This window comes from Felis catus, chromosome F2, assembly GCF_018350175.1.
Source record: "Felis catus isolate Fca126 chromosome F2, F.catus_Fca126_mat1.0, whole genome shotgun sequence".
In the NCBI taxonomy this organism is placed as follows: domain Eukaryota; kingdom Metazoa; phylum Chordata; class Mammalia; order Carnivora; family Felidae; genus Felis; species Felis catus.
This window is the reverse complement of record NC_058385.1, coordinates 27,489,948-28,066,663: the sequence shown is the minus strand read 5'-3', so window position 1 is coordinate 28,066,663 and position 576,716 is coordinate 27,489,948. Positions and strand designations below refer to the sequence as shown.

At 36.1% G+C, this 576,716-nt stretch overlaps 3 protein-coding genes, 3 long non-coding RNA genes and 1 pseudogene across 12 annotated transcripts; 2 read left to right on the top strand and 5 right to left on the bottom strand.

Annotated features, from left to right (window-relative positions):
- Positions 1 to 34,108: 34,108 nt before the first annotated feature.
- LOC123383060 lies at positions 34,109 to 38,152 on the bottom strand (annotated as a pseudogene).
- A 1,894-nt stretch (positions 38,153 to 40,046) lies between these two features.
- Positions 40,047 to 56,699, top strand: LOC123383050. Its single transcript, XR_006592309.1, has 3 exons — positions 40,047 to 40,394; positions 42,909 to 42,996; positions 56,556 to 56,699. It is a non-coding gene; the product is annotated as an uncharacterized LOC123383050 (long non-coding RNA).
- A 69,426-nt stretch (positions 56,700 to 126,125) lies between these two features.
- On the bottom strand, positions 126,126 to 319,108 carry LOC123383048. The gene is made up of 5 exons (XR_006592305.1): positions 313,554 to 319,108; positions 312,316 to 312,373; positions 193,659 to 194,333; positions 150,712 to 150,805; positions 126,126 to 127,381 (listed from the first exon to the last, which is right to left on the bottom strand). It is a non-coding gene; the product is annotated as an uncharacterized LOC123383048 (long non-coding RNA).
- On the top strand, positions 312,536 to 408,024 carry IL7 (interleukin 7). Of its 3 annotated transcripts, none has more exons than XM_045049755.1 (5): positions 312,536 to 313,139; positions 319,127 to 319,260; positions 358,931 to 359,011; positions 360,107 to 360,238; positions 407,821 to 408,024. In XM_045049755.1, the coding sequence occupies exons 1-5, from the start codon at positions 313,130 to 313,132 to the stop codon at positions 407,923 to 407,925; spliced, it is 462 nt and encodes a 153-aa protein (XP_044905690.1). In that variant the 5' UTR covers positions 312,536 to 313,129; the 3' UTR covers positions 407,926 to 408,024. The 3 variants fall into 3 exon arrangements, with proteins under 3 accessions (XP_044905690.1, XP_019678360.1, XP_003999962.1); XM_003999913.5 differs by lacking the exon at positions 407,821 to 408,024 and adding an exon at positions 371,164 to 373,127 and having other exon boundaries at positions 312,545 to 313,139; XM_019822801.2 differs by lacking the exons at positions 358,931 to 359,011; positions 407,821 to 408,024 and adding an exon at positions 371,164 to 373,127 and having other exon boundaries at positions 312,544 to 313,139.
- On the bottom strand, positions 353,321 to 376,182 carry LOC109496056. Of its 2 annotated transcripts, XR_002151857.3 has the most exons (5): positions 375,011 to 376,182; positions 374,263 to 374,413; positions 372,827 to 372,971; positions 370,310 to 370,355; positions 353,321 to 353,633 (listed from the first exon to the last, which is right to left on the bottom strand). It is a non-coding gene; the product is annotated as an uncharacterized LOC109496056 (long non-coding RNA). The 2 variants fall into 2 exon arrangements; XR_006592307.1 differs by having other exon boundaries at positions 374,263 to 376,182.
- ZC2HC1A (zinc finger C2HC-type containing 1A) lies at positions 377,995 to 428,822 on the bottom strand. Of its 2 annotated transcripts, XM_045049754.1 has the most exons (10): positions 428,525 to 428,822; positions 417,940 to 418,013; positions 415,715 to 415,831; positions 408,212 to 408,353; positions 406,251 to 406,399; positions 398,870 to 398,969; positions 398,135 to 398,234; positions 388,968 to 389,084; positions 385,159 to 385,266; positions 377,995 to 380,519 (listed from the first exon to the last, which is right to left on the bottom strand). In XM_045049754.1, the coding sequence occupies exons 1-10, from the start codon at positions 428,667 to 428,669 to the stop codon at positions 380,354 to 380,356; spliced, it is 1,218 nt and encodes a 405-aa protein (XP_044905689.1). In that variant the 5' UTR covers positions 428,670 to 428,822; the 3' UTR covers positions 377,995 to 380,353. The 2 variants fall into 2 exon arrangements, with proteins under 2 accessions (XP_044905689.1, XP_006943345.2); XM_006943283.5 differs by lacking the exon at positions 388,968 to 389,084 and having other exon boundaries at positions 428,525 to 428,684.
- A 49,821-nt stretch (positions 428,823 to 478,643) lies between these two features.
- PKIA (cAMP-dependent protein kinase inhibitor alpha) lies at positions 478,644 to 573,015 on the bottom strand. 3 transcript variants are annotated; one of them, XM_011291341.3, is made up of 4 exons: positions 572,865 to 572,996; positions 515,285 to 515,415; positions 485,479 to 485,656; positions 478,644 to 482,140 (listed from the first exon to the last, which is right to left on the bottom strand). In XM_011291341.3, the coding sequence occupies exons 3-4, from the start codon at positions 485,627 to 485,629 to the stop codon at positions 482,061 to 482,063; spliced, it is 231 nt and encodes a 76-aa protein (XP_011289643.1). In that variant the 5' UTR covers positions 485,630 to 485,656; positions 515,285 to 515,415; positions 572,865 to 572,996; the 3' UTR covers positions 478,644 to 482,060. The 3 variants fall into 3 exon arrangements, with proteins under 3 accessions (XP_011289643.1, XP_011289642.1, XP_011289641.2); XM_011291340.4 differs by lacking the exon at positions 515,285 to 515,415 and having other exon boundaries at positions 572,865 to 573,015; XM_011291339.3 differs by lacking the exons at positions 515,285 to 515,415; positions 572,865 to 572,996 and adding an exon at positions 492,272 to 492,401.
- Between the last annotated feature and the right edge of the window lie 3,701 nt (positions 573,016 to 576,716).

The window sequence follows — 576,716 nt, the reverse complement described above, 5'->3', positions numbered from 1 at the left end:
TAGACCGAATGCAGTTGAAGCAATCCTGGCTATTAGAAGGAATTAGAAGAGCTAGCTAGCACTAAAGCATATTTAAAAAGCCTGATGAAGCATCAGGTAAAGAGACATAACTTCTGAAGGCCAAACAAGTCTTCCCTTTGTCGTAGGTCCCAAATTCAGCTATGTAAGAACCTGGCTCTCCACTTGACCGACAACTGCTTTCCTTTCTATCTAAAGTCCTAATCCTCATTGTTGTACATGTGAATAAATCTGGTTTTGCATCATTTAAAACGACAACAACAACAGCAACGACTTCATTTAATGACCACCTAGGCTCCCACGCAGAAGGAGTCTGTTAGCAGTAGTGATCCTTCAGAAACCACAGGGGACCAACAGAATAAGAGCTGACATTTAACAGGGGCCAGGCACTCCGCAGAGAACTTTACACCTCATTTCCAATCTCACAACACTATGGGGAGATACTTTATCATCCCCATGTTTCCCAGAAGCAAACTAAGGCTCAGAGAAGCTGGGTAACTTGTTTGAGGTCACACAGAAAGGAAGTCACAGGGCTGGGATTAGACTCCATATCTATGATTCCCTCCCACTGTCTCTCTGGTTCAAAATTATAAATGCGACCCAAAGAAATATCTGTGGATCTCTGGCCGGCTTTATAATTGTTGATTTTATGACTGAGCAGGAATTTGTTCAATAAATTTAACTTAAAATCTGTTTTGTGGGGCGCCTGGGTGGCGCAGTCGGTTAAGTGTCTGACTCTTGGTTTCAGCTCAGGTCATGAGCTCACAGTTTGTGGGTTCAAGCCCCATGTCGGGATCTGTACTGACAACACGGAGCCTACTTGGGATTCTCTCTCTCCCTCTCTCTCTGCCCCTCCCCCTGCTCATGCTCTCTCTCTCTTTCAAAATAAATAAATAAATAAACGTAAAAAAAGAAAATCTGTTTTGTACATAAAGTTTTATTAGAACACAGACACACCCATTTGGATGGTGTTATCTCCTGCTGTTTTCATGCTATGAGGGCAGAGTTGAGTAATTGTGACAGAAATTGTATGACCTGCAAAGCTGAAACTGCTTACTAGCCTTTTTTAGCAAATGTTTGTTCACCCTGAATGTATATCATCTCTCTTGGACTTATTCCATGAAAGGACAGTTATATTGCATAAGTAACAGGAAATCTGATCACACTGGCTTACAGCAACAAGATAAATTTATCTCACATAGCAACCTGTTCAGAGGTAGCATGGTTTATGGTTCCAGGTTGGTTAATTCGGTGCAACAAGGAGAACTTTTCTAACTTCCCCAACATACCTCATTGGCCATAATTGTGCTAAATGCCAGCTATAATTACTAGTAAGAGGAATGTAATTATCATGATTTGTTTAGGTTGGTTAGGATTTATCTTCTGGGCCTGGGGAGGGCCCAATCTTCAACCCTTCCTGTGGCACATGGCCACCTATATATAATTGTCTTCATATTTCTCTCTCTGTATCTCTCTGTCTCTTTGTCACTCTCTCTCTCTCTCTGCACATATATATATATATATATATATATATATGTATATATATATATACATATATATATATATATGTCAAGAACATATGGATTAGCTTTTATTGAGTAAAAATTACTTTGATAGAATTGAAAGTGAACCAAATCCTTAGGAATATGCTCCATGTGGTCCAATCTCCAAAAATGGGATGGTTTCTAATTTCCAGAGATCTCTCTTAGTGTTTCACAAATATTAATCATTTCTTTTCCATGGGAGAAGATTAAAGGGCACTTAGGGAGGTGAGGTGACTATAACTTAATTAGGAAGCATAAATGAATAGGAATATGGAAATGTAAGTCATTGCAATAATTGTTCAAACAGGAGAGGAGATGGTAATCCTGCTACACAGCAGTGATCCGGAATGATCTGGAAACCTGTTCTCGCCCCTCTCCGGGGAGGTCTGGTGGGTTGAAGTGCTGCTGCTCTAATCCAGTCCTCAGACCCATTTTCTGGGTTAGCATAATATTTTACAAATTTTTTCATTTTATTTATTTGAGAGAGAGAGAGAGAGGGAGACCCCAAGTGGGGGAGGAGCAGAGGGAGAGAGAGAGAATCCCAAGCAGTCTCCACGTCCACACAGAGCCCTATGCAGGGCTTGATTCCATAACCTGGGATCACCACCTGAGTGGAAACCAAGAGTCCAATGCTCAACAGACTGAGCCACCGAGGCTCCCTTGGGTTAGCAAAATATGTGATGGAGACTACTGTCAGCAAGATATCAAGGCACCAGCGATGAAGTGTGTGGAGGGATGAGAGTTGCTGGAATTATCTGATGATTACAGAGTACTTTGAATTAGGTCCAGACACCATTCCTGCAGGGCACAGGGTAGTAGTGGTGGTTAGGAGTTGTGGCTCTGCTTTCGAACTCCCTGGAACAGATCCTGGCTCCATCCATCTTTCCTGACTGCACAGACCTCAGCAAATCTTTTGAAACATCTATGCCTCAGTATATTCATCGTTTTTTTTAAATAATAATACCTAACTAATGGGATTGTTATGATGAATAAGAAAAGTAACAATTATCTCTCTCTCTCTCTCTGAGTGTGTGTACCTATGTATTTCTGAGATCAATCTTTGAAACAAAATAAGCACCTAGTATCTATTACCATTATTTTTATGAAAACTCCCATCACATCTCCATTTCTCCTGGAAAATTTTAAAGAAGTCAAGATTGATAGGATACTAGGGTCTTTAAGACCCTCTCTCAGACACGGCAGCCTAGGCAAAATACTGCTTGGGTAGCCATTTAAATGGATTCTTCCACAAGTCTAATAAAAAGCTGTCCTCATCAAGGCTGTCTCCATCTGATTCTTTTAATCTATCCTAAAATATCAGACAGCACTATATTTATATCAGGCATTTAATCATTGAGAGCTGTAATCAGGAAACCTGACTTGTGTAGACTTCCTTCTTGACTGACTGGAGCAGCATTCAAATGTAATGCACTCCTCCATCGGCATGATGGTGGGAGAAGAAAGTGCTCTCATTGGACTAGCTGTTGAGTTATTGACTGCACTGTCCAACTTGACCTTTAGGCGCCAGACATCAAAGCCCTGAGATACAATTAAGTCTCCTGTTATTCACCAGAAGTGGAACATTTTAATGTATGAAACTGAATCATCTTGAGAAGGCCATTCTAGTTGGAGCCTTGTGCCTAAGACAAAGAGCTGGGCAAGGCAGACACGAAACAACTTGGTTTTGATCAGTAAAAAGCAAATTGACTTTGGTTAATATAAGCAAATTGGTTTTGATAATCATATTGTACTTATATTAAGGCAGGAAATTATATGTCTATTTAATCACATTTGAAACTGGGCACATTAAATGAGCAGGCATCCCTAATGATAGGCTGCTATGGGTGTGTACAAAAAAAATACCATAAAGCATTTTAAGCTTAAATGATAAGATTTTTTAACTTTATAAATATTGAAGACAAGGCAAACCTTCTACCTAATGCTGTAAATAATGGCAATCAATCACTGGAAAGTAGACGAGGTCATTTGCAAAGAGGCCAGAAAAGATCAATATGGTCTCCTAGCAACAGACCTGCATACTGCAAGATCCTGCAGCCATCTGGGACCTTTCAATCTCTGACCTGACCCAATAAGCCACATCAGGGTCATTGTCTGCATTTCCATAATGCTAACTCAGAGAACATATTTCCCAATGACAAAGATGTTAGTACTTATCAAATAAATATGAGGCGGAATGAGCACCTAATGCAGAATAGCCTAACAGAGAGTTAATTAATTTATATCTATGGCAAATTATATTTAATTTGACCTAGATAACACTATATAAAATAAAACTGGATGTACAAAGAAAGTCAGATGCTTTTGCTCAGCAAATTAAAATTGCAGAAATTAATAAAAAAAGTGAGAATCATTGGGTTCTGGATCCTGATAGTGTTTATTTTTGTTATTCTAATCAGCACTAAGCCATATCTTTGATATGATAATCAAGATAATTTTCCAGATAGAAAATGCTCAGTTATTCCGACCTTAACCCAAATTGATTTTTAGTTATATATTTTGCTTCAATTTTTTTACGCAACCTTCTTTAAAAATTTTGTTTTAATGTTTATGTTATTTCTGACAGAGAGAGAGAGAGAGAAAGAGAGAGAGAGCAGGGGAGGGTCAGAGAGTGAGAGGGGGACACAGAATCTGAAGCAGGCTCCAAGCTCTGAGCTGTCAGCACAGAGCCTGACGTGGGGCTGAAACTCACAAACTGTGAGATCGTGACCTGAGCTGAAGTTGGACACTTAACCAACTGAGCCACCCAGTGCTCCAGCACAACCTTCTTTTTAAACCCAGTCATTTCAATTAAGAATGACAAAGACAAACATAAATAAATTATTACAATAAAGTGTGATATATACAAAGCATATGATATAACATGATCTTAAATGGAACACTTTACCCTGTACGTCTTAGTGGTTGTGGATGAGGGGATATTTCCAGAGGATTTGATATCTGAGCAACTTTTCCTAGTAGTTAAGTGTTTTATTGGACTGAGTTTGTCTGGTTTCATATCGCAGATCCAAGACCGACTAGCTGCTTGACTGGGTAAATTACATAACATTTGGTGCCTCAATTTCTTCCGCTATATAGTAGGTATTAGAAGTTGTTCTAAGTATTAAAGTAATGTGTATGCAAAATGCTTATAAGAATATCTGGCATAGGGGTGCCTGGATGGCTCAGTCAGTAGAGCATCCAACTCTTGGTTTCTGCTCAGGTCATTATCCCAGAGTCATAGGATTAAGCCTGAGTCAGGCTCTGTGCTGAGTGTGGTGCCTGCCTCCTTAAGATTCTCTCTCTCTCTCTTTCTTTCTCTCTCTTTCTCTTTCTCTCTCTTCCTCCCCCTCTGCCTCTCTCTCCACCCCTCTTTCTCTAATAAAGAAAAGAATATCTGGCATATAGTAAATTTAACAAATATTATTTTCATTGTTATCCTTAGGAATCACTACTTTGATATATGCTAATTTCATCAATTAACTCAGTAAGGATTTCCTGAGAGCCTAGTCTGTCAGGCAAAACTCTGACCCATAGCAGTGAGCATGAGACAAAGTTCTTGTTCTCATAGGGGTACATCCCTGACATCAAGTCCAACATCTGTCATATAAGGCATTGGGAATGGATGTCTTAAGTTTTAGGTTTCTAGGATGAGCGAAATAATACAAAGAAGGCTGTAAGCATGGAAGACAGAGTTTACCACACTTTCTGATAACTCACTTTATTCTGAGAAAGAGGTTAGGGAAAATAAATGAAAGTTAGACTTAAATGTGTGTAAACTTGCATAGGCAGTTAGTATATGATATCGTCTGAGAGGCACTATTGAAAGGCTTAGGCTTCTAAATATTTTTATAACCATAATATTCTCATTGTTAGGACTTCGCTACTTTGGGATAGAAAACTATGAGTCTTGGAACTCATTTTCAGCACCAGATTTTTCTGGAAAGAATGCCAAAATGAAGTCACAATGATCTATTGGTACAGTATGAAAATCTATCTATGGGAGATGAGCAAGCCTGTCAACAGAGAAAGTGTAAGGGCAGGAGAAGAAAGAGTTGGAGAAGAGTACAAGAAGGCACAATTTTCCCTAAGGATCGAAAGACCCTTTGCAAGCACTGCAAAGGAGGCTCCTGTGGTCACGGGCCTGAGGGCCACAGGCACCTGGTGAGACTGGGAAGGAGCACACAATGAATGGTGCATAAGACCCCTCATTCCCACTCCCCAAAACGTGGCAAAATAAGACAAGAAAAATGAAGACACATTTCTTTGTTTGTTATAGAGAAAGATGACCCGGATTCCAGGTCAGCTTTATCATTCACTGCCTTTGTGACCTTGGAAAAATCATTTAAATTCTCTGAGCCTCAGTATCTTTAACTCTAAAATGTCAATTATCGGGGCGCCTGGGTGGCGCAGTCGGTTAGGCGTCCGACTTCAGCCAGGTCACGATCTCGTGGTCCGTGGGTTCGAGCCCCGTGTCGGGCTCTGGGCTGATGGCTCAGAGCCTGGAGCCTGTTTCCAATTCTGTGTCTCCCTCTCTCTCTGCCCCTCCCCCGTTCATGCTCTGTCTCTCTCTGTCCCAAAAAAATAAATAAACGTTGAAAAAAAATTTTTAATGTCAATTATCAATACATCTCTAGCTAGACTGTTGTAAGTATCAAAGGAAATGATATTTGCAGAGCTTATAGTTCATATAGAGCTCAGTTCATATAGTAGGCATGCAATACATAAAATAATAATGACAAAGATAATAGTTATTTTATTATTTTCATTACCTTAGACCACAAATGCCCCTAAGACAGGAAGGGAAGAGGTGCTCATTTCTCATGTCATGACAGTACCCAGAAGAAAGCAACATTAAGTTGGGGGTTTATATAACTATAACTATAACTATAACTATAACTATAACTATAACTATAACTATAACTATAACTATAACTAACTATAACAACTATAACTATATTATATATATGTATGTATGGCTTAACACCAATATGTGAATACTTGAGTGTGAATGTCTGTCTGCATTGTGCCCAGTGCTGTGCAGGATATCAGGAAGAACACAAAAGTATGAGATGACCATCACTCTCAAGTAACTTACCATCTAGGTGGTAAGGCAACACACACAATTCAGAGAAGGGTCAGTGCAGGCAAAAGTCTAGGTAAGGCTTCTAAGAATAGAAAATAACTGATCTGGATGTTAAAGAATGGAAAGAATTTGGATGAAGGCAAGAACTAAAGGAGGACTTTTAAGGTTGAGAACAGCATAATTCAGAACAACTGATAGCATGTATTGAAAACCAGCCAAGGGATAACATAAGTCAGGGAATAAATAGAAGTGAGATAAATGGCGAGAACCACAGTGTGAAGCCATCCATGGAGGGCCTTAAGAAATGATGGCAACATTCCTTGCACAGCCAGAAATAAATACTAGATCATTGTCTAAAATGAAATGTAAGGTCCTGAGTGTTTTGAGAATGGCAAACAGGGGCAAAGGATTAACAATGATAGGAGTCATTGGTTAACATAACCTAGGAAAAAAGCCACAGCAAAGATGGTTCTTTTTTTCCCCCACAGATACAACTCATTGCCTGATATCAAAACAATCATTTCCAAGGAAAATGGATTTTGAAAAAGAGTAATTACACATTTGGCAACATGATAGTTGCCTTTACTTTTTTCTCTATTCTTGCATTGATTTCCAAATAGAGTTGGCAAATGCAAATTACAAACACATCAGGCATTTCGTAAACATCCCACACATTTCCAGGGCAGCTCAGAGCCAAACGTGGAAACAATAGTCTGGCAAATAAAATGTGAGATCACCTCTCAGAACAGCACAAAACTGCTTCTTTCCCCCCAAACTGCATACTCCTACATTGTGGATACTCTCCCTGAAATTAAAGGGTGTCAGGCCATCTTTCATTGGTGGATCTGTCCCATCGGAAGTAGTCAGGACCTAGATTGTACACTATGAGTCCCATGCGAGGAAGAACATACAATAAATGAGAAAATAGTTTTAATGGGATTGAAATGGAGCCCATCCCAGGCCCTTCTGGCTCAAGAAAGGGAGCCATACCACTGCTCTTGCTAACTGTGTTCAGGGATCAGAATCACTGATTGGGAAAACAAGGGTGTCTATCAATACAATAGAAAGAATATGAAACAGAACTAATTTGGCCTTATCATCAACAATAAACAGTTTTATTTGTATTGTTCCAGTCTCTTGGCTTAAAAATTGAATTAATTTAAAATAGTAACAAAGCTGAGAATTCCTAATTTTTGTTATTATTATCTGGTCTGTTACCACAAATACAAAGCAAACATTTAAAATGTTACTCAAGGCACAGATGAAAAATTAGAGGAAATGATACAGACTGTTTTCTGTATCATGGAAAGAATTTTTAATATGTCAAAATTTAACAAATAATCATGTAATACTTATTTTAATTAAAGATACAGCATCATTCATTATAGGAATAGGAGAGAAAAATAGGAAATGCTTTCTCAATGTGAACTGGGGTAGGTGAATATATGAAGGAGGTGTGGTTATATATGAAGGTGTATTTTCTCTAACCATTGAGGCTTTCATAAATTTATGATTCATCTTACTCATTCTTGAATTGCATAAAGGTCCATATTATTTTCTCTGAAGAGCAAGGACTGATTTCCTATTCATTCATAGTCAACAAATAATTATTGAGAAATAAGCACTGTATTAATTTGAGGATGTTGCATAACTTGGCATAGTTTAGAAGTTTTGTTGATTCCCAGTAAGTAGACTCCCGCACGAGTGAGTTACCCTGTGGGCACGCAAAATAGGAGACATTTCAGTTTCTGAGATCCTTTCCAGATCTCCCTGAGCTGCTGCCCTGACACAGACCACCATACTTCACCTCGAACCCTTGATATTTAATGAAATATTTTTTTACAATCTTAGATTCCTTGTGAACTGAATCACTAGCAATTCATCTCTGACAAATTGAGAGATGGTGATTTTATAGGTAGAGAGAGAAGGCAGTAGAGTAGCTAAGATGAAAAACATGGCTGAAGTGTATAAGACAGGGAAAGAAAAAGATTAAAAAAAAACAGGTTTGGGTAAATAAGAGGTAAGAATAATAGTGGTATAATCAAAAACACACAGAGTACCTAATACCAAAAGAGAGAAAGAGAGAGAGAAATGCACAAAGAGAATTTTATCTTCTCTTTTTCTTCAACTTCTATCAATTCTGATTTAGTTAGCATATGTTGGTTGCAAACTCTCCCTAGCAACAGCCTCTCATTGGCCATCTGGCTCCCATGTGATTCCATGAAATCCAGCTCAGCTTTATGCCTAAACACAGAGCCCCACTACCATCTTCATGATAAGATAAGCAGAAAACAGTTTGAGAGGACAGCAGTAAGACCAATTATTTTTTCGTTAGGGCCTAAAGATCTTCTCTAAGGGTCTACCTTATCAAATATACGCAGACAGAACCAATCTCTTCCTACCAATTAAGCTCTCATTTATTTATTTATTTTTTTGTAGTAAGATCAATAAAAACATTACAGAGGTATTGGTTGTCTCAAATATGAATATGAGCATGTATGAATTCAATCCTAAATTGCAGAGACACATCTGGAGAGACTGTCTTGGAGCAAAATACTCCTGGGACCTCTTAGCCAAATTCAAAGTGAGGCAAGACTTGATAGAACTGTCTGTATCAGGACTTAGTTATCATTACATTGAAAGGAGATTTTTATTTTTAAGTTACAGATTTACCTATAAGGAGATCCTACAGCATAAAATAAAGGATGGGACAATAGAAATTGTGAAGAGATGATTTTAATGTCATACTAGGTTGTTAAATTTTACTAAAAAGAAAAAAGAAAAACAAAACTCAAAAATTCAATACCAGATTGAAAGATTGCTCAGGATTCAGCACACTTTTCATCTATTCCACATACGGAGGGAATGCACAACCTACTTTAGTTTCTACAAAGTGTACTATTTCTGATACTTTAAACAAGATTTTACTGCCTAGCATATATCTGTACCCATCTCTTTGTTCATTTATTCTCCCAACACTGCAGTCTCCACAGAAGGAGTCTAAAATGAAAATATATCTTAAGGCAACTGGACGATATTAAGTGAAATCTAACATTTCCTTTTACTGTGATGTATGATTTCTCCTATTATAATGAGTGTCCTTGAATTTGTGCCAGGCGAGGCATTCCTTTCAGCATCTCTCTCTGGACGTGATGACAAACTATACTGCTGTGGTATTTGCTGAATTTCCAAGGGAAAAAAAATGCCCACACTCTTACCCCTCTAAATGGAACATCTGGAATGGGAACTAAGACAATGCCAAGATGGCATTAAAAACTGGATTACAGCATTTCCTTGTGCTGCCAAATTCTCTTAAAAATGCATCTTCCCACAAAATCCTACGCTACTGCAGCCTCAGGATCTGAATACCACTGTTCTAAACGTAAGGGAATTGTTTTTTTTATTGCTGTTGTGATAGAGAGACAATGAAATGTGATGTTTCCTTTCCTGGGAACTAACAGCAGGGGCAAGACCTTGAAGTAGTTTCACTTTGCTTTCATTATAACTTGATTTCCACTTTTCACGGGACACAATGATAGGAGGCGGCTGCAATGTGAAGGTTATGCCGACTTCAATTTTCAATAAATGGATAACAGTGAAAGATCCATGTGCCCGTGGAGCCATTCCTAAGATATCCATGTGGAAATGATTTTTGTCCTTACTTCTTTGGCTTAGGTCATAGTTCTGTTTTTTTCTGTTAGCTCAATAAACATTGAACATTTACTATGCTCCAAGCATGGCACTAGTTATTAGGAGCATGAAGAAGAATATTCATTCAGGGCCCTGTCTTTGCAGTGTTAGTAGACATCACAGATGTGTTCAGATTCACTACAACACGGTACAAGGTAGGAAAAAGCAAGCACAAAGCCTAGGAAAAAGGTAGTTAGGCCTGGATGAAGGTTTGAAGCAAGAGACTGTCTGATCACCTATGAGAAGCCCTATGGGAAAGGCTGAAGTTGGGTGTTAGGGTCAATAATCATTCTTCAGAGAATACATTCACTCATACCCTCAGCATTTTCTGGGTGATTTCTCTGTGTTCAAATTGTCTCAAAGTTTATTCGTGAACAAAGACAAGTAAATTATTGTAGCCAGTAAGGGAAGTACTATGATAGAAATGTAAGTGGTTGTTATGGGTTAAATTGTGTCTCCTCAAAACCCATATGGTAAAGTCCTACCCCCAGTACATCAGAATGTGAACTTATGTGGAGACAGGGTCTTTAAAGAGATAATCGAGTTAAAATGGGATCACTAGGATGGGCCTTAATCCAATATGACTGCTTTAAAAAAAGGGGAGGGGCGCCTGGGTGACTCAGTCATTTAAGGATTTGACTTCAGCTCAGGGCAGGCATGATCTCATGGTTTGTGAGTTGGAGCTCCAAGTTGAGCTCTGTGCTGACAGCTTGCAGCCCAAAACTTGCTTCAGATTCATTGTCTTCCTCTCTCTCTGCCCCTGCCCTGCTCGAGCTCTGCCTCTCTCTCTCTCTCTCTCTCTCTTTTTGAATATTATTATTCAAAAATAAATAAACACTGGGGCACCTGGGGGGCTCAGTGGGTTTTGTGATGGACTTCGGGTCAGTTCATGATCTCGCAGTTTGTGAGTTTGAGCCCCGCGTCGGACTCTGTGCTGATAGCTTAGAGCTTGGAGCCTGCTTTAGATTCTGTGTCTCCCTTTCTCTGTCCCTCCCCTCCCCTGCTCAGGCTCTCTCTCTCTCTCTCTCTCTCAAAAATGAATAAACACTAAAAAAAAAAAAAAGAAAGAAAAAAGAAACATTAAAAAAAATTTTAAAGGGAGAATTTGGACCCAGAGACATGCATACAAGAAGAAACATTAATTGAACATGAAGATGGCTATCTTCATAGTGGAGGAGAGAGTCCCAGAACAGATCTTGCTTCACAGATATTCTCAGAAGGAACCAACCCTACCAACACCTTGATTTCAGACATCTAGCCTCCAGAACTGTGAGACAATAAATTTCTTTTGGTTAAACCAGTTTGTGGTACTTACTGTACCAAACTAACATAGGGGTTTAGTGTGAACACCATGAAAGGAACAAGAAAACTCTAGAAATGGCTTTTTATATATGTCTTTTGTGAAATACAATAACTATAAGATTATTAAATTCTCAAAGAAGAGCTGTTCATCAATATGAGAAGTATTTATTAAGTATCTACTATGTAAGAGATATTTCCTAGGCATTGTGGGTAAAGTCCAGAGCGATATGGACCCTCAGGGAGTTTACAATCTGATAGAGACAGGCTCCATTGTAAGATATTAATTGATCATATATGCATGAGGTTTTTTTTCTAGGCTATCAATTCTTTTCATTAATCTATGTGTCTCTTTTTATACAAGTACCATACTATTTTGATTATTCTGACTTTGTAATATAGAAGTGTGAAATCAAGAAGTGTGATCCTTGTAGTTTTGTTCTTTGTCAGGATTGCTTTGGCTATTCAGGGTCTTCTATGGTTCCGCATGAATTTTAGTACTGTCTTTTCCTATTTCTGTAAAAAATTGCTATTGCCCCCCAGCTGTAGCCTGCAGTTGGGTGGGGTTGGAGACTGTGCTCTGCAACTGGGTGGGGTCACTGGCTGGGGTCCCTACCTGGGCAAGGCTGCCGGCTGTGTCAGCAATTGGGCAGAGCTATGGGCCAGGATCCTCTGTTGGGTGGGCTCGTAGGTGGGGCTTAAAAACATGGTGGTAGGGGCGCCTGGGTGGCGCAGTCGGTTAAGCGTCCGACTTCAGCCAGGTCACGATCTCGCAGTCTCTGAGTTCGAGCCCCGCGTCGGGCTCTGGGCTGATGGCTCAGAGCCTGGAGCCTGTTTCCGATTCTGTGTCTCCCTCTCTCTCTGCCCCTCCCCCGTTCATGCTCTGTCTCTCTCTGTCCCAAAAATAAATAAACGTTGAAAAAAAAAATTAAAAAAAAAATAAATAAAAACATGGTGGTAGAGTAGGCTGAGTTCCGAGGCTGCCCAGAGACAATGTTGGTCTCCCTGGTTATATGGGGCCAGAGGCTCTGCTCAGCAGTTGGGCAGAACTGCTGGCTTGTCTTTCCACACAAAAGTGTAGGTTGGCGGACTGTCCGGCCGGGCTTCCTGGATGGGTAAGACTAGATGTAACATACTCAGCACCTGGGCAGGACTACAGATTTGTTTCTCTGCCCAGACCGGACAATAGAATGGGCCCCATGATCAGCATGACCTGTTGACTGGAGACCTAGTAATAATTTGGGTTCCAGTTAAGAATCTTTTCAAGGGTAAGGAGTGTAAAAAGTGAAAATAAAGACTTTTAAGGTAATGCAAACGTTTTCTAATAAAAAAATTAATTATATCATACTTTAGCTTTTAATTTTTTTCTTTCTTCATTGTGAAATATAAGAAGCACAAAAGTATACAAAATTTGTAAATGTCAGGCATCAGTTTACAAAATGTTCTCCAATAGAGCCTCATGATCATTTTCTGATCATAAGTTTTATATAGTGCCAAGAAGTAGTGAAGGAAGTGAAAATTTAGCTGTGTTCCCTGTAAGGCTCTCCCTTATCTCTGCAATATCATTAACAGACTTACAATTGTTAGGAATCAAGAAAGCACACGCTGACCAGGTGAAACATCGCCCTTTTCTCCCGGATTGGAAATTGATTTTGGTATTAAGCAGAATTGGAGTGATTGCTGTCCAATGCAAATGTGAGACCACAAGTCACTCGGATGGCAATAGAGGTGATTATTTCAAACCTAAGGCCTCGAGTTAACAGGTCAGAAAGTCATTTTCCTTGTAATTCAGGAGAACAGACAGGTAGTTGAGAGGGCAAGAGCATCTTGTAAAAGTAGCCTACAAAATTGCACTTGCAAGGGCTGAGGAAGAGCCCAGTAGTGGCCTCAGGCCACAGCAAGAGAGGAAGGCCTTAGTGGAAATGGTGTTGTGGGAGAGAGAAACCAGAACCTCAACACTGAAACTTCTCCGAGAAAACTGGACTCAACAGATATTAATTTCATTGTTTTAGTCACTAATTTTGTTTCGTATAACTTACCATTCTTATTTTAGAATGAAATTCCCTCACTTTTTAGCCTCTTCTCACATGTGTGCCTTCCAAGCAGACCAGACGGGAGGTAGTTACGTTGCCACAAATGTGCCCACATCTCTGTGTGAGGCAGGGACTGTTTAGATATTTATGTGGTGCAGAATTTATTTTGACATTCTGAATAATTAAGGGCAAGATGGAGACTGCTGAATGCCTTTTCCATAGAGTAATTCCTTTTATGTAAAATATAATACTACATATCATGGATAGGGCGATCGATCATACATCCTACTTTGCCTGGCCTGCTCTCCAGGTGTAATTATCTATTATATTCTACCATACTATACTATATACTATAGTATTATTTCTTTTTTGGATCACATGTATATGTCAGGAAGACTCTGTGGCTGCCTTGGGCCTGGATGGAGTGGGAAGGTCTTTATTCACAATTAAAGGTGAGGAAACTGGCCCAGAGTGAAGTCTTGGGGAAGGACCCTGGGGCCCTCCCTAAAGAAGTTGACTTTCTGAGGCTCTGCCCCCACCCCTCTTGGTGTCCCCAGGCCAAGTTCTCTGAGCCTCGCAAACCAACACCTACAGCTTCACCCTTGGGGTATTCACTGCCCCTGAACTCTTTCAGATGTTGTCCCCGCCCCCTCTAGTGAATGCGAATTGTTTTGGGCCCTCATCCTTCAGTGACCACCTCAAAGAGGTCCCAAGGGGAAAGTCAAAGAGCATGCCCACAGCAGAGAAGATCAGGGCTCTGTGGTCCCTTTTGAGGTGCAAGGAGATACTTTCACTTTCAAAAGTATTTTTTTTAAAGTTTATTTATTTATTTTTGAGAGAGAGACAGAGACAGCATGAGTGGGGGAGGGGCAGAGAGAGAGAGGAAGAGAGAGAGAATCCCAAGCATGCTCCATGCTACCAACACAGAGCCTGAAGCTGGGCTCAAATCCACGAAGCTTTGAGATCATGACCTGAGCCGAAACCAAAAGTTGGATGCTTAACTGACTGAGCCACCCAGGCGCCCCTCAAAAGTATTCTTATTTGGAAGGTAAGTTATATCGCCTCTTCAGCCATGGGGAATAGAAATATATTTGAGAACACTGGCTCTTCCCTCAAAAAGCACACAAGTAACTTTAGGAATATAAAGCCATGACTGCCATGGCTATTCATATTCATCTTTACAAGACACTGAACAGGCCCCTCCTTTGATGTAAAGTTTGGGAGAATGGGGTGGAATTATAGGTGTTCCCCTGAATTTGAAAAAAAAAACTTGTCTGGAAGTCAGGGTTCCAGGTCTTTCCTAAAATTCCGAAATGGGACTGGGCTTGAAAAAAAAACGCATACTTTATCTGTGCCTGATATTTTCACTTATAAAACAGGGGGCAGGGCTACATTAATAGTGCTTAGACTCTTTTCCAAGGAACCCTGGGTTACAGAGTGCCCTTAAGTGTGGGGATCAGAGGTCTATAAGTCTCAAAAATCTTGCTTCATCAGAGCATCAGATTTCTCTGTTTACATATTGTGATTCTACCCAAAGTTCACTTGACTACAAGCTTCCAGCTGTATAAATAGATATGTCAAATGCCTGATGTTTGAAATTCTCTAACAAATGATCCGGTGAATCTAACCGGATAATGGGAACATGATTGCAGGGTGGCTGCTTGGAGTGCTTGTCAGTCCAGGGGCATAAAAACTCTAAGCAATTAGAAAATGCTTCCAGTATATAGGAAGCCTGCTTACATTCCTTCCACATCTAGTAAAGGTAGTAGTTGCTTATGCTTTTACAGGCTGCACGCATGCAGAAAATCAAACCTATTGCATTTCTTTCTCAAGAATTCTCAACCAGAAGTTCTGGGGCTATTTTCCAGCCCTAGGCCTATGCCTACCTGTCTCTGTGTCAAAACATACCTTTCAGACTCTCCAATTTTCAATCCTATTGTGTCTGTGTGTAAAATCAGGACAACATATTCTGTCCTTCTGCTTTCTCCTGCTTGTTGCCATTATCAAAGAAGATAACAGGTTAAAAACAAAACAAAACAAAACAAAACCATGCTCCAAAGGAGTGCGTTCCATTATTATTTTTTAGGATTATTTCTCGGGATTTTTTTTTACATAATTTTTTTTTTGGTTATTCTAGAGTACCCTTGAATATGAATCAATTTAAATTGTTTATCATAACATTTTCTAAAAATATTACTTCTCAGAAATATTGTATTGAACTATAGATCAGAGATATTGGTTGCAAGAAAAGGAAACAAAGCCAAAATGGCATTGCATGCCCACAGGACGAGTGAAAATGTAGATGATAAGATATACATGACAAGGCTTAGGGAATAGACAGATCTAGGAGAACTCTTAGACCCAAAGAGGCAGGAAAAACATAAGATGCCTGGAGTAGTTTGGCAGCATGTACGATTGTTCCTGCAATGCATTATCTCTAACCAGGGATGGGTGATTTTCAAAATAACACATCTCTTTGTATAGCACAGGCACCAAACCATCAGGATGGTCTCTAGCTAAAAATCCATACTGTTGCACACCTACTGGATATCAGATCTTGCCTCAAATTATCCCCTATTTCTGCATCTCTAGCTCAAGATCAAAGCTCCATTTAATACCATTTCATTAGATGTGCTTGGGTCATTCTTGGTTGCATCACGGGAGGAATTTAGGGAGTGTGTAGCCAGGAATTCTGTAGTACCAGAAAGACACCAGCCTTGGCCAAAACTGCACACAAAAGGGATTTGTGTGCGAATACTGAAGGGGTTGCATTTGCAACAGCTAAAATGACAAGTATGCACGCACAAAAAATGTGGCATTTAGTTGCTACCTTGTTTTTTTCCCATGTGTATTTTGGTAATTGAATTATCTCTTATTTCTCGAGAGTGCAGAAAAGTAGTGCCGAGGTAACAGATAATATATGCAAAACATGAAATTTTAGATGCTGATACTTACTTGCACTGATTTATTCAATGTTATTTCACCGAGCAATCAAACATTAAAATTGAATAAGACAGGGTACAGAAATATATGTGACAGATAATATTTAGCATGTCTTTTTCAGAGATAGAAACCTTCTTTAATTTGAGTAAAGAAATGAGATTCCACAAGGAAGCTTATACATTTATAAGTGTAGATGATATAGAGAAATTTTGCATATTCTCTCATATTTTGCCCATGTGCATTTTTATATACAGAAAAAAGGTTCTTCCTTCGTATGATAAAGTTATTTCCTTTGTCTTGTTTCCATAGTGATAATGGATTGGTGTTAATCTGTCTGACCCACCGCCTACAGTAGAAGTCCAGGTTATTCTGCCAGGTTCCAGCTGAGTCTCCAAGGATAAGAACAGCCTTCGAAGTGGCCAGAACTAACCCTCACAACTCAAGCCATCAGGGAAGCTGGCAATTAAAGGGATGAATCGAACTGCCTGAGATCAAAAGCTAAAGACCAAATACAATGGAGAATGCACAAAGAGTTCATTTAAAAGCCAGAGGGGGAGAATTAAATTGGGGTCAGAGAACGGAGAGTTAACAACAGAATAGAGGTGAAATCTGAATGAAACTGGAGGAAAACAGGACAAAGGAAGTTCTGGAAATTTACCTGTAATACCAATAGTTCTTTAGAGGTCAGCAAATCAATCACAATAGCTCTGCTGGCTATTTTTAAAGGTCAGGATCAGGAAAAATGGATCTGTTCACATTCTTTCACTATTCTAGTTTATAGGCCTGCTTCTAATATTGGAGAGGCCCAGGGCCAGAGTACAAATGGAAAACCACATAGAAGATGTTTAAATGCTTAAAAGCTGTATATCAAACCAACAAAGTGTGAAATAAAATACATTTTCTGTGCTCATCAAACAATATACTTTCATAACAAAAAATGAAGAAAAAGAAAAGGAAAGCTATGACTTTATAAAATGAAAAGTAGGCAAAATTTAAATTCTGATTGAACTTAATTTTTATTGTGCCTATCTAGGTAGTCTGTTAATGGAACCACAATGTTTAAATGAACAACAGGGGCCGCTCAGTCAGTGAAGCATCTGATTTTGGCTCAGGTCATGATCTCATAGTTTGAGTTTGAGCCCTGCATCAGGCTCTGTGCTGACAGCTCAGCTCTGTGCTGAGCCTGGTTCAGATTCTGTGTCTGCCTCTCTCTCTACCCCTCCCCTGCTCATGCTGTGTCTCTCTCTGTCTCAAAAATAAATAAAACATTAAAAAAATTTTTTTAATGAAGGATAAACAAAGGCACTGGTGATTTATAAGTTACTATGTATTTATCTCATAGTTTTTTTCTTTCTCTCCTGATCATGATTTTATAATGGATACTTTGAGACACTTACATTCTTTTGACGGGATGGTATAAAAGATAAAAAAAAAACCAAAATGCTCGTTTTTAACGTATATAAACTTTGAATATAACATATAAAAATGTAAATTATTACTCAGCCACAAAAAAAGAATGAGATCTTGCCATTTGCACCAACATGGATGGACCCAGAAGGTATAATGCTAAGTGAAATAAGTTCAACAAAGACAAATACCATTTGATTTCACTTATATGTCGAATCTAAAAAGCAAAACATGTGAACAAATAAAAAAAAAAAGCAGAAACGGACTCTGAATACAGAGAACACATTTGTGGTTACCAGAGGGAAAAGGGGTGGGAGGATGAGCAAAATGAGTGACAGGGAGCGGGAGATACAGGCTTCCAGCTATAGAATAAATATGTCACAGGGATGGAAGGCACAGCAAAGGGAATATAATCAGTGATATAATAGCATATGGTGATAAATGGTAGCTATACTTGTGGTGAGCACAGCATAACTGTATAGAGTTATGGAATCACTATGTTGTACACCTAAAACTAATGTAACATTTTGTGTCAACTATACTTCAAAAAAAGGGTGGGGGCAGAATGTAAATTAAAGTACTCGTAAAGAATACAATGATATTCATGTAATTTTAAAACTTAATTTCTTCTCAAATATCCAAATGTTCTATTAAGTATAAAAGCCAAATACAATTTATAATAAATATCCATTGAAAAAATCATTAAAATAAATATAAATTGTTAAGAAGATATTTTGGAAAATGTTATTAATTCTTATTGAATAGTTTTGTCAAAACGGAATTACTCACAAATCTAGTTTCTAATATCCAATATCATTGCCAATATAAAGAATCAATGTCAGGCTACCATTGTGTTATATGATATATATAAATGTCATAAACATACGTATATGTAAATATAAGAGTAATATATATTAATTTTGGAACTGTTTCTAGGCCATCTTGCACCTCTGTTGCAATAATTCTGTTAATGTGCAGACAGCTTTGGAATTGTGATTGAACATTGAAATACAAGTGAAAGGAAGAAAAGGGATGCCCAGTACACTGGGAATTGATGCTTCCTTATGAAATAAACTGTTAGAGTCATGTGCTGTGGGAGGAAGAATGGGGCAAGGTTTTTTCCTCTTATCTAAGACCGTCTAATACTGAAACCCTTTGTGTGTCTATTTCCAAAACCTTTATCCAGGGAGATAACCCAAAACCTTTAAGCGTTCAGATAAGGGCGTATTTTATTCAAGCACATAGGACATGAGGTGGGAAGCTCTTCTTGGCCTGACCGGTATGAGCAAAGGCAATGATTTTAGGTGTCCAGGTCACGCCATGTCAGTCCTGAGCACCAGCCCCTAGTGATGTGATTATGTATTCTTTCATAATTTAATTTGGTATGTTTGTGATATTCAGGGTCTTCTAAAGCATGGGGTCCTGGGCAGGGGTCTTCCTCGTGTGTCTAAGAGTGCTAGTGCCAGTAAGAAATATTACATCTATTTCAAATCACTAACAAGGGCTAGAGGTACAGTTTTTAGCCATAAAAAGAGAAAAGGAAATCATCCAAACTTGACAGAACTTCCACGTTGTTAGTAGGGGAAAAAATACTTAATGTGTTGGTCAAGGTTAATGTATTGAGGTTTTAACTTGTAGCTATACTTCCTTATTTGTCCTTCATGGTCATGATCAAACATGTTGGCAGACACTTATTTCTGTGTTTTAGTGTCTATTGCAAAGATTAAAGCTCATACGTACTGATAAATTTATGCTGGGTTCCTGAGATAAGAGGGGAAGTGGGCCAGAGAGAAATTATTTTTGAGAACAGCAATAGGTAAGGAGAGATTTCCTACAAATTGGTAGGAGGATGGACATCCGCAGGTTCTGGGGGGGGTGGGCGTTCACCGGAACCCTGCTTTGTGGAGGCATGTGGGGATAAGAGTAAGACCTTGGAGAAGTTGGCATCCAAGTGCACCTATAGCCCTGGCCCGAGATAAGAAACACAGCTTCAGAAAAACGCCCAGAGATGGAATGGAAAGCAAAAATCGCCAAACTGCAGTTCAGTGGTTAGGGACAGCAGCGTCTCAATAGTAATCAGCAGACTGGCAAGAGACGAGGCTTTCCTGAATATTCTGCTCTGCATAAGGTAAATGGGGCGAAGAGGTCAGGAGAGTATGAATGCCTGAGACTGACTTTTCTGGTCTAAAGGAAGATTTACTTTCATTTATCAAAAGTGAAGAAGTGGAATGGTGCATGCATGCTTAAGTTTGCGCTGCAAACTTATTACCATAGCATGTTACTGTTTTTTGTTCAGCTCTCCATCTTTTATATTTGAATACTCACCATAGTCGTCTTGATACTTAGCATCAAGAGACATCGCAACAGTACTTAACAATCTCTGGACTATATTAAGCCTTAATTTTACTATGTTTTTGCAACTAAATCAACTATGTGAATGGGCATTACTTTGATCTGTATTTGGTTGGTTGTATAGTTTGGAAAAATAAGATCCCTACACAATATCTACCCTTATCTGTGAGTAGTATTACCTAAAGATTCGTGTCTAAGATTTATTCAGTGCCTTTTTTTAGTTGTATTTATTTATTTTGAGGGAGAGAGAGAGGACGGGGAAGAGAATCCCAAGCAGGTTCCACACTCTCAGCTCAGAGCCTGACGAGTGGCTCAACTTCATGAACCTGCGAAATCATAACCTGAGCTGAAAGAGTCCAATGCCTAACCAACTGAGCCACCCAGGCGCCCCATTTACTGCCTTTTTAGGGCTATATTTTAAAAATATGAATTGGCCTTTAAAAAGTAATGTAAGTCATTACCATATTAATATGAAACTTCAGATTTCAGAAAGAACTTGTAGTGCCATGAAGATAGTGGGCTTCTTGGGTACAGGAAGGAAATGGATTACACCAAGGTGCAAAAGGCTATGAAGTTAAGGGCTGATGATTTTATCTGAGTCCTGGCTTGCATCTATAGGCTCCAGTTTAGCAAGATTTCCAATGATATTTAGCAAACTCAAAGATGCAGTAAAACTGAGAACAAAAGTAGAACTCTCCAATCTTTCAGAAGTTTCCCACTGGTGCCACCAACCAGATAAATGTTAGCCTAGTTTGAGAAAATATATTTTTGAATAAATGGTAGCTTTCCTGCTCTCCCATCCCTGCACACTAATCACTGTTTCCATCTCTCTTCCCGTCAGTGTGCTCAGAGAAGCTAATATACTGGGACTATAGCATTTGATACAGATATCAGTTTTTGACTTAGCTAGATTCATCCCTGTTTTGAAATGTATATTAGGTCAAGCCATTGGGTTTTATGTGAGTAGAAGTGGTTTGCACAAGAATGTAACGTCGTCTGCAAATGAAAGCTCTTATGACATGTATCGTGTTGAATTACTTTTTCAAATAGAAGCAACCTCAATCGTGATATTCTTTTTCTTAAAGTTTATTTATTTATTTTGAGAGGTAGGGGAGGGGCAGAGATAGAGGGAGAGAGAAAATCCCAAGTAGGCCCTCAGTGCAGAGCCTGAGACGGTGCTCAAACTCACCAACTGTGAGATCATGACCTGAGCTGAAAAATCAAGAGTGGGACATTTAACTGACTGAGCCACCCAGGTGCTCCTGAATCATTATATTCTTATACATTGCCTGTAAATATAAACTATTCAGCCTCTTTGGATTACTGTCAGATAAGTATTGGTCTCATTTGGAAAATATAAAAAAACAAAAAACAAAAAACTGGCCTCCAAGTATTACTGATTGGATAGTGTTGTAGGTGGATTGGGACGTTTTTTCTTTCATGTCCCTCTGTTGAAGATCATGACACATTATGAGATTGCAGTTAAAGTCATAGTCAAATGTTAGTCATTTGTTTATTTTTAAAAAAAATTTTTTTTTCAACGTTTATTTATTTTTGGGACAGAGAGAGACAGAGCATGAACGGGGGAGGGGCAGAGAGAGAGGGAGACACAGAATCGGAAGCAGGCTCCAGGCTCCGAGCCATCAGCCCAGAGCCCGACGTGGGGCTCGAACTCACTGACCGCGAGATCGTGACCTGGCTGAAGTCGGACGCTTAACCGACTGCGCCACCCAGGCGCCCCTAGTCATTTGTTTAATCTTGTGATGACCAATATAATAATATCAATCAACTAATATAACACTATATGTTAACTATACTGGAATTAAAATAAAATTAATAAAACAATACTTTTCCCTTGAAAAAAAAAAAAAAAAGAAAAGAAAGGGCAGGAAAAAGAGCCAGTGCTAGAAGCTTTCCTCTGGTGTTGAAGGAAGAATGTAGGCTTCTTGCCTACAGGTCTCCAGCTTTGGCCCGTGGGGGTTGCCCTTTGCCCAATCCTCAGGTGTTTCTTAAAAATAACATTATCAACCAAGCCACACTTTAATATGGCTTTCTATGTTTTCCAAGTGTTTTCATACACATTATCTCACTCTACATTCACCTGGTCCTCTGAAGTCAATTTGCAAGGTATGATCATTCCAAATTAAGGGTAAGAAAATAGTCTCAAAATAAAATAGTCTTCCCAAGATTTATACAGTTAGTAAAATGACAGAACCAGAATAAAAATCCAGAGAGTCTAGTTTTATACCTTTCTATAATAATAATTGATAATTGAAGGCCATTTTATTTCAAAAATATTCCCCCCCAAATTGTATTTGTCGTTTCTAATTAGCAAAGACTCTTCAAAACTGCACTTTCCTCTCTTGAGTAAAATTCATTTCAGATATATGGAATTCAGAGGCACACCATCCTATCTCCCAAGCTCTGATTACCTGGGATGTGATGGGTGAGGTCAGGCAGGTCCCATCAGTCTTGCTGTCTTCACCTAAGTTGCAAATCACTTTCTCATTGAAAGTAAGAATTCCAACTATCTTCTTTTGCCTTCAAATATCAAAATATCAAGAGGATCCCAAAGCAATATTATTAATTTCCTCCACTTTTCCATCAATTTGTAATTCTCTCCTTCCCTTTGCTTATAGAGCTTTCTTCTCTTTACCTAGAAGGTACTCTGAGGGGAAAAAACAATGACAGAGAGGCTAAAGCTGAAACTAGGGCAGCACTACATTCATCTGAAGGCCTTCAATTATGAAGTGGCTCAGTCATTTAGCTTTGGAAAGATGCTTGGTTAGAGCATTGCAAGAGCATTTGATGTTCCAAATGCTTCAAAGTAGGTCAGTTTGTACTACACCAAGGGAAAAAAAATAAAGTAGTAAAATTGTTTCTGCTTGTAACTTTTAAGGATCTTCCCATTTATATCCAAACTCTTCTACAGCACTAAAATACCAAGATGGAGAGAAAAATAAATTCAGGTAAAAAAAAAAATTAAATGTACTTATCTACGTGCTTGTGATGAAGAAATAGTTTTTGTTTTTGATGAATAGTTTACACTGCAAGATATAACTAATTTGCTGTCTGTAAAGTTCTAGGAGGAGGCCAGGCTATTATGGATAAGTAGTAGTATTTACTTTAAAAATAAAGTTGAATGCTATATTTTTATATCTTAATTTCGAAAGAAGGCAATAAAAAAGTGAGTGACTATCTACTTTTCCCTTCCACAGATTTATGTTAAATGTCTACTGGGATAAGCACTTTCCACGATCTGTGAGGACATGCATGTATAAGCTAAAAAGTTATGATAAAGCCCTGAGTCCATTAAAGTTAATCACATATCCAGATAAAAATACAAGAGCTCTTATTCTGAGGAGTGCATCTCGGCCTGTGCAAACCATAAGAGTCAGGAATCATACAAAAAATGTGGAAGACAAGAGACATTCCCATTAAATTTAAATAAAAGGTAAAGAAGGCTGAATATTTCAACTTGGCATTTGTAGTATCCACCCTAGACGGTTGGTGACACTTCAAGTAAGAACAGGAGAATCTTAGTCTCCCCAGGCTAACGAGAGAGCTCAGAACAATCAGAAGGCTTGTGGGTAATGGAAATTGGTTTTCCCACAAAGCCTAAGGAACAGCTTGTAGAACTAAATCAGGCTAAAGCATATGCTTCGACTTTATTAACCTTTTTATAGAAGAAACTTCTGTCATTTAATCATTCAAGATATTTATGGAGGAAGGAATATCTATGTAACAGCTCTTGTATTTTCTATTTTCCTCACAACCACCTACTAATTGTTATAGTCATGCTAAAATCTAACCTACTTGAATGTGTGTATTAGAATACCTCCAAGATATTCAGTTATTCTTTTCTCCTAACACACAGTCATTGCTCGTGTCCTCCTGATTCCCTTTCCTTCCTTCATACTTTCTTTTAGTTTCATCTCTGATACAAATTCACATATATATACAAACCATTTTCATAAGGTTCCTGTTTGGAAATTGGACTAGCAAATTCTCCTAACAATTAATTGCACTGTAATAGAATTTTTTTGTTTATTGTCATTCTGTCTTGGTCTATAGCATTTGCAGTATTTGCCAAGATGTATTATGAAAGGGTGCACTTAGATTTCACTATTGATGCAGTCTATTGAATCAGACTGAAAAATTCTAAAAGATTCCTAATCAACATGTATGCATGCATAAGAATTGATTTTCTTTGTGTCTGAAGATACTGCCACTAATTATGTTGCTGTGTACCCCTGCATGTGGCTGAAGAAATAAATCAATGTGGAACTATTGGTCCTTATATTCTCTGTGAGTAAATCATAGTTTGCAGTAGACAATGTTTGTGAGGCCTGAATATTAATACAAAATTTGTTTTCCATTTTAATAAACTATTCCCACATCTCTATTAAAATTCTCCTGGTATCATGTTTAATATGCAATTCAAAAATGAGCCTACTTTTTAACTCTTTAGAGAACTGAATTAGGATTCATTTACACACACACACACACACACATTTTCATTTAGATTATAGGAAAGGCATATCAAATAGATTTCAATTTGTTCCTTAGCCAATTGATTGGTAATGACTGGTTTGAGGATTCTGAAGCTATCTTGAAGCTCAGCAAGAAAGAGTGCTGAGATAATATCACAATGCCTACTATGTTTTCAACAGTTGGGGGTGGCATGCTTTGTATATGTAATCACATCTATTGTTCTTTTAGAAACTGCTGTCTTCACTCCCTGCACAATGCTTGAAAAATGCTTGGCATCAAGTGTTGAATGAATAAATGAATGAATTTAGGATCTCTCAATCACACTAAGGAACACACATTGAATTCACATGAAACAGGGAAAAACACCTGCTACAGAACAGGGAGAATAGTGTGCACTGGAAAAGTTAGAAAAGTCTTCACAGGGAAACTGCACATTAAAGAAGGGGAAGAGTGAGAAGAATGGTCAGGCAGAAAGCTTAGAGACGAGGATAGAGGAAACAAAATGAGAAAACATTTTGGGATATAAATATATAAATAAATATTGTGTGTTTGAAGCAGAGAAGAAATATAACGTATAATAGTGGATGGAATATAACGTATAATAGTGGAACACTAGTAAAGAAAGGTGCGTGTTGTGTGGGGGTGGGGGGGGATGTCAAAGGTAGGGACAGAATATGGTGCACTTCTAAACCAAGCACAAGGATTTGAAATTAATGGAGAACAAAGTAACTTTTTTGTTTTAATAGGAAAGTGAAATATTGAGTGTGATAGTCTAGAAGCATTGGTCTCGCATTTATGCACAAACAGGTGGAGAAGATGCCGGACAGCCTTGACGCAAAAAAACAGGTGAGAGGTCTGGTAACAGGCTTTTGGTGCTAAAGGTTGTCCAGTTGGGAATGGAGAGGGAATGGAAAAAGTGAAACATATTTTGAAAGTTTTTAAAAATTACATTTTTTTGGTAACCTTGACATAGAGACAGAAAGAAAAGGAAGAAATAAACATTTTCCAAGTTCTTCACCTAATGTTATGAAATAACTGGAAATCTCCAGAGTATACTACTGGAGACCCTGGAAGGTCTGGTTTGGTCAGAAACTATGACTTAATTTTATGTGAGATAAGCTCTAGATGTCAGAGGAAACCGATGAATATGGAAAGCAAAGACCAAACAGTGCCCTTCCTGTGGTGTATATGGATATGGGTTGTTTTGGTGATTGAAGAATAGAAAAGCAGAAAGAAGATTGGAGAAGACATTGTAATATGGAGCTTAAAAATATTCATGAAGATGTGTGTCTTTGGGTCAGATGTGGAAAAGCATACGTAATACATTCTCATTGGATCCTGTTGGATATTATGAGATCGTAAATCTTCTAAGATTTCATGAGCCAGATAAATTGCTGCATTCTTGTTACAACTCTTGAACCTTAAAGGGCTATGATTAACGGATAATAATTGTTTAATTTTAGGATTTGAAATAAGCAGGATGATCACCAATAAGAGAGTTTTGAATTAAGAGGAAAGAAATTTTGATAAAAAAGTTAAGCTGAGAAGAATCAGGTTTATAGGAAGTTATTTATCTAAAAAAGGGATTCCAGCATGTATCTTTTTACCCAATTTATGAACTCACTAAATACTTCGGTACTTCTGTTTCTTTGGCAGATCTTATCCTTCCATGTTAGATAAGGTTTTTTCAAGGTAAATGTCAAAACAAAAAAATGAATAAAACAATGAAAAACATTATGTATCACAAATCTCTCTTTCTTAAAGCACATTGCCTAAGATGGCCCCAGTGACACAGGAAAACAAGGTTTTTGTCATACTATAGACATCAGAAGCCAGCTTCTCTTGAAGTTGAGTCACATGGCACCTCATAGTTTAATTTTTTTAATGTTTATGTATTTTTGAGGGAGAGAGAGAGAGAGAGAGAGAGAGAGAGAGAGAGAAAACACAAGTGGGGGAGGGGCAGAGAGAGAGGGAGACACTGAATCTGAAGGAGGCTCTAGGCTCTGAACTGCCAGTACAGAGCCCAATGCGCGGCTTGAACCCACAAACTGTGAAATTATGACCTGAGCCACCCAGTCACTAAAGGTGAATATAAAACTGTTTGATAACTGAAAGGCAAAAAAATGTATATTCAACCTAATGAGAGAGAAGGTTATAGCCCCAGTGGCACTAAGATTAAAAGTAGATTATTGGCACATCTTCAGTGATCTGCTTTTATCGGTGCCACCATGTTGTTCCATAAAGGCAGAAATAATAATTCCACAGTGAGATCAAACCAGGTGAAACAGTTTCCAAATGAAACTGAAGATGGTGCCATGAAAGAAACTTGCTTCCCCTCTGCCAAGGTCTGTGCCAATCCCAGTATAGGTGCTCAGTAAATATGCTTTGAATAAATGCGTGAAGCTGCTGTATGGGATTTGGTAGTTGTCCTTGTCAGAATCCGGTGGGTCTACTTAAATCCGAATTTTTGGCATGAGTATACAACTTTTTGGAGCAATAAACCAAATACAATAAAATAATGGCAGAGTGGAGCTCCAAGTCAAATTTTAGGAATGAGAGAAAATGAGAATCACCTCTTAGAAAAGTGGCAAGGCTTAATTACAGATATTTTTACACTTTTAAGTGTTTGGTGGAGGATAAGTTGGAAGCAGAGAGGGAAGGAATCTCCTCCAGAGAAGAAGAATGGAACTTCTAAAGAGGAGGAGTCATTGCACAGATGAGTTACCAGCAGATGTGAGGAAAGGTGCCAAATCTGAGTCATCCTGTGTCTGTTTTCTAAATCCTGGGGTGTCCTATTTTCTTCCATGCATAACAAAAGACATCAGTTACAGAGACAGATAAAAGTGTGTTTGTGGAGAGGGAGGTTGAAGCTCTCTTCCCCAATTCTTATGTTTCCTATGTAGAAGAGAACAGATATTTTTGGGTAGGATGGTAAAGCATAGTATCTTTATTACCATTAAAGCATGTTTCTTCTGCCACCAAAGGATGCTAAGGATAAGGAGGAATTGGAGGCAACGAGTTTCAGAAATGAAAGTATTATACATGATTATCTTTCAGGTAATGGTACGGTTCCTCATTCTATCCTATGCAAAAGCCAGTGGTAGTTTTGGTATTTTTGATTCTGAAAGGGAATTTCTGATTTTAAGTTTCTGACAACTGAGCATTAGTTCCCAAAATACAGGATCTTCCCAAAAGAGCAGCATTTAGGCTGGGATCACCATTTCTGGATTCAACTGTGAAGGATGAAATGGACTAGGGTCACTTATGTCAAGGGGTTTTTATATGAAGCCAGGAGACCATTCAGGAGATGGGTCTTAAGCACGTCATCACCAGTGGAATCACGGATTTTTGAGCTGGGCCAAACCACAAATATTCCAAGGACTCAGCCCAAACACCTGCAGCTGGCTATAGTAAGGAATTTTGCTTAGAGATAGCTTGAGCAACCAATTACAGCTAGCGAAGATTAGTTTTCTGCCACCAACACCAATCAAAATTCTTTCTAACCAACACGTACAAAATTCCGTCTTTCTTTTAACACCCTTGATTTTTGTTTCCTAGGGGGGCACAGTTTGGTCTCCTTCCCAAATCTAGATTCCCCAAATTGTAATTCTGGGACCTCAAATAAATTTTGTGTTGTATTTCAGCTTTGTCTCTTTTCTTGGTCAACAGAATCTGCTGATACTGTAACTGGTGGTTTGCCTTGGTTAGACTTCTTCCCCACCATGATTGTGTCTCTTCAATCACGTTTTCAAATGAGGAGAAACTATTGTTACACTTGCAAATCCTATCAGAGCTAAATGCCCTTCCCCAGATTGCAACCAAATAGAATGAGAACCAGGGAAGTAAGCTATTGCCAGTAAGGCTAGTTCTCCCTGATTTTCCTGAAAGTTATATTCAACCTGGCCGCTTAAAATTTCTGTTCCAGTTGAAATATTTCATGCTTGCAATGATTTTTGAGTTTTAGCAAAAATGAGTTAATTACTTCAGCAAAGTACTAGCATACAAAAATCACTTTAGGTATATTCTTGGTTATTTGAATGCAGCTTAGCTTAGAAGCATACTCTGGCAGGGAAAATTCTAGATATTCTAACAAACCTAAAGAAATAAAATGTTCAGTCACACCAGATTCATCTTTTTTTTTCACCTGTTTTATCATAATATATTAATAAAGATGAGAATAGGGTAATACAAACAACACTGCATAAAAAAATCAAAAGCTGGTTGGAAATACTTCATTGCCTTTGTTAATTGCTACTTAATACGGAATTGTTCAATTTACTTAGTAAAACTAGTCATTCCAAAACACATGAGTGCTTGAATGCCATGGAATGATATTTCTCTGCAGGAATGAACATGATTTTCTGATAAATCCAGCAATAGAACATTCTGTCAGTATTCCAAATGCATAAAAAAGCTTATGTGAAAAGCTCTCTCATTGTATCCTGATAATTTTCTGAATATATAACCATTTAGCTTAATTATCATTTTCTACCATCTACATCTGCCTGGTCCTAGAGAATCTATTTACAGATAAACTAATGGTAAAAATAGGGTGTAAAGAACTAAGGTTAATACTTGATTTAGATTTTAATGCACGGCTCTTCAATTGCACATGCAAGGCAGCCAACATATGCTAAGCACCTATGTCGTTGCTGATGGTTTATTTTTACTGACCTAAATCGTAAAGCTGACTAAATTTTTTTCTTCATGAAGTGAGGTTGGTTGCAGCTTCAGCAAAACCCTTCCTATTCTGTGAGTGAGACAAATCAATAATTTCCCATGATTTTTGTATCATCAAGAAAACATCCATGGGAACTGGAAGCTGTAACAAAATGTTAATCATTTATGCTGCTCTTAGACTAGGAAACCCTCTCATTGGGATACCATGGAGGGGGCTGGGATGGAGAAAAACCCAAGTCTACAGAACTAGTCTTTGACTCCATTAGTCTTACTATAGATTTAATTGTAACCATTGGTGACTGTTCTTGTTTAGCTCTCTGCTATCTGGAAATTGTACAATCTTGATAAGAGGATTTCAATTTGTCATTGAAGAACACAGGTATGGCTTCACTGCTGGTGGAGGACAACACCAGAAAATGGCATTTAATGGCTCATTTAAAAGCCATTTGCTGTGAAAATGGAATTAAGGGCCACTTAGGCTGGTTGGACATTTGCTTTTTTTTTTTTCTTTTAACTACGCACCGAGAATTGGAAATTGCTTAAACATCACCCTGTTTTTAAGGATATGAGAGGCTGTACATGATGATGGTTTGTTAATATTACAGATTTATACACAGTGGTATTATCAATTATCCAATGTTCAAATTGGTGACAAGTAGAAAATTGCATATCATGATAAGTTAGCAAGTACTTATTTAAAATAATGACTTAATTTGGTTATTATTATGTGTCAAGTCATCTAAGTTCTTCATTTGAGTTAACTCATTAAATTCCTGGAATATTCCTATGAGGTAGAAATTCTTTTTTTTTTTTTTTTAATTTTTTTTTTTCAACGTTTATTTTATTTTTGGGACAGAGAGAGACAGAGCATGAACGGGGGAGGGGCAGAGAGAGAGGGAGAGGGAGACACAGAATCGGAAACAGGCTCCAGGCTCCGAGCCATCAGCCCAGAGCCGGAAGCGGGGCTCGAACTCACGGACCGCGAGATCGTGACCTGGCTGAAGTCGGACGCTTAACCGACTGCGCCACCCAGGCGCCCCGAAATTCTTAATTATCTCCATTTTATCGATAAGAAAACTGAAACACAGGCAAGTAAGTGATGTATTTAATAAGGGTGTATATTTTGTAAGCTGTGAAGCCTGGTATTGGGCCCAGACACTGGTTCTCAAGACTGCACGATTCAACAATCAACCTGTGGCTGTCAGTCATGTTCAGCAAGACCACAGGAGCATCATCACATTCATGTGTTTTCGGGCTACTTCTTTAGGGAGGCTTGAAGAATGAAGAAGGCGTCATTAGCTGAACAAGTTAGACTTTTCCTCCGTTCAGGTAGGTTTGTGTTCTGCCACTGGGTCTTGCTCCTCTGAGAAGAGTTGTAAAAGGTTCCTAACTTATTTTCCCAAAATACTATAGCTTTTGTTATATATATAACATACATATGTGTATATACATATGCATATAGAACATATATGTATATATACATATGCATACATACTGTATATATATAACATGCATATACACGTGGGTGTATGTATATTTATATTCAGATATACATATATACATATATCAGAGATCACAAGACAATAATTTATATCTATTTAGCACTTCTTCCGTGCCAGGCAATATTCCAAGACCTTTATGAACATCAACTTATTTAACTTTTACCACCATCCTATTAATTAGGTGCTGTGATTTTCATTCTTAGCTTAAAGCCAAGAAAATTGAGACTACATAGAGTAGTGTCATAACATGCCCAGGGTCCTATAATAGTTGAGCTGGGTTTTAAACACAAGCAGCCTAGCTCCAGGGTCTAATTATCTTACTATTAGCAATATTATAATTTCTATTTCCTGTAATATTTCTGATTAATGACTGACCAGGAAGCAAACGAAAAACCAGGAAGATGATTCCTCAAATTTAATTTCCCCAACCTGTAAAATTATATACTTTTTCAATTGTGGGCTTTAATAGTCACTGTGACAAGCATGTTAGTGGTTAGTGTTTATAAACAAAAATAACACAATAAGAAAACTTATTGTATAAGATCATCTATTGCTCTCTATAGAAACTCCTGTCTTGCAGAAAACTGAAGATACATTTAAGTAAGATTAGACTGCTTTTACTGCCTGTTCTAGCAGATCAATATGAAGATCGATACAAAAGAGAGTATCTGAGCTAATAACTAGAATGATTGCTATGCATTATTATTTTTTAACCAAAGAGAAGATGCCTCTGCTGTTGCATCTGACACTTTAATTTAGCTTCTTTCAGTAACTGTATTTGAAAGCAAGCATTTTTTTTTCTCCATTAGCAACATTTTACTCCGCTTTGACTGCAAGCTTTTAAGTATTCCTTCTGACTATTTTTACAAGCTCAAGTGATTTCAGCTCGCCTGTCACTGCTCACAGGAATCCTGCACTTTGGGGTCAATACAAGAGGGATTTCATCATATCCTGAAATGCATTGGCCTGTGGGTTTTAGTGACAGACAAGATTTATTACTTGGCGAATATAATTCTCTCGCTTATGAGTAAGTACAATGGTCATATTTTTTGAATAAAAAAATTGAGGATGCATCATCCAGCATATGTTCTGACAATAAGATGGAATATATAATATCAACTCTGTCAATATAATTTATGGCACATTATCAGCCTTTGTGTGAGAGCAGCGTGGAAAATTCAAAGGGCAATTCTTGATTTCCTTGCTTGCTTTGTGTGATATGAAAATAGAATAAAAGGGAATAAATGGCCATCCTAAAATTTGGGCTCTATGATCATCCCAATCTCTCTTCGCTCATCTTGTTCTTCTATGTTGCTTTTTTTCCCCCACACTTACTGAGAATATTTTATGAGGCAGAAACACTACTAAGCACTGATGGGGTAGAGATTATTATACTACTTTGACTTAACAGGAATCCATAGTCTATTTGTGGAAAGGGATACAGCAAATATAAATATGTTGTTCCATGAAGAACACAACAGAGGGAATACAAGGTCAAGTGGAATTTGACATACTTAGGTTAAATTGGCTTAAATATTAATGGAGTGAAGGACTCATATAAGCTTCAGAGGTAGATCAGCAACTTCAGACACAGCCGAATACAAGAACTCTGCATGATGTCATTCACAGTTGCATCTCTCAGTTATTCTTTCCTTTATACCAGCTCCATCCTCAGATAAGCTTCCTCTTTCTAGAGAGCTTTAGGTATATACCTTACCTATGTAATAAGCCTATCAGAGATGGGGATTTTATGGCTCATAATTCCAGAAAAAAGTCCTAGCCTTTATATCGATTGCCTTAATTGAATTACACATCCAGTCTTACAGTCTTCTATCAGTCAGCATGGTGGGGTGGGGGTGAGAAAAGCTCTGATTGGCCACATCTAGTTCTTGCGACAATTCCTGGGACTAGAAAGAGGGATTGGATTGGCCCACTAGAATCACATGAATTGTGGGTGAGAACAAATGGTTGCCCAAAGGAAAATCAGATGCTATTATTGGTAGAAGGTGGATTAGATAGTCGCTGGGCAAAAATAATAGCTGACTTTTTTAAAGTCTTTATAGAAGAGAGAATGTTTTAGGCTAAAGAAATTTGCTGAAAGACAATGATGGAAGGATATACACAGAAGAAACTCAGCAAAGAAACAGGAAGAAAGTATATGCCAGGGGATAATATGGAGTCTGTTAAATACATTATATGGTCTTCTCTAAAGCCATCTGAATTCTAGACTCTTCTGGTAAGAATGTCCCTTATGTATAATGAACCACCAACAATTTTCCTACAGTGAAGATCATAAGTTCAGTTAAATTCAGATGTTAATTACAATAATCCATAATAATCCTAGAAAAGGATATGAGGGAGAAAGCACTTGTTGCTTCCTTCAGTATGATATTTGCATGCTTTTGATCTTGAAGGAGAATTTCAAACCAAAATCAATCCAATGAATACAAACCAAAGAAGGAGGACAACGTTAGTGCTTTTCTTCATTTTGTCTATTCTCAAATAAGGAAGGCAATGGTAAATGTCATACAATAGAAAGAACTCAGGAGTTGGACCTAGAAAACCGAATTGGAATACTGGTCATGCTCCTTATTAGGCAAATGTATGATGTTGGAAGATTTGTTTACTCTTTCTGGGACTCCATTTTCTTGTTTTTAAAATGTAAATTATTATGTGTTACTAAAATTATTCAAAAAATAAATAAACTGTACATATAAAAGTTTTTTGTAAACATTAAAGTGGTATTATTATGACCTAGTATATGTGAACTTACAGATATATTTAATTTTATCATTCCTTGTATTAACAATGAATATAATGCATATTTTTGGCTTTCCATGATTTCCTCTAAAATTGGAGTTCAACGTAATGGCATATCGCAAGTAAAATATTCTTAAATATATATTCAAATGTGTTCAGCCAGTTCTGGACCACAAATTTTATACATAAAATTTAGGATTCAGTTTTTTTTAAGTTTTTACTTACTAATTTTGAGAGAGAGAGAACGAGTAAGCGACAGAGAGAGAGGGATAGAGATAATCCCAAGCAGACTCTGTGACATCAGCACAGAGCCCTGCGTGGGGCTTGAACTCACAAACTGTGAGATCATGACCTGAGCTGAAACCGAGAGTCAGAGGCTCACCCTACTGAGCCACCCAGGCACCCCTAGGAGTCAGTTTTTATAACGGTAATATTGGAAGATTCAACTTGACAAAAATATAAGGTACAAATCAGATAATAAGAACAACTCACAGGATATATGGTAAATGGAGTTTTCTAACATAGAGGTGTTTTTTTTTTTTTCTAACTATGATTCAGGGAATTAATGACAAGATGGAGAATTTTGACAAAGAATTACATTCTATAAACAAAATAAATAAATCGAAATTATAGAATTAAGAAAGCCCAATAATTGAAATTAACCCCTCAGAGGATGAGTTTAATAGGAGATAGGCACAGATAAAGAGAATTAGTAACTAATGGAAAGTACAGAAAAGAGCTTAACAGACATGTGGAACACATAAAAAGATTTGATATAGGTACACTTGGAGGTACAAAGTACCTCCAGAGAATCACAGAGAATCCATATCTGAAGGGATAATGTCTGAGATATTTTTCCAAACTGCCGAAAGACATGAAACTAAGATGTTAAAAACTATATAGGCACAGCTCGGAGATATCGCATGTTCAGTTCCAGACCACTTCAATAAAGCAAATATTGCAATGAAGCAATTCAAATGATTATTCTTGGGTTTCCTAGCACATATAAAAGTTATGGTTAGATATACCGTAGTCTATCAAGTGTGCAAAAACAATATACATACCTAATTACTTAGTTACAATACTTCATTGCTAAAAAGTGCTGTCCATCTAAGCTTTCAGTGAGTCATAATCTGTTTGCTAATGGAAGGTCTTGCCTTGATGGTGTTGGCTGCTGACTGATCAGGGTTGCTGAAGGTTGGGGTGTCTGTGGCAATTTCTTAAAATACGACTACAGTAAAGTTTGCTGCATCAATTGACTCTTCCTTTCACAAACTATTTCTCTGTAGCATGTGATGGTGTTTGATAGATTTTTAACCACAGTTGAACTTCTCTGAAACTTGGACTCAATCCTCTCAAAACCTGCCACTGCTTTATCAACTGAATTTATGTAATATTCTAAATCCTTTATTGTCATTTTAACAATCTTCAGAGCATCTTTACCAGATGTAGTTTCCATCTCAAGAAGCTAATTTCTTTGCTCATCTGTAAAAAAAACTCATCTGTTAAAAGTTTTAACATGAGATTGCGGCAATTCAGTTACATCTTCAGGCTCCACTTCCAATTCTAGTTGTCTTGCTGTTTCTACCATACCCACAGTTACTTCCTCCATTGAAGCCTTGAACCTCTCAAAGCCACACACAAGGGTTGTAATCAAGTCTTTTCAAACTCCTGTTAATGTTGATATTGACCTTTTTCAATGAATCATAGATGTTCTTAATGGCATCTAGAATGGTGAATCCTTTCCAGAAAATTTTCAATTTGCCTTGCCTATATCCATCAGAGGAATTATTAGATATGGCAACTATATCTTACAAAATGTATTTATTAAGTAATAAGATTTGAAAGTTGGAATTACTCCTTGCTCCATGGGCTACAGAATGTTTAGTTAGTAGGCATAAAAAACAACATTAATCTCATTGTACATTTCTATCAGGGGCTCTTGGATGACTAGTTGCATTGTCATAGAGCAGTCATATTTTGAAAGGAATATTTTTCCTGAGCAGTAAGTCTCAACAGTGGGCTTAAAGTATTCAATAAACCATGTTGTAAACAGATATGCTGTCATGTAGGCTTTGTTGTTCCATCTATAAAGCACAGGCAGAGTAGATTTAGCATAATTCTTAAGAGCTTTAGGATTTTCAGAATGGTAAATGAGCAGAGGCTTTGACTTAAAGTCATCAGTTGCATTAGCCCCTAAAAAGAAAGTCAGCCTGTCCTTTGAAGCTTTGAAGCCAAGCACTGACTTCTTCTTTCCAGTTGTGAGAGTCCAAGATGGCATTTTCTTCCAGTAGAATTTTTTATCATTTCCACTGAGAATCTGTTGTTTAGTGTAACTCCTTTAATTAATTCTCTTAGCTAGATCTTCTGAATAACTTGCAGCCTCTATGTCAGTAGGTGCTGCTTCGCCTTGCATTTTGATGTTATGGAGATGATTTCTTTCTTTAGACCTCATGAACCAGCCTCGGGAGCTTCAAACTTTTCTTCTGCAGTTTCCTCACCTCTCTCAGCCTCAGGAAACTGATTTATTGAGTAGATCCAGCTATGGAAGGTCTTAACTTCTCATTTAGCTTTTTCAGAACTGTCCAATAAAATTTTCCGCCACGATGGAAATTTTCCATATGTATGCTAAACAATAAGATAGACAAACAACATGTGGCTCTTGAGCTCTTGAAATATAGCTAGCATGACTAAGCAATTGAATTTGTAATTTGTTTTTTATTTTAAATTTCATTTAAATTAGAATTTAAGTAGCTACCACATTGGCTACAGGCTACCGTACAGGACAAATTTAGTTGCTTCCTTGTGCTCAGCTTAATCTTCCATCCCTACATTTTCTATGGACAGGGAAATGTAAGCTTAGGCCTAAATCTTGATGGATTCAAACTCAACAACTTCAACTAGCATATTTCCTAGTTGTTGCAGTTTGCATATTACATTATATCTCGAACTACTTTAACATCTGATTGATAATGATTATTATCATTAGTGATAATAAGATTGATCTCAGGATGAGAATGATGACAGTCTGATCCCTCTATTTCACTGTTCTACTTTCCCCTTGAGTCTAGAGTCTAGAAAGCAATCCACGGGGTAGCTATAGTGGAACTAAACAGATGTCTGGGTCTTCTTTAACCTTACCTCCTGATTTTTTTTTAGACCAGTTGATAAATCTTGCATATGCTCATTTCTTTAGGGGTTACAGAATGATGGTTTTCTGGCTCTCCCATTCCTTCCATGAATTGGCTTTTTCTTTTCCTTTCTTTTCTTTTCTTTTCTTTTCTTTTCTTTTCTTTTCTTTTCTTTTCTTTTCTTTTCTTTTCTTTCTTCCTTTAGTTTTTAGAAAGAAGAGATTTTCTGATTAACTGAGACTATTTGGCCACCCCAGAATGCCTACATGAATGGAAGGTAGAAACTTTTTTTTTCGCCCCTACTTATCAATCTTTAAAGTAAGGTGTTGTAACAGCCACTTCATGTCCTAAAATAGGGGTTTATGGCTCTTCCTTTCATGAGTATCATTTAAAAATCATGTTTTTAAAATTAAGTTACAAAGTTTTCAACTCACTACAAACACTTTTTAATCCAATCGTTATGATGTAGGCCCATGGATTCCCATTCATACTGGTTTCTAATTCTTTATTTTATTTTAATTTTTTAATTTAAGTATAGTTACAATATTACAATATCACTGACTATATTCTCTGTGCTATGCTTTTTATTCCTGTGACTTAATTCTTACCATAACAAGAGGCCTATATCTCAAATACCATGTGACTTCATTCATATGTAGAATTTAAAAAACAAAGCAAATGAATAAACAAGCGAACAAAAGCAAAATCAGACATATAAACACAGAAGACAAACTGATGAGCACCAGAGGGAGGGGGGGTAGAGGATGGACAAAGTGGGTGAAGGGGGTCTGATGCTATCTTTTAAAATGGGATGTGGATTTTATTATACAGACTTCCTCCTAGGGAGGTACCTCATAGTTTTATATAGATCATACCTTCAAAGCAGTTGAGATGCAATATCATGCCATCTTTAACATATATCTTTTGTGGAGATCCAATATCACACCTCCTCCAGCAATATATCTCTCATTCTGGGCATCTGGGCCAGGCACAACGTTTAGCTGAAAGCCAGACTCACTTGAACCTGGATGATTCTTTTACATACTTTAAAGAGCATATATATGGGAAACGGACACCCATGTTTACTTTTTTAGGGCCATAGCTTTTCCAATGCACCAAATACTTATATGACTTACAACAAATAATCCCAAATGGTCCATACTGTATACCCTTCTGTATCCACTAGTACTTCATGTGGATAGAGCATGACATCCATATTTGCAGGGCAGAGGAGACAAGAGAAGTATATGGTATATCTTGAGGCATAAATTAAGGAGCTATAATCTGCAAAGTGAATCTAGATTCATAGAAAGGTCCCAATGTGGGATGGTATAATTTAATGCTGGGTTGAACAGGTATAGGATGCACACATTTACTTATTCTCTAGTATGTTCACATACAACCATAAAGACTATAGTTTGTCATCTTATGGTCCATGCTGAGCCCTTCTGGATTTCAGAACACATTTAGCTTGTTGGAAATAAATTTTCTCTGCCAATCTGGCAATATTGAGAGATAAAGGCTAGGAAATGTTTGGGGAGTTTATATGGTGCAGGGTAGACTGGGTTTCACTCTGGGGAAATCTTACATGCTTTGATCCTTACACATGATAATAATGGTTTCTAATATATCTGAATCACCTTATAGTTAACAAAGCACATCATACATAGTACATGACTTGCTCTTCACAAAAATTCAGTGAATTAGATTTTATTATATCCTGATTTTCAATGAGGAAACTGAGGTTTATAGGAATAATTTGTTCATATTTCTCCATCCAGAAAGTGGTTGAGTTTGGATTTAAACCAAGTCCATCTAACAAATTAGTCATTAATTCATTTAATAGCAATTTATTAAACACTATTTGTCAAGCCTTCTGTTAGGCACTGGGGAGACAGTGCTGCACAAGATGAATACATACTTTTTTTACTTTAGACTTTCTAAAGAAAAGTTTTAGGTTCATGGCAAAATTGAGGGAAAGGTACAAAGATTTTCCACATACTCCCTGTCCCCACCAATGCATAGCCTCCCCCATTATCAACCTCCCCCACAAGAGAGGTAGTTTTGTCACAGTTGATAAACTTACACTAATGTATCATTGTCACTCAAAGTCTGTGGTTTATGTTAGGGTTCACTCTTGGTGTTATACATTCCATGGGTTTGGACAAATGTATAATGGCATGTATCTATCACTATGGTATCACAGAGTATTTTCATGGTCCTAAAAATCCTCTCTTTTCTGCCTCTTCATCCCTCCCTCCAGCCCCTGACAACCACTGATCTTTTACTGTCCATAGTTTTGCCTTTTCCAAAATGTCAAATAGTTGGAATCATACAGTATTTAGTCTTTTCAGATTGGCTTCTTTCACTTGCTAATATGCATTGAAGCTTCTTCCATGTCTTCGAATGCCTTGATGGCTCATTTCTTTTTGTGCATGTGGGCTGAATAATATTCCGTTGTCTAGATGTACCACAACTTACCCAAAGAAGGTAGGAAAATCTATTTTTCAATAAGTCAGACATTAAGAAAATTTTTGAAAAGATCTTTTCATCTTGCACTATCAGTGATAGTTTGTTTCTGAAAAATTGATGAGTCTGAGAAAAGACTGTAAAACTTTTGTGGGCCAGTAAACATTTTGGCCAAGGAGAAGAATTTTAACAGCATTTTTATGGTTCTCTGAATCATTTCTGAGCCTTACCAGAAGTCTTCAAAATTGTGGTAACTTACAGATAACAAAATTTTTACAAAGATCTCTTGTAGATGTATATATTAACATTTTCTTTTTCAAATCGCACGACCTCTAAAGAGACTAAGCTTTGTTTCTTTCTGTTTTCAAAATTCTGAGAAGATGATGCAATTAAGTGAAATTCGAATGCACAGTGATTTTATTTCATCTAAATTGTTACCTGGCTTCTAAACCTCTCTAGCCTAGAGTCTATTATTTCCAAAGCCTGTTCTACTTTTAAGCAAATGTGATGGTGGTAATTCATTAGGACGGTTTTATTTTAGGTACCTGTTCTCACTGTTAAGCCATTTTCTTAATAGCTAATTAGATGTCATGGAAAGTATTAATAAAAGAAAGATTTCATTTCTGTAAGGGTGTTGACATATCAGTTGCTCCCTCTGTTGAGTCATCAAGGTATGGATGTAAATATGTAAGAGGCTTAAAGAGTACAATGACTCTTGCCTTGTTATAATGTGACCATATGTGGCCAATTATATTTCCTCTGTTTTTAATAATGTGGTTGTTTATTTACTAGTCCACATTTTTCTCTGATCATTAATTTTTATAGGCTTTCATCTTTTGAATCACCCTCACGTGGTATGTTAACAGCAGCGCTTGCTTGCCACCACATATTTTAAGCTTCTAAACAGAACACGAAATTGTGTTGTTCCCATGGAAACCTCAAACATTGCAGAACCACAGCTTTGAATCTGCAACTCCTATTGTATGTAGGTAGGTTCATGCCCTGTAACAGTGTACTCTAATCGCCAATGCCCCTAACATGAAGATACAGTTAACCTGGATGCCATTAGGGTTAATTGTTTATCTTATTTTTATTTTTGATTTATTCCTTGGATTGGTTCTGTTATGGTAGAAAAGAGCTAGACTAGTCCATCACAATTAACCAAAATACAGAGCCTTTATGAACATTAGCATCTGTTACGGAGAGGGGAGTAGCAGCTACTGGGGCTATTTCTATAATATTTACACATTCATTCATTCATTCATTCATTCTTTCATTCAGTTATTATTTGTTAACCGTATTGAAAGGTGCACTATTTTGGGGCTGGAAGTTACAGCCATGAGCAAGACAAAATCTCTGACTTCATGATGCTTACATTCTAGTGAGATACAAGTATGAAGTTTAAAAAGAAAAAATATATATGCATATACACGTACACATACATGTATGCATGTGGTAGCGGGTTGCTATTTTAATTAAGGTCAGCAGAGGATGCTTCTTTGTAGTAGAGGCATTAGAGCAGAGATTTAATTGAAGTAAGTGAGTGTGTCAGGCAAATACCTGAGTGAAATTCATTCTAGGAAGAGGAAATGCAATGCAAATGCTCTGAAGTGGGAACAATCTTGATACGCATACCCTTGACGTATAGCAAGAGGGCCAGACTCCTAGCACCTAATAAGCAAGCAGGGGAGTTAAGTGATGTGAAAGTAGAGATAAGAAAACAGATGGGGACTGGGGAAGACAACATGCAATGTCTCATAACCCACACTAAGGACATTGAATTTTGAGTATGAAGGGCTTTGAGCATAAAGTAATGGGATCCAATTTACAGTTTCAAAAAGATTGATCTATTTGTGGTGAGGATAATTAATTGTATCAAGGCTAGAGCAGAGGCCGAGATACCAGTTCAGATGCTATTGCAATCATTTAGGTGAGAGAAGACAGCATAGAGGTGTATTGAATTTAGTATCTAATCTGAAAGACAGAACTTACTGATGTTTTGGACACAGATTGTGTACAAATGGAGTCAAAAGTGACTAGTATTGTCCTGACTAAATAGATCAATGATAGTCCCATTTACTGAAACGTATAAAACTGAGGAAAGTGGTTTTGTAGGGAGTCAGGGAAAGGGAAGAGTTTTGATTGAAACATGTTAAATCAGAGTTGTCCACTAAGACGTCCAGATGCAGATTTTTGGTGGTTCAATATCCAAGTCTAGAATTCAGAGGGATATAAGCTATGATTCTGGGAGACACACATTTAAGACAATCATGTGCGTGAATAGCCAAAGCTAGAAATGATGATGTTGATGATTTCTAAAGATGTCACCCTCCTTACACCTATGTTGACTTCAGATGTTTTAGTTATTGATTGCCACAATAATGCTGCATTAAAGATGACCACAAAACCTCAGCGACACAGGACACTGAATTTATTGCTCACATATCTTTGGTCTGTTGGTGGTCGACCAGGCAGCTTTGCTGATCTTGACAGGGTTCATCGACATATCTGGGGATTGGCTGGCTGTCAGCCGCAGTAACTGTGGTGACTCAGCCTGCTCTGGGTGTCTTCCATCCTCCAGCACACTAGCTGGAGCTGTTCTCGTGGTGAGAGCAGAAGCACAGGAGAAAGCAAGCCCCAAGAGCAAGCCTGTTATAAGTCTCAGCTTGTGCCAGACTTTTGATTGAGTGTCAAGGAGCAGGGTATGCTATGTTGCCCACAGTGAGAAGGCACTACAAAAACAAAACAAGACAAAACAAAACAAAAACTATGGAAAAGGATATGGATATAAGGGGAGATGCAGAATTTGGGCCATTTTTGCAATCTATCACACAGGCTGACTAAGCATTCTAAAGAGCCCATGTAGAAGGCAGCCGTACATGAGGTGAAAACCGTTGCATGAAATGTCTGCTTCCATTTCAACAACACCATCTTCACTTAGACTCAGTCTCCTTTTGAAAATACAAAAACACAATTTTGAAAATTTTGAGGTCCAGTGTGCAAATTCCAGCCCCATGTCTTGTATTTCTGGGATTACTTCAACTAAAAAAAAAAAAAACTATCGTGATGTCTATTTTGTTAAGATAGACAAAATAATAAAAGACTAAAAATAATATCCAAAGTTTCTAATGCATAATAAGCACTTGACAAATTATAAATGCTCTGCTTGTTATTAGTAGAAAATTCACTATTTGTATTATGAAATATAACCATCAGTCAGTGTGATCTGTGGCCACAAGCATAAAATTATGCAACCACAATTGCATAAGATTGAATTCATAAGACTGAATCTCCAAAATTATTACTATTTAGAGTAAAAACACCTTTTACCTCCACATGTAAAGTTACTCTACGGTAGTCATGATGGCTTGAGTATCCAGACTTTTCTTTTTTTTTTAAAAAAAGTTGAGCTTTTATATGTATATCTTCAAGTTTTTGTCACTGTTTCGATATAAAAAGGGATTGATGATACTCTTAAAGGTTGTCTGTCTTTTTTGCTTTAGCATAAATAAAATTGGCTCAAAATTCAGACTGCATTGTGGGAAAGCATGGAGTGATATTTCTGTTCTAATCTCCAGTACCCGCACCAAGGTAAGACAGAACTGCTTAGATTGGAGAAATACCTGACTATACTGGCATTGAGGGGTTTGTTTAAGTTTATTTATTTATTTTGAGAGAGACAGTATGAGTCGGGGAGGGGCAGAGAGAGAGGGAGAGAGAGAATTCGAAGCAGGTTCCATGCTGTCAGCATAGAGACTGATGTAGGGCTCGAACCCACTAACTGAGATCATGACCTGAGCCCAAACCAAAAGGCAGTCTTAACGGACTGAGCCATCAACTGAGCCCCTGGCATCAAGTTTTAAGATGAAGATGATGTGTTTCATTACTTTTCTGATCAACATGCTAATACAGCATGGTCTAAAAATTGCTAACCCCCAACAGAATGGTTGACAAATGCCTGAATCAAAGGGCAATGTGGTTAAGCTGAATTTTGAAAAGAAGTACTGTCAAGGAAGTACAGATCCCACATCTAGGTTACCTACTCTCACCAGATAGGACTGTCCAGCTTGTCAGTTAGCTTTGGTCGTACAAACTTGTTACCACGAGTTCAAGAGTTTACAGAACCTTTTCCCTTCTTTCCTTTCAGACTGTGAGCTCTAGGAAAGCAGTAGATTTGTCTGTTTTGCTCACCCTTTGATCCTAAGTGCCTGTGTTTTTTATGGACCCAGGATCATTGGAAAGTCCTGAATCTATATTTGTTAACATATTTGTTCAATAAATGTTTACATGAAGGATTTTTCCCACATGCTTTGTCTAGTTTCTCTAGGGTTCGTCTGGATTAAAATATTTGAGAAGTAAACAATACAATTCAAGAATGGAAGAATTTTTTTGAATATTGCTTAATATTTTTGGAAATAATTTTACACACTCTACCCTACGTGTCCATAATATGCTTACTGTGCTACTTTAGTATTAAGTACTTCAAGGCTTCCCATCATTATTAAGATAAAGACCTGACCCATAAAACGACCATAAATCTCTGCATGATCTGGCTCCCGGCAACCCCTGCCTCTTCATCTTACATCCTCCTTTCCATCTCTCTCTGCATTCCAGCCACAATGGCTGCCTTTTATTTCCTTGGATTGACAATGGTCCCTAAGAACTCACAGCCTTTCCCCTCGGCCTGGAATGGTACTGGGTCATGCCTTGTCATTTTTCAGATCCTAAACGGACCTTTCCAGACGAAATCAGTTCTCCAGTTAGCTGCATTCATCGTGTTCAGCATTTTAGTTCCTAGCAGTTATCACAATTTAAATCATTATATATTTATTTTTATATGATTGTTTATATCCATCTTCTACCATACTGTAAGCTCCATGAGAATATGGACTTACTTATTTAGTTCACTTCCACACTTCTAAGAATCAACACAGTGCCTGGTATAAGCTCAAAAAAAAAAAAAAAGCTCTGTCCTGTATAACAGCTTGCCATCAACATAATTTCTTTAACTTGAAAAATAATCAGGCAATTATAGAGCATTCTAAAGGGCTTGGTAGAAAGAAATACATTAGAAGAGACTCATGTGATTTTTAAGAATGCCTTCGTCCTACTTTCAGTACATTTCTTATTGGAATGTCAAACTCTTTTTCTCTTTTTTATCTTTCCCAAATCATCATTTTATCATTTAAAAAACAAACAAACAAGAAAAATTTGGCTTGAAGAATTATTAAGACAGAGATACTATTTTCTCTTCTTTTATCTACTTTCCAAATGAAAACCCCACGATATCCAGACTTGATTTATATATCCGGAACTATTTAGAACAGGGGGCTTGTTACAAAATCTGACCATTGACATCTCCTTTTTAAAATTTTTTTTAATGTTTATTTATTTACGAGAGAGAGACATACATAGAGCAAGAGCAGGGGAGGGGCAGAGAGAAAGGGAGACACAGAATCTGAAGCAGGCTCCAGCCTCTGAGCTGTCAACACAGAGCCCAATGTCAGGCTCGAAACCACGAACCGTGAGATCATGACCTGAGCTGAAGTCGGATGCTTAACCAACTGAGTCACCCAGGCACCCCCCCTTTTTTTGTTAATGAGAAAAATTCCTGCATCCCAGAATCAGCTGAAGTGCTTTTCATTATATCCTTAAAGATATCAGAAGATTTTTTAAATATAAAAACAATTATAGAAGACCTGGATTTTAACATGTCCTGGGTTCACTGATACTGCATCTGATCACTTTCCCCAAATTAAATCTTGGTAATGATTTATCTATGGGTCTGTTCTCTTAATGAACATTAAATTGATAGTCTCATGTATTTTTTCGAATCGTACTGAAAAATAGTTCTATCAACTGATGAGATTAGCAATATCATTAGCTCATCGGGCATCAAATATTTCCAGGCTACATCCTTTATTCATTCCATTTTATATAGCCCTAATTCTTGCTATGATTTTTCCCCCCTTCAGTGACCCTGACTCGAATGGTTGCTAATACTGTCCTCAAAATGATAAACATGTAATTTTCCTGTGCAGCTGTCAGGTCTCTTCTCCAACACTTTTCAAGCAACTAGAGAGGCTCCTATATATTAGTGCAAAAGTGACAGCACACTTCTACTCAAAGTATGAGAGGAATGTGTTAATTGCCCAAACACAAGCCCACACATCAATGGATAGAAGGCTTCTGGACTAAAATAACACTTAGTAATCTTTCCTTGAGGTATATCTTCTTCCAGCTTCCTTTAAAACTGTCCATGAATCACAGAAGAAAATAAAACAAAATACCAAAAATTAATTCCGAGACAACCTGTTGCCAGGTTTGGAGGAATTTCCCTAATTATAATATAAAGCTGGTGGGTTGATTTGGTATATACTACTAGTGGTTACTTTGATTCATGTCATTAGAACCCTCTGTGGCAAAAGAAAATGGAAAAACTTTCCCCCTAACTTCAACTCTCAATCCTTCAGCAGCAAAAACAACAAAAACGCCTTGAGCTTCTACATGTGCCAGGCATATAAGTAGTGAGAATACAGTAATAAAGGTCATCATCATTGCATCTTCGCTGAGATTACTGGCTGTCAGGGGAGCCTGTAGTTTTAAAGGAATATAAGAATAATGCCACAAATTAAAAAGTGCTACAGGGAATATCATGGCAATATCTAATTTACTGCACATAGATTATAAGATAAAGTAACACCTAATTTGAGATCTAAAGAATGAGTAGTTGCATGGGACAAGATGAGAGGTAAATTATTTAAACAGAATTTGTGCTGAATGCCTGAGTGGCTCAGTCAGTTGAGCATTGAACTCTTGGTTTCATCTCAGGTCATGATCCCAGGGTTGTGGGATGGATTCCCATGTCAGGCTCCATGCTAAGCATGGAATCTGCTTTAGATTCTTTCTCTCTCTCCCTCTGCCTCTCTCCCCTGCTCATGTGCTCTCTATCTCTCTCTCAAAAAAATTTTTTTTTTAAATAAACAGAATGTGTGGGGCACCTGGGTGCCTCAATCGGTTAAATATCTGACTTCTGCTCAGGTCATGATCTTTCATGGCTCCTGAGCATTAAGCTCTGTGCTGACATCTCAGAGCCTGGAGCCTACTTTGGATTCAGCCTCTGTTTTTCTCTGCCCCTCCCCTGCTTGCTCTCTCTCTCTCTCTCTCTCTCTCTCTCTCTCTCTCAGAAATAAACATTAAAAAAATCCAGGATGTGTGCTGATTTCATATTGAGATTTATCTTCAAATAGACTATACTAGAAGCCCAATAAATGGTTTCCTACATGTCACTAGAATCACACTTCTGCATATCATCTGAGATTAGATGTATCAATGGAACCAATAGGTTTGAAGGTCTGGAAAGAAAACCAAACATGGTGCTTTCAGATGCCTTTAAAGTTTCAGTAAGACTGGATTATGAAGGGTTAGGTAGAAAATTGTAGAATATGAAATTGAAGACATCAAGCATTATATTTTACAGGATCTTTAAATCTTGTTAAGGAATTTGGGCTTTATTGCATGGCAATGGAGAGGCAATAGGGTGTTGAAAGCAGGCAAGTGGCAGTGTTAGGTTTGCCTTTTAGAATTATCAACATGGCTTTGGTGAAAAGAATATGCTTGAGAAGGACAAAAGAAGAGTAAGACTAAGCAGACAGAGGCAATTATAAACAATGATCTGAGGATGACATAATAGTGCCCTGGATGGTGAGAATGGAGAGATGTAAACAAGTGGATGCTTTATTTACTTAGGAGATGGATGAATGTGGGGATGAGAAAGAAGAAATGAAATATGGCTTATGTATCTGGATGTTTGATACGACTCACTGACACAGATGAGAAAGAATGGGTAAAGATGAGCTTAGTTTTTGATATCTTAAGCTTGTGGTCCTACAAGAGGACATGAACAGCAGGTGGCTGAATAAACCATGCACATAAATATGTGAGTCATTGGTATAGGAAATCAGTGAGGTCTTGGAAATTGCTGAGACTACCCTGTAAAAACAGAGTGAAAGAAGAGAGAGTAGAATAAAATTTGAGGTACACTGATATTTATGGGATTTGCTGAGAAATAGAAGCTTGCAAAGGTGAGTGAGGAAGAGGGGCTGGTCTAGAAAAGAGAAAACAGCAGCATAGGCCACAGGTAAGAGAAAATTTGAGGAGGGATTGTGCATCCGTAAAGTTTAATCCATGATTTAAGGGATCTATTATCTGTCATTGATGAAGTGGTGGTCGTTTTTTGAAGGGGCCAAAATGTTTCTACCTAAATTGCTCTGTATCCATAAAAATAGAGGAAGTAGCTCAAAAATTGGGGATCAGGGTACTGTAGGTGGGAAATTATATGTTAGGGATTTAGAGTTCTAAAGTAAAATGCTTGAAGTTTGAGGTGTGATAGAAATACTGAGGTGAACATTAGCAAATAACCACACTACCCATTCAGTGACTTAAGGAAAAAAAACACTTATAGGTGCTCTTATTTAAATAGGGATCTATTAAAATGTTCTCATTTGGACATTTATTCTAGTAGGTTTTTTAAAAATTTAGCAGAGACATCCTTATTAGACATTTTGGGTCAAGATTGTCATTCTACTTTAATTGTGCAGGAATATGAAGTCTCATACTCATTTAGCGAAGACATTCCTTATCCCCCTCAACAGTTTAGGAATGCAGATACATGAGCAGAGAACACTGTAATTTGCTGTGACATCCACTCTGTAGCACAGAAACACAAATCAGGAGTGCCTAATGCAAATGAGAGACAAATTCTGATTAAGGACGGCTTCCTGAAAAAGGTAGCACCTGACATCAGCCTTAAAGATGAGTAAAACTCATCCAGAGAGAGAGAGAGAGGTAAAAAGTATATCTTTGAATTCTAGAAAAAAAATGTTGTCCCTGATTTCTAGCGCCTTTCCATTCTGTATTAGGCGAAGGTAACATAATCCTTACAAGTCAGGCTCCTTAATTTATACAACAGAAGGCCAATTTTGGCTCTTGGAAACACATCAATCCTTCTTTAATTGACAAATGAGACTATCTCCTCTCCAAGCCAGGAATTGATTGCAATGAAGCAGTTGCTAAAGTGTCTGAACGTTAATTTTTTGAGTTCAATGACTACATCATATATCCATCCCTCTAAACCAGATCTTCAGAAAGTGAGATATCTAGACCACGTTATCATAGCTTCCCTCAGAGAAGTTACCTCTTTGATAGTGTGTTAGCACTAAACAATTTATTTGAACAAATGTATTATCTCTTGCAAGCCAGTTTCAGACACTATTTCACCACCTGATACTTCTTAAACAGGAACTCAACACCATTAGTTTTATTATTATTTCACTACCAGAAAAATGTAATATCCAAGTTAATTTTTACAATTTCTTCTGCTTTTAAGTACTTAATATCTACTCAATCTTCAATTCTTGACAATTTCACTTTTCCCTCGCACTTGTCCCCACTCTCACTACTCTAGATTGGATCTTAATCTTTTTCTCCTAGTCTGTATACTGAAATAGTCTCTTCACTGGGCCTCTGCCAGGAGTCTAACTCATTCAAGTTCATCTTGCTTTCTACTACCGCAGTGATATGTTTAAAATCAAATTCAGACAATGCCATGATCTTCCTTAAAAGCTTTCAGTGGCTCCTTGCTATAGGATATAGTTCTAATTCATTACATGATAGAGTAATCACAGTCTGCGATCTCCCATTTTCAGTTTCCCCAGACTCATCTGTAGCTCTCAGCTTCCCCCAAACTGATATTTATGGGGCAATATCCCTGATGAACTTACCTTCAACTGAGTCCTTCACTAGGGTATGCAGCAATGTTTACTGTGGAATTTAAACAAACGCACACACATGGACACATATGTGTGTGCACACACCGTCCACAGAAGCAAAATCTATGGGATTAGGCTCAGGCACAAGAATTTCTTAAAATTTTCACCATTTCACAGAACTGGTTTCTTAACCATTGTGCTAGTTACAGTGTGCTGATTCAAGGTCCTGGCCCACACCTGGCTCATTCATCATACTTCTAAGTTATGGCATTTTTTCCCTCTTATCCTGGAATGCTATTCTTTAAACCACTCTCTTTCTTCTTTTGACAACTCTTCATCTTTTGAGAGTAAGAATAAGCATTATTCCCTGAAATAAGCATCTCTTCTTTATCCCTATTCCCCTGCTGTTAGGTGCCCCTTTCCATATGCTCTCAAAGCATTCCAGTTAGTCCTATATTATCATTTCTGCCACTGTATTACTGTGATTAAAGTGATCAGTCTTACCTACTAGATTGTAAATTCTGCCAGTGCAGGGATTGTGGGTTTGTTTTGTTTTACTATCTTTTAAAATGATCTAAATTTAAAGGTGATTCTGTTCAAAGTGAATAATTCAAAGGGAAAATTTTTTCCAATGGATTAATTGGAATTTACAAGAATGTGAATATTTCTTGTCACTAATTAAGTTTTCACTTTTGCAGATGTATATATCACTATTATGTGCTATTATTATACATACATATATACTTGTTATACAGTTATATGGTCATATTTGTGTGTGTGTGTGTGTGTATATATATATATATATATATATATATATATGGATCTGTATATGGTTGTATGACTATATATGTGTGTATGTGTGTGTGTGTGTGTGTGTGTGTGTATACTGTCACCTGTATACATACACCACATACACAGACACACACACACACTCAGTTGCTAAGATGCTGAGTGCTTTTTATGTACCAGGCATTGTGATAAATACATTGCACTATTATTTCACATTAATGTTTTAACAATTTTATTAGAGTGATATGCTATTAACCACGATTTCACATATGGGATTACTTGACCTTTGACAGGTAGAGAGATTTGCTTATGACAAAAACTTGACCCATTTTATATGACTACAAAATCATTACAGAATACAAACTAGTTTCCAGTATGCATGTTTATTATATGTATACATATAATAAACACTGAAAAGACTAACACTAGCTAATTGCATTCAAAGTTATTTTTAAAAAGTTGAAAGTTCAAACAAAGTTCACAATTTTTTAGAATGCCAAATTAACAAAAAATAAGCAAACGTTTTTATTTCACATTCCATTGTTAAAATAACACAGAAATATATTACCTTTTGAAAAATTGTGAGCAAAAATCATTACTTTCTTCATCTCTATTCAAGGTTTTGTTTTGTATATGAATGAAACTTACCTGAAGATGTCTAAATATTAGAAATAATACCATAACACTTGAGAACACCCAAATACATAAAACAATTAATAGCAAACATGAGGACTCAAATAGACAAAATCACGAATGAGACAGGAGAGATCACAACAAAAAACACAGAAATACAAACAATTTTAAGAGAATATTATGAAAAATTATATGCCAACTAATTGGGCAATCTAGAAGAAATAGATAAATTCCTAGAAACCTTAAAGGACAAAAACTGAAACAGGAAGAAGTAGAAATTTTCTTTTCAATTTTTTTTCACTCTCCCAAATTTATTTGAGTGAGAGAGAGAGAAACAGAAACAGAGAGAAAGAGAGAGAGAGAGAGAGAGAGAGAGAGAGAGAGAGAGAGAGCACAGGCAGGGGAGAGGGGCAGAGTGAGAGAGAGAGAGAAAGAGAGAGAGAGAGAGAATCCCAAGCAGGCTCCATACTCAGTGTGGATCCCAGCAGGGGCTCAATCCCATGACCCTGGCATCATGACCTGAGCCAAAATCAAGAATCTGATGCTCAGCCAACTGAGCCACCCAGGCACCCCAGAAGTAGGAAATTTGAACAGATCCAATAACCAGATAAGAAATTGAATCAATAATAAAAAATCTCCCAACAAACAAAAGTCCAAGGCCAGATGGCTTCCTAGGGGAATTCTACCAAACATTCAAAGAAAAGTTAATACATATTTGTCTCAAGCTGCTCCAAAAAATAGAAATGGAAGGAAAACTTCCAAACTCATTCTATGAAGCCAGCATTACCTTGATTCCAAAACCAAAGACCTCACTAAAAAAAGAGAACTACAGGCCAATATCCCTCATGAACATGGATGCAAAAATTATCGACAAAATACAAGTAAATCGAATCCAGCAGTTCATTAAAAGAATCATTCACTATGATCAAGTGGGATTTTTTCCTGGACTGTGATGGTGGTTCAATATTTGCAAATCAATCAATGTGACACACCATATTAATAAAAGAAAGGATGAGAACTATATGATCCTCTCAACAGATGCAGAAAAAGCATTTGACAAAGTACAGCATCCATTCTTGATTTAAAAAACCCTCAACAACAACAACAACAACAAAACCCAACAAACCCTCAGCAAAATAGGGATAGAGGGAACATCCCTCAAAATCATAAAGGCCATGTATGAGAGACCCTCATCCTCAATGAGGAAAACCTGAGAGCTTTTCCTCTAAGGTCAGGAACAAGACAAGGATGTCTACTCTCACCACTGTTATTTAACGTAGTACTGGAAGACTTAGCCTTAAATCAGACAACAAAAAGAAATAAAAGGCATTCAAATCAGCAAGGAAGAAGTCAAGCTTCCATAATTCACAGACAACATGATGCTTTATGTAGAAAACCCAAAAAACACCACCAAAAAATTGTTAGAACTGATACACGAATTCAGTGAAGTCACAGGATATAAAATCAACATACAGAAATCTGTTGCATTTCTGTACACCAGTTATAAAGCAGCAGAAAGGGAAATCAAAGAATTGATCCCATTTACAATTGCACCAAAAACCATGAGGTACCTAGGAATAAACCTAACCCAAAAGGTAAAAGATCTGTACTCTGAAAACTATAGAAAGCTTATGAAAGAAATTGAAGAGGACATAAAGGAATGGAAAAATAGTCCATGCTCATGGATTTGAAGAACACATACTGTTAAAATGTCTATACTACCCAAACCAATCCTCACATTTAATGTAAACCCTATCAAAATGCCACCAGCATTTTTCACAGAAGTAGAACAAACAATCCTAAAATTTGTATGGAACCACAAAAGACCCCAAATAGCCAAAATGATCTTGAATAAAAAAGACAAAGCTGGAGACATCACGATACTGGACTTCAAGCTATATCACAAAGCTGCAGTCATCAAGACAGTATGGTACTGGCATAAAAACAGACACATAGATTGATGAAATAGAATAGAAAACCCAGAAACAGGCCCACAACTATATGGTCAACTAATCTTTGACAAAGAAGGAAAGAATATCCAATGGAAAAATCTCTTCAACAAATGGCATTGAGAAAACTGGACAGCAACATGCAAAAGAATGAAACTCAACTACTTTCTTATATCATATACAAAAATAAATTCAAAATGGATGAAAGACCTAAATGTGAGACTTGAAACCATAAAAATCCTAGAGGAGAACATAGGCAGCAACATCTTTGACATCAGCTATAGTAAATTCTTACTAGATATGTCTCTGGAGGCAAGGGAAACAAAAGCAAACATGAACTATTGGGACTTGGAGATAAAAAGTGCCTGCATAGCAAAGCAAACAGTCAACAAAACCAAAAGGCAATCCAGAATGGGAGAAGATATTTGCAAATGATATATCAGATGAAGGGTTAGTATCCAAAATCTATAAAGAACTTATCAAGTTCAATACCCAAAAAACAAATAACCCAATGAAGAAATGGGCATAAGACATGAATACACATTTTTCCAAAGAAGACTTCTAGATGGGGGCACCTGGTTAGCTCAGTGAGTTAAGCATCTGACTTTGGCTCAGGTTATGATCTCATGGCTCATGATTTTGAGCCCTGTGTGGGCTGTGTTGACAGCTCAGAGCCTGAAGCCTACTTCAGATTCCGTTTCTCTCTCTCTCTCTGTCCCTCCCCCACTCACACTCTGCCTGCCTCTCTCTCTCTCTTTCTCTCTTTCTCTCTCAAAAATAAACTAAAAAATAAACATTAAAAGAAAGAAAGAAATAGAGAGAGAGAGAAAGAGAGAGAGAAAGAGAGAGAGAGAGACAGAGAGAAAGAAAGAAAGAAAGAAAGAAAGAAAGAAAGAAAGAAAGAAAGAAAGACAGACATCCAGATGGCTAACAGACACATGAAAAGATGCTCAACATCCCTTATTATCAGGGAAATACCAATTAAAACTGCAATGAGATACCACCTCACACCTGTCAGAATGGCTAAAATTAACAACATAACAGAGAATAGATGTTGGCGAGGATGCCAAGAAAGGGAAACCCTCTTTCCCTGTTGGTGGGAATGCAAACTGGTACAGACACTTGGGAAAACAGTATGGAGGTTCCTCAAAAAGTTAAAAACAAAACTACCTTAGATTCAGCAATTGAACTATTAGGTATTTACCCAAAGGACACAAAAATACTGATTTGAAGGGATACACATCCTGTACTTTATAGTATTATCAACAATAGCCAAATTATGGGAAGAGCCTAAATGTTCACCAACTGATGAATAAAGAATACATTACACACACACACACACACACACACACACACACACCATGGAATATTACGCAGCCATGAAAAAGAATGGAATCTTGCCATTTGCAACAACACAGATAGAGGTAGAGTGTATTATGCTAAGCAAAATAAATCAGGCAGAGAAAGACAAATACCATATGATTTCACTCATATGTGGAATTTAAAAAAGTGAAACAGATAAATATAGGGGGATAAAGAGAGAGAGGAAAACCATAAAACAGACTCTTAACAATAGAGAACAAATTGAGGGTAGCTGGAGGGGTGATGGATGAGGGATGGGCTAAATGGGTGATAGGTATTAAGAAGGGCACTTGTGATGAGTAGTGGGTATTATATGTAAGTGATGAATTACTAAATTCTACTCCTGAAACTAATATTGCACCATATGTTAACTAATTTGGATTTAAATAAAAACTTGAAAGAACAAAATAGAAATACTACCACAACAACAACAAAAAGAAATAATACCATAGTAAAAATAAACAAATATGTATCAGAAACTAAATTGCTGCAAAATCAAATTATTTTTATTTTTTTCATTTTCAATTTTTAACTATTGTAAATATTATTATGCTTTTCATTCTAAGTAAATCAATTAAAATAAGAATCCAATTTAACCAATAATTAGTGGCCAAAAATGTTGGCATCACTGGTGAAAATGGTAGAGAAACAATAATTAAAATAAATATTTTTATCTGTTTAAAGACATCTGATAGATGTTCAATAAATTATTTGTTGGATTCAACCAGATTTAGAAGCATCTTATCACATTGCACTGAATTTCTGTAGTTATGTCTCTCCACTCCTCTTGACTAAAGGCTCTTTGGAGTCCTACATCATAGTATTTTTATCTTCATATCCCTGATAAGCAGCCCAATGAATAGAAGGTATTTAGCATGTGCTAATCAATAAAGCAATTCTCAAATCTTTTGGTTTCAGTATCGCATTACAGTACTTGGAAGTATTGAATAATTCTTTTGTTATGCAGGTTATAACTATAGGTATACCATCTCTAATATGCACTGTGTTAGAAATTAAAAGTGAGAAAATTTTTAAGTGTATTACTTAATAATTTATTTATTTTTTTACAAAAATGTTTATTTAATTTGAGACAGAGAAAGAGAATGCGTGTGGAAGTGGGGGAGGGCAGAAAGAGAGGGGGAGAGAGATCCCCAACCAGCCTTCATGCTGTTAGCGCAGACGCAGATGCAGACTTGATCTCAGGAACAATGAGATCATGACCTGAGCTGAAATCAAGAGTTAGATGCTTAACTGACTGAGCCACCCAGCCACCCCTATTAATTAATAATTTTAAATACTAACAATAAACCTATTGCATGTTATCATAAATTGCATATTATTATGTAAAACAAGTACATTTTCCAAAGCAAACCAACTTAATGACAAAAGGGTCATGATTTTTAGTTTTACAAATCTCTGCAATGTATGGCTTACCAGGTATGAAATAAATATAATAATCTGGAGTTTTTCATCTGCTTCTGAATTCAATCTGTTTTGATATGCTGTTTGAGTTAAAGAATACAAAGAACATAAAGCTCCACAAATATACTAATTAGAAAAGGAGAAATATTTTCATAGACTTTTGAGAGACCTATGACTATTGTTTTATACTACATCAAACTCAGCAAATATTAGTTTCTTACTAGCTTATTGCAATGTGAAATTTGAATCCAGATCAGTACCTTTTGTACTGTTACATTAAAATCCATTGTTCTATATTGTATATTGAAAAGATCTTTTATCCTTGTATGATTTTGCATTTATAATTTTGAAAACTTTCATTCACCCAGCCATGAAGATCTTCCAGATGTTGATATATAATATCATACAATATAAAACTATCATGTTTGTTAATTTCACCAATGATCTCAACAAAGGTCTTCGGTTATTTACAAGATGTCAAACTAATGGTGGTAGATATAAATTTTCCAAAGGCAAGAATGAATTTTATCACCAACAACAAACACTGTCAGTTGTTTTCTTTGAAATAAAAGGCTCACTTTATTTATTGCTGCCAAATACCCAAGTTTATATAATCATGGTTTGTCTGTTACAGTTTTAAAATAGACGTGGTGTTCTATGGTAAAAGCATCTGGTTTAGGTAGCAATTCAAACAACCACACTTTTCAGGTAGACAAATACTTTTCATGTAGACAACCAACAAACTTCAATATACCGCAGAAGTGACATTTTGCATACTCCCCATTTCTTCATAGATAATATAAAGAAGGTGTGCAAAGGAGCAATCTAATAAAGTTATCAATTCTCTCACTCATCAAAGATATTCTTAAGCAAAATTCACCATTTTTTAATTCAATTTGATGGTGCAGAATGCAATAACTACTAATACATTTTGGTGCCACTATCTTGATTTGAGCTAAGACAATGGTAATTTTATCCACCATTGCTTTCGTACCATCAATGTAAATGTCACGAGTTAAAAAGGCAAGTAGAATCTTAGCGTTATAATGAAAATAATTGTTTCTTTGTGTGGATTCCTCTGAAAGAATTTCAGGGAAAATCAGGGATTAATGAGATCATGAAAACAAGTTCTTTTTCATACAATTGCAAGAAGAATGCAAATCTAATTTCAAGTTTTGCTACCTTGCGTAGAAGTTGCTGAAAAAGTTGACTTTTCTAATTTCAGGACTAAAGTCTGTGATCATCAATGGATTTTTACATAAGCCGAAGAAAAATGTTGTTAATGCCCTGTTATTCCAGTTAAGCTCGAATCTGTAAGCAATCCGCAAGTTCTGTTTACTCTACTTCAAAAATAGATCTGACACATCCATATACTGTCATTCCAGCTCCTTTTCTAGGTATTTATACCATGCCACAGCATTAATCTCTTGAATTGTTATATTTGCTTCCTAAATATTTTTCTCTGTTCCCATATTTGTTCATATAAAATACATTCTCCATAGTAGGCAGAATGATCTCTTAAACATTAAATCAGATCTAAAAATGCCCCTTCTGAAAACCCTTTAGTGGCTTTCACTGCCAATGGAATAAAATCCAAGTTGCTAACTGTATCCTACAAACAACCACAACATGTCTTAAATATATGTCCTAGAAATTATATATGCACGTGTATGCACACACACACACACACACACACACACACACACACACACACACACCTAGAATACAAAGAAAAGTCATGGGAATCTAACACTTTACTTCACACTTTCACCTTAATATCACAAAATTATCTGTCTCTCATTTGAATGAATAAAAATGAGGAATAAGTAAAAGACAGATATTTCTATTAACTACAGATTATGTGCAGAAGAATTTTAGGGATCCTGGAATGGATGGAAGTATTTATTACAAGTCTATATCATTAAAGGTGCTTTGTTTTGGACTATAGTGACCACAGTACATTGTTATTTTGCTTTTCAGATGATTATATTTTAAGAAATAATTCAACTGGATTTTTTTGAGGACATAATCAAAATAAGTAAAATAAACATTAGGCAAGCAATGTTTATATTGGCTGCTTGATTGTTATTCAAAGCATCTTTGAAACATCAGCATTTGATAATGACATCAAGTAATAATATTTTCCTAAGTCAGTAGTTTACAAAATATCTTTATCACCTGCCTCTTTTCATTTGACCAATACCACTATGCTATATGATAGGTGGTAGTTATTTGTCCTTGCTTTTAAAATGTATAAAAGTTGTTACCATTGAGTGATTACATGTCAGGAGAATGTTACAAAAAGATACAATGACTACTGCTAAAATGGTGAGGCTAATTAACAAAATTTCAAGAGAAGAGAAAGGTATAAACTCTAAATGTAGAGCATAAGTGTAGATCTTTTTTATACATAAGAGGCAGTAAATGAAAAGTATTAAATGCCTAGGACCCTGTCACTTCAGAACCTGATTTTTTTTTTCTTTCTTCACATGCATTTGCCCATGGGAACTTTGCTTCTTTGGATTTGGATAGGTACATGAAAGAGGCAGTGATGGGGGCGGGGGACTACCATGAAGCTTTAATTATATTTCTCCCATTCCTTCCTCCATATGATTACTTTCCATCTAGGAAGAAAAACAAATCCTCTTTTTCTAGTGCTCTTGTTTTGACAAAGAAATAAAGAAAAGTAAGATATTATAAGCATCTCAGCTTCTGACCTCAAAAATCAGACTAGACATTTCTAAGACACTAGTTTGGGAAATATCAATTCAATTAATTTCCTTTAGTGGAAGTTGCATGGTTGAAATTTCAGCCAATACTTGAAATGTCATGCTGTAAAGACTATTTTAAAAACAATTACAACAAATTATGGATTATAATTTACTTTTGAGATTTGGCTAATTTCCATTTCAAGAATTCACCATCTCCCATATGAAAAACTTTTTTTTTGACTTATTGATTTATTTATTTTTTAATTTACATTCAAGTTAGTTAGCATATTGTGCGACAATGATTTCAGGAGTAGATTCCTTAAGGCCCTTTACCCATTTAGCCCATCCCCCCTCCCACATCCCCTCCAGCAATCCTCTGTTTGTTCTCTATATTTAAGAGTCTCTTATGTTTTGTCCCCCTCCCTGTTTTTATATTATATTTGCTTCCCTTCCCTCATGCTCATCTGTTTTGTATCTTAAATTTCTCATATGAGTGACATCATGTGATATTTGTCTTTCTCAGACTGACTGATTTCGCTTAGCATAATACCCTCTAGTTCCATCCATGTAGTTGCAAATGGCAAGATTTCATTCCTTTTGATTGCCAAGTAATACTCCATCTTCCTTATCCATTCATCCATCTATGGACATTTGGACTCTTTCTAAACTTTGGCTATTGTTGATAATGCTGCTATAAACATTGGGGTGCATGTATCCCTTTGGAACAGCACATCTCTATCCCTTGGATAAATACCTAGTAGTGCAATTGCTGGGTCATAGTCATAGGTTAGTTCTATTTTTAATTTTTTGAGGAACCTCCACACTGTCTTCCAGAGTGGCTGCACCAGTTTGCATTCCCACCAGCAGCGCAAAAAAGATCCTCTTTCTCTGCATCCTCACCAACATCTGTTGTTGCCTGAGTTGTTCATTTTAGCCATTCTGACAGGTGTGAGGTGGTATCTCATTGTGGTTTTGATTTGCATTTCCTGATGATGAGTGATGCTGAGCATTTTTTCATGTGTCCATTAACTACCTGAATGTCTTCTTTGGAGAAGTGTCTATTCGTGGAAGAACTTTTTTATCCAAAATAAATTGTCTTCCTGGATAACCTTGGAAATTTTTCCAGTGACCCTATTCATATTCTGTATTATATAAAATAAATAAAATAAAATAAAACTTCTCCCTTACAATACCAAATAAAGCATATTGCTAATTTGTTTAAAATATACCAAACAGCAACCTGGGGGGCTCAATTTGTTAAGCACCTGACTTTGGCTCAGGTCATAATCTCACAGTTTGTGAGCTTGACCCCGCTTCAGGTGAGCTCGAGATCCACTTCGGGTGAGCCTTGCTTCTCTCTCTATTCTCTCCAACTATTCTTTGTTAGGTTCACAAAGTACCATTTACTAAAAATGAAGAATACATTCACATGAATTATATTTATTAATAGAATATTCCTTGCTGTAAAGTTAGTTTGGATTTTATTCTAAGTACAATGTGACATTACTTGGACTTTTAAACAGAGGAGTGATACAATCTAATTTCCGCTTTGAAAGATCATTCAAATTGATGCTGAGGTGTGGAGGATGGATTATGGGAGAAGAGTGGCAGCCAAAAAAAACAGATGAGTGGATCAGCCTCAATTTAGACAACTTTAAATTGACACTTGGTCTGAAGAATTGGGAGACAACAGTGAGTGTCTGAGAATGTGGCAAACTGCTAAATTTAAAGACATGGCATTTAATCAGCTCTAGCCAGCTGTCTTACAGGAATATAGATCTTATCTCTAGTGTCGTCAGATTTCTTTAAAGAGAAAGATATAAAATCTTGTGATTGTTAAATGTTGGCAACCAATTAAAATTATTTTTTTTTCAAAAAACCACTTAAAGCTAAATAAAACCTGCCTCTACGTTGGATTTAACCAAAAGGATCACCGGTTTGCAACCTTAAGGTTGAATTAACATTAGCAGCCTAATGCTGAATGGACGATAGACATAGACAGAAATAGAATAGAATATAGATAACTTTTTATTTTCCTTGTTTTCCATTCCTTCTTACCAGGTTGGGGGTTAGACATTAGAGTTTACAAACCAATAATTTATATGTATCAATAAACTATAAAGAAAACAGCTCATAAATCTGTTTATGTTGGATTTCTCTTCAAAGCCAATCAACTCTTTGTATCCTTGCTATCGGAAGAGAAGTCCAGAAAATAAGTGGCCAGCTAAGACTTAGGGAAGTTACATTAGAATATTGAAGCAACATTGATTTTATTTCTATCTTTTATGTAAACCAGAGTCAAAGATCTCAATCTTCTAAAAAATACGACAGCCTAGGACTAACTTATGAATTATGAATTCCTGAGATAAGCTGTGCCTCATTTATCTTGTATATGAGTGCCTAACATAGTACTTGACCTGACACTTTAGGTGCTCAGAAATGTGTACTGACTAAATTATACTTCCCAAACAATTAAACTACTAGCTAATGTCAACCAAATTTCTCTCATTGGTAAATTTCTACTTTTGAGATAAATATTTCTTTATTTTTGGTCACAATTCTCTTTACATTTGTTTTATCAGGCTAAACACCTGAAGTCACACTTGGTCCTCTCGTGCTATCTTATATCCCATTTCTAGGAAATAAGAAAACCCTATCAGCACTAATTTCTACTTATATACCTGAATCTGCTTCTCTTGATCCCCTGTCCCAGTTACCAGGCTAATTCCAGCCATCTGTTCTTGCCTGGGATACCACATTAGATTACCGTTTGGTCTTGATTCCACTTTTCCTAGAATCTATTTTCCATACAGAAGTTAGAATGATCTATTTTTTTAAGTTCATTTATTTATTTTTGAGAGAGAAAGAACAAGCAGGGGAAGGGCAGAGAGAGAGAAGGAGACACAGAATCCGGAGCAGGCTCTAGGCTCTGAGCTGTCAGCACGGCCCAAGGCAGGGTTCGAACTCACGAACTGAGATCATGACCTGAACCGATATCGGCTGCTGAACGGACTGAGCCGACCAGTAGCCCCTGATCTATTTAAAACACAAACAAGATCATGCCATTCCCTTGCTCAAAACACAATCAATGATTTCACATCAAAAATTGAGCTTAAAATTCATTAATATTCTCTCCTAAGACTTTATGTGACTAGTCCCTACCTAATCCTTTGGCCTTATTTTCTACTACTATATTTCTTTTTTTTTTTTAATTTTTTTTTTTAACGTTTATTTATTTTTGAGACAGAGAGAGACAGAGCATGAACGGGGGAGGGGCAGAGAGAGAGGGAGATACAGAATCGGAAGTGTGCTCCAGGCTCTGAGCCATCAGCCCAGAGCCCAATGTGGGGCTCGAACCCACGGACTGTGAGATCGTGACCTGAGCTGAAGTCGGACGCTCAACCGACTGAGCCACCCAGGCGCCCCTCTACTACTATATTTCTTGATCAGAACAGTCTGGCAATTAGCCACTTCACTGTTTTTCAAATATGCCAGGCACACTGCTGGCTCTGAACTTGACATTTGCTATTCTCTTGTCTAGACCACTCTTCCCCAACACATTTTTATGTCTCATTCCACTTTATTCAAATGGCTACTCATATAATACTACTTTTTAGAAGCCTTTCTTGACCTCTCCATCTGGTCATCTATACCAGTTGTTCTTATCACTTTGTGTTTTTTTTGATACACATCACAATCAGAAATTATATTTTTTCTTGCTTAAGTATTAGTTATCTTTCTCCAAACTAGAATGTAAACACCTTGTATATATAAGGATTTCATGTATCTTCATCCCTGATGTGCCTAGTATGGAGGAGATTCTGATCAGTATATATTGAACTTAATTGAGTTAATTGCAATGATCTTGTAAGATTCATAACTAATAAGACTAAAAATGTTTTAGCAGTCAACAGTACTTATTAAGCATCTACCTACCATATGTGGAAAATTATAATAACAATTCTGACAAATAAAAGAGAACTATAAAACCCAGTAGAATCCTCATGTCCTTATAATTCTATCACAATTTCTACAACAAACATATCATAAAACACTCAGTTTTATAAAGCTTGCAAAAATAGAATAGACAAGGGCAAACAGATATAATAATTCATAAAAACCAAAAAAAAAAAGAAAGAAAAATAAATTTATTTAAACATCCTTGGCATTGGGGGCAGAATATTTCCTTAGGCCATAAAGGAAGATAATTCTCTGTTCAACAATTTGGAAATCTTTTTAAAAACTACTTTCAATTAAGAGATTAATTCTTTTCATTTGTCTTTCAGATGAGGAATATTATGAAATTTTCTTTTTTCCCTTCCTCAAAAAACAATCCAGATATTTTTTTTTCTATTGTAAGTAATTGTGCTGTCACTATTCAGTTGCCAACCCATGAGGCAGCTGTAATTAGGATAAAATAACTGAATGTGGGTAATGACTTCCTGGTAGATCTCTAGTTGCCTTTCAGAAATGCTTAGTTTTGTTCAAAGCTGTGTTTTCTTCATAAACCTTTTGCTTTTTGTCCTGATGCTAGTTTTATTATCTAAAGACATCAGTTACATTGTATTTAATTCAAACAAAATTTTTTTAACTCCCACTCTTGTTCTCTGCATATTGTCCACATTTCTTTAAGTCAAGTTGATTAGAAATAGCCATAAACCCAAACCAAGAAACAGACTCTTAGCTACAGAGAACAGACTGATGGTTACCAGAGGGGAGGAGGGCAGGGGGGATGGATAAAATAGGTGATGGGGATTAAGGAGGCTGATGAGCACTGGGTGATGTATGCAAGTGTTGAATCACTATATTGTACACCTGAAACTACTATAACACTGTACATTAACTAGAATTTAAATAAAAACTTTTTTAAAAATTTTAAAAAATAGCCATAAACAATCAAAAGGCACTATGATATTTTTCCAAAATATATTTTCTATCATAGACTGTTATTTATCAATAAAATCTTAATAAAACAGCTTCATTACTTCTATGTGAATATTTTTCTCCAGCTTAGAAATATGATTTGGTAGACGCACCAAAGAAATATTATCAGAGAGATTATTTTAAATAAAAAGCATATCTGGATGTTTCCCTAGAACAATTGCTTAGAAATTAATTATTAGGCCAACTGATAGAAGAGGCAGAGACAGAAGAGGAAAAGAAGGAAGAGGAGAAGGAGAGAACACTAATGCTTCAAATTATGGTTTATTTTGATGCTACTATGAATATACCACCTAATACATTTGCTCCTCACTTTTGAAAACACTTCCACAACAACAACAAAAAATTTTTTCATTGACATGTTGACTCTATCACTCTTTCACTATAATGCATCTCATGTCTTCTTTTCCCTACTTACCTGCCATGGTCCAAAATATCATATATTTACTTGTTTTTTGCTTCCTCCATTGTGAAAGTATGTTGGAAAAAAACCCAAACTAAGTTTAAACCCAATTATTTACTTACTATTTACTTACACCATAGCACGTTAAACATTATTGAAAAATTTTTCCATATCTGTGCTGACAATTGCAGTTTAAAATCCTCATCCCAAAAAACAATGGATACCAATTTACTTAATTTTCTCATTCTCCACAACAAATACGTACACTTCCTTACTCTGAAACCCTTTCGGTTAATCCCCTAGCCTAATATTTAACTATACTATGTTAGAAATAGTATAAATATTAGAACGTATCAGTCAGAAAAGTTTTCACCTTTCTATCAACAACTCTATCAGCCAATATGAGTCTGAATCCGTGTTTTTGGCCTTCCCTCCCATTAAAGTGGAGGAAGAGTTTGCTTTTCTAAAGGCCAGGTCCTCCTTTTTTCACTGCATTCAATATTCATAGCCATCTTAGCCACTCTGGTATCTCTGAAATTACTACACCATCCTTAATTCTAAACTTTTTTTCTCTATTGATTTATGCATAGGTACATAAAAACATGACTTAATATCTCATATCTTAAAAGCAACAATTATACTCTGACTTCCAGCTATAATTTGATTTATCTGATCCTTTTCATAGTAAAATACACTAAAGTGTTGCCTAAAATAATGTTTCCACTTGCTCATCATTTTTCTTCAATCCAAGTAAGCTCTCATACTCAACTACTTTGTCGAAGTCATGACTGACCTTGCTGAAAAAAATGGCCAATTTATCAGGCTCAGTAATATTCAGCACAGTTGAACATTCTGCCATCATAAAACACTGTGTTTTCCTTTTTTACATAGTTAATTTATTAAGATATAATCCATATGCCATCTAATTCACCCTTTTAAAGTATACACTTTAATAGTTTTTAGTATTTCCGCAAGTTGTGCAAATATCACCCCAGTCAATTTTAGAACAGTTTTATAACCCCCTGAAGAAATCCCATATCTAAACACTCTTCATTCTCTACCTCCCTCTCTTCTCCTTTACCCACGTCCACTGCCTACCACCATTTAGGCAACTACTCACTAATCTACTTCCTATCTCCATAGATCTGACTGCTCTGGGTATTTCATATAAATGGAATAATACAATATGTAATCTTTTGTGACTGGGTTTTTAGCATGATGCTTTCAAGGTTCATCTATGTTTTAGGATGTACTGATATTTCATTCCTTTTTATTGAAGAATAATATTCCATTGTATACATATACCACATTTATTAATCAATTTTTCAGTTGGTGGACATTTGTTTCCAGTTTGGGGCTATTATAAGTAATACTGTTATGGACATTCAAGTACATGTTTCTGTATGGACTTATGTTTCCATTTCTCTTGGGTATGTAAGAGTGGAATTGCTTAGTCACATGGGTAATTCTATGTTTAACATTTTGAGAATCGGGGCGCCTGGGTGGCTCAGTCAGTTAGGCGTCCAACTTTGGCTCAAGTCATGATCTCACGGTTCATGAGTTCGAGCCCCGCGTCGGGCTGTCTGCTGACAGCTCAGAGCCTGGCGCCTGTTTCAGATTCTGTGTCTCCCTCTCTTTCTGCCCCTCCCCTGCTCACACTCTGTCTGTCTGTCTCTCTCTCTCTTGCAAATACATAAACATTAAAATAAATAAATAAATAAATAAATAAATAAATAAATAAATAAATACATACATACATACATACATACAAACATTTTGAGAATCTGCCAGACTGTTTCCCAAAGTGGCCACACCATTTTATATTGTCACAAGCAATTTATGAGTGTTCCATTTCTCCACATCCTCATCAACACTTGTTATCATCTCTTTGATTAAAGCCACCCTAGCGGGAATGAAGTAGCATCTCATTGTGGTTTTGATATACATTTTCCTGATGGCTAGTTTATTGTTTTTTAACAGAAAATACCCCCCCCCCCCACTTTTCCTCCTACCTTTCTGCTGCTTTTTCTCAGTCTCACTGCTGAAACTTTCACTGCTTTTCTGCCCAAATCCTAACTATTAAAATGTCCTAGTTGTATCTATAGTCTCTTCCTAACTGATTGCCTTTAGTCCTATGTGTTTAAATATCCTTTATATGCTGATTACTCCCACATTCTTATTTTTAACTTTGACCTTTTCTACCCACTTGACTTCTTTTTTTTAATTTTTTTAATGTTTTTATTTATTTTTGAGACAGAGAGAGACAGAGCATGAGCAGGGAGGGGCGGAGAGAGAGGGGGGAGACACAGAATCCGAAGCAGGCTCCAGGCTCTGAGGTGTCAGCACAGAGCCTGACGTGGGACTGGAACTCTCGGAATGTGAGATCATGACCTGAGCTGAAGTCGGAAGCTCAACTGACTGAGCCACCCAGGCGCCCCACCCCCCCACTTGACTTCTTTTCATTCCATTTGTATCTTAAATTTATTATTTCCAAAATAGAATTCTTTATATTGGCATCCTCCAAGCAATTATTTCCACCTCCCTAATCTCTGTTTCACTAAATTATACCATCACCCATTCATCCATCCAGGATCCAAGCCTGGAAGACATCCACAATTTCTCTCTTCCTTACTACTCATGATCAATCTGCCAATTTCACATTCAAAATACCATGCAGATATGTCCACTTCTTTGCTATCAGCCTATTCTACTTCACAACACACTAAGGCAGTGGATGCCAAACTTATATCCTTATTTCAGCTCTTGCCACACCTATAATTTATCCTCTACACAGAAGCAACCACTAGGGTTTTAAAACTTAAATTCGATTCTATCACATTCAAAAAGGAAATGATCTTGTATGGTGCTTAGTGTTTACTGGATTCTTAAACAAGGAAATGGAGAATGTGTAATGTATGTGGAAACTGACCTTGATTTATTCAGAAGCATGGAGATACTAAAATCTGGAAGCTATTTTGGTAAATTAGTGGAGAAAGTAGAAATGTTAATTTATTTATAGAATTGGATTGTGTATATTTGGGGCACAGATTGGGGAGAGTGTGATTATTTTTCAGTCTTGTGTCATCACATACCTCTCTATTCCCTAGGGTGCTCAAAGTTCAAATATCACACCTTAATATAAGTTATTCACCATGCTCCTCTGTGGTATTAATTTAATAACTTATGAGACTATTTGCCACACTAAGAAGTTATAGAATTACGTGAAGAATAAAATAGATGACTCAGTGTGTCAGTGTGAGTAAGTCACCTGCCACATGGACTGCAGTTGACTCACCTGGGAAACCAGACAGCTGTATCAGGTAATCTCTGGAGCCACTTTCAGCTCTAAAATTATAAGCTGTCTTCAGTGATGTCTAATTACTCTAAAAACCAAGTTATATAAGACCTTTACTGGAATCATTTGACTTCTACTGCCAGGAAATCTTTGGCACTTTAAATGCAACTATTTTTTGGTATTTAGGAAAGCTGCCAAAGAGTGAATAAACATTAAGTACGGAAACTCTCTGTTTATTACCAGAGTAAATACAATAAAAGCAGAAGTGACTTTTATCCTTCATACCAAGTAATTAACTAATTAACTCACTTTGTCTCATATAAAATGATAATCTTATAGACCAATGATCTATTCCGTTTCTGCACAATTTTGATAGTGTTTCAAGATAAATGTTCCCACCTCCCCTAATCTGTGCTAATTAAGTGAAGATTCAAAAGCAAAGGACCTGAATTGACACCAGATATTCAGTTCACATAATAATCACTGGCTTTAGCATCAATTTTTTTAAGGTTAATCTAACTTTAGTGGAGGGAGTAAAACAGAAGAAGCATTATGCTAAAAAGACATACAAAAAAAGTGGGAAAAGTAAATTGAAGAAAACCTGTTGCCACAGAGACAATAGTGCTGAATCATTTACCTATTAAAGAAAATGGATATATATTGGTAATTTTGAGTAGAGCATGTGAAAAAGAAAAGTTATTTGTAAAGCACAAATCCAAGTAATTTCGATTGCAGTTATTGCCATATAAGTGTTAGAGGCCAGTGTGTTTGCAGGTCTGAGCATGTTCATGTCTGTAGACATCAAATAAGAAAACAATGTATTTCTGGGCATGGAATTTTAAGGAGTGCTGATAGGCAAAGTGAGGCGTAGAAGTATTTTGCATTCTTTGACTACCACTGCGTATGAGAAAAGAAAGAGCTTCCTACCATCTGCAGTTGTTCAGACTTGCAAATTGTTATGCCGCACTGAATTCTGCAGATTTCTGGAAGGCAATGGAATATTTTTGTGTCACAATTTCATGCTGAAAGGAATAATCTTACTTTCTTTCTTTTTATGACTTTATTGAGATATCAAGTATAATATACTACCAATATTAAAAATACAGAGTTTGATGTTTTGATATATGTATAAGCTATCATCATAATCAGGATAATGAATATTATTACCTTCAGAAGTTTCCTAGGCTACCTTTGTAATCCATTCTTTTCTCCATCTCCATCCTTGGGCAACCACTAATCTGCTTTCTGTCACTGCAGATTAGTTTTCTTTTCTAGAATTTTACATAAGTGGCATCATACATTTTGTATTCATTTTACCTGGCTTCTTTCACTTATTAAAATGACTCTGAGATTTATCCATGTTGCTGTGTATATTGAAGACTTTCTTGTTTCTTTTTTATTGCTAAGTAGTATTCCATTTCATGAATATACCACAATTTGTTTCTCCTGTTAATGGATATTTCGTTGGTCTCTAGCTTTTGGCTGTTATAAATAAATCTGCTGTGTACACTTACATGTAAGTCTTTGTTGACTTTATGATCTCACAGTTCTTGGGTTCGAGCCCCGCGTCAGGCTCTGCACTGACAGTGCACGGAGCCTGCTTGGTATTCTGTCTTCCTCTCTCTCTCTACCCCTCCCCTACTTGCTTTTTGTATCTCTCTCAAAATAAACAAAAATAAATTTTAAAAAAAATTATAAAAAAAATAAAATGAGCTTGCCAAAGTGGTATAAAGATGGAATTGCATTTAATCTGTAGGTCAGTTTAGAGAGAATTGTAATCTTAATAGCATTGAGTTTTCCAGTCCATTAACATATTTGGATTTATTCCTTCCATTCATTTATTTGAATTTTTAGCTGCAATCAACAATGTTTGTAGTTTCAGAGTAGAAGTCTTGAATGTTTTTGTTACATTTATTCACAGTTATTTTATTTTATTTCAAAAAATTTTTAATGTTTATTTATTTTTGAGAGAGAGTGAGACAAAGTGTGAGCAGGGGAGAGGCAGAGAAAGGCAGATACAGAATCTGACTCAGGCTCTGGCTCTGATCTGTCAGCACACACACTGATGTGGGGCTCAAACCCATGAAATGTGAGATCATGACCTGATCAAAAGTTGGACTCTTAACTGACTGAGCCACCCAGATGCCTCCATAGTTATGTTAAAATTTTGATTCTAAACTGAGGGTTGATGGGGGGTGGGAGGGAGGGGAAAGTGGGTGATGGGCATCGAGGAGGGCACCTGTTGGGATGAGCATTGGGTGTTGCACGGAAACCAATTTGACAACAAATTTCATATTAAAAAAATTTTTGATTCTATGATAAATGGGTATTTTGAAATTTTAACTTTCAATTTTTGCTGCTATTCTTTGAAGATCCAATTGACTTTTCATATTAGCATCATATCCTATAAATTTGCTAAACTGATTAATTAGGTTTGTAGATTCCATGAGTATTGTAACTAAGCAATCATACCATTGGTAAATAGGACAGTTTTACTTAAAAAAATTTTTTTAAGTTTTATTTATTTTGACAGATAACTAAATTATTATTTTGAGAGAGGGGGAGAGAGAATCTCAAGCAGGCTCTGCAGTGTCAGCACAGGGCCCGATGTGGGACTCGAACTCACGAACCATGAGATCATTACCTGAACTGAAATCAAGAGTCAGATGCTTAGTCAAGTGAGCCCCAGGAGAGTTTTACTTTCATCTGATTTTTCTGCTTTTTAGTTTTCTTTCTGGCATGATTCCAATGACTTGTACCTCCCCTAATACGATATTGAATAGAAGTGGTGAAGGTGGACATCTTTGACTTATTCATGATTTGAGGAAGAAACATACTACGGTATTTCACTATTATATGTGATATTAGAAGGTTTGAGATAACAAATTAAAGTTTTTAATAGACGCAGTGGTATTCAGATTTTCTATTTATTCTTGCATGACATTTAAAGATATTTGTCCATTTCATATAAATTTTTTGTTATAAAGTACCCAACAGATTTTTGATATGTATTATTTTTAATGTCATTAGCTGAAAATATTTTCAAATTTCCTCTGTGATGTGATCTTTGATTCATTAATTATTTAGAAGTGAGTTTTATGGGTGCCTGGCTGTCTCAGTAGGTTAACCATCTGACTCTTGATTTAGGGTCAGGTCATGATCTCACAGTCATGAGATAGGGTCCCACGTAGGGCTCAGTGTGGAGCAGAGCACCTGCTTGGGATTCTCTTTCCCTCCCTCTCTGTACCACCCTCCCCCGACTTACTCTCTCTTTCTCTCTCTCTCCCTCTTAAAATAAATGAATGAACTTTTAAAAAAGAAGTGTTTAAAATTTCCAGATAATTTATATTTTCCTAAATAATTTTATTGTTATGGATTTCTATTTAATTTCATTGTAGGCAAATTATATACTTTGTACAATTTTGATCCTTTTAAATTTAATACATATGTGTTTATTGGCCTAACATATAGTCTATCTTGGTGAATGTTCCCTTGCATTTAAAGAGATATACACTCTACATTGTTGCATTTATTGAAAACCTATTTTGTGTTAATTGCTTTCCTGATTCATTGCTTCCATTATCTTATTTAAGACATACTCCATACAATTTGATATTTAAAGAGGTCTGATATGTAAATCTTCTTACACGATGTCTGACATATCATTATGTGCTAAATAATTTTAATTTTATTTTCTGCCTCTTTCCCCTTTTACCCACCACATACTTGGACCCTTTGTGCCACTAATTAATCCACTCATTTAATCAATTTATACACAACGGAAAGCATTTAACTCTGCTTTAGTATTAATGTCTGAATTTCAGTTCCCTCACTTACAAACAGGGATTAATTATCTTTACCATGAGACATTAAATGCTAAGTGCCTGCTACCATACCTGGCATTTAATCATTGATTCTTTTCTCCTTTAAGCACTTGTTCACAAACTCAACATTAGGAATGATCCTATATGCTAACTTTATTGCATAGTAAGGATCCATGTTATACAGAGACATTTATGAATAGTGATCATTTACAAGTCCTCAAGAAGACATACTGCAGAATCTGCTATCTACCGTTCTGTAATAGCAACATTTTTCAAAGAGCATATGTAAACTTTGAATCTATTCAGATGATCGTGCAAGAAACTTTTCAAAAAAATAATCACCAAACAAATGCTTGTTAATCGGAGTCTTGAATTTTAATGTTTTGGCTTACTTTGTCTAAAAATCTTTCCTAGTTGGAAGATAAAAATATGTCACATTCGATTTCCTTCGCAGTTTAGATTATAAAAGTACAAAATAAGCAATATATTTTTTATGTGCAGACTATTTGGAGGGACAGATACTTCTGATGGCCAATTAAGACTCTCTGGCTATAAATTTGTGTGAAGAATACGTGGGGTTGTTTTTGGTTCAGTTATTTCTAATATAAATGGGAAATATTAGCATGTATATTATCCTTTTTGTGACCTAGATGGGTACTTTTTTTTTCTTCCAAGTTTTTATTTAAATTCTAGTTAGTTAATATACAGTGTAATATTGGTTTCTGCAGTAAAATTTAATGATTCTTCGCTTACATACAGCACCCAGTGCTCATCACAAGCGCCCTTCTGAATATCCATCACCATTTAACCCATCCCCCTGCCAACCTCCCTCCATCAACCTTCAGTTTGTTCTGTATAGTTAAGAGTCTCTTGTGGTTTGCCTTTCTCTTTTTCCCCTTATGTTTATCTGCTTTGTTTCTTAAACTATGAGGCAATTTATTTAGAAGAACGTGTGGAATAGAACTGTGATTTCATTTAGTTATTCATTTAATCAATTTTTTGTATAGTTAAGATCTCTAACTATAAGACAATGAGATGAAGAAAAAGAGAGGCCAGCAGATTAAGAGATAAACATTTTTGGCAGAAAATCTACCATGGACAAATTGTCCAAAATAACATTTCCAAATGTGTGTTCTGTGCAGAAGATATACACACTTGTCTTCAAGTATCTTGGTACTCCTGGAGCATCTGTTTCATTTCTTCACGTATGATAAAGGAAATGAGAAGAGGCAAGCTTTTACTGAGAGAACGAAAATATTGTATTTGTTACTTGGCATTTGTGCATACAATTTCAGGATCTGATTTTGGTTTCAGGTAAGGACACCTCCCCCATTATCAACATAAATGTTTCATGTGAATGTCACTCTTTGCTCCAGAGATTGGCATAGGCTCCGATTAGTCTTGTAAAGAAGAATGGCAGAAGACCCTAGTTACACAATTGGTTCAAGAATGAACATGTGGTCCAATTAGATCCAAAGAGATAAAATGAGACTTTGCTGAAATTTTTCATAAACAGAATCTCATTCCTTTCTCCTAGATGTAAAATCTAAATGGATATAATTACTAAAGACTCCACTGACATTTGCTACCACACAGCCCAAAATATTAGCTGATGAGCTAAAACATAGATAGGAACATTGCCTCAGTTCTGAATTCAGCTTCATAGCTCATCCCTTGACTTTTCTGATGCATGAGCAAATCTACATAAAACTTGGTTACTTAAGCCCACTTGGGTTGGGATGTCTGCTATTTGTAGCCTTGTTTCAAAGAAGGAACAGTATAGGAAACTGATTTATTCTATCCCAAGGAGAAACTTCCTGGGACCTACTTCTGCTCACAACAATTCTTAGGCACAATGAAAATACAAGAGTTATGGAGGCTCATTTTCATAGTCAGTATGGAATTAAAGTAATTGAGTTAGAGCTTCAGCAGAATATCTGTAGTGGGTCTTGGCATTTAAAGTTCAGTAAGCTTTAGGACCCATTAATGGAAGAAAAACATGAGTTTCCTCATGCTTCCTCTAGTCCTCTTGGTTCTATTCCTTTCCTCCTGAGTGGCTTCACACACACACACACACACACACACACACACACACACACACACACCCCAATTCCAAGAACAAATAATAATTTTCTAAGATTGCATAATCTTTGCCCACATTAAGGAAAAAATACATTTTCTAAATGCATCATCATGTAGAACGAGTTCCTTTGCCAAAATAAAAGGTCTTTTCTATTAGCAGGCAAAGCCATTTAGCTTTTCTTTGTCTCTAACTTTCCATTCTAGATGGATTATGTACTCACTAAATAAGCCCAATGGACTCATTAAAATATTTTCCCAAACAAAATTTTCTTGAAAAATGAATTCTTCTGTCCCACATGAATGAGAAAACAGTTACAACTCTCTTGTTTTTTAATTAGCACTTCTTTTTTGTTTAGGATATAAACTGACACAATCATTCTGGAAGGAAATTGGCCAGTGTTTTGTGAAATAATTCTGGGTTTGACCTGGGACCCAGCAGTCACATTGAGAACCTCTGGCTCAGGACTCTCGGTGAGCATGCACAAAGCCGCTCATCCAGGTCTTTCCTAGGAGAACAAGAGGAAGGCAATCCAGGTGTCCATCAATAAGGGAATGAATGAGTAAAATGTGCTGGAGCCAGACATTAGGGGATATGATGCAGTAATGGTAGAATATAGATACATCTCAGGAATATGGTGCTCGCTAAAAAAAGAGTAAGAAACAGAACAAGATCTATAGTGTACCATTTTCATAAATTAAACACAATCACAAAATATACCACGTGTTTTAAAAAGGTAAACACCTATTTGGGGACACAGATGTAACATTGAAAGTGGTGATTAATAAAGGAGAGGAAAAATAGTAGTTGGATTTGGGAAAAAAATTAAAAGCGGATAGATGATTATTCACTAGCAGGTGAGAAATATGACTAAATCAACTTGCTGCTATAGAAATTACAGCAACAACATAAAAATGACCTCCATTGACTTTTTTCTATACATTTCAAATGCAGTTTGTCTTAGCTTTGTAAAAACTTACTGTGCCACAGGTAAAATACTCATGTAATAAGAAAATGAGCCATCTACGGTTAAAAATTCTCTCAGGGTGCCTGGGTAGCTCGGTTGGTTAAGCATCTGACTTTGGCTCGGGTCACGATCTCATGATCTGTGATTTCAAGCCCCACATCGGGCTCCGTGATGATGGCTCAGAGCCTGGAGCCTGCTTCAGATTCTGTGTGTGTGTGTCTCTCTGCCTCTTCTCTGCTCACTCTCTGTCTCTCTCTCAAAAATAAATCAACATTAAAAAAAATTTAAGAATTCTCTCAGTTGTAGCCAAGTGAGGAGATGTGAACAAAATGCAGAGCAGGAAGTCCTAAAAAGCTTTCTGACATATACTTTTAGAAATCATTTATGGTGATGGATTACTCTTGGGACATAAAAGCTGGTTTACACCATTGCAATTTAATATTTCATTAGGAACTACATATGTATATTTATATCTATAGATACATATAAATTGTTGTTTTTACTTTTAATCCATGTTTTTCTTATTTCAAAGATAATACATATGCCTTATGAAAAATTTAAGAAGCATTGAATGGTTCTGAGAAGAAAATTTAAATGACTCCTATGTGTCCATCAAAAGATAAACAATGTAAAACCTTTTAATGTACATACATTTAAGGATTTTCTGTATGTGTGTGTGTTGTGCAGTCAAATACAGTTTAATACCAACAAAAGAGAGAAATACTATAATAACATCTTGTAATTTTTTCACTTTGCAATATATATGAAATTTCACATTTAGGTAACTGTCACTTTACAAGGTACTTTTATTGGATGTCTAGTATTCCATGGCATGACTGTAACTGAAATTAGACAATTTCTTACTATTCTATGAAATTATAGATTTTTGTAATTATTTGATATTTTAAATAATGCTTTACATTATGATGTAAGTAGCATCATAGAAAGATACAAAGTATTTTTCTCAGGATATTCCTGGAAGTAAATTTGCTGGGTCAAAGGTCACACACATGGTGGTGGTTTTAGGAGTGGATCATGAGTTAACAATAGAACTGGAAGTTGCCATATGAGAAAGACTAAAATGTTTCCAAGATTCAGTAAGTTTAAATTACTTTGTATTTAATGCCAAATCTAATGGCATGTTCGTCTTGAAAATATTTACTGGAGCATGTTTCTGAGGATAAAAGAAAAATTATTATGGAACAATTTTAAACTAAAGATGAATAGGAAGGACCCTACAGCCAGAGTACCTGGCCTGAATCCTGACTCTGACACTCAGCTGTATATACTTGGACAAGTCTCTTAATTCATCTGTGTCTTAGTTACCTCATCTATAAGATGGAGGAAACAATGGCACCATCCTCAAAAGAAACCTCAAATGTATTTGTTTTGAGTTTTACATGAGTGTGTGTGTGTGTGTGTGTGTGTGTGTGTATGTGTGTATATATGCACGTGTGTGTGCCCATGTGCTTAGGTTAATGCTTAGAATATTGTTTGGGCTCTAAAAGTGGTAGCTATTATTGTTGTGTTGGTAGTTATTATTATTAAGATAATTATTAGACTGAATCTTAAAAATAAAATCATCCTATTAATAGCTTTGACACTTTCTATTTCTCTGCTGCCTTATCTGGTATTATATAGTCACTCAGGAGGAGGACTAATTGAAAAATGTCATTTCATTTTTAACACAAAACACAAAACATATACTCACATACACACACATACACACACACACATCGTGGAAGATGCATTTACTTTCATCCATTTTACACACTTGCATTCTGTTCTAATAGCATGGAGTACCTTTATTAAGACTTCCTTTGCTAAGAGCAGCTAACCAAAGAGCAACCTACGTGACCATAGGTTGTAAGCTCTACTGCTTTCCCATATCTTCTAAATCTGGACCCTCCGCTATCATCTAATGAAAACTAACATTAATTTCAAAGGTAAAATTTAGTGACTGGAACTGTTTTGCATTGTGGTTATTTTAACAAGCTCTGCCTCTTAATTAAACATTACACCTCAGAGAATTTAGTCTCCAATATTTGCTTCCAATTTTCTGCTGAAAGTTTCCAGCTCCAGAGATTTTTTAAAATAATTTCAGATGTTTATTATTCATTGTATTCACCTTTTCTTTGGTCTCAATTGTTTCAGGTCTTCTTAAATGGATACCAAATATTAAAGATCATTTTATTAAAATGAATAATTTGATTTTATGGGGAATGAGAAATAGTTTGACTTAGTTTAGTAGTTGCCCACCTACTATATACAATGTATGGCACTAGACATTGTAAGTAACTCATGTAAGTCTAAATTAGGACCACTCACTTCAGATAGTTCACAATATAAATTAAATTTGTAAGAGTTGTAAGTGGTATTTAAAAGTTAAGAGCAAGGAGAGAAACAGCCTATGCTATTGGGGTTGGAAGAGAGCAATAATATGCTTTTCTTACTGATTTTGAGACCCGTTGAGTAAGAAACACAGAATATGGACAAAAGAAGATCAGAATGCCAGCTTTATTAATGATAAATCAACCTGAAGGCTGTAGCTTTAGAACTGGAGGCAAATGAAGTTCAAATAAGGCAGACCTATTGCACACCCCTGGTCTCAAGCAATGCCATCCTTGGAAAGGCCCAAAGCAATGCTGGAGGAGCCTACCTTTGATTGAAAACAGACTGAAGCAAAGCTTTTAAGTGAGACTTTACTGGTAGATTCTATACCAAGATAACAAGAGTGAGGGGAAAAGAGGAAGGGATGGGGAGCAGAGGGAGAAGAAGTAAGAAGGAAAGCAAGTAGAGATGGTGGGTTCAATACTAACCTGGTCCAAAACTGCATGAAATCCTAACTGATTTTTACACGCAGGTCACCTTCTTGACAGACTTCCTTGAACCACTGACAACTCTCAAAAGCAAGCTGGCTGCAGAGGGACGAGAATTTATTTGCTGGCTACTTCCTCACTTGTGTTTTTTTGTTGGGCAACTTTTCACATGGGGCATCAATAACACTCGTGAGTTGTGTTGTCTAGCTTTCTAGACAGCTTCAGTACTTTTCGAGCTCTGTATCTGGAGTATTCTCCAGAACATCTAAGTTCTGACATCCTCTTGCTTTGGCTTGGCAGTCTCTTAGGAAGTCGCTTTTAAAACAACCTGAACCTAACAGTCCAACTGGGGTTCCTCACCATTGGCTGGCTGTAGGATATATGAGAGATCATTGCCAAGATCCAGTCTCGTTCTTGACACTGAAGTTTGCTTTGCTTTCTCTGTGTGTATCAAGGGCCAGTTCCCTTGAATATAGAGGATACACACCGAACTTTCACATGGTTCCCCTGAAGCTTCACTCACTATTTGGGGTCAAGAGGTACCACCCTCCACACACACCTTAAGGATTAATAATTAAACACTAGCCTTTCTCTAAAGAAATCTTCCTTTAACAGGTGTGAGGTTAATATCTCATTGTAGTTTTGATATGTATTTCCATGATGATTAGTGAAGTCAGGCAAAATTTCATGTACCTATTGGCCATCTGTATGTCTTCTTTGGATGATGTTTATTCAGGTCCTTTGCCCATTTTTAATGGAGTTCTTTGGGTTTTTTTGTTTTTGATTTTGATTTTTTTGTTTGTTTGTTTGTTTGTTGCTATTGAGTTATATGAGTTCCTTATTTATTTTGGATATTAACTCCTTATTGGATACATTTTTTGCAAATATTTTCTCCCAATCCATAGATTGCCTTTTCATTTTGTTGACTATTTCCTTTGCTGCACAGAAGCTTTTTAGTTTGATGTAGTCCCACTTGGTTATTCAGTCTTAATAATTGGTTAGTTTTACTTTTCTTTCCTGACGTTTTGGTGTCATAGTCAAAAAAATCATTGCTAATACCAATGTCAGTGTCCTATGTTTTTTCTAGGAGTTTCATTGTTTTAGGTCTTATGTTTAATGGCTATTATCAGAAAGATAACCAGTGCTGGTGAGAATGTGGAGAAAAGGGAATGCCAGTACACTGTTGATAGGAATGTAGATTAGTACAGCCATTGTTGAAAACAGTATGAAGATCCCTCAAAAAAACTAAAAACAGAACTACCATATGATCCAGCAATCCCTTTTCTGGGTATATACCTAAAAGAAATGAAATCAGTACCTCCAAGAGAATATTTGCACTCCCATATTCCTTGTGGCACTATTCACAATGGATAAGATATAGAAACAACCTACGTGTCCATCTATGTATAAATGGATGAAGAAATTGTGATATGTATGTACAAGGGGGTATTATTCAGCTGTAAAAAGAAAATCCTGCCATTTGCAACAACATGGATGAACCTGAAAGACATTAAGCTAAGTGAAATAAGCCAGACAAGAAAGAAAGAAAGAAAGAAAGAAAGAAAGAAAGAAAGAAAGAAAGAAAGATGAAGAAAAGAAGGAGGGAAGGAAGGAAGGAAGGAAGGAAGGAAGGAAGGAAGGAAGGAAGGAAGGAAGGAAGGAAGAAAAAAACTGCATGATTTCACTTATATGTGGAATCTAAAAAAAAGAAAGCTGCATACATAGAAACATAGTAGAAGAGTGGTTACTAGGGGTGTCAAGGTTGGGGGAATGGGAGATGCTGATCAAAGGGAACAAAGCTGCAGTTACATAGGATGAATAAGTCTAGAGATGTGGTGTATATAGCAAGATGACTATAAAGTACTGTGCTGAATATTGGAAGTTTGCTAGAATTTCAAGCCTTCTCATCACAAACAAAAAATGGCCACTGTCTCAGGAGATGGTATGTTAACTACATGTAGTAATCATTTCATTATGTAAAATTGTATACCAAATCATCATGTTGTACATCTTAAATATATACACCATTTTTAGTAAATGTTTAAATTAAAATTTAAAATAAAAAAAGAAATCCACCCTAGAAAACCCCTTTCTTTTTTGCAACTCTTTTGATCCTTTTATATACTTGGGATAAGTCATTTTAGGATAGTAAAACCAGTTCTCTCTTACATCCTTTGAAAATCTGTAAGCTGGTCTGCCAGGAATCTCACTTTGGAATTTCATATCTTTTGTATTTTTGTGCCCAGTCAAATATTCAAATTTCACCTCCATTAAATTGGAGTACAATGCTTTAGAGCATAAATCCCAGAGCCAACTGGCTGCATCTTTTAGCTGTGCAACTTGAGGCAAATAAGTTATCATATCTATGCTTCAGTTTTATTATTTGTAAGATACAAATAATATCATAGCATCTGACACTATTGGGTGTGAACTGACTAAAAGTCTGATTTTTAAAATATGCCTACTAGTTAACTGATGTTCCTTGAAATTTTCTCTCCCATAAGAAGGTTCCCAGAAAGAAATTAGAATCTAGAAATTAAATTCCCCCTCTTCTTAAAAAATAAAAGCCAAATAAATATAAGCTCATCATTATTTTCTTCCCTTATTTGATGCTTTGGTCACAGCCAGGTGAATTTCTCCTAAGTGTCCAGATAGAGTTTGGAACAGCTCACATGCAGCACTTCACCGGAAGGTGTGTGGCTTTTAGCAGCTTGCAAGTTGACAAAAACCCTATCACATGGGGCACCCGGGTGGCTCACTGGGCTGAGCATCTGACTCTTGATTTCCGCTCAGTCCATGATCTTAGGGTCGTGGGACTGATCCCTGTGTCGGGCTCCGTGCTGAGCATAGAGCCACTTAGCATTCTGTCTCCCTTCGCCCCCTCCCTCGCTTACACACCCTCTCTCTTTCTCTCTCTCTCCAAATAAAAACAAAATCTATCATGTGAAATATTACAAAACTTGTTAAACTTCTCTATAGCGGTAGCAAGTCCTAAAAAGAGTCAGTATTCTCACAGTCCTACTGTTTTACTGAAGATCACAAATGACCCTTCAGTGTAATAACCAATGGTCGATCCCCAGTGCTCTCCCTATTTTCATTGTCAGGACCCCTTGACACAGCTCATCCCTTCTTCCGGAAACACTTTCCTTTTCCTTGGTTTTCCTCCTGGACACTCCTTCAAAAGTTCTTATGCTGCTTCCTTCTCTTCTGCTCAACCTCTTAATGTTGAGTGTCCAGTGCTCAGTCCTTAGTTATGGTCTCTTCTCTTTCTACACATACTCCCTTGGAGATCTCATTCAGTCTTTTGACTTTACTTACCATCTTTTTGCTAACAACTTACAAATTTATATTTCTGGCTAAGGAAGACCTCTTTCCTGATACTCCGATTTATTTCTTCAACTGCCTACTCAACAGCACTACTGGGATGTAGATCTAGTTCACATTTGAAATGGAGCTTGTCCAAACCCCCACACCATCCCTTCCCTCCATCTCCACCCCTCCTCCCTCAAAAAAAAATACCCCAGCTCTGTCTACCATATTTTGATCTCAGTTGACAGGGATTGTATTGTTCTAACTGTTTAGGCAAAATCTTTGGGGTCATCTATAAGTTGTCTTTTCTCTTATGACCCATATTCAAATAATTTGGAAGTTCTACTTATATCTACCTTCAAAATATGTCCAGAATGTGATTACTTCTCAGTACTACCACCGTTATCATCTCCTGATTTCCTGCAGTCAACTCCTAATCAGTCTTGTATTTCCACTCTCACCCTCACAAATATTCTATTTTCAATTCACTAAGCAGAGTAACCATTTTATTTTTTTATTTTTGTTTTTATTTATGTCTCAGACAGAGAGAGACAGAGCGTGAGCAGGGGAGGGGCAGAGAGAGAGGGAGACGCAGAATCCGAGGCAGGCTCCAGGCTCTGAGCTGTCAGCACAGAGCCCGATGCGGGGCTCGAACTCACAGACTGTGAGACCATGACCTGAGCTGAAGTTGCACGTTTAACCGACTGAGCCACCCAGGCGCCCCAGAGTGACCATTTTAAAATGTCAGATTATAAAGTTCACTTAAAGTTTCCAATAATATTATACATATACCTATCCTGTGCCCCAACACTTCCACTCTTACATCATACTCATGACAATAAAAAGACTTATACAAAAATAGTCACAGTATTCATTATGTGTTCATATTCTCATTATGTATTCATAGTCCTTGTATCTATAGTAGCTTTATTCACAATAACCCCAAACTGGGAACAAACTGGAGAATAGAATTTTTTAAATTGTGATATATTCATTTAATGGAATAATACACAGTAAAATAATGATAACAATAACTAACTACTGATAATACACAGTAACAGAAATGGAAGTCAAAAATATAATGCTGAGCCAAGAAAAGCCAGGTACCTGGGTGGCTCATATGATTAAGTGACCAACTCTTGATTTCAGCTCAGGTCATGATCTCATGGTTGTGAGATCAAGTCCCATGTTGGGCTCTGCACTGGGTGTGGAGACTGGTTGGGATTCTTTATCTTCCTCTCTCTCTGTCCCTCCCCTGTGTGTATATGCACGTGCATGCTCTCTCTCTTTCTCAAAGTAAATAAATAACACTTTTAAAAAAGTACAAAAAAAAAGCCAGATGCAAAATACTACATCCTGCACAATCCTAAGTATATGAGTAACAAGCACACACAGAACTAATTTATGGCGCTAGAAATAAAAATAGTAATTACCTCTTTGGAGGTATTGTATAGACTGAGAGGAACAAAGGGAATTTGCTGTTTACTGAGGAAAACAGTATGGAGGCTCTCCAAAACATTAAAAATAGACTTGCCATATGATCCAGTAATTCCAGGACAATAAACTGGAATCTCAAATACAGAGAAAAAATTTGCGGTTGCCAGAGAGGAGGTGGGTAGGAGGATGGGTGAAATAGGTGAGGGGAATTAAGAGCACTTATGAGGAGCACTAAGTAATGGATAGAATTGTTGAATCACTCTATTGTACACTTGAAACTAACATAACAATGTATTTTAATTATACTTGAATTAAAAAAATCCAGTCTCTTTATTTTCCCATAAAAATAAAAAAGAAATAAAGTGAAACATAGTAGTAGTCTCTACCTTGATCTGGGTGGTGTTTGTAAGATTTGTACACTTCACTGTATATAAGTTGTATCTCAATAATTTTTAATGCTTATTTTTTTATTTATTTTTGAAACAGAAACAAGCAGGGGAAGGGCAGAGAGAGAGGGAGAGAATCCCAGACAGGCTCCCTGCTGTCAGTGCGGAGCCCAACACGGAGCTCGAACTCAACAAACTGGAAGACCACGACCTGAGTGGAAACCAAGAGTCGGACACTTAACTGACTGAGCTACCCAGGCACCCCTCAATAATTTTTAAAGGAACTTAATTTTGCTGCCAAGTGAGTCTCCGAAAACTTTACAATAACTTGATGTATTAGGTATATCTTGATGTATTATGTATTATGTATTTCTTTAATGTATTATGATGCTGACATTCCTCAAGCCTGTGCTCTCAAAGACACACTAGTCAGGTGCATCTTAAATGACCTGCGTTTTGTCATTTTATACTCTCCCAACATTAGCAAAAATCTGTTTTCTTTTTGAAGAAAGACTTACCCTGCTATTGATTTCCCTTGGTCAATGCAGTAAAAGGATAGAGGGAAATAAGAAGTAGAAATTCATTAGATCTTTTTTTCTATCATCACTCAGAATTCCAAAGAAATCTCTCACATTGGAGGTCTGCGAGTGTACTCAGTTGCACTTGAGGAATACACTGTACTTGGTCAAGTTTGCTTGGCAAAGCTTTGTCCTCTATGAAAAGCTGCCCATGTGAAGTGACAGTCTCTCTGCAGAGTAAGATTAACAAAAAGCCTCTTTCTCAAGGGGAGAAAACTCTGACCCCACCTAACACCAGATTCCTGTTTTAGCTTCTGCCCAGGTATGCCTTCAACCCATATGATTACTTCTTGCTAAACTCAGCTGCAACAATGTATAATTTCTAACACCACCAGGCACAGATCTATCTGCTAAACAGTAGGAGATTTAGCAGGAGGTGCTGTAATACTTATTTGACCTTCACTGGGCCCCCCATGCGATGAAGGTTTAGGACAGAGGCAGTGGAAGTCCCCTTGTCTCCGGTGTTCCCTATGAAGTAGTTCTGTACACAAGGAAAAACCGACAGCCAAATGGGAAAGTGTCACATTATTAATGCTTGATAGTGCATGATAGCACTCCACCTAAAAAGGTAATTCTTCTGATTATTATGAATTGTTGACACTATTCATATTATTGAGCACTTGCTCAGTACCATGCAAATTTGGGTATTCTTAACACAGATAATTGCCACATTTCTATAAGTCAGTTTCTGTCATTATTTTGCAAAAGGCAAAAGTGAAACTTAGAGCAATTAAGTAACTTGTTCCAACATCATTTGGCAAGTAAGTACTGTAGTATGTGCTTTCAATTACAGCCATGGGTTTGAAACCCAGCCCCCCACAGCAGATCCTAGTTTCTTGGGTGTCTGACAATTTTAAAATCTTTTAACTTTTGGTTTCCTGATCTGTAAAATTTTCCACCCAAATAATTGCAAGGCTTACATGAGACAATGTAGGTCAAGTTCTTTCAGTGGCCCAGGATGTAACTCCATCTGAGCTACTGATTATTCCAAACAAAGTAGGTTTTCATTATCTTCTTGTATATTTTAAACTTTAATTTCTTTTCAGTTATAATTTTTTTATTCATTTCAGTTTGAAGACCATTTTCCTTGGGAGTAAAAATGAAAGTAAAATAGTCATTGGTTGTTTATTCCCCTGTGATATTTGTTGTCAAGAAGACCTGATTCCAAAAACACATTTACTGGTCATATAACCTCTGAAAATTGCCTAACTTCTCTGATCTTCAGTTGTAAAATGGGACTGATAATAATGTCCTTTCAGGGTTTATTACTCTCACAATTACATACAGTTTCATAGCTGAGTATTGGGTATGTAAGAGATATTCCTTCAACATTGCTTCTTTCTCCCATTTGCAGCTATCCAGTGTTTTATCCCTTACTTGTATATTTTCTTGCTACAAAATAGCTAAAATAGCATTCTTCATTTTTCTTTACAGTTTTTCTGAAGCCTGAGCTTTAGCTTTCCTGACCTATTTTATAGGGTTTGTAATATACTTTTATTTTACTTTTCCCCTTGGTTATATGACTGTTATGTCATAGTCATAAATGAAAGATCATAAAACAACTATCTTTGTAGGTGTATTGGCTTATTTATTTATTCCCTCTTGTATGTCCTTTGTAATTTCATTTTAGGGCTCACTATTCTTTTATAATAGGATGCTTCTTTAACTTATTTGCCATAGCTTATAGCTCTCATTCTTCTTAACTTTTAAATTATATGACAAAAACCAAAGTATAAGATATGTGTCTAAATGTGCCTATTATTTTCATTCTCAGCTATTTAGAAACTAACATGACCTGCTACTTTTCCCCAAGGTTTCTATCACAACCACACCATCCTTCAGTTATTTCTTATAATTTAGAATTAAATTCAAAGAAGCAAATCCTCTTTTGTTTCCTCTGCTCTTTGGTGAATAAATCCTCTCAGTAACAAAGAATAATAACTTATCAGGCATTCTTTCACCAAAGCTAGATTTCCTAGAGGTGTTCATATGGTTAAAATCTCACAGCACTATTAAGTCTTACTCCTGAAATACTTTAAAAATAGCTTCCGGGAAGGATCATATGAATCTTTCATCTGGCAGGCCCTTGGCCAAATTAATTCTACTGGGAAATGGGCTTTCTAGGACACTGAAAGGCTGGGGGCACAGATACTGTGCAGTTGAAAACTGGGCAATGAGGAATTCTGCTTTCTCACCTGGAATAGGATATGATTTTGCTAAGGCTGAGTTTGAATCAAGAACCAGGTAAATATTTTCTTCTATAAGAGCTTTAATTATTTGTTCAAATCTTCCCGAATAAAGATAAAAGCTTTGAATATAAAAGGACAGAGGTACAATGAAGCTAAGGCTTCTCTGATTCAGTAGTTCTCTCCTGTACATACACCAATACCCCAGTAGCACTCTGACAGTAGGAATTCTATGTGACAAATGTAGGTCAATTGATACACAATACAGTATCTGCTCCTATGGTGTGTGAATGCTTCATTTATGATAAGATTTATTGGAAATTGTTATCTAAATAGAAACTCTCTTCCATTGTTATTGTGTGAATGTGTGTATGTGTGTGTGTGTGTGTATGTGTGTGCATGTGTGCACATGCATGTACACATGAGTGCATGGGCACATGAGTCTTTGCTACCAATAAGTAACTCACTTGAAATGATGCTATTGGTAATAGAAGTGAAAATGGCAAGAAGATTCTCTCCTCCTCCATCATCATACATAGTTTATTATTGAAAGATAGTAAATGAAGCTGAAGGAAGAAATAGTAATCTTTGGATGCTAGTGTGGAGAGAAAATAGTCTATGGGATATCATTAGGTTGTTAGGGAGAGTTTGTGTTGTGAAGTTTTATCTGCAGAATGTGTCTACTGGTTCTTATCTCTAACCGGTCATATCTAAAGAATGGAGACTGAGTTGAGGGCATGATGACTCAAAGCATAATTCCTGGTATATACTCTCTTGACTATGCCAATCAAGGGAGTTAAAAATCAAAGTGAAGAGTAGTCTAAGGTGGCCCAAGTGTCTAAAATGGATAACCTTCCCCTAATACCTAGGATGGTAATATAGGGTATGACAGATATCTCAAGGACCCATCCGTGTGAGAAGCCTAATGCCTAGTTGGATTTTAGGGAAACTCTATTCCACACTGTTGATTAAAGCCTAGCCACCAAGTCATTAAAGCCAAACAGGGATAGACAAATTATTATATCTTTGATGATTATTATGGTTTTGTAGACTAAAATGTTCAGATTATGAATATGATATGCTATAATTTATATAAAGATTTGAAGTTTTGCACAGAAGTTTTCTATGGCTATAACTGTATGAAATTCCTATTCTTTCTTTCTTTCTTTCTTTCTTTCTTTCTTTCTTTCTTTCTTTCTTTCTTAATTTTTTAACGTTTATTTATTTTTGAGACAGAGAGAGAGCATGAATGGGGGAGGGTCAGAGAGAGGGAGACACAGAATCCAAAACAGGCTCCAGGCTCTGAGCTGTCAGCACAGAGCCCGACGCGGGGCTCGAACTCACGGACCGCGAGACCGTGACCTGAGCCCAAGTCGGCTGCTCAACCGACTGAGTCACCCAGGCACCCCCCTATACTTTCTTTATAAGAAAACCCCTAAGTATACCATTAACTGGATTTGTATTGAATATGGTATTGGATATTGGTATTGAATATGACGTTGCATCTAAGCCATGCTATAATCTAATTGTATGTTTGTCATTCATGAGTTTTTCGTATGAGTCAACATTTTAAACATTACTTTTACAAATGGAAAAATTTTTAAGAAATTTGTCAGTGTTTAGCTTTTCAAAATGTAGTATTAGTTATACTTCTAAAAAATTATTGATATAAATTTAGTTATGAATTTTGATATTCAGAACTGACGTTTGGAAATTTGAAAGGGAAATACTAAGATGATAAATATTTATTTATCTAAAGCTTTTAAGAAATTAGAGTTCAATATTAAATATCCTTATATTAAAATTAACAATAATACTATGCCTATGAAAATGAAGAGTTGAAGATAAATTATGTTGAGTCTTTCTTTGTCTCCTTTCCTGTGGTTGCATGAAATTCTACCTCAAATACAAGGTGTTCTATTCCTCTATATATCACATGGCAGTTTCACATGTAGAGAATTTTCTTTGTACATTTGGTACTTGAAAGAGTGGCCACATGTCCACATTTGCCTGAGATATCTGTTGTTTATGTTTGTAACCCCACAGTCATTACTAACAAAGCCCTCTTTCACTTTCAGAATGTCTCAACTCAATGTGGGAGTGCCTTGTCCCTAAGCCATTAAGAGGAGTCATCTGGACTTTTATCCTGGTCCAGGATGCTTGATCCATGAGTTTCAAGAAGAAAAGAGGGACTCATAAATTTGGAAAAAATACTTAAATTTACCTCATAGTATGATATTAGAATATATAGCAAGTTATCTTGCAGATTAGTGGAAAATGGAGAAATGTATTCACAAACATTAATTTAAAATATTATAATTAAATGATTATAAAATATAAAAATTGAGGTGAATGTCAAAATATTATAATTATATTACACAAAATTATAAAAATAGAGGTAAAGTTAAAAACTTCAGCATAAACTTTAAAAAGGAAAATAGGGGCGCCTGGGTGGCGCAGTCGGTTAAGCGTCCGACTTCAGCCAGGTCACGATCTCGCAGTCCGTGAGTTCGAGCCCCGCGTCGGGCTCTGGGCTGATGGCTCAGAGCCTGGAGCCTGTTTCCGATTCTGTGTCTCCCTCTCTCTCTGCCCCTCCCCCGTTCATTCTCTGTCTCTCTCTGTCCCAAAAATAAATAAACGTTGAAAAAAAATTTTAAAAAGGAAAAGATTTTGTTGCTTTCTCACTAAAGTAACTAGAATCTTCTGTCACCCTGCTTTTTCCCAGTGATTATGAGACACCGTATAATGTTTACCCTAGGCATTCATATTTTGGTATCTAAATCTATTCTTTGAAAGGTAACACATTCTAAGTTTGCTAAATAAAAAAAACAAGGTGGACCTAGAATATTTCTTGGAAGAAAGCACGGCTTTCTGAGCATAGTGATACAGGAGCCAATTCTAAGAGTTAAATCGCCTGCATTCTGAACAGTAGGAAATATGGTTATGATCAAGAGAAACAAGCTTCATGTATGAAAGCCTATAAATATTTAATAATGCTTTACAGGGACAAATTATATAAAATGTGTGACAGAAAAGTCATATGTACTAACAAGGCCAAATTTTTTACTAGATTGCCAGAAAGACAGCTGTATGTAATATGTAGTGTCTAGATGTATGATCACCGCCAAGGGTCAGCAAGGGGACTGTAGGGAGTCTTGATCATGGTCCTTAACAAATTCAGTCTCAGAGCACCCAGATAAAGAGGTATTAAGTTAGATTATTGTGATGCACTGCAGAGAAGCAAACTTCCTACAAACTGGACGGCTGAAGTAGAGATTTTAGTGGGGGTCTCTGGGCCCCGAGACTTCCTTACTTCCACAGAATAAGTCACAGCGTTAGTAATGCTGCTTGGCTTAGACAAAATATAGGCTGTATCCGATATCTGCAATATTTTCAATAAGATATATATGTTATTTAAGTTTTTCCTGAATAGTGAATATAAAGGGACCGTGGTGTAATAAAAAAAAAGTTGATATTTTCACATGTGGCAATATGTCACTTCCATTGACTGTTTGCTGTATGACTCCTGTCATGAACTCTGCAGCCAGAGGAAGTTGACCATGATGGGCCACTGCTCATCCGATTCTGAGAAACCCCATTCTGTCCAATAATTTCCGCATGTTTGAGCAAATAAAGAGCTCTGAATGTAATTTTGGAGTGGGTGTGCTAATGTGGTCTCTTCGGAGGAAGAGTAACCTGCCTAAAAGAGTACTTTTTTTGGTCTCTCTTCTGTGTCTTGTACTAATAACTTGCAACAAGACATCATAATTGATACAAATATAGAGAGATTAAATAGACAACATGCTACTGAACAGTGAGTGGATCAATGAAGAAACCAAAGGAGAAATTTAAAAATACATATAGTTAAGTGAAAATGGAAACACAACATGCCATGATCTATGGAATGCAGCAAAAGCAGTTCTAAGAGGGAAGATCATAGCAATACAAGGCCCGTCTCAAGAAACAAGAAAAAACTCAAATAAAAAATCTAATTTTAACTCAAAAGAACTAGAAAAAGAAGAAAAATGAAGCCCAAAGTTAGTAGAAGGAAAGAAGTAACTAAGATCCGAGTAAAAATAAATGAAATAGAGATTAAAGAGACAGAGCTGGTTCTTTGAGGGGCACCTCGGTGGCTGAGTCAGCTGAGCGTCTGACTCTTGATTTCAGCTCAGGTCCTGATCTTGCAGTCATAAGATTGAACCCCGTGTCAGGCTCTATGCTGACAGTGTAGAGCATGCTTGGGATTCTCTCTCACTCTGTGTCCCTCCCACCTTAAAATAAATATATAAACATTAAAAAAAAAAAGAGCTGGGTTCTTTGAAAACATAAACAAAATTGACAAGACTTTAGCTACACTCACCAAGAAAAAAAAGAGAGAGCTCAAATAAATAAAACCAGAATGAGAGAGAAGTTACAACTGATACCAAAGGAATACAAAGAATCATAATAGACTACAGCGAATAATTATACACCAACAAGTTGGACAACTTAGAGGAAATGAATAAATTCTTAGAAACATGCAATCTTCCAAGACTGAATCAGGAAGAAATACTAAATCTGAATAAGCCAATTCCTAGTATAAATTTTGAACCACTAATCAAAAATCTCCCAACAAAAGCTCTGGACCAGAAGACTTCACTGATAAAATATTCAAAAATTTAATACCTATCCATCTCAATCTGTTCCAAAGTAGTGAAGAAGAGGGAATGCTTTTAAACTCAGTTTATGAGTTCACCATTACCCTGATACCAAAAGAAGATAAGGACACCATAAAAAAAGAAAATTATAGGCTGATATTCCTGATTGACACTGATCCAAAAATCCTCAACAAACTATTAACAAACTGAATTCAACAATACATTTTAAGCATCATATATCATGATAAAGTCAGATTTATTTCAGGGATGCAAGTTATGGTTCAACAACCAGAAATCAATAAATAAGATATACCACATTAACAAAATAAAGGATAAAAACCATATGATCCTCTCAATCAATGGAGAAAAAGCATTTGATAAAAGCCAACATCCATTTATGATAAAAACCCTCGCAAAGTGGGTATAGAGGGAACGTACCTCAACATAATAAAGGCTGACAAGCCCACAGCTAACATCATACTCAACAGAGTAAAGCTGAAAGTTTGTCCAGTAAGATCAGGAACAAGACAAGGATGCTCACTCTCACCATTTTTATTCAATACAGTATTAGAAGTCCTAATACTTTAGGAGAATTTAGGCAAGGAGAAAAAAATAAAAGGCATCTGTATTGGAAAAGAAGAAGCAAAGTTGTCACTATTTTCAGATTGCATTATTTTGTATATAGAATATCCTAAAGACTCTACCCCAAAACTGTTAGAACTAATAAAAAAAAATCAGTAAAGTTTCAGGATATGAAATCAATATACAACAGTCAGTTGCATTTCTACACAATAACAACAAACTTTCAGAAAGAAATTAAGAAAATAACCCCAATTACAACTGCATCAAAAAACATAAAACACTGGAGTGCCTGGGTGGCTCAGTTGTTTGAGTGTCCCACTCTTGGCCTCAACTCAGATCATAATCTCATGGTTCCTGGGATCGAGCCCTGGCTCTGGCTCTGTGCAGTCAGCTGTCATTTGGGATTCTTCCTCTCTCTCTCCCTCTCCCCCAATTGTGCATGCACACTTTCTCACTCTCTCATTCTCAAAATAAATAAATAAACTAAAAAAAATAGAATAAAATATCTAGGAATGAATTTAAGCAAGTAGGTGCAAAAACCTGCACATCAAAAACTATAAGACACTAACAACAATCCACAGAATTAATGCCATCCCTAACAAAATTCCAACGGCATTTTTCACAGAAATAGAACAAAAAATCCTAACATTTGTATGGAACCACAAAAGACTACAAATAGAAAAATGAATCTTGAGAAAGAAAAGGCTGGAGTCATCATTCTCCCTGATTTCAAACTCTGTTACAAAGTTACAGAAATCAAAACAATATGGTATGGGATAAAAACAGACACATACATCAATGGAACAGAACAGAGATTCCCCCAAAAACACACATATATATGGGCAATCAATTTGTGATAAAGGAGGGAAGACTATGCAGTGGGACAAGGGCAGTCTCTTCAATAAATGGTGTTGGGAAAACTGGACAGCCACACACAACAGAAGGAACTAGATCACTATCTTATACCACACACACAAATTAACTCAAAATGGATTAAGGACTTGAATATAAGACCTGAAAACATAAAACTTTTAGAAGAAAACATAGGCAGTAACCTTGTTGACATAGGTCTTGGTGATGATTTTTCTTTTAATCTGAAAGCAAAAGGAACAAAAACAAAAATAAATAATTGAGACAACATCAGACTAAGAAGGTTTTGCATAGTGAAGAAAACCATCAGCAAAACCAAAAGGTAAGCTACTGAATGGAAGACGGTATTTGCAAATGATATATTCAATAAGGGATTACTATTCCAAATATATAAAGAACTCCTATAATTCAGCATCAAAAAACCCAAATGATCTAATTAAAAATGGGCAGAGAACCTGAATAGACATTTTTCCAAAGAAAACATACAGATGGCCACAGACACATGAAAAGACGCTCAGTATCACTATTCATCACTAAATCAAATGCAAATCAAAACCTCATTTGGCCATCACCTGATACCTGTCAGAATGGCTATTATCAAAGACAAGAAATAACAAGTGTTGTTAAGAATCTGGAAAAGAGAGGACCTTCATGCAATGTTGGTGGAAATCTAAACTGCATTTACTATGGAAGACAGCATGGACATTCTTACAAACATTAAAAATAGAATACCATATGACCCAGCAATTCCACTACTAGGTATTTATCTAAAGAAAGTGAAAACACTGACTTGAAAAGATATGTGCACTCCTGTGTTCATTGCAGCATTATTTACAATAGCCAAGATACAGAAACAACCTAAATGGCCATCAATGGATAAATGGGTAAACAACATGCAGCATATACACATAGAAAATAAAATATTTCTAGCCATAAAAAAGAATGAGTTCTTGCCATTTATGACAACATGGATGGACCTTAATGGTAATATGCTAAAGACAAAGAAAGACAAATACCATATGATTTCACTTATATGTGGAACCTAAAAACAAAACGAACCAAACCAAAACAAAACAAAATTCATGATACAGAAAACAGAATGATGTTTGCAAAATGGAGTCAAAAAATACTTAAAGTTATAAAATAGTCATGAAAATGTAATGTACACCACGCTGACCATAGTCAATCAAATTATAGTGCATACTTGAAAGTTACCAAGAAAGTAAATCCTAAAAAGTTCTCATCACAAGAAAACAAAGTTGTGTAACTTTGCTTATGGTTGGTAATTAGACAAATTGTGGTGATTGTTTTGCAGTATACAAATCACGATGTTGTACATGTGAAATTAATATAATGTTATATATCAACTATATCTCAATAAGAAAAATCAGTATTTAACCTAAATTGTCATCTTTTTTTCCCATTTACTGCACCTAAAAGTTTCTCATTACATTAAGATCAGATCAAATTGTAATTTTTCATTTCTTCATTACTGGAACATTTGTTCCAAAGTCATTTATATGCAGTTAAATGATCTGTCTGTCAAAATGGTAGTACCATTTCTGGGATAATAATTTTTACTGAATTAGCTTTTTAAAAGCCTTTAATTTTTACTTTAATTATGTTGTTACAATTTTTCTGCATATTATTTTCCCCCTGTAATGAAATGTGGGCCCATTCTCTCACATTATGGGTCTTTCTTATAGTTTCTAGAACGGGACCTAGGTTTGAGGATCTGGCTATCCGACTTTGAAATAAAATAACTCATCCTTCTAAAGTTAAGAAAATTGGTTGCTGTAATTATCCATCAAGGCAAAGGAAAGATATTGTATTAATTTCTAGGTTCTACCATAAATCATTGCTTAAAGAAGTATTTAGATGGTGAAACAAATTTATCAAATGCTCAGTCATGCCATTTTCCAAGAGATAGATATTTTCATTTTAATTTCTAAGCAGAGTTTCTTTTTTTCGAATTAAACTCCACCTTTGGACAGATGGTCCTTTGCCCTGGAGCACAATTGATCACAGCAAATGCTTAGTAGAATGAGTAATGTTATAAATCAAAGTGTTTATTCCTCGATCAGATAACCAGGCATGGTACTCCTAACTGAATTCATGGGTACTCTTACCTGTATTCAGTTTTAGACTTTCACCATCTGATAAGTAGAGATTATTCACTTTCTTAGCTATGAAATATATTATAAACTTTGCAGATAGCTTCAAAAATGTAAATATTCTTTGCTACTTTAACATGCATTATGATGGAACATTTGGAATGAAGGAAACTTCATGGATTATTATAGATGATCTAGTCACAACAATTATACCTGATAATAATTATTTATTTCATTAAAAACTGTTGCTTTTTCTACAGATGAAATTTTATCTTATATTCTTGCATGCAGCAAAAATTAACAATTCTATTCTTTTTCTTCATTCTGTTTACACTTCCATTTTCAAGCTCTAATTATATGTTTAGTAAAGGATTTATCCCAATATAAATGAAGAGTCTAGGATTTTTTAATAATTATATGTAGGATTTAAAAATTTACAATAATATAAAAAATGAGACATAGTTGTGTAATTTGCTACTTTATTCTTCTGTGTTGGGATCAGCCAAGATATTTACCTTGACATATGCATAAATTCACCATTATGGAAAATTAACTAATTATTAACAATTTGCTTTTGCTGTATTTAAAAAAAATATGCTTTTTATTGTAAAGGAAAAATATCACCTGTTTTATTTCCCTTTTTAATCTCTTCATAGTATCTGGCATCTATTTCTTAAGTGTGATCATAAAAAATAAAGCATAGATGTGAGCAACTGTTTAAATTTTAGGAAATGGGTCCCTTCAAAAAGCACAGTTAAAGCTAGCTACCCTGAAGATATCTTACTCAATTCTTTATATTTCCCACAAATGCACTGAATAAATAAAAATACCCAGGATACACCCATAGTAAGTTCACTTTTAAGAATCCAGTCCTCTATCAATAATCAGTCTTTTATTCAGATACAGATGGTTTTCCTTTAGCTAAAAAGACAAAATAGTCTTATAGAGTCAAAACTAAGTGATTTGCATCTAGTCCAAAGACAACTATAAATTTTTTAGTCTAGTTAAACTTTTATTTAAACCTAAGAAAGAAACTCATTAACTTTTGGAAAAATATACACCTATATATAATGTAAGTAAATATTATCCTTGATCTATAAATTGACTTAAAGTTAAAAATCAAAATGATAAACACACCAATTAAAACAGGCAAAGGCTATGAAGAGACAATTCACAGAACATATAAAATTGCCCAGAAAACAGATGAGAAAATATTCAATACAAATACACAGAAATCAAAGAAAGTATGGATAACTATTTGAACTACCAGATCCATATAACTTTTTTTTACTTTTATCATTTAATTATATTAACCCAGCAAGGTATGTTCAGATAACCAGAACTCATACCATTGGTGTGCATACACATTTGCAAAAACTTTTAGAGGGAAATTTGCAATTTTATATGAAAAATTTAAAGTTTTATATCTGTTTTGTAAGACAATTTTTTACACTTAATTTATCCTTAATATTTAATTAAGTTTTAACTACAAGAATGCCCTTAAAGTATAGGAATCATTTAAAATAGCCTACAAGTCAAGGGCACCTGGGTGGCTCAGTCAGTTAAGCATCCAACTCTCAGTTTCAGCTCAGGTCATGATCTCACAGTTTCATGGGTTCAAGCCCCACATCCAGCTCTGCACTGACAGTGTGGAGTCTGCTTGGGATTCTCTCTCTCTCTGCCCTTCCCCTGCTCATGCTGTCTCTGCCTCTCTCAAAATAAATAAATAATCTTAAAAAAATAGTCTAAAAATTGATTACACATGTTACTATGTATTTAGTATATAGTTAATGAAACAGTGTAATAGAAGCATAGGTAATATTATGCAAAGATATTTTGATATAAAATAAAAAATCAAGGTACTAGTTATTATATCATTCAATTTTTATGTAATGAAAACATCAGTCTACTTTTCTCTTTAACTACACACACACACACACACACACACACACACACACACACACCCCAGACAGGACTTAATCTAAATGTTAACAGTAATTACATTATTAAGAATGATTTTAGTGATTTTACCTTCTTTTTGTTCATTTATATTTTCTAAAATGTCTACATTATCCATATAAATAAAGGAGTAATATTTTGACATTAAAAAGATGTTTCCTGCAAAAGTTTCCTTGTTACCAATTACCCATCTCTACTATTCATACCATGTCAATAACTTTATACAGATTAACCTCAGAGTAGAGCAAATACACCCCAGAAAAAAGCAAGGAATTAACATTCTTGAATGCATTTTTAAAAATTTATGGTAGGGGCGCCTGGGTGGCGCAGTCGGTTAAGCAGCCGACTTCAGCTCAGGTCATGATCTCGAGGTCCGTGAGTTCGAGCCCCGCATCGGGCTCTGGGCTGAATCAGCTCAGAGCCTGGAGCCTGCTTCCGATTCTGTGTCTCCCTCTCTCTCTGCCCCTCCCCCGTTCATGCTCTGTCTCTCTCTGTCTCAAAAATAAATAAACGTTAAAAAAAATTAAAAAAAATTATGGTAAAAACAATAAAGCAAAGCTTTCAAGATCCAGGCTTTGCTCAAAAGGAAAAAAAAAAAAAGAAAGAAAGAAAAAAACCAGGAAAACAGTTTATGTATTCCCAAAGACCAGAACCTAGAGGATTTTGTGGTTAGATTAATTTTAAAATGGTACCAATTCATCTTTCCTGCTCTGAGCTTTAGCAGATTCACCATAAAAAGACCAGCCTTGTGACTTGCTTTGGCCAAGAGAATGTAGCAAAAGTGGAAATGTATTAATTCTAAGCCGATGCCTCAGGAGGCATGAACACTTGTCTCTCTCAGACTCCTGTTTCTTCCATGACAACAAGGCAGGTCAGCCTCCAAAAGGAGATTACACAGAGCAGTGTAAAGTCATCACAGAGAGCTAGCCTGCCACTGCCCCACCAGCTGGTCACATATACATGAAGAAGCCCAGTCAAAATCAGCTAAACCAAAAGGCGGCAAAAAAAATTAGCTAAGCCAAAGGCCTGACTGACAGAACCCATGATAGACCCTTAATAAAAGAATAAATGTGTTTTGTTTTATTGTTACTGATGTTTTATGCTTGTCATATAGTTAATCAATGTGAATTTAGAGCATTAGATTTATAATATAAATTATAAGTATGAATTTATATAAATATAGATTTGTATATAAATATATAATGTACATTACCATAGGAGTTTTCACAGAATTAGCATAATTACATGGCACTAGAAAAAAATCACAGAAGATATAATTAGGGTTTAAATGCTGGTAAATACCAAAGGATGGCCAAGACTAAAGAAACTAGGTGAAAAACTCCAGGTAGGTTTATGAAAGAAACCAAGAACTGCAGATACTTGGATCTTGCTTTGGAAAGAGTGGTCCAGCCATACTAAAAGCCTCATTTTTATTTTTAATGTTTATTCATTTTTGAGAGACAGAGCATGAATGGAGAAAGGGCAGAAGAGAGAGGGAGACACAGAATTCGAAGCAGGATCCAGGCTCTGGGCTGTCAGCACAGAACCCTATGTGGGGCATGAGCCCACAAGCCATGAGATCATGACCTGAGCCGATGTCAGATGCTTAATTGACTAAACCACCCAGGAGCCCCTAAGAGCTCTTAAAGAAGCTTCTGATTCAACCTGGTGGTTTAATGTTACAGCAGTGAAGTCTGCCACAAAGCAGCTTCACAGTGTCCTACTCACCCAGATTAGTACAGAAGAACATCCAAAATGTTGTCATTGTCCACTGAGAATACTGATATGGCAACAATCATGAGCCAGAACCCAAAGCAGCCTGTGGCTAGACTTCATAATCAAAGCTGTGTCGGTTAGTTCTGGCTAGGTTATACTGAGTAACAAACAATGCCAAAAGCTCTGCAACTTAAAACACTAAGATTTAATTATTATGAATCATGTCCACTGCAGTTTGGAGAAAGGGTGGGAACAGGGGGATCTGTTCATTGTAGTTACTCAGAGAACTAGAATGATGTTGGCTTCAAGGTATTATGACCCTTTTTCGACACATGCATTTACAATTTCTGAGTCAAAGAAAGGAAAATAGGTAAGCAGAGTGCCAACCATCACAAGTTTGTAGCCAGAAGGGACACATGCCATTTTTCCTTTTACTTATCTGAATTTGAGGCAGCAGGAAAAAAAAAAACACCTGGTGAAATATGATCAAGGAGAGAAAAGGTGAAATATCTAAAAATACATATATAATCTACCATGGCAAGAAGGGACAGACAGATCAAGGTTCCATCAGACCAGAAGCTAATAATATAAGCTTATGGGTTCTCTTTAAAACAAAAAGCAGACAGAATATTTTAACTAATTACTTACTTTATACACCCTTATAATGCTTTTCCCTTTTTATTTTTGGCTGCATATGCTTATTTGGTACCAATTTAATATTTTCTACAGACAATTTAGCCTTCTCGTATGACTAATTCTCACATGACTCTATTTGTTATTGATAGCTTAGAATGATTTCATTCAGGTTAATAGCTTGTTTTTCATGTGAAAATATCATATAATTTTTTGGACTGTTGTCAAATATAGGAAAACTTGTATACGTTTAGTCAGTATTGTAATGCTATTTGGCATGAGGGGAATTATGACAAAGACAGAGTCAAGTGGAATGAGATAGCAGTCCTAATAAATTTTGAATAAAATATCTTAATTTTTCAAACTTTATCTAAACATAGGACCCTGTGAACACACTGCTAGGGTCTTTCTGTCTTGGAAGTGGGCTGTAGAGTGAAGGGCACTGTGGCAAACAGAAGTCCAAGATTACTGCCCCCTGTGCACACACCCTCTATAATCAATCCTCTCCTTTGTAAGGCAGGTAGAACCTGCAAATAGGATGCAATATCTCTCCCATGATTAGTTTGCAAATCAGTTAACTTTGAGTTAATTGAAAAGGAGGTTAGCTAGGTGGGCCTCATCTAATCACTTCATTAAGCAGACTGGGCACCTCCAGAAGGCATAGAGATTCAAAGCAAGAGAGGGCCTTTTGTGAAGGGGAGCCCTTGGCAAGGATCTGAGATTGGCCTCCTGGACACGACAGAGGTACTCACAGACAATAGTGAGGGAACAAGGTGCTCAGCCATAGAACCGCGAAGAAATAAATGCTGCCAACAACCTGAGGAATCTTGGAACAGATCTTTCTGCTCTAGTGAGACCGCACCCAGCTGACACCTTGATTTTAGCCTCGGGAAACCCTGCGAGAGAACCCAGCTAAAACATGTTGGATTCCTGACCCATGAAACTAGGAGATAATACATCTTTGCTTTAAGCTACTGAGTTTGTGGTTATTTATTTATTATGCATATGCAGCAATCAACTAATGCAGGCCCCAAAAGCTTAAGCTTCATCGGCTTCACAGTCAATACTTGTCTAAAAGTGAGGAAATGTGGTTATGCAGGAACTCAGAAGTCAAGGAGAAGCAGATTTCGGTGACCAAATGGAATGGCTGTCACAGAGGTCATGACATCAATCATGACTGCCAGCAGCGGATGTCAGAGCGTGATGCTCAAAGGTCAGACAAGCCGAAAGTCAGTGGAGGCAAATGTGCAACATTCAAGACCAGAATGATGAGTCACAACCTATAACATACAGACTCCATGCCCATACCCCTTATCTTGAGGAGAGAGTGAAATAGAAGAAGGGTTGAAATGGTTTCATCACTGTTTTAGAATACTTAATATGAAAAGTTCAGCCTCACTGAAAATGTATTCATATGCTAACAGGAAATGCCATAATAACATTTATCCATTTCTTTAAAGGCAAGAATATTAAATCTCTTAAATATAATTTCAACCATAGTAAAGTCTTAAAAAGTTGTGAAAAGCTATTTCGAATTTTTATTGCCTATTTATACAGAAAATACAGAAAACATTGCCTATTTATACAGAAAAGATCTTCTGATCTTCAGATCTTGAGTTGCCCAAATTTAAATCTCTGATCACGCTTAAACCAGAAGTGCATAAGATTCTTCAAATTATTAACTTCAATGTCTCTATCACTGGTGAAATGAAAGCTGGCAACCTAAGTTAAATTCAGGTCTGGAGATTTAACTGAAGTAATATTTTTGTACATGCAAGCTGGTGCCTCAATTTTTAATCCACAGTTTTATCAGACAGTAATTTGGTAAAGAAAGATTAAAAGCTTTGCTTTGCTTTGCTTTGTTATTACTTTGGTTATTGAAGAGATGCCAATACAGACAGAAAATATTATATGAAATGTTTAGATCATCAAAATAGGAAAAATAAAACTACAGTACAGAAATAGAGGCTTCCTTAGTCCCGAGTCTCTAGTGCATTGAACTGTGAAGCACACAAAAGAGTGCAAGGTGTGAGGTGAGAATCATTCTCAGAATTTAGTCATGAGATCCCTCTATGGGCCATTATCTCAGTGATGATAAGCTAACTAGCTACCTTCTTAACGTGGCTCATAGCCTCTGGTTCTCTTTAAATGCTTGCATTCTTATCTTTTAAAGAGGTACTTTCCAACCTTTATCATAGCGTGGTACACATAAAAACAATAACATTTGAATGTTTATTTATTTTTGACAGAGAGAGAGAGAGAGAGAGAGAGAGAGAGAGAGAGAGAGAGAGAGCATTCAGAGCAGACTCTGCACCTGACATGGGGCTCAAACTCAGAAAGTGAGATTATGACCTAAGCTGAAATCAAGAGTCAAACACTTAACTGACTGAGCCACCCAGGCACCCCCAAGACAATAACATTTGTATGGAACAGTGAGGGAACATGGAATTGTATGACACTTGACAAAACTTTTCTTGCAAATTCTTTATGTTTCGTAATTAATGCAATTGCAGAATATGGGACCATATTAAATATTAAATTTGTATGGTTTCCAAAAAACTATTTTCATAAACTTTCGTGAGAAACTTGAATTTCCATCCACAAACAAATCCCAGTGAATAACACGTACTGAAGATCTTTGAAAATGTTTGATAGTCACTATCAGTGCCAAATTTTTTCTGTATAAATAAGCAATAAAAATTCTCAATCATTTTTCACAACTTTTTTAAACTGTACTATGGCTAAAATTATATTTAAGAAATTTAATATTCTCACCTTTAAAAAATGGATGAATGTAATTATCCATTTCGTGGCATTTTCTGTTAGCACTTGAATACATTTTCAGTGAGGCTGAACTTTTCATATTAAGTATCCCAAAACAATGATGAAACCATAAATTCCACAACGCACATGCAATTTTAGAACAGTCACTGTTCAATTATCATGGACACACACAAAAGGGCACAGAAGCCACAACAGAAGCCTCAGATACTGAAAAGATGGAGAGTCTAGGGCCTTCCAGGAATTCCCACCCTTCCTTCTTACCCTGTCTTCCTACCCCACCCTCCCATAGCTCCATAGGCCCCTGTCCCCTCAGGCCTGACAGTCCCCACACTGTCTACTGAGGCAGCTGACCAAGACCATGAAGTTCCTCCTAGACAGGCACTGCCCATCAGTGTGGAACAGCAAGGCTGGTGGCCCTGCACCAGTCACAATGCAAGTTCCTTGTGAAACAGCAACAGACCCTGCTCCAGTCAGGCAGCCTGCATGAACCACAGGTAAGCCTGCTGGGCCACAGGCAGCCAGCCTTGGAGCTGTGGCAGCTAGGACTCCACTATCCTGGAAATACTTGATTGAGAATCTCTAAAATGACTCATTGTTCTAATTTGTAAAAATAGTTACTGTAAAAACATTCATAATATCATGAAAAGCCAATTATGCATTTTGTTCCTAGAAACATCTGACAGTTAAGGTAATTATTTAATTAGTATGTGCATGAGCCTCTCTCTACCTAAAATGTATGCCAAACTCAAAGGAAGTGGGAAATGTGAAATACACAAAGAATTTCACTTGGAATGCATATTTTAGATTGATATTTCTTCTAAAATCTAAAGTAGTACCTCCCCCACCCCACTCCCAATTTGGCTCTACTTAACTAGTTGATATTTATAAAACTCTGAGCTAGGCACAGTGAAGTGCGACAAGAGGAAAAAGAAATGTGTGTTTCTACCCTTCAACTCTTTATTAATGACAGAAAATAAATAGTAGTAAATAGAGTACAGGATGGCAATGTGGGTAGGCTTTGAGTGATGCTACCATAACTGACCCAACTGCCCTGCCTCCACCTTTCTTCTCCTGTCCATACCTATCCTCAGGTGCAGGAGTGAGTCTGTACCAGGACAGATCCCACCCATATGGTAGGAATTGAGGACAATCTGAATGAGCTTTGCAAAACCATTGCTCTTGGTACACCTGAGCTCAACTTGAGCAGAAATTCAAGGCATGGCATTAAGATAAAAAATTGGGGGAAACAGTAATTTTTTTTCTAGCCCATACATGTTGAGAATGAAGCAGGTATTTAGTTATATCTATAGAGATGAATTAATTTTTTAACAGATAAAAACCCTCAAAATCAGAGCATGTAAACATTAAATATACAACATAAGTGTCTCTAATATTTCTAATGCTTGCACTGGAAAGGAAAAACAAAGCCAATAAATATTGCTCAAGTGAAGGGACTTTATGTGTATATCATAAAACTATATTCTATTTTCAGTCCACAAATTGCCTATTTTATTCAAAGTAGAAACCAGGGTCATATAATTTAATGATTAAACATCTAATGTAGCTTGTGAAATGATTGCTTTAAGTTTATCAGGTGTTCTGATCAAGTGTTTATTCCTTCTACCCAGATTTTGCTCTGTTCCATATATTTTTTTCTGTCTCTGTCTGTCTCTCTGTCTCTCTGTCTCTCTCCCTATGTATGTGTATACACATACTTTAAGCTAAAACACAGTGCATAGAGTTGCCATCATTTCCAGCTTCTTAAATTAATACATTCTTTTCAAGCTTCCTAAAACAAGATGGCTGACATTGTGGGGAAGATTCCAAAGGAATCCTAAAAGGAGTGGGACATGATTGAGCCATTAGGTGGATGATCTCTTCAGCATCACATTTCAGTTATCTTTTGATTTATTTTTTTACCAGGCAGTGTCACATAGATTTGTAAATCAGTGTTATACCTCCCTTAGGAATCTTTGGTGTCATTATGATCATTTGATCGGAAATACACCGTTTTAAAGACATAAAACTTCCACTCACATTAAAGCAACCATTCACAAGAATATATTTGATGCATTCTATATTAATATTTGTGTAGTTAAAAAGTGTCAACCAAATGAGTCCTGAAGCTCATATTAGAATAGTATTTCACCAGTGTGATTGGTGCAGCTTTAGCGTATTTTTCCCCACCACAGCAAGAGTTAAGATACAAGTACCAGTTTTGTATTTAAAACTCTTTTTCTTTCCATGCTTTTTCACCTGGAAATTATTTGATCATGAATTTTATTTTCTTTTGGTTGATTTCATTAGAGTGGATCCTCTTCAGTGTTAAGCAAGTTTTGAGAATATGAATAAAAAGCTTTTATTCTTGAAGAATGAGAGCTTTATATTTAAAAATCAGTGTTTATCTTCAAATTTCCTTTTATAATATTAGAAAGAACTATTCATTACTGTGGGCCAGGGAAAAGTTGTTTATCTTCAAACAGAATTCAGAGTAGAGCTCACTGGCCATGTGGTTTTGCCTTTAGATTTTTAAAAATATAACAGACTTATTTTTTTTTAGTAGCTCTAAATTTACAGAAAACTTGAGCAGAAAGTAAAAAGAGTGCCTGTACTGCTCACTCTCCTCCCACCCCCTTGTTTTCCTTATTAACATCTTGCCTTGGTGTGGTACGTTTGTCACAACTTGTAAGCCAATATTGATACACTATTATTAACTAAAGTTTATAGTTTAGAGTTCAGTCTTTGTGTTTTACATTGTATGGGCTTTGACAAATTTGTAACTCCATGCATCCACCACTGTAGTATCATACAGAACAGTTTCACCGCCCTGTGTTACACTTACTCATCCTCCCCTTGCCCTATCCCCTGGCAACTCCTGGCAACCACTGATCTTTTTACTGTCTTCATACATTTACCATTTCCAGAATGTCATATGGTAGGGATTAAGCCGTATGTAGCCTTTTCAGACTGACTCCTTTCACTTAGTAATACACACTTAATATGTCTTCCAGGTCTTTTCATAGCTAATTTGATAGCTAATTTCTTTGTAGTGCTGAATAATATTTCAGTTTCTAGATGTATCACAGTTTATCCATTAATCCACTGAAGAAAATCTTGGTTGCTTCCAAATTTTGGCAATTATGAATAAAGTTGCTAAATAATCAATATGCAGGGTTTTGTGGGGACCTGCATATGTTTTTGTGTTTTGTTTTCAACTCCTCTGGGTAAATACTCAAAGAGCATGAGTGCCATATCACATGGTAAGAATCTGTTTAGTTTTGTAAGAAATAGCCAAACTATCTTCTAAAGTGGTTGTACCATACTGCATTCCCACTAGAAATGGATGAAAATTCCTGGTGTTCCACATATTGGCCAGTATTTAGTGTTATCAGTGTTTTGAATTCTGTCCTTTCTAATAGGTGTGTAATGCTATTCACTGTTGTTTTAATTTGCAATTTCCTCATGACATATGATATTGATCATCTTTTCATATCCCTATTTGCTATATCTTCTTTGTGTTAAATACCTGTTCAGAACTTTTGTTCTATTTTTTAATTGGGTTATTTTCTTATTTTGAATCTTAAGAGCTCTTTGTATATTTTAGATAACTGTCTTTTACTAGATACGTGTTTTGCAAATATTTACTCCCAGCCTGTGACTTTTCTCTTCATTCTCTTTTGCATTTTTTAATTTTAATGAAGTCTAACTTCTTAATTTTTCTTTCACGGATTGTTTTTATTGTTGAATTTAAAAGGTTTACAGCAAACCTAAGGTCATCTTTCCTATGTTATTTTGAAGGAGTTTTACGGTTTTTCACTTCATTTAAGTATATTATCCATTTTGAGTTACTTTTTATAAAAGTTGTGAGGTCGGTGTCTACATTCTTCTCCTTCTCCTTCTCCTCCTTCTTCTTCTTTCTTCTTCTTCTTATTTTGCATGTGTTGTCCAGTTGTCCCAGAATCATTTATTTAAAAAGACTATCTTTTCTTTCTATGGGATTGCCTTTACCTCTTTGTCAAAGATCATTTGACTATATCTGTGTCTATGTCTGAGCTCTCTATCCTGTCCATTGATCTATCTGTCTATTCTTTCACCAATACCACACTGTCTTGATTAGGTAGCTTTATAGTAAGTCTTGAAGCCACATAGCATCAGGACCCCAACTTAGTTTTTCTCCTTCAATATTACACTGGCTATTTTGGTTCTTTTGCCTTTATGCATAAACGTTAGAATCAATTTGTTGATATCCCAAAAACTGCATATGGGGATTTGACTGGGATTACACTGAATCTATAGATCAAGCAGAGAAGAACTGATACCTTCACAATATTGAGTCTTTCTATCCATACACATGGAAAATATCTCCGTTTATTTAAATATTAATTTCTTCATCAGTTTTATAATCTTCCTCATATAGATCTTATACACATTTTGCTAAATTTATACCTAAGTATTTCATTTTTTTGCCAGTAATGTAAGTGGAATTGTGTTTTTAATTTCGGATTCCAATTTTTCATTACTGGTATGTATGAAAACAATTGCATTAGCTAAGGCTTCAGTACAATGTTGAATTGGCCAACTAAGAGAAGACATCCCTGCCATGTTCCTAATCTTAGCAAGAAAGCATCTAGTTTCTTGCCTTTAGATTTTTGACTGTACCGTTGAAACTCTGGAGCCATTAACTTCATGAGGCCATGGTACCACATCATCTAAAAAAATATCTAAACCCAAGCAAAGTAGAAGCCTTGGCAATTGATGAGCTATGGTTTTTAGTTACTCAATATTTCCTCATATGTGCTCTGTATGATTTTGATAATTCTTGATGGGAAAAAAAAATCTGTGGCCAAATAAGTTTCTAAAACATTAGGTAACAGAAAAGTAAAGTGAGTGTGTTTTCTAGTACCCACTTTGGGAAATGGTGCCATTCGATGAGCTACAAATGTTGTTGATGATCTTTATCATCATAAAGAAAAATGTATTGAGAGAGTCCATCTGGTACCAAGCTGCAATCAATGCTGCCTCTTTGCCTCCATCTCACGCTGCCTCCCACCCCATGCCACATAACTATCAGAAAGGATCGGGTTGTAATGGGGGCAGGGTAGTGCACTATGTCAATGCTGGCACCAGCTGGCATGGGAAGAACAGATCCCTGTTACTGGAGGCAGCTATATACCTGTATCTGCAAAGTTGACTGTGTACACCCTCATGCCCCCAAAATTCCAAATAAATAATAATAATAATGACTGAAATCTCTACCAATCCAGGTTTTTATGCTTCCTTTCATAAACAGAGTTCTTAAGTGGAGGTATGGCTAGTGTTTTCTAAAACTTTGGAGTGCTTTTGAAATAAGACCTTCAACTGTTTTCATTTCAGTTCACTTAATTACCCACAGCAAAACATTAACTGGCTTTATTGCAGCATGGCTGAGGATGACAGCTATTTTGAAGGTGGATAGTGAGATAGAGATAGTTAGTTGTCTGAGTCAGCTCAGGCTGCTATAACAAACGATCACATACTGGGTGGCTGAAACAACAAACATTTATTTCTCACACTTCTAGAGACTGCAAATCCAAGATCAAGGTGACAGCATACGCAGTGTTTAGTGAGGGCTTTCTCCCTGTTTGCAGATGGCTGTCTTCTCTTTGTATTCTTACATATCAGAGAACAGTGAGAGAGCAAGCACACTCTCTTATAAGGGCACTAATCCCATCAAGAGAACTCTACTTCCTGCAAGTGCCTCCATGGCGTGGTGCCTCTGAATTTCCCAAAAGCAAATTGTCCTGGGTCTCAGCTCCAATAGAAAGCTTCTTGTGCCATAGTTCAACCTGTGACTTCTGTTTTCTGCTTGGAGTTCTGGGATCCAACTCTGATCTACAGTTCAGTCTTGGACACATTGTAAATTCCCTTATAATACATTGTTTTATGATCCATTGTAATAGGTCAATTTAACTCAGAAAGTTACATTAGGTTTTCTATGGATGACCTGCTACCTTATAAATCAGAGGTCTTTAAACCACCTGTGGTTTTCTTTTTTCTAAACAGATTGTGAGCTAAGAACAGTTTGTATTTTTAAATGATCACATTTTAAATAGAAAAAAAAAGAGCCCACATAGACTGTGCTGTGCTTATCATTTTGTGGGAAACTATCTCCCTATTTCAGACTCAATGTGTATTTCCTTGTTCTGCTCAAGCGTGTGTCACACGCACCTAGCCAACCCTTCTACATTACCTGTCCCCTTCAAGGAGGGGATGGGGTCCTTTTGTGGTAGTACGGGAGCCTGTTACAGGACAGTTGTGTACAGGTCACATGGGGCTGGTGGGAGGGAGCTTCTGGCCACAGGGGACCCATACCCACTACTGAAGCTCATCTTGCTCTGTCTCTTCTAGGAAGAGTAAAGCCTGATTCCACCCAGTACTTGACAGTGTTGTATTTACGTTGGCTACTCCAATACCAAGATGCATCAGGCAGAAGCGTTCAGGTGGGCTCTTGATCCTATATGACTGGTGTCCTGGGGCACAGGTATGCACGTGCACATCTAAGTACACACACACACACTGAATTCCATGTGAACAAAAGACAGAGATCAGGGTGATATGTCCATGAGCCAAGGAATGCCAAAAGTTGCCAGCAAACCACCAGAACTACAAGAGAGACATGAAACAGATTCTCTGTCACAGCTGTCAAGAAGAACCAACCCTACTGATACCTTGATCTGGGACTTCCTAGCCTCCACAACATGAGACAATAAATGTCTGCTGTTTAAGCCACTCAGTTTGCCATGTTTGTTACAAGCAGCCCTAGCAAACTAATACACTGTGTTCAACTGAAATGTCTTTTTCTTTTCCTGGACCAGAGAATACTTCTCTTTTAGAGTATATTTCTGCTTCTTTGAGTTTCTACATTCAAACTTTAGCTAAAAGTCTTTGTGGAGTTTGGAGCACATAAGGGAAGGGAGCATTAATCATGCATATTTTTGCTTTTTATAAAACCACTATGAGATCTGATGCAATGCAATTCCTTAGGAAAGGATTTTGGTTCTGATTCTAATATTTCCTCAAGTTTGGCATTACACTAGAATTTCAGTCTATATATTTGTGCTAGGGTTACGTGATATTGGATTATAGAATAATTACCATTTTAATAATTTTTATTGTTTTTTAAAAATCTTATTTCCCCAGCAAAATGAATGCTGGGTGGGGTCAAGCTAAGTCTCTGTGGTGTATTGACTCCTCCCTACACTATGGTTTTAGTATCATTGAGACCTGATGTTAATAGCCTTTCAGCTCTATCAAACTGGAAACTTCACCTTCTTAAAATGCAGTTGCCATGGAAACAGCAGAGTTCTGGGATTTTTGTTTTCTGAAGGTATCGAAAGACTCAATGCCAATATAAGAGCACACAGCATGACATATTAGCATGTGCAATTCTGTGCTGTTTTTGAATTGAAGAGGGTATGAAAGGAAAATGGCACCTAAATGTTTTCATAAACCTGCCAAGAAGCTCTTGTTTAATCCTTGTGTCATATTTGATTCATTTATTTATATCCACCCTAGTGTTCCAAAAAAGTGATTTGGACAGCTTGAGTCCTTGAAATTGATACTAGACAATTGGACAAATATATATACGTATGTATATGTATATATATCCTACTTATAATCACATCCTCTGAAAAGGTATCTTTGTGCTGAACCTGAGGTTAAATAGATTTTTCTTTGTTAGGTCATAGCTATACTGCTTCTTTATTCTTATCCCAATGCCATATCCTATGATAAAACCCACTTAAAAAAATCTTTTTGTAATCCTTTAATTAAGTCTTTCATCTTGCTACTCCCCTTTCCTGATAAAAAAGGATTGAAAGCTCCCTACTGTTCCACTTAGACCTCTCCCCACTATTATATATTTAAGCACAAGGTCCTATACAGGAGCGTCATGATTTGGTAGTGAAATCCCAGGGAAGTGAATTTCTATCTCAGCCTCAAAATGACCTTGAATTAGTTAAAACAAAAGAGATAATATATTGTACTAAGAATGGCTACTTTGAACTGATATTCATAGAGAAAAAAGCTTGCCTCAGATCTTTAGTCAAAATAGTTTTTTTTCCCGTGATGACTTAAGGTGTGTTTCAAAAGATGTTAGCAGAAAGTTATCAGTCATGTACATGGTATGAATGACTTTTATTAGAGCCCTTCTGGAGGACAGATGATAATAGGACTCACAGTGTGGCTAAACCAAATAAATCAGGGTTCAAATCATAGCTCTGTCATTTGCTCTAATGTTTCCACAGCAACCACATTTTAATGTTGGACAGAATGGTTAATTATTTTAATTCCAAGTAATAACAAAAACCAGGGCATTAGGAAGGGTTAAGTGAAAAAGAACTAAATATAACAACTGAAGTAAGTTACTTAATCTCTGTTTACCTCTGATCACCACAGCTAAGAACCTCACCTAGTACATAATAGGTACTCAGTAAATAGCTACTAATAATGGATTCATTCTTCTATTCTTCTACTAAAAGGTGATAATAAAGCTATTCCAAGAACTCTTTAAGGTTAGCAATAATAATTGAGATGGCCCAGCATATTGATACTCAATAAATGGCACCATCCTTTTTTCCAGTAAGACAGGGGTTACTTGAGGAGAGCAACCCTAATTATTTGTATCTGTATATCCAGGTCCTAGCACAACATCTGGATATGATAGGCACTCAGCATTTGTTGAGTGAGGACCTAAAGAAGTATAGATCCAGGTATGGGCATATAACCCAAGTTTGGTCTGAGTGCCTTTTCACAACTTTTCATTGACATGAGAATAATGAGAAAGGACCCTATTCTCACGTTTTGATATAAAGTTCTAGTGATATAAGCTTGGTGTTGCTTACAGTCAATGTTTCAGACTCAAGTAGGCATCTGGAGCCTTGGAAGATGAAATTAAGAGACAGAGAGAAGTAATATGAGAAAATAATGCAATCATGAGAAAAAAATAGTGGCCCTGCATCCAGCCATGCATGAGGCTGACTCTAGACCTGCCCTTTCTGTGGGTGGGTTATTGTAAATGTGGTAAGTTGGTGGTGTAAATGTGGTAGAGGTTAATACTACATCATCATGTGCTTTGGGAGGGGATGTTTAATTGGAAAAACTTGAAAGTAGTTTACAAGAGGAGGCACGTGACCCATTATTCTCTTATCATCCAATGGAAATGTGGATAGAGGCTGTGGTGGTACTGGGCATTGAAGATCTCTTCTCCAGGAGAAGAATGCTGACTTCTTGCAGGCATGGGAATAGTCTTGTATAGAGAATAAATATTAAAGGCTCAGGAGCCTAGCAGCCCAAGGCCAGCTTTCTACGGTGTGCTAACATCTATGAACTTTATAGGAAGATTGAATTTAAGCTGTAAAAAAAGGAATCCGGCCCATCAACCATCCACTGGAAAGCTGAATTTGAGCACGATCCCACTTGTTTGTGGCCAGACAATCTGAGATTCCAGGGTCATAAATTGGACAATCCTTCTTATCTCTCCACAGTGATCTAATAATTATCCCAATTTTTGCATGAGTTAGTTCATGATCACTGTATGCCACTTACAATTGAAGTAGTTCTGACTAATATGGGCTTAATTGATGTACAAAACTGTGCTAGATAGTGAGAATGATGCGAGTACCGTTTGAGATTGTGTTGCTCATTGGTATACCCCAAGCAGTGAAACAAATGCTTGGCACTTAATGGGCATTAACATATAAATGTCGAATGCATGATCTACTAAAGTTTATATAAAATCTCATTTCATCTTCAAAGTTCCAGTTGTAATTTTCATTTATACTCAGAAAATTGAGGCTTAGAAAAGTTAAGACACATAGCACATAAGTGGTAGGGTTAAAGTAAGACCCAGGTCTGATGCTCAGATTTATACTCTCTTAATTACTATTCATCTCCTCACTGAATGAAATGTGACTGTAAATCTCTAAGAGGTATCAGAATTCAGTTTCCAAGAATTTAGGGTTGAATTATTTATATTATGGTAACCTCTAGCCCTATTGGACGCTATGAACAAAAAAGGGTTACTTCTTATTCTCCTGGAATTTGCCTTCTGCAGAGAGAAGTATGCAATTTCTGAAAAACCAAGAAACATTTTTCTCCCCAACGGACAAAAGCTTAAGAGGAAGGGAAAAGAGTGCCGATTGGGAAATGTTTGTTATGACTTTCATATTTCCATGACTATTTTCCACGGAAGTAATCACAGAGAGCATAGCAGAGGACATGTGGAGGATGTGTTTCTAATTCAGCCCAGTGGGTTCTTCCCTCCTGCCCATTCTTTCCTGGAACCAGACAGGATAAAGCCTGCGTATTCATGCATATGTCCCTTGGCTGGATTACCACATAGGATGTGCAGGTGCCAATAGGCCCTATGTTTCTATCAATCAATGTAGCACACCCTTCTTGCTTCGAGTAGAAGTTTGGGGAGCTGCTGCAGACCTCCCTCAGTCATTAGAAGACTGACATTTCTAGGCTGCAGATGGTGAGCATTCCCAAGACCACAAATACCTCTCTGGGGAACAGGCACAGTGTCCAGTGGGTGTTTTTGGTTGCTATCCAAGCCACTTCAACAGATCAACCGACATTGAAATGTACTGTGACATTTCCAAATGAGAAGAGCTCAAAAAACATGACCTCTTGGACAAGAGGAAAGATTTTGCTCATTAGCAATTAGACAGATTAAAGATTTTCTCCTCTGCTTTCCTCATTCCCCTCTGAAAAAGTGTGGAGGAGGCTCCTCTCTGCACAGCAACATCACTTTTCAATTTTTTTCTATTCCCTTCTAGCCAGAATATCTCTGGGAAAGAAACAAGGCTCAAGGCCTCTATGATATTGCCAGGGCAAACGGGAAACAATGGAGTCGGGGAAGAGAGAAAGCCAGGAGTATTTCACACAATTCGATATATCCTTAATCTAACATAAAAAATGAAGTTTGGAGAGTTGCGTTAGGTAATATCCTGAATACATATGTTTAAAAAAAGGTGAAATGTCAAATATGTTGACTTTCATCATTTATTTTATCATTATCTAAAATTTCACCATTCACTTTTGCATTTATCATGTTTCAAGTCAAAATGATCATATTATCCCACACAAATATCTATACTTCTACTGAATAATATATACTAAGAAATAATCATACAAGCAGACACTTTCATTTTTAAAAAACTTTCTGGTATCACAATTCATGTTGAATTTGTGAAAGCATATGCTTCCAATCAACCAAGTAGATGTATACTTGATATCAGGACAACAAATAATATAATAATAAATCGAGCCCTTTGTATTGTGATTCTTTAAGTTCTGTTTTAAAAATTATTTATCTGAAGTTTCCTTACTGGTTTTCCTCAAAATAGTAGTTCAGAACAAGGGAAGTTGAATTTCTCAAAAGCAATTAATTCTCCCCAAGGCCTGTAGCTATGAATCCTCAGGCAATGTTTTCTCCTTATTTGAAGACTCAGACTTAATTGTTTTCCATCCCACTTATTTGTAACTTTTTAATTGCTTAAGATTGTTAGAGCCTAGAAAATTTTTAAATATAGAATTCACTTATAATTGAATAAGCAATTGAGGTGCAAAAGTATTTAATATCAGATAACAAAACGCATTTATAATAGATACTAAAGCTGATGAAAGGAGCGATTCATTTCTTGAGGCAAATATTTAGATAGACACATGCATGCTACACATTCTAGCTTACAAGATGAATGAATTCAAATAAGTCATTTAACCTTTTTCAGCCTCAGTTTTCCCATGTATAAAAAGGACAGTTATGCTTACTCATGCAGTGGTTGTTAAGACTAAACGTAATTCAGGTGTGCCACTCACTTGGGGGCAAAAGAGAAAATTAATTCAGTGTGGAAGTTCATACATTTTAGCTGTCTATATATTATGCATAGGAGATGGGGAGAAACTATGCATCTTTGTATATGTTCAGTACTTAAATGGAAAAAAGCAATAAAATCTAGAGTTTAATAAGAGGAGTAACATAAAAAGTTCCATGAAAGCATAAGCTCCAATAATTCCACTATGGGGTATTTACCCCAAGAAGACAAAAACACTAATTTGAAAAGATATGTGCAGCCTTATGTTTACTGCAGCATTATTTACAATTACCAAAATATGGAAGCAACCTAAGTGTCCATTGGTAGATGAATGGATAAAGAAGATATATGTACACACACACACACACAGACACACACACACACATGCACACAAATATTATGCAGCCATAAAGAAGGATGAAATCTTGCCATTTGTGACAACATGGTTGGATGAAGAGGCAATTATGCTAAGTGAAATAATTCAGACTGGGAAAGACAAATACCATATGATTTCACTCATATGTAGAGTCTAAAAAACAAAACAAACACAAAGAAAAAGCAGAATTAGACCTATTAATAGAGAGAATAAGCTGATGGTTGCTAGAGGGGAGGGGGATAGGAGGATGAAAAAAATGGGTGGAGGAGAGTGGGAGATATAGGCTTCCAGTTATAAAATGAATAAGTTACAGGAATGAAAGTCACGGCGTAGGGAGTACTGTTAATGACCTTGTAAGAGTGTTGTATGGTGACAAATGGTACCTACACTTGTGGTGAACACAGCATAATGTATAGAGATATTGAACCACCATTATGTACAGCTGGAACACTGTGTGTCAACTATACTCAAATAGAAACAATTAGGAAAAAATCATAAGACAATAAACACAAGAATTCAATAAAAAACAAATGAAATTGATTAACTTAAGAAATGGTTCATAGAAAACAACAAACTGAAAACTCTATCAAGGGAGAAACTAAAATACAAATAAACTCAGAACAGCTGACCATCAAATTCTCTGATTTTTTTTAAGTTTAACAAACTTTAAGAATTTTTTAAAAATTCTAAGACCTATGAATACATTTCAAAGTCTAGAAGTATAATTTTATTGAAATGAACAGCATTTATTGTATTAGAATAGAAATGTACTTGGAGCGCCTGGGTGGCGCAGTCGGTTAAGCGTCCGACTTCAGCCAGGTCACGATCTCGCGGTCTGTGAGTTCGAGCCCCGCATCAGGCTCTGGGCTGATGGCTCAGAGCCTGGAGCCTGTTTCCGATTCTGTGTCTCCCTCTCTCTCTGCCCCTCCCCTGTTCATGCTCTGTCTTTCTCTGTCCCAAAAATAAATAAACTTTGAAAAAAAAATTAAAAAAAAAAAGAAATGTACATAAGATATACTCTGATAAGTTCTCAAACGTTCTAAAACCCAAGGTGTTTTATTAATAAATTCTTTCAAAGTGTAGGTAATGCACATGCTATATACATGTTTTGAGAATAGAGTTAAATATATTCTACACCAAAAAACAAAAAATCAAAAAGGTCAAGCATACTTACGCTATTGAGACAAATTCCTGAATACAATGTTAACGAATACCATTTAATGGTAGTTTTGAAAGAATAATGCACCATTGGCACAGTATAATTTATCTCAAGAAGGGTAAGTTGGCTCAATACTGGGAAATCTTTTCCTATGATATACCATTACTTCAAAAATGTAATAAATAACAAAAATTTCCCTGAAAGGGATTAAATCCCCAAATTAGTTATCTTCTATTGAACTTCCTCATAGTTATACATAAAATTATACTGTATCAATCCGAAATAGAGTGTCTATTTTTTTTTATTTTTTTTTCAACATTTATTTATTTTTGGGACAGAGAGAGACAGAGCATGAACGGGCGAGGGGCAGAGAGAGAGGGAGACACAGAATCGGAAACAGGCTCCAGGCTCTGAGCCATCAGCCCAGAGCCTGACGCGGGGCTCGAACTCACGGACCGCAAGATCGTGACCTGGCTGAAGTCGGACGCTTAACTGACTGTGCCACCCAGGCGCCCCTAGAGTGTCTATTTTAAATCAAGAGCCAATATCATACTTACTGGTGAAATATTACTTCCTTTAAAGTTCAGAATGATACAAAGGCATGTACAATTACCATTATTCACCAATGTTTTAGTCATTCTGCAAATATTATAAAACATAAAACAGGATACACACAGGAAAGGAAGAGATAAGATATCATTGGCAAAAGATAAAAAAAGATAACATGGGATATCTAAAAATTCACAGGAATTAATTGAAAATCTAAAAGGTTAATAGAAGAGTTCAGTGAAGTATCTATATTAAAAATAATTTTAGAAAAACATATGGAATCCTTATATAATAGCAACAACTAGGTAAGAAAAATAATGTTAAAAGAAATCCTGGCAAATGACAGTGGGCTGAGAGCTCCCTATTGGAGCTCCTATGCTGCTGTATGATCTTTACTAAGTAGATAAACACAGTCTCTTGCATTTGGCACGTGGCAGTTGATCTTATGTTTGCATTCTTTTCAATTCCATCATTAAAGAAATACAAAACAATTCATATTCACCCAGAAAAGATAGCAGTACACATTCAGTATATCGCCCCAAGTCTGTATTTACATGTGCTCTGTGTTATAATACAGTCTGAAGAAGAACTTCATTGCCTTGATATTCCATGAAATATCCTGCTGGTCCTGTATGTTGATGATGTTGTATAATTGTATAAGGTAATCAAGATGTAGCAAATACTCTGGATATACTGCTGAAACACATATTTGCAGGGATTGGAATATATCCTACAAAGTTCCCGAAGCCTACCAAGGCAGTAAGTTTTTAGGAGTCCAGTGGTCAAGCATATCCAGAATATCCTTTCTAAGTTAAACATGTTGTATCTAGCATGTTGTATCATCTACCACTAAGAAGGAAGAACAGCATCTAGTAGGATTCCTTGAATTTGTGAGATAGTACAAACTGCCTCAGAAATATTGCCCTAATTATCAGGTGACTCTCAAGGATGCCAAGTTGAATGGGGTCCAGACCAAGCAAGGATTCTGCAGCATACTCAGAGTATGGTACAAATTGCCCTGCTTCTTGGGCAATGTGACCATTAGATCCAATGCTACTGAAAGTATCCATGGTGGATAAGAACAATTTGTGCCATGTCTGAGAAGCCTCAACAAAAGAGTCAAAGTTAAGGCTCTGGGTTTCCTGAGCAAAAACATGAAAGAACAGGAAACTATTTGTCATTTGAAAACCAGATGCATTAGTGTAACTAGACCCAAATAAAGAGTAAAGTCCATGGGCATCAAGTGACTATATAACCAGAGTTTCTAATTAGTAACTAGATATTGTCAAGTCCATCAAGGTACAATGCCAGGTGAGCAAAGTAGCAACTTGTGATAATGGTACATTTTGAATCAAGCCCAGGATGGTCTCAATGGATCAAATAACCGACACAAATATGTGGCCAAGACCCCTTAGTCACCTATCTCCTGCATTCACATACTTCTCTATCAGCTTCATATTTAAGGCCTTTTAGGTTATCTTCTACAAGGCCAGCTGATGGAACAGTGCAATTTGGGGTATAGTTCACAGATGGGTCAAATATGTGTGTAGGTATAAGCTGAAAATGGAATGAGGAAGACTACAGGCTCACTCAAAGACTGTCCATAGTAAGAGGCAACCCTCCAAGTACACAGAATTTTGAGCAGTATATTTGGTATCTCTTTTATATGGAGAGAGAAGGGGCCCTGAGGTAGGAGTACACACTGATTCTTGGGCAGTACCCAATAGTGTAGTTCTGGGTCTGTAAACCATAGCCTGTGGGCCAAATACAACCTGGTGTCTGTTTTATAAATAAAGTTTTATTGGAACACAGCCACACTCATTCGTTTACATATTGCCTATAAGTGCTTTTGGCTACAATGGGAGAGGCTAGGTAGCTGCAGGAGGAACTATTATGGCCTGCAAAGACTTATTATCTGGTTCTTTATATAACAAGTTTACCCACCCCAATACTATTCATTGGGAAAGGATCAAAATAACAAGACTGGAAGGTCAGAGACATGACCATATCTGGGGAAAATGTGTGTGAATATAGAGATGAGAGTGGGCACAAAATGTGCAGAACTTTGTTTCTCATATCAATGACTAGAGAAGAGACAATAAACAACCAGGTAGAAAAGATGTCTCATTCAATGGAAGTCAGCTAACCTCTGTTTTCAGACTTATCAAATCTTGGGATGGAAGCCATAAATGGGCCAAAAGCATGGAGAGGGAGAGAGACAGCACGCGCGGGAGACAGATCTTAAATATGGGTTTATGCTAACACCACTATCCCAGGGTTTACAGAGGGCCTGATGTGCCCAACCAATCAACATGAGATGTCCAAATAATATGAATGCATCAGATTAAGGATCCCATCTTACACCTAAAGAGATGCAAACATGGGTACAGATCAGAGGACTTACTGTTTCTACCAAACTCATAATTCATATAGTCAGCCTGATAGAGCACTATAACAGACTCTTAGAGGTTCAGCTACGGTTTCAGTTTGGGGAACTGAACCACCCTCCGTGATGGTTCTGAAGCCAATGATATCTGAAGCCAATGGTCTTTATATGGTATTGTGTAATTGATAACTAAGCACACAGTTTTATCCTCTCACCATCACTCTCAAGAACTCATGTGGGACATTTGTGCTTTCTATTCCTGCAACTTTAGCCTTCGTGGGAATAGAGGTCCTGAAATACTGGAAGTGGGTGCAAGGTGGAAATGGCAGCTAATGCTTCCATCATGGATGCAGTAAGTGTTCTGCTAAACTTAAAGCTATGACCGTGTGGTCATTCTGAATTTTTTATGCCAGAAAACAAGCAGTCAATGAAAGGAGCCATCATAATTGGCTCTGATTTTCACAAAGAACTAGAATTCTGCTGAATAATAGGAGCAAGGACAATATATGGAATTCTAAGGCTTATTGGGTTCCTCTTGGTGTTCCCATTTCTAAAATATATAAGGAACACTACAAATGAATACGATAACAAAAAAAATGTGCAAAAGGTTAGAATAGACTATTCACAAAAGAGGATATCCAAATGGCCAACATAAATCATGAAAAATCATGATTTCCTCTGTTAGTCATCAAAGAAGTGCAAATTACACCACAATGTGATGCCAATACACACCCACCAGAATGACTAAAAGGAAACAAAACAAAATAAAACAAAACAGAAAAAACCAAATGTTGACAGGATGTCAAAACCAAAACCCTCATATGCTGCTGGTGGGGGTGTAAACTGGTATACTACTGTGGAAAAATGTTCGGCAGGATCTAAATGTGTGCATCTAAAAGATGTGCACTGGAATGTTCATAAAAGCATTATGTGAAATAAGCCCAAATCTAAAACTATCCTAACCCCATTAGCAATAGAATAGATAAGTAATTATTGTATATTCACATAGCCGATTGTAGCAATAAGAATGAAAAATCGACAGAGGTGCCTGAGTGGCTCAGTCGGTTGAGCTTCTGACTCTGGCTCAGGTCATGATCTTGCAGTTCGGGAGTTCAAGCCCTGCATTGGGCTCTGTGCTGACAGCTCGGAGCCTGGAGCCTGCTTTGCGTTCTGTGTCTCCCTCTCTCTCTGCCCCTCCCCCACTCACGCTGTGTCTCTCTCACTCTCAAAAATAAATAAACATTAAAAAAATTTTAAAGAATGAAAAATGGACAATTACTTGCAAAAATATAAATAAACCAAATAAACATAATGCTGAATGAAAGAAGTCAAGCAGAAGAATACATAGTGTGATTTCATGTACATAAAGTATAAGAATAGGCAAAGACCACCTAGGATGTAGAAATCACAATAGTGTTCTCCTTCCGGGGAAGAAGGTTGTAGATAACTACAAATAAACAAAGCTTCTGGGGTTCTGTTGATACCCTGTTTTTTTGATAGGATTATGGGTTATGGTTGTGCTCAATTGATGAAAATTCACTGATCTGTATACTATTTTCACCTTTCTCCTATATATATTTTAATGAAAAGTTTAAAGAAAGAGAAAAATTGTAACCTTATTTGTTGTTAGAGTCAAGGACATCTAGGTTAAATGTTTAAAAGATTAGAACTATCTATAGATAAAACACTAAATTATTAATAATAGCTGTGTATGGTGCTAGGAAGATTTTTCTTCCTCCTGTTTGTCTGCATTTAATGAGCAAATATGGCTTCAACATAGAAAATATTTTCAGCTGAAACTGCTTTTTTCATAATGTTAAATTAAATCTATTTATCATTTTTTAGTCATGAGAACATAGACTAGCATTACGATACTTTTTAATATGTTGGACGTGCCTCTAATCTTCAGAGCCATGTCGCTGGTATTGTTAATACCAATCAAACTTGAATAAAAAAAGAAAAAAAGAGAGAGATGGCCTGCCTCTTTTGTCTTGCTCACTGGGCATGTTGGAACATTTGTGATAGCTGAAGTCAAGATGCCTGGACTACATTCTTAACATCCTCTCTCCCTTCTTCCACGATATTAAGACAGTTCATCTTTAGTACACTTCTAATCGTGCACAATATGTTCTAATCCTTCCCATCTGCTTGTTCTCCTCTCCCACTCATCATTTTCACAGCCTCTTTTGAAGTCTAAAAAGAATAGTTACCTCCTTACAGAAATACCTTTCCAAAAAACAGGTTGAATACATTAAATACCTTGTTTAGAATTCACAATAGGCAAGAGGCCTAGACAATGTCCATCAACACATTTCTCTCTTAATTTCCACAGTATTTAGTGTTCCAATTAACATGGAATCTTGTATATTGAGTGCAACTCTCAATTTGGAGCTCCAACATGCTTACTGCTCCACCTCTGTTTCACTGATTATCAATTCAATAAAGATAATAATATAATAACTAATAATATAATAATATAAAATGAAAATAGAGCAACCCTAGGCAGCAGAGGATGAAGTTACTGAATATGCATTAATTAGGATAGCATTTGTGATCAATCACTATATTCATCAAGGTCTAATAAAAACAGAATACCTTGTAAGTGTTTAAAAGAGAGATTTGTGGGTGCCTGGGTGGCTCAGTCACTTAAGTGCCTGACTTTTGATCTCCGCTCAGGTCATAATCTCATGGTTGGTAAGATCAAGTCCTCAGGTTGGGCTCTGTGCTGACAGCAGGGATCCTGCTTGGGATTCTCTCTCTCTCCCTCTCTCTCTCTGCCCCTCCCCTGCTTACACACATGCTCTCTCTCTCTCTTTCTCTCTCAATAAGTAAATAAATAAACTTTAAGAAAAAATTAAAATGAAATAAAAAAGATATTTTATTACAGTAAAATAGATGCATAGATGATGTAAGAACTTATGGGGTCATTAACCCAGAAATAAGCCATTAGGAAGCCATTGCCACTCCTGGATGAGAAGGTGTGGTTTAGCTTACACCCAGAAACCAGGGTCACATTATATAAGTCAGAATCAATGACTTGTCCAGCAGAGCTGGAGCCATGAAAGGATATTTGCTGTTGGCAGAGATGCTGCCCAAGGAAGAGACAGCTGATTTTAGAATAAATGTGTCAAAATGCAATCACCTTCCCTAAACACACAGTAGCAGAAAGTAGAATGGAGAGACTGACCTAGTTTTATCCTACCCTGAATTTTCACCCTTCCCTGATCATCAAAAAAACAAAACAGGGGCATCTGAGTGGCTCAATCAGTTACACATCCGACTCTTGATTTCAGCTCAGGTCATGATCTCACAGTTTGTGAGATAGAGCCCCACATCAGCTCTGCGCTGACAGCACGGAGCTTGCTTAGGAGTTTCTCTGTGCCTCCCCCACCCCCACCCCCACATGCTCATGTGTTCTTTCTCTCTCTCTCTCTCTCTCTCTCAACAGAAATAAATAAACATTAAAAAAAACACAAAAGATGAGCCATTAGATTCAGGACTAATCTCAGCCCTTAAATTTTGACATTTGCTAATAAAATAACCAACAATCCCTATTCCTGGTATATGAAAGATGAATAAAAAATTTCCTGAATCAACAAATCACCTAATTTGTACTATTCCGAGAGTGGCAAAGAAACCATAACTGAAACATGTACTTTTGCCCATTTTATCCTATTTGAAGTAGCATTTAGAATAGATAGAAACTACATATAACTAGATGTATATATAATATGAATAAGTATCTATCTATCTATTTATCTGTCTACATCAATCCAGGCTAATATTTACAGGGAAAGATGTTTAACAGTGCTTTCTCTGGTCCCCTGATGAACTTCTTTCAGAGATAATTTTCCAAATCTTCTCATATTCTTTCACATCAATTTAACCATGGTTAAATGTCTTGGAATAAATGTCCTAGTAACCTAGTAATTCATGTTAACTTTTTGTTTTTACTTTTTAAGTAAACTTTTTTATTTTAGAATAGATTTAAATTTACAGAAACATTGTGAAGATAGTATCGAGACTTCCCACACTCCCCATTGCCAATTTTCCCTTTATTAACATCTTTTCATTAGTAAAGTACATTTATCACAATGTTCAACTGATGTGGATACATTATCAACTAAAGTCTACACTTTATTCCAATTTTCTTAGTTATTTTATTTTATTTTATTTTATTTCATTTTATTTTATTTTATTTGAGAGAGAAAGAGCACACATGAGCAAGGAGAGGGGCAGAGAGAGGAGGGGAGAGAGAATCCCAAGCAGGCTGTGTGCTGTCAGAGCAAAGCCCAAAACAGGGCTTGACCCATGAACCATGAGATCATGACCAGAACAGAAACCAAGAGTCCGATGCTTAACCAACCGAGCCACCCAAGTGTTCCTTTAGCTTTTACCTAACGTACTGTTAGTGTTCTAGGATCCCATCCAGGATACCAAATTACATTTAGTTGCCAGGTCTCCTTAAGCTAGTCTTAGCTATGATAGTTTGTCCGACATTTTTTGTTTTTTGATGCCTTTAACAGTTTTGAGGAGCACTGGTCGTGTATTTTGTAAACTGTCCTTCAATTACGATTTGTCCAATAATTTCTCCAGGATTAGATTAGGATTTAGGATTTGAGAGGAAGATCAAGAGGTAAAATGACATTTTCATCACATCATGTCAAAGTACATACTATCAACATGACTTATCACTGTTGATGTTGACCTTGATCACCTCACAAAGGTAGTGATATCTCTCAAAGGTTTGTCAGATCTCTCCACTGTATGTTACTCTGCTCTTTTTGCTGCTTCTATGCTATACTCTGGGGAAGAAAGTTACTGTGCACAACTCACACTTAAGGAATGGCAAGATATGCTCTTTCTCCTTGAGGGTGGAGTACCTATATCAAATATTTGGAATTCTACTGCTTGGAAGATTTGTCTCTCCTTCTCCATTTATTTACATCAGTATGTTCCTGTGGATATTTATTTTATGTTTTAGGTTATAATTCAATACTAATTTGTTTTCTTGCTTACATATTTCCAGCTTTACACAGCAAAGCTTTTACATCTGGCTTTGTGTCCCTTTGATATTTCCTTATCTTGTGGGGTTTTTTTGAACTCTTCCTCAATTTCTAGCACTGCAAGATGCTCCAGGATGATCTTGTATGGATATTTTTTGCAACATTCCTAAAATCAGCGTTTCTCCATGAGGCCCTGGTTTCTTTTTTGGAGAATGGTATTAGAAACTAAGAGGTGGGTGCTAAGCATACTTTTTGCTACTGGGATATCATTGCTTTTAAGACCTTTCAGCTGACAGAGAAAATATATGTGTTTATATTAACCCATGTATATGCACATATCTATAAATATTTCTCTCTAATGCATATCCATTTGTATCTATACTAAGATAAACATGACCTCATATTGATTTATCCATCTCTAATCCATGGATTCTATGTATAGTGGTTTCAGAATGGTTACCCTGTACCCCAGTAGGAAATGTTCTAAACTAGAGTACAGTAGGGAGTGGGGCTGAAAATAGGGTTAGTAGAAAGCTTTGATAAAAATGTGAGAACTAGATACCTAGACTTCCTTCCCCATTTTAAGAAGGTGGGTAACCTGAGCCAACCTATGTATTATGCACAGCAGTCACAAGCCCACAATTCTTTTGGAGACCCATAAGAATGTTTTAATTTCTTGTACATTCAGAGCTAAAAAGTGAGTTTCATTCAGCCTGGATTATATTTGTCTTTACAAACACAATCATAAAATATAATTTTTGTTTTATTTTTTTAAGGAGGAAGGTATTCATGAAGGCAAATGAGTGTCATCATGCAGTCCTGTGAAAAATATTAGGAGAGTTTATTTGATTTGTGGAGACGTTGAAACAGAGTTTGAGATTTAGGCACTTTGTTTAAAGGAGACAGGCTAATGATTCTGATAAAGGGGGACAGAAAATGGAAAGTCTGGTCACTAAAATGCCCAATTCCTGGGTCTACTTCTACAAACAGGCTTTTATGATTTTTTTAATTTATTTTTTTAAACTGGCTTAATCAATCTCTATGCCAGAGTAAAGAATGAAGGATTAATTTTGAGAGAATTGACAGACTCCAAAGAAAAAAAATCCACAATTACCCAATGAAAAAGCATTTTGTCAAGCTATAGCCATACAGTAATGCTACCAGCCCACAAATCCTAGCTCTGCAAAATAGCTTCTAACTCATAAATGCTTTCATCTTAATTATAAGTAGGACACAGAAAGCATTGTCATATGCCATAAGGTCTCTAATTAAAAAAGAAAAGAAAAGAAAAGAAAAGAAAAGAAAAGAAAAGAAAAGAAAAGAAAAGAAAAAAATATTAAAGCAGAGAGAATGCTAATGCAGGGGGCAAAAAACTTCCCTCAAAGAACAAAGAAAGAAAGAAAAGAAACCTAATTTTAATAGTCTCAGAGAAATAAAGACAATATATTATATCTAAAAACATGAAAAATATGCATAGTTGATTTTTTAAATATTTATTATTTATTTTGAGAGGGGGGGGAGAGAGAGAGAATATGTGCATGAGTGCGAGGGGCAGAGAGAGAGGGAAAGAGAATTGCAAGCAGGCCCCAGGCTCTCAGTGCACAGTCAATGCAGCGCTCGATCCCACAAACTCTGGGATCATGACCTGAGCTGAAATCAAGAATAGGCTGCTTAAACTACTAAGCTACCCAGGTGCCCAGCATGCTTGATTTTTTAAAACATATATTTAGGCAATAAGGAGGAGCTCCTGGAAATTACAAATATAATAGAAAAACATAAAATACAATAAAACATATAGAATATACATATAGAATATAGAATATAGAGTAAATCTCCCAGGAAACAGACCAAAAAGAAAGAGAAGAAAAGATATGAGAAAATAAATTAATCAAAATAGAAGTACAATTTTATGACGAATAGGAGTCCCAAATGATGAGACTAGAGAAATCCAAAGCAAACAATGTATAAAGGGCATAAAATAAGTAAACTCCTAGAACTTAAATACTCAAAGGGCCTATGAAATACCTTAAATTCAAGAATAAAAATACCCACACCAAGGCAAATTATTTTTGAAATTTTAGGGCAGAAAATAAAAGTTCCAGACCAAAAAAAAACAAACAAACAAAAAAAAACAAAAAAACCCAGAGTACCAGAAATCAGATTTCTTGTCTATAATATTGTAAGCTAGAACAAGGGCCAATGTGTTTAAAATTTTAAAGCTATAATTTTACATCCAAAACACAAACTATTTCCAACTTATAATTCTATATCCAGACAAAATGTCAACCATGAAGTTATAATAAAGGTATCAACCGACATGGAAAGTTTTTAAACAATTAGTCCTGTAGACCATTTCTCAAGGGGCTACTGGACAATTTTGCTTCAAAACAAAAATTCAAAAGAAGATATTGAAACTGATAAATCAGCTGATACATTTTGAAGTGATTGAGGAAGTTTGCGTAACTCTGGCAAAGATTTTGACAATGAATTAGTTTTTGTTATTAGATTAATTCAGCGAATAGCCCAAAAAAGTAATGATTAACAACACCATGGAAAACGAAAAGATGGGATAAAAAAGGAAGAACAGTATACTACATGGTTTAATTGTGATGAAAATGTTTGCATATAATAGTGAAAATATTGATTACTGTTTTATAGATGTGGTATATTAATACATGTGGAGGTGGTGAATGTGTGGAGGTGTGAATGTGCATGATGTAAGGAAACTAAATCCATATCCTCCTAAGCCTCTTGAATATGTCCACCTCTTCCAATCTCACCAACCTTGTCTTTCACTTCTTACCTGGACTCCTCTAGCAAATTACTAACTGATTGTTGTACATGCATTCTTTCCATAGTCTGTTCTGCATTCTACAGCCAAAGCACACTTTTCTACAGGCAAGTCCAGTCATATCACATTGTACCCTTTAAAGTATTCCCAAAGCCCTAGGACAAAGACCCTAGTCTTTGCTATGGCCCTCCAGGTTCTACATGATCTAGGTCCTTCCTACTCTAATTCATTACTTTGTATCCCTCGTCCCTTCACTCTCTTTATTTCACTAGCCTTTCAAAGATGTCACAGAAACTTTCCTGCATAGAAGTGTATCACATGCTATTCCTTCTTTTCAGAAAGCTTGTCTCCCACTTATGTCCCTGATATTACCTCCGATGAGTTGGCCCATTGTCCTACACATCTTGACTCAAGTATCATTTGCTCAAGGATGTTTTCTGATCTCCAATAATAGAAACTAAGTAATAGCCATTTACCAATTCTTTCTAAAACATCCTACTTGAAGTTCAAAGGAATGGTTTTCTATTTGCATTCATATTATGTTTATTCAGGCTATAACTAATTGAATTACATAATTAAAATCACAAGTAAAACTATAGCATAAAAAAGTTTAAGAACAAATGCAACTGATGTAATAAGGGCACAACAGAATGTGTAGGAACAAAAAGTGAGCATATTAGTGAGCAGCCTACTCCTTGCTAGTGCTTAGCATGGCTGCTACCTCAGCCATGAAGTTTTATAGAGTAATGGAAAGTATCAGGGAATGAGGGGTGTCAGTTAAAAAAGGGTCAGGTGAAAAAGCTTCTACTACATTTGGTTCATTCTTAAAAGTTCTGTGAGGCAAAGACATGTTTGCATTGGCTCATCAGGTTAAAGCTATGGTCTAGCATAGTCAGTGCATGAAACAGTAGATACTCAACAAAGATTCTGCAAATAAGTGAATACAAAAAACATGAAGTTTGTAAACAGTCTGGTGGCTACTGATCACATATCCCCCACGTCTGTTTCACTGATACTGTCTGGAACATTTGTGCTGACCTTCTTGTTCTTTGCCTTGCAAATAATTTCCACAGCACTCTGTAATTGTGTTGGTAATTGTGTTGTTCAAAAAGCTCTAATCCACAAATTAACTGTGCTTTAGAGCATGATTAAACTCCAAAAAGCAAAATTGCTGAGGAAAATCCATTACTATTATCTAAACAGCTGAGCGACTTCCCAAAATATTCATAACACAAATTGTTCTTCTAAAGGCAAAAATGAAAATTGTTTATGATTTGCAGAAAGGCTAAGTTAAATAAAAAATGTTAGCAAGGCTTAAGGGGGCAAAGATAATATATTCTCTGTATAACTGGGCATCTTTAAACTTATTTTAAACATTAAATTATTTAAACTACAAAAAAATATCATACATGGAACTTAAGTAAATTTGTTCTGAATAATAAGAATGAATTAAAAACTGTAACTTAGATAATTATATTTGGGTTGATATCACTACTAATGATTTTAATTATACTTAGTAGGAATAAAAGGAAAAAAAGCAGACACACCTTATCAGACACAAACATAATAGGGCATACTTGACCTTTTTGCTTATTCTCTTTACAGTTGCTTGTATTTTTTATTACCTTTTTTAAATTACAAAGATATTACATGCTTTCAGTGACAAATAAAACCTAAAAAAAGTTAAGACTCTGCATACACCCCTGGATAACCACTACTTTGATCCTTTTATGTACAAACATATATCTATAGCTATATAGATTTGTATATAATATATAATGTATGTATAATGTATAATATGTAATATATATTATATTACTTTCATAATAATTGTATGATACTAATCCATTAATTGGAACTTTGCTCTTAAATTTTTGTTAAGATTGTAGATCTTCCTTTAGTTCAGTATATATAGATATGTTTGATTTTTAGATCTCTCTCATTTTAAATTATATTAGTTTACTTATTGAAACTATGAAATCATAAGTGCCTAATGCTGAAAAATGTGTTTGTTAGAATAAAATACTTTTGCTTTAAGTGCTCTATTAGAAATTCAAGATAACAATCCTTTACAAATATTTAATGTTAAAGGATATGATGCATTACTTGCAATGTTCAACCATATTTACTATTCCAAACATGCAAATGTCTATCAAATGCTATTAGAAATTTTAATACCTCTAATTGTTACCCCAGAAAACACTAATAGGATAAATGTTTAGATAAGTCAGTGCTGAACTCTTGCAAATTTCATTTCAAAATTCCCAGTCATATTATATTCATATGCCCTGGTTGCACAGGTTTTAGAGCTTGTTGTGTGCTAAGACACACTGTGAGAAGAAAAGAGGAGAAAGGCAACAACTAAAATATTTCACATCACTAATCAAAATACTTTCTATAAAATTATGCCAACTGCACCATAAATATATTGACCAATTATGCCATTTCTGCAGGGATCTCAGTTTAATAGTATTCATGGAAGAATTACAATGATAAAGTTCCGAAAAATAGAAGTGCTCTTTTTTCTTTTCTGTCATCACAGTTTTATAGCAGATATGTGTTTAGCAAGTTTCATTTCCTTCTATGACAATTCATGGAGGAGTAAAACCTTTTTTCCTCCTCATGCCCACAGACGCAGTATTTGAAATGCTCTTCATTCTGTCCTGAATTCCAACAAGTCTTTGAGACTTAAAGAAGCCAATACAAAGAAGGACATCTTCTTTCCAGAATTTGACTCTTAAAGTCTCATAGAGATGAAGCAATGGTAATGATTTCAGAGAACACTTGTATAAGATAGAAATCTACTTCGTCTATACTCTAGCTGAGGAGAAGGAATGCTTTAACCTTGAGACACCCTTTTATTTTGTCTCTATGTGGATGAATGTCTCTTGGATAGAGCTACTACAAAAGTAATAGGCAAAGAGCCCACATCATATTCATTCAGTGTGGACGCCCATGTAAATGTCCATGTTGATTGCACTATACCTTGAAACGGGAAGCATCTTTAAAAGAAACATCAGGGGCAAATTAACAGTATTTCACCAAGTGATATATTCATTCAAAACATAAAAGTGAAATATAAGGGCTACAGTCTGCTGCTTTCTAAGGTCAGTTTTATAAACAACTTTGTTCACAAAATTTTATAACCACCTCCATCCCACACTCACCTAGGAAATGAAAACAGCTAATTTTAATTCTATTGGGTCACAATCTGAAGAAAGATTTGTATGATATATAAAGAATCATAATCTGTAAATTCTTGGCTCAACTTTAAATACACAGTGAGGAAAAGTAACTTTTTTCAGAAAGGATATTCTACTCCAATCTTACTTCCCCACAAGAATCATCTATTTTTATATCAGTCAGAGAAAAAGTTACGCTTCAGTGACAGGCTATTTCCCAAATCTCAGAGAGTTAAAACATTATAGGATAATTTCTCATTCATATTACCTGTCTATTATGAATCCAGGTGGTTCTTTGTTCTGGATTGTTCTTATTCTGAATCCAAACTGAAGGGCTCACTCTCTGGAAAAGTGCTGGTCCCAGTGGCAGAGATGAAGAGCTCTGGAGAATCTTGTGCCAGACAGGTACTCTCATGCTTCATCTTTGCCTCACAACTCATTGGCCCAAACTAGTCACATAGCTCCATTGAGTTACAGGGTCAGGATTACCAGTCCTGAGAAGTTAATGAATGCCTGGAAGGAAGAGAAACAAAAATACTACTGCTAAATAGCATTAATGAACATGCTGTCTACCAAATACTCACCTTCTCTCCCTCCTTCAGAAAAGAAATATTTATCCTCTCCCCCAGGGAATCAATTCCATGACCCCAGACCCCATCCAGGCTTGGCATCAAACCCAAACCCAGCATCAAGTGTGTCTAGCTCCTCTTGATCTGAAGACCAATGGACTAAACGGTTATCTGCAAATGTCAACTCAATATTCAACAGTGGAACAACAACAGAATACCTACAATCACACTCACTCTTGTCACAGAATATTTAGTCAAAATTATGGTCTATTTGGCAATATAACTCTCTTTAAGACTTTGTAAACTTTTTCCTATTTAAGTCAGATCCATGTGTACCATTATTTTTAGTTATCCTTTCTTAGATATATTACCTTTCTTTGTTATTTTATCACCACCAACCTTCTTTTTCCTCCAGCCTTAATTATAAGATACTTGATTCTTGCAGATTTTGGTTGGAGAGTCACATGCTTAATCTCTTTTCTCTCAATCATTTTATTCAAATGAATAGGCCTCCTAGATACTATAGCCTCATTTGGACCATTGTTCTAAGATTTTTTAATCCATTCAGAGTTTTTATAATAGAGGTGACAGCCTTATTTATTTATTTATTTATTTATTTATTTATTTATTTATTTATTTTAACGTTTATTTATTTTTTTGGGGACAGAGAGAGACAGAGCATGAACGGGGGAGGGGCAGAGAGAGAGGGAGACACAGAATCCGAAACAGGCTCCAGGCTCTGAGCCATCAGCCCAGAGCCTGACGCGGGGCTCGAACTCACGGACCGCGAGATCGTGACCTGGCTGAAGTCGGACGCTTAACCGACTGCGCCACCCAGGCGCCCCTAACAGCCTTATTTTAAATTTGAAACTCGCCATAAGAATGAATTTTAATTGACCTTTATTTGTCAAAAATTGCCTCAGTTTTATCTTTCACCAATTTTGGATGAGAATTAGCTGCCTCTTACAAGGTTCAATGGCTAAAATTCTTCTTCTTTTTTAAATATATTATCTTAGTGCTCGCTTCGGCAGCACATATATTAAATATATTATCTTAATTTTTGTTTAATTTTGAGAGAAAGAGCAAGCAGGGAAGGGGTAGAGAGAGGTGGAAACAGAGGATCCAAAGCGGGGATCCAAAGTGGCTCTGTGCTGACAGCAGAGAGCCCCATGCAGAGCTTGACTGAACCCTTGAACTGTGAAATCATGACCTGAGCTGAAGTAGATGCTTAACCAGTTGAGCCACCCAGGTGCCTTGGTGGCTAAAATTCTTAACTATTCTCTTTAATTACTGTCTACAAGTTGGTTAATTCTTTTCTATTCTCTCTCTCTTTTCTCTCAATATCTCCTCTTTCTCTCATTTCTTTCTCTCTTCCTCTTTCTTCCCATCCCTCCCTGTCAAATATCAATAGTAACTCCATACATGCTTTCACTTTTCTGTTTTATAACACCTTTCTTTAAAATTACAGCTGCATTTGGTATATTATCTGCCTATCAGATGAATGTAGATTATGGTTTTACCGCATATTTCATCACTAAATAATATGAATTACCATTCTTCCAGCTTCAAATACCAGTTTCCTTGCTTTCCACTCTATGTTTCCTACGTAATGACAGACATTATAGGAATTTGGTTTTAACAATACACCAATTGAGGAGCCTAGGTTGTTCAGTGGGTTAAGCATCTGACTTCGCCTCAAGTCATGATCTCATGGTTCATGGGTTGGAGCCCTGCATCTGGCTCTGTGCTGACAGCTCAGGGCCTAGAGCCTCCTTCAGATTCTGTGTCTCCCTCTCTCTCTCTGCCCCTCCCCTGCTCATGCTCTGTCTCTCTCTGTCTCTCACAAATAAATAAAAAAAAAACTTAAAAAAAAACAATACACCAGTTATAGGTAACAACATCTGTATTAGTGATATAGGTTATGCTGTTATAACAGATAATTCCATAATTCTAGTAGCTTTAGATGGTTTATTTTTCATTCATATTATATGCCCATCAAAAGTTAACTAGAAGCTATGTTCTGGGTGTCATTACTCTACAACCCAGGCCAACAAAGGAGCTACAATCTGAAATATTTCTGAGCTCTGAAGGGTCTTGCACCAACAGTTAAATGCTCTGTCCCAGAAGTGATATATATTACTTTTTCTCAGGAGTCCCTGTGGAAAACTAGCTTCTCTACTACACCTGTGCTAAATATCTTATTTCTCTAGATCTATTCTTTTTTTTAATATGAAATTTATTGTCAAATTGGTTTCCATACAACACCCAGTGCTCATCCCAAAAGGTGCCCTCCTCAATACCCATCACCCACCCTCCCCACCCTCTTATATCAATCCTCAGATTGTTCTCAGTTTTTAAGAGTCTCTTATGGTTTGGCTCCCTCCCTCTCTAACCCTTTTTTTTTCCTTCCCCTCCCCCATGGTCTTCTGTTAAGTTTCTCAGGATCTACATAAGACTGAAAACATATGGTATCTGTCTTTCTCTGTATGACTTATTTCACTTAGCATAACACTCTCCAGTTCCATCCATGTTGCTACAAACAGCCAGATTTCATTCTTTCTCATTGCCACATAGTACTCCATTGTGTATATAAACCACAATTTCTTTATCCATTCATCAGTTGATGGACATTTAGGCTCTTTCCATAATTTGACTATTGTTGAAAGGGTTGCTATAAACATTGGGGTACAAGTGCCCCTATGCATCAGCACTCCTAGATCCCTTGGGTAAATTCCTAGTAGTGCTATTGCTGCATCATAGGGTAGATCTGTTTTTAATTTTTTGATGAACCTCCACACTGTTTTCCAGAGCAGCTGCACCAGTTTGCATTCCCACCAACAGTGCAAGAGGGCTCCTGTTTCTCCACATCCTCTAGATCTATTCTGCACACTTTTGCATACTATTCTGTGACTTGGAAGGCTACCTTCTTGTCCTAGGACTTCCAGTTGGGTTCAAGCACTGGAGGTACCAGTAAGTAATTGGAAGGCAGGAGATCAGGTTGAATTATTTGTTCTGCCATGTCCCTCACTCTGGGGTCACTGTGGATAGATTGTGTTCTTCCACTGACTGCCCAATTACCAGTCAGGTAGCCCTCGATGTTCAGCTGCACTCTTCAGGTTCTGAAACCAGATAACCATTCCCTCCCCTTGTCCCTTCAGACCTAAGGATAACAGATTTCTCTGTTGCTAACTCTAGAGTTCTACTTTGTCATTTATTGGTTTCTGTAAACTCTGCGACAACCTAACAGTCATATTTTTATTAAACATTTCTCTCATTATTCTGTTTGTGCCATTTTTTCTCCCAGGATCCTGATTTATCTACAACTAACATAAGAGGGAGCCAGAAAGCAAAATCCAGCCTACTTCCCAGAAACTAGAGGGCTATTAGAAGTATTTGAATAAGACCACTAATAACCACTAGAATGTTCTCTTCATCAAAGTCCCCAGATATAGTTATTATCTGGTTAATTCTATAATGTTAAGAATCTGTCCCTGTTACAGTGAGATTTTTCAAACCATGCATAAAAATAAGATCAGGACAGACAGGACAATTCTCAAATTCAATTCCCAAATAAAGAATAGAGCTCATATTTGTATAGATTTTTTTTTAGGTAAGTATCACTGACAATCACCTCTACATCTCAGTGTTTGTTTGAAGTTTGTAAATATGAACCAAGTCTCCAAAACTCTATCCTTAGCCTCACCTTTTCTCATAAATTCTGCTGTTAGAAGACCCCTTATTGCATCTTTGATTCAGCTTTACTACATTCTCAATGTCTCTTTTGACTTGTCCTTCTAAAACATAAAAGATTCTCTCCTTATATGGCCAATTTAAATTTCCAAGTAAGAGAATTTAATAAGTCCAACTCATCACCATTTTTATTATTTGGATAGAGATTTCTTTACAAAATGTTTCCACTAGCTCCTTTCTAATATGTAACTTGGCTATCCATGAGCCTCATGACCTACCGAAGTCCAATCAACTACAGCTAAGAGAGTCATAGAAAATCGGGCAGAGATTCAGGGGTGAAAGAATCACCAGGATAGATGAGATCTCCTTATAAGAAGAGTCTGTAGGTAGGTCAGCCATTCTAAGGCTTGTCTTAATACTACAACAAAATCTCAATTATACACTGAAAGAAACATTACCAAGAGTCAGTTCCACCTGGCATATTATATAGTAGGAAATAAAATAAGAGAACCAGGCAGCTGACACACAGAGTTGTTTTTTTCTTAAAAAGAACTTTAAAAATGTATTTATTTATTTATTTTGAAAAAAAGAGCATGAGATGGGGAGGTGCAGAGAGAGAGGGAGAGAAAGAGAATCCCAAGCAGGCTCTGCACTGTCAGTGCAGACCCCAGTGCGGGGCTTGATCCCACGAACCATGAGATAATAACTTGAGCCAAAATTAGGAGTAGGATGCTCAACCAACTGAGCCACCCAGGTGTCCCTAAAAAAGACAAAGAAATTTGGAAACTAGGAGGCGATATAACAGAATTGGTATTACTTAAACTAGTGGCTCCTAATTTGGCATCTGAACCAGCAACATCAGCATCAACTTGTAGATGATCTGTTGGAAATGTAAATTCTTGGTCTCTACCCTAGACTGATTGGATCAGAAATCCTAGAAATGGGACTCAGCACTCTGCTTGAATTCACCTCCCAGCTAATTCTGAAAAATGCTGCTGTTGAGACCCCCTGTCTGTCCTACTCCAGGGCTTCACACGCTTTAGTTAACATGCAATCACCTGGGGGTTCTGTTAAAATGCAGATTCTGATTCAGTGGGTTTGGGATGGGACTTGAGATTCTGCCTTTATAACAGGCTCCCAGGTGATGCTGATGCTCTTGGCCCATGGGGCACATTTTGAGTATCAAGGCTAAATTACCAAGTCCTTCAGAATACAATCCATTTTGTCATATTTGGCCCTTGTACAGAATAAGTAATTTCCTACCATTATTGGGAACACCTATGCATAAATGCATTTGCAGCAAAAAAAAAAAAGGAGGATGTGAAACACCTTCTAAAAGGATCTTTTGGATTCAAACCACCATGCTGTTGCGATTAAATGCAGCTAACCCAGTTGCAACTTTCTCTGGATTCTCCAGTGCCTTTTCACCAAAAAGCTTACCTTAATTTCCTTTAAGTAACCACCTCCCCAATATAATCCCCTAATTTGTAGTCCTAAATTTGAGGCTGATGACCACATCATGTTCTCTCCAGTTGTCTGATAACCCAGATTACTAGAGCTTTACTCTCACTAGCAGCTCCCTGCTGTCCTTACCTGCCAGCAGGCAGTTACAGTCCCAGACCTTTAACTTCCTTCCCTAACCTCTCAGTTTTATTAGAAAATGCCTAGGCAAAATGGTGAGGTAGCTAAAATTGCTCTTCTAAAAATCACTGTTTCACATAAGCTTCCTCTCTCCTTCTTCCCTCTTATTAACTGTGCTTTGTTCTCTCCATAGGTGGTCAAAATGGTCCAAAGAAATGCTCACCAACACCTGGTCTCATAATTGTCCTTTCTTCTTCAAGACCTCTTTAAAAACCCCCTTCCTTCAAAATCTTTCAGCTTTCTGCCCTAAAGTAGAGCTATTATGTAATATATTCTCATTAAGGTGGTAGCAATTTATAATAATTTATTTTACCACCCCATCTGGATGTATTTATATTTTAATGAAAAATGTCTGTAAAAGGCAATCCAGTAGTTCATAAACTTTGGCGATTGCAAGAATCACCTGGGCAGTTTGTTAAAAATGCAGACTCTCAGGTATTGCCTCAATCGGTTGAAATCTCTGACGCAAGGCACAGTGTTTCAGTGTGAGAATTCCTTCCTGATGTTTCTCAGGAAATGTCATTCCCAAGTCAGAAAAAAGTCATTTAAAAACATCAGGGACACAGACAAATCTTTTGAAAGATTTAAAGCTTAACAATGGACATAGAGCTGGTTTAAAGAAATCCACTGATTCAAGTCAAGCAAGAGCAGAAAACACTGACCTTCAGAGCAGAAAGTCAAGGTCAACAATTCTAGGAACCAGGACTGGAGAAGGTAGGAGGGAACCAGCTAGTAGTTAGGATCCCATCAGCCAGTATTGCTTAGAGCTGCTGCCATATTTAGAGTGTAATTCATGTTCCTGTCTGCTACTAACAGTGAGTCATTGTTGCAATTAAAATAAATATTAATAAGTGCTTATGCACAATATACTTTGTACAAATTGTATGAAGGGACTCTCAAGAAATAAGTTTTGGAAGCAAAATTAGTCCTTTCTGACACATAATTCACTATTCTGCTAGAAATCTTGCTTAGGAGGTCCATATGTTTTGTCATTTTAATCCTACTCAATAATATTCCCTGGAATTTTCTTGTATTTGAATGTCTGTTATAGGTGAATATAAATTAATGGAAGTAATACAAATTTCAACCAGAAACAAACAAATACAGTCAGAGCAAGAAGACAAAGTATTTCCCTAATATAAGAGGAAAATGGCTTTAAAAAGAATATTGGATGCCCTCTTAACAATTCAATGAAATGGAATGTAGAATGAAATGAAATTCTACATCCAGAATATCTGTCAAGAAAAAAAAATAAAGACAATCATGGCAATGAATGCTTTGTATGTTTTAAAATTTCATTCTAAGTAATTCTAAAATATTTAATATTTGTGGTATTATCTTTCCATTTTTAATGATTTTTATATATTCATTTCGTGTTAATGTTCCCATATTTTAATATTTCCTTGTTCCCAATGTCTATATCAAATACAGAATATTTTTGCATGTCACAGAAATATATAATCTTGTCACACTATATTAATCAATAATAAAAAATAACCACACATTTACTGGTCTTTTTTCATGGAAAACCACTGAAATGTTTAAGATAACCATATGACAGAAAAATGATTCCTTATGTATGATTATAGTCACTCATTATTATTTAAAAACACATGAATATAATGATACAAAAAATACAGATTTTTATGATTAAAGGAAATCAATTTCTCACTCCCAAATTCCAAATCCTAGCAATCGGCAAACACAAGTGAGATGCAGACATCTGTATCTTTAACAAACATCATAGGTCACACTAATGTGTATGTCCTGGGTGGGTAACAGTGCAGAATACTGCCTGAACATAATGGAGGTAACCACAGAGTCTTGGGGGTTTAAGGGAAGTTGCCAGAAAGACTTTGAGAGGCACTGGAGGGAGGCGCTTCCTCGTTCCTGCTGATATCCTTCAAATTATACCATACAGGTTGTACCTATATCTGCTCAGATATGATATGAAGGTATTATTACCTATTTTTATGGTTTACTGCGGTAATTAAACAATGCATCAAGCCACCTTCTTAGAATCATGACTGCCACATAACAATTCCTTTCCTCCTTTGCCCACCTTGTCTACCTTCTCCTTCCATCAACCCTGACTTCTATACCTATTTGTTAACCACAGATTGAGGACGTTAATGTGGCTCAATAAATCACTCTATGCCTCCTGTGCATCAGCATAAGCCTGAGTGTTTAAAGGAGAAATGTGGAATGAGAATAGCAATGGTGTCCCCACTGGCAGCCACTGAGGTATGTGTTGAATCAGACTAGATTGTCTGGGTTGCTTTGCACCTGTTAGAATTCAGCTCACACCTTTGCAGTAACATGGATACTACATTCGTTACAGCAGATGCCAGAATGTCTCCAGATTCCTGAAGTGATGGCTATACAAATTTGTGCTTTGAGAATTACAGTCATAAACATAGAAAAGCATGCCCATAAACGGTAGTTTAGGACTCTTGTTTGCTTTATATTCTACATTAATTGACTTAACTGAATGATTTATGTTTATGTAAAGTGTAATTTCAACAGGATGTTAAAAAGTTTCTAAGAGAATGCATTAAACAAACTAACCTTATTACGAAATATAGCATATCATAGAGCATTTTAATCTCAAAATCTTATGTTTGTAAGTCAGTATGTAGATTTTCTTATACATAACTTACAGGAAAGCAGGCAGTGCTATGTAACTGCCAGCTAAATTGTATTAGTTACTATATATTCCCTAATTAGAGAGGCAGTGAAAAGAAATAGATGGCTTTATGAAAAAGACTAAATATTGTTGGCCTGGCTTAGAGCACTTCTTATCTAACAGACCTGAGTCACCAGTGTTTTGGAACATGCTATGTCTTTACTTCCTAAATACTTATTTAAAAATATTTGCAACATTGTGTTCTTTTGGGAGAGCTAGATGTCTGCAAATGATGGCTATGTTGACCTGGCACTTCCAAAGTTAAAATTTGAGCTATCTCATGTGGATTTATTTTCATAATTGTGTATCATAGCTTACCTCTTTTTATGGAGGGCAGTATTTTACTCAGCTTCTGTATTTACCTCTTTTTATGGAGGGCAGTATTTTACTCAGCTTCTGTATCAGTGTGCCTGGAGCCCTGCCTGTACCCTGTGCTCAGGAGATATTCAGTAAATATGTGATGCATAAAACAATTCACGAGAGTCAGATGCCCGTATTCTTTCTTTAGGGTTCTAGGAAAGTGTTTCTAGTTTCCTCTGCAACCATTCTAGTGTCTCCTACTACTCATCTGTGAGGAAGTTCTTTGTGCATGATGTAAATCACTTCTACAGCGATGGAACACTGTCCTTGCTTTGACCGTTGACCTTCTCCAGGTTAAACATCACAGACCCTTCAGTTTATCCTCAAAGTGTCTCAAGTTAGGCCCAGAATGGAGGGATTAGATGTTCAAGTACAAATAAATCAGCATGGAGCAGAGCTGGTATCCAGGGCATTACTGAGTGCTGATTTGGAATCCAATAAGAGTTGAATCATTGTGGGGTAATTTTCATGTATATAAAGAATTGTCTTCATCAGGGAAGTAACTTGTCATCATACACAGACTTTTTTGTTCTTTATTTTTACACTTACAGAATTAATATATAATTTATATATGGTAAAAGTTACCCTATTTCATAATGAATAATTCTGCAGTTTTTGAAAAACACACCATCATGTAACCAATGCCACAATCAAAGCATAAAACGGCTCCTCACTCCAAAGTATTTCCCTATGGCCTTTTGTAGTCAACCCTTCCACCAGCTCCCAGACCCTTGCAAAAACGAATAGGTTTTATCTCCTTATAGTTGTGCATTTCCAAGAATATAATAAAAATGAAATCACAGAATGTAACCTTTTGATTCTGAATTCTCTCACTTAGTATAGTGCATATAAGAATCATCCATGTTGTTGTCTGTAGTTCATGCATTATTGAATAGTAATTTTATTCCTTTGTATGGATGTACCAGATTTGTTTATGCATTCTCCAGCTGAAGGACATTTGAGTGGTTCCCAATTTGGAACAATTATAAATAAAGCCACTATAAATATTTGTGCACAGATTTTTGTGAGAGCACAGAATTTCATTACACTTGTATAAATACCTAAGAATGAGATGGCTGAGTCTTATGGTAAGTGTATAACTAACATTATGAGTCTACCAGAGTGTTTTCCAGAGTGGCTGTATCATTTTCCATCCCCAACAGTAGTGAGATTTCCAGTTGTTCCCCATCCTAGCCTTCACTTGGGATGGTCAGTCTTTTAAATTATAATCCTTCTAATAGGTATGTAGTGGTATATCATTGTGCTTTTGGTTTTAATTCCCTAATGGCTAATGATATTGAGCTTTTTACATGTTTACTTGAGATTTGCATATCTTCTCTGTGGAAATGTCTATTTAAATCTTTTATCCATTTTATATTGGGTTTTTGTTCTCCTACTGAGTTTTGCGACTTTTTAAAAATATATTCTTCATACATACAAGTTTCTAGATACGTGATTTGCAAATATGTTTTCCCATTTTATGGCTTGTCTTTTCATTCTCTTAACAGTTTCTTTTGAAAAGAAGTTCTTGGGGTGCCTGGGTGGCTCAGTCGGTTGAGCTTCCGACTTCGGCTCAGGTCATAATCTCATGGTTCATGGATTTGAGCCCCACATCAGGCTTTGTGCTGACAGCTCAGAGCCTGGAGTCTGCTTTGGATTCTGTGTCTCCCTCTCTCTCTGTCCCTGCCCTGCTCACACTCTGTCTCTCTCAAAAAATAAACATTAAAAAAAAAAGATTATTAGAGCCAACAATGCTATGTCAACTAATGAGCAGTTCTAAATATGCCAGAGGAAGTTTCTCAGTACATGTGATGATATTAAATCAATTCTCTTTTTATTCAAGTCCACATTTCTCCGTTTGTCCTCAAGTATTTATATATTCATATTCTCCTTGCTTAACACAAAAGTGTAATTTCTTTTTTTTTTAATTTTTTTTTCAACGTTTATTTATTTTTGGGACAGAGAGAGACAGAGCATGAACGGGCGAGGGGCAGAGAGAGAGGGAGACACAGAATCGGAAACAGGCTCCAGGCTCCGAGCCATCAGCCCAGAGCCTGACGCGGGGCTCGAACTCACGGACCGCGAGATCGTGACCTGGCTGAAGTCGGACGCTTAACCGACTGCGCCACCCAGGCGCCCCAAAAGTGTAATTTCTTAATGTACTTTATATCATATGGAGAAATGTAAGAATTGGTTAAATACTATTCATACTCATAATTACATTGGTCACGTGTAAATCCAGTAAAACTGGTTTGCGAGCATAATTTGTTCTGGAAACATGCTTGTAATTCAAAGTACTTGTACATCAAAGTGAACTTCCCCATAAGAAATAATGGAAACTCAGATGATTTGTTCCACCACCCAAAAAATATTCATATAAAATGATTACAATACTGTAATAAAATACAAAATAATAAAGAAAATACAAAATATAAAGAAAAATAACTATATTAAACTGCATTTGAAAACCTTAGTGGCTGATGTGAGGGAAACAAGAGAGAGGAGGGTTATTGTGTAGGATGACTTTCACTATCACTAATGGAGTCACTGCTGTTGGCTCAATGGAATCTTTTTCTTCATGGGGGCCATTGTATACGTTCGCACGGATGCTGACTAGAGTACAGTATTAATAAACTCTTGTCATCTACTGTATTTAATGTAACTGGCAATAAGTCAGCAGAGGAAAGGGTCCATATCTGCAGGCAGCCTGACCTAGATGAAGCAAAGCATTCCTAACCTTATTCTTGTATGGAAAAGCAGAGGACTGTCCATAAGTACTTTGAAGTGACAAAAAATACACTAGTGTCAGATGTGGGTACCTTCCAGTGTTCTGAAAAATCACTGATTTCTGTCAAACACTGGGGCCTGAAACAGAGCATCCAAGCATGGGAGACGATCACCCACAATCCCACAGTGAGAAAGAGAGACAGGCAGAGAGAAAGAGAGAAGAACCATTGGCTTAGTTGTGATGATGTGATGTTTGGTGTCACATACTACTCGTATTGCAAGACACTGCTCATTTATCAAATTAAAATTTATTAGAAATATTTGCTCATCTTGCAGAACACTCGCAGAACAAGTTACTCACAATCCAAAGTCTTACTGTATATAAAAACATGCGTCAAGAAACCCATTTGGCTTCCAAATGTGTAATCTCTTGGGCAAAGAAATGCATCTCTAGATATTTTTCTAAAGCAGTATTTCCATTTTGTCAACATGTTAAAACCATCTGAGGACTTGATATCTTATCCTTCCCATCAGATGAAATACAGTATAGTCTCTGGGGGTGGAATCCTGGAGTCAGAATTAAAAAAAAAAAGCCCAATATGATTGAAATGAGTGGCCAACATGATACCACTTCATGAGAAATCTAAAATAGTCTAATTCACAAGAGGAGAGAGTAGAATGGTGGTTGTCAGGGCTGGAGGGATAGTAAAATAGGCAGATATTGGTCAAAGGTACAGTTTCAGTTATATAAGATGAATAGTCTTAAAGATCTACTGTACAACATAGTGCTTATAGTTAACAATACTGTACTGTATACCTAAAATTTTGCAAAGAGGATAGATCTTACATTAAATGTGTCTATCACAAAAAAAAAGAATTATAAATAAGAAAGGTGAGAGGAAACTTTCAGAGGTGATGGATAGGTTTATGACATAGACAATATTTAGTCTTTTTCATAAGACTAAAATTTTGCAAAGAGGATAGATCTTACATTAAATGTGTCTATCACAAAAAAAAGAATTATAAATAAGAAAGGTGAGAGGAAACTTTCAGAGGTGATGGATAGGTTTATGACATAGACAATATTTAGTCTTTTTCATAAGACCATCTATTTCTTTTCACTGCCTGTCAGTGTTTGTAGGTTGTATGTTTCTAGGAAATTATTCATTTCTTCTAGGTTGTCCATTTGTTGACATAATTTTCATGACGGCCTCTTATGATCCTTTGTATTTCTGTTGTATCAGTTATAATGTCTTCCCTTTTATTTTTACTTATTTGAGTCCTCTCTTTTTTTCTCGGTAAATCTGTCTAGCTAAAGGTTTGTCTATTTTGTTTATTTTTGGGAAGAAAAAGCAGCTCTTAGTTTCATGGACATTTTCTGTTATCTTTTTAGTCTCTATTTCATCTATTTCTGCTCGGATCAGTGTTATTTCCTCCATTTGCGAACTCTGGGCTTTGTTCTTTATCTAATTGTTTGAGTTATAAAGGTTGTTTATTTGAGAGCTTTTTTCTTAATTTGGGAATTTATCACTAGAAACTCTCTTCTTAGAACTGCTTTTGCTGCATCCCAAAAGTTTTGGTATGTTATGTTTCCATTTTCACTTGTCTCAGGTTATTTTTATATTTCTCTTTGACTTTGACTCATTAGTTCTTTAGTAACGTGTTGTTTAATCCCCACATGTTCATGGATTTTACAGTTTTCTTTAACTGATTTCTAGTTTCATACCATTGTGCTTCGAAAAGGTGCTTGATATGACTTCAATCTTTTAAAATTTATTAAGACTTGTTTTGTGGACTAACATGTGATCTATCTTGGAGAATGTTTCACATGTGCTTGAGAGGAATGTGCATTATGCTTTTGTTGAATGGAATATTCTGTACATATCTGTTAGGTCCATCTGGTCTAACCTGTAGTTTAAATCCAATGTTTTCTTATTGATTTCCATCTGGATGATTTGTCCATTACTGAAAGTGGATATTGGAATCTCCTTATATTATTCTATTGGTATTTCTCCATTCATATATGGTAATATTTGCTTTAGTGAGTCTTTTGTAGGCAACATATACTTGGGTCCTTTTTTTAAATCCGTTTAGTCACTCTATGTCTTTTGATTAGAGAATTTAGCCCGTTTCTGTTTCAAGTTATTACTGACATGTATGAACTTACTGTTGCCATTTTGTTAATTTTCTTATTGTTTTTTAATTCCTTTCTTCCTCTCTTGCTCTTTCTTTGTTATTTAATGATTTTCTATAGTATTATGCTTTTTCCTATTGGGGGCAGGGGAAGACACAGAAAGCCATCCTCATAATGATTACAATGTTAAATGTTATATCTGCTTTCTCTAAGGTTTTTGATTTTGCAAATTTACCATTTAAAATAGGTTTATTCATCATTTAGAAGTTGAAGATATAATTCAGGAATTCCAAGATGAAAAGAAATATAGAAGATAATATATTTAAGTTAAAGCTGATGGAACATTTTTCTTTCTTATTTGAGTATCAAATACTTGATTCTTGCCTAAAACTACAAAACAGTCTTAACAACTAACACAGATAATTGTTTTAGGGGAAAAAAGCCCTCTAAAAGTAAGCACATATGAGTAGTCTGTAGCTTTACAAACAACTTAAAAAATGTTTACTAGTCAAAATTCCCAAAGTTTACTTTGAACACAAAACCCTTCAGCAATTTATTATTTTGTTGTCAGCTCTTAGTGCATGCAAACTAATTTGTTTCTTCAATAAAAGTGAATCCTAATATATATTTTTGGACTCTACCTCCCTCAGACCTCCTTTTTGGCAACTTTAAAAGCACAGAAAAAAATTGATTTTAGTACAGATTATCTTTCTTCAGAAAATATAGCATTGTCTTTCCATCTCCATCGCATCCTTGTCCTGATTTCTAGTTTCATACCATGGTGGTTAGAAAAGATGTTTGTTGGCATTTCAATCTTTTTAGATTTCAAATTTTTAAATTTGCCAACCCTGGCAAAGATTCTTTTATCCAAATCAACGAGAAATATCTTCTAGTTTTCTTATATTGATTCCTATCAGTTTCCTCAGTGGAATATGTTTTACAGTGGATTCATTTACAGGCATACCTCACTTTATTGCCCTTCGCTTTATTGTACTTCACAGATATTGGGGGGGGTTTTTGGTTTTGTTTTATTTTTCCAAATTAACAGTTTGTGGCAGCCCTGTGTCAAGCAAGTCCATCAGTTCCATTTTTCCAAGAACATTTGCTTACTTGGTGTCTTTATGTCATATTCGTAATTCTTGAAATATTTCAAATTGTTTCATTATTGTTATATTTCTTATGGTGATCTGTGATCGGTGATCTTTGACATCACTAGTGTAATTGTTTTGGGGGCACCACAAGCCATGCCCATATAGGTCAGAAAACTTGATAAATGTGTGTGTTCTCAGTGCTCCACCGATCAGCCATTCTCTCATCTCTTTCCCTTTCCTGAGGCTTCCCTATTCCCTGGGACACACGATATTAAAATTAGGACAGTCAATAACCCTACAATGGCCTCTACATGTTCAAGTGAAAGGAAGAGTCTCAAGTCTCTCACTTTAAATCAAAAGCTACAAATGATTACACTTAGTGAAGAAGGCATGTTGAAAGCTGAGATAGGCTAAATGCTGAGCCTCGCGTGCCAAACAGTTAGCCAAGTTGTGAATTCAAAGGAAATGTTCTTGGAAGGAATTATAAGTGCTACTCCAGTGAACACACAAATGACAAGAAAGCAAGACAGCCTTACTACTAGTATGGAGAAAATTTGAGTGGCATGGATAAAAGATCCACTCTCTTTAATTCTTCGAAGGCTGAGAGAGGTGAGGCAGCTGCAGAAGAAAAGTCTGAAGCTAGCAGAGGCTGGTTCATGAGGTTTAAGAAAAGAAATTGTCTCCATAACATCAAAGTGAGGACACCTGAGTGGTTCAATCAGTTGAGCAGGGCTCAGGTCACGACCCCAAGGTCATGGGATCAAACCTGCTTAAGATTGTCTCTCTTTCCCCCTGTGCCTCTCCCCCAGTGCATTCTTTGTCTAAAGTAAAACAAACACACACACACACACACACACACAAAACCACCCGAAGGCTGACTGACAACTGCACATAAAGGCAACTAGAAGAAAATAAGGTTGATGCAGAAGAGGTTGGGAAACAATCTCGCCATTAACCCCACCCCCCACATGATGCCCCACAACCAGAAAGGAACTCAAAAAGAGCTTCTCCCTGAGGGGAAAAGGTTTCAAATCCCACACTGGGCACCCCAACATTTTAAGAAATACATGTGAGAAACCCCCAAAACATCTCATTTGGAAACCACTAGAGCTCAAAACATGAGACCCCCCCAAGACTAGCGATCCAAGAAACTGCTCTTAAAACGCTTACACACTTGAATTCATCCTACTCAGAGCCCAGCTCAGAGGCAGCCAAGGGCGCCCAGACTTAAAGTGAAGGAGGCTCACCTGCTTGTATGAAAGCGTTGGTCTGCCGGGCAAGCATCTAATGCAACTCACACATCTAGGAGCTGCTCTAACGCTCTCTGAGAGGGAGACTGGTGGGCACCATCGTGGCGTGTTCCCTTGGCCGAGCTCCGGAGCACCAGAATCTCCCTGGAAGGGAGCCTTTACCTGAATCTGCTGCAGCAGATCTTTGTGCTGCCACCTAGGGGACATCTCTTTATTGCCAGGCTCTGGAGGCCAGGGGAGCTTGCACTCCTGGTCCCAAGGGATTATAATAATCAGTATCACCCAGAAAGGAACTCATATCCTTGTGTGGCACCCCAGTTTACAACTGCTGCCAGAGGACACCTCTACACATGGCCTGGCTCTGGCTGGTGCTGCTGACACCCGGGGGGCCCATAGAACCGTAACCAATGGGGAAATTTTCCTTAAATAGCACCATCTCCAGGGCATAGCAAGAAGCAATCGACCCAGTGGCTTAGTTTTTTTCTGTGAAGGAGACTTATTAGCTACCCATCAAGACTGTGGCCTCAGTGGTAGGCTTCTTATTAAATATGCACCTTGGGCCTGACTGTAATCATTTCCGGAGACTTCCAAGGGCTGGTGATACATTTGAGCTCACCTCCTGCCATACTATATAGATGCCAGTGTCTCCTTGAGGGGAGCTTTACCCACATCTGTTCCCCTGATTTTTATGTCTGGTACCCCAGATTTTGCACCTGCTGCCCAGGGGATGCTCTTGGATTGCCTGACCCTGGTGGTCAGTTGGACTTGCATTCTTGGGTCCCACGGGACTGTGGCAATCCGAGAGACAATTCTTGTCAGGCTACCACCACTAGGGCTCCACACAGACAGTGGACTCAGGCACACTCCCAACTCTTTGTGTGAAGGAAGCCTCTTTGGTTGTCCTGGAGCTTTGGCCTGAGGGGAAGACTTCAGGTTTGGCACACAGTTAGTTGTCTATGGAGCTGCCGTACAGAGAGCCGGCAGGTACATGAAAAGATGCTCTACATCAATAATCATTAGGAAAATGCAAATCAAAACCAGAATGAGGTATCACTTCATACCTGTTAGAAAGGACAAAAAATAACAAGTGTTGGTGAGGATGTGAAGAAAAGGGAACCTATAGGACTGTGTACCGTGATGTCACGGCTCCTGAGTTCCAGCCCCGGCATCAGGCTCCATGCTGACAGTGCAGAGCTTGCTTGGGATTCTCTCTTGCCCTCGCTCTCTGCCCCTCCCCCACACTCCTTCTCTGCCTGTCTCAAAACAAATACACTAATTAAAAAAAAAAAAAAAAGAACTACCACATGATCCAGCAATTCCACTTCTGGGTATTTATCTGAAGAAAAATAAAAACACTAATTTGAAATGATATATGCATCCCTGTGTTTATTGCAGCATTATTTAAAATAGCCAACGTATGGAAACAACCTAAATATCCATCAGTGAATGAATGGATAAAGAAATTGTTATTATATATATGTTATTCAGCCATAAAAAAAAAGTATGAAATTTTGCCTTTTGCAACAACATGGAGAGAATTTGAGGGCATTATGCTAAGTAAAATGAGTCAAAGAAATACAAATATATGAGCTCAGTTATATGTAGAATCTGAAAAATATATGTACAAAAAAAAAAAGCTCATAGATACAAAGAATAGATTGGTGGTTGCCAGGAGTAGGGGGTTGGGAGAAATGGGCAAATTGCTTTTGTTTTTAGTAAATAAATTGATTAAAAAATAAATAAATAACAAGTCATATTGGAGTTTCATTTCTTTCTTTTCCTTTAAAAAATTGTTTAATGTTTATTATTTTTGAGAGAAAGACAGAGACAGAGAGCAAGCAGAGGAGGGACAGAGAGAGAGGGAGACCCAGAATCGGAAGCAGGTTCCAGGCTGTGAGCTGTCAGCACAGCCCGATGCGGGTCTCAAACTCACAGGCCGCAAGATCATGACCTGAGCTGAAGTCAGCCTCTTAACCGACAGAGCCACCCTGGTGCTCCTTGGAGTTTCATTTCTAGAGGTGGCTGGACACATGGTTAGAGATACAATTTGGAACAAAAAGCCCCAGATTCAAACCCATTTCTGCCTTTTATTGGCTCTGTGAACTTGAGAAAATTTAGCATGTCTCTATTTAAAAAAATTCTTTTTAAGTTTATTTATTTATTTTGAGGGAAGCAGAGACAGGGTGAATGGGGGAGAGGCAGAGAGAGAGGGAGAGGGAGAATCCCAAGCAGGCTCTGCACTGTCAGCACAAATCTCTATGCGGGGCTTGAACTCATGAAACTGTGAGATCATGATCTGAGCCAAAACCAAGAGTCAGATGGTAACCAACTCAGCCACCCAAGTACCCCAGCATGTCTTTATTTTTAAATTGAGACAGTGCTTATGAGACTTCCCAAAAAGGAGTGTACTTGCTGTGATGAGCACTAAACATTTTATGGAAGTGCTTAATCACTATACTGTATGCTTGAAACTAATATTACACTGCATGTTGACTAGTTGGAGTTTATATACAAACTTAAAAAAATAAAGCAAAAGAAATGAAAAAGAAAAACAAATGAGAAAGCGTATATAAAAGCACACAATAGATTGCTTGACTAATTGTAAGCAAGGCAAACATTTGTTGACTCTAAATATGACACGGCATGTTCAGACTTTTCGAAATATAAACGTCTCTGTGAACCTGTCAGTAAAACCCTGGCAGAAAGAGCAGCGCTGCATTTCATAGCCACTGTGCTCGGGCCAGGCAAACACAGGGTAGATACGTTCAATCCCAGTGTCAGAAGAGGAACTTCAAGGCCTTGCTTGACTTACCTCTGATTCTAGTTCTGAGTCGGTACCCCTTAGAAAGTGTTAAGGTCATTATCACCGAAACAATAAAAATAAAATAAAGACAAAATGGGAACAGTTCCAAAATGTGTCCCCAATAAATGACAGTATTAAGATATTCTTTTTCAGGAAACTTTGAACTGCCTTGATGACTCACTCTTCTGTCTCCAGAGTCCCCTCCTGGCATCAGATTTATGGTAGCATGAAAGGATAAAGTTTATCCTCATAAGTCACCATGAACTTAGTCATCATGTTGCCTCCAGATCTGCCTTTTAGTTAATGGGCTTGCAATGAATAAATAATGAATAAATAATCTGGTTCCCAAATCTCTGCCTGACTATTCCCCCAAAGACTCACCCTATTGATTCTTTTTATGTTCTGATTCACAACCTCCCTTGTGAATTTTGGGAAAATTCAGTCATATTTGAAAAAACAACAACAACAACAACAACTAAGGTTATAGTCAATTAAAGACATGGCTACTAGTTTGAGACCTAGAAGCAAACTTAAAAATAAATAATTATGCTTTCTCCCTGACATGGTAACTGAGATTCGTGCCTATCTCACAGTTCCAGAAAGGATGCTGACAGAAAATTTTCCTAGCAAACATCTAGACCACCCAGAATTTTGTGTCTCATAATGACAGGACAAGCAACAAATTAAGAAGTATAAGACATGGCCTCAGGCTTTAGCTCTGTCTTTAAACTATTGTATAACTTTGGGCAGTTTATTTATCTTCTCTGGTGCTCAGTTCACTTGTCTGTACAATCAAAGAGTGGAGGCATAGTTTCTCTAAGGTCCTTTATAGATCTTAGAAGTCTATAATTCCTCCATTCTAAGTCAATTGAGCAACTCATACATGTTTGGGAAATGCTGACTAAATTAAAGGGATATCTTTAGCCTTTTCTCATATATTCATTTTACATTATATTCTGCTTCAGTATATGACAGTCATTTGGGATGTGGAACAATCTTGATGAGAAAAAACAATCAATGAGTATTCTAGTACCTGCTCTGTGTCAGCATAAATACTTATAATTCCTCCTTACCAATTTTATCTCAAAATATTATCTTTTTTTAAATCAATACTATAATATTAAAAAGTTCTTGACAACTAGTTGAAGCCTAAATCCTAGTAACAAAATATCCTTCTTGAAGTCCCTCTTTCCATTTGTTTCTCTGAAAATAGCAGATGTTTTCTTTTTTATAAATGAATTACCGATTTCATTAATTTTTAAAGATTTTTAAAACTGTGATTTCATACATGGGCTGACTAGAAAGTAGGAATCGTGGAGAAGTAGTCTTTAGCCCTCTGGCGTGCAGTGCACCGCTATGAGCTGGTTTTAACACTTTCACAGAGTATTAAAGTAACCAAATGGAGAACAAAGCCTAAGGCCAGCCAAGATCAGAAATCTAACCAGAGATCTCACTAAAAAGCTAGAACATATCAGTTTAAGGGTGAGCTAGAAATAAGCCCATCCCCCCCCCCCAACCTCAATCTTTAGTAAGGAAATTTGCATTATCTTCAACTCTGGTGATGGGTGAAGGTGAGGGGGCGATGGGAGGGGATTTCTTTTGATAGGTTGAGATCACAGGTGCCTTTTCTGAGGTTTGCAGCATAGGTTCATACTACCTAAATTCTCTCTCTCTCTCTCTCTCTCTCTCTCTCTCTCTCTCTCTCACACACACACACACACACACACACACACACACACACAGCAGGGAACTGGTTTAAAGTGGTCTGGCTTAATGTTGCTCTGAGGCATATTGCAGAAACAAACACAAAGCTTTCCAGCTTCAGAGTTAGTTCAAATTGGTTTGGCACAAATTAGCAAAACTTTTCCCTTCTTCCGGAACTTTATCACCACCTTCAGAGAACCCTGTTGTGTAGTAGCTCTATAAGAATGCTATAATTGCCATGTGAGAAGCACCTCTTGGGTTGATGTGAAAGCACAAGCTGACCAATCATGAACATCAGACTTGCGACAGGGCTCTCAAAGATGCTGAGGGATGAAATTCCAAAGACACAAAACAGAAAGGCACCCACACACAAAATACAGCAAAACCTAAAATCATTGTGAATGAGATGCAGAAGAAACATGGGCAACAAAATCAGAAGGCAAGAAGTTAAAGATTCTTCGCTTGACCAAACTTTAGTCAGGCTCTTGAACCTCTCCTAGGTCCATCTGTGTACTTTCTCATAAAATCCAGCTTTAGCAAGACCTGTGCAAGTGAGTTTAGCCAAAACCTCCCCTGATATCTGATCAGATTCCTCATCCTCCACCCTCCTCTACCTGATGTCTGATCACCTGGTCACTCTACCTCTAACACCTCCTCCTAATTTTCTGTCAACTGCCCTCCACTCTGCTCCTTGGCTGTAAATTCTGTTATGCAGAATAAATCCGTATGTAAACAAATATTTAATTTACAGTAGAACTTATATGGAAATTCAGCAAAGGAATGATGAATATTTCGGTAAATGTTGCTAGGGCAATTGCTTATTCACTTAGGAAAAAAATGGAATATTCAGAAAAAGCAAATCCGTATGGATTTGACGTACATGTGTTGGGGTTTGGAGTCAATGGCCAAGAAAGAATTCTTGAGACATCTTCAGTGCAAAAGGTGGCTTTATTAAAGCACAGGGACAGGACCCGTGGACAGAAAGAGCTGCACTGAGGTTGTGATGGGTGACTGATTATATACTTTCAAGTTGGGAAGGGGTTCAGGGATAGTGTAAATCTCTAAGGGATTTTGGAAACAAGGTTTCCAGTACCTGCAGGGGCTAGCTCTTTTTAAGAAAAAGTCACTTATCACTTTCAAATAAAATCTTAGTTATGAGACCCTTCAGATGTATACCAGTGGGCCATATGCTTGGAAGATGATTGCTAACATATATCCTGAGGGGTAGAGATAAAGGAAGTTTCCAAAGGAATTTTTATATGTTAAAATAGACTTACAGGATCCTGGAGGTCAGGGTAATGTTAAGCTAAGGTTGCCTTTTGTACTTGGCAAAGTATTAACATCCAGACAATTGAGTTCCTAGAGAAAGGTCACTCTGCCTGTTTCAAGGACTTATCAATGGACTGTAAGTAGTAAGGAAGTTTAATTTTTTCTTTTGCTTTTATTTCCCACATCAGATTCAACTCATATGTGGGAGGACAGTTGCAACAATTTAGAAGAAAATTTAAGAGAACATCTTTATGGTAAGACCCGAGAGGGGCCTAGACTGACCAATACAACTACAATAAAATTAAAAACTGTTTCACTGAGACATTCCTAAAATTGAAAATCAATCAATCAATTAGGATGTATTTGCCAATGTCAAGAGAATGCAGAAGACACTAAGAGCTCCAATAAATTACTTTTTTTTAATGTATATTTATTTTTGAGAGAGAGAGAGAGAGAAACAGAGCACAAGTGGGGGAAGGGCAGAAAGAGAGGGAGACCCAGAATCCAAGGCAGGCTCCAGGCTCTGAGCTGTCAGCACAGAGCACAGGGCGGTGCTTGAACTCACCAACTGTGAGATCATGACCTGAGCCGAAGTCAGAATCTTAACCGACTGAGCCACCCGGGTGACCCTGCAATGAATTAAGTTTAAAAAATACAAACATCCAAGTGTAAAAAATAAAATGGACAAACGAATTGAGTGGGAATCTGCAAAAGGTGAAAGCAGGAATGACCAATAAACATTTGGTAATATATTTAGTCTCATTAGAATTGTGAAAATGCAAATTAAACCTGCAATATGATAAGTTGTCTTATCCCACCTACTGTGGGGCAACAACTCTCAGACAGATTTGCTAGGTATGTTAACTACCATAATACCTTTGAAAAACAAATGCATAATATCAATTAAGGTTAAATGCACATGTCCCAAGATCCAGCATTTCTCCTACTGGGTAAATACACCCTCAAGAAATCTTGCATGTGCACACCAAGAGACATGGACAAGAACAATTAGAGAAGCACCACTTATAATAGTAAATGTCTAATAGAAAAAATAAATAACTTACAGTAAATCCATCCAAAGGAGTGCTTTAGAAGTGGGAATGAAACAAGACTCTATACAAAACAATGCTATGAAAGGACAAATATATTTTGAATTATAAAAGTGAGCAATAGAAGAACATATATGGTAAGACTCCTATTATACAAACTTTAAAAACATGTGCATACTTGGTAAAATGATAAAGAAAATCGAGAGAATGATAAGCCCCAAACTTGGTATATTTGTTATTTCTGAAGAAGGAGAGAGAATAGAATAAGTATAAGACAGAGAAGCTTCAGATAACAATAATTGTTTTATTTCTTATGCTTTCATAAGAAAAGTGGCGGTGGTTTCACAGGTGTTTGTTATATTTTTTATATCAGTACATAGAACATAAACTCTTTTTCAACATACTCAAAATTAAGTAAAAGCCAGACAAAGAAAGGAAAAGATATTAACATCTGTGTCTGTTTTGTTCACAACTCACTCTGACAAGCATTTTGTGAAAATGTCTATGAAAGACAAAACAGTAAATTGGATTCCAAAAACCAAGCATTTTGTGAAAATGTCTATGAAAGACAAAACAGTAAATTGGATTCCAAAAACCAAGCATTCCACTTATTACTTTATGTGTGTTTTACAAGTTTCATATATTGGTTAGAAACAAAATAATAAAAAATATCCGAGTTTCTCTTCCTACTGTGTCATGAGTGAAAGGTGATTGGTAAGGTGTTGCTCTTTTTATGACTAGAAGAAACAAAGCCGTATTACATTGTGCTTCCAACTTTACAGGTTGCCAATAGGTTTCATTTTAATTAGAAGATTTGTAGAAAAATAAAGTAACCAAAAAGTATTACAAACTATGGAGTGACATAAATACCTTGGATCCTTTGAAGTGTGCTCACAGTTCTATTGTGCTTTGACAAATTTTTCTCTCTTTGCTACTTTTTATAGAATGTATTCATTTCTCTACCCTGCAAGAAAAACAAGACCTAATTACATATAGTATACTAAATAAAGAAAAAAATTTTCACCCAGCTGTGTGATCTTAGGCAAAAATCATTATTCGCCATAGGTTTCAATTTCTTTTTTTGTAAGATCAGAATGGTGGATGTCATCTCCAAAATTCTTTGCTACGAAGATAATCCACAGAGATGGAAAATCTTGCAAAGATGCACCCTTGTCTGCAATTACAACTGTGTAAGCTGTACTCTGACAGGCTATGTAAATCAGCAAATGAGTTTTAGTAGTGTTTGCTGCATTGCAGCAGTTTGGAGTGAACAATATGATACCTTTTACAGACATGACTGGGAACATGAAGGATCACTGGGCTTCTTGTTCCCATGGAACTATAACCTCAATTAAAATTCTCTTCTCTTCTCTATGAAACTGTGCACAAGAGTCCAAAAATCAAGAATGATACTGAGAAACCTGCTGGGCTTCGTAATAGCTCATGCTCTTTTTCTGCCCTGATTTAATTTGGCTTTTGGTAATCAGAGATGCTCAATCATAACCCCTTCTGGAGTATTTCCAAATTATATATTTGGAAACTCCACCCAGGGCCACTGAATCAAAATTTCCCAGGGTGTGGCCCCGGCACATGGATTGTTTTAGATGGTCCATGGGTGGAAACACTGATTTAATGAAATTCAGCTCCCAGACATGATCTGCACTGGACAAAAAGAAGACAGTAAGATCCAGCCTTTTTGTTTTTAAAGAAAAGGTTAATACCTTCAAAGAGAAGCCCACAACTAACTGCTGTTATTTGTTGGAAATTTTTTATACTAACTTCAAAATAAAAGTGTCTATGATACAAAGTGGAACTTCAGTTCAGAGAACAACTTGCCCAACTATGCAGCAGGCCTCAATGCAGCCTATGTATTACAAATAATTTTTTAAGGAAAAAGATGAACAATTAGTGAAATTCAAATTCAAAGTAGGGTGCCTTCTATTTCCTCTATAATAAGAAGAACTAAGACATATTGGATACTTATCTAGGTGTAGACATTGTGCTAGGAACTTTCAATATATTCTTTCTAATCATCATCACAAGTTAATTCCCCATAAAAAATGAAGAAATGGAAGCTAACAGAAGATAAAATACTTTTCCAATGTCTTGAAACTAATAACTAGCCAAGTCAATATGCTTAAAACTAGGTCTCATAACTGTAAATTTTGTTGGATATAATACCAATGCTGGCATTCACTATTTCTTGGAATTATTTGGACAGAAGGAAAAAATATGTTTTCATGGTGCTACATTCTCTGCTGCAGATACAGATACTGTTGGTGTTACAGAAAGTGTGCAGGGGAAATGCTTTCATTCTGTAGCCATCCCAAGAATGAGAAGAAAGTTCTGGTAAACAAAGTGCATAGAGAGCCTTCCTATTTCTCCTGTGCTGCATGTGGAGCTGGGACTCTAAGCCAATCTGGCTTTCCTGAAAGTGCTATTTAGACGTTGGGGTGGATGGGACTTGCCCACAAACATGGGCAAGTAACAGTGAGAATCAACTATGGGACTTTAAGCACAAGTCTGGGTGGGCAGGATCAGGATCTGGAGAGTGGACAGTAGGAAGTCTTTTATTGAAAAGGATAAGTCCAGGAAAGTCTTAGAGGGAGATGTGTTACCATAGTGGGGCCCATTTGTACAGAAGGGAAGAATAAATTCTCCTTCTTTTCTATGAGGTCTTTTCAATCATTGTACCAAAAAGGAAAAAAAAAAACATTATTTATGTGTGCTAAGAAAATTAAATGCATAGCATAACTACATAAAACCTGCTTCTATACATTTATTCAAGCCCCTTCATCAAAACAGTCAGCCATCACCAGCATCCATTGATTTATAAGTTAAATGTTTCTTTTTTTTAATTTTTTTTTCAACGTTTATTTATTTTTGGGACAAAGAGAGACAGAGCCTGAACGGGCGAGGGGCAGAGAGAGAGGGAGACACAGAATCGGAAACAGGCTCCAGGCTCTGAGCCATCAGCCCAGAGCCCCACGCGGGGCTCGAACTCACAGACCGCAAGATCTTGACCTGGCTGAAGTCGGACGCTTAACCGACTGCGCCACCCAGGCGCCCCTAAATGTTTCTTTTTTTTAAAGTTTATTTATTTTTAAGAGAGAGAGAGACAGAGTGCAGGGGGTGGGGGGGGGGGCAGAGAGAGACACACAAACAGAATATAAAGCAGGGTCCAGGCTCTGAGCTATCAGCACCGAGCCCGATGTCAGGCTCTAACTCATGAACCACAAGATCATGACCTGAGTTGACTTCTGACACTTAACCGACTGAGCCACCCAGGCACCCCAAGGTAAATGTTTCTATGCCAATGTGTCCTTCTACTGAAGACTTAAAAATATTTTGTATAGATTTATTCCTATTCTCATAACAAACTACAGTTCAGCCTGACTGACTCACTACTATTATTCCATGAACCACTTTAAGGTTCCTAATATATATGGGTGGAACAATAGATCATAGGCTTTTAGAAATGAAAAGGATGGACATAAACCTCAATTTATAGACCAGGAAACTCAACTGGGAGAATGAGTGACTTCCTGTTGGTTCCAATAGATTTTGGTGGCAGAACTGTGGTTAAGACTGATGACTCATTCTCTAGGGGTCTATTTTTCCAGAGGTTTCAATATGTGTTCCCCCGAGCTTAGAAATGAACTATGCAGGGACAAGCCCTTCACAAACTTGGTCTGGCTGCTGCTTCTGCTGAGGGTTGAATTTGTTAACAGCAGCCAACAATTGCAGATTCCCAAGGTGGCAGCTGCCTTCAGAGGTGGACATGTCACCTGGTGGTGTAAAGCAGATTAAATCAAGCTTCTTAGATGAGGACTGGGCAGCAATTTGTCCTTTCTAGCATAAACACTTTAGCCAATCTGATTTTGATTAGCATTCTCTATTTGTAATTCATGGAATAGCACCACCATATCCAAACTTACCACCATGTTTTATGCATTTTAGTGTTATAACACTGAAAGAAATATAGCATTGGAAAGATAGTGGGGTTTCCTGATTTTATCTTATACCCTCATTATCTGAAAGGACGAGGTTCAGATAACAGGGACAATAATGATTGAAAACCCAACTGCAGCATACTGAGAGTCAACATTCTTCAGAGCCGGGTGCTCTTCTGCAGGATATATTATCCTCTAGTAGCCTGACTCTATTATATGTTTATAATTACACTTGATGATGCTTAATAGTTTCCTATCTTGAGGATTCTAAGTTATACTGTTAAAGAGATTTTGTCTTGGTTTTTTTTCTTTATTATGGTAAAATATACATAGCATAAAATTCAACATTTAAATCTTTTTAAGTGCCCAGTTCAGTGGCATTAACACATTCACATTGTGCAATTATCACCACCTCCATCTCTGGCACTTTTTCATCTTCTCACATCACACTAGCTCTCAATTTTTCCCTCCCCTCAGCTCCTGAAAACCACTATTCTATTTTCTGTTTCTATTAATTTGACTGTTGTAGTTACCTCATATAAGTAGAATCATACAGAATTTGCCTATATCTTCAAGGTTCATCCATGTGGGCAGCATGGGTCAGAATTCCTTCCTTTTTCGGACTCAACAATATTTCATAGTATGTATATACCACATATTGTTTATCCACTCATCGGTGGATGAACATGTGGGTTGCTTCTATCTGTTAGCTACTGTGAGTAATACCACTAAGAACATGAGTGTACAAATATCTCTTTGAATCTCTGTTATCAATTCTTTCGGGTGTATGCCCAGGAGTGGAATTGCTGGACATTGGCAATTCTATTTTTTTTAAGTTTTTATTTAAATTTCAGTTAGGTAACATACAGTGTACTACTAGCTTCAGGCGTACAGTATAGTGGTTAAACACTTCCATACAACACCTGGTGTTTATAACAAGTGGACTACTTAATCCCCATCACCTATTTCACTCATCTCCTCACCCACCTCCCCTCTGGTAACTATCAGTTTATTCTCTATAGTTAAGAGTCTGTTTCCTGGTTTGCCTCTCTCTCTCCACTCCCCCACCCCCCACTCCGATCTTTCTTTCTCTTTCTTTCTTTTCCCTGATGCGCATTTGTTTTGTTTCTTAAATTCCACATATGAGTGAAATCATATGGTATTTGTCTTTCTCTGACGGACTTATTTCACATAGCATAATACTCTTTACCTCCATCTACGTCACTTAAAATGGAAAGATTTCATTCTTTTTGACGGCTAATATGCCATTGTACGCATATATCACATCTTCTCTATCCACTCATCAGTTGATGGACACTTGGGCTGTTTCCATAATTAGGCTATTGTAGATAATGCTGCTATAAACATCAGGGTGCATGTGCCCTTTCGAATTAGTATTCTTTGGGTAAATACCTAGTAGTGCAATTACTGAATCATAGGATAGTTTTATATTTGACTTAATTTTTTTTTAATGTTTATGTTTGATAGACAGAGAGAGAGAGAGAGAGCATGAGAGGAAGAAGGGCGGGGAGGGAGGGTGGGCAGAGGATCCAAAGCAGGCTCCATGCTGACAGCAGTGAGCCCAATGTGGGGCTCAAAGTCACAAACGGTGAGATTATGACCTGAGCTGAAGTCAGATGCTCAGCCAACTGAGCCACCAAGATGCCCATATATTTTTTTGCTTTTTTGAGGAAACTTCATACTGTTTTCCAGAGTGGCTGCATCAGTTTGCATTCCCAGTAACAGTGCAGGAAGATCTCCCTTTCTCCACATCTTCACCAACCCATGTTGTTTCTTGTGTTGTTGATTTTAGTCATTCTGACAATTGTGAGGTGGTATCTCACTCTGATGAGTGACATTGAGCATCTTTTCATGTGTCTATTGGCCACCTGTATGTGTTCTTTGGGAAAATGTCTGTGTCTTCTGCACATATTTTAATTTAATTTTTCATTTTTGGGGTGTTGAGTTAGAACTACTTCCCATAGAAGCTGCACCAAGTTACATTCCCACCAGGAGTGCACAAGGGTCCAATTTCTCCTCACCTACATCTTCACCTACACTTGCTATTTTCTGGATTTTGTTTGATAAGAGCTATCCTACATAGGTGTGAACTGGTATCTCATTGTGGTTTTGATTTGCATTTCCCTAATGATTAGTGATGTTGAGCATCTTCTCATGTGCATTTTGGCCATTTGTATTTCTTCCTTGGAAAAATGTCTATTCAAGTTTTTGCCCATTTGTGTTGGATAGTTTTATTTTGTTTTTTTAAATTGATGAAACGTAAGAGTTCTTTATATGTTATATATGTGTGTGTGTGTGTGTGTGTGTGTGTGTGTGTGTGATGTTAATCCCCTATCAGACTTATAATTTGCAAATATTTTCTCCCATTCTATGCATTGTATCTTCACTCTGTTAATAGTGTCCTTTGATTCACACAATTTTGCAATTTTGATGTAGCCCAATTTATCTATTTTTATTGTTGTTGGTGGCATTGTTGCCTTCATTTCATATCCAGGAAATAACTGCCAAATCCAGTGTCATGAAATTTTGGCCTATGTTTTCTTCTAAGAGTTTTGTGATTTTAACTCTTATGGTTAGCTCTTTGATCCATTTTCAGCTAACTTTCCATATGGTGTAAGGTAAGGGTTCAGCTTTGTTGTTTTGCATGTGAATATCCAGCTTCTCCAAGACCATTTACTAAATACTGTCCTTTCCCTATTGCATATCCTTGTTGATATCCTTGTTGAAAATCATTTGACTATATCTGTGAGAGTTTTATCTCCTAATTCTCTGTTCTATTCTACTGGTGTGTATTTTCTGCCTTTATGTCTGTAACATACTGTTTTGATCATGGTAGCTTTGTAGTAAGTTTTAAAATTGGGGTATGTGAGACTTCCAACTTTGTTTCTCTTTTTCAAGATTATTTTGGTTATATGGGGTCTCTTGAGATCCCATATGCATTTTAGAATGGATTTTCTGTGCCTGGAAAAAAACATCATTAATATTTTGATAAGAATTGCATTGAATCTGAATTGCTTTGAATTGCCTTCTTAACAATATTAAATTTTCTGATCCCTCAACATGAGATGTGTTTCCATTTATTGATGTCTTCCTTAATTTCCTTCAGCAATATTTTGTAGTTTTCAAGTCTTTTTCCTTCCTGAATGAATTTTATTCCTAAGTATTTCATTCTTTTTGGTGCTATTTTATACTTAGAAGATTTTATACTTATAAGATCATATCATCTGTGAGCAGAGATAATTTCACTTCGTCCTTTCTGAAGTAAAGGAAGTGCCTTTTATATCTTTTTCTTGCCTAATTGTTCTGGGTGGGACTTCTGATACTATGTTAAGTATAAGTGGTGAAAATGGGTATTCTTATCTTGTTCCTGTCATAGAGAAAAGCTTTAAATCTTTCACCATTGAGTGTATCAGCTATAGGTTTTTAAAATCTATGGACTTCATTATATTGAGGTAGTTTCCTTTGTTATGGAGATTTAAAAATCCAAGGGAGGAACAATTTCTACGGAATACTTGATTCTTTTTTGGTTTCACTTAATTGAAATATGAGTAGTACCTGGTCATGTCCAATATATGATTAAGAGAGCTAGTATAAATTGTGTTGTCTATGGAAACTAAGCCTGATCTTCAAGAATGGAGCAGGAAAGCATAAAAGGGAGATTTTGGTCCCCAGCACACCTCTTCTATTGCCTTAATTAGGGGAAAAGTTTGACCAAAGACTGTTGCAATTTTATACATGAAGGACCAATAAAGGTGTCGGTAGGTTCTTCGGGAATGAAACATTGGATCCCCTCACAAGACAAAGGACTTCAATCAATCAAGATGCTACCCTAAGTCAAAGGGAAAATGAGTAAATATTGTAATGAAAACAGTCATAAATAAGCCAGCAATAACTACTGGGACAACTGTAGCCTCACCTGTATTTCTTAGCTTGTTCTATTTAGTTTGTCTCTGCTCTTTAGTCATCCTATGTTATCTGTGTATTGACAGTGTAGTGACAGTGTTAAGTTTCCATTTAGTTTATAATTTAGAGCTTATCAAGATGACATCTTGCCCAGATTGGGAAGCAAGGATATTCCTGGGTAGACCTGGACTTGCAGAGCAGGTTTAGAGACCATAATCCCTGTGAATGGTACTGGGTGCAAAGTGGATAAGTTCTCGTTTGAGAACAGAGCATGACTACAGCTGTATTCAGGATTGTGGCATAACAGCATATAGAGTGGAATTTTTCCCACTACATGAGAATTGATGACTGAGCCCAAAGCTGAGGAGAATGATGCATTAAGTATTCCGTATTATAAAAAAATAATTGAGTGCTGCTCTTCCATTGGAAATTCTCAACAGAGAGCAGAACTAACAAGGGCATCTTCAACCATCATCCCAATCTCTCCTCACCACCCCTTCCCTGCAAACTACCACCACAATTCTATATAATACTGAGCAAAGGAGAGAAGGAGAAAGTAAGAGTTATATGGTGAGACTCTTCCTTAAGCAAAATGCATGTCGGGAGGAGAGGTAGAGATCCAAGAGAAAGAACCTTGACAAATATAAGTGAGGAAAACTCAGATTATATTTAGGTTACATTCCATTAAATTAATTTAACCATTCAAGAAACATTTATTGAGACTTTACTATGGCACAGTGCTAATTCTTAAGAATAACAATGAAAAACATAGGAACTTAGACAATGGAGAGACAAACCAATGCACAGCATGATAAAGGGCATGGACAAGGCAGTGGGAAGTACAGAGGAAGAGGACCTAACACCCATCTTCCTGGATCAGGGCAGATAAGACTTCCTGGAGATGTTACTCAAATATACCTTGAAAAGCAAAAGCTGAATTATCAGACAAAAAGGTAGAAATAACCATTGTAGGAATAAAGAAAAGAGATGGAGGAAAGTTTGTGTGTTTGGGCAGCCTCTTCTTTGTAATTACAGACTTTGAATTTTGTTCTGAAAAGAAATTCCTGACAGATTAAAGCAGAGGAACAACATGGTGATGTATGCCTTTCAGCTAGATCACTCTAGCAGCACTTTTGAATATGGAATTAAGGAAGGGTTCACTGAAAGGAAGGAAATCAATTAAGAAGATAAATCAATGATCAAGGCAGTAAGTGATGAAGAACTGAACTCATGTGGTAGCTGACCTTGAGGCTGACTTGGAGGAGGGGAACTAGTGCGACAGGTATTAAGGAAACATCCTTGAAAAGTTTTGGGTTGGGGAAAAGGGCAGAGAGGAATAATTCTATAATAGCCCTAATTTTCTTTAGATCGGAAGCTTCTCTTCAGTATCTGACAGCTATTAACAGTAAAGGATTTCCTATCACTTCTTGTTCAGAGGCAGAGATATTAATTTTGTTGTGGCATTATCATAGTGCGGTGGGAGAGACACGGGTTTTGGAGCGACACTTGTCTATAAATCTTACTCCAAAATAGACCGGCTGGTGACACTGCTCAAGCTCGTCAACCTCCTCAAACTTCAGTTCTCTTATGCATAAAATGGAAATAATGTTTACCACAGAGAGTCACTGGAAAGATAAAATAAGATAATCCATAAAATAATTGGTATACAATCCATCTGGCACATATTAGTTCTCGCAAAATGTTAGCTTTGTCCTATGATTTTTTTCTTGTTATTAATAGCAATGTGTAGGACAATGAAATGGGCATTAGATGTTATCTAAATGTGTTTTTTGAAAATATCAGAGATAGATATGGGATATTATGCTTACTTTATATTTTTTCCAATGCTCCACTTAATTTCCCCCGTCAGATACTGTTGTTTTAACCATTGGAGACATTCATTAATTCTGTCATAGTTTATTATGCAGACTCATAATTTTGTGGGTATGTCTTTCTCGCTCTATAGAGTATTAAGTCCTTGAAGGACTGTGAATAAATAACATTCCCATTATAGAACTTTTATTGTGCATTTTAAATTTGATCTGAAGACATCAAGTGCACAGAATTTGGTAGATACTGATGTAATCTTCTTTCTTGTTTTGCAGCGCAATCTCATCTTCTCAGGTTTTGTAGAACAATGTTATATTTCCTGTAGCCACACCCCCTCTTTGTTTATATCCCAAGCCCCCAGTCCAATCCAGCCCCCGTTTCTGTAAGCACCCACTCTCTTGCATCACAAATGTGTCTTTCCAATCCACTGTCTAAACAACTGTGTGTGTGTGTATGTGTGTGTGTGTGTGTGTGTCCTCAAACAACCCACAGTATTGTCTGACATATGCATTTTCAATCTTGCTTTTCATTCTGCTTCCTAAGTCTTTCATACGATTTTATGTTTTCGAACATACTATTTGATCCATATTTCTTTATGGAAATTGAATTCATTGCTTCTGACTGATGTATGATAAACCAATATAAGTAGATATTGCATTTTATGTACTTTTTCTCTGATTGGTAGACATTTATGTTTTTCCTTTGCTATTTCATGCAGCATTGTCACAAATATCTTTGTACACATTTTATTTAGTAAATCTCATACTAAAGTAGTAACAGAAACAATTATTTATTTAAGTATCTATCAAAGACAGGCTGGAAGGTTTTGTTTTTTCTGCTAATGATTTTTACTAAACTCATGAAACCGAATAATCAGCTGGCTAGAAAAGCAAGGGAACTTATGAACTTTATCCACAAGAAACAGAACCTCAGTGGAGAAATATGTCACAGGGAGCTATATCTCCTTTGATAATCAGTTTTCCCTGAAATGCGAAAGGTTGATCTTTCTTTTTCTTTAAAGGAGCACTTCCCACATAAGAGCTTCACAAAGATAGAAGTAGAGGTAGCAGAGGCTTTATTATTTTTTGCAATTATTAAACTTACCCATTTATTTAAGATAATATTTTATTAGTGTCTGTCTCCCCCGGTTGACCATGAGCTCTGTGAGGACCCAGACTGGGTGTTGTACTCCCAGTACCCAGCACGTACTCAGTAGCTATGCGCTGAATTAACAAAATACAAATAAATGCAGAACCAGGGCAAACAACCAGGTTTCTCCATTTCTCACTACAGTTTTACCTCAATAGGCCAGGCATAAAAGAGCTCTTGGGACCCCCCTTCTCAGAGAAATCATCAACGATCCCACCCCAAGTTAGGTGGGGAGACAGGACAAATTCTCTACAACAGTAAACGTTTCGTGTTTTAATGAGATAGGAACAAAGCACTCTTTTTTATTTCTCTGTCCCTGGAGGCTCAGATCACAGCTTCAGGTTGGGATTAAAAAGTGGGGGAGGGGGATAAATGGGAATGGGGCTGAGGGGCCAGGGCTGAGGCCAGAAGAGAAAGCAGAGATTCTGCTATGCCCCCACCCCAGCCCTGAGCTGAGCCAGAAATCCAAGTCCTTGTAGCCTCCAGCAGCCAACAAAGTGAACAAACACCACGTGTGTGGTCCTTATCTGCAAATCAGTGTCATAATGCACCCAAACTACCCATGCAAGACTGTACTGGGCCCTAAGTGCCGGTACCAAAGATTTTAGAATTACACTGTCTAGGGCTGCTTGGGTGACTCAGTCAATTAAGCATCTAACTCTTGGTTTTGGCTCAGGTCATGATCTCATGGTTCCTGGGATGGAGCCCTGCATCTGGCTCAGTGCTCCTGCTTGGGATTCTCTCTCACTCTCTGTCTCTGCCCCTGCCCCCTACTCATGCACTCTAAATAAATAAATAAATAAATAAACAAACAAACAAACTTAAATAAAAATAATTATGCTCTCCAATAATCAGAAGCCCCACAGGAATACTGAACACTTGAAATACAGGTATTGCAACTGAGGAATGGGAACTTTATTTTATTTTATTTTATTTTATTTTATTTTATTTTAAAAGCTGACATTTGATTCAGTCATTGGAACATTCTGTATGTTTGGAAAAACCTGGGTATGTGGATCTACTTTTTCAACTTTAATTTAATTTTATCAAAATACAGATCAGGTATTTCCAATGAAATTGAGCTTCCAAAATTAGATCTGCTGTAAGTGTAACACACACACCAGACTGTAAAGAAAAAAGAATGTAGGGGATATCACCACTAATTTTGTGTATTTATCACATGATTATCATGTATAATCATGTTGAAATGATACTCTTTAAGATATTTTGGGTTAAATAAAATATATGATTAAATTTCATCTGTTTCATTTTACTTTTTTAAATACAACCAGGAAATTTTAAATTGTATATGTGACTCAAATTATATTTCCATTGGACATGCTGCTTTAGAAGATATATCATCAAGGAACGCCTAGATGGCTCAGTCGGTTAAGCATTGACTTCAGCTCAGGTCATGATCTCACGGTTTGTGAGTTTGAGCCCCGTGTGGGACTCTGTGCTGACAGCTCAGAGCCTGGAGCCTGTTTCAGATTCTGTGTCTCCCTCTCTCTCTGCCCCTCACCCTCTGTCTCTGTCTCTCTCTCAAAAATAAACATTTTTTTAAAAACTTAAGGAAGATATATCATCAAAATAGCAAATTTTGCTGGTGACAAATGAAGGTTCAGAGAGTTTAAGGGACTTTTCGAAGATAACACAGCTGGTCAGAGTCAGGATTAAGTGCAAGAGCTTATGACTTCCAGTCCAGTTTTAGAAAAATATCTTGATGGCCAGCTGGCAAATGCTGTGCTATATCTAAGAGGATAAGAAAATTTCAGCAAGAAACCTCCAATGATGCTGCTGTATCTTTTACTTTTTTAAACATCAAAAGATTAATTCGTAAAAGAAACATCCATTTTATGTTTTATTTATGTTTAATTTTAATTTCAAATGGATAAAGTCCTATACCAATTTGTAATTACATGAATTTTGGCTAGCTCAACTGATTTGTAAATGTTTTATTTGCCTTGATGGTAACAAGTCTTTTTTTTTTAATTAACTTTAATTCTTTCTTCCTTTTACCTAGAAATTCCACAACTGCAATTGCTTCATGTTGGCTGCATGTTATTGCTATTATATAACAGCTTTAGATGGAAGAGTGATATACTGAAAAATATATCACACTCTTCATAATGTCCAGAATGACTCAGACCACATAAAAATGACCAAGCTTTGCATTTCTCAGATGCAGTAAAAATATATACCTTCCCGAAATGTTCAGAGTTCCACTCTAGGTAACATCAAATTGGCCACAAGATTACATACAGAAACGCTCTATTAGTTTTCTAATTTGCAAGGTTTCTTTAATCTTCCATTTTATTATTTCTCTTTCCTGCTCTCCACCTACCAAAGAAAATATAGTTGAAACTACACTCCAAGGCTGCTGAGCGTAGCAATTAGGAAAGCTCAATACTGGAAAATGTTTTACTAATGCTTACACCTAAGGAAGAAAACAAGAAAGGTGAGGAGGGACTGAAGATTCTCTACAGAGAGGCTTTCTGTGAAAAAAGCTGAGTGACAACAGGTTCAGATTTCTGGATAAAATCCTGGCTTACAGTGTCAATAGTTCTGAAATTAATGTATAATTTTTCAGAAGACAATTTCGCCCATACGAAACATTCTGTTAGAGGTCGAGTTGGTAACTTACACAGGTTGTTGTACAGTGACATCTATAAATGCTTCCCCCTGACATAGTAGGTGTGGCAGGGACAGTTAACGGTCGCTGAATGAATGTCCAGTTATTTTCCCACATTTCCCAAGCTCCTTGTACTTAGTGCGGTCAGATGACTGGCTCTGTCCAATGGGCTATGAGAAAAATGAATCTGTGTTCGTTCCAGGCCGCGTCGTGTAATAACTGGGAAGTGACAGTAATGGTCTGCGTTGACGTACATTCCCTTAGCTCAGCTGGAACAATGTTTTGAAGAATTGCCTTTTTTGTATGCTTCTGAGTTAGAGTTGTCCCATGATTTAGAAGCCAGAAGTAAAGATTTGGAAAGATTTGGTGGGAACTACATAGCCCTGGCTTGCAAATTCCCTCGCAAGCTACAACTTGCCCACCCGTGCCAGTGCTTAAGGTCGGATTTTTTGTGACTTTTTTCGATTTTCCAAGTCCACCTTTCAGACACTTACTTCCCCACCTCCACCCACAGTCTCCCATAAATATGTAAGGACTCATTCCTCTGAAAGTCCCCTATTCCACAATAGTCAAGAAATGGATTCCTGCCTAATACAGTAATTCTTTAACTCCGCTCGCTCGTGCCCTGCCTTAGTCACTGTGGAGGCTTCATGTTGAAATGATACAGCAGGATCACAGCAGCCTAGGTTGCTGAGTAACTGCTCAAGAATAGTTTCTCTTGAGTGTTGATGAGTCTAACCAACATTTTCCCGTACAACAAATTACCTTTTTGATCAGAAAAGGCACTACAAATTTGGAGTTTATTATCATAGCATTGCCTAGACTAGCTTAAGAATTATAGTCCAGGGTATGACTGGATTAGAACACAACTAACATATAATGCAACACCCTATCCAGTAGCGTAGAACATTTTTGTTTCTCATTAATTTAAATTACTAATCTGAGTTGAGAAAAATGAAAAGCCTTGGACATTAAGCAAACTAGACATATTTCAAAGGTACTGTAGTCTTTGTAAGTTATGTGCATACAGATGTAACCCATGAACCACATTTTCCAGGAGACTGGCCAGAGGACAAACTACGGGAGGGAAAAAACTATGGCTCGCTCATTGTCACTTCTGAAACACCCAGCATCTTATAAATAACCACACAGTAAAAGGACATGGCAGAGAAATATTCTCCATGAATACAAATGAAAACATGTAATAAAGTATTAGAAAATCATATCCAGGATTATATTAAAAGGATAATATGTCACAACTAGGTGGAGTTTATCCCAGGGTGCAAAATTGTTTCAATATTCAAAAATCAAGCGATGTAATTGACTATGTGAATGTACTAAAACAGAAAAAAAAAGGCAGGATCATCTCAATAGATTTGGGAAAAGCTTGTGAAAAAATTCAATATCCATTCATGATTAGGAAAAAAAAACCCACTCATCAAACTAGGAATAGAAGAGGACTTCTTTAACATATTAAGTACATGAAAAGATGCTCAACATCATTACTTATTAATCAAGTGCAAATTAAAAACATAATTAGATACCATTACACATCTATTAGAATACGTAAAATTGAACAATAACAAAAAAGTAATGTGTTGACAAGGATGGAAAGGAACCGAAATCCTCACACATTGTTGTGGGAATGCAAAATGGTACAATCTCTTTGGACCATATTTTGGCAGTGTTTTATGTTAAGCATACACTTATCATATGACCTAGAAATCCTATGCTCAACAGTAATAAAAACATATGCTTGCACGAAAGACTTCATATGGATATTTATAGCAATTTTATTCATTATCTCCAGAATCTGGAAACAACTTAAATGTCCTACAGATGGTAAATGGATGAACTGCTGTACATCTATACAATGAAATACTATTCATCAATAAAACCAAATGAACTATTGCTACATACTGCAACATGGATGTATTATGCTAAGTGGAAAAAGCCCGATTCCACAGAATACGTAATGTGCAATTTCATTAATATAACATTCTAAAAAAGGAAAAATTTAAGAATGGAGAATAAATCAGTTTGTTAGGGGTTAAGCCTAGAGAAGATGGTTGTCTACAAAGGGAGAACGGCATGAAGGAATTTTGGTGGGGGAGGTGGGGTGGAAATGTTCTATATTTTTGATATGGATGAGGTTCTACACAATTATCAAATTTCAGAACTAAACAGCAAAAAAATTACTATATAATATAAAAGATAAATTTTAAAGTATTATTCAAAGGCATTTTAATAGGGCAGAATATTAATATTTGACAAGTCTGGGTGATAACCAAATAGACCTTAATTAAACTCTTCTCCATAGCCTCCAAATAAAAAACTAAATTTTCCTGTTAGAAGTCAGAACAGTGGTCACTGGGAGGACTAACGAATGGGTCTTTGGGGGTGCTGACTTTGCATGCATGCCTTATGAAAATTAATTGAGCTGCACAATTGTGATCTGCACATTTTTCTCCATATTTGACGTACTTCAATAAAAACTTTATGCAAAGTAAAAATGAGAATGACAGTATTTTGTGTCATTTTTAACTAAATGGTTTTTTAGCTGTAGGAAGTATAACTATTTAATCATCAAGTTTAACTATGTTTATAACACATAATACATGTGACCTGGGACAAATAATATAATCATTCTTGCCAAGTTTAATAATTGGACTAGTGCCTGTTTAAACTCCTTCCCATTCCAAATATGAATGATTATAAATTCATCTCTAATTTAGTACACCCTTAGTAGCTAGTTTCTTTTAGCTTTGAAATTTCACCAGCAAGAATTATGGGAGAAGAAAAAAGTATGTTTTGATTTCTTATTGAAAAATATTTTAACTGACTAAACCTTATATATATATATTTTTTAATTTCATGTTTTTGATTTAACTTGCCCTTTTTATTTTTTTTATTCCTGCAGTTTTTCATGCTAGGAATTGTGAAACTGCATTAACAAATTCCTTAGAAATAATACTTATTTTTTTTTGTTTGTTTTTGTAAACAGCACACAAGATTCTGGACAGTTTTAGAAGTATCTTGTTCTCCTTGTTGTGGATGTCAATGGTGGCTGAGAGGATAAATATTTCTCTTAGGTACCTACTGCTTCAGGATAGACTGAGGCATGAAGGAAATGGGTGTAGAGGAAGAAGCAAATGATAAAAAAAAATTGCAGAACCTTTTATGGACTACTTCAAATTGAACAAAAAAGATTCTATACATAATTGAAAAGGTGGCATCCTTCAATGCTTGAGAGTTCATGAGAACTAGCAGGATCGTGCTGAATGTAGCTGGCGGCCTTGTGTAACTCTTCAAATGTTATTGAGGTCAATGTTTTCATGATTCCCTTACTCATATACTATGAAGGGGACAGTGTATGGAAGCACTATGGTATGAAAAGAACTTGGGCTCCAAGGTCAAGTTGGAGATCTGAATCAGGCTCCACTACTTTGGAGCAAAGCAACAAGCTCCCCAGAGTCAGATGCCTCATGGAGAGAAAAATACCCGCACAACGACTTAAATGCTGCCAAAATGAAATCTAATTTGCATACAAGAGCACATCTGACTCACAGTACTCGATAAATACTAATTTATTTCTTCTGCTCCTTTCCTGAAATAAGCAGATTGCAGTTCTAGAGAAAATGTTGGCTAATATTGATACTTTTCCAATTTGCTTTGAAAAATAAATTGAAGATAAGTCGATTCAAATAGATGTCACTCACCAGGGATATTTTAAAATTTCAAGGAAAAACTGAGAGCCTAAAGTGTTTCACCATGAACAGAAACCCACATTAAAAAGGCTAAAGGAAGAACCTATGAGGTTACAAATTGATCAATCTTATATCTCAAATCCACCAAAAACAATCAGAGAAGGACTTTTAAGAAGTATTGGCATTATCATCTCATGTACTTAAAACAAGTCTCATACACATATATACACATACATCCTAAGGAATAGACACTTTTAAAGTCACTTTTTCCTTAAAGTGACTTTAAAGACATGCATAGGAAGACATGCATGAGAATAACAACTGCAGTTATCTCTAGAAAGTGGGATATTACCTCTAATATCTAATTTTTTCCTTTTTTTATAATTAACCCCATTTAACAAATTTCATACACTGATTAATAATCAGAAATGACATTAAAATATCTTAGAAATAGATTTCCAATTTCAGCCTGCCTTTTCTTTTCTTTTTAAATGTTTATTTATTTATTCTGAGAGCGAACATGTGCATGAGCAGGGAAGGAGCAGAGAGAGAGGGAGGTTCCCAAGCAGGTTCCATGCTATCAGTGCACAGCCAGACTTGGGGCTCGAACTCACAAACTGTGAGATCATGATCTGAGCTGAAATCAAGTTAGATGCTTAAAAGGAGTCATTAAGGTGCCCCTCATCCTGGCTTTTCTGATTTTTATTCTTGATACCCGGTTCTGGCACGGGCTAAAAAAGTGGCCCTGGAAGAGAATGTGGAGAAAAAATACCGTTATTTCCTAAAGGATAGACAGACACTTGAAAGTCCCTTTTTCCTTAAAGTGATCCTTTCCTGCTTCAAATCATGTATCGAGAGGAAGATACGCACACTAGGATAGCAACCTTCCAGTTCCGTTATGATACAAAAGGCACACCAGTGTTGGAATGAAGTAAGAACAGACCCTGGAGCCCATCCAACAAAGATAGTGCAAAGAAACATGAGAGACCAACATGGGAAGTGCAGCTAGCTAGGCTTAGTGTTCAAAACACCATGTCAGCAAAACTCATAAACACAGCAGGTCCATTAAATTAGAAAGTGAGAACAACCAGTGATCGTTCAGCTTATTGACCCTGAGCCCTACATTTCCTGAGAGTATAAAGCCCTGGTATCTAAGAGAAAGTACAGCTGTGAATGCAAATACGCCGTGTAGCACAAGAGAGATTATAAAAGCTCAGAACTAGGCAAAGCAGAATATTCAACAGTAGAACCCACAGAAGTCATGATAACAATAGTAAATTACAAAGGAAGTGTTTATGAATTATGTATAGATTTAGCATTTACATTATACAGACAATTACAAAAGAAACAAGATTAATCCAATTCCACCACTCTGAAAAAATTGATTTCTTCCTTTCATTCCTTATGTGCATGTGCATGTGCATGTGCATGTGTGAAGAATTTTTTTTTATTTTCTTTTTTGTTGCCAAGGATTTTAAACCTCAGTGACTAAATGCAAGTGTTTCTGGTTTGTTTTCCACTTAGGATTGTTTGCTCATTCCTGGGCACTAGGTTTGCACAATGAGTGGAGTCACTCTACAGTTTCTTGTGTGTTTGATTTGGTGTTGGCTGGAGCCTAGAGGTGCCTGCCCTCCCCAAGACCGTGCTCCAGGCTGCATTTTTTAAAGGGGCTTTGCAGATCTTAGGTGGGATTATGGATGTAGCAGTTTCTTTCACATTTATATCTAAACACTGAGCTTATAACTTGCAGTCACCCAGCAAACTGGCTGTAGCTCTTACTGGGCATATACACAGGCCTGATATGAGTATTGGATAAGCTTGATCTTTTTAGGGGCAGACCAAGAATATTCTGCAAAACCAGATGGTAGTTGAGGTAGAGTGGAGGTCAGGAAGACTGCGTTCTGGTCTTTTCCCTCTCTGTGGAAGAAGAGGTTAGAATAGAAGAAATGAAAGCTCAGGCCAACCCCAAATGCTATGATTTCACTTTGACCTCCGGACCTAGACATGAGTAAGATGCAAGTACTTTTCATCCTACTGTTATGCCAAAACCTACTGTTAATCTGCTGAATTGGAATGGAATGACCATGGAAGGAATCAGGTGCCAATCTGTACTTACTCCTAGAAAAAAATAACAATGAAAATATAATGGGCTAAATGGGCAAGGGGCACTAAGGAATCTCCTCCTGAAATCATTTTTTGCACTATATGCTAACTAATTTGAATGTAAATTTTAAAAAATAAAAAAAAATTAAAGTAAATAAACATTAAAATCAAAAACCAAAAAAACAAAAAAAACCCACAAAAATAAATAAAACTCTTTTTAGATAAAAAAAAAAAGAAAATATAATGGAATACCAATATAACATTAGGTTTGGATTCTGTGAATCCAATCTTCTTTTAAAAAAACATGACACAGTTTGGCCATACATTGCTGTGATAATAATGATAAACTGCAAAAGGTAATCTAATAACATTAAACCATTTAAGAAAACAATTCAACCAAGAAATATAGAGTGTATATAATCCAACAGAAAATCTACAGAGTATTATATGACCAATTGTACTTACTAGTCCATGGGAAATTAACTTGAACTTTATAAACTGTATTGAGGGGCGCCTGGGTGGCTCAGTCGGTTACGTGTCCAACTCTTGGTTTCTGCTCAGGTCATGATCTCACGGTTTGTGAGTTTGAGCCCTATGTTGGGCTCTGCACTGACACTGCAGAGCCTGCTTGGGATTCTCTCTCTCTCTCTCTCTCTCTCTCTCTCTCTCTCTCTCTCTGCCCCTCCTGGTGCTCACGCTGTCTCTCAAAATAAATAAATAAAATTTAAGAAAAAAGATCCTCTCTCTCTCTGCCCCTCTCCTCATTCCCATGCATGCTCTCTCTCTGTCTCTAAAATAAAAAAATTGAGGGGCGCCTGGGTGGCTCAGTCAGTTAAGTGGCCGACTTCAGCTCAGGTCATGATCTCGCGGTCCATGAGTTCGAGCCCCGCGTCGGGCTCTGTGCTGACAGCTCAGAACCTGGAGCCTGTTTCAGATTCTGTGTCTCCCTCTCTCTCTGACCCTCCCCCGTTCATGCTCTGTCTCTCTCTGTCTCAAAAATAAAATAAAATGTTAAAAAAAATTAAAATAAAAAAATTGAAAAATAAACTATTGAATTTAAAATGAATCCCTGACTATTTTTTATTGAGGTATAATCGACATATGACATTGTATTCATTTTAAGTGTACATGACTTGATATGTGTATACATTATGAAATGACCACCACAATAAATCTAGTTAACATCCATCACCATATAACTACAAAACATTTTTTCTGATTATAAGAACTTTTAAAGATCTACTGTCTTAGCATCTTTCAAATATGCATTATGATATTATTAACTATAACTAATGTACTAATATTACACCCCTATGTACTAATGTACTAAATTTAGTACTAATGTACTAAATTACACCCCTATGGCAATCACTTTATAACTACGAATTTGTACCTTAGACCCCTTTCACCTATTTTGCCATCCCTCATTCCCTCCCTCCCACCTCAGACGACCATCAACCTGTTTTTTATATCCATGAGCTTGATTTTGTTTGGTCTTGGTTTAGTTTGTTTTTGTTTTTGTTTGTTTTACATTCTACACATCAGTGAAATCAGATGTTATTTATCTTTTTCTGAGTTATTTCATTTAGCATCATATCTCATGCTCCATTGTCACAGTGACAAGATTTCACTCTCTTTTATGGCCAAATAATATTCCACTGTATAAATGAACCACATTTACTTTATCCACTCATCCATCAGTGAACACTTAGGTTGTTTCCATGCCTTGGCTACTGTAAATAATGCTGCATTGAGCATGGGGATGTATATATCTTTCCAAATTAGTGTTTTCATCTCCTTCAGATAAATACCCAGAAATGAAATTGCTGGATCATATGGTAGTTCTATTTTTAATGTTTTGAGGAAACTCCACAATTAAAGGGGCACCTGGATGGCTCAGTTGGTTAAACATCCAACTCTTGATCTCAGTTCAGGTCATGATCTCACAGTTAGTGGGATAGAGTCCCACGTAGGTCTCTGTGTTGACAGTGCAGAGCCTGCTTGGGATTCTCTCCGTCTCTCTCCTCCCCCAACCCTGTTCACACTCTCTTTCTCTCTCTCTCTTTCTCTCTCTCTCAAAATAAATAAATAAACATTAAAGAAAAAAGAAATTAGTGGTGCCTGGGTGGTTCAGTCGGTTAAGCATCTGACTTCAGCTCAGGTCATGATCTCAGGGTCCATGAGTTTAAGCCCCACATTGGGCTCTGTGCTGACAGCTCAGAGCCTGAAACCTGCTTCAGATTCTGTGTCTCCTTCTCCCTCTGCCCCTCCCCTGCTTGTGCCCTGTCTCTCTCCATCTCTCAAAATTAATAAATGTTAAAAAGAACAAATTAAAAACCTTCTGTTGATATTCTCTGGTAGGATCATGGCATACCAGGAGTATATTAATGAAATATTATTTATTGTAAGAATAATACATACAGATTAAAAACATTAAAATATAAAACTTTAAAACATAAACTGTCTTCCTGACTCCTAGGCCCCATCCCCAAGGATTTAATAAATTTCATGAACCGTATATATAACATGATAAATAAACACACATGTATTTCCATTGTTTTAAACATTTTTATATACACTTATGCTATTCTTATATAAGTTCCCTTTTTACCTAACACTATTTTTTTTAGTTTTTATTTAAATTCCAGTCAGTTAACATACAGTGTAATATCAGTTTCAGGTGTGCAACATAGTGATTCAAAACTTCCATACAATACCTGGTGCTCATCAAAAGTTCATTCCTCAATCCTTGTCACTTATTTTTTTTAAGCTATTTATTTATTTGGGGGAAGGGCAGAAAGAGAGGGAGAGAGAGAATCCCAAGGAGGCTCCACACTGTCAAAGCAGAGCTGCATGTGGGACTCAATCCCAGAAATCGTGAAATCATGACCTGAGCCAAAACCAAGAGTTGAATGCTCAACGAACTGAGCCACCCAGGTGCCCCTTTGTCACCTATTTAACCCATCCTCCCATGCACCTTTCCTCTGGTAACTGTCATTGTTCTCTATAGTTAAGAGTCTGTCTCTTGATTTGTCTCTCTCTCTTTTTTCCCCTTTGCTCGTTTATTTTGTTTCTTAAATTCCACATATGTGTGAAATGATATGGTATTTGTCCTTCTCTGACTTATTTTTCTTAGCATAAAATACTCTCTATCTCTATCCATGTCATTGCAAATTGCAAGATTTCATTCTTTTTTATGGCCAAGTAATATTCTGTTATATATAACATATATATACATATACTATATACATATACTATATATATATATATATATATATATATATATATATAGCCATTCATCAGTCAATGGACATGTTGGAGGGGGCCATTTTAGCATTATCTACTGAAACTTAACATATACACATCCAACCATTCACCCAGAACTTGCAGAGATATAAGCATTTATCTTATATAAATATTCATACTTGTGTGCCAAGAGACATACATAGAAAAAGAATACTCGTTCCAACATTACTGTTAAAGATAAGTGGCTGTGACATGATGTGTACATGTTAAATTTCAGTAGATTATGCTAAACTTACCCCCCCCCAAAGAAGATGAACTATTTTACATTTTAAGGTAAGGGTGTTCCTATTTCCCTACACAGTTGAAACCCTTTAAAGTCAAAGAAAAAGAAGGGGAAACCATGTAAATATATAACACTCTGAATGACTTGCGTCAAGTGAACACAGACTTCTTTACCAAACTCTTCAATCATTAAATAAGAGTTAGCTCTGAAATCTGAGTCACAAAGATGTGAAAGCACATTGTGCTTCAAGCAACATATAACTAAACGTGGGGAGCTTGTCATCTTCAAAAAATGGCATTGTCAGAGAATAGAAATGAATTCAAAATGGATTTGAGGAAAAGAATATAGGAATAATGACTTTAAATGGCTTCAGAGAGAAACTGCGTTCTCCCCAATCTTTGAGGATGGACTCTGGGAAGATGAGTTTGACATTTTTTTAGTATATTCTTCCACAGGTCTGTAGAGAAAACAGAACATTGTCCTGCATGCCTGACATGATGTTTAGATCTTTAACATACTACATGCTTAATTCCCAAATCCAGAAGGATAACTGGCAAAATTTAAATGATTTCTAGTTTGTCAAAATAAGTAAAATAACATTAAAACATAACATTAAAATTCATACTGTTGACACGGCTAGCAAATGGAAAACATTTAAAAGTAATCCTTTACTGACTACTTTATTGCCTAATTCCTCACTTTTGTTTGGTTTTTCTGAAACAAGTATGATGGTTCTGAGACTGAAGAATCCCACTTTCCATAGCTGATGCCATAGCTGATGATTCATTGGAGATTACTTTCTTCCAAATTCTTCCCTCAGACACGAATCCTTTTAACTGGAGTGTGTCCTTTTCATTTTCTGGAGGTCAACTAGGCTAACCTCTTGTAACAAACTGTATCTTTTTACAGCTTCCTAGTTCCCTTTTCCCTCTAAAATGGAATGATTGGGCCTTCAAAAGCACATCCAAGAATAATTTTAGGGCCAAAACACAATTTTTTCCTAGGATTTGGAAGCTAATGCCACTAACCACTCAGCCTTAGTTAGTTCTTATAATAAAACAAGAAAATGAAATAAAAGGTTCACAGATTAGAAAGGAAAAAACTCCTAGAACTAAAAAGTGATTACAGCAAGTTTGCAGGATACAGGTTCAATTACAATAGTCAATTCTTTTCTTATATAACAGCAATGAACAAGTAGACTTTGAAATTAAACACATTACTATTTACATTAGCACCAAAAAAAAGAGAAATACTTAAGTACACATCTAACAAAATAGGTGTAATACCTATATGGAGAAACCTACAAAATCTGATGAAAGAAATCTAAGAACTAAATAGATGGAAAGATGTTTTGTGTTCATAGGTAGAAATGTTTAAAATGGTCATTTCAGTCCTCTCAACTTGATCTATACATTCAACACGATCCCAATCAAAATGCCAGCGAGTTATCTTATGGATATTGACAAACTAATTCTAAAGTTTATATGGAGAGACAAGACTCAGAACAGCCAATTCAGTATTGAAGAATGAAGTTGGACAACTGACAATACCCAGCTTCAATACTTACTATAAAGGTATATTACTATATATATAATAAGTAATACATATTCATATATATTGTTATATATTATAGTACTACATTATGTTATATTTATGTAATGTGGTAATATAAATTTATTTCTATATAGTATATGTATATAAAGGTATATTACTGAACTTTCATAATGTGATTTTGTAAAAAAATGTTCAATGGAACAGAATGGAGAACCCAGAAATGGACCCACACAAATATAGTCTGCTGATCTTTGATCAGTCTGCTGATCTTACATTTCTTACAGAAATTAAATCCAAATAGATGTTAGACCTAAATATAAAATGTAAAAGTATAAACCTCCTAGAAGATAACATAGGGAAAATATCTAGATAACCTTGAATGTGGTGATAACTTTTTAAATAAAACACCAAAGGCACAATCCATGAAAGATAGAATTGATGAGCTGGACTTCATTAAAATTAAAAACTTCTGCTCTGTGAAAGACAATGTCAAGAGAATGAGAAGACAAGCTACAGACTGAGAGAAAATATTTGCAAAAGACTCATGTGATAAAAGACTATTATCTAAAACACACAAAAAAAGTCAACACTCAACAATAAGAAAATGAACAACCTGATTAAAAAATGGACTAAAGACCTAAACAAACACCTTACTAAAGAATATACACAAAAGTCAAATAAACATGCAAAAATGTTCAATATCATACATATGTCATTAGAAACTCATAAGGTAAAGCAACGATGAAATACCACTACACACCTATTAGAATGACCAAAATCTAAAACACTGACAAAACCAAATGTTGGCAAGGATGAGTAGCAACAGGAATTTTCATTCATTGGTGTTGGGAATGCAAAATGGTACACCCACTTTGGAAGATGGCTTGGCAGTTTCTTACAAAACTAAACATACTCTTACGCAATCACACTCGTTGATATTTACCCAAAGAAGTTAATAACTTATATCCAAACCAAAGAACTGCACATGGATGTTTATGGCAGCTTTATTAATAATTGTCAAAACTTGGGAAAAACTAAGATGTACTATTGATATAGAAAGATGAGTGTCAGGGGAGATGGGGAAGGAGGGACGAATAAGCAGAGCATGGAGAATTTTTAGGGCAGTGAACTATTCTATATGATATTACAATGGTGGAAACATGTCATTATATATTAGTTCAAACCCATAGAATATACAACACCAAGAGTGTATCCTCATGTAAACTGTCAACATAATATGTGAATGTAGGTTCATCGCTCGTATAACTAGTGCACCACTCTGGTGGGGAAATGTTGATGGTGTGTGTGTGGGGCAAGGGTTATGTGAGGTTATCCGTTCTTCTGACTCAATTTTGTTATAAACCTAAAACTGCTCTGAAAAGCTACATCTATTTTTAAATTTTTAAATAAAACTAAAGAAAGAATAATGTGCTAATATTCCTTGCTACAACACCATCTAGATAACATTTTTATTTTGCACCCACGGCTTTTCATTCCAGCTATGGCATCTCAGTGCCAAATCACCAAAACAAACAAAGCAAAATTTAAAAAAAATTCAGTACACACACACACACACACACACACACACACACACTACCACCACCACTATTACCACCAGTGACAGACTAACGAAATGCTACAATCATTAAGTTAAAAAGTTGTAAGATGTAATTGTTTGAAACAATAAAAGATGTATACAATAACATTCTTTTAAGGTTTGGTTATAAGAAATATTGAATGACAGTTATTCATATATAAATATACATATAGAATTATATATTTGTAGAAATTCATTATTTTCATCCAAAATTTCAAGGATTAGTCTCAATTGAGCCAATAGGTTTAATCACGAGTCTGCAGACTTATCTCATAAAGGACCCATACTTAATATTTCTGGATTTCTGGCAATAAGGATCCTGTCACACTCACTTTTGCCTTCATAGTATGAAAGCAACCATAGACATCAGTAAGTGAATGGACATGGCTGTGTTAAAATAAACTCTTATTTACATAAACAGATGGAAGGCCCACTTGACCAGCAGGCTATAGTTTGCCAAACTCTGATCTTTATAACAAACACTTAACTAGAACTGCTTGGAAACTCATGGAAGAAAATATTAATAATGCTAATCCCCTTGAATTTTTTTCTTAAGGGAAGACAACACTCTAATGTCAAGCTCTAAAATTTCTTAACATTTTAGGGTTTTTTTAAGTTTGCTTGTTTGTTTGTTTGTTTGTTTTGAGAGAGACAGAGAGAGCGTGAGTAGGAGAGGGGCAAAGAGAAAAGGGAGAATTCCAAGCATGCTCCATGCATGGTCAGCACAGAGCCCGATGTGGAGCTCCAACCCACAAAACAGTGAAGTCATGACCTGAGCTGAAATCAAGAGTCGGATGCTCAACCAACTGAGCCACCCAGGCACCCTGATAACATTTAGTTCTTAAGATTACTTAGTTATGGTAGTTAATTTCACTATATCTAAAATGCAAAAATTCACCTTTTTGTTGATTTATAGGAATCAAATTATATTTTAAAACACCCCTACAGCTCATACTAAAAAGAACAGTGGTATGAATACTCATAGAATGAGGCATCTCCCAACCAATTAGGAGTTTCTCCACCAGAATATGAGTATATGTACCCATATACTGTTCCTTCCTTATTACACACCAGCAGTCAGTTCTCCAAAGGTTAATCTCTCTCCCAACTACAACACCACAACCTATCCCTCCTGCTTGCCCAAGAACATGTCTCCAGACATTCTCTGACTTTTCTCCAACATTGCTCTTAATTTTATCCTCTCTACTGGAACATTTCCATCCATTTATTTGTATGCTGTTACTTCTCTTGTCTTTGAAAACAAAACAAAACAAAATCTCTTCACCCCACTTTCTCAAACTGCTATGGCCCATGTTTGCTCTCCTTCAGAGAATTGTCTGTCTCTAGTCACTTTCTACTTCCAAAACTGTTTTTGTTGCGGCCACCAATTCTCTCAGCATGTTAAATTCAATGGTTGATTTTTAATAGCATCATATTTGACTTCTCCAAAGCATTTAACATAGTAAAACCCTCTTTTTTCTTGGAAATACTTTCTTCACTTGGCTTCAAGCTCCCCATACACTTGCACTTTTCTCCTACCTAGATTCCTTCTTAGCCTCCTTTGTGATTCCTCCTTTTTCATCGCTTCTCGGCCTTTTGGCTAAGATCAAGTGTGATTCCTCCTTTTTCAGACATCTTCATGTTGAAGTACCCAGGACTCTGTCCTTGAACTTCTCCTGTCTATCTAATCAGTCTCTTGATCTTATGTGCCACTTCTGTAATGACCTTCAGAGTATTTCCAGAATTCAGCTGCTTCTCACCATCTCCACTGCCACCTTCCTGTCAGATCCACTCTCACCTCTGCTCTGAATTGGTGCAGTATACTCCCCCAAAGTCTCTTTTTATTGCTTCTTCACTTCCTTCTCCTCCCTCTAGGCTTTTTTCAAGTGTCATCATCATAGTGATCCTACCTCATCCACCCTATTTAAATGAACAAGACAGGGGTGCCTGGGTGACTCAGTCCATTGAGCATCCAACTCTTGATTCCAACTCAGGTCATTTCACCTCACAGTTTGTGGGTTTGAGCCACACATCAGCCTCCACACTGACAGCACAGAGCCTACTTGGGATTCTCTCTTTCCCTTTCTCTCTGCCCTTACCCCAATTGTGCTCATTCTCTCTCTCTCTCTCTCTCTCTCTCTCTCTCTCTCTCTCTCTCTCTCAAATTAAATAAGTAAACTTAAAAAATAACAAATAAAATAAAATAACAAGACACCCCACCATTCCCCCAAAACTTACTATTACCCTGACCCATTTTAATCTTCTTCCTGGCAAGTTTCTAAATTCAATGTAATTTTCAATTATAGTATACCTAGTATATAATTTGCTTTAAAATGATGTTTATTGTCTGTGTCCTCTCTCAAAATATAAGCTCCATAACAGCATTGATTTTTATGTTCCTATCTATTGTTTCCCCAATCAGACAATAGTAGGTTCTCATAAATGTTTTTGAATGAATATATTTATGAAAATGTTTTGTGTGCAAAGATACTATTTTTCCATTCATTAAATATTTATAGTCTCAAAAGACAGGGCACTCCAAAATATTTTATATAGTTGCTTCTCTCACTCATTATACATACACACACACACACAGACACACACACACACACACACACACACATCTTATATCTGTATTTGTAATAAATTACATATGTTAAAATTAATTTATATTGTCATATAATTATATGGAAATATAATATGCAATAAATTTGCATACATATAAAATAGATATTTAAAATATCTATAGATGATATATAATTTCATATTATATATAATTTATTATAATAAAATCTATCATGATATATATAATATCATGCATGAGATATATATATGCATATATATATATATATACATGAGATAAGCAGGTAAATAAAATATTCTGAGTGCATACTATATCTTGAGACTATGAATTTTTAAGCATTAGACAAAAAGTATCTTTGCATGCAAAAAAACACTGTGTATAGGATAGACCAGGTATGCTGCACAAACAAGTCACCCTCAAAATCTCAGTGGCCTCACACCATAGAGGATCTTTCCTAGTCTTGCTATGTATGTAACATGAATCTGCAGGGAAGTTTATGCCACATAGTCACTGAGGCACCCAAGTTGATCTGAAGCTCTCTAGAATGTTCCTGGTCACTGCAAGAAAGACAGAGACAAGGAGAGCTTTGCAAACTGCTCTTCCATACTTCGATGCAAAAATCAGTTCTGACCACAGGATGTTTGCCAGAGTCGCTGATATGGACCTGACTCATTCAAGGTTGCTGGGAAGCAGATGGAGTGTTGGTGAGCACTACTATCTTTAACATAATACCTCATCATAATATTACTCTTTACTATATCATAATGGCAAGATATGGTGAGCTGTGCACCCTGCTGGAGCCTCTTTAGAGCCTAAGGTACATTGCCAAATGTATGACACCAAGACTTCAATTCAATTCCAGTTTGAATTAGTTCTAAAATGAGAACAACTCAAAACATATAGTGAGCATATGACCAACTAACCAATGAAGCATAGATGTGGTAGTCTTTGACATTCTTTATATTTGACTTTAAGCAATGAACATTTTAAACATTTTTGGCAAGGGTAGCAATCAGTAATAATAATGCTAATAAAAATAATATGCATTAATAAGTGAATATCTACAGTGTTTCAACCACCTTATATACATTGCCTCATTTAACATTATTTTAGCAGTGACTCTTTCAAGACAGATATTATTATCATCATTTGACCAAAGAGAAAATTAAAGTTCTAAGAAGTTAAGTGACTCACTTGCTGAAAGTCACACAGCTAGTACCTTCCAGAGCTAGTATTCAAATCAAATCTGACTGATTCCAAAGCCACTGCATGCAACTATTGAAAACTGAAATAATCAAGGGGCATGCCTTATGATTTTGGGGGCCATACAGAGTGATTCCACAAATAAAAGCAATAATTCAATGTCAATATTTACTCAGTAAATTTGAAAATTCAAATCAAATGACTTTCCTGGATTGTTCAATAATAATTATTAACCACAACGAAGTAAGCTAACCTCTTTCTTTCTTTTTTTTAATTTTTTTAACATTTATTTATTTTTGAGACAGAAAGAGACAGAGCATGAACGGGGGCGGGTCAGAGAGAGGGAGACACAGAACCCGAAGCAGACTCCAGGCCCTGAGCTGTCAGTACAGATCCGACGCGGGGCTCGAACTCACGGACCGCGAGATCATGACCTGAGCCGAAGTCAGTATGCCCAACCGACTGAGCCACCCAGGTGCCCCAACCTCTTTCTTAATATAATGTTAAAAAGAAAAAAAGAAAGAAAACATAATTACTCCTTCATTGTCCAAACTGTGAATTAGCCAATAAGCTAGATTTTCAGAAAGAAGACAGGCTTCTAATACCACACCTGTCCCTGGTCAGGGTTAGTTCAACTTCTCTCATTAACTAACGTTTATCTATTTCATAATTTCCTCCCCCTGTAACAAATCCTGGATTCAAATCCACCTTCTAAGCTTGCATTTTCTAATCCATATTGAAATCTAACCATATTTCCCCCGGGGCGGGGCGCAGCTTCCTGGAGTTAAACAGGACACATAATAACACTCCTCTCCATCTGTTTCCACTCCCTTATGTGGTCTACAGCCCTCTCAATTTTTTTCTCCACTACATCTAGGAATCCCTCAGGTGATTATACCTTCGTGCCATCTGCTATCCAGTTCTTCCTGCTGTCAAGCCACTGGGGCCTTTCAAACACAGAAATGACCTTGATCTGAAGTGTTGGAGAAAGCTACCTTCTCAACAGCTAGCTTCACCTTAAGATGCATAAAGCTGATAGATGTGCTTGCTCTAAAATGCCTTAGCTAAGTTCCAGCAATGTCCGTAATTCCTTGTGGATACCTCCCATCCTGAGTTCTGTGCTGTTACTCTGCTCTGCCTGTCTCCTTCAAATGAATAGCCTGATGTTGGTTTGTCTTTGGACCTTGGGTGCTGCCCTGGAAGAATCTTTGTTTAAACCCGTTACAACCTTCTGACCAGCCTCATCCTTCCCCACAGATATCCTTGCCCTGAGAATAGCAAAGCAAACCCTAATTCAGTCCATCATGCTGGCTCCTGCTTGTCCAGTCTTTGCTCGATGAGAACAATGAGAATGAGGGAGACAGTAGGGAGGGAATTCCTTATAAAGCTACAGGTACATGAACCAAAGCTGTGAGTGCTGCCTCTAAGTCTCCAACGTTGAGCCAGTCACCTTTCCCTCCAAAAGAGTGGCTGCAATTGCTTGCTTAGTGATTAAATCAAGGTCAAAAATTTGTGGTTGGTGGTGTTATTTTGTTACTGTTGTTCTTATGTTGCTTTTCAGCCACCTACTAAGATGGCTAAACTTGAATACTTTTATATGGAAAATACATTTCCAGTGTGTTTGTCCCTTACCACTTCAGACATAAGGGCTTATGAATCTTGCTCTAAAATTTGTTGGGATTCACCAGGGTCATCTTGTGATCATAAGGTCCTAGGGAGATGCTAATGAATCTAAGCTTTTGTTTAGTGCCTGGCCTTTTGTGTAGCCTCTTTTGAGCAGGAGACCACAGAGTTAGGTTAGAGAATGATCTTGAAAACAGTTCTTTCAGTGACTCGCATTAACCCCACAAATCATTCTTGAGCCCTTTAAACGTGTGTCTTCAGTTCCTACTGTTTCTTTAATTCTTATTCTCCCTTTCTGCTCTCCTACCAGCATTTGGGAGAGCAGTTTTCCTTCTATTTGTCAGGCTTAACACTTTGTCCTATTTTTTATTCCATCTCAATCTTCTCTTGGAAACTGATCTCGCTCTTCAATCATTCTATCACCAATAGCGTTTTCCCTTCTGCCTACAATAAATTCTGTCTTCACTATTTTTTAAAGCCAGAAAATTTCTCCTCAGCCATATGACCCCTTAAGCTACTGCTTCATTTCATTTATTTCTTTTCCCCTGAACAATGTGAAAGAATCGTATTTCCCCAGCTTTAATTCTACACTGTTTTTAGTCCTTCACCTATCGAAAGCTAACTTCACCCTAGCCACTCTTCTGAAACTGGCCTCTCAATGATCAGCAAGGATTACAAAATCGATGGACCTTTTTCAGAAATGATAGTGACTTTACAACTTTTGACACTTCTTTCTTTTTAAAAATAGTCCTCAGGGCGCCTGGGTGGCTCAGTCGGTTAAGCGGCAGACTTCAGCTCAGGTCATGACCTCGCGGTCCCTGAGTTTGAGCCCCGCGTCGGGCTCTGTGCTGACATCTCAGAGCCTGGAGTCTGTTTCAGATTCTGTGTCTCCCTCCTTCTCTGACCCTCCCCCATTCATGCTCTGTCTCTCTCTGTCTCAAAAATAAAATAAAATAAAATAAAATAAAATAAAATAAAATAAAATCGTCCTCTACTTCTGAGACACTATAATGCCCAGATTTCCTTTCTGCCCTGGGCATTCTTGACCTCCTTCTCTGGTTCAGCCTTGGATTCCCGAAAACAAGCATTCTCTAAAGTTTTGTCCTCAGGTCTTTCCTCCTCTCTTTCTAGCTTCCCCTTTTATTATTCTCATTCCAACGCCCATCATTTTTTAAGTTTCCCTTAGGAGTTGTGGCCAATGCAAAAGGTAAAAATACAGTATATGAGATAAGGTCTGAAAGGAGAAAGGCAACATTTTCATTATTTAGAAATCATGTGATTGTGTACATAGAAAGTCCAAGTGACTTTGCAGATGAACTGGTAACCTGAGAGATTTCGTCAATGTTGTTGGACCCAGTGCCAACATACAAAAGTCAAAACAGGTAAAAGTGTAACAAATGCAATAATAAAGCACCTATCACAATAAGAAGAGAATATAAAATTCCCAAGGAAATCCAATAGAAATGTGAAAGATCTTTAAAGACATTTTTAAAAAAAAGAAGAAGAGGGGCACCTGGGTGGCTCAGTTGGTTAAGCGTCTGACTTCAGCCCAGTCATGTTTTAGCGGTTTCTGAGTTGGAGCCCCATGTCAGGCTGTGTGCTGATAGCTCAGAGCCTGGAGCCTGCTTCAAATTCTGTGTCTCTGTCTCTCTCTGCCTCTCCCCCACTCACGCTCTGTCTCTCTCCCCCTCTCATGCTCTCTCTCTCCCTCTCAAGAATAAACCTTTTTAAAAAAGAAGAAATGGAGATACATATTTTATTAGTGAATGAGAATTGTATTGCCACCAAAAAATGTGGCAATTTTCCCAAATTATTCTTTAAAAATTTCAACTTAAACCAAATAAAACACAGTTCATCATGGAACTGAAGCTGATTCTAAAGTCTATATGGAGCTATTAAAGGCTAAGAACAGATAAGATTATTTTGAAGAAGAGAAGGAATGAAGGAATACGTGCCCTAGAATTAATGTAATGCTATAGCATTGTAGAGAGCATGATATTGTTAAAAGAATAGACAAATAGACAAATAGGAGAAGGAGGAAGTACTGAAGCAGATGCATAAATATATAGAAACTGGGCATGTGACAGACATACATTATATCGGGATAATTAAATAATCATATTTTCAAAAATATATATCTATCACACATAATATATAAATATACACAAATTGTGCCTATAAATTTTTGTTTCTTGGGGTGAAAAAGATCTGAGACAAATATGTTAATAAAATTTTCAACCCAAGTAGTAGGTGCCTTAGTATCTATAAATTTATGTGCTTGAAATATTTCACATTGAAAAATAACAACAGAATAATACATTTTAATGCTTAGTTATTGGGTATTTTTTAAAAAGTGATAAGACAAAATGTGTAGTCATTAAGGATTCATACTTTTTTTATAGAGTTTTTTAATAAAAGAGGAAAATTATCAGGATTATTTTCTTAGAAAATGTTTTGAAAATTATTTAAAAAAACACTATTTTTTAAATCTTAAAGAATCTTGGGTGAAAAAATATATATATTATTAGTATATATATTAGTATATATACTATATATATTAGCATGTATATATAGTATATATATACTAATATATATAGTATATATGTATATATATACTATATATATAAGTATATATATACTATATATATGTGTATATATGTATATACATACACGTATATATAGTATATATAGTATATATATATATACTATATATACGTGTATATATATAGTATATATAGTATATATATATATATATATATATATAGTATATATATTAGTATATTATTAGTGGTGAAGGCCATAAGTTAGTTCACCAATTTGAATCATGCTATATTTTACTTAAGAACCAGAAATCTAGATCTTTTACATATTTTGATTGACTTCCTTAATTTTCTGCTATTTGCTACTTGACATATAGTTTTGTGTTTCTACATACATTTTGTACTTATAATTAAACCAGTGTAATCGATTCCTCAACAAAATTCTACAAATCAGAAATGTAGAAATAATTTTATGTTCATATTCAGGAGTATAGTGAAAAAATTGGAAAATGGCTCCAAATTATTTTTTTCTGAAAATATAATAATAACTTAATAACTTAGCTATTAACAATCTTCATTCTTAATGGTGAGTCACAAGAGGCAGTAAAAATATTTCTATCTCCAGTCCTCAGTGGAATACTACTTGGCAATGAGAAAGAATGAAATATGGCCTTTTGTAGCAACGTGGATGGAACTGGAGAGTGGCATGCTAAGTGAAATAAGTCATACAGAGAAAGACAGATACCATATGTTTTCACTCTTATGTGGATCCTGAGAAACTTAACAGAAGACCATGGGGGAGGGGAAGGAAAAAAAAAAGAGAGGGAGGGAGCCAAACTCTAAGAGACTCTTAAAAACTGAGAATAAACTGAGGGTTGATGGGGAGTGGGAGGGAGTGAAGGGTGGGTGATGGGCATTGAGGAGGGCATCTGTTGGGATGAGCACTGTGTGTTGTATGGAAACCAATTTGACAACAAATTTCATATTAAAATAATAATAGTAATAATAATAATAATACTAAAGCTCACATACCTCCTTCAAAAAATAAATATTTCTACCTCCAGTTCTAAATTTTTCCCTGAGGTCCAGATTTCTGTACACAAGTGTATACTCCATACTGTACCAGGTAGAATATCAAAAAGATGTCTTAACCTCAAAAGAGCCAAAACTCTTCACAGCTGCACCCCACTGCACCAGACCTGTTCTTTCCCAAATCTTCCCCATCTCAGTATGTTATTCCTTTATCCATCCAAGAGTCAACCCATAGCAACTATCCTTGATTTTTCTTTTTCTCTAACCCCAATAGCAATCAGTACACTGACAGCTCTACCTTCAAAACCTCCCCAGAATCCTCTGCTTTTCCATGCCTGTTGCTAGCTTGCTTGTCCAAAGTTCCATCATCATTCACCTAGCCATTTTAACAGACAGATAAATGACCTCCTTACTTCCCTCTTACTTCTTTATCCATTTTTTGAGAGAGAGAGAGAGAGAGAGAGAGAGAGCATGAGTATGTGCATGAGTGGGAGACGGGCAGAGGAAGAGGGAGAATGAGACAGAGAGTCCCAAGTAGGCTCCACGCCTGGCGTGGAACCCAATGGAGGGTTCAATCTCATGACCATGAGATCATGACCTGAGCTGAAATCAAGAGTCTGACGCTTAACCCACTGTGCCACCCAGGTGTCCCTATATCCATTTTTCATACTAGTAAAATCACTGGAGTGATTTTTTTAATGTAAACCACATCAAATAACTTGACTTCTGCTCTAAACCAAATTCAAAATCCTTTCCGTGTTCTGAGAAGTTACACAAGCCTAATTTAGCCAAACTTCAATCTCTTCTGCTATTGCTTCCCTTTCTCCATTCCTTATCCAGTAAAGTACAGACACTGCAATCATCCTCTTGCTTTTCCGATACCAGAAGACTTAAAGGCTTCTGAATTTATTACTCATTCATTCCTATGTTCCCTGGTCATTACCGGCCAGCATTTTGTCTTATCTCCTCTAAAATACTGCCTCTTCAACCCTTTCCGGACCACTGAAACAATAGTACTGCTCCTCGGTCATGCTAATATCTCACGGTGCTAGAATTTTTATTTCTTCACATCTCCAATCACTGCCTTCAATGATCTTGTCAATTTCTTTGTCTACTTGTGGACTATCTTCCCTAAGTAGAAATTGGGCTTTACAGAAGAGGAAGACTGTGTTGTTCGCCACTTTATTCCCAGGTCACAAAACACTGCCTGGCACATCGACTAGACCCTCAAATGCAGGTCCTCAAAACTCTACCTGGCCCTCAAAACTATTTGGTTAAAAAGTGAATTCTAAAAAAACAAATCAGGAACAATAATATGATGTATGACATTGCTAGTATTTAACGTTTCTGATATTCTATCTATTGCAATAAAACATGAGACTCATAGAAAGATACCTTGGAGGATAAACAAGGTTAACCAGGAAATATGTATACCATTTATCATTTAAGATACATGTATTTATACATGTGTAGATACATATATATACATTTATTATATGCACACAAATATTCACATGTAACCAGGAAATATTTAAATATATAATATGTAACATTATAGTTTTTGTGTAAGTAAAAATTACTTAACTGCATGGGGGAAATACATTTACTTCACTTCTTACAACTAGATACATTTTGATATGTCAAAAAATTGAAATAAAAATCAAACTTCAAGATACTGGGTAAAACTATGGGAGTTTTTTGTACCTCGAGAAGAGGAAAGATTTCTAAACATCAAAAAATAATGAAAATAAAAATAATAGAAGTCACAAAGTATAAGACTGTTGGATTTGGTTACATAAAAATTTAAATTTCTATTTATTAAAAATAATACTATAAATCAAGTTAAAAACAAAAATTGACTTCCAAAAATGTTTTTCCAATTTGTAACAGAAAATGTTTAATATACTTAATATATTAAAGCCATATAAATCCAAAAGAAAAATAGCTTAAGTGTGTAAAGTATCAAATTTATAAAAATAGAACCACCATGTACATGGAAAAGATATTTACTATCATAATTCGAATCTACATGTTATAAAAACAAGGTACTAGATGTGTGCTCATGCATACATGGTGAAATTATAAATTTATCACTTTATTTCTGGAAAAAAATAGCAAATTATGTCAAAGGTTTTGACAAGCTCTTGGCTTTGACCTATTCTACTTCTGTTCCTTTTTCTTAAATAAGTAGAGATGCATAGATTTAAGTTTAAGGGGGTTTGTTGGAAAGTAACAAAATATAAAAATGTGAAAACATCTAAAAATCACACAATTAGGGAACTTCTTTTAAAAAATGCCACATCAGTGGCATCTGGGTGGCTCAGTTGGTTAAGCATCCAACTGTTGATTTCTGTTTGGGTCATGATTTCATTATTCATGGAATCGAGGCCCTTGTGAGGCTCTGCACTGACAGCATGGAGCCTGCTTGGGATTCTCTCTCTCTCTCTCTCTCTCTCTCTCTCTCTCTCCCCTCACTCCCCTTCCCCCCACACATGTGTTCTCTCTTTCTCTGTCTCAAAATAAATGAATAAACTTTTAAAAAGTAATGCCACATCAACAGAAGACTGTCAAAATAATACTTTGGCACAACTTTTAGCAACATGGATGGGGTGTTTTCAGTATCCAGAATAAAAAGAAATCTTTATTACATTCATATGGTATGAATTAGTTAGGATAGGTTGGGTTAAACTGTAGTAGCAAATATGCTTCCAAATTTCACGATTTAAATTAGAGTTTATTTGTTACTCTCACTACATGTACAACGTGGGTCAGCAAGGGGTATTTACTCATGGGGGTCACTTGTGGACTTGGACTAATGAGGATCCATCTCAACGAACAGATGTTTCTATAAGCATCGTGGTAGATAAAGAGAATCACGAGGAATCATGCATTGGCTCATACTACACTTTTCTTCACATTTTACAGCTCAAAATAAGTGATATGGGCACATCTACCTTAAAAATGGGTGGGATCGGGGCGCCTGGGTGGCGCAGTCGGTTAAGCGTCCGACTTCAGCCAGGTCACGATCTCGCGGTCTGTGAGTTCGAGCCCCGCGTCAGGCTCTGGGCTGATGGCTCGGAGCCTGGAGCCTGTTTCCGATTCTGTGTCTCCCTCTCTCTCTGCCCCTCCCCCGTTCATGCTCTGTCTCTCTCTGTCCCAAAAATAAAATAAAAAACGTTGAAAAAAAATAAAAAAAAAATGGGTGGGAAATGCAGCCATGCATGTCCCAGAATAGCTTTATGTTTCCCAAGTTTAAAAAATATATTCCCAGGTGCCTGGGTGGCTCAGTCAGTTGAGCATCCAAGTCTTTATTTTGGCTCAGGTCATGATCCCAGCATCATGGGATCAAACCCTGCATCAGGCTCTGTGCTGAGAGTGGAGTCTGTTTGAGATTCTTTCTCTCTCTCTCTCTCTCTCCCCTTCTGACCCTCCCCTCCCCACTTGCATGCTCTCTCTCTCTCTCTCTAAAAAAATTTAAAAATAATTAAAAATATGTATACATTTAGAAAAACTCTTTTATGGTGTTGTAGTTCCAATGTTGTGTGATGGGTTCAGAAATATGCATTTAATGATTATGCTTCATACTCTAATATCTATCATGTATATCAGATATTATATCTAAAAAGATAATACAGTAAAAATGGAAATATAAAAATAATCACATGACTGGACCAGGAAGTTTAGGTGTTTAGAAGCAGCCACTGACTTGGTGATCTGCCTCATATTTCAGTTCCCCTGGAATTATTATGCTACTTTCTTCTAATTAAAAAAAAAAAAAAGATACATAGTCTTTCGCCTTCAGATACCAAGTCTGCCTCCCTATTGTCAATATGTTTGAACTACATACTTATTGCCAGTCTATCTGACTTCATTCATTTGTTTATTGATTCATTCAATCATTTAGTCACTCACCAGAGATTTATGTAGCACGTATAAGTCAAGACCTATGTTAGATTTTGAGGATGTAATAATAAAAAAACCAACTTCACTTTGCTGTGGTAGCAATAGCCATGAAATATAAAATTATGAAAAAAGTGAAGTACAATAATAAAATCAAATCCATTATTCTTGTGGTACGGGAGACATGATAAAATCTGCTTAGAGGGATTGGGAAAGAACTTTATGGAACTGATAATTCATTTGGGACTTAAAGAATAATTTGTGTATCACCTCAGGACTTGGAAAAAAAGAGTATTCATGAATATTCCTATGTAACAGGATCCTCATATAGACTGGCATAAAGAGAATACAAGTCTTAAAAAAGGAAAGAACACCAGAATATGAGACTAAAGGAAGCAAAAAGGGCTTAATTCTTTTAAAGTGAGAAAACTGATTATTCATAATTGAGCTGCTTTGTTTTAGTTTTGTTTTTCACTTTCTGAATGTAAACTTTGAGAGTAAGTCTTCAAATGAGTTCATACTTGAATGTTATCCCAAGAAGTTTGTTTTTGTTTTGCTTTTTTATTTTTTTTTAATTTTTTTTAACGTTTATTTATTTTTGAGACAGAGAGAGACAAAGCATGAATGGGGAGGGTCAGAGAGAGAGAGACACAGAATCTGAAACAGGCTCCAGGCTCTGAGCTGTCAGCACAGAGCCCGACCAGGGGCTCGAACTCATGGACCACGAGATCATGACCTGAGCCGAAGTCGGACGCTTAACCGACTGAGCCACCCAGGTGCCCCTGTTTTGCTTTTTTAATACAGGAATTCACTGGGGTTAAAATAGGGAGTAACACAGTGACTGATTTATATAACTTAAGATCATTTTGACAGTCATTGGATGACAGATTGGCTGAAAGCAATACTAAGCTGGGACACCATTTAGAAGGACATCACACTAGTTCTGGGGTCAAGAAACAGTGAGATCCTAAACTAAGTTGAAGCAGTGGTGATAGACAGGAGTATTTGCAGACAAATTTAGGGGATAAAGTGGTAATTGTTCACATGAGGAGCATGGGAGGGAATTTACAGATGAGAAAGTTAAAAAAGAGGGAAGGCTTAAAGATGACCCTTAAGATTTGGATTTGATAATCAAGTGGAATTTTGGTGCCAATGATCACGAGAGAAAATATAGAAGGAGGGAGAGGTCATCAAGTTGTGAGGTTTGGGAAGGGCTAATGAAGACTTCTGCATAACATATAGGGAGTAAATGTACTTACAAAGCATTGTTTAGATTAAGTTGAATCAACCTTTTCAAATCCATTCACATAGACCAAACAAATTGAGCCTCATAACTCCTGGCCTATGTGGTGGTACTACTTTACAGCTTTTCAGGTACATTGCTGAAAGACACTGTGGAAGGAAAATCCTCTTAGTGAGCAGAACTAGGAATAGTTCACCTGGTTGTTCATTTTCCTTGGAAAGGAAAATGGTTAGAGGTATTAATCTGTATATTTTAATGGGCTGAGGCCAGCAGGACTTGGAAGAAACATAATTAGAATAAGTGGTGACAAAAAAGTACGGGGAAGAGGCATGTGGAAGAACCTCTATAAATGGGCAAATTAGGTGAAGATATTTGTGTCAAAGAATGACCTTAGTAGAGAAAGATTTTAATAATCAAGCATGGAAAATGGACCACTGAGTGGATACCAGTGACCTTTTCCCCAGCCACTCCTATCACTGCCCGATGGCCTCAAGAACAAAGTCACCATGGCGGCAGGAATGGAGGTTATGCATGGGCTCACCAACATGGGCTTTCACTCCTTGACCAAGGTCAGCCTGGCTACCTCCAGTTCTGAGTGCCCATTCTGCCCACAGCAGAGGCCTATGCTATATCGTCAATATGGAACCATTCTCCAAGATCAACTAGCTACCTGATAGCAGGCTGATTTCAGTGTACTGCTTCCATTATGGAAGGTGCTTTACTCTTACCAAAATTGACATTTACTCTGGATACAGATTTGCTTTCTCTGCATGCAATATAAAAACTATCATCTGTGCACTTATAGAATATCTTATCCACTATCATGGCATTCCACACAGCATTGCTTTGGTCAAGCAATTTACTTCACAACAGTTAAATGTGACAATGGGCTGATGCTCATTGAATTCACTAGCCCTGATGTGTTCTCTATCATCCTGAAGCAGCTAGTCTGATGGAATGATGGAATGGCCTTATAGATTCAGTTACAGGGGCATCTCGGTGGCTCAGCAGCTTAAGTGTCCTACTCTTGATTTCAGCTCAGGTCATGATCTCGTGGTTCATGGGTTTGAGTCTCGCATCAGACTCCACCCTGACAGTATGGAGCCTGCTTGGGATTCTCTTTCTCTCCCTCTGTCTCTGCTCCTCCCTCCTGCCTCAAAATAAATAAATAAACTTAAAAAAATATATTCCAGCTAGGTGGTGGTATGTTGCAAGACTGGGGCAAGGTTCTCCAGGAGGATGTATATCCCCTAAAATACTGTCCAATATATATGTCCATACCCAGAATCATGAATCCCCAAATCAAGGGATAGAAATGGGAGTAACTCCACTCATTATTATCCTGAGTGATCTACCAGCAAAATTATTGCTTCCTGTCCTCTCAGCTGTAAGCTCTGATGGTCTAGAGATCTTCGTTCCAAAGAGCAATATTTCAATCAGCAAACACAATAATAATTACATTGTAGTGAATGTTAACCATCTACTTTGGGCTCCTCATGCTTCTTCCTAAACAGGCAAGAAAGGGGTTACCCTATTGGCTGAGGTTATTAATCCTTATTATCAAGGATCCTTATTATCAAGGACATTGGGTTGATACCTGGAGGAAGGAAGGGATATCCTAAATACAGGAGATCCCTTAGAGTATCTCTTAGTACTTCAATGTTTTGTGATTAAATGAAAAACTACAACCTGTTTCAGGCAGGTGTGCTAATGGCCCAACACTTTAGACATGAAAGTTTAGGCCATCCCAGTGGCCAAAGAACTATGACCAACCGAGATGCTTGTTGACGGCAAAGGGAATATGGAATGGATAGTGGAAAAAAGTAATTATAAATACTATCTATAATCATCAGACCAGTTTCAGGAAGAAGGAGTGTAATACTATGAGTATTCCTTATTTAATTTTGAATAAGTATGCGTATATACTAGCCAAACATTTTTGTTTTTCCTCTCTTATCCCTCATCATCGAATATGAGATGCTACTATTAGTTACCTTTATATAACAGTGAGTTACAGGATATCAAGGGATAACAGCAAATATCACTCAAGAACTTTGTATCTTCTTCTGTGGAAAAAGAAAAGTATCTTTTCATTTTTAAGTAGAATAGTTGTATCCTGGTAGGTGGAAGTATGACTTTGTTATTGGCTTTATTTGGATTTTAAGTATGGGTTAAGGAAATGCATATAAATGTGGTGGTGTTTTTGTTGTGTCAACTTGACTAGGCTTCAGACCCCAGGTATTCAAATACAAATCTAGGTATTGGTGTTGAAGTACTTTGTAGATATAATTAAAGTCTATAATTAATTGATTTTAAGGAAGGGAGATTATTCTAGATAATCTAGCTGGACCTGAGCCAATCAGTTGAAAGGCTTTAAAAACAGGGCTGAGGTTTCCTGAGAGAAGAAATTCTGCCTGCAGACAATAGCTTTGACTGTACCCAAGAATCCCAGTCTGCTCTTCTTAGTGGCCTGCCCAATGGGCTTTGGTATTGCCCAGACATGTCCCGTAAGCTAACTTACTGCAGTAACTTCCTCAGTATGTATCTTCTAATGGTTCTGTCTCTCTGGTTGACTCCTAAGTGATGTAAACAGGAAGCACATGTGTGCTGTGATCACAACTTAGTAGACTATATACCAAACAGGTATGAGAAAACTGTGGGACTAGACTAAATCTGAAGTGATGATGATAAAAAAGTCAAACAAAAATGAAAATATTTATTAACAATATATTCTTTATGCACGGTTTGATCAAATTTGTCTTCTTTCTGAGAACCGTCCTCTGAAAACTTCAGCTGTGGGAAATTAAGCAAATCCCAGCAAAGAGGTGGCATGTTGCCTTATAAATTATTGAATCTGTCAGTTATTGAATTTGTTTTCTATAAACTCATTTCTAAGATGACTTCGCTTGCCTAGCATGAAGCCAAGCTCAGATTCATTTTTTATGTGGCAAATTTCAGGAAGCATTTTATTTGACCAATGATGGAGGGCAACCCAGTCCACTGCTTGGCTTTATCAGGATTTTATTAAATCTCCTCTGAGGCTCCTCAGATTTTCACTTTTAGAAATAAATAATGCTTTAGGCCTTGCTTAAATCATTTTCATTATTTTGGGGTGCTTTTTAAATGATTTATGTTATGGTGCTTTAGTTGTTGACCTTATTTATGATGGCCATAATACAATTCTCTGTATTTCCTTTAAAATAATAATAATGATGGCAATATGTTGAGGGGTTACAATATGCAAGGTGCTCTGCTAAATTCACTATAGTGATTGCCTCATTTAACCCTCAAAAGTCCTTTGAGGTAGGTACTGTCATTATTCCCAATTCATAGATGAAAAAGTAGAAGCACAGAGAAGGGAAAAATAACCGGCCACAGGTCACATAACTAATAGACTCAGCTCTGTATAAGTAGAACTCATGTTCTTAACCACTGTGGGTTACTGTGATTAATTTAGAAGGAAAAGGAAATTAAGTATTTTTTAATTTCATAATTGGTTAATGTCCTAATGACTGACTTTTAAGATGAATACATTAAATGTATTATTCACTCCAAAAGCAAACAAAACTAGCTTGTTTTTGTTGGTATTCCCAGAAGTTTTTTCCTGAAAATTGATAACGCATAACAAAGCATTCTCATTCCTGATTCATAACATGACAGAATATATTCTGTTTTCAAACTTCTAAGGACAATAAAAAAATTTTCTTGACTTACCAATATTTTAATAGTCGAAGACAGGTATTCTAATTAATGACTGGCCTTTCCCTCTTTCTTTCCTTCTTCTCTTTCCTTCCTTCTTTGCTGCTATTATTTCACTTTTGAAGAGTACTTGTGGATGCTTCCCTTACCCAACTTTAGAAATGTATAGACCTTTCTTGAAGTCAAGATTAGTTATGCAGTCATTGCAAGCCTGAGTGAAACTGACAAACAAATAAACACTGTTCCATCTTCCTGACCATGATGTCTCTCTGAGAAGCTCTTGTTCCCTCTTTTCCTTTGGAGAAAGAAATGGAATTCTTCACACATATTAATGCCTTTACTAGATTAGACTTACTGGAGGTTTATGCCGCAGCACCATGGCTCAATATCTCTTGAAGATGTGTCTTCTCTCTTCTCTCTCCTTTTCTTTATCTCTACCTTTTGTTTCATCTCCGTCCCTGTTTGTATGAAAGTACGTCTTCCTCTCTGACTCCTCCCTTGGCTGACATCCATTCTTTCCCATTCAAGGGAGGAAATTTAGGAAAGAGGACTAGTAAAGGAACATAGAGTGATATTGAGCAAGACTAGAAGTGCTGAATTTCTCTAGGGAGATAATGAATCAAGCAGAAATAGTCTAGTATGGTTCTTCTTCCTCAGCCCAAGGATGCAAACCTGTTCGTCATAATGACTCTGGTGGGAGAAAAATAAAAGAGCAGAGAGAAGGGCTCAGTCATGTTTGGTATTGTACAACATGGAAGAGGATCAGTATAATTTGCTTTCTCAGTTTGGAATATAAGCTACAAATAGCAATTGTAGACAGCACTGCCCTAAATTGAGAGATATCCATGGGTTTCCAATGCAGTCTAGTTCTAACTCTGAATGATTCATGAGAGCGGGTACTCATTTGCCAGGCTCCTCATCTATAATAAGCCTAACTCTTTCAAGGGACACTGATAAACCTTTGTATAGCTGTATTGACTGACTAAATGTTCTCCTTTAATAGGGTAGACAAAAGGGATTTAAATAGATGGCACTTGAAATACCCTCCAGTTAGAAATGGTCTTATAATAAATGTATCCTTATTAACTATCACAAAATGTAAAGCCTGAGGTGACCAAGTAAGATCGAAAGCCATGTGCCCTCACAAACAGCTGAGATGAGGAGCACTACCCTCAAAACACCATGAAATGTAGGACAGGGATTAAGAACACGTTTTCAGGAGTCAGACCACCCGGTTTCAAATCTGACTTTATGTCCCACCTACTGTGCCACTGCAACCACTCAGAGAATTTCTTTTTACTTCTGTACCTCAGCAATAATACTTCCCTTATAGGTGTGCAAAAATTGAATGAGGTAATGTGTGTGAGATATTGACTCACTGCCCAGCACATAAAAACAGCTTAGTGGAGGTTAACATAATTAAGGGAAGAGAAAGATTTACAGTTGCTTTCAACACTGAAGGATATGCTTTTTTTCTTTTTTTAATTTTTAATTTTATTCTTAATTTTTTAAAATTTACATCCAAATTAGTTAGCCTATAGTGCAACAATGATTTCAGGAGTAGATTCCGTGGTGCCCCTTACCCATTTAGCCCATCCCCCCTCCCACAACCCCTCCAGCAACCCTCAGTTTGTTCTCCATATTTATGAGTCTCTTCTGTTTTGTCCCCCACCCTGTTTTTATGTTATTTTTGTTTCCCTTCCCTTATGTTCATCTGTTTTTTTTAATGAATTGAGGTGAATTTTTAAGAGAAAGACTTTAAGATAGACGTAGCATTTCATAGTTATCCTGAGGCTCTAACTTAGCGTTCTAGTTGCTTATTTACTTCTCTGTGTCACCTTCTCCAAATTCCATTAGCTGGGACAAGGACTCTGTTTTCTCCCTCTTGTATTCTCATCACGGCCACCATGTGCAGCATATAATACAGTGTTAGTGTAAAGAAAGACGGTGACTAGATATAGTATTATGTTGGTTTTAACTACTCACTTTTTCCCCAAAATATATGATTTTCCAACAGGAGATCATGATATTTTTACTTATTTCGTTTTCTTTTTTAAATTCATTTTTTAACTTTGTACTTGAAAACATTTTCAGATTCACAAGAAGTTGCAGCGATAGTACAGGAAGTGCCATGTACCCTTCACCCAGTCTTCCCCGGATAGTTGTTGCCAACATCAAACCCAGGAAACTGACATTAGTACCATGTGTATGTAACTATATGCTATTTAATCACATGTGACAGCTTGTGTAACCACCACCACAATCAAAATATATAACTATTGCATCACCCCAAAGATCTCCCTCATTTTACCATTTCATAGTCACTTCCATTTCCTTGTTTTTCTTTTCTCAGTCTCTGGAAGCCACTAGTTGGTTCTCCATGTCTACCGTTTTGTCATTTTGAGAGTGCTATCTAAATATAATTATGTAATATGTGATTGTTTTTAGGACTAGATTTTTTTTTCATTTACCATAATGCGCTTGAGAACTAAGTTGTTGTTGCACATATTAATAGTTTGTTCCTTTACAGTATTGAGTGATATTTTTTGTATGAATGCACCATAGCTACCATGGCTTATTTAGCCATTAACTCATTAAAGCCTATCTAGATTGTTTACAGTTTTCTGCCTATTAAAAATAAAGGAACTATGAACATTTGGGTATGCAGGAGTTTTTTTGTTTTATATATATATATATATATATATATATATATATATATTACTTTTTTAAATGTTTATTTTTGAGAGACAGAGAGAGAGACAGAGTGTGAGCAGGGGAGGGGCAGAGAGAGAGGGAGACACAGAATATGAAGCAGGCTTCATGCTCTGAGTTGTCAGCACAGAGCCTGACACAGGACTCAAATGCACAAACCATGAGGTCATAACCTGAGCCGAAGTCAGATGCTTAACTGACTGAGCCACCCAGGCACTCCTATATATCTTTTAAATCTTTATTTATTATGAGAGAGAGAAGAGAGCACATGTGAGGGGAAGGGGGAGAGAGAGAGAAAGAGAGAGAGACAGAGAGAGCGAATCTTAAGCAGGTCTCATGCTGTCAGTGCAAAGCCCGATGCAGGGCTTGATCTTGTGAATGGTGAGATCATGAACTGAGCCAAAATCAAGGGTTCAACACTTAACTGACTGAGCCACTCAAGTACCCTGGGTATGTAGTTTTTTTATGTGGCTATAAATTTTAATTTCTTGGGATAAATACCCAGGAGTGAAATTATTGGGTCATATGATAAGTACACATATAGTTTTATAAGAAACTGCTAAAACATTTTCCTGAGTGACTGCACCATTTTATATTCCCATAGGCAATACATGAGAGATTCAGTTTCTTCACGTCCTTGCCAGCATTTGGTCACAGTTTATCGGCATTGACATTTTACCAGTATGAGTAAATTTAGAAAACTTACTTCCATTTACATCCTTATGCCCTCCACTATCTAAAAGTGTGTTAAAGGTTTCCTCTTTATACATTGAAAACTACATCAGACAGTATTATAACTTTTGTTTCAAATGACAAATAAAATTAAGAAAACTCCAGAAGAGAAGGAAAGTGTATTGTTTTTACACATATTTTTACTCTACTATTCTTTCTTTCTGATTTTCCAAGATTCCTGCTTTTTCACTTTCTGTCTGCTAAAAGAACTTTATCTATTTTTTAGTATATGCCTGCTGACAACTATCTTAGTTGTCCTTCATCGGAAAATGTCTTGATTTATCCTTCATTCTTGAAGAGTAATTTTTGTTAGATACAGAATTCTAGGTTGACAGTTCCAGTGTTTCTGTACTTGGAAAGTATCATACCACTTCCTTGGCTTCTGATGAGAAATGTGCTGTAATTTCAATAATGTTTCCCTTATTGATAAGATATTGTTTCTCTTTTGCTGTTTTTAAGGGGTTTTTTGTCTTTATTTTTTAGAAGTTTGATTATGAATTGTGTTGGTATGGATTTCTTTGGATTTAGTCTGTATCCTGGTTTGTTCAGCTCTTAAATCCTTTGTGAATTTTGCCAAAATTGGGAAATTTTTAGCCATTATTTCTTTGAATACTTTTTCAGTCCCATTTTCATTCTTTTCTCCATCTAAGATTCAAGGATATGAATGTTAGATCTTCTCTTATAGTCCTGAAGGCCCCTGAAGGTCTGTTTACTTTTTGTTTCAGTTTATTTTCTTTCTCTTTCTCTATCAAGTGATTTCTATTTCTGTACCTTCAGGTTATCTTCTATCTTTTTTCCTCTTGTCCTCTTCATTTTACTGTTGAGCCCAGCAGCTAGTGTTTGGTTTGTTTTAGGGTGGTTTTTGGTTATTTTATTTTGAAGTTCTGAGATTTCCGTTTGATTCTCTCTATATCCTACATATCCTATATCTTATATCCTATATCTTTATTGAGACTTTCTGTCTTTTCATCTGTTTCAAGCATAATTTTTTTAACGTTTTATTTATTTAAGTAATCTCTACACCCCACGTGGGACTCGAACTTATGACCCTAAAATCAGGGGTCCCATGGTCTTCCGACTGAGCCAGGCAGGCAACCCAAGCCTCTTCACAATTTTTTAACAAAGCATTTTTACAATGGCTGATTAAAAATCCTTGCCTGTTAATGATAACCTCTCTTTTATCTTGGTGTTGGCATCTGTTGATGGACTTTTCTCCTTCAAATTGAGATAGCCCTGGCTCTGGGTATGATGGCTGATTTTCAAGAATCCATGAACATTTGAAATAGTATGTTATGAGGCTCTGCTGTTTCAGTAGACCTTTCCTGAAACCACACCAGTGAGAAAATGGGGCACTTCGACCTAACTGCTAGATGGGGGAGGAACTTCAGGTTCCCCGCTTGACCCCCAGTGACACCTGGAAGGTAGGGAGGGGTAACCTGTTACTGTGGGCAGGGGCGGGATTCAGGTTCCCTACCAATGAGGAGAACAAAGCAAGAGAAATTTAACCAAAAATGAAGAATCTTAGAACATGTGGCCCACCGATGTACATCTGGGATATACAGGACATGACATTCCTAAAGGGTCTCGTGACTAATGTTTTACTACAGAATAAAGGGTAACCTTATCGTGACAATAGCCAACTTTCCACGGTCTTAGAGACCTTACTTTTTTTTTTTTTTCAACGTTTATTTATTTTTGGGACAGAGAGAGACAGAGCATGAACGGGGGAGGGGCAGAGAGAGAGGGAGACACAGAATCGGAAACAGGCTCCAGGCTCTGAGCCATCAGCCCAGAGCCCGACGCGGGGCTCGAACTCACGGACCGCGAGATCGTGACCTGGCTGAAGTCGGACGCCCAACCAACTGCGCCACCCAGGCGCCCCTTTAGAGACCTTACTTTTAACGTGCACAAATTCTTTGGAGACTTATACTATCCCTAACCCCTGCTGACTAAAAAGTATAGAATCAGTCACTCCTCACAATCCCAGTGCAGCTCGTTCAGCCCACGGTCCTGTCTCCATGCTATAACAGAACCACCCTTTTGCACTGAAAATGTCTCACTGACTCCACATCACCCACTAGGCCTCTACTGATACCACCATGGAAGTAGGAGAGGTAGACTGCCTTGTTACTCCTCCCTATGTGGCCTCCAGTGGTGTTGTATCATCTGGCTGCATTATCACTGGACATTGGAGACCCTGACTAGTTACAAGGCTTCCTCTGACATTATCCCAGTGAGTACAGAGAAGGATGTCTCATTACTGTCATGTGGGAATGGAAGTCCAGATCTCCGCTAACACTGGGATCCAGGGAGCCCATTGTTGCCTGGTAGGAATGAAAGACCCCCTTGGTATTTTTTGACACCAACATAGCAAGAAGAGTGTTTTGTTCCATAGGGTGAGGGTAAAAGTCTATACTCCCCACTCAGCTTTTGCTGGTGTAGGTTGAATTAGGGCCACAAATTATTGTGTGGTCTTTGGTTGGAAGAATACAGTTTCGATTTTTTTTGTTTTTTGTTTTTTCACTTTCTTGGTCTTTGGCTAGATAGACAAAGCTTTTTTTCTAGTGTTTTCTTTTGTTTTTGTTAGCATTGATGAGTAGCTGGCTTCTCCAGTCCAGGATGTATATGGCCAAAAAAAAAAAAAAAAAGGAAACTCTCCACCATCCTGTTCCTCAGGTACTGTAGTTTCTAGCTTGTCTCTGCCTTTTTCTCTCCATTTTTAATAGTATATATTGTTTTATATGTAAGTTCCAGGAATTTTAGGTGATGATAATGAGAGGTATAGGGGGAAACACATCTATTATATATTTCTGCCATAGTACTTAGTATATTTTTTTAAAGTACTTTTTGTCAACTGTCCCTATGGAGAAAAAGAAAAGTAGAATTTGGGAGCAGAAGATGGAGGGAAGTAAAAACTCTGGCCCTGATAGTCTACAGCAACATAGAAATTAAGCAGCTTGGATCCCTGGTTATTAGAGCCTCCTGCAAGGCCTGGAAATATTCTTCGTGTCCAGCAACACAAACTTCCTTGGCTGCCCAAGAGCTGAACACAGAATGGATGAGGCCTGGAAGATAAGAGAGGAAGGAAATAGATTGGGAAAACCACTACTGGGCAAGAAGGTGAATCCTACTATGTCACATGGTATGGATTAAATAATGAGCTGTATTGGGGAAGATTATATGCCCAGGGCTCAGCCTCTCATTCCTTCCATCAACCCACAGAGAGGGGAATAGGACCCAAGCACTGCTGGAGACATGGTATGCCCTTGAGCAGAAGAATCCCATCCTCTTTGTTAGTCTTCCTTCCTATAAGGTAAATGTGGATGAGCAAAGAATTCAGGTCCAACTAGTCTGGGATTCATTGCCAGAGGAGTTGGCTTGAAAAGCCATCTGCCTAACAGTAGAAGAACATGGAGTTCATGGGAGGTTCAGTGTTTTCTCCAATTCTGTGGTAAGTTCAGTTCAGATGCAACCTTTCTAGCCAAGAGGAGGGGACTTCTCAGCCACAACCCGCTCCTGGCTAGCACATTGTCCAGGTAACTCAGAATGAGATGTAAACATCACTTCCAGACGCATCTGTTCATTGGATCACACGTACCCCACTGTGTATTTCATAGCTAGGTCTACTCCTCCCTAGATACAAAATCCTTTTGGTTTCAAATTATTATTAGCCACAAAAGATGGACTCAATAAGTCAATATATACGAATAATAACAGGGATCTATTAAAATAGATTTTCTTTTAACTGATAACAGTGAAAAGCAGTACAGTTTCTTTAAAAGTCAGCAGTTACACAGCCTTGTGACACAGCAGGGAGTGAAATCCAGGTTTGAACTGCAATGTCACTTCCTTCTATTGCAATATGAGACAGCCTAAGCTGCCGTTTCTGTAAAAAAGATGATATCATTTTTTCTGAGTCTCAAGAAAATGCCACCATCTTTCCTTCCAATCATTATAGCAAACCAGATAAATCTGCATATGTATTTTTTAAAACATCTTTACCTTAATCATAAGTTAACTTCATTGTTCACTGCAACTGCCCCAAAATTAAATTCTTGCTAAAATTTGCATCATTTAACTGTGACAAAACAAGCAGCTACACTAGTATTTTAGTCTTGTGTAAACAAAGTAATTAACAGACAAAAAGAACTTCACTTTTCAGCTGATTGTCAGGAGGCTTTGCTGACAGATCAAAGGAAGAGATAAATGAAATTATAAATCAAAAGCTGTCAGCACTGACTTCAATGTAAATCAGTGCTGACTAGAATCAACATACACAATACTTAGTCATCTCACAAAAAATATTTATCATCTGTCATATTTTGTTAGGAGGACTTAAAGAAGATTCAACATATGACTGCTGATTAATGGGTGGTGTGCAAGGACTGAAAGCATCCCAGGCTGAAGAAGTGTGTTAGTGATATAGTCACACATAAGAAAATGACAAAGGAATATTCTATTCAACACCAAATCTCTCCCTTTTTCCAGCATAGATGTGCAGGCAATGTATTGAGAAATTGGCAATGAACATGCAATATTTAGAAACATAAATGCAGCCCCGCTGAGAAATATCCTGGTCCAATTACTTGGGCTTCTTTCGGGATAAAATTAAGTTGCCAGGCAACGGACAAAGATCTAATTTCTCAGAAATAAGAGTGTATGTGAGGCGGTGTGTGTGAGGGAGGCAGACAGAATACACAAAGCGCCTTGATTCTAAATGGTTAGATATGACAGATTTGTTGTGATGGTGAATATAATAATGAGAAGGTGTTAATAAAATTGATTTTTCAAAAATATGGATTCTTACAAAGCAAACAATCCCCCCTCTAAGCCCCCCCCCATCTTTTTTTTTTCAAACGGCAGTGATGCAGACATGAGAAAACCAACCTGTGGTAACTGATCAGGTCAGAGGCCAGGCTGTGACTTCTCTGTGTGTGCCACAGCATAGCATTAGGAGGCAAGAACTGAGAGAGGCATATTTCTTGATGCTCCTGCTGAGCAGGAAATATATGATGTGGCTAGAACTACAAAGCGTCGCAGCTTTTATTCACCATAGGATAGAAAAGCTAAGGCCAGTAAAGGAAGGCCTCAGCCTCCCATTGGAAAGGCAGCAGTGTAGAGATGAGCAAGGAGCATCATTCGCATTTTTTTGTATGTGTATGAAAAATCAAAGGATTTGCTTGTAAAGGTCGGTAAGGGATAACACATATTGTTTTCCAAATCTCTAGCAAGGTATTCAACAAAGGTCCAAACTCATTCCTACACACACACACACACACACACACACACACACACACTCCTCCTTTTTAAGTACATGATTGTCACCTGCTGCCATCTATGCAAATGTCTGTTCCAGATCTATCCTAATTGGATAAAAAAAGCAATAAATGTAAAGGGACATAGTTAACCTCCCAAAGGCCTATTAGTCTGCTCAACTGTGACAGCTAGGAGGAAATTCAAGTAGTTCTAATAAATCACCCAAAGGCAGAGAGCAACTGCTAATAGAGAATCTCAGGGAAAAAAAATCTGATGGAAAACATTCTGGCTTTATAGATTATGAATCTACAATTTCTTTAAACCTTACCCTAGCTTCCATCTGTCTCTGGTATCCTCCATCCAGTACTGTTTTTCTACAGAAGCGAGCTTGAATTGGTGCTCCCTAAATCTGAGTTTTTACTCTGTAGGGTTTCCATAATGTTTTCTTGGCTCACCATAGACCTTATGCAAAGTCTTATTGAAAAGGTCCAGTGCTTAGTATCACTTTCTCACATGGCCCATTGTATGCATATGTATGTACACACATGCTTCACATGCACAGGCTGAAAATTCAAAATGAGACCAGCACTATAGCATGGACTCTTGGTATTCACAGATTTAGCATCCTAGGTTTTGGTATTCACAAAACAAAATTTCAAAGACAATGAGAGCTTGTGATTTTCAATTTAGCTGAAGTAAAAAAAAACGTTTCTTTTCTTAAAACATGTTTTTAGTTTATTTATTCATTATTTGAGAAAGACATAAGTGGGGGAGGGGCAGAGAGATAGAATCCCAAGCAGGCTCCGCACTGTCAGCAAAGAGCCTGATGTGGGGCTTGAACCCACAAAATCGTGAGATCATGACCTGAGCCGAAACCAAGAGTTGGACACTGAACCAACTGAGCCACCCAGGTGCCTTAAAAAAGTTTCTCAGGTTGTTTTGAAGAGTATGTTTTATAGGTCATGGGTCAGCTCAGTTAATTGTCAAATATCCTGTTCATACTGTGTGTATTTTAGATGAGAGGTTAAATGACTTATTCAGGGGCCACGAGTGGTGAATAGATATGCTGAATCCAATGTAGATCTCTTGAACCATGCCTAGAAAATAACTGAAATTATGAATGTTCTCACATAATCACATCAGAGGTTGTTCCAAACCCTTTTTTTGAGGAATTTACCAGACTTATTTTGCACATCAGGAAACAAAGTTTTTACAAGTTGAAGGTTGAATTGCTTAGAGCACAGTAAAATGATACTTTTATGTATTTCATAAATTTTGAAGCTATATGACTTGGAGAGCTATCGACAACTTTTGCAGTTAAATATTTTTACTGAACAGTGCAAGTTATCTGTTTTCCAAATAGAATCCACATCTCAAAACATTTTTTTAACTTGCTTCTTTTCTCTCTCAGTTCTCTCTCTATGACTCCATAGGGGCATGCTGGCAGGATTCTTCAAGGCTTCAGAAGATGTTTCTGACCACTTGCTGCCTGTGGGTCTTTGCAAACCACTAGCCCACGGACAATAGCAGATTGGAGGGACAATATGCCAATGGGTGAAAGAGCCCCTCGGCTGGCTGCTGGACAGGAGAGAACTGTAGCACACACCCTAAGAGGCTGGGGCAGACCCTTCCCAGTGGTCAGCAGAGGCACAACATTCATAGTCCTTGCCCCAGGAAAGAAACAGCCCTATTTTCCTTACCTATAAAGAAGCCAGCAGCCTGACCCACAACACTTAGGGGAAATACATCTACAGGTAAACAATAATAAGAAATAGAATTTGTACAAGGTACTTATTCACTTAAGACTGGAAAATCATGGTGGGAAAAAAAAACCCAAAAACTGGTAGCTCTCATTGAAACAGAAGTAATAGAAGAGATGAACAAAATCTTCAGACAAAAAGTAACAAGAGTCTTCAGGAAATAGAATTAGAGCTCCAAAAAGACTTTCTAGAATTAACAAATGTGGTTTCTGCTTTTTTAAAACTTACATTTAAAAACAAAAAGAAAAAAAGAAAGATGTATGCTAATTAGCCATTTAGGGTTCTCAAAGATTAAGAGAGATATGTTACAAAAAAATTAAGTTTCACAGAGCTGGAATTTATGAGTGAGAGGCCATGAGCCACACAGAACCGACCCAGAAGATCTAATGTAACAAGAATGGAGTATAGATGGACAGTGGAGTATAGATGGGAGATGAATTATTAGACAAAACTTTTTTTAAAAAAAGAAATCTACCCTGAATTGTAGAATATTCAGATCAAGAGTTCACCATGCCATAGGCAGTATTAATAAACACACACACATACACACACACTCACGTCTAGACAGATCATGGCAATGTTTCTGAAATGGAAGAAGAGAGAAAAATCTTACAACTTTCAGAGAGAAAATTACAGAAGAAAGACACACTTCTCAAATCATCTTTCATTAAGAGTTAAGTCTCGATGATGCCAGGAGGATCAGAATTTTGTAAAATGCATTCTAAAACAATTATTGAAGATGTAAAGCAAACCATCATGCTGTAAACCTTAAACTTATACAGTGATGTATGTCAATTATTTCTCAATAAGACTGAGAAAAAGAATTATTGAAAAAGAAAATATAATTTAAGAGATAGTCTCACAATAACATGAGACTAAAAATTCTTAATTGTTTTAACTAAGGATTTGAACCAAGCATGGAAGGAAGTAGGAAATAAAATATTTTCTAAAGGTTTCATGTTTGTGTGAAGTGTAGAAAAGACAGCAAGGAAAACCTTGTAGGAAGAGAGTATAGTTATTATTTAACACTCTTAAAATATTAGAAAAATATATGTTTAATTTTGATTGTTAAAGACTGGAATCAAACTCTATAATGAATAAGAATAAAGAGGAACAAAAAGAGAAATTTGCCAAGACAAGGCAAGAAAAGGAAAAGCAAAAGAAAAAAGAAAAAAATGGTGAAAAAAACAGTAGCTTAAGTAAGATTTAAGAAATAAAACCCATGTTACTTCACCAAAGTAAATATGAAGAAATACTGAAAATAAGTAAAATGTTTAATCTAAGAAAATGGAAGGAAAAACAAAATAGCAAGGAATCAACCATAATAAATACTGTAAGTAGTGAGAAATAATTAAAATAGAAAACAAAATATTAAAAGAATAATAAAAGCAAAACCTAATTCTTTGGAGATGAATTAAATAGATAAAAAACCTGAATGAGGAAATAAAAAATTTTAAGAAATCAATATGAAGGAATATAACTGTAGACAAGGCAGCAATGAAAAGAATCACAATATACCACGTGACTTCACAGAAACATACTGAAGTAGCCAGAGCAATGGTGCCAGTGGTGCCTAATACTAATGCAGGGGTGAGAATGTTCTCTCTCTGCGTCATCCCACATGGTAGCCACTAGCTACATGTAGCTGTAGAGCACATAAAATGTGGCTGGTAAGATTGGAGAACTAGCTTTCCCCCTAAGGTCAAGAACAAGACAGGGATGTCCACTCTCGCCACTGTTATTCAACATAATATTGGAAGTCTTAGCCTCGGCAATCAGACAACACAAAGAAATAAAAGGCATCCAAATCAGCCAGGAGGAGGTCAAACTTTCACTCTTCACAGATGACATGATACTCTGTATGGAAAACCCAAAAGATTCCACCAAAAAACTGCTAGAATTGATTCATGAATTCAGCAAAGTTGCAGGATATAAAATCAACACTCAAAAATCAATTTCATTCCTATACACCAACAATGAAGCAACAGAAAGAGAAATCAAGGAATCAATCCCATTTACAGTTGCACAAAAAACCATAAAATACCTAGGAATAAATCTAACCAGAAAGGTGAAAATCTATACACTGAAAAGTATAGAAAGCTTATGAAAGAAATTAAAGAATACCCCAAAAATGGAAAAAGATTCCATGCTCCTGGATAGGAAGAACAAATATTGTTAAAACGTCAATACTACCCAAAGCAATCTACATATTCAAAGCAATCCCTATCCAAATAACACCAGCATTCTTCACAGAGCTGGAACAAATAATCTTAAAATGTGTATGGAACCAGTAAAGACCCCAAATAGCCAAAGCAATCTTGAAAAAGAAAACCAAAGCAGGAGGCATCACAATCCCAGACTTCAAGCTATACTACAAAGCTGCAATCATCAAGACAGTATGGTACTGGCACAAGAACAGACACTCAGATCAATGGAACAAAATAGAGAACCCAGAAATGGACCCACAAATATATGGCCAACTAATCTTTGACACAGCAGGAAAGAATATCCAATGGAATAAAGACAGTCTCTTCAGCAAGTGATGCTGGGAAAACTGGACAGCAACAGGCAGAAGAATGAACCTGGACCACTTTCTTACACCATACACAAAAATAAACTCAAAATGGATGAAAGACCTCAATGTAAGACAGGAAGCCATCAAAATCCTCAAGGAGAAAGCAGGCAAAAACTTCTGTGATCTTGGCCACAGCAACTTCTTATTCCACACGTCTCCAGAGGCAAGGGAAACAAAAGCAAAAATGAACTCCTGGGACCTCATCAAAATAAAAAGCTTCTGCACAGTGAAGGAAACAATCAGCAAAACTAAAAGGCAACCGACAGAGTGGGAGAAGATATTTGCAAATGACATATCAGATAAAGGGTTAGTATCAAAAATCCATAAAGAACTTATCAAACTCAACACCCAAAAAACAAATAATCCAGTGAAGAAATGGGCAAAAGACATGAATAGACACTTCTTCAAAGAAGACATCCAGATGGCCAACTGACACATGAAAAATGCTCAACATCACTCATTATCAGGGAAATACAAATCAAAACCACAATGAGATACCACCTTATACCTATCAGAATGGCTGACATTAACAACTCAGGCAACAACAGATGTTGGCGAGGATGTGGTGAAAGAGGATCTCTTTTGCATTGCTGGTGGGAATGCAAGCTGTTGCAGCCACTCTGGAAAACAGTATGGAGGTTCCTTAAAAAATTAAAAGTAGAACTACCCTACGACCTAGCAATTGCACTACTAGGTATTTATCCAAGGGATACAGGGATGCTGTTTTGAAGGGACACATGCACCCCAATGTCTATAGGAGCACTATCAACAATAGCCAAAGTATGGAAAGAGCCCAAATGTCCATCGATGGATGAATGGATAAAGAAGATGTAGTGTGTGTCTGTGTGTGTGTGTGTGTGTGTGTGTGTGTGTGTGTGTGTGTGTATATATATATATATATATATATATATATAGGAGTATTACTTGGCAATCAAAAAAAAAATGAAATCTTGCCATTTGCATCTACGTGGATGGAACTGGAGGGTATTATGCTAAGTGAAATTAGTCAGAGAAAGACAAAAATCATATGACTTCACTCGTATGAGGACTTTAAGAGACAAAACAGATGAACATAAGGGAAGGGAAACAAAAATAACATAAAAACAGGGAGGGGGACAAAACAGAAGAGACTCATAAATATGGAGAATAAACTGAGAGTTACTGGAGGGGGGATGGGCTAAGTGGGTAAGGGGCACGAAGGAATCTACTGTGGAAATCATTGTTGCACTATATGGTAACTTGGATGTAAATTTTAAAAAATATAAAATAAAATTAAAAAAAAAGATTGGGGAACTAATTTTTTTCAATTTCATTCAATTTAAATAGCTACCTATGGTTAGTGTCTACTGTATAGGGTATGGGGCAGCACAGAGGAAACAAGGAGACCCCCCAAATTTGACATAAGAAGGAGAAAATTTGAGTAAACCACTAATCATACAAAAGATCAGTCAAATACCTACTAATTTAAAAAGCAACAAACCTAGACATAACAGCTGGCTTCTACCTGATGTTTAAAGATGATCACCATAGTATTTAAAATATTACAGATTATTTAAAAATAAATAGAAGTTTCTCTAATTCGTTTTATAAAGTTGGGAAAATCTTGATACCACAACTTGACTAAGATACTGCAAAAACAACACTGTAGGCCAATTTCACTAATGAATACTAGTGCATGACTCCAAATATCAACAAATCAAATCCAGTAGCATGTTAGAAGATTAACAACTGAGTTTTCTACTAAAATTATTGGTGTGGTTCAAGAGCAGAAAATCTGTCAACGTCACTCACTGCACCATTAAATTAAAGAAGGAAAAATATATGATTATAGGAATAGATGCTGAAAGCATATGATAAAATGCAAACTCATTCCTAATAAAAACTTTAAAAAATAAATTACTTAAACATGTTAAAAGTTACCCCAAATCAATAGCAAACACTATGCATGGTGAAATACTGTAACCAATTCCAGTGGATCATGAAAAAAGAGAAATAGTGTATCTTTATTGCTAATTAAAATTATTTTAGACATCCTAATGCTCCAACACAATAAATAGAACTAATTACTATCAATTTGCAAGGGCAAGCTAAATTGACTTTCTCTGCAAATGAATAAATGACTTAAATGTTTTTTTACACTGAAATATTATAGAGGTGCCTGAGTGGCTCAGTTAGTTAGGCATACAACTCTTGATTTGGGCTCAGGTCATGATCTCACAGTTTGTGAGTTAGAACCCCACATCAGGCTGTGTGCTGGGTGTGGAACCTGCTTGGGATTCTGTCTCTGTCTCACTCTCTCTCAAAATAAGTAAGTAAACTTAAAAAAAAAAACTAAAATATTACAATAAAATCCAGAAAATTTTGCATATAAATTTAACATGTAAGACATCTTTTCCAGAAGTCAAGGACTTCAGAATCCTCAAAATAATCAAAGAACAAACCTGGACGCAAAAACAGAATAACTGAAGTAATTCAAAAAACTATTTGCCAGAGGAATTAAAATGGAAAATGAGCAAATAAAAAGGTGTTTAATCACACAAGTGGTCAGAAAGGTGCAGATTATAACTAGAGGGAGATATCATTTTTTAAGACATTAAATTGGACTACAACTTAAAAGAATAATGACATCTAGGGTTGGTAGAATATTAATTGCTGCAATCTTTGGGATTTAATATGGCAAAATTTATTAAAAGTATATGACTAATGCCTGGAAAGCCACGTTGGGATTTATCCCTTAGAACTAAGTGTGTGTATATACAGGAGCTGCATTGCAGCATTAACTTCAGTAGTATAAACCTACTACTATATGTTAACCAGTGGAAGAACTATAGAACATTATGTGACCATTTGAAAGAATGTGTTGGAGCTATGTCTGTTGTCCTGGTGTATTTTTCTATGTGAAAATCAATTTGTAAAGTATATAATATGATTCAGTTTTTACATAAAGTAAATCCTATGTATGTGCTTAAATGCTTCCGGGACGAGGAAAAAAAGTGTGAAAAGACATACCTATTAGACCGTGTATTTGTTGCTCTTTGGTATTTTCCCATTTTATTGTTTTTTAATTTTTTTAAACTTTGTTTATTGTGAGAGAGACAGAGACAATGCAAGTGAGGCAGGAGCAGAGAGAGAGGAAGAATGCAGGCTCCTCACTGTCAGAGCTGAGCCAGATGTGGGGCTCGAACCCACAAACCGTGAGATCATGACCTGAGCAGAAACCAAGAGTTGGACACTTAACTGACTGAGCCACGCAGGTGCCCCAATATTTTCCCATTTTAAACCTTCTTTTACATTATATTTTTTGTTTTTGAAAAGTAAAATATTCTTGGTGTAGCAAATGAAATACTAAACTACACAAAGAAAAGCTAATTATTGCCCCTGCTTCGTGTCTCTATTCCCTTTCTCCAATGCCACCCCTTGTGATAACAAATGTTAACAGCCCAGGATGTATTCTTTCTCATCTTTATTCTTGCTTAAACAAATATGAATATATACAAGCATATGTTCATACATAATGGTTTGCTTATTTCTACTAGATTAGTATCATGCTGCACATATGACTTGGTGACTTGATATTTTTATCAAGTAATCTATCAGGGATATTTCTGATATACAAGTGTGAGTTTGTGTGTGTGTGTGTGTGTGTGTGTGTGTGTGTGTGTGATTGTATTTCTTTTTTCTCCCTCTGTTTTAGTTCATATACTATTTTAGTTGAGTGGATATAACACTAATGTTCTAATAAATATTGGGAGGTTTTATCTTTTTTGATATTGGTTTGGCTTGATTTTGTGTTTCTGTTTTTGTTTTTGTGTTTTTGTTTTCCAGTCTTCTCTCCCCGTCTTTCATAGACCATGCTATTAAAACTCAATACTTCAGATGAGTAGAAATTGAAGAATTGTTATTTTTTAGTAAATCTGGGCATTTTTTTCTCTTTAAAATGATCAGTTATCTAGATAATCTAGTAAGGACAAAACTGAAGGGAAAATGAATTTATTTATGCTGTATACTATTATGTTCCAATTTTTATTCCTTGTATTTCACTTATATTCTTATTATATGGTACTCCTTATATATGAAGAGTAATTTAATAATAAGAATGTGTATGAAAAATCCATCTCAAGTAATGTAACAGTTTAATCCAGAAGTTGGGGAGAAGAGGGTGCTCAATAAAATGCCTTACTAACCCCAAAAAAGAGTCATTTGGCAAGAATAACATATAGTACCAGTTTTCAGATGTATATAGTCCATTTCTGAAGAGATAGATTAATTCATTGAATTAAATATCTACCTGTAAAGACAACTATGAGAAAATAACCCATGGGGTAAACTGTTTCCACCATAAACGAAAGATGGTTTGAAGCACAAAGCACCAGCCCCGATGTCATATCTTTAGCTTTACATGTCTACTGCTTGCAAACTTTGAATACTTTGAAACTAATATAATTCTACTCCCTTTGGAAAGGCTCTTCACTGGCTGTAGAGTACAGTGGTGCAGTGGGAAGCACACAGGCTCGGCCCCAGATTTTCTGGATTTGCATTGTAGATCCACTTCTCATTCTCTGTGTGATCTCAGTGCCCCATTCCTTATCTGTACAACAGACGCAGAGAAAGCATTTGCCTCATAGGGTAATGGGGAGGATTCAGTAAATGAATATATGCGAAGTACTCAGAAGAGTGCTTGGCACTTACTTAGTGCTATGTAGGTGTTCGCATTATTTTTGTTGCCGTCAGTGTTGTTGAAACATGATTGGCTGTCATGCAGTGGGCTTACTATCCTGAGTGAGAAGCAGAGTCCACCCAGCACTCTTCCTAGGAAACTCCTTGCCAACTCATATCAGGATATTCACAAACTGAACTCTCCCGGTTAAAGCATCAGTCTAAGGCCAATGTGAACACCGAGAGATTCTGAGAAGGGAAAGAGTATAACATTAAAACATGGAGTCAGGTGAAATTTTTAAAATTTGAAGTCTAAGATATTTAGAAAGCTGTCAGACTCGTACAAGCTGCAGTGTGTCTGCCTCCAGAAATTATTTCGCCCACCTTGTTCCTCATCCTAATTTCCTGTTTCCTGTCTACCATGCATTAAAATTTTAACTAAGTCAATTTTTTTTCTAAAATAAAAGTTAGTATCATCTTCGCCAGAGACAAAAATAACAAAAATGTGGATAGAATATAGGAGCTTAAGTTGAGATATCCTTGTCATATCTATTTTGGAATTGCTCCACTGTTTGTCATATGATTTCTATTTGTTTATTATTGTGGTCTGTTGGATTTACATTTCAGATAGCTATAGTAGTTGTATGGATATCCCGGTAAGTGAAATACAGATAAAGAACCTCTTATTCCTGCCAACCAACACTGCCATCCAGCCTCCCTCTCTCTGAACTTGAAACGGTCTCTTGTATCCCAACTCTTTTAGTCACTAGGTCTCAGTCTTCAAATTGTCTCTTTCATTGTGTCTTCTCCGTGCCCATCACCACCACTCTCCTTTTTACTGATGGTACCTCATAGCAGGATCGCTATCACAGCCTCCTAGCTGGATTTCCTGATGCATCAATTTCCTGTACAATACATCCTGTATCAACATAAACAAGGGACTTCCTTCTCAACGTAATTTGTCTTCTCTTTTAAATTCTGAAATGATCAACGACTGGAACCATGATATGTTCATGTCTGTACTTCCAGGTTTTTAATTTTCAAAAATTTATTATTGAAGTGCAATTGATATACAATGTTATATTAGAACGTGTGCCTAATACACAGCAATTGTCGGGTAGAGGGATTTTGAATTTAAATTTTGCTTCCAGGGCTAAGAGTGCTATCCTCAAGTTAAATGCTTTTACTTTAAACAGATTAGTTTACAAGCTCTTTGGGGTATTATGAGCTTGTTTAGGAATCAGAGGCTTTCTTTGTTTTTGTCTCTTCAACCTTCTCAAATGTCTACTGCCTGTGCCAGGAGGAAAATCTAAATCTCCGTATGGTCATGCGTGAGTCCTTGAAAACCTGTTTCCCCAACTGTTAGCAACAAAGAGATTCCCCGTAGAAAAAAGTATCATAAAGATAACCTGATCTTAATTTTGGAAATAATGATTTTGATTAGCAATTTATGTAAAAGGAAAAATATTACAAGTGAGTCATTTCCTTGGTAGAACAACAGGTGGCAGCAGAGGGAGGTAATCTTGGCAGTCCCATTTTTTACAATTATTAAAACTGAAGATTGTTTTTTGTAAACCATTTTGAATCCTGTCTAAAAATGAACATAATTGCCAAAAATCAGTGTGTACTTTTGTTTAGTAATTATAATACATTCAGCTTTTGAAAATAATAACGTTCCTGGGATAAATACACAGAGATGAACTCTCTTAGAACACTCTCTTGAAAAGTTACTTTTTGGTAGATCTGAAAAGAAGAATAATAAACCAACTAAGTAGATACTTGGTTTCCAAAAAGATAACTACTGGACCTTTCTCTTACATTAATCAAATTTTCTCTTCCTATTATTCAATTTATCATGGCAACATTTCAGTTTTTAAATCACATTTAATCTATCATGTGACTTGGTATAATTTTTTTTAATCCAGAACTGAAATCTTTTGGCAAGAAATAGTAAATTTGAGGGGTGCCTGGGTGGCTCAGTTGGTTAAGTGTCTGACTCTTGATTTCTGCTAGAGTCATGATTTCGCGATTTGTGAGTTTGAACCCCCTCATTGGGCTCCATGCTGACAGTGCAGAGCCTACTTGGGACTCTCTCTCTTTCCCTCTCTCTCTGTCTCTCAGAATAAATAAACAAACTTTAAAAAATAGTAAATTTGAATAAAGAGCATTACAGTTTTATAAAAGGCGCCAGAACTTATCTATTCTTGGAAGAGAACTATGGCATTTTTCTAATAATTTCAAAGGTTAAGGTGCACCTTGACACGAGTTATCTGGACAATTGACTAAATTTTTCATTTTATTATTTATGTGATTGCAGCAGTGAAGACAACTCTTTTATTTTTATTTTATTTTTTTTTCTTTTGAGAGAGAGAGAGAGCATCTGTGCACGTGAGCAGAGGAGTGGCAGAGGGAGAGAATCTTAAGCAGGTTCCACGCCCAACATGGAGCCAGTAGTGGGGCTCGATCCCACAACCTTGAGATCATGAGCTGAGTCAAAATTAAGAGTCAGACACTTAGCCAACTGAGCCACCGAGGCACCTCTACAAATACTTCTTTTAGAGAAATACTCTTTTCATGTGTAGTTTTGTATGTGGAGGGAACTAAGTTCAGAGGGAGTCAAAGGGTTAAGATCCTCTTTGCACCCAAAGGGAACAGAAAGAAAATAATTAACAATCATATCAAATCTCTGAAGTAGCCCCAGATACACCAAAACTGATGACAGGTAACAGTAGAAGGTTAGACTCAGGTTTAATTATTGGTAGTTTTGAATGCATTTAAGACTTTCAGGCCACTTACAAATAAAATGGTCTTTTTTTTCTTCTTCCTTTAAAAGACATAATCTATGCTTTTAGAGACGGATCTTGCTGGGCTAGCCTACAGAAACTTTTTTTTTTTATTGTGGCAGCAAGAAGGGATAAAGTTTGCCAGACAACAAAGACAATTTTAGGAGAAGTATAGACTCACATAGTGTTTTAAAATCAGCAGTAAAGGGACACCTGGGTGGCTCAGTTGTTGAGTGACTGACTCTTGATTTCAGCTCAGGCTATGATCTCACCGTTTGTGAATTCGAGTCCTGAGTCAGACTCTGTGCTGACAGCACAGAGCCTACTTGGGATTCTCTCTCTTCCTCTCTCTCTCTCTGCCCCTCCTCCACCTGTGTTCTTGCTCTCTCTCTCTCTGTCTCTCTCTCTCTCAAAGTAAATAAATAAACTTTAAAAAATTTAAATAAGCAGTAAGGTATTTACACCCCAGCTTTCTCTTCTTTACTTCATCCCTTACTCCTAGCAGCACTAACCTCTTACCTCAGGCCCTCAAGCCTCCCTACACCTTCTTTCCTCTACCCTTTCAGGCTTACTTTCAGATTAAATAGAAATAAATAACTTATAACAGGGGCAAAGGCCTTAAGTTAAAGTTCCACTGAGGAGAATAAAAGTGTCAGGCTCCCAACTATCAAATCAAGGGGGCTTGTCAACAGTGAAAGGACAGAATTATGGGTACGGCACTGAAATAAATCATGTAGTTGCTCCTTCCTCTGTTTCCATGTATGATGAGCTGAAACAATTGCAGACGTGGCCATGATGTTGGTCTTCAAGGCACATAACCTCTACATCACTGTGATACACACCTATGACCAATACAATCAGAAACCAAACCACACCAACTAAACAAACAAAAGAGCCAAGCTCATAAACACAGAAAACGGATTGGTAGTCACCAGGGAAGAAGGTAGGTGGGAAATGGGTGAAATGATGGAAGGGGGCCAAAAGGTACACACTTCCAGTTATAAAATAAATTAGTCATGGGGATGTAATGTGCAGCATGGTGACTATAGGTAATAATACTTATTGCGTATTTGAAAGTTACTAAGAGACTGTATCTTCAAAGTTCTCATCACATGAAAAAAAAATTTAACTCTGTATGGTGATGGATGGTGACTAGATTTACCATGATGATCATTGCTGCAATGTATACAAGCATCAAAGATTAATGTTGTACACCTGAAGCTAATATATTAGCTTTGTCCCTCAATAAAAAAAGCTCAATTGTCCCTCAATAAAAAAAAAATTACAACTCATTTGAAATGGTCTGAAGGGTACAGGTTCTCAAATGGAAAATTAGATCTTCTTCAATTAAATAGTTTTAAGAAACAAGGTCTGCACACACATGTCTTTGATGACTTCCTCTCTCAAAAGAAAATACCTGAGCTGGTTTCAGAGTGTTTGTTTCTATCACACAGCAATGGCTCACTCCCAAATGGGGGAAGCTCTATAGGCAAAATGTGACTTAGGAAAGGGGAAAGAGAGCAAGATTAGTCAAAATAGTGAAAATACCATCAACACAAAGGAAAAAAGAAAGAGAATCATAATAAAGGAATTTTGTTTTTAGAGCAGGAAGAATCACACATACCAGGACTGCCACATTCTGTCAAAAACATGTGGAAAATATGTCTCCTACTCAAGCCACTCTTGGCAACTGAGTGATAACTGTGGGTGTTGGGTCAGTATCAGGTCCTCTTGACCACCGAGGCTTACAAACAGGAAGAAAAGGAAGCATCTGAGTCAGGTTCCAAAAAAGGACAACAATGTGTATGTCCTCACTGTGTTTGGTTATCTCTAAATGAAAATAAATCTGGTGCCACCTGGATCACTACCAGAACAAGGTGATGATCTAGAGATGGGTTCATTCTATTCTCTTGTAACTCTTGTGGGAAAGAAAAGCTGTTGGAGTACAGTTATATCACTAAAAACAAGAGCAGAAAGAGTGATGACATACATTTCACATCACAGGTTTAGAACAAGGATGCATCAGAGCACATTAAAATCTGTGGAAAAAACACAGTTTGTCAGATAGAAATGAAGCCAGAGTGTCAGGATATCTTTGAGCTCAGCTCAGTTCAACCAATCACATTCTTGCACAGATCCAATCAATAGAATGAAAACTTAAATAAATGGGTACAAGCCAATGTCTCTCTAATGGTCACATAATGAAGGTGTATCTAATTACACATGGATGTCCAACTGATCCAGCACCATTTATTGAAAAGACTATCAATTCCTCATTGACTTATCTTTGAATTCCTGTCAAAAAACGGTTTCTTGTAGCATTAGAGTAAGTCTTGAAATGTTACTGTGAGTCCTCCTCCAGTTTTTTCTTTCTTCTTGAGTATTGCATCCGCTGTCCAAGGTCTCTTGACTTTACAGACACATTTTAGAATGATTTTGTTAGTATCTAAAAATAACCTTTATAGGACTTTAATTAGAATTGAATTGAATCACTATACAAAATTGGGAAAATCTTCTAAACCAATAACATAGATTATCTTTCCAGTATTTTAGTCTTTATTTATTTCATCAGTGTCTTCTAGTTTTCCACACACAGAAATTGTGCATACATGTTAGACTTGTGCCAAAGTACTTTAATTCCTCATGGTATTGGAATTTTTTTTTTAATTTTGAATTCCAAGTGTTCATTGCTGGTATACAGAGAAATAATTGGATTTTATATATTGATTTGATATTTTACAACCTTGCAAAAAATCAAGAGTTTTACATAAACTCGTATGTAAATAAAAACAGTTTTATTTCTCTCTTTCCAATATGTATATGTTTTATTTATTGTTCTTGTCTTATTGCATTAGCTAGGACTTGCAGTACAATGTTGAATAGGAGTGGTGAAAGAAGACATCCTTGCCTTGTTCTAGATCTTAGATGAAAAGGTCTAGTGTCTCACCATTAAGTATGACGTTAACTTCAGTTTTTTATTTAAGTCCTTTACTAAGTTGAGGAAGTTCCCATTCTACTCCTAGTTTGCTGACATTTTCTATCATGCGTGGGTACTGGATTTTGTCAAATTATTTTTGCCAGTTGATATAATTTCTATTCCTTAGAGGTTTTTAGACAGGTCATGGTAATTAGACATCATCTAGCAGATGTTGGAGGATGAGGAGCCTGAGGAGATATGAAGGGGGATTTGACATTGATGATGCGGGGTTGGGGGGGGCAGGCTTCTGGTTAAACTGACTTAGCAGAATTCTTACTAAAGCTGAATTTTACAAGGAAGTGAGCAAATTGGCCTAGGAGAAGGTTCAGACACATGACTCATATTTTGTCAGGCAAGGAATCTTTGTTAAGCATAATGGATGGCCTCATTGAATGAGTTAGGAAATGTTCCTTCTGCTTCTACTTTATGTAAGAGATTGTGAGGAATATCATTTGTTATAATTTCTTCTTTAAATGTTTAATAGAATTAACCAGTAAAACCCTGGACATGATGTTTTGGGTTTTTTTTGAAGGTTTTTAATTTCCTTATTCCATTTCTTCAGTTATAGATGTTTTTCCCTTTAATTTAACACAAAGATCAGTCTGTAACAGATTTTTAATAATAATAATAATAATAATAATAATAATAATAATAATAATAAAAACCTGGTCCTTTACCACAAATTATTTGAGTATACCTCCTCCAAATTGTTGTAATACTCCTGTAGCATGAAATGAATGTGTTATAAACACATTGGCTGCCTTCTAGAATCCATGAGATGGGTGAAGTCCCAGGCCTGGGTAAACTAAGGAACTAAAGGAAACCGAGTGGCCAGGAACATCACCAAGACCAGTCCTCAGAACAGTCAGGTGAGAACACCAGGAACATCATTGCTGCCACCATGTCACAGTGGATCCACTCAAGGGGTCTGTTGATACCAAAGATGCTACCGCCACCTCTACTGCCCCTGGAATAGGTCTTTCCTGCCTCTGACTCTTGGAAAAACTCACTTTAGGTTCAAACTACTGGATTAGAATACTCACTTCTCAAACCAAGTTCCTTCATTGATGTGGCTTCTTAAAAATGCCTAAGATCTGGGAATGTCCTCTACCAGCAATGTCTGTCCTGTTTTTTCACTCTTACCTAAGAACCAGACTGTGGTTATGGACAATGGGTATATTGTTATAGACAATGGACAGATGGTCCTTGGGTAGTCATTGAAGATACTGAAGAGGTTCAAATGAGGGACTGGGACTCAACACCAAGGAAACATCCCTAAAGCATGTGCCATCTCTTGCTTTGTGGCAAATAAAATCACTCATATAATTGCCTACAACTCAGGAGTATGTATTCCTCCAGTGACCATGTTTCATTAAGGGCATAAAGCCTTAAAATTCTCAGGAATACAAACTCAGAATCAATACTGTTCTTTATTTAATATTAAGCTGTAGGAAGAAAGAGGAAGAATCTAATCTTTAAGCCAATGTCCCCAGAATTCATAAGAGAAATATCAAACCCATGTGGAAACTGATGGCACATACATAAGATTCTGCACATTATCTACATGTAATACCGACGTAGTCTTTCCTTGATATCTTGTTTTTCTTTGCAAAATAAATATTAATACAGTAATTTCATGCTTTCTCAGGAGTGAGACAGAATTTTATATCTATTAAGAAGCCGTTATTAAGGAGTAGCACAGAAAAAGCCTGTAATAACAGTAATAAAATGATGCAAAATGATGTATCATCGGGGACCTAAAATACTCAAAACTTTTTTTTGAATGCTATAAAATAGTGTGTTTTGATGGTGGGATATGGAGAGGAAAATAGAAGAGGCTTGGGGACAAAGTGCTGTTTTCTTTGTTGCAGAATTGAGTACAAAATAGTTCCAATGACTTAGCATGTGACAAGCTCTTTCTTAGTTATTATCAAAGTTAAAGTGAATTTCTGGAGCATGGCATGTCTATAAGCCTGAAATTTGTAGAAATGACAGTCTGTCTGAGAAAAAACTTTTAGCATATTCTCAGCGGTGGCTAAATATGAAATGTGAGACCTCTCTCTGCTCTGCTGAATGAATTTTTATGGAGACCTGATGTGTGATTATCTTATTTCTGAGGGTGAAGGAAAATTTACCATATCTTTGGCATATTGTGCTTCTATATGCCCTTACGTACTCTACAAAGAAACCGAGTTTAAAAATCACAGAAATGCACAATTATACTATGTAAAATCACAATGTCAAAAGGTACCATAACAACACAATTCTAGTGTTGTAGAGAATGGAAAATAACATTTAGGCAAAGAGCAAATCTAACAAACAATATTTTAATATAATGTGGGCCATGTAGCTGGTTTAATCTGTGAAAAATATGTCCCTGGCCAGCATTAGAGTTACAAATTTCTTATTCAGGCTCAAGCAAAATGTTACCAAGATCTGGCGTGTCATAGAACACATCACGCCAGTGAAACTCTATGACTTGGATATGAGGCACCAGATTCTACTCCTGTACTCTCAGGTGAGAGGAAGCCACTCTTTTGACAGATCCTAATAGCCACTACCAAATAGCTCAATCTGACTCAAAACTATTGAGATAATCACAGTGGTATTTTTGCCAGCTAAGACTTTTCTCACAAATGTAAAACAGTAAATTATACAATGTCCAAATGGGAATGCATGATACACATCAATCTTTCCAAGTTTATTTTTTTTAATTTTTTCATGTTTATTTTTGAGAGAACAAGCAGGGGAGGGGCAGAGAGAGAGAGGAAGACACGGAATCTGAAGCAGGCTCCAAGTTCTGAGCTGTCAGCACAGAGCTGGATGCAGGGCTTGAACTCATGAACACCGAGATCATGACCTGAGCCGAAGTCGGTCATTTAACCGACTGAGCCACCCAGGAGCTCCACAGTCTTTCCAAGTTTAAGTTGCAAGATTGGTGACATTGCATAGACTGTGATCTGCTTACAAACCTGCTTTGCTAGAAGTTTGCAGCAACAACTATCTTTTGCTCTGAAGTGATGGAACTTCTGAATTAATTATAAAAATATTGCATAGGTAGTTTTAGGGTCATTATCCAGAGACCTGGCTGAGTGGTCCTCATTCTGGAAATGTGAATTAAATAAGGAACAATGCATAACAGGTGGTAAGTGCATGTTCTTTCCATTGCATTGACTGCTATGAAAAGCAGAGGAAAGAGATTAGAATACTATCAAAATTAGTGGAATACTATTTTCATGTCAGCACAGAGAATTTCATGGAGGTTTTATAAACAATTGCAAACCCATCCTCTTTGAGCATTGATGTTATTACAGGTTGCTGAACCTGTACAGCTTGCCATTTGAAGACAAGGCCCACTTCATATTCATTCCTGCATGCCCACTGCCTTTCATGGTGTCTCCTTGTAGATTGTCTCATTTACTAATACTTAAATCTGAATAGGTAAAAGCAGACACTGAGATCTGGATTGTCATAAGAACTATTTTTTTTTTTGTCTGATTTGATTTCCTCCCTTCACAAACAACAGCTAAACTTATTAAGTGGTTTCGTAGGGCAGGCACTATTCTTTTTTTTTTTCATGTTTATTTACTTATTTTGAGAGAGAGCACTAGCAGGGGAGGGGCAGGGAGAGGGAGAGAGAGAATCCAAGGAGAGGAAGAGAGAGAGACTCTACGTTGTCAGTGCAGAGCTGGATGCGGGGCTCCAACCCACGAATTGCAAGATCATGACCTGAACCGAAATCAAGAGTTGGTCGCTTAACTGACTGAGCCACCCAGGGGCCCCTGGACAGACACTATTCTAAGTGCTTCGCATTCCAATTTATTGAATCTTCAGAACAACCCTATGAGATTCTACTATTATCCTTACACAAATGAGGCACAAGGAGGGTAACTTGCCCAACATACTACCACTATTGAGTGACTGAGCTGTGATTTGAACTAATGCAGTTCTGGATCTGCAGCTGTGTTCTCAATTATTCCACTAGGCTACTGAAGGCACACGTGAGTTTAAAAGAGAATGACAAAATTGGACCCTCTGAAATATTTTGGCACTTTCAATAAGCAACTTTTCTCTCTTGATTACTATAACTTTTCACTGAGATCCACTTTATTATTAATCAAAACAAATTTCTTTCTTATGGCACTCAACTCTGAAAACTTCAAATACCTTTAGTAATGCGAGGTAAGCACCACCGTTTGAAGATAATACTTTACAGCAATATTTCTACCAGTTCTAGTCCACTTGGAAGTCTTAACATCTGAGGAATATAATGGAGTAAAATATTTGAAGACATAATTAAATGTCTTTTCATGTATTTATTGTATATATCTAACATATAATTAAATATTTTTTTGGCTGCAATGGAAAAAACAATGTCTGTTTCTACTATAAAGTCCAGCCCTGATCTGATGCACAGATCTGGATCCACATGCTCTAGGTTATAAAGCATCTTCCCTTTATAATGGAAAATATCTAAAATCTTCTCATTTGGAATTTCTACAGGTGTTAATTAAATTCTTTTGAAAATCCTGACAGCACTTAAACCTCATTTCTGATTAAAGTATTGAGGTTGGTTGTGTGATGCTGTCTTGCTGTCATTGTTGTTTGTTTTGCTTTATGTAGGGACTAGTTTACCTGCTGTCTCTTTTCCAAAGGCTGCTTCTAAAATAACTCCCATTGCCCAGCCCAACTGACTGGAACACTATTGCATTAATGTTTAAAAAGCATTGACTATGGTGTTGGTAGACATGTTTTCAACTACAACATATTTTACGTGTAAGAATCAAATCACTTAACTTCACTTGCTTTACGTCCCTCATTTGTCCTATGCGGATTGTGATCATCTATTCCTCATGGAGTTCTTTGCTCATTCACTAAGTCATTCCATCAGTCAGCAGATCATTTTAGCATCTTCAGGGGCCAGACACCAGAGAACCTACAATGAGTAAACAAAGTGCCTTCCTTCAGGAAATCACAGTGGAGTGCTATTGGAATTAAGTAAGAAAAATGTAGGTAAAGTCTTCAGTGCCTCATGCATAGTAAACCCTAAAAACACATTATACATTTTAATTAAACCAGAGCATTTCCTTTACCCATAAGGGTTTAAAAGGATGAGCAAACCTATTTTCAGTCCTCAGGCCCTGATAATCTTTGGGGAAACACAGGGACTACCAACTAAAGAGAAATGGGGAGTTGGAGAGTGTACTGAAGCAAAGGTGTGAGTGATTAATTTTACTTAAAGTTACATGAAAAACTTCATAGAGAAGGGTATTTGATATTTGGGCAGAAGGGGAAGAGGAATTCGGCAACTGGATAAGAAAAGAAAGGGCAATCTGGGATCTGGGTGAAAGGAATGGCGTACGTAAAAGCTGAGAGAGGTGAGGGTGCATGATATGTCATGGGAAAAAACAAGGATCTGAGCAGAGTGTAAAGATGAGAGATGAAATTGGTGAGGCAAGTTTGTGGTCATGCTGCAAGCAGCCTCAAATGTCATGCTAAGTAAGAAGTTGGAAACCATCTTAAATATCATGTGGAGAAATATGAAGGTTTTAAACTAGAAAATGAAGGGATGGATGCGTTATTTCAGAAATGTCACAGCTATACAGATCTGAGCGTGAAACCCTAGAGATGAGAATGTCCATTACAGTCTATGGTAATAATTAAGGGAAGATACAAAGAACCAGCACTGTGAGGTGAAAAAGTAGACTACAAAATCACTTTGAAGGAGAAGGAGGACCATTTGGTGAAAGGAAGTAGGTAAGGAAGAAAGTGAGGGAAATGAATCTTTTGAAGATTTGAAATACAAATCATTATCCTTTTAGAGGTAATGTTGAATATTGAAGAGGTCACTCAAGAGTCAGGAGGGATATAGAAAGAGAAAAAAGAGAGAGAGGGAAGGAAAAGGAAGGGGTGAAGGTATGGGAGAGAAGAGATGGATACCAGGAGTTTGAGATTAATCAGATTATATATATATAAAATTGCTGCCCCTGGTAAATGGCTAGGTTGCTATAGATTTTAGAAATTAGGAATAAACTCAAAGAAATCAAAGATGCAGAATGCAGACACAGGTCACATTGAAGAAATACGGTCCAGTCTCACAAAAGACAAATCCAGTAGATTCAGGAATGAAGCACACATTTTCAAGGACCAGAGGATAAGAAAAGTAAATGAGACCTGATAACTACACTGAAGATTCTTATATCTAAAACACATAACAGAGAAGAGAGGAATATTTTTTCTAATAGGTTTTAGTACATTAAAAATAAAACATAATCTAAAAACTAGGAATTTTAAAATTTCAGTGAAATAGGGAAACTGACTGGTTTTACATAAGCGGAAATTAAGGCTGAGAGACATTATAGCTAATAGATCTGACTCTCAAACTTCAGCTCCTGCTTTTATAATTTGAGGAATTTTCCCATTGTACTACTCTTTTTATCTTTCACACATAAGATGCTTACTGATATAATAAGAGAATACCGATTTATTGGATGAGGTAGATTTGGTAGGATACAAAGCAAAGCAATTTCATTTTCTCTAATCATTCCCTTTAACACTAGCTATTGAACAATACATAATTATTAACATGACCAGCCAAGTCCAGTATTAAAGCTCTCAACTTTCTGCCAATTAAATACATCTTCACTCCCCAGCTTGAATCTGTCTTAAGTGGAATGCACTGGTTTATTGTTTCTCTCCTGCCGGCTCTAGTTTCTGGCCTCTTCTAAATGTGTAAATTGAGGTTAGGCAGGGAGGTTAAGGGTCAGCAAATGTTCTAAGAGACTAGTAAAGTTTTAATATGGCCCTCTGATTTTTCTCTCATAGGTGCTATTTTGGATTTCTCAGAAATATCTATCCTCAATGAGAACCTCTGGTTACAATTTCAGGCAGTTGGAAATGCCTCCTTCCACCTGGCTGGTAACTTACAAGGTGAAGCTCCCCCACTTCAGCTCCGACATCTGGAAATCTCCCCCCAGGCTCTTCCTGAAGTGTTCCTCTCATTCCTGGCAGAAAGGCCTCTCGAGTGGGGTCATCTCAATGTACTCTCTCCTTTCATTATTCCACCACTGGTATAGTTGAGGCTGGCTCCCAACGAGGCCTTTCTCCTTAGTTACCAATAAACCAACCAGCCTAGAAATTGGGGACCTGTCCCCAAATCTCCCAAATGATCAGGGCACACGCTTTGTGAGAGTTATAATGAAGCTTGGAGTACGCCTTGAAACATCTTTCTTCCCATCTTCAAACGGGGTTGGGTGTTGTGGTAGGCAGCTTCCTCATTAAACAACATGTCTGTTTCTCTTCTCCTCTATATTTCCCAGGGAACCCTGTTGTATCTCAACCACACAAATGCCCACACATTTTACATTAGAAGCTGAAAATTCTATATTAGTTTTCTGCTATTTTGTGCGAACTGTCTTAGAGCAAAAGATGAACGCCTGTCTGTCTTTAGGGCAAAGGTTGTCATGGGAAAATAAAACAATACATGCTGTTCGGTGTTTCCAGTTTGTTTGTTTTTTTAATATATGAAATTTATTGTCAAATTGGTTTCCATACAACACCCAGTGCTCATCCCAAAAGATGCCCTCTTCAATGCCCATCACCTACCGTCCCCTCCCTCCCACCCCCATCAACCCTCAGTTTGTTCTCGGTTTTTAAGAGTCTCTTATGCTTTGGCTCTCTCCCACTCTAACCTCTTTTTTTTTTTCCTTCCCCTCCCCCATGGGTTTCTGTTAAGTTTCTCAGGATCCACATAAGAGTGAAAACATATGAAAGAATGAAATATGGTGTTTCAAGTTTTAATCTACAAAAAATTAACACTTCACATGCCATCTGCCACAATAGGAAAACCAGAAACAAAATCAGCACTTCATGTTTATTCAAATATATCATGTTAAAGCCAATTATCACAGAGGTTCTCATTCCACACTTCATCTTCCAGAACTTCCCGTTGGCCTCCTCTCTCTCTTTTTTCTAGTCTTTCCCTGACTTCCATTCATTCCACTTTTCCTTTTTATGGCGTTTTTTTCTTTCATTTTTCAACTCTCTTCCCTGAAAAAATGCTTGCCTGAAAGGGTTCATAGAGCCATATTTGCTGCCGTTCAGGTGGTATATTCAGTACAAGGCAGTACATTTGCTCCACAGGTGGTTATATCATGCACCTTGGATCAAGATCCAAGGAGAAATCTGCTATTCCTTGAACCGTCTCTAATAGCAGCTTTGCACAGCTTCTTCATTACCATGGACAACTGCTATTAATGATCTAAAATATTGAAATATCAGTTCGAGAACACTAAAACTTGCCAATAAACTGATTTTTGTGTGGATGATGAATCCCATGTTCATAAATATGGTGATCATGCATATTTTGACAGAGAGAGAAAACCATAGGATATGATGTTAGTATTACTAACACTAATCTTAAAATGTAGTAATGTAGATGGACAGTTCTTAATTTTTAAAAAATAAATTCTGATCCAATCTAGCCCCTTTTTATCAGGTCATGATTTTGGCTTTCCTACTTTCTGCCCATAATAACACTGTGTGCCACCAACTCTCATAAACTCTAGCCTCACTGCACTTGACACAGTTTAATGAAAGTGTATTATGGATACATGGCTAAGTTGTTATCTGACAGAGTTGAAGTACAAATAATGAACACATGGATTGACCACCTTCAATCTGTAGGCTATCTCGTTCCTCTGTAAGAATGTAGCTGCAATGATCTGTTCCCTCCCTCCTCAAAACTATGTCCCAAATTCTATCTGATGACCTGGCATTAACAAACTACAGCTTTCTTTTTTCTATAAACTACCTTCTTAAAGCAAATTATCAATCACTCTTCACATGACCTTTTGTTCTCAACCTCTTATTGTGCAGCTACCTTCACTGTCAGGCAATAAAAATTGTTCTCACCAAAACCATCACTAGTCTTCCAGTTGCTACATCCAATCAATTGCTAAATTTCAGCCCTACATAACTTTCCTGTAACACTTGGCATTGTTCACCCTCACTCCCTCTTTCTAGAAACTCTATCCTGATCTCTGTATTCCCTCCTCTCCATTGTCTAGAAATCCTGTGGCAATTTCTACTCTTTCATCTGTTGACTTGCCCTTTGAACATTCACTGTGTGTTAGAGCTCCCAGACTATGGCCTTCTAATCTTGCTCCAAATACTCTCCTCTGGAGAAACACTCTCATTGCTTTAACTTTGTGCAAATTTTAATTATGTCCCTAGCTTTTGTCTATTTCCCAGCCTCCAAATCCAATTTTGCAATTGTCTACTGAGAAAATAAACTTTGTTTTCACACAGCTCCAACTTAACATCCAGAATAAAATTCTTAACCTACCTATATTCACACACAGACTATCCTGCATATACTTCCATCAGACAGGAAGTGTATTTAAGGTTCAATAGCATGGAGTCTGGGACCACACTGCTTGGAATTACATATTGACTCTAGCACTGATAGTTTTGTGACTTTAGACAAGTTGCCTAACCTCTCTGTGCTTCACTTTGTCACATGTAAAGTGGGGATGATGATGGCAGCCCCTTTTAAGATTGTTATAAAGATGTAAAGAAGTTGTTCATATAAAGTATTTAGAAGAGTGTTCCTATGGATTGAATATTTGTGTTCCCCAAAACTCATGTTGAAATCCAAAGCTCCCAATGTGATGGTATTAGGAAGTGGGAGGCAATTAGATCGTGAGGGTGGATCCTTCATGAATGGGATTCAGGCCCTTTGAAAAAGACATTAGAGAGCATACTTTTTCTCTGTCTCTCTGCTCTGCACCATGTGAGCTATCTGAAAACTGGAAAGCATGACCTCACCAGATATGGAATCTATCCCTCAGGAAGCGTGTGAAATAAACTTGCATTGTTAGAGCTACCCAGTCGATGTTACTTCATTATAACAGCCTGAAGGGACTTACACAAATGTCTAGTACATAGTAATCACTCCAAAGTTAGCCATTATTAGTCATTACTGCATTTACCAGAACATAATAAGCTTTTTAATCCTACATCTCCACCCACTAAACACTGAGGTTCCTGATGGTAGCAACCATTTCTCAGTCATCTTATGCCAGGTTCCTAGGCAGCTCCTGTCACATGGAAGATAATCCATGAAAGGCACATTGAATAAAAATCTTACTGGCAGCCTGCGTTCTCACATTAATTTAGTGACTTACCACCATAGCAACTCCCCTCTCAATCGTCAAAATCAGTGTGCATACTTTAAGGACCTCTGTCCCCTATCTCCACTGCCACTGAGAATCTTCATCATATCTGACTTGGGCTATTGAAATAGTTCCCCAAGTAGATTGCCATGATCCTCACATATCATCTCTAGGCCTCCTTTCTTTAAAAAAAAAAAAATCATGTTATTTCTCAGGTTGAAAGCCTCCGTTCATTACCTTCTACCCACAGAATAAAACACAACTCCACAGTATAACATATGAGATTTTTCAAACCCTGGTCCTACCCCACTCCCCATCTCCTGTCACCCCCCTTAATGCTCCTGCCACCTTGAACTAAATGTTCAGCAAATATGTCAAGTTCCTCTAATGTCCAAGTCTTCACAAAAGCCTTAAAGCGTTTTCCTACCTACGACCCTGAGAGAATCTTAGTTGTCTTTTAAGATTCAACTCAAGTGTGATACATCTGCAAGACCTTCCTGACTCCCCTAAGAATTTGTCATTCTCCCTTCAATGATCCCACCATGCTTTGTTTCTATTTCTTAATGACATTTCTCAGGCAACACTCTTGTTACTACTCACCCATATGTCTCTTCCATTAGACTATAATCAGTTCTTTAATCATAGGGGCGATGTGTCTCCCCCTTCCACAAAGCCTGATCAGTTGAAGATACTTAAAAAAAAATGACTATTAAACTCATCACCAAATCCAATCAACCCACTCAATGGACATTCTTATCATCTCTTCTTTATTAGATACTGTATTAGTTTTAGCTAGGAAAATTAAAATGTTCCCCTATGTAAAGTAAGAAGCTGCTCAACTATAAAACAAAAATATTTCCTTTCCTTTTCTTTCAATTTGGGAAGAAGTTTGGTTAAAGAAAACAAGATTCCTGGGAAGGTGGATAGGAGTGTGGAGAGGAGGTAATGATAAGGACCAATTTTTTTGTGTGTATATTAGCTTACCAAAATACATACATACATACATACATACATACATAACAAGCAAGTACTAGGAGCCCAAAACAATGAAGTTATTCCTAGCCCACACACTCTTACAGTCATTTGCTGGGATATCTCTTTTCCTCCTGACCACCGCTTCTATGTCCCCATTTCTTTTTCCCCCAAATCTCAGAGCTGGGCACCTGTTGTAGCAAGATTGAGAAAAGAAAAGAGAAACTTTGGAAGGTGCTGCTAGAGACATGTCTTACAGATTGCCATGAAGAATAATTTGCCCTTGCAGATCTGCAGTAATCAATGGGTTTTTATCCCCAGATGTATGTACGGCTACATAATAGTTGCTGGCTTCGATGCAATGCATAGGCTTAGGTTTGAAATTCCACAGCTGCAGCACATATGAGGACATGGAAAGGCTCAGCAAAGTCTACTGGGTGCTTTCCACCTTCCCTAGGCTTAGCAACAGCCACACAGAAATTCCTCTCTCCTTTTTATTTCATTTATAGTGTCCTTTTAGGAAAAAGTTTACAGAAATCAAGGTAAAATACATTAAAAAGCTTGTTTCCAAATTTATCATCAATGAAATGAAAGAATGTTGCAATGGAAGGGGACCTAGATTACATGCCAAGTACTGCCAACTAATTATGGGACCTTGGTTGAGGCACGTGTTTTCTCCAGCCTTCAGTTTTCCTCTCCAAAAAAAAGAGGGTGATCACATGGACAATGTTTTATGCCTAAAGTCCAGTCAAGACCCAAGACCAAACAAACTGAAGAATTCAACTAATTAAAAAAAATAAGGAGTATGTTGAAAATATCTGAACATAATAAAGTCCAAGCTTAAGCAAATGAGGACTATACATAATAGCCACATTAAAAACTCAGCTCAAATTCTCAGTCTTCCAGTCTCAAGTTACAGTTCCCAGCTGGTGATTATTGAGCATAAATGCAACTTTTGGGAGGAAACTGAATTGTGTCCCAGTATAGAGACTTTTAAAAATGGCAAAAGTAAAGTAAATCGTGCCAATGTTCTTGTTTGGAATTGAATGTGTGCATAGCACCGTGTCCTTTTACAAGGCCTTCCTGTCCTCTACATAATTTTGTTTTTCATAATTAGCACAATTACCTCTCTTTCATAGAAAAGGGGAAAAAAGGGCCCTGTTGGTGAAGCCAATTATCTGAATCGAGTCCATTGTTATTTCCACAAACAAGGAGAGGATTTATTACTGCATTCTTTCTTTAACACTTAGAGAGTGAGAAGACAATGGTTCAGGACTTTCACCTGAATCCACCCCTTTCTTACTTCTTAGGAGAAGCAAGCATTAGAAAGAGCACCTATGGGGTCACAGTCCTCAAATCGCCCCTAAGAGCCTCTATGCCCTTGGTCATAGATTTAGTGCTTAAGATACTGATTTGCAAAAAGTTGCAGTTGAACTAGATAACTGGCTGAATCTAAAACCCAATAAATGTGCTTGTTCTTATTTTTAGACTTTATTTCTCTAAGTGAAATAAATGAGAGTAATATTAGTTACATCAATGGCACTACTAAAGCCTCAATTATTGAGCTTCAATAATAAGAGTAACAATAACAATAAAACTTTATGGCTTTTTTTCTCAAAGGAAATTGGAACACTTTACCAACATTATTGTCTCATTAATCTCATGTCTTTGAAAAATCGTGCAGCGTTGGGAGGATGGAAGGGTATGAACCAGGGAATCAGACAGACCTGTTTTCTATGTACCTACCTGGAAATTGTTTCAGTCATGAGTAAATAAAATAATGTACATCAAGTATGTACCTGCACATAATTCTCTCAATACATAATTCTCTCCCTACTTCTCTATCTCTCCAGACCTATAGCCCTTTACCCCTCTGCTCTTCTCTCCCTCCCCCTGCTCTGGCAATCCCTCCCCTCTCCCTTCTCCCTTTTGTAACCGTGCAAGCTGAGACAATTTCATTAAAGTTTTTTGTCTTATTTTTGTTTTAGTGGCACAAAAGTATTCTGATCCCCTCTGAAAGAGCTCCTATAAGTTTGCTATCACTATTCATCTGTCATACGTTGGCAAGAGTCCAGCTCTTACCTTTAATCAAGTCTCCAGAGGGTAAGTAACTCCAGATAAGTAACCCTTTGTCTCAATATCACTCTTCTTGCGTTCAAAAGAGTCTTAAGTTTGAGGCATCCTAATGTCTACACTTCGGGCACCTGCATGAAACAGTAAATCTCTAAATGAAGATATGCTAAGATCTAACATGGAATGAGACCTACAATTCCCAAGAATTCAAGTTATAATCTCTGTGTCAGTGTCTTTCTGTACATATGTCTCGTTGGTTGCCCCAAACCCTTTGCTACATACCACCTGTTTAAACCTTGTAGCCTTGCCCTGGGACATCATGAGAAAGACTGCACATTCATGCTTGGGTTGGGTTGTTCAACAGGGAGCTGTGTACTGTTTGAGGCCGACATAGTGGTGCTGGTGGAAGAAGCAGAAATAAATCCAAGAGCCTCTACCCCGTCCATGGTAGGGTATCTTAGAATGAAAGTCAACTGACTTTTTCCCCATCCAAACACCTTCAGTGGGGATTATCTCTCCATTTCCAAACTAGGAGAAGTGGGAGTTTTGTAACTACAGACTGTGAAGTTTTATCTCATAGAAGGTACTGTAATGCGTGAAATTTTAAAATACATATAGAAGAAATAGCTTATTCAAGAAAGTGTCATCATGTAGCCATCCTGAGGTTTTGCCCAGAGCAAGAGGTAGTAAATGACAGTGTTTATTCAGATATATACTTGGACAGCCTGATACTCTAGGAAATATTTCAATTTGTGGGATACTGAACTTGATGATGTCTTAGAGAAAAATAAATCATGATTTTAGGAGCTGGCTACAAATTTCTCTGAATCATAGTCGAATTGTGAGGTCCAGTCACTGGCTTGAGCACCATCTTCGTCTTTGAAAAGAATGGAGCAAAACTGGATTCTATAAGTGCGCGCGCACACACACACACACACACACACACACATGAAATTATGAGAAACAGTTCCTGAACCAAAGCGAAAGGGAGTGCAATGAATAATCCTTTAGAAAAAGCAATAGATTTAGCAATGGAGACTGATTTATAAGTTAGTATTTTAAGAGGCAGATTTGTATACCTTGGCTCAAATAATTACAAAGGAAGACAGTAATAATGTAGGATTACAAGGTTGCAGTTTTAAAACCTCCTCTTTTGGAGGAACAAAAGAAAGTGTGGTTGCATTTTTAAAGGATATAGCAAAGCAGAACAATGAGAAATTAGGTAAAAGAAAAGCTGAACTGCTCTCACGAACATTTTCTCAACAAGAAGATGTGTTACCAAAGAGTGGCGTCTCCCCAGGGCTGCTAGAAATGCTTCACTGTTCACGTCATTTCATATAAAATACATAAAGCTGCCATAGCAGGTGGACAAGGTGACCAGATGGGTCTCCTGTCTCTAATTTCTGTGATTTAAAGGTTCTGTCCTATTACCCAGCAAGAAGCACTGCTTCTTAGTGATTCCATTTATAAAATGATCCTACCGGTGTTTTCTCTTAACTTCCACCTTTGCAAACTCTTTTCGTTTTCACCTATGCAGTAAGACTCCAGATTACTGTATTCAGCATCACAGAGAGGGGAGGGTAAGGAGGGCGAGTTAAACAGAGTAAGTGGTTACTTACTTGGGAAAAAAATTAAAGGCGAGGGAAACTGGAGGGAAAATGAAAGATCACCACACGCTAGTGACTTTCTCTGCATCCAAATGGAATTTTGATTCAGATACCACATTTCTGTAAGAAAAGCTGCATTGAGTGTAGAAAAAACCCTTCACATTAATCTTCCTGTTGACAAGGCTAAGGAAAAACAAACAACGGAACTAATTTAACACTGGTTTATTGAAGTTCTCAGATTGTAATTTGATTCTTGAAGAAGTCACAGGATAGTGACAACCTTTGGATGACACTGAGTATCTCCGACTTGTTAAAAGCCTTTTCATGACAGTTCTGGAATGTAATCCATGTGTGCCATTTACATGATCTATGTAAATCTTTATCTTTTGGTCCAGATGGACTTGGATTCACAGGATGAAAAACTCTCAGATGGCAACCCTTGCTGGGTTTCAATTATAAATACAAGGTTTAGCCTGAATCTTTTCTCCCCTATTGTGGGCAGTTGTGAATGGGGCCCATTGTGAATACTGTGTATTAATTATAAGAGACTGGATCACTGGTGGTTGCAATACACTTCAGCAGAATTCAAAGCTGATTTTTTTGCTGTCAGAATAAAAGAATTTTAAATTGGATTTAATGTTTTAGGCTCGCATAGACTAGCAGGGGGACCTCTTAACCAGTCACTTAGTGTGAAAAATGAAAGAGAAAGTGATCACTTATGTCAGAGTTCAAAACTGGAGCAGGGCAGGGTTGGGGGGGGGGTGGTCATTAAGGAGTTGGCCTTATCATGTCCTAACCAGATGAAGGCATGAACTTTGAACTGGCCCACACTGCAACTCTTCCAAAGACTCTGCCCAAACACCTGCAACTTTGTTGCAGTAAGAGACTTTGCTTAGCGATAGCCTTGGTAGCCGGTTACATTCAGCCAACATTAGTTTTCAACATCAATCAAATTTCTTTGCAAATAACACACAAAGGTGTTAAAGTCCTTGACTTTTGTTCCCTAGGGGACACGTTTTGTGTTGCTACTTAACTCTGTGCTCCCCAAATTACAATTCTGAGACCCCAAACTAGTACTTTGGCTTTATTTCAGCTCTGCTGCTTTCCTTTGGTTTTAAATTTATTTACTTATTTTAAGAAAGAGACAGAGCGCTCACAAGTGGGGGAGGAGCAGAGAGACAGGGAGAGAGAATCCCAAGCAGGGTCTGCACTGTCAGCACAGCAGCGCCCTACTCCGGGCTCCATCCCACGAAGTGTGAAATCATGACTTGAGCCGAAATCCAGGGTCAGATGCTTAACCGACTGAGCCACCCCTATGCTCCACTGCCACTTTTCTCGGTTGACACTAGCAAGGCACACTCTACCACTGAAGCATTAGGGTCATTTGTGACAAACTGCCACGTTCTGGGATCCACAAGGAAGAAGAACAATGCAATACCTCTTTTTCTCACGCACACACACACACTCCTCCACCCGAGGCCTCCACTACCTATCAGTCTCGTTCCCATTTCTTCCTTCTCCCAGACATTGTGCGAGAAGCATCAACCACAATGGCAGTAAAAGACAGAGCATAGTTGTTGGATTTAACAAAACAAACGGAAGACTTTGTTTTCCTCAGAACCTGGATGGAATAAGAAAGTCTAAGCTTGCACTAAAGAACGTGAATGCCATTTTCCACACCTGCCCAATTTTATGACATTTGACTCTGTTGTTATGGGGCACTCTCACGGTGCACTCTCTACAGTAAGTCCACCCACACATCTACATCATCTTTTTCCTTAAATTTCACATGTAGGTGAAAGTTTCAACACTCCTTTCCTGGCATTTTGCATATAGCTTTTTGTAGCTCTTAATATGTATTTCTGTAACTAATTAATATATGAACATATTTATTTTTGACATAGATAATGTAATCTGGAAGGGAAGATACAAGTTCTCAATGTGTTTATATTATCTGTTCCTGAAGTTTTAGCCCAGAGTTAGGAATTTTTTTAATTAAAAAGTTTGTTGCATGAAGAAAATGGATGAATTTATCAAGAAATGGATCCCTGCTTACTCATATGGGAGGATCAAGGGAATATCTAATGCTTTGGGTACAATAAAGGGTCCTATTTTTGAGATAATGTTGAATTATTGCTACAATATACTTACTAAGAAGTTGGCAAAGCCATTACCTGCAAACTTCTTTCAGTGAGAATCTGAAGGCTTCACAAAATATCTCATTTGTTCTATGAACAACTCTTACAAATTTGATATATATTGGGCTGATATATGTCTCTTGAAAATATCCACACGCGTAGGTTAGTTCTAGTACATGAGTTTATTTAGAAAATAAGTTAAGTACTGCTAAAATTAGAAATAAGACAAAGACGCTATCTCTGCTATTATTCAACATTATATCAGAAGTACTAGCCAATACAAGAAGGAAAAGAACTAAGGAATAAAAAATGAAAAAGAAAATATGATTGTCCTTATTATTCCATTTAAGAATATGACAGTATTCTTAAAAATACCAATCAAGTTTACTGTTGTGTTAGTTGAGCTACTCAGGGAATTCGGCAAGGTTGCAAGTAAACAAAACAAAAAAACATACAATTATTGGTATCATTGTAATTCAGTAATAAATGCTTAGAAAATGCAGTGGGCCAGAGATTCCATTTATTGTGGCTACAAACTATTATAACCATATTATTCACTTTATATTGTCTATAAATTAGCATCTATCCATCCTTATCTTCCTTATTAAAAGAGTCTGATGGTGTTCAGATTCTTATCTCTGACAGAAGGGACACCATTCCCAGCTCAGGAGTATATTCTAAAAAGACTAAGTCAGCTATTGATTTTTAGCATTTCCTTTGCTTATGATTGGTTTGGGACAGCCCCTAAGCCTGTGGTGGCTGGGAAATGTGAGGGCTGCCCCTCAGAGTTACTTGCTCTTAAAAGTATACACAGGCTCTTTTTCTAGTAGTTTTTTCCCTGTCTAGCTGTGATGCCTGTGTGGCAGCCACTCAGTGACAAGGAGGGAAACAAGCCAAAGGGGAAAAGAGAAACGTTAAGCATGACTGAGCTGAAAGATGGAAAGAAACTGTATTCTTGATGATTACTGAAGCCACTGAATTGACCGATCCTTAAGACCACTACTCTGTAATTGTGCTTCATAAGAAGATACACTTTCCTTACTATTTAAGCCATTTACCAAATAAGAGAAACAATGGACAGAGGGATTTATTTGCAATGCACCTAACCAATCAAGAATTATATCCAGAAGAAAGGAAAAAGAGAGTGAGAAAGAAAGAACAAAAGCTCTTATAAATTTATAATAAAACCATAAATAATCAAATAAGAAATCAGTGAAGGATATGAACAGGGAATTTACAGAAGGAGACAATAGAATATTCATGAACATAAGAAAGAATGCCCAACTCGATAGAAATCAGAAAAATTCAGAGTAAAACATAACGAGTATAATTTCCAGCTCATCAGACTGGCAAAAAAAAATGTCTGACTAAATTAAAATCACACTGATGATGGTATGGATAATTATGAACTCTCATGGAGGCTAATGAGAGAGTTAATTGATATAACACACACAAAAGCAATTCAACCATGTCTGGCTAAAGATGTCTATATCCTTCAAGTCAGTCATTTATTTTCTAGATGTAACTCTTAAGCAAACTCTAGCACATGTGCACAAGAATACATGTACAATAATATCTAAAAGCATTTTTATTATAAAGGAAACTGCTTAAATACCTATAAGGAGAATGTATTAATATTATTAATTGAGTGGTATAGAATACCATAGTTTAAATAAATGAAATAACCCATATATAACCTGGATAAATCTTATATGATACAATGTTGAGAAAAAATTACAACACTATCTAATATGGTATCCATAATAGTTAAAAAAATATATAACATATACATTGTTTTTTGATGTACAGTCACATAGTAATAATAAAGCAGATACATGGGGATAATAAACACTAAATGAAGGATAATAGTTTCTTCTGGATCATAGAGGGAAGCTTCAACATTTTGAACTCTCATTTTTAAACTCTTTTGAAACTCAGATTTTTGAAAGTTAATATTTTTTCAAACTGACCACTTTAAGAAATCCATGGAGGAGGAGCCAAGATGGTGGAACAGGAAGAAAATTTTTTGTGTGTCTCCCGTCCATGAAATACAGCTAGACCAACACTAAACCATCCTGCACACCTAGAAAACTGATTGGAGGATTAACACAACAATCTGCACAACCCGAACCACAGAATTCAGCAGGTACATGGCAAAGAGAGGTGAACTTGGGGAGAGAGAAGCCAGAGTTGGGCAGGGAGCCGCCTTTGCAGGCATAGAGAGGATAAAGACTGGGGCGGGGGAGAATATGGGAAAAACACCCCTCCCCTAAAAGCAGCTGGAGAGAAAGTGGAAAATTGGAAACAGCCACAGGGACTAAACTAAAAAGGGAGAGAGGAGAAAGGAGATGGTTTAAATTCCATTAAGACTGTAAACAAGGGGAGCGCAAAGGCTGCAACTCCACAGTTCCATACCTGGTGGTGCTCTGGTGGGAAGGGTGAATCCCCAGGAGCAAAGTGGGGTCCGGGAGGTTCTCGGGCCACGAGGAACGCTTTTCCACGGGGAAAAGTGGTCTCACTGCTGGAAGGACATTTGGTAGAGACTGTTGAAGCCATCTGGTCCCAGCCCAGAAGGGGGCCACATTCGCTGGTGCTGGAACAAGGTCCTTAAGGTGAAGCCTGGTGCCAGACGTGTGATGTGATTTTCCATAATCCCTGAAAAGCTGCTGCTACACTATCTCACGAACTTTTTCTGGGGCGGGCTGGCAGCTGGCTGCAGTCTTGGGGCACCGGCAGCAGCAGGGTCCAGCAAGTGTTCCTTGGTACAGCTGGCATTCAGTCATTGCTCGGTGAGACCCTCCCGCAGAGAGTCAGAACAGGTCAAAGCTGCAGTCCTTCAGAAGTAAGGGGCCAGGGAAAATAGCCACATGAGACAAAACTCGGGAGAGAGGTACTGCCTGGGGCTTGGTCACGGACAGTGAAAAATCAGGGAGTGGACGAAAGCTGAAGACGGAGGAGGGGTGCCTAATTGCTGATCGGGGAGAACAGAATTCTGATACTAGAGACTGGATAGCTGGGTGGCACCGTTTTCACCGCTCCTGCATATGCACATACACACCTACAAGCAACAATGTTCCACCGCATTAGGCTAGCAGCGCCATCTAGTGGAGAGCAGAGCCATTATACAGAGTCCCATCCAACAGGGCCAACCTCTCTCTTCAAGAGCACAAGTCTCACTGCCTGCTTAGTTTATGGACTATAAAGTGCTTCATAGTCTGACTTCTAGGAAAAACAAAGTTTTTCTAGGGAAAATTTTTATTAAAAATATTTTTCTTTAATTTTTTTACTATATTTTTTATTTTTGTGTAAATTTTTTCAAATTCTATTTTACTTTCATCATTTTATTTTAGTCTACTACAGTGTATTCACTTTTTCAAATTTTCAAACAATTTCCTTTTTTCTCTTTTTTGTTTCTTTTCTTTTTCTTGAGTACAGAAAGAGAAAAAATTCATTTTTATTTTTAATTTTTACTAAAAATATTTTTATTTTTTTCTACCATATTATTTACTTTTGTATAAATTATTTCAAATTATATTTTATTCCCATCATCTCATTTTAGTCTACTTCAGTGTATCCATTTTTTCAAATTCTCAAACGATTTCCTTTTCTCCCCCCCCCCTTTTTTTCTCTAATCTGCCAAACCACTTTCACCACCTAGTCCAAAACACACCTATATCTAGCATCATTTATGTGATTTTGTGTGTGTGTGTGTGTGTGTGTGTGTGTGTGTAAGTTTTTATTTTTAATATTTTTTAATTTAATTTGTTTTACTTTTAATTCTTCTACCTCATTAATTCCTTTTCTCCCTTTGACAAAATGAAGGAATTCACCCCAAAAGAACACAAAGAAATGACAGCCAGGGATTTAACCTACACAGAGACAAGCAAGATATCTGAACCAGAATTTAGAATCATGATAATAAGAATACTAGCAGGAGTCGAAAATAGATTAGAATCCCTTTCTGCAGAGATAAAAGAAGTAAAAAGTAGAATGAAATTAAAAATGCTATAACTGAGCTGCAATCACAGATGATGCAGCGGCGACAAGGATGGATGAGGCAGAACAGAGAATCAGCAATACAGAGGACAAACTTATAGAGAATAATGAAGCAGAAAAAAAGAGGGAGATGAAGGCAAAAGGGCACGATTTAAGAATTAGAGAAATCAGTGACTCATTAAAAAAGAACAACATCAGATCATAGGGGTCCCAGAAGAGGAAGAGAGAGAAATGGGGGTAGAAAGGTTATGGGAGCCAATCATAGCGGAAAACTTTCCTAACCTGGGGAAAGACACACACATCAAAATCCAGGAAGCACAGAGGACCCCCATTAGATTCAACAAAAACTGACCATCAACAAGGCATATCATAGTCAAATTCACAAAATACTCAGGCAAGGAGCGAATCATAAAGCAGCAAGGGAAAAAAAAAAAAGTCCCTAACCTATAAGGGAATACAGATCAGGTTTTCAACAGACCTATCCACAGAAACTTGGCAGGCCAGAAAGGAGTGGCAGGATATATTCAATGTGCTGAATCAGATAAATATGCAGCCAAGAATTCTTTATCCAGCAAGGCTGTCATTGAAAATAGAAGGAGAGATAAAAAGTTTCCCAGACAAACAAAAATTAAAGGAGTTTGTGACCACTAAACCAGCCCTGCAAGAAATGTTAAGGAGGACTCTTTGAGGGGAGAAAAGATGAAAAAATAAATACATACATACATACACACCAAAAGCAACAAAGATTAGAAAGGACTGGAGAACACTACCAGAAACTCCAACGCTACATGCATCATAATGACAATAAATTCATATCTTTCAGTACTCACTCTAAATGTCAATGGACTACATGCTCCAATCAAAAGACATAGAGTAACACAATGGATAAGAAACAAGACCCATCTATATGCTGTTTACAAGAGACCCACTTTAGACCTAAAGACACTTTCAGATTGAAAATTAAGGGGATGGAGAACCATCTTTCATGCTAATAGTCAACAAAAGAAAGCTGGAGTAGCCATACTTATATCAGACAATCTAGACTTTAAAATAAAGACTGTATCAAGAGATACAGAAGGGCATTATATCATAATGAAAGGGTCTATCTACCAAGAAGACCTAACAATTGTAAATATTTATGCTCCAAATGTGAGAACACCCAAATATATAAATCAGTTAATCACAAACATAAAGAAACTCATCAATAGTAATACCATAATAGTGGGAGACTTCAACACCCCACTCACAGAAATGGACATATCATCTAATCAAAAAATCAAGAAGGAAACAATGGCTTTGAATGACACACTGGACCAGATGGACTTAACAGATATATTCACAACATTTCATCCTAAAGCAGCAGAATATACATTCTTCTCCAGTGCACATGGAATGTTCTCCAGAATAGACCATATACTGGGACACAAATGAGCCCTAAGTAAGTACAAAACAATCGAGATCATAGTGTGCATATTTTCAGACCACAATGCTATGAAACACAAAATCAACCACATGAAAAAATTTGGGAAGGTAACAAATACTTGGAAACTGAAGAACATCCTACTAAAGAATGAATGGGCCAACCAAGAAGTTAAAGAGGATAATAAAAAGTATATGGAAGTCAATGAAAATGATAACACCACAACCCAAAACCTCTGGGACACAGCAAAGGCAGTCATAAGAGGAAAGTCTATAGCAATCCAGGCCTTCCTAAAGAAGGAAGAAAGATCTCAGATACACAACCTAACCTTATGCCTTAAGGACCTGGAAAAAGAACAGCAAATAAAACCCAAAACCAGCAGAAGACAGGAAATAATAAAGATTAGAGCAGAAATTAATGCTATTGAAACCAAAAAAAACCAAAACCAAAAATAAAAAACACAGTAGAACAGATCAATGAAACCAGAAACTGGTTCTTTGAAAGAATTAACAAAACTGCTAAACCACTAGCCAGTCTGATCAAAAAGAAAAAGGAAAGGACCCAAATAAATAAAATCAAGAATGAAAGAGGAGAGATCACAACCAACACAGCAGAAATAAAAACAATAAGAAGAGAATAGTATGAGCAATTATATGCCAATAAAATGGGATAACTGGAAGAAATGGACAAATTCCTAGAAACATACACACTACCAAAACTGAAACAGGAAGAAATACGAAATTTGAACAGACCCATAACCAGTAAGGAAATCGAATTAGTAATCAAAAATCTGCCAAAGAACAAGAGCCCAGGGCCAGATGGCTTTCCAGGGGAATTCTACCAAACATTTAAGGAAGAGTTAACACCTATTCTCTTGAAGGTGTTCCAAAAAATAGAAATGGAAGGAAAACTTTCAAACTCTTTCTACGAAGCCAGCATACCTTGATTCCAAAACCAGAGACCCCACTAAAAAGGACAACTATAGGGGCGCCTGGGTGGCTCAGTCGGTTAAGCGGCTGACTTCGGCTCAGGTCATGCTCTCGCAGTCCGTGAGTTTGAGCCCCGCGTCGGGCTCTGTGCTGACAGCTCAGAGCCTGGAGCCTGTTTCGGATTCTGTGTCTCCCTCTCTCTGACCCTCCCCTGTTCGTGCTCTGTCTCTCCCTGTCTCAGAAATAAATAAAAAACGTTAAAAAAAATTTTTTTAAATAAAAAGGAGAACTATAGACCAATTTCCCTGATGAACATGGATGCAAAAATCCTCAACAAGATATTAGCCAACCGGATCCAACAACACATTAAAAAAATTATTCACCACGACCAAGTAGGATTTATACCTGTGATGCAGGGCTGGTTCAATATCTGCAAAACAATTAACATGATTCATCACATCAATAAAAGAAAGGACAATAACCATATGATACTCTAAATAGATGCAGTGAAACATTTGATAAAATACAGCATCCTTTCTTGATAAAACCCTCAGGAAAGTAGGCATAGAAGGATCATAACTTGAAATCATAAAAACCATATATGAAAGACCCAACGCTAATATCATCCTCAATGGGGAAAAACTGAGATCTTTTCCCCTAAGGTCAGGAACAAGACAGGCATGTCCACTCTTGCCACTGTTATTCAACATAATATTGGAAGTCTTAGCCTCTGCAATCAGACAACACAAAGAAATAAAAGGCATCCAAATCAGCCAGGAGGAGGTCAAACTTTCACTCTTCACAGATGACATGATACTCTATATGGAAAACCCTAGATTCCACCAAAAAACTGCTAGAATTGATTCATGAATTCAGCAAAGTTGTAGGATATAAAATCAACGCACAGAAATGGGTTGTGTTCCTATACACCAACAATGAAGCGACAAAAAGAGAAATCAAGGAATCAAACCCATTTACAGTTGCACAAAAAAACCGTAAAATACCTAGGAATAAATCTAACCACAAAGGTGAAAAATCTATACACTGAAAACTATAGAAAGCTTATGAAAGAAATTGAAGAAACAAAAAAATGGAAAAGATTCCAAGTTCCTGTATAGGAAGAACAAATATTGTTAAAATGTTGATACTACCCAAGGCAATCTACATATTCAATGCAATCCCTATCAAAATAACACCAGCATTCTTCACAGAGCTGGAACAAATAATCTTAAAATTTGTATGGAACCAGAAAAGACCCCGAATTGCCAAAGCAATTTTGAATAAGAAAACCAAAGCAGGAGGCCTCACAATCCCAGACTTCAAGCTATACTACAAAGCTGTAATCATCAGGATAGTATGGTACTGGCACAAGAACAGGCACTAGATCAATGGAACAAAATAGAGAACCTAGAAATGGACCCACAAACACATGGCCAACTGATCTTTGGCAAAACAGGAAAGAATATCTAATGGAATAAAAACAGTCTCTTCAGCAAGTGGTGCTGGGAAAACTGGACAGCGACATGCAGAAGAATGAACCTGGACCACTTTCTTACACCATACACAAAAATAAACTCAAAATGGATGAAAGACCTCAATGTAAGACAGGAAGCCATCAAAATCCTCGAGGAGAAAGCAGGGAAAATCCTCTTTGATCTTGGCTACAGCAACTGCTTATGCCACACATCTCTGGAGGCAAGGGAAACAAAAGCAAGAATGAACTACTGGGACCTCATCAAAATAAAAAGCGTCTGCACAGTGAAGGAAACAATCAGCAAAACCAAAAGGCAACCGACAGAATGGGAGAAGATATTTGCAAATGACATATCAGATAAAGGGTTAGTATCCAAAATCTATAAAGAACTTATCAAACTCAACCCCCAAAAAACAAATAATCCAGTGAAGAAATGGGCAAAAGACATGAATAGACACTTCTTCAAAGAAGACATCCAGATGGCCAACTGACACATGAAAAATGCTCAACATCACTCATTATCAGGGAAATACAAATCAAAACCACAATGAGATACCACCTTATACCTATCAGAATGGCTGACATTAACAACTCAGGCAACAACAGATGTTGGCGAGGATGTGGTGAAAGAGGATCTCTTTTGCATTGCTGGTGGGAATGCAAGCTGTTGCAGTCACTCTGGAAAACAGTATGGAGGTTCCTTAAAAAATTAAAAGTAGAACTACCCTACGACCCAGCAATTGCACTATTAGGTATTTATCCAAGGGATACAGGGATGCTGTTTTGAAGGGACACATGCACCCCAATGTCTATAGGAGCACTATCAACAATAGCCAAAGTATGGAAAGAGCCCAAATGTCCATCGATGGATGAATGGATAAAGAAGATGTAGTGTGTGTGTGTGTGTGTGTGTGTGTGTGTGTGTGTGTGTGTGTATATATATATAATGGAGTATTACTTGGCAATCAAAAAAATGAAATCTTGCCATTTGCATCTACGTGGATGGAACTGGAGGGTATTATGCTAAGTGAAATTAGTCAGAGAAAGACAAAAATCATATGACTTCACTCATATGAGGACTTTAAGAGACAAAGCAGATGAACATAAGGGAAGGGAAACAAAAATAATATAAAAACAGGGAGGGGAACAAAACATAAGAGACTCATAAACATGGAGAACAAACTGAGGGTTGCTGGAGGGGTTGTGGGAGGGGGGATAGGCTAAATGGCTAAGGGGCGCTAAGGAATCTACTCCTGAAATCACTGTTGCACTATAACTAATTTGGATGTAAATTTAAAAAAAAATAAAAAATTAAATTTAAAAAAAGTATTCCATGGAGCACCTGGGTGGCTCAGTCAGTAAAGGTGTGACTCTGGGTTTTGGGTCAGGTCATGATCTCACTGTTCCTGGGACTGAGTCCCACATCAGGCTCTGTGCTGGCAGTGTGGAGCCTGCTTGGGATTCTGTGTCTCCTTTCTCTCTGTACCTCCCCCACTCACACTGTCTCTGTCTCTCTGCAAATAAATAAATAAGCTAAAAAATAATTTTGTAAAGAATTCCACATGCACCAAAAATTTAAATATGAAAAAAGTCCTTATTTTTCCAGCATTCCCCATACTTCTTTTTTAAGGATAAATCCATTCATCTAGGTGCTCAGATGAAAGTTCTTCAGGACATCCCTGACCTCTGTTTATCCTTAGACCTTGCATCCAATCCACTGGCCAATTTTCATGGCTCAATTTCACCACCAATTTCATCCCCACTCTGGTAAGTTGACCATTATCTCTTGATTGGACCGCTGCTGCAGTTTTCTTACTCATCTTGCTGCCTCCACTCTTTCCCCTTGGTATCTGTTTTTTAATTAGCAGGCAGACTTGATTCCTTTAAAAGATTAGCCTAATCATGTCACTACTCTGCTCAAAGTACTCAATGAGCTTCCTATGACATCCAGATTAAAATCTAGTTGCTCTGGCCTCCTTCATGCTCCTTCAACCTTCTAAACACATTTTCACTTGTGTCTGGGAGAAGGCCTGGGCTTACCCTTCCATCTTCTAGACACACCTTTCCACATGGGTTGTCCTTTCACATTGTCAAGAATGGCTTGCTTTCACCACCCTTCTCTAAAATCCCCTCTTCTTTTAGTCTCTTTCCTTCCCCTGCATAAATTGTTCCATGGCATTTCTCAACTCCTGACACATTGTATATTTTGTATATAATATGTATATTTCCTATGGGTGTTTTGGTTTTACTGCATGCTCTCATTAGAATGCAAATTCCAGGGAGTAGGGATAGTGCTTCATTGTTTTGTTGTACCTATTGTAACCAGAACAGCACCTGTCAAATAGTAGAAGTTGAAAAATTATTGACTGGTTGAATTTCTTGAATCTGCAGTTTTTTAATCTAAAGCAAATATGATAAAATTTTATATTTGATAAGTCTATGTGCTGTCATCATGGAATTTTTCTACATTTTATAATTTTAAAAAAATGAAGACCCTTTATTCAAGATTAGACCTGCTTTAAAAAATGGCTTTGGGACATGAGAAGGGCCAGACAATAGAAGAAATGGCAGGAGGAGAACAGATAAAGAAAGATATTTCCCTTAATTTCATCTGACAGAATAGATCACAAATTCTTTACTAGGAAGTTATTATAAACTAATATCAAAACCTTATCACACATTACCTAATGTCATTGTAAAGAATGTGCCTGCATCCCCAAAGGCAAGGGAATTAAAAGCAAAAATGAACTACTGGGACCTTATGAAGATAAAAAGCTTCTGCACAGCAAAGGAAACAACCAACAAAACTAAAAGGCAACAAATGGAATGGGAAAAAATATTTGCAAATGACATATCGGACAAAGGGCTAGTATCCAAAATCTATAAAGGGCTCACCAAACTCCACACCCGAAAAAACAAATAACCCAGTGAAGAAATGGGCAGAAAACATGAATAGACACTTCTCTAAAGAAGACATCTGGATGGCCAACAGGCACATGAAAAGATGCTCAATGTCGCTCCTCATCATGGAAATACAAATCAAAACCACACTCAGATATCACCTCATGCCAGTCAGAGTGGCCAAAATGAACAAATCAGGAGACTATACATGCTGGCGAGGATGTGGAGAAACGGGAACCCTCTTGCACTGTTGATGGGAATGCAAATTGGTGCAGCCACTCTGGAAAACAGTGTGGAGGTTCCTCAAAAAATTAAAAATAGACCTACCCTATGACCCAGCAATAGCACTGCTAGGAATTCACCCAAGGGATCCAGGAGTACTGATGCATAGGGCCACTTGTACCCCAATGTTTATAGCAGCACTCCCAACAATAGCCAAATTATGGAAAGACCCTAAATGTCCATCAACTGATGAATGGATAAAGAAATTGTGGTTTATATACACAATGGAGTACTACGTGGCAATGAGAAAGAATGAAATATGGCCCTTTGTAGCAACATGGATGGAACTGGAGAGTGTTATGCTAAGTGAAATAAGCCATACAGAGAAAGACAGACACCCTATGTTTTCACTCTTATGTGGATCCTGAGAAACTTAACAGAAACCCATGGGGGAGGGGAAGGAAAAAAAAAAGAGGTTAGAGTGGAAGAGAGCCAAAACATAAGAGACTCTTAAAAACTGAGAACAAACTGAGGGTTGATGGGGGTGGGAGGGAGGGGAGGGTGGGTGATGGGTATTGAGGAGGGCACCTTTTGGGATGAGCACTGGGTGTTGTATGGAAACCAATTTGACAATAAACTTCATATATTGAAAAAAAAAAAGAATGTGCCTGTCTATGTGTTTGTATACTAAAGGTAATTGTATAAAGTAAATAAAATTTCATTCCAAAATTATAGACTTAATCATCCTCAATTAATTCCTTTCCTGTTATATGATGTCCTGGGTTAAGAAAAGTACCTAGATTTCATTGATATCTACTGAAAATTTATTAAAATAAGTAACTTTTTTTTTTTAGAAAAAACTCATTGCAAGCTGCATTTATGCCTCTGTATGCTGTGTCCTATATTTGCAGATGGCTTCAATTTGACATCATGGATTTTCTTTCTTCCCTTCTTATTCAATATAATTTATTATGCTCCTGCTATTTAGTCAATCCTCTAGGAATACAGCAGAAAAGAATGATGACAATCATAATATGATTATTGTCATTACATTATATAATATTGATAATATTTGTTTACCATAACAAGAGTCAACACTTATACAGTGCCTATTATGAACCAGATACTGTTCTAAGAGTTTTAGATACAATACTTCATTTAATTGTTACAACAACCTTAAAAAGAAATAGAATAGATTCACATAAAAAAGTACTGGAAGGTTAAGCATCTTGCCCAAGATCACTTAGGATCAACTTCAAGGGCAAGCAACTAGTATAGTTGCCTTGAAGGACCCTGTATTTAGAAAGGCTCACACTTGTTTTAATGCTCTACTGTGGCTGTCTCAAAATTCTTAACACATTTTTAGTAAGGTGCCCTGCATTTTAATTTTGTGTTAGGTTCCACAAGTTACGTAGCTGATTCTGCTTGGATATGAAAATGGGTTGTTGATTTATGGCAACCTTGCAATTAATCACCATGTTCTACTACTTTTTTCTTCATGCAGAAAGGGAACTTTTCACACTTATTTACTCAACAAATATCACATGCACGTCTTCTATGTTCCAGACACTATTCTAAACATTGGGGATACAGTGAGGAGCAAGATAGGCGATGTCCTCCTAATAATGAAGCTTATTTTAGTGGACATACAGATAATAAACAAATGAATAACAAAAAATCCCACATAGGATTGTGGTAAATTCTATGAGGTGAATTAAATTAGAATCATAAGATCAAAAATAACTGGTGGCTGCTATAGATTGATCAAGAAAGGATGACATGCAAAACAAGAAATAACCAACAAGACACCACCCAGGAGAAGGTCTGAAGAATGTTTCACTTAGTTTCACGTTTGCTCTTTATTTGTTCATCTTCAGAAATAGACTTGACCAAAACTAAGAGCAATTTATATTCCTCATTTCACATGCTTTTATTTGTTTTATTTATAATTCTTAGTGAATTCATTTTTCAAAATGGAAATTACATCAAAAGATCTGTTGAGAAAGCTTAGTATCTCTTATATTGAAATGCCAAAGGACTTTGTCAGTGATTTATGTGTCTATAAATTAAAGTCGGTATGCTTAGGAAAATCTGGCCATGATGCTAATTAATTGCAATGAGAACAAGATGGAACTGATTAAAATATTGACTCATCAAATCCAGGCTGCTGTGTGCTCTCCATGGGGAGTGCCACCTGAAGTTGTGTGGTGTCACATCACTGATGAGGAGTTGGCTCATAGCATGCACTTTCCAAAACCAGTAGAATATAAAACATTATATTTTACACCTTTTATTTCACGGATGGGGAATCTAAGGCACAGTAAGTTCATTTAGGTGGTCAGAGGAAGTTCAGGCCTCCCGATTCATGCCCTCCTAATTCCTGTTATTTATCTTTAATTAAGGATGGAACATCATGGCATATTTGTATTGCAAATAAGGGCCCTAAAGCAAGTCAGGATGATCTGCAGATGATTAGTTCTTCTGAAACGCTTATTATGCCCCACTTAATATACCTTCCTTCCCCTATACCACATTCAGACCCCAAGTCCACTTCCACACACAACCCCACATGCACATTTCATTCAGGAAGAAAAGGATCCCTATTCAACATAGATATTTGATACTTTAGAATTAAAACAAGACCCTGTTAATGAGATTATGTCATTCTTCATTCTTCTTTATACCCATGCATGTCTTAAGTATTTCAGTATAGCCTACACTAAATTGCTCTTCACAAAAATAAGGTAAAGATATTAATAATTACATACCTTGCCCAATTAATATGTTTCTTCTACGTATTAAAAAAAATGTTCCCCTCCTAACAGTGATCAATTATTCATAATTAGAATCTACTCTCCTTCATTTATCAAACTCTGCATTGCTGAAAATGACAAACAGCCCCTGGACATTTGAGAAAACAAGGAGTACAGTCAGAAATATGAAAATATTGTCTCTTAAGGAGTGTGGAGGAAATTATGCTCTTGGATTTCTAAGTACAGCTCACCTCAAGGCATGTTCTCATCTATTTGGAAACTCATTGGCTTTCTCTGACTTCTTTTTAGGGAGACAGAGCATGCGTGCAACCAGGGGGTAGGGACAGAGGGAGGAGAGAGAGAATCTTAAGTAGACTGCATGCCCAGCACAGAGCCCAATCTGGGCTTGATCCTATGATCCATGATGTCTCAGCTACATACAATTTGCTTGTGAGGTTTTGAGAATGAATTAAGACACTGCATTAGAGAGTTCTCTACAGAATGTGAAGCAATCTGACTAGAATTCTTTTTTCTTCCGTGAAAAAGTAGACAATGTTGCATCTGCTTCTAGCAATCTAATACGACTATATTCATCAGAATATGGAGTCATTTTAAGCATTATTGCTTTCACAATTATACGTTAAAAAGGTGGAAGATAATAGGATATCTTCAATCATCGTGGCAAGACAACCTGAGTTCATATTACCATTTGTTTTAAAGTTTTGTCATTTTCTTCAGCTCTATTATTATTTCACAGCCTTTCCACCTTACCTGGTGAGAGCTGAATAATCCAGTGGTTAATAAGAATCTTTTTAACATTTTGGAGCGCCTGGGTGGCTCAGTCAGTTAAGCATCTGACTTTGGCTCAGGTCATGATCTTGCGGTTCATGGGTCAGAGCCCTGTGTTGGGCTCTGTGCTGACAGCCCAGAGCCTGGAGCCTGCTTCAGGTTCTGTGTCTCCCTCTTTCTCTCCCCTCCCCTGCTAATGCTCTCTCTCTCTCTCTCTCTCTCTCTCTCTCTCTCTCTCTCTCTCTCTTTCTCTCTCAAAAATAAATAATTTTTTTAAAAAAAGAATCTTTTTAACATTAAAAAAACCCGAATGTATGTATCCTGTTACCTTACCTTGTATCAAAATACATTATAATACCTTCGAGACAGAAACATCACTCCACATTTATTGCAGCTTGGAGCTATTTGTGATAACACTGTGAACACTATGTTTGGGTTTCAGCTTCATAAAGCTGGTGTATGTATACATGCTTGTGCTCTTGCAGGTCATGTACTTGATCTCATTTAACTGCCCTTACTAACCAGTGACATGTTTTTATTGGTGTAATACTGGATCAGAAGCCATCTCATTTCTGTGTTAAATAGACTCCATTACAGAGTCTGTTGCATTTGACATTATGGAACTAGCCTGAGAGATTTTTGTGGGCAACTGTTTTGTGGAAACTCCCTTGAAATCCATGGCGAAGCTTGATCTTGGAAGGTTGGCTTTCTACTATTACATCTTTGCAAAGCCTCAGACAAATAAAATGCAGGAAGTTAACTTGAATTTAGATTGAACTGTTTAGTAAATTGAACTCAACAAGTTTCCAAGTAGTGTAAAAATCATAACTGGTCACTGTGCTCTGTTAATTAATTAAAGAGATAAACTGAATTTAATTTTTTATTTAATTTAAAAACAAGCTACATATCTAACACATATCCTTAGAATGATCAAATTAGGGGTACCTACGTGGCTCAGTCGGTTAAGCGGCCGACCTTGATTTTGGCTCAAGTCATCATCTCACAGTTTGTGAGTTTGAGCCCCCACATCGGGCTCTGTGTTCAGAGTGTGGAGCCTGCTTCAGATCCTCTGTCTCCCTCTCTCTCTCTGCCTCTCTCCCTCTCTCTCTCCCTAAAAAAAGAAAAAAAAAACCTTAAAAGAAAAGAATGATCAAACTACGTCAAGTTCTTTGTAAATCTAAATCCATTCAGTGTAGATGAAGTTCACTATATTTAAAATATATCCAGCACTATAAAAATAGTTCTTTTGTATTTTCTCCTTATTCTTCTTCTCTGTTACAGAATCTGATGGACTTGACAAAGCAGTTATTCTGTCATACCTTTCTTCCTACTGTTAGGTCCTCTCCACAGCCATGACACTGGACAATGTGTTACAAAGTCAACCCTTTGTGTTTGCTTACATTAATAGGTAATTTGACTTCCTATATACACTTCATATTCTTAAGTTTCCCAATATTTTATATAAAATTTAAAACACAGATTCACTTGTAGTTTATACATTGCATAGAGTGCAAAATCCATGCATTCCCTGTGTATCGTTTCTAATAGTCATTTAACCAATCTTGGCATATGAGAACTTCATACTCGGATTCAACTATTTCTGAAATTATGACATTTTGCTCTTCATTTCGTATATTAGGAAGCTCAGAGTCATGTTAATTTCTCCCCCTTTTTCATCTCTTTTCTATTCGAATCAATTTATAATTCCTTTGTGCTTTACTTTTGAAAAGTGTTGGTTCTTCCTGTTCTCGGTGCCTTTCCATAGTAAGATCACCAGGGTTAGTACAATACTGCCTAATGGGTACAGGTACCTCTAGACTCATCTTGTCATCTACCTCTCCGATGAGTTTCAATTTTAACTCTATGCAACTCTACTGAAGTTGTTTTCCTGGAATGAAAATACGATTGATTATCCCATTCCCCTGCTGGTGAACATTTCAGTTATTCTAATTTTCAATGTCACAAACTATATTGCATACAACAATAGCATATATACCTATATATGCATGTATGAGTAATTTTGAAAACTAACAACCTAAAAGTGAAATTAATAGGTATGGGGATACATACTCTGTTAATTTTGATACATACTGCAAAAAAAAATCATTTTAAAGATGATATTCATTTATGTACCAACCCATAATATCTTTTTCTCCTCATACTTACTTTCAGAGGATATTATCAATCTTTGTAATTTTTTCAATCTTAGGGGGAAAAGTCCTAACTTCTTGTTTTTTCCAAATTATTAGTGAGTCTAAGCATCTTTTCATATGTCTTTATTATTCTATTGTGTTTCTTTTTCTGTAGTTTGCCTATTTATATGTTTTGCTTAGCTTAAATGTCAAAAACATGTTTCACAGTCAAACAAAATGTCCAGATGTAATTATTCTTTTTTAACAGCCACATAATGTTTTATTTTTTATTTTTTAAGTTTATTTCTTTATTTTGAGAGAGAGAGAGGGAGAGAGAGAGAGAGAGAGAGAGAGAGAGAGAGAGAGAGAGAGAGACAATCCCAAGCAGGCTCTTCCCTGTCAGTGATCATGACCTGAGCCAAAACCAAGAGTCAGACACTTAACCGACTGATTGAGCCACGCAGGCACCCCCTTCCTACATAATATTTTAAAACAAGTATATTTCATAATTTATTCAGTAGTTGCCATGTTAATAGATATTCAGAACGGTTCTAGTGTTTTGCTATTACTACTAATCCTACATTATACGTTTTTACCAAGAGATGTTTATAGTGCATTAGTAGAAATTTCTAAATGTGGTATTGCTGGGTTAAAACACTGACATATTTGCATACTTTTTTTATTTTAATAAATACTGATAGCTAACTTTTCTTTTGAAAATATTTGTATTTATATGTACAATCAGATTGAGAACATGCTTGTGTATTTGTATGACTACTGTATTTGGTAGTCTTTCCCACTAGATTGTAAGAACATTGAGAACAAGGAATGTTGTCTTTTGTTCACTCTGTATCCTCTTTGTGTAGTGTACTGCATGGCACATTATAGACACTTAAAAACATGTTTTATGAGTAAACAATAATTGAATACATATACAAGTTCCTAAATTCTAAATGTGATACCAAACATTAAAATCATGATACCACTGACATTTCATTCCTTCAGATGGAAAAGATAATTGGCAAAATAATATTATGGAGTTATTTGATTGTCATACATTTTAGTGTGTGTTTACTGATACTGATACCGTATGTATCACATGACTGTGCATGTGCATATGACTGATGAAAATGACAGCAACTTTATAATCAACACAGAAACTATAATTCTGTGTCCAGAAAATTCTCCCCCAAAGATTCAAGATTCAGAGCTTCTAAAATCCCTTCCTTTAGTTCCCAAACATTCTCTATTTTCTACAGATTCTTTTTTTAAAAAGTTTTTATTAATATATCTTGAGAGAGAGAGAGCACGTGCATGCATGAGTTGGGGTGGGGCAGAGAGAGAATCTCAATCAAGCTCTGCACTGCCAGTGGGGATCCCAACACAGGGCTCAAACTCACAAACCGTGAGATCATGACCTGAGCCAAAATCAAGACTGGGACGCTTGACTGACTGAGCAACCCAGGCGCCCCTGTCTACAGATTCTATGACTTGTAAAAAGAGAGATTAGCTGTTTTTAGACCATCAACACCCAACTGCTTTTTCTCTTTGATAATTGGAAGAACTCTAACTGTATTGAAAAAACAGAGGACTCTGGACAGAAAGTAGTTACATATAGGAAGCATTTTCCTTGGGGATAGATGCTAACACCATTTGTCTAAAGTTTTCTGGGGGTCCCACTTTCTAGGAAGGACAAACGTTATCCATGTATTTTTCTAATCATATATCTTTGGTCTTTAAAAAAAAAAACCCTATAACCATTTTATTATGTTAAGGGATTCTGTGCACCAAAAATTGGGAAAGAGATCAGTGGGAATGCCTTGTCTCTGTTCCATATGGGGAGCCTCAGCTAGGAAGTCTTGTAGCCTGGAGGTAAGTTGATGACTAAAGGTTGGCATCATTTGAGGTCTTGTTCACTCATGTCTAGTGGTTGATGCTGGCTTTCAGCTGAAACCTTAGCTGGGACTCTATGGTACATGAAGTCTCTCCAAGTAATGATTGGGCTTCTTTACAGCAGTGTGACAGCATGGATTGAAAGAGCAAGTATCCCCAGTCCACAAGGCAGAATTGCTTGCACTTTTACAATCTAGCTTCAGAAGACATATAAAGTCATTTCTACTGTACTCTGTTGGTTGAGACAGTCACAAAGTTCCACCCAGGTTCATGGTGAAGGGGCACAGACCCAACACTAAATGAAAGAAATGATAAGGGCACATTATAAGAATATGTGGGATGAGAGATATTATCGTAGCCATTCCTGGAATATACAATCTGCAGTATTACTACTCAGAATTTGGTATTTGATATTTCTATGTATTTTTTTAAGTTTAGTATATATGCATGTAAAAATTAAAATACATTTTTATGCTTTAAAACTTTATATATATTTTTCACAAGCTATCTGTGTTTTTTTTTCCTCAATGTTGCTTTTTTTGTTCTGTTTTCTTTTGTTTTGAGAGAGAGAGAGAGTGTGTGCACAAGCAGGGGACAGGGGCAGAGGGAAAGAGAGAATCCCAAGCAGGCTCCACGCTCAACACAGAGCCAATGTGGGCCCAATCCCATGACCCTGGGATCAAGACCTGAGACAAAATCAAGAGTCCAATGCTCAACTGACTGAGCCACCCAGATGCCCTTCCTCAATGTTGTTTTATGACTGATGTAGATTGTGGGGCACCCGGTGGCTCAGTTGGTTAAGCATCCAGTTCTTGATCTCAGCTCAGGTCATGATCTCGCAGTTCCTGAGCTTGAGCCCCAAGTCCACCTCTGTGCTGACCACTTGGAGCCTGCTTGGGATTCTCTCTCTCTGCTCCTCCCCTGCTCTCTCTCTTTCTCTCAAAATAAATAAATAAACTTTAAAAAAAGGATTGATGAAGACTGATATGTATATCTAGTTCTTTCCTTTTAACTTCAATAGAATATCCTTTTGTGTAAGAATACCATAACTTATTTGTTCCTACTCCTGCTCCTCTGGTCTTAAAGTCCCAGCAAAAGTGAATTTTCAGCACTCTTTAACACGCTACCTGCAACAACAGCATGGTCCTCAATGTGTTAATTATAAGTTGCCACATTATGTTAACAGGAAAATAAAATTGAAATAGCTTGAGCCTCAAAATCTAGGTGAATGTTTAACTTATATACTCATTCCAAAAGTGTTTTTTTTTCTAAAATTTTAATAGGTAATACTTGTAATATCATTATAAAATAACAATATGTTAAATGAATGAATCAATCAACCAGTCTCCTGATGATTAGCCAAGCAGTAAATGAATTCATGGCCCTCCATTTTCTGGAGACATATTTTCCAACTTGGCTTATCATACTTCTTTCTCTGCTGACATTGGCGCCTCCCCTTGGAATGCCTTCCATTCGAATTTCTGTCAGTTACAAACCTTTCCATCCCTCGAGCTGCCTCTGAAAGTCAGTCTGGCAGGGACAAAAGCTCAGGCTCCAGATTCAGACAAATCTAGATTTAAATACCTGTTCAGCCACTTTCAAACTCTATGAATTTGAGAATATTTTCTAGATTTTTTTGTTATCAATAAACTACAGATAATAATAACATCAACCTGGCAGACTTATTTTAAAAATTAAAAGATTTGTATCTTTTCTATGAAAAATGCTTATCATATGGTACATTTTCAGTAGATATTAGTTGGATGGCATTTCCTTCATGACACCTCTGCCCACCAATCCCAGTAACATAGTGAGGTAGTTCCATCAATTTTTTTTGTTTATTAGAATCATATGGAGGATCTTTAAAATTCCAAATCCCAGGTTACACCTCAGAACAATTAACCAAGTCAAAATCTCTGGGGGTGGAACAGAAGAATTTGTAATTTTTTTTTTTTTTTTTTTGAAATTCACTAGGTGATTCCAATGGGAAAACAAACTCGAGAACTATGGCAATAGTATCCCTCCAATCTTCCTGATCACAAAAGAAGCATCTGGAATATCTACTAAATAATTAAAAGAGCCTCCTCAAACCTAAGAATCTGATTCTCCAAGGCAGAGACATAGTAGTCTGTATTGTTAAAAAGTGTCCTAGGTGGGGCACCTGGATGGCTCAGTGGGTTAAGCGTCAGACTTCGGCTCAGGTCATGATCTCAAAGTTGGTGAGTTTGGGTCCCAAGTCAGGCTCTATGCTGACAGCTCAGAGCCTGGAGCCTGCTTCAGATTCTGTCTCTCTCTCTCTCTCTCTCTCTCTCTCTCTCTCTCTCTCTCTCTGCCCCTCTCCTGCTTGTGCTCTCTCTCTCAAAAAATAAACATTAAAAATAAATATTAAAAAAACCATAAAAAGTGCCCTAGGTAAATCTCACCAACAGGAAGGTATGGAAACAAGCTATTGGTATATTGGATGTACTTCTATTTTATTAGAGTCTCTGAATAATTTCTAAGCTCATTTTCAATGTGGGAGAGTTCCTCTTTCAATTTTGTGTTTCCTAAATAGTGCTTACATATATTGGGTATTCAATAAATGTCTTTAGTTGAACTGAATTAAGAAACACAAAAGTAGAGTAATTATTATAAGTCCATTTGCTAATTAAAACGTTTCCAATTTGTATTAAAAAGTGAAGGTGAAACACTAGTATCCAAAGTACAAACACTTGTACATAATCTGTCACCCGAAAAATGCTGGCATTAGCCTCAGCTTTGCCACCATCAAGCTTCAGGATCTTGGAAAGCCACTTAGCCTCTCTGAGCCTCAGTTTCCTCATATGCATAATGCTGTACATACACACACAGATTAGGCAGACTGTCTACAGTTTATTCATTGTAAATGCCAAACAAGTCCAAATTGTATTAGGTATGCATGAGGAGAAACTGAAGCAAATTTCTCTATTTTAGGTTGCCTCTCTTAATTTTTCTTCCTGGAAACAATTGCATCACTTTTCTACAGCCAAACATTCTTTCCCATTTTATGCGGCTCTTTAGTATCTGCAGATGAAATGTGCTCAAAGCCTCAACGCCACTGCCCTTCCCACAGGGGCGACAGCCTCCAGGACTGCACTCTGCCACTGCTACATGTGTCTGTGCTTATTTTTATTCTGAGACTTCTCTCTCACTGTCTGGTTTGTGAATTATGTGTCTGCTTTCTGTTTCCTGCCAGAATGTTCTTTCCTCAGCAGTCGGTCATTTTTCATCAGCAGACATACACAATCATCACCCTCATTGGTAATCCTCTCACTGTACCAAATGAAAAACATATTTATTTTTGTTGCTGTATTTTAACCCCATCTTTTCTCACTTTTCAATGAGTTTGGTTTTAAGATTAAGATGATCAGAATAAAAGAACAGATATAAGATGGTTCATCTCTGGTCTTCCTACTCAAAGATTATAACAGAATCACCCTCAGAAAGGAGAGAATAGTCAGTAATTAACTGCCAGTTTATTTTTCACTAATTATGTGGAAGAAAAGACAGTGATATTGAAAAACTATTGATCTCAACTGACTTGAATGACTGCAATACACACAAACAAGGAGTGATATCTGCGCTAATAGGTACAATTTTTATAGTCAATTTCTATAACTGAAATTATAACTCTTTCTTTCCATCATTTTCTGTAAGAATTCATACACTTAAAGATGATTGAATTTTTTTAAATTTAGGACAAAATAGATATTAAAGGAAGTAAAATGAAAAAATATAAATAACATCTGATATCAAAATACTTTTAAAAGAAAATAATATTGGATTAGAACCATGGTGCATGTCTCTTGAATAAGAATATGCTTTTTTTCAGTGCTGCCTTTTGCAAAATGTGATTGAAAATGTTATCCAAAAAAGGAGGTAAAATATTATAACTAAATCTAACCTGCCCTTGGGACCAACACCTGTTTCATTTCTTCAATTGATGGTTTAAATGTTAGGCAAAGGCCAAATGTCCATGATCATTCTGTAGGTCATTCAACTACCTGCAGTCACAATGAGTCATATAGCATAACAGAACAGACGAGAATATTTTATGGTGGTTCTGTTTCTGTATCTGGATGAAACTAGCAGAGAGATTTTTCAGCAAGACATCTACAATAATTGTCCCAAACTTGAATGAATCAACAAATCTCTGTTCAGTGCCAGTAAACACCTTAGGAGATAAAAAGATGAAGAAGAAAGAATAACTGCCACTTCAGGTTTTAAGCTGCATATCCAGGACTGATCATACAGGGGTGGCTGTTGAAGACGTAGAGATAACTGACACATGATCCTGAGACAGATGGTTTTAATAAACCCAGGAGCTATAATCTGATGGAGTTCCATTCTTACATCCATTGAGCATTGTTCCTCAAGATAATCACTCTGAGCAGATATACAATATTCTCCGTAATTGTCAGTGCTCAAAACAATTTTGAAATACCTCTTTTGGTAGAAATAATGCATTTTTCAAATGACAATGTGACTTGTTTGTAATTGGTCCTAATTTTTTAATTGTCTTTGGAAACATATTTTTATATATGTGCATGCATAGAAAAGTGTTTAAGAACATGGAATCTGGATCAAAAATACCTGGGCTTAAATTCCACCTCTACCAATTCCTACCTGTAAGAACTTGAACAAGTTACTTAACCCATCTGTGCATAGATTTCTTTCTCTATATCTCTGTACCTAATTCACAGAAAGGTTGTAAGGATCAAATGATTATACATATATGTGCAGATACATGTGTATACTATAAACATACATATATAAAACGTTAAATGAGAATTTACTGTTACTGTTATTATTGAATAATTAGAGATCATCTTTCTTTTCATATTTTTCTTGGTGACGAGTTTCCTCTGAAGTTATTTTATTTTTCCCTTTGTAAATTAATACCTTTAACCATGCTAAGTATATTTTCAAAATGTTATAAATTTTACTAGAAGTAAAATTAATATAATAATCTTAATAGGGGCCCCAGGGTGGCTCAGTCGTTTAAGTATTCAACTCTTGATTTTGGCTCAGGTCATGATCTCATGGTTGTGAAATTGAGCCCCACGTTGGGCTCCACGCTTGGTGTGGAGCCTGCTTAAGATTCTCTCCCTGTCTCTCCCTCTGCCCCTCTCCCCTTCGCTAACCCTCTCTCTCTCAAAAAAAAAAAAAAATTAAAAATAGTAATTTTAATATAAATTGACATGATGATCTCAATATGGTGAATAGTAATTATTACATGTTAATTATTCTATATGGTTATAGAATAACTTTAAATTTTTACATTTAGGAAATATATGAAAATAATATTTATATGATATTTAATATTTCCACAAAAGCATGTAGCCTATCTCTCCTTTTTTATGTTTTAATGTTGCTCACCAACAGTTTATAATTTAATTCATATTGTTATTTATATGTATTTTGCATTTTTAAATATCTTTTCTTTTTTTAATGTTTATTTATTTATTTATGAGAGACAGAGAGAGAGAGAGAGAACACAAGTTGGGGAGGGACAGAGAGAGAGGGAGACACAGAATCTGAAGCAGGCTCCAGGCTCTGAGCTATCAGCCCAGAGTTGGATGCTCAACTGACTGAGCCGCCCACGTGCCCAATATGTATTTTAAATTTTTCTGTGATTTATTATGATTGGATTTTTTTTCCCATTGTATTTTGTAACAGGTCATTGCTGATATCTTAGGTTGGTTTCCCAAAAGCAGATGTGGAGACAAATATTCATATGCAAGTAATTCATTAAGAAAGTATTCCCATGGAAATGTATTCCCAAGAGAGTGGGGTTAAGGAGGACAGAGAAGAGGTAAAATCTCAGCAAGGATACAGTCTCAGACCAAGTCTTGCCTAAAGTACCTTCAACTTGATCCTATGGGGAACTATGACATGTAAGCTAAGACTCATGTCAAGGAACTAGAGCTTTCATATGCCCATGCATGTCAGTCAATGGTTAATGGACAGACCCAGGAAATATAAATTCCCAGAAACTTCTAGATATTCATTGAGACAATGTAAACACTAGTAACCTGAATGCAGTTATGCAACAAACAAGTGCCACAAATCCACCTACTGGAAATCAAAGATACTAAAGCCATGGCACATAAAAACAGTAAAAAGAGGACCTGACGCTCAACATTACTAATCATCAATGAAATAAAAGAAAAGCAAATCAAACCACAATGAGATATCACCATATATCTGTCAGAATAGCTAAAATAAAAAAGACAAGAAATAAGTGTTGGTGAGGATGCGGATACAAAGGAATCCGTATATGCTGCTGATGGGAATGTAAGTTGGTACAGTCATTGCGGAAACAGTATGAAAGTTCCTTAAAAATTAAAAAATAGAAATACCATATGGCCCAATAATTCCACTACTGGATATTTACCCAAAGGAAACAAAAACACTAATTTGAAAAGATCTAGCATCCTGATATTTATTGCAGCACTATTTACAATACCCAAGTTATGGAAGTAACCTAAGAGTCTATTGGTAGATGAAAAGACAAAGAAGATTGGTATATATCTACAAAGGAATATTACACAGCCATAAAAAGGATGAGATCGCGCCATTTGCAACAATATGGGTGGACCTAGAAAGTATTACGTTAAGTGTAATAAGTCAGACTGAGAGAGACTAATACTTTATGATGTCACTCATATGTGAAATCTAAGAAATAAATAAATAAACAAACAAGAAGCAGAATCATACCTGTAAATACAGAGAACAACTGATGGTTGCCAAAACGGAGGAGAGTTGGTGGTGGGCCAAATGAGTGAAGGAAAATGGGAGATAAGTGATTCCAGTTATGTAATGAATAAGTCACAAGAATAAAAGTCACAGTGTAGGGAATAGCATCAATATCATAATAGTGTTGTATGGTGACAGGTGCAAACTTCATCTGGAGTGAACATAGCATAATGTATGAACTTGTCCAATCACTCTATGTACACCTGAAAGTAATGTAACATTGTGTGTCAGCTATACTCAAAAAATAAATAAATAAAAAGAGAAAGAGGGAGAGAGAGACAGACAAACAGAGATTGAGAAGGAGTAAAGGTGACAGGAGACTTTTGCATAAGATTCCTGCACAGAATCTGTCAGCTTCACTTACAAAAATCATAGAAAATACAATTTTCTATAGAGGTGCTATTCACTTAATAGAATAGATGTTTTCCTGAAAAAACTAAATAAAAGAGGATCTGAGAAGATCATGACAGGGCATCTATATTGTCCCCTTTGGGACAAGCCTTGCTTGTCTCACACCCATTCCCATCTTATATTGAGTTCACTCCATCCTGTAACAGATTCTTCAAAATGATGGTTGGTCACAGTTTCTTAGAAAAAAATAGTTCGTATCTGGAACAGTAGCTGGAATTGGAGTTGTTACCTGATAAAGTTTAAAATAATGCAATCATTTTCAAAGACGCACCACATTCTGCACAGGCTAATAAGAAGAGATAAATGGGAATGTGAACAGCATCACTACCCTTCATCTTCTGAGCCTTTCATAGTGGCACACACTTCAGCAATTCCCAGCATAAGTAAAGTGTACTTTCAATTCAACATCCTGAAGACAGGAGAAGTTCAAAGGCTTCCATGCACCCTTCCTACCATAATGACCATCACTTCCTGGATCATAGGGCCACTGGAGGGATTCTTCCAGATGCCCAGTATGCTCATTCCAAGTATACATTCAGGAACTGAAGAAATAAACACAGGATGGGTCTGTGGATCCACTGGGCACTTGATGATTCAAACTTGGGACATAGCTCCATTTATTACTTGATTATTATAAACCTCACATTGGTATTTTGAGTCCCTAAGAATTGGTGTTAATCTCCAAGAGTTTAGATTTCTCATTTTCTCCAATGTACAATTACTGTAGCAATTTACCTCAGATTTCTTTTAACAGGGCTGGAGGAAGAAAAATTGTTGATGCCCATGGCAGTGTTGAATGCGAGCCCAAACTCTTCCTTCAATAAAGAGGCTCTTGGTCTGTGAACTGACTTAGGTTTGGAATTAGGGGAGATGACATGATTCTCCATTGTGTTGACTCAAATAATTTAGGCCACTACCTGGAATTTTTCTTGTTCTAGATCAGGTAATGTTTTTGCTATGCTGTACATTTACTTTGTTTTAAGGACGTGAGATTGATTAGCTATTTCTAAAGATTTCTGTGGGTCAAAACTTCTAATGTACTTACACTAATATTCTCACTTAGTCCCTGGCCATTAAATGTTGCATTATCTTCATGAGTAGCCCAGCTCAATGATGGCATATCCTAACATTAAACCTATTGAAGACATTCCCATATTTTAAAGATATGTATGTTCCTCTCACCTATGTAATTTCCCAATGACTAAGTGAAGGGAGTGTCCTTTAGGCTCTCACAGAAAAAGCAAGGTGGAGAGGACTGGTTGCACATGATAAATCCATTCCAATTTGCCTATTTCCCTAAGTCCTTGAATTCCTTCCTCTATATTATACCAAGGAAGTTCTTGTATCTCAAACTTATTATTGAATTACTGGAAACAAATTTTTACTCAACAAACCAGGTAAAATGTTAGAGGCCCTTCCACCTGTCACAATGAATACATTACATTCAGACCCTTTGATAGGTACACCCATATCAGTAAATTTGGCCTTATCTATTCATACACATTTTGCAATTGATTTTGGAGTATAAGCTATTTCCTCCAGGTCACTTTGAGCATATCCCTTGGAGCATGCTGAGAATTGACACCAGTTATAAGATGGTTGGGATGAATCTTGAGAAGAAGGGGCATTACTTGTATGACAACTAAATCAGGAAAGGTTATTACAGTATCTTTAGTAAGAGAAAGCTAACCTCACAACAGGAAGGAGGACTATTTCCATTAGCAAAGAAAGTTCAGAGTGTTCAAATGTTCAACATTCTTAACATATCTAAGTCTTCCCAATTATCCTAGTCCAAGTCTCAGGGTCCACACATTCTCCATCAATGTCCTGACCTTCACATTAAGAGATTTGATGAGGCTGTGAATTCACCTTTTGTAATCCATACAATGAAATTTTGTTTCTGATTTTTCAGGGAGATTATCATAGAACTTCAGGAAATAAAGATGATGGTTAGGTTCACCGTTGAAGTTCTCTGGCTCCCTGATTGTGACTTGACTGAGATTCACATCACTTGAAAGTTTAAAGATTTGAAGTACCATTTTCTTTCTGAAAGCACTTCAATGCACTGGGGAGCAGCCATCGCCCTCCACAGTGTTTTTGATCATCATTGGAGCCACGACAGTGAAACACATCAGTCACTTCAATTCTCCAACCATTTGTTTCACTGGATACTTTACCACACAATCAACTGGAGATGATAAATGTGTTAATCATGACATCACTGAATGCCATGACTTATCTGGATCCCATTTCATTTTCACAAGAATGGTAGCACTGCATTCAAGTTTAGTTCAGAGAGAAATTGAACCAATCCCTAAAGACAACCCAAATGTTTGCAAAGACAAACACACCTTGGGACAAAATACTTGCAATGCATTTAGCTACAAATGATTAATATCCAAAACATAAAAAAGAATTTCTACAACTAGTAAGAGAAAAACTAATACCACAAGAAAAAATAGGCAAAGGCATATGAACTACCAACTGCACAAAGGACGTGACCAATAAAAGCATGGTATAATCTGATTAATTGAGTACTTAATCTGTAGGTAGTGGTCCTTTTTATTTCTAATTCTTTTGTCTCAAAAAATAATTTTTTGATATTAATAAAGTAATAAGAGTTTCTTTGGTTAATATCTTCTGGGTAACTTTTCTTTTTGCTATCTTTCTGCATCTTCAGTTGTCGGCTGTAAACTGCATAGAGCTGATTTTTAAAAATATAACCTATTTATTCTCGCTGCTAAAAATGATCTTTTTACATTTATTGCAGTTATTGCTATATTTGGAGTTGTTTCCACTCTGATCATTTCCATCTCATCTTTGGTGCTATCGTTGTGCCATATTTTATATGTCTGTTGATTTATTCTAATGTGTAGGCACTATTGTTATATATATTCAATGATTGTTTATATTTATTCATGTGTTTAACATGTTAATTTTGGGGGCGCCTGGGTAGCTCAGTCAGTTAAGGGTCTGACTCTTGATTTCAGCTCAGGTCATGATCTCACAGTTCTTGAGTTCGAGCCCCACATTAGGCTCTGTGCTGACAGTGTAGAGCCTGCTTGGGATTCTGTGTCCCTCTCTCTCTTTTCCCCTCCCTCTCTCTCAAAAATAAATAAACACTTTTTTTAATGTTAATTTTTTGCCCATTTAATGTATCTCACACTCTTTCTAGGATAATTTTCCTTTTATCCAAAGTACATCCTTTTCAAGTTCTTTTAGTGAGTATAAGAATAAACTCAGTATTTATTTGTCCTAATTTGAAAAAAATTAATGAATGAAAAACTCTTATTCTTGAAAAAGAGTAGATATTCTAGATTATTTTTTTCTCATAACTTTGAAAAAATCCTTCCTTTCTTTTCTGGCTTTCACTGTTATGAAATCTGCTGTCAATTTTATTCACATTAAGTTCATTTTTCTATGGCTTTTTAAAGATCTCTTTACCTTTAGAGGTCAGTTAGGAAACTGTAATGCATTTAGGAATTGATCTTATCTTCCTTTTATCTGCTTAAGATTCATTTAAGCTTCTTAAATTCAGTAATTCATGTCTTTAATCAATTATGAAAAGTCTTAGACTTTATCTATTAAATAGATTCTTTCCTTCATTGATTCCATACTCTTCTAAAAGTCCTATCGGTTTGATTAAAACTTTCATGGTAAATATGTTTGAATATATTTTTTATTACAGATTCTTTTTGTTTCCTTGTATACTTGTTCTTCTTAAAATATGTGCATCTTTCTCATATTTTCTATGTTGCAGTTGTTTCCAGTGTTTTAGTTTTAACTGTGATTTCTATCCAGTGGACTTTTTCTGGGGAATTTTCACCTGTCCTGGGATGCATCCTTCTTCAGAGGATATATATTCTTCTGACCACATATGTGAAGCATCTTATTTCATGCTGTTTATTTTGTTCTTTCTTTCTGTTCCATCTTGCTTTTCTTTTATTACTTGTTATATTTTATTTGCTTTTGGATCAACTTAAATTCATGTTTCTGCTTGTGGTTCCCGAAAACCACAAGAGACCAATGCGATTACACATTCTCAATGTAAACTTTTTGCTCATTGTTTGACCACTGAAAGTAGTAGCCAAACCAGATAATTTTCTTTGTCTTCTTTCTTTACAATAAAAATTTTTTGGTTGTTATTTTTGGTTTGTTTTATTTTTCTCATCTATTCTTTTACTAATATTTAACTCTTTTGATTCTCAACTCTGTTCAAGAACGTCACATCCAACCTCCTTCCCTTTGCCTAAAGACAGCCAAGGCCTGGTCTCCTGGGAAAGCTTCCTGGTTTTCTGGGATTCTTCTGCAGAAGAATTATAAATTTCAGTTCTAGTTCCCAATCAGTTTTCTAACTCTTTGGTTTTTATCTCTGGAGATTCCCTCACCTTTTGATGAATGCATTAAAAATTGTTTGTTATATTTTATCCTCATAGAAATGTATGCTGTAGTGAAGTTTTTCTGAGTATGGATTCTGCATCATTGCCAGAAATACAAGTCCTGAAATTTTCACTTAAATTTCATCTTTTATTCAAGAGTTCCTTGAAGATAATATTTGATTTTCAAATAGTTGTTGAGTATTGCTGTTTGATTTTTGAGATTTATTGAAGGGTTATTCTAAAATATGACCTGTGTGTTTCCCCAATTGGGTAACTTATTGGGATTTCTTATGTGGTCTAGAATATCATCAATTTGGTCAACGTTTTAAGAAAAATGAAAAGGATTATGTATATATAGATATATAGATATATAGATATATAGATATATATGTATAGATATAGATATATAGATACAGATATAGATATAGATATAGATATTTTATATATATATATAAATACACACACACATACATATGCATTTTTTTTTGAGAGAGAGAGAGAGAACAGGGGAGAGGAGCAGAGGGGCAGAAAGAGATGGGGGGAGAGAAAGAGAGCAAGAGGGAGAATCTCAAGCAGGCCCATGCTCAGTGGAGAGCCAGATGTGGGGCTTGATCCCACAACCCTGAGATCAGGACTGAAATCAAGAGTCAGATGCTCAACCTACTGAGTCACCCAGGTGCCCCAAGGATGAGATATTTTTAAGGGAAGAAATGTCAATTATCAATCTACTAGAATTTACTATTAAATCTATTAGGATGTTCTATGTCCTTATTTATTTTATAATTTATCATTTGTCAAAAATTGAAAGTGGTAAGAACAACACGTTTCAAATTGTACTATTTTACTTACTTTTCTTTTCTCTAGTAGTTTCTGCTCTGTATACGTCAATGCCATGTTATTTGCTGCTTAGATTTTGGTTCTATTATATGCTGAGTGCAGACAGTAATGTTTATCTTTCTTCCATTTACTGGTTTTGTTTGTGAATTATATTTCAGGGGACATTTGTAGTCACACTCCTAATAAATAATAGTTATTGTTTGCTGAATATAGCTTTGTTCATCCTTTTGTTGTTTACTTTTTTCTGCTATACTGTTTTGTGTATGGTACATATTTACATATTTGGGGTGACCAAATGCTAATCTTTTTTTAAATTCCAATATAGTTAACATACAATGTTAAATTATTTTGGGTGTACAATAGAGTAATTCAACAATTCCATACATCATTCACTGCTCATTATGAGACCTTCAGCTATTTCTCCCATCCCCCCCCCCATGGTAAACATCAGTTTGTTCTCTATTAATCTTTATGCTTTATAAGAGAGTTAAACTTCTTTTTCCTTTGCATTTATGGTTGTATATGAGATATTTAGTCATATAAACATCCCTGTGTTTCATGCTCTGTTTATTTTGTGCCTCCTTTCTGTTTCCTTTTTCTTGTCCTTCTCTATCTATTTTGTTTAATTTCTGTAGTGATTTAAAAGTCACGTTGTTTTTATGTTTTTACTGATCACTTACAAATTAACATTTAAAAAATGCAGTGGAAAATATCTATATTTAAATTTTTCTACATCAGTGCAGAAGTGCTATCCGTTGACTTCCTCCTATGAAAGACGAGAAATGTAGTGTGCTCTACTTCCTCTCCTCCTGCCACCAACCCCACCCACTGCTTAGTTTTAATAAAAAATAATCTGGATTCTTAGGTCCATTTTGGTATTAATACATGGTATGTATCTGAAAGAACTGTCCTTGTATGCTAACATTAATTGTTACAGCTGTTTTTATAGCTCCTAGGTATCAAATAAAACAATCTTCAAATAGTTTCAATGCTTACTGACTGTCATTTTATACCATAACTTCCCCATTTTTGTGATCTCTATTTTAATTAATCTCTTTTTCAACTGCTAAATTTTTTTTCAGAAGTGAATGTGGGCAGTGTATTTTCTTAGAGTTTGCATGCAAGAAAAGAACTTTCTGTTGCCAAAACACATGACCAATAATCTGTCTGTGTTACAGGATGTTTCACTGGAAGCATTTTCCCTCGAAAAAGAAAAAAAAAGGAAAAGAAAAAAAAAAACTATGCCCCAATTTTTCCCCCTAAGGCACTTAATAATGCAGGGATAATTTTATTGCCTGATTTTTTTTCCTTTGGATCATTTAAAAAATATCTCAGGTCAGAGATCGAGTTGTCATCAGGGAAATAGGTTAACATATCCCCACATAATTCAAGTAGGGCCTTTGCCTCTCTACCAATTCTTCCCTGTTGTCCTTGTCTACAAGAGAAGCAAGTCTCTACAGGACATGGTTTACCATTTTTCCTAGCTGCCTATACCAGAGAGGAGACATGGAAGCACTGGGGACCACCATGTCAGGAGTCACTCTCCATGCTGTCAACTCTCTGCTTGGTGGAGCTTGAAACATAGTTACATGTTTAAAAAAGAGAGAAGCAATCCAAGTGCAGCACCCTTCATAGGCTACAAGTCTCATTTGCCTCCTTCATTCACCTCTTGATGTAGATATAAATATTATTTTTCATCCCCATCTTTCAATATTCATGTAAGCTCATGAATCTGACTTTAGCTCTTTCATAAGAAGAAATGTATGGCTCAGCCTCTTAAGTCTTGGTACCACCAGCACAAAACAAAACCTTCTTGGCGTGAAGACAGATCACATGTATCTGTGGAATATATACTGAGTGACTCTGTTTTGACTTTTCTTTTATGAAACTGAACTTGGTTTTCTATGCCATCTGCCTTTGTGAAGGATATTAAATGAAATCATCCTATGAAATTCATAAACATACTCACTGTCAGATATTGATGAGATAGTGTTAATTACTTTGCTCAGTAAGGCTGTCACCTGTAGATTCAGCCTTAACCTAGGTTTGAAAACATATCTTGTCCCAAAGTAGAGAAAACTTTAATTTTGTTCTGTCGATATATCCTAATCTCTAAAATTAGGTTATTGTCTTGTGACTTAGTTTCAGTAAGTGAATTCTGTTCTAGTAAGGCTATTTCTTCCCAGAAGGTCTCTGTTCTGCCTTGTCCTCATCAGTCTTCCTAAGTATTAGGAAGCTGTCTCTAAACTCCTGTTCTTATGATAGAATGATGGCTATCTGGATGAGACGGATTGGCCTCACATAGCCCTTCGCACTTACTGGTTCTCAGCCTACTGTTCTCCGTGCATCTCTTGGCCATTGACTGTATCTCTCTTCAGAGCCTTCTCATTTCTTTCCCACTTCAGAGGCTTTCCAAAATACTCTGCCATACCTCAGTGGGCCTATGCAACCCTATGAACCTGCATTCCTAAATCCAATCTATCCTACCATCCACCAAGATCTTAGTTCTAACACAATATACTTATTTTTCACCAGAACTAAGGCAATTCTCAAGACTTTATCTGAAATTGCTTCTGAGTGACTAAAGTCTTTGGTGAAGGCAATAATATTTGCAGTGACTTGAGGAATGTGCCACAATGTATGAGGGGAGCTTTTGAGGGCATATTTCCAGTCATCTGATACTGAAATTTAGTTCATTCAAATTAAGATGATACCTCCTTCACACCACATAATTTTACCTCTTTTTTGCATGTAAATAATTCAAGAGTTTCTAGGCATGTTTTGCATTTTTTCTCTAATCATCTTCACAAAGGAAACCATGAATGGTTATTCCTCCACCACTGAGTAGTACAAAGAAAGAAATATACAAGTATCTTCATTTGTTTTGCATGCTTCTAAGTAAACTTTAACAGTATTTCTACATATATTTTCCAACAAGTAGAAATTCATTATTAAAATACTGGCAACTTAGGGGCGCCTGGGTGGCCCAGTCAGGTAAGCATCCGACTTTGGCTTAGGTCATGATCTTATGGTTTGTGAGTTTGAGCCCCATGTCAGGCTGTGTGCTGGCAGCTCAGAGTCTGGAGCCTGCTTCAGATTCTCTCTCTCTCTCTGCCCCTCCCCTGCTTGCACTCGGTCTGTCTCTCTCTCAAAAAGAAATAACAATTAAAAATTTTTTTAATAAAAATAAATAAATAAATAATAAAATACTGGCAACTTTTATTCTGCTTAAATCAAGAAACGGCTATTTTATCCCAAAAGGGATGAAAATTTTCAGAAATTCTGTTGGGATAATCCCTGTTGAGGTATGGATTGAAAATTTCTAATTTGAATCCAATTAATAAAAGAACAAAACAATCTAAACCTTTTAACAATTGTCTTTTTTTTCTGAGATAACCATTTTATCTTCTTGAATCTCTGCATGACTTGAGTTTCTATGATGACTTTGCACATAGTTATTTCTATTTATCAGTGAGCATTTATTGAGTGCCCATTATCAATCAGACCCTTTTCTAAGCATTTCATGTGTGCTACCTTGCTCCATTTCACATCAGACCTCTAATGCAAGGTCATCACCTTTCCATTGAGAAAACTGAGACCCAGACAGCTCCCCATTGCATCCCACTATCAAAGAACTTCTATCCAAACATTCTGGAGGGATAGGAGAAAAGAGAGCTAATTGTTAATATAAACATGTTACCTAGAGCATAGTGATTCTATAAAAAAAATGTGTATTATATTTAAACAAATACCACTGTCAGGCACCATCCTTTTTTAAAATAAAGTTTTAAAAATACAGTTTACAAATATCAACAACATGATGAGATAAGTACTATTCTTTTTTTTTAATGATTATTTATTTTTGAGAGAGAAAGAGAGACAGAGTGAGAGCAGGGGCAGGGCAGAGACAGAGAGAGAGAGAGAGAGAGAGAGACAACAATCTAAAGGAGGCTCCAGGCTCTGAGCTGTCAGCACAGAGCCCAATGTGGGGCTTGAACCCACAAACTGGAAGATCATGACCTGAGCCAAAGTCCAAGATCAGTACTATTCTTATCTCTGTTTTGCAAATGAGAAAACTGAGGCACGGAGAAATTATAATTGAGATACCTCAGTAAGTGGTGAATCAAAATTTTAGATCCTGGCAGGCAGGTTTCAGTGTCCATGTTCATAGTCATGACCATGATGCTAAAAAGCAAAATTAAAGGGTGCCTGGGTGGCTCAGTTGGTTGAGCATCTGACTTCAGCTCATGTCATGATCTTGCTCTTGGTGAGTTCAAGGTACCCCCAACCCCTCACCTCTTACCCTCCCACCTTCCACCCCCTGCTGAGCCCCACATTGTTGGGCTCTGTGCTGACAACTCAGAGCCTGGAGCCTACTTTGGTTTCTCTGTGTCCCTCTCGCTGCCCCTCTCTCACTCATATTCTCTCTCCTTCTCAAAAATAAATAAACATTAAAAAATTTGAGAAAAAAAGAGTTAAAACAGCATAGGCAATCTGTACAGAGCAATAACCGATAGTGGTATTTCCTTATAATGTTTTCCTTTCCACAGATTTGAGATTTTTGAATTTTGCATGCAACTCATCTCATTGAGAATAACAATGCTTTATGTGCCTTTGCTCTGGGTTTTAGACAGTATAGTAAAGAATGAAAATCAGTGACTGACAAGGAAAGTCAAAATGAATGTTCAAGGGCTTTCTCCTTTGGGAAGGATCGTTCCTAGGAATTTGTTATTTATTTGGGGGATTATAATATTTGAGTGAAATATATTCATAGAATTATTAAATGTGAAATGCAAAAAAAAAGAACTTTGAAATGTAAAAAAAATTTAAAAAGGCACTATCCAGAAGTATTTTTCCGCAGAATAATTTTAAATCACCTTAGCTTTAAACCTTCAGTTTATACAACTTAAGCATTAAGGAAGAGTTGTTTATTTTTCAGTAAGTGAAATAAACTCCATCTCAAGTGATGTGCTACTAAAGGTGGCACGAGAAAACACATTTTAAAAAGTATTCTTTTCTTTTTACATTTTTGCAGCTCTCTGCTTGTCCTTGGGAATTTGTTTCTTTAAACACTTTACCAGTCGGCGTCTGCCCCCTGTGGTAAGCTGAGGAGGCAGCAATAGCATGTACATGTTAGTGTATATTACAGAGTGTGTGTGACGAGGGCCCTGCACTTTGTACAAATTCAGCCCTATGGCCTTTTAAGGAGGTGTGACAGGGTCACTGGAGGACTAAGAGAAGGGAAAAATAGCACTCTGGATGCCCTGTGCTTCTAGGGGAGCTAGAATGTTGCAGGATCTGTTTTATTTCCTTGGTTCCTATGACGGCAGCTGTGAAATCCTGGCCCAGGGAATAATCCCAGTGGAGTACCTGGCTTCTTGTTTCCCCAGGCGTCTGGGAGACGAGATGATGGCTCAGGCCTCTTGTATTCAAAGAGAAGTGATCTCGGTTAGCCTGAGGACCCCAATCAATCAATTTGCTAAATACCAATTTGTTAAAGAAAGGCTGTGCTCTGTGGAAAAATGTAAATCAAATTGGAGACTTTATGTATTTAATGTTCTACTTTATTTACAAATAGTTTTAAAATTATCCACAGAGAGGCACCTGGGTGGCTCAGTCCATTAAGCATTTCATTCTTAGGTTTGGCCAGGTCATGATCTTGGGGTTTGTGAGTTCGAGCCCCACATTGGGCTCTGTGCTGACACCCAGAGCCTAGAGCCTGCTTCTGATTCTGTGTCTCCCTCTCTCTGCCCCTCCCCCACTTGCACTCTCTCAAAAATAAATAAACATTAAAAAATTAATAAAAGATAAAATAAAATAAAATAAAATAAAATAAAATAATCCACAGAGAGATATATACCTAGGTAAAGAGCAAAATTATGCTAACATCAACTAGAATTTTTCTGTCCAAAATGCTAATATTCAGGCAGGGGAGGGGCAGAGAGAAGCAGAGAGAATCCCATCCTGTCAGCACAGAGCCAGATGCAGGGCTTGAACTCATGAACTGTGAAATCATGACCTGAGCCAAAAACAAGAGTCAGATGCTTTACCAACTGAGCCATCCAGGTGCCCCACACGCTGAATACATTTGTAAGCAGCCTGGAGAGAATGAGGGGAAAAGAGGTGAAGAAGGAAGAATATATCAATGCTGACTCTCAGTGAATGGATGGCACTACTATTCAGATGTTTATAATTTATTTTTTTTATTGAGACAACATTCTAGGTATGGTGCTGCAATACCATTGACTTGAACTCAGAAATGAGAATACCTGATTCTAGGGGAGACTGGGTGGCTCTGTTGGTTAAGCATCAGACTCTTGATTTCGGCTCAGGTCATGATCTCACAGTTTCTTGAGTTCAAAACCTGTGCCAGGCTCTGCACTGATAGTACAGAGTGTGCTTGGGATTTTCTCTCTCTCTCTGTGTCTCTCTCTCATTCCCTTCCTTTCTATCTGCCCCTCCCCTGCTCACGCTGTCTCTGTCTGCCCCAAAATAAATAAATAAACTTAAAAAAAAATTTTTAAGTTAAAATACCTCATTCTAATTAAATGTAGTGGAAAGAAACAGGCCAGCTTGCAGCTTTGTGAAGCAACGGAAGGTAGTATACCAGCCAATGCAGTTAAGGGTCCTGGAAGCACTCCCAGGTCTCCCACTCATCTGCTCCATGGCTTTGGTAATTTGCTTAACCTCTGTGAACAACAATTTCCATACCCACAAAATAGGGTTGATCGAGTTACTATGTTAGAAAACTTTGAGAATCTTTAGCATCAGGTAGAGAGGCAATAAACACCAGAATGCTCCCGGGCACTGCCCTTCCCAAGAATTGTCCTACTGAAAGATACCTGGCAAGTGACAGGGAAATGTGACTGGGAGTCTTGTTTATAAGATGCCTGACATTTGAAATAAAAATTGACATTTCTGGGAGATCCAGCACCCTTCATTACTGGAGAGAACCAGCCTGGTAGGGGCCTCTGCTCTGCCTGTGAGGAACAGTTGGATAATTTCCTTTCCCATTCTACACCCACAGAATACTGATGGGGAGAAAAAAAAACTAGAACACTTGATTCTTCTAGGGAAAAAAAAACCATAGACTATTATTTAAATGCCATTAAAATCTTAAGAGCTATTCATATTTTAAGAGCAAAGTGGAGTTTGAGAACCATCCCTGAGATGGCAAATTTAAAGAAAGCAGCCACAAGTAGCAAGGTCCTACCGTACAAATGCTAATTTCATCCTTTCTCTCAGCCTATACCTAGAGTGTTAAATAGGTTGTCATAGGGCACTTGCAGAGCAATGTTCCTAGGGAGAAAAAAATATAAGATCAGCTGTGTTTGGGGAATGTTTCAATATTATATTATTGGGGATGACAAAGATGAAAAAGACAAAAAAAAAAACATGTGTATGTATATATTTACTGAATCTAAAAAAAGGGGAGAGAGGTGCGTGAGTGGCTCAGTGGGTTAAGGATGGAACTTTTGGCATCAGCTTAGGTCATGATCAGCTTAGGTCAAGCCCCTCATCAGGATCTCTGTTATCAGTGCAGAGCCTGCTTAAGATCCTCTGTCTTCCTCTCTCTCTCTGCCCCTCCTCCCCCCTCTCAAAAATAAATAAATAAACATTTTTTTAAAAAAGGGAATAGAGAACATGAAAAGAGAGAAAAAGAGAGTTGGGGCTGAGAGAATTCCTGAACATTCCATTTCCAATGTATGAATGTGGGTGAAGTGTTCTCCACCCTACTGTCCTGAATCCTGCAACCCATTACCATGACCACAGTGGGAAAACAAGGTGTCAACAGCAGCCTATAAATGTTCCATGAATTAGCAATCCACAGAGCATAATTTGGAAAAGCTTCACAGTGTAAGTCATATAAATATAGCAACTAAGTGAACAATGAATAAGAAGATATAGGTATATAAACAAGTACTACTATCCAAGTTCTTCTGACAAATTTTCAATTGTTACATACCTTTATATTGGCCTATTGATAGAAGTCACTAGATCTTAATCCTGGCTGTACATAAAATAACCCAAGGAGCTTTAAGAAAACAAAAACAATATCTGGATCTCACACCCAGTGGCTGATAATAATGTTCTAGGATGAGGCCCAAATGCTTATATAGTTAGAAGTACCCAGCTAGTCAAGTGGAAAACTCAAGATGAATAGTCAAAAAATACCTCCTTCCCTCTTGGTTATAGCTCTTTGGTGTTCTTTCCATCCTCTTTCCTCTTCTTGCCCAATATTGCTGTGGACAAAATGTCACCATTTTCCTCCTTCACTAAGAACTGAATCAAATGAGCAAGAGTAATGGGGGCAACAGAAGCGGAAATAAGGAGAGATAGGAGGGACCTAACTGCTCTTGTGAACTAATCTCCACCTGAGGGTGGAGGGTTCCAAGCCCTCAGGCAACTCCTCCCATGATTCCCACATGCAACTTCAGATTCTTGGTCAGTCCTGAGATTATTCAGGTGATGTATTTCTTAACCCTGAAATCTCCTGGAGAGAGTCTAACGTACACTTGTAGAGCCAGTGTCCATCAACTTGACCAACACTTGTCTCCTACACTCTCTTGTATAGGGTCCTACCATGACTGCTGGACTCAGGGATTGCAAACTCGAACAAGGATGCCAGAAGGAATTTACCAGAGCCTAGCCCTGGTAGTTGATCTTCCTAAGCATAAGACCAATTATCTCCCAAAATGCTGATTCCCACTCCCAGTCTTTCCTGTTCCTCTGCTTAATATTCTTGGTTTCCCTTTAGGACTTGAAGCATTTTCTGGACTCTAGGTAATGTGTCTAAATCCTGGGACTGTAGGTAATTTTTGTCAGGCCCTTCCTTTGTGTGTACCTTGTGATATTGGACCTGAGTCAAGGCTTGGCTTTCTAGGGAAGACACATGCCAACCACCTGGGCTTCAACTTTCCAAATACAACATGAATCACACCTATCATACCCCACCCATAGGACTGTTAGCTTGGTATGCACACCTCCAGAGTTAGGAATGAGATAGATTCATCACCATCTGATTGTCCTCCACTGAGCCAGCCTCAATAGCAAGATCAGTGTCCTCCAACCTGGTTCTGGCTCAGATTGCAGTTTCCAACAAGACCTTAGGAAGCTTAATGCCTATTAGGACACCTGCATCAAAGCGTATAACTCTAAACTCTATCACAAAAACATCCAGAGCAGGTGTGAGAAAAGCATTCTATAAACTGTAATACTAAGCATATTATATATTAACAGCAATTAGCATAGAAGTTTATTTAATGTTTAATTTTTAAATGTTTATTTATTTTGAGAGAGAGATTGAGAGCGAGTGAGCCATGTTCACAGGAGGGGCAGAGAGAGAGGAAAACAAAGAATTCCAAGCAGGCTCCCTGCTGTCAGCATAGAGCCTGACAAGGGACTTGAACTCACCCAACTGTGAGATCATGACCTGAGCAGAAATCAAGAGTCGATGCTTAATCAACCGAGCCACCCAGGCACCCCAACAGCAATTAGCTTTGAATTTCCCTTAATAGAGTAGTCATGTCAGGTATATTATATATATTAAATAGGATCTATTGGTCTTCCTGAGATACTGATTACCATGACTGAGATTAGTTCTATGAATAAAATGCATTGAATTCTAAAGCATCTATTGGCATGCTTGACTCCCCAAATAGCTCATTAAACTATAAAACCAGTGACACTTGGTAGACATAGGTAAAAGGTGCTTTTTTTGGCAACACGTTTCCCAAAAGGTAGCTTAAAAAACAAGATTTGTCATCTTTTTTGTATTTTTTACTGTATCTAAAAGAATATATGCCAATCGAGATGAAAAGGGATAATTCAGTGTGGAGAATTGACTCAAAAAAGCCTTTATGGCTTTGTGTTTCTGGTGTTGTTTGCAAGAGACACAGCCCCAATGAAATCTGCCCAGAAGGGGCTCTGCCATGTCACAGTTGTATATATTAGAGCACCAATACGCAGTTAGGTTAGAAAAGCAGAGCAAGTCTGTCCTTAGTTATAAAATCTGCTGCACTGCAACTAAGTAAAAAGTCAGTGTGTCCTTTTCCCTTTAAATGCTGGGGTTGACTTCTCCTTACTGGATATGTGTGTTCCATATATTTTCCAGTAAGTTCTAATTTCCTCTGCACTGACCATTAGTTCCAATCAGCTTATAACTCTTCCCTTATATGAAATTCTTTAGCCCAAAAGGAAACTCTAGGGTGCCAAAGTGATTGATGGTTTCTGTTAACATCATCTTAGGCAAATAAAAATTCTCTTTAAATGTTCACATTTCACTTGTAGTGGCCAAACTTGTGCCTTCGTCCCATATTGTTCACAAGAATATTTGCATAAGCTTTGGACTTTCTCCCAAATCATATTTCTGGTTTTTAAAGCTAAAAGTGATGGGGATTAGTCTTCCACGTGAGCACATGGGTGCAAGGGTCTGTTTCTCTGCCCTGTCTGCCCTCACAGCTCCCTGCCTCCTGCAGGCAGCCTCCCTCTACTTTTCAGACCCTCCTAACCTCTCAGCTCCAGCTTCTATTCTATGTTCAGTTTTGTGGACTTTGTTCTGGCAGTCATGGGCACGCTCTCTCTGAGCTCTCTCTGATTAGGATGTGGACACTATCTAGTGGAAAACACCAGATGGGTTGAAGGCTGGGTCCTCCTACCCCACCATCTTCCCAAACTCCCTGCTACCAATTGTGTTTCTGCCAAGGGACACTAAACTCAGTCACTACCAAGTGACTCATTCCCAACTACCCAGCCTCTCAGCACATGTGATTAAATTCCTATCTCAGCAATATTTCAAATCATTGCACTTTGGGGCAAGTGTTAATTCACCAAAATGATGAATGTTCACTATTCCAAGGTGCAGGGTCTCCTTCAGTTCAAAACAGTTATGGGCTACACTCACATACCACATGCAATGACAGAAACGGTCCCACCCCAGAGCTATCCCCAATATCCAAAAGATGACCTAGAGTTTTTTCTCTTTCTTTTCCACTTAAGAAATCACATTACTTGGAATGCCCGGGTGGCTCAGTTGGTTGAACATCTGACTCTCGACTTTGGCTCAGGTCATGATCTTAGGACCATTAGGATTGAGCCCCACGTTGGGCTCTGCACTGAATGTGGAACCTGATTTGGATTCTCTTTCTCTCTCCCTCTGCCCCTCTCCCCAGCTTGTTTTCTCTCTCTCTCTCTCTCTCTCTCTCTCTCTCTCTCTAATAAAAAAAAAAGAATAATTAAAATTTTAAAAAAAGAAACTGTTATAAATCAAATTAGTGACGATGCTATTATAAGTCTAACATGGAACACAGTATGTTTTGTCTTTAAAAAGGAAACTATATGATATCATTGACTTGGAAATATCAAGGAACTTGCAACATACTTTACAATGAATCTCAACACATCAATGTGTTACAAGAGCATATTTGAAAAGTATTGGTCCATAGGTTTCCTTGCAGGGCAATGGGATTATTATGGCACTTCATATGCATTGCTTCATTCAGTTCTCACAATATTCCTGTAAAGTGGGAGATGCACAGATAACTTCCTTCATACTAAAAGCCCAGTAAACAGTTCTGTGTTGCACAAGGGGACATTTAAGCATTTGCTGCATTGAATGGAGGGAAGGAAGGAGTAGAAAGGGGGGTTTGGAGGGATGCCGTTATGATTAACTTTGCAAGGCTCACATTCAAAAGAGTTTATTCTTAACTTCTTCACCTGCAATTAGGAAATCATGTTGTTATACCAGTATTTTAGAGTCTGTTCTACAAATTCATTTTTCCCTTGTAATGCTTTATAGAAAATAAAAAAGGTACTGAATTCAAATAAGTTCTAGGAAACACTGCATATTATGTCTGTTTTGTGGACTCACAATGCCCTTTTGTATAGTAAAGGTGCTGAAAATTCCTTCAGGAAAGAATCATGTTTAGTTTTGCTTCGCATGTATTATTTTTTTTTATTTTTTAACACTTATTTATTTTTTGAGAGACAGAGTATGAGCGGTAGAGGGGCAGAGAGAGAGGGAGTCTCAGATTTGGAAGCAAGCTCCAGGCTCTAAGCTGTCCGCACCAAGCCCCACGCAGGGCTGGAACTCAGGAATGCGAGATCATGACCTGAGCCGAAGTTGGACACTTAACCAACTGAGCTACCCAAGCACCCTGCTTCATATGTATTATTAACATTTATCTGACCATGACAAACTTTTCTCTTATACTTCCTTTTAACATGACATGTAATTCGGTTTTGAGAAACACATTTTGAGAATTGCTTTGTGAAGTGTTAACTGTCTCATGGTTCAAATAATAAAGTGCCTTCTGGATGCTTTTTACTCATTTTTATTTGATAGAAAAAAAATGGGCAATAATCTTATGAAAATCCCTTATAAAGGCCTCTTCTTGAAACTGACAAAACCAAAAGAAACAAAAATGAGAAAAAAATGTTTATCAGTTCTGAAACTAGTAAATACTGCCAAGGATGTATCACAAATCTTTGGCAGGAATGACTACCAAATACAGTAAATTTGAATCAGTGTGAAGAAAAACATCGAAGGTTGACGTGCAACTTCCCTTCCTGAAAATGTGCAGTTTTCAGAGAAGTAACTAAGGCAAATTCTGCCAATTCCCACTAATGGTGAATAAATGTAGAACAGGACTAGAAGCACAAGAGGCTTTGGGAGAAAGACTTCTGCCCTAATCTGTCCCTGCCCCCAGGCTAATGCGGGGGTGGTGGGTGGTGGAGGAAAGAATGAGCAGCTACTCTGGTATGGTTATTTGTTTAATGGTGCCATTTACTTAAAAGTAACATTATTTTCTCCAACCTGGCTGCTGGTAAGGGATCCTCGTAATCTGAAGACTCTAGAAGTAAGGGTGAGCAATTTTTACAGATACAAAGGTGCTTATGAAAGAAACAGGAAGTAAAAAAAAAACAAAAAAACAAAAAACAAAAAACAGAAAACACTTGGCCTTACCAAACTACAAGGTCTTAGGCCCTATAGTTTTTCTCTAACCTGACTTCCCATCTTCTGTCTTAGCCTGCTTGGGCTACTTAAGAAATAGCATAGACTGAGTGGCTTAAACAAGACATTTTTTTTTTTTCTCACACTCTTGAAAACAGAAGACCAAGTTCAGGGTGCCTGCATAGCAACATCTTGAAGGCTCTCTTGTTGGCTTGTAGAGGGCTTCCTTCTCACCGTGAGCTCACATGGCCTTACCTAAATGAATATACTTTCTCATCCTCTTCTTAAAAGGGCACTAATTCTATCATGAAAGTCCTACTCTTATGACCATATCTAAACTTAATCACCTCCCAAAGGCCCTACCTCAAAAACCATCACATTAGGGGATCAATATATGAATTTGGGGGACATAGCTATTCAGTCTATAATACCTGCCTAGCTAAAGTAGGTAAACAATACAGAATCAAAGGGGTCCTCCTTTACACCCTCAATTCAGGACACATATACAACTCCCTACTTACCTCCTCAAATGTCTCATCTCCCCCACCCTGCCCACCTCTTCCACCGCACCCCTGCCTGTCCATACACACTGGAATTCACCCCACACACTAGAAGAGAAATCCCAGTGCATTTTCCCCAACACATACAGAGAGTAATGCATACAGAAATAAAGTTTCCCATGGCTACAGCTCTTTTACTACCTGTCTCAGGTGTAGCATAACTGAATTTGTCTTTAAATTTTAAAGATGAATTAAAATGGGAGTCAGATAAGCAGAAAGGGAAACCATGAAAAATCTACCTAAGCTCTTTTGGGAACAATAGCAGTCTTGCCTTTGTTACTTTACACGAAGATAAGTAAAAGCAAAAAATTTGTTTAAAAATATGATAGAATCATATGGCATTTTTTGTGACTGGCTTATTCTAGAGATCTGCTGTTGAACACTGTGCCTATGGATAGCAATTCTGTACTGCACACTTAATGGGGGAGGGGAAGGAAAAAAAAAGTTAGAGAGGGAGAGATCCAAACCATAAGAGACTCTTAAAATCTGAGAACAGGGGCGCCTGGGTGGCGCAGTCGGTTAAGTGTCCAACTTCAGCCAGGTCACGATCTCGCGGTCCGTGAGTTCGAGCCCCGCGTCAGGCTCTGGGCTGATGGCTCAGAGCCTGGAGCCTGTTTCCCATTCTGTGTCTCCCTCTCTCTCTGCCCCTCCCCCGTTCATGCTCTGTCTCTCTCTGTCCCAAAAATAAATAAACGTTGAAAAAAAAAATTAAAAAAAAAAAAATCTGAGAACTGAGGGTTTGATGGGGGGTGGGAGGGAGGGGAGGGTGGGTGAGAGGTATTGAAGAGCACTGGGTGTTGTATGGAAACCAATTTGACAATACATTTCATATTTTTAAAAAAAGTCTATTAAGAGGGTAGATCTCGTGTTGTGCTCTTAACAAAATAATTTTTTAATTGGTTAAATAAAAGAAATGAATCAAGCATTTATCCTTACTTTCCTGTTATTTATACCATTGAACAATCAAGTAGCTTAGGAAAAATATCTTGTAAAATTGTTCCAGTTATTGAATGAAAACAAAATGAGAGAATTTGAGTGTTAACATTTTAGAACTCCCGATGTTTTAATGGATGTAGGTGTTGAGCATCAGTGGATGCTAACATTAAAAAAAAAAAAAAAAAAGTGAAAAGCCAACATTATGTACTTCCTAATGAAAGAATACATCCCGGCTACAATCAAACCAGAGTCTAATCAAGCATCTGGATCCAGTTACCAATTAATAGGAAATGCAGAAGAAAAAAAAAAAAAAACCTACTAAACTGTAAAAAACTCTGTCAGTCCAATTCCCCTGGTTCTTCAAGATATTTATTAGAATGGAAAGAAAGAAAGGAGAAAGAGTGCGTAGATTAAAAGACAATAGTAAAATAAAGCTTTTGAAAGTGGGCATGTACTCTTGGGTGATAAAATCATAAGGAAAAACAAAGAAGTAATTATGCTAAAAGTCAGGAGAGTGAGTACTCTTGGAGGGAGAAGAGCCATGATTAAGATGAGAAAATAAGATAAGTAAATCCTAGGTATACAAAGCACAGCATGGTGACCATAGTTAATAATACTCCATTATATATTTGAAAGTTGCTAAAAGAGCAGATCTTAAAAGTTCTCATCACAAAAGAAAAAAAAATTGCAAGTATGTGTGGTGATGGATGTTAAACTTATTATGATAATCATTTTGCAATTGTACATGTATCAGATCATTAAGTTGTACATACAAAACTGATGCAATATTATAGGTCAGTTATATATCAATAAAAAATAAATAAATAAAAATGTGAAATTCAACAAAAAAACTACAAAAAAGAGATGGAAAATGGAGGGGCTTATGGGATGACTGCTAAAGTTCTATTCTTGAGCTAAGTGATGGTAATAAGATTATTCGCTTTATTTCAGTTACATAAGATAAATAAGTTCTTGAGACATATATAGCAAGGTACCTACAATTAACAGTGCTGTACTGTATGCTCAAAACTTGCTAAGATGATAGATCTTATGTTAAGTATTCTAATCACAATAATAAATAAATTAATCACAAAAATAAATAAATAAATAAGCTAATAACAATAATAAAGTGGTAAGAAGGGAACTTTGAGAGGCAATCGATGCGCTTACAGCCTTGGTGGCGATGGTCTCATGGGCATATACTTATTCACAAACTGATTCAGTTGTATACATTAATTGTATACAGCTTTTTTACATGTCAATAATACATCAATAGCGTGGTTTTTAAAAAATTATTCACTTTATAATAATTTAGTAATCTCAAACTCTTTTATTGTTTTAAAATAAAAAGTTAAAAAATACGGCAGAAAGCAAAGTATGCAAAATGTAGATTAAGCATATTGGTTGCAAAAAAAGGTACTCCAAGAAAGAAAATTTTAAAGAGGATTTAAATGTCAAGATAATTATAACTATATAAAATAATATAAACTATTACCTACAGGTGATTCCCCTTCTTTTCAAGTTCCCAAGGAAGTTATTAAGTTTATGTAGTCAACTTTATGATTAGAAGTTTGAAAATATGTTTGAAAGACCTTTTTTCCTGGAAAAGCATAAATGAACTACAGCCCCTCAAAACATATCAATGGTAAAATAAAGCACTGACAAAGCTGCTATGCAACAACAAAGTATGTATTGCAGGATAATTCTTTCAGATTTCAAGGAAGAATATTTCTATGAGCATGGACATGGAAGGAAAGCTTCAGTTTACACAAAGTCAATGTAATCCTGGAACAAAACCTAACCAAAACATCATACAAAAAAATGAAATCACAGACTGTTCCTTCATAAATTTAACAGCTAAAATTGCTGATACAATGTTAACATTTGTAATCTATTGACATATTGAAATTCTATTATATGACCAACTGATACTCATTTCCAGAATGTAAGAATAGTTTAATAATAGAAGTTTTGTTAGTATCATTTCTCTCAAAATTGGATGAAGGGAAAAATACTCTGTAATCATCATAGGTGCCAAAAGTCATCAAACATCTATTCTACATTTTATTTAACTTCTTAATAAATGACAACATGGCTAAAAAAAAGAAGCCCTCAGTAATAGCCAGAAATTTTTACTCTCAACCTACTATTCATACTGTTCTAGAAATGATATATTGTCCTAGACATATTGTTTCAGAAAATAACTAAGGAATTGTTTTAAAATATTTTCAAAAAATATGAAGTATTGATAATTACAAAGATTCCTTATTTGATAGGCCTCAAAATTTTTATTTATTTATTTATTTATTTATTTAGAGAGCATGAGCAGGGGAGGGGCAGAGAGAGAGAGAGAGAGAGAATCTCAAGGAGGCTCCACACTGTCAGTGCACAGCCTTATGCAGAGCTCTAACTCATGAACCATGAGATCATGACCTGAGACCAATCAAGAGCCACCCAGGCTCAAAATTTAGCCAAAATTTTGTGCTCAAAATTTGAGCACTCCAGGCTCAAAATTTAGCAATTGCAGAAAAAATAGTTTTGTACATGAAGAAAACAAGAACATTGATTCAAAATAACTGAAAATAAGACAATTCATTTTCAAATGACAAATTCATTTTCAAAATTAATATTTTACCTTTCAGCAAATAACTACTTAAACATATTCCATTGACAATAGCAATTGTTAGGCAATAGTCTTACAGACATCAAAATATAAATAGTAAGAAATGGGAATACATGGACTTTTTCCAACTTTTTTTTTTTTTAGTTTTCTATACATCTCTATTTTTTTGTTTATTTATTTATTTGAGAGAGAAAAAGTGTGTGCATGCATGCACACAAAAAAGAGGGGCAGTGAGGGAGAGCACAGGGGAGGGGCAGAGAGAGGAGGAGAGAGGGCAGGGGAGGGGCAGAGAAAGAGAGAGAGAGAGGGAGAATCCCAGGCAGGCTCCACACTGTCAGCACAGAGCCTGCTGTGGGGCTCCATTCCAGGAACTATAAGATCATGACCTGAGCCAAGATCAACAGTCAGAGGCTTAACTGACTTAGCCACCTAAGTGCCTCGTCCTTTAAAAAGAAGAACTATCAATTTTATTGTCAACATCTAAAGACCTATTTCTTTAAAAATTGAAAAATAAAATCCATCAATAAATTTTATGATTATATTTTAATAGATGATAGAATTTAACTCACCTCATGGAAATATTGCTTCAGTTATTTTCATTTTATTTATTGTTTATTACTATTTTATTTTTTTATTTTTTTAGTACTAGGAGAGTCTTTAGAATATGTCTACCTCAAGCCCTCATTTTCAAATGGGAAATTAGAGCCTCCCTATAAAGGGTTTGTTTAAGATTTCTAGTCAATGACAAATCCAGGACTTCTGATTTTGAGTCCACATTACCTTTACTTTTACCTTGATTCCTCTTATCTACCTCACTCTCCATTATACCAAATGCCTAAGTTTTAGCCTTTCATGGTCTTTGTTTCATATGACTTAGATTTAGAGTGTCAATAAAACACTTGTTTTGACTCTGTTCAACTCTGTCACTAATACTGAGAGCTTGGAGTAAAAATTTGTCAGTGGAGATTTGGGGATTCAGTCAAGCCTGACACTGAAAATTCCTGTGTGTATCTTCTCTCATCTGATACTGACTGTTCTGCCACAGCCACAACAATGCATATTTTCTGCTAAGATGATAAAACTAAAAATGGGCAAATATTCCTCTTTCCAGGGACTCCTTTGACCTCTTCTTATCCATCTAAGAACAGAACAGATAAAGGGGACATATCCATTTACAAAAATACACATCCTTCTTGCCCATTCCAGAAACTCTTTAAACAGAAGTAAAGGTTTTGTGGCCAGCTGTTAGATATTGCTTTATTCATCAAATGGTTATACTAGTTTATAATCATGTTTCCATGATCACATTCCACAAACTTGACTCAGAAACAGTTCCTTCTTTTAAATCTAGTCATAAATCCTCATTTAGCCAAACATAACCCCCATGGTCAACTTTAATTATTGATACAACAGTGGAATAAATTAAAAGTACAAATAATTAGCCCCAGGACAGTAGGTAAAGCACAGAATTGCAAGCAGTGAAGTTCAGACAAGGAAAGGGAGAGTAGTTGGAGGTTTACTCTTCAAGAAGCAGAGGCAGAAGAGGAGAGGGGCTGAGGGTAGAACTCTAGCAATTTTGACTGACCTTAGAGCACCGAACTGCCCTGAGCTACCATGGTTAGGGTGCCCCCCACACATCCCCACATGCTTGTGCACTGTGATTATCTAAAAAAACAAAAAAGAAGGGGTGCCTGGATGGCTCAGTTGGTTAAACATCCATCTTCAGCTCAAGTCATAATCTCTCAGTTCATGAGTTCTAGTCCTGCTTTAGGCTCTGTGCTGACAGCTCAGAGCCTGGAGCCTGCTTTGGATTCTCTCTCTCTCTCTCTCTCTCTCTCTCTCTCTCTCTCTCTCTTTCTCTCTCTCTCTCTCTCTCTCTGCCTTGCCCCTCCATTGAACCACACTCAGACCAACATCTCCAATGACCTCCAGATTACTAAATCCAATTCTACCTAGTCTCAATTTTCATTTTATTTGATCCACTACAAAGAATCCTTTAAAATGGTTCTTTACATGGCTTTCAAGACATGTTCCAGATTTTCTTCCTCCTCACCCCTCCCGCCCCCACTGGTTATTCCTCCTCCATTTTCTTTTCATCCCTTCCTCTCCTCCCAGATCCTTTAATGCCCAAACATCTGACACTGAGTCTTTTAGCCCCACTTCTAAGCACCTTAACTGCTTTGGTGATTTTATCCTGATTCATGGTTTTCGATATCACCCTGTCATGGAGAACACTTTAATTTATATCTGCAGCTCACAATCTTCCTGAACTACATATTCATACATCTAGGGTCTTTATGTGACATCTACAATTTAGATTAACATATCCAAAACAGAGCTTTCTTCTTTCCCAAATGCTGCACCTTTTCCCCATCCCTGGTAATGCAATTACCATCTATTCAGGTGCTCTGATCAAAACCCTTGGACTTGCCTTGATTCCTCTTTTTCCGCATACCTTACATCTGTTCTCTTAACAAATTCTGATGACTCATTCTAAAAATTATATATAGGATCTAACCTCTCCCTAACACCCTCAAAATCATCACCCTGAACTATGTTACTAGCTCCTCTCACCTGGATTATTACAACACCCTCCGAACTGGTTTTCTTGCTTTCACCCTTAACCCACTCCAGCCTGTCAATAAGGCAGCCAGAGCGATCATTTAAAAATATCACTCATAGCCAATTACTCTTCTGCTTAAAACCTGCCTGTAAAATAAATATGCATTTGAAACCCTGCATGTAGGGGCACCTGGGTGGCTCAGTTCGTTAAGCGTCCGACTTCGGCTCAGGTCATGATCTCACAGTTCGTGGGTTCGAGCCCCACATCAAGCTCTGTGCTGACAGCTCAGAGCCTGGAGCCTGTTTCAGATTCTGTGTCTCCCTCTCTCTCTGCCCCTCCCCCACTTATGCTCTGTTTCCCTCTGTCTCAAAAATAAATAAACATTAAAAAAATTTTAAAAAAAAGAAACCCTGCATGTAAAATAAATAACTCCCACTTTAGAGCAAAAGCCAAATTCTTAAAATTGCCTACAAAGTCCTACACATCTGGCCCCACCATTGTCTCTCTGACCTCCTGGTGTCCTGCTCTCCCCCTTGATCCTTCTGCTTTTGCTACAATGGATCCACTAGTATTCCTAGAAGAAATGAGAAAACTCTTTTGTCTCAGGGCCCTTGCACTGGCTATTCTCACAGACTACATCCAACCTGTTAACAAATCCTGGTGGCTCTATCTTCAAATTAATTCTAGAATCTCATCTCTTCTTAACACAACAAAAAAATGTTCTCACATTTCCACCCCAAATATCTATAGGGCTCACTCTACTCAGACATCACCTTGCCCATGAGGCCTACCCTCACTGCAACCCCTAACCCTCTGGGTATTCCCAAACCCCCTTATGTTGCTTTATTTTTTTCTTGATTATACTTACAATCTTCTTACATACCTTGCAACTTAATTGTTTATTATGTTTTATTGTTTCTCTCTCTCTCTCTCTCTCTCTCTCTCTCTCTCTCTCTCTCTCTCTCTTTCCTTACCAGAATAGAAGTTCTGTAAGAGCAGGAATATTTGCTGTCTTGTTCACTGTTTCATTCCCACTATCTAAAAGTACATTAAAACATAATAAATCAATAAATCATTACATGAGTGAATGAATAAATGAATCTAATTGAGTAACTCATTACCACAATGGGATTTACAACAAGAATATTTTGCTTCCAGAGTAAGCTTGGTGTTACTGTCAAAAACAATGACATCGGGGCGCCTGGGTGGCGCAGTCGGTTAAGCGTCCCACTTCAGCCAGGTCACGATCTCGCGGTCCGTGAGTTCGAGCCCCGCGTCAGGCTCTGGGCTGATGGCTCAGAGCCTGGAGCCTGTTTCCGATTCTGTGTCTCCCTCTCTCTCTGCCCCTCCCCCGTTCATGCTCTGTCTCTCTCTGTCCCAAAAATAAATAAACGTTGAAAAAAAAAATTTAAAAAAAATGACATCTTACATTTGCTTAGCACCTTACTCACTGTTACTCACCTCAACTCAGAGTTGCAAAATGATTTTCTAGAGAAACAGGTTTCCAATTTAAAGCTTAGATAATCAACAAGATATTTCCAAATAGTTGAATCTTTGTTAAAACTCAGCCTTGGTTTGTGATATCCCAGTATTTAAGCATGTGAATTTTCCACCTGCTTGCCTCATATCCTTAGATTATTAACTGACCCACTCTTTCCTTTTGCTTGTCACAATATATTTTAAATTTATCTAATAAAACATGTAGCTCAAGGTATAATTTATTCTGTAAACCCATCTGTTCTGTGACCTCTTTCTTGTACAGATAACTTGCCTGGTAGTGCACTTGAAGCTCTAAGTATAAATAACACCAAGGTCATTTCCCACACAACATTGAAAGTATTTAGATCATCTTCTGACTGTATGTGGACATGTTGCAATTACATTTCAGTATTAATAACATATCAATTTGTGATAAAGGATGATAATGCTTTCTAATCTGTAGAGTATACAAATCTGCTTTTGAAGATATCAAATTGGAGAAATGAGACCAGATTATATAAAGAACAGGTCTGTGCTTTGAGAAATTTAGAAATGTGATCCTGTCAATTTTTAGATCACCTGTCTTTAAGCACAAAACATCACTGATGCATGGGTGGGTTTTTCCCCTACCTCTTCTAGATGTTAAAATACAATGGATTTCAAAAAACAATAACTGATGAAATATTACCAATATTTTTTAAATTCTATCTAATATCAAACCAACAGATCAATTCTATGTAGATTTCCAACTGCAACTTCCTGGGAAACCATGATGGAAGCAGTATTTTAAGCTGACACAGTAGTACTTGATATTTCTGCAAATGCAGAAAACTGGTAATGTGACTATTACCACTACTCTGCATTGGTGGTACTAAGACTCATCTTCCTGTTTTCCTAGAACCATTGTAGCCCAGGATCACCTAAAATTCTTTGCAAAGTGAGTCAGGCTAAGACAGGGTGAGAATGTGGTCCACTTCATGAAAGAAAAAGACCCACTGCTAAAGCAGAAGACTGTAGACCATGTAAATAAACCTGCCTCTGGCCAGGCTGCATCTGGTTAGGCTCTCTCACTCTCTCTCTGTCCCTGTCAATCTCTCTCTCTCACTCTCAGTCTTTCTCATTGCCTTTATACCACCCCCATCACTCAGACACATTTCTGATTCAGTTTTGTGGATTCTTATAGATCTTGTGTTCACCGGACCTTTGTGTTAAGGGAGCATCTACATGTACTTGGTTAGAGAACTGAGGATTATTACATCCTAATATAAATCTTAGAACATATGACATGTAACTGAAAAAAATAACGAGATAATTTTTCACTATCTATACCGTCTTTATCTCCAAGCATAGTGAAAGTCTCCATTACTGTAAATTACTACACTGTTTCACTTACAAAACTGAAAAAAATTTTAAAAAAGCAAGAGCGTTTCCCATGAGCCTAGCAAAATGCTTCTCAGTCCTCAGTCTATATTTTACTACCACATAAAAGACTGAAATATCACTAAGTGAAGAAATCAAGTGCTAACCAAAAAGCGACTGAGGAAGAGAGCTTCTTCCCGCTCTAGTTCCAGACTGCTTGCATCACAGAATCAGGCCATTTCCCCTTGCTGCTGGAAATGTCTCTGCTTCCTGCATGCCCTCCTGTGGTGGGCTCTGTGCCCCTGTAGTAGATAGACAGACCTTTAGCGTAGTGCTAACTGGCCACGGTGTCCCAAAGGCACTGAATGGATAATTAATGTCATGAGGATGTTGTTTAGGGAGGAATGATTCAAAAGCACACCACCAGCATGGTCTTTTTAATTTGGAAAGAGTCAAGTTTTAAGACAATGTTTTCACTACAAAGCTATACCCCTATCTGGCACACACATCAACATAAATCACAGCACAGATTACAGAATTTTATGTTTTGAAAAATAAGAAATAACAAAGAGAATTAACTAGAGAAATGGGTCAAAGTGGTCAGAATTTTACAAACTTTCAGTTATAAAATAAGTAAATCCTGGGGATATAACGCACAGCATGGTGACTATAGTTAACACTATTGTATTGCATGTTTGAAAGTCCCTAGAAGGGAGTAGTAGACTTTAAAAGTCCTCAATGAAGAAAAAAATTCTGTAACTATGTGTGCTGAGGGATGTTAACTACCTTATCGTGATAATCATTTAGCAATATTCACACCTATCAAATCATTATATGATACACCTAAAACTTATACAATGATATGTCAATGACATTTCAATATTTAAAAAAGCTAGAGAAAAAAATCAAAATATCAAATTTCAAAAGACCTTTCTCATCCTAAAACAAGAATAATTTTAAATTTTTATAGATTACTGTATATATTATTTTAAAATTTCTGAACATGAAAATACATTATAAAATCAAAAGGTAATTAATAAATTGGAAAAATTATGTCAGCATAGATGAGTAAAAGGGTTATTGTTACCTAATATATAAAGATGTTTTATAAATCAATATGAATAGCCTGGTAGAAAAATAGGTAAAGGACATGAACAGGAATTTTACCAAAGAAGTACTAAAGACCATGAATAACACTTAAATGTTCAATAAGCATATGAAAGCTCAAACTCATTAGTATTGTGAAGAATGAAAATTAAAACCAATGGTGCAATGGTTTTTTTGATAGCCTCGGTTATGGTGTGGCACTATATTAATTCCCAAATCTCCATAATTTAGCAAAAGAAAGCTGGTTTCTCATTCATGCAACAAATTTATCACAGATTAGAGGGGAGCTCTGTTTCATATAGTTACTTAGAGATCTACACTGAAGAAGGTCCCACTAGCTCACAGCTCTTCAATCTGAAACCCGTGCCCTTCTTAGCCAATGAAGTATGAGAAGAGATATGAGAATCACACATAATCTTTTCTCTGGCTTAGCCTAGAAGTAACACATGCCGCTTCTCTGTTCACAATTTCCTTGGCTGATACTTATCACATGCCTTTCCAATTTTAGCATTGTTCTCTGCCAACCTTTCAAACTGGCAAAGATTTAAAAAAAAAAAAAAAGGATGGACAGATGGATGGACAGAAGGAAGGAAGGAAGGAAGGAAGGAAGGAAGGAAGGAAGGACGGACCTGTGTTGATCAAGATATTTATCAAAAAAAAAAAAAAAAGCCATGCAAGTAAAGGAAAGAGACATGAAACTGTATGACACATTTGGAATTCTGCAAGGTATTTGCCTGGGAGAGAAATGAAGATAAGAAATAGATTAGGAGGCAAAGAACAGCCACCTGATAAAGGTCCTTAAAGGCTCCACTCTGGAGATAATGGGTATTACTGATAAATTTTAAGCAGAAGAATGGTATGATCAAATGTGCATTTTTAAAAATTGCTTTGGCTTCTATAAAAAATGGAAGCAGAAAAACTGGAAACTGAGAGATCAAGGAAGGCATTGTTGCAGGTAGTAATAAAAGTATAAATTAAAAATTAAGAATATCTACCACCTAACAAATTTGGGTATGTCTATTATGTTAAATCAGGAGGGGGGATCATATTTCCATGTCAATTTCATACAAAAACTGAGCATTAAAAACCAACTTCATCAACCAAACTATAAGATTTAAAGTTAATATTGCAGCTGGTACAAGAAGTTGCAAAACCCTTTTCCTGACTGTTCACAGCACGGGGATCTTATCCTTGTGCATGACATTTTTTGGATACTGTGCCCTCCTTCCAGTTACTGTAATCAGATGGGTTCTAATAAGCTGCAGCCCCCAGTAAGCCATCTATCTTCAACAGCATGCCTCTCCCTTTCCAAAATCCATAGAGTACGTGCAAACCTTTATTTGATGTCAGAAGGAAAGGAGGGTTCTTAGTGTCACCTTCTTACTGTAATCCTCATTTTTTTTCCTATATGGCTTGTTCTTTCTTTCTCTCTATAGAGTTATTTCAAAGCCCCTTTGATACCCTTTGCCTTTCCTCCTCTATCATTCCACCAACTGATTTAACATCTCACTTGGAAGAGAGTAGATTATAGCAGTTAAGAGCACAGACTGAACCAGACTGCTTGAATTCAAACACTAGTGCCACCATCTAATTACTCCATGACCTTCATCCACTTACTTAGCCTCTCCATATCTCAGCTTCTTCTAAAATGAGCATAATGATACCCATCTGTGGAAAAAGTTGCAAAAATGGCTCCAGTTCTTTACTGGATCCATACACTTGGCATTTGACTTCACAACTGTTCTTAGAAAGAAGCAGATTCTATTCCCCATCTCTTGAACTTGGACTAATGTCTCAACCTACCTTGTCCATTTGAATATGTAGGAAGTGATAGTGTGCAGTCTGAGCTTGGATTTCAAAAGTTCCACTGTTCTTTCTTGGAATCTTGCTGTAGCTATGAGAATAAATCCTAGGCTAACCTTTTGAAAAATTGGGGACCACACAGAAAAGGACCAAGTTGTCATATCTGAGACCTTCCTAGACCCCACAACTCAACCCAAGTAGGCAGCTGAGTATAAACAAGTGAGTGATTCAGGTCAAGGTCTTTTGGGCTTAGTCCAGATCACCAAACCAGTGATTTGTGAAAAATAATAAACAGCTATTGTTGTAAATTGTTTGACATTTTTAAGTTTTAGAGTGGTTTGTTATACAGCTATTATGGCAATGGATAACTGATACACTATCTCATAGGGTTGAGGCTGAAATGAGTTAATATGTGTCAAGTACTCAAAGATGGTTAGCATTTAGTGTTATTTAAATTGGTAGCTAGATTTATGGCAACCACCCAATTCTAAGAGATAGGAAGAATCTTCTCTGCTTTTAGCAAGAGACGCAGATAACAAAACAAAGAAAGGGGGTGGGAAAGACTCAAATAAGTGCAGATAATGTAGGTAAAAAATGGGACAATTAAATGTCTTTTTCTCTCTCTCAACATAAAAGAAAATATTGCAGCCACAAATCAATAAAAGCTTCTCTACAAAAAAGGGGGGCGGGAATCAGAAAATAAGAGCTCAAAAGTTGGGGCTTAATTAATTACTCATTACTTTAAACTGAGATATCAAAAAGTTGTGCCCTCACGGGAGGAGCACTATGAGCAACACAAGCCTCATATACACTGATAGTCTGGTTTTTCATTATCTGGATGGTCCAAGAAACTTCAAACCTGGAACTCAGATTGATGGTCCCAAACTGGAAGTACATCTAGTTACCTGTCATAAGAACACAAAAGTTCTGTCTGGAGAAAGATGTCTATCATTCTAGACCTCCAGTCATTCCTACAAATAAGGTTTCTACAACAATGTCTAGCGCAAAATGATAGGACCATAACCGGGCACACAAAGAAACAAGACTTTACGAGTGAAAGCAAGCAGAAATAACAGATAAAAACATACCCACAAATACTTAGCATACTATCCTTACCATAAATAAGTGGAAGTATAAGAAAATTATAAAACACACGTGCTTACTTTATTCAATAAAAAATAAAATTTTTTAATGTTTTTTATTTATTTTTGAGAGAAAGAGAGACAGAGTGCCAGTGGGGGAAGGGCAGATAGAGGAGGAAGACACAGAATCCAAAGGAGGCTCCAGGCTCTGAGCTGTCAGCGCAGAGCCCGATGCAGGACTCCAACTCATAAACCACGAGATCATAACCTGAGCCAAAGTCGGACACCCAACTGACTGAGCCACCCAGGCACCCCTATTCAATAAAAAATAAAAGACCAAGCTTAAATATTTCATCAGGGCACTATAAACTACCTGAGTAAGTTTTACAATGTATCATATCAAAAAGTAAATCTCTAAAATAGAGTTAACACTTCCTGTGAGTTAGGCCATTCTTCTGTGTGATGGCCCTAAATGTTTAAAAACTACTTTCTTCTGCTAAGCCAATATCTCACAACTCTTGTGTATAATGGTGTGCTGGTAAATGACACATCTGTATCATTTTCTAGTTTCTGTGGCAGAAATACCGTGGCTGGCTTCAAGCAACCAATAGGATGTCACTAAATGCACAGCTGAGAAGAGATGCATACAATCAGCTCTCCTAGTCCAGTATGAACCAACACATTGTTGGATGTATTCCTGATCATGTCTTTTCTCGCCAACGTTAAATATCCCTAATTTTTTGTTATTTCCCCCATGCAGTTGATTATATGTGGAATATTCATTCATTCAATGGGTATTTATTATAGGCCTACTATTTCCCAGTAACTGTTCCAGGAACTTAATATACATCAATGAACAAAAAATATCTTCATGGAGCTTATGTTAAAATGGAGAGGAAAAGATAATGAATAAACAAAAACAAGTAAACATACAATCTGTCAAATGTCGATAAATGATATGGAGAAAAATATATAGGGATAAGGTAGGGGGGATTTCTATTTTATATGGGGAGAAGGCCTCACTGATAAAAGACCATATGATATATTTAATCTTCACAGTTTGCCATAAAGCTTTTGATAAATTAGAGAGAAAAGCAGTTGGTGTGTAGAGAGTTGAACTTATAAAAACTTTAAGAAGCTTTCATACAATATAAGTACTCTGAAGAGGTATTACTCCTAAGCAGAGATTGCAAATGAAGTGTTGAAAAGAACTGACCCACCATTTAAAAATTGGGAAGATCCAGTGAATATGCAAATTTTCAGTTTTGCCTACAAGACTGGAAAACCAGGCAATGCTGATCCTACATTCTGATTTCCTTTACAAAGGCCTGATCTCCCCAGGCAGTCACTGCAGTCCCTAAAAGGCTGTCTAGCTTTCAAATGGCCCCTGCAGCCATTTGAATTCCTGACCTTGCCAAAATTAATTAAAAATTATTTTTTTAAGGATTCCACTGGAGTGCCTGGGTGGCTCAGTCTTTGAGTGTCCCACTTCAGCTCAGGTCAGGTTCTCAGGGTTTGTGAGTTCAAAGCCCACACCGGGCTCTCTGGTGTCAGCCCAGAGACTGGCCCCCTCTCTTTCTCTGCCCCCTCTCTTTCTCTGTCCCCCTCTCTGTCCCCTGTCTTTCTCTGCCCCTCCCCTGCTCAAGCTCTCTCTCTAAAAATGAATAAACATTTAAGAAAAAGAATTCCATAATTCTTTTAGTTTCCAAATCAGTTTTTTCATTGTCTTTGAAAATCAAACCACAAACTTTTAAAAAGTAATATACTAATGAGGCTCTGTAACCTATTCTATAAGGTGTTTCTAAAATACATTTTGAAAAATGATGGCATGAACATAAAATTGATTTATAAATTCACAAGATAGCCACTTTAAAGGGGAAAAAATTAAGAAGTAAAAATTCCAGAATGTTAAAATAGTCATAATACTTATTAGTAATCAAGATATATAATATTATATAGATATTCATATTTTTCAATATGTGTCCATTTCAACATAAATTGTTAGTTTTGGAGCATAGTTTTTTCTTGTGATTGCCCTTACCCTATCAGCATTACTAAAATATAGTGACATACAAGTGGCATTTCATACTTTGAAAGTATTTAATATATATTAGACAATATGGAGGAAGTCTGACAAAATTAATTACAAATTAATGAAAATAACTTCATCAATGAATGAAGTGTAAAGGATATCAAATTACTGCCCATCCAATTCAGATAGAATATTTCTTTAATTCATAATTCCAGAATGCAAATAAAATTCAAAACAAACAGCAAAACCAATACCTACACTAATTTATAAAACAAATTTTCTGGACTCACTTTATGCAACATCACCTTCTGTCTGCCAAGACACATACTTAAAAAATTTTATTTACAATGCTGCCTAGAAACCACTATTAGTCATCATAAATATTGCTATAACCAAAATAATTCCCATAAACCAAATGTTGCAAATAAAAACAAGTGATTCTGGAATAATTTCTAGAACCAGTCTCCTTGATTTCAAATTGTTTGTTTGTGGGAAGGAATAGGAAGAGGATAAAATAACTAAAGTAGATCTTACAACTAAACCTATAATATTTTCAACTTAATAGTATATATGAATGGAAATGTTTGACAAAAGAAGCTATTTCATAATGAAGTCAATTCTCTTCCCCATCACTTTACAATTTCCTTTTATGTATTTCTTAGTTATAGAACACATACAACACACACAAAGTTGTTTCATCTTTATAGTGTTATTTTATGTAGATTATGTGAGGTTTTAAGATATTGAATTTTCAGGACAGTAATTGTCTCTTATAGCACAATTTTTTTTTTGTTTGAAAGAGAGAAAGAGAGAGTGGAGGAGAAGGGCCAATGGGAGGGGGGAGAGAGGGAGAAAGAGAGAGAGAAGGAGAGAGAGAGAGAGAGAGAGAGAGAGAGAGAGAGAGAGAGAGAATCTTAAGCAGGATCCACACTGAGTGTGGAGCCCAACATGGGGCTTGATCCCACGAACCTGGGATCATGACCTGAGCTAAAATCAAGAGTCAGACACTCAACCAACTGAGCCACTGAGGCACCCCTCTTATACTACATTTTTAACATAACCAAATATGTTAGTATGTTGATATCAGATATGCATGATGAAATCATAATACATTTGTTGTGCAAATATATAACTAAATTGAATGTGTCTAAAAGGTAGAGTCTGTCTGTATTTAGAATTTCTGAGTGAGATATTCCAATTAATCTAAACCCTAGTTATGAACTGATGTGTAAATAAACCAGCATGAATACATGCACCTACCTCTAAGATGATATTGGCTACATGTGTACTGAGTGCCTGTGATGTCCAGGGATTATGCTAAATATTGAGAATAGAACCAAAAATAAGATAGGTGCCTATCCTCAGGAAACTGTGAAAGTCTAATAGTGTAACATACAACAGTGGAAGTAGCCATCCATTTATTCAACACACATCAAATGCCTAAGGCAAGATAGCTTTGTGCTGGGCTCAAAAGATAGCATAAACAAAAAAGAAATCTGTAGCCTCAAAATTATCAAAACAATTACAATATAGCTGCTAAGTGTTTGATATAATAAAGACCTAGTTCATACAAGTGACACTAGATAGAACATCCCGTAGGAAATAAAAACTGAGCTTAACCTGAAGAATGTCAAGAGCACTCTAGACTGCAAGGACAGCAGGTGCAGAGCGAGGGAAGCCTGGGAATCTGAATGACTTGAGGATTCAGGATGCTGGTGGGGTGTCTGTCTAAATGATCGGACGGCAGGAGGGTGGAGCTAAATCATGAAGAATCTTGTATTCCATGCAGAGTGTCTATTGACACAGCCCTTATGAAACAGGAAGTCACTGAAAAACTTTAAGCAAGGAGTGACATAGCTAATCAATTTTTTTTCAAAAACATCTTTTAAGGAGGTTTTGTAGTGGAGGAAAGAGAGAGTGATTCCTATTGCCTAAACAAAGGCAGTGGATGAGAAGATAGTAATAAGCAAATGGTATCACAAAGGGTTTAGTGGTTAATTTTATCATTCCTAGGTTTCTAGCCTAGGGGATAAAACGTACAATTAACTTATATATTCTGGAAGGATATAGAGTGGGAATAATGAGGTAGAAAATAAGTATATGATGGTATATGTTGAGTTTGAGATATGTTTGAGAAACTCAGGTAGATGCACCATAGCCTGTTAGATAACGGGATTGGAATTTAAGGTCAGGTAGGATTATCCCAGAAACAAAAAATGTAGGCAATGAGCAGAAAGTAATGGTTAAAACCGTCCGAATGAATAAAGTAACTCAGGAAGTGAGTGTAGCATGAGAAGAGATAGGTGAAAACAGAACTATGAAAAATAGAAATGTTACAGGGGTGCCCGAGTGGCTCAGTCGGTTAAGTATCTGACTCTTGATTTCAGCTCAGGTCATGAGCTCACAGTTAAGGAATTGAGCCCTGTGTCCAGCTCAGTGCAGAGCACAGAGTTTCCTTGGGATTCTCTCTCTCTCCCTCTCTCTGCCCCTCCTTTGCTCATATACATGCATGCTCTCTCTCTCTCTCACTAAATAAATAAACTTGAAAAAAAAAAGAATAGAAATGTTACAACAAATAGGCAGAGGAAGAGAATCAAAGGAATGAGAAGGAAAGATTTTCAGTTTACAAAATGAGAATTAAGGATGGCCATGAAAACATAGGAAGGAAAAAATATTCCAAGAAGGAGTGATTAAGTGTCAATGTTTCTGAGACATCGAGTAAGCTAAGTAGTAAAATGGACACAAAGTGCTTTTACAAGACTGCATCCAAACCAAGTGGCCAGCAATAGATAATGTTTAAAAATTATGAGCCATTTATATATAATGCAGCTACCACACACACACACACACACACACACACACACACACACACACAGTCTCTATGCTCTGGTTTGGAGAACATATTTACCTACTGGGGGAAGCAAAGAACGGATAGAAGAGGAAAGAGAAGTAGAAGTTCTGCCACACAGAACTTCTGTAGTAGGCTTTTCTATGTATCTCAATTTAGAAAATACCATTGGAAACAACTGAACCTATCATATATTAAATCAGCAAAATAGCCATAAATAAAAAAGATTGATTTTAAATTACCCTGTAATACAACATTTTGATGTTATATATGTCCTTAGAGGGATGTGTTCAGGAACAGAAAGAAGTATGTAAACGGTTTAAAATTCCATTAGAAGGTATGTTGTTTAATATAATATTAGTATTAATATTTTGCAACTACTTTATGTCTGTTGTCAAAAAACAAGGAGTTAAATTAGGGATACCAAGAGTCAATATCCTTCAGTGAAAGAGAAAAGTGATAACATTCTAAATAAAGAAATTAAGTGAAAAAAAGCTGAACTATTAAAATGTAATTAGAAAGATCAAGACTAACTCATAATTTTTCCCCGCTGTGGCTACTGAAATGTCTAGAAGAAATGGGCACTTCTAGTGCCCAGAATGTGATCTCTAATACAATAACCTACTAAAATAACCCAAAGCTCTAGTGTAATAGAGGTTTGGGGTCAATTTTGGAAATTTGAATATCTAGATATTAGATATGAATTACTGAAATATAAAGGTAGAGACAGATAAATGAAAACAAAGCATGTTGCAGATCAATATGTATAGTATGATCTCACTTTGATTAAAAATATATATTAACAGCATGACCATCATAAGTATGATGGCTAGATAGAGTGTTAATTTTTTAAAATTCGCTTGTCTCCATTTATTCAATGTTTACACTTTACATGTTCTGCTTTTATAATTTTAAGAAGTCAATTTAAGAAGTAACATCATCAAGAATTTACCAACTAGTTCCCTGAAGATCTGGAACATGGTAGACAGAAGCCAGAGTGCAGTGATGAATGAATAGAAGTGGAAACTGTAAGTGAAAACTATTCGGGAGTCCCACGGCGAAGAAGGGGAGAAAGAAGGAGAGCAATTAGAAGCAGACAGCTCAAAGGCTCAAATGCCTGTGGGGTGGCTGCAGGCTAAAGGCATTCTTTGCCCTAGAGTTTTGGTGCTGGATTTCCTCTCTCCAGAAGATGCTTCTTAGACATATCCATGTGACTCACTCAATTACCTCCTTTCAATCTTTGTTCAAGTGTCAGCTTCCTACTGAAGTCTGTTCAAAATCACAGCTCTCTCCCCTACCCTCTCTTCCACTTGCACAAAGCCCCTGCCCTGATGCTACTTTTTTTCCATTGATCTTGATAATTTTCTAAATTTTATATAATTTTTACCTTTTTCTTGCTTATATCCTCCCCTGGAATGTAAAGTCAATTTAACAGAAATTATTTTGTCTTTTTTATACATTGATATATTCTAAGTACCTAGAACAGTGTATGCCACATAGTTTACTTGATAACTATGTTTTGAATTAAAAGAAGGGTTATTTAGGACTGGGAAAGACTTAAGCACATTTATGTGCTAATCTTAACTATTCCCAGGAAGAAAGGAAGAAAGGTAACCCCTGATCAATGAAGTTCACGACGGCAAAGCAATCTTTATGACATTTCCTTTGTATCTTCCTAGAACGTATATTTCACATGTATAGCAGTAAGCAGATAAAAACAGTTCAGGATGTCTTATATGCCATTGAAAGAGTGGAACTGATTACCATTTTGTGTACTTGCTATTTGGCTTTTATTTCTAGTAACATAAAATGCACTGCCAGAACAGCTATACCAAATTTTGTTGGTGCTTTTTCAGTGGAAGATAGTCATTGCTTTGGCAACCATGCATTTCAGAAACACAGGCTGTTTGAGTTGGTACTAACTACCATGGAAAAGCAAAGGTCCAGTTAATTCCATTTAATGATATGATATAGTGAATTAACTGCATGCACACAGAAGGAAAAGTACCAAAAGAGAACTGTCAAAAAGGTCTGCTTACAAGAACAGGGGTGTCATAAGGTTTACTTCCTTTTACAGTTTAATATTCAATAAAGATTAAAAGGAGGGAAAAAAAGTAATTGTATTAAGTCAAAGTCAACAATACAAATATTTATTAAGAGAATCAAAAGACATAGAGGAAATTAAAGTCAGAAAGATAGTAGTCTCAATCAATATTAACACAAAGTAACTATAATAATATGTTAGAGGATGTGACTGCTGGTTGACCTTGAACTGGACCACCAAATCAGAGATTCCTCACTGCCCCTCCTCCCTCCATTCCTTGTAATGTAGGTTCCACTTGCATTCTCCCTTCCCAGTGGCTTCTTCAAAGATACAGCCTTGAAACAATGATGTGGTGTTGAGACCATCTGGATGGTATACGTGATTGAACTCAGTTAAGGCCTCTGTATAAACTTTTAAGATTTGGTGGGCAGGTGCAGAGATCTACTCATCTTACTTCTGCCCAGGACAAGCCCCTTGCCAGTCTGGAGTGGCCTGCCTCTTTCTTCTGTCTCTCCCTGACCCCTGAGAACATGGACCAGTTTTAGGTTACACCTGGGAGGTTCCTAGGAGCTTGCTTGCAAACTGAAACAAGAAAAAAAAGTATGAATTTGCTCTACTCCGTATCTCCTAGCACTTTTCTAGATCACCTCCTGAAATTTCTTTGGGCCTTTAATCTTTTTTGCCTTTTGATAGTGTCTTGTGGCTCTTGAAAGTCTTCAGTTTTGTATTGTTCTGATTGTTTGGGGATCTTACTTTAAAGTCACTGATTTATATGTGGCTATGGGACGATGCTTGAAAAAACTTCTAGTCTCAAAGGATCATTCTTAAATGATCAATGCACCAGCACATGCAGTATTTGTTTTTGTCTTGTCTTTTGGTTAGATCTCATTGGAAGCCACTTAGATCATGTATATAAAATGAAAATATATATTCTTAAAAGTTTAAAAGTAAATTTAAATCATTTAATACCTGAGGACATATTTGTACTTGGTAAACAGCTCTAATTTCATAAATTTTAAGATAAAAAAAAAAAGTTCCGAGGGCTCCTGGGTGGCTCAGTCAGTTAAGCCTACGACACTTGATTTTGGCCCAGGTCAGGATCTCATGTTTTGTGAGTTTGAGCCCTATGTCGGGCTCTGCACTGACAGTGTGGAGCCTGCTTGGGATTCTCTGTCTCTCTCTCTGTCTCTCTCCCTCCCCCTCTTGTGTGTGTGCACGTGCTCTCTCTCTTTCAAAAAAAAAAAAGTTCTAATACGGGTTAGTTTGAATTAGAACCAAAAGATCCTCACTTTTCTAATATAAATAAAAGTTTAAAAGTCTCAGGGAATGAAAATAACACAGAACATCATTTTGGAAGGAAAGAAATAATAAGAAATAGAAATTATTGGTCACTGGGGGGAGAAGCCAAGATGGTGGGAGAGCATGGAAGTTTTTTTTGCATCTTGCCTCTATGAAATACAGCCAGATCAACACTAAACCATCCTGCACAGCTAGAAAACTGATTTGAGGATTAACACAACAATCTGCACAACCTGGACCACAGAACTCAGCAGGTACGTGGTGCAGAGAGGTGAACGAGGGGAGGGAGAAACCCACAGAGGGCAGGGAACTGTTTTTGCTTGCAGGAAGATGACAGAGACGGGGTGAGGGGTGGGGGAGCTTGGGAAAAGCACCCTTCCCCCCAAAGCAGGTGGAGAGAAAGTGGAAAAGTGGAAATAGCCACAGGGACTGAACTGAAAAGGGAGAAAGGAGAAAAGAGCGGGTTTAAATGCCACTAAGACTCTATAAACAAGGGGAGCGGAGAGTCTGCAACTCCGCAGCTCTATACCTGGTGGTGCTCTGATGAGAAGGGCGAATCCCCAGGAGCAGAGTGAAGTCCGGGCAGTTCTCGGGCGACATGGGGAAAAGCGGCTCCTTTGCTGGGAGGACATTTGGTAGAAGCTGTGCAGCTGACAAAGGTGCCAGCAGACCCCAGGGAACAAACACATTCTCTGGTGCTGGAACAAAGTCGCTAGGAGTGAAGCCTGGTGCCAGATGTGTGTTGTGATTTTTCATAATCCCCGAAATGCTGCTGCTACACAAGTGCATGAACATTTTCTGGGGTGGGCTGGCATCCAGCAGCAGTCTCTGGACACCAGCAGCAGCACAGTCCTGCAAACGTTCCAGGGTGTGGCCGGCACCCGGCCATTGCTCGGTGAGAACCTCCCCCAGAAAGTCAGAGCAGGATAAAGCCACAGTCCCCGGGAAGTGAGGGGTTGGGAAATACAGCCACATCTGAGATACAACTCAGGAGGGAGGTGCCGCCAGGCAATCTGACGGCTTGGTCACGGGCAGTGTAAACGCGGGGAGTGGACAGAAAACAGAAACAAAGGACAGGCGCGCGATTGCTGATCTGGAGAACAAAGGTCTGTAACTACAGACTCAGTAACTGGCTGACGCCATTTTCACCCCTCCCGCGCATGTGCATACACACCTACAAGCGCCACAACAATCCACTCCAGTAAGCTAAGCAGCACCATCTAGTGGAGAACAGAGCTGTTACACTAAGCCCCGCCCACCTAGGCCAACCTCCCTCTTCAGGAACACCACAAGTCTCTCCGCCTGCTTAGTATACGGACTATAAATTGCTTCATAGTTTGACTTCTAGGGGAAAATGATGTAATTTCAATAGTACTTTGGTCTCTTTGCTGGTCCATTTATTCAATTTTCTTTTTTTTCTCTCCTTTTCATTTTTTTTTCTTTTTCTTGAATACAGAAAGAAAAAAATATTTTTATTTTCAATTTTTATTAAAAATACTTTTCTTTATTTTTTACTATATTTTTTACTTTTTGTAAATTTCTCAAATTCGATTTTACTTCCATAATTTCATATTATTCTATTTCATTGTATTCATTTTTTCAAATTTTCAAATGTTTTCCTATTTTTTTTTTCCTTCCTCTTTTTCTCTAATCTATCAAGCTCCATTCAACAACCAGACCAAAACACACCTAGGATCTAGCATCATTTATTTGATGTGTGTGTGTGTGTGTGTGTGTGTGTGTGTTGTTTTTAATTCTTTACTTTTAATTCTTTTTACCTTATTAATTCCTTTTCTCCTGTCAAAATGATGAAATGAAGGAATTCACCCTGAAAGAAAGAGCAGGAAGAGACAACTGCCAGGGACTTAATCAACAAAGATACAAGCAAGTTGTCTGAACCAGAATGTAGAATCACAATAATAAGAATATAGCTGGGGTTGAAAATAGATTAGAATCCCTCTCTGTGGAGATAAAAAAGTAAAAGCTAGTCAGGATGAAATAAAAAATGCTATAACTGAGCTGCAATCTCGAATGGATGCCAAGGTGGCAAGGATGGATGAGGTGGAGCAGGGAATCAGTGATATAGAGGACAAACTTATGGAGAATAATGAAGCAGAAAAAAAGAGAGAGACTAAAGTGAAAATACAAAATTTAAGAATTAGAGACAAGAGTGACTCATTAAAAAGGAACAATGATCATAGGGGTCCCAGAAGAGGAAGAGAGAAATGGGGGTAGAAAGGTTATGGGAGCAAATCATAGCAGAAAACTTTCCTAACCTCGGGAAAGACACACACATCAAAATCCAGGAAGCACAGAGGACTCCCATTAGATTCAACAAAAACTGACCATCAGCAAGGCATATCATAGTCAAATTCACAAAATACTCAGGCAAGGAAAGAATCATGAAAGCAGCAAGGGAAAAATGGTCCTTAACCTACAAGGGAAGACAGATCAGGTTTGCACCAGATCTATCCACAGAAACTTGGCAGGCCAGAAAGGAGTGGCAGGATATATTCAATGTGCTGAATCAGAAAAATATGCAGCCAATAATTCTTTATCCAGCATGGCTGTCATTCAAAATAGAAGGAGAAGTTAAAAGTTCCCCAGACAAACAAATATTAAAGGAGTTCATGACCATTAAACCAGCCCTCTTCTGCAAGAAATTTTAAGGGGGACTCTCTGAGGGGAGAAAAGAAGGAAAAAAAAAAGACCAAAAGCAACGAAGACTAGAAAGAACCAGAGAACACGACCAGAAACTCCAACTCTACAAGAAGCATAATGGCAATAAATTCACATCTTTCAGTACTCACTCTAAACGTCAATGGACTGAATCATCCAATCAAAAGACAGAGGGCAACAGAATGGATAAGAAAACAAGATCCATCTATATGCTGTTTACAAGAGACCACTTTGGACCTAAAGACACCTTCAGATTGAAAATAAGGGGATGGAGAACCATCTTTTGTTGAATGGTAGAAAAAAGAAACCTGGAGTAGCCATACTTATATCAGACAATCTAGACTTTAAAATAAAGACTCCAACAAGAGATGAAGAAGGACATTATATTGTAATTAAGGGGTATATCCACCAAGAAGACCTAACAATTGTAAATATTTATCCTCCAAATGTGAGAGCACCCAAATATATAAACAATTACTCACAAATATAAAGAAACTCATCAGTAGTAATACCATAATAGTACTGGACTTCAACACCTCACAGCAATGTACAGATCATCTAAACAGAAAAGCAACAAGGAAACAATGGCTTTGAATGACACATTTGACCAGAGGACTTAATAGGTATATTCAGAACATCTCATCCTAAAGCAGCAGAATATACATTCTTCTCCAGTGCACATGGAACATTCTCCAGAATAGACCATATCCTGGGACACAAATGAGCCCTAAGTAAGTACAAAACAATCAAGATCATAGTGTGCCTATTTTCAGACCACAATGCTATGAGACTCAAAATCAACCAAATACTTGGAGACTGAAGAACATCCTACTAAAGAATGAATGGACCAACCAAGAAGTTAAAGAGGATAATAAAAAGTATATGGAAGTCAATGAAAATGATAACACCACAACCCAAAACCTCTGGGACACAGCAAAGGCGGTCATAAGAGGAAAGTCTATAGCAACCGAGGCCTTCCTAAAGAAGGAAAAAAGATCTCAGATACACAACCTAACCTTATGCCTTAAGGACCTGGAAAAAGAACAGCAAATAAAACCCTAAACCAGCAAAAGACAGGAAATAATAAAGATTAGAGCAGAAATTAATGCTATCGAAACCAAAAAAAAAAAAAAAAAAAACCACAGTAGAACAGATCAATGAAACCAGAAGCTGGTTCTCTGAAAGAATTAACAAAACTGCTAAACCACTAGCCAGTCTGATCAAAAAGAAAAAGGAAAGGACCCAAATAAATAAAATCAAGAATGAAAGAGGAGAGATCACAACCAACACAGCAGAAATAAAAACAATAACAAGAGAATAGTATGAGCAATTATATGCCAATAAAATGGGATATCTGGAAGAAAAGGACAAACTCCTAGAAACATACACACTACCAAAACTGAAACAGGAAGAAATACAAAATTTGAACAGACCCATAACCAGTAAGGAAATCGAATTAGTAATCAAAAATCTGCCAAAAAACAAGAGCCCAGGGCCAGATGGCTTTCCAGGGGAATGCTACCAAACATTTAAGGAAGAGTTAACACCTATTCTCTTGAAGGTGTTCCAAAAAATAGAAATGGAAGGAAAACTTTCAAACTCTTTCTATGAAGCCAGCATTACCTTGATTCGAAAACCATACAGAGACCCCACTAAAAAGGAGAACTATAGACCAATTTCCCTGATGATCATGGATGCAAAAATCCTCAACATGATATTAGCCAACCGGATCCAACAACACATTAAAAAAATTATTCACCACGACCAAGTAGGATTTATACCTGTGATGCAGGGCTGGTTCAATATCCACAAAACAATTAACATGATTCATCACATCAATAAAAGAAAGGACAAGAACCATATGATCTTCTCAAAAGATGCAAAGAAAGTATTTGACAAAATATAGCACCCTTTCTTGATAAAAAACCCTCAAGAAAGTAGGGATAGAAGGATCATACCTCAAGATCATAAAAGCCATATATGAAAGACCCAACGCTAATATCATCCTCAATGGGGAAAAACTGAGATCTTTCCCCCTAAGGTCAGGAACAAGACAGGCATGTCCACTCTCCCCATGGTTATTCAACAGAGTATTGGAAGTCTTAGCCTCTGCAATCAGACAACACAAAGAAATAAAAGGCATCCAAATCAGCCAGGAGGAGGTCAAACTTTTACTCTTCGCAGGTGACATGATATGGAAAACCCTAAATATTCCACCAAAAAACTGCTAGAACTGATCCATGAATTCAGGAAAGTGCCAGTATATAAAATCAATGCACAGAAATCGGTTGCATTCCTATACACCAGTAATGAAGCAACAGAAAGAGAAATCAAGGAAGTGATCCCATTTACAATTGCACCAAAACCATAAAATACCTAGGAATTAATCTAACCAAAGAGGTGAAAAACCTATACACTGAAAACTATAGCAAGCTTATGAAAGAAATTGAAGAAGGCACAAAAAAGTGGAAAAAGATTCCATGGTCCTGGATAGGAAGAACAAATATTGTTAAAATGTCGATACTACCCAAAGCAATCTACATATTCAATGTAATCCCTATCAAAATAACACCAGCAATCTTCAAAGAGCTAGAACAAACAATCCTAAAATTTGAATGGAGCTAGAATAGACCCCCAATAGCCAAAGAACTCTTGAAAACGAAAACCAAAGCAGGAAGCATCACAATCCTGGACTTCAAGCTGTATTACAAAGCTGTAATCATCAAGATAGTATGGTACTGACACAAAAACAGACACTCAGATCAATGGAACAGAATAGAGAACCCGGAAATGGACCCACAAATGTATGGCCAACTAATCTTTGACAAAGCAGGAAATAATATCCAATGGAATAGAGTCTCTTCAGCAAGTGGTGCTGGGAAAACTGGACAGCAACAGGCAGAAGAATGAACCCGGACCACTTTCTTACACTGTACATAAAAATAAACTCAAAATGGATGAAAGACCTCAATGTAAGATAGGAAGCCATCAAAATCCTCGAGGAGAAAGCAGGCAAAAACCTCTTTGACCTTGGCTGCAGCAACTTCTTATTCAACACGTCTCTGGAGGCAAGGGAAAAAGCAAAAATGAACTACTGGGACCTCATCAAAATAAAAAGGTTCTGCACAGTGAAGGAAACAATCAGCAAAACTAAAAGGCAACTGACGGAATGGGAGAAGATATTTGCAAATGACATATCAGATAAAGGGTTAGTATCCAAAATCCATAAAGAACTTATCAAACTCAACACCCCAAAAACAAATAATCCAGTGAAGAAATGGGCAAAAGACATGAATAGACACTTCTCCAAAGAAGACATCCAGATGGCCAACCGACACATGAAAAAAAGCTCAACATCACTCATCATCAGGGAAATACAAATCAAAACCACAATGAGATATCACCTTACACCTGTCAGAATGGCTCACGTTAACAACTCAGGCAACAACAGATGTTGGCGAGGATGCAGAGAGAGAGGATCTCTTTTGCATTGCTGGTGGGAATATAAGGTGGTGCAGCCACTCTGGAAAACAGTATGGAAGTTCCTCAAAAAACTAAAAATAGAACTACCCTACGACCCACCAATTGCACTACTAGGCATTTATCCACGGCATACAGGTGTGCTGTTTTGAAGGGACACATGCACCCCCATGTTTATAGCAGCACTATCAACAATAGCCAAAGTATTAAAAGAGCCCAAATGTCCATTGATGGATGAATGGATAAAGAAGCTGTGGTATATATATATACAATGGAGTATTACTCGGCAATCCAAAAGAATGAAATCTTGCCATCCACTACATGGATGGAAGTAGAGGGTATTATGCTAAGTGAAATTAGTCAGAGAAACACAAATATCTTATGACTTCACTCATATAAGGACTTTAAGATACAAAACAGATGAACATAAGGGAAGAGAAGCAAAAATAGTATAATAATACAAAATAAATATAAAAATAAAAAAGTAATATAAAAACAGGGAGGGGGACAAAACATAAGACAAAACTCTTAAATATAGAGAACAAACAGGGTTATGGGAGGGGTTTTAGGAGGGGGGATGGGCTAAATGGGTAAAGGGCATTAAGGAATCTACTCGTGAGATCACTGTTGCACTATATGATAACCAATTTGAATGTAAATTTAAAACAATAAATTAATTAAATTAAAAAAAAGAAATAGAAAATATTACATTTCACTGGTAAAAACAATGTCTTACCCAGGACAGACCAGGAACAAAAGTGTTTGTCAGAGAAATAATGTAATGAGGAAGACATGATTAGAAAACTTGTTAGTTAAACATTAGGGAGAATTGCTAACATAGTAAAAGAAACAAGGAAATCAAAGCATATAACCGCCATTTCATAGGCCATATTACTCAAGAAACCAATGACACTCTGCTCCATTGTTTGAAGAAATCATTTCCTGCAACACCAAACTCAACAGCTCAGTGTTTTGATCTCTCAAAAACTTCCATTTTTTGCTTTTCACATTGAAGTGTATATGTCACTAACAGCTAATATATTGAATTTTTAGGCAAGCATGTCAGTGGTAGTTCCAGGCTTTTGGGTTGCTAATTAATCGACACACTACTGGCATAGAGGAACAACTGATACCCTTGGAACTCAGGGACATATAAGATCTTTTTTAATTATTACTATTTGTGGACTTAATTACTGCTGCAATACACTTAATCATTCTATGTCATGTACAAGTTAATGGATATTCTAAGAGTCCAATCAGAATCCGACACGGTGACAATGTGCTGGAGCAACTTGGCTTGCCTGAAGGAGAAGCAGATTGAACTAATTTTGTAATTTAATAACAATAAAAGGATTTAAATAAGACACACAGTCCTCCATACTAGAAAAAGAAGTCTAAATTTAAATTAAATATAAGAATTTTGACATGCCTACCAGATCCCTAGACATATCGATGTCAATCAGTAGTTGTTACTACAACATTCTTGGATATTACCACAGGTTTGCCGAGAGCATTGGTTCTCTGTAAGAATAGCAAGTCAAGACCTGTGCAATTGGATATCTCCCTTTTCTACAAGTCATACTTGGAAAGAATCTGTAACTTGAATTCTATTGATTTCAGAGAATTCCAGGTTGAATAAGATACTGTCTCTATTGTCCATGGAGCTCACAAGAACAACTCAACATCTTCACATAGCAACTGGATGATATTAAGGGACTCTGTCCAGGAATTTTAAAGCAATAAGGGGAAAATATTTTTCCACTTTCTTGAAATAATTTCCACGAGGAAAATTGTCATAAGTGTAATCTTCTTTAATTAATCATCTATAAAGGCAATCGTTAAAAGCACAGTCCCTCCAAAATTTAGTACCTAAAAGAAACCCCTAATTGCCAACAACATACCCATTAGTGTAAAAAAGGACGGGATGATACAAACTACATAAGCTACTGCTCCTCCCTCTGAAAGACAATTTGGGCAATATTTCATCCTTACCTTAGCCAATACTCAATCCAGAGTACACAGGTAAGGTCATAGAAGACATTGCAATAAGAAACATGAAATTAGACACCAGATTTATAATCGATTCTGATTGTTTAGAATTACACAATTTAAGGACTAAAATGAAAGAGGAGAGAGAAATGAAGGGATCACATGAAGAAATCGTGTATCTTGGGTTTCTCAGTTCCATCCTTTCCTGCTTCTTCCAGAGAACCTAATTTCACTAATTATTATATAAATATGCTTTAGTACCACTCATGCATGAAAACAGAAACTTCTATTATGCTTTACATGCCTTTCAAACCATAGCCTGATTTCTTTTATCTTACCAAAGATCTTTTAAACGCTGTCTCTTCTCCTTGCATCTTCCCTGGTACCCCACAAATTGGAATATAGCTTTTCTCTATACTGCTCTTCTCAAATCGTTGTCACAAGAACCACGGACAAACTCTGCTCTGCCAAATTAGTGGGCACACTTTACAATCTTCATTTTTCTCGATCTTTTTGTGACATTTGGAAATACTGACTACTTAACCTATTTTGAAATCATATCCTGGGACACTGACTTCTGCCTCTCCCACTCTGCTGTCCACTAGTTGTTAGTTTGTTGGTGGGCACCCATTTCTCCATCTACCCTAATGTTTGTGTCTCACGGTCCCTCCTGGCATTAGCCCTCTCTCTTTCTTATCTCTTCTAAGTTGGATGATTTCATTAATTTTCAATGGCTCAAGCAATCATCGATATGCTGACATACACATTTCCAGTAGGGTTCCTGATATTCTGATTCAGCCTCAGAAGAATCTTTTTATTTTGACTCTTCTAATGCTTGAAATTGACAGTCTCATCTGATCCCTGGGCTGTATCCCATGAAATTCAGTATGTTTTATTGTTGAACTCTAGTCAATCACCCAGGAACAAATAGTTCATATCATGATTAAATGTTTACAGTTTTAGAAAACAAGGGCGCCTGGGTGGCGCAGTCGGTTAAGCGTCCGACTTCAGCCAGGTCACGATCTCACGGTCCGTGAGTTCGAGCCCCGCGTCAGGCTCTGGGCTGATGGCTCGGAGCCTGTTTCGGATTCTGTGTCTCCCTCTCTCTCTGCCCCTCCCCCGTTCATGCTCTGTCTCTCTCTGTCCCAAAAATAAATAAAAACGTTGAAAAAAAATTAAAAAAAAAAAAAAAGAAAACAATAGAATTCCCAAATTCCTTTGTGAAGCCAAGAAAATCTGATGAAATATCCCAAGTCTGGTTAAATATAATATGAAGAACAAACACATACCAATTATAAATATAACTGCAAAAGTCTAAGTTAAATATTAGCAACTTGAATTTAGCATTATGGTAAATTTGATTCAGGAATACAACAAGAAAAAAATATGACCATGTAAACAGACGCTCAGCACTCATTTGATAAAATTCAAAATCCATCCTCAAGCTCAGGCTTGAAAATAAAACAGATATGATTTAGAATTATAGGTTGTCCACTTACACCTATTTTTCCATCAGACAGGTAGATTAACATTTTTTAGATTTTAGTTTCACTAATTTTTAAAATGGGTCTAGATTGCCTTAACCCTTATCTGAAATACATCTCATCCTTTCCTTTTCATAACATTCTTTATCTTTGAAGTCATACATTTAACATACATTCCCCCCTCCCCAGATTGAAACCACCTTGAAGACATGCATATATGTGTGTGCGTGACCAGTTACAGAATTTGCAGGGCCCAGCGCAAAGTGAAAATGAAAGTCCCCTTATCCAAAAATAATTAAGAATTTCAAGACAGTGACTGCAGAGTATTAAATTAAGCAGGGAGCCCTTACATGCATAGGCCCCTGTGCAACTGCACAGTACGTATAAGGCTTTATGTGTGTGTGGTGAGTCTGTGTGTGTGTCTGTGATTGACATATGTTGAGTATTATGCCTGGAAAATTAAGTCATAGATACCTCAAAAAATATCCATAGACAGGGGTGCCTGGGAAGCTCAATTGGTTAAGCATCTTAATTCAGCTGAGGTCATGATCTTGCAGTTCACGAGTTTGAGCTCCATGTCCAACTCTGTGCTGACAGCTCAGAGCCTGGAGCCTGCTTTGGATTCTGTGTCTCCCTCTCCTCTCTGCCCCTCCCCCCCGCCAAACTAAAATAAAAACATTAAAATTTTTTTGAATCCATAGACAGAAAGATAGCTAGCATTCAGATCTCAGACTATAAACAATAGTCATATTAAGTTGGGTAAAAAGTAGTTCATATAATTAATAAAGAAAATGTTTTCAACTTTACCACAAACTAACTAGTTTGACTGAAGATTGTAGAACAACTAAAAAGACATTGATTAACCTTTAACGATTCTCTCTTTAAGTAGACATTCCTATCGTTTTATTTCAGTTCTTTCTATTATATTGTTTAAATCATTCTGAGATGATGTCTTCCCTCTTAATATTTACTGATTGTAATTTATAAACTGTGTACTATTTCATTTCCATGGTGATTTTTCTGCACGATTCATGGATTCTATGAGTGAACATTATAGTAACCACTCCATTTCTCTAGTTATAAAACATGAGCATATAAAAAAAACATAAAATGTTTAATCCTTGTCCATCTGTTTGATAAAAAATAATGTTCAGCTTATCAAAATATCAACCACTGATTTAAGACTTCATTTTGGAATTTTTTCCAAACAGTATTTATTCTCTTATACACAGAAAAATAATAACTTGATGTAGTGACAATGTATCCCTTTTCATATATCAATAGCAATTTCAAATTCTTTATGAATATTTTCTTCAGAGTGATTCTTTACATTTGGGGCCAAAATTTAGTGAGGAATTTACATGTCCTCGCCTGGAGCCCTACATAATTTCCCTTCATGATTCCCCAAAGTTCATTTATGCACAAGCCTTTATTCTGCCATGTTTTATGGTGACTGCATGAAAAAGGAAGACGGATTTCCTCTTGAGCAAGTTATTGATGAATGCTCTTTTATTTGTCCCTGGAAAGTTTTTTTTTTTTTTAAAGGTGTAGGCTATGTGCAATTGCATACCTCAGTGGTGCTATCAGGGATTTTAAATTTATAAATGACCAATCTAGGTGTGTTCAGTTACAGAATTCATTTTTAAAAGTCACTCCAGCCTCCTGTTTCTCCACTCCCCACTTGCCACTCTAGGTTCCACTCAAATGGAAATACTTGGCTTTTTCCACCCCATTCTGTCTCCTGGTCTCTATTGCTTCCCTCCACTCTTCCTCTTTTCTTCTATTTCCCTCTGCCTTTATGTACGTCCTCTTCATGTGTGTTCTCATTCATGCATTTTCATACAATTGTTCTCTCTCATTCTGTCACTCACTTCCTGAATGCCTGTGTACTGGGTACTGTTCTTCTAAGTGGATGTAGGCTTGGCTGGGCACAGGAAAGAAAAGGCTTGGGGAGCGTTGTGAGATGTGCAGCAGGGAAGATCAGAGAAGGCAACAGTACCCAGATCACCCTGCACCTGGAGGGCTCAGTACACAGTGGGAAGTGGCCAGAGGGTGACCACAGAAGGTGGCATTGTGGAAATCAAATATCCTGCTGCTGTGAGGAGAGTGAAGGAGTCTTCAGCAAGGGTGAAAGCTGGATGATCCCCTAGACAGCAGGGTTTTAATGATCGGCCCATAGGCAATTCACATAATGGATAGATTGGTTCAGGGTTCATTTTAGAGGTAAAGTTGACAAGACGTGCTTATGGATTGGATGTGAGAAGTGAGACTAAAAGAGGAATCAGAGATCCAACTGTCAGGCTTGAGCAACTCTGTCTCACTCTCTATTTCACTGTTATTCTCTATTTCTTTCTCCCTTCTTTCTTTTCCTCTTTGTTCACACTGTAATAGACTCTGGAAGGTTCACATCCCTACTTTAGTTCCTGCTTAAGTCTCCATTTAGAACTCAGAAACTCCAGAAAGCTTTCCTGAGGTCCCTACAGTGGGGAATAGACACACCCACATGATACCTGACCCTGCCTCCCTCCTGGCACCAATCTCTACACTATTCACAAGGATCACTAACACAGAGTTTGCAAGCATGAACTCTGAGTCAAAATACAGCAGGTTTGTGCCCAAGCTCTATTACTAACTAGCTAAGTGAACTCTAGCAAGTTACTTAAGGAAGTCTCTGTTCCCACATCTGTGAAATGTAGATAAGAAAATTGTCTACTCAGAGAAAAGTTTGCATGAGAGGATATATATAAAATGCTTAGTACAATACTAGTACAAAGCAAATGCTAGATAGACGATAGCCATTCTCATCATCATTATTGTCACTTTACAGTACCCATCTTCTTTTAAGCAGGGTTCCTGCCGAATATCAGAAAACAAATTCAAACAGGAAATAGTAAAATAATTCAGGCTTAGAAAAACACACTAACTCTTTAGTAAAACACAGTAAAAATGGATAGTATGATTTATTGGCCAATTCTGACAAATGTATACGTGGAAGTCATAGTCGGGTTCAAACATACCACTTACCAGATTAGATGCACCCACAGGGTTATTTTTCTTTGAGGTCTCACCTGGGCAGGTACATCTACAAAACCACAGGGCAGAAAGAGACTGATTACAGAGGTTGAGGGGCTGAGGGCGTGACCCTCTTAAACATTCTTTACTTCCTTACACACATTCCCCCCACCCCCACCCCACCCCAAGACGTCTTGGCATCACTACATCCGTGGCGACGCCTCCCTTGTGGCGTCAGCTTGTAATAGCCCAGCTTTCGCCCTACACATTTGCGGCTTCCGTGGACACATTAGCAACCAACGCTTTTAGATCCCAGTCGCCTAGCTTTGCCAAGGCGGTCAGAGGTCACTTGGAGAGTGTTTTGCCTCGAATGGTTCTCATTCAGAAGGCCATCTCATTCCTTCTGTGGTGCTTTGGAAATTCGCGCCCTCCTCTGGTCCCGGTTCAGGTGCACAGAAACGTCTGGGGGAGGACGCAGGTGCTCAAGAGAGGTGGGGCGGTGAAGGCGCCCGAGTGGTGAACCCAAAGATCGAACCTGCAGACCCAGCGCAAAGTAGAAACTGAAAGTACATTGCCGGCTGATCCTACGGAAGTTATGGGAAAGGCAAAGCGCAGAGCCTGGCCGTGGTGTGTGCCGCCCCCCTTGGGATGGATGAAGCAGCAGGCGCGGCGTGGGTGAAAGGAACCAGCCGCAGAGACCGCCCTACCCCGCACGCGCTCCCAGCAACTCCGCGGAAGACCAGGGGCCTGGCAGCGACTATGGGCGGTGAGAGCTTGCTCCTGCTGCAGTTGCGGTCATCATGACCACGCCCGCCTCCCGCAGACCATGTTCCATGGTAAGGACTCCTATTCCAGGCGCACCGGTTCGCGCGCCCTGCACGCCCGGGTACTCCAGGACGCTTTGCCGGGCCCGGCGCCCAGGCGCGTCCGGGAACAGTCCAGCCTTGCACTTTGGACCTGCCGAGAGCACTGGCTCTCTCACAGGCAGGCGTCAGCCGCGCCTCAGTACCCTGGCCCACAGCCACTTGCACTTGGGACTGCTGCTCCTGGCCGGCTGCGAGAAGCCGTCCCAGACGCCGGCTTTCCGTCCCGAGCCCTAGAGCTGCAGCCTCGGCGCCGCTCAGCGGTGGCAACTAGGTCTCAGAGGTAGCCAGTGGCTCGCCGTCAGTCTTCCCGAGCCAGCGCTGTCCTCGGTCAACCCGGCTCCCAGCCCGCCCTTCCCGTGCTCCTGGCGGCGCCCAGTTACTCACAGGCGCCTGGAGAGGGGCGAGTACCTGGGCTCCTGTAGCTCCGTACTCTCTAGAGAAGTGAAAGCGAAGCTCCCACGGGACGCGCTTTTAAACCCTAAAGGGACAGGTCTCTGGAAAACCCCGTTTCGCCCCCTCAGTGAGGCTGGGAGTTTCCGACTGGGGCTGTACCTCGTGCCCTTTGCTGGGAAACCGAGTCCTTGAGCTGGCACCGAGAAAGGCGAGTTTCGGGTTTTTGCTTTTTCCTATATGGGTACTCCTTGGAGGAGGCAGGATTAAATAGAGAAAAGTTCAAATTCTAGACTTGTGCTAGGATCCGATATATTTTATTTGTGCGGACTACGGACAGAGAGTAAAAAGGACAAGGGCAGAGCTGAGTCGAGGGACCGGGATTCCGGTGGCAGCCATATGGCCCAGGAAAAGAGCCAGAAAGTTTACTGGAAGGGGAAAAAGGAGAAGACGAGATGTGAGGGGCGAAGATCTGTTGAGGGAAATTAGAATGCTTTATAGTGAATACTTCCTCAAGCAAAAAAAGACGGGTGGGGGAGGGTGCGGGAGTAGGGAGCAGTTTGCTCTTCCGTTTGATGCCTGGTCTGTGCGCTTTCCAGGCTACACCGTTAGATCAAAGGAGCCTTTCCTTCCTCTCTCGTAGGTGTTAAAGAATCAAGAATTGGCATAGCGAAGAAGTACCAGATCAGTACCAAAATAAAGGGGGTTGTGGGGATAGAGTGTGGAAGACAGTTATGGAAAAAGATTTGTAATGGGTGCCGTCCAGAAGTTCAGCGTAGAATTAGAAATTAGGTATATCCCTGCCTTCCTTACAATGCCATGGATCGCCTGCAATTCTTTCTTATTGCTCTTGGTTCTAATCCCTGCATCACCTCTGATTTTAAGTGGAGAGGTTACAAAGAGAAAAGAAAAGAAATGGAAGCTAGGGTATGCATTATTAACAGGGAGATTTATTTCCTGAAGTGTATCTATATTGTTCATTTACCATAAGGTATTATTAGCAAACAATAGAATAGAAAACTAAACTTCTCATAATATGTGGCTTTTGCATTTTGTTCCAAGAGATTTCACTAGAAGCTTAAGGACAGAGTTACTGTAAAGAGGGGGTTTTTTTTGTTTTGTTTTGTTTTGTTTGGTTTGGTTGGTTTTTGTTGTTTTTTTGCTATTTGTTTTGGGAGTTGAAGTCGTTGAGACCCTACTATGTGGTTCTCAACTATGCTGTCTAGTTTAGGTAATGTAATCATATTTGAGGGGCAAAAGTGGAATAGTAATAAAGACAGGGAACCGAGAAAGTTGAGAAAGCCTGAACAGGTACACGGGACAATCACACATGGTACCACATTGATATTTCCATATCTGAAACAAAAATGAAAAGGCTATTTTATAGGACCAAGTTACATGTCATATTCACACTCATGCACATGAGATTATTTTCTAGGATCTCACCTCTGACACATAACCTAGTGTAATAAGAACAAATATTTAGTGTCTGTTTTCTCAAATAAGAGTGTATTATGGTACAGTATTTCAGAGCTTGGCCAGGAAGCACCTTAGTGAGGTTCATGTGGGAAAAGATGGGTTTTTGTACATTCCCCCTAACTACACACACACACTTTTTTTTTTTTGTAGGAAGCAGTGTAGCTCGGTGGCTAAAAGCTGAATTTGTAAATTCTTCACTCTTCACAAAGTTTCTTTGTTCCTCAGATTCTCCACCTGCAAAACTGAGTAACTGGTAGTACTTACCTACAGAAGTGGTTATGAGATTAAATGAAATATTGTATGCAGTATCATAGGACAGCTGCAGAAATGTCTTTAAGGGTTTATCATGGGATTTGTGGATAGAGTTTACAGTGCAATCTTAATATTGGCTGTGGCAGATATTAGATTTCTTTAGCTGTAATCAAACTTATGTTTGTAACCTTAACGAGATGATTTCCATACAGCAGATGGTTTTCTGTTTATTAATTTTTTGTTTGCTTTATTGCACCAATTTGCTTGCACCAGTTGTTCATATTAAAGGCAAGTCTTATATATTCAGATAATGTTTTCTGTTTCATCCTGAATGTCTTTTGAGTACTTTTTTTTAATTCCCAGTGAAAATGGGTCTATGAAATGTTATAATGGATATTAAATAAGCACTTATTGGTCTTAAAGACTGATGAAAGATTGGATTTGATACACAGTAGAAACTAATTTTTTCTAAGTTTATTTATTTATTTTGAGAGAGAGGGGCACAGAGAGAGAATCCCAAGCAAACTCCATGCTGTCTGCACAGAGCCCGACTCAGGGTTCAATCTCATGAACTCTGAGATCATGACCTAAGCAGAGATCCTGACCTGAGCCAAGATCAAGAGTCAGACGCTGAAACCACTGAGCCACCCAGGCTCCTCTGTAGAAACTAATTTTTTTACGTTCACTTTGACCCCATAACTTATACAGCTGAGGACTGAATGTATTATTTGGCTTAAATTAAAAACCAACAAGAATTTTTTAGACAGTCATCATTCTGGTTTGACCAAATTCCCTACTGAAAACAAATTCTACAGTTTCAATCCCTTCAGGAAATCTAAAGACAATTCCACAGGCCCAAGCTTGCCTTGCATTATTCCTTATGGTTTGTCTTTTCTGTAACCTGAAGAAAAGTTCAGGGTTGGGAAAAGGGTGCATATCTATGTATAACCTGAAACAAAACAGAATAAAAGCAGAGATTGTTTCCTGTTGTGACAACGATGTCAAAAGCATGCTCACACGAGGCAATATTAATATGTTTACTCTCTATATGGTGTGGAGAAAAGACTTCAATTGCAGACCAAACTGCAAATTGTTAATTCGAGAGGTGGGAACCTGAGAGATGTGAGTCTGAAGCCCTGGGTGTGTTTGCAGTATTGTCCAGAGGTGATGTCAAGTCTAAAGAAATGCCTTATTTGGATGGCCAGGGGGATTCTTAGAATTACGGTGCTTGAAAGTTGAATGAGACGTTGAGAGATGATTTAGTCTAAAGATTTCCTTTTACAAGTCAGTTAAATGAGACTTAAAAGATGCTGTCATTCAATCAGTCTCACAACACGTTGTCATACAACCCGTTGTCAGAGCAAGACAAAACCCCCAAGTCTCCATACTCCAAACCCTCTGTGTTTTGTATTGCTCTAGTCCCTCTGGAGCTAAGCTGTTTAACAACAGCAACAAAAGACACTCTTTACAGACAAGGCAAATTATGTTTCAGAACTGAGAAATTAGTTGTAGTACATAAAAATGACTGAGGTTTCTACCAAGCCATCATTGAAAGCCCTGATAAAATGTCATTCAATGAATAACTGAATTGATATGAATTTGGGGAGCACTAATTACTGAAAGTTAGGGTGAAGAGGACACAACACATACTGCTCATAGAAAGTAAAACGGCCTCCTTTATTAAAACATGAAAGGTGGATGTTTGAAATAACATTCATGTTAAATAGTAAAAATGTCTCTTTTATCATTAGTATTTAATTATTTTATTATATTCCCCCTAAATTGTATGCTGTATAGCTTCTCCTTATCATCTACTCTTTCCAAATACCTTTGGGACACCTGTAAAACGACAGAAAAAATGAAATTTGGCTGTATGCAATCTAGACAAATCCAGTATATTTAGTGAATAAATAGCAATTGATTATTGTTTGAGAATCTTCAGGATGCAGGAACATTAGTACAAGAGAGAGGCAAAGCTGTGTAATATTACACAGAGATGGGTTTCATTCCGAGGACTAATGTAATTACATGTTATTAAAAGATTATGGCCATTTCTGATAAAATGCTGGTGAGGCAGTAAACTCAGATTAGAATCTGGACCTGGGAACTACCATCTGATTTTTACAAAAAAAAAATTTGCAGGACTCTTTTGATCTTTACAGATAATGTATGTAAGGTAACAAAGTGCTTGGCACATGATAGGTACTCAAGAATAACTATCGTTATCATCATTATTCATCTCCTATGTGAATTTTGCCTGAACGCATATAGACACTTGGCGGCAGAGCTATGAATACATTACGTGTCTCATTTTCCTTCTCTTACCTTGTCAAGTGTCCATGATATATGAAGATGAGATATAGGATTCATATTTGTTGTTACACCTGCTATTTAGCCCAGTTCCACTATTTGTAAAAATCTGGATCACTAATAGCATATAATTTATTGGGGAGTGCTATTGATTTTTATATGACAGATAATGATATAATAGATGATAATGTTATTGGGAACTTTATGATGTATTTAACAGTGTTTAGATGGTCATAATATTAGGTCCTTGGGTTCCAAGGAGTATTGTTTGTAGTACTACTCAGAAAAGGCACAGATGTGAAATGTCTTGCAGTCAACAAGTACAATTAAACTTCATTTGGAAATTCACAGGAAATATATTGTCAACTTAGGTCAAAAGTTTGCAGAAAGATGCAAACAAGACATTTTCACTGGCTTACGAAGAATAAGTCTGTATATGACCAGATTTTAATGTCTCTGGGAATAACTGGCTTTCCATCAGTGCATTATTACTGTCTGAAATGATAACCATTTTTAATTTCATTCCTTTTGTTTAGACGATTGTCTCTAACTGGGAAGGCTTACTCAAAACAGATATAAATCATTAGCTAACAGGGTGTGAATTTATTTATTGGTTTTTTTTTTTAACATGTCAAGAAGCTAGATAGAACTGTGTTTGAAGAAAATAGGAGTCTCTGGGCACTTAGAAACTGAAAAGATAAAATGTCAAAATATAAATGCCAACTTTGTCACAGTTCTGGGAAGGGTAAACCCTTTAAAGTCCAGTATTAAAAAGAAAGAATGTAATTACAGTGCAGAACCTTCTGCACTGCTGCCTCCAGAAGCAGCTGGATACCTGGGCAACCATCAAGGTTTACATAAATATACATGCCACAAATCATAACATTTCAAAAAATTTTAATTGTTTTTTTTTACCTATAGTTTACTTGTTTACCTGTAGATGCTTTTTTTGTAGAAATGTTCAACATAAACTGAAATTGAATAAACTGATTTATACCCTAGAGTGTTTTTCAGAGGCAAAGAAGCTGCTTTCATCACGCCTGTTCGGCACTTTTCCAAAGAGTAATTTTTAAATAAAAAAGTAAAAGAAATCTGAACTCTAAAATGTAATCTTACTTTGGCTGTTACATAATATTGAATTTTAGGGTTCTTCCCACACTATCCAAAAGCCAAGATGCATTTTAAAAACTTACTAGAAATAAATGGTCAGTCTGGGGTGCCTGGGGGGTGCTGAGTTGGTTAAGCGTCCGACCCTTAATTTTGGCTCCGGTCATGATCTCACAGTTCGTGGGATACGCCCCATGCGGAGTTCTAGCTGAGAGCTTAGAGTCTGCTTGGGATTCTCTCTCTCTCTCTCTCTCTCTCTCTCTCTCTCTCTCTGCCCCTCCCCGGCTTGTGCTTGCTCTCTCTCTCAAAATAAATTTAAAAAGAAAGATAGAAATGGTCAGGCCAATTGAAACAACACAATCAAACTATATAATATGACGTATAACATTTAGCTTATTCTTACTCACTGTTCAATTTAGTTTCTTTTAGGTATATCTTTGGAATTCCTCCCCTGATCCTTGTTCTGTTGCCAGTAGCATCATCTGATTGTGATATTGAAGGTAAAGACGGAAGAGAATATCAGCACATTCTAATGATCAGCATCAATTACTTGGTATGTGCTTGTTTGTTTTTCTCACATTTTAACAGTTTTATATTCAAGTATCCATCTGTATTCCTTGGAAGAAAGTGGAATAACTAAAGAGCAAAATTTAATGAGCTACTAAGTACATATTTTTATAGTTGGCATCATTATATCCTTTTAAAATAATTCCTTAGTAGACCTTCAGATTCCCACCACTATCCATTTCAGCCCAGTTCCATTCACTACTAAATTTCTTATAAGGATAATTTAGCATAACTATCTGCATTTCCTCACTTCCTAATGACAGTTAGTCACTGTAGAACACTATAATAGAAAAGGGAAAATAACAGAATACAACATTAAAAAATTATCATGAAAAGAGGTATATAGTTATTTTATCTGACTGTGTGTACATGCATATGTATTATACAGATATTTTTATACCCATGTATATAAGTAACTTGCTGTGAATTAATTTTTTAATTTACTGTGGACTTTTTTTTACAATATATTTTATATTTTAGAGCAGTTTTAGGCTTGCAGAAAAGTTAAACAGAAAGTAGAGAATTCCCACATACTCATTCTTCCTCTGTACAATTTCCCTTATTATTAACATCTTGCATTTGCGTGGTACATTTGTTAAATTGATGAACCAATATTGATACATTATTATTAATTAAGGTCCATAGTTGACATGAGGGTTCACCTTTTCTGTTGTCCAGTGCTTTGGGTTTTAACAAATGCAGTATCATGTATCCGCCATTACAGTATCAGAAAATAGTTTCAGTGCCCTTAAAAATCCTTTGTGCTCCACTGATTCATCCCTCCCTCCTTCCCTCCACTTGAATCCATGGCAATCATCAATCTGCTTATGGTCTCTATAATTTTGCCTTTCTAGGATGTCATATAGTTGGAATCATGCAGAATGTAGCTTTTTTAGACTGGATTTTTTCACTTGGCAATGTATATTTAAGGTTACTCCATGATTTTTTTTGTGTAAGTGTTTGGCTTAATAGCTCGTTTCTTCTTTTGCTGAATAAAATTCCGTTGAATGGATATACCACATTTGTTTCTCCATTCACTGATTGAAACACATGTCTTGGTTGCTTCCCATTTTGGGCAATTATGAATAAAGCTTCTATAAGCATTCATGTACAGGGTTCTGTGTGGACATATGTTTTCAATTCATTTGGATAAATATCTAGGAGAGTTATTGCTAGATCATATTGTAACACTGTCTTTAGTTTTATATAAAACTTCAAAGGGTCCTCCAAAATGACTATACCATTTTGCATTTTTACCAGCAATGGATGAGAGCTCCTGATGCCTCGTATTCTCACCAGCATTTGGTGTTGTCAGTGTTTTTAATTTTAGCCATTCTAATAGGTGTGTGATGGCATCTCATTGTTGTTTTAATCAAGTTCCCTAATATTGTAACATGTTGAACATCTTTTCATACGTTTATTGCTATCTGTACATATTGATCGATGAAGTATCTGAACTTACATCTAAACTGACATCTTAAAAATATTAAATCCTATTGTGAAATATCTTTCCATTTATTTAGATCTTTCTTTGATTTCTTTCATCAGTTTGATATTTGTCCTCATATAGATCCTGCTTACATTTTCTCTGATCTGTATCTAAGTATTCCATATTTATGGTGTTATTGTAAATAGCGTTATGTTTTGAATTTCAAATTCCAATTGTCCATTGCAGATATGTAGGAAAGCAATTGACTTTTGTATATTATCCTTGTATCCTGAAACCTTACTGTAATCACTTTACTAGTTCCGGGAGGAAAAATCCTTTGGGATTTTTTTACACAATTATGCCACCTACAAAAAATGAATTTTTTGACAATTTAAGAGCTATATCAACATAATCAGATGTGTTGATTTAACAGATAATCAGTTCTTGAAGCCCCAAATGGCAAAGGAGAACCCTCCCAAATGTTCATGAGTTGGGAGAAATTGTCTAATCTGCCCCCTCCTGCCATTCCTTATCATCCTCTCCACATGCTTATACTAAAGTAGCACGTGACACATAGAGAAAATCATTGTTCTACCTCTTAGAGGGATATGGGAAATTCAAGATAATATTGAACAGGGACCACAGAGGTCCCTGATTTTTCTCATTGACAAGGAAAAAAAATGTACACTAAATGGTAATTATATCATTTTATATTTCATTCATTTTTGACACGACATTTTCTGCATTAATGCTACTAAATTAATGTTTTTGAGTCAAGATAATGCTTTTATTAAGTTTTATTATCTGGGCAAGGAATCAACTAGTATTGGTCCTACATTTATAAATAACTATTATGTGTGTAAAACTGCAAAAAAAAGAAAAAAATGCTACTAGCAATCCAAAAGGAGAGTTTTATCTACCAGATTCATAGCACATTTTTCCTAGAAATTTAGAGGAGCTTATCTCATTAAACCACACAGCAGCAACAAGAACAACAGCAGCAGCAATGATACTATTTAAACAAAGCAAAATATGGCTACTCTTCTTAAGAGATTAATTCACAAGACATGGAAGAGTGTATGAACTAATCAATTCCAGTGAATAGTGCCATGATAATCTCGAGAAAGCTGTTTGTAAATGTGAGGTGATAAATCAGAAGGAAGGAGAAAGAATTCACAAAGAATTATTCATATCAACATGAAAACTATTCATTCACTCAGTGTGTACTAGACGCTTTGTGGACATTACTGGGTTTGAGTCTCAGGGACACCATAATAATACTGATATTTACGAAATGTTTGTTATGTTCCAGGTGCTAGCCAAATAAACAGTATGCCTATAAGAAAGGTGCTTTTATCACATTTATTTCACAGAGGAAGAACTTGAGGCTTGGGGCGCCCAGTTTGTGTCAGAACCCGGATATGAGCCTCTGCTGTTAACCAGCACACTCACCTGCCTCTTGATAGCAATATCTGTGTTAGCGTATTCATGAAGCAAACATCTATTTGGAGCCTGCTATTATGGAAAACCTTTCTGTGGGGTGAAGTGGTGGGGGCTTCAGGGTGGATATAATGATGGACTAGGTATGGACCCTTTTTTAAAGAAGCTTTCATTAGGTGATGGTTAAATCTTGGTGTGAAGTATGCAACTTGCATACTTCATATGGAGCGGCTGCCATACTGTCATTCAAAACAAACTGGTTGCGAGCTAGATTTGGGAATCAGAAGATATAAGCTGGGTTCTCTGAGGAGGAGAATAGATTAGCGTGGCCCTAGGAGAGAGACCATGCTGTGGGATAGTGCACTGATCTCCAGACTTTAGACAGTACACTCGTTAGTAAAATTTTTGGAGCCTGCACTACAAATACACATTTAGCATTTATTTACATATTAGAGCATTTCATAGTATCTTTTTCATACATTAAGAAAGATATATATATATATATATATATATATATATATATATATATATATATGTATCAGAAGAAAATTTACAAAGGATGAGATAAAAACCACATGTAGATAGGATTTCTAAAATTTTCTTCCCACACAGCAGTGGAATCCCAAGCAGGCCCTGCACTGTCAACACAAAGACTGATGTTGGGCTTGAACTCATCAACCGTGAGATCATGATCTGAGTCGAAACCAAGTCCAACGCTTAACTGACCAAGCCACCCAGGTGCCCTCACATACCTTATTTGAGCTTCACAATACCCCTATGAGGTGATAATAATAATAATAGTAATAATAATAATAATAACTAATACAAATACAAGGTTTACAATGTGCCAGTGCTGCTATGAGCACTTTCTGTGTATCAACTTATATGATTCTTAAAACACCTCTAGTAATGGGGAAACTGAGACCTAGATCACATAGGTAGAAAGTGGCAACACTGGAAATCAAACCCCAGCAATCTGGTTCCAGAAAATATACTCATTATTGTGAGGAAAAACAGAAAATAGCTCTGCTATTGTTTTGGCTATTTCAGGTCCTTTGCAATCTCATATGAATTTTAGAGTCAGCTTTCCATTTTTAGGAAGAAGTCAGTCAAGAGTCTGATAGGGATTTTGTTGCACCTGCAGATAAATGTGAGGGCTTTGTCTTTTCAACAATGCATAACAGTGCTTCTGATTCATGAACACATGAACATGGGATGATTTTCCTTTTATTTAGATCTTCAATTTCTTTTAACAAATATTTTGTATTTTTCAGACTGTAAGCTTTGAGCTTTTTTTGTTAAATGTATTCCTGGGTAATTTATGTGTCTTTGATGCACTTGATATTGTTAATGGGATTGTTTTCTTAATTTCATTTTAAAATTGTCTGTGGTTCTTAACCCAGTACTCCTTGTACACTTACCTAAGTTTATATCTTATTTCCCCATACTAGTCAGTAAGTATCTTAAGGACAGTTTATGCTTGATTTATCTTTGTATCCCATAGAATGTTTAACAGAGTACCTTGCATATAGCAGTTTTTCATAAGTAACTATATGAATTATAATAATATATGATAATAATAAATGAATTCAAAATCAGTACCATAAGTTAATGAGAACCCAGACCTTGTTTCAAATAGGCTAGAAGTCTCTTTACTTGAACATCTGTTTCTTTGGAAATTTGTTATGAATCAAATGTCAGGTACCTTCCTGATATTCAGTCTGAACTAGTTTGAGATGGTGAATACTGTTGTGTTTTTTCCATAAAAAAGTATTTTGCCTAAACATGATTCATATGGTTGAGTTACATAACTCTTAGTCACCAAAACAGAGGCTGATAAAAAATAAAAAGGCTGCTAGATATGGTCACATACTTTCTAGGAATGAGTCAGTCTGATTATAGGCACATGAAGGGCTGTTCTTTATTGTAAATTATTAAGTTATAAAATGTGAATAGGTGATAACTGGCTCTACAATTTCCAATGTCCTTAACTCCATCCCCATCTTTATTTGAGGGGCCTTCACGGATTCAACTTCCATCTTTGCATACATAGATGGCCCTAAGGTTTACACCCCTTTCATAAACTTTAGCACCATTTAATTTAAATATCAATTAGAAGTCTTTACTCAGATGTACTGTACTGGCACATCATGCGTAATAGAAAACTAATTATCATCACTTTTCACCTGTTCCTGCTTCTACATTCTCTATCTTAGGTAACATCATTTGCATTTGCCCAGTCTATCAGTGTTGAAAGCCTGGAATTATCCCTGGCACCCTCACTCCTTCATTTCATCCATCACAGATTATTATACCTCCTTAACACCTGTTTAAGTCATTCATCTATTGACTTCCACTAGTATAATTTTAGATCAGGCAGTCCTCAAACATCACTGAGATGGCTTCCATAGCCATCAGGAGGTTCCCCGCTGTATGATCTCCCCGCCACCAGAATGCATCTGTCCTCTTTGCTGGCACTTTGTTATCTTTCCATAATTCAAACCTGATACACTCTCTCTCCTTTTCAAAAAGCTCTTTAACATTTAAAAATCTCTCTCACCTGATACCTATTAGACTTTGATCTTGCATTTCATTTCATTGGTTTGCTGATAAAGGTAGCCAAGAAAATAAATGATCAAAGTCTTGTCAAACATTACCTTATAAACATGTCTAAATATGTTTAAAAACTGTTATTAACAGAAGAAAAAAAGATTTAAAGGAGCTAAAGTAAACCTTAAATTAGTTCTTTTTATATCAGATTATGCTAGAAGATAAATTCTCTGTGTATATAATTTAGCAGTCTGACTGAATCAGTTGCAATTTAACAAGAGAAGTTAGCTTTTAAGAGGCCAGTCTTTTTGTTCTATTAATGCTTTATTTTAGTTATAAAAATAAAATCAAAATACACTACTTCAAAGACAGATTTTCTGAGTGGATTTAAAAAAAAAAAAGGAAAAAAAAAGGCCCAACTATATGTTGTGTACAAGAAACATACTTTAAGTATAAAGATATACATAGACTAAGAGTAAAAAGATGGAAGATGATGTGCCATGTTAACACTAAACAAAAGAAAGCTGAAGTAGCCATGTTCATTTCAGGCAAAGCATGCAGTAAGGAAGATTATCAGTAAGGCATTAAATAATAATAAAGAGGTAAATTCTTTAGGACAGCATAACAATATTTAACGTGTATGTGCCTAATAACAGCATCAACATTTGTGAAGCAAAAACTGGTAAACTGCAAGAAATAGATACATCTGTTATTATAATTGAAGACTTCAACACCCCTCTATCAGTAATTGACAGATTCAGCAGATAGAAAATCAGTAACCATATAGTTGAACTGAAAAGCACTATAAAAACTGGACCCAACTGACATTTATAAAATACTTCATCCAATAACAGCACAATACACATTTTGGGCAAGGTGACATGGAATATCATTGGAATATCAATATCAGGTCTGAACATATTCTGGGTTATAAAACACATCCTAACAAGCTTTTAGCATATAGAAATCATGTGAAGTATGCTCTCAAACTAAAACATAATTGTAATTAAACTGGAAATCAATAACAGAAAGATAGATGGAATATTTGGAGTTTAAACAACATTTTAGATAACATATAGGTCAAAGAAAAAGTCTCAAGAAAAATTTAAGAATATTTTGAACTAAAGAGAAAATATACATTACCAAATTTGTTGGACACAGTGAAAGCAGTACTTAGAGCATTGAATTCATATATTAGAAAAGAAGAAAGATGTAAGTCAGTCATTTAAGCTTCCATATTAGAAAAATAAAAAGAGAACAAAATAAAACTAAATTAATCAGAAGAAAAAAGATAATGAGAATTAAAAAAGTAATTCAAAACAAGAAATCAATAGAGAAAATCGGTGAAATCAGAATCTGGTTCTTTGAAAAGATCAATAAACTTGGTAAACTTTTCTCTAGCCAGGCTAACCAAGAAGATAAGAAAGACACAAATTACACATATTAGAAATAAAAGAAAGGACACCACTACTAATACCATGGATATCAAAAGGATAATAATAGAATATTATTGTGATGGTTAATTTTATGTGTCAGTGTGGCTAGGCTATAATACACACCCATTTGGTCCAGTAGCAGCATAAATGTTGCTGTGAAGGTATTTTTTAGATGTCAACATGGAAATCCATAGACAATGAAGAAAATAGATTATCCTTCATGATGTGGGTGATACTCATTTGTTATGGACTGAATGGCTGTATTCTACAAAAATTCATATATTTAAGCCCTTAACCTCCAATGTGATGATCTTATTAGGAGGTGGGACTTTGGGAGGTAATTAGGTTCAGATGAGGTCATGAGGGTGGAGCCCCCATGATGGGATTAGTGCCCTTAGAAAAGCAGGAGAGATACCAGAGCTTTCTCTCTCTGCCATATGAGGCCACAGTGAGATGATGGCTCTCTGCAAATCTGGAAGAAAGTTCTCACCAGGCACCAAATTGACTGGCACCTTGATTTTGGACTCTCCAGCCTCTAGAACTGTGAGAAATAAACATCTGTTGTTTAAGTCACCCAGTCTATGGTATTTTGCTATAGCAACCTGAGCAAACTAAGACATCATTCAATGTTCTGAAGGCTGTAAGAAAAAGCACTGAATTCTCCCAAAGAAGAAAGAATTCTGCTTTCAGACTCAAGACTACAACATCAACCTCCCTGGGCTTCCAGCCTACTGGCCTATCCTGTAGATTTTGAGCTTGCCAGCCCCCAAGATCAAATCAGCCTATTCCTTAAAATACCACCCCCCCACACACACACACCTCTTTCTTCCCCTCCCTCCCTCTCCCTCCCTGTCTCTCTCTCCTACTCCTTATCTATCTATCTATCTATCTATCTATCTATCTGTATCTCCTATTGGTGGTTCTGTTTCTCTGGAGAACCTTGACTAATACAATTATGAACAACTCTATGGACACAAGTTTGATAATTTTGATGAAGGCACCAGTTCCTTAAAAGACACAAATGATAAAAACTCACACAAGAAGAAATAGATGACATGGATAAGACTATTTATTAAAGAAATTGAATAAGAATTGATAACTTTTCAGAATACAAAATGCCAGATCCAGATGGTTTCACTGGTGAATTCTACCAAACATTTAAGTAAGAAAGTATACCAGTATTCTACAAACTCTTTCAAAAACAGAAACAGAGGGAATACTCACCAACTCATTCTATGAGGCCAGTATCACCCTAATACCAAAATCTGACAATGACACTGCATGACATGAAAGCTGAAGGTAAATATTTCCATGAACAGATGGGGAAAAAATACCTTAACAAAATATCAACAAATTAAGTCCAATGATGTATTAAAATAATTAAACATCATGACTATGTGGGATTATTCCAAGTATGCAAGGTTGGGTCAACATTTGAAAATCGATTAAAGTATAATATCAACAGATTAAAAAAAATCATGATCATATCAATAGATGCAGAAACAGGATTTGACAAAGTCCAACAGGGATTCATTACAAACGCTCTCAGAAAACTATGACTAGAAAATAATTTAAGCAAACTGATAGAATTCATTTGTAAAAATCCTACAAGTAACATCATATTTAATGGTGAGAAATCAGATACTTTCCCTTAAGATTAAGAACAAGTTAATGATGAAGGGTCTCCTGAGTGGCTCAGTCAGTTAAGCAGCTGACTCTGGTTTTGGCTCAGGTCATGATCTGAGTGGTGAGTTTGAGACACATTAGGCTTTGCACTCACAGCACAGAGCCTGCTTCGGATCCTCTATTTCCCTCTCTCTGCCCCACCCCCACTCGCACTCCTGCTCTCTCTCTCTCTCTCAAAAGTAAGATGTGGTATGTATATACAATGGAATACTACTCGGTGATGAAAAAATGAATTCTTGCCATTTTTAACAATGTGGATAGAACTGGAGGGTATTATGCTAAGTAAAATAAGTCGGTCATAAAAAGACAGATATCGTGTTTTCACTCATATGTGGATCCTGAGAAACTTAACAGAAGTCCATAGGGAAAGAGAAGGAAAAATAAGTTACAAACAGAGAGGGAGGCAAACCATAAGAGATTCTTAAATACAGAGGGTTGATGGAGGTGCGGAGCTGGGGGGTGGGGAAAATGGGTGATGAATATTGAGGAGGGCACTTGGGATGAACACTGGGTTTTGTATGTAAGTGATGAATAATGGGAATCTACTCCTGAAGCCAAGACTACACTGTATACACTGTGTGTTAGCTAACTTGACAATATATTATTTTAAAAAAGAAGAAAAAAAGGTTAAAAAATTTTAAAAGGACAAGTTAATGATATACCCTCTTATCACTCCTGTTCAGTATTATTCAAGAAGAACTAGGTAATACAATAAAATAAGAAGAGAAAATAAAATATACTCAGGAGAATTAAAATGGTTTGTGTTTACTGGTGACATAATTATCTTCATAGAAAATTTAGAATAACCAAAAGAGCTCCTGGAATTAATAAGCAATTACAGCAAGGTTGCAGGTTACAAAAAGACAAAAGACAATTGCTTTTTTATATACCAATAAATGAACAATTGCATTTGAAATTACAACACTACTTACATAAGCATAAAAGAAATTAAATACTCATGGATATATCTAATAAAATATGTATAATATCTATATGAGAAAAACTATAAAACCCTAATTATCAAAGAAATTGAAGAAGAACCAAATAAATGGAGATTTATTTCATGTTCATGGGTAGGAAGCCTTAATATTGTTAAGATGACAATTCTTCTAACTTGATCAAAGCATTTCAGTCAAAATATAACAAGTTATCCTGTGGATCTCAAAAACCTGATTCTAAATTCACATGGGATGTCAAAAGACCCAGAATTGTCAACACAATATTGAAAAGGAAAACAAAGTGTCCTGACATTGTCCAAACTCAGGACTACTATAAACCTAGAGTAATAATAGCAGTGTGTTATTGGTGAAATAATAGACTAATCAGTAGAACAGAATAAACAGCCCCAAAGAAACCAACACTAATATAGAGAATTGATCTTTGACAGAGGATCAAAGCCGATTCAGTTGGAGAAAGGATAGTCTTTTCAACAAATAGACCTTGTAGCTTTCACAAAAATTGACTCAAAGTAGAAAGTAGTCCTAAATGTAAAACACAAAACTATATAACTCATAGAAAATAAAATAGGAAAAAAAATCTAGGTAAACTTGAATTTGGCGATAACTTTTTAGATATGATACTCAACAGTGCAACCCATGAAACAAACAAACAAACAAAAAACTGAGATTGGACTACATTAAAATTAAATCTCTGCTGTGAGAAAGACACTGTTAAGAGAATGAAAAAACAAGCCACAGACTGGGAGAAATATTTGCAAAACACATATCTGGTAAATATCCAAAAAATTATTAAAACTCAATAACAACAACAACAACAACAACAAAAACAACCTCATAAAAAAGAGGCAAATACCGGACTAGACACCTCACCAAAGAAGATAATACACATAGGAAATAAACATAGAAGATGATGCTCAAGATCATGTCATTAGGGAATTGTGAACTAAAACAGTGAGATAGCACTACACCCCTGGTGAATGACTAAAATCTGTCATGACTAAAATAACTAAAAACAGTCACACATCAAATGCTGACAGAGATCCAGCGCAACGAGTGCTCTTATTCATTACCAATGGGAGTGCAAACTGATACAGCTATTTTGGAAGACAGTTTGGCAGTTTCTTACAGAGTTAAACATAGTCACACCATGTAATCATGATTCTAGGTAGTTACCCAAGTAAGTTGAAAATGAATGTCCATGCTAAAACTGTCATGTTAATGTTTATAAAGGTTTTATTTATTCATAATGGCCCAAAATGGAAGCAACTACATCATCCTTCAACAGGTGAATGGATAAACAAAGTGTGGTACGTAGATTCAGTGGCATATAATCAGTGATAAAAAGATATGAGCTATCAGGCCACAAAAGGACATGACGTTATCTTAAATGCATGTTGTGTAAAAGAATTCAGTTAAAGGGCTACATACCTTATGATTCCAAGTATACACCATTCTAGAAATGGCAAAACTATGGAGAAAGTAAAAAGATCAGTGGTTGCCAGGGGTTGGGGAAGGAGGAAGGTAGAAATGAATGGGTGATGCACAGAGTAATTTTAGAGCAGTGAAACTATTCTATATGACACAGTAATGGTGGATACATGACATACATTTGTCAAAATAGACTTTATTCCATAAAGAGAGAACCCTAATGTAAACTATGAACTTAAGTTGATAGGAATGTAACCATACTGATTCACGAACTCTAACAAAGATACCACACTAATGCAAGACATTAATAAAGGGGAAATGATGGATAGAAGGAGTGGATATATTTGAATTGTGTCCTTTTTTCCAAGTTTTTCTGCAAGCCTAAAACTGTTCTAGAAATAAAGTTTATTAAGGGGCGCCTGAGTGGCTCAGACGGTTAAGCATCCGACTTCGGCTCAGGTCGTGATCTCGCAGTCCGTGAGTTCGAGCCCCACGTCAGGCTCTGTGCTGGCAGCTCGGAGCCTGGAGCCTGCTTTGGATTCTGTGTCTCCCTCTCTCTCTGTTCCTCCCCTGCTTGTGCTCTATCTCTCTCTGTCTCTCAAAAATAAATAAATGTTTTAAAAATAAAAAATAAAGTCTATTAAAACAAAGCAAAATTCATTCATTCATTCATTCATTAAAAAATAAAAGAAGGCTAACAGTACTGATTTTATGGCTACAAACTTTCCAAATCCAACATCCTTTTGTATGTACAACTAGTTGCTGGGGAGGAAATAATTATATTTCCAAAGACAGTTTCCTGGGCAAAATGAGATTAAGAACTCAACCTCTTGTATTTTGAGGCCCAATGAAAATAGGTTCTTTATGAAGGACTGAATTGTTCCTGGCTGATATCCACTGGCAGGAAGATTCATCACGAGAGAAAGGAGTCTTGACTGGTTACCTGTACTGAACACCAACAAGATACTTACTATTGTTCAAGATATTTGTTAGGAAAAGTTTACTCTGGAGAAGAGTGTAAGGATTGGCATCACTTTTAGATCTGAGTACCCCGCTATTGTAGATCTCTTTGGAGACAATGGTGGGCATACAAGAATGAATTAAATAATTGTGAATTTGGGACCTCAAGCCTGTGCACAGTTGGAGCATATACACATATATGGACCAGGAAGAACATCAGACTATGTTGCACTGATTTTCTGTGTTGATACCTTATATCCACAACAGAAATTAAAACAGAGAGAAAAAGCATAAGCAGAAAGCTATGGATGGATCACACAGTCCTGTTTTCTTTACATGGAATTTGGAAGGAAACTTAGTCTGTTTGCACTGAATAAACCCTCCACATTCTTGGCTAATTCAGAAAACTGAAAAGAGAGATTTATACAAGTCTAACAAGTGGAAATAGAGCTAGTTTAGTTGGAAAGTTTTTAAAGACGTGACATTCTGACTACTCTTAGTCTGCTGAAGTGTGTCATACCTGTTTTGAAAACTACTATGATCTCATTACATACAACAGAGAAATGACGTAACATATGTTTTAACCTTCATAGCGGGCTTTAACAGGTGATCACACAATAGAGTCTAAAGGTATATGTATCATTGGTATTCATGATTTAAAATGTACTGCTGGGGTGAGATGACAGATAGAAGCACATTAAAATGAGCTAAAATTGGGTACCTAAAACCTTACAAAGTATAAAATAGAGAATCAAACTAAGGAAGACACTTTTTATGCAAAAAAGTCATTGAAAACTGTCAGCCCCCAAATGAGAAAGATCTTTCAGGAACCCTCACGACTTACAGCATGTCCTAAAACAACACCCCTCCAAAAATGGTAATATAAGTGGTGTAGTGGTTTGAATGGTGGCACCTCTATTACACCTGGGATGTATAAATGTGATCTTATTTGGAAAAAAGGTGTTTGCAGATATAATTAAGAATCTCAAGGAGCACCTGGGTGGCTCAGTCCGTTAAATGTCCAACTTCGGCTCAGGTCATGATCTCACCATTCGTGAGTTCGAGCAGCCCCACATCAGGCTCCATGCTGACAGTTCAAAGCCTGGAGCCTGCTTCGGATTCTGTGACTCCCTCTCTCTCTCTGTCCCTCCCCCACTTGCGCTCTGTCTCTCTGTCTCTCTGTCTCAGAAATAAATAAACATTTAAAAAATTTAAAAAAAAATCTCAAAGTCAGATCAATCTGGATTAGGTGGGTTCCAAATCCAATGACAAGTGTCCTTAGAAGTAAAGAATATGAGAAGAGACAAAGAAAAAGCCAGGTAAAGAGAGACAGAGATTGGAGTTATGAAGTTACAAGCTAAGGAATGCCAAGGATTGCTGGCTGCCTCCAAAAGCTAGGAGAGAGGCATGTAACTCTGCCAACCCTTGATTTTGGATTTAGGCCTCCAGAGAATACATTTTTGTTGTTTTAACCTACCCAGTTTGTGAACATTTGTTATGGCAGCTATAGGAAACTCATATAGATGGTGGCAAAAGCGTACATAATTCTGAAAAAGATCTCACTAATAACTCCCTCTTGGAAAGAAGCAGTGGAAATATCTACTGGGGAAAGGCAAGTGAAGCAGACAGAGGACTCCCTGAATATCAAAGTCTCTACCAAAAGCAAAACACCTCACTCTTAATTGGAAGAGAACCTTGAAAGTGAAGTGACCACTCTCTTTCCAAGAAAGGCAGCTCACCAAACCCCCCACAATGGACTTGAAAAGATTGTTATGGAGTAGACAATACCATGACCTCATCTACAAGTACTGAGAAGAGACAGTGTTCTCTGATAGGTGAGAAGGGACATATGAGGTCAAATAAATATCAGCATAGAGTGGTTCCCTATAAACTTAAGATGAAAACAACATGGGTACCCTGCAGAAATATCACAGACAGTAATAAGTCAATTTATGAGTCATTATCCCTGAAAACCCATCAAATGGGAGAGCAAAATAATCTATGATAGAGGAAAATTTCCCCCAAAATGGCTGAAAAAATGGAATTAACAAATTAAAGGGGCATATCATGTACTATAAAAAATTGATATAACATGATTGTCAGTGAGTTATATCTTGGTAACGTGATTGAACTTCAAGATAAAGGAAGAATAATTCAAGCATTCAGACAGAAATGGCAAATCAATTTTGGGAAAATCAGAGTGGCTTCAGATTTTTCACATCTAAATGCAAAAGATAATGAAATAATAACCACAAAATTCTGAAGGAAATAAAATGTGACTCAAGAATTTTATACCTAGCCAAGTTATTGTTTATGCATAAAATGCAGAGGCAGAAAATTATGCATCAATGCCAAACTGTAGGGGAACAGAGCACTCATAAGCCTTAACGAAGAAGAAGAAAGGGGCACCTGGGTGGCTGAGTCGGTTAAGCGTCAGACTTCGGCTTAGGTCATGATCTCACAGTTCATGGGTTCGAGCCCCACATTGGGCTCTGTGCTGACAGCTCAGAGCCTGGAGCCTGTTTCAGATTCTGTGTCTCCCTCTCTCTCTGCCCTTCCCCTGTTCACGCTCTGTCTCTGTCTCAAGAATAAATAAACATTAAAAAAATTAAAAAAAAAAAAAAGAAGAAGAAGAAAACTACCAGCCACAAAATCCAGCTAGCCAAGAGAAAAAAGGATACAGTAGCAAAAGGTTAATTGATGAGCATAAAATGTACTTTCTTTTAAAATTAGAGCGGTCTCTCCTCTCCCCAAAATATATTGTATTCTTTTATTTTTTTCATGGTTCTTACTAATATCTGAAATTTTCTTATCTGTGAGGCAGAGGCTTTCTTGTTAATCACTGTATCCCCAGAATCTACAATATTACCCAGCACAGAGTTGACCCCCTCAAAAATATTAATTGACTGACTGAGTGAACATACTTTACTATATTTACATAAAAATCTTAAATGTTAATTTCAAATTATAGTGTAAAGATGTTGATATGCATTAGTGAAACTGTAAAATTTATATGACTTACAGTTTTTACCATATTGACTGTACTCATGACTCCTCACCACTCTTAGTTTATCACTATTAGAACATGTAACCCACCTAATGTCTTGCTTACTGTTGGTGGGCCAGGCAGTGTTTACAGTTATGCTGCCAGAGTAAAGCACTCCCTTCTGATTCTGCATGATACTTTGTTCTACCATACTTGATTATATTGCTTTGCCTGACATTTTTCTTCAGTAAATCTTCATCTTTGTTCTACCTGTGACCACCCCACTTCAGCTCACTATAATCTCTAAATATAGTCAATCTAGAACTTGGTTCACTCATTCTCTCATTAATAAAATTTGATGTGTCTTTAGGTTGAAAGTGATATATAAAGTTCAGGCAAGTAATAAGGCAGTTAGAAAATGATGATTTTCATCATTTAGCATCAGCACTGATGATGACAAATTCATATTTGGCACATTTTTAATTGCTGGTTGTTATACTTGTAAGATGTTATATAATCATTACTGCCTATTAACATTAACACTGTTGAGTGATTAAAATCTCCTAAAATGATTAATGTGCATACATTGGCAGGTTTGCAATTGGTTTTCCTGATATATGTAAAATAGCAACTTCTGTTCCTTAGTGGTTCAGTTAAACATTCATTAAGCATCTCACAATTGCAGTCTTCCAACTCAAAAATGGATCTTATTCTCTCTAAGAGCTCTAGTGACTGAATGGAAAATTACAATTTTAATAGGGCTTTGAAGAATGGTAGGTCTTAAGGAGGCAAATGAAAGAGAATAGAGGACTACTTGAATCAAGTTTGAAGTCCAAGGTTTTCAATGCAATTTTGTATGCACTTATGAAATGGCTGTTAGTGGTTGTATGCAAGCAGTTAGATATTGAACATAAGTATAAAAAGACCAGTCTGGCAGAATGGGTTCCAGTCCTGTGAAGTTCACAGTTTTGTCATTCTATGAGGCTAGCATTACCTTGATTCCAAAACCAGACAAAGACCCCACTAAAAAGGAAATTACAGACTAATATTCCTGATGAATATGTATGCAAAAATTCTCAACAAGATACTAGCAGATTGGATCCAACAGTACATTAAAAGAATTATTCACCATGATCAAGTGGGATTTATTCCTGGGCTGCAAGGATGGTTCAATATCCTCAAATCAATCAACGTGATACATCACATTGATAAAAGAAAGGATAAGAGCCATATGATCCTCTCAATAGATGTAGAAAAACATTTGACAAAACACAGCATCCTTTCTCGATAAAAACCTTCCAGAAAGTAGGGATAGAAGGAACATAGCTCAACATCATAAAAGCCATATATGAAAGGCTCACAGCTAATATCATCCTCAATGGGGAGAAACTGAGAGCTCTTCCCCAAAGGTCAGGAACACAACAGGGATGCCCACTCTCAACACTGTTGTTCAACATAGTACTGGAAGTCCTAGCCTGAGCAATCAGAAAATAAAAACAAATAAAAGACATTGAGATCAGCAAGGAAGAAGCCAAACTTTGACACTTTGCAGATGACATGATACTCTATGTAGAAACCCCAAAAGACTCCACCAAAAAGTTGCTAGAACTGATACACAAATTCAACAAAGTCGCAGGATAGAAAATCAATATACAGAAATCTGTTGCATTTCTGTACACCAGTAATGAAGCAGCAGAAAGACAAACCCAGGAATCGATCCCATTTACAATTACACCAAAACATAAGACACCTAGGATTAAACCTAACCAAAGAGGCAAAGATCTGTACTCTGAAAGCTATAAAATGCTTTTTAAAGCAAGATTCCAAAGGAGTAGGTGGGACTAAAATAGCCCCCAGGGGTTGGAAAAAGAAGTGGGAGTGGATTAAGTTCCAAAAATCATGTGACTGTTACATAATGAAGAGGGGGAGGAATCGATAAGATATGGAAAGAAAACACAATAGGAGCGTTTGGAGTTCCGACAGCCAAGAAAATGCTTGCTACACAAAAAGCTGTGATTCCTCTCCACGACTAGGTGGGAACATTGTGGTTGTCACTAGACAAACAGCTTTACCCAACAAAGTCGTGATTTCATGAATATCATCATTTCTAGAGGAAGATCTTGACAGAAAGTTGACGAGATCAAACAGAAGAATTGAGAAGTTATTACAGAGTAAACATTAGGTAATAACATGAGGACTTCCAGAAATAACATGGCACTTTGAGAGGAGTTTATCTCAATCGGGTAGGAAGTTAAAGGCTTATATTATAATGATGTATGTATAAAAAAGAAGAGTGAATTTATGTTCTAATCATTAGATGGACACACATGTAAAGATCTCCTAAAAAGAAAAAGGAAAAGCAAAGACTTTATGTAACTATACACATTACTTTTCTACCCACTTATAAACACTGTCTTACAAACACTGGCACAAATAACTACCTATTCATCTGTGTATGTGTGAGTATACATATTTAAGGGAAGGCAATTGATACCAAAGACATAGTCCGGAGAGCTAATCTGTGAAAACAAGTGATTCTGAAGAAAAAAAAAATGAAATAGAAGCAGAAATTCCAAAATTGAAGAAAGATCTATTTCTGTATTTAAAAATATGTATATAAAGTCTCTTGACTATGTCAACAGTAATAAGGAGAGACAAACACTAGGATATATCAAAGAGAAATTTTTCAAGCAAGCATTCATCCTAGAAGAATAAAATAAAATAAAATAAAATTTGGCTCCTCTCCATTTTTTCACTCATTTTTACCTCCAGTTGACCAGTCTCTACTGAGACTTATAATAACAAGAGCATGAATCCATAATCCTACACATAGGAAAATTTTAATTAATGTGCCAAGGGAAATAAAGATAAACTGAACTCAGTTAGGATACAACTTTCGTATATTAACAACAACAACAACAACAACAACAACCTGACTGCAGGATTGTCCAACAAAAGAAGGTATTAATATATTTCAATAGTGAAGAAATGATACTATAAAAATGACTACTATTAAAAACTGAACTGTTTGGTGATGTCTGGATGGTTATTATAAATACAGAAACAATAACATGTTTTGCCTAAAAACTAAAAATATTCAAAGCATGTGATTACAGAGGGACTGAGAGGAAGTAAAAAAATAAATAAATCCCTCTTCACATTTCAGAATAACCAAATATGTTTACCACTTATATTGAGAAAGAATATAATTTTAACAGTTTTTTGGAAAATACTTTTTTTTATTTTTAAAGAGAGACAGCATGCAAGCGGGGACAAGGGGCAGAGGGAAAGAGAGAGAGAATCCCAAGTAGGCTCCATGTTCAGCACGGAGCCTGACATGGGGCTTAATCCCATAACCATGAGATCATGATCTGAACCAAAATCAAAAGTCAACTGCTCAACTGACTGAGCCACCCAGGCACCCCTAAGTTTCTCTTTTGATTGTTTTATTGACCCATTGGTCATTTAGTATTATGTTGTTTAGTCTCCATGTGTTTGTGATTTTTCATTTTTTTTCTGGTGATTTCTAGTTTCATGTCGTTGTGGCTGGAAAAGATCTTCTTAAATTTATTGAGGCTTGTTTTGTGACCTAACATGTGATATATTTTGGAGAATGTTCCATATGCACTTGAAAAGAACATGTATTCTGCTGTTTTGGGATGGAATATTCTATATATATCGGTTAAGTCCATCTGGTCCAATATGTCATTCAAAGACACGGTTTCCATGTCAATTTTCTGGCTGGGTAATCTATCCATTGATGTAAGTGGATTGTTAAATTCCCCCACTATTATTGTATTACTATCAATTTCTCTCCTTATGCCCATTAATGTTTGCTTTATGTATTAATGTGTTTCTGTGTTGGGTGCATAGATATTTACAATTGTTACAGTCTATTTTAAAGTCTATTTGATTTAAGTATTGCTAACCCAGTTTTTTCTTTTTAAGATTTTAAAAAATGTTTTTTATTTATTTTGAGGGAGAGAGAGCATGAGTGGGGGAGGGACAGAGACGGAGAGAGAGAATCCTAAGCAGGCTCTGCTGTATGCTCAAACCAGCATACAGTCAGATTATGATCTGAGCCAAAATCAAGAGTCGGCCACTTAACCAACTGAGCTTCCCAGGCATCCTTAACCCAGCTTTTTTCCACCTCCATTTGCATGGTAAATGTTATTACAACCCTACACTTTTAATTTGTAAGTGTCTTTAGTTCTGAAGCAAACATCTTATAGGCAGCATACAGATGGATCTTGTTTTTTAATCCATCCTGCCACTTTATGTTTTTTGATCCAAGCATTTAGACCATTTACATTCAAAGTAATTATTTATTCGTATGTACTTATTACTATTTTGTTGTACTATTTTGTTATTTGTTTTCTGGTAGTTTTTGTAGCTCCTCTCAATTCCTTTCCTCTTCTTTTCCTCTTTTTCATTGTGATTGATGAGTTTTTATAGTGTTATGTTTGGCTTTCTTTCTCTTTATTTTCTGTGTATTTGTCTTACAAATACTTCATTGTGGTTACCATGAAGTTTGTGTGTGTGTATACATATATATATATGTATACACACACACACACACACACACACACACACACACACACACACACATATATATATATATAATCCTAAATAAACAGCAGTCTAAATTAATTTGATGGTCATTTAAGCTCAAACACATTCTAAACAAACAGAAAAAGAAAAAAAACCTTTCTTTGTTTTTCTTTTTTCTTCCCCCCCATTTTTTTACTCCCTCCTCCATATTTTATGTATATGTGGTCATATTTTACTTTTTTATTCAATATTTTGTTATGTCTAATTATGACCATTTATTTTCCACTTAAAGAAATCTCTCCTCAGCATTTCTTGTAAGGCCAGTTTAGTTGTGATAAACTCCTTTATCTTTTGTCTGGGAAACTCTATATCTCTTTCAAATCTAAATAATAATCTTGCTGGGTAGCATATTCTTGGTTATAAATTTTTTTACTTTAGGCATGAACAAATGCAATCTGAAGTATAAAACACACCATTTACAGTAGCACCCACCAAAATGAAATACTTTGGTATAAATTTAACAAAATATGTACAAGATGTATATGAGGAAAACTATAAAACTAATGAAAGTTCAAAGGAAAACTAAGTAAATGGAGAGATATTCCATATTCATAGATAGAAAGACTCAATACTGTCAAGATGTTACTTCTCCCAATTAGATCTAAGATTTATCAGTCTTAGTAAAATTCCAGCAAGTTATTTTGTGGATATCAACAAACTGGTTGTAAAGTTTATATGGAGAGGAAAAAAATCCAGAAAAGCTAAATCAATTTTGAAGAAGAAAATTAAGTCAGAGGAATGACACTACCCAACCCAAGACTTACTATAAAACTAGAGTAATCAAGACAGGGTGAAAGTGGCAATACACACACACACACACACACACACACACACACACACACACACATATAGACTAATGAAACAGAATAGAGAGCCCAGAAATAAAGCCATATAAATATAGTTAGCTGATCTTTGACAAAGAAACAAAAGTAATACGATGGGGCAAAGACAGTCCCTTCAACACATGTGCTGGGACAACTGAACATCCGTATGCAAAAAAACAAATCTATACACACACTTTACATCTTTCACAAAGTATAACTCAAGATGTATCACAGTCCTAAATCGAAAACGTAAAACAATAAAGCTCCTGAAGGTAACAGGAGAAAACCTAGGAGACTTTGGGTATGGTGATGACTTTTTTTTTAAGTTTTTATTTAAATTCCAATTAGTTAACATACAGTGTAATATTAGTTTCATGTATACGATATAGTGATTCAACACTTCCATACAACACACAGTGCTCATCACAATAAGTGCCTTCCTTCATCCTATCACCTATTTAACCAATCCCCCCACCCACTCCCTTCTGGTAGCCATCAGTTCACCTGTATAGTTAAGAGTCTGTTTCTTGGTTTGTCTCTCTCTTCCTTTTTTTCCTCTTTGCTCATTTTTTTTTGTTTCTTAAATTCCACATATGAGTGAAATCATATGGTATTTGTCTTTCTCTGACTTATTTTGCTTAGCATAATACTCTCTAGCCCCATCCATGTCATTGCAAATGGCAAGATTTCATTCTTTTTGATGGCTGAGTAATACTCCATTGTGTATATATATACCACATCTTCTTTATCTATTCATCAGTTGATGGACACTTGAGCTGTTTCCATAATTTGGCTATTGTAGACAATGCTGCTATAAACATTGGGGTGCATGTATCCCTTTGAATTAGTATTTTTGTATCCTTTGGGTAACCTATGTAGTAATGCAATTGCTGGATTGTAGGGCTTTTTGAGGAAGCTGCATACTGTTTTCCAGAGTGGCTGCACCAGTTTGCATTCCTACCAACAGTGTAAGAGGGTTCCCCTTTCACCACATCTTCACCAACACCTGTTGTTTCCTGAGTTGTTAATTTTAGCCATTCTGACAGTTGTGAGGTGATATCTCATTGTAGTTCTGATTGGTATTTCCCTGATGATCAAATGGTATTGGGAAAACTGGACAGTAACATGCAAAATAATGAAACTAGATCACTTTCTTACAACATACATAAAAATAAATTCAAAATGGATTAAAGACTTAACTATAGGACATGAAACTATAAAAATAGGATTCCTAGAGGAAAATACAGGCATAGCACAGCCATAGCAACTTCCTACTAGATATGTCTCCTGAGGCAAGGGAAACCAAAGGAAAAACTATTGGGACTTCATCAAAATGAAAAGCATCTGCACAATAAAGAAAACAACCAATAAAACTAAAAGACCTATGGAATGGGAGAAGATCTTTGGAAATATACACACACACACACACACACACACACACACACACACACATATATTTATATATATAGGGTATATATATTATATATATAGGGTATATATATTATATATATATATACACACATATATAGGGTTAGTATCCAAAATGTATAAAGAACTTATAAAACTCAATACCCAAAAAATGAATAATCCAATTAAAAAATGGGCAGAAAACATGAATAGACATTTTTCCAAAGAGGACATGCACTTGGCCACCAGACACATAAAATGATGTTCAGCATCACTGGTAATGACTTTTTAAATAAAATTCCAAAGGAATGGTTAATGAAAGTAAATGATAATCTGGAGTTTATTAAAATCAAAACTTTCAGGGGCGCCTGGGTGGTTCTGACCCAGGGTCAGTTAAGCGACTGACTTCAGCTCAGGTCCTGATCTCACAGCTTGTGAGTTCAAGCCCCGCATAGGGCTCTGTGCTGACAGCTCAGAGCCTGGAGCCTGATTTGGTTTCTGTGCCTCCCTCTCTCTCTGCCCCTCCCCTGCTCACGCTCTGTCTTTCTCTGTCTCAAAAATAAATAAACAAAAAAATTAAAAAAAAAAAACAACTTCGGGGCACCTGGGTGGCTCAGTCGGTTAAGTGTCCGACTTCGGCTCAGGTCATGATCTCATAGTTCGTGAGTTCGAGCCCTGTGTCGGGCTCTGTGCTGACAGCTCAGAGCCTGGAGCCTGCTTCAGATTCTGTGTCTCCCTCTCTCTCTGCCCCTTCCCTGCTCATGCTCTGTCTCTCTCTGTCTCAAAAATAAATAAACATTAAAAAAAAAATTTTTTTAAATAAAATCAAAACCCATTCATATGTGTATATATACATATATATGTATATATACAAACATATATGTATACATATATACATATATGTACATATGTACATACATATGTACATATATACATATATGTACATATATATTACATGTGTATTACATATATATGTATATACATATATATTACATATGTATTACTAGAATCAGGGGAAATATATATGTATATATACATATGTATGTATATATACATATATATGTATATATACATATATATTTCCCCTGATTCTAGTAATTATAGTAGCACTATTCATATTTATATATGTATGTAATGTAATTTATGATATATGTAACATATGACATATGTTATAGGAGCACTGTGTACATATAGTTACATATTTATTATATTCACACACACATACACCTATGTCTTTGAAAACAAAGTTTGCAAAATAAATGTTTTTAGGGACTTGTTTACTAAGGTTCTTCACATAGATAAGCAGGGAATCAACAGAAGGTAAACATGCTATCATCTAAATGACTACACCTGTGATTAGCCTTGCAGCCACAGTGAATAATTTCTTAAGAATCTAAGTGTCTTTTTGGGGCACCTGGGTGGCGCAGTCGGTTAAGCGTCCGACTTCAGCCAGGTCACGATCTCGCGGTTCGTGAGTTCGAGCCCCACGTCGGGCTCTGGGCTGATGGCTCAGAGCCTGGAGCCTGTTTCCGATTCTGTGTCTCCCTCTCTCTCTGCCCCTCGCCCGTTCATGCTCTGTCTCTCTCTGTCCCAAAAATTAATAAACGTTGAAAAAAAATTTAAAATAAAAAGAATCTAAGTGTCTTTAAATGATGCCATTCCACCCAGAGGTGATTTTTCCCTAGACCAGATGAATACCAATGTAGAATTATAACATTTTTTTACCACATAAGGTTGTACGAAGTGACTTAGCATACAGTCAAACCATAGATTCCTGCCTTAACTGTATCGGCCTCCTAGACATTTTTTTTTTTTAGTTAAGATATAATTGGCACGCAACATTAGTTTCAGGCATCCAAAAGTGATTCACTATTTGTGTATATTGCAAAATGGTCACCACAATAAGTCTAGTTAACATCCATCACTACACAGTTACAATTTTTTTCTTGTGATGAAAGTTACAAGATTTACTCTATTAGCAACTTTCAAATATACAGTATAGCACTATTAATTATGGTCACCATGCTTTACATTACATTCCCCAGACTTAGTAATTTTATAATGGGAATTTTGTACCTTTTGAGAACTTTCACCCATTTCGCCCCCTGATCCAACATTTTTAGAGCATATTTGGCTCTATGTCAGGTCCTAGCACACAAACATGCTGGAGATAGGATTGTTGTATTTGAAAGGAAACAGCTTGTAGACTGCAGGAGGTAGAAACAATTTTAATTGGACTGAGGTAACATTAAAGTTTATGGAAAAAGTGGAGAAAACAGGAAAATAAAGAGGGGTATCTTAGTAATAATGATAATATAATTGAATTTTTAAATTTAACAGATATTTACTAAACAACTTAAAGATTCAGGTGTGGTTCTAGGGACTGAAGATCCACAGATGAAAAGGTACTCTTATGATACTTTCATTCACAGTTTTCAATGTGTGTTTCTGTAAAAGACACAAAGTTTAACTACATATCTCTCCTACTCTCACAAAGATCTTTTGAGTTCAGTACTATTATTATTCCTTTACCACATTGGGATATAATATACAGTTTCTTTCATAGGAAAAACTGAGGCATAATGAAATAAAGTAATTTGCCCAGAGTCACAGCTAGTGGATGCTAGAATATAAAATTATGCCCAGACCATCTAAATCCAGAGCCCTTTTCATAACTGTATTGCTGTAACTGCTTTCTTTTGGAACACTTATATGACATATTTGTTATGGAATGGGATTTTTTAGTAGAAAAGCCAGTGTTTCAAGAAAAAGAATAAACAACTAATTATATCCAAATTGAGTCTGAGCATATAAAATTTCAAGAGCATTTTCTCCAAGACAGAAGGGAATGAGAAGATTGGCATATTTCTAAGAGAGGATTCTCTTATTTTGATTCACTTATTTTGAGAGACAGAGAGAGAGAGACAGAGAGAGAGACAGAGAGAGAGACAGAGAGAGAGAGAGAGAGAGAGAGAGAGAGAGGCAAACCAAAACACAGATCCTTAACTATAGAGAACAAACTGAGGCTTACTGGAGGAGAGGTGGTTGGGTGGGGGCATGTTAAACTGGTAATGAGTATTAAAGAGGGCACTTGTGATAAGCACCGGGCATTGTATGTAAGTTATGAGTCACTAAATTCTACACCTGAAACTAATATTGCTCTATCGGTTAACTAGCTGGAATTTAAATAAAAACTTGGAAAAGAAAAAAAAAGAAAATATTCTTCTTTGTTCTCTGTGATAATACTTTTGAAGTTTATTTTTTTCACAGGGTGACCACATACCCCATTTTCTGGGACCATTCTGGATTGTACCAGAATGGCAGCCTATTTGGTTAGTTTCCTCTTGCATTCTTAAAAGTGTTCTAGTTTGTGCAATAAATTTTTTGCTCACACTATTTGTACTATGCTACTTTAATTTTTGGTTTGCATGGTACAGAGCTTTCCTATATTTGTATTTTTTACTTACTTTGAACATAAAAATATTTTTAATGTCAAATATGTTACTTGTTTGCCATTATTCAAACAGTACTGATGTATGAAACCTTTTTAATTTCTCTCCACTGTCCCCACCAGAATCATGCACCTGAAATAATTAATATTAGCATTTTGATGAAAATATCCTTCTTGCTCAAGAAAAGCTATGCATATATGTAATGTGCATACAAACATACAAAATTCACACACATATCTGCATATATAGGACATATGAAGGTATTTTCCTTTACAATTTTTAATAGAGGGTTCATAATATATTCATGGCTCTTCTATTTGTTATGCATTATTTTCACTTTATATCATGACTATCATTCTAGGCCAAATATATCTAGAACAGTTTTTTCATAAATGCATTATGTTCCACATTTAGTGTATTCTACAGTTCTTCCAACAGTTTTCTTATTGGTGATCAGTCAATATTTAATCCTACAATGTTACAACAGACATCTTTGTATGTGTATACATATATATATTTGTATGTGCATATTATCTCCTTTGAGTTAATCCTTGAATTTCTTTTTTTCAAAGTTTATTTATTTGGAGAGAGAAAGAGCACTAGCAGGGGAGAGGCAGAAAGAGGGAGGGAGAGAATCCCAAACAGGCTCAACGTTGTCAGTGCAGAGCTGGATGTGGTGCTCAAAACGTGACCTGACCTGAGCTGCAACAAAGAGACGGACGCTCAGCCAACTTAACCACCCAGTTACTCCTTATCCTTAAATTTCTGTAAAATTGGTTCCCCTAATTGAGATTTGCTGAAGAAAATGGTATATTCATTTGAAAAATGATTCACACTTTGACAGCAAATAAGGGAGCACATTTTGTCACATCCTTGCCAGCAACAGATGTCATTAGCCTTTAACATTTTTACCAATCTTGATAAGTGAAAATCTGTGCCTAATTATAGGCTAAATTTGCATTTCTATTGCTACTATAAAATGGCCATCATTTCATGTTGACAGTGTGCATTTCCTTTTATATTAATCAAACCTATTCTTACCCATTTTTAGGTTGTTTGTCTTTTAATAATCAATTTGTACATTTTATATAAGAAATATTTTTAAAATTTGTTTTATTTCCATTGTATATCTCATATAATCCATTTTTTTGTGCAGTTAGTCTCAATTTCAAAGTTTAAAGTGATTCATACTTACTGTCAGATACTATTCTTTCTTTATGCTTCTTTTCATATGTTTTATAATTGTGGTATATGAATTTTGGTATTTAAGATAATTCTTAAAAAGAATTTTCCAGGGGTGCCTGGGTGGCTCAGTCACTTGAGCATTTGACTCTTGATTTTAGCTCAGGTCATGATCTCACAGTCAAGGGATCAAGCCCCACATCAGGGTCCACGCGTAAGCCTACTTAAGATTCTCATTCTCTTTCCCTCTGTCCCTGCTCACACGCTCTCTCTCTCTCTCTCTCTCACAAATAAAAAAAGAGAGAGAGCAATTTTTTAAAATGGAGAAAAGTGAAAATGAAAACACAATGGTCCAAAATCTTCAGGACCCAGTGAAAGCAGTTCTAAGAGGGAAATATATAGTGATACAGGCCTACCGCAAGAATAAAGAAAAATCTCAAATAAACAACCTAACGTTACACCTAAAAGAACTAGAAAAAGAGAACAAACAAAACACAAGGTGAGTAGAATAAAGAAAATATAAAGAAATAGGTGAGATAGAGACACACACAGAAAAAGGAATAAAGGGAAAAAAATTAATGAAACCAAGAGCTAGTTCTTTGAAAAGATAAACAAAATTGATAAACCCTTAGGCAGACTTATCAAGAAAAAAAGAGACAGGACCCAAATAAATAAAATCAGAAATGAGAGGAAAATTAACAAGAGACACCACAGAAATACAAACGATTGTAAGAGACTACTATGAAAAATTATATGCCAACAAATTGGACAACCTAGAAGAAATGGATAAATTCCTAGAAACATACAATCTTCCAAAACTGAACCAGGAAGAAATGGAAAATCTAAACAGACCAATTACAAGTAACTGAATTGAATTTGCAATTTAAAATAAAAGGTAGCAAAAAATAAAAGTCTGGGACCAGATGGATTCACAGGTGAATTATGCCAAACATTTAAAGAAGAATTAATACCTATTCTCAAACTATTCCAAAAAAATAGAAGAGGAAGGAAAGCTTCCAAATTCATTCTATGAGGCCAGCATTACCCTGATATCAAAACCAGACAAAGATACCACAGACAAACAAACAAACAAACAAACAAAAACACTACAGGCCAGTATTCTTGATGAACACAGATGCAAAAATTCTCAACAAAATATTAGAAAGCCACATACAATACATTAAAAAGATTTTTCACCATGATCAAGGGGATTTATTCTTGGAGATACGTGGAGGGTTCAATATTTGCAAATCAACAACATGATATACCACATCAACAAAATGGAGGCTAAAAAACTTATGATCATCTCAAGAGATGCAGGAAAAACATTTGACAAAATTCAATATCTATTCATGATAAAAAAAAAACTCTCAATAAAGTGGGGTTAGAGGAACATACCTCAACATAATAAGACTATATATGAAAAATGCCAAATCTGCCAAAATTTACCCAGAAATAGACAACCTGAATAGGCCTATCAGTATTAAAGCAATTCAGTTAATTGCCAATAACCTTTCAAAACAGAAATACCAGGCCCAGATAGATTCACTGATGAATTCTATCAAACACATAAGAAATTATATATAGCAGATTATGTCTTTCAAAAAAGTGGTCCATTTTATCTATGTTATCAATTTGGAGATATAGAGTTATTAATAGAATTCTCTTAATTGTCCTTGTAATGGTCATGGAATCTGTAGCGATGTCCTCTTTTTCATTTCTGATATTAGTAATTTGTGTGGTTTTTCTTCTTAGTTAAACTGGCTAAAGTTATTGATCTTATTAAACTCTTCAAAGAAGCCACTTTGGGTGTTACTGATTTTCTCTGTTGATTTCTTATTTTCAATTTAATTGATTTCTGCTCTAACTTTTATCATTCTTCTCTTTTGCTTACTTTGAATTTAATTTTCTCTTCTTTTTATAGTTTCCTAAGGTGGAAGCTTAGATTACTGATTTTCTTAGATTTTAACTTAGATTTCAATATATATATATATATATTCAAAATCAATACTTTTTCCTTTTTAACACAAATTTAAAGCATTCAATACTTTAAATTTTCCACTAAGGATTGCTTTCACTGCATCTCAGATTTTGATAAATTATATTTTCATTTTTATTTATTTCAAATATTTTAAAATTTCTCTTTAAATTTCTTCTTTGATCCATATTTTACTTCAAAGTATGTTGTTTAATCTCCAAATATGTTGTGATTTTCTAGCTGTCTTTCTACCTTAATTCCATTGTGATCTAACAGCAGACATTGTATGATTTCTATTCCTTTAAATTTGTTAAGGTTTATTTCATGGCCCAGAATGTGGTCTGTCTTGGATAATATTCCATGTGTGCTTGAGAAGAATATGTAATCTGCTGTTGGATTAAATGGTCTATGGATATCAATTATATACAGTTAACTGACGGTGCTCTTATGTTCAACTTGTGTTCAAATGTCCTTACTGATTTTCTGCTTGCTAGATCTGTCCATTTCTGAGAGAGAGATGTTATTGCTTCCAATTATAATAGTGGATTCATTTATTTCTCTGCATCCTATCAGTTTTTGCCTCATTTATTTTGTCTCTGTTATTAGGCACATACACACTAAGAATAGAATTGACTCCTTTGCCATTATGTATTGCCCATTTTTTTCCCTGATAACTTTCCTTGCTCTGAAGTCATCTCTGTCTGAAATTAATACTGTTACCCCTCCTTTCATTAGTGTTGGCATGGTATATATGTCTCCATCACTTTACTCTTAATCTACATGTCTCTTTATATTTAAAGTGCGTTCAGGGGGATGAGGTGCCTGGGTGTCTCAGTCGGGTAAGCTCCGACTTTGGGTCGGGTCATGATCTCACGGTTCATGAGTTCAAGCTCCATGTCTCATAGTTCGTGGGTTCAAGTCCCATGTCTGACAGCTCAGAGCCTGGAGCCTGCTTCAGATTCTTTGTCTCCTTCTTTTTCTGCTTCTCTCCCACTCATGCTCTGTCTCTCAAAAAAAAAAAAATACATTAAAAAAATTTTTTTAATAAAATTTTTAAAAAGTGAATTTCTTGTAGACAATATATACTTGAGTTATGTCCTTGAGTATATATATATACTCGAGTATATATATATACTCGAGTATATATATATATATATATATATATATACTCGAGTATATGTTTTTTAATTGATATATTTAGACTATTGACATTTAAAGTGGTTGTTAATACAGTTGGATTAATGCCTACTATATATTTTTTTACTATTTTCTATTTGTTCCTATATTCTCTTTGTTCCTATTTTCGTTTTCCATCCTTTTTTTTTTGCCTTTTGTGATTTGAAATTTTATATAATTCCATTTTCTCTCCTTTGTTAGTATAGAAATTATACATTTTTTACTTTTTTGTAGCTACCCTAGAGTTTTTACAACTAGAGATATTTACCCTAGAGATATTTACAACTAATCCAAGTTCATTTCCAAATAATGCTATACCACTTCACAGGTGGTACAAGTACCTTAAAATAACAACATATTCTCAATCCTTTTCTTCCTTCCTCCTGTCACTTGTATCATTGCTTTCATTCATTTCAGCTATAAGCAAACATTATACATACACACACACATATATATAATCAAGTTATATATATATATGTGTGTGTGTGTGTGTGTATACATATATATATATATACACATATATATGTATATATATTCAAATGCATCATTGCTAATATTATTTTAAACGAACTGTTAGGGAATAAGAAAATAAAAGTTGTTATTTTATCTTTACTTATTCTCTGATGCTCTTACCTTTGTGTGTGTGTGTGTATGTGTGTGTGTGTGTGTGTATGTATGTGGATCTGAATTTCTGACCTATATAATCTTCCTCCCCTCTGAAGTACTTTTTTTTTTTTTAACATTGCTTTCAAGGCAGGTCTATTGACAACAAATTACCTTAGCTTTTATTTGTCTGAGAAAGTCTTTGTTTCTTTCCTCTTTCAAGTATAACTTCTCAGGACACAGAATTTCAGGTTGGTGGTTTTTTCTCTCAACACTTTAAATATTTCACTTTACTCTCTTCTTGCTTCAGTGATTTCTGAGAATTTGGATGTAATTCTTATCTTTGCTTCCTTTATAGGTAAGATTTTTGCCCAACCATCTCCCCTCCCATGGCTTCTTTCAAGATTTTTTTTATCTTTGATCTTCTAAAGTTTTAATACAATATGCCTAGATATAGGATTAGGGTGCTTATTCTGCTTAGTGTTCTCTGAGCTTCCTGAATCTGTGGTTTGGTGTCTGGCATTAATTTGGGGGGGAATTCTCAGTCATTATTGCTTTAAATATTGTTTGAGTTCCTTTTTATCTCTTCTTTTGATATTCCCACTGTATGTTTGTTACACATTTTGTAGTTGTCCAGGATTCTTAGAGACTCTGTTATGGATTTTTTTTCTAGTATTTTTCCTTTTTGCTTGTAAGTTTTAGATGTTTCTACTGTCATATTCTCAAGCTCAGAGACTCTTTCCTCAGTCATGTCTACCCTAATAAAGATCATTATTCTATCATAAGAGTTTTTTTTTTTTTACTTTTTTTTTTTTTACTTTTTTTTTTTTTGTTTTTTCTTCAACGTTTATTTATTTTTGGGACAGAGAGAGACAGAGCATGAACGGGGAAGGGGCAGAGAGAGAGGGAGACACAGAATGGAAACAGGCTCCAGGCTCTGAGCCATCAGCCCAGAGCCCGACGCGGGGCTCGAACTCACAGACGGCGAGATCGTGACCTGGCTGAAGTCGGACACTTAACCGACTGCGCCACCCAGGCGCCCCTATCATAAGAGTTTTGATCTCTAGAATTTATTTTTATACCCTTTCTTAAAATTTCTCTCTGTTACATTATCCATTTTTCTTGCATGTTGTCTACTTCTCCCAATAAAGCCCTTACTGTAAAATTCCCAGTCTGATAATTCCAACATCTCTGCCCTATCTGATTCTGGTTCTGATGCTTGCTCTGTCTCTTCAAATTGTGCCTTTTGCCTTTTAGTATGCCTTGTAATTTTTTTATTGAAGGATGGACATGATATATTGAACAGGCATCTGTGGCAAATAGGCTTTGAGTAATGAAGTGATAAGACGTGGGGAGAAAGGGAACATTTTATATCACTATGATTAGGTCTCAGTCTTTTGATGAGTCTGTGCCCCTGGACTGTAAACTTTCCCCATGCTTCTCAGTATCTCCCCATGTTAGGTGAGACAAGATGGCTAGAGGGGATGGAGTTGGATATTTCCCTTACCCCAGATAGGTTGGGCTCTGATAAAACCCATCAGGTTAGGTTCTGTTTAACTAGTTTCTCCTGAGGTAGGCCTTGTTAAGAACAACATAATGCTCTGACATATTTGAAAATCATTTTGTTTCCTTCCCTCTGCCAGAAGCACATGGGGATTTTTCTTAGATATTCACTGTGAGGAACTCATAGAACTTCTATAGGAAAAACTCAGAAGAGTGTGCCTCGCCCCGCCCCACTACACACACACTGATGATAGGGTACCCTTGGAGTTTTAACTCTCAAACTTGTCCACTCAGCATTCAGCAAATTATAAATTATGGATTAGGTTTTTCTGTCTAGCTGGCTCCCATGGAGATTTATGCCGCTATAAATTGTGATTGTTTGTATCTACCTGTCTGTCTCTCCAATATTTGGGGCAGCAGTTTTCCCTGTAAACTCCCTTTTCTGACAGATATAAAGAGTTGTTGATTCTTCGGTTGGTTCAGCTTTTTATTTGTTATTATGACAGAGTGGCAGCACCACTATAACTCAGTGTTAAGGAATTGACTTAGTAACTTGTGCAACTCAAGTCATAAGAGCAAAAATGTATGAGTATGTCAGGAACTAGACTACTAGTTGGGGGTGTTCAGTGTGCTGTGGCATTGGCCAATATGTTTTTACAGAAAATATAGAGATTGTACAGAAAATCTGTACAGATTGTACAGAAAATACAGAGTATTGACCAAACTAGAAAGTTAGTTTAATGTTGATCGGTTAAGAGAGCCTCTCCTATATATGTTCATATGTGTGCATATGTACATACATTTGAATATACGCTTTATGTAATATTTTTTTCTTTTGATGTTTTATTATAAGCATATTCCTTTGTTCACACACATTACCTCAAAACAAATATAATATCTGCTTAATATTTTATGTTCCATCATTAGTATTACCATTTATTATCAGTTTTTTTCTACTTAAGTTTGCTCCTTTTATGTGGATAAATTTCATACAGAACTTAGCTAACTTGACCTTTAAAATTTTTTTTTAATGTTTATTTATTTTTGAAAGAGAGAGAGACAGAGCATGCGTGTGGGAGGGGCAGAAAGAGAGGGAGACACAGAATCTGAAGCAAGCTCCAGGCTCAGAGCTGTCAGCACAGAGCCTGAGACAGGCCTCAAACCCACGAACCGTGAGATCATAACCTGAGATGAAGTCAGACGTTTAACCAACTGAAGCGCCCAGGTGCCCCACTTACTTGACTTTTTAGTTGGCATTTTAGATAATGGAACTTAACCTCTCTAAAACAATCTATTCTTCTGGTTTTGTTTACAGTTCTCTGACTTTTCTATGTATGTGTCTATTTGACATCTGTTCTTAGATCTCTGAACATCAGTTCAAACTTCATCTGTTTAAAATCACACACATGACTTATTTACTCCACCTTTTCTACTATTCCCTTTCTCAGTAAATTGCAACACAGTACCAGAAAAACCATCAATCATCCTTGGTATGTCAATCTCCATTAACTTTAATTTTTAAATCATGTTAAATTGGCTTCCTAAAGATTCACCTATCTCTACATTCTCTCCCACCACCAGGTCCAATAAACTGTGATCTCAAGCACAGACAATGCAATAGCTTCCTAAAGATTCATGCATATACCTTCTTGAATTCTTCTGTTCATCAGACTGCTATTAATATAATCTCTGAAAAAGGTATTTAGCCATTAACTCTTGCTTTTAGGATCAAGACAATGCTTTTTAACATGTTCTTAAGCTCCTGCATAATTTTGTCTCTTCCAGCCCTTCTGTTTTCATGCAGAACCAGTGATTTCTTTTGCTTTCTCAGCTATACACCTGCTTTCCCTTACTCTTTTTTTCCAGAAGCATATCTGTCATTGTACCCCCCCCCATTTAAATGTAGCCACACATGCAGTTTCCTACATCACAAATCCTCCTCTATTTTCTCTTTCTTTAGTTCACTCATGGTTCAGATCTCAGTAAAAGTATTTCTTTCTCAGGAAAGTCTTCACTGAGGTTCTTAAGTAAAATCTTGTATAGGATCTTGTATAGGTTTTCATGGCTGCATATGCCCTTTATTCTTAACAGTTATCAAGTTTGGATTTGATTGTGATTATTACTGGATTAATGTCTGTCTTTGCTACCAGACAGTAAAATTCCTGAAGTTTGCAACCATTTATGATTTTGATCACAGTTCTGTCTCTACTACTGTAAAGTACATGGTAGATGCTCAACAAGTATTTGATTGAAGAATAAACGAATGACATTTTATTTACACTAAGAATCAACTACCAATTCATACTACAGTCTGCTAAGCTACCTGACAAATGGTAAAATTTGTACCAATTAAAATAGGATTCCAAGAGCAATATACACCTTTTCAAATTTCAGATGTAGTACAGATTTCACCAAAAATAAGTCTCACTTTGAAAAGGCCCTCCAAATGAATCTTTATATGGGACAAGGCTTTAGACCATGGATAGGTTGGGATAGTGATGATCAGAAATTAAGACTATTTCTGTAGGCAACAAGTTCATTTTCAGAGAATGGCAAGGTATGAGTCTGAATCTTTATCTTCTGTGTCAAAACCCCAATCCTTAGAATCAGCCTTGTCCTACAAAATGAATAGGAAGATAGAAAAGAAATAGCATGTAGCTGATGACCAGAATCATTTATCAGCAATAGACATTAGTTCATTTAGACACATGTGACCATGAAGATTCCATGTAGGCCAGACTGACCTCTCCTAAAGGAAAAAAAAAAGGAAAAAGAAAAATTAAGAAGAGAACTATCTCTTTATGATGCTAATTGAGTAAGAATGTTCTAAGACAATATATGTGAACTGAAGGTACTAGCTGCCCCAGGCCATTACCCTTGCCCCTTCCCACCTTATTTTTGGCCATTAATTGATCCAAGAAGCAATAGTTCTCTGTGAGTCAGCTTTTACTTCATAACAAACAGCACTAAGACATACAACAGTATGCATTTATCTCCAAATCACAGGTATGCAACTTGGTTGGGCTCGATCACCTCTACATGCTTCATTGTGGGTCACAGGACCCAGAAGGAACAGCTATGTGGTAGTTTTAAAATATGTTTACAAATTCTTTGATGCTCCTTTGAAGAGATGGAGCTTAATTCTCTGCTTCTTGAGTATGGACTGTAATTAGTGACTCACTGGCAACCAATAGAATAAGATGGAAGTGGCAGTGTGTGACTTTTGACCAGGTCATAAAAGACATTTTTGTAGCCTCCTCCTTGCTCTGTGTTGAACTGAATGCTTGGGAGGAAGCCAGCCACCATCTTGGTAAGGATACTTACACCTATGGAGAGCCCCATGTGGTGAGAAATTGGGGCCTCCTGCTAATAGCTATGTGAATAAGACCTCTTGAAAGTGGATCCTTTATACCTAGTCAAGCCTCACTTGACTACAGATAAGGCCAACATCTTGACTGTAGCTCCATGGAAGATGCAGAGTCAGAAGCACTCAGTTAAGCTCCTCCAACATTTCTGGGCCCCAGAAACTATACAGTAATAAATGTTTCTTGTTTTAAGCTACTAAGTTTTGTGATAATTTAGTAGGCAGTATTAGCTAATGAACAAGCTGCTACCAGAGGCTTATTCTCCTCATGTTGAAAGACATTGGTGTAAGTAGCCCAACTCAGTTGTGCAAATACATTTCAAGCCTTTGCTCTTGTCCCATCTGCAAATGTCCACTATCCAAAAGCAGAGTATTTTGGTCAAACTCAACATCAATGGGCAGGGAAGTACTTCTCTACAGGAGGCTATGGTCACTTGATGACATCAGGTTCACATCTTTAGAAATTTATAAGGAAGAAGAGTCTTTGCAGATGTGATTAAGAATTTTGACATAATGAAACTATCTTGGATTTAGGCCCAGTTGGGCCTAAATGCCATCACAGGTGGCATTCTCTTTATAAGAGAAAGGTGGGGGTGCCAATGCAAACTGGTACAGCCAATCTGGAAAACAGTATGGAGCTTCCTCAAAAAGTTGAAAATAGAACTGCCCTACAATTCAGCAATTGCACTACTAGTTATTTACCCAAAGAATACAAAAATACTAATTCAAAGGGATACACGAACCCTGACATTTATTGCAGCACTATCAACAATAGCCAAGAGCCAAATTATGGAAAGAGCCCAGATGTCATCGACTGATGAATGGATAAATAAGAAATAGTATACACACACACACACACACACACACTAGAATATTTCTTAGCTATCAAAAAGAATGAAATCTTGCCATTTGCAATAACATGGATGGAGCTAGAGAGTAGTATGCTAAGCAAAATAGGCAGAGAAAGACAAATACCATATGATTTCACTCATATGTGGAATTTAAGAAACCAAACAAATGAACATTGTCGGGGAAAAGAGAGGCAAACTAAGAAACAGACACATAACTATACAAAACAAATTGATGGTTACCAGAGGGGAGGTGGATGGGGAGATGGTTAAATAGGTGATGGGGATTAAGGAGTGCACTTGTGATGAGCAACAGGTATTGTATTTAAGTGCTAAATCACTAAATTCTACACCTGAAACTAATATTACACTGTATGTTAACTAACTGGAATTTAAATAAAAACTTGGAAGAAAAAGAAGAGAGAGAAACACAGGGGGAGATCTAACAAACACATAGAAAAGAAGCTGATGAAGTTGCAGGCAGAGGCTAGAGCCTTGTGGCCACAAGCCAAGGAACGCCAAAGCATGCTGGTAGCCAACAGAAGAAAGAAGAGGCAAACAATGGATTCTCTCCTAGAATCTCTGATACCTTCCTTTTGGACTTCTGACCTCCAGAATTGTGACAGAATAAATTTCTGGTTTTTTTGAGCCACCAAGTTTTTGGTAATTTTCTACAATAGCCCTAGGAAACTAATACGTCCTCTGATAAGGAAGAGTTGTATACTGGCTGAAAAATCATCTAATTTACTTTAGCATCACTTCAAAAGATAACCAGACAATAAAAAGACTATGTATTGATACTACCAAAATAAATGAACAAATAAACACATAAATAAGCAAATGAATACATAGATGAGAAAAATGAATTCATATCAAAGATGAATTATCCATGAAAGCAGTAGAAAATGTCAAATTTTTTCTTCTCAACACTTTCTAAGAAACCAAAGTAAAAAGATCTAAAAATAATACAATGTAAGAGAAGAGAAAATAGAGAAAATTAAGGTGAGCTCTTTAGATTTGGGAAAATGGAGGATAGATGGAACAAGGAATAAGTGCTGTGTTAGAACAGGCATATGGAAGATATGGGGGAAAAACACAAAAAATGAGATTTTTAAAAATCAAAGATAAATATATAAAAGAAAAGATGAAATCCATTTTATATACAATTAGTGTTTCTGAAGAAGCTACTGTTACAAACATAATAGGAAAAATTCCCAAGAAGAAAATTATACTGAAAGACATGTCAGTTTATAATTGAAAGGACATTATGTATCTTTAGAACAATTTATATAACATGTTTCATACTGGAAAATATTGCAGTTCAAAGTCAATGTGATCTTGGCTTTTCTTTTTTGATTTTACCTATTCATAATAAATATGAAGAAATCTTCAAATATGTCATGATGCCTATAAGAAATTATTATTGATAAATCAAGTAAAGTAACTCAAGAGATGGATATCTAAGGTTCTCTTCAACTCCGTGATTCCATTGACCTTAGTCTGAGCCATCCTTCTCATCAAGTTTGCATGAAAACAATTTCAGAAGCCAGCTGTAATTGGCACTCATGTGCACCTGTTAATGTATTCATAAAATGCACTGGAGTCAATAATTGTTACCTCTATAGAAGTCAACCTTTTAAGTGTATTGTCACTTCTTTATATACTATAACAAGCATTTGGCAAACAAATCAACTGGCATAACATTAGCTTTCTGTATGTTATACATACCTACAACAACATATGACTACATATCAATGAGTTGTTTTTTTTAATACTGGGAGCAATGGCTTCACCAAATGGCTTTTCAGATATTCATGTGCCATGCAATTTGTTACAATGATCCAATAAATGTACTAATTATGTACTCATTGTGTATATTTTGTATATTTTTGGTAAATTGGAAAACATTACAGATTAGCTGCAAATTTGTCTATCTTCTTTTTTTCTTTTTTTTTTAAATGCTTTTAAATAAAATGCTTTTTTTTTTAAATGCTTTTAAAAACTTTTAAATAAAAGTTCTTTTTTAAATTCCAGTTAGTTAACATGTAGTGTACTTTTAGTTTCAGGAGTAGAATTTAGTGATTCGTCACTTACATATAACACCCAGTGCTCATCACAAGTGCCCTCCTGAATACCCATCACCAATTTAGCCCATCCCCTCACCAACTCCCCTCCAGCAACCTGTTTGTTCTCTATAGAGTCTCTTCTATAGATTTTTTTTTTAATTTTTTTGGGGACAGAGAGAGACAAAGCTTGAACGGGGGAGGGGCAGAGAGAGAGGGAGACACAGAATCAGAAACAGGCTCCAGGCTCCGAGCCATCAGCCCAGAGCCTGATGCAGGGCTCGAACTCCCGGACCGCGAGATCGTGACCTGGCTGAAGTCGGACGCTTAACCAACTGCGCCACCCAGGCGCCCCTTCTATAGCTTTTTAAAAATAATGTCATGACAAAAAAATGCTCTGTGTTTTATCAAAGAGAAATATATGTATGATTTATTGGTTTTTTTTTGGAATTAAATGGATATCCATAGGAAAATGATTTAATAGGCAAATGTCAATTCTTCACTACTTCTTCTAGAATGTGTATAATGGCGACATGAGTTATAGAAAATATACCCATTTTCACTTGAGACATTTTCAGTATAATGGGGGTGGTTGACACTAACAAATTTTCTGTTTACAAAAGCATACTTTTCCAAAGGTAAAAAGTGATGTAAAAGTGTCCGAGGGATGCAGCACCTGCCCTTTGTATCAAATGGCACAAGAAACTGGGACTGTGTTTTCTTAGTCTCTTTTTCTCATAGGGCTGGGCAGGGACCTTGCACTTTGGCTGATATTAAGTGTTGAGTGGTTAAATGAATGTTCAGACACTAATTCCTGCAGGTAAAGCAGGATATAGTGCTTTATAGTATAGATAGTATATACTACTATTAAGGCCAACATATACCCAGAGACCATTTATGCTTTTCACGGGTAACTAGAGTAATGCACACTTTTCTGAGAGAAGACCATGACTAAAGTTTGCCATTACTCCATTTCTCCTGTTTCTTTGGTGACAACCTATAGGCTAAAATTACTTGAAATCTTTCTAGAAGCTCTCATAGCATGGAATTGCTGGTTTGCTTGACAGAATAGTACAATCCTGTGCATAAGAGAATCTGAATCCTTAGGAAGTTCTTCCTAATACCTCAACTAAATTCTTGATTCAAGTAGTCCCCACATTTTAATACTACATTCCTTAGAAATGAAAAATGAACATGTACTATCTGCCTCCGTACTCCTACATTACAACACACACACATTCAATCCCATTGTTTCTAGCAAAGTTCTATCTCAAGCATCCCAGACGAATTGGATTATTAAAAAAAGCTGTGTAGAATAAATACAATTTCACTGTGTCAAGAGGTTTTCTCTTATTCTAATGTAAGTTTCTTTTGTTGCTGTTTTGTAGTGGCAGGAAACCGGACTGGAAAACCTCTTAAATGCATCTCAACTTCATGATTTCAAATTTTATAGTAGTTTGTCTACATAACATAACTTCTGAAATAGGTACTTACTTTTATTTCCCCAAATGAACCAGATTCTCTCAGTGACTTCTGGGATTAAATTATGGAGTCTGGGGGAAGCTCTAAAGATGTGAGGGGTTGTATATATATTTGTTTATTCTTCAACTACAGAAAACTATTCTTTATGCCTAGTCAGCTGAACCAGGCTAAAGTTATTTTCCTTAAAATGCATATATTAAGACAAAGTTTTATAACGTTGTTTTAAAAATTGCTACATATTAGAAAAGTCCCCAATTTAACCATACTGTTATATAATTACTTTCTACAGGACACCATGATAAAAAATCGTACCAATTGCCCGAATAATGAACCTAACGTTTTTAAAAAACATGCATGTGATGATAATAAGGTAATAATAATTACTTGGAATTTATGTCATTCAAATTTGACTTTATAGAAGCTTATATTATTTGTATGTCTGTTAGAGATAAGTATATTGCTTATATTCATATCATATTCTTTTGGTTCTCACCAGACAGTTCCCATTGACCTATTAGGTTATACTGTGGTCTTCTTTTATAATTATTTTACAAAGATCCCTATTCTTATTTGGTAAATAATTTTTTTCTATTTTAGCATTTCTATTTTCACTTTGAAAATGTTAGAAGAGCTGATGAATTCAAAGACATACATATCCCTTATTTCTGAAATTCTTCTGCAGCAAAATATTTGTTAGAGTGATTGCTTACATATTCACAAACATGTCATGATGATAATTTACTTCTAGGGCTTTGAAATTTTTTCTTTCAATATTTGTTTATCTTCAAACAACTACTACCTCTGGTTGGTGGAATATTACAACTTACAAACCTTACAACAAAAGTCTGTGTCATTTCCTTCTACAGAAAATAGTATGTGTTATTTCCATCTACAGAAACCAGTATGATATTCAAGTCTTTTTTAAATTCACAGTAACCAAGTTAACCTCATAGCATCTCATAGTGTATTCATAAATTCTTTTCATTTTAATTTCTTTAAATATTTGAAAGACTTGTTTGAAGTGAATATGGACCTTTATTTTCTTATTGCCAGCTATTCATCCATAGCTCAAAAGGTACAAAAATAATAAGAGAAACCACATACCTTTCATTACTGTTGCCTCCAGAAGCCCTCTCCTTTGGTTATCTCATTTAAAATTGAATAATCTTATTATATGCTCACTCATAAGTGATGAGATCATAAATGTATATTATAAAGAAAGGAGACTTTAAAAAGTCAAATAATCATTAAACCAAATTCTAGGGACTTCAGACTGTCACTTAGGAGCTACACAGTTTTAGTCTAGTTATTTGTCAGTCATGTGATTAACTGGAATGGAAATCTGGGGTGGAGGTGAGGCATTATTTGGCAGCACAGCTCTGGCTTTAGGCTCCTTACGAAAGCTTATCATTTCTTCATATTTTATTTGAACCACAACCCTTCTGATTTTTTTTTTCTATAATAGGAAGCTGTGTTTTTATATCGTGCTGCTCACAAGTTGAAGCACTTTGTCAAAGTGAATAACAGTGAGGAATTCAATCTCCACTTATCAAGAGTTTCACAGGGCATGTTACAGTTGTTGAACTGTACCCCCAAGGTAAGTTGTTTACTTTGAACAGAAATACAAACTAGTCCTCTGATAGGGTGCTATAATTCTCTTATGGATGTATCTATTATCTTAGAATTCTAAGTGCTTATTATTACCTGAGGTTTAAGTACATTTACTCAACTCTAGTAGAGGAAAATCTTACCAATTCTTAGCTGGGAAAATAGTTTATGAAAGAAGAGTAAAAATAAATGACTGCATACCTCATTTCTATAATAACTTTCCAAGAGGCTAATGTGATAAATTTTTACCTCTAAAACACATTAATAATTTTAATCCGTATATGTACACATTTATAAGAACTCATAGCCAATAAAAGAGATCATCTAATGTATTTAACAAATATCTTTACATGTTAAAACTGGACATATATATATGTCCAACAATTTTTTTTATTTTTTTAAATAATTTTGATAAGTATATAGGGCTAATTTTTCCCTACTTGTCTGCTAGTGGTTATTAAATATAAACAGCAAAACAAAATTTGGAAGACACTATCTTGACACTAGGCAACGGTTTCTTCATGTGCAAAGTGGAGAAAAAAAATAGTATCTGTTATAGGAGGTTGAAAGGATTAAATGGCATAATTCATGTAAAGTGCTTAGTACTAAAAAAAGTTTCAACAAATATATTATTACCATTGCCCCCCCTTGAGGAATTTTACCAGCTGTGAGAGAAAGCCAAAAAGTTTCTTATGCTTTTTTAAAAAGAAATCTTTAACATTTTCATGATAGGGAAAGGGTCATGTGCGTTTCTATTTTTTAATACCAGTAGTTGCCCACAGAAGGTGAAATGGTAAAATTATCTTTGAGCCCTATTGACAGTGATGAAAATAAAAACAATGGAATTTGAACTTCATTTATCATTACATTATCTACCTGATGCAAGCCAGTCTCCTCTTGGTGTCCTGGATTTACCAAGCTTATTTCCAATTTTTTCCCCTTACTTATGTTAGTCCTTTATGTGGAATTTCTACTGTCCTTTTTTCTATAACTTTGGGCTATCCTGTTCTATGCATCCATCAAGGCCAAGCTTACATCTTGTGAAGGCATATACTCCAGGCGACTGCCTTTTAATCCTTATTTAGAGTGATTTCAAAGCACTGTCTAATGGAGGAATGGCAGATAGGCTTCTTATTGCTTATACATCCAGTTGCTTAATAGTGACTGTTGTTGGAAAAGTTATATTGAACAGAAAGTCTCAAATCAGGGCTGAACTGAGAAGTCTGCAGACAAAACTGGTGATATCAACTCTTGGCTTAGGAAGCAGTAAGGATTAGAGGTATGCTATATATTTGCAATTCCTTCTCTCATGTGTTGAAAGTTGCATGGAATACCATGTTCCAAAATCAACTAATTGTAGAAGAAAATACACAAATAATTTCTATCTTGAAATTAAATTAAATTCTTACAAAGTTAACTAACCTGATACAGCCCACCTTTTTCTTGAAATTATAAGGCAAAATGTTAAATTTTGAATTTAGCTACAGTGAATTTCCTTCATGAGTCAAGCATGTTATAAGCTTTTATTGTTATTTAATTCATTTTGCTTCCGATGGATAAAGCTTATTAAAATTTATGGTCAGGATTTAATAAATTAATGCTAACTTTATTTTCATGTTGATTAAAATTCTACTTTTGTCCCGGTTAGTATACCCTTCTATATTAGTTTTTCATATCTCACAGGCATTAACATAGTGCTGGACATGGGAATGCCATAGGAATTCAACTTTTAAAGTGGATCCCCTGAGTGATTGCGATGGAATTAAGAGACATTTCAAAATAGCTACCAAGGGTGGGGAGATCTTGGAAAGGAGACACAAATAGCACTGAAATAATCAGTTCTGTGGTTCATGGTGGCAGAGCTTGATTGGGGTCAGCAAAGATGGGGCTTGGAAGTAGGATTCTTATTTGTCCTTTACTCTGACACAAATTCTCCAGATATGTTATTTTTAACAACCCTTATTTAGTGCTAAGAGAGTACCAGGTGCTGCTCTAGGTATTATATATATATTACCTCAGACTTTACAAAAATCCTGCAAGTATGTACCATTAAGAAACTACAACACAGAAAAAGTTAGAAACATTCCCAAGGTCACAGATTGGTATGAGGTACATCTGGGATTCAATTTAGGTGGTGTGGTTTGACGCTATGATCTCTCACGCCACCACACTGCCTCAACTGTAGACCGATTTTACGGCCAAATTCTGTGAATGAATTGGGAAATAGACACAGAAGGCAGATATGAATTAAAAGTGGGGCTTTATTGCCAGAGAAGCTGGATTGAAGAACATGGCTTAGACCTGAAGTCAAAGTGAGGACTCTGAACACTTCCCCAGGAGTCTAGCCCTGTATGCAGCAGGAGTCCAAAAGGCTCCCCAGTTGGAGAGAGAGCAGCAGGAGTCCAAAAGGCTCCCCAGTTGGAGAGAGAACCTGAACTGACAAGTGCAAAGAGAAAGCCCAGCCCAGACTGTGCATTTTGGCATTATTTCCTAGAACCTACCCCTCAATAAAGCACCCCCATCCTTTGCTAGGTGTGATGCCTTCAGAATTGATATTCCTAGTGAGTCAAGTAGGAGTACTATCATTTATTAAGCACTATGTATCTAGCCCTCTCTATAACCCTAGGAGAGGTGGTCGTATTGCCATTATAGAGATGAGGACACTGAGCTTCAAAATATTTAATTTCCCCAGGGATATACAGCTAGTAAAAGAACAAATTGGGATTCAAACCCCTATCTGTCTGAATATCTTGCTCTGATCCACACCTAAAGAACCTCTTTGCCTTTTTCAGAATCCCATTTTGAGGGTCAATGTAGTGATTGAGTTCAGATTATATTCAACATTAAATTAGAAAGAGAATGCATTCTGGATAGACTGAAAAGGACATTTGTAATTCAGACTGAATATGTCCAGAAGGGGAAGGGAAGTAGGTATGGGGTAGGAAATATCTTACCCTTGAGATTGCTGCATACCCTAAACACGAGGCATGTTCTCCAGACAAACCTCTTTCAGCTGACTCAATGGTAACCAATGCAGGAAGTGATTACTGCCTTGTCTAGCTGCTGATTCAAGTGTAGTTTCTATCTCCCTTCTATACCAGTAGTGAAGCCTCTGGAGTCAGACTCTGGATTCAAATCTCAACTGTACTATTGACTGATGGCATGAGCTTTATTTTTTTTTTAATTTTTTTTAAGGTTTTATTTATTTTTGAGACAGAGAGAGACAGAGCATGAAGGGGGAGGGGCAGAGAGAGAGGGAGACACAGAATCGGAAGGAGGCTCCAGGCTCTGAGCCATCAGCCCAGAGCCTGAGGCGGGGCTCGAACTCACGGACTGCGAGATCGTGACCTGAGCTGAAGTCGGACGCTTAACCGACTGAGCCACCCAGGCGCTCCTGGCATGAGCTTTAAAAAGTTACTTCTTTGAATCCCTGTTTCCTCAGTTCTGCATTAAGACTAATAGAAGTAGCTACCTCTGTTATATGAGAATTAAATATGATTATATAATATGCTTTAAAATGTGTTTGCCACATAACAAGCTTCAGTGAGCAATACAGCACCACCAGTGGAGGCTGGAGCCACTTACACCAAACCCTGCCCCTCTGTATCCTGCAGGGGCATCTTTATTAGGACAGGTCTGTGAGCAAGCACAGCAGGTCTCTTCCCCAGAAGACCAACACAGACACCCCGCATGCAGCAGGTCTACTGATCATAGAGTGCTCCAAAGTTTCTGCTTCGGTTCTGGTGGAAATAGGACTGGGCTTTTTTTTTTTTTTTTTTTTTTTAAATTAGGCTTATAATTTTTCTTTGTTTGTTTGGGTTTTTTTCCTTTTCCCATTTTTGGATCAGGTCTTTCTTTCTTTCTTTCTCATTGGAATCAGGCATAAAGTTTTTTGGTTGCTTATTTGTTTTTGTTCCTTTTCTTTTTCTCTTTTTTTGGAGGATTTTTTAAAAAAAATCAGGCTTATTTTAACAAACAAATCAAATACACCTATTTATAAAGGCCCAAACACTCCCCATTGCAAACAAGGGGGAACTCTGCAGAGGACTGACCTGGGGAAAGAGCAGCCAAATCACAAAAGTAGAGACTGCACACAGCATACACCAGAAACACTTCCTAAAGCACCAGGTCCTGGACAATGTATGATCCCTTCTTAATATAGCACTACTCTCAGGAGCAGGAAACAACAAGCTTTCATAACACGGAAAAGACAGAAACTTAGACAAATGACAAGATGGAGGAATTCTCCCCAAAAGAAAGATCAAGATGTAACCACAGCCAGGGATTTGCTCAAAACAGATATAAGCAGTATCTGAACAAGAATATTGAACAACAGTCATAAGAATACTAACTGGGCACGAAAAAAGCATAGAAGACACCAGAGAAATGCTTGCTGCCGAGATAAAAGACCTAAAAACTAGTTAGGCTGAAATAAAAAATGTTTTAACTGAAAGGCAAAACCAACTGAATGTAATCACAATGGGGATAGAAGAATCAAAGGAATGAATAGGTGATATAGAAGATAAAATTACGGAAAATAATAAAGTTGAAAAGAAGAGGAAAAACTATTAGGTCACAAATAAAGAGTTAGGGAACTCAGTGATTCCATAAAGTGCAATAATATCCATATCATAGGAGTCCAAGAAGAAGAACAGAGAAAAAGGGGCAGAAGGTTTATACGAACAAATTATAGCTGAGAACTTCCATAATCTGGGGAAGGAAACAGGCATTCAAGTTCAAGAGGCACAGAGAACTCTCATCAAAATCAACAAAAGCAGGTCAACACCATGATATATCATAGTGAAACTCGCAAAATACAAAGGTAAAGAGAAAATTCTGAAAGTAGCTAGGGACAAAAGGTCCTGAACCTACAAAGGTAGACACATAAGTTTAGCATCAGACATATCCACAGAAACTTGGCAGGCCAGAAGGAAGTGGCATGATATATTCAACATACTAAATGGGAAAACTATGCAGCCAAGAACCTTTATCTGGCAAGACTGTCACTCAGAAAAGGAGAAATAGAGTTTCCAAGACAGGCAAAAAAACTAAAGGAGTTGGTGAACACTAAACCATCTCTGTGAGGATTTTTAAAGGGGGCCCTATGAGCAGGAAAGAGATACCAAACACAACAAAAACTAGAAAGGAAAAGAGACAATGTACAGGAAGAGTGACTTTACAGGTAATACAATGGCACTAAATTCATATCTATCAATAATTACTCTAAATGGAAATGGACTAAACGCTCCAATCAAAAGACATAGGATATCAGAATGGGCAAAAAAACCCCAAAAACCAAAAAACTCCTTGATATGCTGCTTACAAAAGACTGATTTTAGCCCAAGACACCTCAACATGGAAAATGAGGATATGGAGAACCATTCATCATGCTAATGGGCATCAAAAGAAAGCTGGAGTGGCCATACTTATCTCAGACAAACTAGACTTTATTATTTTGTTTTATTTTATTTATTTCATTTTATTTTTTAAATAGTTTATTTATAAATAAATAAAGACAGACAGTGTGAGTGAGGAGGGGCAGAGGGAGGGAGACAGAGAATCCCAAGCAGGCTCCATACTGTCAGCACAGAGTCCCATGGAGGGCTTGAACTCATGAAACCACGAGATCATGACCTGAACTGAAATTAAGAGGTGGACACTTAACTGACTGAGTCACCCAGGCACCCCCAGAAAAACTAGATTTTAAACCAAAGGCTGAAATAAGAGATGAAGAAGGGCACTCTATCATAATAAAGGCATCTATCCATCAAAAAGATCTAACAATTGTAAATACTTATGCCCCCAGTGTGGAGCCACCTAAATGTATAAATCAGTTAATAATAAACTTAAAGAACTTAAAGTGAATAGACACTTTTCCAAAGAAGACATCCAGATGGCCAGCTGACACATGAAAAAGTGCTCAACATCACTCATCATCAGGGAAATACAAATCAAAACCACAATGAGATACCACCTCACACCTGTCAGAATGGCTAACATTAACAACTCAGGCAACAACAGATGTTGGTGAAGATGTGGAGAAAGAGGATCTCTTTTGCATTGTTGGTGGGAATGGAAGCTGGTGCAACCACTCTGGAAAACAGTATGGAGGTTCATCAAAAAAAAAAAACCCTAAAAATAGAACTACCCTATGGCCCAGCAATTGCACTACTAGGTATTTATCCAAGGGATACAGGGATGCTGTTTCAAAGGGACACATGCACCCCAATATTTATAGCAGCACTATCAACAATAGCCAAAGTATGGAAAGAGCCCAAATGTCCATCGATGGATGAATGGATAAAGAAGGTGTGGTATATACATACAATGGAGTATTACTCGGCAATCAAAAAGAATGAAATCTTGCCATTTGCAACTATGTGGATGGAACAGGAGGGTATTATGCTAAGCGAAATTATTCAGTCAGAGAAAGACAAGTATAATATGACTTCACTCATATGAGGACTTTAAGACACAGAACAGATGACCATAAGGGAAGGGAAGCAAAAATAATATAAAAACAGGGAGGGGGACAAAATATAAGAGACTCAAATATGGAGAACAAACAGAGGATTACTTGAGGGGTTGTGGGAGGGGGGATGGGCTAAATGGGTAAGGGGCAATAAGGAATCTCCTCCTGAAATCACTGTGGCACTACATGCTAACTAATTTGGATGTAAATGAAAAAAATAAAATTAGTAATAAAAAGAAAAACAATAGTAACAAACTTAAAGAACTCATTGATAATAATACAATAATAGTAGGAAACTTCAACACCCCATTTACAACAATGGACAAATCATCTAAGCAGATCAGCAAGGAAACAATGGCTTTGAATGATACACTGGGCCAGATAGACTTAACAGATATATTCAGAGCATTGCATCCAAAAGCAGCAGAATACACATTCTTTCTGAGTGCACATGGAACATTCTCCAGAAGAGATCACATACTGGTGAGAAATCAGGCCTCAGGCAGTACAAAAAGATTGAGATCATACCACACATATTTTAAGACCACAACACCATGAAACTTGAAGTCAATCACAAGAAAAAATTTGGAAAGACGAGGTTACAGAACATCCTACTGAAGAATGAATGGGTTAACCAGGAAATCAAAGAAGAAATTTAAAAAAATACATGGAAGCAAATGAAAATGAAAACACAACAGCCCAAAACCTTTGGGATGCAGCAAAGGCAGTCTAAGAATGAAGTATGTAACAATACAGGTCTCCTTAAGATGCAAGAAAAGTCTCAAATACACAACCTAACCTTACACCTAAAGGAGCCGGATAAAGAACAGCAATTAAAACCCAAACCTAGCAGAAGAAGGGAAATAAAATAAAATAAAATAAAATAAAATAAAATAAAATAAAATAAAATAAAATTAGTACAGAAATAAATGATACAGAAATTAAAAAAAAAATAGATCAACGAAACCCAGAACTGGTTCTTTTAAAGAGTGAACAAAATTGATAACTCCCTAGTTGGACTTAACAAAAGAAAAGAGAAAGGACCCAAATAAATAAAATCATGAATTGAAGAGGTGAGATCACAACCAACACTGCAGAAATACAGAGAATTGTAAGAGAATAATATAAGCAATTATATGCCAACAAACTGGGCAATCTGGAAGAAGTGGACAAATTCCTAGAAACATATAAACTACCAAAACTGAATCAGGACGAAATAGGAAATTTTAACAGACCCATAACCAGTGAAGAAATTCAATCAGTAATCAAAAATCTCCCAACTACAAGGGTCCAGGTCCAGATGGCTTCCCAGGCAAATTCTACCAAACATTTAAAGAAGAGTTAATACTCATTCTTCTGGGACTGTTCCAAAAAATAGGAATAGAAGGAAAACTTTCAAACTAATTCTATTAAGCCAGCATTACTTTGATTCCAAAACAAGACAAAGACCCAACTAAATAGAATTTCAGACCAATATCCTTGATGCACATGGATGCAAAAATTATCAAAAAGACACTAGCAAATCAAATCCAACAGTATCATAAAAGAATGATTCACCATAATCAAGTGGGATTTATTCCTGAGCTGCAGGGGTGGTTCAATATCCACAAATCAATCAACATGATACACTACGTTAATAAAAGAAAGGGTAAAAATCATATTACCCTCTCAGTAGATGCAGAAAAAAGCATTTGACAAAATATAGCATCCTTTCTTGATAAAAACCCTCCAGAAAGTAGGGATAGAAGGAACATACCTCAGCAGCCTAAAGGCCATATATGAAAGCCCCACAGCTAATATCATCTTCAGTGGGGAAAAACTGAAAGCCTTTCGTATAAGGTGAGGAACACGGCGAAGATGTCTACCCTCACCACTGTTGTTCAGTATAGTACTGGAAGTCCTAGCCTCAGCAGTCAGACAACAAAAAGAAATAAAAGGCATTGAAATTGACAAGGAAGAAGTCAAACATTGGGTCTTCGCAGATGACATAGTAACTCTATGTAGAAAGCCCAAAGGACTCCACCCCAAAATTTCTAGAACTGACACACAAATTCAACAAAGTTGCAAGATATAAGACCAACATACAGAACTGTTGCGTTTCTATACACCAATAATGAAGCAGCAGATGGAGAAATCAAGAAATCGAACCCACTTACAATTGCACCAAACTGTAAGATACCTAGGAATAAGCCTAACCAAAGAGGCAAAAGATCTGTACTCTGAAAACTATAGAACACTTTTGAAAGAAATTGAAGAAGACACAACGAAATGAAAAAATATTTCATGCTCGTGGATTGGAAGAGCAAATATTGTTAAAATGTCAATACTACCCAAAGCAATCTACACATTGAATGCAATCCCTATCAAAATGCCACCAGCATTTTTCACAGAGCTAGAACAAACAATTCTAAAATTTGTATGGAACCAGAAGAGACCTGAAGAGCCAAAGCAATCTTCAAAAAGAAAACCAAAGCAGAGACATCACAGTTCCAAACTTCAAGCTGTATTACAAAGCTGTAATCATCAAAGACAGTATGGTACTGGCACAAAAACAGACACAGAGATCAATGGAACAGAATAGAAAGCCCAGAAATGGACCCACAATTATATGGTCAACGAATCTTCAACAAAGCAGGAAAGAATTTAAGAAACAAAACAAATATGCATCAGGGAAAAAAAGAGAAAGAGAGAGAGAGAGAGGCAAACCAAGAAACACTCTCAACTATAGAGAAGAAACATGGTTACCAGAGGGGAGATGGGTGTGAGGATGAGTTAAATAGGTGATGGAGATTAAGGAGTGCACTTGTGATGAGCACATAGTGATGTGTGGAAGTGCTGAATTACTATATCGTACATCTGAAACTAATTTAACACTGTATATTAACTATACTAGAATTTAAGTAAAAGCTTAATACAAAACTTAAAAATGATGTAAATATTAACTAGAGTGGGACATGGAAAACGAAGACAGTTGATTCATAGCAATGATGGGTTATTTCCGTTATTTCACATTTCTGTTACTATTATAATGTTATTCCAACAATAGATACATGGGAGCATGGAAATCCCTTATTTCTCTTAAAGAAGGAGGGGGAGTTGCATGCTCTGGGACTCAGGAAATCATAGGAATTCCAGCTGAACTGGAAGAGTGGAAATGAACACGAGCAATATAAATACATTGAGGGATTCTGGCTAAGAAAATTTGGAAACAAAGCTTAGAGAAGGGAGATAACATCTGTGTTCCCAGGATTACAGAGGTAAAATCATGTTTTTTTGCATTTGTCTTTTTAATGAATGCTCAATCTTGGTGTCCTAGGAAATGTCACTTAAATTTTCACATCTATGCATTTCAAAACTGCTTAGTCCTATGAATTTCAGTTTGTATTTTGTGAAGATGTCCTAGACCCTCAATAAAATGAATATGAGAAATTCTCCTTCATATTTTTCTTTGAAATCTATTTAATCTTTTAAGTGTATTATTTAAAAGCTATGTGTTAGTGTTACTAAATATATAACAAAGAGAGATCCCAATTTGTGGCTAAACTAATAATAGGACAGATGATCTTAAACCACAGGTATTATACTTACATGACTATGGTAGCTTATTTATCCTCTTGCAGCTCAGTTCCCTCATCTGTGAATGGAGGCAAAATCATCAACTTCATAAAGTCATTAAGTAGATAAAATGAAATAATGTATATAAAGCATGGAACGCAATATGTCACCTTTAGAAAACACTCAATAATTGGTTGTTATCCAAAAGATGAATTACGCTACCCTCCATGAATCCCCCTTCCAGGGGTTTACTGGAACGTGATCAAGTGTATACAGAGCTGCTCCCTTATGTATCTATTCCGTGTGAAGTATTTCTTTCTCCACTCTCTGTAGGTTGTACAGGTAGCCTTTTGTAAGATTTTCATCAGGGCCTGAAAACTAGTTTTGAGGCACGTGTCTTCTATACTCTAGTGAAAACCAACCAGATTGTCAGGGTGGACCTTAGGGCACAAGCTCAATCAGGTAGATCATCATCAATCAACTTTGCCAAAATACCCTGAATGTTTTCAGTGTTAATTCTTCCTTCCACAAAAAAATACACTTTTTTCTATATTAAACAAGACAATTGAGTAATCTACAAATATCCTTTCCATGTAAATTTCAGCAGAATTTCAATAGCATGTACACTGTTGCAGTGGTGAAAATGGCAGCCACCTGATGTAGCTCTTTAATCCTAAATCTTAAACCACAACAATCTTGAATTTCCTCCACATCAATTATCACAAGTATAGTTAGAAATCATAGTTCAAAAAATATCATTCAAGATCCTCCCTTTTCAATTTCACCAAACTTTCAGCATAACCTAATAGGATGGAAATTAATAATTGAATATTTTAAAAGGTGTTTTTTTAATGTAAATTTGAAACTTTTTAAATTTATTTTTCTAGGAAGACAGCAAATCTTTAAAGGAACAGAGAAAACAGAAGAGCTTGTGTTTCCTAGGGATACTACTACAAAAGATAAAAACTTGTTGGAATAAAATTTTGAGGGGCTCTAAAGAACATTGAAAAATATGGAGTGGCAATATAAAGACATATGACTTTAGTTGTATCTTCCAAGAATCTATTTGCTCATACAGTTTTTGGGGGTAGAATACCCTAGAAGTGACAGAATGCCTCCTGGTAAAAGTGGATTACAGCAGCTGAGAAATTCATACAATAGAACTAGAACTAGATGGACGCAGACAGTGGAAACCAAATGCTGCAATCAACAAACTATTTTACATGTTTTTGGACATAATCAATCAGTATTAATTCTGTGATTTTTGTAAGATAATCCATGTAAACTATTAGTTGCAATAATACTTTTTAAACCTGTTTTACACTTTCAGAAGAAGAGATAAAATCTGTGAAGTATATAAAGGTTGCAAGGATTAAAAAAATAACATTGCTTTATTATCAAATTAATTTTATGCATCAGCATACTACAATGAGAGTGGAAATTGGTGTCTCTGTGCTGAAAATGTTTCAGAATTAACAGTGAGATGTGGGTAACGTCCATGAGAGGAGGAGTCATATACCTTAAAGCAGCAACAGTATGAAGGAGTACAAGAGATTTAAGAGAGAGATTAAGACATGTAATCATACATGAATGTATAACACAGTGCCTTCACTAGATGGTATAGCAAATGTTTTAAGATGACCATAAAGAATAGTTTCACAAAATAGAAACTCACCTGTTCTAAGGATGCTAAACCATAATACTGAGTTATTTTGGTCATTTATATGTAATAAAATTTGTCTAAATGAGTTTGCAATTTGGGAAGTATATTTTTAACAGAATAATATATGTTGACCTTTTAATTAATGAAATGTGTATATTTAATTTTGACACTGTATCTGTATTATATACAAATATTTTCATACAGTATTACAAACGTTGCTTAGTTTGGATAACATTCCTCCTTTGATAATAAATGGCCTATGTAAAACACTGTCAGATTCACTTAATGCCTTTTAAAACAAGATTTTAATACTGTACCACTATTTGATCTCTCACTGTCATTGAATATGTGACTTTTAATACCTTATTACTCAGAATGTGCATGAAACCAGGACCCAAAACTATATAAGAACAGGAACTTTGCTTTCTATGTTAAATTTTAGTCTTTTAAAAGAAGCTTTTGTATATACCACATCCAGTTTAGAAAAGTCTGCCAATAGTCTTTGCTTACTTATAAAGGGAAATGAAAAACCTATTCTAGCCAGGCCAGAGTCCTTCAACAGCCACCACTTTGCTTAACTCACAGCCTTACTGCTCTTTTATGCTTTCATTACCACCTGGTAAAGTGCTGACCGGCTTTGAGCTTCAGATGAGGCTCTGGTGCCAGTGTGTGGTGGTAAGACTTTCCTCTCAGTTCAGGTTTGTGTCCCTGCCTCTCTTTCTCCCTCTCCCTAAATCCTATGGCGTTTCACCCTCACTGGTGCAGGTAGCTGTGTAGAATTGTACAGACAGTTGTACAGAATTCACTGACTGCTCCATTAATAGGGCTTTGAATCAAGTATGTTTTTTGTTTGGTTTTCATTATTAACTCTAGAAAAGGGAGCTCACACTTTCAGGAGCAAATGATTCTTCACCAAGCTCTTTCTTCAGATGGACTTTTCCAAGTAAGCTATGCTTCCTTCCACCATAAAACATGGTCAACTGTGTGGTACACCTTCACTCTGATGAACTGGTATTGTCGGTAAACCATCAGCTGTAGAAATGAGGGAATTTTAAGTTTCTAAGGCAAGCTCTTCAAACTGTCCTTGAAAGTGTTCCTTGAAGCCTGTCTCAAACATCCCTAACAAGTGTTGAAAATGATTCTGAGATTATGGCAAAAATAAAGAACAATATTTTTAAATGCTTGCAATAAGTTATTAAAATTTTCTTCCTTGATTTTCATTTGTTTATGATATGTTTGAATTTTAGAGAAAATTCACACTCAAAACAGTATTCAGCCTATACTGTGTACCAAATGCTTGAAAAAAAAAATACCCAGGCATTTATGTTGTATTTACCTTCGTTGTTTCCTACCCACTAGGAAGGTAAGTGGAGACAAGGCAGGCTAGTTAATAACGAACTTGGATATTATATTTTTATATTTTTGCTCTCCAATTAGAGACTTGTTTTACCCCAATGAACATTTTCTTTCCAGTATGTACATATACAATGCTTTAAAGCAGTATTTTCTAAAGTTTGTCCCAAGTAATCCTAATCCTCATCAATGCTACAGAAAAAGATGATGACGGCACAGAAGATGAAGAAAAATGAGGAGGAGGAGGAGGAGGAGGAGGAGGAGAAATATAAAAAGAAAAATAAAAAGAGGGAGGATTCTGAGTTCTGGAGTCAGATAAATTTTCTTTCAGAGATTTACAATTTATACAAGTATATTAAAGGATGTATAAACACATACAGCTTTAAAAAAAAAAGCTTAACACTAAAAATCATTTCCAAAATTTGACTAGAGAGCACTACTTTTATGTAAAATCCATTACCTAAATGCACTTTGGGGAATATTGCATTATATAAAGGGTCTCAATTAAAAGTCTTTTAGCATAGGCTCCCAAGGAATCCGTTGAAGGAAATACTCCTTCCAGGATTAAGACAGTTCTCTTAAAACTACAGATCCTGCTCAAACTTCAAGGGGCATCTCAATTCCTTTCTCCTCAATTGCTATGGCTTCCATGATGATTCTAGATAATGTTAATATTTCTTCCTTTCGTTGCCTAGCACTTAATTTCCGGTATCAGGCATTATTTGATCAGATTCATCTTAATATTTTATCTTAAATACAACTTATTATTTACATAATTTGTTTTCTATCCACATTTGTTTAAAATGTTTTCTCCTGAAAAAGCATATGATCTTTTGCGTTCCTTTAAGCTTCTAATGGGAAAAGCTAGGTATATGGTGGTTAATACATAAAGACAAATCACATTAAACCAGTGTATCAATAAAAATCTAATTATCAAAAAAATACTTTTCTGCAATAGAATACAACTTACTTAAAGGTAGATATGATAGGAGCATAGAACATAATTAATTTAAACCAATAGGACTCCACAGCTTTGTGTTCTCAACATCTCCATGGAATTTTCATTTCTAAACTTTGTTGTGAAACAGCTTTCAGTCTTGATTCTGACCAAATAATAGAATCTGTGGAGATATTATAGGACAAGAAAAATACAATAGGTAGGTACATTGATAATCACCAACAGTTTTTTATGTCTCAGTACCTAAATATATGTATGCACCTAGATTCACCAAGTATTTAGTATTTGAGAAAGATGCAAAATGGTTACTTTGGTTTGGAATAACCTGGGGTTTATTTTCATTTATTTGTTTTACATCCTCTTCATACACAACGGTAAGAAAAAACTGCGATTTTCTGTAGAAAACAAGTTTTCTAAGTAGGGGGAGGTTAGATACACTTTAAGATCTTATTATCAAAGTGAATCAATTTTCTATCTGTATCTTACACGGGGAATATTGTGGAAACATTTACAATTTAGGGCTCACTGCTCCTGTTTTTCTTTCTTTAAAACACAGACTAAGGGTCCCATCCTTTCCACACTTCCTGGGTGGGATTGATGATTTTTTTCGTTTGTGCCACCACTGAGGTCAACAAATAACTCAATAATCTATCAGGTGCTACCATGTGAGAGATGGGCATGTGCTTGCCAATTTCTACCTTTGATGCTTATCACAAATTTTATGTTTGAAAATAATCTGAATCAAATGGGAACATTTTACCTAAGAATTTAATTGGACAGGAACTCTTATAAATTGTTCTGGAAATGGTCCAAATCCTATCAAATGAAAGGCGGTTGGTTTGAAGAACATTTCATCAGGTGAAGTAAAAGCTTTCTAGGAGAAATCAGAAAGATCTGACAGGAAAGTATAAAATCAAAGATATCTACCTTATCTCCTTACCCAGCATTCCCAGCAGAAAGGAAAGGATTTGTCTTTAGCTGTGAAAAAGTTTAAATATGTAGACAAATACATCTTTATACTTAAGAAAGAGGAGTTACTTTCATCAAGGTTAAGTTAAATACTATGGTTGGGACTTCTATCTTCACAGCCCAGTGGGTTTAAAGAAGCCCCATCCTTTGAATACCACTTAAGAGGAAGATGCAACACAGATACAGATAATTCACTCAACAAATATTTATTAAGTATCCATCTCTAATGTGACAGTTCTGGACCTAGAGGTACAAGAAAGCCCCTGCCTTCAGGGAGCATATATTCCAAAAGGCAACACTCAACAAATGAACAAAATTATTACAGAAAACAAATTCTCTGGAAAACAAAGAAAGAAAAAACAAGATTGATCAACAGAGGAAGTATTTTAGGTAAGATGATTAAAGACCCCTTTGAAGACATTTGAAAGTATGTTATTAGTCTCAAAAATGTCAACATGTATCACTGGCAATATAAATTTCATTGATTCAAGTAATTTGCAAAAAATCAAAACAATACTTCAGCTATAGTACATAGTACACTGTAATAGAAATAAATTATGAAAATATCGATTGTTTGACTCTGAAGCTGTATGTTGCCCTTAAGTATAAGCTTTATTTATATATTTTGAAATAATTTCAGATATATAGGAGTTGCAAAGATAGTACAGTGTTCCTGTATACCTTTTACCAAGTTTCCTCTAACGCTAACATCTTACATAAGCATGGTACATTTATCCAAACCAAGAAATTAGCATTCTTTGTTGTGGGGGTGGGTGTGTGGTGCATGGTTGAATGATTGGCAGCATCCCTGGTCACTACCAGAGAAATTGAGGTTACGAGAGGGGAGGGATGGGGGAAATGGGTAAAATAGGTGATGGGGATTAAGGAGTGCACTTGTCAGTGATGAGCACTGTGTGATGTATGTATGGATAGATTGTTGAACCACTATATTGTACACCTGAAACTAATATAACAGGGTATGTTAACTAACTGGAATTAAAAACTTAGGAGCGCTTGGGTGGCTCAGTTGGTTAAGCATCTGACTCTTGATTTCAGCTTAGGTCATGATCTTGTGGTTTGTGAGATCAAGCCCTGTGTTGGCTGCATGCTGAGGGTACAGAGCCTGCTTGGGGTTCTCTTCCTCTCTCCCTTTCTGCCCCTCTCCACTCTTTCTCTCTCTCTCCCTCTCAAAATAAACATTTAAAAAGAAAAAACAAAACAAAAAATAAAATAAGTAGATGTCACTCACCTATATTAAATATCGTTAAGTTAGGCTAGATGATTTAAAAAAATTCTTATCTTAAAAAAGATTGTAACTCTTGTACAACTAAAATGAAATATTAAAGTAATAGCATAAAGAGTATCTGGTAATGTTTGAGTAATAGGTTTGAGATGCATAAATTGTTAACAAAATGTGAGGGTTAAATATTAAACATTCCTATTAATTACTACCACAATGGTGCCTAAAATGAGCTAGATTAAGGTTCTTAAAAATCAGCATATGGGGGCGCCTGGGTGGCTCAGTGGGTTGGGTGGCCAACTACAGCTCAGGTCATGATCTCACGGTCTGTGATTTCGAGCCCCGCATGGGGCTTTGTGCTGACAGCTCAGAGCGTGGAGCCTGCTTCCGATTCTGTGTCTCCCACTCTCTCTGCCCCTTCCCTGCTTGCTGTCTCTCGCTCTCTCAAAAATAATAAACATTAAAAAAAACAAGCTTACGAATTATTAAAGTCACAACAAAATGAAGAATAAAAACTAACTTTTATAAAGCTCCATAATGTCATGAGATAGACATAGATATATCTATGTTGCGGAGAGGCCTTTAAAATAAAATTGGAAGCTGGTAATATTAAATTATCTAAAAGCACCCTCTAGTGGCAAAAAAAGCAATCCACGTATAAGCCAAGCCAAACTTCCATATAATGAGTATCGATAGTAGTAATTAACTAAAAAACTGAAAATAAGTGTGGCTATCATTAACTTGGTTTTAATGATTTTCTACTGCTCAATTCAGTAACACAGTTGGAAAAATTATCTTAGTACTAAAAATATATCCACCACATAAAATACATATACCTACAATGCAAATATATTGCATTGAGTACAAATCAAACATGTTTAATTTAATTATATTAAAAATTTTTTTTATGTTTATTCATTTCCTGAGAGAGAGACAGAGCGCAAGCAGAGGAGGGACAGAGAGAGGGAGATAATCCAAAGCAGACTCCAGGCTCTGAGCTGTCAGCACAGAGCCCAATGCAGGGCTTACACTCACAAACCGCCAGATCATGCCTGAGCAAAGTGGGATGCTTAATCGACTGAGCCACCCAGGTGCCCCTAATTTGATTATATTTTTACTAGAGACAGCTCCTGTTTAAAATTTTAAATATGATAGTCTAAAATTACTAAGTATTGATGACAAACCAATACTTTTTGCCATTAACTGTAACATTACCTAATTTGAAATATACACGCAACGTTTTCTATCAATCTTAAGTTCACTAATGTTTTCAACTGCTATATTTTACTGGCCATGAAGAGAATTTACTATGCATTAGAAATCTTGTAATGAAACATTTAGAATACGTTGAAGTCAGAAAACACTGCAATTCAGTAAAGTAATAGCAATTTTTTTAAAAGCTGATGGCACAAAAAAATGGCCAATTAAAAGCTACTTTCTGTCATTTAAAAAAATTTGTATTTAGACTTTGAATATTTTCTTCATATTTCAGTGTGCTCTTATCTTTCTACCTATGTCTGGGTAAAAGCTAAGACATTAATAAAGACCGACTGGAATTTTTTTTTTTTTTTTTTTGCTTCATCTTTATTGAATAGGTTCAAAAATGAAGACAATATTTATAATAAAAAACTGTGAACAAGAGACAACAGCAACCATAATAATTTTACTTTTTCAAGCTAATGACTTTCAGAATAATATATAAGCAATTTTTACATTTTAAATTTAAGCTTATAATCATTCTTTATTCTACCACACTGGCAAATACTTGTGAAAATAAATAAAAATAAACTAAATGATCTAGGAAAATTTCTCATAAACTGAACTATTGCACAACAAATCAATGTGAGAATAATATATGTAAGTAATATAAAAATGCATTTAAACACATTGTCACAACATGTTTCATAATTCATAAGTATACTTCACCAACTTACTATTTATAATAATCTCTGGGTTCTAGAATTGGATGATTTTTTTTTACCAACTCATTTTCCATGTAGTACATTGTAACATTTACTTGCTACTGCAAAATTCTGTGAGAAACAAACACGTGCCACTTCTGTTTAAGTTCATTTTATCTACCCTTCCCCTTGGGCAAAAATTATGTGGTCTTAAAAAAAAATAGTGCTCAGTTCCAGGTAAAACAAAGTTTAAAGTTCTTCCTATGATTTATAACAATTAAGACAGAATAACACATTATAGAAATGAAAATCTAATACGTACATTATTCTCCTAAATTAATTACAGCTTATTCTAATAAATGGACTTCTTTTAAAGACTAATTTGACTGAATGAAGACAACCAGAAAAAAAAAAAAAAGTTAATAAAAAGTCAGGAAAGAAACCATAAGGAAAATAAAATAACAATTCCCATTATCTCAAGTTTACATACCCTGCCCGAATGAAAAACAAAAACAGAAACAAAAAACAAAACCCCCAAAAACTAATGAATACAATTACAAAGTATAAGCATAAATAAATTTCAGAAAAATTGTAAGCCACAAATTTCTACATTAACCCTTACAGTTGATCACAGTCATAAATGAGAAGCTATAAACTGCCTATAAAAGATTTGCTTATAACTTTATAAGATCAAAGCTCTTTCCATTCAACAGAAATTACTAATAAATTACAGAATATGGCTGCATAGGCGATCAAAGAAATCTGCTAAATACTGTTACATTGAAAGTGACAATGATTAAAAGCTACATTTTAGCCAAAATTAAAGTATAATTAAATTTTTGTGAATGTTTAATTACTAAGTCAACTAATGCATTAAAGCAATGCATTTTCAGTGGGGTTTTTACTGTGATATGAATGGTGTTTTGGCATTAAACACTAAAAAGAAAATATAAGTAGGAAAATTAGACATTCTCTTGACCTACTCATAACTACATCTAACTATACTTCAAGGGAAATTAAAATTTAAAAATTGCTAATGATTATCCAAATTATTTATTAGGTGAGGTGGTTTGTTTTAAAATCTATTAAAAATAATTGTTTCTAATTACACAGAAATAAATGTGTGGAATTTTGTAAGGAAATTTATGCATTTTATATTATTTTCAAACTTTGCAAATAAAAAAAGTAGTAAAATAAAACTCTTTAGACATGAGGTTATGAAAAAAATGAAAGATGGAGATACAATTAGAATATACATTCAACTAACAAAGAAGTAAAAAAAAATCATTCAGTTATGACTGAAATAAGACACATTTGTATTTTTCAGTCTTGTGTTTCTAAAAAGGAAACTGCGTAATTACATTTTAAAGAATGAGTAAAGACCTTTAAATTATAAAATTAATGATATACTGAGTAAAGGACAACCTACACCTGTGGGGCTTTTTTCCTTTCTTTTTTAGTATTTATAAAATTAATTGTTGGCCAGCTCTACAGAAATGATCTCACATAACTAGTTGTAACTAAAAATATTCTCTTCATTTCCAAAATTTCAAGCATCCCATCCTATGATACTATCTGAAAATAGGCACCAATAATAAATATGTTTGTTCTGATTTTTTGCTCAAGGTAATGATCATCCCTAAAGCCTGAAGGACTGAGCACTAGTGTTTGATTTTGTGGAGGTATGCTTCATGTGCTTTAACAACAATAACAGAAAAGTAACACCTAAGTTAATGATTCCACTTGAAATTATTTTGACAGATGAGTGAATATTTCCTTGGATGGCACAGTTTGGGGCATCAGGTATTTATTATACACAGTATATGTACACAAATATATACACACACACATTACACAGCCAAAGATTAAGCTTCAAAAATTGCTGAAAAAAGTATTTTGAATAATTTTAGCATAAATTCAGTAGAGGAAGTGCTTAGCTGTCCAAGCAGCAATAGTCATAAAATTTTAGACTTAGCTTTTTTTTGGACTCTGTTCACAGAACCATTCTTCGAATGCCACATTCACAGCAGAACTTTGCCCATTCTACAGGGTATTTAGTCCCACACTCGTGGCAGAATTTTGGTAAGTGTCCTGTTGAATTTCCTTCCATGCCTTTAATGTTTCCGCCATTAAGTGAAGATACACAGTCTCCATCTGGCCTGAAGAAGTATAGGAAAAAAAGTGGAAACACAAAGTTCTTGTCAGTAGTTTTCATAACCCTTAGAAAACACAACATAAAAATATTAAGTACAACTAGAACATTGTTTAACCTCATTTTTAATATTCCTCTAGTTTAGATTAAAAAAAAAAGAATCCCTTTTAGTTAATAATGAAATTCTAAATGTTTTCTTTGGCATTTTATTTGTCCCTGTTATGAGAATCTTTCAGGAACAAATGCCACCACACTTTGCATCTCCTCAATATACTACGTATTTACTACAATGGGAGCATGATGGAAAGTTAGGTGTCCCTTCTGCAAAACCATCTCTACAGAGAAAACTGGAACTCTGCCCTGAGGAAAGGTGGAGGTCTTTCCTCCAAATATACATCATAATAAATATGTACATATAACATATATTATAAAACTAAATACATAATTTCTCCCAATCTATTATGCTATTTTCACTGTATCCATAGTATCTTTTAAAATTCTCATCATTATCATTAGGTCCTTTGCTCTACTTTAGTTACACTAACACACTCAAATTCTTTCATCCTTTATCCCCTGTACTGCAACCCTCATGGCTCTGGACACTCTTCACTGTCACCTTGAACTCTGTGTCCCCCTTTGCTTTAACTGTTGTCCATCTGACATGCAGTATATGTTATTTATGTTATGTCTTCTCCATAAGACTGTAAGCTCCCTGAGTGCAGGGATTTTTATCTGTTTTATTATTGCTCTAGGCTAGGATCAAGAGAAGTACTGGACATAAACTCATCTCTCAGTAAATATTTTTTTAACGAGTAAGTGAATGAGTAATACATGACAAGGATAAAGAAAGCAAAATATTTGGTCTGTTTAAAATGCCAAAGAAAACTTCTCTCAAGATTGATCAACAAAAAAGGAACAAACAATATTCAGAATAAAAGAGGGATGTAACTACAGATATAACAGAGATTTAAAATTATAAGAACAATTCTATGCTAGCAATTTGAAGCTCAGATGAAATGAAAAATTTCCTAGAAAAATGTACTTATGAAAACTGATTTCAAATAAACTAGCACTAAACAAACATAATCATTAAATTATGAATTAAATAGTAATTAACAGACTACCCCTCCTTATCACGTAGGTACACACACACATAATGGACTCAGGACAGTTTTACATGGTAAATTCTACTAAACTTTTCCAAAAGAGGGAGGTGAAAAACAATATTCTGCAATTTCTTTTCAAAGGTTGTTTGAAACTCAAACTAATAAGATAAAATTAAAATAAAATTTACCTGTTAACTTGGAAATACATGTAAATATCTTCAAGAATTTCAGCAAATGCAATTTACAAACATGCAATTCAGGACACTTTAGGTTTATTTCAGAACATAGGACTGATTTAACATTAGGAAATATATTAATACAATTTATCACATAAACAGACTAAAGGATTTAAAAATATTAGTTATATGTACATATATGATATTAATAACACTCACCACTTATGCTTGATTAAAAAAACACTTAGAAAATTAGGAATAAAAGGGAATGTCATTACATCAATAAAATGTATTTAACAGAATTCTGTATCAGTCTCCCTCTTTAATGGTGACATGTAAGAATTTTCTTTAAAAACAGAAATGTCACAAGAATGTCAGCTATAATCATTTCTATTTTAATATAACCTATAATGTAGCATAAGGTGAACTCCTTGTTTCTGTGGACACATCTGACACTGGGATAGCTTCCCAGCCTTCTTTAATGAAAACCTTTAAAAAGGTGGAATGCCAGCTGTGCTTCCAGGCCATAGAGCTTATACGCTGTCCACTGAAACCAGACATCCCTCAGGACAAAATGAAAGCTATGTCCATGGACTGTTATGTGAGAAACTCGTTCCCTTTGGGGGACACAGAATTTCCAATTAAACTGATTCTACACACACTTATAAGATCTTGTTCTTTCACACCCAAGCTGTCACTTGGACGGTCAAAGACCAGCTCCAGGATGGGGGCAAGGATTTCCAGGAAAGAGACACACCTGACACTTCTTGCTATCATTCCCTATTTCCTGTCAGTAATCCCAATGCCAAATGTCATATATTACCATGTGACTACATCTAGCTGTGCCTCCGGATGAGCATTTCAAGAGTCCTGGCTTAGAGAAGAGGCATGAGCGAGAGGGGAAGGCAAAGTTGAGTTTCTAAAGCTCCACTTTGTACAAGTCCAACAAACCAACTCCTTTCTCCCACAATGACATTAAAACCCAAGCCTTTCAACAGGAAGATCGGTAAAGCCTCAAATGTAAGTGCAGTGTCAGGGTTAATTTACCCATTTGACCTCTAGTTTCCTTTGTTTATTTACCCGTGGAGGTTTCCTTTACTTTTCTGAGAGCTAAGCTATACATTCAAAAGGATATTTGTTCCATTTTGTGTAGTTATTTCTAGGTATTTTGGGTGGAAGAACCATCCAGAAAATGTAGTCTCTCAAACTTGCAGGAAAAGATATCTATGAGATTTCTTCATCTATTATGGTTGTAGTTATTCTATCTGGGTAGGGTAGTAAGTCAAGTGAACAAGGTTCAGGGTTTCCTATCACATATCAACCATTTAAAAAGAAAGAAAAGAAAACCAAAAAAAGAACCCAAACTCATTTTTAATGGATTTTTACCCCTGATTGTTGACACTTCTTTTGTCTACCTCTTTAGAAAGATTAAATGATCTTTTTATTCAAGCGCATGTATTTATTAAGCTTTCTACTTTATAAGAGAATGTTAATTCTACACTCAGAATGGCCCTATACTTACACAACAACATAGTACAGCCACATGTCAGGAATCCAAGAAACATTAAGTTCACTTCTTTCATACTTAACATGCATCAAAACCTCAGCTGAGACAAACAATGTTTATTAAAGAATGTAGCTGGAAAGGTAGTAATTCGCCTATTCATCTATTGCTCTCATTCCATGTTATGCCTAAACATCACTCTTAAAACTTTAAAAATCCAAACCAAAGAATTCAAACTCTCTGGGAGGGATGTGGACCTGTTCATTTTCAGAAAGTTCCACAGGTGCTTTGTTCTGAAGGGTAACAACCAAGATTGACAGCTAGGATTTAGATACTTGAAAATCTAACCCTGCATTAAATCTAAATAATGGATAACTGTGTATGTTATAACAAAAGCGGACAACATATATACCTATACCTAACAAATATATATCACAATAATTTTTGGTGAATTCATGTTATAGGCCTGCATTGAGGGCATCTTAAAACACCCTATGAAATTCATTACCGTATTTACAGTGGAGATGTTAGTTAAGAAGTTATCCATTGGATGGGGAGGATAAATTAGAAGAAGGTGGTCAAAAGGTATAAACTTCTAGTTGTAAGATAAATAGGTACTAGGGATGTAATGTCCAACATGATGACTACAGCAAACAGTGTGACAGATAGGAACACTGTTCCTAAGCGAGTAAATCCTAAAAGTTCTCAGCACAAGGTGAAATCTTTTTTTTTTTTTTTTGCTTTTTTCCTTCTATCTGTGTTAAGAAGATGGATGTTAACCGAACATATGGTAATCGTTTCAGAATATATGTAAAACAAAACATCATGCTGTCTGCCTTAAACTTATCCAGTGATGTATGGCAATTACTTCTCAATAAAGCTGGAAAAAAAAGTTATCCATTAAATTACTCAGTTCCTCTTTTATAAGAATTGACAGGCAGATTTCTGAGGCATTGAGACTAGTGCTTTCAAAGAGAAATAATTTTTGTTTTTTAAATATAACATCAATCATGTAACTACTCTTCTCTTCTCCTGTACTCTGGCTGCTACAAAGTTTGGACCCAATTTATGGCCAAGGGCTAAGCTGTGGACTAACTTCATTCCTTTTTTTGCTTTATCTTTTAATTCTCATTTTTCTTTTTCCTATTCTTTCATTTTTATACAATACTGTATCTCAATATGTATCTCTGTATATTGCCTTAAAGCTTTCTGGAATAGTTGGAATATATATACACACACACACACACACATACACGCACACACACATTTTTATATAATATTGTATCTCAACATGTATCTCTGTATATTACCTTAAAGCTTTCTGGAATAGTTGTGATTGATACACACACACACACACACACACACACACATACTAGCTGTAACTGGAAGGATTTCATTATATGCTTAAACATGGAGTGAATGTCAAAGTTGTACAAATATTGTGACAGATAAGAAAGGGAAGTACATGGATATTCACAACCTCAGTAGGGGAATTTAAATGTATTAAAATGCTGCTGAAAATTACAATACCAGTGGTATAAAGGGTCTAAGACTCAATTTGTTGAGGTAAAAAGAACTACGTTGCACTTAAAATTAAGATATAAAATACCAATGAATCCAGTGAAACTGAACAGATTACTTTGAGCATTTACAACATTAATAACTACAAGGTATAGGAAACTATTATTTATGCCCAAATTATTTCTTTAGTGTACAGCTTAAAAACCAAACTAAATCATTAACAGTAAAGGAAAATTAGATTTTCTATTAACAGTCTGATACATATTTTTGTATACGGCCTTAAAAAACTACATATATTCATTTTTATTTTAGTTCTTACAATCTCAGAGCTAAACATACCTGGCTATGTAGCTCTCAGTATATGTTTTTCTTTTGTTTGTAAGCACACCTGAAGCAGGATTTCGTGCCAAACTAGGTGGTGTGGAATTTCGAGGTTTGATGTTAGTTCTAAGAGAGAAAGAGATGACATAATGAAAACATAAAAAATAATAAGCATTTATTTCTCATATTGCTTATTTGCATGATTAGAAAAATAATTTGAAGCTGTAGAGAGGTGAATTCAAAAGATTAAAATACAAGTAATTATTTTAAATCTGAAAATAGTTAAAGCTAAGGATAATCCAAAGCACTTTGCATTTACTAACAGTATCCTGATGGCATATAAAATCAACTATATATATATATATATATATATATATATATATATATATATATATATATATGTTACGTGAAATTTAAAGTTAATAATTCTGAAAGGCTTCAGGATTTTAAAAGTTTAAATCTATAGTTCCTTCAAAATAGAGATATTTGTTAAATGCCTATGAATACCTGCTAAATAATATGTTACACATTATGAGATGTGGTTAAAAAAATAAGAAAGAGGGCGCCTGGGTGGCTTAGTCGCTTAAGCATCTGACTTCAGCTCAGGTCATGACCTCACGGTTTGTGAGTTCAAGCTCCGCATCAGGCTCTGTGCTGACAGCTCGGAGCCTGGAGCCTGCTTCAGATTCTGTGTCTCTCTTGCTCTCTGCCCCTCCCCTACTCATGCTCTATCTCTGTCTCAAAAATAAATAAACATTAAAAAAAAAACAAGAAATATTAGCCAGTATTAGCCAAATATTAGCCAAGAAATATTTAATAATTTTCAATAAATGAAAGCCTACTCTTGGAAATAGCAACTAAAATAAATGGGTTAATATAATTTCCCCCTTTTAAGATTTAATCTAGTCAACTACACAGCCTGGACTATATGGTATCAGTAGATGAGTTCTGGTTGGATCATCACTGAATTCCCTTTATGAAATTTCAGGAATCAAAGAAAGCTTAGACGGATGAATAACAATACAGTGGTAAAAGTACAAGATTTGGGATTCAGATGAACCCGGATTCAAACCCAAATTGCTACTGACTAGTGTGGCAGTAGCAGGCAACTTGAGTCTAAGTTCCCCATTTCTAAAATTAACTATCATCAGTTTTCTTATAGAAGTTATGATATGCCAGCTGCAATTTATATAAACATTCAGAATAGTTGACGATGATGATAATACTATTTTATTACTACTATGGCTATTGTTACTACTACTACTAGTTAACATTTACAAAATGGTGCTTACCACATTTGGTATAGTTATATTTCTAATTGCCTTCATATATAAGCTTACTTAATCCTCATAATAATCCAATGAAGTAAACAGTATTAATAACTCTACTTTAGAAATGAGGCAACTAAGGCAAAGAGTGGTTAAGTAACTTCACCAAGGTGACACATTCAAATGTGTTGCCAAACAGATGTTAAAGAGCTAGTTCCTTCTCCCTCTTTAGAGATTTAGTCAACTCTTTTCAGAGATATCCAATGTTGTGTCACATGAACAAGCAGAATACATTTAAAAATTCCTTTAGATGGTAAGTTCTTAAACAATGGCTGAAATTCTTCCTCCTTAGCGAGCAAAGTTGGAGACAGTCTCTGAAATAGCTACCTCCAAAATAGACATAGGTAATAACAACATCTACTGTTTTCCAAATGCCAAATATGATGCCAGGTACTATACATACTTTACTTTGTTTAATCTTCACAGAAATCTCCGAAGATATTATTATTCCCATCTTAAAGTTGAATAAACTCATACTCAGAGAAATTAAGTAAGCTGAAAAGCTATAACATGGCCACAGTATTTGAACTTGAATTTAGATGGGTTGTTACATTTCTTATATCAATATGCAATGCTGTCATTCAAAAAGAGGCTGCTTTCAGTAGTTACTTTAAGTTATTTCTAAACTTTGGGACGCCTGGGTGGTTCAGTCAGTTAAGTGTCTATCTCTCGGTTTCAGCTCAGGTCATGATCTCGCAGTTCGTGAGTTGGAGCCCCGCATCAACTCTGCGCTGCCAGTGTGGAGCCTGCTTGGGATTCTCTCTCTCTCCTTCTCTCTCTGCCCCTACCCTGCTCTCATTCACTCTCTCTCAAAATAAGTAAACTATAAAAAAAAATAATAATAATTTCTAAACTTTGACAAGAATCACCTTGGTGTATGAATGGGTTACCCTGGACCCTTCAAATGGCGACTGACAGTCTAGCGATGAGGTGTATATACTCTTATATAGCCAGCCCCTCCAGGGATGTTGCAGAACTGCTACAGTACCTTTTTGGGAATTCAACCTCTAAAAACTAATTGCCAAACAATGGCAATTCCTCCAGTGAGAGTCAGAAGAGAAATAGGAAGGACACTTTTTTTTTTTTTTTGGCTCTAAAACAAAGTCTTGCTAGAAATCCTATCACCTTCTTATATTATGTACATGAGATACACAGATAATACAAACACACCTCTAGATATACACATATAACCTCACCATATCAATGAAGTTATTCAAATAATTAGAAAATTGTTTTAAAATTAGAGAAAAATCAGATTATCAACAAGAATCATCATTATGAAATATCAATCATGTACTTTTAGTAACATCTTCTAAGAGGTGGAATCTGAGTATCAGGAACCATTCTTAGGAGATTGGGAAAAACAGTCTTGATCAGTACTTAAAACATGCTGCCCCAGTCCCACATGGTCAGCACACTTTTGCTCCTGGCCAGAGTTTGAAAAGCGCTACCCTTATTCTGTATCTGTAATCTGCTTGACCTAGGTCACACAATAATAAAGAAAGTTTAATTTTGGAATTACACTTACTCTACCTTGCCACCAGTCACTGTTTCTTTGAGATACACTTCAGAGCAAATAGAGAGCAACAGGAGTACTAAGAAAATGGCTCAGGGCACAAATTCTTCCTTCTAGGATTGATCACTAACTACTTAAAAAGAACACATGGTTGCTGCTAATATCGCAAAGACTTCTCCCATCTTTATTTTACTTTATTTTACATTTAAATTTATTCTTACTTTTCATACATGGTAAGAGAATGCTGTAGCAGGCATCGGTTTAAAAGTTAAGTAAGTGAATTCTGATGAATAATACACATTTCAACTTCAATAAGTAATTTATCAGATTCTAATTTCATCATTTTAAAATGAGAGGGCTAGACTTGGGAGTTGGAGCCCAAACTAGAAAACCCTGAAGACTTATGTGGAAGAGTTCCAAGATGACTGCCATCAGCACTTGCCACTCTTCTCCGCTTTCTAGGCCAGTACAGAGAGGGGAGTGTACCTGGCAGTGTCTTATCCTTTCCCAGTTTCATGTGTTATTTGTAACCATGTAACCAAAAGGATGAGAATTCCTGGACCAAATGTTTTCTAAAATCTTTTTTCTGCCTTTTTATAATAATTATCTAACTAAAAAATAATACAGGAATATTACACATTATGTAGGGCATAATATCCCCTATTCTCTTCTTTTTAAAAATATTGCTTCTAAAAGAAAGCTTCATAAAAATAACAATTATTGAAGGTGGCTATTTCAATCCTCTAAAAGTTAAAATTTAATGTAAACAAATGTATGCTAAAACCAGCTTTATGTAGAACAGAAATGCTCATCTAACATCAGTGTTTTAAATCCTAGAAGATTATTTAGCACTTCTAGGCTTACAAATGATTAAAGAAAGATTTTTTAAGTATAGGAATGTATAAGTTTATAATATTCAATTACATAAAGCCTTTAAGGAAATATCTGAAAACGATTAACCAAACTGAGTTACAAATACTTACTTGTAAATGGGTAATAACTCATGTCTTTTGATGGCACTGTCTGATTTTGTATCACTGTCATACAACCTTTGCACATGTCTTCCAGTTCGAAGTGGAGGGCCTAACTTGTCCATCTTACTATTAAAATATATAAAGGTGTACCCATAAGGAGATTGCTACTGTTTGTTTCTTTATATTAAGAAAATATTTTTAACATTATTCTTATTCATCAGAAATCTACCCACCAAGCTCTAAATTATCAGACTGCCAGGGTAAGGATTATCAGAAAGAATCCTCAGTTCATACAAAGTCTACTATTAGATAGGAAATTCTGACGAGGAAGACCACCCTGCCAATTTTGAGGAACATCCAAGAAATGTCACATTTTTATATAGCAGGGCAATGGAATCAATAAAGCAAGTTAAGAAGGACAATGGCCATTTCAAATAAAACTTGTAGAGCTAGAAAAGTTATTATTCTGGTAAATAAGACTGATTTGATGTTTGTTCTTATGGAGTTCACAAATAATCTAATTTCCACGTTTCCTGATTTCATAGTAAGTTGTTTTTTCTTCTTTATTATTTTATAATTTCCTCTGCATTTTAAAATTCCAAATATAAAGGAATCAAATAAATTATATATATCTTTACCCCTGACTTTCTAACAAAGAATGATTATTTCTAAAATTTATACAGAGAAAGGTAAAGCATAATATAGTGGGAAAAAAAAATGGATGGCAAGTCTGAAATATCACATGTAGAAATGTTAAGTGGCCATGTCATCTGAAGTTTTTCCTCCAGATGGAAGACTGCAGGTTTGTTGAAATGTCATTGTTTTACATCAACCAAATAATTAAATCCTACATACTATCACCAACCAATATCCATTCATGGTAGGGACCAGGAAAAATTAAAATAGGAAAGTGACTACTGAATAATACATCAATGCTCATTAACTTAAAAAGGATACTCTTAAAAAGGCTTGTTTACTCCACTTAATCTTCCATTTACTCACTGACTCTACAAATCCTGAGCACCTACTATGTATCAGGCACTATGCTACATTCTGGGGATATCCCGGTAAATGAAACAAAACTGATCTTGTTTGTGCAGAATTTAGTGTCTAAAAAGAATCCGTTCATTGCTCTTGATTATAAGGGTCTCTATAGAGGGACACATTTTATACATTTTAATGTTTTTTCAGTATCCTATACATAGCAGATATTTCGCTGTGAAAGTTGGTATTAATGCTTTGCAGGTGGTGGTGCTTATATTAGGTGTTTACATCACAATATTTAAAACACTCTAAAGTTTTTTAAAAAATGCCTTCAATAAGATGTGGGGTACACACACACAGACACACACACACACACACACACACACACACACACACACGTGCACACAGGAATATTACCTAGCCATAAAAAGGATAAGCCTGCACCATTTGAGACAACACAGATGGACCTAGAGTGCATTATGCTGAATGAAGTAAGTCACACTAAGAAAGACAAATACCATACGATTTTACTCATATGTGGAATCTAAAAATCAAATGAATAAACACACAAAGAGCAGAATCAAATCTATAAATACAGAGAAGAACTGATGGTTGCCAGGGGGGTTGGAGGTGGGAAAAAGGGCAAATGGGTGAAGGGGAGCGGGAGATACAGGCTTCCAGTTATGGAATGAATAAGTCACAAGAACAAAAGGCACAGCTTCAGGAATATAGTCAATATTGTGTTGAATGGTGACAGCTGGTAGCTACATCTGTGGTGAGCACAGCATAACATATAGAGAAGTTGAATCGCTATGTTGTGTACCTGAAACTAATGTGACACTATGTGTCAACTATACTCAAAAAACTTCTTAAAAAATACCTTCATTAAATATATATATTTTACATAATTTCTAAAATGTTTGAAATTAAAATTAGGTTTCATCTGTAAAAGATTATTAATTTCACTATTTAGTAAATGTCAGTAAAAACTTAGTAAAAATCAGATTTTTCTTTGAATTGCTTAACAATTATCAAAACTTTAGTGTTACAAATAGTGGTTATTTTACAAAAGATATCTGTGTCTTCAGAATAAAGAATGAAAGATCTTATTTTCTTTCTCAGAAATTACTGAAATTAAGATTTAGAAAATTTTAAACTACATTTTTAAAACAAATTTTTCTAATAGGGTAAGAACTATTCAAATCTGACATATGACACAACAAAGTTCAATTTGATAAAGGAGATGTATAAACTCTAATAAAATCTAAAGGTAATTATCTAATGTGAGTATTACAAATTTTTCATATATGAGAATTAACCAGTATTTTCAGATTTTGAAAATCTAATTGAATGTCAGTTTCCAATAAGGATTTGTTTCATGGCCCATATACCTGTGTCATAAATTTTAACTCAGTTGACCTATCTACCTATGTATATGTTTATGTATATACATATACACACACAGACACAATTCAAATATTACTTTAGCTGAATGTCAGTAAATCCAATTCTTATTTTTAAGTTTATTTATTTATTTTGGGAGAGAGAGAGAGAGAGAGAAAGAAAGAAAGAGAACACAGGGGAGAGGCAGAGAGAGAGGGAGGGAGAAAATCCCAAGCACATTCTGCACTGTTAGTGCAAAGCCTGACACGGGGCTTGATCTATGAACTGTCAGATTCAAGAGTTGAATCTGTCAAAATCAAGAGTTGGACACTTATCCAACTGAGCCACCCAGGTGCCCCAGCAAATGTTATTCCTAAACTCAGTTCACTTAAACTTATGCTCTTGTATAACTTGCTATTGTTATGCTATGTTATCAAGGTATAAGCAAAAACAAAATTTATAAATCCCCATAATGTAATCAAGATTATATATATACCACACATAAAAATTTATATATAATGTACTTACTTTATAAACTATAGTATTTTTATAAATTTATTTATATGTAAACTTTATATATTAAATATATTTTTATATATAAAATCTCGATTACATATATTTTTTGGCCATGTAATAATAATCAACACTGGGGGGCACCTGGGTCGCTCAGTTGGTTAAGCATCTGACTCTTGAGTTTGGTTCAGGTCATGATCTCATGGTTCATGAGTTAAGGCCAGTGCTGGGCTCTGTGCTGACAACATCGAGCCTGCTTGGGATTCTCTCTCTCCCTCTCACTAAATATAAATAAACCTTTAAAAAAAAATCGACATTGAGGCTATTATGTAAATTTAAAAATTATTAGTTTATGAAAGAAGACCTTTCAAATAGTTAAATCTTTCCCTAAACTAACCCAGATCATAAGATATAACAGATGATTTCTCGTGTACCATCTGCGTATTTATTTCACTGAGCATGAACACTTCTCTACTCACATTTCTTTTTATATCAAATCCCTTCATTCTGTTTTTCAACCTCCGACAGCACTAAAGATAAGTCAAAGCAGCAACAAGATGAAGGGATATTTGGAAATAAATTAAAATCTTTGCAAAAGTAGTAACATGTTTTCAAAAGGAATTTAAAGGGTTCACCCCAGCAGATTGCTCTTTGGTCGAAGTTTCTTCTCTTTATCTTTCTTGGTTGTGCAAATCATCAGCAACTGACTTAAGGAAGCAAATAAAATGAGTTTAGGAACCTGGAAGCCTGTGTCTATTTAATGTTTTATTCTGACCTCAGGGGCATTAGATGTTCAAAGCTATGAAAAAAATTCACCTTTATTGATGTTAACACTGAATTTATACACCCGGGGTTACTTTGAGAATAAATCTGGGGAAAGTAAATTATCTATTAGGTATTTTTAGATTATTCACAAAGTTTGAGCAATATAATTTCAATCTGATACTAATCCATTATGGAACTATCAGTATCAATGTTTTTAGAGTGCTTCTATGCTATTTTTCTTTTAAAGGTTCCAACTGGTGATGTCAATTATATACCCAAGGGCTAAAAGAAATTAAGGCAGAAATAAACTAATCCATTCAACAGTAGAAATAGTCTTGCTACTGCTAAGGAAAACAGAAGATGATATTTTGAAGTCAACTAAGCGCACACACATAGCATACATCTAGTGCAGACAAAGCAACCTGATACACATAACATACGGTTTCAATCCCACATGAAATTCAAGGATATGCCCTTAAATTGGCACTTAGATTTCATCAGAGTCAACATGAAAGTATATTTTCAATTTCTCACTGTTCTTTTAATACAAGCACACAAATGTGCTGGGTTAGTAAAAGTTAAAAAATCCTTTGGTTCCATGGACCTCTAATCAATGGTCAAAGTTTCCAGATATTCCACATAACCGAAAAAAAAAAAAGTTCTAACTTTGGGAATAAAGAATCCTTAAAATCCATACTTTCAAATTATAAATGTCTAATCACTATGATAATTTGCTTATTCTAAAATACAGAATGGCAAACTTTTCCTATGAAGGGCCAACCAGTAAGTATTCTAGGCCTTATGGGCTATGCTTTGTCACAAATACTATCTGCACTACTGTAGCATAAAAGTAGCCACAGACAATACAATACATAATACATGGTGTGGCCATGTTCCAATAAAACAGTTGTGGGCAAGATTTGGCTCTCAGGCCATAGTTCAAGAAGACTACCTGATCTAAAATATAGAAACTCCATATATGAGAGGATGCCAGTATTTTAAGATTTTGAAAATGTAAATGAAGAGCAGATCTCAGTGATGATTTTTAAAGTTTTACCATATATGAAAGGGTTACGATGGGTATCACTACATTACTTATAATCCCAGACAAGTATACATTACTTTTTGCCAAGCTAATAATACATTTCTATAGATACTAAACTGTAATTTTGACTAGGACTTTTTAATTTAAAATTACTATCTGTATTGCATCAACTGCCACAATATAAGGAGTGTACCTAAAAAGGAATAATACTTTTGCAATTTTTCATAATATTCATAGCTGAGTATGAATTCCCATCTTAAGAAATATTTGGCAATGATATCAACCTACTGAAATAGGTTTTAATTTGAAATAAATATTAACCTTGAGAAGGTCCTGGTTTATTGTTGATACCATGAGAGCAAATTACTCAGGAAATATGTAAAAAAAATACAGTCTTTTAACACTATAGCAAGCAGAGTAGGTATAATAAAAAGGTGACTTCTTAAAGAATATTGGGAAAAATTAACGGTTTGTATTTTGTGTCTGTGTAGACTCCCAAAGTTAGGATGTTCTGAGGCACTCCAAGTTTTTAAGTGTGTTATACTTCTATTTTTGACCCTAAACTCATCAAATCCTATATATAGGGCAAAGTTAGTTTCCCTAAACCAATAGCCTCAATCACTGTTGTCCATATAAGAAGCCAAACTCTGCAATTCTGGTTTTGTTTTTTTTTTTAATTTTTTTTTTCAACGTTTATTTATTTTTGGGACAGAGAGAGACAGAGCATGAACGGGGGAGGGGCAGAGAGAGAGGGAGACACAGAATCGGAAACAGGCTCCAGGCTCCGAGCCATCAGCCCAGAGCCTGACGCGGGGCTCGAACTCACGGACCGCGAGATCGTGACCTGGCTGAAGTCGGACGCTTAACCGACTGCGCCACCCAGGCGCCCCTGCAATTCTGGTTTTTTAAGGCATTTCTAGTTCAGTAATAAATGACAATGAAATTCATAAAAATTTACAGTGTTCCACGCAAAATCAATTCACACATATCAAAAGTTTGGCTTATGAGAAAGGCCTATTTCCACTTCTACAAAAATGTACTTAAAATTTAGATATCGGTTTCTTACTTTTATCAATATAATTAAAGTAAAGGAAACCAAATTCAATTTATTAAAAAATGCTCCTTAAATGCATTCCATTGCTCTAGTTTCACTACATGTATAACAGCCTATCTCCAAAGTAAATGTCTGTTTTTCATAGTAACTGAAAAGAAGTTAAGTCTTTGATATTTAGTATTTTACCTATTGAAAATTATCGGCTAAAATATCCACTTAAGCTGGTAATTAGCCATTATGAAAGCACAAACCTCAAGGCATGACTGTACATTCTGTGACACAATTCAAATGTGGCAGTATTTATTTAAAAGCTTTGCATTTCATCATACTTCTAAAATTTCCTGGGATTAAAGATAATCATCTTTTACAATAAAGGAACATTTTTTCCATTGAGAATAGTTTTTGCTTTAAAAAAATCTGATAAAATCAGCTGACCCACAGATTATCTAGAAATTACCAAATATATGAGAATTTTTCCAAGATAAAATTTTTCTGTAGTATGAGTCCAATATCTGCTAAATATTACACATCACTGTTATACATGATTAAAGCTGGTAGCAATCAAGATTATATACACAAGGCATTAAACAATCCCAAGCTACGGAAATGATTGTTTCATTAACATCAGAAGGTGCTCAATTTCTTGAACATCGTAGCTAACCAAATGCCTTAATTCTACCTTTACTCAATCCTGAATCATCTTTGTCAATGGAAATAATGAGTGCCATACAAACTTCAAGTAATATCCTACCACTATCAGGACCATGGTTCTATGCTGTGCCAATAGGTTAACAAATAAGGGATTTAACTTATTATTTCATTTTTTGTTTCATTCATTCACCAAAAATTTATTATGTGCCTCTATGCCAGGCATTAAACTACATTTTATAGTTACATTTGTAAGCAAGACAGACAGACACATGAGCTTTGGCCAGAGAGCTTACGATCTAGCAAAGGAAAAGTATAAATCAACATAATCAATAAATAACAATACACTCAATAATTAAAAAAAAAAATGAACTCTGACACTAAACAGGTAGCAATGAATGGTTCTACTTAATATAGTAATATAGTAATGTTCCAGTTAATATGGTAACATACTGGCCACAAGCAAACACCAAAGGTCTTTGGCAGTAGTTGGAAACATTCTTCTAACATGTAAGGACTATATATAAAATGGACAATTGACATTTACACAGTTATGTTTGACAGTTTAATACCATGTGAGACAACCAGACATTTTAAATCTTCATGGCATTGTAAGCAGTGCATAATTTATAAAATTACTGTGCTCAAAGTCTTTGCTAATTGTTAGTAAAAACAAATTTTCTCCTCAGGATTATATAAATGTTGATCAGAGTTTCTTAGATCAGTTGAGTGAGACAGAGGAGATATGCACAAAGTTATATGGCTATTCAGTGGCAAAGTAGGATCTAGAAGCCTAACTTTCTAATCCAAAGGCAGTGCCCCTTTTCATTACACCTGCCAGTTTAACATGCCCTATTAAGAATACAGGGTAGGGTGTCAGGACAACTTAATATTGCCAACAGATAAAATTACTAGTAGGAGAGGAAAGGCAGTAAAAAAATATGAGCTTTTAATTCATGAACAACTGTAAATGAAACTATAACACAACATGGAAGGCAGCTCTGTGATATGGTAAAAAAAGCTTTGTAAAAGTTAAAATGCATATATTACTGTCTACACTTTAATTAAAAATTATCTGAGTCAATTCAATAGAGAAACTAAAAAAATATCATAAAATCGTTTTTTACAACCCAACTTCCTACTTTTTAACCACCTGTTCTGATAACCTCTTTCTTAAGGATAGCCTGTGTCTTCTTTATGGAAGCACAATAAAAAGAAAAAAAAACATGTAACTAATCAGATCTTGTTAGCTGACTTTTTCTTTTTCTACAATGATACTTACATTAACTTAATTTAGATTTTGTGCTTTCTATGTAGTCCAAATTAGGGAGTTGGAGGGAGATAGTTACTCTTACTTTATAGATAACTCTCTATATATTTCCTACATTAAAAACAAAAATGATAACCCATATCTGAAAATATGTGTGTTATATTTCCTAAATCAACTTTATTAGTATCTGTATAGACATAAGCTCTCATTCTTATTTTTTTTTGAAATTTTTTAATGTTTATTTATTTTTGAGAGAGAGAGAGAGAGAAACAGAATGTGAGCGAGGCAGGCAGGGGCAGAGAGAAAGACACAGAATCTGAAGCAGGCTCCAGGCTCTGAGCTGTCAGCACAGAGCTCAACGTGGGGATCGAACTCACGAACCGTGAGATCATGACCTGAGCCAAAGTCGGAGAATTCACGAACTGAGCCACCCAGCTGCCCCATAAGCTCTCATTCTAATGATCACGTGGTAACCCTTAATTTTCTGATTTATCAAAATGAGAGAGAAAAAGAGTTTCTACTGAGATAGGAGGATGTTTAAAATCTGTGGTGTTACAAACAAAATTTTCCCACATTAACGTAAAATAATTGTGGAAAGCTTAATTATACTACTTTCTTAAAACCCATGTATATAAGACTGTAGAAAGATAAAAAGTATTTAACAAGTCTACTAAATAGAAAATAATCATCCACTGTTAATATTTCAGCATATTTTGTCTACATGCATTTTTATAGCTTCTATCACAGTATACATGGAGTTTATATCCTACATTCCTCTCCTATAATAATAGAATCATCTCCTTAAAATTTATATACAGTTTATGGTGGTATAATATCCCTGTGTAGATTTTCATAATTTTCTATTCAAACAAAAGCTAGAAACTTAGGTGGTTTGATTTTATTTTTTTACGTTGTAATAAAACCATATGAAAAGAAACTAATGTTTACAGCCAAAGAGACTCCAATTGGTATCCTGCTTCCGACTCTTAATAGCTGTGTGGCTTCAAGCAAATTACTTTGCTTCTCTGATCCCCTCATCCTATGATGGTGGGGTGGTTTTAATAAAAATATGTGAAAAATGTCTAGCACAGTGCCTGATACATAATTTTTAATAAAAAATGGTTATTACAAAAATCTTCTGTATTTCAAATGATTTCCTTAGACTAGATTCCCAGAAGTAAAATTATTCAACTGAATATATGAATGTGTTTTGGGCTCTTGATACATGCTACTAGATTTTTTTGCAAAATGGTAATCCTAATTTAGACACTGAACAGTAGTGTATGTGCCCCTGAACAACAATATATTAAAAGACAAATGAAATTTAGAAAGAAAATCAAGGTTAATAAAAAGGCCAATTATCTAAACATAAAACTTTGGCATCACTTACATACATACATACATACATACACACACATGTACACATATACATACACATATGTATACATATATATGTATATATCCACATACACACACACACGTATCACTAATCAATTAAATTCAAACTGACTTACCCTACATGAGGAGCTGCTATCCCTTTATGGGAGGGAGATAAGGTCTGAAGTTTGCTTCCCAAAGAGCTGCTAACTGAGGACGCTTTACCTGAAGGCACACCTTATAATAAAAAAGGTATTAGTTTTAACAACAGACTGAAAGAGAAAAATCACATGAAACAGAGAATCTGACAAGGAAAACGATGCTTTAGTCACGATGAATCTTTGTGGCAATAAATCAAAACAAGTTATCAACTAAGAAAATGGTTTTTTTTAATGAAATTTCCAGAGAACAACATATAACATCATTCGTTTAAAATTTCCATATTCCTTTATTACAATTTATGTATAAATAAAGGTACACTTCAGTTAATCAATATCTTCTTCAAACCATTAAACGTGTCTATTAGGACAACTGTCAAGTTTAGAGCAGTACATATAGAAATAAGTGGAAAATGCTGTGGTTAAAGAATCAAGAAAAGAACTTGGTTGATCAGACAGGTTGACTCTGACAGGTTATGTATCAGTAAAAATATCAAGGACAGACATTTAAGGTGGGGAAAAAAAGTACTATAAAATATCCTAAGTAGAAGTTATTGAAAATTACTTTACTTTTACCCACAAAGAATTATTTATCCTCCACATCTCTTCCAAATTATAAATCTATTTTAATAATCCAAAACAGAACACTCTCTTAATTTCCATCTTTACTCTCTACCCCCCAAAAAAGTCAAATTATTTTATGGAACTCATTACCTACAACAGTTTTGCTAGTGCCACTTGGTTGTGGTAATCGTGAAGATCCTGATGGTGCAGTTCCAGGAGAATTTGACTTTTTAAGTGCAGGCGGCTTATACTAAAATAATGAAAAAATATTTTATCAACATCACTTTTTGATTATGGATTGTAAACTAGCATTTCAAAAGCTCCCATACCCTGAAATGAGCAACTTTTTATTAGGTACTGAATTACTCAAATTGAGAGAGTATAGATTAAAATACATCATCTCAGAGAGAGGTTTCCCAAAATACATTCGCTCTCAAAACTAGTATACTAAAAGTTTGGCTCAGATATTGCACTGCTAAAATAAACTAAGAACAGCTTTACTCAGTTCACAGGGGAAAAAAGGTCAAATGGAAAAAATTTCTTCAATGTTAAGATTTTAAATGCCAAATATTAATAGAAAAAGAAACACCCAATGATGCTCACTTAGTAGTGCAGATTTAAAAGTCAAAATTTTTACATATTCCTGAGCATGGTTTTATATTTCACATACATAATCCAGCCATATTTTCAACGTTTATTTATTTTTGGGACAGAGAGAGACAGAGCATGAACGGGGAGGGGCAGAGAGAGAGGGAGACACAGAATCGGAAACAAGCTCCAGGCTCTGAGCCATCAGCCCAGAGCCTGACGCGGGGCTCGAACTCACGGACCGTGAGATCATGACCTGGCTGAAGACGGACGCTTAACCGACTGCACCACCCAGGAGCCCCTCCAGCAAAATTTTCTACTGATAATAATTCATAAGATTACAAATAAGTTTGGATAAGTTTTAACAATAGCTGCCTTATGGATTTCCTGAATGCAAAGAGAAAGAGCTAATTTTGGCTTCACTATCCTCACCAGATGTTAGATGAATAGAATATAGGTTGAGAAAAGATAGAGTATTTATTTTTTTCTCCACTCTCTAAAGAGATATCATTAATTTTAGGCCGTGGAGCCTGCTTTGGATTCTGTGTCTCCCTCTCTCTCTCTGCCCCTTCCCTGCTCTCTCTCTCTCTCTCTCAGAAAATGAATAAAACATTAAAAAAAATTAAAAATAAAATAAAATAAAAATAAAAATAAAGTATCTAATTGATCACCTGCTCCAATATAATGAAATGAACTTTCCCACAGTAACACTCCAACATAATCACAGAACAGGAATTAAGACTCATGCCATTCAGTTCTAGCCCTTCAACTATAAAGTGCTTACTATACTTGAGATTTAGCCCAACACATATTTAGACTGCTTAGGACTTCATGTGAAAACTGGTTTTAAACCTAATTTTCAAAAATCAAATCATATTTTATAACCAATAATCAGTATGAAAGTTAAGAAGCACTACTACTAAAAATTGCTAGCTAAACATAAATTTTAAAGTCAAACATTACACCCATCAAATTTTACTATGTGACCTTTTAATGAAAATAAATCTTGATGAAAGGGTCTCTCTTCCCCCTCCCCACACACACACACACACATTCCATGCACATCTGGCACTACTATGCAAGAGATTAAACTTTTTTAAGCACTTGACACTTAGAAAACCTTCAATAACTTTCAAATGAACAAATGACTAGGATCATTTGGAGCTAAGCCATATAAAGATACGGTTTCTCTCAAAACCCAAGAGGTGTTTCCAGTATTTAAAAGGGCATCTGATTAGTATTGGTCTCTCCCACTAAAATACCAATGAAGGCATTAGGAAAGATTTTAAAGCTAACAACAATATGGAAAACAAGCCCTAACAAAGACCTGTTAAAATATGAGGCATGTCTACTAAAAATAGGCTCAGTAAAACTGGATTAAGAAACAGGACTGGTGAGCCACTCATATTCTGTGAGCTACCAAAAAAAAAAAAATAATAATAACAAAACAATTAGCATAGACAAAGGGAACTGGTACAGCATATTACATACAGAGAAGTCAAATCTTTAGGCTGGGCATGGGTGGGAAGAGCTTTGGTACCATTACATACTGAGGAGTAAATATTTTTATGCACATATTAGAAATTAACTTAATGGTGTACAACTAGAAAATAAATTTATTTCAAAAGGTGCTCTGTTTTTCCCCTCTCTATATTAGGCCTCCTATTGTTTTACCCAATTTTTTTGTCAAGGTTTCCTGAGATATCCAAAACGTAGACTAATCTCATCTATCTCCTATAATATTTCCTTTTACTTTTGACCAGAACTAGTCAGGTTTGTTTCTTTACTGAATCCTCATACTACTCTGAATGCATGTTTAAACCATATTCGCCTGCCTCTCAGTAACTTGCTGTTCCCCTGACCTAGATAATCTGACTCCTTCCTTACTGAGCTGTATTTCCTTTGTTCTACAGCTAGCTGAAATTCTACTGGTATAATAAAGGTTTTCGGGATGACTCTAGCTATCAACCATTTTATACAAATCCATTTCAGTCATCAGAAAAACAAAACAAAAAAACACCAAAATCACACTATTTTTATAGTTATATTTAATACATATTTTTCTCATTCATTAAATATGCATTTGTTAGTTTATTATTTCATGTGTTTTTATATGGTCACAAATCTAATAAATTTCCTTAGTGAAATATTTATGTTTACAAAGACTTTTTCTTGAAATTGGAAAGAGCTTAAAGAACATAGAGGGCATTCATTTTTAATAACATAGTAGAAGGCACTATTTGGATTGACCTTTCAACTAAAAAGTAAAAATGCTCAGGAAAGTATAAAAAAAAAAAACACTTTATAAGCACAGAATAACAGAAAGAAAAAAATAAAGTGGTAGGCCAACACCATTTGAGATTATAACAAGTCTGGCCATCACATGGATTTGCTGTATAAATCTGCATTACTAGGTGGTCAGGCAAACTAAAACCAATAATTTAAAAGTGCTTTCACAGTGGCAGTACTCTTAGATACCTGGAAGAAACAAATAAAAAGCCTCTTCACATGAATAATTCTCATGAATAATTTTTAAGGGCAATAAGCACCAAATGATCAATAATAATTATGTATATAATGATATAAGAAATCATAAATGAAAAAAAGCAAGAACATATCCATAAAAATCAAATGATATCACAATTATATACATAAAAGAAAACAATTATGTTTACGACACTTAAATAAAAGACAACTCTGAAATACAGAGAGGGAATTGGAAACAATCAAAATAACATAGGAAATTAGAAAAATAATCAAATACAAATCAAACAATCAAATTAAAAAAATAATAACAGATTACAAACTCAATGGCGGGGACGTAAAACATATGTTTAACTCTCCTATAGATAATAATTTTTTAAAAAGTATCTTAAAAAAAATAAGATGCTAAGAAACTGGAAACCATCCAAAAGTAATTCTAGAAAACTGGTAACTGTGTATTCTAGGTTTAACTGCAGGAAAGGGAAAGGAACAGGGAAGGGAAAGGGGGCGGCAATGAAAGAAAAGGGAAAAGGAAAGAGAAAAGCATGACCCATATTTATTTGGCAAAAACAGTCAACAAAAATGGACCTAAATGGGCACAGGTGTATTAGATTTAGAAGCTAAAAAGACCTTCAAAACATTTACTTACAAATACGTTCAAAAAGTAAAGGAATACATACACACGAATTAAAGGAAAATATGGTAATAGTGAATGAACGCACAGAGAATCTCAACAAAGAAATGAAGGCAAAATCGGGCATTTTTTCAGATATCCAAAACCAGAAAATTCCCTTCTAGTATATCTGCACTCTTGGAAGGCTCAAGAAGCTTCTTCAGGTTGAAAGAAAATGACATTATATGGTGACTGAGATTACAAGAAGAAATCTGAAAATTATAATATATGAGTAAGTAGTATGTAAGTTAAATACAATATGCATATGAGGCGGCAGCAGAAGAAAAAAAAGTATATGCATGTGTGCATAAATATTCATGTGTGTATACATATATAAATGACTATATATTTACTTTATTCTCCTAATTTCTTTAAAAGACAGATGACTTTTAAAGGTGTAAGTAGAACACTGTAATACAGCACATATCAGGAATATCGATCAGTTTATAAGGCTATAGAGTTACATATATATAACAATAAATTAAGACTAGTAAGAGATATATGGAAATATCCACAGATATGGATAAGTTAAAGATGCATTTTGTTATTCCCAGAGTAACCATTTTTAAAAAATATGATGATTTATAGCTTAAAAACCAATAGGGAAAATAAAATGTCTTTCACTAAGACAAAAGAAGCAAGGAAGAAGTACCAGAAAAATTTAATAAAGGGGGGGGGGCACCTGGGTGGCTCCGTGGGTTAAGCATCTGACTCGGTTTTGGCTCAGGTAATGATCTCACACTTTGTGGGTCTGAGCCTTGCACCAGGCTTTGAACTGACGGCATGGAGCCTGCTTGGGATTCTCTCTCCCCCTGCTCTCTTTCTGTCCCTCCCCTGCTGGCACTCTCTGTCTCTCTCTTGCCAAATAAATAAATAAACTTTAAAAAATATTTTTTAAAAGACAAAAATAGAAAACAGACAGCAACATGGTCTATTCACCACAAACATCAATAATTATATTGAGTGTAAATGCCTAAATACTTCAATCGACAGTTTGAAGCTGCCAGATTCGAAATACTTGAACCAAAAACTGGCAAATTAGTAATACTGAAAAAGTCACAATCACAGTTGAAGACTGTAGAAACATTCACCAAAAAGACCATATGCTAGGCAATAAAACAAATCTCAATAAGATGAAAATCTTACCAAGTATGTTCTCACACCATAAAAGAATTAAGTAAACAACAACAACAACAACAAACTAGCAATAAACATCTAGAGGAACACCAAGATCTGGAAGTTAATGACTCCCATTTGGATAAACTATGAGTAAAAGAAGAAATTACACCTATAGGCATTATTGCATTGAATGCTCTTGATAACTGTTATGAGGTAGGTACATATTATCCCCATTTTATAGATGCAAATATGAGGGAAACCAATCTACCCAAATCAGGGTAGATTTTACAGCATGTAGGGAACTAAGTCGGTTGAGATGGATGGAAGGTTTGGATTATGGAGGGTGGGAAAGATCAGGCACAGTGCCTGATCAGGCACCTAGGTGGCTCAGTCAGTTAAGCATCTCATGGTTTGTGAGTTAGAGCCCCGCATCAGGTTCTGTGCTGACAGCTCAGAGCCTGGAGTCTGCTTCAGATTCTGAGTCTCCCTCTCTCTCTCTCTCTGCTCCCTCCCCTCCCCTGCTCAAGCTCTGCCTCTCTCTCAAAAATAAACATTATAAATACATAAATAAATAAGTAAAATGTCATGAATTTGCTAGAATTTGCTAAAATTCCTAATGAAGAATGATGGAAAATTAAACGAAAAGATTGTTTTTACCTATTAGAAATAGATCTTCATTGTATTTTTATCATTATTTTGATCAGAGCTGGGTCAAAAAGTGGGCTGTAACTGGGCCAGATTATAGTTACTAAATATGATAGGGATTCATTTTAAGCATCTTTAGGAAAAGTATTCTATTTAGTTTACTAATGTAGACCAGGTACTTGGTAAAGTGTCTAATTCAGAGAGGGTACTCAATAAAAATTTCTTGAATAAATAAAGATGAGAAAATATGGACTAAAACTGAAATGACTATATAGGACTGGGCATAGAATCAGAATTGATACACTTTAAGTGAGAACTATCAGCTACCTGGATTTTACACTTATAATCATTGCCTCCAAGTTGTTGGAACACACACATTCTATTCTATTTCCTTTATTGATTATTATGACTAAAGAAAAAAAATCATATTAATGATCTTAACTGTCTTAAGTCAAAGATAAATGTTGTTTGACATCTGTTTTAGAAATTCTTCAAAATGAGTTTTCTTCACTGTTCTTTCCTCACAATGATGATAATAATAATGAAATGTTCTATTCTCAATAATATTAACAGAACTTCAATATGGATTTTTCTCAAGAAGGTTCCCCATTGTAATGGCATCCTTTAATCCCATATTTTATTCCTAAGTAACAAACAAAATGAATTTCATGATTATTTACTGCCTATTAGATTTACAGTACTAGCAGGGAGAAGATAAAAGTGAAAATAAAAGATCTGTTTTCTAGGCTGTGAATCAGAACTGCATAGGAAGAACTGTGAGGGTAGTAGATGGAAGGAGAAATTTGAAAGGGAAAAGAAGGGCAAGAAAATAGACTGATATTTTACATACATATTAGAGGAGAGCTACCTATGTTCACATATAAACTAGGAAGACAAATGTGATATTCTGAAAAGAAAACAAATAATTTTTAGAAATTATAGTACATTTTGAGAGAATCTTGTATTTATTTTCCCTCAAGTAGGCTCTATGCCCAGAACAGAGCCCAACATGGAGCTTGAACTCATGACCCTAAGACCAAGACTCAAGCCATGATCAAGAGTCGAATGCCCAACCAACTGAGCCACCCAGGTGCCCCAAGAGAAATCTTAGAGGAAGATTTAAATAAATGTAGGAGTAGTTTATATATTTAAATAGAAGCAGCATTTGGATAGGGTATAAAAAGGGTTACTGATATTTTTGTGATTATTAATAGCTGATGTGCTTTCTACTTTCTTGCCAGTGATACTGAGAAAAGTAAGTGAAATGGTTCAAAATTAATTAATAGACTTTTCAGTTCCAAACCAAATGCTCATGTTTTTAGGCATAAAGATATAGTAAAAAATAAATAAACTGTATATAAAAGCTTTGCGAAAAATGAAGTTTGCTTAAAAGTATGACATTATCAAAGTTTTTGTGTCATAATATGCTTAATGAAAAACAACAGTGCTGTACAAATTTCATATAACAAAATCCTTTCATGGTTTATGGCTCTAGAGGTGCTTTCACATACACCATTTCATTTGCTTCTCACAAAAATCAGGTAGATTACTTCACAGACGAAGAAAAAAGGCTCTTATGTACTTGCCTGAAAGTTCAGAAATAGCAGTTGGTCTTGACCCCAGGACTTCACTCTCTCATGTGTATGGTCACATATAACATGGAAACATTCAGTACTCACATAATTTTCAAATGTGTATTTTTACTGCCATTTTCTCACTCTTCTAACCCCACTAGGTTCCTCTGAATCTCCTTCACCTACCTTTTAACTAGTTTTCTTACTTTTTCCTAATACCTTTATCAACCTGTGTATTTTCAAATCTCTATAAGCTCAAGTCCATTTAAAATTAATAATTTTAATTACTTGTTATCAATTAAACACTCAAATTTCTTACTAAGTCCCTGAACAGTAATAAAACATTTTAGCAGGTGAGAAAATCATAGCCAAATGTTCTGTAAAGCATATGCAAAAAACTGTAAAACTGAGTCATTTTCTCATTTGTAGAAATAATTGAACATTTCACCTGTGTCCGAGAAGTTGCCTTTCCTTTGGTATCAGTAGAAAATTTGCCTTTGTTACTAATACGTGCTGCCTGTTCTTTACAGAAATTAATATGTCTATCAGCTGCATTTTCATTAAACCTCCTTTGGCAATATGGACACTGAATATAATCTAAAACAGAAAAAAGAAACAAAATAATAACATAATTCTTAAAGTGAAACATAAGGAATTATAAGTTTTTTGTGGACAGTAATTCAATATGTGTAACAAAAACAATAATATTTGGTACACAAAACTTGTTATTTCCTTATAACCACCCAACCTGACCACTAAACTTGGTAAAGACATTTAAGAAAAAAAGTCTGCTAGCATATGGTAAATTCTGATTTTCTCCCAGCTTAGAATCTTATTTGAGGGGAACAAAACCCAAAACATAAATCCTTAGTACAAAAGAATGAATAAGTAGAGGAAAAATAGGATTTCTTCTTTGTCTTTATAATATATCATATGTTTCCACAATATATACATATTTTTATACTGGAGACTAAGTTATTAAGCAGTAATAACATATTACATTAAAAATAAATTTTAAAATTTGAGCTCATCTGTTAAAATTTTTCATTTTAATTAGAGTAAAACTGTTGGGCGCCTGGGTAGCTCAGTTGGTTGAGTGTCCAACTCTTGATTTTGGCTCAGGTCATCCCAAGGTCGTGGGATTGAGCTCCACATTGGGCTCCATGCTAAGCATGGAGCCTGCTTGAGATTCTCTCTCTCTCCCCACCTCTGCCCTTCTTCCTTGTTAGCACTCTCTCTCACTAAAAATAATAATAATAAATAATGATAATAATAGGATAAAACTGTCAAGAAATAGTTTGACTTTATACAGTTTTATTTTCTCTTCGAAGTTCCAACAGATAAGATAAAAATATACCTCATTACGATACGATCTGGCCCTTTATAGAAATAGTTTGTTAACCTCTTCACTACAATAAAACGTTAAAAATGATCATATCTAGGTTTTCTACCGGACTCCTTTTAAAAAATATATATATATTATTGAAGTATAGCTGACATACAATGTTACATTAGTTTCAGGTGTACAACACAGTGATTCCACAATTCTGTACATTACTCAATTCACACCACAGTAAGTGTAATTACCATCTGTCAGCATACAATGTAATTACAATATTATTGACTCTATTTCCCTATGCTGCACTTTTCATCTCCCCGACTTATTTTATAAGACTTTTCTTTACTGAGAAATAAATCTCAATCACAATACTAACACAATTTAATGCAGCTAACTTGTTATATTAAAATAACTACCTCTTCAGATTACTCTAATAGTCAATGTCCAAGTGTCAATTGTGTTATTTTAAATCTTTCAATATCTCAGTATCTTATATGAGGTTGCCAGCATCTTACCTTGCTTTTGGTAACAACAGATAAGCAAATTTTATCTACCTAATGAAGAAAGTATAATAATACATGAAATTAAGGCATAATTTAGGTAAATGAATTTTTATGGTGGTTTCCCTACATAAACATGTACCTCTTAGAAACAACAGTATGTTTTTTTTCCTTCCCAGATAAGAAGATATCAAAGGCATCAGGCAACAAAACAATCTGAATCTTACCAAATGACTACATTTCAATTGATAGTGAGCATCTTCAAATATTTCCTGGTATATTAACATTTGAAAGTGACTATAATAATGTTTCAAATGATATTATAATGCTTTATGTTTAAATAACAGTATTGAAATAAAAAGGTAATGAATTTCTATGTTCAACACTGATGTGTCTTTATAAGCCTAAATGTCTGAAAAAATCAGCATTATTTTATAGTTAAACTTTTAAAGATTATGCTTCATCAAGTTCCATAATTATAAACTAACTTTAATAACAATTTAAATTTATAAAAATTCGATCAGTATTTCCTCTCCATATGAACATTTCTGTCAACAATATTCCACATACCAGGATCATAAGAAGGTGGAGGAGGAGGAGGAAGTTTTCCACCCTCTTTAAGTGCCTGATCAAGGCCTTTAGCTGCTCTTATGGTGGCAATGAATTCTTCATGTTTTCTTCTCCAATTAGATGGTTTCTTTGGTGGTTCAGGCTATACAGAAATAAAGAAAAACCCATTTCAAAACATTTTTTTAATTAGTTGAGGGGCGCCTGGATGGGTCAGTTGGTTAAGCATTAATTTTGATTTTGACTCCGGTCATGATCTCAGGGTAGTGAGATGTAGCCCTGCATTGGGCTATGTGCTGAGCATGGGGCCACTTTGGAATTCGCTCTCCCTCTCTCCCTGTCCCTCCCCAACTCGCATTCACACACACACTCTCTCTCTTCAAATAAGTAAACATTAAAAAAAATAATAAAAAATAAAAAATAACTGAAATAAAACTTGAGGAAATGCTATGTTACTTTAAATGTTCTCTTATTAGAAGTCCTTTAGTGACTTTCTCCCCAAATTTATAATTTTAAAAATAAACTTCATGTAATTGTATTATATGTGATTTTTAAAATGCAATTGTAATTGTTAAAAACACTGCTAAATTGACTTCTGTAGGTGTTACATCCATTTAAGCTCCACTAACAGGGTAATTTCCCTATTTTCCTATGCTTTCTCCAACAGAGTATGTTATTAAACTTCTATTTTTTTTAACTCACTGGAGAGGTGAAAAATACTTCTCTCTTTGGTTTTAGCTGGCTTTTCTCTTATAAAAAGTGAGTTGAGCATCTTTTCGTATCATTAAGAATCATTTGCACTGCTTTTTTTGTGAACCATTTATGTGACTAGTCAAACTACCTGTTGGGTCACTGGTCTTATTTTTAACAATTTCTAGTTAACTCTTTATAGGAGATTAGCTTCAGCCCTCCCCTGCAATGTGGCTATCTTATGAGCTTGTCTAAGGCTGTTCTGAAATTAGTAATTATTTTTAAAATATAGTTTATTTGTTTCTTTTATGAGTTCCAGATTTGCAGTCATTGTTAGCAAGACCCAACCTCACACTAAGGTAAATGGAATTTTCCCATGTTTCCCTGCCGCACCCCCCTCCCCCAGAATTTTCATGGTTTTACTTAAAATTTTTAAATCTTTCATTCATTTGGAATTTATCATGAGTTATGGTGTGATGTATGGATTCCACTTTATTTCTTGTTTTTAACATGGCTATGCAGCTGTCTGTCTCAGTATCCTTTATTGACTTTTCTCACTATTGAACTGATAACACTTTTATCATATTCTCTTTTGTATTTGGGTATTTCTGAACTTTCTCTTCTGTTCCACTGTTCTGATTATCCTTGTGTTAGTATCAGTGTTTTAAATGTTAAGACTTTATAATATAATACTAGTTTAATACCTGATAGGATAACCCTACTTTAGGCTGCTTCTTTTTCAATCTTTTCTGGTTATTCTTGTTATGTACATTTTCCCATATGAACTTTAGAATCAGCTTGTCTAACTTTTTTAAACTATATTTTAACTGAAAAAATTAAACACTGCATTCATAAACAACTTAAGGAACTTAATACTTAATACCTTTATTTTTTTGAACCTGCCTATCCAAAAACATGAGATATTTCCATTTAAAGAAGTGTTTGTGTTTTTCAGTTTTTTTAAAGTATTCTTTGTGGAAGTCTCATACCTTATAAGGCATAATGTGTACCTTATACCTTATACCTATATAATTCCTAGATATTTTTTATTTTGTGTTATTTTTTTATAGAGAGTCTTTTCTTTTTTATGTTTCAAGGGGTTTCTTGACATATGAGACTCAGTAATTTCTGTATATCTCAGAATTCTGTATAATGAGCATTATATCTCATTACTTCACTGGTTTCTCTTACTGTTTATAATCATTTAACAGTTGATTCTCTGGAGTTTTCCAGGCATATCATCTAATAATGCTACTTTTACTTTCTCTTTTCTAATCTCTATGCATCTAACATCTAACTGTGTCTGTTATAGCAATTACTATATTGGTTAGAGTTTAATCTTGTTCCTATCTTTAAAGGCCACCTCTAAGTATCTTTCCATATGCATTAATGCTGGCACCTGTGCTACAATAGGTTTAGTTGTGTCATATTATTGAAACACCCAACTATCTCTATTATGTCTTTATTTTTTAAGTCAAGAATATACATTGAATCAGCAAAGTCAAAAGATGGTTCTTTAAAAAGAGTAATAAGCAGGACTAGTAAGGAGAAAAAGAAAACACAAAATACCAAGGAATGGAAAATAGTACACGATAGAGTTCTTATAAACATGAGGAAAAATGAAGATATGTGCTATAATGTACCTTATGCTAATAAATTCGACCACATTATATGAACACTATCCTTGACAAACACCACAAAAGGGATACCAGAAGAAACAGGAAATCACAACAGTCTTACATTAATTTTTTTTAATGAATCTATTATTTAAAAACCTCAAGACAACTTCTGGCCCAGATGCCTTTACTGTTGAATTCTTACAGACATTTAAGAAAGAAATAGCATTAGGTGCCTGGGTGGCTCAGCTGGTTGAGTGGCCGGCTCTTGATTTCAGCTCAGGTCATGATCTCACAGTTCATAAGATTGAGCCGAGCTCTGTGCTGTCAGGTTCTCTCTCTCCCTCTCTCTCTATCCCTCCCTGCTCATGCTGTCTCTCTCTGTGTCTCTCAAAATAAATAAATAATATTAAAAATAATTAAACAAATAAAAAAGAAAAAGAAATAGCATCAATCTTTTAAACTCTTTCAAAAAAAAAAAAAACTAAGAGAACAATTTTCCAATTAGGTTTACAAAAGCAACAAAAATTTGATAGAAAGAAAATGACAAACTCACTTCTCTCGTGAAGATAGATGCAAAACCTTAACTAAATACAAGCAAATTTAGATACTGGAGATAACTGACCCTTTAAAGTTTCTTATTTAATAGTGAAAGGTCTGAATACAACATTCATCTGCTCCATAAGTATAACTCATCTACTGGTAAGTTTTGGTGCTCTCCTCTACCTTTTTTCTCATGTCATACTTGTGTGGTTTATTATTATTCATCATTGAATGAATTAGGTTTTCCTGGTACAGCTATTTACAAGAGGTTCTGCAGAGAAGGAGAGGTCCACAGTCCCTTTCCAGGCTACACAAACCAACAGCTCTCTTGTCCTTTGTAGATACAGATGTAAATAAGGCCTCTCCATGATTACAAGACACACCTCTCATTCTTCTCTAAAACAATATGGGTCCAGGAAGGCTACTGCTGCCAGCCATGCTTCCCTCAGTAACCATACTAACCACTTCAAAAAAAATAGGACCTAGCTCTTTAGAGTGGGCCCCTTACCTTCAGAAAGGGTATTTTATTTTCATTAGTGCTTTTGGAGATCTTCTGACATTGGGCTTCTTCAACTCTGTGCCTCTTCTCCCTACTTCCTCCTTTCTGGCTTTTGTTCAAATTAAGCGAGGCTCATTCCACTTCCTGGCCATCCAGGGTCCTGTACTCACCCCAGTTCCTGCTTTGGCTATAGTAAACAAGGGATATATACTTCCTGATTAGACTCCTCTCACATAAGGAGTCACCTTTAAGGTGAGGAGACCCTTCACCTTTGAGGTGGCAGGTTCCCATTCTGGGCCATGGGTCCCTCAGCAATTTCCTACACTTCCTCTGTGGGTAGGTTCTCCTGGCATTCAGTTGCTTTGGGCAGCCCTTACAAATATTTTGTAGTCTGTGGATTAGTTTCTCCCAAAACGGAGTTTGTATCTGCTTTACTCGACTCTGCTTATGATTTTGTAGGATTTCCTTGATACAGATAGAGAACTACACTATGATGTTTAAATCTTCTAACACACAGATTTTCAAGGGGGAGGAGTTAAGATGGTGGGACAGCATAGAGACCCTCAGCTTGCCTCATCACTGAAACACAGCTAGGTCAGCACCAAACCATTTTGAACACCTAGGAAACTGATCTGAGGATTAACACAACAATCTGGGTACTTGAGCCACAGAACTCGGCAGGGGTGCAGTACAGAGAGGTGAACCGGGGGAGAGAAAAGCCATGGAGGGCTGGGAGCTGTTTTTGCAGAGAACAGAGAAAGAGTAAGGGGGGAGAGTGCAGTGCATCGGGATCATGCAAGAAAACCATTCCTGCAAAAGTAGCTTGAGAGAGAGTGAAAACACTCACAGGAGACTGAACAAGAAATTTGTTCTCCATAACTGCTAATGTGAAGAAAGGAGAGGGTTTCAATACCACCAAGATTCCATAAACAGTGGAGTACAGAGTCTGAAGTTCTGGGACTCAGTGCCTGGCAGAGCTTGGGAGAAAGTAGGGCGAATCCCCAGGAGCAGGAAATGGGGTCTGAGGGATTCATGTGCCACATGGGGAGAAATGGTTCCCCCGCTTGGAGTGCATTTGGTAGAGGCCATATGGCTTTCTCACAGGCAAAGGTCCCAGTGGACCCTGGAGAGTAGCCATGTTTCCTGATATTGGGACAAACACGTCAGAGTGTGGTGAAACCTGGCACTGGCTATGCATTGTGATTTGCCATAATCTCTGAACCTCTGCTGCTGTGCGATCACATGAATGTTTTCTGGGGGCAAGCCGGCACCCAGCCATTGTTCAGCAAGACTCTCTGCCAGAGAGTTGGTGCAAGTCCAAGCAGAGGTCTTTAAAGTGTGGGGATTTGAAACAAACCCTATCCGAGATAAAACTCCAAAGGGAAGTGCTGCCTGGCGAGTGGACAAGTTGGACACGGACAGGGCAGAGGCAAGGAGTGGATGGAGGCCTGAAACAAAGAAGGGGTGCTTGATTGCTGGTTGGTGAAGAGTGCCAAGTTCCTGTGTCAGAGACTAGGGAGCTGGGTGAAGCCATTTCCACTTCTCATGCACACAGGCATCACACTGATCTACCCCAGCAAGCCAAGCAGCACAACCTAGTGGAGAATGGAGCTGTTATACCAAGCCCCTCCCAACTGCACCCCCTCCCCCCCAAGCACATACCCTAGAAGACCAGGACAAGTCCCTCCACTTGCTTAGTGTACAGACTATACAGGGCTTCATAGTTTCAGTTCTAGGGGAAATGGGATGTAACTTCATTCAGGTTTCATTCTGTTTGCTGGTTCATTTATTCATTTTGTTTCTGTTTTTGCTTAAATTGCCTTTTTTTTCTTTTTTTTTTTCCTTCCTCTTTTTTGGGTACAGAAAGAGAAAAATTTATTTTTATTTTTTTATTTTATTTATTTTTTAAAATATTTTATTCTATTTCATTTTATTCTACTTTATTATATAGTTTTTAAAATTTTTTTCTTACCTTTTTTTTTTTCTTTTCTTTCCCTTTTTTTCTCTATCCTGTCAAGCTTTTTTTAACAAACAGACCAAAACACACCTAGGATCTAGCTCCCTTTATTTGATTTTTTTGTTTTGTTTTTAATTTTTATTTTTTATTTTATTAATTTTGTTTCTGTCCTCCAAAATAACAAAACAAAGTAATTCACCCCAAAAGAAAGGACAGAAAAAAATGACAGCCAGGGGCTTAATCAACATAGATATAAGCAAGATGTCTGAACTAGTCTGAACTAGAATTCAGAACCACAATAATAGAATACTAGCTGCAGTTGCAAAAAGCATAGAATCCCTTTCTGCAGAGATAAGAGAATAAAGTTTACTCAGGTCTAAATTAAAAATGCTATAACCGAGAAGCAATCTCTAATGGATGCCACAACATCAAGGATGGATGAAGCAGAGCTGCAAATCAGCGATATAAAAGATAAAATTATGGAAAATAAGAAAGCAGGGAAAAAGAGGGAAGCAAACGTAAAAGATCATGATACAAGACTTAGAGAACTCAGTGACTTATTAAAAAGGAATAACATCCAAATCATAGGACTCCCAGAAGATGAAGAGAGAAAAAGGGGCAGAAGGTTTATATGAGCAAATTATAGCAGAATATTTTCCTAATCTGGGGAAGGACACAGACATCAAAATCCAAGAATCACAGAGAACTCCCATTAGGTTCAACAAAACCCACCATCACCAAGGCATATCAAAGTCAAATTCACAAAATACACAGACAAGGAAAGAATTATGAAAACATCAAGGGAAAAAAAGTCTTAATATACTGATTTTCAAACTTTAACATGAATATGTCTCCCCAAGGATTTTGTTAAAATGTAGATTCTAATTCAGTATGTCTGGGTGGGACCTGAGATTCTGCATTTCTAACATGTTCCCAAATAGTGCTGACATTATTGTTCTATAAACCACAATTTTAAGTACCAAGAAATTAAACTACTTAATGTAAAGCAATGGTTTTTACCTTGCTTTTATCTGAGGCTTAATTTTTCACTATTAGAACCCTTCTCCTTTAAAAAGAAATAGGATAGCTAACATTTATTGAGACATCATCATGGGTAAACTCAATGTAATCCTCATAAGAACCCCACAAGATAGATACTACCATTACAATCACTTCACAGATAAAGAAAAGTATAGATTAAGTAACCTGTCCAACACAATATGGTAAGTAACAGAGTAAGGGTTAAATCCAGGCAGGCTGCTCTTGAGCCAGCTTTCATTTTTATACCCACTATATTACATTGCCTCCAAAACTTTCAATAAACAATAGATAGTTTAACTATCTTAGCTAATTAAAGCCAATATAATCATATATCTGGAAGACATACCAAGAAAAATTTCAAATAATTTCAAATTTCACTATTCTTAAACAGTCATAGACTGAAAAACAAAGATGGACATTAGATTTTTCTATTGTCAAATAATTTTATTGTAAGATTAATTGCCCCACTGGGAAATGTTTTCCTGTAGCACAAGGAGAAGTCATTATTACTGAAGTAGAACCCATACAATGAGGTACTCAAATTTTTACTATTTCACTGAACTATTTAAAACTATGCCCAACAAAGTATGTATGTGATTTATTGTTAGCAATATAACACATCACAGGTAGCATTAAGGAGAGATTATGAAAGGAGATTCACTGCTTTCAAAGAAAACAAGCTGACAATGGCTATACATGGACAGATGAGTAACTGATTAAACTTCCCCAGAAAGCATAAGATCACAATTACTGACAATCAAAATAATCAGTGTCTATTATACTAAGGTATCTATAAATTAGAGCTTTACTTTGGATTATACTACTGATATGACACTTAAACTTATACACAGTACCTAAGTTATGTTTGAAGTCATTAACAATGACTTAAAAAGAATATGTGAAAACTTTTAAATTATTTCCAGCCTACAACTAAGCAATTGGCTTTCCAATGCTATAAAAACCTCAGTGTAATAGGTTTTTAGACAGTAGCTGGTTTCTTCTTTGCAGAAGTTTAAAATAAACAATTTTCTGATCATTTATAAACTGAAAACATGAAACAATTCTCCTTAATTTTCAATCTTAGCACAACAGATAATTACAATTTTTTTTCAATATATATAGCAGGAAAGTCCATACTATTCAAAAAGCTATGTAATTACCCTAGGTTTAAGAGGCTTTACTGTTGGAATATCAGTTCCTTCAGCTCTTTGTCTGCTTGAATCAAAAGTCTTCCGTTTTTTAGTGGCAGTTTTCTGGCAAATAGGTCCATGTTTTTTCTGTCAAGATGAATAAATGCAATGTATCATTTTCTTTTCTATAGAAGGGAATTCTAAAAAACTTTAAATTGCCATTTGAGACCAATTTAAAAACTGGAAGATGAAATAAAAATAAAACATAAATTAAATAAATAAATAAAACATATATAAGACATATTTTGCTTTAACTAAAATTGTTAAAAAGTATATATGATGCATGCTGTAAGTTATCTTTCTCAAGAAAGTACAATTACTATATACAACAAGAGAGTATAGAAAAATACTCTTCCAAAATTTTATTAAGTTATTGAATATTCTAGTTTTTATACTGCTGAGAATAAGGTAATGTAACCAAATTGAAGCTATTGAGTGAAAAAAAAAATTCCCTTCATCACTAAATACATGAAAATAGATACTAGAAAAAGAATGTAAACAGAGACTGGATTAGCGTGAGGATCACAAAAAATTAACAGAATAGTAGTAGTCTGGGCTCCTAAAATTATTAACATAACAGTAGTATGTTAATGTAAAGTTAACACAAAATGATAGAACACAGTGGTCCGATTTCCTTCACAATCATTTATTTCTTCCCTTTTGGAAATCAAGTTCTCTGCCTTTCTTTACCAAGGATTTTTCTTGAGCTGTCTAGCCTTCCACTTCTACAGTCTTGTTTTTTTTTAAAAATACAGCTGGCAGCTCATTCATTTAATCTTTCATGCATTCATTTCAATGGAAGCTCTCATAACTGATTCCAGTTAACCTAATGGATAAATAATCATTTCCCCTCCCCTAAATAAAACACGTTAACAAATGACATCAGTGCACTACATGCACTTTTTTTTACTTCTGTATTTTGATAAACACTGAACAAGCTAGAACTGTTGAACTTTATCTGAGAAAAGAGGAAACCTCAGAACTGGTTGGTTTGGTATCATGGAGCCTCTTATATTTTCAATATACAATCAGAAATCAATTGTTCTATATACGTGTTTTCAGTTTTCATTTTCAACAAGCACTGTAATTATAGCTATTAGAATAAAAATCTCTTAAATATGAAAAAAACTAAAAGTGTGGCTAACAGGCAACTTCCTAATAGATGTCTATTCTCATATTGAGTTGTATGTGTCAAAACTATGCAGCACTTATTCCCAAATAGTGATCACATTATTTAATTAACTAAATAAATGAGGGCAAAAAGGGCAACATTTTTCCTATGCAAACTGAGCTGAATGCTTTGAAAATAGTTTGAAAAACAGTGAATTGATAATAGAAACAAGAAAATAAATCACTAAGTGTGGGCTAGATGTTTTTAAAGGACAAAGGAAAAAAAAATTATTATTTATAAGAAGTCCATAGTCCGATGGACATTTTGGATCATTAAATCCTCACTTTGCTTTAAAGAAACAAACTGGAAATAGTAATAGACATTCTGGATTGTGGCAGAACTCTAGCCTGCAGATCCATATTCAAAGAAAACTCTTTATTGTACATCAAAATATTAATAAATGTATATTTATATTTAAAAGTAAAAGTCAAGTCTTTTATTAGTACATAGGCATTTTTTCCCTTATTCTCTAGTTGGCTATTTTTATATTAAAATCAATTAAAAGTGCTTATGTTTGTGTACATCAAATATCTAAAAGTATCTAAAGAATGCATAATATATTTTAGGTATACTTTTAATTGAAAACAATTTTTCTTCAGAATATTTCAAATATATTTAAAAATTAAGAGAACAGTGTCATGAACTCCTATTTCCTCATCAACAATTACCAACAATTCAGCAATCTTGTCATCTATACTAGCTTTTTTTCCTTAAGTACTTTAAAGCAAATCCCAGACATCATATCATTCTGTCTTTAAATACATTATTATGCATTTCTCAGAGTTTTTGTTTAGTTTTGCTAATATTCCCAGAGAGGAACACTTTAACACAGTAGTTCTGAAGACCAAACTCTAAAAAAAAGAGAACATTCTGGAAGAAAGATCTAGATGAAACTGATATCTTTAACAAAGAACACTGGCCAGTATATCTTTTAATTATTCCACAAAGGTTCTTTCTGTAACGGCTGTCCTGAAGTATCAAACAATTACAGATCTGCCATAACCCAAAGGAAAAAGGTACTCACTAATGCCACTGGAAAGAATGTTCTTCCACAAATCTTGCATGGTAACAATTCTCCAACTTGGACACTTCCATTTTCTGAAACAGAAAAGAATTTTTTTTAATGTTTATTTTTGAGAGAGAGATAGAGTGCGAGTGGAGGAGAGGCAGAGAGAGAGAGAGAGAAACAGAATCAGAAACAGGCTCCAGGCTCTGAGCTGTCAGCACAGAGCTCCATGCGGGGCTCGAACCCATGAACCGTGAGATCATGACCTGAGCTAAAGTCAGACACTTAACTGACTGAGTAGCCATCTAGGCGCCCTTAGAAAAGAATTCAATCAGTAAATTCTTTGCTCAAATTGTGAAAGTTTCAAATTTCAATGTCTTCCCTTGGTTTCATATGCAAGTTGTGAATTCTTGTGGAAAATGACTTGTTTCATTTTGGAATAAACAATATTATTGATTAAAATGGGCACAAGATAACCACAAGTTATCAGTGGTCAAAAAGGCCATGCCAAATACTGAAGTCATGATTTAAGGATAACCAAATACATATTGCTGGAAATATGTAGTTTTCTGTAATTTTAACCAAACCAATTTGTTATATTCTCTGAACTTATTGGCTATCTCTCCTGTAAATTACCAAACGTTAAAAACCAAGTTTATCTTGGGGTGCCTGGGTGGCTCAGCTGGTTAAGTGTCTGATTCTTGATTTTGGCTCATGTCATGATCTCAGGGTTTTGTGAGTTCGAGTTCTGTATGCTGACCGCACAAAGCCGGCTTGGGATTCTCCCTCTCTCTCCGCCCCTCCTCTGCTCGTACTCTGTCTCTCTCAAAATAAGTAAAAAAACCTTAGAAAAAAGTTTACCTTAAGGTTAATAATACGTATTATTAATCCTCAAAGCATTAAGATATAACATTGGTGATCAGTGAGGTGGCTCCCTGAGACGATCTAAGGAGTCTAAGATAAAAAGAATCTTGTTCTGTTTAACACTGGACAACAGGAAGTATAATGCTTTAAAGAAAAAATCATCTAGTTACTATGCTGCCCTCATTATATGAATTGTTCATTATTTTATACATACAATATTATATTAGGATTCAATGGAGATATTACAATTGAGATATTCTGACAATTCATTAAATAAGGAACAAGTAGCTGAGACTTTTACTCAATCAAAACTTAATACATCTATCACGCATTTTCATACAACACATTTTGTTACTAAGTTGATTAAAAAAAAACAACTACATTCTTTGGAATTCTACATAGCTGAGTCAATTTGTCGTTTTATTTTCTAGCCAATCATCAAACCTAAATTTATTTCCATATCTGTAATTTTCTAAAAATGATACTTGAACCTGTATCTTAAACATATTTTCTGCTGAATATTTTACTGACTGTTTTATCACATGAAAGACAAATAGAAGCCACTTTGTTTTAAAAGTAACCTAAATAAGTTCATGAAAAAAGTACAATTAGGACTTCATATAATTTATTCCAAAATATTTAGTGAGTTCACAGAAAACTAATAGAAGAATCAAAATAGAAATTTTTGAGAATACAATCAAACAGTACCAGAAAAACTGCTGTGTTCTCTCATTCTCTTAACACTCCACTACCTTATTTTAATTGTAGACAGTGACTATTTGTCATCTCAGATGGAGGCAATGTCTCTATGGTGGCAGTTAAGCAGTGGGCACTACAAAGGCAAAGCTAAGATTTGCATGATTTGTCCTTCTCCAATACCACATGTTAGGTTATTTAGGGAGAGCAACCTCATTTATAGGGACTTAATTCCACTATCTAAAAAGTTGAGGCAGTTGCTAGATAGAATCCATTACATACATTAAGATAAGCATGTCTTCATAATGATGGTCAAAGTGATATCACATGATGCATAATCTATTAAGCTGCTTATTTATAGTTTTCATATACTCTTAAATTCTATGCAATGATTTAAAAATTCATTAATACAAAATGTTAAAAAGAATCACATATTTTATTTGCTTAAAAGTATATTTCAGTATCTCCTTGTTAAATAGATGACAAAGCAAAATTTTATAAAAATTAACTATTGAGAAAAATAAATTCAACCCATGGAAATAATGTGAGTGCCTGTGTGAGCACCCACAACTTGCCAAGCACATATCAAGCCATAGTGACACAGCATGAAATAACAAAATCACTGTTCTATAAAGCTAACAGTCTACATGATTTACTTCTTCACTATATCTAAGAACCAAATCATCTCCCATTTTTCAATTTAATAGCAACTACAATACTAACATATAATAAAATCCAACTCCTGGGATTAATTACAAGTTATCAAATATGTTCAAATTGTCTTTAAAGGAAAAATCTTTATCTCTAAAAGGTATAAAAAAGAGGAAACCGCATTAAAGAGAAAGGATTTAAAAACAATTATCCTGAAGAAAAAAAAAATAAGTCATTACTTCATTCAAAATAAATAAAAATGTAAAGTTATAATTTCTTCCCTCTTATATTAGCTGGTCATGGAGGATTGCCCTATAATTCACAAAATATAACACATGTATGTATGTTAGTGTCAACACCGCCTGCTACCAGCAAGTCATGATAAGCAGCTTAGATTCAGTCACAAAGCCAAATTTTGTTGTAACGGTATTCATTAAAAGATATGACAGCTTAGCAGAAAAAGTACTGGTCCCAGCTCTATCACATAGAACTGTGACTCCCTGGGCACCTAAGATTAAGCTTCCTCTCGTATAAAATGAGAAAGTTAGGTTAAATGGCCTACACGGCCCCTTCTATCTCTAATATATCATAATAAATATACTATATTCATCTAATAAAATCTATCTTAAGACCACATTAGGAAGAAAAGTACATGGATGCTAACATATCTCTCTTACCAGTATTAAATTAAAAAAAAAATGGTTATATGTAAGGATGATTAAACCAACTGACCATTGCAGATGGTGGAATGAATGCTTCAGGTAGCATGTAGAATGTTGAGAAAATCACTTCCATTTGTCTACATACAGAACTGAGAATCTACAAGGAACTATTGCAAAGAACATGATATCTCTCTCCTTGTTGGAAATGTCTTCAAGAAGAAAATGTATGACTAATCATATAAATAGCTTCAGTTTAAAATTTGTTAAATGAGGATATTATCTGTTCAATCTACCTTATAATTTAAGGGATCATCTAAGATGGTATATATAAAAATGCTTCACAATCAATGAAATAAAAAAATACTACTCTGCAGCGCATGCGGGCAAACTCCACTAATCTGTCCTGAGTGGCAAAAGCTAGCAAATTGTGAGGCTTATAAAAATATAGTAGAGATGATATGCAGAGAGTTGACTATTGTAGCAGAGAGCAAGCACTGTTGAAAGAAGCATTCAAACTAAGGACAAAAGCAAGTAAATAAAGTACTTTAATATTCTAAAACTCTCAAGAAGGTAACCTCTTGGGGCGCCTGGGTGGCGCAGTCGGTTAAGCGTCCGACTTCAGCCAGGTCACGATCTCGCAGTCCGTGAGTTCGAGCCCCGCGTCGGGCTCTGGGCTGATGGCTCAGAGCCTGGAGCCTGTTTCCAATTCTGTGTCTCCCTCTCTCTCTGCCCCTCCCCCGTTCATGCTCTGTCTCTCTCTGTCCCAAAAATAAATAAACGTTGACAAAAAAATTAAAAAAAAAAAAAAAAAAAAAAAAAAGAAGGTAACCTCTTATAAAAGTTATCACAAACACAATGTTGATTCTGTTATGCGTTACCATATTTAGCAATTTCAAACGTGCACCATAAAGCTTGAAACTGTATCTTCACATAATGCTGTTACATATATATATATGTGTGTATATATATATGTGTGTGTGTGTGTATTATTATACAATATATTATTTCACATCTCTATATATCTATATATTTATCATATAATATATAATATGTATATCATACTTATACATATATATCACATCTTTATATGATATATATATATGTGTCTGTAGTTACATATATATATATACACATATATATACACATATATATATACACACATATATATACACATATATATATACACATATATATATACACATATATATATACACACATATATATACACATATATATATACACATATATATATACACATATATATATACACACATATATATACACATATATATATACACATATATATACACATATATATATATGTAACTACAGACACACATATATATATATATCATATAAAGATGTGATATATATGTATAAGTATGATATACATATTATATATTATATGATAAATATATAGATATATAGAGATGTGAAATAATATATTGTTACATAAGACAGTTATGACATTCTAAAATGTACATATTTAAGAAATAGGAAAGAATATTTTCAAAAGAAAAGAAGTCTTGAAATTCAGAACACTTCTGGCCTCTGTGTAGCATGTCTATTTCCTCACCTCTGGTCACTGTTCATCTGAATGCAATCTTTAAAATAAAACCTTCCTTTTGCAGCACATGGCATCTGTTACACACCACCTTCTTCCAACAATTCTTTTCAAAATTTAATTACTTCCAGGTCAATAATCTCTAGTATCTCCAAGATTTTTCCCGTTGAGCCCATCCTAGATTTCAACATTTCAACATTCACACTTAACCTACTCACCACACTCACACTTAACCTACTCACTCACCCTCCACTCCTCTTTAGTCCATCCCTCCAGTTCAGCAAAAACAACCACTGTTGAAACAATTTAGTAAAGGTCCACATTTGACTCTTAAATGCCCAAGCACCTTCTCTAACCACACATTTCTACCTTCTACCTCTCTCTAAAGCACTTTCTTGATCTCAGAGTGATTTGAATTTTCTTGATAACCCATCTCTGGTTGCACTTCCCTTCCTATTCAGTCTGAACCTGACTAGTCATTTCCATTTTGACCAATCACCCTCAAATCCCTTGCTCCAGGGTCACATGTTTGGAAAATGCCACATTGAATAAATGGGTATTCTTAGGGCAGAACTTCCTCAGTCTTAAAAAATAAATTAGTATATTATTATTTCCTCAACGGAAATCCTTTCTCATCAAGGAGATATTTTAGGACCAATGTCCTGAGTAGCACATTTTTTTTGGAACACTGGCTTACATTTACTGACTAGCTCCTCTCTACTTCCCTTTCTCTCCCTATCTGAATTGCAGGCAAATTTTATCAGGCCTAAACACTATATTAAAATAGATCAATTTGTTGATCCACAAGTATTTGTTGAGCACCTAGCATGACACAGGAACTGTTCTATGAGGTAAGCAAACACAGATGAACTTACAGAGCTTCTAGTCTTCTAACAGGGAAAAAATAAAAGCAATGAAATATAAAAAATGTCAGGTGGTGATAAGCACAATGTAGAAAAACAGCAGAGTAAGGAGAGAGAAGACAGTCACAGTGCTATGTGTGTTTGAAAGTGGGCAGGATCAGGGAGAGCTTCTTTAATGAGGAGATTTTAGAGTACTGACTTGAAGACACAGGGAACCAGGGGCGCCTGAATGGCTCAGTAGGTTAAGCGACCTATTGCTGGTCTTGGCTCAGGTCAGGATTGTACGGTTTGTGAGTTTGAGCCCCTCATCGGGCTCCACGTTGTCTTTCTCTGGCCTCCGTCACTTGTACTTTCTCTCTCTTTCAAAATAAATAAATAAACTTAAAAAAATAAAAAGAAATAAACAAGGAATTAAACCACCCATGAATCTAACTGCCACATCCAGAGGCATCTGGCTGGCTTAAGTGGTAGAGCATACGACTCATGATTTATTGATCTCAGCATCATGAGTTCAAGCTGCATGTTGAACATGGAGTCTAGTTTAAAATAATAATAATAATAATAATAATAATAATAATAATAACAACAACAACAATAATAATTGTCAAATCCAAAGCCCTCTCTTCAGTCCTCATTCTACTGAATCTTTCTATACCATGAAGCACTGTTGATCAATCCCTTCTACCTTTAAAGTCCTTTCTCTCTTGGCTTAAATGATATTTCTCCCTCCTATGCCCAAGTTTTTCAGATCTCAGAAGCTAAGTAGGGTTTGACCTGGTTAGTACTAAGACCTCCAGGAATTTCTGGTGCTATAGGCTTTTTCTGGCACACATTCACTACTCAATAAATATTAGTTTCTTACCACTTTCCCTTCTTGATAATTTTTAAATCTCTTTACAGACTTCTTCCTACTCCAATTTCCTTTCCTGTTCAACCCTAAAGCATCAATTCCTCCCCAAGCTTCTTTCCACATTTTGTTACATACAGCTTTCCTGAGTGAGTACATCCACTTGCTGTCACTTATATGTCATGGCTACTAAGCTAAAAATTCCAAGTAAACATTTCCAAGTAGCCATGAGACATTTCCACTAGATAGCCTCCAAGTACTGTACTAAAATTTATAAAGCCAAACTCATTACCTCTTCTCCCACTCCACTTGGTCTTCTTGGTTAAAGATACTAACATTATCTCTTAGTTCAAGCTAGATAGACCTTTATATTTGATTCCTTTTCCCTCTCACATCCACCAGTCATATCTCACCTCTCTATCTCAGAAATATCTTCTAAATCTATCCTCCTTTAAAAAAAAATGTTTATTTATTTATTTTGAGAAAGAGAGAGAAAGCGGGGGGGGGGGGGGCAGAGAAAGAGGGACAGAAAGAATCCCAAGCAGGCTCCACACTGTCAGTACAGGGCTCAACATGGGGCTAGAACTCACAAACTGAGAGATCATGACCTAGGCTGTCAGGCAGTTAACCAACTGAGTCATCCAAGTGCCCCTATCTTCCCTTTTTAATTCCTACTACTTGTGCCTTAGTTCAAATCCTCATCACATATATGTATTTCCAGTTTCTTCTTTCTCCAGTCTATCTATCCTGCTGCCGTAGGCATCTAATGAGACTGCCCACACACCTTCCAAGCATGCAGCTTTACCTGTACCGAATCACTCCTAAGCTCCTAATACACTTCTTATGAGTTTACCCATCCAATAAACAAGTACTGAGGGGGCTTCCTATGTACTAGGCACTTCTCTGAAAGCTTTATATATGTGACATCATTTAATCTTAATATAGTCAGGTAGGTCAGTATTTAATAGCCCCACTTTTTATAGCTGAGGAAACTGAAGTTCCAATTAACCAAATCATAGAGCTAAAAAGAAACAAAGCAATGATCCAAACACAGGCCTCTCGAACACACTGGCTATTAAAATAATCTAGTTTCCAACTCAGCACAATAAATAAATAAATAAATAAATAAATAAATAAATAAAGGCAAGATAAATTTAAAAAGATGAAGAATTGTTCAGTAAACTAGTATGTGTTTGGACTAGGGAAAAACAAAACAAAAAGGAAACTCTAATGGGTCAGGAATGCTTGTGTTAACTAAATCAGAGGCTACATTAGAGAAGAAGAATTAGACTTATAATGAGGTTTTAGAAGATAGTACACTAAGATCTACTAAGTTAGTAACCCACAAAAGGAATGGGCAGCCTGATCTCTGTTAAAACTGTTAGTATCCACTTATCAAGATGTTATGAGAGAAATGACAATACTGTATTGATTAAATCTGCTTAAAGTTTATCATTTCTACATTTTAAGGATGAAAAGCTTGGGAGAGATTGGAACTCTCCCAAGTCTAGAACTACTTCTACTGGTCTCGAGTATACCTATTGAGCACAAGATTTAGGTGAAAAGGAATTAAAGGCGTTGCTCTAACTACACACAGAACACAGAAGTGCTCAGATATAGATTACACAAAATCATGAGCAATAATTTATATTTAGTTTTGAAATACAGTGTTTGGACTGATACTTCATCCCGTTAACAACTAGAAAACATGAAAGTCCCAGAAGACCAAAAATAATATAAGTGGTACATGTTTTATATAAAAATAATTTTTTTAAGAGTACAATAATCTTCAATAGAATTTTTTAGGAGCCCATATATTTTCTGGTTTTATAATCAAGCTTAGTCCAGTTACTGGTTTCAACTAGAAACATGGGTATAATGCCAAACAGTACAATATTTGCTCAATTACTATGATGTTGAGCAAATTCCTGAAGATTTTCTACTGGACACTTCAATATAATGTTTATTAGACACTTAGTGCTAGATTTTAACTTCCAATAAGGGGAAAACTTTATCTTACATATCACTGTATCAATGTTTATTAAATGAAGACATGGATAAATTAATTAATGAATGGTAACCTTAAGATTCAAACTTACGATCTTTGCAAAATGTGACCTCATAGGGACTGATTTTAAAAAAGAAGGAAAGAAAGATAGGCACTGTTCTAACTTCAACAAAACTTCTCAGAGCTTTTGTTGTATTAGTTTAAACCACTTTTGAAATTACTAATATTCAATTACTTTTCTGTACAGAAAACCAATTTAATATACTTTAACCTAATTCATTAGAACTAAACACATTATAGTTAATGATAATAACTAATTTTGTTTAAAACTCAAAACAAAACAAAAACAAAAGTAAAGGGCAAGTTACTATTTACCATGATACATCACAAGCTGGGCCCATAAAACATGCCCCTCATAACACACTATATTAACATCAGAATACATGTATTTCTCCACCCATGTAATTGAGTACTATAATAGGTTTTCATTATATTTTAAAAGCATTCTTATTAAGATTTCAATAGTAATGTCTTAGTACTGCAAAAATGTAAGGTTTACTAAAATACCGACTTAATGAGAGCAGAGCTTTGACTTTATATTTTTTGCTACGTCTCCAGGGCCTAGAATGATGCCCACCATAGACAAAGTCATTAATCTAACAACAAATATTTCTTAAGTACCTACTCTGTGTCAGACAGTTTTAGGTGCTTAGCATACATAAGTGAAAAAGCAGATGAAGATCTTTGCCTTAATTACAAATGTTGAATAAAATAATAAAAATCTGCAGAAAAACTGTTTTAAAGCATTTTAAGTATGTTTTGATAACTTCATGAAAATTCCAGAACCCATTATGCTATAAGACCAACACATATTACAAAATACATTAAAAAATATAAGACGCCGGGTCACCTGGGTGGCTCGGTTGGTTAAGCCTCCTACTTCAGCTCAGGTCATGATCTCACAGTTCTTGAGTTCGAACCCCGCATTGGGCTCTGTACCGACAGCTCAGAGCCTGGAGCCTGCTTCAGATTCTGTGCTGCCTTCTTTCTCTGCCCCTCCCCCGCTCATGCTCGCTCTCTCTCTCTCTCTCTCTCTCTCTCTCAAAAATAAATAAATGTAAAAAAATTTTTAAAAATAAGATGCCTCCAGGAGTCCTCTAAAAAAAATATTGAAAGTAAGGAATGCTATCATTACAATTCCTATCTCATGGAAGCTTAATGATCCCCCTAAAATAAATTAAATGATCAAAGACTAAGACCTTCATTTGCAGCAGTATACTGCAGCTGCCCACAAATGGAAAATTATCAGAATTCTTATCTACCATTCTCAAGCTGTTTACTATGAGAGCAAAAGCATGAAACACTATCATACTCATCATTACACTTGTTTTTTGGTGAGCTTAGGTAACTGCAAAAAGTTACCAGTTATTACTTTTCATAACATAACCTGAAATAATTTGCTCTCTGGCATGCAACAATACAGGGCTCAATGCTTCTGTTTATTTTTAATTCCACTTGAATCTATGTAAACTGGGGGGGGGGGGGGAGAGCTAAATCAAGGCAACATGATTTTTCAATTCTGCAGGCTTCTTCTTCATGGAAAGGATTAACCACAATTTGAAAAATAATCTTGAAACTGTTGTTGCCAATGTTAGTTGGGTTTTTTTTTTTCCTTTGTTGTTTTTAGGCAAACGCTATACTACACAGGATTAAATGGATAAAAATAATAGAGAAGTGAAAGAATTGGGAAAAAAGCAAAATCTGGAGTCATGGTTACAGCACAAGGATAAACTCAAAAGATAAGGAATCAATGCCGGCTCTTTCTTACAGAATCGTAATGAGTAAGTCTTAAATCCTTCTGTTAATCTATTGTCCCGGCTCTAAAGCTGGCCAGTGACGCTTCCTTGGGAGATGCTCTTGGCATCCCTCCAACAGAAGATGCGGTACAAATAGAAAAACGGTTACCTAGGGAAACTGGCCAAGGAAAGTGTCAGAAGCTAGAGGCTGGAAACAGCCTAGAGGTGGAAATACACCCCGAGGCCCCCCAGGAAAGGCTAGCGGTAGGGAGCCCATGGACAATAATAAAGAATCTACTTTGCAAGAAAAATAAAATCTGTCCGGAGTCTATGATTGATTACCAAAAAGACACTCAGGAATCAGGCAAGACCAGAAGATGTTAGGAAGAGACCTGCAGGCAGATGCCAAAGGCAGTTATCAAGCTCGAGGTGGAGAACCCCAGCTGAAGACCCTCTGAAGCGGGGCAGCCAGAGGATCATTAGCTCCACCGTGTCGGGGGCTGTAGAGCTACCGCCTGCCAGGGCCTCGGGAGGAGCGGCGGGGTCCACCACTCCGGACCCGCCCTCGCTTCCCCGGTATCGCTGTCCTGGGCACCCCTGGCTGCTCCGGGTCCGCTCTAACCGCCCGGCCCGTGTTCCTTCACCTCCTCACCTTCCAGTCCCTCCATTGCGCCACCACCTCTGATTCCGCGAGATTCCTCCGGCAGCGCCCGCAGCAGCTGCCACCGCCGCTGCCGCCGCCGCCACCGCCCAGCTCCGGCTGTAGCAACCCGGCCGCACCTCCCACCCGCTAACATCCCGGGCTCCCATTGGCCCGACGCTGGCGGGGCGGGGCTCCTGAAGGGCGGGGCCTCATGAGGAGGCGCGCCTCTAGCAGCCCCTGCGCGGCTGCCTCCTGGCTGTGAGCTTTCCCGGCCGTCCTCCCTCCCGGTAAGCCTAAACCACTTCAGGTTGCGTACTGCCGCCCAATGACGCCTTTGTTCCTCTGACTGCAGACTTGTTTCCCTCACAGCTTATCCTTCTATTTAGAATGTCTCAGCACCTCACGGGCAGCCCTTCACCAGTCCCTCAGTCGGTCAATGCAAGTGTGTCTTCTATTCTATCTCTCTCTGAGGACTTGAAGCAAACAAGCAAGCCAAACACACGTCCTACACTCGACTGTGCAGCGCACTCTCCATTTTCCGCTGGTTGGTCACATGACACTACCTGAGTGTGTTTTCTTAGGCTAGAAATTCACACACAGATTTAGGGGTTAAGGCACTTTTTTTCCCCTTTTTTAGAGAAATCATACTTTGCGCCTGGCGTGTAGAACTGAGATTGCTCTAAATACTTGGAAATCATTTCCTCAGCATGAAAGTTTGGGCGGAAAATTAGAAGGGAAAGCCAGCCCTGCCTTCATCTTCATCTACTCTGGGCTTACCCAGGCCCTTTTAACTAAAATAGTCTGCTGGCCTCCTAATTTATGAAGTAATATCAAAACTATGATCAGGGAGTTTAAGGGCGGAATGAGGGAATGACTTAGGGAGTGAGGGCTATTTCTGTCAGAGTCCAACCCTTTTGGGGATGAAGGTAATTTCGAAACCAGCTAAAACTTTTGCTTAACAGTCTAATACATTTCACCAGAACTAAATTTCTTTGAAAATTTGATTTAATAGTGAGAAACCATGTGGTGTGTTAACTCTAGTATATCCACTGGCAAGTTATCAGTATTAATGTAATTTCTGAACAAATCTTATATTAATTTTCTTATTTATCTGTCCAGTTGCCGAGTTTTCACATCATATCTAACTTTGTCTATTGTTAAAAGGATGTATCTTACAAAGCAGTAGCGTTTAGGAAACAGTGGTCCTCCTACTCCCCGCTCAAAGGTATTACAGTCAACCCTTGAATAATACTGGATTAAGGGTGCTGACACCTGCACAGTCAAAAGTCCACGAATAACTTTTGACTCCCCCAAAACTTAATTAATAGACTGTTGTTGACTGGAAGCCTACCAAGAGTATAAACAACACATATTTTGTGTGTTACATGTATTATATATTGTATTCTTACCATAATGTAAGCTACAGAAAAGAAAATGTTATTGAGAAAATCAAAAGGAAGAGAAAATACATTTACAGTACTGTATTTATAAAAAAAATAAAAATAAAACTCCATGTGTAAGTGGATTCCCGCAGTTCAAACCTGTAGTTTTCAAGGGTCAACGATTATAAACTAGAAACAAACACTAGGGGGGGATATCACCTCTTATTAGGAAGGTTATCCAAGTATAGTTAAAAGCCATATGGTCCATCTCTTACAGAGTCATGTGAAGGAAAACTTCAACCATTCCTGTCTCTATTCCTGCCCTTCCCATGGTTCTGCTTTGACTTTTCTGTTCCTCTAACATCTGAGATCCTGGGCCTAATTGGCCAGGCTACAGCCACCTGCCACTTAGCCTCCTTGGCCTGAGTGGATAAGTCCTTTTTCCTTGGTGCTGCTAAGACAAAGCTAGAAGTGTGTGTGTGTGTGTGTGTGTGTGTGTGTGTGTGTGTGTGTGTATGGAGGGCACTTTAAAAAAAACTTTTTTTTAACGTTTATTTATTTTGAGACAGAGAGAGACACAGCATGAGCAGGGGAGGGGTAGAGAGAGAGGGAGGCACAGAATCTGAAGCAGGCTCCAGGCCCTGAGCTGTCAGCACAGAGCCCGACGCAGGGCTCAAACTCACACTCCACAAGATCATGACATGAGCCAAAGTGGGACTCTCAACCAACTGAGCCACCCAGGCGCCCCTGGAGGGCACTTTTAAAAGAACACTAAGAAAAAAATCAAAACATAAAAAAAATAAAAGAGCACTAAGGAGGAAAAAAACACACTTGGAAGAAAACCCCCAAAAATGAAGGAATTTGCTTTACAAATTGCAAATTCTTGATCTCAAGTTAAGCCAAAGATGGAGTTGGCTGATACATACTCTGTTAGGCATAATAGCTGTAGTAACAACAAAAACAGTAATACAATAGTAATGATAACAATAACAATTTTTTTAAAAAATCATATTAGGCATATTTTAGGTCCTTTTCATATGTTTACTTACTTCATCTTCAAAACAACTCTTCAGAGTAGATACTATAGTGTTCATTTTTCAGAATTAGTGTCTTTGTTTTCTAGATATCTCAGATTAATTTTTTGCCATTATTTATACTACTAGTGAATGGTAACTTGGATTTAAACTCTGGTCTGTCTGATTTTACCTATGGCAATTTCATGGGACGCATCACTTCCCTTTCTCACCTTACCTTCTAGTTGCCTCAAATATAATTCTAAATGTTCAGACATGTTGTTGAAGGTATACTTGGGTAGGCATTATTACTCTGAATCTTAATTTTCTAACACATGCCTGCTAATCTCCTGGACAGATACCAGTCTCTCAGCACTTTTATGCTACAGCAACCCTGGCTCCTGCAGCTTTTCCCTGGTCCTGATCTCTGGGCAAAGAGGATAGTTTCTTCTCTGCCTTCCTAAATTCCATCCTCTGCCTCCTACATACCTGGCCTGAGAGTCTCTTGAGTCTTGGTGCTCTCTTCTGACTTTACTTCCTCTTGATCTATTCCATTCTTCTGATTCATCCTTTCAACAAATATTTGTTAAGTACCTACCTTGTTTCAGGCCCATTTCATTACTAGAAAAATGAATGAAACTCAGTTTCTTCTCTTATGTTCCTTATCTGTTCATATCTTTTTTAGCTGTCAACTGATCTTTTTAGCTCATGATAACATTCATAGATGAATACAAATCAAAGATTTTCTCACCTCTTTATCATAGAAAAAAGAAAGCAATGGTTCAGAGATGTTTACTGACTCAATCCAGGTGACAAAACTAGTAATTAGCCGAAATAGATATTGCACCCTTATCACATCGTATCCCTGCTTCTTTATGCTTTGCATTACTTTCCCTTCAACCATCATTTCCTGGAGCCAACCCACATCTCTTTTGCACCTTCCAAAGTGCTGAGCAAGCTATGTGTATCTTCTTGTTTCAAAGCTCCAACCTCCCTTTGGATCTTACACAAAGATCAGTTTGCCTCTCTGAGACAACATTTGGCTGCCATTCAAATCATTTGCAGAACACAGGTAAATGAGATTCTGAATCTCGGTGAGAATCCAACTCAGTTTATCAACTCCCATTACGTAGGGCATTTCTTCCTCCCATAGCCTCCAGAAGAATGACCCGCGGCACTTTAGGAATTTATGCATTTAGTAACCTTAACAAAATGGTAATTTTCACCAAAAACAAAAGAAGCATATTTCCCTTAAAGGGGAGAAGGAGCTGTTGAACAGTTTTCTAGATTGAGGAAGCACATCCTGAGTTGGCTTTTATTAGTTTTATTTTGTAGATTGAAGTAAAAACAAAATTCTTTTAGTGTTCAGGGATAAAATAGTATAGTTTTAAGCAAGAAAACACTGAGAAAAGAGAGGAACTTAAAGCAAACTTCATCTCCTTCATTGACTGGAGGGCTATTCAATTCACAGTGTGATAGTGATTATTCTACTCTTTCTCCTCTAGTTCCAAAAGAAACTCCAATCCCAGAAGGAACATGCATTTTCCCCACTTTCAAAACTAATTCTCAGCAGCAAAAGGATAAATTTTTTTCAACCTTCAGTTATGATCCCATCTATCCATCCTTTGCCACCACAATCCAAAATCTTAACTGGAAATCTATTAATTGAGATACTTATTGAGATACTCCCACATAAAGATCTCTGTTCTTGGCAGAACAGGAGTCTCCAAAGAAGTCTCTCTGCTTTCTATGCAATTAACATCTGGTAGAGGAAGCCCTGGGAAAGACATAATACAGAGTGATAGAGGACAATATATTCAATATATTATTAAGTCTTAGGTGTTGTGGCACAGCTTATAAAAGTGATTGGTTTCAGGAAGACATTTACATAAATGGAACAATTTAAAAGGCCTTATGGAGAATAAGAACTTAAATTGTATTTTGAAGGGTGTCATTGGATAGGTAAAGATCACTGAGGATGAGGGGGCAATGGCTTACTTAAGTCTTAAGAAAATAATGCAAGCCTGGCATGTTCTGGGATAGTCAGTAAATGAGAGTATTTATATATATTTTTTCCTGTAATATTTTTTCTTAAGTTACAAGTACAGCATTATATAACTTATATATTTTTAAATCTCAGGTGGAGGGTGTTAAGTTAATGATAAATGGGTGAGGGGCATTAAAGAGGGCATTTGTTGTGAGGAGCACTGGGTGTTGTAGGTAAGTGATGAATCACTAAATTCTACACCTGAAACCAATTTTACCATATATGTTAACTAACTAGAATTTAAGTTAAGTAAAAACTTGAAAAATGTATAGCACATATGCCATATGTCTACACAAAGGCATCTCCCCCCCTGCATTTTATTATTTAGACTTTCATTCATCATTTTAACTCTGTTTGCCAACCTCCTCATAATAGAGCATCATTATATTGCATTTGAGCTCAAAGCTCACAGTTACCTTTGGATATATATACTTCCTTGAAACATATGTGGTACTTATATGTACATCTGTTTTTAATTTATATACATGACATTATACTGTAGCCTTCACTCAGTTTGTAATTTTTAAATAAATATTAATTTAGAGATTTACCCATGCTGCTGTATGTAACACTAGTTTATTGCTTCTAAATTCCGGATAGTGTTTTACTGTATGTATACACCATGCTTTGTTTACCCATTTCTCCAGTGATGTACACCCAGTTGCCTCTAATCCGCTACTGCAATGAACATCTTTGTGCCTGTCCCCTTGTGAACCTGGACTCCAGTTTCTCTGGGATGCATCCCTGGAATGGATTACTGGATCATATTCACTTCTAGTAAGTATGGCCAAATTGTTCTCTACAGTGGCTGTACCACTGTACACTGTCATCAGCCACGTGCAAGAGTCTCATTTCCCTATGTTTCATCAATACATGGTTTACCTCTAATTTTCACCAATCTGTTGAAAATCAAGACATTGGCATCTCTTTACATATTTGCTAATTCAGATTTGATTTTCAATGAATTGCCTAATTTTATCCATATTTTGTGTCAGGACTCTCATTTTTTCTTAACGATTTATAAATTCCTCATGTATTTTAGATGTTTACTTATTGCTAATTTTGATTATTTAAAAATAAATCTTTTTCCAGTGTGCCAAATATCTGATAACTTAGTCTATAACACCTTTCATAGAACAGAAATTGGTCAGGTCATCAATATATTGTTCTTATGACTTGTGCATTTGACTTTTTATTGAAGTTCTCTTCACCCGTAGATTATAACAGTACTTGCTTACACATTTTTCCATTAGTTAACCAAATCTAATCCTAAGAAAACAGAAACAATTTAGATACTGACTGGTGAGGACAGCAAAAACATTTTGTATGTGTGTGTCTTATATGTTATAGGGTAACTAAAAATGCAAATAAGAACCAATGCCTGAACTTTTTGGAGTTCAGCTTTATGCCTATTGTCTTCAGGAAAGCCATATGTTTTCAGGTGCTCCTTTTCTCACCTGGAGGAAGAGAAACAGAAAAAAAGAAAAAAAATATCCTAAGTCCTTTCCCCCTTGTCTTATTATTAATTATAGCAGCTTTCTGGGTCCTTCAAAAGCATTTTCTTAAAAATGCTCTAATGTATTGCAAATAAATATTATATAATATTAATCATGAAGAGGGTGTTTATACTAAGGACAAAAAAAAGGAAAAGTCTCCCATTATAAATCACATAAGTGAATATCTTGGCATTTGTTAATGATTTTAACACCCTAATGAGTATGTTTCTTAAAACAATTATTAGATACTGTAGTTTCTCCAGCTACTTTTAAATGGAAACTGCTATATGAGAATTAACCCCATGAATACATGTAATTACTAATATAATTGATTACTTGATTTTAAGAACAAACAGGTAAAAGTGAAAAACTAAAGCTCTAATTTTCAGTGTAGTTGTGCCTTTATTAGAACTATCTGCCATTAATATACAAATGCCCACATTTGCAAACCTATCATTCTAATAGAAAAGTTACTTATTTACAGTTTTACATTGTAAGTATACTATTCTATTTACTTACTTCTTACTTAGAATGTACTTCTTACTTAGAATAGATTTGGTATATTGTCTAATTTTGTAATATGAATCCAACAATTGTTTGCTTACTGTTTCTAAGAAACAGAATTGCTTAAGCCTTGAGTACATTTATGTTTCTTAGCAGCTAACAGATAATCAAAAAAAACAAACGAGGATTTCATCTGGCTCTGTTTTCAAAACAAAATAAAGTTTATGTTTTCATAAGAAAGAGAAATTCCAGATAATAAAATAATGGTATTCATAGGAACTTAATTTACATGCAATTCAAGGAATGACCAGTTTTCGAAGAATTTGAGTACCATAATATACTACAGTGAATGTCAGGGTTTTGTTTTGTTTTGTTTTGTTTTGTTTTGAGAATTCAGAGCTCTTAATGCCTTTACAGTGACTCTGTTATTGTGAACATTGGTGACCTTTTGTAATGGAGGATGTTGTTGACAGTTTCAGATCCCCTCACTGGGAGGTGCATCCAGCCTAGCTGTTGAGAATGTTAGCTGATAACCCATAGCTACTTCCTTCTCTAAAGAATTGCCCTTCTTATGAATAGTACTGCCATATCTAAGAGGTTATGGCCCTCACCATCAGGAGGGCATCCCACAGCCAATGGCTGACTCTTGGATACAACAAGCTAACCTTTGACTGAAGGTGAGCTAAAGCCAGTGTCCATGTAAGACTACATCCTTGCCTACCTACCTTCTTCCCTACTACCCTAACCTGTTTCCCTTAGTCATGGAATCATCTGTAACAAATCACTTACACAAGAATCCCCCTCTCAGTCCCTGCTTCTAGGGAACCGTCCTTTTATAGATATATAGTAGTGCCAATTTAATGACCTACTACTATTACTAAAAGTTATTCTATCTCATGCCCAGCTGTACTTGAGTTGATAATAACAACACAGAATATTAACCATTCAGTGCTTTTGATAATTCTCTACATTTTCATAGGGCATTTCATTTTTGAGAAGCTTAGTATAATACTTCAGTCAATGGTATTATTTGCTAAATGACTGAATAGATATGAGTGAATGGTGTGGTTTTCAAAACAGTTCTTTTGGGTAGGCAGAGAGATTTTATGTTTTTATTTTTTAAAGTTTATTTATTTATTTTGAGAGAGAGACAGTGTGAGTAGAGAAGAGGCAGAGAGAGAAAGAGAGAGAATCCCAAGCAGGCTCTGCACTGCTAGGGTAGATCCCAATGTGGAGCTTGAACTCGCAAACCATGAGATTATGACCTGAGCCTAAAACCATGAGTTGGATGCTCAACCAAGGGAGCCACCCAAGGGCCCCTAGAGAGGTTTTATTTAATGTTTAGCGTTAATATGTTACTATCATACCATTTTCTATATACTTTCATGTTGTTCTCAGAACCTACCTGTGATGTTATTCTTCCCATTTTAATGTTGAAGACAGTGAAATTCAATAAGACTAAGTGACTTTTTCAAAGTTACAGTGAATAGGTAGTGGAATTGGAATATATAAATATATATAAATATATATGACTTGAGATTCATATACTGTAGCATAACTACTTTTTCTTAATAAGAATAGTGACCCTGTTGAGAATGACAGAAGGGAAGGCATTGGATTTCTGTTCTCTCAAGTTTCAGATCAGGAAACAGAGAGGACTGATAAACTGTTCATGGAATGAAATAAAGGCAAACCATCTGAGTTACTCTTTATTTCCATAAGGACAGAATCAATGTGTGATGGTTAATTTTATGTGTCAACTTGGCTAGGCCACAGTTTCTAGACTAGATTTGGTGAAAAATTATTGTGGATGTTTCTGTGAAGGTCTTTTCTGAATGACATTGACATTTAAATTGGTGATCTTTGGGGCACCTGGGTGGCTCAGTTGGTTAAGCATCGGACTTGATTTCCCCTTGCTTGGGATTCTCTCTCTCTCCTTCTCTCTCTCTCTCTCTCTCTGTTCCTTCCCTGCTCTCTCTCTCTCTCTCTCTCTCTCAAAATAAATAAACTAAAAAAAATTTTTTTAATAAATCAAAAAAAAAATTGGTGATTTTTGAGTAAGGTAGATTGTCCTCCATAATGCAGTGGGCCTCATCCAATCAGTTGAAGGCCTTAATACAACAAAGACTGTCTTTCCCTGAGTAAGAAGGGATTTGGCCTTTGGAGTCAAACTATAACTCTACTCTGGATTTCTAACTTATGACATAATCCTGAAGATTTTGTACTTGAAAGCTTTCACAGTCATGTGAGCCAGTTGCTTAACATAAATCTCTTTTTCCATATGTATGGACTCCATATAGACATGTGTATATGTATGTATGTATGTAAGTATATGTGTGTACATGTATGTGTACATCATGTATACATCCTTTTGGTTCTGCTTCTCTGGAGAACCCTGATTGATACATCATGTTTACCCACAGAGGTGGGTAACCAAAAAATAAAAATCAACAAAGTAACATCAAGAATATTCTCTGGAAGAATTCAGAATCTTTATGTAATCTTTGCCATATTAAAATACCCCATTGGCTGCTTTCAGTTGTTAGGGGTCTCCTTTGTTTCTCTCCTGTTTTTAGAGGGATATGTATTTCACCTCTTTGTGTATCAATTTGGACACTGTAGAAGAGGAAAACTATGGACCAATTTCAAAAAATAAATTTTTGAAGATCTTAAAAATCTTCTTGCATTACAACTTTATTCTAGAAAGGCCAAGAAAAATTTACTAAAAGACTGTCCAGCATGGATGGTTGGTTAGCTAAACCAAGGACTAGAACTCAGGTCTTCTGTCTTCTGGCATTTTACCTTCCAGGCTATAATTTTGTGTCTCATTATATACACAAATGTTTACATAATTCAGCTCTAGACATTATAAAAAAATGATGTGACCTCAAGGAACTTAAAATATAGTTAATAAAGCAAGAATATGTGAAGAATATAATAACACATGACAAACAGCAAATAAATAGCATATTGGATATAATTAATGGACAAATGTAAGATATAGGAAATACGTATTAAATATTCAAAGTAGAGAGATTATCAGGGGCTGGGTTTCCAGAGAAGGATTGATGAAGAAGACTGGATATTGAGAATGAAGACCTACAGATGTTTATAATCTAGATGAGATGATTAGATATAAAAAATGCTACAAATACAAGCTCACACACCCAATGCTACGCTGCTAGAATGAAAAGTTGATCGCAGGATAAACAGAGGGGAAAAAGTAGCAATGATAATTGTCCAGGTCAAAAGACAGTGAGAACATGTTGAAAATGGAAAATTAGTTAAATAAGTAGTTACTGAGCAGCAATTGTATGTGGGAAATTTATATTAGGCCCATATCACAGAAGATCATGAGTGTGAGGCTTTCAAACTAAAATTTATTTCATAAACAGTGAAACATCTTCAGCTTTGATGATTTTTGTACAGGGTAAAACATTTTTTAAAAAGTATAATTAAGATGAATATTTCTGGTAGAGACAGTGAACAAGGTAGTCATTTGGAAGGACCCAAACCTAACAGGATGATGGTCTGACCCATTGTTGGTAACAGAATTGGTAGATTCAAGGGTATGGTTTATAATATTTAATATTACTATTGTCCAGGGCACAAGTGTACAAATCTTCCCTTCCTAATTATGTCAGCCACCAAAGGGTGGCTTAAGCAGATCACCCACAAAAAATACTAGTAAAATGTGAAACAAAATGCTATTTTTTTTATTATTGGTTGGGAAAATGTCTAATACTTCTATTGTTAGAATTATAATAAAGCTTAGTTGGACTATATAGCATAAGCATTATATTAGTCTACTTGGGCTACCATAACAAAATACTGTAGATTGGGTTTAAACAACAGAGTCTTATTTTCTCACAATTCTGGAGACTGAAGTCTGAGATCAGGATGCTGGCAAGATGAGGTTCTGGTGAGGCTATCTTCATGGCGTATAAAGAACCAACTTCTTGCTGTTTCTTCCATGGTAGAAAGAGAAAGATCTCTCTCTGTCTTCCTCTTCTTATAAGGCCACCAATCCTATTAAAGTAGGACTCTCACCCTTGTAACTTCATTTAGCCATTATTGCCTTCTAAAAGTAATAACTATATCCACGTATAGTAACTTTGGGGGATTGGGCTTCAACATATGAATTGGGGGGGGCACAATTCAGCCCATGGCAGCATTTATGTAGACATAGTATTGGAAAATTAAAAAGTGACATACAATGTGTATGGCAGTGTAATTTACAATGACTTCTCTTACTGTTAAATGTCACCTAAAAAGAGTGTGTATGCAAAAGATGACAAAATAAAGCAAAGTGTGTCTTAATATAAGTATGGAAATTTAAGGGTACAATAGATATTTCAGGGGAAGGAGTCAACATGGCAGAGAAGTAGGGGGACTTGAAGTTCCCTCGTCCCTCCAACACAGCAGTATCGAGGCCAGAAGACTTGTAATTCCAGGAAACCAGGCTACAGAGTGACAGAAACATCTCCCGGGACCCACGAGGACAACTTGGAGGGCCATAGGTGCATGATTATGGAATTGGGAGAGATAAAATGGGTGACGTAGGCACAGGGGAGGGATACCTTAATGTGGAGAGACAAAAGGAAGAGAAAGAGAGGCTATGGAAGTGTAGGATTGTATTTGGACAAGAGAAAAACCATGGACCAAGGAACTGAAAAAATGGAGAAAGAACCAGTTTCTAACTTGATCCAGTGTTATGGCGCTTTCTCCAGACTGAGGCCTGTTGCACTGTACACGCACCTTGTGCCATGCTCATGGATCAGAAGAACAAATATTGTTAAAATGTCAATACTACCCAAAGCAATTTACACATTCAATGCAATCCCAATCAAAATTGCACCAGCATTCTTCTCAGAGCTAAAACAAACAAACAAAAATGTATGGAACCGCAAAAGACCCCGAATAGCCAAAGTAATGTTGAAAAAAAAAAAAAACAGAGTGGGAGGCATCATAATCCTGGACTTCAGCCTCTACTACAAAGCTGTAATAATTAAGACAATGGTTTTAGCACAAAAACAGACACATAGACCAATGAAATAGAATAGAGAACCCAGAATTGGACCCACAAATGTATGGCCACTAATCTTTGACAAAACAGGAAAGAATATTCAATGGAAAAAAGACAACAGTCTCTTTAGCAACTGGTTCTGGGAGAAATGGATAGCAACATGCAGAAGAATGAAACTGGACCACTTTCTTACACCATACAAAAAGATGAACTCAAAATGGTTGAAAGACCTAAATGTGAGACAGGAAACCATCAAAACCCTGGAGAAGAAAACAGGTAACAACCTCTTTGACATCAGCTGCAGCAACTTCTTTCTCACTATGTCTCTGAATGCAAGGGGAATAAAAGCAAAAATGAACTATTGGGACCTCATCAAGATAAAAACTTCTGCACTGCAAAGGAAACAATCAACAAAACTAAAAGGCAACCAACGGAATGAGAGAAGATATTTGCAAATGACATATCAGATATAGGGTTAGTATCCAAATCTATAAAGAATTTACCAAACTCAACACCCAAAAAAGCAAATAATCCAATGAAGAAATGGGCGGAAGACATGAATAGACACTTTTCCAAAAAAGACATCCAGATGGCCAATAGACAAATGAAAAGATGCTCAACAGCACTCATCATCAGAGAAATGTAAATCAAAACCACATTGAGATACCACCTCACACCAGTCAGTGTGGCTAAAATTAACAATTCAGGAAACAACAGATGTTGACGAGGATGTGGAGAAACGAAAACCCTCTTCGCTGTTGGTGGGAATGGAAGAGCACACTGCATACACTGTATGTTAGCTAACTTGACAATAAATTGTATTTACAAAAATTGATATTTCAAAGAAAGAATTCACAGACCTCATCAATGGGTCAGATGCATTTTTTTTCATGTCATTTGTATGCAGTTCTCTACTTCTTGAAGTATGAAAGCAACTTCTAGTAACATCGTTAAAATATAATTTAACCATTAAGAATCTGTGATTAAGAATCACAGATATAGAAATAAAATTATAATAAACACCAGATTTAACATATACATATACATGTGTGTGTGTATATATATGTATATATATATATATATGTATATATATACTTAATATGTGCTCAATAGGTATTTGTTGAAAAGAATTTATCTGTCAATTTTACCCAAACTAAGATAAAATGGCTATTATAATTAAGGATTAACCATAATTCCAAGACTTTCTGGCAGTTAAGGTTACACAAATTGAGAAGGAACAAACTGAGTCACAGATCTTTTTATCAGATATTAGGAAGTATTTTGATTCTTCAGGAAATTTTCCTCTAAAACTGAATTATAAAAGCAATTTATGGTGAGAGAATAGAATCAAAGGCAAATTAGAAAATGAAGACTAGTCTGGATGATTAAAAGAATGTAAATACTACTGGGAGAAATAGGGAGATTGGCAAAGAAATTCATCTGAAACAAAAATATAGATTTGGTATTTTATAATAATGGGAAACTACAAAAAGTAAAGCTAAATGTGGTATTTTCAATAATGCATGAAGTGTATTTGTCAAAGAGAGATTTGTGTTGCTTTTTTAGAAATGAATTTTTAGTCATTGTGTTTTTAGTAGATATTTCTGTAGCAAGATATGAAGAACTAAAATTTGGGGGGCTTACTAACAAGTGAAATCATTTGTATATGGGAAATTACAGAATGAAGAAAATGAGGTCTTACTGAGTTAACTATCACAAGATCAGTGGGTAGATTTAATCATCATTTACAACATAAGATTCAACATTAAGTGAACAAACACACATTTCCAAACCAAATGTGGTTTCCTATAACAAACTCTCATTGCCTCCACGTTATAAGTAAAAATTCTTTAAAACTCTAAATAGTATGTATGAAAGCATTTTGACTCTCTTAGCAAGTAAACATAAAAATTAAATGGTAAGTTAAAAAAACAACTTATGATAAAAAAACGATTAAAATAAATATAAATTTTTTGGTATGGAATCATATAAATATCTGTAAACTTTTCCTTATCTATCTAGCACAATATAATGACCCCTCCTTTTTTAATTCAAAAACAAATATGACAATAGTTTATATTCAGTCAAGATTTATCATTAGGGGCGCCTGTGTGGCTCAGTCAGTTAAGCATCTGACTTCAGCTCAGGTCATGATCTCACGGTTCGGTTCGTGAGCTTGAGCCCCACATCGGGCTCTGTACTGACAACTTGGAGCCTGAAACCTGCTTCAGATTCTGTGTCTCCCTCCCTCTTTGACCCTCCCCTGCTCACACTCTCTCTGCTCAAAAATAAATAAACATTAAAAAAGTTAAAAAAAAGATTTATTATTAAATTTTCAACTGAGACTTGTAGGTTCTGGCTTCAGATATATTTTTGCAGTCTGAGTTGAAATAATTAATATAGGGCTTATACTTTCTATTTCCACATAGTAAAAAAAGTAAACATGATTGGTTCAGTATTGAGGTATGTGGCATATAAATAAGTCTAAATATTTGAGGTTTCAAATGCTTTTTTTTTTACTATTTTTATTTCCAAAGATCTCCTAGTAGTACCAATGTGGCCAAGAAATTTAAAGTAAACTTTATTTTGAAGTTAAAAATGAGGCTTAAATTATTTATCCTTTACAAATAGACCTTAGAAATGCAAAAATGCAAAAGAAGATTCTGTGCTGGAATTTTCGGTTTTTTTACACAGTGAAGCATATTTATAACAAACACATTATAGTTCTTCCTAAAAGACAACAACAAAGAGAGATTAGAAAATTAATCCTTGTGTTCCAGCTGATGAACATTTTGCACAATAATTCTGTGACGTGTTGCTAAAAATTGCAGCAGCAGAACAGTGTTAACACAACTCTAGAACAGAATTGACCTATTTGAAGTCAGTGTGTCCTTCAGAAGTTTGTTTAAATTGAACACTCTTCTTTTTTTCCCAAGAATTTTGCCAATTTATAAATTTTATATTCTCTTGGTGATGTCTGATTCCAAGGACATAGTTTTGTTGGATTATCAACCTTACCCCTGGTGCTCAGTCCTCATTCCCCATGCTCCATGATGATCCCAATGTGGAAGCCAGACCCATTTCTTTTTTGTTCCCTCAATACCATTCTCAGAAACATCTGCACGTATAGTAGATTTGTGAAAACTTAGTATTAAGAATAATACGCCGAAACCACAGTTTTATGGGACTTAGAAACTAATATATTAAAGATATAGTTAAAGTCTCATATAAGCTTCTCCAGTTTGCATGCAACACAGCTATTAAATTTTGGTTTTGAAACAATTATTTTATTTAAATCTTTATTTTTATTATATTTTTTATTTTAGAAAGAGTGTGAGCACACTCAGCATAGAGCCTACTTGGGCTCATGACCTGGCCAGAAACCAAGAGTTGGATGCTCAACTGACTGAGCCATCTAGGTGCCCCTTAAATGACAATTTTTAACAAACTTATGACACAGGTGAACTTACCACTAGGTGAAATTAAAACAGATATCTGTGCCACATCATTAATTAATCACAATTTTTTAATCATTGCAAGTTTCCATTTTAAGTTAAATCACTTCTTCAAATTTTAGAAAATAGGAGATAAATATCTCCTTTTTATTATTTTATTTTTTGAATGTTTATGTATTGTAAATGTTATATAAAGAGACGGAGTGCATGTGCAAGTATGGAATGGGCAGAGAGAGAGGGAGAGAGAGGATCCCAAGCAAGCTCCACGCTGTCAGTGCCCCAGGGCTTGATCTCACACTGAACCATGAGATACTGACCTGAGCCTATATCAAGACGATGATGCTTAACTGACTGAGCCACCTAGGCACCCCTCCTTTTTATTATTTTTGATGTATTTCCAGATAGAACTTTCATAATACCCGTAATACCCAAATGATGTTTCACATTTTTTCACATCTCAGCCCAATATTTCACTCTTAAGCAGAAATATCTTCTAAGAAATTTACCCTAATTTATAGTAATACAGGATATAAAATTGAATGAAATTTAATATTATGTCTTCCAAGTACAAAGGTGAACATGAAGAAGACAGACTAATGTGTTAAAATTTAATATATTTTGTGAATCCCAGGATACTAAAAATTTATAAATTGATAGAATTAGATATGAATGCCATTTGAAAATAATAGAATTTAGAAAAACTTACAATAGGATTAAGTCAAATAATGTTTCATGCTATTTTTCTCTAGGAAAAGGAATGTTGAATTCACTTTTTTTCTCTTCTATAAATTATTTTTATCATTTCTTAATCCTTCAATTCCCTTTGCCATTTCTCAATTTCTCAAGTCAGAAATTCTATTTGACTGCTTGCTCAACAGCAGCTTCCAATGTAATTTGTATTGATGTTAAGAACCATAGCTTGAAATCTCAGAAGGCAGCAGTGTTGGTGACCATTCTTGCATAATATTTTCTGGCTGGTTGTGTTTTTCTGCAGAGGTACTTGACTGGAAATTCATCTCATTCACTAAATTATAGGAATTGTTTAACAAAAAATAATGAAAAACAACAGCAAAATAATGACCAAAATCTCAAATTAAAAACCCATTTTGGAGGCACCTGACTGGGTCAATGGGTTAAGCATCCTACAGTTGATTTGGGCTTGGGTCATGATCTCTTGTTTGTGAATTCAAGCCCCATGTCTGGCTTTGCATCACACTGACAGCACAGAGCCTGCTTGGAATTCTCTCTCTCTCTCTCTCTCTCTCTCTCTCTCTCTCTCTTTCTCTTTTTCTCTCTTTGCCCCTCCCCTGTTCTCTCTCTCTCTTTCTCTCTCAAAATAAATAAACTTTAAAAAAATTAAAAATCTATTCTGATTTTAAGAAGTACACTTATTTCTAATAACATAATGTAATCACAACTGATTTTAGTTTTTTGTTGTACAGGAAATTAAGGTCAAACTCAGAGAGCTAGGTGGTAGAAAGATGATTATGTGGTAAAAAGAAGTAGTGCAGAATAGTGATTAGACCTTTGGTCTCTAGAGCAGGACTGGCAAACTACAGTCCATGGATCAGTTTCCTGTTTTTATAAATAAAGTTTTATTAGAATATAGCCATCCACACTTATTTACAAATGACTGGTTTTTCCACGCTACTGGCAGAGTTAAGTATTTACAACAGAGATTGTGTGGCCTACAAAGCCTAAAATATTTACTATCTAGCTGTTTAAGAAAAAGTTTGCCCATCTACCCCTACATAACAAACCTGAATTTGTACCCTTCCTTTTCTTGAAAATGGATTGAGCTTCTGTGTGCCACCCATTCTACACTTGTAAGATGTAGATAATAGTAGCTTCTTACAAGGTTCCTATGAAGATTAAATGTGGAAGTTGAGGTGAAGCACTTAGTACACAGTAAGGTGTTAACAAATGTTAGCTGGAATTATGAGCTTGTGTTAGGCCACATCTTGTTTTGTATTATCTCGCAGATATATGTATAAATGCTGCAATTATTAGCCAACAAAATTCATGATGTTTACTAATGTTATAATGGATAAATGGTTAGCCTAAGTAGAATATTTTCAAATCCTCAAAATATGCCATATTTATTCATAAAATTTAATATATAATACATAATTATGTTTCTTTTAAAAAATTTTTTAAGTTTATTTATTTTGAGAGAAAGAGAGGGAACAATGGTGGAGGGGCAGAGAAAGAGGGAGACAGAGGATACGAAGCAGGCTCTGTGCTGACAGCAGAGAGCCTGATATGGAGCTTGAACTCAAGAACTATGAGATCATGACCTCAGCTGAAGTTGGACACTTACCTGACTGAGCCACCCAGGCACCCCTATAATACATAATTATGTTTCTTAATGCAGGTAGTTTTATTCTGATTTAAAATATTGTGAAGAACCTCCAGTACTGGTTAAGGACTTTCTACCCTGTCTCTCCCACCTAATACAACTAAAAATCCCTGTCCAGAGGTATGAATCAGCTGTATGAAGACTCTGAAAAATATATGGTAGCAGTGAGATTGGGGAAGAAAGGCACTACTCAGAGAATGAACAATTTGGCAATGATTTTCCTATTATTGTTTTTGTTAACCTCCCAGCCTGAACTCAAAGGCAGTGCAAATCTCAGAACTGTACACCAGCACGGACAAGAAAGAACTTAAATGGAAGCACTATCTTTCTGGTTTGAGGAGTGAGAAGGGGAGTGTCCATGGAATAGAGAGAGCAGGGGAGTCTGTTGGATGTTTTCCCTTCTGGCCCTACCATCAGGCAAGCTCCAGTCCTAAAGCTACAGTCTCATGGTGGCAGAGCTATTGCAGAGGCCCAGAGAGCCCTAAATCTCTGAAAGAGGTCATTCTGACTAGAGTGACTATGGTTGGAAGACTATGGACAGATCCCCATTGCTTTTGTTTTTTCTCTCTATCCTCTTGCCACAAGTCACAGGATGAATGTGGTAGAGTAGGGAGACTAAAGACAAGATTACTCACCATAAACACACACACACACACACACACACACACACACACACAAGGAAATCTCAAAAAACTTCAAGGGCAAAGTCTAACAGACAAATTCTGAGATGACCTAGATATTGAAAATAATCAAAGACTTTAAAGCAACTACTATGACCATGCTCCAAGAAATAAGGAAAATTACCAATGAATAGAAAGATAGAAAGTCTCAGTAGAGATAGAGAAGCTATAGAAAAGAATGAACTAGACATTTTAATTTTTTTAACGTTTATTTATTTTTGAGACAGAGAGAGACAGAGCATGAATGGGGGAGGGTGAGAGAGAGGGAGACACAGAATCCGAAACAGGCTCCAGCTCTGAGCTGTCAGCACAGAGCCCGACGCGGGGCTCGAACTCACGGACCACGAGATCATGACCTGAGCCGAAGTCGGCCGTTTAACTAACTGAGCCACCCAGGCGCCCTATGAACTAGACATTTTAGAAGGGAAAACAGAAGTCACAATCAAACTGCTGAAAACCAAGCAAAGTAAGAATCTTTAAAACAGCCAGAGAAAAAGATTAACTACATGTGGGGGAATAATGATTTGAATAACTGAATTTTTCATCAGAAACCATGGAGGTCCTAAAGCGGTAGAAAAACAATTTTAAAGTGCTGAAAGAAATGACCTGTGTTGGTTTGAAATTTTCTAGGAACTTCCTAGGTATAATCTGAAATTGACCCCCATATGTGGAGCGCATAGTGAGACCAAAAGACACAGGCCACTCTAGGTTGTTAGGTGGCAGTTTTAATAAGCAAAGAAAACTTACATACGAGGCTTATCTTGGGTGGCAGTAAAATGAATGGATCCTCATACCTGCCCACCAAATCTTAAAAGTTTATAGAGAACCCTCAACTGGGTTCAGTCACATATGCTATGCAGGTGTTCTCAACAGCACATCACTATCTCAAGGCTAAGTCTTTGGAACAGCCTCTGGGCGCAAGAAAGGCAAGTAGAATCTACACTCTGCGTTCTCAGGTCCAGCTCACAAGTCACTTGATGGTCACATCTTTTCGATGACATTCCTCAACAACCTGCCAACATAAAATTCCACATTCAGCAAAAATATTATTCAGGAGCAAAAGGAAAATAAAAACATTCATATATGAAGGAAAACTTAAATAATTTGTTGCCAACAGAATTGCTCTAAAATAAATCCTAAAGGAAGTTTTTCAGGTGAAAGGAAAAGATGTTAGAGGAAAAGTTGGAAGCTTGAAAGTGCAGGAAAAGCAACAGATCTGATAAATCACTGGGTGAATATAATAGTAGAGTAATTTTCTTCTCTTAAAGTCTTTAAAATACATATGATGATTAAGAACAAAAATGATCACAGAATTTTCTGTGTTTATAGGTGAAATACATACAACAATCACAATATAAGGGGGGAGTAAATGTATCTCCAAAGTGGTAAGATTTCTACATTCCACTTGAAAGTGGTAAAATATTTTAAGTATAATGTAATAAATGTAATAAGCAATTATATACATTATTATCCCTAGAACAACTATAAAATAGTTGTACAAATAGTTACAGTCAAACCCAAAAATAAATTAAAATGGATTACTGAAATGTGTTCAAATAATCCAAATGAGAACAGGAAATGGAAAACAGAATAATCAACATAGGAGACAAACACAAAATAAAACAGTAGGCATAAATCCATATTATAATTACATTAAATGCAAGTGGTTTCAATATACCACTTACAAGATAGACTTAGAATCAACAAAAAAGAACCATCTATATGCTACTTACAAGAAATCCATTTTAAATATGGTGGTTTAAAAGTAAAAGAATGAGAAAAGATAAACCATGCAAACACTAATCACAAGAAAGCTTGAGTGCTGTATTAACAACAGGCAAAGTATACTTCACAGCCAGAAAAATCAGAAGGAATTGAGTGACATTATATAATTATTGAAAGTGTTAGCTCACGAACAAGACATAACACTTAGATTGTGTAACTAACAACAGAGCTTCAAAATGCATGAAGCAAATACTGATAGAACCAAAAGAAGAAACAGAAAATTCAAAGTTAAGAGTTAGAGATTCCAACTTTCTTCTATTAATTAATAGAACAAGTAGACAAAATAATCATCAAAAATTGTTTTAAAAAATTGAACAGCCAATTGATTCAGTCAGTTGGAACCATTTGACATTTGTAGACACTCCACTCAACAATAGCAGAAATGCAAATTCTTTTCAAGGCAGTTGGAGCATTCACCAAGATAAATGATAACATTAACAAATTTGTAAGAATTGTAATCATCAAACTATATCTTTGACCATAATGAAATTAAAGTAGAAATCAATAATATAATACATGGAAAATCCCCCCCCCCCCATAGTTGAAAATTAAACAATACATTTCTGAATAGCCCACCGGGCAAATGCAAATAAAACTACAGTGAGATACCACTACACAATATCGTAAATTTCTTAGCATGGCTAAAACAAAAACAAACAGAGGCTAGTATGGATACAAAGCAACTTGAAATCTCAAATTTTGTTGAGATTTGCAAAATGCTACAGCCACTCTGAAAAACAGTTTGACAGTCTCTTATAATGTTAAATATAGATTTAACCATTTGACCTAGCTACTCCTAAGTATTTATCCTAGATAAATGAAAACTTATATTCACACAAAGCCTGCACATAAATTTTATAGCAATTTTATTCATAATTGCTAGAATTGGAAACAACTCAAAAGTCCTTTAGCAACTTAACAGATAAAGAAACTGGCATGTCCATACAATGGAATACTACTCAGCAATAAAAAAAGAACAATGATTGATGCACTCAACAGGATGAATGAACCTCAAGGGCATTATACTGAGTAAAAGAAGCTAGGCTCAAAAGATTACATTCTATATTATTTTATGTATTTGACATAGGAAAGGTCAGTTTACAGGGACAGAGAATGGATTATTGGTTAGTAGGGAGTAAGGGTGGAAGGAGGAGAGTATGTTACTGTAATGGAATGGCACAAGAGAGTGTTTTGTGGTGATAAAAATATTCTGTATCCTGATTGCTCTAGTGGTCACATAAATCTGTACATCTGTGAAAGCCCAGAGAACTACACCAAGCAAACAATTTGCATATAAGTTTTTAAAAATTGTGACTGTAAACCAAAATACCAGTTTGTGATTTTTTTCATTTACTTCATTCATTAGAATAGAAATAACTAGGAGGCAGACAGAGATTAGCTCAAAGATGAATTTATTGTTTCTTCAAGTAGATTAACACACCTAGTTGGCTGACCCTTTGACAACATGTTGGAATTAAAAATGTACTTTTTAAATTGTTGTAATGGATCTGAAGATGAAAAACAAACGTTATAAGTAACTTCTTGATAAAATTTTTCTCTTTAGTGGTCATATTTGGGATTTCTTGGTACGTATGCTATTCCACTGTAATTCAAATATTATTTTATAATAGTTTTAGTAAAAAGTTATTTTAAATGTGAGGTTCCTTTCATAGTACATTAGACATAACTGTTAAAAAGTGTATGCCAAGAGGCTTGACATTAGTGATCTCGTTCCTTTTGAATTCTTGTACTTCTAGCGCATATTCTATCACTAACTAGCCAGGCAGTCCTCGAGCAAATCAATGAACATCTTTGTCTTCAGTTTCTTCTTTTATGAAACAAGGATTTTATACTAACTCCAGGACACATTCCATCTTAAAACATCAACATTTTGTGATTCTAGTAATATTCTGTAGCCATTTATGAAAGGAATAGCTCTTGGGTAGGTTTTCCTTCAACCAAAAATATCTTGTTAAAAGCCCATCTTTGCATTGCTTGAAGTATTGCTACATTAGGCAGTAGAAAGTCAATTTTAAGAATTATTAGCAATATCTTGACTCTGAGTCAAACTGTTAAGGTAGGGCAGATTATCTACTTCAAAAGGCTTTTTTGATTAAATGCCAAGTCTTTAGACAAGGACAGATCTGTTAGAATCATAATCCTATCTCCTATCTCCAGTGACTTTTGACAACTTCATTGATTTCCGCTTCTCCATTTGTAAGCAAAGGTAGTAATAGCTCTTCAAAAGGTTGCTGTGAAGACTAAGTCAAGTAATACATGAACATACCTAACAGAATGTCTGACACATAAGCATTTACTATCATTAGGCTCATGTAAACTCCAATTTCTATTTTTTCTTGAAATTAAGTAATTGAAAACTCAGAACAATACTCTGTGTTTTCACTACTCAAGAGTGATGAGCATGTCACTAATCAGGATTCATCAGTAAACAATGTACTACTGCCCCTATATTTATGGAGGAGGAGGCCAGGCAAATGTGTCTATTAGAAATGCAATAGAACAGTGAGAAAAACCAGGTGAACAAATCAGTCCTTTAAAAGGGAAACTTTACTCACCTTTTCTGTAGCACCAACAGTGGACAGAAATGTAAAAATCCAGGAGTACTTTGGAAAACTCAACTGTCACTAACACTAGGCCATCTCTATCCAACTGCAAAATTTTTCATTACTCAGAACACACATTTCTTGTATATAGCTTTCAGTTTCCTAGCCATAATTATTTATGTATTCTTTATTAATAACTGTGATGATTTGAAAAGAGGCTCATCTGTATTAATTTCCTAGAGCTGCTGTAAAAAATTACCACAAACTGGGTGGCTTAAAACAACAGAAACTTAATTTTCTCCCCTACATCCTCTATCTTCCCCTCCCTTCCATTCCCATTAACTATACTAGCTCATTCTTATCTTTGAGGGTAGAGATCATGTTTTTATATTTTATTTCAATCCCTTATTAAATCCAGCACCATGCCAGACCCTAAGCATGAATTTATAATCATTATAATTCTATTTTATAGTTCCAACAAATTTCATTGAGTTGAATTAAGCATCAAAAATCTTTGAAATGGGATATTTTGAGGAACCTGTGAGGGAGAATTTGAAAGCTAAGAGGGGGAATAGTATATAATGATAACTAATCTGTCCATGAGACAATGGCAGGAGTATTGTGAAGATGATGCATTTTGTCCAACTCATACATCAAGATGCAGAGCTTCCCATATAATAGTAATTCTCCATTTTTGAGTGGGAACTTTGTGTCAGGCATGCTACTTAATACATTACATATAGTATTTCAGCTAATCCACCAAGCAATCCCATGAGAGAGGAACTATTTATTTCTCAACTGTGGCTTAGAGAGTTTTCTCAAAGTCACACAATTAACAAATGACAGGGCTTGATTTCAAAGCTCAGTAGTTGACTCCAGCAACACATTTTGTCTAGAAAATAAGAGGATAATATTGACTTGCTTATTTATAGTAGCCTGCTTCCTGGTCCAAAAGCTGGGAGAATTGAGAGGTAAGTACTTTGTTTAACTGCTTCTCTTTCTGTTGTCATTGATTTAAATAAATATTCATTCCATTTTTGTAGATAAAAGACTTCTTTATAGTTTCTCATCATTTCAGAAATGTCAGTAGGTAATTAAATTGGTATTTTCCAAAATTTCTTATTAAGCTTCAGACTTTTGAGAGTTAAACCTATTGAAAATATTTCTTTTTAAGTAAAGACTACTGTAATTTTTCTATTTGTGATTACTAATTTGTATTTTATTAAAGTTCCTCAAGGTAAACTTCAGGAAAAAATAGAATAAAACAAATTTAGCCATGTGCAAACAGATTGATTACTTCTCTCAAAAACAGACTTACCATTTATTATAGTTCATTATCTTTATGTTAGCGTATAATTTTTCAAATGTTAGGAAATGCTGTCAAGAATCATTTTCAGATTGTGTACTAGATTTTCAAGCTTTTGGTTAATTTATATAATTCATAATCTCAGAGGGAACACAAAATTCACTTCTGGTAGAGTAAACAATTCATAGTTTACATTTGACCTTTATATTTTAAGAGTATTTCAATTCCTTAAATCCTTTAAGACTGAATAACATGGGGTATTTAGAAGTACTTAAACTTCTTGTGAATAATTATTGTTGAATTCAGTTTTGTTTAAACATTTCTAGTAACTTGGAAAATCTTGAGGAATACCAATGAATTAATTGATTGTAAAACATTTATAGAGTGTTAATATTATGCAAATAGTATTAATAACCAGAGCCAGAGAAGAAAATGAAATGATGTTTGGTCACCCCCTAGTGGTTTTTCATTGGGAATTAGTATTGTTTAGCCTATGCCCAGAAAGAATTATAAAAGATTACATATAAAGTGCTGCTATGATTTAGAGTTTCCATGGTCTATAAAAATACTCTGTTGTTTCAAAATCTGAGAACTTTCTGTGAAATGGAAAGAATAGTAGATATATAATCTTTGCCAATATTTATATAAAAGAAGGAAGGTAAGGAAGTTATTTAAATGGTATACTTGGATTATTATTCTATTTATTACTCATTACTTTAGAGCAAGAAAATTGGAGCATGGAGTTAACGAGAATATAGATAAATCTTAGAAGAATATTTCTGTACTATATTTTTAGTATAGAAATCCTCTGGTGGCACAACAGGTATTTAAGAAACACATGCTCAGTTCTCATGGTTATATGAAGAGTAATCATAGTGCTAACATAGTTGTTAACAAAGCTCTAGGCATTCCCATTTCTGATAACCTGTGAGATTTTTGTCTCTTAAATATGTCATGATCCTAAACAAAATATGTAGTACTTACAATTAAATCTATAAACATCCCCCCTGAATTCTTTCTCCCTTCAGAGCTTCCCCAGTGTCTGTCAGTGATTAGTACCATCCTTCAAGGCTAGAGGCCATGATTAACTTCAATTGTTTTTTTTTTTTTTTGCCTTATGGTAAAATTATTTTGAAAATAAGATTTCATATCTATGAAGAGTTTTGACTATGTATTTTAAAAATCCTACATGACATAAACTTGGATCTATATAACAAAGGGGCTTTCAAACACATTACTTTCTTCTTTAATTTTCTTTAATTCAGAAAGCATATGTAGCTGATACTATATCAGATGGTTATTAGGGATAATTCAAGTTTCTAAGTAAATCAGTTTGAAGTACTAAGAAACACTGTAACTACCACTAAATTCATACCAGGAAAGGAAAATTGCTTTTTATACATGGATAGTCAATGTTATGTGTTAAAATAAAAAAAATTAAACTGTAATTATGTTTCCATTATCCCTCTCTCCTAATACATGGAAGAAAACCAGAAGGCAGAATCTTTTAGAATAATATGGCAGACTTAGAGCTTTTCCTCCATACTGAAGTTTTCTCCCTCATAATCATACATACCGTAAGCATGGCTTTGAGAATAGTTTCAGGAACTTTAATTCAAAAACATATCAGAAAAATTGAGTAGATCTGGGAAGGTTCAGTACGGAAGTTGAAGCAAGGAAAGAAACAAAAAAAGCAAGGGCTGTGTTGCTAAAAACTATCCAAAGGTAAAAGGGCACACACACAGTGTAACTTATAGGAGATTATGATAAGGAGTATGATAAGGAGGATAATGCTAAATTGTATTCAGTGTCTTTCTAAAAATATTTTGCTTTATCCTTAATATTTTTGGATAAAAATAGTTACTTTTTCTCTTCTGTTCTTTTTTTTTTTTTGTCATTATGTACAAGATGTGAGGGCAAATCTGGTTCCTGTGGCTCCATCGTGGTCAAAAGTGAAGTCTATATTAACAATTTGGTTTAAAATATGTGTAACAAATTTTATAAACCAATGTGATAGAGATTTGTTGATCTAGATTTAGAATAATAGGTAGTAAAGAGACCCTTATTATTTGTTTAATGTACAGTCAGTGCACATGAATATTCTTTGCAGTATCCAGACCCCATCTCTTCCTGTTCATGTTACAGAACCATCTTGTCATGTTTGTTGTGAAACGGTGCCATTCTTGGTTAATGGCATGTCTCGCATCACAATAATTGTTATGACAATGCCTTGGCTCTCTGAAAATTATATTGAAAATATAATAGATCTTTTTGCCTGTGCTTCCCAAATATAATTTTAAAACCATTATATCATTACTCATGATGCTGCTGCATCACTCATCTTGCTAGTGTGAATGAATATGTGCTTCTACTCTCTCTCTCTCAAAGTTTTTTGCTATGCTTCATTGATAATGCTACAAATTCAAAGCTTAATCAGAATATGCAGGAAAATGCAAACTATATACATTTCTTGTTCATGTTCAATTTAACATATTTTTAATTTTATAACATATACTAAGCACCATATCTTCCAACCATGTCTCCTCTTGAACTCTTTACACAGAAATCAGTGCATTCCTAGAATACAGCCTCTTCTGATGTTGACTATACCTCTGCCTTCTACACATCACCCCCAGTGGTAAATACGTTCAGATTTAGAAGATTTGTTCATTTGGACAAAACAAAGGTTCATTCTTTCTCTGTCAGCATGATGTCACACATTGGTCAGAGACAAGAGAAGACACAAATTAGTAGAAAGTTTTCAGGGTGTATGTTACAGTCAAGCAAGCATGTAGAAAGCTGAAAATCAGAACTTTTGAAGAAATAGAAATTGAAACACTAAATCCCACTAGCTTTTTAAAAGAAAGCTACTCTTAAAGCCTTACTGAATACAATTAGATCAGTAAACATTAAAAAAGTGTCCCTTGGCTGGCTTAGTTGGAAGAACGTGTGACTCTTGATTTCAGGGTTGTAAGTTCAAGCCCCACATTGGGTATAGAGATTACTTAAAAATCAAATCCTTAAGGGAAAAAAAAAGCATCGTGTATGTGTGTGTGTGTGTGTGCGCACACGTAAAACAGTATGTTAGAAATGGGTTTTTTTTCCAGAAGAAATTAGATATTACAGTCACTTTCCTCAAAGAACTTATAAGGTGGAAGATATATGTGTACACAAATACACAAAGAAACAAACACATGCCAACAGTGGGAAGGGAGGGAAAAGAGGAGGATTTGGGTAGGCTGTCTTTTTCCTAATATGCTTTAGACTGTCAAAGCAAGTTATACTTACAACAAAAATCTGAATAGTTTATGAATAAGAAATAGATCATAAACTGGATGTCATGTTAGTTTCCTATTGCCAAAATTATCGCTCTACCATGGCATGTTTAAGTGTTCTCCCTGGAGCTGTTGTTATAGGTCCTTTTATGGAGACTCAGTGGGGGAACTGAGTTTGAAGAAACAATGGTAACAGTTACTGGTAAATATAAATCTGATACTTATGCGAGCCATTATACCAAGGGTAGGGGTAGCTGTTTAATTCCTTTCTGTGGGACATGTACAAGAATATTTCTAACAGAATGAACTGAATTTGAACATGCAATCCACCATTCATAGTTGATAGCTTTGGAAAAAAGAGCTAATTCTATGCATCTTAATCTCCTAGATGAAAGGGGATCAGAACATTCAACACTTAAAGACCAGGTGCAGAGACCTTTAATACACATTGGTCCCCCCTCTGCTTTCTGACTGTAAATTATCCATTTGTAACACATTTGTTCTCTTCAAGTTGTCCTTGATAATTCATTTTATTCTGTTTCTATCTGTATCATTTTAGGGGCTAAGAAAAACATACCTCATAATTTTTCTAGCAACACTCACTGGATGGCTGTTTTTATACTCAAATTTTATAGTTCACAAAACTTGCACAATATTTAATCTGTGACAGTTCCAGAGCAATGTGACAGGGTATGTTCAACCACAATTGGAGTCAAAATAATTGCTTCAGACCTTTAATATTATTTTATCCCGTATCCTCAGGATAGTAAATCTTTGGAGGCAACTGTAGATACGAGTTTATTTCCTGGGGGAAATACTTTCTGTGTATTTGTAACAGAAGCTCTGTTACTAAACTCTTAACGTTATTCTCAATAGGATAATTTTTTTTTATAAAATAACCAAAATTAGAAAAGAATAATAATTCTGCTATTCTTTAAATTAAGCTGTTTTCTAAACAAGTAGCCTATCCTAATAGGCAAACTGGGATGTAAAGAGGCCATTTGGTGGTTTGTTTAACAGACAAAGGCAACTGCAGGACAGCCAGGAGACACATTTAAATTCTGTTAAAAATAGCAGGAAGTATTTTGGTTCTCAGCAGTATACACCACTTGTGGTTTCCTTGAGCACACAAGACAAGTCAGCTCAAGCCTGTGAATTTTTTGGGTGAATGGAAACAACTCCCTTCTGTCCTTGTTTTTTACTGGAATGCTGACATGTGCAATGCTTGAAAATTCAGATCATTTACTGTAATCAGCCAGAGTTTACCCTGGCACTTGAAAAGGAGAAACTATTTCAATAGTACAGCACCGTCCATTTTCCTGTTAGCAGAAAACGTATATAAAAATGTTTAGAAATGTGAGACTTGATGGTTGTGTTACCTTTTGGGTGATACAAGTACAGTATGGTAGGTGAAGAGATGAGAAATCTTGGTTATCTGTTACATTTCTTAAACTTGGCAGAAATGGTGGACAAGAGCAATCATTGAAATACCACCCCTTATACTAAAATTCTAGAATATAAAGAACTTATGAATCTTAGATTAAAATTCTTCATACGTTTCACTAGTACTCCACAAATTTAAACCTTTCCAAGTCTGACTATGGATGTGGTTTGGTTTTTCAAGTGTTTATGGGTTTTATTTGTGTTGGCTACCATGAACACAAATGCTACCCAATAAAAAATCAAGTGGAAAATGGAGGTATATGATTGGCAGTTAAAATAAGAATAAAAATTTATTGAGAACCATGGATGGGTTTACATTCAGTCAAGTTAGTGTTAGGGTCAATGGTGGTTTCTAAGTAGAATTGTATATCCTTTAATCAAAGCCACTCCCAAAGACAGCCAAAAGAAAGAACCTGTTTGTCCCAGGCAGACAGAAATCCAAACCCAGTTATGCAAATGAGAAAAAAAGAGAAGACAATAGCTATCTCTGGCAGTGAAAGGATCAATAATCAGTGGGTCTGGATTTGGAAAGGAAGGGGCAACATGAAGTTTTATTTTCCTCTTTCAAGTGGACACTACAGACAGATGTAGCAAAGCTGATTCTGGTGAGAATTTTTGCCCTCTGCTGGTTTTGGTATTTATCAGAATTTCCCTTTGGCTATTTAAGGGAATAACATAGCAGTTTATCAGAAAATCCCTCATTTTGATAACTCTGAGAGGGACCCATATGGGGGCCCTCCTTTGAAGGTCAATAGGGGATGTCTTTAGGTCCATTAACTTGACAGACTTTGGTTTATGCTTTAGTCTTTTTGGAGTAAAAAAATAATTTAGACAGGGAATGAGTACTTAATGGAGGGAAAAGGAGGAACAGTAAGAATTACATTAATCTTACTGTCTTGTTTTAGGTATCTCTTTTTTTTTTTTTTAACGTTTATTCATTCTTGAGAGATGGAGAGAGACAGAACATTAGTGGGGGAGGGGCAGAGAGAGAGGGAGACACAGAATGTGAAGCAGGCTCCAGACTCTGAGCCGTCAACACAACCTGATGCGGGGCTAGAACCCACGAACCGTGAGATCATGACCTAAGCCAAAGTCAGACCCTAACCAACTGAGCCGCCCAGGCACCCCAGGTATCTCTTACATTTTTAATTTTTCATTAGCTTTTTGTAATGAATCTTCTAATGAAAACTATTTTGAAATTTGGAAAAACTTTTGGAGATTTCTTTCCGCTTGCCAATTAAAACAGGTATCCCATTCTGTTTAATTTGGGAACTGCTGTTTTTAAGTGCACTCCTTAAATGATTTTATCTAATTGGAACGTTTTCCATAATGGCCATTATATTTCTAGGCTGTAATTCCCCTAAGGACTGGCAATAGTTTAGTAGGATCCTGGCTGCAAATGGAGTTAGCTCATATTTTTGTCCAGCCATATCTAGATGCAAACAGGGTGCAATTCACATTTCTGTCTGGCCTTATTTTAGGACTTCCAACCTGACAGTTACTAAGCCAAGTTCCTCAAAACATGAAACAAGTTTAGTAAGATTTTGCTGTTTTTGCTAGATATCTGCAACTCCCTGAACATAAAATAAGCAGATGTGCTGGCAGGTGGCATACTTGGCTCTTTAGAATTTAAGGATCCTGTTAGCTAAGCCTTTGGGCTTTTCAGAGCTGAAATAACACCTAAAAGGGACATGCTGCCAGGTTGGGAGTTGTGTGTGTTTTACAGTGTACCTCATTGCATGGAAGTTTCCTTGAGGTTGGTGGCTGACCTAGTGTTAATCTAACCTGTTCTGAGACTAACTTATGCTATCGTGGGAAACTTCTTGAGGTGGTGAGTGCTCTAACAGCCTTTAAATGCTCTATCCGTGCCCACCAATTTTTGAGACTTTTTGGCCTCCAAGATCCCCCACTAGCAATAGCCTTTATTTACATAAAATAAAACAAACGTGCATTTTAATGTGTCGGCAGTAACCAAGAAATGTTACTGAGTGCTGGCCATGAGAAGGCCCTGTGTGCACCAGCACCATTTCCTGTGGAACATCTACCTGGGGAATTGTGGTCTGAAAGGCTAGGAGCTTAGCTCTGGGCATATCCTTCTGCCAGTTCAGTCAGGCTCCAGCCAAACTGCCAACTCAGTTGGCTCCAGGCAAATAGGCCAGCTCAGTTTTCTCTGGGCAACCAGCTGAAGTTGGTCTGCCTTGTAAAGGAAAGCCAATTATATAGGGAGCTCAAATACACACAAAGTAGAACTGAGAACCAGAGGAGTTTACCCATAGCCCTCAGAAGTGGCAAGACAGTGAATTCAGGATTCTGGGGTGCCTGTGTTTTCTTGTTGTCCCCAAATACTGCTGAAAGTTCACTTCCAATCCCATCACTGTCACTAAATCTGTTAAATAACAAAAATTCAACTGAATACATTTAAAAGATTTAATTGGCTTTATTAATCGAATCAAGCAGCATCTCATCTAGCAAATAGCTCCAAAGGGCTACAGAAAAAGAAAAGTTTTTAAAAGTAGAGAGGAAGTACAAAAAAGGAAATTATTAGCAAAGAATCCATTGTTTTAGGCAAGGTTGCCCTTCCATGGGGAAGGGAGATGGTCTATCAGTAAATTTCCTAGTGCTGAACACAAAATTCTCATGTTGACTAGTTAAAGTTTACATTCCTGGGGAGTTGAAACTACCCACCGTTTAGGTATTAAGTCTTGGTTTACTGACTTGGGGTCTTAACCTAAGTGATGCCATTTTGGGCCTGTGGTTTTCTTTTTAACAAGTCATCATCTCATTAAAAAAACAAACAAGGGGCGCCTGGGTGGCTCAGTCAGTTGAGCATCTGACTTTAGCTCAGATCATGATCTCATGGTTCATGAGTTCGAGCCCCACATCGGGCTCTGTGCTGACAGCTTGGAGCCTGGAGCCTGCTTAGGATTCTGTGTCTCCCTCTCTCTCTGCCCCTTCCCTGCTCATGCTCTATCTCTCAAAAATAAATAAACATTAAAAAAAATTAAAAATAAATAAGTAAAAAATAAGAAACAAAAGTGTCACAGAAGTATAGCAATTAATTCAGTATGTAACAGTAGCCTTTGTACATATAAACATAAATTTAACAGAAGAAAAGATTCTATACACTATAATAAAAATGAAAATCAGCCAACCATTCCCCACCAAAAAATCTCAAAACCTGGAGTGCACTTGAAAAGAAATGTCCAAACCTATTTGGGAAAAACTATAAACTGCTCTTATAAGATGCAAAAGAAGGATTAAATAAATGGAAAACAGATTACGTTCTTGAAAACAGTATCAAAATGATGTCAACGAGTTAACATACACATTTTACATGATTCCAATGAAATATCATCAGAATTTTTTTCTGGAGCTTAAATTTTTATTGTAGAGTTAACTTGGAAGAACAAATAAGCAACAAGTAGTGAGGGGAAAAAATGGGGGAATGGGTGCAAGAGTGTATATGATAGGCCTTGGCAGATGTTAAAGCATAGTATAAGATCACTATAATTAAAAGGGTATATGGTTCTCCACTGTGTAGACATACAAAAAATAGAAGAGAAAACAAACTTCAGAAATAAACTAAGTTGTATATGAATATTTAATATATGGTAATGGTGGCATTCCAAATGTATGCATATTATCTTCATAGTATTTTTTAAAAAGGCTTTTTAATAAGTGGTGTTGGGATACCTGGGAAGCCAGATCCTATCATGATACATTCTACATGTGGTAGATAATTAAATATATTATTATATTTATATACATATAAATATATTAATATATTAAATATTTTAAAAAGTGAAATCACAAAAGAACCAGAGAAGGCATTAATTCATCTATAAATTGGGAATAGGAAAAACTCTCCTATGACTCAAAATCCAGAAGTAATAGAGGAAAGGTTTGATACATTTTACTACATCAAGTGAAAGTATTTTTACGTGGTAAAAACACCAAAATAAAAAATTTTTAAATGACATTGTGAAAAATATTATACATTAAATATGTTAATGTTTTGTTTGTGACTTAGATCAGAAACAAAATATTGACATATCTAATATATAAAGAGATTTTCAAAAAAATAAAGTAAAAGACCAACAATACTATAGAAAAATGGGCAAGTAATCTATATATTTCTAAGAAGAAGACATACAAATGGCACACACACTTAATGAAACAAATTAAAGCTGTACTATGATACCATTTCTCATCTAAAATACTCTGTTGGCAGTCTGTGGGAAAATAGGCACTCATTCATTCCTGGTGGAAATGCAGAATGGTTCACTCCTATTGAGGCAAATTTGTCACTATCAGACAACATTAGATACGCATTTACACTCAGATCCAGAAATCCTATTTATAGGAATCTATTCCTAAGATGCACTGAAAAAAAAAATACAAAAATATGTGTCCACAATATTTGTTGCTGTACTATTTGTAAGAGCAAAATATAGCAAACTCTGCAGATGCCCATCAATGGAGGGCTGTTTGGTAAATTGGATAATATACCCAAATCAAAGGAACTCTGCACATATAAAAAAGAATGTAGACTATTTTTATATTCTATATGAAGTAATATTCAGCAAGTATTGTCAAGTGGAAAGAGCAACGTGGAAAAAAAAAAAGTGTGTATCTTAAGTGACCAAATACAAACACACATTTATTTAGAGGAAAATTTTAAAAATACTAAAAAACAAAAAAAAAAAAACAAAAAAAAACCAAAAAAAAACTATCTAAAGGTATAGGTTACCTATTGGAAAAATAGAAAATTGTATGAAGGGCACAAAGATAGAGGCTTGATTTCTTTGAACGAATTTTGTTTTAGAAACATATATACAAAATTAAATCAATGTGAAATTAAAATTAAAACAATGTAAATAAATGAGCCTAATTGTGTATGGAATTGATGACATAATTACACAGAGAAGAATAATTTCAAGTGATTTATAAGACATTAACTGTACATTCATAGTAAGCTATACACTAAGGATAAAAAAACTTGTATAATCCTACACTGTTTTTCAGTAATCATATTGTGTCTGTGTGGTTGTGTGTAGGTACATATTCTAAATATATGAATAGGAAATTATTTGCTTTGACATATTATATATAAAATGTCATTAAGAAAAAAAAAATTTAGTATAAAAGATGCAAATCTCAAAGAAATTAAGTAAACACTTTAATTTTAATTTTGAAATGTAAATACCAAAATGAACTTATGATGTACTATCTTTGTTTAGTTATTTCTTGCCTCTTTTCACTGATGCCCCTATGAAATTATGCCAAAGCCAGTAACAATGAGCATCCCTAGCCATTTAGCACCAAGATCATGGTCTTTAAATAGAGAAATGGCAGGACACCTGGGTGTCTCAGTTGGTTAAGCTTCCAACTTCGGCTCAGGTCATGATCTCATGGCTTGTGGGTTCAAGCCCCATGTTGGGCTCAGAGCCTGGAGCCTGCTTCCGATTCTCTCCCTCTCTCTCTGCCCCTCCCCCCGCTCATGCTTGCTCTTTCCTTCAAAAATAAATAAGCATTAAAAATTTTTTTTTAAAATAGAGAAATGGCTAATTCAGATCTATAGCATAAAAGGGAAGCCTGCAACATCTTGTCGATGGGAAGCAAAAATTTAACAAAGACTGCTGGGGTCTTGGTAAAAAGAACTCTAAAGCCATTAAGGAAGGATAATAAATGCACTGTGTGAAGACACGGTAAATATTCTAACACTTATATGTGTATAATGTCATTTTAATATAAAAGGATATAGAAAAGAAAAATTTCCTGGTCACTTGTGCGTGGGAAAACTGCCAACATAGTTTGTTTGAGATAGGTTCAGTTAAATCTAATGTCCCATTTTATAAATGGGACAGAATTATCCAGAATGTTGTGTCTATCTTGGTCAAAGTTCCATGTGATCTTGAGAAGAATATGTATTCTGCTGTTGTTGCATGTAGTCCATAGATGTCAATTATATCTAGTTGATTGTTGATGATGTCGAGGTCAACTATGTCCTTACTGATTTTCTGACTATCGGAACTGTTCATTTCTGATAGAGGAGAGAAGTTTCAAACAATAATAGTGGATTCATTTCTTTCAGTTCCATTAGTTTTTGCCTTTCATAGTTTGATGCTTTGTTGTTAGGCTCATACATATTAAGAATTTTATGTCTTCTTGGAAAATTGACCTCATTGTTATTATTATGTAATGCCTTTCTTTATTCCTGATAACTTTTTTGATTTGAAATCTGCTCTGTCCAAAATTAATATAACTATGGTTGACCCCTGAACAACACAGGTTTGAACTATGCAGATCCACTTTTATGCAGATTTTTTTACAGTATGGTACTGTAAGTGTATTTTCTCTTTATGTCTTAATAACATCTTCGTTACCTTACTTTATTGTAAGGTTGTAATATATAGTACACATAATGTACAGAATATGTTTTAATTGACTATTTATATTATTGGTGAAGTTGCCAGTCAACACGGGGCTATTGTTAAGTTTTGGGGGAGTCAAAAGTTACATGTGGATTTTTGACTCCATGGGATTTGGTGCCCCTAACCTCCACATTGTTCAAGAGCCAACTGTATTTCTATTTCTTTTGATTAGTGTTAGCATGGTATATTTTTCCCCATCCATTTATTTATTTATTTTTTTAATCTATATGCGTCTTTATATGTAATGTGGATTTCTTGTACACAACATATAGTTGGGTCTTGATTCTTGATGCACTCTGAAAATCTCTATCTGTTATTAGGTGCATTTAGAGCATTAACATCCAGGGTAATTATTGATTTAATTGAATTAATAACTATTGCATTTATTATTGTTTTCTATTTCTTGCCTTTATTCTTTGTTTCTATTTTTGTCTTCCACACTATTTATGCCTTTTGTGTTTTTTTTTTTAATGTTTTTATTTATTTTTGAGACAGAAACAGAGCATGAGCAGGGGAGGGGCAGAGAAAGAGGGAGACACAGAATTTGAAGCAGGCTCCAGGCTCTGAGCTGTCAGCACAGAGCCCAATGAGGGGCTCAAACTCACAGACTGTGAGATCATGACCTGAGCTGAAGTCGGACGCCTAACCAACTGAGCCACCCAGGCGCCCCCCTTTTGTAGTTTTTAATTGAAAATTTTATCTGATTCCATTTACTCTTCTTAGCATATCGATTTATACTCCTTTACTTTTTCTCTTGTTACCATTTTTAGTACTTGCCCTAGGGTTTGCAATATACATTTACAATAATCCAAGTCCGCTTTAAAATAGCACTATAGCGGGGCGCCTGGGTGGCGCAGTCGGTTAAGCGTCCGACTTCAGCCAGGTCACGATCTCGCGGTCTGTGAGTTCGAGCCCCGCGTCAGGCTCTGGGCTGACAGCTCAGAGCCTGGAGCCTGTTTCCAATTCTGTGTCTCCCTCTCTCTGCCCCTCCCCCGTTCATGCTCTGTCTCTCTCTGTCCCAAAAATAAATAAACGTTGAAAAAAAAAATTAAAAAAAAAATAAAATAGCACTATATTGGGGCACATGGGTGGCTTAGTCTGTTGAGTGTCCGACTCTTGATTTCGACTCAGCTCCCAATCCCAGGATGATAGGATTGAGCCCTATTCCGGTTCTGCACTGAGTGTGGAGCCTGCTTAAAATTCTGCCCCCCCCCCACCTCTCCCTCTGCCCCTCTCTCTTGCTCATGCACCCTCTCTCTCTGAAATACAAACTAAATAAAAATAAAAAATAAATAAAAATAAAAAATAAAATAGCACTATGTCATTTTATGGTTAGTGTGAGTATATTATAGTAACAAATAATTCTAATTCCTCTTTCTTGTTGCCAAATTAAAACATTATTGCTATTATTATTTTAAACAAGCTGTTATCTGTTAGATTAAGAATAAGAAAAATAAAAGTTTTTATTTTACTTTCACTTATTTCTTCTTTGATTTTCTTCCCTTGTGTAGATTCCAGTTTATGATCTTTATTATTTTCCTCTCTCTAAAGAACTTTTTTTAACATTTCTTGCAAGACATGCATGTCTACTGGCAACAAATTACCTCATTTTTATTGTCTGATAAATTCTTTATATCTCCCGTTTTGAAGGATAATTTCACAGTTCTTTTTGTCAGGTTTCTCCTTTGTAAAGTTATTCTTTTGCTTTCCCTTTTTCTTGTCATGAATAAATGAATGTTTGTCCTTGGTAGTCAAATATATTATTTCTTTTTATGAATTTATTGTTTCTTCAATTGTTTAAGAGAACATTTTTCTATGATAATACAACTCATTCTCAAAACAATAGTATAATAGTATAGTATAATGATTTGAGTTCAGTTAATTTAATTATTGTCTATTACTTACATTAAAATAATATCCACCAATCCTTTCCCTTCTGCAGACCAACACTAATCAAAGGAACACTATGAGATATGTGGAATAATGCATGAATATTTTCTATATCACTTTCCCAACTAAATCCTCATGTTGCAATCAAAAGTGTAAGTGCTAGCAGTGCCTGAGTCACTCAGTTGATTCAGCCTCTGACTCTTGGTACTGATTCTTGGTCATGACATGACACCTGGTCATGATCTCGCGGTATGTGAGATCAAGCCCCATATCAGTGCAGATCCTGCTTGGGATTTTCTCTCTCCTTCTCTGCCCCTCATCCACTCTCTCTGTCCCTTTCTCTGTCTCTCTCTCTCAAAACAAATAAATAAATAAACTTTTAAAAAAGTGTTATAAGTTCTTAGTCTTGAGTCAATCTAACAATTTCAAAATTAGATTTTGTCAAATTAATTTTAGCCACTAAGTTTGTCTATTGAAACATGTGACTTCTATTTAAAAATTATTCTATGTCATAAGCTTATAACTTAGGTTAAATATTTATTAGTGACATGACATATAACGTACTTTACTCTTATTTCTACTGAGGAAACTCTTCAGAAATTGACTCAGATTTTCATAAATCATAGTTTTAAAAATTGCCTCAGTAAGTTATTATTTTGACAAAACCTCCTGCATTTCTGACGTGGTTTTAGTGAGCAATACTATGTTCCTGTCAGGGTATGTTTACTACTTTCCAGGTTTTATTCTATTGCCAAGTACAGGTACTTAACCAAACAAAGAAGCATACATTTCTAGGCCATATCTGATTGACACAAGAGACGTTACATCAGGAGGTATATACCAGGAGGTAATATATATTATGAGGAATATTCTGTTTACATAAAGGCATATTGCACTCTAACCTTTGGATTTTGAGGCTTAAGGGAAGATATTTGTAATAAGCATATTAGAATTACCAGCTAAGCTCTTTAATTTTATCAAAACTGGTTTTCATGAGGACTCTTTGGAGTTTATATGCATATATTTATGGCTTAGAAGCCAATTGGGTCTAAAAGGGAATTCTGTTTCACAATGTTCTTGGAAGGCACAATGTCCTGTTGGCTGCCACTGCTGCTTTTTCCCTTCTTGGTACCAATCTGACCCATCATTGCTTTCCAGAGTGAACAGCTTTCTAAAAAAAATTCTGAAACAAAATCACTGTTGTGTTTTAGAGACACAGGGTATTTTTTCCTTTTAGAACTGCATATGGCCACCAGGAGGCAGATATCTATTACTTATTATTTATCAATATTTAGAAATACAAAGTAGAAAATAGAAATATAGAAACATAGAAAAATATAAAGGTATATTTTTATTTTTCACTTGGGACATGTACAAGAAAAGACTAGTTTAACTATTGTTAAAAAACTTGATTTTCCTATCTGAGAAATGTGCCGTAATATAGAAATATTTATTCAAGTACAATTATAGTCAGTCTTTGATTAACCAGAATATTTATTACAGAATTCGCTTCAGATTAAGAAGAAAATGCTTTGGGGCATGTGGGTAGCTCAGTCGGTTAAGCTTCTGATTCTTGATTTTGGCTCAGGTCTTGATCTTATGGTGGTGGGATCAAGCTTTGGGCATGCAACCTGCTTGGGATTCACTTTCTCTCTCCCTCAGCCCCTCTTCCCTGCTCACTCCCTCTCTCTCTCCCTCTCACTGTCTCTCTCAAATAAACATTTCTTCTTTTTAAATACAAATTTCTTCTTTTTAAAAAGAAGAAAATGCTTTTTATTTAAAAATTATTATTTATAGCAATAAAATTTTAAAAGTCTGCTTTTCTGATTGAGTAAATAGACTGATATGCTTCACAACCCCTGTGTATGCCTGTTGAGATTCTGAGGAATTTGGGACCTTTTTTCTTTTATTAATCAACAAGAAAATAACTTTAGTATGTATGAATAATGTGGGTTAAATTAATCATGTAATTATTACTGTATGGTGGAAATAGATATTTATTTTTTAATTTTTTTAAGTTTATTTTTATTTATTTTAAGAGAGAGAGAGCAAGCTGTGGATGGGCAGAGAGAGAGGGAGACAGAATCCCAAGCAGACTCCACACTGTGGAGGGCTATGCAGGGCTTGAACTCAGAAACTGTGAGATTATGACCTGAGCCAAAATCAAGAGCTGACACTTAACCAACTGAGCCTCCCAGGCACCCCTAGATACTTATTTAAAGATAGTTTTCAGGGGCGCCTGGGTGGCGCAGTCGGTTAAGCGTCCGACTTCAGCCAGGTCACGATCTCGCGGTCTGTGGGTTCCAGCCCCGCGTCAGGCTCTGGGCTGATGGCTCAGAGCCTGGAGCCTGTTTCCGATTCTGTGTCTCCCTCTCTCTCTGCCCCTCCCCCGTTCATGCTCTGTCTCTCTCTGTCCCAAAAATAAATAAAAGTTGAAAAAAAAATTAAAAAAAAAATAAAGATAGTTTTCATGATATATCTAACTAGTGGAAGAGAAAATTCTTAATCTAGGAATTGTGATAAGAGGAAGTCTATAGATTAAAAGGGAGAATTATCTGGATGGTGTCTCATTACTCTTCAGAGGATCTTATGAATAATGGGAGGACCTTGAGATCCTGGACTAAAGTCAACTAGATTAAAAATGAGAAACCTTCCTTTAGTAAGCCAATCAATGTATACTCTATATTTTTCTTTTCTTTGGTCTCCTTGGTGTTTACCAGACTCTGCCTGATCTCAGTTTTATCAAGGGGAACCAAGAGGATATACTTTTGCCTGTACATGAATCAGAAGACTAAAAAGAAAACAGCTCTCAGAGGTGCCAGTAAGAGTTGACAGAGGAAATCAGTGTCATCAAATGACTAAGCCTGTCTGGTGGTTCCCCCAGTCCTTCTAGTGCCAATCCCTCATGGCTTTACATTTTATTTTGTTATGAGAACTTATGTCTCCTTCTACTATTTTTTTTAACATTGTGACACTCCAAAGGTAACAGTTGTAAGAAAAAAAATAGACATGAACTTGAATTCACCCTAAGGCAGTCCTGAAATAGTTTCCCTTTCTCTCTTTTCTCCTGATTGGAATTTTGCTCTCACAATTTGGCTTTCTTCATATAGGCTAGAGGAAATGCTCTAAGTATTCCACTTGCTAGGATCCAACTAAGCCAGGCTTTACCAGTCTGTGAGCTCTACGTGGCTGAAGATCATTCCCTATAGTTAAATTATATAGTTAGCATCCTGAAAGTACCTGCTACATAGAAGAAACTCATTCATATTTGTTCAGTGGATGAATAAGTTAAACCCTTATTTAAAGTGCCATTGGGTGGCACTACTCATTAAGAGGTAGAAGAAGTCATTTGACTATGTTCTCTGAGTTATCTGAGACTGGATATCTCATATAAGAACAATACACCAACAGTAATGTTAATAGCTAACATCTACACTAAGTGCCAGGCACTTTTCTCAGTGCTTTATGTGTATTAACTAATTTGAACCTTTAACATTATTTTTAATATTTTTAAATGTTTATTTATTTATTGAGAGAGAGAGTGAAATATCACACAGGGAAGGGGCAGAGAGAGAGAGAGAGAGAGAATCCCAAACAGGTGCCATGCTGTCAGCATAGAGCCCGACCCGGGGCTTGATCTCGCAAAGTGTGAGATCATGACCTGAGCTGAAACCAAGAGTCAGACACCTAACTGATTGAGCCACTCAAATACTCTATAACATTACTCTTAATATTATTCAACATTGCTAACAGATGCTATTATTATTTCTTCTTACAGACAAGAAACTGATACCCAGAGTGGTCGAGTAAATTGGGGGAAATGATACATTTAGTTAGTAAGGAGTCTGGGTTTTGAGCCTATGTTATTAAATTCAGTCTCTCTTAAATGTATTTTCCAAGTGTTACCTAAAATTATCAATCATTTGAAGTTTCAGTGAATGGACACATGAAAAATTCAGGGTCTCTCTGATATTTGGAGTGGTTGGCAGCTGGTGGCAACTGGGTATCCTCTACTCCCTCTCCTGTTGTTGTTAAATGACTTAGTGGAAATCTGTAGTAATAGAGGTGAAAATTACTCTTGCCCCCAGTGTTATTTATGTCTTATGCCCCTTCTTTTTTTGTTTCTTTTTTTTTTTTTAATTTTTTATGTTTATTTATTTTGGAGACAGAGAGAGAGAGTGAGCAGGGGAGGGGCAGGGAGAGAGGGAAACACAGAATCCGAAGCAGCCTCCAGGCTCTGAGCTGTTAGCACAGAGCCCAGTACGGGGTTTGAACTCCAAACTGTGATATCATGACCTGAGCTGAAGTCAGCGCTTCACTTACAGAAGCCACCCAGACACCCTGCCCATTCTTTTTTTTCTTATGCCTTTCTTCCTCCCCAATGCCTAAGGGTTGGTTATTCCCATACTTCAGGCAAACTTCAGATTGGTCTTAGAAGCCTAGATATGGAACTCCTTTCCTTTTTTTCTTTTTCCCACATAAAGTTAGGTACGGCTAAGTAGAGTGTAGAAAGTGCTAGGCAGGGGGCTTAAGGAGAAAGCTGGACTTGGGAGGATGGAGATTGGAATGCAATTCATTGAGTATTCTTGAGGATTGTGAGAATTATGAAGCAATAAAATGGAGGAAAGTAGTGATATGTGAGCAGGAGGAGAGGAACGTGAAAAGACAAAGTGTAAGTGAAGAAGCTCAAGTGGGAAACTTGTGGAATGAGGCAGGTGGGCCGAGAAGGAGGGAGTCAAGGAGGAAGACAACTGTGTTAAGATATTGTCAGATTGAGTCATGAAGGGAGAGAACAGATGGTCATGTTTTGCTATTTTCAGCTGCAAATGCTGTCTTTGCAAAGTCAGACTCATTCAAAATATTCTTGTATGGGCTGGAAGTACAACAAGGCACTGTTCTGAGAGCAGGGAAGAAAACAATACTGTGAAGCAATTGTAATTCCAACAAATGGCAGGCCGAATATTGCTGGATATTTAATACTTTGAGAAGTTGTTTACTTAGGACTTATTGTAGCATGGGACTCACAGATTCCATTTGCTTTTATATTTGCTCAGGTTGCTGGAGTTAGGAAATTAAGTTAGTCTTAATGTTTTGTTTTGTTTTGTTTTGTTTTGTTTGATTAAGCCAATGAGGGAACACCTGTTGATGACACAAAGTTTACCTTTTGTTAGAAATGTACTTTCAAAGAAAGAAAGAAAGAAAGAAAGAAAGAAAGAAAGAAAGAAAGAAAAAGAAAGAAAGGAAGAAATGTACTTTAAATCATTTGAACCTGGGCAGGTAAAAGACCAGTGGGAAAAACAAATGCTGTTTCCAAAGAACTGAATTTTATAAGACCAGAGGATCTGTGTGGTAATGAGAAGGGCTGGAGCAGAAGGTTGGGGAATTATGTACCGAGGAAAAGGACATTAGTTTGTGACTTACATTAAAGCCTGTTTAGCAGGAAATTGAAATCTCTATTACTGGTGTCACAAAACTGTTATCCATTTGATCTTTTGCTACTGAGAGAAGTAAAACTCAGATGAGAAAATGGGTAGATTGTGCAGAAAAGAGGGAAGAAGACCCAATCTTTGGGATCATGCACCTAAAAAGGGCTGCATGGAGATAGAGCTAGCGGTTTAAGGCTGAGTGGAGATAGGACCTGTGTGAACCAGGGGATATAATGGTTTGAAGGACCTGTGTTTCCTTGGGTAGAGATCCTCTAAGAGATAGATGGGTTGGCATGTGGTTTGTTATTTCTGGGGCTACCCACTGACCTGAGAATCCCAAGCATAGAACCTTGCAAAAGAGCAGCTTGCAAGGAGCATTAGCATATTAGGTGACAGTTCTGGGCTGAACTCCAGGGCCTGCTCTGTAAGAACAGATGGACATTCACCATTTTATTAGTTTCAGGGGATGCAGCCCTTTGCAGGAGGTGGTGACCAGAAGAGAACCTGATGAGGACTTCTAGAGTATTGGAATATTCTGATCTTTGATCTGGATGATGGTTACCTGAGGGTGTTTGTTTTATTGAAATATGGAAAACTGCACAGTTATGAGCACTTTCTAATATTTGTTATACTTCAACAAAGTTAGAAGAAAGTTGATGTCTTACCTTGCAATAGAGTCAAAATAGAGATGAGGCTAAGTTCTTAATATGTTAAAAGTTTTTCTGGTGATTCTGACAGGAGGCCAGACTTGAGAATCCATGAGAAAGAACTATACACGAACATGCACCCCCTACACCCCTTTGCCTCAAAAGTCAGTCCTTTCTCTGCTTAATCCATGGAAAACAGAATAGGGCATATAGTTTGTGCCCTATGATACGTGCCCTATGGTATGGATGTCCCATAAAGTAGCTAGACCACTTGAAATGTAGCTAGCCTGAATTGAGATATAGGCATAAAACAGACCCTGGATTTTGAGGAATTGGTACAAAAATGTGTTATTAATTTTTATACTGATATATTTTGGTGCCAGTATTTTTGAAAGCAGTTGTTTGCTGCTTTATTATTTTAATGTGACTACTAGAAAACATAAAAATGCATGTCTGTTTTGTAGAATTGTTCTATTGGACAGCTCTGGTGTAGTTGAAGGAGCATGGGAAATTATTATCAGAGAAGTTGAACATAGGTTTCAGTCCTGGCTTTGCAATACAAAAACTGCATGACCTTGGACAAGCCACTTAACTTCTCTGTGCCTTAGGTTGGTCATTTATAAGGAGAGAAGTATATTCATATTTCAGAGTAATTGTGAGAAATAGAGGCAATTTAATCAAGCACCCAATACATATTCAGAACCTTAGAAAAGATCATCTTTCTGTGGTGCTATAAAAAGACCTCTTTCTCTTATACTTGCGCCACATGTCAGCAGAGAAGTATGGTGCCTTTAAAAACTGAGGCGTGTGTCAGGGCATGAGTGGAAAGCATGGGTAAAGGACAGCAGCAGCTGCTGTGCCTCTTGTATGCATTTCTGCTGCTTCTCACTTTTCCTCTGACGTTTGGTTTTCTCAGCGGCTGGAATCTTAACCTTGGAATACATCCTTGTGTCTACTTTCATCTGTTAGCCTACCTTCAAAAACCTAACTCTCAAGTTCAGAATTCTTCCAATTCTATGTTAGGCTCCATGGCATGGACCTCCTCTTTGTCTCAGGGTCTTTGTGCCTGGAACCTGCTCGGATGCCCACACTCTTCCCTCTGAGTGATCTTGTGGAAGCTGGTCTGTCAGCTGCCAGGCACACCCTGAAGCCCTCAGTGGCTTTATCAGCTTCTGGGACTTCCAGGTCTTCCTCTTGAGGGTCTCAGATTTCTACTTCTCTGCCTGACCCAGTGTCTCACCTCAGACTTAACACATGTACTGTGTTCTAGCTAACTTGGATTGTTTGAAAAATATATGACCCCATGTTTTCCTACCTGTTTACCTCAGTTTACATCATTTTTTATTCTATCTACAGTGTCTGATCTCTTTTTCTTCAATGAAATAAGTATTTTAAGGAATCATTCTATTGCATCCTTCTCCATGATCTTTCCTGTTGAGTGACATTTCTCCCTCAGAATATGCATGAGATGTTCCTGGTTCATCTGTTCTTGTTAATCATATTAAGATGAATATGTGATTATGTATGTACTTGTCTTGCCATTGCTATTTGATGAGTATACTTTAATAAGTCGTAGGGTCTCATGTGGCCCTGTCTTTGAATGGAACCACATTTAAAAAAATCTCATCTAAAAACCAGAACTAATTGAAAAGTATTCCCAATATTTGCATGTATCTCTTGGAAGGTCTAGTTCACAACCTATAGAAATGCTGTTTACTATCCTTTCTAAAATTTTCCTTGTTTCTTCATTGAAATCTCCTGTGAACCCTCTCAAACTGTCTTTTAGAAACCCCAGTTTCCGGGCACCTGGGTGGCTTAGTCAGTTAAAGCAAATAACTTCAGCTCAGGTCATGATCTCAGGGTTCGTGAGTTCAAGCACTGCATTGGGCTCTGTGCTGACAGCTCAGAGCCTGGAGCCTGCTTCAGATTCTGTGTCTCCCTCTCTCTCTGCCCTTCCCCACTCATGCTGTCTCTGTCTCTCTCAAAAATACTAAACAAACATTAAAAAAAATATAGAAACCCCAGTTTCATTGCTTTTGTAATTTCCCAATTCTTAGCTTTTTATTATGCAAACTGATTTAAACATATTAGCTTAAATTTTTTTCTGGTGTATCTTCAGAAAATAACAACTCTTGTATTGATTCTTCATGAAAAAAATCTTTTTCCTCTTATCAAGCTAACCTGTGTCTAGATCTATTCTTCCAGTTCTGTGTTATAAAGGCCTAGGAATCACCTGAGCAAAAATAAATTCTCACTACACAGTGGAATTGAAGGAAAATTCCTTATAATAAGTGATAAAGTGACAATGGGAAAAGGCTGGGAATACTGACAGAAAAAAAAAAAAAAAAAAAACTATGGTTACTGTCACATGTTCCAGTTTCTACTAGTCAAAGATTTTGTGGTATTAAAAAAAAAAATTACTCCCTATTACACCTAACACAGTGACTTAAACTTACTAAATGTTCAACAAATATTTCCTAAATAAAATTGATGATTTACTGGATTTTATTAAGGACCATGCAGGAAGATAGATTCTGTTTAAGTTGTTACTGCCTAGCTATAGCTATTTTTACATAACTTTTTGCCCTTAAAATTCATTGTTATATATTATTTTATGGGTTTTAAAGAATGTGTGGGACAAAAGAAAACTTAAAAATTAAACAGGACAGTCATACTGGTCACACTATCCTACTCAAGTGAAATGTGTAAAATTAATCATGGTAGCCAAAGTGCAAACATGTGTTCTGTTAGGAGTAACCTATATCATTTCCTTGGCCATTCTTATTTCTTAGTTTCAGAGTCCAAAAGCACACAGTCCTTCTTTAGTATTGCTAGATTTCAGTGTTAATTTGGTTACTATTTTTCTCTGTTTTCCAAAAGATGCAGTGTTAAGGAAAAAGACCTTAAGTTTCTGTACATAAATATCAGTGTCCTTTCCTTGACATGTTTCTTGGTCCCTTCGTATTATTTTCTCCTTTTTATTCTATGAATTCCTACCAAGTTCATCATATTCTATCAGAACGTTCATTTTTTTAGCCTATTAGAGTACATTATATTTTATTAGTGTAAAGCATATTCTTAAAAACTTGAGTGTCCCCTTCTGTAAAGACCAAAAATCTCCCCAAAGATCTTGTTCTCTGACTAATGTGTTGCTAAGACTAGGAGACTATGATACAACATCCTTTTCTTGGGGGGGGGTATTCTTAGTTTTAGCAAACTGAAGGGAATTTATACTACAGAATGTCAAGAAATACCTTTACCAGGATCACTATTTAGCTGGAAGACTTACTCCGATTTGCTAATTTGTATGTATGTTATCCTATTGGACATCTCTTATCTGTATGTCCTATCAAATCTGTGTGAGAGTGTGTGTGTGTTTGTGTAAATGTGCAGCATACAGTTTGAGAACCAAATTTAGAAATAGTTACGTTATTTAAAAAAATTTTTTTTCAACGTTTATTTTTGGGGGGACAGAGAGAGACAGAGCATGAACGGGGGAGGGGCAGAGAGAGAGGGAGACACAGAATCGGAAACAGGCTCCAGGCTCTGAGCCATCAGCCCAGAGCCTGACGCGGGGCTCGAACCCACGGACCGCTAGATCGTGACCTGGCTGAAGTCGGACGCTTAACCGACTGCGCCACCCAGGCGCCCCAGTTACGTTATTTTAATAAACTAGAAAAAAAGTAATAGAAATTAAGTTTTTATGTTCTAGAAGGCAATATTACACAGATTTCACTATTTTCAACTATCAACTGTATCTCTGAATTGCACGTTTCCCTAATCAGTGTGTAAATTTTGTTTAACTACATTGTGAGCTTCAGAAAGCAGACATTCATTTACAAATATTTATTGAGTATTAATAGACAATGAGGATACAGAGGTGAATAAAAAAGAGCTGTTTCCATCAAAGAGCTCATATTCAAGTTGGAGAGATACACATGTAAACAAATAGCTGTGATCTAAGGAGATACATTTGCAGATAAGGTTAGGGAATCAAGAAGTATAGAATAGCTAATTTCTAGACTGGGGCTTCAGAATGGGAATGTAAGTCAAAAAGGCTCCGGAGAGTGAAATGGGACAGGGTCTGGAGGGACCAGTGAGAACTTGCAATAAAGCATAAAGAAGAACATCTTAGGAACAGAAAAAACAGCTAACACAGAGCAAAGAGTTATGTAAAAGTAAAATGTGGCATTTATATCAAAAAGTTTTATCTGGCTAAATTTAAGAATTTTTTAAATTAGGGGAGTGAAACAATCAGATATATGTTTGAGAAAGATACATGTGGTTGCCAGATGGATAGAAAGAGTGCTGGACAAGGCAGGTCCTAGTGAGCAGGCTATTGCATTATATTAGGTAAGTGATGATTTAAAGGATTGTAATACAGAGGTGCCTGGGTGGCTCAGTCGGCTGAGCATCCGACTTCGGCTCAGGTCATGATCTCACAGTTCATGAGTTCGAGCCTCACGTTGGGCTCTGTGCTGGACTCTGTGCTCAGAGCCTGGAGCCTGCTTCCGATTCTGTGTCTCCCTCTCTCTCTGCACCTAACCCACTCAGGTTCTGTCTCTGTCTCTCTCAAAAATAACCAAACATTTTTAAAAAATTTAAGGGATTGTAATACAGACAAAAAGAAGTGAGAAGTTTCAAGGAGTAGTAAGAATTAGAATTGATGGACTGAAAATCAAACTGCAGAAAGAAGAGTTAAGAGAACTGTAAGAATTTGGATTTTTAATTTGGTTTGAATTTGGGAAACCAGTGCCTCCATATATGAGATCTACAGCATATGAAGAAAAGCAGTTTTGGGAATGGGGTCATATATTGGATTTGGTGTTGGAATATTGAATTTTAAGATGTTTTTGGGAAATCCGTATTGAGCTGGATCCAATAAGTCAGCTGATCAGGAGTGACCTCTGGGATTTATCATGGTAAAAGTGGTGATTGATTGTGTTGGTCAAGAATAAGTCATGTGAAGACTGGGATTGTAGAAGAGGAATAAATATAGAATCCCAGGGAACCACAGTATTTAGTAGAGAGGTAAAGAAGGTTGAACTTGTCAAGGAGAGTAAGCAGTTGCCAGAGAAAAAGGAACAAAGGATTAAATGCATACATACATTCACCCAGAGGGTGGGAGGTGGGGTAGGAAGGTAAATGAAGCATCTCAAAAAAGATTCCGTGGTGAATAGGATTAAATGCCATGTGGTAGACTATAAAACATACATGAACTATCCATTATATTTGGCTAGTAGGATTGATATACTCACTTAGGTCTAATTCAGAGAACTAGAGTGGGACTAGATACAAAGAAATTGAGTGGTTTTGCTTGTACATGGCTGCTGTGGAGAGGAGCTAGTGATACCACTGGCAGTCATCCTGGAGTATAATATAATGGAACACAGAACTCTAAAACATCACATCCTTATCTTGACCATCTCTCCATATCCAGTCTCCAGGTTAATGCCTAGATACGTGCAACCACCCCTATGTAGAAATGAGCACTGTAGGATCTGGGGGTGTAGCAAAAAAACCTTATGGGGAGAATATTCTGGAAGAGAAAGGGCATATCTATATGGAAGACTTGTGAATCTGGAGAATTTGTTTCTTAGGATACAAAAATTCTTTCCTTTAGGAGGCTTTATTATGTAGCCACATGAATATCAATTAGAATTATAGAACCACTAAGTTTTATTTTAGGAGAAGTTTGAGTCCTTTGGAACATCATCACTTTTTAATTTCCACATTGGCCAAAGCTTCAGTGACAATTACTGAGAGTCTAGGTGTTACTGAAGACATTGTTGGTAATAAAAATTTGATTGGAAGTTAAATTGCAAAAGGATAAGAAATAAGGAAGAGAAACATGAAAACAGCAATGATGCCTACTTTCAGAAATACAAGTAGTGAAGTTAAGAGGGGAACTGAGAACTTGAGTACATTTGTGAAAAAGGGTAAAGTCGGTGAAGAAAAAAGGATAATTAACAGACCTCCTGAAAGAAAATGTGTAAAAAACCTCAGATGTGAAAACCTGTATCTTAGAAGTGGGAAACTTCCTGTGTACTGAGAGACATGACAAAAAAAGCTGTGCAGCACTTATGACTAAACTGAAGTTGCAAATAATGAATGAGCATTGTTATAAACTTTTTACAGTCACTCTGAAGAAAGTAGAGTGAAGGCAGATGGCTTGAACGGTTTTGATTGGGCAGAGATGGCACAAAGACAAGAAAGGAGGAAAAGCAGGAGCATTGAGAAGGATTAACAGTAGATTCCAGACTGGAGGAGAGTTGCTAAGGAAATACCGATCTTGATAAAAACAAAGTAGATGTGGTGCAAACTAGAAAGTTAACCAGTTATAGTCAGATAGTTTTGTTAATTTTGACTTTATAGTGAGAGATGGCCAGGATCCCAAATCCCCACATTCTGGCCTAGATAGAGGCAACAAATATACACAGAGAAAAAAACACCAGAGACAATACAAACTTGTTTTGCACTGGCTAGCATTTTGTTCCAAATCCCTGTGTACTGTTTTATCCTTGTGACCTGAGTAAGATGAACTTAAAAGATTTACATCCTGTTTTACCCCTTCTGCCTAAGACCTTGCCTGAACTCAGGCTGTGTGTTATTTGATGCTTACTTTCTCCCGAGTCCCACCTTGGATTCTGCTTGGTTTTTGCTGCCTTTATGTGGTAAAAAGAATACAACGAAAAGAGAGCAACATCGAAACAAAAGAAGTTAAACACTCTGCTTTTCTACCCCAAGATGTTATCCTTAATATAGTAAAATCATGGGTGTCTGTGAGCACTCCATTTTGTTACTGACTGATTTTAAAGATTTTTAGTCAGGTGAATAGGGCTGGTGCATCTGGAAACTGCATTTTTTCTAGATCAGTGATTGACAGGTTGTAGAGGTGAGGGTGTGGGCAGAAAAAGATGCCAAAGTTGCGCAGGGAGTTCTTTCAAAGGGGAAGTGTGTGTGTGTGTGTGTGTGTGTGTGTGTGTGTGTGTGAGAGAGAGAGAGAGAGAGAGAGAGAGAGAGAGAGAGAGAGAGAGAGGGAATGTATATGGGTGGAGGAGAGAGTGTTGTAAAACTTTCAGGGGATTCTGATAAACACTGGTCTTTCTTCTGACTGAAAATCTTTTACTGCCCTACAGATGAGCAAGTAAGAACGATAGGAGTGATATTGGGGCTTACGATTTAACAGTTGGGTCTGGCAGATGATGAAGTCCAGGAAGTGGGCCACCAGAGTGGAATGGAGGTAAAAATTATTGGAGTAAAATCCCAGAAAAAGAGGCTAGAATGCCGGTATGTCCACCACAGGAAGGCTTTAAACTTCTCCTTTATCACTCGCAGCACTTTCTCGGGATCAAATACATAGTGTATGTTCAATAAATACTCTTCATAGACTATGCACATTTCAGAAAAAAATGTATTACTTTTAATATCAATTATGTGAGCATGCAACATTACTAAATACAAAAGTCATACAAGCTCACAATGACTTCAGAGACTGCCACTCTTTAATTAAAGAACAATTTGGGGCCTGTTAAGACATCATAAATCATAGATGCTTTCTTATTTTTACTTGGTAACTATACATTGTCTTCCTGTTACTACAAGCTTCACTCAGAAGCTTGGCTACCTGGCAGTTACATTTCTTTACCCTTTATTGCTTCTCTGAAGAGAAAGAGCAATCTCATTCATCTTCTAAAATGGTGCATTTTTACTGTCTGAGTAAGACTCAAGTGTAGGGCATTTATAGCGAGCAGTTCTGGGGGTGTTGCCTAAAAATTGAAGGCTGCCTATTACCTATTGGAAAAACATTTCTATAAATTATGATAGCAATATGTTGGCATAGGATGTTTACAATTGATAAAAGGTAAATTTGACAAGTTCATACTTATTGCAAATGAGTTGAAAAACTGAAACTGTCATACATATTTCTAGTTAATTAAACAAAGCGAGTAGCATGGGACATAAAAAAATCTGAACCATGTTAAATTTATAGACTGCATGCCAGAAAAATATTTTGGGGCAAGTATAACACAAAAAATAAATTTAATTGAATTTCCTTTTTAAAAAAAAGTACACTTTCTGTGATCTAGTCACATCTGTGTCATTACTCATCTAGGTAACCTTAAGAAAGACAATTCCCTCTTTTGAGACTCAGTTTCCCTCTCTAAAACAATGGAGGATGAACCACTTCATCTGTAAATGTTCCCTTATAAATAAATATGCTCTATAAATTGGCTTTAGTTTTATGGCATGTGTAGTAGAAAGCTCCTTGGAGACAGACCAAGATAGGTTCAAATCTTAATTTCATCATTTATTAGCTTTTTAAACTTGGAAAAGTTATAGTTTATTGAGACTTAATTTCTTAATCTGTGAAATGGGATAGTACTACCTTTTTAATCAAATTGAGAAACAATTAAATGGAAGAAAATGTGCTAAGAAGTTATTAGCATAATGTCAGTTGGTTAGTAGGCATTAAGTGCATATTATCAAACCTAATGTCTTAGTTTCCACCCTTTCCTCCTTAAAAATTCAATACCATGTATATTATTGACTTACAAGAAAAAGATACTACAGTACAATTTGGAAGACACTGTGAACTTTTGCTGAGCAACATTTGTAGGTTGTAGGCATTTTGGAAAGTAGATTTTTATCTTCCAGCTTGGGAATGCCTCTGGGTTTGAATATAGCAGACAAAGTAGCAGTAAGAGGTCAAAATAATTCAAAAAGCTCCATATGACTTTGCAATTTAGCACTATTATATATTCAAAGACAAGCATGACACCACATGCATTAATAATAATATATCACATAGGAATATAAACTCTCCACATACACTCAGCACTAGTCTTACCGAAACTTTACAAAACTACATGAAATCAGTTTGGAATTCCACAACTGTAAGGATGGAGAGAACTTTACCTAGATTCACAAGAAAGCTATGAGAATAGTAAATGAGGATGTTGAAAGAATGATTTTATGGGTTGGATGTTTTAAATGGACTGTGAGAGATTGTCTAAAAAAGACTCAGGAACCTCTTTTCCCACTTGTAAGATTATTAATAGGTGGATTTATTTGAATTTTAACTGGGTACTTTGGACCTTAATGGGTTAGAATGAAGTACTCTAATATTTAGTCTTCCTTCTATTTTCTGAGAGACTCACCCTGTGGACATTTTTTTCTAGTAATACATGATTGAGGACAAATGATACCCATGCCCTTATCCCACTCATTTGGAACATACTGTAAATTTCATCCTATATGCAGCTATAGAGGAGAGCTGGGTTCCCACTATGTCCATGGAGATTATCTATGGAGATTCTGCTTAACCTACTTCATATGGGACTCTATCTAAGACCTCAAGGATAATTAATTGGGCTCTTTATTATAAAGGGTCTTCCTGTTACTTATTTGTCCAGTAATCCATGAGCCACTGGCATATTACTGGTTCCTTATTTATTACCACTGATAAGTGATTTTATAATACTGACCAGAGGGATTACACAGCTCACAGAAACTTTCCACATAAGAACCATGATGTCAAAACACAGCAGAGGCTATCAACAGTATTAATGAGGATTTTGTTAGCTTCTAATGATAATTATTATTGTATCAGAATGCAATTCACACTAATTATTAGTAAAAGTTTACAAACATTAAAAAGTGCATAATAACATTTGTATCTGATAGGGCTGAAAAAAGACATGGAAAACACAATGCAAGGGCTTTACTTTTGTGATTGGTGGCCACATGATTGCAAGATAATTTTTTCCATCTGTTACAGCTCCATGCAGATAAGTTGTCCTCCAAATTTAAATAGTACCATACAGCACTGAGAAATTTGATTCCATAAGAACAAAATATTTCCTGTTCATAGAATTATCTTGTATTCTCTTTCCCACCATCTTGATTCTCCAAAATCCTCATAATTCAAAAAATTTTTAAATGTATATTAGTGGGAAAAGTTCTCCAATGGAAAATAAAACAAAATTTACAGATTGAATTCTGGTCTGTGCAGACACCAAACAGACTGAATTCAAGTAAAATTCACATTAATGGATATTTTCAAATGCCTGTTTAATAAAGCAAAGGACTCTTGATGAATTGGTTAGACTTAATCCATCAACAGTGAATCAAGGGGAAAGATTAAGTTAAAAAAAATTGTGATCTATCCTGTGTACACCACCATACTGTGGAGAAGGAAAAAGGCAGCCCTTTTAAAAATGAGTGGTATAAAAATTCACAGTAACGTACATTGTTTTTGTTTGTCATAAGCAATCAAAGAAGGGGGCAGTGCTGAGTGTCTATATTGTACAATACAAAACAGTGTAAATAACACAGCAGGAACACACAGATACATAATGCTAAAAACAGTGCTTTCTGGATGGTTCTTTTACTGGGTGAATACTTGGACCAGAGATATTTAAACTCTGGGGTTCAACCAACCTTTTGCAATTAAACACAATTAAATCCTCTGACATTGTGAGGGGCCAGATGCTACAGGAAGAATCATCATCTAGGTCTGTGCTACTCTCTACAAGCATTTTATCATATGGTCAAGTGAAAGGATCCATACAAAAATGACATCCAAACACAAGCCACATGATTTCAACCATTGCTAAAGACAGAGGTAGAGAAAAGTCTGTCTGCAGCCACAGCCTCTGCCCCCATTTTTAATATGACAATGAGCAGATTCCTACAATGCAGCACAGCCATTTTTTTTCCCCCCTTTTCACTCTTGGGAACAAATTCATTCCAGCCAGGCCTGGAGATTTGAGACATTGTCAGCTGTTGATGAAGTTATCAAAGTGGGGTGTTAGCTTTCAGATTTTGCTGCTTCCCCTTGGGCTTCCCCACTTTGTTCTGTGGAATTTCGTTGTGCATCTTCTTCACCTTCTGTAAGAAACAATGAAAAAAGGGTAAAGGCAAATAAAAGCTATTTCTTATATTTACCAACTCTTAATATATCATATTGAAAATTTCAGAAATACTCAAAAAGTCATAAATTCTACAGAGACAAGTATATTTTATTGGTGATCAATTTCTCATGAGGAAAACAGTATAAGAGTTTCAAGGGCTGGCTAATTCTGATGCTAAGAACTTGGGACAGCACAAAATAATAACTCAATTTTTATAGTTGTTAGTGATCATCTATGCTTTTGATAAATAGCCAGGAAATCTCAAGGTCTGGTGATGGCACTTAATAGTTTCACAGATTGCAGAAATCAGTAGTGATTTTAGGCAGAAATCAGAAATGAGAAGCAACTCTACCGTTTCACTCCTGTCTTATTTTAAGAAATATTTAAAAATTTCATTTTCCATTATTTATAGTACTTGTTGATAACCCAGCTGATTTCTCGGAGGTTTAGTTAATTAAATTAAAAGCAACAGTGGAGGATGAAAGGACATTATGTCAGCTGGTCGGTCCCTTGCTGAACAGTTATCATGGCCTCTGGTCTGCCCTTATAGAACATATGTACAATGCCAATAAAACCAGCATCCTCAGCAGCAATCTCAGCTCATGACATAGCAAGCACTGAAATTAAATAATGCTTTCTTTTCACATTAGGTAATTTTATCTAAAGTTCAAACTTACAAGCTGTAGGCAATCCTTGATTCAAAGATTCATATGTTTGCATGTATTAGTTCATCATTAAGCAACCAATAAATATTAGTGGATAAAATATTTTTGGGCGTTGCAATAACGTAAATTATATCACTGTTTGCTAAATGTTTGTTACCATAATTCAAATGGATAGAAGTAAGTGGACTGTTCCATTTCTTTAGATGGAAATGTTGAAAGGCAATTTCTCTTTTACTCTTAACAAGTATACACAAAACATTTCACTATACACCATACTTCCAGAAATTAAAAGCAGTACATAAATTATATCTATATCTATATTCTTATATAGATATATTCTGTTCTAAAGGGGTTCTTGGGGTTTACATTATATATTATATATCATGTTCATAAACTACTTTCATTATTACAACAATGAACAACCTCCCAAGATGTGCAGATGGCCTGAATGTGAGATGTGTAGATTAGCATGCAACAAGAACTTGATAAATAGGAAAAGCTCTTAATAACCAAAGTAATGAAGTCAAATTAGGGCAGATGCAAGACAGTAGAATATTTAAGGATGAAAGTGACTGCATAAATACAAGATGAGGAACTTGGTTCCCATGAGGCTTGTGATTTCTGGGTGTCTGGGGACACTTCCCAGGGCTTCTTAGCATAATGCTGCAATTACAGAGGTGTGGCTAAATAGATGCTTTTTAACAAGTCATGGTAAACAGGGGACAGCAATATTGTTGAGTATAAATTAAAAAGAAGTTGAAACACTCATGAATTACAGAGGAAGTCCCTTACAATACTCAGCTACTGATATTTCGTTTGTCATTATATGTCAGTGTTGTACAGTTACTATTTTTAGTTCTTTGTACTTAGAATAATAAAAAAAATTACTACTGCTTATATTTTGCCTGATTCTGGACTTTAGGATTTAAAAAGAAACAGAAAAATTTTCAGGAGCCTGGAGAATGGCAATTAACACTTAGAAATGTTTAGAAAAGAAGACATTTAGAAGCATAATGATATTTGAATTATTTTAAACTGTTTAAAAATATAAAATATAAAATTATTTTATTATATTTGTTAATATAAAATATCAGTTTATTATTTCATTTGCTATATACCAAGTTAATATATTCTCTTGTATAAGAAAGGTCTTGATGCTGTTGAGTTTCAATTTCAGTGAGGAGAAAAAGAAGAAATGTAACTGTACTATGAATATACTGGGAGTGGCTAAAAATAATGCATATTATTTAGAACAGAATATTAATATACAAATAAAAATATAAATCTTATAAAAGAAATTAATTAGCAACTTCTCAAAGACCACAGAAAAAATTTTACTTACCTCATACCACCAAATTGCAATAATTCCCTAAATCCTTTCTGAAGTAACTTCTGGTACTAATAATAGGGAAACAACAAAACCTAAAGTATACATATGTCTGTATATTCCAAGGTGGTGATGTTAAGTTTTATTTTCAATCTGAATTTTAAAAGACCAATCTGTGACCTGCTGACCTTTAGCCATTGAATAAAGTACTGTCCCTAGGTATTTTAGGGTAATGTTGCTGTTTCATTAACATATACTCTGACTCAGTTTTCCAATAACTGGAAAGCTCTGCCATAAAAATTCTAATAGCAAAGAAGTACTGAATAGTTATCATGAGTCAGAAGCTGACTTTTCACGTACACAACACTGTGGTTCCTTAATTGTGAACTCCTCTTTTAATTTTAAAGGTTATTTTTGCACAAGATTTGTCAGAGAAATACATTTAGCTTTAATACTTGCAAAAGCTATGGATGAAAGAACTATTGGGATTCATTTAAATACTCAGAAGTACTTTGACATCTACATTTGCTTTACTTTTCCATTGGTAAAGTTAGATTGCTTGGGTAAGAAGAGCGCCAAGGCCCAATAATAAGACAAATTTTCCACAAACCCATTCTATTAAGAAGAGAAAACTGAAAGATCTTATTACCTAAGACATTGATATAACAAACTATTTTACTCCCACTCAATAGAATTGATCCTGGAGACCCTTTTCCTTTGAAGTGGTTATTGAAATGTTATAGGTGGCCAATACTGTCAAAGGTAGGAACTCCAACTTTGTTAAATATTCTACATAGAAATTTCAGAGCTTTTATAGAGATTAGGATTTAAAAAAAAATTTTTTTTAACGTTTATTTATTTTTGAGACAGAGAGAGACAGAGCATGAGCAGGGGAGGGTCAGAGAGAGAGGGAGACACAGAATCTGAAATGGGCTCCAGGCTCCGAGCTGTCAGCACAGAGCCCGACGCAGGGCTCGAACTCACGGACCGTGAGATCATGACCTGAGCTGAAGTCGGCCGCTTAACCAGCTGAGCCACCTAGGCACCCCGAGATTAGGATTTTTTAAAACCCATGTGCTTTATTCATTGCATTAGTAAAATCAGATTAAGGATTCTGCATTTGAGTGGGAACCCTATAAAGAGAAGTCACTGAAAATGAAATAGGAGTAACTAAGGGATTAGTCCCTGACTTTTATCTTGTCTAAGATTGTTTATAACTCTACTAAATTATTTTCAAAGGTAGTTTTTCATGTTTTAATCCTACGCAGTGAAATGGTACAAATCATCTCATGTTCATAGAGAGATGTGTGTCAAACAACTCACCTGTCTTGTTGATATCAAGACCTGCTAATTTCAAGGCTAATTCATTGCTGTTGCCACTTGCAGAGGAAACCAGGATATCATGTATTGCATTTCTTCTACCTGTTCTTCCAGAAGCAATGAAATCTGCATATGTAGTTTCCACATCAGTCATTGCTAACAAATATCCACATAGCAGGGACTACAAAACAAAGAAAAACTAATAGGTAAATATAATGTTGGTCGATGATAACATTTAACAAAGATGCTTGTTAGCTTACTGGTCTACAATATGAATGTTAAATAGTTGTCTTGCTTTCATGTTCAAAAAGCAAGTAATGCTTTAATTCTTGATCAAAGGTCAGGGAATTTTTTCTGTGAAGGCCTGACGGTAAATACGTTAGGCTTTGAGGGCTATATGGTCTCTATTCCAACTACTCAATTTTGTGATTATAATGCAAAAATAGTCAAAGTAAATGTGCTAAATACATGTAATAAACACACTGTGTTTGCAAAAATAGGAGTAAGAGCAGATTTGGCCTGAATACCATAATTTGTATTGGTTTAGATCATAAAATTCTCCTTCTCTAATATCACTTTAGTCAGTCTTCAACTCCAGAGAGAACTTGAGATCAATGGCATACCAAAATTGGGGGTGGAATTGAAGTGGTCCATCCTAGACATAAGCAGAATGCAAGTTACACTGTCTACAGACTCTAAGAATGATAATGAAATTGACCAAAATTCAGTTTGCATTTTATTAGCACCATTAACCAGCAAGTCTAATCAATGTCAGTGACCAAATAACTGCCCCCAGTCCAGGAGAACAGCTCCCTTATGGTCCCCCTTGTTAAGTCATTGTTTGAGAGGAATAATAATATTTCTTGACTGAATCTTTGAAATAAAATTTTCAAGTTTAAAAAGGAGTCAATGAAAGTGAGTTTCCCCAAACTTGTGATACACATACTTATATAAAGACTTAATGCAAAAAATATTTTCAAGGTAAAATATGATATGTGTATTAACAGAAGACCACCAAATGCAAATCTTTTAATATTTTCTGTTTAAATTTATGTCCTTCCCTAAAGGTCAAAAGAGGAATGGGTAGTAATATATAAAACAATAAACTTCTGTTGTACTAATTTGTTGAAACAGAACTTGAAAATAACATAATTTCCCTCCTATTCCTAAACATTCCAATTACATTTTACTGTAGTTTAAGATTAAAAACGCATCAATAGTCAAGAGAAAGGAATATTTTCAAAATGTAAGAAATATGGGGGAAGCAAAAATGGTGGACCCCATACATCATCATGGGCATGCACACTGGCACTCTGAAATAACTTGATGCCATCTACACTGTAATTTAGGATGGCAGTCAGTAAGTAGCACATTCCTTTAGGTTTAGTTCCCCCAAAGCATATTGAGGAAGGAGCTCTTCTTTCAATCTGGAGAAAGTTAAATTTGCTTCTTTAAGAGGAAGCTGAAACAAGAAAGAGGGAGGAATAGCATAATACAATTTTGAAATAGGAAATATATGTATACTACGTGCTTACTATGACTATATTATGGATAACATTGCTTTCCATTCACTCGCTATACCTACCATTATTTTGTAAGGGAATATGCTTTAATGGTTATTTTATTAAAATTTCAAAATGCTCCTCAAAAGATCCCGGGTTTAGTCATGGAGTGATTTTTGAAAATCACTCGACCTCCTGGTCTTCCATTTTCTAATAAGTAATGGGACAGCTGAATGGCATGATAGTTAATAACATCTCAAGTGAAGCTGTAAAAACAATGATCACTCAAAACTATCGCATTTCTAAAATTATGAATTTGGAGATTCCCTTTGTGGCCATAACCACCTACCATTTTTTCCCCTCTTACTCTTAATGAATCTGTTCTTCACACTGGTTAAATCTTTAATTCCTTTAACTTTTTTTTTTAGCTTTCTTTAGGTCCAGTCTGGATCAATTGCTGACCATTTCATGTAACTTCTTATTAGCCTCAAGAAATCCCTTTGACCTACTCTCACCTTGATTTTCCTAAACCTCACCTAGGAAAACAGCATGGTGCACTTTCTCTGATCTCATTACCTGGGTAGCTAAATGTTACCAGAAAAAGTTACAAAATTGTGCCAATTGGCTCAACTGAAAATTTTTGACTCTATTATTAGTATACACTCTTGGTTGTTCAGAAATTCTTTTGTTCACCTCTAGTTGACTCCTCCTTATGCTTTTCTCTGTGGGAAGGATTCCAAATGCTTCCCAGGCCACACAACCAGATACCCCCTGCCTTAAGAGATGATTTTGCATCTTCTTTCTCTGAGAAAATGTAGGACATCTGCTGTAAATTCTCTTAACTTTCTTCCTGTCTCAAACACATTTCTCTGTAAAACGCTATTCTTTCTTTTCTAAATGAACTAGCCGCTCTCTTTCTAAGGCATTCTCTTGATTCTGTTTCTTATCACCTCCTGTAGGACCTTGCTCCATCCATAATTTTTTTTCCTCAATAATTTGAGTCTTCTTTCTCCTCTGGATTTCTCCTGTAAGTTTGTAAGCATGTTCAAGTCCCCTTACTAAAAAAAAAAAAAAAAAAACAAGAACAAAAGCAAAAACAAAAAACAAAAATCAAAACAACTAAACCAATCATTTAACCAAATATTCTTTTCTCAATCTTTATACCTCTTTGCACTACCATCTCTTTCCTTTATTAAACTTCTCACAGGGCGCCTGGGTGGCTCAGTCGGTTAGGTGGCCGATTTCGGCTCAGGTCATGATCTCACGGTTTGTGAGTTCGAGCCCCGCGTCGGGCTCTGTGCTGACAGCTCAGAGCCTGGAGCCTGTTTCAGATTCTGTGTCTCCCTCTCTCTGACCCTCCCCCGTTCATGCTCTGTCTCTCTCTGTCTCAAAAATAAATAAACGTTAAAAAAAAAAAAAAACTTCTCACAAGGGTTCAGCTACTTTTATTTTCTCATTTTCCTTGAACAAACCTTTAGAATTGCCATATTCCATTGGCTTTTATGTAGAATATTTTATGGAGATTACTTTGAAATGATCTGTATTAACATTAAGTAACTGATTAATTTTAAAATTTCTTGCAAGTGCCCATCCTGTTTGAGCTCTCTACGATATATGACATTGCAGTTACATTCGCCTTGAAACTCTCCCCTAGCACATACAGCAAACTACAGAGGCAAGATTATTATAGGTATTGTCATAAGTATTATTATAGCTATCTGTATTTGAATTTAGATTTTCCATTTAGTTATTATGCTATATTTAATCTTCCTGTACTTAGTGTTTCATCTATAAACTGTGATAAATATACTTAGTTCTCAGGTGGCTATGAGAATTTATGTGGATCATGTATCTAAAGAGCCTAATACAATGTTTGGCACATGGTGGGTAGGTGCTGATATAAAATAAACAAATAAACAAACAAACAAACATAAATAAAACAATCTGTCATCTTACTATCCTGGTTTGGCACCTGGTGGGTAGGTGCTGAAATAAATAAATAAATAAACAAACAAATAAAACAGTCTGTCATCTTACTATTCTGGTTTCATCCTATTTTGACTTTTGTATTCTTCACAAATTTCTTTTCCTAGGGGACATTTTTATAGGAACTTAGGTCAGTCCTTGACCTTTTTTTTTTTTTCTAACTTGAATAACTCATCTAATCCTGAGGCTTCTGATTCCTCACTAGGGATAATGCAAAAGTATGCATCTCTTTTTCCCAGGCTCCTCACACACAAGGTCAAGTGCCTGCTAAATAGGTATTTTCACCTGGTTTTGCATAAGCATTTCAAATTCAATAAAAAAGACAACAGTAAAACACAAATAGAGTAAACTGGCCTCACCAATACACTGTGTTGGAGCATACTTTTGCTTATTTCTCTCACTTGATATCCATGTCTAATACCTTGCCAAGTCATATTGATTTTTATTTGATGTCACTCATATTTACTTTCTGTAAAACAGGAAAAGCTCGTCCTGGGGTTATAGCTGAGTTTTTCCATAATCTGTAAAGAACCCACTTTTGTTGCTTTAACTTCAACTACTAGCTCTCATACTTTGTATGTTGCTGAATAGCATACACTATTTTTCCAGAGCTTCTCTGCTGGTGTATTGCTCAAGTCTGTTATTCCACCTGGAATGCCTTCCTCTAACAAATCTGCTCAGTGAAATGGATTTAGCCCTCAAAATTCAGCCAAATGCCATCTTCTCTCTGTCTTCTTTCCCCTGTCTCCTCAGCTGGCATTCCCACTGGCCTTGATTTGTGCCTGTACAAGGCACTTAAATTCTAAGTAGCACTGTCTTCTTCTAGACAGATCACAAGCTCTGACAAGACAGGAACTACATTTTAATGTTTTAATTACATACAATTCCTAGTAGAGTCCTTTGCACAAAGTCAGTGCTAGATAAAAGTATCTTGCATAGAATTGAACAATGAAGAAGAAATATATTACATCTTTCATTAGTAGCCACAGAGAACCTCCCTCTTCCCTGTTTATACTAAATTACCAAATCCTAAAAATCCAGAATTTTTCACATGTACATGATCTGAGGACTTGAGAGTTCTATGGTCTGACCATCTTCACTTAACAGTTAGTTAAGTTCTGGAATGAAGGTCTAGAAAGTCCCAGTTTACTTTTTCTGTTTTACTAGATTGCCTGTATGCGATTAAGTTATGAGTTTGGATAAAGATTTTGACCTTGGAGTAGTTTAATGTTATTTAGTTATAAAGATATTTTCATTATCTACTCTACCACCAATTAACCAACACAGTATCTAGGTTCTACATTACTTTGATGATTTAGAGTTTCACATGCACATCAACCTAATAAATGTTATGTCATAAAAGTTTCAGGAAAGGTGAGTTACAGGAATAAATTCATCCCACAATCACTGTTACTGTCTTTCACGCTTAGTCTCTTTATGGCTTTTTAAAACTCAGGCTTTTAAAAAAGCACAACTGGTATTATTTCCCATCTGATAACAATGCTATGATGTATGCAAAAATATCCTCATTTTCAGATGAAGAAAATAAATCCCAGAAATAGTAAGTGATTGCTAAATAATACACAGAACTATGACTTAACCCAGGTTGATGGGTTTTACATAAAAAGGTACTGTATTTTGCAACAAAATCCTTTTTTTTTTTTGCCATTATCATTTTTCTTGGTAGACTGTCATAATAATACATGTGCCTGTGGGGGTTTAGTATCTTATTCACTTTGCTAATAGTAGTTTGAAGGAGATTTGAAATGTCAAAAATGAGACAGAAAAAAGTGGTGACATTTTCCATGAGAAGATATGAATTAAAAAGAATGCATACTGTGTAATGATTTATATATCTGGGAATGTTAAAAGATCCTGGCAGTATTTCTATTTATAAAGGGGGGAGCCAACAACTTAATTTGAATTTTCACATGGTATTTTCTTAAGTAACATGAACATGAAATAAGAAACAGGGTTATGACATATGTAAATGTATATTGTGCTCACCTTTAAAATGTGTATATATGGCTTTCAATTGGATTGAAAGACACTAATGATGATTGTGAGAAGAGTTTATTCTTATAAACTTCTCTCCTTAAGCACTTATGAAACATATTTACTAGGTTGATACGCTAAGTACTGGACATTCAATTATGGTAGCCATTATAATTATTATTATAATAGTTATCACAAAAGTAGCATTTCATTTTTATTACATTTTATTTCTCCGGACAATAGACTTATTTTTCAGTAAAAAGAAAAATAGCTGACAAATAGCATATATATAAATACATGAATGAACAATACAATTATAGTTTTAGACAAAATATATAGATTCTATGAACTCTCTTTTTTTCTCTCTCTCTCTCTTTCCATGATTATATTTCTTTTAGTGAATTCCCCTTAGGTGCTCAAAAAGAGTTATTTTTACATGCAGGGTAGCTATGTTATTTTTGCTTTCAGTTAAACATTTAGACACAGCTCTTCAGTTTAGTGCTATGACTGTCAGAGACCGGAAATATCCTTTACACTGAATACTCCACTGTATAATGACTTGTAGTTTTGCTTAGATATTTTGGGGAACCTATTGCCAAATGATTATGTCTGATTGATACCTACCAAATAATGATAAAAGTTTTAAAAAAATCTAATAAATATCAGCAGCTGGTAGATGTTTAAAAGAGTAGCAATTAACACACATGGCCTTATAAAAAAAACTAATTAGAATAAAACCTGCAAAATTGACCAAAAGTGGGCTTCACTAGAGTTTCCTGTTTATGTTGCTTTAATTAGAATTTTGTAGCTATCACAAAATGGTAGTACTGGATACAAACAAGATAAAATGTTATTTTTTTATCCAGTTATACAAAACAGCCAATTATTTTAATATTCACAGTCTGATTAGAGAGAGAGAGAGAAAGCATTTTATTACTTAAATGCACCATTTAAAGTTAGATTAATTAAATTATAAAACATAAATTTCCAAATATTGATATCTAAAAATCCAATAAAAATTCATAACTAAGAAACAAGCTTGCTTTTTCTTTCCCCCTTCTTAAAAAAAAATCTTACTTTCTCACTCTTTGAGAAAAGAAACAGTATATTGGTATTCTAAAAATTCTTCATTTCTGTAATGGATTTCTGAACTGAGATTCATGATTCATGTTGGTCTTCCCCTTGTTTATGCTCTTTACCTTTTTAAATATCATATGGACAAATTATTTGCAAAAATAAACCAAAAGATTTTACCTTAACAGATTTTACAGATTTAGACAGATTGCAAGAGGATAGGAAAAGTATGTACTTACGTCTCCTATATTAAACAAATTGAAGCATTCCACACAGATGTGTATCCTAAAAGAAGTTGGGCCTATGAAGCTGCTAAAATGATTTTTATAGTGACATTGAGTCATGAGCCAAATGGTGACTGGATAACATGCTAATTTTACTCCTGTAAATGGGGACACATGAAATGAGACTCACAGACTTGGAAGAAAGAATGGAGAGAATGCCATCAGCAAGCACTGAAGTCTTCTCTCTAATATGAATGGTATGATCTCTTTTAAGTTTAAAAGAGAAAGAAAATTCTTCCTGTCCCATATTACAAATACAATTACATAACTTCTCAATTGTTCTTTATGGAATCATGCAACGTGTGTTAAAAGCCCCTGAGTAGTTTACTGTGTGCTTAGGGCTTAGTCTACATTCGTGTTTCTGAAGCATTTTGGTCTCAGATATCCATTACATTCTCAAAAATTTTTAATAACAGTAGTGAGTTTTTGTTTATGTGGTTATATCTGCTCATATTTACCATATGGTATTAAAACTGAAATTTTTAAAAATATTTATTAATTCATTTAAAATATAAATAATAAACCCATTAAATGTTTCCATAAATAATATATTTTTAGTGAAATATATATTTTTGAAAGCAAAAAAAAAAAACTAGTGACAAAGAATGGCATTGTTTTCCATTTTGCAATTCTCTGGCTTAATTTTGTAAATGTCTGGCTTTATAAAAGACATCTGGTTTCTCATGTCTGCTTCTGCATTCAATCTGTCTCAATATGTTGTTTTAGTTGAATTATATGAGGAAAATCTGGCCTCATACAGATTTTTTTAGTTGGAAATGTGAGGAGAGTTTTAATAGCCTTTTCAGATGATTGTGGATTTTTTTTTTCTGCAATGTGGAATCTGTAATCATATCAAATACTTTCCATACTCTTATTGAAAGTTATTGTCTACCTTGTACTTTAAATGGATCTTTGCTTATGCTTATTAAATATATATATATATATATACATATATATGTATGTATGTGTATATATATATATATATTTTTTTTTTTTTTAATATCAAGCATTGGTCATTTGGAGGATATTGGTTCACTAGGTTATAGAAAATTGCCAAATGGTACTATATTGTACAATATCACATTTGTTGGTAACACCACCTAACTCATCAGCAAAGTCTTCAAGAACTGGGAAACTGACAAGGTCACAGGGACAGATAATAAGTTTTTCAAAATTATAATTTTTGTTTGAAAGCTCAGATTTAATCATTGGCAACAGACACAGTGGAGTTTGCTCCCCTTGAAGTGACAAGCTCACTTTGTTCATTTTCAAGAATATCTCTGCCAAATATCCCAAGTTTGAAAAACCACAGTTTGCCTGTTAGTTGTTCTTTCAAGTAAAAATGGTGATTTATGAAAAGTGGCTAGTTCAGCTCTCAACCCAAGTAGTCACCCAAGTACTTGACTTGAGACAGCCATCTACTCTGGTACCTGGCAGAAATGCTTCATGTGACTTTCCATTTCATCACAAAGAATATTCAACAGATCTGTATTCGAGGGCCAATATTTGACAAAATTAATATTTTTTTACTGCTTCATCAAGTATATCTGTAGGTAAATCTAGTATTTATAAAATATTAACTGTGAGTGTATGGTGGTGTATAAGAATACCAGGGTTACTAGTGGAGTTTGGTGTTGCTGACTTGATTCGTGCTAAGGTGCCAGCAGTTTTTCCCACCATGCTTTTGCACCACTTGTGCAAATGTCTGCCAAGTAAAAAAAGCAAATATCATAATTATGAAAATAATTTTGAACTTGTGAACCTACTGAAAGTATCTCAGAGACTGACTGAAAGGGTTTAGGAGACCTACAGGAAAGTTTCCTAGAAGGAAACTCTATTGTAATGAATTGTAAAGAATTTTGCAAAGAATTTAGCAAGCAAATTGTTCATTCCTAAAATATTCTGGAAATATCAGCTGTTTTATTTCCATGCTAAGTACTACCCATCTTTTTCTCTTTTCTTTTCCTGCATAAAGGTACTACTTATTTATCTAATTCAGAGTTAAGATTCTAGTAGCTTATTCCCAAAAAGCAAGCCCTTAATCTCACAAAATCAGAGGGCTTCAGACTAGGTCTCTTGAGCTCAAAACAGAGTTCCAGAACTTGATGTTGCCTCAATTACCTTTTTCCTTGAATTGAACTATATTCTAGTTATACTTGGAGCAAATCTCAGCAAGGAAGAAATAAAAAGACCACAGCCCTATAAATAGACACGATTTTAAAAATTCCACAAAAGTCTCCTCTCTTAAGGTGTAATTCTAATTTCTGCACCAAGTCATGACATTACATGCTCTAAAGTATCATTTGGTATAATAGGGACAGGTATTGCACTTCAGAAGAGTTTGGATAGTGTCCTATCAAAAGCATACTTTCAAAAAGTAATCTCATATACTGATTTATATCACAGAGAAGAGGCAACATGTATTAACTAGGTGAAGCCAAACCTTTTTTTATTCTGATTCCAAGGCAGTGATCTTTTCATTACATTCAAAACATTGCTAGAATGCATTTTACCCAATATGAGAAAAAGAATAGAAGGTCTTTTGATGGTTTTCACAATAAGATTTTGACTATTAGAGATGCTATGCCATCGACCTTCATTGTAGGAAGTTCTTCAATTTCTCCCTGATTTTCAGTATATAAAAAAATTCTCAAGTTCAAAAAATTTCCAATTATTTGATACTAATGATTTTTCTTCTTATTCTTCTCTCTGTTCATCAATTCATCTCTGATCTTAGTGATGTGATAATTGTTACTCTTATGCCTTCATTCAAGGTTCTATATATAGAGAGAGATACAGATCTCTCTGTATAGATAGATAAACATAGATATATATATTTCCTTTTTTAACATGGGCAAATTTTCAAATTGTTTTTGTAAATTCATAATCTAGTAATTTGTATCATTACTTAATTTCTTGTCTGATTCAAATCTGTTTTTTTTTCCTTTCCACAATACTTAGCAAATCAAAACTTTGTAATGAGAAATCTAAGCCTAAAAGTGTTATAAAGCCAGAAGCACAGGGTATATTCCTTTAGGAAATAGCTCCACTAATTAGGCAACAAGTGACCTCAAAGCTACTCATAAATCTCTTTGTTCATTTCTTGCTGACCTCTTTATTATCCCTAACAACAGCAGTTTCTTTATTTGTCTGCGCTTCTCAAGTCTTATTTATATTTCAAATTCTTTCAAATTCTTACTCTTCATAGAAAATCTTGCCTAATGACTCTATGAAAAGATCAAGGTCATCCTATATAATTTTCTTCAATTCCTCTTTCTTTATCCTCACATCAAAACTGTCCATCTCTTTATTCAAGAGTCTTTTGCCCAACATTAATATCTGACTGGTGTTTTTGATTCTATCTTCTCTCCCATTATTGTTCTTTCAATTTTGCTTCTTTTCCCTATTTCTCTAATGCCTATAAAATTGCTTACACTTCCCCTGTTATAAAATATATTCCATTTTTTAATGCTGTATGTTAAGTCACTCACTTGTTTTACTTTCATTTCCTCCCAAACTTATAGGAAAAGAGGTAGATACTAATTTTCCCTGCTTCCTCTATTTTTCTTTGCAGTTTGACTTACGTTATTTATCAATTTACCAGAACTGCTTTCTCAAAGAAAAAACCAGAATAATCACAAAATTCCAATTTTTTCACGGTAATCATCCCTATCAAACTGTATACAGAATTTTACATTGTTACTTCTCTTGAAATGTTTTTCCTCCTTTGGCTACTATAGTTACTGCTGTTAGTTTCCCCATAGTCTTTTCCTTAAATTTCATCTTGCTGTTTCCCCCACTTATCTCTTAAATAATATTTATTCTTCTTGTTGTTGTTCTTTATGTTCTGTTTGGTAATCCCATTTACCCCAGTAGTTTTTTTTTTTTTTTAATGTTTATTTATTTTTGACAGAGAGGGAGACAGAGCATGAGCAGGGGATGGTCAGAAAGAGAGGGAGACACAGAATCTGAAGCAGGCTCCATGCTCCAAGCTGTCAGCACAGAACCTGACATGGGGCTCAAACTCACAGGGCGTGAGATTGTGACCTGAGCCGAAGTCGGACGCTCAACCGACTGAGCCACCCAGGCTCCCCTACCCCAGTAGTTTTAACTGCCACTTGTATATATAGATGACTATCAAATCTATAATTTGGGGGCCTGATATTTTTCTAAAGTATAGCTTGAGAATTTTTATTGCCTATTGAAAATCCACCATGATTGTCTTCAAAAACACAAATTCAGTAGGTTCAAAATGGAATCCCTTTGCCATAACTCCACCTCCACCTCCAAACTATTCATTCTTCTCATTATTTTTAGTGTATATTACCACTATTTCGTCAGCCACCTACGACAGATATCTTAAAATTGTCTTCAATTACTCCGTCCCAATAACTACTCACATCTCATCTTTGCATCTAATAATTTTTCAAACCTCATTATTTTAATTCTGTCTATTCAATGTCTCTCTTACATTCTTCATTTCCATTTTTTCTCTGGTCACTACCTTCATCATCTGTTTCTTGACTATTGGAATTATATGCTTACTACTTACTTATCTAAACATATTCTTCTCCAATTTATGCTTTCCACTATCACCAGAATTAACTTTATAAAACATAAAGTACTCAAAAATCTTCAATGGTTCCTGGAAACCCACTAAACATAGTTAAAATTTTTTGCATGGTCTTCTAGAATTTGAAGCCAACCTACTTTACCTTTCCCTACAACTACCTCTCTCATGCATATTAAGTTTCATTCATAGCTAACATTTGCAGTATGTCTGGTGTTCTTACGGTTTTCTAATCCTGTTTTCCTAACCTAGAATGCCCTTCTTTCCCAATAACAACAAAACCCTGGTGATCTCTCAAACCAAATTTATAAACTACACCCTTTTCCCATCTCCAGGTATAATGAATAATGTATTACAGTGTTCATTTAATTTGGTGCTATGCAAGAATTATTATTTAATTATTTTCATATCACTCTTCTCTGTATATTATATTTTTCCTGAGATCTGGGTCTTTGAATTTTTAGTCCCTAACAGTGCTTGGCACAGGATTTTCTATATTGTTCTTATATCTATAAGAAATATTTTGTAGATTTTTAAAAATTATCTTACTCAAAATCCTCATTAGTTAAGTAAAATTATCAAGGTTATACCATTGTCAATAGTAAAAGTAGGCTGAGGAAGCATGGTTCCTTATTTTTATTCAGTTCTTTTCCTGTCTTGAAGACTTTTCATAAATTTAAGGAGGTGAACTATAATCATTTCCTGTAATACACTTTTTTTCTTCTGTATATTCTTAATTATAACAGGATTTAAAAAATAACAACAACAAAAAGCACTCTAGAATTCCTAGTAATCTGTCCTACTTTCACTGTGCTGAGGGTTACCTTTTTTCAAGGTGTTTTTTTTTTTAATATATAAAACATATATAATTAAGTAGCAAATTAATGCATGGAATGATTTGTTCTGTCCTCTTGTTAGAGCTTTTTACATCATTTACTTAATATTTCAAAGGGTTTATAAATCATTTATCAGCTAATCTTTGCAACATCCCTGCTGAGACAGTCAATTAGCTGAAGAAATACTGCTGGTTGGCAAGTGACAAGTAATATTACTTGCACATTATAGATGAAGAAACTAAAGCAGAGAGAGGTTAATCAAACTGACCATGTCTTACACAGTCTCTGGTAGTACTGATGTCAGAATGGAAGCCTGGGGTTATTCACATCAAAATTATAAAAGCATTAAAAGCCTGGGGCTGGTGCTGTTCTTTGTTATATAATACTTTCTAAATCTTTTGTCTTTTCTCCTTTTCTGGGTCTGTATGATTCCAAGGAGAAAAGATAATTTGAAAATCTATACCTTCTTATTGAACTAAGACTATTTTTTTTCTATATCAAATAAATATTTAACTTTTGAAAGGATGTTAGAACACTGACTCATTTCTTTTCAAAATAACTCATTCTTAACTTTTCCATCTTCAAAATAACAATGAAAGGTCAAATCAAGCTCAGTAGTATTTTCTGGTCTGCTCCAAGTTGTAACAATGACCATAAAAAGAATGAAACAGTTATTGTTTACTAGCGTTTTATCAGTAATAACAAAATATCAGCTATTTGCCAGATTCCATACTAAACAGTTTATTAGAATTATATAATTTAAATTCTCAACAACTCTATCAAATAGAGTATTCTCATTATCTCAGTTTAAAGATGAAATAACAAGGGTCTGGAAACATTAAGTCATGAAACTGGTAGGTAATTTAACCACTTACAAAACCAGTATGCCATTTAAGAGCATAAGAAACTTAATTTTCTGTTGATGGTTTGTCAGCAATATTTCTTTTAAAAGTATGTAAACAGTTCACATACTGTTTTGAGGCATTACTTTATAGGATGGCATTTTATTAACATCCCTACAGTACCTTGTTTTTTAATACTATCATCTGATACACACATTAAATGACACTACCATCCCTTCCTTGGTTTCTATATTTGTTCTAGAAACATTTTGCATTCCAGCTCCCACAGATCTGGTCTACTCATGCAGGTAATGGTCCTCATCTTTAGCCACCTCAGTCAGGGCTGTTCAGCCTTGTGACACTTACCAGGGACACTTACCAGAGTTTGAGAAGGACTTATTAAATTGGCACCTTAAAAAAATGGTTTCAAAACATGAAAAAAATCTGCAATATTGCGATAGAAACTTGTCTAACTAGTTTTTTTGAACACTAGTATTTGTGCAGCTTATCAACTATAGTGTTGCTCAACTCTCATAGAGTTAGTTATCAATAAATTACAGTGACTATGTGATATGGATACTTTTTTTTAAGTTTATTGTGTGTGTGTGTGAGAGAGAGAGAGAGAGAGAGAGAGAGAGACAGTGAGAGTGGGGGCGGGCAGAGAGAGGGAGAGAGAGAATCTCAAGCAGGCTCTGCACTGTCTGAGCAGAGCCTGATGCAGGACTCAATGTGGGGCTCAAACTCCCAAACAGTGAGATCATGACCCAGGCCGTAATTAAGAGTTGGATGCTTAACCAACTGAGCCACCTGGGAGCCTCTGATATGGAAGCATTTTAATACAACTGATAAGATGTCATGTGCATCCAAAAGTGCAGTTGCCTAGGACTGAGGAATCTTTAAAAAGGGCCCTACTCACAACGAACTAGAAGTGACTTCAGTAGGAGGCTGAGGCAGAGATCTTGGGCCAGGGAGTGAAAAAGCAGGCCTACATTGGAGAGAGCTGTCTAGTATAGGAGAGCCAGGAATTTGACTTTTTGAGTGAGGAGCATGAAGGTAGGTAGGGGCCCTTCAGTGAGAATACTGGGATTGCTTCTAGAATTCTTAACTTAGATGAATGACAAGATGGCATTCTTTGGTAAATGCTAAAGGAAAAGCAGCAGCAGCAAAAGTCTAAGAATGGCACGTTAAGGTATCACAATGCCACATTTAAAGTAATTTGGCATTCTTTTCCTTTCTGCATGAATGAAAATGCATTAATTGAAAACCCACATTTACACACATGCTAATATCTGCTCTTCCGCAATCAAGTATTTTCTGCATAATGTCTAAATATCTATTCCAACTGAAATAGTACTTAAGCACTCCAATACTCCTTTTTTCAGCCAAAAAGAAAAACAGGTGCTATGATTATGTTTCCATATATTTAAGTATATATATCATCATTGCCAATTCATCTGCTTTGCAGATATGAATTTTCTATTTGGTATTCAATATCTCCCTTTATTGAAAATGTCCTGTTCAGTATATTATAATAAATGTTTTTCATATTTATTATATGTCTGAATTTTATCTCTTTATTAATGGAATGAACTTCAGCACAATGTTTAGTACTGTTTTTCTCTACCATCATTATATTTTAAGATTTTCCATACATTACCATGAGATTTTCAGATTTATCAGGCTTTTTGAAGTCAGTGGGATAGGCTCCAGAGAGAAAAGTGAATGCTAAAGAACAGCAACATGCATTAAATACTTTAACAAATTAAGAAAATATTAATGTAGCCATTGAGAAATATATGTGATATTTATGCCATATACAGTGGATATATAAATCGATAGTTTCAAAATGAGGTAATACACAGAACTATATTAAAATATGAATTTTAGGGGCACCTAGGTAGCTCAGTGGCTTGAACCTCTGACTCTTGATTTCATATCTTGAGGTCATATCTCACGGTTCCTGAGATCCAGCTCTGCATATGGCTCTGTGCTGACCATGTGGAACCTGCTTGGAATTCTCTCTCTCCCTTTGACTCTGTCCCTCCCCCTGGCTCTCAAAAATAAATAAATAAACGTTTAAAAATAAGATATAATACAAATTTTAGTAACTTTTTATAAGGTGAGAAGACAAATAATAAGTGCCTTTTTGTCTAGGAGACAGGTTGTTATTCTGGAAAACCTCATGACATTTTGTAGATTATCAAAATCATTTTGCTATCAATATCAAGCATCTATAATATCAACTCTATTATCAGTAGTTTAAATTATCATTATTACTCAATTGCATTATTAGTAACATTTAAGAAACTATTTAAAGTGGCAAACATTGGTTTTAATAAATAAAATACTACTTATGAAGTTACTGTAAACTGAAACTAAGAGATCTCAAGAGGGTGGAGAGTTTCTATTTTTGTTCGTCTTCCAAATTTCAGAGAAGGATTATATGTAGTGTAGGGTACTAACTAAATATGTAACAAATAAACTTTTAGACTTTATTACCTTGTGGTATAAATTAGGATTTCTTTTGTATTGACATAACTAGAACATTTTTTATTTCAGCACTATGAATTATTAACGTCTTTGGCTAATTTCCAGAATGTCTGTGTCATCCAAATTTATTTGAGTGTTAATTAGGAGACCTCATGCTTATCTTCTAGGCTTTCAATTTTGCAAATCACTTCATTAATTCACACCAACTTTTGATAATTTATAGTACAGCCAAATAGTATAAAAACACATAGAATCATTTGCCAAAGAACTCTAAGTAAAACAGGTCTCAGAAGAGAAATACCATATGATTTCATTCATATGTGGAATGTAAAAAAAAAAAAAAAAAACAATTGAATAAACAAGCAAACATAAAACAGAATCAGACCTATAAATACAGAGAACAAACTGATGGTTGTGGGGGTGAGTGGGCAAAATGGATGAGGGGGAGTGGGAGATATAGGCTTCCAGGTATGGAATGAATAAGTCACCGGAATAATAGGCACAACATAGGGGATACAGTCAAGGATATTGTAATAGCATTGCTTAGTGACAGATAGTAGCTACACTTGCGGTGAGTATAGCATAATGTGTAGAGATATTGAATCACTATGTTGTACACCTGAAACTAATGTAACATTGTATGTCAACTATACTCAAGTAAAATAAAAAAGAACAAAAAAAACAGATCTTAGATATGAAAATAGAGCCATGCTTGGTTATACTGCCATCGAAGTGCTGCAGCTGAAGTGAGACCTTCAATCCTGCTGCGTGTATAAATCACCTAGGGTGGCTTTTAACCTCACCAGTGGCTGCCCCCACTATTATATCTGATTTTTGTCTACATGACAGTAATAATTTTTTGATTGAAAACTTTATTTCATTGGTTCCAAAGGCAGCACAATAGTTGATAGGAAATGGGTGTATATGTGTGTGTGCATATGTGCACACACACAATCTCTAGTGCCTTTAAAATTATGGGACAGGGTTAGGGCACCTGGGTGGCTCAGTTGGTTAAGCATCTGACTCTTGATTTCAGCTCAGGTCATGATCTCATGGTTTGTGATATTGAGCCCCATGTCAGGCTCTGCGCTGACAGTGCAGATTCTTGGGATTTTCTCTCTCTCTCTCTGTCTCTCTTTCTCTCTCTACTCCCTCCCCCACTCATGTGTGTGCATGGTATGTGCACACACTCTCTCTCAAGTAAACATTTAAAAAGTTATGGCACAGGGTTAATCATAAATATTCAGCTAAATTCCATTTGTCAGCTTATTAAAGTGCAAACCAACAGAGAAAATAAAGACAAGTCTTGTTTTTTTATTTATTAAAAAAAATCTTGTAGAAATCATTAGGAATTTAATACAAAATAGCGGAACACAAAAATTGTGTTGCTTTGTTTACTCCCTAGTCTGTGGCAATGCAAACAACAGAAGTTAACCTGGAATTTAAATTAAGTTCGGTTATACTGTATTAGGTATAACCAAACATTAACTTGCCATTAATTTTTTCCAAACAAATCACATTTTTGTTCTCTTCTTTTTCTCCCCATCTCCCTTGGAGTTACTACTTACTCTACTCCTTACCATATTGCCCCTAACACTTGTCTCCTCTACTAGAATGTGTTTCTATGCTTATTACTATTCAATAATTCAACAGTAAAATACTGTAAATGTAGGCAGAGGCATTTTAAGAAGCAAAGAAAATGCCCTTACACATTTTTAACATAGTAATATCATATAGAAAAATTTTAAAAATTTAGTATAGCTAAATTTTACAGATTGTTGTCAACCCTCTTAAAGAAGTAAGAGGGATAAGGCATAGAAAGAATGTGTTGTTGAGGGTGATGAAAATAAGCAGGTATTTCTTTTTTTTTTTTTAACATTTATTTATTTTTGAGACAGAGAGAGACAGAGCATGAGCAGAGGAGGGTCAGAGAGAGGGAGACACAGAATCCGAAACAGGCTTCTGGCTCCGAGCTCTCAGCCCAGAGCCCAATGCGGGGCTCGAACCCACGGACCGCGAGGTCACGACCTGAGCTGAAGTCGGACGCCCAACTGACTGAGCCACCCAGGCGCCCCGATAAGCAGGTATTTCAAACTACTACCTGCCATCCATGTTCAGTGGATTTAGAAGACAGAGGTTTGAGTGCCATCATTATTACTTATTTACCATTTGGTGCTAGGCAAAATACTGAATTTCTTGGGCTTCAGTTTACATGACTCCAAAATGTGGGTTCCCAAACTGAGAAAATACTTCAAAGCTTTTCTAGGCCTAAAAGTCACCGACCTTTATAAAGGTCCATGTGTCCTTTATAAAGGCCAAGTTTTCACAAAAGATAGTATACTTCTAAAAGCTTTTAGAGAAAGGAAAGGCTATATTTAGAGAGTCTGTTGAGTGTCCCTGGGTGTTCTCAAGTCTTACTACTATTTTTAGCCAGGTGTAGGCCAGTAGGACAACACATTTGCTTTAACTAATGACTGTCCAGTTTTCTTAGAGTCAAAGGTAAGTTTTTCATTATTCCAAATGCTGACTTAGTAAATTGTTGAAAACACGAATTATTTCAATTTTTTTACTGAATTGGCCTGCTGTTCCATGGTCTGACCTGAAACGTGGTTTAAAAGGTTGTATTTCGGTTTGGACAGACAGTCTTTATCCTGCTGTTTCATTATAGGCATCTTACAGGATAAACACGTGCAACCGTTTTGAGTTCCTGAGTCCAAGTGTTCCTTATAGTGTTTTATTTTGTTTATGAATTGCAGGCCAATTTACTCCAATTTGAATGCAGGTAGGAATTTATAAATTTCTTCAAGAACCTATTTTCATTCTTATGTATCATATTGATTTTATTTTAATACAGAGAAGACTTTACCAGATTCATAGATATTTCATAGATATTTGATAGAGCAAAAAACAAAAGAAAAAAGAAACATCATTAGGAAAAAAACCCAGAGTCCTCAAATGGAAAGTGATACAACCAACAGAAGTATATAGTGCTAGTAAGAGTAATTAGCACATGTAGACTGAGAAGCAGACTATCATTGTAAAGTTTTAACTATGCTAGTTGCCAGCAGGAGGAGGATTACTTGACTCAGAAATCTTTTCCTTTATCTTTGTAATTTTTTTTAATAATCTCAAAACTAACAGAAAAATTGAAATGACAATGAAAATAATTCATCACCCAACCCATTTGAGAGTAAGTTGCCAACATAATGCACTGTCACCCTCAAAGACTTTAAGATTTCCTACAAACATATATCCAAGTATAATCATGCAAATCAAAATCAAGAAATTAACATGACACATTACTACCGTGCTATCTAATTTTCAGACCCCTTTTAAGTTTTGTCGACTATCCCAGTCATTTCCTACAAAATAACAGAATCAATCCCAAGTCCACATGTTGCATTAAGTTATCCTATTTCTTTAGTTTTTTAATCTGGAAAATTTTCTCATGCTGACCTTCATAACTTTGAAACTTTTAAAGATTACAGACCCAGATATTTTGTGGGATTTAGCTGTTTGTATTTGTCTCATGATTAAATTTAGGATATATATAGTTGGAAGGAATATCACAATAGTAAATCTCTATTCTTAGTGCATCCTATCAAACAATTTTGGCAAACTTTTAATTTATACCCTTACTAGGATATTAATTTTATGTATTTGGTTGATGGGTGTCACCCAGTCTTCACTATAAAGTTATTTTTTTCTCTTTCCCTCATTCATAAGTTTTATGGTAAGGTACTTTGTGAGTATGTAAATATCCTGTTTCTCATCAAACATAATTTATTAAATTTAATTATTTACATCAGTATGAACTCATAGAGTCCTATTTTATTCAATGGACTATAATTTGTTTCTATCATTATTTATTTTGAGACTTAGATTGTTCAAGATTTGCCCTGTGGGAACCCCTTCAATTTGGTGTATATGTCTTTGGGTGTTTCACCGTTCTTTTTTTTTCTTTTTTTTTCTTTTTTTTTTAATATTTATTTATTTTTTGAGAGAGAGAGAGAGAGAGAGAGAGCGAGTGAGCGGGGGAGGGACAGAGAGAGAGGGAGACACAGAATCCGAAGTAGCCTGCAGGTTCCAAGCTGTCAGCACACAGCTAGATGCAGGGCTTGAACTCATGAGCTGTGAGATCATGACCTGAGCCAAGCTGGATGCTGAATTGACTGAGTCATCCAGGTGTTCCTCACCATTATTCTTTAATATCTTCCTTATTTCTTGAACCCATAATATGGTCTACAGTCATTTTATATTTTCTGTGCCCTAGCTTTGGAATCAGTCATTTCTCCAAAAAGCTATAGTTCCTTCAGTTGGAGACCTGTAATTTGAATCAAAGATCTGGACACTAGGTGTGCTCATTGCTATTGGCAAGCAGCAGCCCCAGGTACTTCAAACAGACAGAACTAGAGCATTTATGTACATATATATGTACACACATATGAAAAAACATATTCATAAACATTTATATGTTCATGTACACATTCACATTATATCTGTGTTTATTTCTCTGTCTGTGTATTGAAAATCATGAGTTCACATTAATATCCTTGATCCTCATTTAACACCACAAAGTTCATTCTAGTTTCCGTCCTTTTCCTATTTTAACACCTTCCTCAGATAATGAGAAACATTGATTACCGTATCCTTAATATTCCTATTTATTGGATCAATCTCCCTGTTAAACACATTCTTATAGCTGACATTTTCCCATCCCATACATTTTCCTCACCTAGTACAAGTTATGACTATCTGTATTGAGTGGTTGCCATGACCACTTCTTCATAAGGATGTCCTTCTCATGCCAATCAGACTTCAACACTCCACACTTTTGCAGACATCCTTCTCACCCTTTTCAGGCTCTGAGACACAATGCCAAAGCACTGTGGTTCCCTGCATGCCCACCATCCCCACACCAACAAAGGCTAACTTGATCTCATCTAATAGCTTCTGGACTAAATTGTTCAAGAAGGGAAGGGATAAGGAAGTGGATGAGAAAAGAAATAGACAAGTATTTTTCTTCCCTAAACAATATTTGAAGAGGTTCTTTATTCAGAGAATTATAAAGGCATTATGAAGTATCAGCTGAAGAACTGAACCTAGATTACATATTTTTACATATCTATATCCTTTAGCTATATATATGACACACATGTACACATAATTTTATAGCAAAAAATATGTAACAAAAATATATTTTAATACACAACAACACACGTATATATAGTGCTATTTGACTGTTAACTACCAGTCCATTTCTATGAATGGATTTGCAAAACTCCTAGCTTGGGATAGCATCTATATTGGTTCTTATTGGATCCTCTTCTTCTTTTATCACTTAGGTTTTAACTTCATCTGTTTGGTGAGTCACAGTTGCATCTCATTAGTGAGTTGTACGATCATTGGTAATCATGTCTGGTCTCCGTGTATCTAAGAAAATACACCAGCTCGGTGTCTCTCAAAAGGCTGTCTGCAAACCATTTGCAACAGAATCAGTTGAGGTACTTGTTAAAATTCAGGTTCTTGGATCCTGTCCTAATTTCCTGCTCAGCATCTCTGTAGAGGGTAATGGATATTTGGGAAACATCTCAGCTGATTCTTACGCATTAAATACTGAGACTACGGTGCACCTCACATGTCTATAATTCTTTAAAGCTCACTGTTTAAAACACATAGGTCTTACTAACTATAACAATTTTGTTTTAGCTGTTAGTTCACATTTGTTATTTAACCAACTTAGACATTGATAGATATATGAATAGTCTCCAAAGTAAAATATATCTATCTTATGCAAAAATATCTTCTACAAAACGTCTCCACAGAGTGAAATATAAGTGCCTTCCAAGATCTTGTTTGGAGGAATCTTACAGATTTTCCAGATTTTAGGGAGTGGCAAATGCAAAGGCCCTGATCCTGGGAAAACCATTACAAAAAGAAAAATCCTGAAGGAAAGTGTGTGAGAGGATAGTATTATAAATGAAGAAACATTGAATGCATGTAGGAAATGTACAGCAGCTTAATTTTTACTCTAAGAGTGATGGAAATGGGTTTTTATAAATAATGTGATCTGATTTATGTTTTTTAAGATTGGTCTGGCTATTGTACTGAATAATAGACTATAAGGGTTGGGGCAAGAGAAAAAGCCAGGAGACCATGGAAGAGGCTGCTTATTGCATTAGATAAGACAAGCAATGGTGTCTTGGAGTGAGTTGAAGATGGTGAGAGGTAGGTAGATTCAGAATATATTTTCCTGTTAGACCTGGCATGAATTTCTCATGGACTGGATGTGGGAATTGTGGGGAAATGAGAATTTTAAGGATGATTCCAACATTTTTGGTCTGAAAAACTGGATGAGTTATGGAGCCAGGAAAAACTGGAGTGGAAGGGGTGAATCAGAAGAAAATATTTATTTTTACCTGCTGACTTTGAAATGTCTACTATGCATAGAGTGGAGGTAGTGGGAAACTGAAATAACGAGTCTTGAGCTTGGATGAGTGGTTAGGGTTAGAAGTACGAATCTGGGAACCACAGTCATCTACCCATTAAAGTGATGGGACCAGTTTAAAACTCATGAGTAGTGAGTGTAGATAGAGAGTGAAGAGGGAATGAAGGTTAGGGCATTCTAAAGTTAGACACTGAGGATGGAGTCATGACCAGAGTATACTGGTAAGGAATGACAAGTGAGAAAGGAGGAAATCTAGGAGAGTATGTAATACTAGAAATTATGAAAGCTCATTTTCCAAAATTTCCTATGTTAAGGATAAATTAATGCTTGATATTGTAAAATGAGCTTTAACAAACAGAAAAGCAAATAGTTCATGATTGATTGCAGTGTCATGGGGAATGGAAAAGTTGTGAAAAATTAGGTAATTTTTAAAATTTTAACAATTTCAAACAATTTTAAAATTTTTAAACAAAAGTATCATTTTAAAAATTAGTGCACCATATTTATACATATTTTGTCTTTGTGTCTACTGCAGCTATAGTATGCTATAGGTGAGGGATGAAGAATTATAATTTATACATCAAATTTATGGGAAAAGGGGGAAATCCCTACATTTTTTATAGATTTTTTGTAGAATTCAAGAGTGTTATAGATTTTGAATCTCTTCATATTTCAAACAGAATTTTCTAAATCATCATTATGATTTTAGAATCAGAACAAATCTTATATATAAAATGACTTACTTGAATGGATTTATTTCATTTTTATAGGTAAAGACTCAGGTTTTTTGGTTACCAAGTATAATTTCTTATCATAACACATTATTTAAAATATATAAATAATTTTTAAAAAGGAGCTTACCAGAATATTTTAAGTTTTTTAGAAAATATTAAGTAATTAAAGTCAGAGGAAATAAATCTCATGAGGATTCATTTACAGAAAGAACTCAGAATAGGGTAAGAAAAAGTAGGAGATGCATTTCCACATGGATAAATACGAGATTGTTAGGAGAAAATAATTGAAACTACACTTAGAAGGGCGTAATACGGGGCGCCTGGGTGGCGCAGTCGGTTAAGCATCCGACTTCAGCCAGGTCACAATCTCGCGGTCCGTGAGTTCGAGCCCCGCGTCAGGCTCTGGGCTGATGGCTCAGAGCCTGGAGCCTGCTTCCGATTCTGTGTCTCCCTCTCTCTCTGCCCCTCCCCCGTTCATGCTCTGTCTCTCTCTGTCCCAAAAATAAATAAAAAACGTTAATAAAAAAAAAAAAAAAGAAGGGCATAATACTAGCTGAATGAAATAAAGATAACTATCATGGGAATAGTCGCTAATTTTGAAGGTGGATTTTGAATATGAAGGCTGATACAGATTAATATGTGATTATAAGAAAGACCAACAAGGTAGTGGAACAAGGGCTTCTTCATTCAATCATAGTTTACCAGTAGTGAAGGGAACTTTGGATACTGTGGTATGTGCTACTTTAGGACAGTAAAGTAAACACTTAATTAAAGAAGTAGGTTATGTAAAATAAGATTCAAAATATTTGTGAAAGGGGGTGCCTTGATGGCTCAGTTGGTTAAGACTTGGACTCTTGATTTTGGCTCAGGTTATGATCTCACAGTTTTTGAGTTTGAGCCCCGCATCGGGCTCTGTGCTGACAGTGCAGAGTCAGCTTGGGATTCTCTCTCTCCCTCTCTCTCTGCCCCTCCCCAACTCGCTCACACATACACAAACACTCTCTCTCTCAAAATAAATAAAATTAAAGAAAAATCATGGATGGTGAAAGGTACGTGGGATTATTTAAAAAAGTTAGGGATGGATGGTTAGTTTAAGTGACTTTTCTTTTTAATAACAAGAATAATTGTCACATAGAAGACCTCACTATGCCACTGACAAAAAATCCTGGGACTGCATGGTTCCACAGTCTGATTATCTAGAGTTACGCTGTCCAGTATGATATGCATTACCCACATGTGGCGATTGAATACTTGAAATGTGCACTAGTTTGAGTCAGGAACTGAAATCTTAATTTTGTTGAGTTTAATTTACATTTAAATTTTAAAAAACATGTGCAACTAAAGGCTATACTGTTGAATAACACTAAGAACATTGCCATAATCACAGAAAAATCTATTGACCAGAGCTGACCTAAAATTTTAAAAATTACATTTATTAATTATATTTATTAATTACATTAACAAATTTTACATTTATTTCTCTTTGCTGAGAAAATCTTCTCTTATTAATAAGCAGTACTAGCAAGATGGTTAGATAGAAGCTCAAGATGCAAAAACCTGTTGCATTTCTATAAGCCAGAAACAGAGTTCTTAAAAATCATTTAAAATTTAAAGTTCCTTAGGAATAAACCCAAATCAAGATGTGCAAGACATTTGTGGAGAAAATAATAAAGCCTATTGAAAGATATTAATGAAGTCCTAAATAACTGGAGAGATACACCTTGTTTATTGATAGAAAGACTCATCATAATGATGTAAATTCTCCCCAACTTCATTTATATATTCAATACAGTTTCAATCAAAATACTTAACAGAGGTTTTGTGGAGCTGCTAATTCTGAAATTTTTATGAGTGGTCAAATGGCCAAGAATAGCTCAGAAACACCTAAAGAACATTAACATGGAAGGATTTACTCAACAGATATGAAGATTATTATAAGCCTATATTAAGACAGTGTGGTGTTGTTTCAGGGTAATCAAATAGACTCATGGAACAAAATAAGGAGTTCAGACTATAATATACAGTATTTGGAAATCTGACATATCACAGAGAAGTCACTACAGATTATTCAGATAAGGATGGACTATTTCGTAAACAGTCCTGGGAAACTTAGTTATTCATCAGGAAACAAAGAAATTGGATAATGCATACAAATACATTCTAGATGAATTAATGGCTTGAATACAGAATAAACAAAAAATAAAAATGAATTTTAGAAGAAAATCTGCTATATCTGTGTAACATCAAGCTAGGAAAGGATATTTTAAGACAAAAAGGCACTAACCTAAAAGTTAAATTTGATTTCATTCAAATTAAGAGCTGCAGTTTATCACAAGATCAAAAAAGTGAGAAGACATAACCTATTTGTACCATGTATAGTTGATAAAGGATTATTAATTTGTATTTAAAGAATAAAAAGAAGCTAATAAGAAAAGGATAATACAAAAATGGACCAAAGATATTCTCTGGAATATCACAGAACAGGAAACATAGTAACAAACAAATGAAAGGATTCTAAACCTACTGGTAATTAAAGAAGCACAAATTAAAACTGTTTTTAGATGGAGTTGTAGTCCCTAAAATTCATATTCAAAGTCCAAACTCCCATTGTGGCTGTATTTGAAAATAGTGCCTTTTAAAAGGTAATTATGATTAAAAGGAATCATAACAGAGGACCTAATCTGACTGGTGTCCTTATGAGAAGAGGAAGGAACATATAAAGTTAAAATGGTCAAGTGAGGACACAGTGAGAAGGTAATAGTCATCTGCAAGCCAAAGAAAGAGGACTCAGGAGAAACCAAACCTACCAACACCTTTTTACTGCATTTCAAACTTGCACAACTGTGAAGACTGAAATTTCTGTTTTTTAAGCCACCCATCAGCGGTATTTTGTTAGGGCAACACTAGGAGACTAATACTAAGACCAAATGAGATTTTATACCAAGGACATTGGCCATTCTAACCTATGAGATATAGAACAAAAGGACTTCCAATTGATTCCATAACTTGGGAAAACATTTTGTCATTTTCTTTAAAGTTGAATATATAATTCCCTATGACTTAGCAACTCTACTTTTACTTAAATATGGTTAAAATAAGTCTTGCACATGTGTACCAGGAAACATAAAATAAATGTTCATGGAAGCAGTGTTCATAATATGTCCAAAACAACCCAAATATCATCAATAGAGTAATAAGTAAGCACATTTTCTTACATTTACAATGAAATACGGTGGTGAAAATTAATGAACACTAATACAACACGCAAGGATGAACCTTAGAAACATAATGTTGAGTGAAAAAAAGCAAGCACAGAAGACTGTATAAACTGTGAAATCAATTTTATAAAAATCAAAAATAAGCAAAATCATATATATAGTAAAAAAAAATACATAAAAATTAAGTGAATGTTGAACATAAAGCCAAAATCAGAGTTATTTCTTTGGTGAAAACTGGAAGGTGGGATAAGGGTAGAACAAAATGATTCAGCAGTTTGATTCCAGTTCTCAATTTTAGTGGTGTGTTTGCAGGAGTTTATTATTATACCTCATAACTTAATGTATTTGAATATTTTCTTTTGCATGTATTAATTATTATATAATAGCATTTTAAAAATTAAAATCCCCTATATATCAAAGATAACCCTTAGTCATTAATTATAGAAAAGGGAATCTACTTTGACACAACATACATATTTAGTAGTTAATCTTTTACAGTTGAAATCTTTCAGCTATGAAAGTTTTCCCTCTTCACATGAGGGCTTTATTTTCCATATAAAGACATCCTACTTTGGGATAATTTATTGTCATTAATTAAGTGATACTAGTCCTGTGGCTGCCTAGGAATGTTAAAAACAACTGATAACTACATCTCCTGCGTCAAGAGAATACAGAAAAAAGATGAAGTGGGGGAGGTAATATCATACATTATTGATAAATACATATAAATACAAAAGCATTACAAAGCTATTTCCCCATTAGCAACTTAGATTTTATTAACATCAGAATATCATATATCAATTAAAGAGTAAAATAATTAAATATGAGTGGATTTCCTCTTATTTTGCAATGAGTTCCAAGGTGGTATTTTAGATGGTTACTTCCTCTTCATATCTGAGAGAGAGAGTACATGTGGTTTGGTGGAAGCTTCATTATGCTAAAATTTACATTTCTTTCTTTAATGAAATGACTTTTGTTGTCTCTTGGAAATGCAGAAGATAGCAACAGCAGATTATAGAGAAATAGCCACTCATGCAGTACTGTGGCTATCCTACCTACCTGTGGAAAAATATAAATACCAGTTTTAGAAGTTAATGATTCTGAAATTGCCCTTATCTTTGTCATTATAAAAATGCTCCAGAAATCATGTTTTGCAAATAATATGGCACAGAAGCTTATCAGGGGATATTCTATCCATAATTGAGTCATTTAATAATATGTCTAATGTAATGGGATATGTAAATAATTAAAACTAAATAAATTCTCTACAAAGCTGTAGTAATCAAAACAGTATGGTACTGGCACAAAAATAGACCTATAGATCAATGGAACAGAAGAAAGAGCCCAAAAATAAACCCACAATTATTTGGTCCATTAATCTATGACAAAGGAGGCAAGAATATACAATGGGAAAAAAGTCTCTTCAGTAAACAATGCTGAGAACACTGAAGAGCTACATGCAAAAGAATAAAACTGGACCACTTTCTTATACCATACACAAAAATAAACTCAAAATGGATTACAGACCTAAATGTGAGATCTGAAACCATAAAAATCCTAGAAGAGAGCATAGGCAGTAATTTCATTGACATCAGCAGCAGCAGCACTTTTCTAGGTATGTTTCCTAAGGCAAGGGAACAAAAGCAAAAATAAACTGTTGGAACTACACCAAAATAAAAAGCTTTTGCATGGTGAAGGAAACCATGAACAAAACAAACAGGCAGCGTATGAATGGGAGAAGATGGTTGCAAATGATATATCCAATAAGGGGTCAATATCCAAAATATATAAAGAACTTGTACAACCCAATACCAAAAAAAACCAGTCCAATCAAAAATGGGCAGAGAACTAAATAGACACTTTTTCCAAAGAAGACATACAGATGGCCAACAGAAGTATGAAAAGATGCTCAACATCATAATCATCAGGGAAATGTAAATCAAAACCACAATGAGCTATCACCTTACACCTGTCAGAATAACTAAAATCAAAGACAAGAAATAACAAATGTTGGTGAGAGTATGTGGAAAAAAAGGAACCCTTGTTCAGTGTTGGTGGTAATATAAATTGGTACAGCCACTATGGAAAACAATATGGAGAAATACCATATGATCTAATAATTCCACTACTGGGTATTTACCTAAAAAAACAAACAAACAAACAAACAAAAAACACACACTAATTTGAAAAGATATGCACCCTATGTTTGTTGCAGCATTATTTAAAATACCAATCTATGGAAGCAGCTTAAGTATCCATCAACAGACAAATGAATAAGAAAGATGTGGTATACACACACACATGCGCGCGCACACACACACACACACACACACACACACACACAGGAATATTACACAATCATCAAAAAGGATAAGATCATGCCATTTGAGACAAAATGGATGAACCTAGATGGTAGTATTAAGTAAAATAAATCAGGTTGAGAAAGACAAATACCATATGATTTCACTCATATATGGAATCTAAAAAACAAAAACAAATGAATAAATAAGAAATAAAAAGAATCAAAACTACAAATACAAAGAACAAACTGACAGCTGCCAGAGGGAATGGGAGTAGGAGAATGGGGAAAATACGTGAAGGGGAGTGGAGATATGGGCTGCCAGTTATAAAATGAGTAAGTCAGGAATAAAAAGCACAGCATGGGGAATATCGTCAATGATATTGTAATAGTGTTATATGCTAACTGACGATAGCTACACTTGTGATGAGCATAGGTGAGAGATGTTGAATCATTATGTTGTACACCTAAAATGAATGTAACATTACGAATGTTATAACTATACAACAAATGTGTCAACTATACTCAAAAAAATTAAAACTAGATAAATTCTTCAGCTATATCAGTAGTGTGAGATCTAGACTTTCAACTAATGGATACTTCTGTCATAGATCTTCGCAATATGGGGTCTGTCTTGGTCTTATAATTATCCTTAGAATCATGGTGACTAATCCATTCTTGCAACAAATTTTATTGCTTACATTCAAAGTGTCAGTTACAGTGCTGGATCCTGAGAATACAGAAGTCGACACACAAGGAAATATAAGGATAAAACACATTTTCTAACACGTTAACTTTTCTCATTCATTCATCCATAAGTCATTCAACATGGGTCTTATATTGAGTACTAAGTACAGACCAGGTGATATGGTAAACACTGAATATAACTGCGAATGAGATGGATAGGCCCTGATTTTGATGTCACTACTGTCTTTTGTCTTGCCATACAATGAGATATCTTTATTAATTTTGCTTTAAGGTTTTATCTGAAATTGCTAATGAAAAATAAAGTGGTTAGTGGAGTTTTGACATGCATAGGTAAATTCCCATGCCCCATTTTCCTTTTAACTCCCTATGTACACTCACTTTTTGCCAAGACCAAAACTAAGTGTGCCCCAACAAGAACCTTCACACCATTGACTGCAGCTGTTCCTTACTTAGACTTGTTGTCATCATAGCCCTTAATTTTGATAAGCAACTAAAAGGTCATGAAGACAACCTAGAATATGATTTGTCTTAGGAGAAAGTAACAAAAAGATTAATCTGCTGCTGCACATGACTAACCTCCTAGGATTAAACCAGTCACCAAGATCACTATATGTACTAGGCAACAGTGAGCTAAAAATGGAAAAAAGCATCATACTGTTATTGTATTCATTTTCCTCCAAGGTACTCTCTGATAAACACCATAGGGAATTGCAAACAACTTCCTTGTATGTTATATATCCATCGTTTTCCAAATAGTCATGTCTTATCCAGCCATCAGCATACTTTTTCTGAGGTGGTTGAATGTGAGACTAAGTGTTCCTACCTGATTGGAAACCTTCTTGTCCTTAATTCATTGGCTATACTTGATTTTTTTTTTCCCCTTGGGTCAGACTTTCAGACTTCTATCAGAAACTGCTCCTTTGGGGAAACCAGGCCTTCCAGAAACTCAGGAAACTAAAATGGAGACAGCAAGAGAAAGGGACATTTACTTAGAGATCTCAATTTTTTAAAATTTTAAGTAAATGTCCAAATGTAGGGTTCCTAAGCAGTATAAGCTTCTACGTTATAAGTTTATATCCAGTTTATAAGTTTGCTAACTCAGAAGTGAATATGACAAGGGTTTAGGTTGTATTTTGCCTTCAAGCCAAGCAAAAAGAAAGCCCCATTATCCTTTGATCACTACAACACAAAAGGCAAAAAAGGCAAGTTTTCTGTTTCTGTAAAATTTACTTCCTTTCTTCAGTCTTCATCTAGATCTTTAGTAAACTATTAATTTGATTAAATTATTCATAAACATAGGAACTTAGAGAAGTATATTTCACAGAGACCTTTAATGTATAATGTTCACTGCACACATGCACCATGAGCTCCTCTTTTCAAGCACTGATGGATACATAAGAGTGTGAATGTCTCTGGGTAGCACAAGGATGTGTCTTTTCTTGGGATGGGGAGATGGGGAGAGAATAAATCTGTTGAATGCTAGTCAGTGATTTAGAAAAAGAGATATTAGGGTAAAAGGAAAGGCTGGATACAAGTGAAGCAATAAAGTCCTAAAGCTGTGCTTCCAAAATAATAATAGCAGTTTTCTGAATAGTTGAGGAAGCAGTCTCCACAAATTATAGTCACACCTGTTACAGACCATCTGCTGATAAATTCCAAAGCATCATTAATGGAAAACAAATGGCACTATCTTACTTACCTTCCCTTTATCCATTGACCATTCTCATATAAATTATTTTTCTCTTCAAAGTTATGTTCTTTCCTATCTGTTTATAATAGGATCTCGGAAGAGTGACACATAATGTGCCATGCCTTGATACTTTTACAGTGAGACTCTGCAAGGACTAGTGAATCATTACGAGGCTATAAATTGTTTGAGATTGAATTCCCTTAGAAGCAGAACTTGAAGAGAATTTGAATGCAAACTGTTTATCTGGGAGGTAGTCCCAGGAAACCCAGAAGTGGAGTGGGAACTGAGAATAGAGGCATGGGAGGAAGCCAGTAGTGGTGCTTTACTGAACAGACTACTCCTGGGGAGAACTGCTGTCAGTCCTTCAGGGGAGTTCTGTGAGACTACAGAGTGTGATTCAGTTACCCCAATAGTGGGTGAGAAACTGTCATTGGTTGAAAGCTACACCCACATACATCAACTCTTGGGCACTTCTGGCCTGTACAGGGTAGATAATTGCAGGTGATAGCATGATTCTATCAGTCTTTACTGCAATGATGAGTGCTGGGGAGCACCGACAGCATCTGTTACAGTGGGGATGGGGATATTAATGACTAGCTTGAAAGTCCAAGTGGAAAACCTTAAGTTCTTGGGTTAATGGACTTACTTTGAGGCATTTAAGCACTAATAGATCAACAATTTCCCTTATTAAATCAAGTCTAAGATCTCAAGTCCCCAATCTTTTTGGAAAACTGGGTGTCTTTGATAGATATTTAAAAAGTGAATGATTAAGATTTCAAGTTGATCATTCATTCATTCAACAAGCATTTACCGAACACCTAAAATATGCCATAGGCATACTAGACACCAGTGTTACCATTATTAAAAGCATTATCTTACCATCTGGAATGCAATGTATTAGGACACCCAGATAAGCAAATCCATAATTATAACATAAATTATTACAGCATGTTATAGGAAGACATAGCAGGACCATAATTCATGCTGTGGACAGTGGTATGTGAGTATCAGCAGGACTTATTGTAGAAGGCACTATGTGAGATGGATATGTAACATGAATGAGGAGTGATTTTTGAGACAAAGAGGAGAGAAATTCATGGTAGCAAGAAAAAAATAGTTAAGGATTAGACTAGAAAGGAATTACATATACAATCAGTATACTCACTGGAGTATAATAAGAACATGGAGAAAGAGTTAGAAACCAGATCACGAATGGTCCATGTAGTAGTGCCATGGTATGAATGTTTATGTTCTCCCCAAATTCATGCGTTGAAATCCTAATCCCCAAATGTAATGGTATTAGTTGGTGGGGCCTTTGGGAGGTGATTAGGTCATGAGGGTGGAGCCCTCTTAAATGGGATTAGTGATTTTGTAAAAGAGACCCCACTGAGCTCCCTACCACTTTCTGCCACTTGATACAATGACAAATTTGTGACCCAGAAAAGGACCCTCACCCAGCCATGCTGCCCTGATTTTGGACTTCCAGACTCCAGAACAATAATTCCATTGTTCATAAGCCACCCACTCTGTAGTATTTTGTTATAGCAGTGCAAATAGACTAATACAGTTAGAATGCAAGATTTTATCCTAAGGAAGAGGTAAATGCACTGAAGGATTTTAACTGGATAGTTAAAGTTAGAAGAGAGAGAAAAGTTGATTTTCATAACATAATCAGAAGTTTTTGTAAGAAAAATTTGCCTGTGTTTTCTTTCAGTGGCTGGATTGTTGGGGAAGGGTGATGACAATTCTGGATATAGAAAGATTAGTTAGTAGTCCATTGATATAAGTCAAACAAGAAAGTAAATATAGAATTTCTGAATTTGTGACTGACATTTCTTTCAGTACTTGAAAAATATTATGACAATGTTCTCGCTCCAAGCTTCAGATTAGAAATATTCTGGGGGCGCCTGGGTGGCTCTGTCAGTTAAGCATCCGACTTCAGCTCAGGTCATGATCTCATGGCTCACTGAGTTCAAGCTCTGCATCAGGCTCTGTGCTGACAGCTCAGACCCTGCAGCCTGCTTCAGATTCTGTGTCCCTCTCTCACTCTGTCCCTCCCCTGCTTACGTTCTCTCTCCTCTCTCTCTTAAGAATAAATAAAACATTGGCACAAAAACAGACACATACACCAATGGAATAGAATAGAAACCCCAGACCTAGACCCACAAACGTATGGCCAACTAATCTTTGGCAAAGCAGGAAAGAATATCCAATGGAAAAAAGACAGTCTCTTTAACAAATGGTGCTGGGAGAACTGGACAGCAACATGCAGAAGATTGAAACTAGACCACTTTCTCACACCATTCACAAAAATAAACTCAAAATGGATAAAGGACCTGAATGTGAGACAGGAAACCATCAAAACCCTAGAGGAGAAAGCAGGAAAAGACCTCTCTGACCTCAGCCGTAGCAATTTCTTACTTGACACATCCCCAAAGGCAAGGGAATTAAAAGCAAAAATGAACCACTGGGACCTTATGAAGATAAAAAGCTTCTGCACAGCAAAGGAAACAACCAACAAAACTAAAAGGCAACCAACGGAATAGGAAAAGATATTTGCAAATGACATATCGGACAAAGGGCTAGTCTCCAAAATCTATAAAGAGCTCACCAAACTCCACACCCGAAAAAACAAATAACCCAGTGAAGAAATGGGCAGAAAACATGAATAGACACTTCTCTAAAGAAGACATCCGGATGGCCAACAGGCACATAAAAAGATGCTCAACGTTGCTCCTCATCAGGGAAATACAAATCAAAACCACACTCAGATATCACCTCACTCCAGTCAGAGTGGCCAAAATGAACAAATCAGGAGACTATAGATGCTGGCGAGGATGTGGAGAAACGGGAACCCTCTTGCACTGTTGGTGGAATGCAAATTGGTGCAGCCACTCTGGAAAACAGTGTGGAGGTTCCTCAAAAAATTAAAAATAGACCTACCCTATGACCCAGCAATAGCACTGCTAGGAATTTACCCAGGGCATACAGGAGTACTGATGCATAGGGCACTTGTACCCCAATGTTTATAGCAGCACTCTCAACAATAGCCAAATTATGGAAAGAGCCTAAATGTCCATCAACTGATGAATGGATAAAGAAATTGTGGTTTATATACACAATGGAGTACTACGTGGCAATGAGAAAGAATGAAATATGGCCCTTTGTAGCAACATGGATGGAACTGGAGAGTGTTATGCTAAGTGAAATAAGCCATACAGAGAAAGACAGATACCATATGGTTTCACTCTTAGGTGGATCCTGAGAAACTTAACAGAAACCCATGGGGGAGGGGAAGGAAAAAAAAAAAGAGGTTAGAGTGGGAGAGAGCCAAAGCATAAGAGACTCTTAAAAACTGAGAACTGAGGGTTGATGGGGGGTGGGAGGGGGGGGAGGGTGGGTGATGGGTATTGAGGAGGGCACCTTTTGGGATGAGCACTGGGTGTTGTATGGAAACCAATTTGACAATAAACTTCATATATTGAAAAAAAAGAATAAAACATTAAAAAAATATTAAAGAAATGTTCTGTCATTGGAACTGATGTTTCTCTGTAAGTAGTACATTGTTTCTCCTCGTCTGCTTTCAAGATTTTTTTTGTCTTTATTTTTTCTAAGTTTAATTATGATGTGTCTTGGCAAGGATATCTTTGTGTTTATCCTATTTGGAGTTTCTCAGATTCTTGAATCTTCAGGTTTATGTCTTTTACAAATTTGGGTATTTTTTAGTCATTATTTCTTTGAATACTCTGTCAGTCCTACTTGCTCTCGTTTAATTCTGGGACTTTGGTACTATGAATGTTAGCTCTTTTTTTTTTAACATTTATTTTTGAGAGAGAGAGAGACAGATAGAGACAGAGCATGAGTGGGGAAGGAGCAGAAAGAGAGGGAGACACAGAATCAAGAGCAGGCTCCAGGCTCCGAGCTGTCAGCACAGAGCCCACATGAGGCTCAAACCCACAAAACATTTAATCGTGACCTGAGCCAAAGTAAGACACTTAATCGACTGAGCCACCATGTGCCCCGAGTGTTAGCTCTTTTTTTTTTTTATTGTTCTACAGGTTCTTGAGATCCTTTTCCTTCTTCACCTCCATCTCCCAGTCTGGTTTTCTCTCTGTTTCTCATATCTGATGAATTCTATTGATCTATCTTCAAGTTAATGATTCTAGACTTTGTCATCTCCACTCTAAAGCCTATCTAATAAGATTTTTATTTTGGTTATTGTATTTTTCAGTTTTATCATTTTCATTTGTTTTTATTGTTATAATTTCCACTTCTTTGCTTACATTTTCTATTTTTTCCCCATTTGTTTCAAGGAATACATAATTGCTTACTGGAAGCATTTACATGATAGCTTATTTGAAATCCCTTTTAGATAATTCCAACACCTGATTTATCTTGGTGTTGGTGCATGTTGTTTGTATTTTTTCATTTGTTTTGTGATATCCTGGTTCTTGGCCTGATGAGTAATTTTCAATTATATTTTAACATTTTGAGTATTATATGAATCTGAATCTTATTTAATCTTATTATTATTTTAAGCAGCAAGATCCCTATATTGAGATATGGCATGAAGACTGGAGTGGGAATACGGAGGTACAGCTTTCCACTGGGCCCTAGTGACAATACTTCAGCAAAAGTGGGCACTGATTCACATGGTTCACTGCAGACAGATGTGATAGAAATTCAGCTCTCCTCTCTCCTCCTGCCCTGCTGATACCTGTCCCCCACCACCCCAAAGTAGGACCATTCATAGCATCATATTTCCTGTAAGTGGGATGGAGGTTCAGCTCCCCAGCAGGTCCCCTGACATTAGGGGAGGTGGAAGGGAAGTGTTAATTGTCTTTCTTCACACCATCTCTTTCCATTGATGCTGGTTGTGGGCAAAGGCTCAGCTCTCTGCTGACACCAGGGTGGGAAGAGAACCAGCCCTGCTTTGTGCCACCTCATTCTATCTTAGTGCTTTAGGAAGAGAATAGGCATTCTGCACCCTACTGGGTCTTACTGACACCAGGTGACAGGGTGGTGTCACCCTGTCAAAGTAGAGTGTCAAAGCAGAGTGACTATTAGCTTCAACTTGCAACATCCTATTATTGATTTCAAGTAGAGGTGGAGGCTAAGCTCCCAAACTGGACCCTAAGACTGTGTGAGGGCAGTCCAGTGTTAACTAGCCTTTTCAGGCCACCTTCTTAAGTCTCTTTGCTGATTGATAGGGGTGGAGGCTCAGCTCACTGCTGGGCCACAATGAAGTACCCTGGTAGGAGAACCAGAGTGCTGCCTGCTTTTGGAGGGCAAGAGTAGGATGGTATTGAAAATCAGGTCCTCGCTTGGTCCCACGAAAACCAGGGGGCATAGGTGGTGAATGCAACTTTTCCATTGGTATTTGGCTTGAGCAGTGCATGTATTACCAAAATGGTTTTCTGGTGTTAGCAACCCTTTTCCTCAGACTTTGGCTTGGTAGACCAGGTTTTCCTTGAGACTTTTTTATGTCTCTTGTTCTGTTGGTGGTTATGGGTCAGAGGTTCCTCCAGTGTCCTCTGCAGGATATATAGGGAGCAATAGGAAACAGGGAAGTCATTGCCATATCATTCCTCAAGTCCTAAGGTTCCTAGTAAGTCCGCCTTATTTCCATCTTTAAGTGTCTTCCTATGCTTGTTTTTTATGCTGTGTTCAGGGTTTTAGTTTTAAGTGTGAGGACCTGGGAGAAATGGGCTACCCCATCTTATTGGAAGCAGATGTCAGGTAGTCTATTGATGTTGAAAATGTGGATTTTCATACTTTTAAAAGTCAAGTGTTTTGTTGGATTTGAAATTTAAAAATAAGCAAGGAATGAGGCAAGAATGATCTATGTGGTAATAGATCAGAGATGGAAACTTCAATATACATTCATGTTTCACTTAATATTGACACACATAATTATGTACAGAAATGTTTATAGATAGGTGTATATACATGGCTAGTATACACACATCTTTCTCTTTGCTCAGTCAGACCTAGAAGCAATGACACCCTAGCAGGAATGAGCATACCTCCCCCCAGATCTTAGTGTCTAATACCATTCCCCAATAAAAGGATCTAGGGCTCCTTGGAAAAATGGCTGATTCTCAGACTGGGACAGTAAATATAAAAGATGAGCCTAGACCCTCTTTCAAAAAAAAACAATGAAGTACTAAAAAATACAGACGTATATAGATGGGGACTTAGCAAAGTCGCACAAGAGCCAACTGAAAGTGTTCAGATTGGTCACAACCAGAACAATTTCAGCAATAAAGTAGCATTACATTATAACCCAAAGTATAAAATAAAAATCCATGAGTTCTTACTGATAAAAATGAATAATGGAATACATAGTTAAGTGGAGGAAAACAGATAAATCTCCAATGCAAAATTCCAAATAGTTTATGTAGATACTACACCTTAAGCATAACTCCTCACTCCTTAGTTGTGGGCTGAGCATAATGATGTTCTTCCAACATGTACAATATGGAATTGGGGAAAAGAGTAACTTTACCTGAAAAATACTACCTCATACTACGCTACCTTTATATGACTAATATGTACCATGGGCATGATTCCACTTCAGAGGGCAGAGATTATCATAAACATTGATTGTAAGCAATGTCTAAAGTACAGTGAAATTTAGAGTACATAATGTCATTGAACGTGATTCTATCTCTAATATGGCTAATCTCAGATTATTTTTATTGGTGCAAAATACAAAAATCATCAGGGAATGTTATGCTTAACTTTTAAGAACAGTTAAGGTATGTTATTTAGCAAATTCTCCTTCATGCTTTTGAAAACAGGGCAGTTCTTCTACTCTGACACTGGGCACAAAAGTGAGTTTGCCATTTTTTTTCCATTGACCCCTTTCTCACCTTTTCCCCTGTGTTATATTTGTTCTACTTTCTCAAGAACTAGTATTTATTCTCATTGATATAATGATATAATTTATATAATAAATGCACTCATTTATTCATTCAATTATTTATTAAATGAATCTTTACTGAACACCTACATAAGGCAAAAAAAAAAAAAGGCAGAAAACTAATATGGGTTGCACTGAAAAATAATCAACTCAGTTAAAATCTTTGCTAATAACAAGTGTTACTCAATTTACTGGAAATGACATTTCATTATGGGGGCTCACAGACTCAGGGAAAAGCAAAACCTAAATAATAAAAAAGTAATAAAAATCCTATCCATATATTGAGTGCCTGCTTTGTATCTGACTCTGTGAAAGAAACTCTAAAATGATTAGGGATGTTTTGAGGATTGTCTGTTACAATTGGAATCTCCATTTTATAGATAAAAATAAAAAGACTCACAGATTAGGTTACTCACCTAAAATGAAATGGCCCAGAAACAGCACAACTGGAATTAGAACTTTAGATTTTATGATGCCACAGCCTATGCTTCTGATCACAATGTGTGTGTGTGTGTGTGTGTGTGTGTGTGTGTGTGTGTGTGAGAGAGAGAGAGAGAGAGAGAGAGAGAGAGAGGAAGTGGGAGAGAGAGAGAGGGAGTAATAGGGAACTTCTGAGAAATGGTGAGTACTGCCAGGTATCCATCAATAATTTAGGAACTCCTAACTATGCAAATAATTGTTAATCATAAGGCTGAACTAAGGATCTCTCACTTTTGAACTAAGAACTTAAAAGGTTTCCATAAGTTGAGTTGAAATTTTACACTTACATAAGATACTTATTACAGACAGTCAAAGTATAATTCAGTAACTGAAGAGCTCTGAAAATACTGGAAGCATTCATATCAGTGCGGTTTCATAATGTGGATAATAGAGGATTTAAGAAATTGGCAGATGTACCTGGAAGACTCATTTGTTTCCATTTCTGTGAAGATAAGTGAATAAAAATAAGAAAAGTAGAAATGAATGGCTAGCAATTTTAAGTAGTTTTCTTAATCTCCATACTAGGAGAGACTAAGCAAAAAAAAAAAAAGGATCTTGAAATGATATTTTTGAAGCACTTACAATTGCATCTGGTCTTTTTATATCAAATAACTTGGAATATGAACTATAAAATAAATCTAATCCCTGATGGTAGAATTGTTGACTTGATCTGAAAGTATGAAATGTAACATGATGTGGTAATCAGAGAGTCTTAAGAAAAGCAGTAGAAAATTCCTCACTGCTTCTCTTAAAAAGCAAAATTATAAAAAGAACCATGTTAAATATTATTTTGAAACAAAAACAAAATTCTCATACTGTTACAGAATTTTAAAATTTTTATTTTGGTTTAATTTATAATAAATATTCATATCTTTACATAGTTGTCACAAGGTAAACATGATTTTGAAATCAGATTTCTTCATTAAGCATTCTGTTTTGCTGCATTTTCTTGTAATTATAATAATGAAATTTCTACTAAGGAGATATAACTAACTAAAATATTTTCTTATTGTTGACTATTAAAGATGTTTCAAATTTTTTATTAGGTATGACCTGACAATGAACACCTTTATATAATAATTTTCTAAATATCAATTATTTATTAAAGTTTCCAGACTTAGAATTATTATGTAAAACCTATGACCTTTTCATCTTGTGAGATATTGCCAGATTACTTTTCAAAAGATGAAATCAAATTATATTACCAAGATCTTTGTCAACACAAAATATATATAAAATTTTTTATTTTGTTATATTAATAAACTGAAACCTCACATTCCATTTCTTTGAATTTTTACACAACTATTGAGGTTGAATATCACATAACATATTTCAAATGCTAATCATGTTTTCTCTCTTTTTTTTAAGTTTATTTATTTTGAGAGCAAGAGAGCATGAGTGGGGAAAGGGCAGAGAGAGAGGGAGACAGAATCCCAAGCAGGCCCAGCACTGTCAGTGAAGGGCCAAATCTGGGGCTCGAACTCATGAACCTCGAGACCATGACCTGAGCTGAAGTCACATGTTTAACCAACTGAGCCACCAGGTACCCCATAATTGTATTTTCTCTTCACTGCCGTCTTTAAGTTTTCTATCTCTTCATAACTTATAGCCAGGTAGTTGGAGAGAAAAATTACATGGCAAAGGCAAATTAGTATTCCAATAAATTAAAGATAACCAATTTCAAATGGGGTTTTCAAGACTGGAAATATGGCTCTGACTTACTAGTAAGTTCTTTTTAATTGTACTTAAAGGACTGATTTTTTTTTACAAATCTTCCCCAGTCTCCTGAAATTTCCCTCTATCCTCTCTATCTCCCTTGTTCTTAGGAGAGGAGTTGTCTCATATCTCATTAAGAATATAGAAGTCACTGGGGCACCTGGGTGGCTCAGTCGGTTAAGCATCCGACTTCGGCTCAGATCATGATCTCCTGGTTCGTAAGTTGGAGCTCCACATCAGGCTCTGTGCTGACAGCTCAGAGCCTGGAGCCTGCTTCGGATTATGTGTGTCTCTCTCTCTTTGACCCTTCTCTGCTCGCACTCTGTCTCTCTCTCTCAAAAATAAATAAACATTTAAAAACATACTAAAAAAAAAAAGAAAATAGAAGTCAGTAAATAACTCACTGTCAAATCCATTAATTCATTAGCATTTGTACAGATCTTTGTATTCCTTTTTGTTGTAAGAGTTAAAGTAAAAAGCCATTTTCACTATACATAGTGGGTATTCCATTTTCTCTCATCTTCTCAAGTACTTCACAGCACTGCATTTTCCACAACTTGAAAACTCCTTATGAATTATTCCCATCAAAATTCAACTTCTAGACTAAGTAACTCCTACTTAAAATGTTAAAAAAATATACTCAACATCTTCTCTTGATCCCTGCCTATCTTCCTTATCTAATTCATGGCTGAGCTTTTCAAAAGTGTCTTCATATACTGTTTCCATTTCTTCACATCCCATTTATTCTATAATTTAGTTCCATCTGGCGTCTCTCACCCCAACCTCTTTGCCCACTGCCTTGAAATTTTACTTATAAATGTCACCAGCTATCTCCATGTCAACACAACCAATGGACAGTTTTGGTCCTCATATTTCTAGGCTCTTTCTTCTTTAAAAAAGAAAACAAAAGCAAAAAACTTTGTTTTTATACTTCTATGCTTTTATACCCTCGTAATCTTCTATCTCAGTATATTTTAGTGGCTCCCCTTCTTTAATCTCATATCTAAATATTCTATTAGTTTTAGTTATCTTCAGTGCAATATACAACTTATGAAGGATTATTCTCAACATTTAGTTTTCATAATAATGCTAATAGCAGTAATCAATACTTCTATAATGCTTCCATGAGCCAGACACTATTTTAAGACAGTTATATATATATATATATATGTATGTATATATATATGTATATATGTATGTATACATATATACACATATACTGTTACATACAAATTTATATAGTAAATTATATACAAATATATATAATTTATACATATTTATATACTGTTATATATATATACCATTATATATATTTACATACATTATATACATTATACACATTATATATGAGTTTACCCTCCTCATAAACCTATGAGATAAGTCTTATTATTATTCCATATTACAAATAAAGAAACAGGCACTGAGTGGTTAAGTATGATTACCCAGTGTCACATGAGCAGTAATTGGTGATATCCTGAATTGAGTTAATGCTGGGTAAGTTAAAGAGTTTAGAGAAGGCAAGTTAAATGATGTCTCATGGATTGGCCTTAAAATGAGCAAAATTTAATTAATGACATATAAAGTACCAAAAAGCAATGAATGGAACATTTTTTACTGAATGCAAACTACTAAGTCATAAATCAGTAACTAAGTGTGATTGATTCTTATTGAATGAAATTATTTCTCTGTTCTTTTGAAAGAGAAATACTTATTCTATTGTTTCACATTTTTTTCATTCATTCACATATTTGCTCATTTATTAAACACACATTTCCTAAGCACTTTCCATGCCCCAGTCTCTGTTGAAAGCCTCAGAGGATTCAATGGTGAAGGAGAAAGCACCAAGTCCTTGCTTTTAATCAAATGCCCCAGAGGTGGGGGAAGAAAAGTAAACATATTGATAAATTTCATATAAGTGACAGAAATATAACTGGATAATGGGATAGAGAGGCACTGAAGAGGCAGGTATCTGGTGAAAACAATAGTGGCCCTTTGAATTGAAATGTTAATGATTAGAGGGATAATGGTCTAGGTACAAGTACCAGCAAATGCAAACCTGTGAGGAAAATGTGCCTGGAACCAGGTGAAGGTTGGGGAACGATACCAAAAGTGGCCAGAGCATACAGTACTCCTAAGCCTCACTCAATGGTTTATATTTTTCTCTTCACAGTAGATAGTTGTTAGATGTAAGAAGCAGGCAGTGATATCATCTGATTTGTGTTTTTTAAAAGATTACTTTGACTGTTGAGTCTACTACAAAAACAGAATAGCTGTACCTCTATGAGGTGTGGATAATAAATTTTAAAAATCCCCAATGAGCTCATAAATGGTTCATTAATTATCACCATTAGTCTCAAGTATATTGCATTAATATAAGCTTGGTGACTCTGTGGGCCTGGGGCATGATAAATTAGGGAACTCAACTATTTTCAAATAATGTGATTTGAAAAATTCTCAAACTTGTTGAGGTTCAGGCATATCATTTTATTGATCGGGGCTGGATGAGAGGTCTAGAGTAAGAAAAGAGCACATGCCAGTTCTCTTCCTCTGTCTATTCTTCCTTTCTGTGGGAGAAGTGGTGGGAGGGATGTGGATGCAACACTTAAATTTCAGAACTAGTTCAATTTTATTAAGTATTTGCTAAAAAACTACTGTATGTTAGGCACTAGCTGAGACTGGGAATAGAGAGTGAATAGTAATAAGAGCAGCTATTACTAATAAGAGCAAGGCACTGTGCTAATGCATAACATGTACCATCTCATGTTATATTAATTTACACATTAACTCTATGCAGTAGGTGCATTTATTATCCCATTTGCCACATAAGAAATCTGATACTTTTAAGGGCTTCAAGGTTACATAGCTAGTCAGGGGTGTAGGCAGTCAGTAGATCACTTTCTTTTTTTTTTTTTTAATTTTATTCTTACATTTATTCATTTTTGAGAGACAGAGAGAGGCAGACTGCAAGTGGGGGGGGGGGGGGCGGGGCAGAGAGAGAGGGAGATACAGAATCTGAAGCAGGCTCAAGTCTCCAAGCTGTCAGCACAGACATGGGGCTCAAACTCGCAAACCATGAGATCATGACCTGAAGTGAAGTCGGACGCTTAACCGACTGAGCCACCCAGGTGCCCCAGATCACCAACTTTCTTAACCATTACGCTGTATTGTCTTCAGGGACCCTACTGAGAAGTACAAAATCATACATATAATTCAAAATTATACATAAGACCACCTGGTACAAAGTAACTGCTTGAAAAGGCTTGCGTTTACGAAAGATGCACTTGGAGAGAAGACTGTGAGAAAGGATCACAAAAATGCACTCTCTGTACTAAGGGTCAACAAAAGTGAGAAAGAACTAGCTCAGGGCACCAGGGTAGGCTAACAGTATGATGTTTAGGACCCAGAGGCAGTGTTTCTCTCTTCTTTTTCCCTCACAATTATTAAATTATATCTACTTCACAATAAGAAAGAAGACACAGCATAGTGGGCAGTTTGTGGACACAGCTTGGATCCTGACAGATGTAGAATATATAGTACAACACTGGCACCAAGTACAGTTTAAAACACTCATTTTTTTTTTTAGCCTTGAAGCAAAATAGCTTTCTGATATGTGTAATTTAGGAAAGTCTTGAGAGAAAATATTGAAAGCATACTATCTCAGAGGAAAGTGATTTTGCAAAAGCTCTACCAGCAGAAGTAACTCTAAACCCACCAATCATTTAGTGAGTTTTGTACTGTTATATCATCCCATGTATTGTTTCTTTATGCATTTTTTCTAGAAGAATGCTCATAAGAGTTCATCAATTCTCAGAGATAAAGATCCACACTGATGGCAGAAAAGAGCTTTGCTATGGAATTAGATCAATTTAGGTTTTGCTGCTTACTAGAATTAGGTAACATTCTTAATCTTTCTGAGTCTGTTTCCTATATGCAAACAGGGATAACACTACTATAGAAGGGTATGGTTAAATTAAACGATGTACATAACCTTCAATACTGTGAGAATATGCCTAGTAAATGTTAAGTGATGAGCCAGTATTCTGCTTCCTTGAAATGAATGAAATCTGTTTTCATGCTCTTCACATGATTTCTTAGTTAATGGTCTAAATATCAAGGCAACGTGTAGTTAAAAATTATTTTTGTTCTGTCACTGCCCATCTCCACTTCCAGTACATTCTCCTTGATAAATCATAACTCCATGTCAGTAATATTTATCACTTAAGCTATTACTGTTCATATGTATTAAGATATTTCAATGTGAGATATGTTATTACTCAAAGGGATGGCTAAGCCAGCTTTTTCATGATTCCAATGGACAAAAATATATCTTATTCAGAACTTTCAAAGAAGAGAGCCAGTGATTCAAGATGTGGGTAGGAAAACTATTTTCTTTTCTTTCTCTTTCTTTCTTTCTTTCTCTCTCTTTCTTTCTTTCTTTCTTTCTTTCTTTCTTTCTTTCTTTCTTTCTTTCTTTCTTTCTTTCTTTCTTTCTTTCTTTCTTTCTTTCTTTCTTTCCAAAGAATGTTATTTTCTTTTGCTTTGGTGGGGAAAAAAGACAGATTATAGTTAATTTACAATATAGTTATATTTATAATATATACACTAATTGTCAGTTTATATAGTTCATAGTCTAATTTACATTTGATTAGCAAAAAGAAGTGTCATAAATTTACAATGATAAATCAGTTTTCTTTAAGCAGTAATGCAGATTTGGAGATATTTTTTGAAAGTGCCAAAAGGAAGCACTGTTTTTCTTTCAAGTCCGTAGACTCTGCTAGTTGTAAAGGCTAGTAAGTCTCAAATGCAAATAGAATCAGCATTCCACATGTGGCAACCAGGAAATGATTTGTGTACCAGCTATTTTAACAAAAAAGGCTTGCAAACACAATAAATGAGTAGTGAAAGTCAAAATGATGCCAAATATGTGTGAAAGCAGAGAATTATAAATTTTTGGGGCAGATTAATTATAATATTCCTTCAGAAAGATTCATGTAATGTTATTTAAATGGAGAACACAGTCAGATGATCTAGATTATCAAGCTGATACTATAATACTACCAAAATTCTTTGTGTGATAATATATGTTGTAGGGATAAATAGAATTTTATGGGAAGAACTAATTAAATGAATAATAAATTTCATTTATACTTTGGCATAAATATATCAAGTTGGGTTTTCTTGACTAGATGAATAGTAACTATGGATAAAAGGAAACTGTGTTTGTTGTTGCTGTTGTTTGTTTTTCCAGAGTGTAAAACACTTTAAAAAGGAGGGTGGGGAAGTGGGGTTGTATTTATGGATTTGGGAAAATGGCTCCATGGACTCTACCTCTGTGATATAAACATTTATTCTAGAGCTGAAAGAGAGTTTGGATTAGTTATTTCAACACATCTAAAAAACAGTCATGTTTAAACACTAGGAGATGAAGAGATACCAGTTTATATATTTTTTCAAACTGTAAGAAGAAACCTCCTTTCAGTTTTCATCGGAACCCCACAGGGTTCACAGTTCTTCTGTATTTATTTATTTATTTATTTTTGAGAGAGAGAGAGAGAGAGAGAGAGAGAGAGAGAGAGAGAGAGAGAGAATCCCAAGCAGGTGCCTCACTGTCAGTACAGAAAAGCGGGGCTCGAAATCACGAACCATGAGATCATGACCTGAGCTGAAGTCAGATGCTTAACCAACTGAGCCACCCAGGCACCCCTTAGGGTTCACCGTTCTTAAGCAAAGCAGTACAATGCTTCATGAGTGCTTTCTCCTGCTGTGAATAGCTTTCCAGTCTTCGCACCAGTTCTCATCCCTTCTCTTAGTGTCTTGGTCAGAATTCAAAATTCAACCCAGGAAATTTGTTCCCAGTTTCACTGCTGGTACCTGATCATGTTATTTCAATCACCTTAGCACATTTATACCATCTACTTCCTAGAAGAGGTAGTATACATGTGAGATTTAAATAAAAGAATGCCCATAAAGTGTGTAATGCTCAGCTTCTATCACAATGTGAATATTTAGTAGTTGCTAGCTAGCATTATTATTACACCATTTACATGAAAACAAGAGGGGCCTGGGTGGCTCAATCCATTAAGCACCAGACTTTGGCTCAGGTCAAGATCTCACGGTTGGTGGGTTGGAGCCCTGCAATGGGCTCTGTGGTGACAACTCAGAGCCTGGAGCCTGCTTCAGATGCTGTGTCTCCCTCTCTCTCTACCCCTCCCCCGCTCATTCTCTATCTCTCAAAAATGAATAAACAAAAAAAAAAAAGAAAAAGAAAAAGACAACTAATTTGTACTAGTTGCTTTTTGATTTTAGATTTCTTTCACACATCTGTGTTCTTCCTCTCCAAATGGGATAAAGGAAATAAATAGACATTTATTGATTATCTACAATGAGAGGCAGTGCAAGGTATAGAATTAGTGATTCTCAAGTTGAAACGGACCTGGATTTCAATTCCATCCCTGTGATTTACTTGGACTTCACTATGTCTCACTTTCCTTACTGTTAAATGGAGATTGCAAGGGACATTGCAAGGATTAAAAATAATTATAGGGGTGCCTAGCTATCTCAGTCAGTAAAGCACATGACTGTTGATCTTGAGGTTGTGAGTCCGCGCTCCATGCTGGGTGTAGAGATTACTTAAAAATAAAATCACATAAAAATAATAATAATCATTATAATAGTATTTGGATTCAGAGGAGTATTCAATACCTTATTTAATGTAAACTATTATATAGTAGTTGATTGAGTTTTGAGAATCTGATAACGGCTATGTATTCCTTCCCTAAAAGTAAACAAATAACCCTTCACAGCATTTTACATGTAATTCCAGGAATTTGTTAATATAAAAACCAATCAAAACCCTTAGTTGGCACAAACAACTCAGTAAAATTGTTACAGGGGAAAGAATTGCAGTTCTTCTTGAAATACAGACTACCATCCTGGAGAAAGACAAGCAATATTTTAATGTGCTCAAAATTTGGATCAAAACTGTGAGCTTACAGAATGGTACCTCCACCAGGTCGTGAGTTGACCAGGATTGAAATTCCTGACATGACTGTCCCCATCACAGGCTTGAAAACCTGGCACGTGATCAAGTGCAACCTGGAGCTGAAGAGCTTCAGTCACTTGTCTGTAAAACGTGTATGTTAATACCATTATAACAATGGCATTAAGATTAAGTAGTAGAGCACAAGAAAACTCTCCTAGCACCAGGCAGCCCAGAAATAAATCTTTCAGCTCTTTCATTTCTCTTTTTCCTTCTTGCTTTACTCATTTCCTTCCTTGCCCTGAGTTCTCATTTTGTTTCATGTTCTAAAATGGTGAAGTCATTGTAATGCTTTTACTCCAATAATGTCATATAACTTCTAGCTTAATAAACAAAGAAAGCCTAAGAAATAATTGAGGTAAATTACTTCAGTTTATTACCCTCATTTGTCCAGAAATGTATCTCTTTGATTCTCCTTTACTATTCGTTGTTCATCATCCATGGGCACAAATTGGATGTGTATCAAATACATTAAATCTCTGGAAAATTCTCTCTGGTGCCATTTGGGGTTTCATTTATATACTATACAGCTTTTCGAAATCTAAACTATCATTTATAATCCTCTTCTGTTTTAATACTCTAAAACATGGCTTCTAATTAATGGTTTTAGTGGCATTACATTCATTTCTCTTTGCTTTTTCTCTGATCATTACAGGTACTACCTGACAAGTTAATGACATGGGGTTTCTGACTGTGAGGAAGGTCAAGGAGGAAAATACGATGAGTAAGGAAGATAATGAATAGAATTAGTGGAACTTCAGCAGTAATAAAAACAGTGAAATTACAGTTAATTTAATTAATTAGAAGTCAGGAAAATTTTGTCATGTGTTGTCATTAATTGGCCAACTAGAGTAGTCTCACAAACAATAAAGAGCAAAAAGTGGAAAATCTATTGTTTCTGTCATCTTCTTCTTGTTATCAGAGCACTTTTCTCCTAGTTAATGAAACAATAACAATGTTTCATTGTTATGTATCATTTGACTTTAATGTCATCAGTGTAAGATAATGGAGATATATGAAGCCTCTTATACTTTATTCACAAATTTAGTATTACAGCATCATATATTCCACAGTAAAAATCATTTAGGAGAAATGTAGAATTCATGCAAAGTACAATAATTTTTAAACTTAAAAAAATTTTTAAAAGATTGCTGACTATGTCTTGGCACACTTTCCTTTGTAGAATATGTTAGAACCCGCCTTTTTTTTTTTCATTAAGAGCTACCGTACTATAGAAAAAGCCTCTATTCATATTCATAATCATCAGTCAAATCAAGGATCTGGCTTGCTTAGAATTAGTAACTCCTTTTTTCATTTCTTAACAAAGAAAGGAGCATCTGATAAGAAAAATAAAATCCTACTTTTGTTAAAAAAATAGTAAATGATGGAATATTAGAAAATTATTTTTCATGAATAAATATCAATAACTACTAAATACTGGTCCATGTAAATTAAATAGAGGCTTTGGCTATCAGATTCTAAATATGAAATGCATCCATATTCAGGAATCATTTCAAAGCAAGTATGGTGTTATTGTTGGGGTTTTTTTGGTAACTGAATAACCATAATGAGGAATAAGATCAATCTGTTTTAATTTACATAACTGCTAAATATAAAATAAAATTTAGAGTTTTTTTAATTTTTTCCTTTTAATTTTGTAATGAGACAAAGAAATTAACTGTGCTTTCTATCATATTTTAGTTTTTGTTCAACTACTGCTGCCAAAATTCTTGACAGATAGTATTACCTGTCTGTGTCCTTTCAGAACAACTTCCTTGCATACCAGTGCCATTAAAAAAAAAAAATAGCCTTAGGAGACCTTTCAAGTATTGATTCATCCCTCAAATATGATCCAATTTAGCAATAAAATGATGTAGAGGTTTATATCTTTTTCTCAGTGCATTAAATTTGGAAGGTTTAAATGTCTTTTCCTAGATGACAGAAATGGCTTTTATACAAACACACATGGATACACACACACATATATCATTTGACATACTTTCCATCTGTAATTCCACACTGAATTTTCCTTGCCACTCACCAACACCAAGGCCAGTTTATCAAACTCCTTTTCCCTGCTAGCTGGTTTGCATTCAGGAAACAGGGAGACATTTTTGTGTCCGCTTTAGTTAACCTACATCTTATTTATGAACTAAGAAGAAATTATTTTTATTTACTGGTATCTTGACCCTTTCATATAATTACTTTTAACTATATGGCTTGCAGGACTAGTCTTATGATTGAAGATACAGGAAAGATCTGATGCTAAAAACGTCTTCCCATCTACTAACAGATGCTTGACGGTCACTTCGTACCCGTTTGTCTCTAAACCTATCCCTTTAGCTTAAATCTTTCTTTCCTGTTGAACTTCAAATACCTGTCGTACCTTAAGATCTTAGTCATTTTTTTCTTAGCCTGAATGATCCAAAAGCAAATTTTGAAGATGTGTAGGAAGGGAGAGAACTTGAGGGCGCAGGCTTCTGCAGAGAGTATTCGGTAACAGAGGGCATAGAAATGATAAATAGACTCACAGGGGAAAGAAACTCAGACAGTGGAGCTTGATGAAACCGAAGTCAATATTGTAGTTTTGCCTCAGGTCTATTCTAATTAGTTAGACAAGGAAGTTCTGAAGGTGACTGCTATTTTTGTGTAAGAGTTCACCTGAAAAGCATAACTTATAAATACTTTGTGCCCCTGCATATTACAGAATGTGTGATTCAAATTGCAAGAAACAGGCAGATTCCCACAAGGCCTTGGGCATACACCATTTTGTAGCCTGCTCACTTTGAGCATCCGAAACTGGCTTGTAGAAATATGGTTCTTATTTTAAATTTCTCATTTCCCAAATTGAAATAATTTTTATGTAAAAATTAGGCTTTTTTAAAAAGACCACAAAAAGACTAAAATTATTCCTTGACAAGAATCTAATGTTTACCACTATAATATATTGTGTACAATTTATTGACTATTTCTCCTAAGTATATATTTAGGTATTCCATAATCTAAAATTTTTTAGTGTAACTACAATATGATTCTGGTGTCAACCATAAAATCCTCTCTTATAAAACTGGTGAAATCCGGGGCGCCTGGGTGGCGCAGTCGGTTAAGCGTCCGACTTCAGCCAGGTCACGATCTCGGGGTCTGTGTGTTCAAGCCCCGCGTCCGGCTCTGGGCTGATGGCTCAGAGTCTGGAGCCTGTTTCCGATTCTGTGTCTCCCTCTCTCTCTGCCCCTCCCCCGTTCATGCTCTGTCTCTCTCTGTCCCAAAAATAAATAAACGTTGAAAAAAAAAATTAAAAAAAAAAAACTGGTGAAATCCTTGGCTACAAAAATATGTTTCTATTTTATATCACTGTTTCTATATTAGTGGTATCCATATTCCCTAGCAGGTTACTTTTCAATCTGGTAAACTTCTCCTATGTCACTTCCTTGAATCATAGATAAAATACAAATTGCAGACAATTCTCCCATTTATGTTTATAATTTTTAAAATTTCAACTAACAGTGCAAAGTTTTCATCGACGATTTCTGTAGCTTTCTCTCTTCCCAGACTTCTTATGTCAATATTAAATTCCTGGATTTAAATATGTGACTCTTTTCTAATGTGTTCTCTATTAAAAGTTTTCTTTTTCTTAGAATTATTAGTAGAAGTGGTATTTTCATGGGAAGAAAAGAGCATCTTCGCTACTACTTCTCTGTCAGTGCTTTGGGACTACATACTCAGTTGCATGATAAAAAAAACAAAACAAAAAAAAACCTGGCCTGGCATCAACTGGTGGGATTAAAAACCACTGTTTCACTTCCTCGCAATTAAAATATTTACATCAATTTCTCTTTGTTTTATAAATGGCATGTAGAACCCAGCGTGGGTGTGGCTCATGAATCTGCTTCTCTGACTCATGGTCTTAGACTTGTTGCTTCCAACTTCTTTATAAATACACCTTTTACCAATAACTGGAGGCCAGGTTTGTTTAATCCGGTTGGTTCTCAACAGTTTAATAGTATGAGGCATCTCTTGAAGCTACTTCTTTGCTATATCTGTAAAGTAGCTCTCCCATACCCTCCCCCAACTCTTGTATTCTGCTGCCTGTTTAAACTTAAAATCTGCAAATAGTCCATTGGGTTTGTTTTGTTGGTGGACTGGCTGTTTTCCAAGATTTTGTTGTTGATCTTGTCTGACTGTTTAAGGATGACCTTTTGGTGATGTTATAAAACTTCTTAAGAAAAGTAAACAGATGTGCTCATCTAGCCTTCTTCGAAAGACTGCAAAAAAGCCAGTTTTAAAACAGAATGGCTTGGTATAGAGAGCTGCGGCATATTACATCTGCACCTGCATGTTTTCAGCGTTCAGAACTAAAAAATTAGCTCTGCAGTATATAATCAGACACAAAGTAAAAGCAAAAAAGAAACCAGTAATGAAATTTTTCTGCCAGATACTTCAACAGTATTGATGGATAGGCCTGCTACTTTTAACATTCACATAAAGACGGTAGCCAAATAACCAATTCCATAAAACAACCAATTCTTCCATGAGAAGAGTTAATGGACATGGACATCAGGAGTATTAGACCTGGTGAGAATTCTGAAGGTCTTCTTTTTTAGAGGAGGGATAAGAGGTCTAGAATGGTTAAGTGACTTGCTGAAACCAGAGGCAAGACCAGGATCAGAGTTGGGATTTTCTGCCTTTTGATCCAGAAGACTGAGCTTATTCTTTGACTGAATCAGCTGTTTATGCATTTACATCAAGAGAGCCCACATGTACCAGATTTGTTTCCATTGTTACTAATAGAAGCAAGTCCGTACTTTTACGGTATTACAGCATAAAATTAGCCCATTAGTCAAACTTGTCAAAAATTAGTCAATCTAATATTCCCAAAGAGACAATGCTTTGTAGATTCTTTTTTTAAAAACTGGAAATAAGAATTAGATAACCTATGTTTGCATATATGTGTGTATGTTCAAATTTAAAAGAATATAATTTTTGAATTTTTAATTGTCTAGTTATATATGATAGCCAAAAATAGAATATTCTAGCTAATCAAATATACTTCTAGTATTTACTTATTTTTGTAAGGACCTTTATATACCTGTATGGTTTTAAGGATAATTAATGGAACAGTATGGAAATGTTATGTATTTTCAAGCTAACACTGCTAAATCTTTTTAGGTATCCTAAATTATGTGAAGACTGAAATACTATTGCTTTACCCACTGTACAGAAAGCAGTTCATGTTTCACCTTGAAATAATACTGCATCAATCTCAGGAAACAATTTGTAGATTGAAAAGTTCATTCTCTGCATGACGCATTAAATTTTCACAAGGATTTAGTTAAAAGAATTTGCCTTTTAAGGTTTTGATCACTTTTCACCATTGTTTCTATGCATTTTCCTGTTAAGGTTCCCTGATCCTGTTGCTAAGCAACCCTGCATTCTTATTGGGGAATGATGATGAACTAAAAATTGTTTTAAATATGCCTGAGTGTATATAGTCTCTTTAAGAATATCTTGATACTTTTGTCTAAGAGGTTGTGTAAGAGGATTATTCATTGCAATTCAGAGATCTATAGGAATATAAATGATAGAATAGAGTTTTCCAGGAGAGTTGGAAGAATGCCAATGGTACACTGGAAAAGCACTAGATCTTACTTCCTCCCTGTATGCTTTTTTTCTGGAAAGGGTAAAATCCATAAGATGAGAAGTTAAAGGATTCACCAAAGGATTTCAAATCAACATAAGGAAGATGTTCCTTTTATTGACTAGATTAAATTATTGTTTTTCTTCAAATTCTAAAGAAAAACTATAAAGCCACATTATTTTGAAAACTAAGTTCCATATAAGCCTGACATGGGTATTTGAATTTTATCAGGCTTTCAGATCAAACTGAATGTTAATTAAATTCTTTCCACCTGTTTACTCTTGTCCCAGACATCCCTCCTCAGTTCAGAAATATCCTCCTTTCAACAATTTATTTAGCCAGATGGGACTGGCACCAGCAGCCTTGGTATTTCCTGTCCTGATATGTAGGGAAATATAAACAGACTACCAGCATATAGCCAGCATACAGTGAGAGTTCATGTATACCACTCCCAATGTGAATCTGATAAAATAAAAAAGGTTGTTCCTTTAAACAATCTTTTTCAGTGATAACAGAATCAAAGGAACAAAGATATTTTGTTACTAAAGAATCATAGAGTGTCCTAAGTACAAGAGGAGAGCCCCACTAATGCCAACCCAATAATGTATAGATGACAGTGCAGCCAAGGGATAGTCTCCTGTGGTGATACCACCTTCAAAAGTTTTGAAAGTTACACCAAACATCACCTATTTTCTTTATAACCTTCCATGTCTCTAACATTTAAAGACACATCTAATACTATACTGATTCTATTTCTATTTTGAGGGTGATCTTTTGTTAGAGGTATGATCTAATATACAGAGCTTAAAGTGTTGATTATTTGCCCCTTCTTCTAAAACTTTATTACAACTTAATTTTATAATTATATGACCACTCTAGATGTTAGTTTCCTTGCTTATAAAGTGTGGTTTGCAATGCTTTCCCTACAGAGAAAAGATTAAATCTGATAATAGCATGGTATCTACCATATAGTCAACATTAAATGTGAGCTCCCTTTCCTGTTACCTTCACTGGGTATGGCCTACTTCTAGTTTTCTAGGACTTACTAAAACAGTTCATACCTTCTAGGAATACATGGTTTTATTCCCTTACAATCTTCAGTTTTATCAAACTAAAGTCTCTTAATTCTTTTATAATTCTTGCATTTTTATTTCCCAGCCTGGCTACCTTTTTCTGATTTTTTTAGAATTTAGATTAATTTATCAGGCATCTACTTAAGTACTGTAAGATGAGGGGCATTACAATAGGTCCTGAGTTTACAAATGTAAACAAGATCCCTGTCCTCATGAAGTTTACCGTCTAGTGTCAACAGTAGTAAAAAGACAAAAAAATTGCAATTACACCTGATAAGTTCTGTGATATTGGCAAAACTGTGGCCCTGTAAGAACACATAAGTGAAACATCTAAATCAAATAAGGGAGAATGGGAGATTAGGGGAGCTTCCTGTTCTTATAGGCGTTTCTCCAGAGTTGCCAAACAGATCTGTATTTGCATTCCAAATTTGGATTGACCAACCAGTCAGCCTTAACATTCCTCTTAGCTTGACTAAACTTCAGACAGGTTTCTTCCTGACTGCAGGCCCCTAACCTCTTCTTATTTAAAGCATTTGCTTTAGAAAACTTGCTACTGTGAATTTGATCTCTGACCCTTTGATATGTAAATCTTCTTCCAACCTCTTGACAGTTTCAAACCCAGGAGTATCTTTCTCAATTAACCTGGGAGCCATTTGCTTGAAACATAATCAAGAAAGAGAGCAGCCCCATTCTCTGTGGGACAGTAAGAGTCTACTTCAATAAGTGCCAATTAGAAAACGCAGAAGGCCTAATTGCCACTGACCAATCTACCGCCTTCGTGTCCTCCAGTACTATTCTACTAGCTCACCCCAGCACTGAAAAACTCTCCCACCTTTCGTTTCAGCAGAGTTGAGCCCAGTCTCTCTCCCTTATTGCAGGAGTCTTCGATACACTTTCCCTTGCCTGTTTAATTCTGTCCTTTGATAGGATGCAGTCTAGGTTTTGTACAAGGAAGAAGAGCTGATTTTTGCCTGGTATTCTACTCACTGATGTCTAGCACTTAGTCAGTCTTTGTAATTGCTGATTAAAATAAGTCCACCATGTCAATCAATGTCTAGAGGGCTCTAAACTCTCACCAGCAATAAATGAAGCCCCAGAGTTCACCACTTTCTGATTGTAACTAGAATTTTCCCCCCATAATATATTTCTTTACACTTATGTACAAAATATGCCTTTGCTTCAGAGAGACTGTGAGTAAGCTACAATATTCACTCTTCCTACTATACTCATTCTTTTGGTACTTCAGTGATATCAAGGGATCAGAATCCTGGGCAAACATGGGAGCAATTCATCATGTTCACTATCTATAAATTACTCCACAAGGACTCTACCTGCCATACTCTCCATGAAGCTCATTATAGGATCAATGGAGACACTGAATTCTCAGACTGAAAAAGAATTTCAGATAATTGATGGTTTTAGCCCCAACTTTAAATTCTAAGATGGATGGAAATTTCTAAATAAATCATAATAAATTATACATTTATCTTCAACAAAGATTGAATAATAAAATTTTCTAAAGATTGTTGTAGAAATTAAGCTTCAATTTAAATTTAATTTTAAGGTAAATAAAAATATTCCATTCTGATACCTTTTTCATTATAAAATTTATAAAATGAAATTTATTTTTATAATGTGCACATTTGCTATATCAGCCTTTTCTCTTTCAAAAAAAAACCTGTTACTAATTTAAGCATATTATACTAATTTAAGCATATTAAAGAAATATGGGAGAATGATTTGATTACCTCCTCATGCTACATGAAAATTCATTACTCCAAATTTTCCTGTACAGTTTTTTAAAAGATGCCTGTCATCTAACGCACACAAACACCCATATACATATATTGTTCTTATTGGGGAACAGATTTAGTGTAATAAGTGGTAATTAAAGTTAGTGTGGTAATTTTATGTAGTTATAATTTACAATATAGTAGAAGTGTTGTTTTTATATAAAGATGAATATCTTTTTTTTAATCTTTTTCAAATATACTGTAGACTCATATAACTATCTCACAATACACATATGTATCCATTATATTAGGTTTAGAATACTTTACTACTTCAGTGGGTTGAGTATGATATCTTATAATTATACCTTTGTTTTTATCATATATTGTACATACAGAGTCTGGTGGGAAACATATCCCCTGAATTATAATAGTATCATTAGTGGAAAATGCAATATTCTTTTAGTACATAATAACATGAAATTAGGACAGATTTTCAGCAAAAGAAGGGAGTTGCATATATTGGCCTTTATTGGCAGGCCTATTTCTCCCTGGTAATTACCTAGTCTTTATGTACATGTTATAGTGCAGTGCTCCTAAGGAAATCCAGCTTTCTTCACTCTTTAACCTTTTCTTCCCACAAAATACTTGGCAAACATAGCTATGAGCTTGATGTGAAGTGGTTGTATATATCAAAATTTCTTTACAAGCTTACTTAACCAAGGTACCAAATAATTTACCCAGAATCCAAAACAAATCTGTTGAAGAGCCAAGTGTGCAAAAAATCCTGTAACACACTAGATTCCAATGAGCTGCAGTTTTTATTAATTTTAATTAATAGCAAACTCAGATTGGGCTTTATGTTGGGTTTCTTTAACTGACAAATGCTTAAGAGCACACTTTAAATGCAGTTACACTGGGAGACTATGACAGAAAATGCATTAGGAATACAGACAAAAAAAAAAAAAATCACTTACATATACCATGTGTTCTGCTGAAGGGAGAATTTCAGCTCCAAAATGAGTTTATTAATATGTTATGTGTTTGGGATAGAAAGCTCTTATCTTTTGAGAAAGAACATTAAATACTATACTTACGCAGTTTAACACTTCTTGAGATACACCTTTAGAAATAATACTTTGTTACTACAGTTTTGAGAAATTTCAGTTGTTTCATAGCTATTTATCTCAATATTCATGAGAGATACTTATGACAATATTTTATTAATAACTATGAGATATTTAACAACAATGTAGTATTAGAATTTCAGAAAATTAATAAGCCAATAAAGGTACATCTCCTGGTTCAAACTGCAGAAATGAAAATTCTGAAGTCAAGTAAATTGGGCAAAGTATTTTGCTGTTTAGTTAAAGAAACTAAATTTATTTATTTATTTATTTATTTACTTATTTATTTATTTATTTTTATATGAAATTTATTGTCAAATTAGTTTCCATACAACACCCAGTGCTCATCCCAAAAGATGTCCTCTTCAATGTGCATCACCTACCCTCCCCTCCCTCCCACCCCCCATCAACCCTCAGTTTGTTCTCAGTTTTTAAGAGTCTCTTATGCTTGGGCTCTCTCTCCCACTCTAACCTCTTTTTTTTTTTTTTCCTTCCCCTCCCCCATGGGTTTCTGTTAAGTTTCCCAGGATCCACATAAGAGTGAAAACATATGTTATCTGTCTTTCTCTGTATGGCTTATTTCACTTAGCATAACACTCTCCAGTTCCATCCACGTTGCTACAAAGGGCCATATTTCATTCTTTCTCATTGCCACGTAGTACTCCATTGTGTATATAAACCACAATAAGGAAACTAAATTTAGATGTCCCCCATTCTTTTACCACATTTTTTAAGTGCATTCAGATTAATCTGGAAAACTTCATCAGGAGGTTTACTGATATTTAAAGGTAGAACATTTTTTATTGTCAGGCTGATTTTTAAAAGATTAACTACAGCAAGGATATATAAGTCAAATTAGTGCAAACAACATCCTGGCTAGTCTACCTCAGTCACTTTCCTAAATTTCAAGGTTATTAATTACTCATCTTATGAATTTAATTTTAGAAACGCCTCAAATTAGCAACAAGTTTTCATATGACTCAAAGCAGTAAAGGTTTTACAGAATTGTTTAATTTTTCTTCAATTAAAATATAGATTAAGATACATATTAATATTTTATAGAAAAGTCACATATTTTTCAATGAAAGAAGTCTTCCCTTCTGTGCTCCCAAAGGGCATTTGTGTGCAAAACTTAATATTGGTTCAACTCTGTTTCTTTTCTGATTCAAGACTTCAGTATGAGTGATGATTAGCTACATGATTAAATGGCCAGGAATCTCCTCAAACATTTTTTTAACTCCCTAGTACAGTCTTTTATATCAAGCAGCAGCTCACCAAGTAAGTGTTGGATTAATGAATGGACAGATCCCATTCATACACTATCATAATGACTAAATTATTCTTTAAAAATCTGAGGTTTAATTTTGTGTGGTCAAGTACTAAAAACTGGAAATAGAAATCAATACTTCCTTTTATTTGTAACATGACCTCTGTCCTCAGAAGATGGTGAAAAAGGCAGTTTTCCCAGTGGCTTCAGAAAACATACTAAATGGTTAGAAGAACTAAGATATTTATGATATATATTTAATTGGTTTGGGAACTGAGTGAACAGGTATTAATTCTAAAGACAGTCCAATGCCAATTTCAATGATGAGGACTAAACTGCAAAGGTTTCAAACTCAGCCCCACAATTTATTAATTTTGGTTCACATAATAATGCCTCCTGATACTGTCACACAAGCCCTTATTTTGAGATAATAGGTGATTTGACTCTGTATATGTGGGTTTTTAAAATATTACATAGAAAGCTACACTCAATATTTTGTATGTGTATGAGAAATATGATACTTTGGGTATATTGTTATTTATGATAAACCCAGATTTACATAAGTTTACCTCAAACTGAAAAAAAATGCTAATTAATATTTTCCCCTTTAATGTAATTACCAACAGTCTCTTCCCCCTTAATTATGTGGCCCTGTGTCTAGGCTACTGATTTGTGCAGGATGCCAAAGTTATTACCACTGAAATATGCCATCAAAGAGGCAGATGTTCCAAGTGAAGTCAAGGAATTACTCATGGTTTTAGCAAGATAAAAAAAAATTAGCAGGTTTTTTTAAGTTTGTTTATTTATTTTGAGAGAGAGAGAGAGAGAGAGAGAGAGAGAGAGAGAGAGAGAAACAGGTCGAGTAGGGGAGGGGCCGGGAGAGGGGGGGGACAGAGAATCCCAAACAGGCTTCCTACTGTCAGTGCAGAGCCTGATGCAGGGCTTGAACTCACAAACCCTGAGATTATGTCCTGAGTCAAAATCAAGGGTCGAATGCTTAACTGAGTCACCCAGGCACCCCCCAAAATTAGCAGTTTTAATGCATTAGTTGCTATACAAAAGTATTGATTTCATTAGCTATTCAGGAAACCTTCAAAACAATACATGACCAGTAGGCTGGGCCAGATTTTGCTAACTATGGCAAACCGGTCTTCATAAAACAATCTAAGGGGCATTCTTGATCTAAACTCAAACATCTACAAAACCTTTGCAGGAAGATTGGACATGGAAATGATTTATCATGAAGGATGGCAATTCAGCTTAACAACTGAGGCAATGAGATGGATGGAATATGCCCTTTCCAATGAAGTTACAATAAATTCTATTGATGGTAACAGTATTTCCATAGGCCTCTGTTTCCAAGAGGTTATATACAGTATCACAGAAGAACACTGCAAACACATAACTGGGTCTTTATGAAGGATCAGAAAAATACATCAAATCTCTCTTGACCAGAACTAAGCTTTTGCAATGAAAATAACCATTATTATCATTATAGGCTTATTATAGTATTATTAAATAAATGATTATTATATGCAGGGAAGACAGATTGGCATCATATCAGCATTACATCACTAAAACCTAATCAGTACACAAAACATGCTAAGCCTAAACTCTCACTTCTGATCTCAAGGTTATGCTGGTTTATCACAATTCTTCAGAGAAACTCATTATCAAACTTATTGTATCTTATCCTTCACTGTATCAGAACTGTTTCAAAAGGGATCTTGTTAGTCATCTCCATAAAAAAAAGTCATAGTCTTTTCTATGAAATCTTTGGAGGTTGCTATGACAATGATATTTCTAGCTTAGCTCACAATTCATATTCTTTAGTTCTTACCCAAAGTAACCTGGTTCTGCTTGTTAGATGTTATCTTCTAAGATTCCAAAAGATATTCCCAAAAGTCTTCTTCAGAGATTGGGATTGGAAAATAAAGAATTATTAAATGTTGAACTTAAAACAAAGTCGTTTGTATTTTGAGCACCCTAATATAGCTATCTTTATTTTGCACAATCCCTTTTGTTAACAAGGATGCACATTTTCACATGGTCACGTTTATACCAAACATACAGTTTTGCTTTATCCTTCTACTATTTTCAATAGTGAAAGCATTTTCATATTATGTAGTTTGGGGGGGTTATTTAATATTAAAGAATAGATGACATTTAGTGGATATCCACATTTAATAAGTTTCCTATTACTAGTTACTTAATTTGTGTTCATTCCCCCCTTTTTTACATATAAACTTACAAAGAATATTATTATGAATATGCATTTTTTTCTTCTAAGGAATTGTTTCTTTAGAACAACTTAGTAAGAGTGAGACAAGTGTTATGATTTGCTTGGCTTGCATTTACAGTATTTATAAAAGTGTAAAATTGAATGTGTTTGAGGTGAGGCATATACAGTATCCTGTTTCCACTGCCTCCCCTCAGGCCACAATGCACATTTACATTATTTACCTGACCCTTGGAAGCTTTCAAATTTTTGACTCCTGAAGTAGTGGATCAGAGGTGTAAGTATTTTCATGACCTTCAGTAACTAGTATCACTGAACTCGTCAAAACCAATTATACCTATATTTTTATTTTATTTATTTATTTATTTATTTATTTATTTATTTATTTATTTATTAAACTGCACGCTCATTGTGGGGCTTGAACTCACAACCCCAAGATCAAGAGTCATATGCTCTACCAACCGAGCCAGCTAGGTGCCCCTAATTATACCTACATCTCAATGTCACCAACTTTCATTCATTTGAATGCTTGCACAGTGCTCTACAGGCATTGGGGAAACGATGAAATAAGACAATGAACAGGGAGTTACAATGAGGTGTGATATAATAGAAGTTGGAACTAGATGCCAGGCCAAATTGTGAGAAGGGTAGAAACCAGCCGTTTCCAGTTAGGGTCATCACATGGGGAAGGGATAGCAAGCAGATAAAGTATGGAGAAAGGAGAATTCCAGGTAAAGAAAGTATCATATAAAATGGCCTAGAATATATAAAGCAAAGCACATCTTAAGTATTATGTAGAAGGTGTGGTTAGTATTGAAAGACATAAATATATATGAATATATATACCAGTTTTATAATAACATAGCCATCTTTAGGTGTCAATATTTTTCATTTAATGTATTAACTGTATAAGCATGTTATAATAATGTGTTTTTAATATGTACTGGATATGAGAAAATCAAATTCCTGGCATGATCAATGGAATGAAAAGTGGACAGTGATTAGGAATCTCGCTAGCTCTTGAAAGAAGACAGGCTTGTGTGGTTTGACAGCAGCATGGGCTTTTATGTAGGAGAGGAGAAGGTGATGGAATTGTAGCAGCAGGTGGGAACAGTCAAGGTACCTGAAGTGCCAGGCAAAAGAGTTTATTTTGGATTTTTCAGTGGTCAGTGAAATGACATAAAAATTTTAGAGAAAACAAAATCATAATGAAAGTTCACACTGATTCCCTTAATTCAGGCAAAACTCAGAATGTTCTGGTTTTAGCATTGGAAAACAATCTCCAGGTAATTGAAAGAAGAAAACCACATCCATTAAGGGGTTCTCTCATTTCGACTATCACTGGGACCCCCATACCAGCCTCTAAGCCTCCATTCTAACACTTTTGTGAAGATATAGACAAAAATATCTTGTTTTGTTTCACTTTAGTACAAATGATATAGAAGAAACATCAAAAGAATTTATGAAATGGTAAGAGACAATAAGTGGGAAACAGGGAGTGTGAGAAATATAAAAAGTCTGGTTTACAAAGAACTAGTTTATTTTTTGTAGATCATTGTTAGCCTAGAGTCCACGGAACTTTACTCTGGGCTCCAAGTATCTGTTAACCTATGAAATAGTATGTAAGATATTGTGTGCATTTGTACAGTCTGTATAAAGGATGGAAGAGCACCTCTACAAACAGATAGAAAAGAAATTCTGGCAGTTGTCTGTTATGCAAGCCAAAAGCAGATGGGGCAATTTGGCAGAAACAATACTATAAGGGATATAAACAATTTGGTCCAAGTACACAGCTCTCTGGGTTGTGTTGAAAGAGTTGTGTTGCATTATTCAAAAGTAAATTTTCGAATGTCTGGAACAAGAGTTCTTTCCCCAGTGTTCAAGACATAGTGTTTCTGAGAATCTCTTTGAAATCACATTGAACATTCTGTGCACACGTATATGTGTATGTACATTTTCTGAGAAGTCATTAAGAAGTTCGTAAGCCCTTCTATGGTACTTCCTCATTCCCTTTCTGTGCTGGGTCTCCCATTTCTGAAGGAAGAAATTCTAACTTCTGAGACCTTGGGCATAAATCAGCAGGTGGTGAGAGCCCTCCTCTCCGACTCTGCATCTTTGAAGTGTCCTTAAGCAAAGCAAGCAGCCATCTTTTTTTCGCAGTTATTGTGAACATCATTTTTCACAATTGTTATTTTAGAAGATTAACAGATGGGGAAGAGATGGGAAGTAGGTAGATAGAGACAATTATAAGGGCCAAGGTGAAAAGTAACATAATTTAAACTATGATGGTATGAATGGGGATACAAAAGCAAGCATGGCAGGAGGGACAACTTGGTATTTGGTACAGTTAAAAAAGAAACAGGGCACCTGGGTGGCTTAGTCAGTTAATCGTCTGACTATTGATCTCAGCTCAGGTCTTGATCTCAGAGTCGTGATTCACGTCCCATGCTGGGCATGAAGCCTACTTAAAAACAAAACAAAACAAAACAAAACAAAACAACAACAACAAACACCCAAAATGAAGTCACTTGGGCTAAGCCCCATGTCAGCAAACCAAGACTTAATATCTACCTCAACTGACTGCAGTTTCAACCTCTTCTAGGAATTGAATCATAAACTAGTCAGTCTGGAATTTCCTGGCCAGCTAGTGAGGTAATCCACCCTGCCGTCCCCCAGAGGAATGTGACCTCGCCTGTAACAATCCTTTCTTTTATGATTCCCTTGTTCCACCCTTTCTGCCTTTAAAAATCTTTCCTTTCCAGCAGCTCTTGGAGGTCCCTTCTATTTGCTAGATGGGATGCTGCTTAATTTATGGTTTGTTGAATAAAACCAATTAGATTTTTTAAAACTCAAGTTGTCATTAAGTGTTTGGAAAACAAATTGTTTTTAAAAACTGTCACTGGGGTACCTGGATGGCTCAGTAGGTTGAGCGTATGACTCTTGATTTCAGCTCAGGTCATGATCTCAGGGTGGTGGAAATGAGCCCCATGTCAGGCTTTGCACTGAGTGTGGAACTTGCCTGGGATTCATATTCTCTCTCTCTCTCTCTCTCTCTCTCTCTCTCTCTCCCTCTCCCTCTCCCTCTCCATCTCTCCCTCTGCCCCCTCCCCCACTCGCTCATGCCCTTTCTCTTTCTCTCAAAGAATAAAATAAAATAAAAATTGTCACACTTGGGAAAAAGAAGGAAACCAAAGAGTTAATCAGTCCCTGGCATATAAAAAGAATATAATACATTTTGGAAAGAAGCAGACTATCATGGTGAAACTGCAAATTTTAGTAGTAGCCACATATTAATTTGTAGAACAGACAGCGGTTGGACTATACTACTAATGCTTATAATGCTTGAACTTCTGGTCATCTCAAGTTCACTGGCACTGATTATTGTAGCACTGAGTCCTCTAAGTTTGAATTTTGAAATGTGGATGAGAAATGAGGTCATGGCATAGATAAAGAGAGATGATGAAACTATAAAAATGATAAGGATCTTGGTGAGTTGTAGTTGACCTCATTCAGGAAGGTGTAAGTGGGCACTGGTTCTGGAGGATACAGGAGTAGCTTGAACAGAAAGAGGGCCAACATTACTTCCTAACATTAAATTCAAATTAGAATTTAGAGAAGGTAGAATAATAATCAGAAAGTGACATGAACGTAAGCAGCAACTGACTTTCTTAGGAGAAAGACAAAGCTAAATTTCTGTTGGAAATGGTAGGGAACTCATTTGAAAAGTCCAAATTTCAACTAAACTGAGGAAATCATAAAATATTAAGAATAAAGAAAGCTTAGTTGATTCAGGAGGAACATGGAAGTTGAGTTAGTAAAAACTAGTGTTAAAACATGTCTTTGCCACTCATCATATGAATAATTCTGGATTAATCAGAAAAAAAATGAACTCTTATTCACAGTAAGTCAATTGAGAAGAGTGATAAATTTACGTAAAGTACAATACAGTTGGTAATTTGCAATGCTTGAATAAAACTTCATGTTAAAATATAGAGAAAAAATTACAAACTATCTACTCATTTAAAAGAAAGCAATATTATCCTTTCTCATAAAGGTCTGAAAGTTAAAGAGAAAAAATATGAAATGTAAATTATTCACTGAAGTTTCTGAAATATTAGAAAGTTTGAATCACAAAGAGATTATGTTTGGGGTGCCTGGCTGGCTCAGTGGGTAGAGCATGCAGCTCTTGATCTCTCAGTCATGAGTTCACGTCCCAGATGGGGCTGGGCATGGAGCTTACTTTAAATAAAGAGAGAGATAATGTTTATCAAGGATGTGTTACTGTTTAATGCAATGGTGAAAAAATAGAAAAATTCAGTAGGAATATACTTCTATTAAATGTTCCCCACCCCACCCCCCCTTGCAGCTGTTACACAAAAGGGAGCCAGCATCTGCCCGTCATTTCCTTTGAATAGGGGTTAACTTCCTCCAAGAGGCTTAACTTTATGGTTAAGACCATGCCCTCTGGTATTGAACCCTTTCTGCTTGAATCCTAGACCTGCCCACTTGCCAACTGTACAACTTTTGACAAATTGCTTACTTTCTTTAAGTCTCTTTATTTTTATTTGTATAATAGAGGCAATATTTGTGAGGTTTAAATGCCACTAAAAATTAATCAGTATGTATTTAAGTTCTCAACAAATGGTGATTAAGAACATAATTTGTCATCGGGAGGAGTTTGGAAAGTTACATGGAGATAGTAGATGGATTCACAAGGTCATAGGGGAAGTGCAAGTATGTTGAGGTTAGGCCGAATTGGAATAGAATGAACCATTTCAAGAAAAGTAACAACTGAAAGGTGTCCTCCTTTCCCTTCAGTTGCCAAAAAAAGAGGTATGGTTAATAGAAAAGAGAGAACAGATTGAAAACTAGTGACTTCTAAATGCTTTATTTCTTTCCTTTAAATTTAATATAATTTTAGTTCTTTTAGGAAGGGCACAATCTCTCCATTTTGCCACAGGCCTCTTCCTTCTCTCTTACGTGTGACCTGGCCCAATTTGCTTGGACCTATGGGCATTTGATTAGAGGAAGTTAGAGGAAGCATGTTTGAAGTGTTTTACACAAAAACAGAAAAAGCTATTACATACTAACATCCAAAAGAGACATAGATATATATTTATGTATGTATGTGGGTCTACTTGTTCAACATCTCTCTTAACAAATCAGCAAGAGCTCCAAAGATAGAGTTTTCATCCTCTCTGACACTTGCTTGGGGCAGGGAACAGCAGCAGGGGTAGCAGAGAAATCTCAGATTGAAAGACAACCTACCAGTATTCACAGGGACCTACATTACCATTTCTTACTTTCTTCCTACCATCAGAGCTCTCAAAGAAGTCATTTATACCCTTTCATTGCCTTTTTCATTCATTCCATCTATGTATCTCCCACAATCAGGTTAACATTTTTTACTGCATTTTCTTCTGTAGTATTATAATTGCAAAAATGAAGTGAACTTGCCTCATTTCTCTCTCTTCTTGACCCCAAAGAACTATAAAACCAGTAAGTTTTTTTCCTCTTTCTCTTTTCCAGCAATCTACCCTGTAGGGTGTGAACCCTACAATGTGTATGACAAAATTGCCCTCTTAAAACATATTGAACTTTGAGTATATATGTATATTCAACTGTATATATAATTAAATATATATATATTGAACTTTGTATATAATATTCATTTGTTATTCATTATTTATTATGTTCATTTATATGTATAAAATGAATGAATATTAATTTTATCCCTTAAAATTTAAACTCTCCAGATAACAAATATTTTTGTCTTTGTGAGCTATATAGGTCTCTATCAAATACTCTTTTTTTTCTTGTTCTTTTCCTACAACCTTCTAAAAACATAATAACCATCCTTAGCTCATGCATGGATTTGGCCTGGAGGCCACAGCTTGTTTACTACTGCTTTAAAACAGCTCTAGCTTGGGGCCCCTGGGTGGCTCAGTCAGTTAAACATCTGACTTCGGCTCAGGTCATGATCTCATGGTTTATGGGATCTGGATTCTGTTTTGGATTCTGTGTGTGTGTCTCTCTCTCTCTCTCTTTCTCTCTCTCTGCTCTCCCTCCCATGCTTGTGCTTTCTCTCTCTTTGTCTCTAAAAAATAAATAAACATTAAAAATTTTTTAAAAAATAACTCTAGTCCAAGAAAAATATGACAAAACTAAGCAATCAGTTATTGATGTTGAATATTCCATATTTTAAGGCAGGTGAGGGACAAGTACTATAATGAAAATAAACTTACCACTTCTCAAGAAATACAAGAAACAAGATAAATTGAGTCCAATTATTTATGAGTAAACCAGGCAAGTTCTCATCTCCCAGTTGATGCCTCTGAGTCTCCCTTTTCTCATTCTATACAACTGTCATTTCCTGACAATGATTCCTTGCTCTCATTGAGGTAGAGTTCTCATTTTGCCTTAGATGTAGCCTTCTGACAAAGGAATTGCTGTGCTTGTTTTCTCAATCTCTTATCATGTATGGGCTTTCTTCTTTGGTAAAGCACAGATATTTCTATTGAGAAAACTGCCTAGTCTGTTAGTTGATATCACCAACCTTTCTTTTCCTCTGCATTTTCTATGCTATGTTTAATCAACTTAAATTAGTCACAATTGATTTCCAGGCCCACCAGTATACCACCTCTGCCTTTCAATACTCACTCACCTTATTTCCCTGCATTTTTTTTGTCTATTATTTTTGCTTTAGATTTCCCTGTATTTAAATTCTTGTTAATATTATGCATAATACACTGATAGATATAGGAGAAAAAATATAATAGCTTTCTGCCAAGGCAAACACTCTCACAATGCACGGTTGTTTCTTCTCAATTGTGTGAAGGATCTGTCTGCTGGGATGGGTCATTTTCATTTTCAAATAGGCAAGACTGTGTCACATACCAGCTGAACATCTCCAAATTCTGCCTATCTCCAGGCTATGAACTTTAGAATAAGCTTTGACTCTTAAGTATCTATTGTAGTCTGAATGTTTCTGTACCCACCAAATTCATGTGTTGAAATCCCAATGTCCAATATGATAGCATTAGTAGATGGGGCTTTGGGAGTTGCTGAAGTCATGAGGCTGGAACTATCACAGATGGGATTAGTGCCTTATAAAAGATGCCCCAGACGGATCCCTTCCCCTTCTACCATATGAGGACACAGGGAGAAGGTACCAGCTTAGGAATCTCAAAGAGGACCCTCAACAGAAGGTGACCATATTGTCATCTTGATCCTGGACTTCCCAGACTCCAGAACTGTAAACAATAAATTTTTGTTGTTTATAAGATACCCATTTGGTGGTATTTTGTTGTAGAAACAAGGTCAGGCTAAGACCGAATCTTTCTTTCCCTAGGGGAATAGTTTCTAAACCAATTACATAGTGAAATTACTGTATTGCCTCAGCACACACCAAATGATACCTGAAGAGGTCAAGTCCAGAAACAGGTTTTCTGAAGAGTTTCATGATCTACTACCACATACTTGAGAGATACTATACACTGTCATTAGTATTAGAAGCTTCATGTGGCATCGGTTTCCTTCGTGGCAGTGTGGACACCAGTATCTTTCTACCTCTAGCTAGATGAGCTTGAATGCCTCTTTCTTTGTCCTTGTTTGAGAATTACTCTAGTTTTGAGACTTTGCCTTGGTTGATCTTCAGACTGGTTACTGTCACAGGTGTCTACTCTCTTGACTTTCAGGAACATTCCTTATTACTTTCAGACCTCCAGGGCAACTTTAGAAGTATAGAGAAATGAAGAGTAGCTTATCATGATGGTGTGGGGAAGGAGGATTGTTGTTCATTTATTCAACATTAATGAGTAGTTGCCATACGCCAGGCATTCAGGCATTGCGCTTTTGATGCTAGAAATAGTGAACAGACCTTGTTTTCAAGTGGTCCATAGTAAAGCTGGGATGACTTTCCAGGCAGACAATAATATGAGTAGGTTAAGTGCCAAGATAGGGGTTTCAGTCAGAAGGGGGTTTCCATTACTATGAAACACTTTTGGAGAACAGGACATCTGATATGTAATTTAAGAAAACAGAGGAGTGTGAAAAACAACAAAATAGTTTCAGAAATGAACATTCAATGCAGAGGCAATAGCATGCATAATGAGCATTGGTGCTTCTAAAGAAGTGTCAATAGTTAAGTATAACTGGAGTATAAGTCTTTTGAGTAAGTAGCACAAGAGAATCCAAAATTTGCAGTGGATAATCTACTGTAACAATATATCACCTTTTGGAGCATCTGGGTGGCTCAGTTGGTTAAGCATCCAACTTCGGTTTAGGTCATGATCTCACAGCTGGTGAGTTTGAGCTGTCTGTCAGACTCTGTGCTGACAGCTCTGAGCCTGGAGCTTGCTTTGGATTCTGTGTCTGCCTGTCTCTCTGCCCCTCCCCAACTCACACTCTGTCTCTCTCTCTCTCAACAGTAAGCAAACATTAAAAAAAAAAAAAAAAAAAAGAATGTATCACCTTTCTTTTGCTCATTCTAGAAATATTTGGTGAGACTGAGTGGCCCTTACATGCAAATGACTGTTGTAGGTTCTGCAATAAAAAAACCAAGACCCTACCATCATGGAATTCTGGCTGCGAAGGAGACAGTAAATAAACCAGTACAAACATATATTGTCTGTCAGATGGAGACAAATGTATGGAGAGAAATATATCAGGAATGGGATAGGTGCATGCATATTTAATGTGTGCAAGGGTATATGTGTTTGCTTTGCATGTTCATATGCAAAAGTTATTTTTTATGGAATGATTAAGCCCTCATTGATGAGGTGATATTTGAGCAGAGACTTGAGGGTAGTTTTATCCTATTATTACACCCTCCATTATAAAATTCTAGTTGTGTGCCTATGGATTATTTTGTAGAACATTTCCAGCGGATAAAATTGTAAATGCAAGGACCTTTGGATGGGAGAGTACTGTGTTTGGAAAGCACAGCAAGGATGTTGGTGTTCCTGGTGTGGAAACCTTAAAAAGAATAGTAGTTAAAGTGGAGATGGTGACAGTGGAAGGGGTACAGATTAGATAGTGCTTTTAAGAGAGTCTCTTTAAGTACTTATATCCTTAGAGCTCCCTCCCTCTTAAGGAGAGACAAGTTCTAGCCCCAGGAAGTAAAGAACAGGTATTTGGTACTTTTAGCTAAATTGTTAAGCTAAAAAGCCTAAAATCTTCATGGAGAGAGATTTGGCTAAAATTTTATAGCTTTTCTTTACTACATCAGAGTAATAGATAAATAAAAGAATTGCCAATGTTGGGAAAATACCAAAGGATTTGTGTGGGGTTTTTTGTTTGTCTTATTTTTTAATAACAGAGAAGAGAAATTACCATTACTACTCTGAATCTGAGAAAAACTTGAGCAAAGAGAGGTTAAATGGCTTATTAAAACTGTAAACCTGGGCTTGAGAGTGGAAAGAGTAGGAGGGCTCTACATGCTGACCTAGTTCAGTCACCTACTCAGAGAAGGACCGTTTACTTTCAGTAGGCTCCCCAGGGCAGTAGCAATTCTCTTCCCAACAGCTGGGATGGCTTGGTAAGCAAGATCTGATTCAGCTTCCCAAGGTCTCTCATTCCTCTTCCCAAATCCCTGAACCCTTTTAATTTGAACTGTGGTTCATCAAATGTGTACCAGCAAAAAAGTATTTCCTAGGAACTTGTTACAAATGCATATTATCAGGCGGGGCCCCCAAATCGTTGTTTTGACAAGCCTTCTGATCTCCTGATTCGTGCAAAAGCTTGAAACCCATTGCTCTCCTTCTGGTCTCAGAGACAGAGAGACAGAAAGAGAAGGTAGGGAGGGGCAGAGAATGCCCAGGAAATTGTGCTGGAAAGTGAATCCAAATAGCTTTTTATATTGGGTTTTTACGTGGTAATTTACAAATGATTGTAAACAACCACAAATTGAAACACACAGTTACTTTAAGGTCTCTTTAGCAGAAATCAATCTTGTATGGTGGCAGTTCTCCTATACTTTGGTCTATTACTTGATAGGTCATTTCCTCACAGGGATGACTAACAGCAGTTCAAACGAAAATGCTCTTTATATTTAAACAGCACTTTCTGTTCAAGGATGTCAAAATGCTTGACAAGTAGTGAAATGCAGCTCACTAATTTTCTCAACCCCATGGCAGTAAATAGCATCTACCATCATTGCTGTTTTCTGGTGATTTCTTGACAGGGAAAGCAAAAGTGACTTGGCTATGTATGTCTGTTGCAAGTCAATGGCTGAAGGAGAAAATATCATTCATTTTTGTTCCCATAGGGCTATAGTTGATGTAGTACTTACTGACTTCTATTATTACATCCCAAGGATAGATAACTATGCTCATCAAGGGGAAAGCCCAAAGAACATTCTTGTACTTTCTTTGTTAAACCTGGTTTTTAAAAAATCATCTGGCCTAATCTACATTTAATTATGATACAAATGCTACTTAAATCCCTGTTACTTTTGTTTGCTTACAGTTGATGCTGCTTGGGGGCACCTGGGTGGCTCAGTCGGTTGAGTGACTTCGGCTCAGGTCATGATCTCGCCTTTGGCGAGTTCCAGCCCTGTGTGGGGCTCTGTGCTGACAGCTCAGAGCCTGGAGCCTGCTTCAGATTCTGTGTCTCCCTCTCTCTCTGCCCCTCCGCCACTCATGAGGTCTCTCTCTGTCTCAAAAATAAATATAAACGCTAAAAAAAATTTTTAAAAAAGACACAATTGATGCCTCTTGAAGAATAAGAAGCAAAGGCTCATTACATTGGAGAATCCTTGAGAGCCACGTTTTAGTCATCTTTGACTCCTTTGTGACCATTGCCATATCTGGAATAGTATGTATGTTCAGTATTTTTGAATGTATGGTATATAAGTAAACCAAAGTACTTTCAAAGTTAGAGGCCACGTGTCAGAGAGCAGGAGAAAAGGTAGTTAAAAACCTACTAAACTATCAAAACCTAGTGCTGGGTGAGCGCTGATAAAAACTTGACCATGTCCTCTGTCATTGCATATGATGCTGTGACACTAACATGTACTCACCAATCAAAAAAGGTTTCAGAACTCAAATTTGGGTGTTTTCAAGATGAGGATTCCTCTCCTCTACCATTTCTTATAATAAAACTTGGAACCCTAGAATCAACAGGCAATATACTGGTTTATGACTTAAAATTGGAACGTTTTCATCCAATTTTAGAGGCATGAGATAAAACTGATGCACAAATATTAGAATTTTCATTAATGAAAAAAACTAATTTCCAAAATTCTTAAGGTTGGTTTCTCAAAATATTAAAATGACCACATGTCATGAGCCAAGGGCACCCTATTTTTCAAAAATAAGAGACTGTAGGGGCACCTGCCTGGCTCTGAAGGTAGAGAGGGTGACTCTTGATCTCTGGGTTGTGGGTTTGGGCCCCACATTGGGTGTGGAGATTGCTTAAAAATAAAATCTTAAAAAGAAAAAGAAGAAAAGAAAGGACTACAAAGTTGCATAATTACTGTTAATTATTTGTTGACTTTGTATGAAAAAAAGCTCATTTTAAATAAAAGGAAGTCCAACTAGAGTGACATACATTAATCTTAAAAGTTCCTGAATTAGATTTTTTTCTATCCCCAAAATGCCAACCATGCATATTAAGCTGAAATTTGTTTTTTGCGTATTATTTTTGTACCCCTTTGCCATTTGAATTTTAACCTTTCTTAACAATCTTGCTGAAAATCAGTGTGGTTTATAACCACTCTGTTTAACACACCAGTACTTAGGATAGTGGCTAGTACATAACAAACACATAATACAATTTCTAAATCACCTTGATTAAAAATCTATTCTTATCTTGGCTTTAAGCATGTGAAGACAGAAATAGTTTCTCACTGCACAAGAACATGTGAATGATCCAAAGTAAATATTAACTATAAATACAAGTTATCTATTAAGATACAGAACCACCTCTGAGATTTGGGATTACTTCCTGATGACCCTGAGTTCAGAGCTATGGTAAAGGCTTATTTGAGGTGTGATACTATTTTCTAATATATGCTGAAGGAAGAAGTTGGTAAGAGAGCATGTAAGATTTTGCGGGCTCAAACAGAGCTTGACTTATCTGCATGGAAACAACCAGTAAAAGACAGAAGCGTCCATTGTCTGCTGGATTACCACTCCCTGGTGCAAGGCATGCAAGAGAGAGGAGACTGGGGTCTAGCTTTCAAGGATCCTCACTCCACTTATTTGCTCTCATAGGATCAAATTATAGGCAAGAAAGAATGTGAGAACTATTACTATGTACCTTTATGCAGTAACAGTAAAATGTGGTTCAATGAATGTTCCATTAAATCTGACCAATTGGAATAATTTCTCCTTTCTTGGTAGAAAATTTCTGGTGGAAATGGACAAAGGTGGGCATGGAATGGGATGGGGGTGCTTCCTTTCTGTTACAAATTCTAAACTTTAATTTTCTTATGATTTAAACCTAACTTAAAATCGTACTAAAACTCTTGGGCTTTTTTTTTTTTAAAGGGCAGGTACTAAAATTAAATTAGCTGAGTGTTGAGGGTGAAAAAAAAAAACCTGATTATAATTTTAAGAAAAGATAGATTTATTGCTGTGAAAATTACCACAACTGTTTTTGTTCCAAATATGAGACTGCTATAACATTTCAATTATAAGTAAATAGACATTCACTGGCTGTCTCCATCTGATAATAGTACCAGAGATTTCACTTGAGGAAATTTAAAATTATTGTATTGAAAATGCTACAAGACCCTAAACTGAAGTTCATTATATAGCACACAGTATCAACAAGCTGGCAGAATTTTGACATCTCTCCTGCCTCCCGCTCTTCCTCCTTTACCTTATTCCCTCCCTCCCTCCCTCCCTCCCTCCCTCCCTCCCTCCCTCCTTTCCTTCCTTTCCATAAGCAAGTAAATGGGCAAATAACAAATAGTGGGGATCAAAACCCTTATATTCATTACAGCTGTTTGGAATGTTGACTCTCACAATAACAGGTTTTAAATACTTTAAACTGGTTTTAAAGACTGTATCTGTACCTGTATTATTATTGTACTCAATCGTTTTGGGTGTCTGTTTGCCTATCTGTAAAATAGGTAATAATAGTGCCTACTTCTTAGGATTCTTGTGAGGGGGAATCTATTTGGTTTCAGAACAGCATTTGGGGGTGGGGGGCAAGAACAGCATTTAGCACAGAGTAAGCAAAATAGTTTTATTTTTCACTTCTCTAATTATGTAAAACATTTAGTATTTAGATCCATAGTCTCAAAATCTAATCTTCATTAGTATGGATAGCTGATTAGCTAAATGGAGGGGAAACGTTTCTGTAGTAATTATTCCTTTAGTTTCTCATTTTATTAATTTTTTAACTGAAAACCAGAGTCACCATTTCCTGGTATTATCTATTACTGATAAACAGTTCAAAACCATAATGTTGTTTTTGAGAAGGCACTGGATATTGGAAATGAAGGGAACTAAGAAATAGTAGGAAGTAAACTTTATTTTTTAATCTCAAGTTAAAGATGAAATTAATGGTGATATATGTGAAAACTATGGAAAAGTCCTACAGAATGAACCTTGACTACTTACAGAAGAGGTGAAATTCAAATGACAGAAAGTGACTAATTCTTAAATCAAGAACCCTTCACTAAAATTAAAAACATAAATGCTTTCTTTTTCTTGCTTTCTTGTAGGAGGTGAAAGAGTACTTGGTAGGTGTCAGACTATTTTAAAAAGCAGATTATAGTGGTGATATTTCAGAAGTACAAAAATACTAAGGCAGATCTTATAAATGACTTGTTTAAAATAATTTTATACCTAACAGAAAGTTAGTAGAAATGCATTAAAACTGTCCAAGGTAGTTATGGAAGAGAATTTTCTGTGAATTTTAGTTCTTACCTTTTAAAATGATTATGCGGCAAGTGCTCCATTTAGGTTGCAAATTATGTTCTAGTTTACAGCAAAAACTACTACTTAACTTTCACCTAGTAAGTGTGTGTGTGTGTGTGTGTGTGTGTGTATGTGAATGATATACTCTCATGAATGTCAGCATTCTGTCAATGCAAACTAGATTAGTATATTATTTAATTCAGGTAATCCATCAGCATCATCAATGTTTGTTTATTAAGCAATGAAATCGTTAGGTAGGAGGCATGGTTCTCTGCAAAAGAAGCTGGTAATCACAAATGTACAAACTGGAATATGATGAAAAAAACAGACAAGATAGATTTTTTGTCTAATTAAACCAGAAGTTTTTTTTTAACATGACTACCTCTTTGAGTTGAAAGTAATCCATGTAGATTTTCCTAGTTCAGGCTCCTGTGAGGTCTACAAATTTGGAAGTAGGAGCAGATCTAAGCCTATTTCCATTTTCATGCTTACTCTTTTTTTTTTTTTTTTTTTTTTTTTGAGAGAGAGAGAGAGAGAGAGAGAGAGAGAGAGAATCCCAAGCAGGCTCCACGCTCAGCATAGAGCCCAACACATGACTCAATCCCATGACCCTGGGATCATGAGCTGAGCCGAAATCAAGAATGGGATGCTCAACTGACTGTTGCTTACTCAATATTCTGTTAATAACTGGTAATAGGCATATGGGGAATGATTAAACATTAATAGTCACCTGTCATATATTAAGATCACATTTGTGTGGTATAATGAATTTACAGAATGGAATATTAGTTATATTTTATTGTCAAAGGTTACCTGCCAACTGAGAAGTCATTTCAGAGGCTATGCTCTAAAATATATCATTTTACTGATACCCATGAGACATCCCAGGATGTGATTAATAGGCCAGAAACATTAAGCCAGGGATATTTTTGTCTTGGTAATGCATTTATTTGAGACAGCAGTTATTAGAAGCCAGAATAATAACACCAATAACCTTCAAATTAATTTTGACGCTAAAGTTACAAAAATGTTGACGGAAGTTAGCATATTTACACACTGAATTAAAATTCCTAAACTAGTATTATAATTGATGCAGTTTATATAAAATACTTCACATATAACACTTCAATAAGTTAATAAAATTAAAACAGTAAAGAAAGTATCATAAATATTTGTGTCCTAAAAAGGATTTCAAGGGAATTTCTGATAGTAAAGTTAATGCATGATTAGTCATATTACTTTTATTTATAAAACATCCAAACATACATCTACAAGATTATATGTCTTTAACATTAAGAGAAATGTATTCTAGAATTAATTTTTGAAACATTGCTTTTATTGTGCTTATATTTTCTAATTGAGAGATTTGGCCTTTTAAGTGTTTTAAGTTATAGAGCTATCAGATATAAAGCAGGAGGAAACCCAATAATCCAATGGTGTTTGTTAATATAAGCCTCTGTATAAAAGTGTTATAAAACAGTTAAAACGTAGCAAAACCAAAAATAGACATCATTAATCAACAATGGCTATTTTAAAAATCTAGTTAATATTATACTACCTGTGTTAGGATGATGGGGAAGACTGAAAAAATGCCAGACCAAGTTTGGTTCTTTTACTTGAAAAAAAGTTACAGTATATTGGGTCTATGCCCTAATTTGGGGATATGTAACTGCCACTCTCATGTTTATTGTTTGCATTTTATTAGGTGTAAGTGTAGAAAAAGAACTAAAATGTTCCATAGTACAGAATCTCCTTCCTCTCTTTCCCTACTCATTTCTAACAGAAAAAGCAAAGAATACCTAGTGAACAGATAGACCTGATGATTTTCAATAGGACAGTGTTTCTTTTCTGAAATGCTGGTAAAATGAGAACACTCTAAATTAGGATTTGTGGGACACCAGAAAATGATAACATGAAATACCAATATAGAAGAATGTATTTTATGCATTCTAAAACATATTTTTAAAGCGGAAAAGATGATGGACAATCAGAGAACATAAGACATAAAAAATAATCAAATGGAACAGGAGTATGTTCCAAGCTGACAGGCAACTATACTATTATTCTCACATAATTGGATAGTAGTAGTAACTCAGTAAGATTAAGTTTAAAACATTTAAAGAAATAAACACATACACACATGCACATGTATATATCAATCTGAGGTACATAAATACATATTCATATATTAAAGAATCACTTTGAAATTTTTGAAATATTCTTTTAACTTTTGAAAAATAAATATCCAGTGAAAAGATAAGGTTTTTTCCCCAAAACTGGACTCTGGAAACAAAGAATGTTCAAACGCATTTCCAAGAACTTGTCTGTTTATTTTAAATGAAATCCAACTATAAAGTAATCAAATATTTGAAATAGAAGGAAAATGTTCATGAAAGTATACACATATACATGTATATATGTATGTATATATATATTCACACATTATTGATTAAATATAATTAATACATAATACACATAAAATATATAAATTTACTTATATGTGTATACATGTATGTACTATATGTTTAAAGCAGGTATTTTCACTATTTATAACATCTCATCTTAGAACCAGACTATGCCAACAATCTATATGCCTGAAGTCTTTGGTGAATAGCTAATGAATTCAGGATCCAAACATGAATTAACAATATGGGTTTGGAAATGTAGGACAGGCTTACTCATACAAAGAATAAAGTTATTCTGTTCCCAGGTACACATAGGTTGACTCAACCAAACAAAATAAATTATTGCTAATCTGGCTAGTGATCACCAGTCAGTTCTCACCTGTGAAGAAGTGTGGCTTACATATTAAACACGGGCTCCAGACAGTTTTTGTACTGGTTTCTTTAAACCAAAATGACTCATATTAATAATAAAAAGCCATATAAGGAAAAAAAAGTAAATTTATGTGTTTAAGCCCCCAAATTTATCATACTAAAGCATGTGTGTGTAATAACAATGCAGCTTTTATAGGCAGTGTTTCTACTAAAGTTTTCACACTAATTGAGGCTTTTTTTTTTAATTTCACAGTTTAAAGATGTTGCTATTGATCGCATCTAATCAGTAGCACCCAGTAATGAACAAGACCTGGAATATTAAAATGCTTATATGTTCCTGCTAAATTCTTTGAGCTTCAATAAAATAGAAAGACATCATATACCAAAAAGAGTCCTTGGTATATGATGTACAATGGAGTTACAAGTTAATTTTCCTTTTTGGACAACTTAATGATATTAACAATAAGAAATTTCTTCAATAGTTGCACATAAAAATATATATACATTTGGTTATAAGGCAGATAATTAGCAGGTTCTTCAAAGACATTTGCAAGTGGAAGTGAATGTTAACAACTCTCTATAAATTAAAGTTGTTCTCTCCAAAGAACTTCCATATTGTATTACAAACAAAAATAAATAAATAAGTAAAAGTCAACTGTTGCTTTTAAGTAAGGGAGCTTCCCCATTTTATCTGACGTTTGCTTCTGACATCAACACCTTTCTTCAATCTTAATATCCTTTCTGATAATGAGTTAGTGACAAGAGTGATTAGACATATGGTAAAATTTCAAAAGAAAATAAGATGCAGAGTTAATAGCCAACTGACTTTTCCCAGGCCATCCAATCAACTACTTGCAGAGTTAAAAATAGAAGTTAAGTCTAATTCCCGCAGCTATTGCCAGATCAGAGCCTGACAACTTTGCTTTGTGTTGGCTTCAACCTCTCCCACCGGTGGCATTACCTGCACAGAGACATCTTCCCGTGAGGTTCAAGGTCATTTCAAGGCTTAGTTTAACTAACATGGGAGAGGTAGGAAAAGAGTTCATAAACATTTGGGAGAAGTTGTGGTAATGAGGTCTGGTTGTAAGTTGCCCGTGAAAATAAAAATGACAGAAATTAAAAACATTTATTAACCCTTACAGTATTTCAAAAACTGCACTAAATTCTCTTTTATGATATCTTCTTTAATCTTCACAACAACCCTGTGCTTTTCCTGTTTTAAACACCAAGAAACCAGTCACGGAGGTTAAGTAACTTATACTAAGTCATATAGCTAGTAGATCGTAAAGGTGGGATTCAAACTCGTTACAATTCAAAGCTCAAATTCACTTCTTAAAATACATGATTTCAACATAAGTGGTAGCTAAAACTCCCAAAATAAACACACAAACAAAGGAAGGGGAAGGTCTAGTGATCAGCATACTTTGAAGATGATGCGTAGAGCTTTTTTGATTGGTTCTGAAAGTGATCAAAAGCTGCCTGAGAGCTCTGAGTAAAATTATCAAATTGAACAAAAAACATTAATTTTATAGTCAAACATTTTGAGATCAACCCAATTGCTCTGCTTTCATAACCCTGTTATATTATTTCATGTTACTCTGTAACTTCATCTTCCTTTTTATCTATTAAGGGGAAATTCAAACATTTAAGGTTTTTGCCTGAACAAGTTAGTGATTTTTTAAAAAATGATAACCAAAAGGCCAACCCTTCGTCTGCTTAGTCAATGGACTGTTTAGTGTCAGGTCATTTTATTGTCAAATTTAATTTTTCTGGTCAAATACTGACTTTACAAAGTCCCAGTGAAGATGTTACAGGATGATTATCTCAAACCTGCATATTTTCAATCAACCAAAATTTTGCTTTCTCTATCACTGTGTTCCTTACAATAAATGAAATTGAAAAAGGCACAGACATAAGAGAACCATTGATTAATATTTTATTATTTTATTATTAAAATCTTACATTTTGAATTTTTTAAAGTCCAAATCCATTGAAGTTAAAGAAAGAAGGGTAATGTCATGTCTTCCTATCCCGGGTAAAAGGACTGTGTTTGGCTGAGTGTCTTAAAGTGCTTACTAGATATATATCAATCTTTAATATGCATTACTTGTAATTTGCACCCTACAAAACCTCAGAGGGAAGGGACTATGGTTTGGCAAGAGAGGAGGGTAATCCCATTCATAATTCATTGCCACTACACCTACAAAAATAATCGCAATGAACATATATAGAATGCCAATTATTTTGTGGTGGGGAGCAGCTTTCAAAATTAAATGGTACTGATTTATTTTGTTGTTCAACAAATATTTTATAAATGCTTTTAATGTCAAACATGAAACTAATCATTTGAGTTGCAGAAATTTTTATGATTCTGATATTTTACAGTTTGAAAATAACTGTACATTTATTGAGTACTTACCACAGTGTATGATACTAGTAAGCTCCCTAGAAACCTTAACACCTATAAAATATACTAAACACTACTGTCTCATGCTTTGGTTTGCAATCCTAGGTTGTTCCCTAATATGCAGATGATTTAAGAAATGAAATTTGGATTTGTCTTCTACAGGATCACCAGTCACGTGTTGACTAACTTTTATCAATGGACATTCTCAGGTTATTTTAAGACTCTTGTGTACTAATCATTAGGTAATCCTAGTAAATACAGGTGTGTTACTGTAGTTAAGAATGTCAGCCTTGCTGCGTTTCAGCTTGATCCACTGCAGGAAATCACAGATTACTTGAAGGCAGTTTCCCCATGAACTCACTTCCTTGAGATGAGATATTACTTTGGATGAACAATGATTTGTCACAATTTATTTTGGAAGGTAGTGGTTAAAAAAATGCAGTCTTTTCAGAATGAATCCTTCTAAAAGTGCACTGTTCTCTAGTGAGCTTACCTTATAAATAAGCCCCGAATTTTAAAATCCTTAAAATCGTTTTAAATCTTTGCAATATTTAAAACTTGATGATCTTTAAATCTGTATTGGGAATTGGTGAGTCTGACAGATTATTCTCATTATTCCATTGGGGTACCCACCAATTCGGATTCAATATTGTTTTTGCAAGTTCTAGCAGGATTGAGTTTTGTGAATGGATAGAAGGAATTAACACCCTTGTTGTTTTTCACTACATTTCAATTATCAGAGAACCTGAGTGTGAAAATCATGGAGAGGAGCGTAAGAAATGGCATGAAAGATATTACTGACTTCTCTGTTTATGCAGCCAAACTCTGCAGTATAGAAGAGAAGCAACAAAGTGGGTTGTACTGCTGCTATGATTGCGATGACCCAACAAAGCCAATGCTTGTACCCTCAGTCTCATAAACATGGCAGTGCATTGATCAAGATGTGAGGTTCTTGTTGCTTATTTAAGCAAAGGTCAGAATGCTTATTTGTTTTATGCCTGCTTTTTAAAGAAGGTTTGATCAGGCAGCAATAAAAGTAAATAATAGAGAAATGTTTATTAATAGGTTTTTCATCCCAATCAACCAAAGAAAAAGCATACCTTAAAACACTATTGTGAAATGTCTAGGGTATGTCTATCTATGTTCTTCTAACACTTCAGTTTTAAGTAGCTTTTAAAAAATATGTTATAAACATGTTGCTTCATCCTTGACATTTTAGCATGTTAATGTCTAATTAGGGTAAAACATGATGCAATCCCTAGCAAGCTCTTTGTTTCTCCCCTCTCAGACAGTGCAAATCAAGACAATCTTCTGAGAAGGTAGTTAAAAGTCTTGCCAATTCTGTTTTACTTCATACATTCCAATATTCTGTAGTTTAGCTTAAATACGACACTCTCACCAGAACAAATTAAAAAGAATACACTAAAAGGGGCGACTGGGTGGCTCCGTCGGTTAAGCATCCGACTTCAGCTCAGGTCATGATCTCACAGTTCATTCGTGAGTTTGAGCCCTACATTGGGCTCTGTGCTGACTGACAGCTCACAGCCTGAAGCCTGCTTAGATTCTCTGTCTCCCCCTCTCTGCCCCTCCCCTGCTTGTGCTCTGACTCTCTCTCTCTCTCTCAAAAATAAATAAACATGAAAAAATAATTTTTAAAGAATATACTGAAGAGAAACTAAAGAAAAAAACCCAACAAAATAAAAGATTTACTATAATGCAGTACAAAAATTTGAACTAGAAAATAGACCAAATTTTAGATTGGGCTAGATTCAAATGACCCATTGCTGGAGCTTAAAAAAAAAAAAAGCTAGCTATAGATATTACTAGTTTTTCTACAGTGTTGTTATGAGACTTGACTGACATCTGTGATGTACTCTGTAATATCTTTGAAATGATAAAAATGTGTGTCTGAAAAACTTGAAATCTGTCAGTACTCATGTATAGTATTTTTTCCTCCATGAATTAGAAATGAAAAAAGTGAAAATATTTCCTTGCTCAAATCATGATAAATGGATTCCTTTATATTAGTTGTATTCATTTTTAAGATAGTTAGAAATGGCTACAGAAAATACAGAAATACTATTTTTTTGAAGAAGTTTATGACTTTTTATAGTCAATATACTTTTTCAAATTATAAAAGTGCATGTGTTACCTCTGACCCAACAATATCACTCCAAGAATTTTCCCATCAAAAGGAGAAGTGCCAATCCTGGGTCTTGGCACCATCAAGAACAATAACAACAATAACAACAACAAAAAAAAAAACCACACAGACAAAAGTGAAAGCAGCAACATATAAAGACATATACCTTTGTGCCCATTACCACATACCGTAAAATCACAAAACAATTTGGAACTTTATAAATATTTATCAGTGGGTTTTCATTGAATAAAATTATGGCACATTCTTAGCACATCTTACTAGGCATCTACTAAAGGTGATATGGTAGTGTCTATGCTAGATATCATTAATATAATAGAAATATAATAATTACAAATATAAATATAATTAATTAATATAATTATCATTATATAATAAAATATTATTTAGCCTTAAAAATAATGAAATTTTGACACATGCTGCAACGTGGATAAACTTTGAAAACATTATGCTAAGTGAAAAGAAACCAGACATAGAATGACAAATATTGTACGATTCCACTTGTATGATGTGGCTAAAAACAGGCAAATCCATACATGTATAGAATAGAGTTTACCAGAGGCTGAGAGAAGGGGAAAATGAGGGGTAACTTTTTAATGGGTACAAACTTTCTGTTTAGGATAGTGAGAAAGTTCTGAAAATGGTTAGTGGTGATGGCTGCTCAACATTGTCAGTGTACTTAATGCCAGTGAATTGTACACTTAAAAATGGTTAAAACAGTAAATTTTGTTATTCCTATTTTACCACAATAAAAATAATACAAATCCACTATATTTTAAAGTATAAATTTACTTTGTATTAAGCATATTATAAAGTTTTCATAAAATTGCCCTTATTTTAGGAGCTTATACAGTTATCATATTTTGGGAAGTGTAAAGAAAACAGCAGCTTAAGTTGGCCTCTTGAGTTTTCTTTCCCTCCATCTATGTTTTTTCTAGATTAATGTTGTCACACTTTCCTTTGAATAGCATCAGCAAGAACCATGCTAGCTTGTACCGGTCTCTCCAAGTATCAGTTAAGAATTTTTAATGTATTTTTATGCTGGCAATTGTTTTAGAACCTAGGAGGGATGAATTTGTCTTTCTTCCCCTAACTTGGCAAAAGCAAATACATTACTGCAGACAGAATTACCAGAAAGAAATAGTAACTTTGAGGCAGACATACATCCATCTTAAGAACACTGAATATGTTTCAAAGTAGACTACACCACTCAATTTCTGGCAATGTTCTTCTACATATTTGGCACTACAGTACTCTAAGTCTAGAACTGTTTCTTTTTTTGTAAAAAAAAAAAAAAAAAAAAAAAAAAGGTTTTGATTGGAAAACCCTAAATAAATCATTTGGAATGTGTTACATTCAGAACTCCTTCTGGGATTCCTTTTCCATGAATCAGGGTTCTTTGAATACTCCTCTCACTGGCACTTGCTTCCGAATCATCTTTAGCTGCCTTTGTGCCAGTGATAGTGAAGAGCTCTCATTTTAGGTTTTAAAGCAGGGAGAACAATAGAAGGGGAACCTCACTTCAAGTACCAAAAATGTCTGGGCTAATAAAGGACACATATATTGTCAAAGTGAGTCCGGAGTAGATGTTCTTAAACCATTTGCTAAAGAATACTTTAGTGGGTCCTTAAACACCTACAGTTGTGTGTGTGTGTGTGTGTGTGTGTGTGCATGTGTGTGTATGTACTTGGGGACTGGAGGCACCGCCTTTGTTGAATTATCAAAGGGGATGTTAAAACCCAAAAGTTTAAGAAACACTGGAAAGATTAATTACAAAACAATTTTAAACTACTACATTTTTATCATGCTTTCCTTGGCTCTTAATACTTCAAAGGGCAACATGGTAACTTGGAAAGAATGTTTTGCTAAACATTTAGGTGACATGACATCTTTGAATCTCAGTTTCTTCAATGTAAAATCAACAGATAGTAGAAGGTTGAAATTTGATACCACAAGTGAAAGTACCTGCAGAGTGCCTTGTAACTGGACAAGTACTTATATATGTAAGGTACCTTCTTCTGCTTATTCTTTTTCAAAAAATGCAAGCATGTTGAAAGCAAGTAACCTGAAAAGGTTCAATTTATGATTTTTCAACTTCATGATGGTACAAAAGAGATACATGTTCGATAGAAACTACAATTCGGTTTTTGAATTTGGATTGTTTCCCAGGTGAGCAAGCACTACCATACTCTTTTGTGATGCTGGGCAGTGGCAGCAAGCCACAGCTCCGTTAGCCACGTGATCATGAGGGTAAACAACGGATATACTTACAACCATTCTGTACCCACACAACAATTGTTTTTAACTTTCAGTAGAGTATTCAATAAATTATGTGAGATATTCAATACTTTTATTGTAAAATAGGCTTTGTGTTAGATGATTGTGCCCAATTGCAGGCCAATTTAAGTGTTCTGAGCTCATTTAAGGTAGGCCAGGCTAAGATATGGTGTTCAGTAGGTTAGGTATTAAGTGCATTTGATTTACGGTATTTTCCACTTACGATGGGTCTATTGGGATGTAAGCCCCTCATAAGGTGAAGATCTGTATGTAGCTAGACACTGTACTATGAGTTGCAGGTAATAAAAAGTTGGCCGTCACAAACCATGTTCCCCAAAGCTATTTTAGAAGAACAAGTTATGTTCACACTAAAGAACAGACCACAATAGAAAGTACAATAGGAATTTAGACAAGGGAGAAAATTTATCTGATGCAAAGACAAGTGGGTATGGGGAAAGCCTCATGGAAGAGGCAGTGTCTGATGTGAGTAAGGTTTTGACATGTACAGGAGGAGTGAAAAGAATGAATGAAGACATATAGGCATGACATCATGGGGGCACAAACTGGAAATAAAGAGCACTTGGTTCAGGCTGATCATAGGGTCACTTAAGGGGATTACTGAGAAACTAGATAAGGAGATATCTCACTGCCTGATGCATATTACTTATTAATAATACTTTTAGACACAAGTATTGGGGCATCTGGGTGAGCTCAGTCAGTTAAGCATCTGACTTCAGCTCAGGTCATAACCTCACGGTTCATGGATTTGAGCCCTGTATCCAGCTCTCTGCTGTCAACATTGAGCCCACTCTATATCCTCTATCTCCCTCTCTCTCTGACCCTCCCCAGACCCTCATGCACTCTCAATCTCTCTCCCTCTCTCTGCAAAATAAATAAACATAAAAAAAATAATAAAAGTATTTAACTTAAAAAGAACATGGATGAGAACTTAAAAATAAAGACATAATGAAGGGGGTGAAATATTACATAAATCTGACCGTCAGGAGGCCATTGGTAACTTTCAAAATAGCACTTTTTATAGTGTTTTCACTGGAGACACTGGTTGAACAGAAATACAGTTCTTGAGCTTTATTATTCCTATTTTTTTTCTTTTCCATGTTTCAAAATCTCAAAATAAGTCCATTTCAATTGTAACTAATGAAAATAAGGTAGCACCAGAAAATGCCTTTTGTTAGGAGAAGTCAACTTTGACTCCTAAATTTGTAGAGTTACTGATAACACTGCCCACCCACTAAACTAAATATTTTTTTTTTACATGGTTAGAAAGCAGTAGATTGACTTCATGCTATTTTGTCAAATCTACAAAAATGCCTGCAGTTCATTTGGCATTTAATAGTGCACATCCTCCTGTTTTTCATTCCTCCTCCATCTCTTGAACAGGCAATTAATTTTTCCTTTCCCTGGGAAACGTTTAAAGGAAAGGAAATAAAGTCATAAATCAGTTTCAGTCATGAAGACATACATATATTTCTTCATTGGACTCTGAATTTGGTCATTTTTCTCAGAAAAAAAATTATTTCAACATAACAAAGACTAAATTAGGAAATCCCTTAAATTTATTTATCTTCCTCAGTTGCACTGAAATGAAAATTTAAATTTTCTAACTTATTTTCTCTCTTCGCAGAAAGGCTTCTCAAAAGCAGGTCCATAACTTAGTGAATTCATCTCACCTATGAAGCCACTGGCAGGTATGATGCCAGCTTAGGCAATACCAGTCTTGGTATTCTGACCCATTTCTTGCCAGAGAATTCAGTTTCTTCAGAAACTCAGCTAATAGACACTTTCAATTTCTAACTGTTATTAGGATATTCTCATGCACTAAGTAGTCAACATAAAGAAACCTCGAAATTATAGAAATTTTTATTGTACTTAAGATCAATTGTACTAATCTATATTTCGTAATTTCTTAAAATGAATTATTATATTAACATTTATTATCACTTATTATTCAGAATCATTATTTATATAGTTAAATATTTGAAGGTTAATAAAGAAAGATAGTAGAAAAAAGGGTTTTGCTGTTCTTGCTCTTTGTTCCCTCTTCTATTTGGTGTGCCTGTTTCAAAATTGCAGAATCTTGAAATTTTAATATTTCAAATCCAAACCACACTCAACACATAATAATAATGATAATAATAATAATAATACTAAAACAAGCCAAAAGAAAAAAGAAAAAAATGATGCTGAGGTTTTCGTGATCCAGGGGAAGAGTTCCCGGAGTGGGCCACTTGGATTTGCCTACCTCCTCCACTCCCTCTGCCTCATATACTAAAGGTAGAGACAAAGAACCCAAATCAAATCCTTCTTTGGTGTATTTTATAAAAAGAAATTGTATTCAGAAAAGCAATAATGGTATATAATAGAATGAACATGATTTTTCAGAACCAGTATCTTTGTCTAAAAGCAATATATAAAAAGGAAGATAGAGATCAATTTTTATCTATAAACCTTGCCTTTTTCATTGATCTCCTATTTTAATTTACTAAAATAAAATTACATGGCTATCGAGTCAGACTATCTAAATTTAAAGATAACAGATCACCTGTTAAATAGTATATTGGCACACAGATGCCCCAGTCTGGCTTATTGCAACTACTCTCTGTTGGTGAAGTGGCACATTTGCAATCCCCATCACAGCCATCTTAACCATTTCAAAGCGTATTATTCAAATGTACATCCCTACGTGGCAGCACTTGAGCTCAGCATCAAGAGGTTTGTGGGGAAATCCTAGAACAAGTGGTCAGAAACCCTAAATGGTGAAACTGACTTGAGGATGCTTAAATAACCTGAGGTTTAGATTGGCCAGCTCCATTGGCTTTCTAACTGCCTGTGGGGAAAGCCTCTCTGGAAACTCTTCTGAGGTTATTGGGGAATCCTAGGACAAACACACTGCTTGCTTTTTGGGGAGGACCTGCCCCAAACCCTACCCAGGTAGGTGTCTCACAACCCAGCTGGACTAAAAACGCTTCAAGAAAAACTGGATAGACACATTCACATTTGTACTTTCACCTATGCCTATGCACAGGGAGCAAAGATATAAGTATGGTCCTCTTTCTCACACCCCAACAGATTCTGCTGTCCTCAAAATCCTCTTGTAGCCGCAGTGACTACAGTGAAGGGAGTTATCAGGATCCATGTTGGTACTGGGCTAAAAGCAGGATTTTTCATGCCTTGTATTTGGGGGAAGGACGCAAGCAACAGTATACAGAGAGAATACTAAAGTGGTATAGGGCAATGCCCTTTGTAGGTCCTTGACAAAATCAGTCGTGGAATAGAGGTTGTGGATAGGAGCTGACAAGAGCTGGCCTGTGAATGGACCCGGCATTCCGGGGAAAGGGAGTGGGGGGTGGAAATCAATGAAGTAATTGACGAGAGAAGATGATAAATGAAGGGAGAAGCAGAGACAAGTGCTGCTCAACCCAAGCTGAACTCCAGGAGATAAGAGAAGTTTCTCCTCTAATCTGAGACTCTTACTAAAGGTTCAGTATTGAAGTAGGTGTTTGACATTGAAATGGGCACAGACCCATCCTGACAACTAGGGAGGGAGAGGACAGAGGAAGGCAAGAGAGGAAAGATTTCTGATTACTTCATCAAGCTACCTCCAAGGACCTGCTGCTCCAAAAACCAGAAAATAACCAAGTGAAGGCTGAAGTAGAAAGATAAAAGTGCAACTCCAATTATTTCACATTTTGAATCTTCTTCAGTGTCTAAGCAAACCTGGCATTGCAACGGTCGATTATCTTGAAGAGTATAGAGGCTGACCGTCTTCTTTGTTTGCCCAGTAACACCGCTCCTCTAATCTCAGGCACTTGGCTGATTAACATTTCAATCCAGTTGTTGCTCCTTTTCCCTTTGCAGAATGCAGCAGAGATATTCCCCTTCTTCCCCGTGTATTGCAAACCCCATTACTAACCGCGCGGAAAGAACCTAGCGACGTGGTGGAAGCTAATAATAGCCGGGCGGCTTACCTTCTCGGGATGGAGTCAGCGCAAGTCCCAGCGCCCGCTGCTCCCGGGCCGCAGTGCCGCGGAGCCGGCCGAGTGCCTGGTCAGCTCCGCCGGCCCCCACCCCACCTGCCGGCTGCAGCAGCTGCTCTCGCCGCCGCGCTCCGGCAGCATGAAGTCATCCCCCGCCCCGGGCCGGATCACCACATTCCGTGCCAGTCGCGGGGGGAGAGGGACCTCTCCCGGCCGCGGGGAAGGGAGTCTGGAAACTGCTTCCGACGATCGCTACCCCTCCGGGTTTTAGGTTTCTTTCCTATTAATGCTTTTACGGAGGAAGCGTTGCCGGATTGTGGACCGAGAGAGAAGAGCCAGAGGGACTTTCTCTGCATAGCGCCTTTCCTCCGAGAGCTCCCCTGTCACGCCCGCTGTATGGACAGCTCCATTTGACTGTGTGGGTTTCCCACCCTCTTCATTTTCCTTATCAGTATTGTTCATTTCGCTGAATTTGAGACTGGGATTGTCTTTAGAGATAAACATTCAAACGCTCTGGAAATGTTTTAAATTGGCAATTAATCTTTCTAAACCCCTTGGAGCACGCCTCACTTTCCCCCAACGCACACGCACAAATGCGCACATGTACACACACAGCCAAACCACTCACAATCATGAAAGCTGGGACCTCTCACCCTGTCGCCTACGTAATAGAATGGGAAACTCCCAAAGGAGTGGAGAAGTAGGACCGACCAAAGAAAGCACTCGAGGAAACAGAGAGGGGTGGCCCTAGGATTTTGTTGCTGTTTAGTGGTGCACTTAGTGTACAGATGTTGCCTCTAACACCCTCCCCCCCCCCCACCCCCCGTAATTGGGCTGGCTGCTCTGGTGACAGCTATGATATTTGGAAGCCAAGAAGCAGAATCCACATTAACAGATGGCTGTATCTTCTTTTTGCCTCCGAAGGATTTATCAGAATTGGCCTTAGGAATAATGTAAGCAAATACGCATATAAGCCCCTTCTTAACCTTTTTTTAAATTGGCACCAGCTATTAAGCTGTCTCTCTCCCTCCCTCTCTCTCTCTCTCTCTCTCTCTCTCTGTCTCTCTCATTTTTTTTCTCCCGACAACCCCCCTCCCGTCACTACCTCCCTCCCTTTCTTTCTCTATTCTGACCCACCAGTGGTTTGGGGATTTAAGGGGAAAAAAAGGGCCAAGGATTGCCCTCTTTATAGCAAAGCTGGTGCTTTTTTCTCCCAGTGTTAAGCCATTCCCAAGTAGAGATGTTCTTTGACACTAGAGTTCAGTGTGAATGGAGTTTCCTCATTTAACTTACTTTTGGAATTCCCATCACTAGGTACAAGCCAGTTTTACCTTGTGGATTTGAACAGCAGCATAAGCATCGCATTGCATAAGGCCAGGGAAGCACATTTGATCCATGAAGAAAGAGCTCCCTCCCATCCCTCTGTTTAGCAGTTCCAAAATTGGGAGGTAGTGTAGCAAACAGAATTCCAACAAAAATCATTAAGAATTCTTGGTCCTAGAATGCATGCTTTTTGGAAGCTGCAGCAACCTAATTTATATCTCTGAGCCTCAAATTTATAAAATTAGGCCATTAATATCTCCGAGGTTCTTAATCTGTATCAAAGAGTATGTAGAATCTGGATGGGAATATTACATCTTTAGTTTTGCTAATCCATAATTGAAGTTTAGCATTTAGTATTTCCTTTAAATATAAATGCAGGCAATGAACCACAATAATATTAGGGGAACCTGTGACTTTGTCACCAACAGAAGTCCCAGATAATTTCCTATTTCAGTTTTTGTAGATATCTCAAAATCACTATTCTGATGGTACAATCAAATCATCATCACCTTTTTTGTTTTATTTAATACTCTATATCTATTCTTAGAATGAGTTTAGATATACGGAAAAATTGAGATAGTACAGAGTTTCCATATCCCACTCCCAGTTTCCTCTATTATTAACTTCTTACATTAGTATGGTACCTTTGTTACAATTAATGAACCACTACTACATGAATATTAGCCAAGGTCTGTACAATTTCCTTGGGATTTACCTAATGTCTTCTGTTCGTTTCCAGGCTCTCACCCAGGACACCACATTGCATTTAGTTGTCATGTCCTCTTAGACTCCTCTGAGTTATGATAGTTTCTCAGATTTTTCTTGTTTTCGATGACCTTGACAGTTTTGAGGAGTAGTGGTCAAGTATTTTGTAGCATGCCTCACTGTTGTAATCTGTTGCTTTTCTCACCATAAGACTGGGGTTATGGTTTATTGGGAGGATGACCACAAAGACAGAGTGCCAATTTCATAATGTCACATCAGGAATTTATACTATAAATGTGATTTATGACTGTTGATGTTGACCTTGATCACCTGAGTATGGTGAGCTCAGATTTCTCCACTGTAAAGTTACTCCTCCTTCCTTTCCATACTGTGCTTGTTGGAAGAAAGTCACTATGTGAAGCTTATGCCTAAGGAGTGGAGAGTTGTCCTCCAGCTTCTTGACGGCAGAGTATGTACATAAAGTATTTGAAATTCTGCACAGGAGATTGCCTATTGTCCCCTAAATATTAATTTATGCAATTTGTTTATATCAGTACAGATTCGTGCATATTTACTTTATACTTTGGGTCATAATCCAATACTACTTTATTTTGTTCAAATTGTTACAGCTTTATCCATTGGGAGCTCTTTTTGTTGGCTCCTGTGCTCCTTTGATGTGTGCATGTGTGTGTTATTACTTTTTTTACTTTCTGGCATTACAAGGTGCTCCAGGCCCATCTTGTATATTTCCTGCCCCAGGCCTAGAATCAGCCATTTCTCCAAGAAGTCCTGATTCCTTTTTATTGGAGAATGGTAATAGAAAACAAGATCTGGGCTTAAGGTGTGGTGGTTGCTAAGGGGATATCATTTTTTAGGCTCTCTGAGCAGAAATATATATTTGTAGTAAAAAAATATATATTTTTACTATAGATATGTGTACATATTTATAAATATTGCTAAATGTAACTCATACTTATATTGAGCTAAATATGAGTTCGTACTAATGTCTTCAAGTGTAATCTGTTAACACATAGCTCGTTTTAGTTTCTTCTCCTTGCTAATTCATAAATTCCTACAACGAGAGTAAGAAATGTGGCTCCAACAATATTTCATCCATTTGCTCAACTGTTCAATTCCAGTGTACACATATAGCAATGTAAGAATTGTTGGCCCATTACCTCAATATCACTATTTTTGAGTATCGTAGTTTAATAAACCATTGTTACATCTTGTTAGTGAATTTAAATGCTCGTATATTTCTATATCACAAATTTTGTTTTAAAAATATTTTAATAACTGAATTTAAAAATTGGTAATTAGTTTCCTTTGAAGTTACATATATTATATGTATGAATTTTAAAAGTGTTAAGAAGAGTTACATAAACTGCTCCAGACTGTTAAAGAGAACCATGGTAAAAAGGAGGTTAGGATCCCATCCACAGAACATTTTTTTTTGAGGATATTATGAGATGATGTGAAATTGCCCGGTGCAGTCAATGAGGGGAGCTCATGCTTGATAAGTGTTACCCTTGGCCACTTGGGCAGGCTTCCATCTTCCTTTAGAGTTTTGAACACCTGGAAGACAGAATATGCTAAATCCTGTGCTTAATAATTTATAGTTTATTTACAGGATTTGCTAAGTATCAGGTGCTAGAGGCAAAAGTCCATATAATGTTAAGGAGAAGGAGGAAGAAAAGGTGAGGGAACCAGAAGACTGAGATGACTCCGAAGTTCAGGGGTTTTGTAGTTGAACAGATCTGAGCTCAGATCCTTTTATTCACAATCTGATTTTGTCTCATTTTTGAAATAAGAAGA

Excerpts from the sequence above, each read along its gene's own strand:
- IL7 (XM_003999913.5), top strand. Across the intron at positions 319,261-358,930 it reads TGATCAGCATCAATTACTTG|GACACCATGATAAAAAATCG; the intron begins GTATGTGCTTGT and ends TACTTTCTACAG. Across the intron at positions 359,012-360,106 it reads ATGCATGTGATGATAATAAG|GAAGCTGTGTTTTTATATCG; the intron begins GTAATAATAATT and ends TTTCTATAATAG.
- ZC2HC1A (XM_045049754.1), bottom strand. The coding sequence starts at position 428,669 with ATGTTAGCGGGTGGGAGGTGCGGCCGGGTTGCTACAGCCGGAGCTGGG. Across the intron at positions 406,400-408,211 it reads TCCACCTTCTTATGATCCTG|ATTATATTCAGTGTCCATAT; the intron begins GTATGTGGAATA and ends TTTCTGTTTTAG. Across the intron at positions 398,970-406,250 it reads AGGCAACTTCTCGGACACAG|TATAAGCCGCCTGCACTTAA; the intron begins GTGAAATGTTCA and ends TCATTATTTTAG.
- PKIA (XM_011291339.3), bottom strand. The coding sequence starts at position 492,376 with ATGACTCAATGTCACTATAAAAATCATTTTAGCAGCTTCATAGGCCCA. Across the intron at positions 485,657-492,271 it reads ATTTGTTTAATATAGGAGAC|TCCCTGCTATGTGGATATTT; the intron begins GTAAGTACATAC and ends TTTGTTTTGTAG. Across the intron at positions 482,141-485,478 it reads TCTTGATATCAACAAGACAG|AAGGTGAAGAAGATGCACAA; the intron begins GTGAGTTGTTTG and ends TGTTTCTTACAG.